Source organism: Schistocerca serialis, chromosome 8 (assembly GCF_023864345.2).
Source record: "Schistocerca serialis cubense isolate TAMUIC-IGC-003099 chromosome 8, iqSchSeri2.2, whole genome shotgun sequence".
Classification (NCBI taxonomy): Eukaryota; Metazoa; Arthropoda; class Insecta; order Orthoptera; family Acrididae; genus Schistocerca; species Schistocerca serialis.
Genome location: NC_064645.1, coordinates 316,928,486 through 317,505,201, shown reverse-complemented (window position 1 = coordinate 317,505,201; position 576,716 = coordinate 316,928,486). Strand labels below are relative to the sequence as shown.

Here is a 576,716-nt window from a genome sequence, read left to right as displayed (position 1 = left end):
TTGACTTCAGCAGAACTTTGCTTACAGAGGACGATAACTACGACACTTCCACAGAATTATCTTACAGCAAGACGCACATTTAGCGCTACAGGACACGCATTTGAGGGATTAATTTTGTACTTAAAACATTTATTTTTAAAGATTTTTGAATTACAAAAAAAGTTTTCCGTAATACATTTCATTCCATTGCTATAATCTGTAACACCTGAGGGTATAATTACATTAACCCTCAGGGGGATACACGCTTACTTTGTGTACCATTTGTTTGGCAAGCACAAGGAGCCCTAGCTAATACAGTATTTGCTTATAGAACTTTACACATCGGTACCATATTTCTCTAACACACAAATTACACAGCTATCTGATCATTTAAGTGAGAGATAAACATTTTTTTTACTACATCAGTGACACATATTTACGCATTAGACAGTTGGGTAACTTCACACTTACGAAATTGTATTTTGTCTGTACTTTGTGAACTGTTCATATTTTTTCGGACCCATTGTGATATTATGAGAGCTTTGAATGATATATTTGGTATGGGATCACGATTTTTAAAGTACGTTTGAGGTAGATGACACTGCTGAAAGGAGCAGAGAATTTTTTTTAGGTTTTGACATATAGCTGAAAGCTACAACATTTTTGAGATTTGACTGAGGTGTCATGATGTTATTTTTACGACGACGATGTGTATTATGCTGTTGGGGTATGTTTATGATCAATAAGATGATGCTACCGTAAATTAGGAATTTGATCATGCTATGTATTTATTTTGATGAAATATTGAAGAAGTGTTGACGAATACGTATATGAATAATGAGTAGTGGTTAGGGACTCTGACTTGTGAAAAAGGATGTTGGAAACCGAGAATCGTACTTTAAGAGTTATGAAATGTATCTAAATGTGTGAATGAATTACAATGCCGGCAAAAAGTTTTTGGACGCTGTTATATTTATAGGGTTTTGTTTCTACACATTCGTAACACAAATTCTTGACCTCTGAAATTTTTTTTATATGAGACTGTCACTGTAGCACAAACTGCTGTCGCAAATATTTCGGTAAGGAAGCTAAGTGACCCAGGTGGCGCCCAGGTGTGCCAGTCGCCTGGAGAAAAAGCCATTAGTGTGTGCCTTTCAGAGGCACAGGTGGAAAAAAAAGGGAGGCCATTATCCTTGCTATTGACATTCGTTTGTAGACAGCATCGCAAATACGACACGCTCATTATTTGGAAAGATACTTACATCTGCACACCTGATTATGACAAGCGTCTTTCTACGAGAGTTGGGAGAATTTCTACTAACTTATGAAATGCCTCATGACTACTGAATGATGTTCTTATGCTTTACTTTGTACGTAGTTGCTTATTTCATTCGATATCTGGTTTCCAGCTGTCTTGCAGCATTGGTTTCATAAAATAAAATTAAATGCATTTGCTAATGTGAACACTTTCTGTCAACAGATCTATTAAATAATTATTTTATGATCTACATTCTTCGAAAAAGGAGCTCTTGGAATGGAAAGAAAAATAAGAATGGACTAATAACAGTAACTGCATATATAATTTTCTTTTCAAGTACTTAGTAATTTTTTGTAGAATTAGTTTTTGTGGTGCACCACTTTAATTACATAGACATTCCGATGTGAATATACATTTCCCTTGTCTGCATTATTGTCTTTAGTGCAATATTTTTTTCTGCTTGAGCTATGTCATGTTTAGATATAAGTTATTTCATTTGTTGCTGCTGTTTGCCAGGCATAGTGTTACTGAATGTGACTTTGTGTTACTCTGCTAAGCCAGTTTACTACTGATTTATTTTTCTTGTTTGCTGCTCATTGCCTTATATTGGTTGTAATATTGTTGCTTACTTTGCCAATTTGTATTTTTTTTTGTCCTTGCTGTTTGTGTTAATTTGTTATGTGCTGCTGCATTGCCTCATCCCTTGGTATATATATCTGAGCTCAGTAGATTTAAGTTGGCTTAAGAGGGGGTAGACTATATAAAAAACTAACTATGATGAATTGGAAGAAATGCATTGAGAAGCTATAAGAAAATGGTTTGGCCAAAAAAAAAGGATTTTGAAACAGGATATGAACAAAAAAGTAGGGTTTAGGGACAACAGGTTTAGGTAGGATTTTCTTGGAAATAAATGATGAGGTAAGATAATGGAAAATAAATAATGAGGTAAAAAATATGTGAACATATAAATTCAGAAAGCATGCTTGGATAGGATTTCTTTTTATGGAAACAAATGTTGAAATAAGACGAAAGATCTATGGAATGAAGTTTTGGGTTGGACTGCAGTAACAAATGTTACACTGAAAACAAATCCTGTCCTGTATTTTTGTGTTATTACACTATGTGAATTTATGTTTTTCCTGTCTTTATGTGTTTAGCTAATAAGATTTATGTTGTAGAATTTTTCAAATACTATGTTATTTTCTTCGTAAAGATGTTTAGACATTATTTATTCTGTTCTGTTTTAATGCTCATGTGTGACATTGATGTTTCGAAAGTTATTCTGATCTTTTATGTATGTACTCATGTCATAATTCCTGTAACACTGATGTATATGTTATTTCTATTCTTTTGTAAAGCCTGTACTACAAATGTTATCTGTATTGTTATGTTCTTTAATGATGTATTTTTTACCTTTGTAATTGTATTCTTATGTTATAAAATTGTAATTGAGACCAGTTCATCATATTATTAACTTGTAAGTTCCATTTCACTGCACATGTTTCTATTGGTCATAGAATATGGACAATATGTGAGAAGTAGGGACTGTTAGTGTTTGCACAGGTGTTGATAATTCAGCAAGGGACTGGATAACAGCATTGCTGGTTCTAAGGACATTTCGGAAAAATTTTTTGTGAGTGCACAAGTGGTGGCTTATGGACTTGGTATATTGTCCACAAGACTCTTTGATGGTGATTGTGCACCTGCACAGTCACAACAGATGGCTGCTGGCCATCTCTACAAGGACTACAGTGGGTCTGCATCTTTGATGACCCACCAATACCATTATTTCTACAAGGACTACAGTGGGTCTACACCTTTGCTGAGTCACCAGTACCATTATTTCTACAAGGACTGCAGTGGGTCTGCACCTTTGGTGGCCCACCTATACAATACTCTATACCAAGACTATAGTGGGTCTGCTCTGTGATGACCTACCTACCAATATTCTTCAAAACGTTGAATGACTCTGCTGTGGGTTTGCTCTGTTGTGGCCCATTACCTGTCTGCATGTCGAGAGTCAGCACTGTCTTTCCGTTGGAAGGACAACACTACTTCTTCAAGACTGCATGGAAATCCACTATTTCCACGTGCATTTTCTTCTACTGCTCAGACTTTGAGAAAAACACTGCTATTTTACTGTGATGAACGATCAGGACTGTCTTTACGGACTGTGAGAAAATTTTAGCTTTTGACCAACATTGTATCAATAAGTGTGTGCATTTGATTTCTTTGTTATTGTAATTATGAAAATTTTTTTCAAATCTGTATTGGCCACTGCCCAAAACAATTTGTAAAATTTTTTGTGGGGAGCATGGGGGCTATGTAAGTAGGCTATTTAAGTTTTTTATATTGGTAACGCCACATAGCGCTCTGTATGTGCTGTGTGCAGTCTGTGGCTAGTTTGCATTGTTGTCTGTCATTGTAGTGTTGGGCAGATGGATGTGAACAGCGCGCATTTATCAGTGTGACCCAGGCGGCAATTCCTCTTATGGTCGACAAGACGGGTGTTCACACTTATCTTTGTGGTACCGATGTAAACCTGTCCACAAACTACAAGGAATTTTATATACCTACATCTACATCTGCATCTACATTTATACTCTGCAAGCCACCCAACGGTGTGTGGCGGAGGGCACTTTACGTGCCACTGTCATTACCTCCCTTTCCTGTTCCAGTCGCGTATGGTTCGCGGGAAGAACGACTGTCTGAAAGCCTCCGTGCGCGCTCTAATCTCTATAATTTTACTTTCGTGATCTCCTCGGGAGGTATAAGTAGGGGGAAGCAATATATTCGATACCTCCTCCAGAAACGCACCCTCTCGAAACCTGGCGAGCAAGCTATACCGCGATGCAGAGCGCCTCTCTTGCAGAGTCTGCCACTTGAGTTTGTTAAACATCTCTGTAACGCTATCACGGTTACCAAATAACCCTGTGACGAAACGCGCCGCTCTTCTTTGGATCTTCTCTATCTCCTCCGTCAACCCGATCTGGTACGGATCCCACACTGATAAGCAATACTCAAGTATAGGTCGAACGAGTGTTTTGTAAGCCACCTCCTTTGTTGATGGACTACATTTTCTAAGGACTCTCCCAATGAATCTCAACCTGGTACCCACCTTACCAACAATTAATTTTATATGATCATTCCACTTCAAATCGTTCCGCACGCATACTCCCAGACATTTTACAGAAGTAACTGCTACCAGTGTTTGTTTCGCTATCATATAATCATACAATAAAGGATCCTTCTTTCTATGTATTCGCAATACATTACATTTGTCTATGTTAAGGGTCAGTTGCCACTCCCTGCACCAAGTGCCTATCCACTGCAGATCTTCCTGCATTTCGCTACAATTTCCTAATGCTGCAACTTCTCTGTATACTACAGCCTCATCCGGGAAAAGCCGCATGGGACTTCCGACACTATATACTAGGTCATTTATATATATTGTGAAAAGCAATGGCCCCATAACACTCCCCTGTGGCACGCCAGAGGTTACTTTAACGTCTGTAGACGTCTCTCCATTGATAACAACATGCTGTGTTCTGTTTGCTAAAAACTCTTCGGTCCAGCCACACAGCTGGTCTGATATTCCGTAGGCTCTTACTTTGTTTATCAGGCGACAGTGCGGAACTGTATCGAACGCCTTCCGGAAGTCAAGAAAAATAGCATCTACCTGGGAGCCTGTATCTAATATTTTCTGGGTCTTATGAACTAATAAAGCGAGTTGGGTCTCACACGATCGCTGTTTCCGGAAACCATGTTGATTCCTACATAGTCAATTCTGGGTTTCCAAAAACGACATGATACTCGAGCAAAAAACATGTTCTAAAATTCTACAACAGATCGACGTCAAAGATATAGGTCTATAGTTTTGCGCATCTGCTCGACGACCCTTCTTGAAGACTGGGACTACCTGTGCTCTTTTCCAATCATTTGGAACCTTCCGTTCCTCTAGAGACTTGCGGTACACGGCTGTTAGAAGGGGGGCAAGTTCTTTCGCGTACTCTGTGTAGAATCGAATTGGTATCCCGTCAGGTCCAGTGGACTTTCCTCTGTTGAGTGATTCCAGTTGCTTTTCTATTCCTTGGACACTTATTTCGATGTCAGCCATTTTTTCGTTTGTGCGAGGATTTAGAGAAGGAACTGCAGTGCGGTCTTCATCTGTGAAACAGCTTTGGAAAAAGGTGTTTAGTATTTCAGCTTTACGCGTGTCATCCTCTGTTTCAATGCCGTCATCATCCCGGAGTGTCTGGATATGCTGTTTCGAGCCACTTACTGATTTAACGTAAGACCAGAACTTCCTAGGATTTTCTGTCAAGTCGGTACATAGAATTTTACTTTCGAATTCACTGAACGCTTACGCATAGCCCTCCTTACGCTAACTTTGACATCGTTTAGCTTCTGTTTGTCTGAGAGGTTTTGGCTGCGTTTAAAATTAGAGTGAAGCTCTCTTTGCTTTCGCAGCAGTTTCCTAACTTTGTTGTTGTACCACGGTGGGTTTTTCCCGTCCCTCACAGTTTTACTCAGCACGTACCTGTCTAAAACGCATTTTACGATTGCCTTGAACTTTTTCCATAAACACTCAACATTGTGTCGGAACAGAAATTTTCGTTTTGATCTGTTAGGTATGAAATCTGCCTTCTATTACTCTCGCTAAACAGATAAACCTTCCTTCCCGGCGTAGCCAAAGGGTGTCGTGCATCTTTTGCCGACCTTAAAAATTCTTTTATTTTCCTAGTGGGTCTGAAAATAACTTCCACCCCATTCTTGCCTAAAACTTTCCAAATGCGATCTGTGACCTTACTAATGAACGGAAGAAAAACTTTGCCCTTGGACGACTGTTGTTCGTCGTTACTCCTGATTCTCTGCCTAGAGCGAAGTGCTCGATCTATATCCTTGCTAGAATAGCCATTCTTCACGAAAGTTGATCGTAAATGTTCAATCTCATTTTTTAAATAAATAGGTTCACAAAGTTTGTGCGCCCTGTCTACCAAAGTTTTTATTACACCTCTTTTTTGTCTAGGGTGGTGGTTTGAATCTTTGTGTAGATAACGATCAGTATGTGTGGGCTTTCTATGCACCTTATGGCCCAACGTTCTGTCCCGTCGTTTAATCACAGACACGTCCAGGAAGTTCAATTGCCCATTCCTTTCTGTCTCCATAGTGAATTGGATTTTCGGATTAATGCTGTTTAAATGTGTCAGGAAGGCATCCAACTCCTCTGCTCCATGTGTCCATACTACGAACATGTCATCGACGTAGCGATACCATCTGGCTGGTCTCTCACTGGCAGTCTGCAACGCCCGTTGTTCAAAAGTCTCCATAAATAAGTTAGCCACAGCAGGACTGAGAGGACTGCCCATAGCCACCCCGTCAATCTGTTCATAAAAGTTATTATTATGTTGAAAGTAGGTTGTGGTGAGGCAGTGTCGGAATAATGCCACAATATCGGTAGGAAAAATATCCGCTATGCATAAGATAGCTTCGTTTACCAACGTCAAAACTGACGAGGATATCATCCGGGCCCACGCTCGTTTCCTTTAGCTTGTCAATGAAATGAGCTGAATTTTTAATGTGACTGTCCGTCCTACCAACATAAGGCTGCTGCATTGAGGCAAGGTGTCTAGCTGACTCGTGTGTTGGTCCGCCTATAGCGCTGACAATTGGCCTCAACGGAATCCCAGGTTTATGAACTTTGGGTAAGCCATAAAGTCTAGGTGGGTACCCTTCTGTTTTACAAAGCAGCTTCTTATCGTCGGAGCCAAATGAAGACGCTTCCACCAGTCAATTTGTCATTCTTAAAATCTTCATAGTCCGATCGTTCTGGAGCTTTTTGTAATTGGAGGGAACCAAAATATCATTGATTTTTCCATGATAGCCTTCACTGTTCAGTATGACGGTGGCATTACCCTCATCTGCATTAAGAACAATAATGTTTTTATCTCCATTTATATCCCTCAGCGCCTTCCTTTGAACCTGCGACAAATTACTTGTATGTGGCTTACATGTACGTAAAATCCAAGCCATTTCCATCCTAATTACGTCAGCGGACTGCTGTGGAAGCTGACAGATACCGGCCTCAATATTTGCTACAATATGCTCTGTGGGTCCGTTTTGGGCATCACACCAAAATTGCCTCCTTTCGCTACTACAGAAATTTCAACTTTTGACAAATCTATATCAGACAGGATAATAACAGTTCGAGAATTGTCCTCAACTGAACCTCCAGAAATGTTGTTCTGTAAGTTATTGAACTTCTTCTTCTGCCTATTTGCTGATATTTCTGCACTAACTTCCATAGTTTTGAATGTTGGACCGTCTATCTTATTCCAATCACCACACTGCATAGTATTACTAAAAAACAAGTGGAGATGAAAAAGTTTACTGCTGGTTACCGCCAGTGCTCGCCGCGTCAGATGAATCCTCTCACGTAGCATTGCAGACTCCATACGGTTGTATATATGATGTGCCTGCACGGCACCCTTTGGCTACACCGGGGGTATATAAAATTCCTTGTAGTTGTGGACAGGTTTACATCGGTACCACAAAGAGAAGTGTGAACACCCGTCTTGTCGACCATAAGAGGAATTGCCGCCTGGGTCACACTGATAAATCGGCCGTAACGGAACGTGTTTAGCAGGAAGGTGATCATGAAATAAAATTCAGTGAGACGAGCGTCACATCAAAAACCTTGCATTATTATGCACGCTTGTATGGAGAGGCTACCGAGATTGATAAACATCGTAATAATTTTAACAGGAAAGACGAAGGTGTTAAACTGGATAACTTTTGGATGTCAGCGTTGCACCGCAAGCGTGACGATCGATTACTTTAAACCGAGAATGTTGGCATTACCAGAGACAATCTCATAGCCGACGCCACGTGACCGACAGTGGTGCCCTCTGTACTGCCTATATAATCGGCGCTTCCTCGAGTTCTTTTCACAGTTCGCCGCTTTACCTCCTAGGATGTCTCTCGCAGTCGGAGACGAAACGTCAGGAGGCAGTTTTATACTTCGACCACGGCCTATCAGCCCGGAAGTTTTAATATGATCTTCACTGTTTACAACACTTTGGTATAACATCCATTTTGTTTGAATCAGATTAGGTTCCTCATTGTGTGATGTTGTATCGTTTTGGTATATTCGGAAAGTGGCTATTCCAAAAGGGTTAAAACTGAAAGTACATCAACTGCTACATCAGTGTCAGTGGGGCACCATACACACCATACAAACTGCTATTGCTTCTGAAAAACAAATATAGATAAAGCATGAAATTGACACAACAGCTCGAACATGTAATATACCCTCGTGTCCAAAAATATCCAAATGACCTGAATTGTGATCAGGCTGTTTTGCATGTAGCCCACATAATCGAACTTCTAGTCTCTTTTTGTTGCAGTGTTTTGACTATACAAAATGGTTACTACAACAGAAAACCGCTCTATGTGGTAACCAATCCAGATACAAATTAATACCACAAAACGCAATTATCACGCTACTCGTTAGTCTTCAATGCATGTAAAATCATATTTCTTATAATAACTAACATTTCAAAAATAATTTGGACTGGGACCCAGGACTCCTACTCAGCAAATAAACATCATTATTAGTCTGTTTACTCATTACCAAGTGTTGTGAACTCATTTCTTGATTAATTTATCAAGTAATTGAATTTTCGGCAAGATGTCTCCATCCACAACGATCTCTAGCTCTTTTTATAATACAGTACAAAGAGGTAGGCCTTTAACCTCCCTCGCTTGATCCAACCATCTAATTTCTGCTCTTCCTCGCGGTCTTCTGCCATCGATTTAACGTTGCAATATGGTCCTTTCTAAATTATCCCCTTTTCTTTTCAAAATGTGCAGAAGGAATTGGAAGTATCTTCCACTGATAGGGGAAGATAAACTTCGTGTGATGCTAATGTCTTCTATAATGGAAGCAGTGGTTCTTCTTTTGCCCATGGTCCACATAACACCTCATAGCCATATAAGAACACAGGGAGCACCAATGGCCACGCCGAGAGCATCTTCGCATCATGAAAGGTCTTGAATATGCTTTCATTCACAAACAACAAAGTGTGCACATGTTTCAACTTGAAACGCCTTGGCGTAAAGTTTTGTCTAAGATGGGAAGTCGAACCCAACAATTAATCGGATTTAAATGAGCACAGTCAGATGTTAATTACCGAACTGTTTCGGCAGTAGGAAGATAATAAAAACTGAAGCGACGAGATTTGCCTTTTCTGTATATAAACATAATAGAAATTCTGAAGTGGTGTTAAGGAATTAAATACAGACCATAATTAGTGAACAACGTATACTCACATAAATTGCACATGATAGTATGTGAACATTATTAACATTGTTCTGCGTAAATGGTTTATTCTTATATACTCATATAAAATGCATGTGATGGTATATTAGTATTATTAATATTGTTTTACATTAATGGCTTTTCTCTGGCTTGCTTGTGTGAATGTGTGTTCGTATTTTTGTTGTCTACGTAGAAAGTATGAGGCAGTGCTAACACCGAAAGTTTTTAATTTATGTATATGATGTTCGATTAAGTGCACGAGAATAAAGTAGAAACTATATTGTATGACAGTAATTTCGATGAGTAGAACAAGACTAGCAACACGAATCACGTGGGACTACAGAGATAATAGTCCTGCTAAAGTCGATTAAAAAAGAAGTTTGGTTGCAGTTGGTTAGTGTAGAAGAGAACGTTGAAGTCATGCACTGTAAAGTGTACATGCAAACATACTCAGAAAAGACAATATCAAGATATAACAGAGGTCAAACAACATCTTTACATGTATTTGATAGCACATACGTCAAATTATCACCATTTTAACGTAATTGTGTGTGTGTGTTTGTGTGTGTGTGTTAGTGCCGATGTGTATTGCATTGTAATATAAGTTTTCATTGAGAAGGACGAATTCTAACCATTAAAGCTGTAGGAGCTTCTCTTCACATATATTTGCGACTAACGAGAATTGAAAGACTTTGGTAGAGTGTTGACATAAACCAAACATAAATTACTGTTAATTTTCCAGCTAAAAACAATGTATAAATGTAATTTATTCGAGAGAAATTTTAATAATTAGCTCCTCTCTGCACAATAAGACAAATCATTTGCTGTAGTTGCTAGTTTTCGTCGGCTGAGCCCAACTATAAACAGTTCACAACATGTCCACGACATTGTAGCACTGCTTGAAGGCTAGGAAAGTCCACTACGCCAGCCAAGAAATGTGATAGGCGTAGTAGAAGGCCGCAATGTTGTGTGAATTTGTCATCCACTTTGTAACGATATGGCAAGAGAGCTGCAATATCGAACATTTTTTTCGAGGGCCAAACACACCATGATGGCACCTGGCGTCGATTGGGTGGGGGGGGGAGGGGGGGAGGCGGGGGGAGGGGGGGGGGGAGGGGGGGCGAGGGCATCTGCCCAGCTGGAGAACGAGGCAGCGCTCGGCAGACGAATTCCAGCAACGATGAGGTGTTTATTTTCTGGGAGGAGCGGTACTATTGCCCCGACCCCTTCCCCGCCGTTCTCGATAGGAGGGCGATTTGAATGGAGAAACTGTGGGGAGAGACCGTGATGCGAAACTGCGAATCCTAATTTACGAATTATTAACACAGTGAGCGATATGAAGTAACAAGAAGTTTCAAAAATAAAAAGCCTGATATTAATGTAAGATGTTTATTTTAAGAATATTACGTAAGAAGTCAGTATTTGGGAAAAGGGAAGGTTGCCTGACTTGTGGAGGGAATCAGCCGAAAGCACACTGTCTCAATTAGAAATCTTGCACCTGAGGGCGACGCGGACGCCAATCTGCTAAGGCAGGACATTACTCATGCCTGCGAACTGGTAGAGGAAGGACGGGCTCCATGAGAGTGGACGAATAAAAATTTCATGGCAGTACTGCAGCACACATGAATGACTATCTGCGATTAGATGTGTTGACGGTGTCCTGCTATTTATTTGCTTGTTTTGTTATTTCGAAAATATCTTTGTCAGAATTTAGTAATAAATTTATTTAAATTACAAGTCAATGAATTCTGCAGTGCCTCGTGGAGAACATTACCACTCCCTTACCTATGTAGTAAAGTATAGTGGCGACCGTGTTACTCAATCTTTATCTTATTTTCGTGAGATTCCATAACTGCAAGTTGATTTACAACAAGACCTTAGTTCAGCTGTAATATAACAAGCTGCGGGACAGAGTGGAAATGAAATGGAGGTGCTAAGGGAATGAAGGAGTTGGTACAGTGAAAACCAATACATAGACAACCCCCTAAAAGTCACGTAACACCACAGTTGTACTGAGCATAAAACGGACTTTGTCCACAGAGACAAGGGATACTAGGCCAGTCAGTAAAGCACCGACGCATCACCAACGCCGTTATCAAAGTTATATCTTTTGCGGACGTGAATACGAATATAATTACAAATGTTTCTAAGATTACTTATTGAAAATTTTAGTGTCGTTTCCCCGCCGTGCTTTAGATTGTATTCACAAAGATGTTCATATTTCGAACGAAAAAAGGTAATGTGGATTGAATACAAATAATTCTTGTAGGCAAGCCTGGTGATAATCATATGTATGTTATTGCACACTATGCAGCACTAATCTGTGTTAAGTTTACAATACTAAACAACATGTAAGCATTTGATATATGAATTAGAGAGAGTGGACTCTTATAAAATTGCTTAAATATGTGTATGCTTCATAATTTGAACTTAAATTTATTACTGATAGAAAGTATTAAGTGTATTCAAGACAAATGTTTTGTTGTCTATATCCAACACATTCAGATCCGAGATTCTTGTGAGAAAGCTGGGACCATTCCTCACGAGGTCGTCGTCGTAAGCCACAGCGCCGGACGTAGCCATGGCATATGACGCCAGGGTATTGCGATCTAGTTGGTGTGGAACTGGTACACCACGTTGAATAGCTGGTACGATCCCTTCAAGAGCTGTAGGGAGATAGATAAAAGAATGCATCATTGTAAATTTAATAACAATTTAAGTGAAGGATGGATATCTGCGACAAGTCAAACCAACTGTTACTCTTTGCGCTCACGTCTGACGATTTGACCAAGTTTTATCTTCACTATTGGCATCCTTCATTACACTGTTTGGTGTATCACTCACAATTCCAATTTTGCATCAGCACGGCTTTAGAAAGCATCGCTCCTGCGAAACGCAACTCGCCCTTTTTTCACATATCTTGCGAACCATGGATGAAGGGTATCAGACGGATGCCATATTCCTTGACTTCCGGAAGGCGTTTGACTCGGTGCCCCACTGCAGACTCCTAACTAAGGTACGAGCATATGGGATTGGTTCCCAAGTATGTGAGTAGCTCGAAGACTTCTTAAGTAATAGAACCCAGTACGTTGTTCTCGATGGTGAGTGTTCATCGGAGGTGAGGGTATCATCTGTAGTGTCCCAGGGAAGTGTGGTAGGTCCGCTGTTGTTTTCTATCTACATAAATGATCTTTTGGATAGGGTGGATAGCAATGTGCGGCTGTTTGCTGATGATGCTGAGGTGTACCGGAAGGTGTCGTCGTTGAGTGACTGTAGGAGGATACAAGATGACTAGGACAGGATTTGTGATTGGTGTAATGAATGGCAGCTAACTCTAAATATAGATAAATGTAAATTAATGCAGATGAATAGAAAAAAGAATCCCGTAGTAGTGTAGCGCTTGACACAGTCACGTCGATTAAATATTTGGGTGTAACATTGCAGAGCGATATGAAGTGGGACAAGCATGTAATGGCAGTTGTGGGGAAGGCGGATAGTCGTCTTCGGTTCATTGGTAGAATTTTAGGAAGACCGCTTATAATACACTAATACGACCTATTCTTGAGTACTGCTCGAGCGTTTGGGATCCCTATCAGGTCGGATTGAGGGAGGACATAGAAGAAATTCAGAGGCGGGCTGCTAGATTTGTTACTGGTAGGTGTGATAATCACGCGAGTGTTGCGGAAATGCTGCAGGAACTCGGGTGGGTGTCTCTGGAGGAAAGGTGGCGTTCTTTTCGTGAATCGCTACTGAGGAAATTTAGAGAACCAGCATTTGAGGCTGCTGCAGTACAATTTTACTGCCGCCAACTTACCACAAAGATAATATAAGAGATATTAGGGCTCGTACAGAGGCATATAGGCAGTCATTTTTCCCTCGTTCTCTTTGGGAGTGGAACAGGGAGAGAAGATGCTAGTTGTGGTACGAAGTATTGTGGATTGCGGAGTATGTATGTAGATGTAGATGTAGAAGTTTACTGAAAATGAAACCTAAAGAATAGACAGACTTAGAACTACTTAACCCACATCCATGGCCGAGGCAGGATTCAAACCTGCGACCGTAGCAGCAGCGCAACTTTGACTTCGAGAAATTCTTCAGTATTGCTCCTCTGTAGGGGAGGGCCCTTTACAGGTTACATTAACAGAACAGATGGGCAAAGGTCAAGGAAGTGCTACACGGATGATCACGGATGTGTTTAGTCATTTTGTCTGAGAGAAATCTTAAGTTATGCAAAATGCACATTTACACGTCATGTATGATGCGGCAGTTTTTCAGACATCTTATTGTTTATTACTTTATATCTCCTGAAGTATGTGTCGTACAATGACATAATTTTCCATTTACATTCAGTGGTATATGTGCATAGTGTCAGTCATAAGTAATGAAGTAATGAATTACAATGTTATGCCTCATGCGATACTTTTACTGAAAGAACAGCGGGAAAGTATTAAGCGATAAACATTTTTTCTTTTATCATTTTGTAGAAGCTGTCGGTGAGAAAAAAATTTGTGAAGATTTGAAATTATGTGTAAAGTTCGTTACAAGTCTAAGTGCCCTCATTCATTAACATTTCAGGGATAAAATCTGAAATTCAAGCGACACTGGCTACGCTAATTTTTCAACCCCCTCTTTCTTTGTTAGGTGGGTAGTTTTTGCTCCCACAGCGATTTTCCCCTCACAGTAAGGCATATGTGTACCAAGTTTGTTTGAAATCTGTCCAGTGGATTAGGAGGAGATGTATATAGATTTATGCAGTGATTTAACTCAAACTGGGGACCCAGGACGTTTTGTGTACTACTGATGTTACCACTAGACCACGGTGAAATGTATAGACCAAATATTTTAGGTTCAAATGGCTCTGAGCTCTATGGGACTCAACTGCTGAGGTCATGAGTCCCCTAGAACTTAGAACTAGTTAAACCTAACTAACCTAAGGACATCACAAACATCCATGCCCGAGGCAGGATTCGAACCTGCGACCGTAGCGGTCTTGCGGTTCCAGACTGCAGCGCCTTTAACCGCACGGCCACTTCGGCCGGCAAAAATATTTTAGGTCGTTATGTTTATGCAGTGAAGAGATTTGCACAGGAGATGAAGTCGAGGTGGACCACTTCAGCGTAGTGAGAAGCCTGGTGGAAAATAAGTATCTCTCAGTTTTTAGTAAATCCGAATAAAGCAACGGAAAACTACCAACACTGGTTACGTAATGGGCTGACGAGCTCTACGACGTTGACAAAGTGATACATCTGTTCGCACTATAATGGACTACCGATATTCTTTGTGGATGTTTGCGGTCTCCCAGAAACATTGTTCAACATAGGATAGTGCCGGGCATATCAGAGTAAAAGATAGCAAAATGCAGAAGCAGTAAACGTACTGTCACGTCGATGGGAAAATGGAGAATCTCAAAGTATAGCAGAGTTTCCTCACTCATTGATTAAATATATCGCGATTGTTTTTTCCAGGCAATATTTTGGTACTACACATTAAGGAGACTTAGCGAAATCATCATATACAGATGACGGTAGCATCGTGTGCAGTAGGTAAGCCGGCCGGAGTGGCCGTGCGGTTCTAGGCGCTACAGTCTGGAGCCGAGCGACCGCTACGGTCGCAGGTTCGAATCCTGCCTCGGGCATGGATGTGTGTGCTGTTCTTAGGTTAGTTAGGTTTAATTAGTTCTACGTTCTAGGCGACTCATGATCTCAGAAGTTAAGTCGCATAGTGCTCAGAGCCATTTGAACCATTTTTTTGCAATAGGTAAAAAGAGCAATACACTGGCGGAGATGTAATTTTTACTCAGCTGGTTCATGTGAAAAGGTTTCCAGTTTGATTGTGGTCGCACGAATGGAGTTAACAGACTTTGAAATGCTCATGAAAGTTAGAGATAAACGTATTAGACAGTACATTTCCGAAACCATTAGGGAATTGATTATTCAGAGATCATTTGTATCAACAGTGTGCCGAAAATACCAAATTTCGGGCATTACCTCTCACCATGGACAACGCACTGGCCTACGGCTTCACTTAAGTTTGCGTAGAGATGTCAGTGTTAACAGACAAACTACATTGCATGAAATAACCGTAGAAATCAATATGGGACGTATGGTGAACGTATCCATTAGGACAGCGTGGCGAAATTAGACGTTAATGGGCTAGCCAGCAGGCGATCACGCGAGTCCCTGTGCTAACAGCACAACATCGCCTGCAGCGCCTCTCCTGCGATCGTGACCATATCGGTTGGACAGTAGATGACTATAAAACCGTGGCCTGATCAAAAATGTTCAAATGTGTGTGGAATCTTACGGGACTTAACTGCTAAGGTCGTTAGTCTCTAAGCTTACACACTACTTAACCTAAATTATCCTGAGGACAAACACACAGACACCCACGCCCGAGGGACGACTCGAACCTCCGCCGCGACCAGCCTCACAGTCCATGAGTGCAGCAGCGCCTAAGACCGTTCGGCTAATCCCGCGGGGCGTGGACTGATCGCATGAGTCTGATGTCAGTAGAGGTGAGTGTTGATGGTGTGGTTCGACCGTAGCGCAGTCGGCCAGGACGCCATGGACCCAAGTCGTCAAAAGGAACTGTGTATGGTGATGGTTGCTCCGTAATGACATTGGCTGTGTTTACATGGAATGGACTGGATCCTCTGGTAAAACTGAACCCATTATTGACTGGAACTGGTTATTTTCGGCTATCTGGAGGCCATTTGCAGCCATTCATGGATTTCATGTTCACAGACAACGATTTCGTATTTATGGATGATAACGCTCCATGTCAACGGGCCACAGTTGTTTGCTATTGGTTTGAAGAACATTCTGGACAATCCGATAGAATGATTTGGCGACGCAGATCGCCCGACATGAGTCCAACCGAACATTTATGAGACGCAATCAAGAGATCATTTCGAACACAAAACCCTGCACTAGCAACACTTTCGGCATTATGGCAGCTATAGAGGCAGCAAGGCTCAACACTTCTGCAGAGGAGCTCCAAAGGCTTGTTGAGTCCATGCCATGCTGGGCAAAAGGAATCTGACACGATGTTAGGAGGTAGTCCAAGACTTCCGTCACCTCAGTGTTTGTTAGTGAAAGATTTTAGTGCCTGGACGTGTGCTCACCTCTTGGAAGGTGGCCCTGGAGAGAGAGATGAGCTTGCCCACTCTGATGCGGAGGGGCTGCGCGGCGCGCACCATGAAGACTCGGAGAGACCTCTTGAAGCGTTCATCGGCGTCGGGCCAACCGCAGCTGAAGGCAGAGTTGACGAGCCGTTCGCTCTGTAACATCGCAGGCAGACGCATCTATACCCGAGTCAGTACGTTGCTGCTGAACCAAAACAATTTTTACAGTACTATAAATGTGACAAAGTCAGGCAGAGGTACGCCACCATAATAATAACTATCAGTAGTTCTCAATCGAGGCCGACTGGGTTAGCAAAGGTAAAAGTGAAACGTCCGGCAAGGAAGGACGTGTTTAAGAATTTATCCATCATCAAATACCTAATAAACATCAAATACAAGAATATACTAGGTCTACAACTTTTCTTCCGCCGTTTTTTCTCGAAGTTCGGGGCTTTGTTGTCAAAAACTTACAAAAAAAAATTATGATTCATAGTATTACCCATCGTTGGCCACTACATTCTCCCATCTTTCGGATAGCATACGAGTCCGGTGGAGGAAGAAATGGGCGTCTTTTTTACGATTCCATCAATCGATTAAATTTTGCACTTGTTCATATGATCGGAAGTGCTGGTCAGCCAGACTGATTGCCACTGGTCGAAAAAGGTGGTAGTCAGAGAGAGCAACGTATGGAGAATACGGCGGGAGGGATAGGACTTCTCAAGTTTCCATAAATATTTTGACGGGTTTTGCGAGATAGGGTCGAGCACTGACCTGCTGAAAAATTACCTTTACGTGTCTATGGCTGTATTGTGACCGTTTGTGTTTCACTGCTGGGCTCGAACGCATCAATTGCTTTCGACAATGATGTCCTGTGACTGTCTTCGTCTGTTTCAGCAGCTACGAAAACGTTCTGTCTTCCACCGCTATGCCGATCTTCGACATCAAAACTACCGTTCTTAAGGCATGGAAAACATTCTCTACACGTTCTTCCACTAATAGTTCCATAACCATTGGCCTTACCCAGCATTTTAAGACCCACAGCCGCAGATTTCTTTAGTTAAAGCAGAAAATTAAAACTTCCCGCAAATTGTGGGAAATGGGTACGTAAGTTGACGTACTTAACCGAAAATAACCTTATGATGCAGTCACAAATCTTCTAATATTTTTATGGAATTATATTTACAGATGCCTAAGCTTATTGTATTACATCTATGACCAACCACCCCTACCCCACTTGCCGCTACTGCCGTCTAATATTATAAAACGCAGTAATTGATAGCTTCATGACTCCATTTGATTGGAATAATTTGCCACAAACTGTACTACAACTTCTCAGGAGCAGTTGCTGCACGTATCTATGGCGTTTCAAGTTGTAGGGAATATAAACATTTTTAGACTACAATCACAGTTCTGCAGAGTGCGGACCAAGAAAATATATTTGCCGATAGTTGGCATTACAAAATGTATAGTCGAGTAAAGGCACATTTATTATAACATGTTTCTGATGGTGTCAACAAGCTTATTATACACTACTGGCCATTAAAATTGCTGCACCAAGAAGAAATGCAGATGATAAACGTTTATTCATTGGACAAATATATTATACCAGAACTGACATGTGATTACATTTTCAAGCAATTTGGGTGCATAGATCCTGAGAAATCAGTAGCCAGAACAACCAACTCTGGCCATAATAACGGCCTTGATACGCCTCGACATTGAGTCAAACAGAGCTTGGATGGCGTGTACAGGTACAGTTGCCCATGCAGCTTCAACACGATACCACAGTTCATCAAGAGTAGTGACTGACGTATTGTGACGAGCCAGTTGCTCGGCCACCATTGATCAGACGTTTTCAATTGGTGAGAGATCTGGAGAATGTGCTGGGCAGGGCAGCAGTCGAACATTTTCTGTATCCAGAAAGGCCCGTACAGGACCTGCAATATGCGGTCGTGCATTATCCTGCTGAAATGTAAGGTTTCATAGGGATCAAATGAAGGGTAGAGCCACGGGTCGTAACACATCTGAAATGTTACGTCCATTGTTCCAAGTGCCGTCAATGCGAACAAGAGGTGATCGAGACGTGTAACCAATGACACCCCATACCATCACGCCGGGTGATACGCCAAAATGGCGATGACTAATACACGCTTCCAATGTGCGTTCACCCCGATGTCGCCAAACACGGATGCGATCATCATGATGCTGTAAACAGAACTTGGATTCATCCGAAAAAATGACGTTTTGCCATTCGTGCACCCAGGTTCGTCGTTGAGTACAACATCGCAGGCGCTCCTGTTTGTGATGCAGCGTCAAGGGTAACCGCAGCCGTGGGCTCCGAGCTGATAGTCCATGCTCCCGCAAACGTCATCGAACTGTCCGTGCAGATGGTTGTTGTCTTCCAAACGTCCCCATCTGTTGAGTCAGGGATCGAGACGTGGCTGCACGATCCGTTACAGCCACGTGGATAAGATGCCTGTCATCTCGACTGCTAGTGATACGAGGCCGTTGAGATCCAGCACGGCGTTCCGTATTACCCTCCTGAACCCACAGATTCGATATTCTGCTAACAGTCATTGGATCTTGACCAACGCGAGCAGTAATGTAGCGATACGATAAACCGCAATCGCGATAGGTTACAATCCGACCTGATCGGAAACGTGATGGTGCGCATTTCTCCTCCTTACATGAGGCATCACAAGAACGTTTCACCAGGCAACGCCGGCCAACTGCTGTTTGTGTATGAGAAATCGGTTGGACACTTTCCTCATGTCGCCACCGGCGCCAGCCTTGTGTGAATGCTCTGAAAAGCTAATCATTTGCATATCACAGCATCTTCTTCCTGTCGGTTAAATTTCACGTCTGTAGCGCGTCATTTTCGTGGTGTAGTAATTTTAATGGCCAGTAGCGTAATAGACATAAAAGAAACATTTTCTTTATACGTATGGTAATGACAAAATTATAGAGTTAAAAGGTTACGCGAGATATTTGTTTTAAATACGGGAATATTATGTGGCGCCACAAATCGTCAAAATCTAAAACCACAAAAACTGTGGGATATGAAAAGAAGCATCAGATCAAAACTCATTTTATCGTTTGTAATGTACGGTTACACCATGTATTTCGCACTTTGAGTTTACATCTTTTTAAGCGCGTATTCTGGTACCAGATTTGGGTTTTACAGACGTTCTGTCTTAGTGTCAACGAAAATATCGTATTCCCCGTCCCCTGGTTTACTACCAGTATTTAGTTTTGAGGCATATCTTCGTACTGCTGTTTTATATTTTGATTGTATGTCCCTCGTCATATTGCATAATGGTCGTCTTTGTAGTTTTGACGATGTGTGGTGCCACATAATATTTCGAATCGAATACGTTGTGCAATCTTCTGTTACTGTAATTTTGTCATTGCCATTTGTAGAAAGAAAATTTTTCTTTTCTGTCAACTATAATATGTTGGGTCTTAGCCATCAGACATATGGTATAATAAATGTACATTAGTTGTACTAGATAGTTTGCAACGACACCTGACGATAAAAATATCTTCTCGGTCCGCAGTCTGCAGAATGTCTGTCTCCTAGAAAACTTGAAACGCGAGATCTATGTGCGGCGTGCAGTAATCGCTCCCGGATAGGTGTAGTGCAGTTTGTACCAAGTCATTTCAATCCAGTGGAGCTATGTAGCTATCCATTACTGCCTTTCATAAAATATTTGCATTTGATCTTTTGTAGATATCAGATGATGGGTACATTCCGAAACGCGTCATATCAGCAAGAAAGTCATTCGTTGCTTTTTGGCTAACCGTTACCTTTGCGACCCAGTCAGCCCGCATATACACTCCTGGAAATTGAAATAAGAACACCGTGAATTCATTGTCCCAGGAAGCGGAAACTTTATTGACACATTCCTGGGGTCAGATACATCACATGATCACACTGACAGAACCACAGGCACATAGACACAGGCAACAGAGCATGTACAATGTCGGCACTAGTACAGTGTATATCCACCTTTCGCAGCAATGCAGGCTGCTATTCTCCCATGGAGACGATCGTAGAGATGCTGGATGTAGTCCTGTGGAACGGCTTGCCATGCCATTTCCACCTGGCGCCTCAGTTGGACCAGCGTTCGTGCTGGACGTGCAGACCGCGTGAGACGACGCTTCATCCAGTCCCAAACATGCTAAATGGGGGACAGATCCGGAGATCTTGCTGGCCAGGGTAGTTGACTTACACCTTCTAGAGCACGTTGGGTGGCACGGGATACATGCGGACGTGCATTGTCCTGTTGGAACAGCAAGTTCCCTTGCCGGTCTAGGAATGGTAGAACGATGGGTTCGATGACGGTTTGGATGTACCGTGCACTATTCAGTGTCCCCTCGACGATCACCAGTGGTGTACGGCCAGTGTAGGAGATCGCTCCCCACACCATGATGCCGGGTGTTGGCCCTGTATGCCTCGGTCGTATGCAGTCCTGATTGTGGCGCTCACCTGCACGGCGCCAAACACGCATACGACCATCATTGGCACCAAGGCAGAAGCGACTCTCATCGTTGAAGACGACACGTCTCCATTCGTCCCTCCATTCACGCCTGTCGCGACACCACTGGAGGCGGGCTGCACGATGTTGGGGCGTGAGCGGAAGACGGCCTAACGGTGTGCGGGACCGTAGCCCAGCTTCATGGAGACGGTTGCGAATGGTCCTCGCCGATACCCCAGGAGCAACAGTGTCCCTAATTTGCTGGGAAGTGGCGGTGCGGTCCCCTACGGCACTGCGTAGGATCCTACGGTCTTGGCGTGCATCCGTGCGTCGCTGCGGTCCGGTCCCATGTCGACGGGCACGTGCACCTTCCGCCGACCACTGGCGACAACATCGATGTACTGTGGAGACCTCACGCCCCACGTGTTGAGCAATTCGGCGGTACGTCCACCCGGCCTCCCGCATGCCCACTATACGCCCTCGCTCAAAGTCCGTCAACTGCACATACGGTTCACGTCCACGCTGTCGCGGCATGCTACCAGTGTTAAAGACTGCGATGGAGCTCCGTATGCCACGGCAAACTGGCTGACACTGACGGCGGCGGTGCACAAATGCTGCGTAGCTAGCGCAATTCGACGGCCAACACCGCGGTTCCTGGTGTGTCCGCTGTGCCGTGCGTGTGATCATTGCTTGTACAGCCCTCTCGCAGTGTCCGGAGCAAGTATGGTGGGTCTGACACACCGGTGTCAATGTGTTCTTTTTTCCATTTCCAGGAGTGTAGAACTGCTGATTAATTTTTTACAGCGTCGTGATTGTAAAACATTATTATGTTATGGTAAAGAACAAGTACAAAAGGGTATGGCAGTCTCTCGTAAATAATATTTATTTCATTTTCAGATTTCACTCACTGTGTAGCCATCTTCAGCGCAGTAAATGTAAGTTAAAACATTAAAACCACTTACATAAGCACGTACTCCCAACTGGATATTCATGTCAAAAATTGAACACAACCTTTGACATGAACTGTCCAATTGGTAGTAAGTACAAGTGATTTTAATGTTTTAACTTACATTTACTGCACTGAAGATGACTATGTAGTGACCAAAATCTGGATATGAAATAAATATTATTGGCGACTGTTTGCTGTATCCTCCACCACTTGAAATAAATACAGTAGCTGGGCACAGCTGCTTCCTCACGAAACTAAACGTAACTAATGAAGGAATCTACAGTTTGCCCCATCCGCTTAGCTACGAGCATTATTGCCGATTCGTAGAGTCGCGCCGTCCCCTTATCGAATCCGCCCGCTTGATTAACGACGACGGCCAACATGCCGATCAGCCTGCGTGTGGTTTCATGGCGGCTTCCCACATGAGAGTAGATGTATAATAGGCCGATACCCACTTCCCGCATCTGTTACACGATTCACAAACCTATAAAAACGTTCCCACACTTTCACATGGGATAACAATAAACACAGGCAGATGGGGGTGCACAAATTCCGTGCCGAGGGTAAGAGGTGGTGAAAAGAGGACAATCTGGTCACCCTCTGTCACTAACATCACCATATCCTAAAATTAACATGCCGAACCCCTGAAGACGCGGGATAAAGGCCATGAAAAAGAAAGAAGGAATTTACAGTACAGTTTTCGAGAACACACAGTACAGTTTTCGAGAACGCAGATTCCAGGAATAAACGAGGGCTGTTCTATAAGAAGTAGCACACATTTATTTGTCTCGTTCGATTTCGGTTAAAACACGTGGAATTTGTTGTGGGACATTGTGAAATATTCCCACTTCAGCTCCTATAGTTTCATAAAGTTCTGATAAGTTGCGGCGCTATACGGAGCCTTGAAAACGTCGTCTGTAACGGAATTGCATTAAAAGCAGAGAACTCTTATTGAGTTTTATTTGGAAGAAAAGGTGGTGGTGGTGGTAAGTTCATAAGGCACCAAACTGCTTACATACTACTTAATCTAATTTAAACTAACGTTAAAGACAACACACACACCCATGCCCGAGGGAGGGCTCGAACCTCCGATGGGGTGAGCCGTGTGAACCGTGGCAAGGCACCTCAGGCCTTGCGGCTACCCCGCGCAGCTTTGTGTAAAACCAAAGCTGCGCAGATACTCCTATGCGCCGGCAGAATGTTTACGGAGACCTGGCAATGAGTCATCTGTCATCATACCATGCAGGTAGCGATCTTCTGCGAGCCGGCCGGCCGCCCGCAGCTGTGACTCCTGCAATGTTGGATCGTGCGTACACTCTCATTCCAGTTGATCGAAGAATAATAATCGTGCTACTCGCTGCTCATCTGGACATCTGTGTTGGTAGTGCTGACAGTTCGATACTCATAAGGTGTGTGCCCACTGTGTTTGTCCCCGTCTAACAGAAGATCATAAAGAGCAACTTAGGACCACCTGTACGGAACTGCTTGCACGTTAAGAGGTTGATCGTGACAATTTTTCGTCAAACATCATCACAGGTGATGAAACATGGGTTCGTCACTTTGAAGCAGGAACAAACCGGCAATCCATGGAGTGTAGCATCACGGCCTCTCCTCCAAAGAAAAAGTTCAAAGCCGCACACACAGCCGACAAAGCTATGGCGACCATCTTCTGGCACTCTGAAGGCGTTATGTTGATTGATGTCCTCCCTCACTGTGCAAAGACCAGATCTGAGGTGTATTGTGCTACCCTCAGGAAACTGAGGATACGACTTCAGCGTGTTTGTCGCCACAAAATTGTAAACGAACTTTTCCTTCTTCTCAACGCAAGGCCTTGCCCAAGTCTACACACCGAGAGGAACTCACAAAACTTCTTTGGATTCAAATGGTTCAAATGGCTCTGAGCACTATGCAACTTAACTTCTGAGGTCATCAGTCACCTAGAACTTAGAACTAATTAAACCTAACTAACGTAAGGACACCACACACATCCATGCCCGAGGCAGGATTCGAACCTGCGACCGGAGCTGTCGCTCGGCTCCAGACTGTTGTGGCTAGAACCGCACGGTCACTCCAGCCGGTAAACTTCATTGGACTGTTCTTCTATTTCCACCCTACAGTTCGGGTCTCTCACCTTCCAACTTCAACTCACATATTACACTTTCAGATTAACAATGTTAAGTACCTGTAGGACACTGACAGTAGTCAATCTCACACGTTCAAAGTGTCGGTGGGCACATAAATGTCTAGTTGTAACCCTCTGTCGGAGGCAGAATGGCCCACAGACTGTGTTAGGGTTGTTGCTGTTCAGTGTTCTTACTGTGGTACTGCGTAAGGTGTTTCCGTAAGAATGTGCAGAATGTAACAGGATGTAAGGTGGCAGAAAAAATGGTCAGATTCACACCAAACATGAGACCGTTATACGTCACAATGAGAAGGTGAAGATACCTAACGTAAATCGGCGGTTATGAGAACATTTGCCTATCAGTATGGAGTGCAAAAAGGGGTGACAGCCAACTGACGGTAATTGATACACCATTCCTACATAGTGCATGTCTTTGAGCGGAAGGTGGAACAGGCAACGTGAGCCACTTTTAGTTTTGAAAAGCCAGCCATACAATGGCGTAGCGAAGGTGGGCTGTGAGGGATACTACGGAAACCACTTAAAGGGGTGGCAGGAGGAAGGTCAGCGACCCTGGACTAGGTGATCCAGGCTAGAGTACCACGTGTAGCGGCACATCTGCACAAGGGACAGAAAAAAAGCTTCAGAAAGCTGCATTTCGGAATTCCAACAGGATACAAACAAGAGCGAGTGACGCATTTCGTCCAGCGAATGCGACACACAGAGAGGTCTATGTACTTTAGGCATCTAGAATGGGCACGAAACGTGTGATTGGCGGAAACGCACTAGGAAGGAGAAAAATACTGAAGTTTCTATGCAGTTTGATAGAAGGGACATTACGATTGGTAGAGAGAGTTTCTACAAAATAAAAGGAATGCTCCTGTTGGTCGAAAAGGGCCGTGACATGAAAAACGAATGAACCCAAGTGGGGGAGGCAGTTCTGCCATGAGTAGGACAAGAGAGAAATTTTCGAGGACTCTCATCTAAACTGGCATCAAGTGCAGAACGGAGCACTTAACGCACTGTATGACGCAGAGAAGAAATTTGTGTGGACACTGCGTTCTCAGTGGCTGCACTTCAGCTAGAAATTAGCTGTAGCAACGTTTAGCTCCAACTGTGGAGAAACAAACTAGCCAGATTAGTTAATTGTTCTTGCGAGAACTGAGGTGGCACTATATTATGCACGCTGCTCCAACCATGCGCATGTATATCGCCACATAAGAAGACTAGGGCTGAATACATGTTTTCTCGCATATCGAGAAACATAGGGAAGTTTCTGCAGGAAATTTCAGCAAAGGCCAGATTAGTTTTGTAGGAATTTCAGTGGGAGAGAGCGGCCTTGCAGTTGGCAGCACGTCACAGTTTAAGGTAAATACCGCAGCAGAGGGGTAAACTTTGTCGGTTCACCAGCTTGCGTACACTGTAAACTCGAGCGACCTTGGCTAACTTTGTACTGAAATTTGTCACTTAACTAACATTCACCGTAGAGTTCATTGTCATCCTAAATAGTTCCGAACTTTGAACCTGAATCGGACTATTTTCGTAGTACTGACCAACATCATAATTTATGTGTAGGAGCAATTTTGTAAAGAAACTTCGCCGGCCGCGGTGGTCTAGCGGTTCTAGGCGCTCAGTCCGGAGCCGCGCGACTGCTACGGTCGCAGGTTCGAATCCTGCCTCGGGCATGGATGTGTGTGATGTCCTTAGGTTAGTTAGGTTTAATTAGTTCTAAGTTCTAGGGGACTGATGACCATAGATGTTAAGTCCCATAGTGCTCAGAGCCATTTGAACCATTTTTGAAAGAAACTTCCAATTAAACTTTCATAATATTGTGTTTAGGACTAATGTTGTTTCAGAGAATTAATATTTGACGTTGTTGTGTATAAAATTATTTCAATTTTTGATGTAGGCAAGATGCGTTATCCGTTGTGCTGTTTTAATGTTGTTGAGTTGAAAACTGTGTAAAAGCGTGTAATTTTGTGGGAAAAATTGTGACATTAAACTTGTCATTTCACCTTACACAGTTGTTCTCAATTCTAGAATAACCAAAATTGCAGATTACAAGGACGTTTCTCGTTCGTCTTCTCAGGTATGATGGAGTAATTCAGAGAAGAACGACACATTCGTCTGATAAGCGTGAGAGTATCATGGAGATGTTCCACCAACTCCCCAGAGAGACACTAAAGGAGAGCATTGGTGTTTCACTGTCAAATTTGGGAAATGGACATGCATTTCAAGGAATCATCATAACGGTAGCTACAGTAGTACTCTCCACTAGATATTTTAAGGTGGCTCGTAGACTGTGGACGTATGTGTTAATGTAAAATTCTTGATGGTGTCTGTTCCAAATGCACTACAATAGTTTTTATTTACTTAGATTGTTAGTTGCTTATTTACTTGTTACATACAATCATTTCAACGATTACTTTAAGGAAATGATGTGGAACGAGTCAGAATACTAATCATGTTAAATTTAATAAATATAGTATGTTTGATGCAGACTCAACCAAATACACATAAAAAATAGTTCTTTTAGAGAATACCAGTTTTAAGTGCAATTCGTCCATTGAATAGTAGGGGCTATTCACAATAAATGATTTTATGTCAAATTTGAAACTTGCTTTGCTACCTGTCAAACGCTTTATTTTATTCGCAAATGATTAAAAATTTTCGTTGTTGCATATTGAACTTCTTTTTGAGCCACTTAACGCTTTAGTAATACCGTTTCCCCGCTAGTGTAGTAGGTGTGGAGATCACTATCCTTCTCGTGATGGTTTTTCTGTGATGAATTTCGTTAGCAAATATATGTACACTGAGGTTACAGAAAGATATGAATAGCGATATGCATGTATGCAGACGGCTGTAGTATCGCATATACAAGGTATAAAAGAGCAGGGCATTGGCGGAACTATCCTTTGTACTCAGGTGATTCATGTGAAAAGGTTTCGGGGTTGATTACGACCGCATGACAGGAGTTCACAGACTTTGAAAGCGGCTTGGCTGTTGGAGCTAGACGTATGGAACATTCCATTTCGAAATTAGTTAGGGAATTCAATATTCCGAGGTCAACAGTGTCAAGTGTGTGTCGAGAATATCACATTTCAGGCATCACTTTTTACCACAGACAACGCAGTGGCCGACGACCTTCACATAACGACCGAGAGCAGCGGCGTTTGCGTAGAGTTGTCGGTGCTAATAGACAAGAAACACAGTGTGAAATAACCGCAGAAACCAACGTGGGATGTACGACCGTCGCATGCGTTAGGACAGTGTGACGAAATTTGGCGTTAATCGACTATGGCAGCAGACGACCACGCAAGTGCCTCTGCTAACAGCACGACACCGCCTGCAAGGCCTCTCCTGGGCTCGTGACCATATCGGTTGGACCCTAGACGACTGGAAAACCGTGACCTGGTCAGATGAGTCCTGATAAGCGCTGATGGTAGGGTGGTAGTGGGACGAAGACAAAACGAAGCCATGGACCCAAGTTGTCAACAAGGCACTGTGGAAGGTGATAGTTGTCCATAATGGAGCGAGCTACATCTACATCTACATCTTCATCTACATGATTACTCTGCTATTCACAATAAAGTGCCTGGCAGAGGGTTCAATGAACCACCTTCATGCTGTCTCTCTACCGTTCCACTCTCGAACGGCACGCGTGAAAACCGAGCACTTAATTTTTTCTGTGCGAGCCCTGATTTCTCTTATTTTATCGTAATGATCATTTCTCCCTATGTAGGTGGGGCTGGCCGTCGCGGCCGTGCGGCTCTAGGCGCTTCAGTCTGGATCCGCGTGACCGCTACGGTCGCAGGTTCGAATCCTGCCTCGGGCATGGATGTGTGTGATGTCCTTAGGTTAGTTAGGTTTAAGTAGTTCTAAGTTCTAGGGGACTGATGACCTCAGAAGTTAATTCCCCTAGTGCTCAGAGCCATTTGAACCAAGATGCTCCTTGTCCAGGTCGGGCACAACGAGTTGTGACTCCACAGAACATTGCAGCAGTTGAAGCCATAATGAAGAAAAATTCGGAGTAGGTATTTAAAACCGAGCGAGGTGGCGCAGTGGTTAGCACACTGGACTCGCATTCGGAAGGACGACGGTTCAATCCCGCGTCCGGCCATCCTGATTTAGGTTTTCCGTGATTTCCCTAAATCCCTCCAGGCAAATGCCGGGATGGTTCCTTTGAAAGGGCACGGCCGACTTCCTTCCCTATCCTTCCCTAACCCTATGAGACCGATAACCTCGCTGTTTGGTCTCTTCCCCCAAACAACCAACCAACCAACCATTAAAATCCATGGAGAAGAAATAAAAACTTTAAGGTTCGTCGATGACATAGTAATTCTGTCAGAGACAGCAAAGGACTTGGAAGAGCAGTTGAACGGAATGGACAGTGTCATGAAAGGAGGGTATAAGATGAACATCAACAAAAGCAAAATAAGGATAATAGAATGTAGTCGAATTAAGTCGGGTGATGCTGAGGGAATTAGATTAGGAAATGAGACACTTAAAGTAGTAAAGGAGTTTTGCTATTTGGGGAGCAAACTAAATGATGATGGTCGAAGTAGAGAGGATATCAAATGTAGACTGGCAATGGTAAGGAAAGCGTTTCTGAAGAAGAGAAATTTGTTAACATCCAGTATTGATTTAAGTGTCAGGAAGTCGTTTCTGAAAGTATTTGTATGGAGCGTAGCCATGTATGGAAATGAAACATGGACGATAACTAGTTTGGACAAGAAGAGAACAGAAGCTTTCGACATGTGGTGCTACAGAATAATGCTGAAGATTAGATGAGTAGATCATATAACTAATGAGGAGGTATTGAATAGGATTGGGGAGAAGAGAAGTTTGTGGCACAACTTAACTAGAAGAAGGGATAGATTGGTAGGTCATGTTCTGAGGCATGAAGGGATCACCAATTTAGTATTGGAGGGCAGCGTGGAGGGTAAAAATCGTAGAGGGAGACCAAGAGATGAATACGCTAAACAGATTCAGAAGGATGTAGGTTGCAGTAGGTACTGGGAGATGAAGAAGCTTGCACAGGATAGAGTAGCATGGAGAGCTGCATCAAACCAGTCTCAGGACTGAAGACCACAACAACAACAACTACGAACTGTGACCTTTCTGACAGGAAATCACGAATCCAGTCGCACAACTGAGGCGATACTCCGTACTTACACAGTTTGGTTGGAAGACGCTTGAGAGGAACGGTGTCGAAAGCCTTCTGGAAATCTAAAAATATGGAATCAATTTGACATCCCTTGTCTATAGAACTCATTACTTCATGAGGATAAAGAGCTAGTTGTGTTTCACAAGAACGATATTTTCTGAATCCGTGCTGACTATATGTCAATAAATCGTTTTCTTCAAGGTACTTCATAATGTTCGAATACAGCATATGTTCTAAAACCCTACTGCAAATCGATGTTAGTGATATAGGCCTGTAATTCAGCGGATTACTCCTACTTCCCTTTTTGAGTGTTGGTGTGACTTGAGCTATTTTCCGGTCTTTAGGTACGGATCTTCCTGTGAGCGAGTGGTTGTGTATAACTGCTAAATATGGAACTATTTTATCAGCATACTCTGAGGGGAACGTGACTGGTATACAATATGGACCGGAGGCCTTGCCTTTATTAAGTGATTTAAGCTGCTTCAATGTTTCTCATCTTGGCAGTTTTTCTTGATTGGAATTCAGGAATATTTATTTCGTCTTCTTTGGTGAAGGAGTTTCGGAAAACCGTGTTTAATAATTCTGCTATAGTGGTACTGTCATCAGTGACTTCACCGTTGTTATCGCGCAGTGGAGGTACTGATTGCGTCTTGATACTGGTGTGCTTACATGAAATGGACTGGGTCCTCTAGTCCAACTGAACAGATCGTTGACTGGAAATGGTTGTTTTCGGGTACCTGGACACCATTTGCAGCCATTCAGAGACTTTATGGATGACAGTCGTTTGCGATTTGTTTGAAGAACATTCTGAAAAATCGAACGAATGATCTGGCCACTGAGATAGCCCGACATGAATTCCATCTAATCTTCATGGGACATAATCGGGAGGTCAGTTCGTGCACAAAATCCGGCACCAGCAACACTTCCGCCATTATGGCAGGCTATACAGGCAGCATCGTTCAATAATTGTGCAAGGGTCTTCCAACGACTTGTTGAGACCCCGCCACGTAGAGTTGTTACACAGCGCCAGGCAAAAGGAGCTCCGGCACGATACCAGGAGGTAGCCCTTTTGTAACCTCCGTGCAGATCAAATATTAAATAAAACGACATTTTTATGATTTTAAATTCGACATTAGAGTGTTCCACTTACTAACAAGCACTCACCTCGTCAATAATCGCCTGTCCTGTGAGGCAGTACAGGCCACTCTGACACATGAAGATAGGAACGGCGAGAAACATTTTGGTTCTAGCGGACACACTGGTGTCTCTCTCCAGCATCTGTAATGTACACGTTCACTCGAAGAATACAATTCAGATATACAGAAAATAAATATCTAAGCAATATAGCAGTAGTTTTATCAGTGACAAAACTCGAAAATAATAAATGACATTTGAAAATTTTGAAACAATAACATTCCCTCCATTAATCAGTAATTGACCTCTAGAAGAATTTTACACGACTTAATGTGTCATTTTGTCTTACATTATAAGATCTGAAGTATTGCCACAGCATTACAACATTCTAAAGTACGAGGGTGAGGCAAATGAAAACCTTAAATTTGTAATAACAGGCGGAAATTTCCCGCCGTTATCCTCTAAGTTGGTAAGCGTGCTACAAACAGCGTGCAGAATGGCCTGTAGGTAGCAGCACAGTGCAGATGCACACATACCGTCGCAGTATCAATATAAAGATGGCCGCCTCACATGTGACTTGCACCAGGGAAGAACAACGTTCTGTTATTCGGTTTTTGCGTAGTGAAGGTGTGAAACCTATTGAAATTCATCGACGTATGAAGGCTCAGTACGGTGATGCATGTTTGGCACAGCAACAAGTCTACGAATGGATTAGGAAGTTCGCAAATGGTGTGGCTTCAGTGGAATATGCTCCTCGCCGGCCAGAGTGGCCGAGCGGTTCTAGGCGCTACAGTCTGGAACCGCGCGACCGCTACGGTCGCAGGTTCGAATCCTGCCTTGGGCGTGGATGTGTGTGATGTCCTTAGGTCAGTTAGGTTTAAGTAGTTCTAAGTTCTAGGGGACTTATGACTTCAGAAGTTAAGTCCCATAGTGCTCAGAGCCATTTGAACCAAGATGCTCCTTGTCCAGGTCGGGCACAACGAGTTGTGACTCCACAGAACATTGCAGCAGTTGAAGCCATAATGAAGGAAAATCGCTGAATGACACTGAATGACATTGCAGCATGTTTGCAGATTAGTCATGGGTCAGCACACCACACTGTGTATGATGTGCTCCAGTTTCACAAAGCGTCTGCAAGATGGATGCCATGGAAGCTAACTCCTGAAGTGAGAGAACGACGTTTTGACGCTTGTGGAGAACTTCTTCGGCGCTCTGAGCGAGAAGGTTATGGCTTCCTAGCAAGAATCGTTACTGGGGATGAAACCTAGGTTCACTTCCGCCAACCGGAAACGAAGAGAGAGAACATGGAATGGCACCATTCCTTATCACCAAAACCAAAGAAGTTTCGAACAGAACCATCAACAGGGAAGGTTATGCTGGCGTCGGAACGAAAAAGGCGTCATTTTGGAGCGTTACATTCCTAGAGGCATGCACTGCACATGCACTGTCATCAGTGCATCATACACAGATCTCCTAAAAATTCATCTGCGGTCTGCAATCAAATCAAAGCAACGTGGATTGCTGGCAGCAGGTGTCCTTTTGCAACATGACAATGCAAGGCCCCACAATGCCCGTACAACAGTTGCAACAATCACAGAGCTGCCTTTTGAGTGTCTTCCTCATCCACCATACTCACCAGACCTTGCCCCAAATGATTTCCATATGTTTGGACCACTCAAAGACGCAATGGGAAGAAAGAAGTTCCGTTCTGATGAAGAGGTACGCCACGCGGTGCATGAGTGGTTGCGCAGATTACCAAAAGAATTTTTTTCTAAAGAAATTTAGAATTTATGCACTTCGTTATCGCTGGAGGACTTGCATTGAGCGTGGGGGAGATTATGTTGAAAAGCGATGCAACTTTGTACCACTTCTGCACAGCTAATGATATTTAAAAGAATATTTAAGGTTTTCATTTGACTCACCCTCGTAAATTTCCATGGATGTACAAGTTGGTTTGAAACTCGTTCTACTTTGCTGTAGTAGACCTTATTAATATGGTATTACTTTGGTATAATTATAACGATCGCACATGTTTTAGATCTTTCAAGATTTTAATTGCAGCCAGAAAACACTGGAATGGGCGAGATATCGAATCTTTGTAATTAGTGTCTCCTAATGTCTAAATCAGTCATTTGTTTTACACTGTTGAAGACATTATTTCTTCCACCTGTTCCATATAATTCCGTCGCGAAATCAGTGGATTGTAGACACGAGAAGAGCTTCTAACCAAACACCATTTATCCCAGTATACGATTAGAGACATGTGAGGAAACCGCATCACTTTCATTCCACGCAAAATGTCAATTCGTCATTTTGGCGTGTTTGGTAGTTAATGAGACAACTACGAAGAGCATTACAGGTGGGATAACAATGACATTTGTGGAATATCACAAGTAATACTTGCACGGGGTCTTATAGGAAGCTGTAAAGGTATGTGATGCTATGGATGAAATGGGAACCATGTGCAGAGCAAGGAGATCAGCATTCTTGCCCTCTGCAGCTCCATCTAGAGACGTTATTCTGTGATGTGACACCGCATGTTCTATGATCCCTTCCCTTATTCTAACCAGCATATTCCACGTCTTCCTTTCTTTGTCCATTTAGCGCCTCCTGATTTGCTATCGTAACAGTCCTCTTAACTTTCATCATGCTCCTATAACGCCACATCTCAAACTCCTCCGTCCTCGTCTCTTAGAGTTTCCATTCAGTCCATAATTCATTGCCACGTTCCCCAGATGTACATTCTCAATAATTTATTTTCCAAATTAAGGCCTGTGTTTGGTATCAGTAGATTTCTCTTGGCGAAGAATACTCTTATCCTTTGTTAGTCTGCGTTTTTTGTGCTTTTTATTAATAAGTGGTACCTTATTATGCTTCCAAGGTAGCAAATTTCCCTTACTATGTCTTTTCCAACTTCGATATTAAGTTTGGCGCTAATTCCATTTCTGCTACAAGTCATCTCCCACCGCTCGTCCCCTCACCCAACCAACCCCCTCCCCTTGCCCACAATAAATTCTCTATGAGCACTAGCTTTTTTATCCCGTTCAATAGACCTTGTAACTCTATCTCACTTTCTATTAAGATTCTTACAGGCCTCAACATATCTATTCACTGATATACTTTCACCCTGATTTTCGATAAGCAGTTTGACAGTAAAGACAGACTGCATCCTTGCAATACGCTTGTTAGCACACGGTCGTTTGTCTTGGTCTTGCGTTCTCATTCTCACCTCATGGTTCTTGCACATGTTGTAAGGGAGGGCGTTGAACTTAGAAGATAGTACGAGGGTCACTCCAAAAGAAATTCACACTATATATTTAATCCATCTTTTATTCTACATGTTTGAAAGATTTACAGTGTGTAGATACATCCTTTAGGAACAATATTTTCATTTCTCCACATAATTTCCATCCCTCTCAATTGCCTTACGCCATCTTGGAACCAGTGCCTGTATACCCGCACGGTAAAATTCTGGACCAACCTGTTGGAGCCACTGTTTGGCAGCGTGCACAAGGCAGTCATCATCTTCAAACCTTGTTCCGTGAAGAGAGTCTTTCAGTTTCCCAAAGAGATGATAGTCACATGGAGCCAGGTCAGGACTGTAAGGCAGGTGTTTCAGTGCTGTCCATCCGAGTTTTGTGATCGCTTCCATTGTTTTTGACTGACATGTAGCCGTGCATTGTCGTGCAACAGCAAAACATCCTGCTTTTGCCGATGTGGTCGAACACGACTCAGTCGAGCTTGAAGTTTGTTCAGTATCATCACATATGCATCAGAATTTATGGTGGTTCCACTTGGCATGATGTCCACAAGCAAGAGTCCTTCGGAATCGAAAAACACCATAGCCATAACTTTTCCAGCAGAAGGTGTGGTTTTGAATTTTTTTTCTTCGGTGAATTTTCATGATGCCACTCCATTGATTGCCTCTTAGTCTCTGGTGAAAAATGATGGAGCCAAGTTTCATCACCTGTCACAATTCTTCCAAGAAATTCATCTCCACCATTGTCGTACTGTTCCAAAAGTTCGCTGCATACTGTTTTTCTTGTTTCATTGTGAGCCACTGTCAACATCCTGGGAACCCACCTGGCACAAACCTTTTTTAACGCCAACACTTTCAGTATTCTGCAACCACTTCCTTCCCCTATCCCAACGTGCGTGACAATTCGTTCACTGAGATGCGTCTGTCAGCTGTCACCAATTCGTTAACCCTCTGCACATTGTCTGGAGTGTGTGCAGCACGAGGCCTGCCACTGCGAGGACAATCCTCACTCGATATTGCCGTGCCCACTTTCATCACGTAATCTGCTTGCCCACCGACTAACTGTACTGTGATCGACAGCAGCATCTCCATACACCTTTTTCAACCTCTTGTGGATGTTTCCCAATGTCTAGTTTTCACAGCACAGGAATTCTATGACGGCACGTTGCTTCTGATGAATGTCAAGTGTAGCAGCCATCTTGAAGACATGCTGTGACGGCGCCACTCACGGGAACAAGTTGAACTAAGTTTGAAAACAAGCAGGAAGGATGTATCTACACACTGTAAAACTTTCACACATGCAGAATGAAAATTGTATTTTTACAAAAATAGTGTGCATTTCTTTTGGAGTGTCCCTCGTATGCCTATGAACACATGTTTGCTGGTCGGATTTTTAATGTATTTAAAAATTTTAGAATTACATGAATGAGTGCACACTAGGACTGCCAACAGCAGTTTTCGGCATTTGATACTGTTTTTGTTTTTGCTAGACTTGTGTTTAGTGCAACATTTGCAAGTTTTTAATTCTAGACAATAAAATCTTGTATAACACCTTAAAGCTACTTGGCAGGAATTGGTAATTATTCACTTACAGAATTTTATGACGATTAAAATTCTGTACATTTTTAAAACTAGTTAGGTAACATGAGGACAGTTAAGCCATGCTTCATTTGTTGTGCGCCATCTTGCACCTTGAAAAGCAGGAGAACTTCTACCATATTTCACAATGAACTGATATTTCACAATGAACTGAGTTTCGTTACAGTCTTAAGAGTTTTACCTGTCTTAAGAATGGACATTTATGTTAATTTTCAACAGCTTCTATTTCAAAATGTGTCTAACTTGTAACTCGTCTTTGGTAATACTTCTGTTTAATTTGAGTTCACTTACTATTTAGTTCGGTGTGTGAGACCGGTCATAGAGGACATTGCAAGAAGTAGGAAGACGTCCGCTCAGCCTCGCATTCACAACCCACTGACCCCACACTGAGACTCCCTATTTCGATCTGTTTTGCTCCTTGTGGCACCAGAACAAGGTCGATCGAGATTCAGGTTGTCCGTGAGGGAGTCCTTCATGCAACAGCATTCATATTTCCAAATACTGCATTTTAACACGCCTCATTTGACGTCTCGCTTCCTATAGTGGTGCTACGAGTGTCCCAGTTACGGAAATACGATATTGCAGTGCCTGTGTTGCTCTGATTACGATGCAGATTTCCTTTGGACACGAATGCATATTTAAAGGAAAAGACACTGCAGCGGCTATAGCTGTTATAAAATACATGCAATTAATTCGCATGGTTGATGACAAAATGGTTCAAATGGCTCTGAGCACTATGGGACTCAACATCTATGGTCATAAGTCCCCTAGAAGTTACAACTACTTAAACCTAACTAACCTAAGGACATCGCACAACACCCAGCCATCACGAGGCAGAGAAAATCCCTGACCCCGCCGGGAAACGAACCCGGGAACCCGGGCGTGGGAAGCGAGAACGCTACCGCACGACCACGAGATGCGGGCGGTTGATGACATATGGAAGTTTAGGGTATCGCCGTGAGTCATGCACAGATAGCCAAATGGTAAGACGACCACTCGGGATAAGTGAAAAATCTGGGTTCGAGTCTCGGTCCGTCAGAAATTTTCACTGTCGTCGTTCCACTCTGCAGCTGATGGTTGTCCTTCCTCACAATAGTGAATGCATTGCTTGTATCAGTTAAGGAAACTCTTTCTCGGCCTCAGTCTTAGACACAGTTGTTGGTAGTTAATCAGAGGATGAGTCTTTAGAATCTTCTCTTTTACAGATGGTATTTCGTGCCGAATGACAGAAGGTCCGATTCCAACAAGACAATATGACTTCTTTAGGCACAATAGACATAATCGGAAATTGTGCGACACATGTCACTGACCCCCCCCCCCCCCCCCATGAACCATGGACCTTGCCGTTGGGGGGGAGGCTTGCGTGCCTCAACGACACAGATAGCCGTACCGTAGGTGCAACCACAACGGAGGGGTATCTGTTGAGAGGTCAGACAAACGTGTGGTTCCTGAAGAGGGGCAGCAGCCTTTTCAGTAGTTGCAGGGGCAACAGTCTGGATGATTGACTGATCTGGTCCTGTAACACCAACCAAAACGACCTTGCTAATTCGGTACTGCGAACAGCTCAAAGCAAGGGGAAACTACGGCCGTAATTTTTCCCGACGGCATGCAGCTTTACTGTATGATTAAATGATGATGGCGTCCTCTTGGGTAAAATATTCCGGAGATAAAATAGTCCCCCATTCGGATCTCCAGGCGGGGACTACTCAAGAGGACATCGTTATCAGGAGAAAGAAAACTGGCGTTCTACGGATTGGAGCGTGGAATGTCAGATCCCTTAATCGGGCAGGTAGGTTAGAAAATTTAAAAAGGGAAATGGATAGGTTAAAGTTAGATATAGTGATAATTAGTGAAGTTCGGTGGCAGGAGGAACAAGACTTTTGGTAAGGTGAATACAGGGTTATAAATACAAAATCAAATAGGGGCAACGCAGGAGTAGGTTTAATAATGAATGAAAAAATAGGAGTGCGGGTAAGCTACTACAAACAACATAGTGAACGCATTATTGTGGCCAAGATATACGCGAGGCCCACGCCTACTACAGTAGCACAAGTTTATATACCAACTAGCTCTGCAAATGATGAAGAAATTGATGAAATGTATGATGAGGTAAAAGAAATTATTCAGATAGTGAAGGGAGACGAAAATTTTATAGTCATGAGTGACAGGAATTCGAGTGCAGGAGAAAGGAGAGAAGGAAATGTAGTAGGTGAATATGGATTGGGGCTAAGAAATGAAAGAGGAAGCCGCCTGGTAGAATTTTGCACAGAGCACAACATAATCATAGCTAATACTTGGTTCAAGAATCATGAAAGAAGGTTGTATACATGGAAGAACCCTGGAGATACTAAAAGGTATCAGATAGATTATATAATGGTAAGACAGAGATTTGGGAACCAGGTTTTAAATTGTAAGACATTTCCAGGGGCGGATGTGGACTCTGACCACAATCTATTGGTTATGACCTGTAGATTAAAACTGAAGAAACTGCAAAAAGTTGGGAATTTAAGGAGATGGGACCTGGATAAACTGAAAGAACCAGACGTTATACAGAGTTTCAGGGAGAGCATAAGGGAACAATTGACAGGAATGGGGGAAAGAAATACAGTATAAGAATAATGGGTAGCTTTGAGGGATGAAGTAGTGAAGGCAGGAGAGGATCAAGTAGGTAAAAAGACGAGGGCTAGTAGAAATCCTTGGGTAACAGAAGAAATATTGAATTTAATTGATGAAAGGAGAAAATATAAAAATGCAGTAAATGAAGCAGGCAAAAAGGAATACAAACGTCTCAAAAATGAGATCGACTGGAAGTGCAAAATGGCTAAGCAGGGATGGCTAGAGGACAAATGTAAGGATGTAGAGGCTTATCTCACTAGGGGTAAGATAGATACAGCCTACAGGAAAATTAAAGAGACCTTTGGAGATAAGAGAACCACTTGTATGAATATCAAGAGCTCAGATGGAAACCCAGTTCTAAGCAAAGAAGGGAAAGCAGAAAGGTGGAAGAAGTATATAGAGGGTCTATACAGGGGCGATGTTCTTGAGGACAATATTATGGAAATGGAAGAGGAGGTAGATGAAGATGAAATGGGAGATATGATACTGCGTGAAGAGTTTGACAGAGCACTGAAAGGCCTAAGTCGAAACAAGGCCCTGGGAGTAGACAACATTCCATTAGAACTAATGACAGCCTTGGGAGAGCCAGTCCTGACAAAACTCTACCATCTGGTGAGCAAGATGTATGAGACAGGCGAAATACCCTCAGACTTCAAGAAGAATATAATAATTCCAATCCCAAAGAAAGCAGGTGGTGACAGATGTAAAAATTACCCAACTATCAGTTTAATAAGTCACGCATGCAACATACTAACGCGAATTCTTTACAGACGAATGGAAAAACTGGTAGAAGCCGACCTCGGGGAAGATCAGTTTGGTTTCCGTGAAATGTTGGAACACGCGAGGCAATACTGACCCTACGACCTACCTTAGAAGAAAGAATAAGGAAAGGCAAACCTACGTTTCTAGCATTTGTAGACTTAGAGAAAGCTTTTGACAATGTTGGCTGGAATACTCTCTTTCAAATTCGGAAGGTGGCAGGGGTAAAATACAGGGAGCGAAAGGCTATTTACAATTTCTACAGAAACCAGATGGCAGTTACAAGAATCGAGGGGTATGAAAGGGAAGCAGTGGTTGGGAAGGGAGTGAGACAGGGTTGTAGTCTATCCCCGATGTTACTCAATATGTATATTGAGCAAGCAATAAAGGAAACAAAAGAAAAGTTCGGAGTAGGTATTAAAATCCATGGAGATGAAATAAAAACTTTGAAGTTCGCCGATGCCATTGTAATTCTGCCAGAGACAGCAAATGACTTGGATGAGCAGTTGAACGGAAAGGACAGTGTCTTGAAAGGAGGGTATAAGATGAACATCAACAAAAGCAAAACGAGGATAATGGAATGTAGTCGAAATAAGTCGAGTGATGCTGCGGGAATTAGATTAAGAAATGAGACACTTAAAGTAGTAAAAGAGTTTTGCTATTTGGGGAGCAAACTAACTGATGGTGGTCGAAGTAGAGAGGATATAAAATGTAGACTAGCAATGGCAAGGAAAGCGTTTCTGAAGAAGAGAAATTTGTTAACAGCGAGTATAGATTTAAGTGTCAGCAAGTCGTTTCTGAAAGTAATTGTATGGAGTGTAGCCATGTATGGAAGTGAGACATGGACGATAAATAGTTTAGACGAGAAGAGAATAGAAGCTTTCGAAATGAGGCGCTACAGAAGAATGCTGATGATTAGATGGGTAGATCACATAACTAATGAGGAGGTATTGAATAGAATTGGGGAGGAGTTTGTGGCACAACTTGACTAGAAGAAAGGATCGGTTGGTAGGACATGTTCTGAGGCATCAAGGGATCACCAATTTAATACTGGAGGGCAGCGTGGAGGGTAAAAACCGTAAAGGGAGACCAAGAGATGAATACACTAAGCAGATTCAGAAGGATGTAGGTTGCAGTAGGTACTGGGAGATGAAGAGGCTTGCACAGGATAGAGTAGCATGGAGAGCTGCATCAAACCAGTCTCAGGACTGAAGACCAAAACAACAACAACATGTCACTGATATCTGAAATGCCTTGTTAAGGGCTCTCAGATATGCAAATAACCATAAACAGTTTAGTAGCAGTAATATTAAAAGACAATTCGCATTAAAAAAAACCTGCAAATACCGAACACAACCAGACTTCTTGGATTATCTGAATAGTGTCAAAGTGTTTAGATTTGTATAATAGGTGATAAGTGTGAATATTAGAGGTTCGTAGAGAAACACTATAATGGCGAACCTAACGGTAAGTTCTGTGTCCTGAAGGACCCGTCCTGGCGCTGAATTTCGTGCAGCCAAGACAGCAGAACGCCCTGATTGTGAGCTGTTGGCAGCTCGTGACGCCTCCGGAGGCGATTATGCAGTAACTATATCAACGTCTACATGATTACTCTGCAATCTACAGTTATTTAATTGGCAGAGGATTCATCGAACCAACTTCAACTACCGTTCCACTCTCGAAGGGCGCGTGGGAAACATGAATACTTGAATCTTTCAGTGCTAGGTCTGATTACTCTTATTTTATTATGATGATCATTTCTTTCTATGTATGTCAGCAACAACAAAACGTGTTCGCACTCGGAGAAGAAAGTTGCTAATTGAAATTTCACGAGAAGGTCCTGCCGCAACGAAAAACGCCATTGTTTTAACGATTGTGATCTCGAACTGCGTATCATCTGTGGCACTCACTCCCCTATTTTGCGATAATACAAAACGAGTTGATCGTCTTTGGACTTTTTTGATGTTCTCCGTCAGCCCTATATCCCATACAGCACAGTAACACGCTAGCAAAGCACGTACAAGCATTGTGTACGCAACCTGTTTAATAGACTTGTTGCATCTTCTAAGCGCTCTGTCAATAAAACGTAGTCTTTGGTTTGCCTTCCGCACAATATTATTTATTTATTTATTTATTTATTGTTCCGTGGGACCACATTTAGGAGAAGTCTCCATGGTCATGGAACGAGTCAATACATGAAATTATAACACGATTGTAGAAACAGATAAAATGAAATATAAGAAACATATTCAGGCGACAAGTCGTTAGTTTAAATAAAGAAAATCAAGAATGTAACACTGGAATTTGCTTAATTTTTTATCTCTTCCAGGAGCTCCTCGACAGAATAGAAGGAGTGAGCCATGAGGAAACTCTTCAGTTTAGACTTAAAAGTGTTTGGGCTACTGCTAAGATTTTTGAGTTCTTGTGGTAGCTTATTGAAAATGGATGCAGCAGAATACTGCACTCCTTTCTGCACAAGAGTCAAGGAAGTGCATTCCACATGCAGATTTGATTTGTGCCTAGTATTAACTGAGTGAAAGCTGCTAACTCTTGGGAATAAGCTAATATTGCTAACAACAAACGACATTAAAGAAAATACATACTGTGAGGGCAATGTCAAAATTCCCAGACTATTGAATAGGGGTCGACAAGAGGTTTTCGAACTTACACCATACATAGCTCGAACAGCCCGTTTTTGAGCCAAAAATACCCTTTTTGAATCAGAAGAATTACCCCAAAAAATAATACCATATGACATAAGCGTATGAAAATATGCGAAGTATACTACTTTTCGTGTTGAAATGACACTTATTTCAGATACTGTTCTAATGGTAAATAAAGCAGCATTTAGTTTCTGAACAAGATCCTGAACATGGGCTTTCCACAACAGCTTACTATCTATCCGTACGCCTAGGAACTTGAACTGTTCCGTCTCGCTTATAACATGCCCATTCTGTCTGATTAAAATGTCAGTTCTTGTTGAATTGTGGGTTAGAAACTGTAAAAACTGAGTCTTACTGTGATTTAACATCAAATTATTTTCCACAAGCCACGAACTTATATCATGAACTACATTATTTGATAATGTTTCAATATTACAACAAGATTCTTCACTACCAAGGTGGTGTCATCAGCAAACAGAAATATTTTTGAATCACCTGTAATACTAGAAGGCATATCATTTACATAAATAAGGAACAGCAGTGGCCCCAGCACCGACCCTTGGGGAACGCCCCATTTAACAGTGCCCCATTGGGACTGAACATCATTACCACTCTCAATATTGCGGAGGATTACCTTCTGCTTTCTGTTCTTAAAGTAGGAGGCGAACCAATTGTAAGCTACTCCCCTTACTCCATAATGTTCCAACTTCTGCAGTAATATTTTGTGGTCAACACAGTCAAAAGCCTTCGTTAAATCAAAGAAAACACCTAACGTTCGCAACCTTTTATTTAATCCGTCCAAAACCTCACAGAGAAAAGAGACTATAGCATTTTCAGTTGTTAAGCCATTTCTAAAACCAAACTGTACATTTGACAGCAAATTATGTGAATTTAAATGCTGCAGTAACCTTGTATATACAACCCTCTCGATAACTTTAGCAAACACCGATGGCATAGAAATAGGTCTATAATTGTCAACATTATCCCTGTCTCCTTTTTTATAAAGTGGCTTCACTACCGAGTACTTTAATCGGTCAGGAAACCGACCACTCCTAAAGGAAAAGTTACAGATATGGCTAAGTACTGAGCTAACATACGTGGAACAATACTTCAGTATTCTGCTAGATACCCCGTCATATCCATGAGAGTCCTTGGTCTTTAGTGATTTAATTATTAACTCAATCTCCCTCTTGTCAGTATCATGGAGGAGCATTTCAGGTAACAGTCTCGGAACACTTTTTTCTAAGAGCGCTATATGATTCCCTGTTGGGACTAGGTTTCTATTTAGTTCACCTGCTATATTCAGAAAGTGATTATTAAGTACTGTACATATATGCGACTTATCAATAACACGGACATCCCCACTACGCACTTATTCTATATTCTCGACCTGTCCCTGCAGACCAGCCACTTCCTTTACGACTGACCATATGGTTTTAATTTTATCCTGAGACTTAGCTATTCTATCTGCATACCACATACTTTTTGCCTTCCTAATAACGTTTTTAAGCACCTTACAATACTGTTTGTAATGGGCTGCTGCATTTAGATTTTGACTGTTTCTAACGTTTTGATATAATTGCCACTTTGTTCTACAAGATATTCTTATCCCTTTAGTCAGCCACCCAGGCTGCCTGTTTGTGCTAGTACCCTGTTTTGAACGTTCTAACGGAAATCAACTTTCAAAGAGCACGAGAAAAGTCTTGAGGAAAGCATTATATTTATCGTCTACTTTATCAGCACTATAAACATCTTGCCACTCTTGTTCCTTGATAAGGTTTACAAAAGTCTGTACAGCAACTGGATCAGCTTTCCTAAAAAGTTGGTAACTATATTTAACATGTGTTGCAGCACAAAAATCTTTTAGACTTAAAATTTGTGCATCATGATCTGAAAGGCCATTCACCTTTTTGCTAACAGAATGCCCTTCTAATAATGACGAATGAACAAAAATACTGTCTATGGTTGTTCTACTGTTCCCTTGCACTCTCGTTGGAAAGAATACGGTTTGCATAAGATTATATGAATTAAGGAGGTCTACCAGCATCCTTTTCCTTGCACAATCACTTATACAATTAATATTGAAGTCACCACATACAACTAACTTTTTGTATTTCCTATAAAGTGAACCAAGAACCTCCTCTAGCTTTAGCAAAAGTGTTGTGAAATCGGAGTCTGGGGATCTATAAATAACAACAGTAAGAAGTTTAGCTCCACTAAATTTAACCACACCTGCACAACATTCAAACACCTTTTCAGTGTAGTACTTTGAAACATCAATTGACTCAAATGGGATACCGTTTTTCACATACATGGCTACTCCCCCAAACCGCAAAGAGCTCCTAGAAAAGCTGCCAGCCAACCTGTATCCTGGTAAAGGAAGCCTCTGAATTATCACCTTATTTAAGAAGTGTTCAGATATACCAATAATTTCAGAGTCAACATCTATAAGCAGTTCACTAACTTTATCTCTAATACCTTGTATATTTTGATGAAATATACTAATTCCCTCATTAATCGGATACCCAAGCTTTGTAGAAAGTGGTTTCTTTGTTAGAGAGACTTCCCTTAAGCAGGAATACCTATCAGCTGACTTCAATCTAAAAAAGGTACAGCTCTAACACCCACAACTACTGGAATTTTCCCATGAGTGATCCCACCACCCCCACCTATGCTGTCACCTATAAGTTTTGCCAACCTCCCCTTCCCATACCTGTTGAGGTGCAGGCCATGTCTAGTGAAACCCGTCCTACTGATAGACTCCACCGACACCACTGAAATGTGACTCATGCCTTCTGTCATCAGCGCACCCCCAAGTCTCATGTTATTACGCCTGACGGCTGTATTAAGATGAGGCCGATCGTGACGCTGAAACAGTTCCACGAAATGCACATTCGTGTTGCCAGTCTGAGTGGCTATCTTTTCCAGGTCACCATCTATGTCATACTCCCCATCCCTATCAATACTATTACCAGCCCCACCCACAATCACTACCTGATCCTCTTTAGTAAAATCCCTACATAACCCCCCTATGTTAAAAGTCACCTGACCCAATCCTGCATTAGGCTTCACAATGCTGGTGACCTGGTACACACTCCCCAAAACTTCCTGCAACTGCTGGCCTACACCTCTACCATGAGAACTACCTAACAGCAGAACCTTCTTCTTTCTCTTAGACTTTGCAACTGTCCTAGCCACCGTAATTGCTGAGGTCTGCTGCATACTTCCTACAGCTACAGCTACTAGAGATTCCTCTCCACTAGACTCTGACAGTTGGTCATATCTATTACAAACACCAATAGTAAAACTATCTGAAAATCTCCTTCTCCTAGCAGATCTCTTGCCAACAGCCAGCTCCCATTCCCCAACCCCCTTCTCCCTCCTCATCCTATCTAGCTCCTCCTGTGCGTTTTTCAACTGCACCTGAAGGGCACAGATCTTACGCTCCTGCTCCTCTATCAACTTACTCTTGCTACATAACCTGCAGTTCCAGGAGAGGATCTCACCAGAATGCCCACTGGCTTCCCCACTGCATTCCCCCCAGTGAAAATACTTCGAACAAGTCTCACACCGCAATCCACTACTCACGAACCTACGGCAAAGCCCACACTTCTCACTCATGGTAAAATTTTACAATTATTGAAACAAGAAAACAACTTTATCTAAGTTCCGCTACTACAATAAGAAGATGTTAAAAACTGACTAGAATTATCACAAACTTGCTCTACAAGGGAAGTAACTACTACTATTGACAATATTAATCAACAACAAATGAGAATATAACAAAATACTAACACAGAAAGAAAATCAAACGTCTAATGACAGTAACGAAACTGAAAGCAGTTCGCAAAAATTTCTTCTGAAGTTATTTCACCGGAAAACACCAAGAACACCGGTTGAAGACTACTAAAGTTCCTAAATAAACTACTATACACAAACAATTAATTAGTACTTAGCTTTCGATGCGCCGCTACAGCTGCAACTGGTCAGCGCGGAATGTAAACACGGGTAAGAGGTTAAGTTGCTCGATACGAAACACTCACAAATATCAGGCCACAACACAAGAAATGCAGAGGTGAATGAAGAAACCACTAATAAGTCACTTATATAGTAAATATTATCACAAAAACAGTTAAAATATATATCTGAAACCTAAAAGTAGATGAAAACTTAGAGAGCGATCTCACACGCAGTCACGCGCTTATGTAATCGTTCTAATTTGAGTTAGTCGTAATTGTAATCCCCAAGTATTCAGTTGAATTTGCAGTCTTTAGAATTGTGTGATTTATCGTGTAACCGAAATTTAGAGGATTCCTTCTATTACTTATGTGGACGACTTCACATTTTTCATTGTTTGGAGTCAACTGGTTTTGTTCATCTATAAATAATGTGAGACGGCTGCTCAGATTGTCTCCCAAGTTCAGTATTAAGATCAGGGGGCCTATAACACTTCCTTGGGGAACGCCTGATATTACTTCCTTTTTGCTCAGATGACTTTCCGTCAATTACTACGAAATGTGACCTTTTTGACAGGAAATCACGGATCTGGTCGCACAAGTGAGGCGACACTTCATAACACGAAATTTGATTAGAAGTCGGTTGTGAGGATCATTGTCAAAAGCCTTCTAGAAGTCTAAAAATATGGAATCAATTTGACATCCCCTGCCGATAGCACAGATTACTTTGTGAATGAAGAGCTAGTTGAGTTTCATAAGAGTTTCTGAATCAGTGTTAGCCATTTGTCAATAAATCATTTCCTTCGAGGTAATTCGTAAATTTTGAAGGCATTATATGTTGCAAAACCCCACTAAAAATTGACATTAGTGATATGGTTCTGTAATTCTTCTATTTCCTTTCTTAGGTATTGGAGTGGCCTGTACAACTTTCCACTATTTAGGTACCGATATTTCGGCGAGCGAACGGTTGTATATGGTTGCTAAGTATGGAATTATTGTATCAGCTTACTCTGAAACGAATCTAATTGGTACACAGTCTGGACTGGAGGCCTTGTCTTTATTAAAGGAGTTAAGCTGCTTCGCTACACTGAGGATATTTACTTAGTGGCACAGGTTGGCAGTTGTTGGTTCGAATTATGGGATATTTTCTTCATCTTCTCTTGTGAAGGATTTTCGGAAAACTGTGTTTAGTAACTCTGCTTTAGTGGCACTGTTATGAATAACATCATCAGTGAAGACGTTGATTGCATCTTGCCACCAGTGTACTTTACATACGACCAAAAACTGTTTAGTTTTGCTGCCAGATTTCGAGACAAAGTTTCGTTGTGGAAATTATTAAACCCATCTCTCATTGAAGATCGCGCTAAATTTCGAGCTTCTGTAGAACTTCGCCAATCTTGACGATTTTGCACTCTTTTAAATTTGGCATGTGTTTTTCGATGCATCTGCAACAGTGCTCTGACCTGTGGCCGGGCTGTGCCATAAATAGTCACAGCGGAAGGATACAATGCGGACTACTTGAGGCCATGTGACATCGAGGATGCTAGTCGGTACGCGGAACCTGCGTATCCTACTGTCAATGGCGACGACGCCTGTTGGTGAAACGGACGCCTCATAATCGAAGCGGTAGCTGTCGGAGTTCCACACGACGACAAACCGTTCTTGTAGTCATTCTACGGGACTGTTTGTTTCTGGCCTACGATACAATGGCGCCTAGAGGGCCGCACTTCGGCCACCTGTTTCACTTCGTGTTATAATGGTGGACTAGTAGTTCCGACACTGCAGCAGGCCCTATCCACATCCTCAGCTTTAGTGGTGGAATTTGCACTGTACGCGGCACGCATAGTAACCTGTAGCGTAATAAAAAGCCAGAACAGAAATTAGATCCTGGTGAGCTCTCCAGGATGTTCCTGTCTACTTGTGTACAACATTATTTCTGGCAGCTACATGGTGTGCTTAAAAGACAAGGTTAGGTCCAGCGTAACTAACCCCTGCGCATTTTTAAGATGCACGAGGTTTAAACTATTTTCGCTTCTCTTTTCCTTCAGATGAAAAACACGTGTTTGTATTTTTAATGACTTCTGTTATAGATGGTTTCTTTCGTAGTACGTAGAGAGGGTTTCTAGAGATGTCATTAGTTTGTCATTTAGAGAAGAGTCCGACTTCTTGTAAGTGATGGTAGTTGTTGAATGAGGGAGAAAGCCAACTGCCGCACTGAAGATTCATTCAGACAGAACTGAGGTGGTACGTAGTTCTGAAGTTACTGTGGACTGAAGTTGGCAGATAAAATGTTATGCATAAATGATAAAGCAATGCAAGATTATAATGGCTACTATAATCAAGTATCATACTTACAACTACTAAAGAGAAGATGTGCGAACACAGGTTGAGAATGTTTATGGAGAGAAGGGCAAATGCTCCCATGCTTACTGCCTTTTCTAACTCGCTCACACATCTGTAAATATAAAATGAAGAAATCGTCATCTCACTGGATAAATGTTGTACATAACTCCCAGATCTTAGAGAAAAAAGTGTGTAAACAGATTTGTCATAATATTTGGGTTTGCGCCCTTCGTGTCTGACAACTCCTTTGAAATTTTCACTTTCTTTTTATGTATTTATCTCAAAATAAACTATTTAAATCTGCCATATAAACAGAAAATTACTACTGTGAAACCTTATGTAAAACAGGTAACAAAATTATATTTGCACCAGGGAAAAATATTGAAGTTCCTGTTAAATGATCATTATTAAATGTTGCAACTAAGTTTATCTTATTATTAATAATTATAGAGTATTTGCGATTTCTGGAAAGCTTGTATACTATTTTCTAACTGTGTGTTCATGTGGTTATGGAGTTTGTTATAGCGCACAGTATATATAACAACCTGTCAAAACTTTTGGCTGAAGTTGAGTATTTGTGGTATAAATCATTTATAGAAGCGTAAGAGGAACTTTTTGTCCAAGCTTACCGTCTGCTAGTGATAATCTTCACTGTTTTGCTGGCACTTTCTTTAATCCTCCAAGTAGTTCAAGCCTCGCATAGTGCACCAGTCTGGATGCCTTTATCGTTAATTTGATGTACTCTCATGGTTAAAGGGCGACCGCCAATTTGTTTTGGGTTGGACGATGGCGGTGCGTAAAAGTATGTGATAGCTTTTAGCTTCCTGAATACTGTTTTTCAAGATTAACGTGACGTATGCTATTTCGGAAACCAGACATTTCAAGAAGTGACAGACGCAAGACTAATTAGAGCTGTACATGAATTTCCTGTACCAGAATCAGTAAAGGAGTTGCATTCGTTCTTACAAGTCACGCTGGTTTGTAAAAGGTTTAGTGGATATTGCCAGACCATTGACACAATTGTTAGACAAGATTACTAAATTTTTGTGGTCAGAAGAATGCCAGCGCACTTTTCAGGAGCTAAAAGAAGCTTTAACACTGAGTACGATATTGGTATTTTCGGATTTTAATAGAGAATTTGTTTTATCATGTGATACATGAAAACATGTACTTGGGCAAGTGTTGTCACAAGATGTAGAAAGCATACAACATCCAGTAGCTTACTCATCAAGACAAATAAATTCTGCAGAAAGAACTTATTCTACAACAGTGAAAGAGTTGTTAGGCTTCTTTTGGAAACAACATACCTCGAATATTACCGGGACAGTAAAAAGTTTAGAGTAATAACAGATCATGCAGCATTAAAATGGTTGTTGGGGTTAAGAATCTTTCTAGTAGGCTGATGTGATAAGCAGCAAGACTAAGTGAATTTTATTTCGAAGTCATGCAAAAACCTGGGAAAAAGTGAGGAAATGTGAATGGCTTAAGTCGAAAAGTAGCAGTATTACATATTGGGACTAATGAGTGTAAGCAACGGAAAACTGTACAGAAAGCAGATGACGAATGTAAGGAGCATTTTAAACAGTCACAGTTTTGCATGCAGAATGTGTTGCTATGCGGGGAAACCAACTTGGTATCGCAGGTAGTGGTACCAACGAAGCTAAGGAATAGAGTGCTACAAGGAGCTCATGATCACACATTAGTGGCTCATGGGGCTCACAGATCTACCAACAGAAGAGTAGCAGAAAGGTATTGGTGGACGAATAGGCAGATGGATGTAAGTCTGTACGCACAGAATTGCAGACCGTTCGCACAAAGAGCGGATCCGTGTCGAACAAGAGTGTCATTTCAGAGATTACCTAAAGAATTATCACCATTCGAATTTTTGGGGATTGATATTATAGATCCATTCAATAAAACACATGCAGGAAATAGGTACATACTCACAATCACACATAATTTTTCAAGGTACATAGAAATGGTCACGATGCCAAACCAGGAGGCAGCAACAGTAGCACAAGCGCTTGTGAATAATTGGGTATTGAAATTTGGAGTGCATGAAACAATAGTAACACATCAGGGAACGAACGTCATGTCAGACCTATTAAAGGAATTGACTAAGTTGTTGAGTGTGAAGAAGTTAAGGACGAGTCCTCTCCATCCGCAAGCCAATGGAAGAACTGAAAAAGTGCAAAGGACAATCGAGATGATGCTTGGATACTACGTTGACTCACATTGCACCAAATTGGATGTCTATTTCAAGTATGTCATCCCTGCTTACAACTCAAAATAGCATACAAACACAGGATTGTCGCCATATGAAGTAGTATGTGGTCGTAAATGCCATCACCGTTCGAAATATTGAAAATGAAGAAAGGGGAGGCTGAAGAGTCTGTTAAAGAATTTGCCAGAGTGATCAGGGAAATTTGGAATAGAGTATGAATGGCAAATACACAAGCACTGGGGAAGCAGCAACAAACAGTGGGCCATAAGGCAATAGCTCTGAGCACTACGGGACTTAACATCTATGGTCATCAGTCCCCTAGGACTTAGAACTACTTAAACCTAACTAGCCTAAGGACAGCACACAACACCCAGTCATCACGAGGCAGAGAAAATCCCTGACCCCACCGGGAATCGAACCTGGGAACCCGGGCGTGGGAAGCGAGAACGCTACCGCACGACCACGAGCTGCGGACCCATAAGGCAAGAATGCGACGGTATATGGTTGGTCAGTGACTGATGCTATCAACTTCGTATACACTCAAGGGAACGACAAAGATACTTTTTGTGAAGTGTCAGGAGCCATTCCATGTGATAGAGACTACATCGCCGGTAAATGTCAAGATTCAGTTGCCGATGAGAATAACAATTGTGCATATAGTGTCGCTGAAACCTTTTCAAGGGAGTCCAAAAGCTGTTCCTTGGATAGGAGATGCGGACCGGAAAGGGAGATTGAGCAGAAAGGTATTGGAAGATAAACAAAAGGTTGTAAATGAACTGCAACGAGGAACCCGTATCGATTAATGCCTACGAAATAGTCATTTAATATTTTTTAGGTTAGGTGTAGGTCTAGTACAATTAATATTAGCAGCTGGGAAGGAGCAATGCAATTAAGATGGTGGAAAGTAACAGGTATTCTTGCCTGTAGGCGAGGTGCAGAGAAGGTGGGATGATGCAGTTGCATGCAGGTCTACTCATCTTCGTCAGGGTGCTGTTCGCTAAGCAGGAATCGTAATGATCGCGCCATTGCTGGGTGATACAGTTGGTATTCAATGCATAAAAGATGCTGACGAGGTGAGAAGATTGGAAGAAACATTTCCGTCAGGGAATGGAAAGGCATGGGATACTCAAAGGAAGTGCTAGAGTATGACACTCAAAGGAAGTGCTGGATTATGTGAGAGAGTACATGCGGCGTAAGAGAAATTAAAGAGTGACATTACCCAGGGACAGGTTGTTATTCCACATAAGAAAAAAAGAGGGTTTGGATCGATGCTGGAGGCACTACTGATGAAGAAGTCATTCGAAGGGTGAACACACCATAGAAGAGGTTAAGCAGTGAGAAAATGTGAACAAATTCGCGACTGATTGGCACACTACGCAGATTGCAAGTTTAGAGAAAGGCGTTTTGAATAGCACATGACTTTTATGACAGCTGACTGGAAAAATAATGCGGTATGCCAGAGCTGCAGAGAACAACAAATCGAAGTAGAAGTGTTAGATAGGGAAGTAGCAATGACAAAATTGTTGCAGTCCCTAGAAGATACTGTTTGGGAAGGATGAGGGGAAGTAACAGAACCTCAGAAGGCTATGCATCAGGCGTGAGAGGTCAGCTAGTGGTAAACTTGCCGCCAAAGCAGTATTTAGAGGGTCTAAGGGAAGTACAGAAGGAACAATTGCCGAGCACAAAAAGTTACCTTTTTATTTCAAGGTAGCCACAGTATCGTTGAGAACTGATGGAGTGAAACTTTTACATTTCCGTTTCTGTACCAGAAGCAGTCGAGACAAGACGGTTACGAGTGTTGCATAGTTCATACGTAACTTGTCAAATGGGGGATACTGAAGAAATTTGTAAGAGTAAAAACGCAGAGATTATTATTAATTGCAAAAGACAAGGAAAGATATGTGGAAATGGAGGGAGCGAAGTCCCAAAACTGCTACTGAGAGGAAATCGCAGTCTGTCCGAATACGCTAATAAGAGAGGGGCAGGATTCTTGTGTGCAGTGAAATTGCTAATGGAACAAAAGGAGGTAAGAGAATGCAATAAAGAAGAGATCGAGCCAGAATTGTACTTTCAGCAGGCCGAGGTACGTTGGTTGTACTCTACCTTTGACAAGATGGTAGTAGTGCCTAGTTGTTTCGAGCAGGAAAAGCTTGGGTTAGCAAAGAGGTCAGAGTTAAACGGGAGTGGTTTTTTTATTAAATGGAACAGCGTGCGAGATAATGGGACTTCTTTCCATCTGCCTGCCATGATTTCAGGAATAATTCATTGAATATTTTGCAGTCTCGTTTTTATTGGCCAGAGGAGCCCATGGAAGTGCTACCTGCCGCAGATCTAACCAGCTTGAACCAAACTCTAGGACCGGAATTAACGGAGTCTAAAATCACGTTTCTGGAGCAGGAGGAGGGACGGTCCTCCCTGGAAACCTTAGTGCTGATCGGGGAAATCAATGCCAGAAAGTGACAACATAGACTATTGTCATAAAAAGAACCACAGCGACACTTGTTCTGCTGAGCATAGTCCTTGTTTTGGTATGTAGAAGACGAAGAACAAGAGTGAATTCAGATCCAGCTATCGTTCAGATTTCTGTGGATTGTATACCCCGCGAAAAAAATCAGCAGAAGGAAGATAAACACGCAAGCGTGTAGTCTGAAAAATAATTGATTCATTTTAGCTCGTAAGTTTGGAATATACAATCAGAAGTTATTGTGTAAGAAGCCTAGTAATGAAATAAGCCCCATGGTGTCGGAATTAAGAACACGGTAAGAGGCCCTGTAGAAATGTATAAGATTAAGTGATAGGATTAAGGAAACCAGATGTTAGAGTAATTCTTCAGGACAATCTAGTTTGGTTGATCCGAGGGCCAGGTCCTGACAAAAAGGAGGGCAATGTAGCATATCAACTGTATTCGGTCAAATGTACCCCAGAGCAAAAGTGAGTTTCAACAGAGCCAGCCACAGGCAGGGAAGAGTGTTATGCGTTGCGAAGAAAAAAGGGCTGACAGACGTTGCGAAACAGTGTAAGCTGAGCACGGTATAACAGCAGCTGACGCTGCAATACGCTGGTGGAAGGACGGAAGTCTTTACTCACTCGCCACCACGGAAGAATAGTCTGGAGTTTACAAGTACTCAGACGTTCATATGCTAAACTGTTCTCATCTCGGCATCACAGCCTACACCATGAATCTGTGACACCTGGAGCGACATGCTGGAATGGAGCATGGGGTCCGCTGATCGGCCACGGGACAGGGCAATCTGCCCTGAGTCATGAGAGAGTGCGCGACCGCTACGGTCGCAGGTTCGAATCCTGCCTCGGGCATGGATGTGTGTGATGTCCTTAGGTTAGTTAGGTTTAAGTAGTTCTAAGTTCTAGGGGACTGATGACCTTAGAAGTTAAGTCCCATAGTGCTCAGAGCCATTTGAGCCATTTTTTTCCGGAGAGAGTGTCCTCTGGAGCAGGGGCCACCCACTCACTTGCGGGAGGTCACGGCCATCCCCGCGGGATTGTCGGCTACACTGTCATCACAGTCGGAGCCAGACATCGCCAAAGGCGGTATTCGAGTCACGCCACGCTCTGCCCCTCTCTTTGCGTAGTCAACAATGATGGAGGTATATTGTTTCGCATGAGAGGCAACTGGACACCCCCAAGCTGTTCCTGATGTACTACAGCCAGGGACCGGAACGAAGAAGCTAATTAAATACAGAGTGATTCAAAAAGAATACCACAACTTTAGGAATTTAAAACTCTGCAACGACAAAAGGCAGAGCTAAGCACTATCTGTCGGCGACTTAAGGGAGCTATAAAGTTTCATTTAGTTGTACATTTGTTCGCCATTTCAGCCAATAAAGTTTTTGGTCCCTTTTTCTTCGAAGGTGCTACTGTAACTGGACTACAGTATCTGGAGATGTTAGAGAATTGGCTGTTCCCTCAGCTCGAACAAGAAGCACAACAATTCATATTTCAGCAGGATGGAGCGCCTCCACATTGGCACTTATCTGTCCATAACTACCTGAACGTCAACTACCTGAGGCGATGGATCGGCCGCCAGGCAGCCCGTGACAAAGCACTTCATCACTAGCCTCCAAGAAGCCCTGATATTACCCCCGGCGATTATGTTAAGGATATGGTGTTTTGGCCACCTCTCCCAGCCACCATTGATGATTTGAAACGAGAAATAACAGCAGCTATCCAAACTGTTACGCCTGATATGCTACAGAGAGTGTGGAACGAGTTGGAGTATCGGGTTGATATTGCTCGAGTGTCTGGAGGGGGTCCTATTGAACATCTCTGAACTTGTTTTTGAGTGAAAAAAAAACTTTTTAAATACTCTTTGTAATGATGTATAACAGAAGGTTATATTATGTTTCTTTCATTAAATACACATTTTTAAAGTTGTGGTATTATTTTTGAATCACCCTGTAAATCTACTGTTGCCCTGACGTCTCCTTTCACTCCTTACCGGTGACAATCCAAGGGTCATCCAAAAGAAAGATCAATTTCCACTGTGTCACATGGCCTTAATTCATAAAACGCTGTGGAGAGGTTTAGAATTTAATCCGGCATATTGTTGGAAAGACTGGTGAACAGGCACTTCACTTCACCACGTCTCCTCTTGTTGTTGGTCAAACACTAGCAGTGAAAATTTCACTCACAATGAATCGAGCGCCAGAAAATGAACAAGAACACAAAAGCGCTCCTTTCTTTCTATTATTCGTGTTAGTAAGATTTAAATATTTCAGTATCTACTAATTTTTATACTTTTTGTTATGTATCTTTGTATATTTGCGTTATCTAAGAATTTATTGGTTATAATTTGCACTTGGTAAATTGTTTCTAAGAAATTATCACGTTCAGATGCATTTTACTTGCATTGAAATAAATTATATGCTCAGAAATGAGATCAATGGATTGAAGAGGATGACATCAATGAACATGGAATGGCATGGAAAAGATAAAGTGCAAACCTTTCAAATATACTAGAACTGGACTGTTCGTTCATCATGCAGTGAAAACTTTTCAGATATTCTTAAACTGGAATGTTTAGAAATCATGGGTGAGGGCAACGGCAACAATGTAAGCTTCAGTAGTGTCTGCAGGCCAGCTACAGATTTTGGATTTTGTCTACATATTTTTACTTAAATAGCAAATGCAGTGCGTTTTCGAGTGCTGTAAAATATGTTGTTGTTGTTGTGGTCTTCAGTCCTGAGACTGGTTTGATGCAGCTCTCCATGCTGTTCTATCCTGTGCAAGCTTCTTCATCACCCAGTACCTACTGCAACCTACATCCTTCTGAATATGCTCATTGTATTCATCCCTTGGTCTCCCTCTACGATTTTTACCCTCCACGCTGCCCTCCAGTATTAAATTGGTGATCCCTTGATGCCTCAGAACATGTTCTACCAACCGATCCCTTCTTCTACTCAAGTTGTGCCACAAACTCCTCCCCAATTCTATTCAATACCTCCTCATTAGTGGTATGATCTACCCATCTAATCTTAAGCATTCTTCTGTAGCACCACATTTCGAAAGCTTCTATTCTCTTCTTGTCTAAACTATTTATCGTCCATGTTTCACTTCCATACATGGCTACACTCCATACAAATACTTTCAGAAAAGACTTCCTGACCCTTATACCCTCCTTTCAAGACACTGTCCATTCCGTTCAACTGCTCTTCCAAGTCCTTCGCTGTGTCTGACAGAATTACAATGTCATCGGCGAACCTCAAAGTTTATTTCTTCTCCATGGATTTTAATACCTACTCCGAATGTCTCTTTTGTTTCCTTTACTGCTTGCTCAATATACGGATTGAATAACATCGGGGAGAGACTACAACCCTGTCTCACTCCCTTCCCAACCACTGCTTCCCTTTCATGTCCCTCGACTCTTATAACTGCCATCTGCTTTCTGTACAAATTGTAAATAGTGTTTCGCTCCTGTATTTTACCCCTGCCACTTTCAGAATTTGAAAGAGAGTATTCCAGTCAACATTGTCAAAAGCTCTCTCTAAGTCTACAAATGCTAGAAACGTAGTTTTGCCTTTCCTTAATGTTTCTTCTAAGATAAGTCGTAGGGTCAGTATTTCCTCACGTGTTCCAACATTTCTACGGAATCCAAACTGATCTTCCCCGAGGTCGGCTTCTACCTGTTTCTCCATTAGTCTGTAAAGAATTCGCGTTAGTATTTTGCAGCTGTGACTTATTAAACTGATAGTTCGGTAATTTTCACATCTGTCAACACCTGCGTTCTTTCGGATTGGAATTATTATATTCTTCTTGAACTCTGCGGGAATTTCGCCTGTCTCATACATCTTGCTCACCAGATGGTCAAGGCTGTCAGTAGTTCTAATGGAATGTTGTCTACTCCCGGGGCCGTGTTTCGACTTAGGTCTTTCAGTGCTGCTGTAAAATATAGAACATGATATTACACACAGCATGTATCTATAATAAACGCGCATCAGTTACGCTGTAGAAGTGAAAGTCGCCGAAATCGCAGTATCGAGGAAAGTTGTCATTATGCCTGAGCTTTAAGAATAAACATTGTGGTTTACTTTTGTCTACTAAATCAGGTGACTCTGTTTCTACAAGATTTCGTTCCTGGCGATCTTCTCGACCCCCAACTTGGGGTACGGCGATTTTATCTCAGGCTATGTTTCATTAGGCCTTCGATCAAAACGCTTTTCCACCGGCCAGTGGGTTTTGTTTATTCCACTCCCGCTGTCGCAGCGATGCCGATTAAGTCACCTTGTGCCTGTAGGACCCTCGACGATTTTCATCTGTTGATGCAGTTGGAGGAAAAGCACAGTATATCCAAGGCAGGAACAAGAGCGTAATCATGGGGCAGAAAAAGTGCTCACCTCGACAGGATCGCTAACTCTCGTCCTTATTGGGATTGTGAAGGAGGCTATATCCGTTATTTAAACAGATACCCAGATGAAACCGAAGGGTTGGCTGTTATAATTTACATCATTTCTCTGACATTAAAAAATGTGATTCTGCCCAATAGCACCTACGCTGATACAGTATTTCTGAACATCGTGGAAAATGTGTTTTTAGCACTTTTGTCTAGCGGTGGAGAGATAAGATCGCTCCGAAGAGACATTTTACAACTAATAATTTTTTAAGAAAAAACAAATAATTACTACAACAGCTACTGCGTAAACTGTATCCTGGTGTATGCTTACACGATAATGAGTTGATGGTGCCGGATATTCTCTACTAACAGTTGATACATTTCATCATTAGCGCTTTTTTTGTGATTGGGGTATGTTGAAGTGAAGTCAGAGGTCGAAAAATTGGTACAACCAATATCGGGTCTGGTAGAAGTTGCGATGAGTGTCGACTCGTCTCCAATTGCCATATTTTGCGCCATCCCAATAAACGCAGATTCAGCGGTCATCGACTGTGGACCAGCTACACGGACAGTTGCAGTTTTCAGATTCTGAATGTTGCTGTTGAGGACATGTATCTCGGCAGTGACGTTTATGATGAGAGTTACGAAGAGAGCGTCGATGAAGAGGGATAGCTGGACACCGCTCATGAGCATCGCGGACTCCAGCAGGAAGAGGAGCCCATAGTTGGACGGCTGGGTCTGGTCGAAAGGCAGCCACAGCGGCAGCGGCAGTTGGCGGCCCTGCTCCGCGCCGCCGAGTGCTTGGCTGATCAGCGGATCCAGGCACCAGAAGGTCACGTTCATCGTCGCCATCACCTGCACACACCACAACCTCAGATCACATACCAAGCTCCGAAGGGAAGCTACAGTAGAGGTGGTAGTTGGCGACCCTGCTCCATCCTGCCCATTGCCTGACTGATAAGTGGGCCTAGACATCAGGAGGCCACGTTCATATCCGCCTTCACTTGGTCACAGAGTGACTTTAAGGGGACCACACCGTGGTTCCGGTCGAAAAAAATTGATTTTCCGTTTTCAACGTATTTCGATAAACTAAGGTTTTAATTAAGTTCTCTGAAAAGGATTTTGCTGATTTTTTTTTTTCTCGAGCATCTAAAGAGCATTTTCCTACCAAGTGTGTTTATGCACCACGCCCACTTCAATCACCCACTGTCATCCACCCACTATCAACTCTAAGCCATATGGAGATGCCATTATTACCAAAACGGAATGTGTAGGCCACGTTCAAAAACGTTTGGGAACAAGGCTAAGAAAACTAACTGTTGATATGAGAGGAAAAAAAATTAGGAGATGGAAAATTGTTGACCGGTGAGGGTCAGTTAACTAAAACTGAAATAGAAAACTAGAAGGTATGCTATGGGCAGCCAATTAGGAGAAATAAAGAAAATCTTGAGGAAATGAAGAGAGATGTTTGGGCCATATTCTTCCGTAAGTCCTCCACTGATGATAAGCCATTCAGGGATTGTGTCCATCAGGAGAACATTCGTGGTGTAAATACAATAGGGCTCAGGCAACTGGAGAATCTTATGCTCCAGCATTCTCTTCCTGCTGCTGTTATTACAGTAATTAAACCTGTTTTCAGAGACTTGGCTCATTCTGACCTAAGGAAATGTCTGCTTGGGCAGACACAGAACCCAAATGAATGTTTCAACAGCGTAATTTGGAACCATCTTCTTAAAACTGTATTTTTAGGCACGCATACAATGAAGCTAGGTGTTCATGATGCTGTTATTACATTCAATTGTGGTAATATTTGAAAGTGTAGGGCATTGAAAAAGCTGGGAATTAATCCTGGTGAAAATAAGATCACTGGGCTGCAACATTGCCATAAAATGAGGATAGCCGATGCAGACAGGTCTGCATCTAATATGCCCAAGAAAGCAATACAAACATCCAGGAAGGTGAAAAAGAAGCTGGAAGGCCTGCTAAAGGTCAAAGAAGGGCCATCACACGTAGCAGGACAGTTTTAATTAACTGTAAGTAACAAATTTCAAAAGTTTTTTCTTTAAAGTCAATTTCCCGCAAACTAAAATTTTCAGTATATATGCCCCATTATATCAAAAACTATCATAGATAAATGAATGAAATTTTCAGAGACTCTGCATAATATAAAAAGCCAACTCTGGTACTACATTCATTAATGTTCCCCCATTAGAAACTTCACAAAAAATTATTTTCTACAGAAAAAACTTAATTTTTTTTGTTAATAAATTGAAAAAGTATTTCTTAAAAACTATGAAATGGATAAAGTAGATTTTAGTACAGTTGACTCTATTAGCATCATGTAACATACAGTAAAAATATAAAGGTACTGCATCAAATAGTTTTTTCCATAAATAGGTAAAATACTTGCCTAAATTAACATGGTTATTATAGGCAGGATGTGGTTCCCTTAAATTACACTACTGGTCCTGGCCGTAGTGTAGACAAATCGTAAGTGGCAACTGGTAGCCCTGCACGGAGCCCCACTGATCAGGGTGTAAAGGCAGCAGAGGGATAGGTTCATCGCTGTCGTCACCCACCCATAGCCAGAAACAAGTAAAAACACTGATGAGCCGAAATTTTACAACCACTGCTCAGCGCGAGACTGAATTCAACTTGGTAGCGTCGTAGGCACGTAACGCGATAAGCAAAGCACTCGTATTACTCTGAGGGTAGACTCACGGGGAGTCATTCTAGCGACAATATGAGGCACAAATGGGGAAATCCACTGACGTAAAGCGACTTCGACAGAGGAAAGATTGTTAAGGCCTGGTACCTAGGAATGAGCAGAGACGGGATGGCAAAGATGGTAGGCTGCACGCGTGCAACTGTAATTAACATTGTTTGAAGGAAGCTGAAACCAGCAGCAAGCGACAGAATGTAGGACAGCAGCCCCTTGTCTCTGAACGAGGAGAACGGAGGCTTGCACGCTCTCTAATGCAGGATGTTACTGTCGTGACAAAGCACGTCTTCGATGTTCTCGCATATCTGAGAACCTATTTCATAACTTCAGACCGTTAACAGTATGTGATGAAGCAGGTTGACCCACACTCTCCCACTTTGTATGCACTTCTATCTGATGTATTAAAGTCTATATGAAATGTCCGCTAATTTTCTTTCCAAAATTCCGATGCTGAAATTTCTATCTAAATTACATATTATCCAAACCAAAACTGTAGAAAGCAATTTGTCCCACAAAAATTTATTATTCAGATAATTCAATTTGTCGTCTTTGTTGCAGTGAACTATTTATTTTCACCAGAATAGATGGCAATTCAATGTTATTGCAATTATAAAGTTCCGTACATTTAATCGTACATCTTATGAGCTAGCAGGTTAATTGGGGAGGATAGACTAGTTTCAGATTAAAGTGCTATCTTTCCATTTTTTCAGTAACATAATTATGTTAGCGGAGACATAATTAGTTTAAAAGATATTGTTAATTAAGGACTTCATCTGGTCCCAACTCTCAGTGCTTATTATAACCAAACTACTTTAAATTTTCTGGCTCTGTCGATATACTCTGGCTCACCTGATTTTTATGAATATATTGACAGCCATATTAATGAGAAAGAGTCCTTAATCAAAATTACTAAATTTTCAGTAACTAAATTTTAACATTCAATATGGATTTCATGGTCATAAACCTAGCATTCCCAGTTTGTGGGCATAAATTAGTTCTGTGTATTTTAATAGAAGCTCCTCATAAGATATAATACACAAACAAAATATAATGAAAAAATCAACAGCCAATCAAAGATTAACTTTCCTACCTACAGAATTTATAACTCTTATAAATTAAAGAAGTTGAACATTGTCCTAGAGCGAGCCTTTATAGGGCGAAAGCTAGCGCCATTTCAGTCTGTCTGCTTTTAGTTTCTGTCAGTCTGTTCAGTCGGTTAATTCTGCTCTTAATCGTCGTGTGGCATAGCTTCATGTTAGTTAGTGTGTATTTCAGACCAGCCTCGGGATGGGTTGTGTTGCCTCTCGCTTCGTTTCATTCGAGCTGAGAAAACATATCTACATCTACATCTACATCTATACTCCGCGAGCCACCTTACAGTGTGTGGCGGAGGGTACTTATTGTACCACTATCTGATCCCCCCTTCCCTGTTCCATTCACGAATTGTGCGTGGAAAGAACGACTGCTTGTAAGTCTCCGTATTTGCTCTAATTTCTCGGATCTTTTCGTTGTGATCATTACGCGAGATATATGTGGGCGGTAGTAATATGTTGCCCATCTCTTCCCGGAATGTGCTCTCTCGTAATTTCGATAATAAACCTCTCCGTATTGCGTAACGCCTTTCTTGAAGTGTCCGCCACTGGAGCTTGTTCAGCATCTCCGTAACGCTCTCGCGCTGACTAAATGTCCCCATGACGAATCGCGCTGCTTTTCGCTGGATCATGTCTATCTCTTCTATTAATCCAACCTGGTAAGGGTCCCATACTGATGAGCAATACTCAAGAATCGGACGAACAAGCGTTTTGTAAGCTACTTCTTTCGTCGATGAGTCACATTTTCTTAGAATTCTTCCTATGAATCTCAACCTGGCGCCTGCTTTTCCCACTATTTGTTTTATGTGCTCATTCCACTTCAGATCGCTCCGGATAGTAACTCCTAAGTATTTTACGGTCGTTACCGCTTCCAATGATTTACCACCTATGGCATAATCGTACTGGAATGGATTTCTGCCCCTATGTATGCGCATTATATTACATTTATCTACGTTTAGGGAAAGCTGCCAGCTGTCGCACCATGCATTAATCCTCTGCAGGTCCTCCTGGAGTACGTACGAGTCTTCTGATGTTGCTACTTTCTTGTAGACAACCGTGTCATCTGCAAATAGCCTCACGGAGCTACCGATGTTGTCAACTAAGTCATTTATGTATATTGTAAACAATAAAGGTCCTATCACGCTTCCCTGCGGTACTCCCGAAATTACCTCTACATCTGCAGATTTTGAACCGTTAAGAATGACATGTTGTGTTCTTTCTTCTAGGAAATCCTGAATCCAATCACAAACCTGGTCCGATATTCCGTAAGCTCGTATTTTTTTCACTAAACGTAAGTGCGGAACCGTATCAAATGCCTTCCTGAAGTCCAGGAATACGGCATCAATCTGCTCGCCAGTGTCTACGGCACTGTGAATTTCTTGGGCAAATAGGGCGAGCTGAGTTTCACATGATCTCTGTTTGCGGAATCCATGTTGGTTATGATGAAGGAGATTTGTATTATCTAAGAACGTCATAATACGAGAACACAAAACATGTTCCATTGTTCTACAACAGATTGACGTAAGCGAAATAGGCCTATAATTATTCGCATCTGATTTATGACCCTTCTTGAAAATGGGAACGACCTGCGCTTTCTTCCAGTCGCTAGGTACTTTACGTTCTTCCAGCGATCTACGATAAATTGCTGATAGAAAGGGGGCAAGTTCTTTAGCATAATCACTGTAGAATCTTAACGGTATCTCGTCTGGTCCGGATGCTTTTCCGCTACTAAGAGATAGCAGTTGTTTTTCAATTCCGATATCGTTTATTTCAATATTTTCCATTTTGGCGTCCGTGCGACGGCTGAAGTCAGGGACCGTGTTACGATTTTCCGCAGTGAAACAGTTTCGGAACACTGAATTCAGTATTTCTGCCTTTCTTCGGTCGTCCTCTGTTTCGGTTCCATCGTGGTCAACGAGTGACTGAATAGGGGATTTAGATCCGCTTACCGATTTTACATATGACCAAAATTTTGTAATTATGAGCAACAGATATCAAAATATGTGATTTGGGCTATTTGAATAATATTTGTAACTATAGTAACAGTCCTGTTGCTTTTTCTACTTAGCCTGGTGTGAAGCAACTTACGATCACTTCATTTGCATTGCATGCGCTTTTACTTTCTGACGAGATAAGAACTGTTATGCTCCGCATATGTTTGTGAACATTAGAGACTGTTAAGGACCGGTCTTACCCGGTAGGATCGTAAGACGTAACTGAATATTGGTAAACTTCCTACTTTGAAGCCGGCCGAAGTGGCCGTGCGGTTAAAGGCGCTGCAGTCTGGAACCGCAAGACCGCTACGGTCGCAGGTTCGAATCCTGCCTCGGGCATGGATGTTTGTGATGTCCGTAGGTTAGTTAGATTTAACTAGTTCTAAGTTCTAGGGGACTAATGACCTCAGCAGTTGAGTCCCATAGTGCTCAGAGCCATTTTTTTGAAATTAAAAAATACGTTTCTGACTATTCATTTTAAGCTTAAGTCCTACAACAGCACTTTCAGGTGGTGATCCAGAGAAACTGTGCAGCTACCAATGCTATTCCATAAATCGTACATAGCTTCAGTTACGTGATACTGTCATTTCACATTTGACACATAAGATACCTTTTTTGTTCTGTAGATATTCAACAGTTCAAATGTGGCTGTATTGATATCGATAGCCATACTGATCTGGCCTGTTATGACACGTGATTAATATGTGATCTTTTATACAGTGATGATGGTATATGCTGTAACGCGTCGACTGGCGGTACCCAAAATCGAACTTACGATAATGGATCGTACTGTACCAACGTCGCTATGCCGTTAATGTATGGCTTCCTGCCGCGCAAAATACTTGGGCAAACCAATCGACCACTACAGCTTTAATTAGGTACAGTTTTTAATTTCACCTTAAGTGACAATTTAAAACAATTCTGAACCTCTTCAGGCTTTGACAATACGCGACCCGCTAAGTTCCCTACTTGAATTCGGCCACTCGTCACTTTGGCTAATCAAGTTTTTGTTTCGCTTCTTGTTGCTTGTAAAATGGTTCCTTCATTTTCTCGTCGGTTATCCACTCAACTACAGGTGCACTCTATCACAATATAGTGAAACAGTTCGTATTTATTAGAGCCACTTCTCGGTCCTCTGTAAGATAGTAGTATTTAAACAACAACTACGAACATGTGTTCGAGGCTTTACGCTAACCACTACCAAACCACTTCAATAAAACGGCTAACAACGCAATTACCTCTGGGCGAGCCGCGACCACTAATCGTACTACACGAGGAGGATATCGGTTACACTGATTCCCAAAAACTCAACACCTACAAATCTACTTCTCACTCTAACCAGGCTCACGCTGAATTTACCACAGAAAGCTTTACGACCGAAACTGTCCACAAGACTACAATCAATCGATAGCTCGTGCACCTAAATTCGCTAAAACCGGTGTATCACCAGCGACTATTCAGAAAATCCCACAGAATCTCTGTATATTCCGTTGCTCAGTGTTGGGAGGAAACAACCGTCACAGCCACGTATATAAGCAGGGGCCTAACACACTAAATAGCCACGCTGCCTCCGCGAACTGTACCCAAATTAAAATACTGGTATTACCAATCAAAACTCCTTTCCCTCTCCCAAGACTTAACCGCCAGCTGCGGCGCCTCACTACACCACGCAGTGGGTCGCTCTGCTACCAGACCTAGACGCACACCGATATATCCACTTAGTCGGTGAGAGGTCTACATGGGAACTAACTAACTCTTTATGTCATACCATAGGAACCATTTAAAACGAACAAACACGCAGCGGCAAACCAACTTTTGACAATTAATTAATTATTCGTTGCTGCTGTCGGTTCTCTACGACAGCGGCCGGCTACTGCGCGTTGCTCTGGCAGCATCTCTGGACCCGGCGAAGGCGAAATGTTGCATCTCTGAAGTCGCGCGCGCTCACCACCTGTTTTTTCGTCGACGTTCGCAGCTCATCTACAACATTTTTTTTCCTTAATACATCATACACGTATATTTACAGTAACCACCAGGTGTTATTATTTAGTTATCGTGTAGAATGCCCAGCACTAGTAAGGGTGAACGTAGCCCGTGCGTTTTGACACAGCACAATGTCCGAAACTGGTAGCTTTAATAATAGACAATTAAACAGTTGTATGTCACACAGTTCAAAAGCTGATTAACAACTGTTGTCAAACACCTTCAAAAATGTTAAAACAGGTGGCGACAGAGTACAATGCTACTGCAGGCGCAAGTCTTTTGGAGCACACCTTTCAACGCACATTGTCGAACACGGGCCTCTGCGTCAGAACCCATGTGTTCCCATATCGACCCAACAACTTCGTCAGTTACGATTGCAGTGGACGTTGTATCATCAAAATAGAATTGTGGATCAATGAAAAAGTGTCGTTCGATTGAATCATGTTTCCTGTTAGACCAGGTCCATGGGCGCGTCTAGATTTGACATCATTGAGGTGAACGGCTGCTCGAATTATGCACTGCGCTACGGACTCAAACTACTAAGAGCTGTACTTATCATGTTAAAGGGGACATTAACCTGGGCTTCCATGGGACGTGTGGTGAGAAACGAAGGCAACATGAACATGACAACTGTGGACTACGTCAACATTATTACGAACCACATGTATTCAGTCATGCTTGATACGTTCCCCGTTCGCGTTGGAATCTTCCAGCAGACAACTGTCCAAATCACAAAGTCAAAACCCTCCTACAGATGTTTAAGGAGCTTGATGACTACCACTTTCACCTGATCTGGACGCGATGGACTTCAGCTAGCTCTACGCACACGAACAATCGTCCCGTAATTTAAAGGAATTACGTCACCAATGCGTAAATATCCGGTGATACATACGTCTACCAATGATTTGTTTATGCCATGCAACAGGCCGGAGTGGCCGTGCGGTTCTGGGCGCTACAGTCTGGGGGCGAGCGACCGCTACGGTCGCAGGTTCGAATCCTGCCTCGGGCATGGATGTGTGTGATGTCCTTAGGTTAGTTAGGTTTAATTAGTTCTAAGTTCTAGGCGACTGATGAACTCAGCAGTTAAGTCGCATACTGCTCAGAGCCATTTGAACCATTTTATGCCATGCCACGACGAATCTCTGATGCTTTGTGTGCAAACGTGGACCAAATAGGTGGTCGTAATGTTTCGGCTCATCAGTACACAATACTAACAATTAGTTCACAAATTCAGGGTGACTTCACGAAGCGTGCACTATGGTGGTATTGCACCTGCAGTGCAGCGTGAGCGTTCTTGACTGGTAATCAACACGTCACGGGTCATGATTCGATTTAGACACTGCTTAAATTTCGAATAACATTCATCAGCAATGGCGGCCTAAGATCTTCGGTATAAGGAGTCACCCCCGTTCTGCTAACTGCCATGCCAAAGCAGGCGGAGGAATGGATAGTTTCAGGGCAACCTCTTGCCTTGACGTGGGAAAATGACCCTAAAAGGCGGAAGAAACAGCATTGATCTGCGTCTGGAGGGTGCAGAAAGCAAAAGAAACCACTGCATTAAAGAGAGAACACGTGAAATGTAATTTGAAAAAGTGTCATGATGATCTCCCCACTGGCAAAAGATTCCAGATTAGTCCCCCATTTCTACCTCCGTGAGAGAACTGCCAAGATCGAGGTAACCATGAGAAAAAGGCTGAATAACCAACGAAGGTGTGACATTCTGCGAATGCGAGCGTGGGATGTGAGAAGTTTGAACATAACAGGGAAAGTAGGAAATTATGAAATGGAGAAGCAATGGCTTAATGTAAATGTAGCAGGGGTCAGTGAAGCAGAATGGAAAGACGATAAGTATATCTGGTAACACGAATATATCGTAATACCAACAGCGGCAGAGAATGAGATAAAGGGAGTAAGATTCATAAATGTTTTAAATGGCTCTGAGCACTGTGGGACTTAACTTCTGAGGTCATCAGTCACCTAGAACTTAGAACTACTTAAACCTAACTAACCTAAGGACATCACACACATCCATGCCCGAGGCAGGATTCGAACCTGCGACCGTAGCGGTCGCGCGGTTCCTGACTGTAGCGCCTAGAACCGCTGGGCCACCCCGACCGGCGTGTACGATTCGTTATGAAGAGAAATAACAAAGCAATAGGTATCTTCTTATGAGAAACGACAGCAAATAAACGTCAATAAGAACAGTACCGGTACACATACCGACTAAATAAGCTGTAGATGAAATGATGTAGGAAGTATATGCCGACACCGAGTCAGTAATTCAGTATTGTAAATGGAGATGATAATCTAATAATCATGGATGACTGGAACACTGTAATAGGAGAAGGAATAGAAAGAGATATTGGAGAATATAGGATTGGTGATATGAATGAGAGAGGAGAAAGATTAAGTTCTACGCCATATTTCAGCTGATAATAACGAATACACTGTAGTGAGATTTTCACTCTGCAGCGGAGTGTGCGCTGATATGAAACTTCCTGGCAGATTAAAACTGTGAGCCGGACCGAGACTCGAACTCAGGACTTTTGCCTTTCGCGGGCAAGTGCTCTACCATCTGAGCTACCCAAGCACATCTCACGACCCGTCTTCATACCTTTAATTCTGCCAGTACCTCGTCTGCTACCTTCCAAACTTCACAGTAGCTCTCCTGCGAACCTTGCAGAACTAGCACTCCTGGAAGAAAGGATATTGCGGAGACATGGTTTAGCCACAGCCTGGGGGATGTTTCCACAGTTAAATTTTCACTCTGCAGCGAAGTGTGCGCTGATATGAAACTTCCCCCAGGCTCTGGCTAAGTCATGTCTCCGCAATATCCTTTCTTCCAGGAGTGCTAGTTCTGCAAGGTTCGCAACAGAGCTTCTGTGCAGTTTGGAAGGTAGGAGAAGAGGTACTGGCAGAATTAAAGGTATGAAGACGGGTCGTGAGTGTTCCTTGGGTAGCTCAGATGGTAGAGCACTTGCCCGCGAAAGGCAAAGGTCCCGAGTTCGAGTCTCGGTCCGGCACACAGTTTTAATCTGTCAGGAAGTTTCAACGAATACGCTGCTCAAAAATCGTAAGAAGGTAGGAGGATAAGAATCGCTGTGGATTCGGATGATGTAGTACTGAGGAATCCTGAGATGCATTTTAATTTCTCTGAGGCTGTAGTTACTGCCACGACGATTACTGCAGTGCACAGTCGAAGAAGAATGGACATCTCTACGCAGGGGAAACCAAGTAGTTAGGTAGAAAAGAACGAAGTGCTGGGATTAAAAAGGGCGTAAAACAGGCATTCGGCCTTTAGCCCCTACTGTTAAATCCATGCATAGAAGAAGCAATGACCAAAAGACAGTTCGAGAGAGCGATTAAAATTCAGGATGAAAGGGTATCAGTAATAAGAATCGCTGATTAATATCCTCAGTGAAAGTGAAGAAATATTACAGAAAAACACAGGCACATGAAAGGAATATTGGTCACTGGGAAGGCAAGACGAAATGAGTGCGGAACAAATGTGAAGACATAGATGAAAAAAAAAATGGTCACAGGAAGGACTGATTGACAGAAAAGTCAAAACAAGCTTCCTTGAAATCAAAAGCAAGGGCATCAACATTAAGAGTGCTACAGATATTCCACAGTCAAAGGCAGAGTAGAGTGTAGTCAGGTGGAAGTACTACACTTAGAGCTCTAGAGGAGGACTTGTCTCACGGCATGACAGAAGGAGGAGTGGGAGCCGATATAGAAGAAACAGGCGAACCAGTATTAAAGTCGGCGTTCATCGCAGCTTTGGAAGACTTGCGGACAAATAAAGAAAAAGGAATGTATAAAATCCCTCCAGTGTTTCTAAAACCTTTCAAGCTGGTGAGTAGAACCTATGAGATTGGCGAATATAAGCAGACTCGGAAACTTATCATGTCTGACTACAGAATATGGATTGAGAGTAAACCGAAAACGGCGAAAATAATGAGGAATCACAGAAATGAGATTAGAGATCTGCGTAACATCAAAATTCGTGGCCACTACGTAGATGAGTTGGAGGAATTTTGATTCTGTGGAATTAAAATAACATGTCACGGACGAAGCAAGGAAAGCATAAACGGTAGGACAATACCGGCAGAGAGAGCCAACGTTCCTAGCCAAAAGAGTCTACTGGTGTCAAACATAGACCTTAATTTGAGGAATAAATATTTGTGGATGGGCGTTTGGAACTCATCATCGTATGGTAATGAATCGTGGACTATGAGAAAATACGAAAAGAAGAGAGTCTAATCGTTTGAAATGTGATGCTTTAGAACGAAATTGAGGATTACTTGGGATGATGAGGTAAGAAATCAGAAGATTCTTCGCTAAAGGCGAATATGTGGAAAACGCTTACAAGAAGAAGAAGGCACAGGCTGATAGACGTCTGTTAAGATATCAGGGAATGACTTCCATGGTACTTGAAAGAGCTGTAGGGCGTAAAAAAATGTAAAGGAGGACGTAGATTTGAATATATAAAACAAATAATTGAGGACATAGCACTATTCTTATACGAAGAGTTTGGCACAAGTAAAGTGTTCGTGGCGGAGTGCAATGGTAAAAAAAAAAAAAAAGAAAAAAAACATGCACGAGGGAGACCTTCTGATTGATGCTGAAAATATGTGGAGAATCCACACAAGGAAAAGTATACCATATTCTTTTGAAGATAATCGCCTTATAGCGCTTCCATCCAAGCTCAGAGAAATATTGTGTTTCCAATGTTACTTCGCCTGGTTCGCTACTGAATCTTTTCGCACATTTTGCAACAGAAATACTTCGTTTACACGAATCAACTCGATGAAATCTTGATGATGCGACTAAAATTTCTTTACCACTTTTCATCTAAAGTAATATTTATGTAGTGGGCTCTAGTCTTTCATAGCAAATATAAGACGGAAGAAATAAACCTAAATCATATAAAGATTCCTTTCAGCAGTTTTTCCGTCGTTAGATTTACAGTACATATCGAAAAGTCATGCTGTATAATATAATGGACTACAAGAAATCATCATACGAGGGTTGGAACTTTAATAGTGGCAACTATTTATTTACAGCTCGTACAAAATAGATACGTGTTTCAAAGTTTTACTGACCTTCAGAGTAGTCACCAGCATTGTGTATAACCCGTTTCCAGCAGTGTGGAAGTCGTAGGATACTCTTAGCATTGCCAGTTGTGTTGAAAGTTCGAGCGGCGCAGTCTACTGCCCGACGAATCTGTAGCAGTTCTGAAGCGAATGCCGTGAAGTGTTTCATTCAGTTTAGAAATCGACTTGTCCTTACGGGGGCTTAAGTCAGGAGAGTGCAGTAGGTGGTACAGCACTTAGCAGCCCCATCAGTCAAACATACAAGTAACAGTTTGCACTGTACGCCCTAGAGCGTTGTCCTGCAAAATGATGGTCAGGTCTTGCAGAAAGTGTCATCACTTCTGTCTCTATGCTGTTCATTTTTGGAACACAACCTGCGACCAGTTTTACCCCATGCGGAAATCTGTTAATGGACAAAATTCTTGTCCTTTTGGATATCTGTATTAACATGATTAGAGATTGTTGCTTCCATTCTTGTTATTCAATTTTCTTTATCTAATGTAGAAGCAAAAGTTTGCTTTAATCGTATATCAAGACAGTCTAAAGGTGTACAATATGGTTGCCAAGTTGTTTATGAACTCCTGGACTAGGTAATTGGCAAATAAATTTATTGTATATTTTTAATCTGGAATTAAAATTAATCCAAGAGAAACAGTTTTTTACTACAGAATTATTATTCTTGATTATTACATTACAATCTTCTTTATTTTCTCCTTGTATACGAATCTTGCGTTACGTCTAAATCCAATAATAGTTGTGTTCATTTTTAAGTTTTTGCAATATTTGTGGTAGTTCTTTTAATACTGTATCAATCTTGGCATCTGCCAATTCTATTTTGTGTGGAATGATAACTCGATTAGTATCTTTACTTCTTATTACATTCATATCTACATTAATAGCTTGTTTATCTCCTTTACATGTTGTTGTATTCGAATCTAAAAGAAGAGTTAACTTAGCTTTAACAGCATGTTTTGCAGAACAAAATTTAGTAACTACTCTTCGCAAGAAACTATTAAATGATTCACATATTTCTTTCTTAACTAAAAATTGCTTTTTGACTGCATCTTTTGTATGGTGTACTAAATTTGTAATTTTAACTACCATAATAATATCGCAGAATGGTTCTGTAATTGGTTAAACTGTTCTAATTTTTCTTCTCCATTTGTATAGTTAATATCTCCAATATTTGTATCAAGATTATTATTATCTAAGTTTTCTGTTAGTAACCATAATCCAAATCTTTCGTCAGTTGGTTTTACTTTATTTACAAAAAGTTCTGTTATAAAATATTTCTTTTTATTTGCAGTAGACAACTTATTTTCAGCTTCCATCTATAGAGGAAAAAATTTATTAGAATTTTGTAAAAGTATTTAGAACTAGAGATGCAAAATTATTATTAAAAGGATATAAAATTTAATTGTTTTCAGAAAGTACAGGGTCCGGCATAAAAAACTCCCCGATTACAAAGTAACGTGCAGCGGACAGTAGAAGGAGGAGAGTGGTGGGGGGCGCGTAGTTAAGTAGCTGCCTACGTGCCGTTTTCAGTGTACGCCATGGCGTGGTCTGGTGAACATCGTGCCTTCGTAGTGGAAGATTTTATTCAAAATGGCGAATCGCCTATTAATACTCAACGTGCTTTTCGCGTTCGCTTTGCGCTCGGACGACGGGACCCTGTTCCCGATAAGAAAACAATTTATTCTTGGGTTGCTAACTTTCGTGAGACAGGTTCCGCATTAAAAAGGAAACCACCTGGACGACCACGGACTGGAACAGGCCCCGGAAATGTTGATGCAGTTAGAGCTTCAGTTCAACAATCTCCTCGACGATCCGCTAAAAAGCATGCGGCAGCATTACGGATATCTGATCGAAGTGTGACAAGAATCTTGCATCGAGATCTTAAAATGCATCCTTACAAACTTGTAACTACGCAGGAAGTGAGTGAACGAGACTGTGGTGCCCGTGTAAGTTTGTGCCAAGACCTTCTTCGGAACATTCGTCCCAACGATATTGTGATTTTTTCTGATGAAGCACACTTTCACCTTGCCGGAACAGTGAACAGCCAAAATTGCAGGTACTGGTGTGAACACAATCCCCAAGAACTTCATCAACGACCACTTCATAGCCCTAAAGTAACAGTATGGTGTGCTGTTTACAATTCCGGAGTGATCGGTCCTTACTTTTTCGAAGAAAATGACAGGAATTTAACCGTCAACAGTGAACGCTATTGTGCCATGCTCCGCGACTTTCTCCAACCGCAACTAAGGGAGCTTTTTGGTGAAATAGAGAACGTGTGGTTCCAGCAAGATGGTGCTACAGCCCACACAGCGCGGCAGTCACTGGCATTGGTGAAGGAAATGTTTCCTGGACATGTGATCTCGTTGCGTGGAGACATTGGCTGGCCCCCACGATCGCCGGACTTAACGCCCTGTGATTTCTTTCTTTGGGGCTATTTAAAAGCAAAAGTTTATGAACAACGTCCACAATCTTTACGAGCTCTGAAAGAAGCAATTACACAAGAGGTTGAAGCTATTCCACCTGAAATGACTCAAAGAGTAATGAATAACTTCAGGGAAAGACTCAATCAGTGTGTCGACTGTGCAGGAAGCCATTTAAGGGATGTTTTATTTAAAAAGTAAGACCATAAGAGTATTTTCTAAAATGGCATAATATGTACTTTTATTTAGTATAAATAAAATTGTTCTACCTTATTTGGTTTTGTTTTTATTAGCTTTCCTTAAAGGGGAGGTTTTTCTGCCGGACCTTGTAGTTGAAACTGGGCCGTTAAAAGCATAGAAATTGCCTTTTTTTACCTATTTGAAGGCTTATGATGTTTTCTGTGATTTTTAAAAAGTCACACAGTTAAATGGTGATATTATGTGAGTCCATTCAATTTTTCTTGAAAATTACCCTATTTTTGTTATAAATGTGACTTGAAGAATAAATGTTATAAGCACACAAAAAACGACAGTGAAACTGTGTGCGACTTTTAATGAAAAAATTCCGAAAGATACACTTGCTTATATAGTCATGTTCAGCAAGAAAAATTTGACATCGATATACAACAGTATTCTAACTGAAAATTTTTAATAGCTTTTTTTATGATAAATTTCATTATTTATTTATATACGAGGGCTGCTCAAAAAGTAAGATGACTTTTCAAATTGCACAGGCAACGTACATTCGACTACCGATCTTTTCTTTGTTATATTGGGACACATGTCCGGAAATATGTTCACAGTTTCAGGTGTACAGCATACTTCATTTGTTTTTAGCAGATAGAAAGGTTAGACGTTTTTTAGTGTGCTCAGCGCTTTTCGATTGTTATAAAAAATGGAGCCAAGAATTTGCATCACATTTTCTGTGAAAAATGGAATCAAGTGCTATAAAACACTTTAAATATTGACAGTGGCTTACGGTGAGTTTGTTCAAAAAATGGCAATGATGAACCTCGCTCTGGGCGCCCCGAGCACATCAACAACAGATGATAACGTCGAAGCTGTCAAGAAAATTGTTTTGGAAAATCGTCGAATTACCGTAAGAGAAGTTACTGAGGATGTTAACATATCGGTCGGCTCGTGTCATGCCATTTTTTCGGACATATTGTCCATGAGATGTGTGTTACCGAAGTTTGTTTCAAAACTGTTGTTTTGATCAGAAGAACCGTCGCATGACCATCTCTCACGAGCTCTTGAATTACATCAATGATGATCCTGATTTGCTCGAAAGGATCATAAGCGGTGACGAAACATGGGTTTACGGTTAAGACGTTGAAACCAAAGCCCAATAGTCCCAGTGGAAGCATCCCAGATGGACAAGATCGAAAAAAGGACGCTAAGTTCGATCAAATTTCAAAGTTTTGCTCACTGTTTTATAAATTAGCTCATCATCAATTTTTGCCTAGAAATCGTACGGTCAATAAGGAATATTACTTTAACGTTATGAGCCGTTTGCGACAAGCAATACGCAAAAAATGTCCGGAATCGTGGAAAAGCAATTTATTGGTTTTGTATCAGGACAATGCACCTGCTCATGCATCATTGCTTGTGAGAGGTTTCTGGCCAAAAGCATCACGACAATCACACCTCAGCCACCATATTCACCGGAAAAAATTTCAGTGAGTTAAAAGTTTTCGGGATAACAGAAGTTTGGAACTGTTTCCCAGATAGGAAAATCTGACTGATCTGAAAAAAATTAATATAATTCTGGCCATAATTAAAATTATGAACAGACACTGTGGTAGTCTAAACAGTAGGCGAATTTAAGGCCTTTTGACGTAGGACACTGAGACTTTAAAGCTATTTAACATCGCCGAGCTGACGGGAATATTCTGGTGACTTCTTGCAAGCAGTCTCAGTTTGCAGAATGAAGTTTTCACTCTGGAGGGGAGTGTGCGCTGAAATGAAGCTTCCTGGCAGATTAAAACTCGTGCCGGACCGTGACTCGAACTCAGGACCTTTGCCTTTCGCGGGCAAGTGCATCTGAGCTACCCAAACACGACTTAAGCCCCGTCCTCACAGTTTCACTTCTGCCAGTATCTCGTCTCCTATCTTCCAAACTTCACAGAAACTCTCCTGCGAACCTTGCAGCACTAGCACTCCTGGAAGAAAGGATATTGCGGAGACATGGCTTAGCCACATCCTGGGGGATGTGCGCTGATATGAAACTTCCTGGCAGATTAAAACTGTGTGCCGGACCGAGACTCGAACTCGTGACCTTTGCCTTTGGTGGGCAAGTGCTCTACCATGTGAGCTACCCAAGCACGACTCACTCCCCGTCCTCACAGCTTCACTTCATATCAGCGCACACTCCGCTGCAGAAATTTCATTCTGAAAACATCCCCCAGGCTGTGGCTAAGCCATGTCTCCGCAATATCCTTTCTTCCAGGAGTTCTACTTCTGCAAGGTACGCAGGAGAGCTTCTGTGAAGTTTGGAAGGTAGGAGACGAGATACTGGCAGAAGTGAAGCTGTGAGGACGGGGCGTGAGTCATGCATGGGTAGCTCAGGTGATGGAGCACTTGCCCGCGAAAGGCAAAGGTCCCGGGTTCGAGTCTCGGTCCGGCACACAGTTTTAATCTGCCGGGAAATTTCAGTTTGGCTCTTAGAGTAAACTGACTGGAATCACAGTAGAGTGTCTGAGGATGTCGGAGGAAATTAGGAGAGAGCTGACCACCCAGGTGCGGCCGAGGACGGCGGCGTGGCGCGAGTAGCGGCCGCGGGCGCCCCCTGGGTCCCGGAAGCTGCTGCGGATGGCCTCCAGGACGCCCACGAGGCGACGCAGGCGCCGCCACTGCATCAGCAGCGACACCGCCTGTCGGCATACGCCAAGCCGTCTCCCTGTAAACGAGCTCGCCCCTGTCGAGTAGCACACACATTCAACCAACAAAAGTACAAGCCACAGCTACAATGGTGCGTAAAAGTAAGGGATCCACATCTATGTGATTACTCTGCTATTCACAATAAAGTGCCTCGCAGAGGGTTCAATGAACCACCTTCAAGATGTCTCTCTACCGTTCCACTCTAAACGGCGCGAGGGAAAAACGAGCACTTAAATTTTTCTGTGCAAACCCTGATTTCATGCCAGGGTAGCTTGGATTTCCGCCCCTCATTTTCCTTGAACACATCCACACACTATATATTGTCCCCCGCACTAATCCCCCTCACTCCCTGGTGTCTCCCTTCCTCTCCACCCCCAGCCTGTTACCGCGCCTTTACCGTTGTGTCCCACCCTCTCTCCATCTCCACACCTTCCGCCTACTTTCCCAACGAAACTTCCACCATGTACCCCTCTCGAATGATTAGCTTTGCCCTGACATCTACCCTTCCTACCAACCCCATCTTCCTCCTGTCTCCTCCTCAGGGCTCCCTCTCCTCGCCGTCCCTTCTCCTGAGCGGTTTTCCAATCCTACTCCCCCTTCCTCTCTTGTGCTCCCCTTCAGTGTCTCTGCACTCCCTCCTGCTTTGTCTTCCCTCTTCATCTACTGCCCCACCAGTCTCCTGCCTCTTAGTGTACCTGCTGACGCCCCTACTCTTTCCATCCCGCTGCCTCCCCTGCAGTCCCTTGCTCACCCCTCCTTTTCCATCCTCTCTAGCCTCTCCCTCGGCAGGTCCCACCAGGCAGTTTTATACTTCCCCGTGTGTGCTCTAAGTGGGTTTCAAGTGTGTTGTTCTGGAATGTATTTAATACTGTGGCCGACTTTTAACCTGTGTGTGTGCCTTCAGTGTCTTCTCTGTGTTTTAAGAATCGCCAACTGTGTTTTTTAAGTTTATGTCGACGTTTTTTAATTGTCCCTCTATGAACGTCTCCATGTCTGTGTATTTTTACCTCCATTATCTCCTCTCACTCTGTTTTATCTTCTCCTTTTTTATCGCCTTATATATGTAACATTTTATTCTTGTATTAGTTGTCTTGTCACTCAGCTGAAGAGTGGCGGATTGTGCCGCTGACAGCCCTCCCCTGCCCATGTGGGGCAGGGGAATGAAATCACAATAAAGAAAAAAAACTGATTTCTCAAATTTTATCGTGATGATCTTTTCTCGCTATGTAGGTGGGTGCCAATGGAATGTTTTCGCAATCGGAGGAGATAACTGCTGGTTGAAATTTCATGAGAAGATCCCGTTGCAACGAAATACGCCTTTGCTTTAATGATTGCCACTCCAATTCACGTATCATGTCTGTGACACTATCTCTCCTATTTCGCCATAATACAAAACGAGCTGCCCTTCTTTGTACTTTTTCGATGTCATCCGTCAGTCCCACCTGATGCGGAACCCACAATGCACAGCAATACTCCAGAATAGGGCGGACAAGCATGGTATAAGCAGTCTCTTTAGTAGACCTGTTGCACCTTGTAAGTGTTCTGCCAATGAATCGCAGTCTTTGGTTTGCTCTACCCACAATATTATCTATGTGATCGTTCCAATTTAGGTTATTTGTAATTGTAATCCCTAAGTAAAAGGTGAATTTACAGCCTTCAGATATGTGTGGCTTATCACGTAATCGAAATTTAGCTGATTTCTTTTAGTACTCATGTGAATAACGTCACACTTTTCCTTATTCAGGATCAATTGACACTTTTTACACCATACAGATATCTTATCTAAATCATTTTGCAAGTCATTTTGATGAAAGAAAGTTTGGCTTGATGTGCTACTGCCAAATAACATATCTCAATGATGATTCAAATAGCTCTGAGCACTATGGGACTTAACATCTGAAGTCATCAGTCCCTTAGAACTCAGAACTACTTAAACCTAACTAACCTAAGGACATCACACACATCCATGCCCGAGGCAGGATTCGAACCTGCAACCGTGGCGGTCGCGCGGTTCCAAACTGAAGCGCCTAGAACCGCTCGGTCACCCCGGCTGGCTATCTCAATGGAACTTGGATTATACTTACAAAGAATTTCTACAGTGTAATACAGGAAGCAGATGAAAGAAAGACGCAATGCGACGAACAGAAATGACACTTTTATTCAAAGACAATAATTTCTGTCAAGCCACAGCTATTTGTGATGGCCCTCTGGAAATTACAAAAGATGGGGCACGATTCGTAACAAGACGTTCTGTCACTACCGATGGCAATACATGCGCTGCAACGTGCTTCCGACAACTCTTTTAACGAGGTCTTGTGGTAACGTGATCCATTCCTACACCATCGCAGTTGATAACTGCTGCATGGTCGCTTGTGCACGCAATACATCTCTCGAACGCATCCCACACGACCTCGATGGAATTTGAGTTGGAAGACAAGGCACGCCACTCCATTTGTTGGATACTCTCTGGTTCCGAGAGCTCCTGGACCTGTGATGCTCAGTGTGGTCGCGCATTGTCATCCATAAAAACTGAAAATTTGCCTACGGTGAAGCAGCAGACTATCATTATAACGTTGTCTGTTGAACATACTATGTTCAAAGATTTGGAGGTCAGTACGCAAGTCCAACATTATGCCTCCCCACACTGTAACACCTGGACCCCCAAAATGATCACTTTCGACAATTTTGGACGTATCCATATATGATAAGAGTTTGTAATCAGTAATGCACCCAGGAAGAGTGTCGAACATGATGGTTTTGTTGGTCCAGATGTTATGGCGTGGGAAGGCATAACGTTCAACAGGCGTACTGAGCTCCAAATTTTGAATCATGTTGCACCAGCCAACATTATTGAGATATTGTACTCCTTCCCCAATATACCTCCTGAGACACCCTGCTGAGCCCGGCAGGACAGGACAGATAGAATAAACTGTGGAAAGAGGCCAAAATAAGTGGCTGTCAGTTACACTCGAACATATAACTTTATCCTTTGATCAAACATTACAAGAGCCCAAAATTTTTTTTAAACACACAGCTTTAATCTTTGGGACTTAATTACTGGCTGAAGGCCACTTTAATTTATAAACGGCTGAAGTCCAATAACTTAAAACGCAAGCATACTCAGAAATTTGAAAGACAAGTCTTATCTCAAAACAGTTCTGTAGTTAGACTGAAGTAAACAAGATAAATTGAAATCGGCTGAAGACCGAACACTTAAAACCCCAAGACATTAATTTTTTTAAATACCAAAGTCCTTACGTGAGACAGTTCTTTAATTTGGCTGAAGGCCCTAAGAACAAACAACTGAAACTCAAACCGGCTAAAGGCTGAAGACCTAAAAATTCAATAGGTTGAAGTAAACAAGTTCAATTTAAATCGGTTGAAGGCTGGAGACTAAAAAATTATTTTTTTTTTTAAATGCCAAAGGGTTTACGTGAAACAGTACCTTAAACTAGGCTGAAGGCCTTAAGAGTATAACAACACCAATTTAAAACACAAAACCGGCTAGAAGCCATACAAATACCAACAACAAGGGCAAATTTTAAAAAATAAGGCAGTCCACACAAGGGCGTCCAGATGTTCGAGGGTCAGCCTGCAATTCAAACACTAAAGCTCGCTTAGGTGAGACAGGCAGTCGGGCCAACCATTCACGATCTGATGACAATCCAACCGACCAACAGTCAGGGGACCCACCGACAAGATAACTTCCACTTCACCCGACCAGGACACAACAGGGAGTTAAACGGAGCAATGTAGAAGATATTGGCGCCCACAACCAATCATACACAGAGTCGTCAAACTACACACTGTGCTGGACAGCAACAACACGATGAGGAAACCACACTGCCCGAAATTTACGTCAATGGTCAGGGCAGGTAACCAGAACGTTAACGCCACAAGGCGGAAGATTCTGCTCGTGCACTTCAATTCAAATAATCAAATACAGTGAAACTCCACCAGAGGGTGACTACAATTTTCCAACTTGAAAAACCACGTCGTTGCTCGTGGAAATATCCCAACAGCCGACAACAGTCTTGACTTGCTGGTAGGTTAAATCAAAACTCAACTTTCGTGTCCAGGATTGGTGAGCCACGGACCTCGTAGCAATTAGAACAGCGCCACACTCTCCAACATCGCAGAGAGACCGCCAGCGGCCCCAGCCAAACTACACCCCGCCGTGCATTCCTCGCTGCTCCACGCCAACCGACCGACTGCTCAGAGCCAGTACGTTGACAACATTTAAAATAACTTGTCAATCAAAATCACCCAAACTATACACAGTTTCACGAACCAGACAACGCTAATGGCAGTGACTGAACAATAACAGGGACGAATCATGAGTCGGCACACACATCCAACCCATAAGCTTTCGCCAGCCAAATACATGTCGTCCAGCAAGACAACCGACCGACGACCAACCACAGTCGTCGTCACTCCAATCATGCATGTCAGCAACCGTCGGGCGAGTCATGGAGGTCCGGATCTCACTGTACCATGCCTCAACTGAACTTGCGCTGCATGCCAACTCCAACACTGCCATGTCCGAACTAACTCGCTGGAGCGTTCCAACTGGTTTGTCGACTCCCGACGACCGGGAAGTAATAGCAGGGATTATATCGATAAGCGCTGCTGCTGCCGCTCACGGGCAGGTAAAAGAGCAACTTAGTGACACTAGTAATTGAAACTAACATAACGAAGTGGCAGTACGGCAAAAACAGGATGTCAAATAAGAGATGGCACGAACACGAGCCACGCACGGTTCACCTCCTTTCAGTGGTGAGTGGTGCATTTGGCCGTGACTTTATTTTTATGGACGATAAAGCGAACAGCAGTGGGGGAGGAGCTCTTGGAACGAGAGAATATTTAGTGAATGAACAGCCTTGACCCTTTCTCCGACTTAGATCCCAATGATCAAGAGTGAGATATGGTGGGGAGATGTATTGCAACACATCCATCTGCATCAGCGACTACCCGCACTGGTGGAGAAATGGAACGCATTAGCACAAGAAGTCCTTACCAACCGTGTGGTCAGCGCAGGAGCACGTTGCAGAACATGTACTGCCATCCATGGTGATCACAAATCTTATTGAGAACCATGCCCCGCCTTTTGTAATGTCCAGGGGACCATCGTGAATTGCAGTGACTTCAATGTAATCTTTGAATAAAAGTGTCATTTCAGTTCATCCCATTGCGAATTTCTCCCAGTTACCTTCTGTACTAGAATGTAGTGGTTCTTTCTATTTACTGTATGATCTAAATTTCATCGAACTATGTTACTTGGCAGTGACACATCATGTGAAAGTTACTTTCGTCCTTACGTTTAGCACACCAGTTTATATTCAGTTACTATCAATGGCGCACCGTTCATTCAGTGATGCTTCTTCCAGATGATTTCCTGTAGCGTAAGAGGACAGCTGCGAAAACCGGCTGATGAAGTCGAAAGCACTAACTCACCTCTACAAAGTATTCGTCTTACGTAAAGTCAGTCTCGTACCTAACTTGTACTGTCTGATCAAAAGAATCGAATCCCTATACGTTAGGTAATGCGGAACTGAAAACGAGAGGCAGAGCTGTGAGGATAAAAGCAGGCAGGGAGTATTGCGTCGTCAGAATGAGTCGCTCACAAGAGCTCATTGACTTCTAACGTGAGATGTATTTTCACACTGCCACATCTCGCACCTAAAACACTGATTTGAGTAATGAAAGAGGCCAAGAGCCATTTATTAGCCAATGTATAATATTTAACTAAGAATTGTAATGATGTATTTTGACGATTTACAAGAAGCAATGAATCCAGCGCCACTGACGCGCCTAAGAAACTATAGATTAATTCAGAGTGCATGGAAAAACATCGATATTAAAGAAAAACTCTGAAGACATTTGAATATTAAGAAAAAAAAAACCAAGTGCGCAACGTATCGACCACTGCTGGACGATATCACTCTTTTTTTATCTGCTGTATAATACGGACGCACCACTACATAGGCGTCAGTATAAGATTTGTAATTTGCTTAAATCTACAGAGATATACTGTTATTTTGTTGCATGTGAGGCTACTATGTGTGAAAATCGCAGAGTGGTTAATGAATGAACATTTCTACGTGATTTCTAAACTTTTCAAACCACTCAGGCCCTGTCATTGTTATTGACAAAGTGTTGACATGTTATAGGCTTTTAAAATCCAAGCTCGTAATTGTACTGTGAATTACTCTAAATTTGAGTTTGCTTTAGTTGTTGGACAACCTTGTATGTGCCAAGTGTTTTTCACACGGTCAACCGTGTCCAACGTGCGACGTGTCATTGTATGGACGGAACAGTCGAGACCGACGTTAACATACTACTTTTATCCCCCCCCCCCCTCCCTTGTAATATTCTTCAAAGTCTGTTGTAAACTGGCTCTTAGATACATTTTCAGTGCGAGTGGCGTCCGGGAATTTCTTAGCAAACTTCACTTCTCAAATCGTACATCTCTTTCACAAAGCCTCACTGTTCCACAATGGTACGCCGCACTTTCTAAACGGGAAAGTGACCCACGCAAGTATTTGTTGTTTCCCCTTCTCAATCTGATGCCTAATAATAATAATATTTCTTTACGTCAGAAACGTAGACTAGTTACTGCATGTCACATGAGTAACATTTCCTTCAGGAACATTTCAACAGTTACGGCACTGGCCAGGTCGACTGACGCTGACGGGATTATGAAGCGAAAACATGAACGAACAACCACAGGTAAACCAAGACCAGGTGTGGACCGTCGAGCATTGTGGAGGGCCGTTGTAAAAACTCGCATGAAATCAGCGCAAGGAGTCACTCATCAGGTCCAAAGTACTACGAGCAATCTAGCTAGCACTATGACTGTGCGTGCCAAGCTAAAATGAATGTGGTACAGTAGCCGTTAATCAACGCGAAGCACCACTTGAGGTGATGTAAAGAACGCTGCCACTGGGCAGTGGATGACGGGAAATGTGTGACTGGTGGTGATGAATTAAACTGAGCTCTGTGGCAGTCCGAAGGAGGGGCTTCGGTTTGACGAATTCCTGGATAACGTTTCCTGGCATCATGTATAGTGCGAACAGCGAAATCTAGAGGAGTTGGTGTCACGGTAAGACAGTCTTTTTCGTGGTTACGCTGTCGTCCCGTTGTTGTGCTTCAGAAAACGCTAAACGCGGAACAATATGAACATGTATTACAGCTTTGTGTCCTGCATGCAGCAAAGAAACAGCCCGCAGACGATGACTGCTTGTATCAGTAAGACTATACAGCCTGTCATAAAGCAGCCTTTTTGAAGCAATGGTTTGTGGACGAGAACATTCACCAAATGAACAGGTAAAGTTTAGTACAGATCACATTTAATGTGTCAGACAGTCTTACTCATACAGTGGAGTGTTCCATCTGCGTGTGTATCATTCAATGTTTGGAATTTTATTTGCTCATGTCCGACACACAAATTTTCAGGGAATTTTCACAGAAGCAGTTCGAACAGTTGTTCTTTCAAAATACGATTTGTGATTTTCTATAGATTTTTATTGTGTTACTTTTCTGTGTTGGAACTGGAAGTCACGTAATGTGTCCTCACGCGTTGTAGTACTGTTCACTTCACTATACGATACAGACTTTCATATGAGAGCTTATTGAGCATACAGTTTTACGTTTTCTAAAGTTAAATGCAATACAGTCACACAATTTCAAACATTTCGCAATTCTTGGTATCAGACCACTTCCATTGTTCAAGATCAGAAGAGAGACGCACCCGAAGTTAAGAAAAGGAAACCAATCCAGTTTAGAAAGCATCATCAAAAAATGAAAAGTTACAAAGCTGTTTCTCCCTCCCACCCCCTGCCCCTGTGCTTCTAAATTACAAGACGTACGTCTGACGGTGTGATGATTACAGCAAAAGTTGTTAGCCACCTTATAAGGTTTACATAGTACGAAGTTACGAAGTACATTGACCTAAAGGGAGCAACGTGGAATGTAATTTCATTTTCACTAACCAACACAGGCTATGATATTTCCCCTGATCTTATTTATTTATTTAGCCGTAAATTGGACTAGAAAAAACACACACCAAAAAATATTAGAAAAGAATTTTAATTTCTACGCGTACTTCACGTTCAGTCACGTACAGCTGAGAAATTGTCATAATGACCAACACAAATAATAAAAGTGAATAATAAAATAATAATAATAGGCATTATTATTATTAATAATAATAAGCAAGAATAACATTAATATTCATTAGCTTAGCATGTCCGAAGCCCTCTTTACTACAATCACAAACGGAAGAAATGAAACTTTCTGGCAGATCACAACTGTGAGCCCTTTAAAGGGCAAGTGCTCTATCGATTGAGCTACCCAAGCTTTACTTCTGCCAATACCTCATCGTCCAAAGTTCACAGAAACCCCTCTGAGAAATTTGCAAGACTAACACTCCTGCAAGAAAGGATATTGCGGAGACATGGCTTACCCCTGGAGTATTTCCAGAATGAAATTTGCTCTCTGCAGCGGAATGTGCGCTGATGCGAAACTTCCCGTCAGATGAAAACTGTTTGCCGGACCGAGACTCAAATTCGAGAACTTTGCGTTTCGCGGGCAAGTGGCCTGCTGTAAAGCTGTGAGGACGGGTCGTATTTCCTGCTTGGGCAGCTCAGTCAGTAGAGCACTTTCCGCTAAAGGATGATGAGGTCCTGAGTTTGCCGCGCGGGGTAGGCGCACGGTCTACGGCGTCTTGAACGGTCCGCACCCCCCCCCCCCCCCCCCCCCCGTCGGAGGTTCGGGTCCTATCTCCTCTCGGGCATGGTTGTGTGTGTGTGTCGTCCTTGGCGTAAGTTCGTTTAAGTTAAATAGTGTGTAAGTCTAGGGACCGATGACCTCAGCAGTTTGGTCCCATAAAACCTTACCACAAACTTCCAGTTTTCCTGAGTTCGAGTCTAAGTCTGGCACACAACTTCCATTTGCCAGGAAGTTTCATATCAGCGAACAGTCCGCTGCAGAGAGAAAATTTCGTTGTGGAAACAGGAGAGAGAGTGGAAGAGAAGAAGTCTGAAATGGCAGTGGTAACAGCTGTTAAGAAAGAACAGAGTTTATGTGGAGGTTCTGTAGGCGAAGGGAAGGAAAAGTGGGTGACGGTGTGGCACGGATTCACAAGAGTCGTCTACAGACAGCTGTTCTCACTAACCGTGAAATCTGAAAGGAGAGTTTATTTTTCTGTTATTTTGAGGAAGATCTTTCAAAAACGAGGTTCCTGATAAGGAAAGTGGATTTAATAAGATGGATGTTACGTAATGTTGTGGTGAGGGTTTTACTTTGTTGAGAACAAGGATTTCTGCTGTGCTTTTCAGATAGTAGTGTACTAAATAAGAGAAAGTGCAACGGTTGAAAAGACGATAGCTGAAACACAGGGTATGATAGTCTCTACGCTTGGCAGCACACAGCCACGATAATTGTTCATCGGCAGCAGTGATGTTGTCGAAACAGCGAACGTCACATATACTATCCGATCAAGAGTATCCGGACGCCTCGACGCAATGCGTATCTGAATACTGGGTGTGACGACAGGCCGGTATAAAAGGAGGCGGGGAGTGTTGTATTGTGAGCAGTAACAACAGAGTAGGTGCAGCTCGGTGACTCCTAACGTGGACTAGTCTTTAGACGTCATGAGAGCAAGGAAACAATCACGGACATTTCAACCTTGTAAAAAAACAGCATAAGTTGACTGTTGGTGATGTGATTGTGGACAAGGAACACGAATGGACAATCGCAACTAAACCAAAATAAAGGAAGTTTCACATACTGACAGACAGGGACTTCCAGCATTGCGGAGGGTAGCTGTAGCTGTAAAAAATCGCATGAAATCATTGTAACGAATGACTCATGTGTTGATAATGAAGTTTAGTTTGTGGGGCGCTCAAAGGCGCGGTCATCAGCGCCCGTACAAAGTTCCAATTTGTACACGGTCCAATTTTTACACAGCCCAAGCTAGCCACTGTTCCAATGTTCAAATGTGTGTGAATTCTGAAGGGATCAAACTGCTGAGGTCATCGGTCCCTATACTTACACATTACTTTAACTTATACTAAGAACAACACACACACCCATGCCCGAGGGAGGACTCGAACCTCCGACGGGAGGGGCCGCGAGGTCTGTGACATGGCGCCATTCCACGCGGCCTAGCCACTGTGACGAATGATGATGAAATTATGAGGATAACACCCAGTCCCTTGGCAGAGAAAATCCCCAATACAGACTCCTGAGTTGCAAAGAGCTACCAGCACTCCACCTAGCACAATGACTTTGTGTAGGGAATTAAAAACAAACGGGGACAGTGGTTGTGCAGCTCCACGTAAGCCGTACATTTCTTTAGTTAGTGTTAAACCACGATTGATGTGATGTAAAGAGTGACGCCATGGTTCAGCGAATGACTGGTAATTATTTGTAGCGATGTATCAGGCCACATTCTGTGGCAGCCCGATCGAAGGGTTTGAGTTTGTCGAATGCCTGGAGAACGTTACGTGCCATTACGCCTAGTGTTAACAAGTACAGCGAAGGTGTTGTTAAGATATGGAGGTGTTTTTCATCTTAGGGCGTGGTCTCCATATTGTACGTAAGAAAATGCTAAATTCAGATGGATACTGCAAAGCATTGTGTACTGCGATAAGTAGAGGAACAGTCCGGAGGTGATGATCGTTTCGGTCAGGATGACAATGATCCCTGTTATAAAGCAATACGGGGCAATGATTTGTGCAGCATAACATTCCTTAAATGGACTGGCCTGTCCGCACTGGTAATATGGGGTAATGCAGAACTACAGTTAGTCACTGAGCACAGTACAATGCCATTCATCAGCAATGTGTTATCCTATCCCCACCCTCAGGGGACCTCAATCCAATGGTAAGCCAATGAGTTATAGTGTCTACTTAGCTCCAGACCCGTGATCTCAGCATCAGTAACGTCTCTGGTTTCGGCTGATGAGGAAGAATAAGCTACCATTCTACCAAATAACTGGAATGTGAAAATTGTCCACAGCAGAGTCCAAGCCATCATAACGACGAAGGGCGGACACACCTCATACTGATGTCAACTTATTGGTGTCCATATGGTTTTGATCAGATAGTGTCAGACAACGAGCGGGCAAGTATTACGTACTTGGTAGAATTCCGAACTTGGCTTAGTGACAACACTTACCTTGACCAAGTTGATTACGGAAACGGAGAAGAGGAAGGCCGTGATGGAGGCCCTCTCTGTTTCCGCCGACCTGTCGGTGCAGAGCTCTACGCCGGTGGTGGTGACGAGGGAGATGTTTGCGAAGATGTTGACCACAGCGGCGAAGAGCCTGCCGCAGTCAGCCAGGCGGACCCCGACAGAGGTGCGGTCTCCACTGGACAGCCCGAGTAGGCCACCCACCAGGCCCAGCACGCCGCGCTCCTCCACAGATGACCGCGCCATCTCACAACCACCCTCCTGCAGCAGCACACACATACTGTATTATATTGTGAGCTCACCGTTGACTACTCTGTAATATCTATCGTACTACCAGCAAAACGGGGGTTAAGAAAATGACATGAATGCTATGAGAGGGTAAGCTGATGGTAGCATTATTCATCCAGGACCGGACGGTGCTGAAGTGCGCGTCATTTATCATGGCGGCCGAGTTTAGGTTCGTTCTGCGCACCTGACGTCACAAAACACAGTCAGCCAATGAACAGAGAACGACGTTGCCAGAGTTCGAATGCAGTACAGAGCACGGACTAGTGTCTTCAGTTTTAGAAACGCTCAGTAATAAATAAAGTAATTGAACAAAAGCAATGATAGCAGACTTTCTATAAAAGAAAGTTTGGAAAAAGCATTCTTTATACGAACTATTTCATATCCTGTTAACTAATTAAATCAAACAAGCAATAAGCCTCCTAATTCAGGCGAAGCAAGGAAATTCATTCTCACTAATCGCTTTTTCGTAATAAAGAACAATGGTAATTGTTTATTTCCTATTGTACTTCGACGAAACGTGAATAGCTCACAGTCATACCAACAGTGTTTGTCGGCATTTTGCTTCATTGTTTAAAGTACTCCAGGAACTCTATTGAACGACGAGCTGCGTTAGTGTAACGGTTAAGGTGTGTCGCTGCTAAGCAAAAGATTCCGAGTTGATATCTTTTTCGGTGCTTAATATTTTCTTTATTTAAAAACAATAACCAAAGTGTCTTACTTCATGAATTTTATTCGTTTGACTGTAATTTTTTGAAATTTCTAGTGGCAACTAAAATCGACCATACGGAAAGTATACACTGTGGACTTTTACCTCTGCAAACTCATCAAAATTTCGTGCAATGGTTTACTACATTTAATGCTGCACAATAACTGCGTTGAACATCGAAACAAAATTAAGTCATTTATGGGGGGAAGGTATCAGTCAAGAAGATGTGTAAAAATCAAATTTTTGAGCCAAATAGTTGTTGTGAAATCGAATGATAAGTGTGTCAAAGCAGTTGGAACACCATTTGTCTGCATAGGCGAGCAGTGCAGTGATGACAAAATCGCGCACAGCGCGGAATGCGGGGAGCACGTGTCTGTAGCAGCGAAAGGGTTAATGCGGCCGTGGTGGCTTTACTTCATAAGCTGCGCGCTCTCCCCTAAACGTAAGTTTGTGAACTATACTATACTATCGCGCTGCTTCACTTGGCGCGTGCAACTGGCAACGCAGCAATCTCCCGCGTCTGGACGGGTATGCGCGAGCCGCCAAGATAAAAGAATTGAACTATAGTGCTTGAGGATTCTATCGCCTTCAAAGTCCAGCGGATATTGCAGGGTGCTTCAATATGAACTCGAAATCGAGGTATAATCTCTCTGCCTGTGTGCCTAAGTAACTGCCTCCTTTGCATCTCGCTAGGGGGCAAGCACGTTCTCCACCGTTCCAAATGAACCCTATGCTCCATGAAGTTCACTGCAGTGTACAACTGCCGGCCGCTGTGGCCTTTGAACCATTTGAACCAGTGTACAACTTTTAATGGTCACACCTCTGGCGTTTTCAGTAGATCATGAGGCTGCAAATGCATGCAGTGCGCAACTCCAGTAGCGCGTTTGTAGCCTGAAGGAGGAGTGAAAACGCCAAATAAGCAACCATTAACAGCGGTCCATTGTAGTGGACGCTCTGTGCCACAGGATTAACAGCGGTGCGCAAAAGCCCTGTGTCAGTCATTTACCACTAATAATTACAGGATTCCCATTCAAGAACAAGTGCTGTCAGTCAAGTAGCACGTGGCTGCTATGAGCATTTACCGAAGTTGAATATGACTGTGTGTGCATGTGCGATTCCCTGTCTACCAACTTACACGCGCCTGGAATTGCGTGAAGATGCCCTCAGAACTTTGATATTTGTGTTTACAGAGTTCATGGCCAAACTGGGTTCAACGAGCCGTGTTCATCGGCGCATGTTGGACTTTGTCCTTGTAGCTTTTGTGTTAACCCCCATTTCATTTCCAAACTGGCTAACTTACATTGCTAAAACTCATCGTGCAACAGGTATTTTACGGAGGTTATGGCATTTGAGCCATACTAGTAATTTATGAATATTATTTGTGCTGTTTATGTGTAATTTATATGGCACTCACGATGTAGACGGGTTGAACAGAAAGTAGTGGCAACATTGTTATGATTCACACCAGACTTTATTGACTCTCGTTCTGCCGTTCACTGCATCTCATGCCCTCAGTATAATCACACCACATCTCGATCACCTTCCCCCACACAGATGGAAGGCGTCGTACACCGTCAGCACGTCCATCTTTTGTCGATGTCTTTGCAAGTACCACTCTACGGCGTGAATGATGTCTTCTCATTTGTTGTAGCCCGTGCCACGAAAAGATTCCTTCATTTTGGCGTACAGTTGGTAATCACACGGACTCACGTCGCGTGAACACGGAGGACATTCCAGTATCCTCCCCCCCCCCCCCCCCCCACACACACACACACACGCACACACGTAGCCGGGAGTTACTAAATGGAAATCGCCGTCTGATATCGTTGATTGTCATGAACTATGATGGGATGCAGTGTCAGAAAGTGATGTCGTTTTCTTCTCAGTGCGGGGCGACCACGTGCCTCTTCACTCCTGATCCAAGGAACTTTGGTTCAAATGGTTCAAATGGCTCTGAGCACTATGGGACTTAACATCTGTGGTCATCAGTCCCCTAGAACTTAGAACTACTTAAACCTAACTAACCTAAGGACATCACACACATCCATGCCCGAGGCAGGATTCGAACCTGCGACTGTAGCGGTCGCGCGGTTCCAGACTGAAGCGCCTAGAACCGCACGCAAGGAACTTTGGTTCGTGCTTCCGAACCATAGTGCTAGGGTGCTTGAACAGGCCTCCCGCACTTTCACACACTACAAATTGCAACTGACTCAAACAAAGCTGTCGCCGCTCACTCTGCTACTTCATCTGACATTCCGCAATCAGCTACACACAGCGCACAAGTGTTGCCGCTATTTTTTCAACCCCCGTATGTAAGTTCGACTTTACTACTCGCTGTTTCAGTTTAAGCCATGTGAGCACTATTGTTTTGAATTTTATTTATACATCCTATGAAAGAACTAGCCTGTACATATATACCGGGTGATCAAAAAGTCAGTATAAATCTGGAAACTGAATAAATCACGGAATAATGTAGATAGAGAGGTACAAATTGACACACATTCTTGGAATAACATGGGGTTTTATTAGAACCAAAAAATTACAAAAGTTCACAAAATGTCCGACAGATGGCGCTTCATCTGATCAGAATAGCAACAATTAGCGTAACAAAGTAAGACAAAGCAAAGATGATGTTCTTTACAGGAAATGCTCAATATGTCCACCATCATTCCTCAACAATAGCTGTAGTCGAGGAATAATGTTGTGAACAGCACTGTGAAGCATGTCCGGAGTAATGCTGAGGCATTGGCGTCGGATGTTGTCTTTCAGGATCCCTAGAGATGTCGGCCGATCACGATACACTTGCGACTTCAGGTAACTCCAAAGCCAATAATCACACGGACTGAGGTCTGGGAGGCTGGAAGGCCAAGCATGACGAAAGTGGCGGCTGAGCATCATCACCAAACGACGAGCGCAAGAGGTCTTTCACGCGTCTAGAATTTTTTGTTTTTTTTTGTTTTTAATAAAACCTCATGTCACTCCAAGCATGTATGTCAATTTTTACCTCTCTATCTACATTATTCCGTGGTTTATTAAGTTTTCAAATTTATGCTGACTTTTTGATCACCCGGTACATTCTCTCTCTTGGCTGAAAACTGCATAATACATAATTTCATATTTTGCTATTTGTTCATAAACTCTGGCTCTTTAAGGAGACAATCGCTACCTATTTATAGGAGTACAAATATTTTGCCTCTGATTTACACTGTTTTTATGGAAACGCATTGCCTGTTATGTGTTTGCAAGTGTTAACTGTTGTGTTAACCAAATGTTTATTCATGCTTGATTTTTCATTTTGCAACATTTGCTAACATACGTTTTACTGTCTGTTCTCCTAGTAGCTGAATTCATACTGTGCTTTATTGGATTTATTTTGGGACTGAAATGCCTGAGGTAGATCAAGCTCTACGCAAGATCGCGGCTTGAAATCTCAAATTAATGTTCATCAAATTTAAAATACTAAAGGTTTATTGCTGGTTTTTTGGGTTGTTATAAACAATTGCATTCGTTTGTGCTTGTCATATTTCACGTGCAGAAAAAAATTATAACAACAGTTTGTACAACTTGTTAAATTAAATTATTTTATCTTTTCATGTGTGAAGTGTTACTTTTTTTGCGTGGAACATTCCTACTCCCAGCTCCTCGCTTGCTAACGTTTTCAGGTACTTGAAAAGGTTCTCTGTGTTGACGAAGAGGGAACAGTAGTTGTACTAGTGCAGCATAGCGGACAGCGACACCACAAGACCTGTTTAACTGCTTTGACAGTAAGCGCCTTCGAGCGGAGAGAAAACTATTTACCTCTTCAGCGCCTTAAATATCTCGGGTTTCCTACCTTCCAAACAGCATTTGCAGGAAGTGTCGCACTTCTCCGTTTATCGCAAAAAATTTTCTACAGGAAGTCATCGTTGTACTAGTGGAAGCGTATGGAGAACAATATCTGTCAGAAATAACGAACGGAGACTGGTTGCAGAGATTCGAAGACAAAGATTTTGAACGCGTGACAAAATTCGTTGTGGCTGTTCGACCGAGGCAAAGGGTGAATACTGTACGCCACGAAGCACTCAGTTTGAAGAAATGCATTTTCATAGCCGTCGGCTGTACATATTCGGCTTTGTTCTCTACTAGTTTCGGTTGTTACAACCGTCATCACAGGAAGTTTGATCAAAACTGAAAGAAACGTGTTTCCCGTCAAACAAAGAGCGTGAATTAATCAAGCAGCCAATAAATCCGTGGCAGAACTGTTGCCAGTCCGTACTTTCAACTGTATGTCCTGTCACACACGGGATGCACTCACCACGCAGCATGCAAAATGGTTCAAATGGCTCTGAGCACTATGGGACTCAACTGCTGTGGTCATTAGTCCCCTAGAACTTAGAACTACTTAAACCTAACTAACCTAACGACATCACACACACCCATGCCCGAGGCAGGATTCGAACCTGCGACCGTAGCAGCAGCGCGGCTCCGGACTGGAGCGCCTAGAACCGCACGGCCACCGCGGCCGGCACGCTGCATGCAGCAAGCGCAAAAATTCAGCACTGTTTATCAAAACGCAAAGCTTGCCGCCGCATCCTAACCTACAAAGAAAATAAATCAAAGTCAGAGTAATAATAGATTTAAATAGTATTATCCTGCCGCATTTTCAATTGCTTTCAGAAAGCACAAATTAAGTCTTATACAAATGTGTAAAAGTTAAATGTCACTTCCAAAAATCTCGGAAACTTCTTTACGATTTATTTTAAATCTCTGTATCTAAAAGTCAACGTCCTCATTGACTGACTGACCCAGCCCAAACCCCTAAGGATAGAAACTTGAAATTTGAAAAAGCTGTGGATATTGTACTGAAGGCGTCGTTTGAGATTTTTCGAAATTCCAACTCTAACGGGGTGAAATAGGGGATGAAGGTTTCCTTTTGAAAAATGTGGCTAGTAAGGCAATTTTTAAGCTAGACCTACGAAAATTGTTTCTTCGGTTGTTATGGAAAACTACTGTAGATACAAGTCTGGGACATGTTTTATTAGATTTACCAGATCAATAACAACAAAATAAATGGAAAACGTGCTTTACTTTAACCTAGTACAGTTTTGCGATGGCTTCATATTAGCGAAGCTGCTAAATTTCAGGCAAAATCTTTTATTAGCTGTAACTCTGAATTAAACATTTGTGGACCTATGTTCACATGAACTTTCTTTCTTTAGTTTTACTTCTAGAATAACATATTAAAATATGAAACCTGAGTTTCTCCTGGCGTATACAATTTTCAAACAACCTACGGGAATTCAGCCAGGTAATATTAACAACGATCGCCGACATTTCGGCGGGAGCACACCCCACCATTTTCAAGGCAAATTGTTTACTAAAATATCGGCAATCGCTGTTAATATTTCCTGGCTGAATTCCCGTACGGTGTTTGAATATTAAAATATTTGCATATCTTCGTGAATCACCTCGTGTATTTGTCAGGGGTTGCATTATTCACCAACAATCAGTCTTCTAAGTTTTCGGGGCGGGTGCGGGTGGGTCAGTCTTCCGGCTGTCTTGATGCGACCTGCGGCGAATTCCTCTCCTGTGTCAATTCCTTCATCGAGGATAGCACTTACACCCAATGTCCCTCATAATTTGTTAAATATTTTCCAATTCCTTCCTCTTCCCTTGCACTGTATAGCCTCTATGACTCCCTCTTGTATGGTGCAAGTTATTTCCTGATCTCTTAAAGCATGTTTTATCATCCTTTCCCTCCTTCTTGTCAGTGTTCCCTACATACGACTTTCCTCACCTACTCTGTGGAGAACCACCTCATTTCCGAACGTATCCGTACACTTAATTTTGAACATGCCTCTACAGCACCACATCTGAAATGTTCCAATTTCCAGTTTTCCCATAGTTCATAATTCTCTTCCGTATACAACCGTGCCCCAGGCGTACTTTCTCCGAAATGTCTTCCTAAAGATATAGCCAGTAGTTGGTATCATCATACTTCTCTTGGTCGGAAATGCCCTCTTCGTCTTGAAGTATGTGCTCCTTGTTTCGTCTGTTGTCATATATTTTGCTTCCAAGGTAGCATATTTCTTTATTTCCTCTGTCTCATGGCGATCATGACGATCAGGATCATAGGTCTGTGATAGCAACTATGACTACGCGTTTTACATAGAATGTTAAGAAAGGTAGGAAAATGTTTCTGCTTAGCAACAGTGACAGGATGCAAATTTCAAAAGTATCTGAATAGTCAGCATCAAATATTCAATGCCGAGAACGAAGATGTTGAGCACAAATGGAAAAAATTCAAAAATAACGCTCAATATGCCTTACAAGGAACCCATTCAGTGCGATATCACAAGTTAAGTCTTTACTGAGGCTCATTTGAAAGTGTCATGTTAACAATTACAACAGGAAAAATATTAGCAGATAATGACTCACCGTGAGCACCAGAAGGGCGTCAGAAAATGAATGCCCATGTGGTGCAGAAATCAACGTTCTGCGAGATATATGTATTACACTTCACAAGATGCACACTGTCGACGTTCAAGAAATCTTCAAAACAAACCATTAACTTCACTTAAAACTTCCAGGCTATTAGGCAACGGTCGATGTATAAAACGTTCTCCTAACTTTTCCTCTCCAACTGCAGGAGACATCTTCAGAGGTAAAATGGTGAATTGGCAGTTAGCCATTTTACCTCTGAAGATGTCTCCCGCAGTTTGAGAGGAAACGTTAGGAGAAATTTTTGGATTGAGGTCCACCAGTTAATCAAAATACCGTTTTTCTCAGTACCCAAACATGTTTCGGCACCACTGTGCCATCGTCAGTGGGTTTTCGTTTTTATTTATTCTGCAATGTGAACTTTTTGTTAAATGATTATAAAATTATGTGCATTTTTAGTTCAAACAACAGGTCGTTTCTTTTTGTAAATACTTTTACATTTGGTGAGCATGAATTTTCTGGATCAGTTTTGTGTTAATTATTACAGGTAGCTTGTCATCTGCAATAATCTGTACTAATTAACACCGAGACAGGAGCGTCCTCTAGACTAGCCGTCGGCACACGGACCATGCTGTCGAACGTTAACGCTGAGGGTGCAAAGTTCAACGTGCTGCTGAACGCTCAGGAACGATGCGACTTGTGCATACGGTACGTGGGGCCCAACGTGGTATACGCGATCGCAACGCACTCCAGTGGCAGTTGAGGGATGTTTCTAGTTCGTAAATCACACTGTTTATTCAACGGGCGGGCGTAAAATTCCCGCGTTAGCTCTATTAAAACGCACATTTCCTCCACCGTCCACGAAAAGGGAAATACCATGTCCAATCAATAAGGACACAGGCTTATAAGAGTTCCGTTACAAACAGTGCGGTACAAATTTGGAATACTTCTCCGCATAAGATAAACATTGTTTAATCATTCCCACATTTTAGTAAAACCTCAAGGTCAGTCTTACTTGATCAATGTTCCTACCCAGTAGCAGAATCTTTGCGACATGTGAATTACGAAGCGTAAAAGAAAAAGAAGCAAAATATCTTTATACAAGTAGCGCAGCTGTCCTGTAGATTAAGCCTGTCAACAAAGTCACCCCTCAAAGAAAGGTGAACTTATATTTACATAACATCAAATATTATAGTATATATTTATATTAAACTAATAATAAAGTATCAGAACCTAATAATAACGCGAATGTTAGGAGAAATGTGACAAGCCGCGAACCACCAACCCGACAGACATTCCACTGCAGACCTGTGATGCTACTCATTACGCTAATCGAACAACACAGCACTATTATCTAATCATATTATTTTACCCCTTGCTGAAAACCTTTATCGTAGATATGTTACTAATTGACATTTAATTATAACAAATTGACCAAGAACAATGCGTTTTGTGTGGATCTTCAGTGTTTCGCTGCCTTCAAATAGCCTACTCTCATAATACGGAAGATACAGTAATTCTTTTGCCACGAATATGATGGGTCTCATTATTTTATTGGAACCAATCACACGGTTAACAACGGGTTTTCCTTTGATTCTCAATTTGCTGGTGCTCAGAAACGGCATATATACATATAGGCTCGAAATGAATGCCAATATGGCGCCTTACAACTCTGTACTGAAGGGAGACGGCGTGCGTGTGACGTAGGTGGCGTTGTGCCATCTCATTGGTCCACGCTCAGAATATCTGACATGCCAGGTATTGCTCTGCACGCTCGGAAAGACTCCCGAACGTGCTATTCCACGCTATGACGTCAGAAACTCGGCACGCTCAACGCTCAACGTTCGGATGCACGGTCCGTGTGCCGACGGCTTAAGAGAATATAAGCGCCGCGCAGCCCAGCCGCGGCCCGAGTTGAAGTCGAGCCGACCTACGAGCGCTACAGCAGTGACTTGCAAACTGTATTGGTTCATTTGTATTACGAACTGTATATACTGAAGAGCTTGCTTATGTTCGTCTGTCGCCTCTTGCTTGCCACACGTCTATATCTCACAAAGCTAAGTATTGTAATCATTTCCTTTTGTAATAAACTCCATTAACACGATTTGCTTGAATTATTGTCTAGCAACTCAAGAAAGCAGCTTTCCTAGGCACACTATAGTAGACGAGTGGACAGAAGACAACAATAAATATGTTCATCTTGTCTACGAATTTTCGAGCCGATTCCGCAGTTTGCTGCGGACCGTCAGATTGACGCTCTATTTCAAATTTCTTTGTCTTTGTCTTTGTCTTTGTTCTGTAGTGTTGTTTGAAGTTATGCAACCATTCACTGCTTCCCTTGAAATCACTGTATTCTATGTCGCGAGCAATTTGATGTGAATGACGTAGTAGGTCACTAAAATGCCTGTAAATTGAATCGAGCATGCTTAAAACGCGCTGCCACCAATTTTTGTAACAAGTGCGCCTTGTCGTCCTTGATTATCCCTAGTTTTACTTAAGCACTACATTATCATATCACTGCGGACTCCCGTTCGTAATGGTTTTTTTTTTTTTTTTGTTTTTTTTTTTTGTTTTGTTTACTAGACTTCGGATGATCTTCCACGTACATAATTATGTTTAGTACCCTCTCCTTGGATAACGATTGTCCTTTACTACCTTCCCTGGAGACAGGATTTGTGGCTCCCTGTCCGTAAAATCAGTAAATGCTTAGAACCCATTTATTCACGCAGTGACTATTATGGCACCGAAATGAAAGATAATAGAGAAAAGGCCAAAATATTTAATTCGGTCTTCCGAAATTATTTCACCACGGAAGATGGTAACAAGGTCCACCCTTTAACCCACACTATGAACGTTGAAATGACAATATATTGAGATTACTGACGTGGAATAGAAAAGTTGTTGCGATCGCTTATTAGAGGAACGGTATGAGAAGTAGATGAAATACCTATATGATTCTAGAAAGATTATGAGAAAGAACTTGTTCCCCTTCTAGCAGCAGTGTATCAGAGTTCGGTGGATCAACGAGGGGTATATAGCAACTGCAAAAAAGCGAAGATCATTACCGTTTCGAAGAAGAGTCGTAGGAGAGAAGCACATAATTATAGGCCCATATCGTTGAGGTCAATAGGTTGTACAATTATATAATATGTTTTATGGTCAGAAACTGACTTTTGGGAGAACGAAAATCTTCTCTGTAAAAATCAGCATACATTCCGCGAGCAGAGATATTGCGAAACTCAACTCGCTCTCGATCTCGATCAGATCCACAGCGCCGTAATTCAGGTTGACACCAAGTTCCTTGATTTAAGGAATGCATTTGACATCGTCCCGTAGTCTCGTTTAGTGAAAAAAAATGAGGTTACACAGTATCGGGTCAGAATTACGATTGGATTCAATACTTCGTTGCAGACAGAATTCAACATGTCGCTCTTAAAGGAACAAAATCGTCAGACGTGAAGGTAATTTCCGGATTAACCTAAGGTTATGTAATAGGACCGTTACTGTTTACAATGTACGTAAATGACGTAGTAGAAAGTGTCGGAAGCTCTTTAAGGCTGTTCGCAGAAGATAGAAGATGTGGTCGTCTGTAAGAAAGTAGCAACGCCAGAAGACAGTTTCATTTTGCAGTTTGACTTGCAGATCATTGATGAAAGATGCAGGGTGTGGCACATGACGCAGAACGTAAATAAATGTAAGATATTGTGCATACATAGGAAAAGAAATCCACTACTGGACAACCACACTATTGACCAAAAATTGTTGGAAATACTGTCTACCGTAAAATATCCAGGAGCGAATATCCAGAGCGACTTTTACCATTCAGAGCGACATTAAGTGGAACTCCTTTAAGTGGAATGGCCACAATAAACAAATAGTTGGGAAAGAACACGCCAGACAGATTCATAGGAAGAATATCATCGAAATGTAACTCATCCACGGAGGACATCGCTTACAGCGCTCTTGTTCGGCCGATTCTTGAGCATTGCTCATCAATCTGGGATCCTTACCAGTTAGCACTGATAGAAGAGGTAGAGAAGATCCAACGAAGAGCGACGCGTTTCGTCAGCGGTTCGTTTATTCGGAGCGAGAGAGTTACGCAGGTGCCAACAAATTCTAGTGGCAGACTTTACAAGAGAGCCGTTGTGCATCACGGAGAGTTTGACTGCTGAAATTTCGAGTAAGCGCTTTCCGGAAACAGTCGAACAACACATTACTTTCTCCCATACAAATCTCACGAAATGACCACTCCGAGAAAATACGAAAAACTCGAGCTAATACATAGGCTTATAGATAACCACTTTTCCCATACGCCATTCTCGAATGAAACAGTGAAGAGGGGATCAGTTAGCGGCACCTGGAGTGCCTTCCGTCACACACCGTCAGGTGGCTTTCAGAGGATGATGCAGACGTAGATGGATAAACACAAGACTAGAAAAGTAGAGGAGTTAATACGGAAAAGAGACACTAAAAGTAGTAGATGAGTTTAGCCATTTGGGCAGCAAATTAACTGACGATGGTCGAAGTAAGGATACAAAATGTAGGCAGGTAATAGCAAGAAAAGTGTTTCTGGAAAAGAGAAATTTGCTAACATTGAATGAAACTGTAAGTGGCAGGAATTATTTTCTTATATGCCAGAAACAAAAACAGTCTTAGAACTTTTTGGACGGACGTTGTATGTGGAGTACAGTTAAATCTTAGGTTCTGCCCTTTCAGATTTTTGCGGCACAGCTTACTCTGGTCAAACGTTTTCAAAACTGTGGTTTTAAAATAATAACACGACACCGTTTGCTGAACAGCTATTAGATAACATTCAAGTTACAATTATAAGAGCGGAAGTTCTGAATGATAACCAAATACTTTTTCCAGTTCATTCCGGAGTTGGAACAACAAGTACGTGTCGTATTAAGAAACAAGGACTGCACTCAAGACTACTTGTCTCTTCATACGCTGACCAGACACGGGTTGCACCATACACTTACAAATAGTTACACCGCCGACATTGTGCAGTAGGGAAGAATACAAATTAACAAGATATTTTGGCCCAAGTAACTACAGCCTTTGTAGCAGATTATTGTCTTTCAGAAAATTGATTTCGATTGTGGACCCCGTTGTGACTAAAATATTGGAAAATTGCACGTAATCGTTTTAAAATGCAGTGCAGCCATATGAGACACACCAGAACTGAAGAATAAGGGAGAAACAATGCAGTAGATAGTATACAGTTTCTGTGCAAGTGTTTGAGAGAGGGTGTTTTGACGTTCTAATGAGGTTACGTATATGAAAATGATATTTCAGTTATAAACTAAAATTAATATACGAAGGATTCCAAAAGAACTGTACTTACAGATGTGGTTGACTAGCATCCGGAGATACTCAGTTTTGACGCCACTGTCTGATTAACTGTAATTACTAAAGGCTAATGTAAACGATCAGACTTGTCAAAATCGTTGTTTCCTGTCTACAGGTTTGTTAAACAAGCGCGCAAATGTACCAACAAATTTTGTCAAGTTAAATCTCATTTTTTAACCAGCTATAATACTGTCGCGAGTATTTTTAAACTCGTGGGAAAAGTGACCACTGCAGACAAAGCATTCCTTGCACTGAATTTTATGCTATATACAGGGTGATCAAAAAGTCAGTATTAATTTGAAAACTGAATAAATCACGGAATAATGTAGATAGAGAGGTACAAAGTGACATACATGCTTGGAATGACATGGGGTTTTATTAGAATCAAACCAATACAAAAGTTCAAAAAATATCCGACAGATGGCGCTTCATCTGATTAGAATAGCAATAATTAGCGTAACAAAGTAAGACAAAGCAAAGATGATGTTGTTTACAGGAAATTCTCAATATGTCCACCATCATTCCTCAACAATAGTTGTAGTCGAGGAATAATGTTCTGAACAGCACTGTAAAGCATGTCCGGAGTTATGGTGAGGCAGTAGCGTCGGATGTTGTCTTTCAGCATCCCTAGAGATGTCGGTCGATCACGATACACTTACGACTTCAGGTAACCCCAAAGCCAATAATCGCACGGACTGCGGTCTGGGGACCTGGGAGGCCAAGCATGACGAAAGTGGCGGCTGATCACAGGATCATCACCAAACGACGAGCGCAAGAGATCTTTCACCCGTCTTGCAATATGGGGTGGAGCGCCATCCTGCATAAACATCGTACGTTCCACCAGGCGTTTATCAGCCAGGCTGGGGATGATGCGATTCTGTAACACATCGGCGTACCTCTCACCCGTCACGGTAGCAGTTACCTGCTGTCCAGCGCCATCTGTCGGACATTTTGTGAAGTTTTTTTTTTGTTCTAATAAAACCCCATATCATTCCAAGCATGTGTGTCAATTTTTACCTCTTTACCTACATTATTCCGTGGATTATTAAGTTTTCAAATTTGTACTGACTTTTTGATCACCCGGTATAAAGAAGAAAATGAAAACAAGTCGCTGTTCCAGGAAATGGTTCAAATTGAGAGATAGGTATATCCATGAAAACCTAATGAAAGGTCATTCAAATACCAGCTTGGTAACTTATACATCGTTCGTTAAAGAATAGGAGAGCTTCGATATTTCTTTGTCGTAACACTCCCGCTTATATTTTGTACGTAGAATACTGATTTCTTCCAGTCCTTCTGGGTAACATGTGGCTGTGAAAGGCGCAACATCTCTACAGTTTGGGAATTGCGAATACTCTTTTGTTTCTATACATATGTTATTTTGATCGTAGTTTCCACAACTCACGATACCGTAAGATTTTCTTGTTATATATGCGCAGGGAAACATAAACTCAAACAGCATCCGACGTCTTGTCGAATCGGCAATCAAAATTTCCTGTAAACACGTCAGACATACTCTATATTTGACAAACACGTCAAGCAAGGCCACACACAGCCAAATACTATGACAAGCTAGTGAAGTTTGACAAATTGTTTGATAGAGCACAGGAACCTTGAGACAAACATTACCTCTCGATCAGTGTCCTTTCCCCGTGTGCTTGTCGGAACGTAACGTCACTGCCTGACACTCTTAAACGCTAATCGACTTGTCTTCTGCTCGCTGTAGTCTCTCTAACATTTTTTTCCGTGGGAAAACGAGACTCTGCTACATGTATCAGTGCTCACGCTACAGACGGCATACATTAAACACAGATGAGGGACAGCAACGATGAGGACGCAACGGTACGAAATCCTTCTCTAGAAATACTAACAATGAGGCATTGAGTTGCATGTCCGACCGCTAATTCTCGTTCGGCGACCTGTCATCTTCTTTGACTGGTGCACTTCAGGCACCGCTTTGCGTAACGTGTGCCTGAAAATGACGCCAGGCAAGAAATCGATGTATTCTGAGTAATGAAACACTCTGCTTTGTCGTTTGTTCTCGAGGCTTTTTCTGGATTCTTTTCAACGTTATTGTATAATACACATACCTAAGCATTGGACTTCCTCTCCTGGCAGCCAGTTTCTGCAGCCTTATGATTTCATTCTCGGTATGAATCAAAGGGAAATTAACGAGATTATTGTGATACGAGTCATATAGGTTAACTACCACCTTTTGAGATTGCAATAATGTCTAAGAACAAATGTGATTCACTTTATTCTAAAGCATCTTCAGTGCTCACTGTAACGACATAGTTTTTTACAATTTAGCTTTGCTAGGATCGTGAACAAATCTCATCCTTGAACTTACTACTACAAACAATATTAATTATTTTCGTTACTCACGATTTCTTGTTTCCTACGCCATTCTTCACGTTCTTTAACACATTTGTGGTAGGTTTTAGCACACAGCAATTTCACTAGCACAATATATTATGTTCTGAAGAGCTACGGTCATCTCGTCATCTTGTGCACTTTCTTTTGATGAACATAATGCGTTGTCGTTTGTTTAATTTTGGTGGTAGCAAGTGGGCCTGCTATTGCTTTGTGTGTGTGTGTACTTGCGTGTTGTTATTTATTTACTATTTTTTGTTTTATATCTTATTATTTTAATGTATGTGTGTGTGTGTGTGTGTGTGTGTGTGTGTGTGTGTGTCGAGTTTGTAAGGGGTACTAATGTAAAAACTTCTATGGTACAGTTGAGTATGAACAAGGGTGAGGATATTGGCTGTCTATGTGGCACTATTCTGTTGTGTGTAGTGGGGCTGTTCTTCATCTATTATATGTTCTATTAGTTTGAATAATGTTTGATTGCTGATGTTCCTTTACTTTGCTTTTCGATTTGGAGTTCTCTTGTAAGGGTAGGAGCTGTTTCTTATTATTGCATCCAACCAGCTTCATGTCTGTTCCTGTTGTGGTAGGGTGGTGGTTTTCTTGTTGGAGATGGTCTGAAAATGTTAAATGGCTGGTACTATATTTTCATACCTTATTTCAAAAGTTCTGCTGGTCTGCCCTATGTATAGAGTATCAATAATGTTATACTGGAGTTGGTAAATGTCAAATTCTTTGATATATGTCTGTGTCATCTTCATTCTTTAGACATATCTGCTTTAATTTATTGCTTTGATGTGCTACTTTTATTCCTTGTATCTTGAGGATGTCCTCAATTCTGTGTGTCAGTTTGTTTCTGTATGTGAATGTGTACCAATTTTGTAATTTGGTGTCTTTTATTTTTTGCTATTTGAATTATAATGTCAAGTTCCTTATTATAATTATGTGTGTCAGGTGGAACTGTATTTAGTCTGTGGAGCATATATCTGAGAGCTGATATTTTTTTGTGTGGATGGTTAGATGACTGGTGTAGTATTGTGCCTGTTGCAGTGGCGTTTTTCCTGTAAATGCAGAATGATTGTAGATTGTTTTTTGTGATGGATATGTCTAGGAAGTTTATTTTGCTTGATCATTCCTTCTCTGAAGTGAACTTAGCTTTTGCGTTGTCGATCAAGAAGAGGATGTCATCCATGTGTCTCCACCAGTACAGTATATTGTACTTTTCTGCTACTATTTTCTGGAATACTGTTTCTTCTGTTTTGTTAATGAAGATATTTTCTAACTTCCTGATATGGGGGATTGCACTGGCAATCCTTCTCCTTGAAAGTAGAATACTTTATCTAATTTAAAAAAAGTTTTGGTCAGTAATGAGGAGTAGGAGCGTGCTTATCTCTGTCATGAGTTCCTATGGTAATTCATTGTATGTATCTAGATCTTGTTACATTACCATGATTGTTTATATGACTGGGGTTAAGGAGTACATGTTTTCTACACCAGATTTAATCAACATAGGTGTATCAGGAACATATAAACTGTTTATGTGGCTTATTAGTTATCGTGTGTTTCTCATTTTTCTATCATTTTGTGTTTTATTTAGCAGTGTGAGTATGTTGGTGAGAGTGTATTCATGTGAGTTCCTGTAATTTACTACTGGTCTCATGGAAGTATTTCCTTTATGAAACTTTGGTTGTCTTCAGGGTTTTGGAGTATTAAGTTTCATACATTTTCATACAAACTTTTTGTCTGTCATTAAGTGTGCATGCTATAGTTTTAAGTACATTTTTGAATTTTGTATAGAACCTGTTTGTTGGGGCTGACTTTACTTTTGTGATTTTATTCTGTGATGTAAACTCTTATGTCTCGTTATTGTATTCTTATTCATCTATAAGAACCACTGTGTTACCTTTGTCCACCTTAATTATGTTTATATTGTCACTCTGTAGTTTTTCTCTACAAGTTTTCAGATTTTTTGCTTCTGTAATTCTCTCTCTTGTTTCATTGTGTTTGTGTCTTGAATCTATGATGTTTTTAATTCCTTCGCTTATTAATTCTTCTGTTTGGCCATTTTTCATGGCACCTGTGTTTTTGAGACAGTATGTTCTCAGAGTATGATTAAAATTTCTATGTAATGTTCATTTACTTTTGTGTTTACATTGTTTTTAAGCTTTTCATTGGTAGCTGTGTTCCTTCATCTCTAAGTTTGGTATCTGTGGGGTTTATGAGATGTGGGTAAAGCTGATGAGTGTGTCTCTGCCAGTTTTGGATGTTTAATTGTATCTGTTTGTCCATAAGTGTCTTTAATTTCTTATTGTATCTTTGCTGTAACTGTTCTGTGGCATTACAAATGTGTTCTTCAAATTTGCCTAGTATATCAGACAAATGTGATGTTGTTTATAGTGTGCTTCATATAATTTTCTTTCCATTTTGGCACTTTTGTGTGTAATGTTCTAATTTCACTTCTGAGCCAGCAATATTGATCTTATGACTTTTCTTTCTGGGCTGTTTGTGAATTGTTTCTGATCGTTACATTACATTAGTCAGATAATAGGTTATTAAATTTATAGTGTTTTCTAAAACTGATGTCGTGAATCGCCTGAAGAAGCTCGTGGTGGATACTCTGGTACTTCACATGCAGGCCTCAGAGGAAATGCTTGATTGGTCTTCTTAAAAGTCACACACTATTGTTAGGGAAGCAATAATTTATAAAAACAGAAGTTAGTAAATTAGTTCCCATTACACACGACACACCCTCTCACACACAGCTTATATTAAAATATAAAATAATTTATTTATTTTAAACAGAAAGTAAAAGAACCAAAAATCAATCAATAAAAATGTAGGAACACACACACCCACACCAGTTGGAAAATATACTCCCAATATTCACACACGCAAAGCAATACCAGACGCTCTTGCTATCTCCAGAATTAAACAAAATACGAACGTATTCTGCACATAAAAACAAAATGGTGAGATGTCAGCGAGTCTTTACAAAATAAAAACGTGAATATGCTTGGTGTTATTGAAAGTGTTGTATGTTAAAGACAACCACATTTGTGCAGAAGAACGTGAAAATGGCTTCAGAAAATACGTCAAGTTTTTGGAATCTGTGGTAAGTTCCTATAGGACCATACTGCTGAGGTCATGGGTCCCTAAGCATATAAACTATTTGATCTAACTTACGCTAAGCACAACACACACACCCATGCCCCCCGAGGGAGGTTCGAACATCCAGGGGGGGGGGGGGAGGGGGGGGAGCTGCGCGAACCATGGCAAGGTACCCCGGGCTGTGCATGGCGACCCAGCGGGGCTAAAAGTACAGTGAGTAACGATATTAAACGAGTTTGGTCTTAACTAGACTTTATTAGAGTCGCAAAATACGATATTTAACCTACATAACTTGTATAACAGCGGAGAACAGAGTTCGAAAAACATAGAAGACAGCAGATATTGTTGTGATATTGACAGCAAGGCTGTTCACCTTTTGCGTGGTAGGAAACTTGTCTTATTATTTAACTATACGCTCTCAGGAAGAATCTCAGTTAGACAGACAGGAATCATTGCTTTAGAGTCTCGTACGTTGCAGAAGATTTGCTTTGCTCTAGTGTAGTGCATTTCGATAAGTGGAAGCCTTTTCAGTGTCCACTGTCATCGTGAAATCTTTGGTTTGTTTCCACAGTTTTTTTAGCACAATATTCTCGAAATGAATTCTTTGCAAACAAAAATAACTATTATTTCAAATATTTATTTGCTTAAAAATATAATAAAAAATTAATTTAAAATTTCTTAAAGTAATTTAAATCTCAAAGAGATGTCGTACTCTTAGTTATTTTCGCAGATTAACGTAATATTAGGTTTTAGCAATGGAAGTTGAATTCTCACTATTGATTCTGCTATCAAGTCTGTTGTGGTACTAATTTTTTGTCGACACATACACTGGGAACCACTTTTCACATGCACCTGTAGTTCCCTCTGCATCTGGTCTATTGCGGCCAGGTGATAAATGCAGCCTTACTCGCTGTCCGTGTCACATTCGTACCGATTATTCAAATTAGTTGGCGAAAGCGAGAATTTTTGTGGCAGCGTTAATTTTTTAAGGCACTTTCCTTAGTGTTGCAAAAAAAAGAGATGTAAATTTCGCTAAACTCTCGAGTGATCCCCACGGAATTCTACCATTTCAGTAACTCTGCTCTATTGCAATAAGAACCATAATTCTACTATAGTTAAAATTCTTCCAAAGGGCAGTTCATGTTCTGATAAAATTCGAAAGTACTCGTGGTAAGGACTGATTTTTCTGGAAAGGAAAAGAAGAGAAATATTTTATTAGCATGCACCACGTGAAATGGGGGATTAGCATCGACACTTCAGATGCAGTAATTCGGTATCACATTTAATACAATAAAACGTTTTAGTCTCGAGCGACAGAATTGTTACAGAAAATGAAAATAAGTAATTCGAAAAATACTCCCAGTGGCATGTCGCGGTGTTTGCTGAGATGAACGGGAAGATAAGTGACCTCTTTCTCTTTTATTTCTTTGTTCTTTCTTCAGTTCAAACACCCCCCTTTAAACTTGTCGATTGAACTGCTTCTTTCTTCCTTATCCCCTCGACATTTCTTCATAGATGCACGCTTTTGTTTCTTGTCATGTTCTAACTGGGCTGATACTGCCAAGTTTGTTTGTTTTTTTCTTTTTTTTCAGTCAGTGGGATAACGCCAGATCCTCTCACCCGAAGTTTCATTTCTTTTCTCCTCCCTTCCATGACGTTTCCCTTTTGTCAGGCAGTTTGGTTCAGTTGGGCAAAGGTGGATGGAACCGTACCGACGTTCAGCATTTGCTGAAAACAAGTGAAATTTGTACCAGGATAGACAGCTTATGTGTCTCCTCCATACGAATCCAGTAATTTAATCATAGGACCATTTCTCGTGTGATGAACAATGAGTAACGCCGCAAAGACGGTTGTACTGATGTGCCACTCGTATGCATGAGTGACTTACTGTTATAAGACTGTGTTTATACTCATTCATACAAAGAGAGAGAGAGAGAGGTGGGGGGGGGGGGGGGGGGGGGGGAGAGAGACGTTGCTTATCGTTCTTAAGCGCGCGGAGTGATGAGAAGGCGGGGACGGTAGCTAGCAAGAGGATGCGTGGTGGGGGCTGCAGATTGGCGGGCAGCTGTGGTACAGGACAGGAAACGTAGGGGTCAGAACGCGCATGCGCTCTCGTGCTTAAGCCTGTTCGCCTCTGGAAACCAACGACTCGCCAACGGCGGGCCGGTGTACATCACTGCTTCGACTGCAGAAACTTTGCTTAACATCGGCCTCACAGGTACGGTATTTAGCGAAAATATTTCGCTCCAGCTTTGCACTATCCTAATTTAGCAGGCGCGGAAGATTAGAGACTTCGTTACAAACGCATTGATGCGAGTAAAACCAATAACCCGACGCAACTACAACATTCCACAGGTTAAATATTTTTATTTATTTATTTTTTTCAGAAGGAACATCTTCCTTCTTGTTAAAAAAAAACTTGATTGTTGTCTCAATTCAGGAAATAACGAGTTGGGGGAAAGACACCAAATGCCACTGGGGTAGCTTATTTGAAGAAATTTAACTTGAAAAGTTTCTCTGAAATAGCCGTCCTTGTCCACTTAACCTAGTACATCGTCTGTTATCAATATGACGTCACCAGGACTTCAGTTTCTAACCTCTACGTCTACATCTACACAGTTACTCTGCAAACCGCTGTAAAGTGCTTGGCAGAGTGCTTAGCATAATTCCACATGTTGGAGTTTCTTCTTGATCTAAAAGTGTATGAAGTGCGGGAATAATGACTGGTTAAATGTTTCTGTGTGTTGTACTTTCTTTTTATTTACTTTCATCGTCCGTGGTCAGCGCGATACAGTGTCAATCCTAAGGCTGGGTCGGAGATTTTCTCCGTTCAGAGACTGGGTGCTGTGATGTCCTAATCATCACCATTTCATCCCCATCGGTCGCCGAAGTGACGTCAAATCGAAAGACATGCACCCGGCGAACGGTCTACCCGACGGAGGCCCTAGGTACACGACATTTACATTTATTTTATTTATTTTCAACGTGCCCGTTACAGATTTTTAATGCTATATGCACGTATTATGTATGCGTTTGTGTGTGTGTCGAGAGGGGTGTAGTGTAGTGTAATGTTTTTCTTGTATGATGATGATGGTGGTGATGAAAGAAAGGAGAATGTGAAAGCAGGTGCCAGCACATAGCCTACTTCTCGCAAATAGCGCCAAGCTTAACGTCCCCATGCGTCAACGGAAATTTTTTTCCACCACCTGTATCTCTGTGCTTAGAGTAATTAGTCTAATTCTGTCTTCGTGCTCCGTACGAGAGCGTTAAGTATTGAGCTGAGAAATGATTGCCTCATAATTTTTAGTGTTCCGTACCTCAATCGGAAAAACGGAACCCTTTCGTCTGTCTGTCTGTCTATCTGTCCGACTGTTAAGAACACTTTTGCTCGGGAACGGGCAGTCGTATTTAGTTGTAACAGATTGACTGTATTTTCCCAGTATCCTCACAACGAAGCGAAGGCTGCCACCTACCTTCTGTACAACTGAGCTTATGTTATCAGTCCATTTCATATCTTTAGAAATTGTTGCACCCAGGTACTAATATGAGATGACTAGTTCTAACTGAGAATCATTGATACTGCATTCATTGCATAATGCGCTTTTCCATTTCGTGAAATTCTTGATTTTACTTACGGTACGTTTAAATCAAGTGGCCAATCTTTGCATCCCTTCCAAATGTTGAAAAAAAGGTCTGAGTAAATATTTCTGCTTGATTTTTCAAATATTACTTCATCTTCCTACCTTCGTCACGGAGTTCAGTCCAGTACTGCAGCTTTCTTTGTTCCTCAAATTAAGGCCCATGTTTGATACTAGTTCACTTCTCTTGGTCAGGGATGCCCTTCTTACCAGTTCTTGTCTGCAGTAGGTTAATTTAATAGTGTGAGAGTATAGAATAGGCCATATCTTTAAACGGTCGCCGGCCGCGGTGGCCGAGCGGTTCTAGGTGCTACAGTCTGGAACCGTGCGACCGCTACGGTCGCAGGTTCGAAACCTACCTCGGGCATGGATGTGTGTGATGTCCTTAGGTTAGTTAGGTTTAAGTAGTTCTAAGTTCTAGGGGACTGATGACCTCAGAAGTTAAGTCCCATAGTGCTCAGAGCCATTTGAACCATTTTAAACGGTCCCTTGTAAATAAAATAGTAAAATACTAAAGTCTTCCTCATTAAAATCTTGCTGCGTGTGTCCTCCTTAATTTTTCCAATATTAACGTTTACTTTTTCTTCGTGGAGTTCTAAGGTAAGCCGAATTCTATTATTATACACCGTTCCATGTATATTCATGGCATAAATTTTTCTTCGTGACTTGCCTCCAGCAATCTTTCCAATGACTACTCCCTGTTCTGAAACACTATGAGGTGTTTCGTGTTGTCGGTAGCTTCACTGTTATAATAAATCTGTTACAGAGCTCCTTAGTAATACATTGTGACGAAACGAAGATAAGTTCTGTCGAATACTCTGCATCTCTGATTTCGACTTTGACGGGAAGTGACTTTCTTTTCCTTCACACCGAGTGTCAGGGTGCAGCGGTTACCATCTTAATGATGCTTTCAGTAGAACGGGACTCAAACTGTCCTCTGACCACCCAGATTTATCCATGGTTTCCTTTTATCTATTAATATCAGTATGATACCTTTTGAAAAAGACAGGGCAAGTTTCCACTTCACGCTTGTCGTGTACAACTTATGCATCGTTGTCCATGAGATGTTAAATCCTAACCTTCCTTCTTCCGTTTGTATTCGAAAGGAACCTTTCGGTATAATTATCTTTACCACGTGCCACCTTTCGTAGAGCACAAAACAAATAAGTTAGTTGCTACACGCGACTGCTGACTTCAGAGACTGTTTCGTAAGCTGGTGGAACGCTATCTTTTTGTGTCGCTTAATTCCACGAGGAATTCAAACAGTAGCGAAGCGTTAGTGTGCCTCACACGTGCGTTAACGAGGTCAAAGGCATGTTAAGTGTCTTCACAGTAGAAAATCGTTGAGCCAGGAGAAAGAATGTCAGAAAGTCTTGTTGATATGCGTAAAGCACTGTTCCTTGTTTATTTCTCTAATGATGATACAACTTTTTCATACAATATATTAGTTTGTTTGCTAAAGTAAAATATATAGTACCAGTAACCGACCTATACCAATTCCGTGACGAATCGAACACCCATCAAAATAGCCTCATTGTAAGAAAAGTTAATTTTTCACATATCTCAATGTTTATGATATCTCCTGAACGATGGGTCATACAGTGATGTAAACTTGCAGGTACATTCAGTGGCATATGTGAGTACTTACTACAAAATATATTGTGGATAGAGTTAGTAGCAGAAAGTAACATGTTAAAACACTGATGTTGACCTTTTACCGGATGAGCAGTGAAAATGTGGTTCGCTATAAATTTATTTCTGTTTAATATTTTGTTGGCGGCGGTGTTCACGAGAAAAGATTTCAAATTTTACATAAAGTTTGTGGAAAGTCACAAAGTGCTCTCTTGCACAAATGCTGGATGAATATAATGTGGGTAATTTGCATGCTGTTATATTGATAGTTTCTAATTTGCATGACTTATTGTGTTAAATCTGTAAAGAAAGATTACACCTCTTCACGAATAGATTAGAACAGCATTTAACATTCCTAAACCCCGTCCATGTTTATATGAAATACCGAGAATAACATTTTTGTTCTCCCTAGAAGTCGTTAGACAGGCAATCTGCAAATGAGATCGGGTGATTTTTGTAGACTTTTAGATATTCCCAACCGTCAGTGTTAAAAATGTACAGATACGAGGGAGTGCTGAAAACTAAGTCTCTGATTTTTTACGTTAAAACTCTTAAAATATTTTAAATAAACCAAACGTTATTAACATTCTGCGTGTTTATTCTTCATGTCTACATGTTTCTTTCTCAACATAGTCAGACTAGTGACGAAAACGTATCTCCCTATGAGAGACCAGTTTCTTGATTCCGGCCCTGTAGAATGTTTGACTTTGCTGACGGTGTTACAACCTCGCCTTTGATGACAGCGCTTCGTAACTATCAAAGTTACGTCCTCGAAGGTATTCCTTAAGTTTTGGAAACAGATGAAAATGGAATGGGGCCAAGTCGGGAATGTATAGAGGTCCATTGATGACAGTGAAACCAAGGCGTCGGACTTTTACAGCTGTAGTAGCGCTCATGTGTGGTATGTCACTGTCATGCTGCAGGGCCGGCCGTTGTGGCCGAGCGGTTCTAGGCGCTTCAGTCCGGAATTGCGCGAACGCTACGGTCGCAGGTTCGAATCCTGCCTCGGGCATGGATGTGTGTCATGTCCTTGGATTGGTTAGGTTTAAGTAATTCTAAGTTCTAGGGGACTGATGACCTCAGATGTTAAGTCCCATAGTGCTCAGAACCATTTGAACCATTTTTTAAACTAAACTGACACACAATATTTTTAGCGCAACGCAATCTGACTTTCAGTGATCTCTACAAAAGAATGGCACTGACTAACAATAATTTATTCCTTTCATGAATCACTTACCTCACAAAAATCTTCGTTACTCGAACTACTGCAATACAGCGAGCGCCAATACTGCCAGCTAAATAAAAGATTCTAACTACTGAAGATACTAACTACTGATAGGCATAGTTAGCAAATGAAAGATTTTGATAGAGAACAAACAATGTATTTACCTTAATAGTAATCAAAAGTCATAATATATATATCAGTTCATGATATCCAGTATTACAAATTTACTCTTCCTGGCGGACACACGTCCAGATCGTCCGCTCTTAAAATTCTGCCATCTCTCCCCCCACATCCACCACTGCTGGCGGCTCACCTCCAACTGCGCAACGCTACGCGCTGTTCACATCCAACTGCCCAACACTACAATAGCGAACATTCCAACAATGCCAACCAGCTACAGACTGCACACAGCACAGCCAGTGATTTTCATACAGAGCGCTACGTGGCGTTACCAACATAAAAACCTAAACAACCTACTTACATGGTACACATCGCTGTTCTGCACGCTACAATTCGGAGACCTCTAGCGGTAGAGGGCTGCAAATATGTAGACACGAAGAGTAATGAAGTAGAATGTTAATAACTTTTATTTTAAAAACATTAAAAGTATTGTTATAAAAAAATTAGGATCCTTATTTTTCGTCACATCTTCGTAGTAGAGGATCGTAAGCTAAATACTTTAACATTAACAACTCATACAGAAACTTGAATATTTAGTTTCTGATTGGTGTAAATAAGTTACACGCTCTTTGGTCTTAATGATAAGCGTACAGTATTGTTTCTTATTTGTTTCTGACATGAGATATTAGTCTCCTCCCTGAAATGAAATATGGAGTACCAGTAACCCTTCCACACCATACGGCTACAACTAAGACCCTGAGCAGCTGGTCATTATCACGACTGTCATTTATCAACGCACACGTTACAATATAATCCATTTACAGAACTGAATTATGGTTTCAAAAACATTTGCTCGGCCTGGAATCTCACTGATTGCAGCAGAATTGTCTTCAGTGATGAGTCCTGTTTCGAACCGAGCCCGATGACAGCGAAGACGTCTCTGGAGACGCCCTGAACAGCGGTGGGATACTAAGCCGACTGTTGCCCGCCATACTGCCAAAGAACCAGGAATGGTGGCCTGGGGTACCGTTTCTTCTCATAGCAGAACCCCTTTGGTTGTCATCCTCGAGGTGTCATCCTCGCCACCCTAGGCACAGTGATTTTTATTATTATTTTCGACCACAATGGCTATGTTTGTGAACCGTGACTGTGTGGGATAATTATTTGTTTCTAATTTCTGCCGATGTAATAAATATTATATCGGCCAAACAGGTAGGAATTTCAGAACCCGATTCAAAGAACATTGAGAGTGCTACAGGCTTGATAAATGTAACAAATCAGCAGTAAGGGCACAGGCCACCCTTTGAAAATCGAAGATAACCTCGAAATTTTACGCAAATTAGGAAAAAGTAAAAGAATGGATGTCATGGAAGAAATGGAAATTTTCGTACGTAATACAAAGCATGGAGATAACATTCTTAACGAAGTAACCGAATTCAAAAACTCAAAATTCTTCATCAGTCTTAAGCCAGTTCTAACTCAATAGAGTCAAGAGATGTCAATGTAAATAACTGACTACAAATCTGTCAGTACCAAGAATATCGATACAAAATCTCGATAATCGATACAGACTCACATGCTACAGTCCGCCATCTTGTGTTGTGTGCATTATGTCGAAGCAATTTGTGCAGTGAATTACGTTGGCAATCAGTGACAAAATACAATCTGCAATAGTGTAATTTCAATCAACAGCTCCGCTATTACACCAGTGATGCAAGTGAAGCAGCAAGATGATGAAATCGTAAGTGATCAACTGTCATATAAAAGCCTTTCACACTATTTTCGTAACACATAACTGATGCATATCTACCTGCATCCTATACAGGCTGTGATATCATACATAGTCAACTACAAGGAAGAAAACCAGCAGAAGACATCACTGATTTCGATTTCTAGCCATACACTGCCCCCACCCCCAAATGCCACACCAGCCGCTACAGTAACAAACAACAGACAGAGAGTTCTAAATTAATCTAGTTTAAGACTGTTTCTTTTTAAGTAACATTTCTTTGTATATATGTATAAACGCCTGAAGATGAACAGAACATGTTCGAAACGCATTGTACTATGTTATATTAAACATATAATAAAAAAGTGTCTTGGAGCAGAAATTAGAAATCAATAACAGTCATTTTTATCTCTTTTATTTTTTAACTTTCTTTCTTTCTCCTTTTCTTTATCTCATTGTAGCACATGCAATATACGTTCACAGTTATTTGCTGCATAGATACCAATCTCCGTCTTCCTCTTCAGCTTTTACCCTCTACAGATCCCTCTAGTACCATGGAAGTTATTCCATGATGTCTTAACACATGTTCTATAATCCTGTCTGTTCTTCTTGTCAGTGTTTCCCATATACTCCTTTGCTCGACGATTCTATGGAGAACCTCCTCATTGCTTAACTTTATCAGTCCACGAAATTTTTAACATTATTCTGTAAAACCACATGTCAAATGCTTCTATTTCCTCTGTTTTGATTTTTCCCACACTTCATATAATGTTATGCTCCAAACGTATATTATCAGAAATTTCTTCCTCAAGTTAAGACCCATGTTTAATACGAGGGGACTTCTCCTGGTTGAGAATGACATTTTTGTCAGTGCTACTCTGTTTTTTATATACTCTTTGCAGAGTTTTTTTAACTTCGTCATCACCAGTTATGATGGTAAGTTTCTCACTGTTCTCATTTCTGCTACTTCTCATTCCTTTAGCCTTTCTTTGATTTACTCTCAATTCATATTCTGTATACTCATTAGACTATTCATTCCATTCAACAGATCCTGTAATTCTTCTCCACTTTCCCTGAGGATAGCAATGTTATCAGCGAATCTTAGCACTGATATCTTTTCACTGCGAACCTTTCTTTTATTTCCGTCATTGCATCTTCGACGTATAGTTTGAACAGCAGGGGTAAAAGACTAGACCCCTGTCTTACACACTTTTAAATCCGTGCTCTTCGTTCTTGGTCTTCCACTCTTGTTCTTCCCTCTTGGCTCTTGTTCATATTGTGTATTACATCTTTCCCTATAGTTTGCCTCCTATTTTTCTCAGAATTTCGAACATCTTGCGCCATTTTACATTGTCAAACGCTTTTTCCAAGTCGATAAATCCTATGAATGTGTTTTGTTTTTCTTCAGCCTTGCTTCCATTATCAACTGCAACGTCAGAATTGCCTCTCTTGTGCCTTTTGCCTTTGCTAAAGCCAAACTGATCGTCATGTAACAGAGCCCCAATTTCGTTTCCATTCTTCTGTACATTATTCTTGTCAGCAACTTTGGTTCGTGAGCCTTTAAAGCAGCGTATGTACGTCAGTTTTTAAGCTAACTGGATGGTAATTCTCGCACTTCCCCCCAATGATATTAGAAATGGCAATGGAATGTGTCTATCACTTTGTCTTATTTAATTTTAAGTCTTCCAGCGGTCTTTTAAACTCCATTACTGGATCCCATATCTACTTCGTACCGACTTCTGTTTGTTATTCTGTCGCATCATCAGACATTTCCCCCTCATAGAAGCCCTCGATGCACTTTTCCCGATCCACTCTCTTCTCTGCATTTAACTGTGGAATTACCATTGCACTCTCAATATTACCGCCCTAGCTTTTAATTTCACCGAAGGCTGTTTCGAGTTTTCAATATGCTGAGTCAGTTCTTCCGGCAATCATATCTGTTTCGTCCGCCCTGGTAGCCGAGTGGTCAGCGTGACAGACAGTCAATCCTAAGGTCCCGGGTTCGATTCCCGGCTGGGTCGGAAATTTTCTCCGCTCAGGGACTGGGTGTTGTGTTGTCCTAATCATCATCATTTCATCCCCATCGTCGCGCAGGTCGCCGAAGTGGCGTCAAATCGAAAGACCTGCACCAGGCGAACGGTCTACCCGACGGGAGGCCCTAGCCACACGACATTTTCATTTCCATATCTGTTTCGATTTCTTCTCATTTTTCATGTAGCCATTTCACCTTAGCTCCCCCACAATTGCTTTGTATTTCATTCTTAAGTGACTTCTATTTCTGCATACCTGAACAGCATAATGGAATGCACGGCGCTATATCAACGATATTCTACGCCCCGTTTCGTTGCCCTTCAAAGCAAGCCATCCTGGGCTTACGTTTCAGTAAAATAACGCTCTTCTGCACACGTTGAGAATTTCCACTGCTTGTCTTGCTGCTAACCAAACCCTACCCTGGCCAGCAAGGGCGCCGTATCTCTCCCCAATTGAGGACGTTAGGAGCATTTTGGGCAGGGGCTCCCAACCAACCAGGGATTTTTGAAGATCTAACTCGACAATTTGGCGAAATTTGGCACAGTATCCCTCAGGAGGACAACCAACAATTCTATTAGCCAGTGCCAAGCCGAGTAACTTTTATAAGAGTCAGAGGTGGATCAACATTTCATTGAATTGTTCAATTTGTAAAGCTCTTCTCATGAAAAAATCATCGAATTTTTCAGAGATTGTAATAATTTGTTTGTCTGAACATGTAGATCATATCTACAGATTTCCGTTTTACTGAGATAAATTCCTTAGTGGTGAGTCGTTATTTTTGTCTTAGAGCGAACAGAAAATTCCATATCATCAAAACAAAACTTACACACCTATGACCAATTCAAATTATAATCCTCCTTCTTCATTTGTGGAGATTTTTGTGTATTTATGGATTTAAAACGCTAGTTATAAACGCGCTTTTACGGCGAACAGAGGAACTGTAAGATTATATTTTAGTTTTAACAGGGTTCACAGCCGCCACGAATTGTCTAAATGAAAACATTTTACCATGCCACCTGTCACTGAATGGTTTGAAACGTTTTTTTTTTTTTACTTTGCTTTTATTACTGCAAGTTTCGGCTGTGAAACCGCAATTGAACAGACCTGACAAAAATTCGGAACTCTCATCAAATCACATAATAGTAAAAATGTAGGGGCTTGACCGGACTTCTCACTTACGAGTAAATATCTGATATCGTGTGTATCTCGAATAATAATTTACAGCATACACTAAGAAGTGTAAGAATGTTCTTACCATTGTTGAATTTGATGAGTGCTTTAACTTTAATTCATTTACGTTCAATTTCATGAGTAATTATGCTACGCACTCGTTTGAAACTGCGCAGTAATAAAAGCAAAACAAATGATATTTGATTCCATCCAATGGTAGTCCCTTAAGATTTTTTCACGTTATCGTATGAAACAGATAAGTTAGGGATACACAGAAAACACAGTGGTTTCAGTAGCAGTGCTCAATACATGATACATAGTCTTGTCACTGGTCACACAGTGCAGGAAATGAGACATGGGTGAGCAAGCAGTCAGGCTGGTCCTAACGCCAAGGGAGCTCTATATCTGCCAGTCAGTGTCATTGTGCCTCCATCATCCAATAGAGCGGCCGCAGTTCTCAAGGACGCTGCAAAGCAAGGCAGCGCGACACCGTGGCGGCAGCTGTCAAGCGCGGACGTTGACGCCTGCCACTGAGTGCGAGTACAAAGCACGTGTAAACCTGTAAGATAATGTAGCCCCTGATGTCTTAGTTATTTTTTGACTCTTTCTCATTCTGTAAGAACGGAACATGTCCGAAAGAACAGATACCATTGCTTATCTTGCAGCTCTCAAAGAATGAAATTATAATGAAATCCAGACCATTAGCTGCTTACAGGTGTTGATAAATATCAATGGGGACGGTTGAAAATGTGTGCCCCGACCGGGACTCGAACCTAGGATCTCCTACTTAAATGGCAGACGCTCTACCCGACTGAGCTCTCGAGGACACAGAGAACATGTGCGAAAGAACAGATACCATCGTCATAAGGCTTACCAGCCAATGATCTTCTTCAGTGCGGATGCACTCACGTTACTAAACTCTTACGGGAATCAGTAGATTGACTGCCACGAGCAATGTGTATAATGGTCAGGGGCACCACAAATGTAGTGTGTGGGCTACGGTCGCAGGTTCGAATCTTGCCTCGGGCATAAATGTGTGTGATGTCCTTAGGTTAGTTAGGTATAAGTAGTTCTAAGTTCTAGGGGACTTATGACCTCAGTTGTTAAGTCCCATAGTTCTCAGAGCCATTGTAGTGTGTGGACAGTAAGTTGGAAGTGTGGGTTTCAAGGGGGGGGGGGGGTGCCAGAGATGATGCCCTGCAGTCGCACTACCTTCTGTTTTGTTTCCTCGATCGATGGCTATAGTTCCGCTTCGAGCGGGAAGGTTCTTGTTTATTTCACTTGCTGCAGCGTCGCTTATGTGGAGTTTTCCTCGATAGTGTTGTTCTGTCTGCCGGGTGAGTCGTAGCGCCTCTGCTCCGTCTTACTGCCTGTTTGTGTTCGTCTACTTGCAACGGCGTCGGCCGCTCCGCTATGGCTACTATGGTTTCCACGTGTATTCCACGAAAAAGCACTGAGAGCTTTACTTTCGATGAAACAATGCAACACGTTCAGCCCGGGTCTCCAGAAATGCGGTTTGTCGATACAATTCACTTGATCTTTGATCAGGTCCACACCACTTACGTTCATGCAGACGAGTAGCCTACGTGTTTACGTGAAGTTTATGGATCCCCTTCACGTTGAAAGATTATTGTCCTGACATGGTTCTCAAGTCCCGTTCAAGCATCGCAATAATTTCGTTAGTATGGTGTCACTCGCACATGCTGAAATCGAATATACCAATGTTCGAATGTTCAACCTCCCGCCGGAAGTTGATGACAACTTCCTAAAGGTCATATTGACTCCTTATGGTAACGTGAAAATGTCGTTCGTGAACGCTGATCTACACAGCGCAGATTACAGTGTTACAGTGGAATTCCTTTCATGGAAATGCATGTCATATGCAATATTCCATCACATTTATAATTGTGTGGTTACCTCGTCCGTGTCATGTGTACTGGTCAAGGGAACGTGCTTCCTACGAGGGCAGTTCAATAAGTAATGCAACACATTTTTTTTCTCGGCCAATTTTGGTTGAAAAAACCGGAAATTTCTTGTGGAATATTTTCAAACATTCCCGCTTCGTCTCGTATAGTTTCATTGACTTCCGACAGGTGGCAGCGCTGTACGGAGCTGTTAAAATGGCGTCTGTAACGGATGTGCGTTGCAAACAACGGGCAGTGATCGAGTTTCTTTTGGCAGAAAACCAGGGCATCTCAGATATTCATAGGCGCTTGCAGAATGTCTACGGTGATCTGGCAGTGGACAAAAGCACGGTGAGTCGTTGGGCAAAGCGTGTGTCATCATCGCCGCAAGGTCAAGTAAGACTGTCCGATCTCCCGCGTGCTGGCCGGCCGTGCACAGCTGTGACTCCTGCAATGGCGGAGCGTGCGAACACACTCGTTCAAGATGATCGACGGATCACCATCAAACAACTCAGTGCTCAACTTGACATCTCTGTTGGTAGTGCTGTCACAATTGTTCACCAGTTGGGATATTCAAAGGTTTGTTCCCGCTGGGTCCCTCGTTGTCTAACCAAACACCATAAAGAGCAAAGGAGAACCATCTGTGCGGAATTGCTTGCTCGTCATGTGGCTGAGGGTGACAATTTCTTGTCAAAGATTGTTACAGGCGATGAAACATGGGTTCATCATTTCGAACCTGAAACAAAACGGCAATCAATGGAGTGGCGCCACACCCACTCCCCTACCAAGAACAAGTTTAAAGCCATACCCTCAGCCGGTAAAGTCATGGTTACAGTCTTCTGGGACGCTGAAGGGGTTATTCTGTTCGATGTCCTTCCCCATGGTCAAACGATCAACTCTGAAGTGTATTGTGCTACTCTTCAGAAATTGAAGAAACGACTTCAGAGTGTTCGTAGGCACAAAAATCTGAACGAACTTCTCCTTCTTCATGACAACGCAAGACCTCACACAAGTCTTCGCACCCGAGAGGAGCTCACAAAACTTCAGTGGACTGTTCTTCCTCATGCACCCTACAGCCCCGATCTCGCACCGTCGGATTTCCATATGTTTGGCCCAATGAAGGACGCAATCCGTGGGAGGCACTACGCAGATGATGAAGAAGTTATTGATGCAGTACGACGTTGGCTCCGACATCGACCAGTGGAATGGTACCGTGCAGGCATACAGGCCCTCATTTCAAGGTGGCGTAAGGCCGTAGCATTGAATGGAGATTACGTTGAAAAATAGTGTTGTGTAGCTAAAAGGTTGGGGAATAACCTGGTGTATTTCAATGCTGAATAAAACAACCCCTGTTTCAGAAAAAAAGTGTTGCATTACTTATTGAACTGCCCTCGTATGTAATGAAATTGAACACGTTCGGTCTAATTGTCCGCAGAGGGTTTTTGTATTAAAGCCGTCATTAGTGCTGCGTCGCAAATTGAAGGTTGCTGATCTTGTTCCTTCCAATCCCGCCATCGGACCTTCTTCTGCTTCGGATTATAATGAACAAACAGTCAGTTCTGATGATCGTGTCAATTAATTTCCGCCCTTACCTCTGCGACAGGTTCAGAATCCTATTGGCTCCAGGATAGAACCTGTAACGGTGACAAACAAGCAGCTTCGCACCCAGGACGGTCATGGTGAGGATTTGGCTGTGCCTTCTGTGCTAACGTCCTCCGCTTCGATTATGTCCCGTGCTCCTCATGATGCTACGATACCTCCAGTCCGTGGTACTGCGAGTGGCGAGGAAGTTATCTCCAGCATCCCTCCTGCTCGCAAAGTGGCTACTTCTGAGCTGCCTGTGTGTGGAGAGGGAGCGGAGTCCCCCCCTTCGTCTTTGTGTCCTCCGTTACTGAGATGACGCAATGTCCTCTTGCTCCTTAGTCTTCAGCCGCCGACGGTTTCCTACATTTTTCGATTATAGCAACTCCTGAGGAGTATAAAATCAGCGACCAAGTATCACCTGTCGCATTGGCAGTTCCACAGAATGCTTCCCCTTTGGTGACTGGAACTGCATTACACGACCATAGTTCTGAGGGGCAGGAAGCTGTGCCTATGACCCCTCCCACACCTCCATCTGCAGAGGCCACCATCCGACGTAGCAGACAGAAGCAGCGTATACAATCGACTGTGTGGTGGCACGCAAAAAATCTAAGAAAAAAGGCTGTGATGACGGGAGTTCTGGTTCCCCGATGTCTGCTTCATCTATGGATTCCGCAGTGAACTTTGATTCTCAGCTGTCTAGCTAATTCAGATGTTCCATACATCCCTGTATAGCTGTGATCAATGACCCAAGCCTACACGTTCCTTTCCTTAAACGTTAATCGTGTGGAATCACAATTGCAATTGGCTACGCTGCATCAGTTCATTTATGATTCATGTGCTGACATAGTCCTCTTACAGGAGGTGCTATTTAGGCGTATCTCCTTACCTGGTTTTCGTGTGATCTATAATATAGCACAGAAATATTCTACAGGGACCGCCTTATTCTTTCACGAAGGCATTCCTATTGCTGAGGTGGAAATGTTGAATTCTGGCAGGGAAATATGTTATCAACTTTTTAATCTTGATTCTTTTATATGCTCCTTCTGGCACTGGTTGCACAGTGGATCGTTCGCGTTTTGATAAAGAGGATATTGTTTATCTGTTGCATAAGAGTCCTCTGGGTATTCTGTTGGGTGGTGATTTTAACTGTGTATTGCGTCCTGCAGATCAATCTCCAAATTTTAATTTCTGTCGCGAATACAATGAATTGGTCTACTCCTTACACCTGTAAGACGTCAGTAGTAGGCTAGTGGGGTTACGAGCGCAATTTTGATATCAAATTTATATGCAAATTAATTAAACTGATCAATTCATCAGCCCTGCCCTGCCCACCCCCGCCGATCCTCGCCCACACAGGCCCAACCCCGCTCCTGACCACGCCCACCCCCACCCCCAGATGACATCATGTGTTTTTCTCGGCCTGCACGTGTGCCCCAGACCCTCCCCCTTCCCCCTCCCCTCCCCAACCTCCTCCTCCCCACAACCTACCCTAATGGTGGAAATTTTGAATTTTGGCAGGAATTTCGAATTTTAGTGGGAATTTCGAATTTTGGCGTGAATTTCTATGTCACAGGGCTGTGCTGACATCCCAACCCACCCAACTCCCCACCCCCACTTGGGAATTGACAGGAATTAAAATTGGCAATACCTTTTCTAGGACTCAAACCCGGGTCCTCCTGGGCAGAAGGCCCAACTATAAACCCCTAATACAATTAAACCACCTGAAGTGCTTGGAATTGATGGGAAATTAAAAATTGCTATACCCTTTCTGGGGCTTGAACCCAGATTCTACTGGATTGAAAGCCCAAGTGCAGCCCCCTAACACATGGAAACTGTCCAGTTGCGGGAGACGAAGGTTAGCTTAGTGCACTTTATTGATTTTGGTTGGGCAACTGACGCAAATATCGATCCTAATTACATAATTAATCACAAAGACTGGGGCTAATAACACAACTGTATTAACTATATACATAGCGCTACACAAGGAAGGCATAAAGCGCAATAAAGCTCAAAAACTGACGATATCACACAACTGGTGTTATCCTGCTGGGAAAAAAATTTCACAATATCACTCGAAATTAGCGACAGACACACTTAAACACTACTCTACACCTACAAGCTGGTGGGAGAAAGGCAGGGGTGTAAGGTACTATCTTTATTCTTTTTGGCAGGAACAATATTCAACAGACGAGATAATGGTGTTGACTAAGAGGAGTTTAAAAAGTGCATTACCTGTAAGCATACATTATCTGTCATTGTCTGAAGTCAGAGTTCGCTACAGATGCTTGCTCAAAAACTACTCACAGACCAGGTAACCGATTCCAAAACACGATATCACAACTGGTGGAAAAACCAGCACTCGTAATGAACAGGTCAATATGCAGCACATGCACTGGGGAAAATAGTCATCCTAAAAGACTACAGAGGCATCGGCAATTGAATATGCATTTCCCTCAATAGGCGTCCGCAAACTGCCGAAAATCGAGGCCCTTTTCCCCCCTCTCTCCACCCCTCCCTCCCTTCCTCCATCCACCTACAGGGGGACACAGCCTTCTTCAATCAGCCAGCTGCTCCGCAGAGCATCTCGTAGTTCCTCTGCACCCTCGCTACCGTCCCTTATGGTGCCATCCTCTGCGGTCACGGCCGCACTCGGCTTTCCACCATCTGGCCGCCACCTTGGAGCCCCTATGCACCACCCCTTACGCGGAGAGTGGCTGTGTCCTGTACCTCTCACAGTAGACGTGCCCATCCACGGCCCATGCACAGTGTTACAGACATACAGAAAACAGAGCAAACATGCTGCAACTGTAGAATATGCAGTTGGAGGTGACTGCTTGCATTGGAGTACAGTGCCATCCTATGCCACCCGATCAGAAAAATAGTGTATTTGCGCTAGGTGTTGGCAGCTGTACTACATTTACAAGCAATTTTCTAACACAGAACGATAAGTGATGTCGTGATCACATGGATAGAAGTGCGTAAAATCGATAAAATAACGGAAAATACGTATAAATTGAGTGAAAATACGTCGAAATGCAGGGAAATTGAGGGAGTACTTACATGTCTTCTGACTGGTGCAAAACAGTTCTTGTACATGGGAACGAGTATATGACAGCAAGAGAAATATGGGAAACGTTGAGATGAAAGCACCAGGAATCAGGGAAACAATCTTTTATTTTTCGTCGAGGGAGCAATCTACTATATGTCTGTTGAGGTAATAGTGACACGCGCGAGTTGACTGTTGTCTTTGAAGCTTTCCTGGAATGAAGAGAACCATCTTCCTCTAAACTTACTTGCATATGCGTTAAAGTATGACACAGAGTGGATACAGTGATCGATTCAGATGAAGCTGTAACGAGGTATGATTTAATGGTAGACTGATGATGCATTCAAAGAGAGAGGGACATGTTCCTGTAGGTCATTTGACCATTTTTTTCCGTTGCTCTGTCGGGATGCATCTGTTGTGTGACATAACCTGCATTCGACTCGCATACAATTGCATGTTCTGTGAGTGACGTAGAGCACTGTCTACTTGCGATCATTATCTGCAAACCTCTCTGTCAGCAGAGGATTCCCATCCTGTTTCGACACATTGCTCTAGACGAACGAAGATTTATGCGACGTATTCCATTCCTCTGCAGAATCTCGGGCATAAAATCGAGTCTTCAGTTTCATAAATATGATGATTCTAAGTTAGTTACCGGTGTTTGTGAGGTATTACAATCCCCGTGTATACATCTGCTTGACAGATGTCCTGCTTATGGAGTTGGTGGCGGAATGGCGTGTAATTTCACTTGTCAAACACCACTGCAATGCGTTTGTCCCTTTTTTTTTTGTAAGAGGCATTCCCCGTTACTAACGATCATTTTATATAGGACTGATGCGAGGCAGTGTACAAAGTATGTTAGAGAAGAAAAAGCAATGTATCAAACAGCGAAACAGGGGCCCTCTCCTGCGACTGATAACATGTGGGGGAAGGTTATCGTACTGTACAGGCGATGAAAATTTACACCGGTGTGTGCAAGGAATGTCAATCGCTGGCCACCTGCCCCAATGGATAAATATTTAATAGCATCGCTCCATATTCTAGATGCCGGCACATAGATGGTATTCGTTTTCGATATATTGGAAGACAGAGATGCAGTAACAATTTATCAGATGAAAGTAATGGAGCTTTTACAGTTCGTAGCTTTTCTCTGGTGGATGGCACAGAATGACGATGATAGAATGTTTGGGTGATAGACGTGAATGGATCCTGAGGGACGCGGATCTCCTTCGATGTCGAGTCTTCCAAATTTTCACAATAAGAAACACCACCGTAAATGTTTGTACTGTGTTTTGTACTACATTGTGTTGCAGGAGCAGGCTTCATTTGGCGCTGACCCTACACATTGTAAATGGGTGGCAGAGCTATGAAAACATGTTCCCACTTCCATCGAGTGGTCAAAACACGCTCCTATAGCATTAACTCAGCTTGCTCTGTTTCTACACACGTTGCAGAATGTGGTAGATATTGCTCTCTCCGACTTCTCGGTAAAATTGTTGAAATTGATCTCGCTATCAACTGCAGTGTGTATTAAAGTACATCGCTCCATATCAATGGCGTCTTTCCCATCCCGACCATCCACTGGGTACACTGTTGATCACCACATAATGATTGACTGACACCACTCCGTTGAGATGGAGGGAACCTTGACGGAACACTGGATATCTGTTATTTGTCACTGTGGAACGTGGGATTAAATGTAGAGGTCATCACCTTAATACCGTTGTTTGGAAGCGTATCTCATTGGTACAGGCCGCGCGGGATTAAACGAGCGGTCTGAGGCGCTGCAGTCGTGGACTGTGCGGCTGGTCCCGGCGGAGGTTCGAGTCCTCCCTCGGGCATGGGTGTGTATGTTGTCCTTAGGACAATTTCGGTTAAGTAGCGTGTAAGCTTAGGGACAGATGACCTTAGCAGTTAAGTCCCATAAGATTTCACGCACATTTTTTCATTGGTACAGACAAGTCCTATTTCCATATGCTGCGATGCCCTCCACATGTTTTTATTTTTATTTTTCATCAGTAAGATAATAGTACCACTATTTATTTGTACTACCTCATGCATGTTGTGAACAGCATCTTTTGGCGATAGTGAACACCATATCAGTAATCATGTTGTTTGTTGTTGTGGTCTTCAGTCCTGAGACTGGTTTGATGCAGCTCTCCATGCTACTCTATCCTGTGCAAGCTTTTTCATCTCCCAGTACCTACTGCAACCTACATCCTTCTGAATCTGCTTAGTGTATTCATCTCTCGGCCTCCCCCTACGATTTTTACCCTCCACGCTGCCCTCCAATACTAAATTGGTGATCCCTTGATGCCTCAGAACATGTCCTACCAACCGATCCCTTCTTCTGGTCAAGTTGTGCCACAAACTTCTCTTCTCCCCAATCCTATTCAATACTTCCTCATTAGTTATGTGATCTACCCATCTAATCTTCAGCATTCTTCTGCAGCACCACATTTCGAAAGCTTCTATTCTCTTCTTGTCCAAACTATTTATCGTCCATGTTTCACTTCCATACATGGCTACACTCCATACGAATACTTTCAGAAATGACTTCCTGACACCTAAATCAATACTGGATGTTAACAAATTTCTCTTCTTCAGAAACGCTTTCCTTGCCATTGCCAGCCTACATTTTATACCCTCTCTACTTCGACCATCATCAGTTATTTTGCTCCCCAAATAGCAAAACTCCTTTACTACTTTAAGTGCCTCATTTCCTAATCTAATTCCCTCAGCATCACCCGACTTAATTAGACTACATTCCATTATCCTTGTTTTGCTTTTGTTGATGTTCATCTTATATCCTCCTTTCAAGACACTGTCCATTCCATTCAACTGCTCTTCCAAGTCCTTTGCTGTCTCTGACAGAATTACAATGTCATCGGCGAACCTCAAAGTTTTTATTTCTTCTCCATGAATTTTAATACCTACTCCGAATTTTTCTTTTGTTTCCTTTACTGCTTGCTCAATATACAGATTGAACAACATCGGGGAGAGGCTACAACCCTGTCTTACTCCCTTCCCAACCACTGCTTCCCTTTCATGTCCCTCGACTCTTATAACTGCCATCTGGTTTCTGTACAAATTGTAAATAGCCTTTCGCTCCCTGTATTTTACCCCTGCCACCTTTAGAATTTGAAAGAGAGTATTCCAGTCAACATTGTCAAAAGCTTTCTCTAAGTCTACAAATGCTAGAAACGTAGGTTTGCCTTTCCTTAATCTTTCTTCTAAGATAAGTCGTAAGGTCAGTATTGCCTCACGTGTTCCAGTGTTTCTACGGAATCCAAACTGATCTTCCCCGAGGTTGGCGTCTACTAGTTTTTCCATTCGTCTGTAAAGAATTCGCATTAGTATTTTGCAGCTGTGACTTATTAAACTGATAGTTCGGTAATTTTCACATCTGTCAACACCTGCTTTCTTTGGGATTGGAATTATTATATTCTTCTTGAAGTCTGAGGGTATTTCGCCTGTTTCATACATCTTGCTCACCAGATGGTAGAGTAATCATGTATATGACTGCAAAATGAAGGAACAATGCTTTTCAAAACGGAGCACCGAGACATCCACTACCCTCTCGATGATTAGATGAGATTACATGTACGGGTCATCACTTTGGAGTAGCTTTTGGAAGCACTCTACAATACCGCAAACTCTTCCAGTTTCCACGTTTTTGTCAATGAGAAACATCGCCTTTGTGTTTTATTTTTACCAGCCTGTGTTGTAGTAGCTGTAGAGATTAAACCATGTGATGTTCAGTGTTCTGTGAGAGCCAGAGGATCGAAACGTGTTAATGTCGTTTAGCAGCAGCTGACACGGATCTAAAAGTCATGGTAGAAAACACAAAGTGTATGGCTGTGTACACTTATTGGGTGAGTTACAACCGAAAAAAACAATGTATTAAACTGCTTATGAAGGAACAGTACAGGAACCCTCTCATGTGATTGATGGTCTGTTGTATATGGTCATCCTACAGTACAGGTGATGAAACTTTACACCGGTCTGTGGAAGCGACTCCGATCACGAACAGCCTGCTCCAATGAATCAATACCTGCATATTTAATAGGATCTCCACATATGTTTGGGTGATTGACATGAATGCACCCTGAGAGACACAGATCTCCTTTGGAATGTAGTACCTGTATGTAGTTTTGAGATGTGTCAAAATGCAGTAGCAAACTCTTTGTCCTTGCTCCGTGCCACGTATGTTGTGTAATCTTCCTAATTTTCCCAACAAGAGACACCACCATAACTGCTCTATTTCTATTACCTCGTGTTGCGGGGGAAGCTTCTTTTGGTGCTGGCCTTACAAACTGTGCACGGTTGGCGGAGCTATGGCAGTATGTTCCCATTTCAACCGAGTGGTCAAATGCGCTCATGTCGCATTTACTCAGATCAGCCCATTTCCCCACAGGATGCAGGAGGTCAAAAATATAGAGCTCTCTGATTTCCGTACAGGTCAGACTTAAATTGGGACGATCACGTAGATAAGGCTGTAGGGAGGGCAGGGCAGAGACTTAGGAGCAGTTACAAGATGTGGAGTGACTGTCTAAAAACAGCGCTGGAGTTCTTGGTATATGGGATCCTTAGCAGATAGGTTCGAAAAAAGGTGACTCGTTTTGAGGTACGAGAGTGGCAAAAATATTATTCACCAGTGACTGTAATCATTAAAAGACGTCTCTACTGGATCCAAAGCAAATATGTGATTGAATGGATAGACTTGATTCCAAATTGCGGACAGCATTTCGGACAGCATTTCTGCCTAAAAGTGTAACACTATCAGACTTCGTGTGTGCCTGTAGACGCAAGACCGCTTTTTATGCAGGATGATGGTAACACTGTTTTTAATAGCGCGGTCCTTACACGAAATGTATGTTGTGGGTTGTCGAATCTCTCATTGGTCAACTTCAGATGTCATTTCTCAATAGTGTTCCTTGAAAAGAACATCGTGTTCCCTCCATGGATCTCCAGTTGTCCTACTTGGAAAGTGTAATCCGACTGCTGAAAAAAAAATACTTGCCATACAAAGTGACTCCCATGATCAATTTAATTAATTAGCCTATCAAATTGATATCAAATATGTGCTGCTTGGCAGCAAAACCGGCCGGTGTGGCCGAGAGGTTCTAGAATCTTCAGTTTGGAACGGCGCTACTGCTACGGTCTCAGGTTCGCAACCTGCCTCGAGCATGAATGTGTGTGATGTCCTTAGGTTAGTTAGGTTTAAGTAGTTCTAAGTTCTAGGGGACTGATGACCTCCGATGTTAAGTCCCATAGTGCTCAGAGCCTTTCTTTGACAGCAAAGGACGGGCAGCAAGGATGCTCGGCATAGCAGCTGGCCGTTTCAGGAAGCCTGTGCCCCCCCCCCCCCGCCCCCCTCCCCAATAGGTGAATGGAGGGAGGGAGGAGTAGAGGGGGACTGAAGAGGGCCTCGATTTTCGGCAGTTTGTGGACGCCTATCGAGGAGAACGCATGTTCAACTACCGGCCCCTCTGCAGTCCTTCATGATGACGATATTCCCCAGTGCATGCGCTGCATTATGACCCGTTCATAATGAGCGAGGGTTGTTTCACAACAATTTCGACGTGTAATTAAAACTGTGACGCAATTTTTTCCATCAGTTGTGGTATAATGTTTTGGAATCGGTTACGTAGGCTGTAGGTGGTTTTTGAGCAGGCGTCTGTAGCGAACTCTGACATCAAATAACGATAGATACTGTATGCTCACAGGTAATGCACTTTTTAAACTCCTCCCGGTCAACACCAGCATCTTGTCTGTTGAACATTGTTACTGCCAAAAAGAATAAAGATAGTACCTTACACCCCTGCCTTTCTCCTGCCAGATTGTAGGTGTAGAGTTGGGTTTGATTGTATCTGTCGCTAGTTTCGAGTGGTACTGCGAATTTTTTCCCAGCAGGATAACACCAGTTGTGTGGTATCGTCAGTTTTTGAGCTGTATTGCGCTTTTATGCCGTCCTTGTGTAGCACCATGCACATAGTTGTGTAATTAGGCCTGAAGTTTGTGATTAATTACTTAATTAGGACCAATCTTTGCGTCAGTTTCCCGACCAAAATAAATAAAGCACACTAACCTACCCTTCCCTCCCGCATATGAACTGTTTCCATATGTTATGGGGTACACTTGGGCTTTCCATCCAGTAGAATCAAGGTTCGAGTCCTGGAAATGGCACAGCCATGTTTAATTTCCTGTCAATTCCAAGTGCCTCTGGTGGTTTTATTGTGTTAGGGGGGTACACTTGTGTCTTCCGCCCAGGAGTACCAGGGTTCGAGTCCCAGAAAGGGTACTGCCAATTTTAATTTCCTGTCAGTTCCTGGAGGGGGGCGGGGGGGGGGGGGGGTTGCTGGTATGTCAGCACAACCTTCTGACAAAGAAATTCCCACCAAAATTCGAAATTCGTTCTCTCACGAGAAATAATGTACGTATCGTATCGGAGCAAGCTGCTATTGTGCGTGTCTTACACCAATAATATGTAGACATCTATCACATCGAAGAGTCCATCGCAATGCCTTACAACCCACTAGTCAGTATCTTCGATACGACAATTACACCTGGACGTAATGAAGTGATCTTAGCTGCATTTCAGTTTACAAACTTATTATGGGATCGCCTTCCAAAAATCTCTGAGTCTTCCCAAGGAATTTTACGTGCGCTTTTGGCCACTCTTTCAAATGAAGTGTTACAGCATAGAGTAGTGCCGACCTCGTTCAAAGTGAGAAAAATTGTTTTAATCCTGAAATGCTCTGGACCAGCTTCCCCTGATAGCTTTCGCCCATTTACTTTGTTAAACTTCGATTATAATACTGTGGGGAGGGCAGTTAATAGTAGGATGTTGCCAAACATCAAAGCTGCGTGCCTGGTCTTACCATTCTAGTGTCGTGAAACGGTTTTGGTTGCTGTTGTAACGTCCGTCCCTTGTGGCCTTGCTTTCCTGGACTTTTATATGGCATTTGATAGCGTTAATCACGACTTCTTGCTTCGGATTCTGGAGGCATTTGGTTTTACTGTTGGCACACGGCGAGTGCTCTCAAATCTGTTTACAGGTATTTCAGCTTCAGTGGTAGTTAATGGCCAACTGACGCCCCCAATAAATATCCATCGGGGAGTGCCTCAAGGAAGCCCTCTGTCAATGACTCTGTTTGTGTTGTCTCTGGAGCCCCTACTTCGGATGTTAGCATCCCAGCTGAACGGTTGGACGCTTTCCGGAGGGACTGCAGCCGCTCTTGCATACGCGGATGATGTGATGGTTCTACACTGCAGTTCTGCGGAGATATCTCGACTGAAGGCTATAATCGATGATTATTGTGGGAGTTCAGGAGCACTACTTAATTAAGGTAAATACAGGCTTCTTACTTTACGAGGATTTGATTACGCAGTTGTTCCATGGGCTACTGTGGTTGATTGGCATACATCTCTCGTCATCATCGTTGATCGTTGTCCACTCAAAATGGCGACGCTCAACTGGAAGTCTGTTCCGGAAAAAGTTCATGGAGCAATACTAGAACATGAAAGGCGTTCTCTTACTCTGCTCCAGAAAGTCCGAATACTGGATACATATGTTTTATGCAAAGCGTATTACGTAGCACAAGTTTATCCGCTTCCCTCGATGATGGCGAATAAACTACGGCAACAGTCTGGTCGTTTCTAATGGAAAAGATATATTCTTCGCTTACGGTATGAGGTGGTTACAAAGAATCGTTCCTTTTGGGGGTTGGGCATGGCGGACATACGAAGGAAGATGCACATGCTTCTTCTGCGACGTACTGTTTGGATGATAACTCAAGAAACTCACACATACGTTTATTTCTCTGTGTCCGTCCTGCTAGTCTTGAACCCGCTATTGATGTTGGTCAGATAAATTATAACTTAAAACACATTCGTGACTTCCGTGTTGCGGTGAGCTATTTAGGGCTGACATTTTATGGAGACCCGTCCTCACCATGCAGTTCCTACGGAGTCGTTGGAAAGCAGTTCCTATACCGAACCTTGTTTAAAGAGGACTGCCGCAAACAAACTGGGCGACAGTTTGGTGCAATATGAGTCTTCCGACAGTGCCGATGCGGGTAGCGTCCTCTTGGTATAAGGTAGTCAATAACTTGATTGCAACGAACGAGCGACTTTTCCGTATTTGGCTTAGCGACACGGATTTATGCAATCGCTGTACGTCTAAAGATACGATACGACATCTCTTCACTTGTGGAGGTCAAATGGCAAATTCGTCTCGGATTAGGACGCAATTGGCCTTACTTACTCGATCTTCTGTCAGCCCCCGGTAACTGAGTGGTCAGCGCGATAGAATGTCAATCCTAAGAGCCCGGGTTCGATTCCCGGCTAGGTCGGAGATTTTCTCGCTCAGGGCCTGGGTGTTGTGTTGTCCTAATCATCATCACTTCATCCCTATCGACGCGCAAGTCACCGAAGTGGCGTCAAATCGGCGAACGGTTCAAATTGTTCAAATGGCTCTGAGCACTATGGGACTTAACATCTGAGGTCATCAGTCCCCTAGAAATTAGAACTACTCAAACCTAACTAACCTAAGGACATCACACACATCCATGCCCGAGGCCGGATTCGAACCTGCGACCGTAGCGGTTGCGTGGTTCAAGACTGAGTAGCCTAGAACCGCTCGGCCACAGCGGCCGGCCGGCGAACCGTGTACCCCACGGGAGGCTCTAGTAACACGACATTTACATTTACATTTACATTTACTCGATCTTCTGAGACCTTGAATACTACGGACATCATATTGCGACCGGATTCTTCCTTCTTTCCACGGTCGAAAACCCATACCGTAGTTACTGGGACACTTCGTTCATTATGTTGTAGAGGGCCAAGGGGAAGATCACGTGAACGTCACGCACTAGGCCCCTATATGATCATGGCCAATTGGACATGCTTGCGAATGCATCGATATCGAGACCTCTTCGCCAACACGTTGAATCTTGTTTTTTTGTCGGCAAGGTTTTGGTTAATTTCAGTATTCTAATGATAGGTGTTTTCCTTGTTATGTATGTTTCCCATCTGATTTGCTTCGGTTTGTTCTCTCCTAGTTTCCCTGCTCAATTTGTTTAGTGTTTTGACTCAATATCGCTTCAGATCTATAGTAAAATGTGTGTTGATGAAGTATATACAGGGTGGTCCATTGTACGTGACAGTGCCAAATACCTCACGAAATAAGCGTCAAACGAAAAAACTACAAAGAACGAAACTTGTCTAGCTTGAAAGGGGAGACCAGCTGGCGCTATGGTTGGCCTGCTAGATGGCGCTGCCATAGGTCAAACGGATATCAATTGCGTTTTTTTAAATAGGAACCCCCATTTTTTTAAAAATATTCGTGTAGTACGTAAAGAAATATGAATGTTTTAGTTGGACCATATTTTTCGCTTTGTGATAGATGACCCTGTAATAGTCACAAACATATGGCTCACAATTTTAGACGAACAGTTGGTAACTGGTAGGTTTTTTAAATTAAAATACATAACGTATGTACGTTTGAACATTTTATTTCGGTTGTTCCAGTGTCATATATGTACCTTTGTGAACTTATCATTTCTGAGAACGCATGCTGTTACAGGGTGATTACCTGTAAATACCACATTAATGCAATAAATGCTCAAAATGATGTCCGTCAATCTCAATGCATTTGGCAATACGTGTAACGACATTCCTCTCAACAGCGAGTAGTTCGCCTTCCGTAATGTTCGCACATGCATTGACAGTGTGCTGACGCATGTTGTCAGGCTTTGTCGGTGGATCACGATAGCAAATATCCTTCAACTTTCCCCACAGAAAGAAATCCGGGGCCGTCAGATCCAGTGAACGTGCGGGCCATGGTATGGTGTTTCGACGACCAATCCACCTGTCATGAAATATGATATTCAATACCGCTTCAACCGCACGCGAACTATGTGCCGGACATCCATCATGTTGGAAGTACATCGCCATTCTGTCATGCAGTGAAACATCTAGTAGTAACATCGGTAGAATATTACGTATGAAATCAACACTCATTGCACCATTTAGATTGCCATCGATAAAATGGGGGCCAATTGTCCTTTCTCCCATAATGCCGCGCCATACATTAACCCGCCAAGGTCGCTGATGTTCCATTTGTCGCAGCCATCACGGTTTTTCCGTTGCCCAATAGTGCATATTATAACAGTTTACATTACCGCTGTTGGTTTTTTTTTATTATGGTTTTCGGGCGCAAAAGTGCTACGGTCATTAGCGCCCGGTCTGTGACTTAGGAAAAGGTAAAAAGAACGCGAAACTGGAAACCAGCAGCAATGGGAGTGAAACTCAAAAATTGGGGAAACTAAAAACAGAAGGAAAGCTTAAAAAACCACTATAGAAGGGGGGTTGTTTGTCCCCAAAAAGAGTTTCAAATGACTGACGTCATCTCACTGGCACTAATGAACTCAAGAACGCGATCGGCTGAGCGCGTGTCATCTGCTAAAATGGAAGATATATCAGGCGACATCTGTAGACGGGCGAGTAACGGAGTAAAATAGGGGCACTCAAGTAAAGGGTGTCTCACCGTCCACAGTTGAGAGCAGTGGGGACAGAGTTGGGGAGGATCGTCACTTAAAAGATCTCTATGGCTAAAAAGACAGTGCCCTATCCGGAGTCTAGTTAAAATTACCTCCTCCGACGACGCGTTCGGGAGGAAGAGGTCCAAGCACAAGGAAGAGCTTTCACGTCCCGCAATTTATTACTGGGAAGTGTCGACCAATGTGCGTGCCATAAAAGAGTAACACGACGACATAAAACACTCCGCAGATCGGTGAAGAGAATCATGCGAATAGCTGGCTGAAGAAGAGAGACTGCAGCCTTGGCCACTATATCGGCCGCCTCATTTCCACAGATGCCAACATGTCCTGGGATCCAGAGGAACTCCACAGAGACGCCCCCCAAGTGGAGCAAGTGGAGGCAGTCCTGAATCCGGTAGACGAGAGGGTGGACAGGATAGAGAGCTTCGAGACTGAGGAGAGAGCTGAGAGAATCTGAACAGATAACATACTGTAAACGCTGATGGCGACGGATGTATTGGACAGCCTGGAGAACAGCGTAAAGCGCCGCAGTATAAACCGAAATCGATTGGGGGTGTCGCCAACAATATAGGCACTCCCAATACCAAACGATGTTTTTGAGCCATCAGTGTAAATAAATGTGGCGTCCTTCATTTGTGCGCATAGAGATGCAGATGCCCGACGATAAACGAGAGAAGGGGTACCATCCTTGGGAAACTGACAAAGGTCACGGAGCAGACAGGTCCGGGGACGGAGCCAAGGCGGTGCTGTACCCCAAGTTGTCAAGAAAGTTTTAGGAAAGCGGAAGGAAAGAGAATGGAGCAGTTGACGGAAGCGGACTCCCGGTGGTAGTAGGGAGGGAGAGCGGCCTGCATTCCCTAAATACAAGGAGCCGCCGAAGAAAAAGTCATGGGCCGGATTATCAGGCATGGAAAACAGATGGCTAGCATAGCGACTCAGAAGGACAGCTCGCCGATTGGACAGCGGAGCTTCAGCAGTCTCAGCATAAAGGCTTTCCACAGGGCTGGTGTAAAAAGCTCCAGACACTAAACGTAATCCACGGTGGTGGATAGAGTCGAGACGCCGAAGAATAGACGGCCGAGCAGAGGAGTAAACTATGCTTCCATAGTCCAATTTCGAGCGCACTAAGGTGCGATAGAGGTGTAGTGGTAGCGTCTTTGATTCATAATCAAAACGTCTTCGGTCTCGGGTTCGATCCCCGCCACTGCCTAAATTTTGATAAATAATCAGCATTGGTGGCCGAAGACTTCCGGCATAAGAAGTCACCCTCATTCTGCCAACGGCCTTTCAAAGAGGGCGGAGGAGCGGATGGATGTTCAGGGCACTCTCTTGTCCTAGGGCTGGGAAATTGCCCCTAAGGGCGGAAGAATCAGCAATGATCAACGACATGAGGATGCAGAAGGCAATGGAAACCACTGCATTAAAGACACGTAACGTGTATCCACAGGACATGTGGCCTGTAATTGAAGAAGTGTCATGATGATCTCTCCATTGGCAAAAGATTCCGGAATAGTCCCCCATTCGGATCTCCGGGAGGGCACTGCCAAGGGGGAGGTTACCATCAGAAAAAGATTGAATAATCAATGAAAGGATAACGTTCTACGAGTCGGGGCATGGAATGTCAGAAGATTGAACGTGGTAGGGAAACTAGAAAATCTGAAAAGGGAAATGCAAAGGCTCTATCTAGATATAGTAGGGGTCAGTGGAGTGAAGTGGAAGGAAGACAAGGATTTCTGGCCAGATGAGTATCGGGTAATATCAACAGCAGCAGAAAATGGTATAACAGGTGTAGGATTCGTTATGAATAGGAAGGTAGGACCGAGGGTGGGATATGGAAGTACTAAGGAATGACGAGATACGTTTGAAGTTCTCTAACGCTATAGATACAGCAATAAGGAACAGCGCAATAGGCAGTACAGTTGAAGAGGAATGGACTTCTCTAAAAAGGGCCATCACAGAAGTTGGGAAGGAAAACATAGGTACAAAGAAGGTAGCTGCGAAGAAACCATGGGTAACAGAAGAAATACTTCAGTTGATTGATGAAAGGAGGAAGTACAAACAATGTCCGGGAAAATCAGGAATACAGAAATACAAGTCGCTGAGGAATGAAATAAATAGGAAGTGCAGGTAAGCTAAGACGAAATGGCTGCAGGAAAAATGTGAAGACATCGAAAAAGATATGATTGTCGGAAGGACAGACTCAGCATACAGGAAAGTCAAAACAACCTTTGGTGACATTAAAAGCAACGGTGGTAACATTAAGAGTGCAATGGGAATTCCACTCTTAAGTGCTGAGGAGAGAGCAGATAGGTGGAAAGAATACATTGAAAGCCTCTATGAGGGTGAAGATTTGTCTGATGTGATAGATGAAGAAACAGGAGTCGATTTAGAAGAGATAGGGGATCCAGTATTAGAATCGGAATTCAAAAGAGCTTTGGAGGACTTACGGTCAAATAAGGCAGAAGGGATAGATAACATTCCATCAGAATTTCTAAATCATTGGGGGAAGTGGCAACAAAACGACTATTCACATTGGTGTGTAGAATATATGAGTCTGGCGATATACCATCTGACTTTCGGAAAAGCATCATCCACACAATTCCGAAGACGGCAAGAGCTGACAAGTGCGAGAATTATCGCACAATCAGCTTAACAGCTCATGCATCGAAGCTGCTTACAAGAATAATATACAGAAGAATGGAAAAGAAAATTGAGAATGCGCTAGGTGACGATCAGTTTGGCTTTAGGAAAAGTAAAGGGACGAGAGAGGCAATTCTGACGTTACGGCTAATAATGGAAGCAAGGCTAAAGAAAAATCAAGACACTTTCATAGGATTTGTCGGCCTGGAAAAAGCGTTCGACAATATAAAATGGTGCAAGCTGTTCGAGATTCTGAAAAAAGTAGGGGTAAGCTATAAGGAGAGACGGGTCATATACAATATGTACAACAACCGAGAGGGAGTAATAAGAGTGGACGATCAAGAACGAAGTGCTCGTATTAATAAGGGTGTAAGACAAGGCTGTAGCCTTTCGCCCCTACTCTTCAATCTGTACATCGAGGAAACAATGATGGAAATAAAAGAAAGGTTCAGGAGTGGAATTAAAATACAAGGTGAAAGGATATCAATGATACGATTCGCTGATGACATTGCTATCCTGAGTGAAAGTGAAGAAGAATTAAATGATCTGCTGAACGTAATGAACAGTCTAATGAGTACACAGTATGTTTTGGGAGTAAATCGGAGAAAGACGAAGGTAATGAGAAGTAGTAGAAATGAGAACAGCGAAAAATTTAACATCAGGATTGATGGCCACGAAGTCAATGAAGTTAAGGAATTCTGCTACATAGGCAGTAAAATAACCAATGATGGACGGAGCAAGGAGGACAACAAAAGCAGACTCGCTATGGCAAAAAAGGCATTTCTGGCCAAGAGAAGTCTACTAATATCAAATACCGTCCTTAATTTGATTAAAATGGCTCTGAACACTATGGGACTTAACATCTGAGGTCATCAGTCCCCTAGAACGTAGAACTACTTAAACCTAACTAACCTACAGACGACACACACATCCACGCCCGAGGCAGGATTCGAACCTGCGACCGTAGCGGTCGCGCGGTTCCAGACTGAAGCGCCTAGAACCGCTCGGCCACTTCGCCCGGCTCCTTAATTTGAGGAAGAAATTTCTGAGGATGTACGTCTGGAGTACAGCATTGTATGGTAGTGAAACATAGACTGTGGGAAAACCGGAACAGAAGAGAATCGAAGCATTTGAGATGATGTGCTACAGACGAATGTTGAAAATTAGGTGGACTGATAAGGTAAGGAATGAGGAGGTTATACGCAGAATCGGAGAGGAAAGGAATATGTGGAAAACACTGATAAGGAGAAGGGACAGGATGATAGGACATCTGCTAAGACATGAGGGAATGACTTCCATGGTACTACAGGGAGCGGTAGAGGGCAAAAACTGTAGAGGAAGACAGAGATTGGAATACGTCAAGCAAATAATTGAGGACGTAGCAGGAGGTGCCATTCAGGACACGGAGGGTGTTGAGGGATTGCAGGAAGCGAGCCGACAGATAGGAAACGTAGGAGGACCAGCACAATTTTCTGTCAAACATAAGACCCAAGAATTTAGCGACGTCTGCGAACGGAAGGTTGGCAGGTGCTAGATGTAAGAAAGGTGGAAGAAACTCCGTACGACAGCAAAAAATTAACAGAAACGTCTTACTAGGAGAAAAGCGGAAGCCGGTTGCGATGCTCCAAGAGTGGAGGCGATCGAGACATCCTTGAAGACGTCGTTCAAGAAGACTGGTCCGTTGAGAGCTGTAGTAGATCGCGAAATCGTCCACAAAGAGGGAGCCCGAGACATCAGGAAGGAGACAATCCATAATAGGATTTATAGCAATGGCAAACATTACAACACTTAGCACGGAGCCCTGGAGTACCCCGTTTTCTTGGGAGTAAGTACGGGAGAGAGTAGTGTTCACCCGCACTTTAAATGTGTGCTCTGCCATAAATTCAGGAAAAAAAAGGGCCAGCAGACCTCGAAAGCCCCAAGAGAACAGTGTGCGGAGGATGCCCGTCCTCCAACAGGTATCGTATGCTCTCTCCAGATCAAAAAATACTGCTACTGTTTGGCATTTCCGGAGAAAATTGTTCATGATATAAGTGGAGAGAGCAACAAGATGGTCAACTGCAGAACGTTGCTTTCGGAAACCGCATTGGGCAGGTGTTAAAAGACTGCGGGACACAAGCCACCAGGCTAAACGGTAATTCACCATACGTTCCAAAACCTTACATACACTACTCGTGAGAGAAATGGGGCGATAGCAAGAGGGAAGATGTTTGTCCTTTCCAGGTTCCGGAACAGGAACGACGATAGCTTCCCGCCATCGTCTGGGAAAAGTACTGTCGGTCCAAAGTCGATTATAAAGGCGAAGGAGGTAACGTAGACTATGGTATGATAAATGCAGTAACATTTGGATGTGGATACCATCCGGTCCTGGGGCGGAAGAGCGAGAAGAAGAGAGTGTATGTTGGAGTTCCCGCATGGAGAAAACAGTATTATAGCTTTCACGATTTTGAGAGGAGAAAGCAAGAGGTTGCACTTCCACTGCACGTTTCCTCGGGAGAAACGCTGTCGGGTAATTTGAAGAGCTCGAAATCTCAGCAAAGTGTTGACCCAATGAGTTAGAAATTGCGACGGGGTCCACTAATTTATCATACGCGACAGTGGGCCCAGAGACCGGGGAGAAACTAGGCGCGCCAGATAACCGTCGAATCCGACTCCAAACTTCCGAGGAGGGAGTGAAGGTGTTAAATGAGCTAGTAAAGAAGTCCCAGCTTACCTTCTTGCTATTGCAGCACGGAACTGCTTATAGCGAATACAGTTGGCCAAAGTAGGATGGTGTCTGAAAACGCGAAGAGCACGTCGCCGCTCATGTATTTATTGCGTCACGGCATGCCTCGTTCCACCAAGGAACTGGGGGCGCCGGGGCAATTCGGAAGTGCGAGGTACTGAACGTTCCACAGCTTTAAGAATAGCTTCTGTAATATTAGTGACCTCATCGTCGACGCTAGGAAAGTGACGGTCATCGAATGTCGCTAGAGAAGACAAAAGTGTCCAATCGGCTTGGGCAAACTTCCAGCGTCTCGGGCGCATATATGGCAGTTGTGGCTGCAATCGAAGGACACATGGAAAGTGGCCACTCGAGTGTGTATCAGCAAGGGCGAACCATTCGAAGGCCGAGCTAGCGGAACAGTACCGACCGAAAGGTCCAAATAAGAGAAATTTGTTGTGGAGGCAGACAAAAATGTAGGGTCCCCAGTGTTCAGGCAAACAAGATCCGCTTGGTGGAAGACGTCTACCAATAGTGAGCTGTGCGAACAAGGATGTGGAGATCCCCAAAGTGGGTGGTGAGCATTGAAGTCCCCACCCAGTAAACAGGGCGGCGGAAGCTGACCAAGAAGATGAAGGAGGTCAGCTCGTGCCATTGGTGTGGACGATGGAATGTATACAGTACAAAGAGAGAAGGTGTATCCAGAGAGGGAAAGACGGACAGTGACAGCTTGGAAGGAAGTGTGTAAGGGTATTGGGTGATAATGGAGAGTGTCATGGAGAAGAATCATGAGTCCTCCATGTGCTGGAGTGCCTTCAACAGAGATCAAATAGGACTGACTGAAAATGGGGGAAAACCAAGTGATTGTGGGGACGCAGCTTTGTTTCCTGAAGACAGAAGATGACCAGCGAGTAGGATCTTAAGAGGATCGACAATTCATCCCGATTGGCTCGAATGCCGCGGATATTCCAATGGATAATGGACATAGGGTGGACAGAAAATGGAAAAATGTGACCAAGGTTGCCCTCAACTCAGCGACTGCTCAGAGATTGCGACTGACATCGTGGAACGGCATTCAGCCGAAGGCAGAAGATCCTGATCCATAGGTTGTTCAGGAGCAGGTCCTGCCACCAGCGATCGGCCGGTCGATCGGCCGCCAGCAGTGCGCCTCGGCGACACAGAAGACGGCCGAGGGCAGTTACCGCCAGATGGTGCTGTAGATGAGACACGCCGTGGCGGAGAAGGAGAGGAACTGGGTTTATTATTAGCCTTCTTGGAAACAGGATGTTGAGAGGAAGGAGGAATCGATGGTTGTGAGGTCGGGATACGTAAAAAATCTTCACGAATAGGCTCTTTTTTAGGAAGTCCGGGTGTCTGATTTTGGGGCTCGAGATTTAGCAGAACCTGATGAAGGGTGAGCCATAGAGTGAGCAAGCGAGAGTGGGGAGGTTGAACAGGCGATCTTTGCGCTGGCCGATCTGACAACCGTGGCGCTAAAAGATCACAAGTCTGCGTGGCTGTGTCTCTTGTTGGCCAAGGAGAGGCAAGGAAAGTGCTGAAAGTAAGGCACAGTGGGCTTTCGACTGGCGAATAGCTTTCGAGCAGCAAAGGTCGACACCTTTTCCTTCACTCTGATTTCCTGAATGAGCTGCTCGTCTTTAAAAAATGGGGCAATCTCTAGAGGAAGCAGCGTGGTCACCCATACAGTTGATGCAACGAGAGCCGGCCGAAGTGGCCGTGCGGTTCTAGGCGCTGCAGTCTGGAACCGTGAGACCGCTCCGGTCGCAGGTCGAATCCTGCCTCGGGCATGGATGTGTGTGATGTCCTTAGGTTAGTTAGGTTTAACTAGTTCTAAGTTCTAGGGGACTAATGACCTCAGAAGTTGAGTCCCATAGCGCTCAGAGCCATTTCTGATGCAACGAGAGGATGGATGTGGACAAGCACCCTCATGGGCATCCTTGCCACACATAAGGCATTTGGCCAGATTGGAACAGGACTGGCTAGTATGATTGAACTGCTGACACCGATAGCAACACGTAGGGTTCGGGATGCAAGGGCGAACGGAAATTATCTCATACCCCGCTTTTGTGTTCGATGGGAGTTGAACTCTGTCAAATGTTAAGAAGACAGTACGGGTTGGAACAATGTTCGTGTCAACCCTTTTCATGACTCAATGAACAACCGTTACGCCCTGGTCAGACAGGTAGTTTTGAATTTCCTCGTCGGACAATCCGTCGAGGGAGCGTGTATAAACGAACCCACATGATGAATTTAAAGTGCGGTGCTCTTCCACTCGGACAGGGAAGGTGTGTAGCAGTGAAGTACGCAGCAATTTTGTGCCTGGAGGACACTGACTGTTTCTAGCAACAAGGTGCCATTTTGTAATCGGGAACAAGACTTTACAGGACCTGCAATTGCGTCGACACCATTCTGAATAATGAAAGGGGTGACCGTGGAGAAGTAGACCTTCGTCCGACCGAGAAACAACAAGGAACTGTGGCAACGATGGAAGAACTGTCCGTGGCTGAGACTCATTCAACTTACGCTTGTGAGCAGACATAGTAGATGATGAGGAAACCATTGTGGAAGTATCCTCCATGATTACCGGCGTCTCCGACGCCGCGCTCCTTCCTTGTGGGGGCTCTCTCTGAGGGCACTCCCGCCTTAGGTGATTGTTCACACCTCAGGCCACACCTCCCGAGAAACGGACGGAGGGACCAATCGGCACTTTCGGAAGGTATTAGCTCAGGTAATCATCCCTGCCTGGGCCTGGCCGTTACCAGGGGGTACGTACGTGTCCTACCTGTCTACCCGCGGCGGGGAATTACGAGTTTCCCCGTCACCGGCTATGCATGGGAATGCGTGGGTCGGCCTTGAGACACGCACTGGGAGGAAAAAAGAGAAAAGGAGGAGGCTTGTAGCGAAATGCAGGAAGATCTGCAGCGGATAGGCACTTGGTGCAGGGAGTGGCAACTGTCCCTTAACATAGACAAATGTAATGTATTGCGAATACATAGAAAGAAGGATCCTTTATTGTATTATTATATGATAGCAGAACAAACACTGGTAGCAGTTACATCTGTAAAATATCTGGGAGTATGCGTGCGGAACGATTTGAAGTGGAATGATCATATAAAATTAATTGTTGGTAATGCGGGTACCAGATTGAGATTCATTGGGAGAGTGCTTAGAAAATGTAATCCATCAACAAAGGAGGTGGCTTACAAAACTCTCGTTCGACCTATACTTGAGTATTGCTCATCAGTGTGGGATCCGTACCAGATCGGTTTGACGGAGGAGATAGAGAAGATCCAAAGAAGAGCGGCGCGTTTCGTCACAGGGTTATTTGGTAACCGTGATAGCGTTACGGAGATGTTTAATAAACTCAAGTGGCAGACTCTGCAAGAGAGGCGCTCTGCATCGCGGTGTAGATTGCTCGCCAGGTTTCGAGAGGGTGCGTTTCTGGATGAGGTATCGAATATATTGCTTCCCCCTACTTATACCTCCCGAGGAGATCACGAATGTAAAATTAGAGAGATTAGAGCACGCACGGAGGCTTTCAGACAGTCGTTCTTCCCGCGAACCATACGCGACTGGAACAGGAAAGGGAGGTAATGACAGTGGCACGTAAAATGCCCTCCGCCACACACCTTTGGGTGGCTTGCGGAGTATAAATGTAGATGTAGATGTAGAAAGGGAAAAGAAAGAAGAGAGGTCTCAAACGCCGCAGCGGAGAAAAGGGAAAGAAAAGAGGTAAGGAAAAGAGATGGACAAAGGAAGGACAACGATTTGCCAGCATAGAAAGCGAAGAAGAGAGACTGTGGTACAGTTTCGAGCGTCCGTCTCCGGACGTAGGCACTAAACTTACTCCCAGAGGGGGAGAAAGGGAAGGAAACAGGCGGACCTGAGGGGGGGGGGGGGGACGAAGATGGGGGGTGGGGAAGGATGCGGAAAGGAAGGTATGCAGCTAGGAAAGGAAGGAGGACCGCATTAGCTCTGGGTCCCGTGCTCACTACGCTCGTATCCACAAAAGAGTTGTGGACCCTCTGGGGGTACCACTGTTGGTGAATGAAGGTTCGTCGCTAAATATAACGCGTGCAAAACATCTGTCATCATCCTGTAATTTCACTTGTGCGCAGTGGCAGATCTGTACACGACGTTCAAAGTCGTCGCCATGCAATTCCTGGTGCATAGAAATATGGTACGGGTGCAATCGATGTTGATGTAGCATTCTCAACACCGACGTTTTTGAGATTCCCGATTCTTGCGCAATTTGTCTGCTACTGATGTGCGGATTAGCCTTGACAGCGGAGAAAACACCTACTTGGGCATCATCATTTGTTGCAAGTTGTGTTGACGTTTCACATGTGGCTGAACACTTCCTGTTTCAAAAATGGTTCAAATGGCTCTGAGCACTATGGGACTTAACTTCTGAGGTCATCAGTCCCCTAAAACTTAGAACTACTTAAACCTAACCTAAGGACATCACACACATCCATGCCCGAGGCAGGATTCGAATCTGTGACCGTAGCGGTCGAGCGGTTCCAGGCTGTAGCGCATAGAACCGCTCGGCCATCCCAACTGGTCTTCCTGTTTCCTTAAATAACGTAACTATCTGGCGAACGGTCCGGTCACTTGGGTGATGTCGGCCAGGATACCGAGCAGCATACATAGCACATGCTCGTTGGGCATTTTGATCACAATAGCCATAGATCAACACGATATCGACCTTTCCGCAGTTGGTAAACGGTCCATTTTAACACCGGTAATGTATCACGAAGCAAATATCGTTCGCACTGGCGGATTGTTACGTGATACGACATAGTTACACGTTTGTGACTATTACAGCACCATCTATCACAAAGCGGAAAAAGTGGTCCAACTAAAACATTCATATTTCTTTACGTACTACACGAATATGTAATAAAAAAATGGCTGTTCTTATTAAAAAAAAACTCAGTTGATATCCGTCTGACCTATTGCAGCGCCATCTAGCGGGCCAACCATAGCGCCATCTGGTTTCCCCTTCAAGCTAGACGAGTTTCGTTCTTTGTAGCTTTTTCGTTTGATGCTTATTTCGTGAGATATTTGGCCTGGTCACTATCAATGGATCACCCTGTATATATATGAATGTATACAATCCTTGAAATCTTATTGAATTTTTTTTTAGTTTGCTATTTAGAATATGATTTGTTGTCTTTCTGCTTTTGGATTCTATATAATACAAAATAAATAAAAATTAAAAAACTTAACAAATATAAAAAACCTATAAAATTTGTTTATTCATATCACGAGTGCTTGGTGGTGGTTTTTTGGCTATGTTATGGTTTTTTTCCTTTCTCCTTTTATTATTGTTTTGTTATCATAATTAGTTTGTTCTCCCATTTGCAGCTTATATTACATGATTATCTGCGTATGCTCTACTGAACTTTCATGATAGTACCAAGTCACTGTGATAACAATAAAAAAAAAGAAATGGCTCAGTCGGATAGACCGTCTGTCATGTAAGAAGGAAATCCCGCGTTCGAGTCCCGGTCGGGTCACACATTTTCAGCTGTCCTCGTTGACATTTATCAATGCCTGTAAGCAGCTATTAGTCTGGACGTCATTGTAATTTCCGTATTCGAGAGCTGCACGATCACCAATGTCCGAAAGAACAGGTACCATCTTCATATACTAGTGCAAATAGTTTGAGGCTTAGCTTTCGAGTATTGCCTTGTCTTCAATTCTCCTTTTATTTAAGAATTATTGTAATACGGTTTAACGTGGAAATGTACAATGGGCTGGAAGTTTCTCTCATCCAGTTCAGAAAAAATGCGTTAATTCCATACAACTATAGTACCATCCATGGCACTAGGTCCCATACTACAATAATGGAACTGAGACGGAAATATTTCTGGGACATTCCGTTTTTTGAAGAGACTGTATATTCAGGTTCATATACTGAACTCAGTATATGAACCTGAATATACAGTCTAGAATAAACTAATCAAACTATAATAATAAATATATCGTTAATTGCAGCGTCTGAAGTGGAATGCATGTGGATGACATAAGTCAACAAAAACTCGGAAACAGCAGAAACATTATGGGCAGACTACCCACAAATGGAATGTATACTCCCAGATATCATAGGTTTTAGTTTTCCTCTAATAATGTATAATTTGACTGACATAAATTACTTCAAATTAATTTTTTCTGGCGGACGAAATTCTTACGTCTGTGACAGACAGCACGTCTAACAGAAAACGGGGGGACCTGGAGGTACCAAAAATACTGCCGAAACAGGTTGGCCAAAATTGTTTTCCTGGAAAAAACTAGATCAAACAGAAAGTGTGTGCACTTACGTGAACGAATTCCTTTACAAACTGTTTACCTTACACTTAAGGCGTTCTGGATAACAATATCAGTTACATACAGTAATGAAAAGAATCACACAGTAATTCAGCCGAGGGTGTCCTTTATCACCAACACCATATAGAGGATACACAGAAACATTCTGAAAAATTTCTAAGGGTGTCGCAGGGCAAATTGTCCAGAGAAATAACTGTTAAGAAAAAAATTCGATACCTTGAGCCATTTCGTGTTAACTGGTATTTAAGTTAGCCAATGAAGCTGTTGCATGGGTAGAAATATAGAACATACACTCCTGGAAATGGAAAAAAGAACACATTGACACCGGTGTGTCAGACCCACCATACTTGCTCCCGACACTGCGAGAGGGCTGTACAAGCAATGATCACACGCACGGCACAGCGGACACACCAGGAACCGCGGTGTTGGCCGTCGAATGGCGCTAGCTGCGCAGCATTTGTGCACCGCCGCCGTCAGTGTCAGCCAGTTTGCCGTGGCATACGGAGCTCCATCGCAGTCTTTAACACTGGTAGCATGCCGCGACAGCGTGGACGTGAACCGTATGTGCAGTTGACGGACTTTGAGCGAGGGCGTATAGTGGGCATGTGGGAGGCCGGGTGGACGTACCGCCGAATTGCTCAACACGTGGGGCGTGAGGTCTCCACAGCAAATCGATGTTGTCGCCAGTGGTCGGCGGAAGGTGCACGTGCCCGTCGACCTGGGACCGGACCGCAGCGACGCACGGATGCACGCCAAGACCGTAGGATCCTACGCAGTGCCGTAGGGGACCGCACCGCCACTTCCCAGCAAATTAGGGACACTGTTGCTCCTGGGGTATCGGCGAGGACCATTCGCAACCGTCTCCATGAAGCTGGGCTACGGTCCCGCACACCGTTAGGCCGTCTTCCGCTCACGCCCCAACATCGTGCAGCCCGCCTCCAGTGGTGTCGCGACAGGCGTGAATGGAGGGACGAATGGAGACGTGTCGTCTTCAGCGATGAGAGTCGCTTCTGCCTTGGTGCCAATGATGGTCGTATGCGTGTTTGGCGCCGTGCAGGTGAGCGCCACAATCAGGACTGCATACGACCGAGGCACACAGGGCCAACACCCGGCATCATGGTGTGGGGAGCGATCTCCTACACTGGCCGTACACCACTGGTGATCGTCGAGGGGACACTGAATAGTGCACAGTACATCCAAACCGTCATCGAACCCATCGTTCTACCATTCCTAGACCGGCAAGGGAACTTGCTGTTCCAACAGGACAATGCACGTCCGCATGTATCCCGTGCCACCCAACGTGCTCTAGAAGGTGTAAGTCAACTACCCTGGCCAGCAAGATCTCCGGATCTGTCCCCCATTGAGCATGTTTGGGACTGGATGAAGCGTCGTCTCACGCGGTCTGCACGTCCAGCACGAACGCTGGTCCAACTGAGGCGCCAGGTGGAAATGGCATGGCAAGCCGTTCCACAGGACTACATCCAGCATCTCTACGATCGTCTCCATGGGAGAATAGCAGCCTGCATTGCTGCGAAAGGTGGATATACACTGTACTAGTGCCGACATTGTGCATGCTCTGTTGCCTGTGTCTATGTGCCTGTGGTTCTGTCAGTGTGATCATGTGATGTATCTGACCCCAGGAATGTGTCAATAAAGTTTCCCCTTCCTGGGACAATGAATTCACGGTGTTCTTATTTCAATTTCCAGGAGTGTATTTTATGCTCAAGAATGATGGCGTTTTTGGATAACGAAAAATCTCTTGTATAAAAATCAACATGGATTCCGTTGATTCCGTGATCCTTGACTTCAGGAAGGTATTTGACACTGCAACTTCCTTGCAGATAGAACTTAACACGTCGCTCTTAACAAACAAAATCAGATTGATGAATGGTGCAGGCTCTGACAATTGACCCTAAACGTAAATAAATTAACATACTGTAAATACATAGGAAAGAAATCCACTACTGCCCAGCTACACTACCGATGAGAGATTGCTGGAACAGTCTCGGAGCAACTATCCGTGGCAGTTTTAAGTGGAATGAGTAATAAAATTAATAGTGGGAAAAGCAGATGCTAAACTGACATTCATAGGAACAATCTTAAGGAAATGTTTCTATGCCAAGCTTATTGGACCGATACTTATTGTTAATTTATCTGGGTTCCTTACCAGATAGAATTGATAGAGGAGATAGAGAAGATCCAACGAAGAGCGGCGTGTTTCGTCACCTGATTTGTCAGTCAGAGATGCTCAAAAACCTCCAGTGGCAAACGTCTCAAAAGAGTCGTTGTGCATAACGGAGAGGTTTACCATACCATTACTTCCTCTGACATACAGTACATCTCACGAAATGACAAAGACGAGAAAATTCGAGAAATTAGAGCTAACACAGAGGCTTACCGACAATCATTCTTGCCACGCGCCATTCGCAAACGGAACAGAGAAACGTGATTGGGGGGGGGGGGGGGGGAGCAGTTAGTGATACAGAAGTACTCTCCATCACATACCGTGTTAGGGGACATGCGGAGTATGATGTAGATATGGATGAATTCAAGCGACTGGCCAGAGACTGTGTCACTAAATATGTGCTTCGTTTGATTTCCTAAAACTGAAGAAGAGAGCTATACAAAAATTGGACAATGGACGAGAGTGAGGATGGAACGCGAGCCAAAGGCAAAGCAGTCTCGTGCACTGCCATGTTCGTTATGAGAATAACTTCGAATCTGCGCGCACAACGGCCTAACTGGCTAACTTCAATGCCAATTAGCTCTGAAACGGCGCAACGTATGGAATTTTTTCTTAACAACTATTTCTCAACAAAATCTGCCTGCAACACCCTTACAAACTTTTCAGAGTGTTTCTGACCACTCTATACGCACACCTTGCAGAGGAGATAAGATATCACTGACGCCTGCAACTGCAAAAGTCGGCTGCTTAAAGGGATTTCCCAAATAACAGCACCATCCGACTTTGCCTTCATCCTCTCTTTCGTGTCTGCAAATGATAAAAGAAGCTCCTTGCTGATTACTCTACAAGTCCTTGAGATAGCAGTAGCACTCGCGTCTTACGAGGACATCTCGCTGGCTTACCTTGCCGTAGCTAATGAATGCACGCGCTGTCTTCATAGATACTTCTATTCGTCAAGATTCTCACGTCATATAATCGTATTTAGGCCAAGACTGCATATACAAAACGCTACAATCCTTTAGATCATGTATCTACGTTCACTATCTCTCTCATAAATGCCGGTGAAGTGCACATCGAACATTGATTTGTCCTCATCATCGTAATCATCGTCATTACCATTATCCTCATCACCCACTACATATTCGCTGCTGGATGAAAGCCTCCTCTAGATTTATCTTTCTCCACACATACCGTTCTTCACACAGAATGATCAACTCTCCTCTGTTTTCTTTTCATGTCATCTTCCCGCTTTCCATTAGGCCACGTTCTGGGTCTTTTCCTATTTCTAGGAATACAGACCTCCTTGGTCCATGTACCATCCATCCTCCTAGCTATATGCACTATCCACCAACATTTGTTTTGTTTTTGTCACAGATAAACTATTGACCCTAAGCGCTATGACCACTACCAGCCGCGTAATTAAATGTCGCCTGGGGGCATTGTGGGCACGTGATGTGCTAAGCGAAGTATACACTGAGGTGATGAAAGCCATGGGGCACCTCTTAATCTTGTGTCAGAGCTCCTTTTGCCTGGCGTAGTGCAGCAAACTTGACGTCGCATGGACTCAACAAGTCGTTGGAAGTCCGCTGCATAAATAATAAGCCATGCTGCCTCTATAGGCGTCTATAATTGCAAAATTATTGCCGGTGCATGTCCCAACACATAGTCAATGTGATTCATGTCGGGCGATCTGAATGGCCAAATCATTCGCTCGAATTGTCCGGATTCTTCTTCCAATCAATTGCGAATAGCTGTGACCCAGTGGAACAGCGCACTGGAAATTTGGAAATTTTTGGTAAGGCCTTATGGGACCAAACTGCTGAGGTCATCGGTCCCTAAGCTTACACACTAATGAATATAACTTAAACTAACTTACGCTAAAAACGACACACACACTCATGCCCTAGGGAGGACTCGGGGTAGCCACGCGGACTGTGACAAGACGCCTCAGACAGCGCGGCTACCCCGCGCGGCCCACAGAGCTTATCAGCCATAAAAATTCCATCGTTGTTTGGAAGCATGAAGTCAATGAATTACCTGAATCTAACCATTCCCAGACAATGATCGTTTCCGTTGGAATAGAGGACCCAGTCCATTCCATGTATACACAGCCTACACCATTAAGGAGCCACCACCAACTTCCGCACTCCTTTGTTGAAAACTTGGATCCATGCCTTCGTGGGAGTCTGCGCCACACTCGAACCCTGCCATCAGCTCTTAGCAACTGAAATCGGGACTCATCTGACCAGGCCACGGTTTACCAGTCATCTAGGGTCAAACCGGTAGGGCCACGAGCACAGAAAATTGTCTGCTGCCATAGACCATTAATCCCAAATTTCGCCGCACTGTCCTAACGGATACGTTTGACATACGTCCCACATTGGTTTCTGCGTTATATCACGCAGTGTTGCTTGTTTGTTAGCGTTGAAACTGTACGCAAACGCCGCTCCTCTCAGTCGTTAAGTGAAGGCCGTCAGCCACTGCATTGTCCGTGATTAGAGGTAATGCCAGAAATTTGGTATTCTTGGTACGCTCTGGACATTGTGGACCTTGGAATATTGAATTCTCTAACGATTTCCGAAATGGAATGACCCTTGCGTCTAGCTCCAACTGCCATTCCGTGTTCAAAGTGTGTTAATTTCCGTCTTGCGGCTATGATCGCACCAGAATCCTTTTCACGTGAATTACCTGAGGACAAATGACAGCTCCGCCAATGCGCTGCCCTTTTATACCTTGTGTTTGCGATAGTACAGTCATCTGAATGTGTGCGTATCGCTAGTCCATGACTTCTGTCACCTCAGTGTGTGCTATGGAGGACATTCGCCTTGGCTTCCATTGGACCTGTGGTAATCGAGAGCACCATGACAGCTGTAGCCTGCGTGAGTATTATTGCGGACCAGTTGCATCCATTCATGCTTGATGTTCTCCCCGACTGCATTAGCATATTGCAGCAAGATAACTTTTCCTGTCACAAGCTAAGGATCACGCTACAGTGGCTTGAGGAGCATGATAAGAACTCAATTTTATGCCTTGGTCACAAATTTCGCCTGATCTGAACCCTGTGGAAGACATCTCGGCGCTGCTGGGAGCCAGCTCTATACCCACAATGTACGTCAGTCGCGTGGCCTCTGGTACCACACAGCTCCGGAAACCTACCAGGCACTGGAAAGTCGCTATTGCATTGCGTTTCAGTGGTGGACAAGCACGGCACTAAGCAGATGGTCATAATGTTTGGCCCATCAGCGCCTTGTGCTCTAGTTTGTACCGTGATCCAGTTTTGTGTTTTCCCGACTGCCTCGGAAATTCCCAAATTCTCCATCTTTTCATATCTAGGGGAGATTAGTTGTTGGGCAGTTTTTGCACTGAAAGATCGTGCTTTGGTTTCAGACTAATTTTGGTTTGTAATCTCTGTTTAGCTTTTCGGTAGCTGACCAGGCCATTTTACTGTAGATCTTTTGTTGATTGTCCATCTCACCATTTCATGAACTAGCATAATACTTGATCAGAGCACAAACTCGAAAGGAAGACCTAATTACGGCTTTAACGGAAAATAAGTGGAAGTCGGCAGGATACTTAGAAAGGCTAAGATGCGGTTGGTAGACCAAGGAAGATCTTTGGTGGATTAAAAAAAAAAAAAAAAGGAAATATGAAAGCGAATAGATGAAGACTGGTGTGCATGGAGAAGTGTTGAGAGGACTGCTGTTTAGCAGTGATTATCGGATGAGTGTAAGCCCGAAGACTAGTACGATGCATCTCCCCTTTCTAGTCTATTCTGTGTAAGTCTCCTCATCTCCGCGTACCTACTGCAAGCTATATCTACTCGAACTCACTCACTGTACTGAAGCCGAGTCATATTCGCTGCCTCCCTCCTCCCCACACCGTCTCCCCTTCTCGTCAGCGTACTTCACTCCATAATTAAACTTATGATTCCTTGATGCATCCTCATGTGTCACAATCAACTGATTTCCTTTTATAGTCAAGTTTTGCCTTGACGCACTTTCCTCCTCTATTCGATACTGAACCACTTAATTAAATGTGTGATCTTGTTTTGTAGCACCAAAAGCTCCTTCATTCCCGGAATTAATTCACTGACAGTATTTCTTGACATCAGCTGTTTTAGGTGCAGATCTGCTACCTAATAGTGACATCTGAAAATTCGTGTCGGACCTGGAATCGAACCCGGATTTCCTGTTTATCGCAAGTGGTCGCCTCTACCACTTCGGCTATCTGGGCGCGCTCCCCTAACCGTCCCCGAGGTCACTCTGTCTACATCCTGATATCGTAGTCCACTAAATTCGTCACCTAACGCTCGCAAAATTACTTGGATTCCCGCAACGGAGAGAATTAAACAACTAGGAGTCGAGATCAATGTTGATATCGTCGTGTGCCTGCCCAGATCTCTAAAAAAAATTCGGATCTCACTATTAGATCGTAGATCTGTACCTAATACAGCTGACGTCAAGGAATACTCAATCTGCGAATTATTTTCGAAAATATTTCGTGCATCTGTGTATCGTCAACAGTTCTTTCGGATATTCCCTTTCAAAAGAACCATCTAGGTATTTACCTGGAGCGATTTAAGGAAATCACGGAAAATTTGAATCTTGATGACTGAACTCGGATTTGAACAGTCGGCTCGAATGCAAGTCCAGTCTGCTAACCATTGTGCCACCTCGCTCCGTGATAGTACGGAAGGCGGTACTTATTTAGTTGGTAATGTTCTTAACTTCTGGGGCGCGGTATTTCATTTTTGGTCTCTTTTCAAGTATTTGTTTACTTTCTGAAAAGAAGTGTTGATAAATGAAGTCTCTCACAAACCGAACCAGCATTTTCGCAGATAACTGACTTTACTAAACTACTCCTTGCAACACAAAAAATAATCTCAATAAAGATGAGGTCAGAATATTATTTAGTACACCTTACAGTGCAGCACGAAAGAGGTAAATAACTTTCATCTAATAATTTTTACCTCAAAGCCTTCCTCTTCTGATTCCTATGTATCAGACCAGTGAACGAACTGGTTGACACCTCGTTTGACGGCGAGTAACCGATCAACTTACTACAATTCTTACGGAAAATATTGCGTAAGCTATTGAAGAATTATCGGTTCAATATTTCTCAGGAACGCCTTAGTTTCATTTAAAGAAATAAGCAACGAGAGGACGCGACTGGCCTTCGATCGTTCGCCGTACAACAGTTCGTCACCACCTCTCATATTTGAAGCCTGAAATAAAACTCTGAAACCACAATGAATAATATCTGCTTGAGAAGGATCTCAATAGATGATAGAATTGAAATAACTCACACGACACTCTCGTATCACCCATTAACAGTAATTATTCAGCTGAATCAGCATACAGAGCGAACCCTATATGATGCGTACAAAAACATGAGAAGAGAGAAACGGAAAGAAAGAAACCCAAAGGCAGTAGTAGAACAGTTCTCCCAATTTTCTCCTGCTGTATCACCAAATTGCATCATATTTCCTTTAGAAACTACATAAAGTGTAAACACTAACGTACACTTCATTAACTATTACACATTTTATCTTTTCTCCTCAAGGTGAAAATTTCAAAAAGCATAGAATCAAAATACTGGTTCTTTCTTAGACTGTAAAAATTTCAATTACTTAAAAAGTAACATTAAATATTATATTAAGCGAGTTATTGAAACAGCTTTTTTTTTTCAACTTCCTGACAGATTAAAACTGTGTGCCGGACCGAGACTCGAACTCGGGACCTTTGACTTTTGCGGGAAAGTGCTCTACCAACTTTTTTTTTTTTTTTTTTTTTTTGTAGGGCCTCCCATCTCCCCTTCTAGCCCTTCCATTCGCTCTCCTTCATGCGCCTTCTTCGGCGAGCTTCAATGCCACTTTTTTTTAATGGGTTATGAAACTGAATTGCATCTTGAAGACAATGTTAGAAAATTGTAATCCGAATGGATTACCGTGAAAATAACTCTCTCTATAATACTGTTGACTGCATTAACGGAACGCAAAATATTCTTCCATTAGAATTGAAACAAGAATGAGAGAGAAGCAAAAGTAAAAATTAAGAGAGGAAATTAAACTTCTTCAGTGATGCACGTCTTATGCATTAGAGTAGATTTTCCCTACTATTCTTGTGCTGTGGCATGACTCCTGTTACTTTTTGGTAAAACTTACTTTCTCGGGGTTCTGTTGAGGCCTTCACGGCTACCGTATCGGTCCCGGGGCACACGAGGTCCCCACCGTACTTCACCCTCAGCAGCAATCTCCTACTTTGGCAGTCTATCTTGTTCCGTCGATTTCATATTATTTAGGTATTAACCGATGCCTTGTTTCTGAAACAAAATTTGCATCATATTAACGAACTTCTTTTTATGGTCTTTGTATCGGTATATTTTGAAGTATTGGTCTTTCATATATTCTCAATATTCTTGTAGATTGTCATTGCCTTTATTGTTGACAACATAATTGACAAAATTTCCGAATAGCCACAAGATGACATTGTTTTTTTGTGGTGGAAAGGAAACTTCTTCTGGGAAGAGTATATCGTGTAGTGTGATTTCTCTTCCATCGGTCCGTTTGAGAGAAGCAATACAATGTCATTCCAAATATTCTTGTATCCATTACAGATGAAGCGGTGCTTCAAGGAGTCCAAATTGTGATATTTTTGGCACACATTGGTTGCATGTAGTCCTATTGAATACAGTTTTTCGTTGGTGCTAATTATGTTGTTGACAACTCTGTACCATGACGCTTGCACTTCCGTAGTCAGTGTTTTGTTATTTATATTAATCCATATTTTTTTCTAGGTTTTGTTGGGATACTTCAGCTCCATTTTATTTTGGTTTTCGCGTGATTGTAACTTCCCTAGTATATATTTACTTGTCCTCTTATTTTTGTCAGTTAAAATGCATGTCAAGTACCTTAATTCTACATAAAAATCCTTAATATGCTTTAGGTTGTAATTTATGTTGTGAACATCTACTGACGGCTGTATGCTTCCGGGTTTAAATGGAGCGGCAGTTATGCTGTTCGGCTGCGTCTCTATAAGTTTTAGCGTTCTTTTAATGAAAAGGGCAGTGTTTTTCCTCCGAAGGTCTGTCGGCCCTAGGCCTTCGTTTTCGGGTCTCGATTTAGTCGTTCCTACTGCTACTCTAAAAATATGGCCTTTCCAGACGTATCGACAGATTGTGCTCATTATAGATTTCACTATGTCTGGAGGTGTTGGTAAAATCTGAGAGACATATGCAGTCTTCGAAAGAACTGCACAGTTTATTAGTTTAGTTCTTTGCTTGATATTTAAGTCTCTCGTTTTATGCAGTATTAAGCTGCCTCTGATTTTTCCTAACACCTGTTTCCAATTAGCAGCCGTTGTTCTTAATGGGCAACTGTAAAAAGTTATGCCCAAAGCAGTGTGACGGCCCACCCTGTTTGCCCACGGTAGCTGCGCATTGTCCAGACCCTGTAAATTTATAAAGAAACTTTTCGTTTCATTTATCCTCGCACCAGTTACCCTGCTATAAAGCAATAACTTGTCCGTTAGCTGGCCACAGTCATAATCGCTCCTTACTAGAACTCCCACATCGTCAGCGTATGCATTTGTAACCGTCTTCAGTCCAGCTATTGTTATGCCTTCTAAGGTTGTGTTCAAAAGCCGTAAAAGGGGTTCCAGAGAAATCACATAAAACAACATGGACAGGGGACTTCCCTGAGGAACTCCACTAGATATCAATACTTCATTAGTATATTGTCCATTGATCGAGATTTTGGTTCGTATGCCTCTGACGATGTTCATTAAAACCGCTAAGTTGCCTTCATTGAAACCCATGTGTTTCAAGGTTCGGAACAGATATCCATAGTTGACTCTGTCAAACGCTTTAGCAAAATCAATGAAGGCCATGCTTCCATTCGCTGACGATGATGAGAAAATAGAAATAATGTCTCGATATTCACATACAGACTTAAAAATGGTACGTCGAGGGAGACACGTCTGGTGGCATCCAATGACTTTTTCTAAAATCGGTCCCATTCGTTCTTTAATTACACGTGCAACTACCTTGTAATCTGAGTTCATTATACTGATCGGCCTCATTTTAGTAATATTTTTCGCGTTCGTACTCCTTCCCTTTGGAAGTAGTACAGTTACACTTTCCTTGAAAGCAGCAGGAATTTCCTCTCCCCTCAAGACGTCATTAACTACTTCCGTGAACTGGGAACCTATTAGGTGCCAAAAGGTCCTATAAAACTCCACAGGCAGGCCGCCTGGATCGGGAGACTTCCGTGAAGGTGAAGATTTGACTATATCAAAAACCTCGTCATTCGTAATTTCTAACGTTAAACATCTGTTCTCCTCCTCTGTAACAACTGCCTCTATTCCGGAGTTCTGCAAAAACTCTTGTACTGAGTTGTCGTCAGTAGCATTTCCAGAATATAATTGCTGAAAAAATCTATGTGCTTCATTTAAGATATCCCTTTTTTCTGTTAGGACTCCATTATCTTCCGTTCTGAGGCTGGAAATAAAATTTCTTCTTCTGTTTTTTGTGTGTTGTATCAAGTGGAAGATGGAGGTGTTTTCTGCCTCCACCGTCGTTCTAGTGTGTGATTTGATTTGTAATCCCTCCAGATGTACCCTCTTTATATTTATCATTTTGGCTTTAACGTTTTTAATATTGATAAAGACGTCTTGATACATTGGTTGGTCGTAAAGGTCTCTTACGCAAGAGTAGTAAAACTCCATTGTGTGTCCTCACTACATTGCCCTTTCTTTGGCGTAACATATCAGCGCTGCTGTTATCTTTTCCTTAGCGTTCATAGTCCACAATTCAATAGTTGTACTATATTTAGTTTTTTTTTTTTTTTTTGGTCATCAGTCTACTGACTGGTTTGATGCGTCCCGCCACGAATTCCTTTCCTGTGCTAACCTCTCCATCTCAGAGTAGCACTTGCAACCTACGTCCTCAGTTATTTGCTTGACGTATTCCAATCTCTGTCTTCCTCTACAGTTTTTGCCCTCTACAGCTCCCTCTAGTACCATGGAAGTCATTCCCTCATGTCTTAGCAGATGTCCTATCATCCTGTCCCTTCTCCTTATCAGTGTTTTCCACATATTCCTTTCCTCTCCGATTCTGCGTAGAACCTCCTCATTCCTTACCTTATCAGTCCACCTAATTTTCAACATTCGTCTATAGCACCACATCTCAAATGCTTCGATTCTCTTCTGTTCCGGTTTTCCCACAGTCCATGTTTCACTACTGTACTCCAGACGTACATCCTCAGAAATTTCTTCCTCAAATTAAGGCAGGTATTTGATATTAGTAGACTTCTCTTGGCCAGAAATGCCTTTTTTTGCCATAGCGAGTCTGCTTTTGATGTCCTCCTTGCTCCGTCCGTCATTGGTTATTTTACTGCCTAGGTAGCAGAATTCGTTAACTTCATTCACTTCGTGACCATTAATCATGATGTTAAGTTTCTCGCTGTTCTCATTTCTACTACTTCTCATTACCTTCGTCTTTCTCCGATTTACTCTCAAACCATACTGTGTACTCATTAGACTATTCATTACGTTCAGCAGATCATTTAATTCTTCTTCACTTTCACTCAGGATAGCAATGTCATCAGCGAATCGTATCATTGATATCCTTTCACCTTGTATTTTAATTCCACTCCTGAACCTTTCTTTTATTTCCATCATTGTTTCCTCGATGTACAGATTGAAGAGTAGGGGCGAAAGGCTACAGCCTTGTCTTACACCCTTCTTAATACGAGCACTTCGTTCTTGATCGTCCACTCTTATTATTCCCTCTCGGTTGTTGTACATATTGTATATGACCCGTCTCTCCTTATAGCTTACCCCTACTTTTTTCAGAATCTCGAACAGCTTGCACCATTTTATATTGTCGAACGCTTTTTCCAGGTCGACAAATCCTATGAAAGTGTCTTGATTTTTCTTTAGCCTTGCTTCCATTATTAGCCGTAACGTCAGAATTGCCTCTCTCGTCCCTTTACTTTTCCTAAAGCCAAACTGATCGTCACCTAGCGCATTCTCAATGTTCTTTTCCATTCTTCTGTATATTATTCTTGTAAGCAGCTTCGATGCATGAACTGTTAAGCTGATTGTGCGATAATTCTCGCACTTGTCAGCTCTTGCCGTCTTCGGAATTGTGTGGATGATGCTTTTCCGAAAGTCAGATGGTATATTGCCAGACTCATATATTCTACACACCAACGTGAATAGTCGTTTTGTTGCCACTTCCCCCAATGATTTTAGAAATTCTGATGGAATGTTATCTATCCCTTCTGCCTTATTTGACCGTAAGTCCTCCAAAGCTCTTTTAAATTCCGATTCTAATACTGGATCCCCTATCTCTTCTAAATCGACTCCTGTTTCTTCTTCTATCACATCAGACAAATCTTCACCCTCATAGAGGCTTTCAATGTATTCTTTCCACCTATCTGCTCTCTCCTCTGCATTTAACAGTGGAATTCCCGTTGCACTCTTAATGTTACCACCGTTGCTTTTAATGTCACCAAAGGTTGTTTTGACTTTCCTGTATGCTGAGTCTGTCCTTCCGACAATCATATCTTTTTCGATGTCTTCAAATTTTTCCTGCAGCCATTTCGTCTTAGCTTACCTGCACTTCCTATTTATTTCATTCCTCAGCGACTTGTATTTCTGTATTCCTGATTTTCCCGGACATTGTTTGTACTTCCTCCTTTCATCAATCAACTGAAGTATTTCTTCTGTTACCCATGGTTTCTTCGCAGCTACCTTCTTTGTATCTATGTTTTCCTTTCCAACTTCTGTGATGGCCCTTTTTAGAGATGCCCATTCCTCTTCAACTGGACTGCCTATTGCGCTGTTCCTTATTGCTGTATCTATAGCGTTAGAGAACTTCAAACGTATCTCGTCATTCCTTAGTACTTCCGTATCCAACTTCTTTGCGTATTGATTCTTCCTAACTAATGTCTTGAACTTCAGCCTACTCTTCATTACTACTATATTGTGATCTGAGTCTATATCTGCTCCTGGGTACGTCTTACAATCCAGTATCTGATTTCGGAATCTCTGTCTGACCATGATGTAATCTAATTGAAATCTTCCCGTGTCTCCCGGCCTTTTCCAAGTATACCTCCTCCTCTTGTGATTCTTGAACAGGGTATTCGCTATTACTAGCTGAAACTTGTTACAGAACTCAATTAGTCTTACTCCTCTTTCATTCTTTGTCCCAAGCCCATATTCTCCTGTAACCTTTTCTTCTACTCCTTCCCCTACAACTGCATTCCAGTCGCCCATGACTATTAGATTTTCGCCCCCCTTTACATACTGCATTACCCTTTCAATATCCTCATACACTTTCTCTATCTGTTCATCTTCAGCTTGCGACGTCGGCATGTATACCTGAACTATCGTTGCCGGTGTTGGTCTGCTGTCGATTCTGATCAGAACAACCCGGTCACTGAACTGTTCACAGTAACACACCCTCTGCCCTACCTTCCTATTCATAACGAATCCTACACCTGTTATACCATTTTCTGCTGCTGTTGATATTACCCGATACTCATCTGACCAGAAATCCTTGTCTTCCTTCCACTTCACTTCAATGACCGCTACTATATCTAGATTGAGCCATTGCATTTCCCTTTTCAGATTTTCTAGTTTCCCTACCACGTTCAAGCTTCTGACATTCCATGCCCCGACTCTTAGAACGTTATCCTTTCGTCGATTATTCAATCTTTTTCTAATGGTAACCTCCCCCTTGGCAGTCCCCTCCCGGAGATCCGAATGGGGGACTATTCTGGAATCTTTTGCCAATGGGGAGATCATCATGACACTTCTTCAATTACAGGCCACATGTCCTGAGGATACACGTTACGTGTCTTTAATGCAGTGGTTTCCATTGCCTTCTGTATCCACATGTCGTTGATCATTGCTGATTCTTCCGCCTTTAGGGGCAATTTCCCACCCCTAGGACAAGAGAGTGTCCTGAACCTCTATCCGCTCCTCCACCCTCTTTGACAAGGCCGTTGGCAGAATGAGGCTGACTTCTTATGCCGGAAGTCTTCGGCCGCCAATGCTGATTATTTATCATAATTTAGGCAGTGGCGGGTATCGAACCCGGGACCGAAGACGTTTTGACTATGAATCAAAGACGCTACCCCTACACCACGGGTACCTTCTATATTTAGTACGCATCCTTAAAACAGACTGCCAAGTTTCTTGCATCTCTAAAGCTAGAGCGTTTTCAGAGAGGATATTGATATTTAACTTCCATAGTGGGCGACCCCAATATGTCTTTTGCCTGATTAATTTGATGCTGCACCTCACTCCGAGGTGGTCAGAGAAGGCAGCTGGTATCACCTCGATACTACTGACTTTGGTGTCTAAAGTGGGGGTGATATATATTCTGTCGATTCTACTCCGTGTAGCACCAGTGATATATGTGAAGCGAACCAGCATCGGATATTTTATTTCCCACGCATCAAAAAAACCACTTCATGTTGGTGACCAACCCCTGCAGTTCTTAGGAGAAGTTAAAATTTGGACGCTGATCCTTTTTATTTAAAACGCAATAAAAATCTCCACCAATGACAATTTCTGCGGGGTTTTCTTGGAGTAGCACCTCTCTCGTCTCGCATTGTTGGCTGATGGTGCGTATAGGTTTATAAAAGTGGTGTTAAAAATTTTGCAGCTAATTCCCCTCCCCGACTCTAAAAGACACACGTTTGTCATCTCGATCCCTTCTATAGCAAGGATGGCTGTTCCACGCGCGTTTTCTGGAACCACATTCAACACTTCTTTGTTCCCTGAAACATACAACTCTCTGACATTAACTTCCTGCAGGAAGGCGATATCTGTATCTGACTGATACAGAAAGTCCTTCAGTGCAGTTACCTTTGCTTGACTCTGAATTTTATTTATGTTTAGGGTGGTCACGTTATATGTATGTTCCACTGTGAGACGCTACAAGGCAGTAAATAGAGGATACGTTATTGGAGCCGCGTACAATAACTTCTGTTTAGATATATATAGTTTATTTTATTTTACTTTTATTCCAATGACGGTTTTCCTTCTTTTTGTTCTTTCTTCTTAGAGCTCAGTGTGAAAATTTTTAATAAAAAAAATTCTTCCTCAAATGCACCTTCCGCCTCCATTGCATCGGTCTGATCCTCCTTTTCGTCCGCACAGTTAAATCGTGTCGCGGTGATGTGCCCATGTCCTTGTCCAAGTCGGGTTTCATTGTCCATAGCTGATGTCGTATTGTCATGTAAGGGTTCAAATGTTCCGTGTGGCGTTTCAGTCCGTTCTTTTTCTCTTGTTCCGATCCGAACACTCGCCGACCGGCTTCCTTTTGTGTATATTCTTCCTTCTTTTCGGTCTCCTGTATCTTCCTCAGCCGCTCTCTTAAAGTAGGGGCCAAGTTCTCTGCAGCTTGATGTGCTCTTCGTCTCTTTTTATTTTTTGATGATTTTGGTGAAATCGTCGGTGAAATCTGTGGTGAACTTACTGGCGATTCCATGGAAGGTCGAGGAGAAGTCACCTGTCCCGCCTTCGTGGTGGAAGATTTTTGAGCTCCGTTAATTTCGGAGTCAGCCGTTGCTGCTGTTTCTACGACACGTGAGATGGGTGGTGTCATTGGTTCGTCTTCTTGCGCCCCCCAATTTCCTTTGACGTTTCCTGAACCTATCTGTAGTGTCCTGTCATCTGTGTGGTCGTCAGTTATTTGTTGCATCACTTCCTCTTTATGTCAATCCACTCTAGTTCCCTCTGGGATGTTGGCCCATGCATGTGTAACTACCGCTTCGTACTCTACCATGTCTACATCAGGTATTATCGATGAAGCTTGTCGCTCGTGGGAAGAGTTGTCAGAAGGCAAGTGCGGTGCGCCCTCAGTGACGTCATTACTGGCCAGTTTCTGATTGTCATCGTTAGTCAACTCCGCGGTGCTTCCCGTTTCCGTGCGCGCGTCGGAAGGTCCCGCCTGTTGATAGGGGGCCCGGCCAGCTGCCGCGGCAGCGTACGTCACTTGCATGCTTACAACTTCTCCTGGGACAGCCGCCTCGTTAGTCGGTAACTGAGGAACACGCCTTCTACTGCACTCACTTCTGACGTGCCCTGTGGCGTTAGATAACGCACAAGTCCGTGGCTGCCCATCATACGTTATGAGAGCGCGATGGCCACAGATATTCAAGTAAGAAGGGATATGTGGTAAGAGCTCAATCTTAATCTGTCTAACTCCATTCAAAACCGGAAACATATATTGCTCCGACCATTTTTCTGCAATATTAGATATAACCCTACCATATGGCTGAAGAGCAGTATTGATTGCTCCGGCAGGGACCTCGAACGGCAGTTCGAAAACTCTCACTGTTCGAATGCTTAGCCCAGCATGGGAAACAAGAACGTCACTAACGGTTCAGTCTGTATGATTAAATTTCATTTTGCCACCACATTTGTCAACTATCGAGGAGCACAAATCAGAGGAAATCAATTTCAAAAAGACAGAATTGGAAACAAAAGAAAGATGAGCGCCAATAATTTCGTCTCCTGTGATCTTAACTGTTTATGAAAGCTACCATTTGATCACAAAAGCCTTTAGTCTTTTACAGGTCCAATCAAAAGTGAATCTAACCGTATCTCTTCTTTCACAGTTAATTTCGTTCATTTTGTCATTTTAAATCACTGAAAGATGCAAAGTAAACAAAGCGCTCTACTGGCCTTCGTAACAGCCACACAGCCGCTGTTTACGCCAGCCCTCCTAGCGCTGCCGCCACACGCCCGTCCAGCTCGGCGGCCGAGCAGCGAATGCCAGCTGAGCTACCCAAGCACGACTCACGCCCCGTTCTCACAGCTTTACTTCCGCCATTACCTCGTCTCCCACCTTCCAAACTTTACAGAAGTTCCCCTTGCAGAACTAGCACTCCTGAAAGAAAGGATATTGCGGAGACATGGCTTAGCCATAGCCTTGGGGATGTTTCCAGAATGAGATTTTCACTCTGCAGCGGAGTGTGTGCTGATATGAAACTTCCTGGCAGATTAAAACTGTGTACCGGACCGAGACTCGAACTCGGGACCTGTGGAAGGTTGGAGACGAGGTACTGGCAGAAGTAAAGCTGTGAGGACGGGGCGTGAGTCGTGCTTGGGTAGCTCAGTTGGTAGAGCACTTGCCCACGAAAGGCAAAGGTCCAGAGTTCAAGTCTCGGTCCGGCACACACTGCGCACACACTCCGCTGCAGGAAATACTTCCTGAGGGAGGCATTTACCACATGGGATTCATACAAATTGGCTCTGAGCACTATGAGACTCAACTGCTGAGGTCATTAGTCCCCCAGAACTTAGAACCAGTTAAACCTAACTAACCTAAGGACATCACAAACATCCATGCCCGAGGCAGGATTCGAACCTGCGACCGTAGCGGTCTTGCGGTTGCAGACTGCAGCGCCTTTAACCGCCACTTCGGCCGGCAAGGGTTCATACAGTTCTGAAATCGCGTTTAAAGTTTGTTGGAAGTCACTCTTCCCAAATACTGAATGAATATACCCAGCATCATTTGCTTGCAGTGAGCTAGAATTCCTCATGACATGTACACACTTTCTAACTGTGATACATGTATTACTGCGTTGAAACCTTTAATGTAACATTATATTTCTTAATTATAGGATTATCACAGTATTTATACTCAATCATCAGATAGGCAATCTGCAACTGAGTTCACGATCGATGAACCGAAAATGACACTGAGCACCATGGGACTTAATTTCTGAGGTCATCAGTCCCCTATAACTTAGAACTACTTAAACCTAACTAACCTAAGGACATCACACACGTCCATGCCCGAGGCAGGATTCGAACCTGTGATCGTAGCGGTCTCGCGGTTCCAGACTGTAGCGCCTAGAACAGCTCGGCTACCTCAGCCGACGATCTATGAACCATGAACCATGAATTAGGTTAGTCTGTTAGTAATATGTTCCAAAACACAGCGCATAAAAGCAGCAGTCCGACTACGGAATTACCATCTCATGCGGAGGCTGCAGTTAACACCACAACACAAACGACAGCCTGGCGTGGCATGGTAGCGCCGATTGCCATACTCACCGATGATGGTCACTCATGGTAGTGCAGGACCGTGATTCATCGCTGAACATAATGCGGCGCCATTGATTAGGTCAGCAATAGAGGACGCACTCTTTTACAAGCTATCTGTGTACTTCGTGTCATTATCTCCGAAAAATATGAATGTAGATCTAACACCCAACTTTTCTGCAGTCTTGTGCCAATTGTCATTCAAAGCGCAAGAAAACGGGACATGAGGCTGTAGTCTCCAAATGGTGATAAATCAAAAATAGATTTACAGCAGTCTTAGAAAAAGTTATAGGAATGAATGATTAACTATGAATTCCCTATTATCTGATAATAGCGAGCTGCAATCTGCAAGTGGGACTTTGTGACCTTATTAGCCGTCTAATAATACGGATATCCAGTATGTATTACACACATCAAAACAAGTTTTGCATCACCCCATTTCCCAGAACTCCTGAATATAGACGTTGACTGTGGATATTGTATCACAGACACAGTCCCTTTGGCTGTTCAGAGATGTCACTAAAACTGCCCAAAGATGTAAATAACCATGCGTAAGCAGCACCTATTAGACGGAGGGGGTCCGACAGCCGATCAGTTCCAGTCACTCCACCAGGAAGGAGGTGCACGGCTCGTGTTGTCTCTAGTTCAGCCATGCTTAGACTGTCAATACCGTGGTTCGATCGCGTCCGCATTGTTACTTTGTGACAGGAAGGGCTCTCAACAAGCAAAGTTCAAAATGGTTCAAATGGCTCTGAGCACTATGGGACTTAACATCTGAGCTCATCAGTCCCCTAGAACTTAGAACTACTTAAACCTAACTAACCTAAGGACATCACACACATCCATGCCCGAGGCAGGATTCGAACCTGCGACCGTAGCAGTCGCGCGGTTCCGGACTACAGCGCCTAGAACCGCATGGCCACCGCGCAGCAAGCGAAGTGTCCAGACGTCTTGGAGTGAACAAAAACATTTGTTGTTCGGACGTTCAGGAGATACAGAGATCCTGGAACTGTCGATGACATGCCTCGCTTAGAACGCCCAAGGGCTACTACTGCAGCGGATGACCGCTACCTACGGATTATGGCTCGGAGGAACCCTGACGGCAACGCCAACATGTTGAATAACGCTTTTCGTGCAGCCACAGGACGTCGTGTTACGACTCAAACGGTTCGCAGTAGACTGCATGATGCGCAACTTCACTCCCGACGTCCATGGCGAGGTCCATCTTTGCAACCTCGACACCAATGAAGCGCAGTACAGATGAGCCCAACAACATGCCGAATGGACCGCTCAGGATTGGAATCACGTTCTCGTCACCGATGAATGTCGCATATGCCTTCAACCAATCTTTGGAGACGTGTATGGAGGAAACCCGGTCAGGCTGTACGCCTTAGACACATTGTCCAGCGAATGCAGCAAGGTGGAGGTTCCCTGCTGTTTTGGGGTGGCATTATGTGGGGCCAACTTACGCCGCTGGTGATCACTGAAGACGCCGTAGCGGCTGTACGATAAGTGAATGTCATCATCCAACGGATAGAGCAACCATATCGGCAGCATATTGACGAGGCATTCGTTTTCATGGAGGACGATTCGCGCCCCCATCGTGCACAACTTGTGAATGACGTCCCTCAGGATGACGGCATCGCCCGACTAGAGTGGCCAGATGTTCTCCAGACATGAATCATATTGACTGTGTATTATCTTTCCTGCTTCAGTCCGAGAACCGAGGTTTTAAATTTGCATGTACGCCGCCTGTCCGTTGCAGTTTGCCTTGAAAATGGCGGGGTGTTCTCCCGCCGAAATATCGGCGGTCGCTGAAAGTGTTACCTGGCTGAATTCCCGGAAATTATTTGAAAGTTGTATACGCCAGGAGAAACTCAGGTCTCACATGCGTGGGATAGATTGAAAAGGGCTGGTTATGGACGACGTGACCCACCAACCAATCTAAGGGATCTACGCCGAATCGCCGTTGAGGAGTGGGACAATCCGGACCAACAGTGCCTTGATGAGCTTGTGGATAGCATGCCACAACGAATTCAGGCTACTGGGTATTAGAGGTACCGGTGTGTAGAGAGTCTGGATCATCTCTGAAGGTCTCGCTGTATGGTGGTAAGACATGTAATGTGTGGTTTCCATCAGCAATAAAAAGGTCGGAAATGATTCCAGTTTTCTGTACAGGTTCCGTAACTCCTGGAACTACATCTACATCTATATGGTTACTCTGTAATTCACACTTAAGTGCCTGGCAGAGGGTTCATCGAACCATTTTCATACTACTTCTTTACCATTCCACTTTCGAATGGGGCGTGGGAAAAAGGAAAACCTAAATCTTTCCGTTCGAGCTCTGATTTCTCTTATTTTATTATGATGATCAATCCTCCCTACGTAGATGGGCGTCAAAAAAATATTATCCCATTCGGAAGAGAAAGTTGGTGATTGAAATTTCGTAAATAGATCTTGCCGCAAAGAAAACCGTCTTTGTTTCAGTGACTGCCACCCCAACTCGCGTATAATATCAGTGACACTCTCTCCCCTATGGCGCGATAACACGAATCGAGCTGCCCTTCTTTGCACTTACTCGATGTCTTCCGTCAATCCTACCTGGTAAGGATCCCATACCGCGCAGCAATATTCCAGCAGAGGACGGACAAGTGTAATGTAGACTGTCTCTTTAGTGGGTTTGTCGCATCTTCTAAGTGTTCGGCCAACAAAGCGCAGTCTTTGTTTCGCCTTCCCCACAATATTATCTATGTGGTCTTTCCAATTTGAGTGGCTCGTAATTATAATTCCTAGGTATTTAGTCGAATTGACAGCCCTTAGATTTGTGCGATTTATCATATAGCCAAAATTTATCGGATTTCCTGTAGTACCCTTATGGATGACCTCGCACTTTTCTTTGTTTAGTGCTAATTGCCACTTTTCGTACCATACAGAAATTCTCTCTAGATCATTTTGTAATTGGAGTTGATCGTCTGATGATTTTACTGGACGGTAAATTACAGCGTCATCTGCAAACAATGTAAGGGGGCTACTCATATTATCACCTAGAACAGCAGAGGGCCTATGAATCTACCTTTCGGAACACCAGATATCACTTCTGTTCTACTCGATGATTTACCGTCTATCACTTCGAAGTGTGACCTTTCTGAGAGGAAATTACGAATCCAGCAACACAACTCAGACGATACTCCATATGTATGCAATTTGATTAATAGTCGCTTGTGAGGAACGGTATCAAAAAATTGTTGAAATGGCTCTGAGCACTATGGGATTTAACATCTACGGTCATCAGTCCCCTAGAACTTGGAACTACTTAAACCTAACTAACCTAAGAACATCACACACGTCCATGCCAGAGGCACGATTCGAATCTGCTACCGTAGAGGTCGCGCGGTTCCAGACTGAAGCGCTTAGAACCGCTCGGCCACTCCGGCCGGCGAACGGTGTGAAAAACCTTCCGCAAAATCTAGGAATATGGAATCGATCTGAGATCCCTTGTCGACAGCACTCATTACTTCTGGGAATAAAGAGCTAGCTGTGTTGCACAAGAACGATATTTTCTGAATCCATGTTGGTTATGAATCAATAAGTCATTTTCATAGAGGTGATTCATAATGTTCGAGTGGCGGCCGCGGTGGTCTAGCGGTTCTAGGCGCTCAGTTCGGAACCGCGCGACTGCTACGGTCGCAGGTTCGAATCCTGCCTCGGGCATGGATGTGTGTTATGTCCTTAGGTTAGTTAGGTTTAAGTAGTTCTAAGTTCTAGGGGACTGATGACCACAGATGTTAAGTCCCATAATGCTCAGAGCCATTTGAACCATAATGTTCGAGTACAGTATATGCTCCAAAATCCTACTGCAAATTGAGGTCTGTGATATGGGTCTGTAATTCAGTGGGTTACTCCTATTTCCTTTCTTGAATATTGGTGTGACCTGTGCTACTTACCAGCCTTTAGGAACAGACCTTTCGTCAAGTGAACTTTTGTATATGATTGCTAAGAAAGACGCTATTGTGTCTGCATACTCTAAAAAAGTAACCTGATTGGTATACTATCTGGACCGGAAGACTTGCCTTTAAGTGATTTGAGTTGTTTCGCAAGACCTAAGGTATCTACTTTTATGTCACTCATGCTAACAGCTGTTCTGGTTTCGAATACTGGAATATTTACTTCATCTTCTTTCGCGAGGGAATTACGGAAAACTGTATTTAGTAACTCCACTTTAGTGGGACCATCATTAGTAACACTTTCATCGCTATCGCGCATTGACGGTATTGACTGTTTTTTGCCACTGGTGTACTTTACATACGACCACAATCTCTTTGGGTTTTGTATCATATTTTGAGACAATATTTCATTGTGGAAACTAAATTTCGAGCATCCGTGAAACTTAGCTAGTCTTGGGGATTTTGTGTTCTTCTGAATTTTTCATGCTTTTTTCGTTGCTTCTGCAACAGCGTTCTGACGTGTTTTGTGTACCATGGTGGATCAGTCTCGTCTCTTATTAACTTATCCGATATGAAACTAACTATTGCTGTCGATACTGGATCTTTGAATTTGAGCCATATCTGGTCTACATTTAACTGAGGTGATGCAGAACCTTTTTTGATGTATGTATATGCTAGTTCCCTGTCGTAAGATTGAGGCTTAAAGAAATCTCGAGCGTAACATTTTTTTTTGTAATATGTAAAAATCTGCCAACCGGTTGCATAGGTTTTCTATATACCTTGACCAGGTTTTGTCACCTCTATGGGTGACTCCACCAGAAGGTAAGGTAATTACATGAAGAACATATCGTCAAAGATGTACAGTGACTTAAGAGCTGAGTTGCTCAAGTCATACATTAAAATATAAGACATAATGTTCTTCAAAAAGTCAAACATCAATACATAAATAACGCCGGTGTGGTGTGAGGAACATTATGTCTTATATTTTAATGTATGACTTGAGCAACTCAGCTCTTAAATCACTGTACATCATTGACGATATGTTCTTCATGTAATTACCTTACCTTCTGATGAAGTCATCCTTAGAGGTGACGAAACCCGGTCAAGGTATATAGAAAACCTATGCAACCTGTTGGCAGATTTGTACATTTTTTCAAATTTGTGTATACGGTTGCTGCAAACGTCAGCCATGTTCAAAGTCGCACGCGCGTAACGTTATTCCCAAGTCCTCCAGGCACCTCAACCAGTGCGGCCCGTTTTCGACGCCAGCCCAGGAATCAGAAGACGGAGCACCGCGGCCGGGGATGGACGCGGCGACGGGTTCTGCGCCGGTGCTGGGCGCGGTGGACTACGCGGTGTTCGGCGGCATGCTGCTGGTGAGCGCCGGCATCGGCGTCTACTACGGGTTCTTTGCGCGCTCCTCCGGCGCCGACGCCTACCTGGTGGGCGGCCGCTCCATGAGCACCGTCCCCGTGTCCCTGTCACTCATCGCCAGGTCAGTCCATTAGACGTCTCGTAGAAGCACTTCTTGTCGTATATTTTGCCGCGCCACTTCAAAGTAAAGCCTCGAGCTTTCGACGATTACCTCCATCGTCTTCGTCAGAAGCATTTGACTGTCAACACTGCTGCTGTGGCGGCCTTATATAGCCCATAGACGGCTTCTCATTGGTTGGAAATTACGTAGTGCTCTCGCAGATGGTGTTGTAAGTAGGCCGTTTAGGTTTTTATATTGGTAACGTCACGTAACCTCTGTATGAAAATCACTGGCTGTACTGTGTGCACTCTGTGGCAGGTTGGCATTGTTGAAATATTCGCTATAGTAGTGTTGGGCAGTTGGATGTGAACAGCGCGTAGCGATGCGCAGTTGGAGGTGAGTCGCCGGCAGTGGTGGATGTGGGGAGAGAGATGGAGGAGTTTTGAGAGCGGATGATCTGGACGTGTGTCCATCAGAGAGAGTAAATTTGTAAGACTGGATGTCATGAACTGATATATATATATATATATATATATATATATATATATATATATATATATATATATATTATGACTTTTGAACACTTAAGGTAAATACATTGTTTGTTCCCTATCAAAATCTTTCATTTGCTAACTATGCCTATCAGTGGTTAGTGCCTTCAGTAGTTAGAATCTTTTATTTAGCTTGCAGTATGTGCGCTCGCTGTATTGCAGTAGTTCGAGTAACGAAGATTTGTGAGGTAAGTGATTGGTTGGTTGGTTGTTTGCGGAAGGAGACCAGACAGCGTGGTCATCGGTCTCATCGGATTAGGGAAGGAAGTCGGCCGTGTCCTTTCAGAGGAACCATCCCGGCATTTGCCTGGAATGATTTAGGGAAATCACGGAAAACCTAAATCAGGATGGCCGGACGCGGGATTGAACCGTCGTCCTCCCGAATGCGAGTCCAGTGTCTAACCACTGCGCCACCTCGCTCGGTAGAGGTAAGTGATTCATGAAAGGTATAGGTCATTGTTAGTAAGGCCCATTCTTTTGTAGGGATTATTGAAAGTCAGATTGCGTTGCGCTAAAAATATTGTGTGTCAGTTTAGTGTTGATCAGAATAAGAAAAGAGCGAAATGTCTGAGTACGTTCGGTTCTGCTCAGCTGTTTGAAAATCAAATAACGTAAGGGGTTTACCAGCACAGTAATTCATTAATTTTCCAAAGGGGATGTTTCAGTGTCAACGTCTGCGGCGTCATGTAATAATGCAAATGTGTTTCACATGTCTGCAAGTCGTGTAACTGAAGCGGGACGTGGGGACCAGCCCAGTATTCACCTAATGGGATGTGGAAAACCACCTAAAAACGACACCCAGGCAGGCTGGCTGGCACACCAGCCCTCGTCGTTAATCCGCTGGGCAGATTCGATCTGGGGCCGGCGCACCTACCGAGTCCAGGAAGCAGCGCATTAGCGCTCTCAGCTACCCTGGCAGGTCCTGGCAAGACGAGAATGTGGCAATATCAAAATGTGACGATTTTGTGCATGCGTTTTTATTGAGAACTGAAAGCCTACAATAAACAGGGTACTTCAAGTGGTGAATAACGCCGACGACTTCGCCACTTTGAAAACAATCGGCGTCTTAGAAAAGGCATTAAGTGAAATTTGAAGTTATACTGTTTGCTTGCTGTACATCGTTTCTCGAAGTCATATAGTCAGTGCCTACACGTCTTCAAATTTCCTAACTGCCATGATGATAATTTCGTAACAACACAATGCACGAAGTGATTCAGGCTGTTCATTTCCTGGCGACTACATAAATGAGACAGCGTTTATACTTACAAAATTTTCTATTTGTCGTCTTTTTAACAAATAATGTGCAATGAAGTTGTAAGTTTTGGTGCACAAGCAGTTAGAGCATAGGATCGCGTCACTGGCGGTACGTCAGTTGGTAACAAGGCGCCTACCAAATTATGGTAAAGGCCCAAAATTGTGACAGGTACTAGCAGATCCATATAGTCCCGTTGCTTGGTGTAGCCCTCCTAATGACGGGTATTTATACACTGAGAAAGTCATGCGATAGCGACACGCACATATCCTGACGTCAGAAGTATTGCGTACACGAAATATGAAACAACACTGCATTCACGGAGCTGTCATTTGTACTCAGGTGATTCGTGTGAAAAGGTTTCCGAGGTGATTAAGGGCGCACGACGGGAATTAACAGGCTTTGAACGCGGAATGGTAGTTGGAGCTATACGCATGGGACATAACGTTTCGGAAGTCGTTAGGGAATTCAATATTCCGATATCCATCGTGTCAAGAGTGTGTCGAAAATACATTCCAGGCATTCTCTTTCACCACGGACAACGCAGTGGCCGACGGGTTACACGTAATGACCGACAGCACAGCGGCGTTTGCGTAGGGTTTTCAGTACTAACGTAGAAGCAACACTGCGTGAAATAACCCCACAAATCAGTGTGAGACTAATGTATCCATTAGGACAGTGTGACGAAATTTGGATTTAATGGGGCTATGGCAGCAGACGGCCTAGCCGAGTGCCATTGCTGACATCACGACATTACCTGCAGCGTCTCTCCTGGGCTCGTAACCAAATCGGCCGGACCATTTTTTTTTTCTTGGTCATCAGTCTACTGACTGGTTTGATGCGGACCGCCACGAATTCCTTTCCTGTGCTAACCTCTCCATCTCAGAGTAGCACTTGCAACCTACGTCCTCAATTATTTGCTTGACGTATTCCAATCTCTGTCTTCCTCTACAGTTTTTGCCCTCTACCGCTCCCTCTAGTGCCATGGAAGTCATTCCCTCATGTTGTAATGTTGTTACTTTAATTTGGTATGCTGATATCGGTGCTAATTGACAATGAAAGTGGGTTAAAAGCTGTGATCTGTCTGGGGAGAAGTTAATCTTGCATTACTAAGCAACTGTTTCACGACTGGGTATCTAGTCTAGGTTTACCAAGCAGACTAACATTAATGATAATCTTTTAATAGTCATACAAAACCGGTAATATATATACATATAAAAAGAGAATTTAAATAAAAAGAAAGAAATCAGTTTATATTTGGAAATTTATTTTAAGATTGTTCATTGAAATTTCAGCATATTATACGTGAGTTATAACTGAGCTGGTGCCTTATTTACGACTGAAAAATGTGAGATTGTAATCTTACGGAACACATAAAATATGGAGCCAAGATTGGGAGACTGCATACGACACTGCACTCATAAAATAACTCACGAAGAACATTGAAACATAAGCAAGAAGAAATTAACCACAACCAACAGATTCAGTTTTTACCCAAAGAAATTACGTTCATACCACAATCCTGTCCGTCATGTAATTACCACACACTGGTATACTAAATTCATATTAACTCTTTGTGAAGTCTTCGCAGAAAGAATAGCTGAGGGCTACTTTGATGATTACACCACATGCTCCACGTGGTCAACTTGGTTTACACAAAGCGTACAACTCCACAATAATTTTGATAATTAAAATACATTAGATCGAAAAGCAATTGACAAAAGCAAAACCTTGAACTGGTTACTAACGTCTTACTATTAACCTGATGGGTCAAACAGTTATATAAGCACGTGGTAGTGGTCTCGCAAAGTACACTCCACGTGGGTTGAACATAAAGAAAAGCATAAAGAAAAGTTGTTATATTGTAAAATATTGTCAAGACGAGACGTTATAATCACACAAGCATTCACATTTAAGATTGATGAACTTAGTTAGAGTTACTGATCAACACGTGGTTCCACTTTACTCACAGAGTAGTAACAAAGCAACAACCGGAAAATAATATGAACTTCACACGAGAATTACACTACGCTGCAATTTAAGATAACCTTAGATATTTTAGAGCTAAACCCGAAATAAAGATGATTAAATTTTCAGTTACGCTGAACTTAACAAATCCATTGTCCTACGGACTTAGCAGACACGCGCTTAGCCGGAGATCTTACCACTTCAGACGCTCGCCACCGCCAGACCGCAACTGCCTACTGCCGAGCGTGCTTCCTGAGACTGGCTCACAAAGACAAACGGAAGTGGCCAGAGGGGCAGCTTCCTATACCAACATGACAACGGACGGACAGAACCATACTAAGGATAGAAACCTCTCTGCTTTAAGAAAGCGTAGCTACCTGTTCCGACGTTGGTCCTACTGTTCTCTAGCAGACAGCCTTGTCTGCTACCCTCAAGCATGCAACTACAAACACATTTGATCATTCATCCTCTCACACAGAAGGGAAGGGGGATGACAGTATCTTATCATATACAGTATATAACAGAAAGCGGATGTAGGTTCCGTATGAGACTGTGTGACATGAAATTACATATAAACTGTGTTTTAAAGTGTAGTAGTGTGACAGATCGTTCTTGTTTACGTGTAAAAGTAACACGTTCCACTACTCAGTCTCCTCCCAGATAGTCAGAAACGCCACAGTAAATTTAGAAGAGGAATTTACTCCATAAATGACAACAGATTTAAGAAATTAAACATGAAAGGAATCCAACAGAGACCTTTCATAACCCCAACGCTCCGGGAAAAGACTGTGCAGGGAATTTTCTGGCCATGCTAGGACATTCCCAAGCAGGCTTCTCACACCCTACTTAAACCAAAAGTGTAAAGAAAAGGCAAAAGGTCACCAGCTACTTGCTAAAACACAATAATTTCAACAAATCTTTAAAATCTACTAATTTCAAACAGAAAAAAAAGAACACAATCTGTGACACCTATTTAAAAGATAGTGTAGACCTAATTCGGTCAGCAAGTAAAAACAATGGTTCCTGTGTCATTAATATGAAAACAATTTCTGGTTGTTACCCTTATGGAGTTCACCAGTATTTGCTCATTGCAAGAGCCAACTGATCACAGGCAAATTTATGACTGTTTATTAACAAGCAAAATTTATGAAAATAGCAAAGATGCCACAGCAATTAAAAAAAAAACATCAAATAACATCGGTATTATAAAGCAGAACATGACAATGCACAATCCGCAAAAGCAAAAAAAAATGATAAGAGAAAAAAACATGTTTTACAAAGTGGTTATCGCAAAAAAAAATTCTATATCTTATAAAACTAATAATTTGTAGAATTAACATAACTATGTGGCATTAATTTAATCACTCTACTACATTTCAGTTAGTTAGCAAACAATGAGCACTGTGTCATTATACTGAAAATACAATTAATTATGTGATTGTTACCCTTAAGGGGTTCCTCACTATAAATATGCCTCATGCAAAGGCTAATCGATCACAGTCCAATGAGAATGAATAGCAATCTGACTGATAAACGAAGCAATGCCACGTGAATGAATTTACGAAACAAAATAACACAAATCTAATACATCACACAAGAACAAACATTGATCAATAAAACAGTACAATAGTCAATATCTAAAATAAACAATAAATAGAACACCTGCAAAATACGAGAGTCAAAGTCTAAAAAAAATTAATAAATAGAACACCTGCAAAATACGAGAGTCAAAGTCTAAAAAAAATTAATAAATAGAACACCTGCAAAATACAAGAGCCAGTCTAGTAAACACCAATAAATCGAATCCCTGCAAAACACACGAGTCAAAGTTTCTGTGACAGAAACACACGTATATGCATTGAACTAAGAACCGTATAATCACTGTTCACTGATACACTCACTAGTTCCACTGTTCCGAGGCACAGTATAAGGGGTGGGGGAGGGGGTTCGTCGCCGCAGCTGTCAGTAGGGATTTTTGTCCATCTGTTGCGTGCAATCCCGCCGTCTCTGCCCTCTCATGAAGTTTCTCTTGGTGGTCTGTGTCACGTACATCTCGATTTGGTTCCATGTTTGTGTTGTCAAATTCGTGCGGTATCCTCGATTGACACGCCAGGTTGATATTCCTGGGCAAGGATGGCACTTAGTGGCTCTTCTTTTGTGCCACCCTTAGCGACCAGAGAACATCGAACCATGATTTACTGTCGCTTGACAGTAGGCATCCATCAGGAAATGTTGATAGGCGTCGTTGAAGTCTGCCAGTTTCTCTGGACAGTATGTGTCTAAAGGCTCCACGCCCTTTGTGTTGTTACATTCTTGAGTTATCCTCAATTGACTCGCCGGTTTGATATTCCTGGGCAAGGATGACACTTAATGGCTCTTCTTTTGTGCCACCCTTAGCGACCAGAGAACATCGAACCATGATTTACTGTCGCTTGACAGTAGGCATCCATCAGGAAATGTTGATAGGCGTCGTTGAAGTCTGCCACTTTCTCTGGACAGTACCTGTCAAAAGGCTCCACGCCCCTTGTGTTGTTTCTCCGCGGCCGTCTCGTCACGGTCGCGTGCGTGTGGTGCGTTGCCAGCAGATGGATTTCCGCGCGGTGGACCGCTCGCCCATCTCAGGTCATCGCCTCGAGGAAGGGTCGCCCGGGGCGGCCGCCCATTAGCTCCAGGTACAAGGGAAAGTGTTTGCCGCGTACCTTCTTTTGTTGTCGGCCGCGCTCCCGAAGTGGCCTGGCTGACAGCGTGTCCTGCTGGGAAACCCGCCAGTTTACAACTAGTCCGGCTGCTCCCGCTGTCTCGTAAGAGTTTTGCCGGTTCGTTTTCACGTTCCCAACTGCATTCACAGAAAATTTTTTTTTATCGTAGTTATGTGATTACACAATGTCATACATAATACCACTTAGTATTGTCTTTCACAATTTTTAAGAACAAACGTGAGACTTAATTTATTTTTATTTTTTTTTTAAATTAGATGAATCGACAATATAAAATAAAATTTAAATGACTTGACAATGTAAAAGAATAAAAATGAAATGACTTTACAATGTAAAAAAAATAAGAATTAAATGAACTGACAATATAATATTTAAATCCACATCACTAATGTGGTTCACTTACGTTTTAATAAATCCAATGCTACTTATTAATTCACTAAAATGAATAGGATTATGCCTTGTGCAAGTATAGGTCAGGACAGCATAGGGTTTACATGTTATTTACACACACATATATGCACACCTGTTGTCTATTCTACAAACTAACTACCCATAAACATGCATTACTCAATATTCTACTTCTATCCACTACTAGTTAAGCCAATAAGCTACTTCAATGCTATTTCAACACCGTGTATATACCACTACAACATTGTTCTAATTCGTCCTCTTCTTGACGCTCGCGGCATACGTCTTGTCACATGATAAATATGGAGAAACTTTCCTTAAACATACACAGTAAAAAGAACAATGGTTATTTACACACCAAAACATTTATACCAGTTCGCACACCTGATAAGAGACTCGCAATTATACATTTATCATACTCATGTATTCACACATAAAACAGTAAGAAAATTTCATCTAAAATTACGTTATCACAAGAATTAATCACACAGATGGCTCTGAGAAGGGTACAAATATTTTAATTATACAGGTTATACTACATTTTCTTACCCATTTCGTCCCTTCTTTAAGTTACCTTTCGCTTCCAAATCAGTTATTTCGCCTGTGGTGGTTATTCTGGACTCATTTCTCATGAATGGCAAAATTGTGGTCACCTCTATTCTGTAAAACAGTTTCATCTTAACATGTTGAACTCACAACAGACACAAAAGATCCGAATCCTCCTGTAGTTTAAATGACAAATGTTTTGCTTCATCCTTATTACCTTAAACCAAGCTTTCCTTCGGTCCCATAATCAAAATTATTTAATCATCCTCTACCTTCAAGAGGGAAATTTCCTCAGTACAAATCATATAGGCTGCAGTGCATCCCGCACCAGCGAAAACGGTAAGCTGTAATGCTCACAGCATCAGCAAAAATACATAAACGTCGCTTTTCTGGGACAAGTATTAACGCAGAATAAGTTTTCAGGCTCTGGCTCAACATCAATCAAGACTACCGAAAGGATCCATATTTCCGTTCCATTCTCCATTTGCTGAAAAACTGCTCGTATTTGACTACCACAATAATATTTCAGAGCCACGTAAATTACACAAACCACAATTCTTCTTTCACCTTGAAGGGAATCAATATACTTACGAAATCCACAGACAGCACTTTACGTACTCAGCTATAAAGAACAACAAAGACATATATCATCAATATTAACATATCATCGCATATTGGGAAGCCATTGGTTAAACAATCGTATTATCGCGTCCTGTTTTCAAGATTCCAGATTTACTCATTCCTTTCTCAGAGTTCTCCTGTCTTAAAATATTCATACAGCACGCATACTATAGTAAGAGATCCTCATTTATACTGACAGATATAGAATAGTAATAGATAGATAGTAGCACTGAAAGCAGAAAATCGGAAACAAGGCTACTAACAGCTGGGGACCTGGGTTTGCCAGACCCATAATACCCACAGATCGGATATTCCCCTGAGTTTTGCATTAATTCAATACAGATCTTGCTTCTCTCAGGAGCGGCTCTTTTCAATTTACACACACAAAAAAAACAGCATTTCACTCGTTCACAAGGAAACCTTTTATCTTTACGTTTGAATCAAACTAAATCCTAATTGCACAAGGAAAGAAAACAAATTAACAACATCACTTCAATCAATCACATAAAAACATTTTTATCATTAATTTTTACCAACATATTATTCAAAATGCATGTCACAAATTTAAACTAATCAATTCATTCTCTTCACTATAAACCCTATGTACTCATTTGCCATGTCGCTCATTTGTTCCGATTGGCGCCTTCTGGGCTGATCATTTGTCATTGCCGGTTTCGTTCATTTCCATTTACTGGATTATGTCTAGGGTTGGCCGGCCGAATTTCAACATCATGTGGGGCTCCGCCTACAATCCTACTCCCACTGTGTTCATCGTAGTAACGATGCTGGTTGCCGTACCTGTTGCGTTCACGATCTTGTCTACGTCCTCGATCATTTCTGTTGTTCCACCTGTGTTCGCGACTGTCACCCCAGTTTCTATACGGCCGGTCCCGATTATTGTTCCGTTCGCGTCGCGACGACCAGTCACGCCGTTGATTAGTAATACGGCCACGACTGCGGTCGCGCTGCTGTGCCCCGTAATATCTTTGTGCCTGATTAGGCGGGCATTCTGCTGTATTATATTCCAACTCTTGGAGAAGTGTTTTAAACGTTTCCACGTCCTCTTTGCATCGTCCCGCAAGAATGACGTGCCGCAAGTGCATCGGCAATTTGGTGATGCATATCCTAATTAGTTCCGCAGGCCCGTATGGATCGTATAAAAATTGATTTGCCTGCAGCATGTGGTCGAATAGGCGTGCAGGGCTGCCGAAACCAGACTGGTTCAAATTTGGCAGCATAATTATGCCATGTTTGACCCTATCTTGTGCCGCTTCCGACCAATAGGCGGACAGAAAGGCTTGTCGAAACTCCCGAGTGGAGTTGCAGTGACGCGCTGCCGACCTCATGCGAATCGCCGGTTCGCCTTCCAAATAGCCACACATATATTCTATCTTATGTGAACTTGCCCAGTCGGGAGGAAGACAGAACTCAAATTGCTCGAGCCATGCTCGTGGATGTATTCCTTTTTGCGAATTTCGGAATATCTCAAACTTTCTTACCGTAAGGAAATGTTTGAAATCAAATCCCCGCATTTCCTCCTGTCGAGGCCCTTGAATGTTTCTATTTTTCTCATGTCTGCCCCTCAAATTACATTCTTCCCTGTCGTCAAAATCTCCCTCGTGGCCGGAGTCCCTCTCTGCACTGTTCGTACGGCTATTTTTAGTGCTATTGGCGAGTTCGGAATCACACGCCATGCGGTTTTCCAGATGCGCCACGCGTTCTTGTAATTCGCCTGTTACAGCCTTGTGTTGCCTGTTCACTTCGAATTGTCCCTTCTGAAATCTCAGAAGCGAACGCACTTCTTCGGTCTCTGCGGCCGCTACCGGTGTAGTATTGTTCTCGCTTTCCGTCAGCTTCATCCTGCCTACAATGTCCGCTAATGCCGCAATCTTATCATCTATTTGTCTCTTGTCCTCCGCCCCAGTCTGCTTCAATTGTTCTACTTGCTGTTCCAACGCGTGGATCGCTAAACTGTTGTCCGCTATTGTGTTGCTAACGGACGTGGGACAATGCGTTTCTGCCTCTTGGACCCTCGAGAGTACCTGCTTATGTTCCCTTTGGCATTCTTCCCTCAGCTCTTGGAAATTCCTAAGTAGCCGTTCTTCGCTTTCTTTAGTTTCGGCATAGCCACTCCGCTTACTCTGTTCTAAGGCTTGCAGACGATCATCGATTTGTTCAAATGTACGGCCTAATTCTTTCATAATATCACTTTTTATTTCACTTGCCAGATTGTTTATTCTTTGTGAGATATCATCGGACACTCTCTGCATCGACTTGTCGACTTTATTTGTCTGCTGGATTAGTTTTTCGTCTATTTGTTCGCCTAGCTCGCGGATAGATTTTTCAGATGACTCTTTTTGTTCTCTGAACGATTTTTCAAATGATTCTTTATTTTGTTGCAATAAGGTTTTCATGAGTTCTGCCAAATCAATTTGGTTAGTTGGAGGCAAATTAATTTGTGTCTCTGATGTGAGACCGTTCGTCCTGTCTTGCATTTCGTCTGAAGTATTCCCCATTGCATTTTCGGAACCGCCCGACGCGTTAACATTCGAAATTAAATTATCCCCTTGGTCCATGTTGCTTAGGTTGTCGGACCGCTTACTTTTAGTTTGGTTACGTGTCTGCATTAGTGCAATTTATAACCGGTATGCTACACAATAATCAAAATAAATGTGTCTCACAAAAATTACGATAGTCACACGAAAGATACCCAACCTAGTACGCACTTTTTCACACGCAAAACAAAATTTTATCTTAGATCGAAACAGTGGAATTTACAAGCGAGAATAAAAAAAACACAGACATATAAAACATACAAATATAAAAAACACAACAAGACAAACAAGGCAACGCCGATCAACAACGCCGTGAATCTTTTGAAAGTCTGCTCGAAAACAACGCAGAAGTTGTTTGAGCGCTGTAGGGAAAAAAATTAAGATTATAACACGCTCGCAATCTAACGTTTCAGAGATTCCAGAGTCTAGCGGAATCACAGAACAGGGTCGCCATGTGTAATGTTGTTACTTTAATTTGGTATGCTGATATCGGTGCTAATTGACAATGAAAGTGGGTTAAAAGCTGTGATCTGTCTGGGGAGAAGTTAATCTTGCATTACTAAGCAACTGTTTCACGACTGGGTATCTAGTCTAGGTTTACCAAGCAGACTAACATTAATGATAATCTTTTAATAGTCATACAAAACCGGTAATATATATACATATAAAAAGAGAATTTAAATAAAAAGAAAGAAATCAGTTTATATTTGGAAATTTATTTTAAGATTGTTCATTGAAATTTCAGCATATTATACGTGAGTTATAACTGAGCTGGTGCCTTATTTACGACTGAAAAATGTGAGATTGTAATCTTACGGAACACATAAAATATGGAGCCAAGATTGGGAGACTGCATACGACACTGCACTCATAAAATAACTCACGAAGAACATTGAAACATAAGCAAGAAGAAATTAACCACAACCAACAGATTCAGTTTTTACCCAAAGAAATTACGTTCATACCACAATCCTGTCCGTCATGTAATTACCACACACTGGTATACTAAATTCATATTAACTCTTTGTGAAGTCTTCGCAGAAAGAATAGCTGAGGGCTACTTTGATGATTACACCACATGCTCCACGTGGTCAACTTGGTTTACACAAAGCGTACAACTCCACAATAATTTTGATAATTAAAATACATTAGATCGAAAAGCAATTGACAAAAGCAAAACCTTGAACTGGTTACTAACGTCTTACTATTAACCTGATGGGTCAAACAGTTATATAAGCACGTGGTAGTGGTCTCGCAAAGTACACTCCACGTGGGTTGAACATAAAGAAAAGCATAAAGAAAAGTTGTTATATTGTAAAATATTGTCAAGACGAGACGTTATAATCACACAAGCATTCACATTTAAGATTGATGAACTTAGTTAGAGTTACTGATCAACACGTGGTTCCACTTTACTCACAGAGTAGTAACAAAGCAACAACCGGAAAATAATATGAACTTCACACGAGAATTACACTACGCTGCAATTTAAGATAACCTTAGATATTTTAGAGCTAAACCCGAAATAAAGATGATTAAATTTTCAGTTACGCTGAACTTAACAAATCCATTGTCCTACGGACTTAGCAGACACGCGCTTAGCCGGAGATCTTACCACTTCAGACGCTCGCCACCGCCAGACCGCAACTGCCTACTGCCGAGCGTGCTTCCTGAGACTGGCTCACAAAGACAAACGGAAGTGGCCAGAGGGGCAGCTTCCTATACCAACATGACAACGGACGGACAGAACCATACTAAGGATAGAAACCTCTCTGCTTTAAGAAAGCGTAGCTACCTGTTCCGACGTTGGTCCTACTGTTCTCTAGCAGACAGCCTTGTCTGCTACCCTCAAGCATGCAACTACAAACACATTTGATCATTCATCCTCTCACACAGAAGGGAAGGGGGATGACAGTATCTTATCATATACAGTATATAACAGAAAGCGGATGTAGGTTCCGTATGAGACTGTGTGACATGAAATTACATATAAACTGTGTTTTAAAGTGTAGTAGTGTGACAGATCGTTCTTGTTTACGTGTAAAAGTAACACGTTCCACTACTCAGTCTCCTCCCAGATAGTCAGAAACGCCACAGTAAATTTAGAAGAGGAATTTACTCCATAAATGACAACAGATTTAAGAAATTAAACATGAAAGGAATCCAACAGAGACCTTTCAATGTCTTAGCAGATGTCCTATCATCCTGTCCCTTCTCCTTATCAGTGTTGTCCACTTATTCCTTTCCTCTCCGATTCTGCGTAGAACCTCCTCATTCCTTACCTCATCAGTCCACCTAATTATCAACATTCGTCTATAGCACCACATCTCAAATGCTTCGATTCTCTTCTGTTCCGGTTTTCCCACAGTCCATGTTTCACTACTGTACTCCAGACGTACATCCTCAGAAATTTCTTCCTCAAATTAAGGCAGGTATTTGATATTAGTAGACTTCTCTTGGCCAGAAATGCCTTTTTTGCCATAGCGAGTCTGCTTTTGATGTCCTCCTTGCTCCGTCCGTCATTGGTTATTTTACTGCCTAGGTAGCAGAATTCCTTAACTTCATTGACTTCGTGACCATTGATCCTGATGTTAAGTTTCTCGCTGTTCTCATTTCTACTACTTCTCATTACCTTCGTCTTTCTCCGATTTACTCTCAAACCATACTGTGTACTCATTAGACTGTTCATTACGTTCAGCAGATCATTTAATTCCTCTTCACTTTCACTCAGGATAGCAATGTCATCAGCGAATCGTATCATTGATATCCTTTCACCTTGTATTTTAATTCCACTCCTGAACCTTTCTTTTATTTCCATCACTGCTTCCTCGATGTACAGATTGAAGAGTAGGGGCGAAAGGCTGCAGCCTTGTCTTACACCCTTCTTAATACGAGCACTTCGATCTTGATCGTCCACTCTTATTATTCCCTCTTGGTTGTTGTACATATTGTATATGACCCGTCTCTCCCTATAGCTTACCCCTACTTTTTTCAGAATCTCGAACAGCTTGCACCATTTTATATTGTCGAACGCTTTTTCCAGTTCGACAAATCCTATGAAAGTGTCTTGATTTTTCTTTAGCCTTGCTTCCATTATTAGCCGTAACGTCAGAATTGCCTCTCTCGTCCCTTTACTTTTCCTAAAGACAAACTGATCGTCACCTAGCGCATTCTCAATTTTCTTTTCCATTCTTCTGTATATTATTCTTGTAATCAGCTTCGATGCATGAGCTGTTAAGCTGATTGTGCGATAATTCTCGCACTTGTCAGCTCTTGCCGTCTTCGGAATTGTGTGGATGATGCTTTTCCGAAAGTCAGATGGTATATCGCCAGCCTCATATATTCTACACACCAACATGAATAGTCGTTCTGTTGCCACTTCCCCCAATGATTTTAGAAATTCTGATGGAATGTTATCTATCCCTTCTGCCTTATTTGACCGTAAGTCCTCCAAAGCTCTTTTAAATTCCGGATCATAGACGGCTGGAAAACCGTGGCCTGATCAGGTGCACCCGTATTTTAGTTTATAAAAGCTGATGGCAGGATCAGAGTGCGGCTCTAGCTCCACGAAGCCACGCTCCCAAGTTGTCAACAAAGTGCTGTGTAAACTGGTGGCGGACTGGATCCTCTGGTCCAGCTGGACCGATCATTCACTACTTGGAGACCATTTGCAGCCATTTATGGACTTCATCTTCTCAAACAACGATGGAATTATTACCGGTGACAATGCGCCACTTCACCAGGCCACTACTGTTGCTCGCGATTGGTCTGGACAATTCGAGCGAATGCTTTAGCCATATGAATCCCATCGAACATTTATGGGACATAATAGAGAGAGACCAGTTCGTGAACAATATTCTGCGCCGGCAACACTTTCGCAATTATGAACGCCTTTAGAGGCAGCTTGGCTCCGTATTTCTGCCTGGGACTTCCAACGATTTGTTGAGTCCATGCCAGATCGAGCTGCTGCACTACGCCTTGCAAAACATCGGTCCGACACGATATTAGGAGGCATCCCATGACTGCTGTCACCTCAGTGTTTACAGGTGAGGTGCTCATTTGTTACGGTGATGTACCGCTTCTAAGCATACATGCTATGGGAATTCCGTCGCTCGAAAGTGAGAAAACGGGTCATCCAGTCCCAGAACAGACAAATCGCTGTGCTGTGCCGTTGGTATGGCGATGCTCGACCTGTTTCAGTTCGCGGTGCATAAAGAGGTCAGTTTCCGTAACTGCCATGACGGTGTTTCTGCTCCCACCTGCTTAACACTTCTCACAACTGCTGAGGCAGAGCTGTTATTTTCACAGTAGTGCCAAAATAGTAGTGGATGCTCTGCAGGTGGCACACGGAGCCGTAATTTCGTAGTCGCCTTTTTGCAACTGACGTACGACCAGCGGAGCGATGCTATGCTCTGACTGCTTGTGCACCAAAAATTACAACTTCATTACAAATTATTTGTTAAAAAGACGACTAATAGAAATTTTTGTAAGTATAAACGGTCTCTCATTTATGTATTCACCAGAAAATGAACAGCCTAAATCAAAAAATGGTTCAAATGGCTCTGAGCACTATGGGACTTAATTGCTGTGGTCATCAGTCCCCTAGAACTTAGAACTACTTAAACCTAACTAACCTAAGGACATCACAAACACCCATGCCCGAGGCAGGATTCGAACCTGCGACTGCAGCGGTCGCGCGGTTCCAGACTGTAGCGCCTAGAACCGCTCGGCCACTCCGGCCGGCAGCCTAAATCACTTCGTGCATTGTGTTGTTACGAAAGAAGGCTTGCTGAAATTTTCGTGATAGCAGTTAGGAAATTTGAAGTCGTGTCGGCGTTGATTATGTAACTTGTAAAAACGATGTACAGCAAGCGAACAGTATAACTTCAAATTTCACTTAATGCAATTTCTAAGATCACCACTTGAAGAACCCTGTTTATTGTAGGCTTTTAGTTCTGAATAAAAACGCCTGAAACTTAGACCGTACAGCGTCTTGCACAAAACCGTCATATTTTTAGATTGCCACATTCTCGTCTTGCCAGGAACCGCCAGGGTAGCTGAGAGCGCTAACGCGCTGCTTCCTGGACTCGGGTAGGCGCGCTGGCCCCGGATCGAATTCTCCCAGCGGATTAACGACGAGGGCTAAAGTGCTGACCAGCCTCGATGTGGTTTTTAGGCGGTTTTCCACATCGTACTAGGTGAAGACCGGGCTGGTCCCCACGTCCCACCTCAGTTACACGACTCACAGACATTCGAAACACATTCGCACTATTACATGATTTACACTAGACGCTTGTGTTCACTGTTTTCGTCCCAGGGGTTATGGGGTGGTGGCAGGAAGGGCATCCATGCCAAATCGGTACTTACAAAGCAGAACCCGCAAGTCGGGATAAATGCTTGGAAAGAGATTCTCGTCTTACCAGGACTAGACTGTTTAGCTTTGCTCTGTTTATCTTTGTATGCACCTAATACACTCGACTCTGCTAAAAACACAGCTGTGATTTCTGAAAACTGCTGTATCCGCAGCGACGGATTATTTCTATAAACTAGGCACTAAGGCACTAAGCAAAATCTGCTGCTCACCTATTTTTAACCTTCAGCGCCTATGATTCACTGCAGAACTCGAAGAACTTCACATGTTTTCACAGTGCACGCAAATGAAAATACCACAAGAGCACAACTCGCGGGACAGAGAAACCGACTGTCCGTTGAGACTTGAAACAAGCACTACACGAATTAAACATTTAAAATGCTGGCCGAGAAAATACCGAAGACTTCGAATGTCTTATTGTGCCTGATTACGTCATTCATACTAGAATCATTACCATTAAACCTGTTTATTTCTGCTTATAGGTGTTAAATAATTTATTTTTGGTTTATTGCGACTACGGCTTCGAATATTACTTTTTCAGGCAACTGAAAACATACAACAAATTAGTTCATGTGATAGTTCACAAAAACAAGCGTTTGTTGTGTGTAAAATGCAAAAAATTGCACGCCAGCACTACTTGTCTCAACCGCAAATACCCACAACTTCTTATATTCACATATCACAAGATACTCGAATAATCAGCAGCGGCAGCATAGATACATGTATTTGAGACTGAAATATAGCTTACACACAGATTTTGTATTTTATATAGAACAAACGCTAATTTTTGTGAACTGACATATGGGCTGATTTGTGGTATGCTCCCAGCTGCCTAAAGATGAGGAGTAATATTCGAAATTGCAAATAAATGAGAAATAATTATGCAGATAAAAATAAATTTTTCATTCGACACGTTTTTAAATCGGACTAAAATGTATATAATATTTGCCCCTGGCCCTATAAAGATTCCAAACCCAAACAGATACTCCAGAGAAACCGATGAGCGAATAGGTCACATCCTAACTTTATCTATTCCATGTGCACGTTTCACATTATAAATATTAGAAGTATTGTCAGATCTATAAAAAAAAAAACTCGCAAGCACAAATTTTCAGTGATATATTTATGGCTTCAGGAATCTGTATGGGGCTAAGAGAAATTTAGTCTCATTCCAAAACATTTTATGTTAAAAAAATTATTTATAAATAGTTATTTTCTGCTTTTTAGTCTTATTAATGTCTAATTTCTCAAACGATTTCAAATATTTTAATGAGGTTATATTTTTATTTCAATAATTATATACATGTACACTACCTTTTTACGTAGACTTGCGCCTGTGTCCGTGTATTGACATATATTGCACGCATCTCCTCCTCCCCTTCTCTGCGTTCATATCTTCTCTCCCCTCCCCCTGTCTGCTCAGCTGTCCCCATCCACTCACATACTACCTGGAACAAACTCCAGTTCTGTCTGCACAGCTCACTGATCCTGCAGAGCAGCTGAGATGTCTGGCATTAACGAACTTTCTCTCACCCCTAACCCCTCAGAACAGATCGACAAGAAAGCAAGATAATATTCCATTGTCACCTACTTCTGAGCTGTGTTTAAAATTTGAAGTCTCTAGCTCATCAGGAAATTAGTTTAAAATGAACATTTGTGGATTGGAAATTTGCAGTATGTTTCTATCGGACCAAATTGCTGAAGCTCAAAAATGGCTCTGAGCACTATGCGACTCAACTGCTGAGGTCATAAGTCCCCTAGAACTTAGAACTACTTAAACCTAACTAACCTAAGGACAACACACACATCCATGCCCGAGGCAGGATTCGAACCTGCGACCGTAGCGGTCGCGCGGTTCCAGACTGAAACGCCAGAACCGCTCGGCCACCAGCGGCCGGCAATTGCTGAAGCCATCGGTCTATAGGCTTACACACTACTTAATCTAACTTAAACTAACTTACGCTAAGAACCACACACACCCATACCCGAGGGAGGACTCGAACCTCCGAGGGAACAGCCGCGTGAACCGTGGCACGGCGCCCTAGACCGAGCGGCTCCACAGCACAGCCTCTACTTTTATACCAAACGGACAAACAAGAGTCAATAGTTAATAAATTAGCCGGCCGGTGTGGCCGAGCGGTTAGAGAGGCTTCAGTCTGGAACCGCGCGACGCTACGGTCGCTGGTTCGAATCCTGCTTCGGGCATGTATGTGTGTGATGTCCTTAGGTTAGTTAGGTTTAAGTAGTTCTAAGTTTTAGGGGTCTGATGACCTCGGATGTTACGTCCCATAGTGCTCAGAGCCATTTGAACCATTTTGTTAATAAATTATTTGACATCCATGAGCGGAAAAAAACAAGTTTATTAATTACATGAAGGCTGTCGACCGATTCGCATCGAATCAATGAAAGAACTGATGCATAACTATGGCCTATCTCTAGTTGCATCACAGCATGTGGAATAGATGTACAATGCCTGACAACCAATGACTGTTCGTGCTGAGCAGGCGGCGTTTGTTTACATTAGGGTTGAATATGTCCTCAGTATCAGGAACACGGAGTAATATCATCAGCTTCAGAAGACTGACATATCTGCTGAAGCAACACTAAGGGTTACCATTGTCCCCGGACGCACTCGTTATGCAGATCTTCCCCCTTCCCCCGTATTTTTAGGTGGTGCTGTCTCTTTGAATTTCCTTTCCCCGGAACTCACTATATCGGAAAACATCTATCTTGTACATCTATAAATTCTTTTTACACCTGCTACTGTCAGTAAAGTTACTATTGTCTTTATTATTGTTGTTACTATTAACGCTATTGGTGGCAGCATCTACAGTAGTACAAGTGCAACCAGCATTAACTTTATACGAACTACATGAATGCGTGATGTCTGTTCTTCCGGACATCTCAAAATAGCAAGCATAGAGGGCATGGACGGGGACTGTGGATAGTTGGCGCTATGTGGGAACGTGGGTCGGCCGAGATAGTCCGCGCAACTGCGATAAATACTGTGCCTCGATGAAGCAGCGGTTAACTCAGCTAACTATTAAACAGGAGACTAGGCACGAATCTCGATCCGGCACACAATTTTACTCCTCGTCGCTAATTCTGCATATAATCCCGTTGCAGCTGATGTCAGCAGTCCCTTCCTTTCTCCCTATCTATCCTCAATTTACACAGCATTAACTTTATTAGTACATCGACAGTATTATTTTCTCTCTTTGCCACTTCAATCATTCAAATGACTTTAATTCTATTTGTCATATTAAACTTGCTATTTCTTCGGAAGTTGGATGTAAAACGGTACTGTATGTGTCAGTCCCTGTACGGTGAGTCGGGCTTTAATTTCTCGTATCTATCCGTCGTTGTCACTGTGCAGGCTGAAAATTAAAACTCACCTGCCTCAGAACGGCGTCTGCTGAATGTCCCTTCACTCGGCAACGTAGATACTTACAAGTTGATGTAAAAGCAGCGTTGATAAAAACACCACCTAATATCTACAATTACTGAGGCCACGCAACTCTAGTTATGAAAAAAAGTTCTGTATACATACTGTCATCCAGTTTTATCGGGGAGTAAGAAAATGGATTGGCTTCTGAAAAATAATGTCCGAAATATCCACATGAAACGTCCCCTTTGAACAATTATACTAGACTGTGCTTAAACTGACATACAATATTTTTAGCGCAACGCAATCTGACTTTCAAAAATCCCTACAAAAGAATGGCCCTGACTAACATTAAACTATACCTTTCAGAAATCACTTACCTCACAAAAATCTTCATTACTCGAACTACTGCAATACAGCGAGCGCCACTACTGCCAGCTAAATAAAAGATTCAAACTACGGAAGGCACTAACTACTGATAGGGATAGTTAGCAAATGAAAGATATTAATAGAGAACAAACAATGTATTTACCTTAATAGTCATAATATATGTAGCAGTTCATGACAAATTACAAAATTCCGCCATCTCTCTCCCCACATCCACCACTGCTGGCTGCTCACCTCCAACTGCGCAACGCTACGCGCTGTTAACAGCCCAGCTGCCCAACACTACAATGGCAGACAACAATGCAAACCAGCCACAGACTGCACACAGCACAGCCAGTGATTCTCACACAGAGCGCTATGTAACGTTGCCAATAAGAAAACATAAACAGCCTACTTAGCCTACTTACACACACCATAATGTTTATTTTGTCCCTGATAACCAAAGAAAAGGTACTGTTCAGTCCACATTTAAACTATTGGCTACTTATTTCCAGTTCACGATTCATACACACATTTCATATGCACTGCAGTCAGAAATCTGTCCAAACCCGACCCAAAATTAAACAACGTTTTCACAGTCATTAATTTCACCACTACTATGAGTTATTACATTCGGTCCTTCTTGTGGATTTCTGAAAACGAAACTACTCGCCAAAAATGCTGCACGTAGATTCCATGGAGGCCAATATTTCACACGCGAATATCTGTCCAAGTCAAGTTTAGTCAAAACCTCTGAAATTTCGCCAAGCAGTCCTCAACAACAACTGCTATCGACTTAGCTCACCAATAACTCAAACACTAAGTAATTCTTCATCTTAAACATTATTTTTACTGGCACTAGTAACATGACTGTCCGCGTTCAAAGGTAGCAAGCGACATCCTTCTTCCAGCCTCTCTCCCGGTATAATTATCAGGTAACGAGTGGGAACCGTCTCAATTCTGATTGGCTGACCATACTGACTGCCAATCAGAATGCTCGCTGATGATCAAACTCACGCCAAAACTGGCCTGCACCAAGCCTTATACACAAACGCATTTGCGTCAGTCTGACATGCAAATATTATAATAATATTTAATAAACGAAAACGAAAAGACAATAATTCTGGAAATATCTTTTAGATACAGATTTTACTCCAGCTGTTTTTATGGCTGCTCTGTTAAAACAGCAAACACACCTAGACATACATCATCAGCAAAGTGGGTAAATCCCCTAGGATAATTTTTCCACGACAGGCATGTGTGACTCTTGCACGTTACTTAAGATGGAGGGACTGATGGCCCTAGTAGTCTCGTCCCTTCAATCCCACAAACCAACCAACCAACTTAAGACGGTATATAATGCAATATTGAAATTTGACGAATGTCCCACATGCACACTCTCATTTACTCACAGGCTCACATAACACATAATAAAATAAATATTGATTTTAATAGTTCCTTCTGAACTTCTTCTAGATTTCATACTTAGAAAATTTAAGGTATTTGAAATTTTTAAATTAAATTTCAGTTAAATAATTCTGTACTATGGTACTTCAGGTGAGTATTTCAATTGACAACCAGAAACAAGTCATAAATGTTTCCGGGTTAATTTCCTTTCTTAAGTGTAGTTTTTCTAACTTTAAATTTTTCTTTATCTCCGAAAATATGCCCAATAAAAAGCTGAGATTTTCACACCACCTTTCTATTAATAACAAAGTGCAGTATACAAATTTTGAAAGTGATTAAATAAAAGCTACTATCCTTTATTTAGAGTCTTATATCTGGTTAATGTACGCGTTAAGTAAGAGACACTGAATAGCTTTCCCATGGCAGGCAGTGACAGATGCACGTGTGTCTCCCGGGTAGGCCGCTAGATGTCAGTCCCCGAAGTTACATACAGCAAGCTATGCTAAAACAAACATTCGCTCGGAACAACTTGCGACACTACAACTGGTCTGATGTAAGAAAGAACCATATGGCCCTTCTTAGATTAAATAAATAAATAAAGTTGAATAGCAGCATGTGAGGTTTAGACTAACCTGGTTCCCCTTGGTAGCTTCATCTCGGGCATCACGCTGCTGGGGATGGCCACGGAGTCCTACCTGTACGGCGTCCAGTACAGCTACATCTGCCTGGCGGTGCTACTCAGTGGAGTGGTGAGCGCCTTCGCCTTCCTGCCCGTCTTCCACGACCTGGGCATAACTTCCGCCTACGAGGTACGTCACAGGACACCGCAGCTCAAGTCATTTCATGACATTTTTTCTTTGTTCCCATCATTGGTGACACAGTGACACTACAGTTCAAGTCAGCCTCTCAACGTGTCTCAACACGAACGTTACCGCTCGTGCGAAGCCAAATAACAAAGAAAGTTGGCCCAAATATTTAAAACAATTCAAGCGTAGGCTTCCGCAGTCGTTTCACAGTTAATAAAATTCTACATGGCTTCTGACCGCATCGTCAATGTGTAACATTCTCAGACGTTTCGGCCACTGTTGCAAATGGCCTTCCTCGGTGTGTTTTCGTTAACTGTTGAATGGGAAAATTTTTAGTTCTTTCATACTGGTGGAAGAGGCTGTTATCGTAATGTTATTTTGTTCATTGAAAGACCATCTGTATAACTTGATGCGGATCCATGTTTGACGCTCCCTCAAGCCAGGATCTTCGTAAGTTCTGGAATGGGGATGTGGTATCTTGGATCGTATAATAGTTTACATTTTGATTTTATTTGTGACGGTTCTGTTCTTTTAATTTGGAATCCTTCTCTGCGAGAGACTGTTTGGCAGTCCTAGGAATTGAGAGGATTTCTTGTTTTATGCACTATTTCAACTTAATTTAACTTCTGTTATTCGAATTATATGGACTCACATTTTATATACGTATAGGGAGTTTGTTCTTTTAAATTTTAGTGTAACTTCGGTTTTAGTTTTTTTTTTTTAATGCTCACTTTATTTACTACTAGCCAACGGCCTCGCCGAAATGTTAACACCGGTTCCCGTCAGATCACCGAAGTTAAGCGCTGTCGGGCTGGGCTAGCACTTGGATGAGTGACCATCCGGTCTGTCCAGTGCTGTTGGCAAGCGGGGTACACTCAGCCCTTGTGAGGCAAAACTGAGGAACTACTTGACTGAGGTAGCGCTTCCGGTCACGAAAACTGACAACGGCCGGGAGAGCGGTGTGCTGACCACATGCCCCTCTGTATCCGCATCCAGTGATGCCTGTAGGCTAAGGATGACACAGCGGCCGGTCGGTACCGTTGGGCCTTCATGGCCTGTTCGGACGGAGTTTTATTTACTTATAGCTTTGCAGATGTACCTGAAAATGGGACACAAGTCCCGAAACCGGCTTGTGCTTATCCTCTAGTAAATAAAAAGTTTTACAAGTGTAGCACATCTTGTCATTAATGGTGACTATGAACAGTTGTGGATGTACCGTCAGGAGAAACATGTGACAAGCGGACATAAATATTACCACATGTAGCCAGTAGCTGGAAGCCCATGTGTCACAAAGTACAGTTTACATCAGGTTATACTTGCACTTGGTTTCTTGCCCCAATTAGCTTTGTATCTGTATTGCACTGAAAATAGTGCACAAAGGTACAGATTTCGACGGTATTACTACCTGATTAGTTTACTGGTGAATAGTAGGCCGATACACTTTTTGTGTAGGAGTTCACTGAATCCAATGGTAGATCAGCACACAGACGCTACACTGAGGTGTTACCGCAGCGGCGGTAAACATATCGCAGTAATTTTGCATCTCTGAAGAACATTGCATTACTCAGTGTTGTGTGTTTTGGTTATTGAATATTACAGGCTTCTTCACTATTGTAAAGTGGACAATTCCCTCGAGATCCCCGAAACAAATTCCCAGGATCGTACTGGACCGTCATTTGACTTCTAAAGTTCCTCAATCCCTCGACTCCGCAATCAGAATCTCAACACCAAATCACAATACTCCTGACGTCTTCTAAACCCTCATTTTCGCTCAGATCTAAGGAATGAGACTTTGCTGTTCCCGTTATTTAACGACATGGGTCGCGGACCGTTCAGATTGTGCCTCGCCTTGGAGAATAAACTGGCCTCTGGACGGTCATTATGTTCGACAATAATACTGTGCAATATTGTCTCCCTAGACTGATCAGTAATATTGTGCAATAACACTGTGGTTCGGACTGTTGGACGATAAGATGCTGCTGCTCTGATAATTGTTCTACTTTATTGTTAGGGAAAAGAAAAGGTGGCTGAAAAATTGGGACAAGAAGCGTCAGAGATCAATCGTGAAAACGTAATGAGGGAACTAGAGTTGAATGAGAAAAAAATTATCATACCTTTTTTGTACTGATGGTCCAAAGTTGGTAAATAGCTGTAAATGGGTCCCCTCCATACATTGGCGTCAAAAAATAGTCACTTTGTCGACCTCCACGGGTTCTCTGCGGACCCCAAATCCCCATTACCAAACAACAAAATAATACGATCAGAGACGCAGTTCCATCAAGTCAGCGCTTATCTATTACGCTGCGACACCTTCCTGCTAGCAGTTCTTTCGAAGACTTGAAATTTACAAATGCATATTCACCTTACAGTATTTGAGACATAGTTATGCAAACGTGTCATGCAATAATACGTGCATTAAAGAATTATATTCAGCTAAGTAATGTATACACAAAGAAAAACATCTACATTAACTTTTATTCATAATTTTGCATCAGTTAAATTTTTTTAAAAACAACTTCCTTCTTGGCCGTTCCTTATATTTTCGGAGCAACAAATCGTACGATTCATGATACTTAATACTTCTGTTTTTGTACTCATGTACCTTGACAGCCCACAGTGCCGGCAATGACTTATATACCGGTATTTCGATGCACAAACCTAACTTAAATACCTTGATCTGCGTAGTATGCAACAGATTGTCAAGAATATTACCAACACTGCCCACAGACGGCACAGTATTTCCAGACAGCACAATATATTTCCAAATGTTTAATATTCTTAATATTATTGCGCAGCCTGCGAATCTTACTTCTAGACTGTCAATATTGTAGCGCATCTGGGAAATACAAGGATCACATAAAGGCTGGGAACACTTTCAATTATTTATTGCACAAGAACCAAACATTGTACAGATATCGTACATATGTCATTTTGAAGAGAAACCCTGAAAGTTAATTTTCATGTATACCGCCACAGCGTAGTTTGGTAATTTGCCGATAGTCAGGTGCGGAGCGAGCTTTTTGTGTGTTGGATCACCCCCATCACCAGATGTCACTCCGTGCGACATTTTTTCTGTAGGGACACATTAAAGATCTGGTGTATGTACCGCCTCTACCACGTGATGTAGCAGACCTCCGGGAGAGAATACGGGAAGCAACTGCCACAGTCGACGATGCCACACTGGGACGGATATGGCAACAATTCGATTACCGTATTGACGTCTGCCAGGTCACCCATGGTTCGTATATCGAATGTTTGAAAAAAAGAACTTTCAGAGTTTCTCTCCAAAATGCAATACGTATGACATCTGTACTATGTTTAGTTCTTATGCAATAAATAATTGAAAGTGTTATCAGACTTAATGTACATCCTGTACTGTCGGTATAATTGACAGTCTATGGGTCGATTTAGGCGGCAGTACAGTTACGCCGAAACACCTTGCTTGATTTTTTGAACATTACAAAGTGATAAAAGTGTAGAATTAAATTTTTTAGGCCAAACAATGACGTATAGGAAAAGACTTTACAAGTTTATGACGCATTTCGGACTTTGGTTTTGGAAAGTAGTACAGTGCATTCAGTTTTTCTGTGCGAACTACGCTGAAAAATTTAAACTTTCGTCGGTGTGCCTGACTTCGAATTTTCTACAGGCACATCGAGTCGGGATTTTAAATAATTGTGATTGACACCGCATGCGTGCAACTCGCAACATTTCGCATGGATTCTGTTCCGTGCTATAAAAACCGCGTCTCAGTACCAACAAATTTCGGATACTTACAATCGTTAGCGTTTCACAGCGAGCAAACGTCTTAGAAACTTCAGAGATTTTCATTCTTCAACTGATAGGGTGTTAGGATTCTGACAACTGTGTATTGGATTGTTACGAATAAGAATTGGTATTTTCGTTCAAAATTGTTTTTTCGTCATGAAGAGGATTTGTAATTACAATCACACGTCATTATCCACAGCCTGCTGAACAAAATTTAATAGAAGCGTGTATGTACTGGCAAGGTGTAGTGTTTTCTTATTTCTTTCTATTGCTTTGTTGCAAGTTAGACACAACACATGGCACGCTTGTGGGTAGCCGAAAAATAAAATCGCCACCGTTAATACAGCAAGAAAAATATTAAACCTCACCCGTTTCACCCAACTTGATAATAATCTAAGGACTCCTTACTTATTTGATAAAATTTCTCTCTAATAAATCAATTAACTCAGTATTTCTCTAGCACACTCGTTTTTTTTCTTCCTCAGTATTTGGAGATGCGGTTTGGCAAGAGTGTGAGACTGCTGGGCTCTTTCTTCTTTATGGTTGGTGTGGTGAGTACAGATTTCCTTTCTAGTAAAATGTGCTGCATAATCTATAAGTACACCATGCAGAAAACTGATAAAATAGTCTTGTTTAAAAAGTATTATGCAAAAATAAAGCTGATTTACTATTATCCATAGAAGATACACTGTCCACGATAACAACCTTCACAAGTTCGCTGTTACTATTTTGGAAAGCAATACTTTTCTGTGTATTTAGCTTTTTTTCGCCATCAGAACACTGATACTGTTCATATAGATTTTTAAATATTGCACATAAGCACTCTTGGTATCACTGAAAATGTGTAGAACGTAGACGATTTCATACCACAGGCACCTCATCCGTTCCTCTACACCTAAGTTGCTGTTTATCAAAATCGGTCAGTTAATGTTCCAAAGTGAGAGCGTGTGCTACATAGCTAACGTATCCATACAACGGGAGACTCTTCGGTGTTAAAACAGATGACCGCGGCAATCTGAGCAGCCTCAGTGTTCCTGGCGCGCACCATCGACCTGAATGATAGTTTCCCATTAAAGTGTTTCGAGAACATTTCGGTGGAAAAATAAAATCTGGAAAATGTTACACAAATTTACAAACAAAAAGTTTTGTGGGGTTCTATCACCATACAGTACAGAACACACTAATCCAAACTGGTTTCTTTAGACAAGCTCTTCTAAATGTCGTTCTACTTGACCACAGCAGATGAAGTACAGTGACGGATATGGACTGTTTCACATAAACACGAAGAGCAGGTCTCCTGATGCTCTCAGTCTCGTTGGTAACAATTTGTCTACATACGAACTTAGAAGAAACAGTTTAAAGGCCGAAAACGCCATTACAGAATTAAAAAGGGAGCTGAATAACTCAGCGACTAGAAAAACAGTATAACATGAAATGTAGTTAATATAAATCATTTAATGAACAAAAAATTATGAATCGACTTAGATAGAAAAAATATTTCGGTAACTGCACGAGGGAACACGAAATCAAATATCAAGTAATGGCTTTATACCGCTTAATAAGGTTTTATTACGTAATTGTAGCTGCTCATTAAGAATGAGACCATCGTTTCGAGAAGCTTAAAAATTTCTAATTCTTCGAGAACATCTAATCTATGCCCTTTCTTCTCAGTGTGCAAAATGTTGATATCGTGATCAGCTTCTAGCATCACTCCACAAGCATGCTTCTTCTTGTACTTATGTTATAGGCCAGTTTAAACGTTTTATTTCTGATGAAGGCACTCTTAGTAGCGGCCGAAACCTAGGTCAAAAAGACTTCATTTTTCCGACCGAGGGCTGTTATTGCTTTAATTTTATAGATGACGGTTCTAAAATAACGCAAATGAGGCTGCCAAGCTTAACGTCCCATCCGACACGCGGGTTATCATTAACAATGGCACTTGACTACCCTGTGGAGGTATTTGATACTTAACGCAAGACTTTAGTGCGAAATATGGTGATCAATAACAATCTAACACAACATCCTCCCGCCTGCTGTCAATTGCTGGTGACGAAAATGTATTCAATATCAGGTCTCCAACTGGCTACCTTCAAATCTAGCATCACTCCACAAGCATGCTTCTTCTTCCGTAGCTCAGTAATGGGTGTCAGTGAAGAAAGCCGGCCGCGGTGGTCCAGCGGTTCTAGGTGCTCAGTCCGGAGCCGCGCGACTGCTACGGTCGCAGGTTCGAATCCTGCCTCGGGCATGGATGTGTGTGATGTCCTTAGGTTAGTTAGGTTTAAGTAGTTCTAAGTTCTAGGGGACTGATGACCACAGCTGTTAAGTCCCATAGTGCTCAGAGCCATTTGCACCATTTTTTTTTTTTTTTTAAGAAAGAGTATCTGCATGCAGAAGAAGAACCAGTCTGGCGATCTATCGTCACAAGCCTTTAAAATAGATGGGGAAGACAGAAGAGAAGGAGAGGAATTCTCAACACTTATTATGCGATATACTATCGTCTTGTTGACGGGTAAAAAATCTGTTATCAAACGGCATTACAACACCATGCAGAAAGGATTTAAAAACTTAATTGACGGTGAAAGAGCTAAGAATAACAATGATCCACAGACGGGATTAAGTGTTCTGTACATCGAGAAGCACTTCGTGCTACTTTTAGAGACATGGAGTACGTGATGAAATTGGTGGTACGAATAGCAAATTTTCTGAAGTTGCAGGCATTATTCCACTGTCAGCGCTGACACCACAATTCTGCGGAACTGAACAAAGTGCCGAACAAAAGGTGCCGCACCGCAGTGTTAAACGAAATGTTGCGGTGTACCGAGTACTCCAGAGAAAGTCCCCAGGCCGGCCGGTGTGGCCGAGCGGTTCTAGGCGTTTCAGTCTGTAACCGCGCGACCGCTACGGTCGCAGGTTTGAATCTTGCCTCTGGCGTGGATGTGTGTGATGTCCTTAGGTTAGTTAGGTTTAAGTAGTTCTAAGTTCTAGGGGACTGATGACCTCAGATGTTAAGTCCCATAGTGCTCAGAGCTATTTGAACCATAAAAAAAAAGTCCCCAGTAAAACAGAGACAGGCTGACAGGCTGAACATCGGCCTACACGTGGCCCGCAGGTTGCGCTTGCATGATGCCTGGCGCGATATGGCCGACACTGCCTGCCCGGAATCGAACTGGGACCCCCCACCCCTCCGCCTTGTGCATACAGCCCAGCCGCTGGACCGGTGAATATCTTTCACACCACAATCTATAAATCCATAAATACAATTCTACTGCTTGCCATCCGCCGTTTGTGTCTCCAGCTAGAAAGCTATTAAGTATAATGTTGCAAGTTTCTATTACAGTCCTGAAATCTGGTTTCGCAGGACAGAGCGGATCACGTAATATTTGTGGAAAGGGGCCAAAATCAGTTACTGTCAGTTGCACAAAACATACAAACTGTATTTTCCTAAAGCACTTACTCACACATGCCCTTAAAAGCATTCAGAAACACAAGGCCCGAAAACAAGTTATTAAAATTTCATTAAGGAATACATACGGCTGAAGGCCTTAGTTACAAAATTTTACATAAAAACTCGGCTAAAGGCCACACACTGGAGATAGAAGAGCTGAAGGCTTAAGGCCTGGATAACAAGAATTTCAGACAGAGAAAAATATTTTCAATGTTTTAAAAAAGGTGAGTTTTCAAATTTTAATTTAAGACGGCTGAAGGCCTTATGTTAACATTAAAACAAACTAAATTAATAGACGGCTGAAGGCCTCGCACAGTACCTGACACTAAAAGGAAATCACAATCCAAAACAACAGGACAGTGGTGCTCACAAGTGCTCCAAGGGTCGGCCTGAGAAGGTAACTCTAACATAAGTTTAGGTGAGACGGGCAGCCAAGCTTAATACTAAATAATCGGATGGCAACTCGACCCAGGGACGACTGAAGGACCGACCAACAACCTAATCAATTCCCTTCTGCCCGACCAACAGCACGGCAACGGAAAAATAAGAGCACGGCAACGGAAAAATCAGTGAGGACGAAGATACCAGGAGCACTATGTCTTGAAAATTGGCGTCTAAACACAGTCAAGACACAATAACCACTCAAAAATATGAACAACACGGAGAGGAAAACACACTGCCGGAAAACTACGCTAACGACCAGGGCAGGTAACTGGAACGTTAACGACCACAAGGCAGAAGATACCGCTGGTGCATTTCAATAATAAGTATCAACCAATTTCAACAGTTAAACACCATACAGGAAGATGGCTGCGAAATTTCGCCGACTTCAACACATCATACGTTGCTGCATGTGGGAGCGGCCCAGAAAGCAACAACCGGCAATGAACGAAGAGATGTCACAGCTGTTGAGGTTTCATAACAGGTTAACTGATCACTCAATTTCAGTGTCCAGATTCGGTGGGCGACGAACTTTGTAGCTCTCGCAGCTAGCGCCTCACAAATCCGACCACGCCTGCACGCCGCCAACAGCCTCGGTCTGACCCCGCGCCTCCCAGCCAACCGACTAGCACACAAACAACATTCAAATAACTGCTCAGTCAAAACACACAACCCACACACGGTTCCGCGAAAACACTTCCACAAACAACTCGAACAATACTAAAACCAGTCACTGTGGAACAACAAGGACGAATCCCAAGTCGACACACACAGAGAACCCAGAAGCGGACGGCGACCAAATACACGTCGTCCGGTGAGACGACCGACCGAACGACCAACCCAGGTCGTTCCCACTCAAGTTACGTGTGTCGGCAACGATCGGGCGAGTCTTCGCTGTCCGCACGTCACTGCTGCTCCCGTCGAGACTCCCTTCGGATGGACCACGTTCCGGAGACACTGGCTCGTACTCAACCATGCAGAGGGAACACCGGCCCATTGGCCACCCGACACCTCTGCACGAGGAAGGAACCGACCAAAGTCCCGCAAGATGATCAATTGAAGGGGCCCAGAAGGGATCGGAAGACCAAATACACGTCGCCCGATGAGACGACCAACCAACGGTGGACCCTACTCAAGTCTCCTTCCGTCGGACAGTGCATATGTGTCCCCAGCGGTCGGGCAACTACTGGCTGTGCAGATCTTACTGGAGCTCCATCGCGACTGAACTCACAGCACACCACGACCCGGGAATACTTGCGGTCGCCCCAAAAATAGTACGACAGTGCTCTTATCGATAGCGCTGCTGCTGCCACTCATGGGCAGGCAGGCCAGCAACTTAGTGACGCCAGTAAATCGAATAAGAAACCAGACGGCAGTACCGCAAAGACAAGATGTCAAGCAATAAACGGCACGAACACGAGCCGCGCATGGCTCCAATCCATTAACAACAAAGTTTAATCTTGGATTAGTTTATCCTTCTTTCCAGTTCCAAATACAAAATTTAGATTCCACAAATTGTAAAATGTGGGCAATAAATAATTTCTTGTTTTTTTGTCATGTTAAGTGTGGCCCGTTGTAAAAAAGTACCAAATGATTGACCAGTGTAGTCGATCATCGCTGAGAGAGATATCCGTATATTTTTGGAGTCTTCTAAACATGGATGATGAGGGACCGATACTAGGTCTGCGTCGATCGCTAGTAATCAGTTTTTCTTTCCTGCAGTGTTTCACACTGTGAGAAACCCTCACCAACACTGTGGGGTTGTGATCGCAGGATTGAATCCTCTCAATAACTCACAATTACTTGTGAACAGAGACAAAATTACGTGTTGCTATCCTTTCCAAATCTCTTTTGTATTTTTAGCTATATTTCACTCGCAATGATTTATAGTCTAAAACGTGCCGACAGTAAGCCACATCCTGTCAGACTTTTTCAATACAAGATTTGTATTTGAAGTGCACATTCTTGACAAATAGCTTGATTTCACAATGACTGTTGAGAATTATGAAAAAGTCATTGGATTAATAAGAAGTTAAGATGATACACTATCGCAAGTACAAAATCAGATTTTTTAAGAATATAATTTCTTATATATCAACTGAGAAGGGAACGGAACTAAAAAACCACACAGAGTGAGAGGTAGGCTTCGATTTACACTCTACGGCGGGAAGGGCAGGTCTGGGATGTACTGGCCTGGTCTTCGCCTAGGCGGCCAAGCTGCCGTCCGGAGCATACTGGGCCGTGACGGAGAGGAGGGGTGAAATACGCTTCTACGATTTTCACATTGTAAAAGCTGTTTACGTTACACAAGACTAAGCCACATCATTTTATGCTTATCTTGAAACTTTACTTTCTTTGTAAAAAAATAAAACGCCTGCTTTTCATTTCGCATGATTGTTTAGTTCTGATACATTCCTCAGTCGGTTTTACAGAATGTGTATGTTTAAAGAAACTGATTTTTGTACGGATGGTAGTGTAGCATTTTTGCTTCTTAATAAACCATTGACCTTTTCATAATTCCTTTGTGGAATATCGCTATTTCTCAAGCACGTGCACTCGATATACGAATATTATATTGAGAAAGTCTGACTCTGTGTAACTTACAGTTCGATGCATTACTGTTAACGAAATACAGCTAAACGTACAAAAGAGTGTTTGAAATGGTAGTGACACTGATATCTGTCTTCCTTCACTAGTAAATGAGAGTTATTGGGTGGCATCAAAGCCCCGATCGCAAGTCTGCAGGGTTTGTGAGAGTTTAGCTGTAGTGTGAAACACTGCAGGATGAAAATATGAATTATTAACGATCATTGCCAATCTAGTATTTAACACTCACAAGATTTTAATCACCTATGTTCAGAAAACTAAAAATTTGTACGAATTTTTCTATCAGCGACGACCAGTTGTACTCTACAATCATCTGGTAAGGTTTTATAGTGAGGTGCACTCTATATTTTAAAAGACAAACAACTAGTTACTGTCCATCCTACAATTATAGAATGTACATTCGAGATTTGAAACGTCACCTTTTGGTTGCATGCTTTCTTTAAGCAGTTTCCATTTCGATTTTTTTATTTTTTAACAGAAAGGAGGAAGGGAGAAATAGAGATAAGTTTGGTTGTTTTGGGGGAGGAGACCAGACAGCGAATTCATCGGTCTCATCGGATTAGAGACGGACGGGGAAGGAAGTCGGCCGTGCCCTTTGAAAGGAACCATCCCTGCATTTACCTGGAGCCATTTAGGGAAATCACGGAAAACCTAAATCCTGAGTGGGCCCGTCAAGTTCCCTTAACTTCCGACAGATAGCGTAGCTGCAGGACAGTTTCAAAATGGCGTCCCTAGGTGATGTACGTTACAAGCAACGTACCGTCATAGAATTTCTCACTGCAGAGAATGAAACTGTGGGGAACATTCATAACCGATTGTGCAAAATCTATGGAGAATCTGCTGTCGAAAGAATTACAGTTTGCCGGCGGTTGTGCCGGAGCGGTTCTAGGCGCTTCAGTCTGGAAGCTCGCTACCGCTACGGTCGCAGGTTCGAATCCTGCCTCGGGCATGGATGTGTATGATGTCCTTAGGTTAATTATGTTTGTTCTAAGTTCTAGGGGACTGATGATCTCAGATGTTAAGTCCGATAGTGAACCGTTTAGAAGTGCAGTTAGTTGCTGAGCACGGAGGGTGAGGTCATCAGAAGGCGGATCGGTGAAGCGGGAGACCATCTGCGGCTGTCATACCTGACATGTTGCAGCGAGCTAACGTTATCATTCGCGAGGACAGACGCATTACAATTCGGCAGTTGGCCCTACATCTGTCAATCAGCAAAGTCAGTGTGGATGCAATTATCTGCACTCCTCGGTATTCAAAAGTGTGTGCAAGATGGGTCCTGCAGTGTCTAACGGTAGATCACAAATCGCACAGATTGTGACAGGTGATGAAACCAGGGTTCAGCATTTTGAGCTGGAAACAAAACGACAGTCGATGAAATGGTGCCATTCCCACTCCCCACAGAGGAAAAAATTCAAAGCAACTGCTTCCGCCAGTAAGGTCACCGTGTTCTGGGACTGCGAAGGTGTGATTATCATTGATGTGGTTCCGAGAGGTGGTACCATTAATTCAGAAGCATATATCAACAAATAAAACTCAAGACGCTTCCAGCGACTTCGGTGCCACAGCAACACAGGAGATGTTTTGCTGCAACACGATAACACTTGGCCCCACACAAGTCTGAGGACTGCTGAACACATTGCAAAACAGGGTTGGACATTGTTACCCCATCCACCCCACAACCCTGGCCTAATCCCCCAGGACTTTCAAGTGTTTGTGCAATTCGTGGAAGACATTTTGAGGACGATGAGGAGGTGATTCACACAATGAAGCACTGGCTCCGCCACCAAGACAAGGATTGGTACCGACAGGGCATACACGCCCTTATTTCGCGCTGTAAGGAGGTAGATGTTAGAATGGGATGGAGAATACGTGGAAAATAGAGTCTGTGAATAAAACACCATTCTTTTGTTTGTGTCCTTCTCATTATGAAATGTAATGTAATGTATTGCGAATACATAGACAGAAGGATCCTTTATTGTATGATTACATGATAGCAGAACAAACACTAGTAGCAGTTACTTCTCTAAAATATCTGGGAGTATGCGTGCGGAACGATTTGAAGTGGAATGATCATATAAAATTAATTGTTGGTAAGGCGGGTAGCAGGTTGAGATTCATTGGGAGAGTCCTTAGAAAATGTAGTCCATCAACAAAGGATGTGGCTTACAAAACACTCGTTCGACCTATACTTGAGTGTGGGATCCGTACCAGATCGGGTTGACGGAAGAGATAGAGAAGATCCAAAGAAGAGCGGCGCGTTTCGTCACAGGGTTATTTGGTAACCGTGATAGCGTTACGGAGATGTTTAGCAAACTCAAGTGGCAGACTCTGCAAGACAGGCGCTCTCCATCGCGGTGTAGCTTGCTCGCCAGGTTTCGAGAGGGTGCGTTTCTGGATGAGGTATAGAATATATTGCTTCCCCCTACTTACACCTCCCGAGGAGATCACGAATGTAAAATTAGAGAGATTCGAGCGCGCACGGAGGCTCTCAGACAGTCGTTCTTCCCGCGAACCATACGCGACTGGAACAGAAAAGGGAGGTAATGACAGTGGCACGTAAAGTGCCCTCCGCCAGACACCGTTGGGTGGCTTGCGGAGTATAAATGTAGATGTAGATGTAGATTATGTTCAATAAAGAATTGTTGGAGAAAAAAAATGCGGTGATTACTTTCTGGGCAACCTACGTATATCGAATAAGTAATTAAGGACACGGGTTGAAAGCGCTACTGTAAGATGAAAAGGGTGTCACAGGAGAGGAATTCGTGGCGAGCTGCATCAAAGCAGCCGGCCGGTGTGGCCGTGCGGTTCTAGGCGCTTCAGTCTGGAACCGCGTGACCGCTACGGTCGCAGGTTCGAATCCTGCCTCGGGCATGGATGTGTGTGATGTCCTTAGGTTAGTTAGGTTTAAGTAGTTCTCAGTTCTAGGGGACTGATGACCACAGATGTTAAGTCCCATAGTGCTCAGAGCCATTTGAACCAATTTGCATCAAAGCAGTCATGACACTGACACACAATCATGCACGTACGCACACACACATGCCCACACGATCACAAAGAAAGATGTTAATGCATTAGAAGCAACTCCGCCTGTGGGGACAGCCATCCCCCCCCCTCCCTCTTCCAGTCATCACAACGAGCCTCCTGAGGGCGCTGATGACCACGCTGTTGAACACCCCACATCTAACATCATCATCATGAAGTGTAAAACTACAGTTTCAACCATTATCCACGTCGTACACTCTTTATTCAGTCAAATGAAGGTACCAAAATTTTTATATCAGTCTGCTCTAATGAAAATTCATTACTATTTCGCTTTGTTTTGTGTATTCTGTTTAGTGTAGTAAGAAAAGTTAGTTGACCTGTAATTACAATAACAATTGTCCTTACTATTAAACGTATCTCTGCTATCCATAGAACTGCGTTTAACGAACCTGCTTTGTCTTTCTATTTCGCCTCTATGAGGATCAGACTGTCTGAGTACGTTCTCGGAGGAGTGTTTTTGATACCTGGTATCACCAGAGATTCTTCTTTGCTGGTTAGACTGATACGTCTCCATCCTGTCTCGAAGGATCAACTGAAGGGATTTAAAATGGAGAAACAACCGCCCCAGTTTCGAAAGGTGGCGTTAGTATTTGAGCAAATAGGATGATGATCATGTATCCCTGTAGTAATCCGATCACATTCCAAAATATACATTACTTCATCAACACTTCTATCGTATGTAAGAAAAAATTTGCACTAACATTACTCATATAATCACAAATTTTGATAAGCTAAAACAAGTTCTTTCTTTATTTCAGACGTCCTGGATTCCTATAGTCGTCTACGTTCCTGCGATAGCGTTTAACCAAGGTATGGAATAGTTCTATCTATTTATTTCAGAAGGAATGTTCTGTGAAAGTAGATAGGGGAGGGATGACATGGATTTCAGTTGAAACGCACAGTTTCTGCTTACATACCATCTACGTAGCGCAAAATTTCTTAATTTCCTAAATTCGATCCCAAAATGTACATATAGGCTTTTATAAATCTTTCCTCATTCGCAATAGACTTCTGTCTTCTTCTGGCATATCCTTCGCCTCAGAAGACTCAGAGGAAACAGGACGTATAATAGCAACATAACGTGGATAGCCTGTACTTAAATGGTAGTTCCACATAATTTCCAGTGTCCATATGTTATATGAGTGCTGCGGTTGATCTTTCCATGGTTTCTGTCAAAATACCTTGTGAAAATGGTGAGATATGCGTCTAAATTTTCCTGTTTTATCATAGCCTCATTCTCAAGAAGGACGCCAACTTTAGGTTGCTAACCAACTCAATGAATTCACAAGCAACATTAATACCTCATCCTAATGTCGCCATGTCAGACACGACCTAACGCAGAAAGATGCTTAAAACTAGGTTTAGGATTAGCGCATGCAATCTGAGGTTCATTTAGAGTATTCTAAGAAAATATAAATAATTAGCGGAAGATGTGACAAATAAAACAACCGTTAGACCAGTTCATTAGTACTGATTGTTAATGTGGAGTCCTTGACACCTCGTATTATCCGAGAAGGGAGACAAGACCAAAAAAAAGGGGCGCATTTCATCGTGGGTTCGTTTAGAAAGCACAAGAGGGCTTCTAAGATAATCAACAAACTCAGTTCATAATCGCTGCAACACAGACGTAATTCACAGTGGAGTAGATTACTCTTCAAATTTCGAGAGCATACGTTCCAAAAAGAGCACGTCAACATATCGCTTCCTCATACGTCCATCACACGAAATTAACACAACGGAAAAGTGTGATAAATTAGAGCTCATACGGAGACCCACAGTCAGCTGTTCTTTCCAAACACGATGTTTGATGCAACGGAAAAGGAGAGAAATGTTAGTGGTAAGGTACCAGAATTGTCCTCTGCCAGACACTGTAAACGGGCCTTTGGAATACAGACGTAAGTAGTAAGCTGCATTGTTACCACATTTCCGATGATATCATCCATGGTGTCAAAATGCACAGTTGCTACATTACCCCTTCCCCTCCCCTTCTAGAGGGATCGGTTCCATTATTGGATTGTTAGGTAACAATGTCATTGTGAAAAGGAGAGTATCATCATCATCAGGGAATCGTAAGTAATTGTATAAAACCAAGGACAAACAGTATAGTAATGGCTGTAACACAGCCCAATACAAAATTATAAAAGAAAAATTCGGCGAATTTAAACAAAACTTCAGGGAAGAATGATGATGTACGAGGTGCATTCAAGTTCTAAGGCCTCCGATTTTTTTCTCCGGACTGGAAAGAGATAGAAACATGCGCTTTGTTTTAAAATGAGGCCGCGTTCATTGTCAATACATCCCAGAGTTGGCAGCACCGTACGGCAGATGGAATTTTACCGCCAGCGGCGAGAATGAGAACTGTTTTAAATACTTAAAATGGCGACGTTTTCCTTACTTGAACAGCATGCAATCATTCGTTTTATGAATTTGTGTGATGTGAAACCAAATGAAATTCATCGACAGTTGAAGGAGACATGTGGTGATGGAGTTATGGATGTGCTGAAAGTGCGTTCGTGGGTACGATAGTTTAATGAAGGCAGAACATCGTGTGACAACAAACCGAAACAACCACGGGCTCACACAAACCAGTCTGACGACATGATCGAGAAAGTGGAGAGAATTGTTTTGGGGGATCGCCGAATGACTGTTGAACAGATCGCCTGCAGATTTGGCATTTCTGTGGGTTCTGTGCACACAATCCTGCATGACGACCTGAAAATGCGAAAAGTGTCATCCAGGTGGGTGCCACGAATTCTGACGGATGACCACATGGCTGCCCGTGTGGCACGTTGCCAAGCAATGTTGACGCACAACGACAGCATGAATGGGACTTACTTTTCGTAGGTTGTGACAATGGATGAGACGTGGATGCCACTTTTCAATCCAGAAACAAAGCGCCAGTCAGCTCAATGGAAGCACACAGATTCACCGCCACCAAAAAAATTTCGGGTAACCGCCAGTGCTGAAAAAATGATGGTGTCCATGTTCTGGGACAGCGAGGGCGTAATCCTTACCCATTGTGTTCCAAAGGGGACTACGGTAACAGGTGCATCCTACGAAAATGTTTTGAAGAACAAATTCCTTCCTGCACTGCAACAAAAACGTCCAGGAAGGGCTGTGCGTGTGCTGTTTCACCAAGGCAATGCACCCGCACATCGAGCTAACGTTACGCAACAGTTTCTTCGTGATAACAACTTTGAAGTGATTCCTCATGCTCCCTACTCACCTGACCTGGCTCCTAGTGACTTTTGGCTTTTTCCAACAATGAAAGACACTCTCTGTGGCCGCACATTCACCAGCCGTGCTGCTATTGCCTCAGCGATTTTCCAGTGGTCAAAACAGACTCCTAAAGAAGCCTTCGCCGCTGCCATGGAATCATGGCGTCAGCGTTGTGAAAAATGTATACGTCTGCAGGGCGATTACGTCGAGAAGTAACGCCAGTTTCATCGATTTCGGGTGAATAGTTAATTAGAAAAAAAATCGGAGGCCTTAGAACTTGAATGCACCTCGTACTTCTCGTAATCCATGCTGGGTAAAGGGATGTGAAGACACCACCTGCAGGAGCGAGACATCCAACCGAAACAAAATTGCCATACCCAGTTCGCACCCAGTATATACAGTGAAGTTTACTCCAAATTTACGACTCTTCTTTTGTCCTATGTGCAATGAACGTGTCAGATATGCTTGAAATGCATATAGAGGTTGATGTCAATGAAAACTCTGGGACAGGAACTGCAGACAGTATGCAGTGATGTATAGAAGATATGTGGAATTTGGCTGTAACATGGGGCAATTTGTTACAGTTCAGTTGTATCATAGAAATGTATGGAGAATTTAGTAACAAATTTTCGTAACATGATATTGTGTGGAGTGAGGAGAGTCATGTGGTCACAATGGTGCAATTACATAAGTTAGAATTATCAGCAGAATATGACAAATGTTTTATTCTACAATATAAAGTTAATACCATAACAAGGAGTCACTATAATGTTTGGGTTACTTTGAAAACGGGTAGTTGAAAACGTAGCAACCCTCATTTATGACAAATACAAGTGTGAATTATTAGCCATCAGCACGCTATTTCATCAGAGTTTTGTATAGTTTCCATTATGCTACAGCATGATTCTGTTGTAGTCAAGTACACTTTAACCAGTAAGTTAAATGAATAGTACCACTGTGTGTGTTTTGTAATGATACAGAACAAATAATCGCATTTACACCAATGGATAAATAAAACTCAAAAGTGTCGTGGTAAATCTTTGGCCATGAACTGAAAGCTTCAAGAGATAGATTTTCTGGTACACCTTCCCACATTTTCATCCAACAGCTGAACATTGTTGAGTATTCTTCTGTGGCATTCCTGCAGGGTTGGGGAGAGTCTGACACTTTTGATTATAGGATTTTTCCCATATCAATGGTATTTGTCACAATTTCGCTGTAACATGGAGTAATTTGTTACGGTTTTACTGAAACAGGGACATTCTATTACAGTTTTGCTGTAACACGAGCAGTTAGTTACAATTTCTCTGTAACTGTTAATGTATTGGGGAAGGGGGACAACAGTCATCTAGTCATCACTGTGTGTTCGATTAAGGTAGCAAACTCAGCAGACCATCACAAAAGTTTTGTACACCTAGGTAAAATGAATACCCTAGCATGGGGACATTATAACATTATGGTGACTCTGCAAAGTAGTTGAATGTGGTTAGTTGAATGTATGACAATACTGATTTCCTACCTATACAAACATGCATTACTAGTGTTCAGCATGCTGTTTCATCATATTGTTACGTAGTTCCGACTGTATGACAACATATGTTAGTTATCTGCAAGTGCAATCTAACATGTACTCTAGAACTGTGTTTTGCCATTCATGTCTCGTACTGTGATTGAACAAATCTTTAAGAATTTTGATAAAGAACACCCAGAACTGTTGAAGTATATGTATGGTCTTGGTTCAAAAATAGTTCAAATGGCTCTGAGCACTATGGGACTTAACATCTCAGATCATCAGCCCCCTAGAACTTAGAACTACTTAAACCTAACTAACCTAAGCCCACCACACACATCCATGCCCGAGACAGGATTCGAACCTGCGACCGTAGAGGTCGCGCGGCTCCAGACTGAAGCGCCTAGAACTGCACGGCCATCAATGGCCGGCGTGTGGTCTTGAAACAATAAGTATGACATAGATTTTCTGCTACAGCTTCATATATTTCATCCAATATTTGACCATTATAGGACATCTTCTATTGCATTCATGCAATGGTCAGAGAAGTCCGCAACACATTCGGCTATCAAGAGAGTAGAATATCCAGTGAGGTAGCAAATACATGTTTGAAGTTCTAAGAAAAACAAGCACAGGCTGTAGGGAAATATTGGTAATAAATAACACATAGAAGAACCCAAAGAGAATCATAAGAATGTAAGTCCAAGAGAGAAGTGCTCGGATTAAAACAGGGTAAGATAAAGATGTAATCCTGCTACCAAAAAGTTCACCCTGTACATCAATGAACCAAGAGCTACTGTGATATTCTTGATTGTTGCCCCATCAGAACGCCCTTTTCATCAGCAGGTAATTCCACTTCATATGGTATAGTCAGAGCGTTTGTAGATACTTTCTTGCCGACTTTACCCAGTGTTTATCTTGTTGTCACTTGCCACTCCCATGTATGAGAAATGGTGTTTCTCCCTCCATGGTGTCTCTCATAGAGATGAACTTGTAGAATTTACCACCTAGATAGCTGTTAAATGCACGACATAATTTCCTTGTTTAACATGACAGATAGTCCCTTCTCTAATTTTTCATGATACTCCATTTGACTACCGATGTTACATAACTGACGTGTCAGCATTTACTGTAAAACACTGATGAAAATTGGACATACATTGGAGTATCAGCGAAAAAAACAATGGATACAAGGACGATTACTACATTACGAAAATTCTGTTTATGCATCTCCATTTTTCTTTGGATCTGCTTAAAAAAAGCATGGTCAAATTGTACATAAATGTGGTTGTTTCGACATTTTGCAACTAGCAACAGAAAAACCTGTTATCAGTCATAAAGCACATGAACATTCTTGTTTTTGATACTGATAACAACCAGCTTCATAAGAAATGATACGATCCTTAGCTTGAATAAAATTAATGTATTGTTTGATGTCTATTATAGAAATGTTTTTGCGACCTGGAGTTGTGCAATGAAGCATTAGGGAGGGGATCATCCAGTACGAGATGATGTGTTTCAGGAGTCGAACTTAAAACTTTTTGTTCCTGGATGTAATAAATACCACTCAACTATCCTATTCGATTTTAAACTGCCTTTTACTGTAAATTACACACATCAGCCTTACACAGTGCATATATGATGGTTGGAGAATATGATATTAACCCCTACACAATAGTCTGCAGAACCAACTGTGGCAGATAGAACAGCTAATATTGGGCTCGAAATGATCTTAGCTATATGTTGATTTTTTTACCATTGCATGTGAAGGAACTATCCCAGTTGCTTTAGAAATGGCTAGAATAGTCATTACTATTACATTGCACACCAGAATAGCTCGTTAATATTCACATCTGATCGTTTCTCAAGTCTGGGAAGACGTATTGTTTCGACATCTCAGTCGTCAAACCTATCTCAGACATACATTCTTGTAGTGATATTGAGGCATTCTCTTAGTATATGCCCGGTTCATAAGAGGTCTAGCAATACCAGCACTAGCACTACCACGAATGTACGGTTTCTGCCATTTCTGCCCCATTGTTTTCCTTCTCTGAATGTATGTTAAGCATAATGGTCACTTTCATGACATGGATCAGTCGTAATCTTCTTTGCTTCAGACCCAGGTCCATAAATAAACTTATTTATTTTTCCTGTATTACATTTACCAGATGACATTTCCCCATGACCCATCTATGTCACTATAACAGTAGACGCAGTATTACAACATTCAAGATTTATGATTCTCTCCTGTCTTATTGACAGTTAGCCCTCATTCTAAGTCTAATATTACAGATTATTAACCCCATCATAGCAGTAGCGGACGCACTGAAGCTACAGGACCAAGTCTGTGCCTAACAGGCAATCAGAATTTACACTCCAGTGAAAAGGTATTACTTTACCTAACCTCTATAATTATTTGTAGCCACTTGGATACTATGATAGAAACTGTGGTATTCTGTCAGCACTGTGCGCAAGTTTACCTAACCACTTGCTCGACAGATCGGGATGAGCTTGAGTTCCGTTATTGTTCATGACGTAGGAAATGCCTGAAGTGTACTGTTCAGTTCAGACGTCAAAAGTCACTGTCCTGGGCTCGTCTATTCTTACCAGGGAGCTCACATTCACCATTTTGGTCAGCAATTTTATCAATAAGGACTAATAATAGACGGTTTTTATACACTACTCGCCATTAAAATTGCTACACCAAGAAGAAATGCAGATGATAGACGGGTATTGATTGGACAAATATATTATACTAGGACTGACATATGATTATATTTTCACGCAATTTGAGTGCATAGATCCTGAGAAATCAGTACCCAGAACAACTATCTCTGGCCGTAATAATGGCCTTGATATGCCTGGGCATTGAGTCAAACAGAGCTTGGATGGCGTGTACAGGTACAGCTGCCCATGCAGCTTCAATACGATACCACAGTTCATCAAGAGTAGTGACTGGCGTATTGTGACGAGCTAGTTGCTCGGCCACCATTGACCAGACGTCTTCAATTGGTGAGAGATCTGGTGAATATGCTGGCCAGGGCAGCGGTCGAACATTTTCTGTATCCAGAAAGGCCCGTACAGGACCTGCAACATGCGGTCGTGCATTATCCTGCTGAAATGTAGGGTTTCGCAGGGATCGAATGAAGGGTAGAGACATGGGTCGTAACACATCTGAAATGTAACGTCCACTGTTCAAAGTGCCGTCAATGCGAACAAGAGGTGACCGAGACGTGTAACCAATGGCACCCCATACCATCACACCGGGGGATACGCAAGTATGGCGATGACGAATACACGCTTCCAATGTGCGTTCACCGCGATGTCGCCAAACGCGAATGCGACCATCATGATGCTGTAAATAAAACCTGGATTCATCCGAAAAAATGACGTTTTGCCATTCGTGCACCAAGTTCGTCGTTGAGTACATCATCGCAGGCGCTGCTGTCTCTGAGCGTCAAGGATACCCGCAGCCATGGTCTCCGAGCTGGTATTCCATACTGCTGCAAACGTCGTCGAACTGTTCGCGCAGATGGTTTTCGTCTTGCAAACGTCCCCATCTGTTGACTCAGGAATCGAGACGTGGCTGCATGATCCGTTACAGCCATGCGGATAAGCCGCCTGTCATCTTGACTGCTAGTGATACGAGGCCGTTGGGATCCAGCACGGCGTTCCATATTACCCCCCTGAACCTACCGATTCCATATTCTGCTAACAGTCATTGGATCTCGACCAACGCGAGCAGCAATGTCGCGATACGATAAACCGCAATCGCAATAGGCTACAATCCGACCTTTATCAATGTCGGAAACGTGATGGTGCGCATTTCTTCTCCTTACACAAGGCATGACAACAACGTTTCACCACGCAACGCCGGTCAACTGCTGTTTGTGTATGAGAAATCGGTTGGAAACTTTCCTCATGTCAGCACGTTGTGGGTGTCGCCACCGGCGCCAACATTGTGTGAATGCTCTGAAAAGCTAATCATCTGCATATCACAGCATCTTCTTCCTGTTGGTTAAATTTCGCGTCTGTAGGACGTCATCTTCGTGGTGTAGCAATTTTAATGGCACGTAGTGTAAGTACAACTGATAACAGATGTTGACAAATGACAAGTGGTTAAAACTAAGAGCTTGTTCAAAATATGTAAAAACAGTGTAGTTGATATGAACTATTACTAAACAAGTGAAATCCTAATATAATTCGCTGCTACTCCTGGAAATATTCAGATCTAACACATTTCCTCATTTTTCATCCCACCTACCACAGTCACTGTCTGACATCAGTGTGTCATTTGACTTGACTTGCTATGATGTGGCTGGGAGCTATGACATTGCATCTATTAACAAGCCCATACCAGGTGAACGCTGTGTTAGTGCTGTGGACCGGATGTGACCCATCCTACAGCTCTTGCGGAAACCTGTTGACTAGATTTGCTTGACGCTCATTGTAATGCAGTCTAAATCCTTCTTTGTATTGTTTGTTAAAAATTCTGTTCCGCTACAGATGGTGGTAACTTCAACAAAACATCGTATTCCAGAGGTTTAAAAACGATTAATTAGCGATGGAGTGGCTTCTGGATAGTGTGGGCCTCTATGGCGTGGTTAAATTGTGTGAAGGGCTGCAGGATGGAGCTATGAGTTTTTGCATGTGTTGTGTACTGTTATTAAATGATCTCCTAGCTTCCAAGCTGTCAGACTCAGAACTGATGTTCGTTGATGTCGTTCCACTGGTTAAAATGATCCTGAAATGTGATCCATTCTCCTGACTCCTTCACATCTGACTAAGACACTCTTAACATGATAACTAAATGAAGATCGCAGTCACCTGCCAGAACAATAACTACTACCTTATTCCTGTTCTGCGATCTGTGTTGCTGTCTTTGTAATACATTTCACTGGCGACCACTCTCCAACTCTTTGAGGTTACCATGTGTTTTGTCAGAACCCCTCTTGGTGCTCGAAATTTATGCGAATGTTGTATCGATTTGGTACCACATATGTCCAGAAACAAATGAATGGCTTTTCTGGAACATGCCTCGCTATAATGTCGCTGTTTGTGTCCAAAAGAAAAGTCAACATACTACTAAGCAGTTGGTCATAATCTTTTGGATCATCTGTATTGCTGCATGTTAATCAACCACGTCTTCAGATTCCTTCTTTGCTTCCAAGGTCATATGGTTATGGTAAAATGTTGTGTTTGTGAGCATCAGTAGTATATTGATGAGAGTTCTGACTCAAAGAACATTTTCGAATAGAGATTCCAGATTGTAAACCAGGAATCTAATTTGGCAGTTTTCCCCAAACAAATTCCACATAAATACAACAAAAACAAAATGACCAACAAAGTTGAGTTATTTAAGAACTTAAAAAATTATAGTAAAGAAAATTATAATTTAATTAAAAGAAAACTACATAAAACTCTAAAATTTATTCAAAATCATTAACATGAATTGCATGACCATGACTTGTTTCTTTACCTCGATAAATAAAATGTTTTATCTAATTTACCATCATTTGTAAAGATTTTAGTTTATTGATCTCAAAAAGTAATTTTATATTTATCATCTAAAAGTGATAAAACTTTATCTCCAAATTTAGTAGGCAAACATTTCAGCTTTTAAAACAACATAAGATTTGAGATTTTTAAGTTCTGATAATTTAATGAATAGTTCTGAACAACCATTACTATAATTGTCAAGTTCAGTTAAAAACTGTCAGTGCTAACATTTGTGTCCATTTTCATATGCATGGAAAACAGTTTAAAGAATCAAAGTGTTTGGAAAACGTTTGGAGAACATTTCAGTTTTTGGAAAACTAAAGTTTTCATTTTTTATCTTCTCTAGTTTTCTGGAAGTATTCAAAAGGAAATGAAAACATGAAGTTAAAGGTTCTTTAATTTTTTCTAGTTTTTCATTCATTTATATAATTAGAAGTTTTCATTTAGCAATCTATGTTATGAATCATAAGTTAATTTCCTTTTTACCATACATAATAACATTTGCAATTGTATCAATTGAAGATATTTTTATTAAAGAATGCACATAATTTAATTGTTGTTTTTGAGTAGTTAGAAGATTCATTCTTCAAGACATATTAATTACATAAATTGGATAATTTTGAATAAAACTGAATGGACTTACATTTACATCGTTATTTGATTGAGTTATTCTTTTAAAATCTCTAGAGAAGCATAAGTTTTAAGAAGTTATTTGGTGGTTTAAGATTCTATATTTTTTTTGTGGAAAAACATCATTTCTTCCAGTTTTAAAATAGATACTAAAAATTTAACGTGATCAAACAAAGAAGAATCAAGTAATTGTTTTGAAAACAGTGACAATAAAGCAAGGCATATCAAATTCGGCAGAATTATAATAATTAGTAATATTTAGAAATAATTCAAAAGGGATGATCGCTGAAATACTGTGTACTGGATAACCAGTTCCAACAAATTAAAGGTTCCATCCTTGGATCTGTGAAGATATAACATAACAAGTTTGAGGGAGGGCTTACATGAGTTACACTATATACATTACCATTAGTTCAGTACCATATACCTGAATGTAGATTAACATTTATAAACCATTTGGATGTAACGATACATGAGGCAGACCAGCTGATATAAACTCATTGTCACAAAAAATAAAAAACAACTGCTCTCATGGTCATTCTTTTCTATAAGATATGTAAAACCAAAGTCACAAAATAAAACTATTTGGTGCATGACCGCTGCAAAACTAACAACGGTCGGCATCACACTGCTATATTCTGCGCAGTTTTACCTACTGTGATTCTAGTGGTTTGCAACTGGCCGCTAGATAGCACTGTCCAAACAGTGCGCAAACAGTCCCACAGTATAACCACTCATTACTACTACAATTCAACTTTACTATTACTGCTAATCAAATACCCATGCAAAGAACATTTCTGCATACACTTTCTGTACATACTATACATGCTATGCATACTATACATACTGTACATACTATACTTACTATAAAGTACATCACTCACAGAGTAAAAACATCTGAAGCACAGGCATTATCCATATTAGCGCCATACATAACTATATATTATAATTTACCCTTATTCATCTATGGAAGTCAGCAATATACACATAGTACACTTTTCATAACACGACGTAGATACAATGTGATGAGTGATTAAAACCTGTATGCTGGGCTTTACCTGTCTGGGCATCTACATTCCTCAAACCTGTCATGATATATATTCACAGATCCGATGATGGCACCTTTAGTGTGTTGAAACTGGTTATCCAGTAAACAGTATTTAAGCGATCTTGGCTTTTGAATTATTTCTAAAACAGAGTGATCGCCCCACTACGCATTATGTGTTCCCTGCAAAATTAATAATACGTAGTTCAGAATTTCTTTTTCCTTGTAAACCAGCAAATGCAGTTGTTTGGAATTCGAAGAAAAAAATTGGAATTTTTGGATTTTTTCCCTTCCTCTTCTAATTCAAGTGAATATTCTGCTTCATGTTTAACAACAGGAACACGAATATCCATACTTTTTACAAAAATTTTACCTTCTTTTGGAAGTGTTGCATTTCAGTTTCTGTAGTCTGACAAAGAATTGGATCTTCTTGAACTTTTCCCGAGCTATAGTAAAAATTACAGCTACATCACCTTCAAACATAATATCTTTATAATCTTTAAAAATACTTGTAATGGGTACAGAACTTCAATTTGTTTGGTTTTCACTTTTCCATTGTTAAGAATATGTCCTTCTATATTTAATTCACTCAAAAGCGAAGAAGTTAAATGAATAAGAGCAGAAAAAGTAATAAATAGATTATCTATTCTAGATCAAATATTATTTTCTTTTTATTTATAATAACATCATGCAATTTTCAAACATAATTATCAATTACTTCAATAATTGATTTTCCAACACATCCAAAATAATCAATTCCATCTGTGTGAATAACATTGGAAGTCATATAAAGTAGTGATGAATCCAACATCAGTATATTAATATAAATTTTGGTTCCCTTGTTAGTAAGATTTAAATTATTTTTTGTTTTCTCATTAACAGGAAATGAGTAAAATTGGTAAATTTCGACTTGGTTCATGAACTATTAAGGCAAAAATTTATTATTCATTTTTAAAATTACTGTTACATTAGCACAATTAAAGTAAATTAATTTATCATTTTCATCAGTTATAGTTATTTCTAAATTTTGAATAGCATCAAAAATTGGAATAATTATAGGGTGATTTGGTTCATAATTTATTGGACCACCAAATTCAGAATTAGGTTTAAATACAGGAATTAACAATTGTCTCTCAAAGAAGATATCATTAAGTTTTCACAAACATCTCATCAGCCAAATTAAAATTTATGAGAATTATTTTTTATTTAATAAAATTATAGCCAAATAGCCATATATAGAGTTACATTCCTTAACATATTACATTTTACATTTTTGCATATTCATTCATATATTTCACTTTTTTACTGCACAGTTCTATGTGATATCGTTCACAGACTTCGTTACGCAGTTCGGTCGCACATGTTGTGTTTACGTGATGATAATTTTTGTTTTTGCAAATTATATGATGGAAGAGGAGAATAGACAATCTAGTTATGACATGTTGCAGTTCTCGTTTATCCTTCATGATCTTCAGTTAATTTGTGAAAGCTTTCGTGTGTGGCATCATATATCGAAGTTTGATGTCTCCGGTAATGAATGTCTCTCTCGCTAGCAGGTACACTAGTCTAGATCATGTTGTCTTTGAGAGACCTAGTGCTCTATTTAGATAAGTCGATTTTACCTTTCCTAGTGTTTCTAAATTTTTTCTGTCAGGTGATCCCATGTAACCTCCATCCTGTAGGCCAGGATTGGCAAGATTTCTGCGTTGAATAATTTCACGGCCGTTTCTAGACTCAGTAGTCAGATGTTTTTGATGTCCCATATTACTATTATTGCTTGGGCTGCACGTTCTGTTGTATGTTTTGTAAAGCATTTAGCTGTTGTTTGCTATGTCACCCCTAAGACAAAAAAAAAAGAGACGTACCACCAAGGAATTATCCTAATGGGATGGAATGATGTAAGCGTACAAACAAACAAATGATTACAATTTCAGCAAATTGGATGACTTATTCAAGAGAAATAACATCACAAATTAAGCGCAAGTGTTTCAGAGCACACCGTTCAAAGGCCATTGTTGAACAGGAGATCCACACCACATGTTACTGTGCTATTCAACGACATCATCAGTTATGATTGCAGTAGGCACAGCATCACTGACTTTTCACCGAGTATCAATAGAAGCACGTCGCATGTCGAGTGAATCTGATTTCTTGTTACGCTAGGTCGATGGTTTGGTCCTTACACGTTGTTATCCATCTGAACAGCTGCACAAAACATGCACCGCGCCACATATGCAGTCCAGTGAGGGCAGAATTATGCTGTGGGTGGTAATGGCAGGCATCATGACTGCAGTGAGCTACGTGAACGTTGTTGCGGACCACCTGCATTACTTCATGCTTGAAGTCTCCCCCTACGGCGGTGTCATCTTCCAGCAGGGTAACTGTGCGTGCTGCAAGATCAGAATCGTGCTACCGTCGTTTGAGGAGGATTATAGTGAACTCACATGGATGTCTTTGCCAGCAAACGTGCCTGATCTGTATCCATTGGAACACATATTGGTCGCCAGCTGCATGCTCTTAAACCATTATCCCGTAATTTGCGGGAAATCCCGGGACTTATAAAATCCAATCCAGCAGAATCTATGTTGTACTGTGTTTGAAAAGTGGAACAACATACTATTAAACATGCGGTCATAATATTTTGGCTCATTGGTGTTCATCAGAGGAATAGGGATTGAAGACATGCACATGTGAGCCAAAATATTATGACCATCTGTTGAATAGCATGTTGAAAACCTTTGGAATGCAATACAGCAGCGATTGTACGTTGTGTGGATTCAAAAAGCTCTTGGTAAAGTTGCAGAGGTATGTAGCACTGCACAGGTCCTGCAGTCCCCGTAAATTATGGGCCACGGTTTGTCGATCTGACGCCGGCGCTCGACAGCACCCCAGATGTATTCCACAAGATTCAGATGAGTAAAATTTGGTAGCCAACACATCCGTGAGATTTGCTATCACGCTCCTCATAACATCGTGGCAACATGTTGGCCTTCTGATACGGGTTATTATCATGCTGGAAGATGCCATCGCCATTGGGGAAGACATCAGGTATGAAAGGATGCAGATGATTAGCAATGATACCTAGTCCACAGCTGCCCTATTGCCCTCGATTACTGCCGCAGGTGCCATGGAAACCCAAGTGAACGCCGCATGCATAGTTGTTAAACTACTGTACACTACGGTAGGGTATCGTAAGTGGAGACTACGGTAGTTTCCCTAGTTGCTCTATCAGTTTAGATCGCATCCACTTTACCTGTACATTAGATGTGGTGGATACCTGTCGAGCGCTACCTCTTTTCGATCCCTTTGTTTGTGTATGTGATAGGTGTCTTAATAGATTCCTCTAGAAAACAGATGCAATGAACCGTCTAGAAACTGTGTGAGAATGTATAAAGGACCACGTAACGTATGGAACATTTTTGTTCTACATAGTTATCCTGCTGTCTGTTACTTATAAATAAACAATGTCTACAGCAAAACTGAAATTGTTAATGTTTAAATCAGGTTTAATTGGAAAACTGTTGATTTGTAACGTAAAATAGAGGGACGTTGTAGTAAAAATGGAAAAGAAAACAGTACAGATTTTTCATATAGCGCTAGAAAATGCAGTTTCCTCAACAAAAGGTAAAGATAGTATCAAACATCACTTCAATACTTCTTCAGCAATAATTCTATACCTTTTTGTGTTTGTGCATATAGACTGTAGTTGCATCAAACGTAATTGTTTTGGTGACATAAAAACGCTGGAAGTAACGCGAGCACATAATTTTTATTACTTATAAAATGCAATTTATGCTTCGTAAGGAAACTGAATGATTTGCGGTTCTAATTATGTGCCTGGATTGCAGATGTTTCGAGCAGATGCTGATACGAAAATCGACGTGGAGGAACAAGAAACGTGATTCATTCTACCAGGCAACACTTATCCACTTTGCTACCACTAAAGATGCAAAAATGCTATTGCAACATTTGCTCTACCAACTCAACAGCTCCCCTTAGTAAAAGAACAAAAATACAAAACAAAAAAGATGAAGGAGAAAGCGGAGTCATGGATCAGACAATACATATATATACAGACTGTGATTTCGGCATTTATGTTTCATATTTTCGTGTTTTGTGCGTATACTCGTACATGTATGTGTAAGTACGTGTGTGTGTGTGTGTGTGTGTGTGTGTGTGTGTGTGTGTGTGCCTCTGTCGTTCGTGGCAACCCATTTTGTTCCTCATGAACAGGTAGATTTTCTCAGCTGCAACTGTTAATGTCAGCAACTAGACACCTAAATGATCTAAATTATTAGTTCGCTCGGAAACTGTTTGATACGGACCTGTATTCACTTACATGATCGATTCCTGTTGGATTTGAAACCGATTGCCTTCAACTCGGGTCTAGTTCCTGTCGTTTAGGATCTTTTCTACGAGCAGCACTCTAACACCACGTTGCATGGTTGCGAATGGTATTCCATTCTCTGTATTGGGATAGAAAGTAAACGTCTGCAGAAAATGAAGTGACCTATCTTTCAGCAATGCTTATCGCTGATGTCTAAGCGGTAGTCAAATGAAAACGGAACACCTGCCTCAACGGTTCCATGGAGTGGTTCCATTCAAAAGTAATGAACACACGCATTAAAGTATCCCACCGACAGAACAGACAATCAGTTCCTGTTTCGTAGAAGGCGGTCGACCACTGATGGATTAACAACAGCACACCGTCTTGCATCTACTCGTCCAAGTGAAACCGACGTCCGCGCATGTCTTTCTTCAGGCCACCAACGACGTGAAAATCACATGGTGGAAAATCCGGGTTGTACGGAGGATGTTCTAGTGTTTCGAACCAAATCGCTGAAGTCTAGCTTTCGTCCTACTGGCGGTGCGGGGTCGCGCGTTATGATGCAACAGGAAGATTCCGTCCAACAACATTCCTGGGCGTTTTGACTGTATGGCACGTCGCAGTTTCTGAAAAGTGACTTCATAGGGCTGCGCATTGATTGAGGAACTCCAGTCAAAGGAGGAGGTCATCATGACCTTAGCGGAACGTTTGTGAACAGCTTAGCCATCCGGTGTGGCCGAGCAGCTCTAGGCGCTTCAGTCTGGAACCGCGCGACCGCTACGGTCGGAGGTTCGAATCCTGCCTTGGGCATAGATGTGTGTGATGTCTTTAGGTTAGTTAGGTTTAAGTAGTTCTAAGTTCTAGGGGACTGATGACCTCAGATGTTAAGTCCCATAGTGCTCAGAGCCATTCGAACCATATTGTGAACAGCTTTGGATCTCTTTGGTGGGGAGACATGGGACGATCCCGCTGCTGACTTTGCCATTTGCCCTCGGACTGTCGGAATGCTGTCGGGCGGAATCATTCTATTGCACGATAACACCCGCTCCCACACCGCCAATCTGACGAAGGCAACATTTCAGCGATTTGGTTGGGAAACACTGCAACATCCTCCACACAGCCCAGGTCTGTCACCGTGTGATTTTCACATTTTTGGCGACCCCAAGAAAGACATGTGTGGACGTCGGTTTCAGTCGGTGTGGATCCTTCAGTGGCCGACCGCTTTCTACGAAACAGGAGTTGATAGTCTCCTCTGCCAGTGGGATACATGTTTTAAGACGGGTGGTGACCATTCCATTGTCCCGTAGTGGCTGGTGTTCGGTTTTTATTTCACTGCCTCTCATAAGCTAGCATTTCAGTAGTTATTTCCGGTCAAATTATTTGCCTCAAATCGACTTTCACATAATAATGATCAGAATTGAGCTATTTTTATGTAGCACAATATTTTCTATTTTAAGACCGATCCTGTACGAGATACAGCAAAAATGAACATGTGTAGGGTATGTTATATTAATTATACTGTGTGTCACACAGAAGTAAATGTCAGTTTTCATATTTCATGTTGCAGTTACTGGTGTGAACATGCACATCGTGTCCTCTGTGGTCTGCCTCGTGTGCATCTTCTACACGTGTGTGGTGAGTATCAGATGGTAATAATTATATTTGATGGTATGGAGAAAACCTAGTCCTATGTTGTAGCACCGTGACACACACTGGGTCAGCATAACTGGAACATATTGCCTGCGAACGGCGGGGACCGAGTTATAGTTCCGATCCGTCTCTTAGTGTTAGACACACGAACTCAACGTAGTCCACATTCTGTAAACACTTTCTTACTCCCTTTATTCCGAGAGTAGGGCTAATAATTTGTCTGGTGAGTATATATTGACAGAGGTTCTAATGATAAGCGTACTATTGACGTAGTATGCTACGTAGAGGGTGTAAATAGAAATAGCCAAGAAAATGGAAATTAGAGTTCAGGTCATTCACAAAAAGTTTTTCTAAAGCTACTTTAGAGGTAATAAAGTCAATTTATTGATTTTGGTGAACTGTAAAAACTAAAAATGTCAATTAGTCTTTCAGCAATGTTATTTTGTCATTACATCCAAAACCGTTTTTGCTGGATATCAGGCACTCACGTCTGTGGTAAATGATGCTATCAGTACTTTAGTGATGCAAATAAATAAAAAATATAAATTCTGGGTCGGCCGGACTGGCCAAGCGATTCAAGGCGCTACAGTCTGGAACCGCGTGACCGCTACGGTCGCAGTTTCGAATCCTGCCTCGGGCATGGATGTGTGTGATGTCCTTAGGTTAGTTAGGTTTAAGTAGTTCTAAGTTCTAGGGGACTGATGACCTCAGAAGTAAAGTCCCATAGTGCTTAGAGCCATTTGAACCATAAATTCTGGGAACATTAGAAGTAAAGATCTTGAGGATTGGGAAAATCAGAGTATACCACAAGCAGAGATAAAGAAACTAAATATCGGACCCAGGAGGAAAGATCTCTGAATATATGTATGTTAAATCTGGACAGCGTAGTAGATAATAATTACTAAAATGAGGGTCGTTCATTTCAGCTGTTTCTGGAAGTTGCAACTAAGTTTTATAGAAACCTGTTGATCTAGAATAACAAATATATTTGGTACAGCTCCAGTCTAAGAAACCAAAACATGTAAATAAAGTAAAAATTAAGCATTGTTTTAAAAACTAATATTTCATTTCCTATAACGTACATCTTAACAAAATAGACTAGTAAAAGTAATTAAATTGGCTGTCCACTGTCTAGAGCATCTACCTTTAACAGTTTCTGAAATAACTGATCACGAATTTTAGCTTTGCAAACTGCCTACATAGGCCATAGCGGAGACCTGGATTTAAGGTGGTTAGTGCATATCAGATTCACTCAGGAATATTGTTCAGACTTACCATCGTTTAATCACCGCATAAATTCTCATGTGGATGGCATAGGAATAAGCATTCTTGAAATTAAAAAATAACTGAACCAAACGAGAACAATAAATGCTCTAAGTCCTGATGGGATTCCAGGCCGGTTTCACTAAAATAGTACTCTGCGGCATTTTCCCCTTTCTTAGCTCAGATTTGCGGTGAAACTCTTACAATCAGACCATGTTACAAGCAACTGGAAAATGGAAATGAGCGTTTGGCGTCATTGGCCGGGAGGCCCCTCACGCTACTGGTCCGGCCGCAGGTCTTATTACATTCGAAGCCACATGTGGCGGTCGCCGCGCGGAAAGAGGGTGAAATGATGATGAAGACAACACCCAGTCCCTGAGCGGAGAAAATCCCCGACCCAGCCGGTCATCGAACCCGGGACCCTTAGGACGGAAGTCCGTCACGTGACCATACAGCTATCGGGGCGGACCAAACAAGTGGAAAAAATAATGGAATGCTTCTGCGTATAAGAAGCAAGTAGGAAAGCATTACTTGTGCGAAACACATAGTCCCGTTTCCGCACACGATGTTCTGAGAACCATGAGCACAGGACCAACAGGTACATTCCATATTTCTGGAGTCCCAGAACGCTTTAAACTCATTACGACTCTGTACTGTGTTATGAATAGTCCTTACATACGGAACAGGTTCTCATAAGGAATCCTTCGAGTGAAAGGTCGTAAAAGGCCAGTGGTGTTTACGACATTCCACGCCCCACGTATTGTCTACCATGCAGCCACAATACTGGCTACGAATCACAACAGGAGAGGGAAGTGGGGGTATCCAATGGCGAGCAAAACATGAGACTACGGAGCATAGTTGAACTGCATAGCCGGCCGATGTGGCCGAGCGGTTCTAGGCGCTTCAGTCTGGAACCGCGCGAACGCATGGATTGTGTGATGTCCTTAGGTTAGTTAGGTTTAAGTAGTTCTAGGGGACTGATGACCTCAGATGTTAAGTCTCATAGTGCTCAGAGCCATTTGAACCATTTGAACTGCATAGTCGATGAGTACCTCACAGAAACGCTTCAGAGCTAGTGGTGTTGATACAAAGCTGATCAATCGCAACTGTGAACAAAGTAAACATTGCATTGCATCTACAATAACATGCCGGAGTTGAGGTTTCGTCAGGAAGGAACCCAAGGAATTTCACGCAAAGAGTAAGAAGTGGCAGTTGAAATACTAGCTATTCTGCAAGATGAGACAATCGAATGTGTGGCGACGTGTGCAGACAACGTATATTAGTACAATGATGACGATACGTGCTTAACAAGTGAAAGTGATACTGAAGCAGGTATCTAGCCATGTAGCTCACCGTCCTTGTCGGACTGGGAGCCTCAAATCCCGTCTCCAGTTAAACATACTAGAGGACAATCGTCGTCCAAGGTGCAGGTACTAAACATAGTCGCATACACGGAAGATCGTCCGCAGGGTAGTGAAATAATACTTAGGAACAGATTTCGAATAAGTCTGCAGTAATATGACCATGCAGCGCACAAGTAAAACAACGGATATACAAGGGAGGACAAGGAGCACTTGTTACAAAAACTGGTGTCAGCATTTTTCAAGGATGCTCCATACAATTTAGAGCATGTGCGTTATGCGCATCAAATTGAGTGCGACATAGATTACAGTGATTTGAAGGGAAGCAGTGGAAGGTTGCATAACTTCAAACAGTGCTACACAATTGGAAGACGCAAGACAACGAAACTTCAAATAAAGCATTAACTTGACGATGCACAGCAAAGTGTGGAATCGGTCCGAAAATTTGTAGATGAGATAAACAAACCTGTCCCATCGTTTAGTAAGGAATTTGTGTTTAACTCCGACAAATAGGGATATGAAGAGCGGATGCACATGAAAGGAATCCTAGAAACTAAAGATACCAAGAGAGTTGTATCAACACAGACCAACATCAATGCCTTAAAGCATTCGTATACAATTATGCCGACTGTTAATTTGGACGGGAAATTGGCCGGAAAGTTATTTCCTGTGCTGCGAGAAGTTGGAGGTGCTCTTCCCACTACGATTTTTTTCGTGTGCATGATCTCGCAAGTGCAGGAAGGAATAGTTACGTCACAGTAAGCAAGAGTGGGGAAACGGGTGTAAGAGAACTACAACTCTGGCGTGAGCACTGTTCTTGGTCAATAGCATGTCAAAATAACTTGCTTTTGCTTGATTACTGGCTTGCGTATCAAAATGATACTTGTTTATAGCAAACTGTCCCTCTTGAAAAGTGTGTGACATTGCAGTTCATATCAACTGAAACCAATGGACAAATTCAGTCTCTTGATGTTCGTTTCTCTTGTCGCACGTTTTATCGCACTATCTGCAGCTACACCTTGAGGGATAGCCAGTTTCACGATAATCTCTGCGACAGACTGTTTCTTATTCAGTTGCGTGCCATCACATTCCGTCAGTTCTTATCCTCCCGTTTTCAAATATGATTCTATAGGTATTCCTTAAGAACGGATACCTAGCTGAACGTCCTGCACGGTTTTAAGCTCACAAGGAATTCGCTTTCAATCTTGATGGTGCGAACCTTTGTCATCACTGTTTCGTTCCATTTTTCATTCGGCGTTAATGATCTATTTTGAACATTTCTTAAATGTCGGCGATGTCTATATTATGAAGTGTAATACATAATCACATCGCTTAGAAGGCTGCTCTCTGCACCTCCGCACTCTCATTTTCTGTCACCCTCCTGATGCACATGGTGTGTCATTAGCAACTAATATCCTTCCTCTCATACACAACTGGCCATTAAAATTACTACACCACGAAGATGACGTGCTACAGACGCAAAATTTAACCGACAGGAAAGAGAAGCTGTGATATGCATATGATTAGTTTTTCAGAGCATTCACACAACGTTGGCACCGGTGGCGACACCTACAACGTGCTGACGTGAGGAAAGTTTCCAACCGATTTCTCATATACAAACAGCAGTTGACCGGCGTTGCCTGGTGAAACGCTGTTGTGATGCCTCGTGTAAGGAGGAGAAATGCGTACCATCACGTTTCCGACTTTGATAAAGGTCGGATTGTAGCCTATCGCGATTGCGGTTTACCGTATCGTGACATTGCTGCTCGCGTTGGTCGAGACCCAATGACTGTTAGTAGAATATGGAATCGGTAGGTTCAGGAGGGTAATACGGAACGCCGTGCTGGATCCCAACGGCCTCGTATCACTAGCAGTCGAGATGACAGGCATCTTATCTGCATGGCTGGAACGGATCGTGCAGCCACGTCTCGATCCCTGAGTCAACAGACAGGGACGTTTGCAAGACGAAAACCATCTGCACGAACAGTTCGACGACGTTTGCAGCAGCATGGACTATCAGCTCGGAGACCATGGCTGCGGTTACCCTTGACGCTCCATCACAGACAGGACCGCCTGCGATGGTGTACTCAACGACGAACCTGGGTGCACGAATGGCAAAACGTCATTTTTTCAGATGAATCCGGGTTCTGTTTACAGCATCATGATGGTCGCATCCGTGTTTGGCGACATCGCGGTGAACGCACATTGGAAGCGTGTATTCGTCATCGCCATACTGGTGTATCACCCGGCGTGATGGTATGAGTTGCCATTGGTTACACGTCTCGGTCACCTCTTGTTCGCACTGACGGCATCTTGCACAGTGGACGTTAGATTTCAGATGTGTTACGACCCGTGGCTCTTCCCCTCATTCGATTCATGCGAAACCCTACATTTCAGCAGGATAATGCACGACAGCATGTTGGAGGTCCTGTATGGGCCTTTCTGGATACAGAAAATGTTCAACTGCTGCCCTGGCCAGCACATTCTCCAGATCTCTCACCAACTGAAAACGTCTGGTCAATGGTGGCCGAGCAACTGGCTCGTCACAATACGCCAGTCACTACTCTTGATGAACTGTGGTGTCGTGTTGAAGCTGCAGGGGCAGCTGTACCTGTACACGCCATCCAAGCTCTGTTTCACTCAATGCCCAGGCGTTTCAAGGCCGTTATTACGACCAGAGGTGGTTGTTCAGGATACTGATTTCTCAGGATCTATGCACCCAAATCACGTGAAAATATAATCACATTCATTTCTAGTATAATATATTTGTCCAACGAATACCCGTTCATCATATGCATTTCTTCTTAGTGTAGCAATTTTAATGGCCAGTAGTGTAATTGTTGACATTACACTTCAATATGAGCCTTACTAAAGATTGATGTCAACGGCCTTGCCGCAGTGGTAACACCGATTCCCGTCAGATTACCAGAGTTAAGCGCTGTCGGGCTGTGCTAGCACTGGGATGGGTGACTATCTGGTCGGGCGAGCGCTGTTGGCAATCGGGGTGCACTCAGCCCTTGTGGGGCAAACTGAGGAGCTACTTGACTGTGAAGTAGCGGCTCCGGTCTCAGAAATTCAAATACTGCCGGGAGAGCAGTGTGCTGACCACATGCCCCTCCATATCCGCATCCAGTGACACCTATGTGCTGAGGATGATACGGCGGCTGGTCGGTACCGTTGGGCTTTCATGGCCTATTCGGAACGAATTTATTAGGAAATTTGAGTTGCTCGAAGACTTTTTCAGTAAGAAATCCAGGTATTTTGTCCTAGACGATGAGTTTTCCTCAGAGACGGTGGTATCTGTAGGGTGTCAGGGAAGTGTGATAAGACCGCTCCCGCTGCACCACGTGCATAAGCATTGTGTAGGATAGTGTGGACAGCTATTTGAGGCCATTAATTCATGGTGCTGTTGTGTACTGCAACGTTACATCGTTTAGTGACCGTAGATGATGAGGATAACTTGGTATTCTTATATGGCGTGATGAATGACAACTAACTCTAAATGTAGAAGAGTGTAAGGTCGTGTGGACTGGCAGCAGAAGAATTCCTGTACGTGTTCGATTGCAGTATTAGTTGTATGCTGACGGGCACAGTCACATCGATTAACCATCAAATCGTAACGTCACGAAAGGACATGTAATGGAACGAGCCCTTAAGATTAGTTACAGAGAACGCGAATGGCAGATGCAATTTGTGGGGAAAGATCTGGGAAACTGTAAACAACACACGTCGGAGATCATGCACAGAAAACTCGTGTGAGCCATTCTTGAGTACTGCAGGAGTTTTTGGCATCCCCAGGAGGTCAGAGTTGTTTCTGGTCGGCTCCATCAGGTGGGAAGTGTAAAGTAAATGCTCCATGATGTCGTCTTCAGAAGAAGACGATCGTTCGAAAAATGTTATTGACGAAGATTTTAGAAGCGGCACTCGCCACAGAATACTTAAAGGTTCTGATGCCTCCAAAGTTAATCTGTAAGAACGAAATAAGCGGAATTATGGTTCGTAAATTGGTATTCAAGTAATCATTCCCTCTCACTCCATTTTGGAATCGACCAGGATGGAAAATGACTTGTAGTGGTCTTAAGTGTCCTGTGTTACACACTGTGCATTTGCCTGTGGAATAAGTAGATACACATGTACAGGGGTTGCAAAAAAAGAAATATGAAAACACCGCAAGAAATGCGTGATTTAAGGTAAATGCAGATGATAGCCAAGCCTCCATGTTGCGTTGTTGTATTTTACAACGAACAGCACCTGTGCAACACCCTCAGCACGACATAGGTGTGAAACGTGGTCAGAACAACGTTCTGTGTAGGTGCGAGTGCTTTTATTCGCAACTAAGTGAACTTAAACGTGAGTGCATCGTTGGTTCTCGTGTGGTAGGTGCTTCTATAACAAAGGGAGCCGAGCTGTTTGGTGTTCCAAGCAGTACCCTCTCGAATATTTAACCACATACAGGGAAAGAAGAAAAACATCATCCGCTAAGTCTCAACGCGGACAGAAATGTGTGATGAATGACCGTGACTGACGGTGATTGAAGAGGATTGCGAGGAAAAATATGATACAGAGAACTGAAAAAGTCAGTGCACAAGTGAAAGTAGCACTCGCGACCTTGCCAGCACCAAAACAACATAAAGGGAACCCTGTAAGCACGGAACTGCAGCCCGAGATGGAATTCCAAAACCACTCATCAGTTGGCTCAAATGGCTCTGAGCGCTATGGGACTTAACATCTATGGTCATCAGTCCCCTAGAACGTAGAACTATTTAAACCTAACTAACCTAAGGACATCACACACATCTATGCCCGAGGCAGGATTCGAACCTGCGACCGTCGAAGCCACGTGGTTCCGTACTTAAGCGCCTAGAACCGCACGGCCACACCGGCCGGCCCACTCATCAGTGATGCAAATGCTAGTGACAGGGAAACGTTATGCCGCAGCCATAAAAACTGGACTGTGGAGCGATGAAAGAAAGTCATTTGGTCGGATGAACCTTGCTTCGATCTGTTTCCAACGTCTGGTCGAGTTTATATCCCAAGAGTGATACCTGGGGGGGGGGGGGGGGCAGGTAGATTGGTGGTGATTACGGCAGCCGTATCGAGGTATTACGTGGGCTGCATTACATTACTGCCATGGATTATGCCACCAGTCTGACTGACCAGGTCCATCCCACGGTACAATGTTTATTCCCCAATAATGATGTTGTGTTCCAAGAACACAGGGCCCCTTTCCACACACATCACATCGTCCAGGACAGGCTTTGTGACCACGAGGACGATTTGTCACCCCTCCCCTGGACACGATGGTCACCAGATGTTAATGAACCTTTGTGGTCTACTTCGGAGAATTTAAATTTGTGTGAAATCCTATGGGACTTAACTGCTAAGGTCATCAGTCCCTAAGCTTACACACTACTTAACCTAAACTATCCTAAGGACAAACACACACACCCATGCCCGAGGGAGGACTCGAACCTCCGCCGGGACCAGCCGTACAGTCCACGACTGCAGCGACAAAGACCCTCGGCTAATCCCACGCGGCTACTTTGGAGAGAAGGAGGCATGATCGCTATCCACCTCAACATCGTTACCTGAACTCGTCACTATTTTTCAGGAAGAATGGTATAAGAGGCCCTTGAGAACCGTACAGGACCTCTATTTATCCAGTCCGAGACGAATAGAATGGCTTTAAATGCCAACGGTTTTCCTACACTGTATTAGACATAGTAATGTATTGCGTTTTTGGAGTTTCCGTATTTTTGTCCAGCCCCTGTAGATGTAGAAGTACACGTAGATATGAGATCCAGTATATGGTATATGGTACACAAGGTGGTACGGCATTGCAGGGAGGTCTGAGGGCGGTGGTGTGGACGGACGCGGTGCAGACGCTGGTCATGTTCGGCGGGGTGGTGCTGGTGGTCGTCAAGGGCACGCTCGACGTCGGCGGCTTTGGCGTCGTCTGGAGCCGAAACGTGGACTCTGGCCGCATCGAGCCGCCGCTGTGAGTACGTCGACTCCTCTGGCCCACCACGTCTAGTGAACACGACACATATCGCTACCACACTGCCCACACAGTACGCTCTACATTTAGAAGTCTCATATTGCAGATTCCATATTGATTCAATCATGGTTCATTTCCTGAGCTTGAATAAACTAAAATGAATGCCTACTTATATTGACACTCTTAGCACTGACACAACATATCCAATGTACGTGATAAAAGTAAATAACACACTGACTGCCTGCATGATGTTTCTCGTTTATTGCTGTTAATTCCGTTGTGCCACAGTTATGTTTGTACAGTCTTAGACTTAAAAACTGGCCGCCGGCCGGCCGCCACAGAGACTAAGTCCAAGTCGTTCACTTAAGGTGGCCAATAAAACTGACTGCCCCTGACAACTAAGTCCGGCCATCTGCACAATCTGGCAACGCTGTAAGATGGGGAAGTGACAAGAGGAAGTGTTATCTACTTCCGAGGAGTTGTCGGATTGTGTGAGCCCGTGGTCTAGTGGAGCCGGCACGGTAGCTCAGCGTGTTCGGTCAGAGAGCCGGTTGGCCTCTGTAATAAAAAACTGAGTGCAAGTATCAACCACCGAACTTGAACAGGATGTCTTGCGACGTCAGCAACGACCGAACACAACGATCAATAACGAACAAAATGCAAAAAAAAAAGTGGAAACCGTCGTCCATTCTAAACTTATGGTCGCCTGTTCGCGTCCGACTGTATTTTTTTTTTTTTTTTTTTTTTTTTTTTTTTTTTTTTTTTTTTTTTTTACGTTTCGGCACTCACCTAAAGTTATGAGTCTGATTGAACATCGAACATAATTCGCTTCACATTCTACCCACCAGTAATAACAAGCACTTCTACAAACAATTCCGCAGGACAGCTCATGGCTCCGACGTGATTAGAACAGCATACACTTAGCGTTTCCTCGCTGTGCAACGGCTACCGGCCACCGGCCAGACGCCACCCGCCGCCTGAAATCCGGCGCCGTTCAGGTCAACGCGGCGCGACGCTGTCAGCGTATGTGTCAACTGTCATTTTCGAATTTGAAGCTCTACTTATTATCTTACAGTTAAGCATTAGATTTTGCATACCTGGAAATCATGAACTACGGTTAAGCATTGTAAAATTGAGTCGCAAGTGGAAAAAGCTGTAATATCTGCAACACAATATATACTTTTGGCATAACAGAGGGGTGAATGCAGAGGAGGCAGCTAGAAAGATTTGAACTGTGTGTGGAGCGAGGACTTTTGGTAAAAATACGCCAAAAAAGATATTCTTGTTTCAGCAAAGATCGTTCTGGCATGAATGATTTTCCACATTAAGGAAGTCTCGACTACTGATATATGTGATGGATTACCACTTAACCATGATGCGACATTTGCATTCAACAGGAAAAGTTCAGAAGTCCGGTGTAGGAGTACTGCTTGCTCTAATTCGAAACAAACATCACCGGAGTGACTATTACTGAACGTCATCAGGTCGCTCATTGAGCATTCCTATGCAGTACTGTTACTGGTAACGAGTTATGATGCCTTTACCGTTAACTTTCTAAGTAGAAATGAAAGGCTGAGCCCCACCAAAAGACAAACTCGAGCAAAGGGTAGTGTGAACATAATAGTTTACATCTGATGGCACCAAAAATGTGTTTTGGGCTACGAATTCTGCTCCAAGGAGTCTGTGCATCACAGCAGGAATGTGTTGCCAACAACTGAGACACCTTTCGGTCGCAGTGTAAGAAAATCGACCGACAAAACTACATCACCTGTCCTACTGTACGATAACGCACTCTGTTGATTTGAGAAACAAAACTATGCAGGAGATTGATAGGAAAGTCGTCTTTCAAGCCCTTGAATTGATAGGGAAGTCATCTCTCAAGCAGTTGTCCCTCTCGTCATATACTCGTAGAATTTTACGTTTCCTGTTCCTGATTGATCAACCGTCAAGAGAATTCATTTCTAGACGAAAATACTCTTCAAACCACACTGGTTTAATAACATCGTTAGAAGCAGTAGGTTTCCACGGGCGTGGAATTTGTAAACTACTTTAGCATTGTCAGATTGTTTTAGATATCGAGAAAGAAAATTCTGCTGCTGATTAATTTCTCTTTGATGATTAGTGTTGCGTTCAGTAAACTAATGGAAAACGCAATTAAAATATTCACTGTACTAACACAAATTAAATTCAGCTCACTGCAGAAACATCACGACGGCAGTCTATCATAATAAAGCATCAAGTATCTGTAAGACGATTGCGCCTATTTTAACACTAATTAGTAGGATATTACCGACTTTTGACTTCAAAAAGGTCTGTATTTACTTCATTTTCTGTACCATTCGCAAGTATTATGAAAATGTGGCAGTTCATAGATAAAATTATGTATTCACAACAAAAAGTATAATAACGGGTTATTTTGCCTGTCGGAATACTCATATGGAAATTATCAGCATGTACTTGCTAGAACGCTCAACTACCTTAATAACACGTCATTCTGGATCGAATACAACTCGGAAAGTGACGTAAATTTGACGTTTCCGTCCATCTCCTGACGTCTTACTGAATGAAGTGTGAACTGCACGTACAGCTGTGTTGCCGGCCGCATGGATTCTGTGAAATGTTGTGGCAGTTGGCAGTCATTGCTGAATACAGACATGTGCAAATATCCTCACTGCTCTAGGGAAACTCGCCTTTGTTGCATTTTTCCCATACTGTAATTGGCACAATAACATAAGGCTTAGTCTGCTGAAGAACTTGATGCCTAAAAGTCCTTAAATAAGAATCTCCGAGCGGTAGTAATGCATGAAAAGAAACATATTGTGGGACAAAAAAATGGACAGCACCCTGATTTTTGCTTTTCCGATAGCGCCTACGATAAGAATCTGGTGTCATATTATGCTTCAGAACCCTAAACTATTTATTTTTACTTTATACTAAAACAAAGGCTATGATATGAGATGAGGGAATGACTTATATGCTTCCAGGAATTTTAGTTTTTCGTGTTTATTTTCTCACTTCATAATAAAACAAGGGCGTTGTTATGAGAAGATGAAATGAAATATACGCTTCCAAAACATAATATTTCCTTATGTGCTACCACTGCGTGCATGGAAGCTCTGCAGCTAATTTTTGCGTCTTAGATAAATTTTTGTATCATCTCACATTACTTTGGGAGAATGTTCCCATAGTTTTGTGATTCAAATAGAGTGGACATTTCATCACTGGTAAATATTCTGATGATACCCGTTGCAATTCCTCCATGGATCATGTGAGTAGAGTCTCACGTTTGCTACTATAAGAACATGGAGGTAGTGATGTCCGCTCACTGCAGTCTGTGCCATGGTGATTTCTTTCTGTTTATGGCGAAGTGTCTGCTGCAGTGTCCACGCTCAGCCAACATAAACAAATCGCGGCAGCATTGGGCACTGCTAGTCGCTGCACTTACGAGCCGCGACAACAAGAGCGCACTGTCTCTTCTAACGATATTATGGAGCTAATACATCTTACTTACTTAACGTAATATGCGGGACGCGGGTTGGGTAAAAATTCAGTTTTTAACTTACCATCGCATTAAAATACTTTACAGCCATATTTGATGCAATATTTATTGTTAGTTGTCTCTCTAATGTTAATAGTATTGATTCAGATTGCGCGTAAACACGAAATCACACACACACACACACACACACACACACACACACACACACACACACACACACACACACACACACACACACAACAGTCATTGATTCCAGTGAGGGTGACGACTACTGTGTGTTGAACAACATTTGCTCCAATCAATTCCTCAGTTGGCGTCGAGTGAATGAGATTTTTCAATTACCTTGCATTGCAAGAATTGTAAGGAGGAGACTGAAAAGAAATGGATTTGTATGCTAAAGAGCTGCGACAAAACAAAGCTTGAGCGATTATCAGATAATTGCCCACATGGGTATTGTGGACAAGTATACTTTTAGTAACCAACCCACCCACCATCATTACCTAAGATGTATCGAAGGCGTAGGGGCATTGATTTCATTAAGTCATCGATAGTGTAGCGTCATGGTTTACTTCCCACCATACGTTTTCTATATTCGTCCAAAGGTTGCTTGCATTTGTAGGTCCACATGACAATGGCCTTGTTACTTCTGCCCACATATTCTCTATCTGGTTGATGTTCGGTGATCGTGTAACAAACGACAACAGATTGATCCTCTCTTGGCCCTGGAACCAATCTTGCACTGCTCTGGTATGATAGATGGGGCACTGTTCCTGTAAATAAACTGTTCTCTGGTTACTTCATATATTTATATTCAAATAACGTATTTGTAATAAGCACATTGTATTAGTATTTTCCATAGTGTTTAAGGATTCAGGCCCTGTCATAGATAAGTGATCGAGATTCAACAGTCCGATTAAGAATGTGGTTTACCCAGTCTATCGTGTATGATGAGAGCCGTAGTCGGATATCCACATTAAGACTGACGGGCTGATTCCGATTAGAACGATCCGGTATCGAAATGAAATTACAGAAATCGGAAAATTTGAACGTCTGCAATGCAACAATGCTGGCACATAATTCCTTTGATGGAGTAACATTTAGCAACCGTCTAAGAAAAAGTGAGAAATATGTCCACTAGCAGCAATGCAACGTAATTATAACCCACATTTATGCGATGGAAATATTGAGTCGAACAATACACATCTACTTCAGTGATGGGAAGATACACCATATCCGATTTTCTGATGACATGATGATGATGATGATGATAATCCTGTGTGGCGGATAGGGGAAAGCCTCCCACATATGGGTGGTAGCGAGGAAATCAAATAATTGGGCTGAACCAAATACTAACACAATTCTAAACGGCTACTCTATCCGTTGAACACAAAATCCAGACACGTCTTGACTGAAAATCACCGGTACTCTGGTCACCGTCTGTTAGCTCAACGAGCTCAGCTGAAAATATTTTCGTCCAAAAGGCTTCAGCACCCTCTGGTCCTGTCTGGTCCTGGTATCACCCAGGCCATACCAATGAAACAGAAACAAATATGAACTGTTCAAGCAAAGTCAACTTTACCCCAGGTGGTACACAACCCGCCCGTCGAAAGGCGGCAGCTGGATTTTCGGATTCTGGGGAGTCCAGGATAGCACGGCAGAGAATATCGGAGATCTCTGGTAAATTTCCCTACAAGCAGAAAACATGCATTTACAAACTAAACATCGATACATTGATCCAAACACGAAAACTATATAATCTCACATAGAAAAACGACCGACAAAAAATTCTCATGCTTGCTCTTCGAGAACAAAGACTAACTGACTTGCATTACGGGAACCATCGCATCTTGAAGAGCAAAACACAACAAAAGATAGCGAAATGCGCACCAATCTTCAGCATGGCATTTCTCGAACACAGATCTATCATCACCTCTGTCAAAGAAATCACACCCATCAACAATTGACTTATGACTATGCTCATTCAGAGCCCTAATAAAAAATATACACTCATCAATGCACATGCCCAGACGAATATCGAAAATAAGAAAAACACCGAAAATGTACATTTATACTCCGCAAGCCACCCAATGGTGTGTGGCGTAAGGCACTTTACGTGCCACTGTCTTTACCTCCCTTTCCTGTTCCAGTCGCGTATGGTTCGCGGGAAGAACGACTGCCGGAAAGCCTCCGTGCGCGCTCGAATCTCTCTAAATTTACATTCGTGATCTCCTCGGGAGGTATAAGTAGAGGGAAGCAATATATTCGATACCCCATCCAGAAACGCACTATCTCGAAACCTTGACCGCAAGCTACACCGCGGTGCAGAGCGCCTCTCTTTCAGTCTCTCCGACTTGAGTTTGCTAAACATCTCCGTAACGCTATCACGCCTACCAAATAACCCTGTGACGAAACGCGCCGCTCTTCTTTGGATCTTCTCTATCTCCTCTGTCAACCTGACCTGGTACGGATCCCACAATGATGAGCAATACTCAAGCATAGGTCGAACGAGTGTTTTGTAAGCCACCTCCTTTGTTGATAGACTACATTTTCTAAGGACTCTCCCAATCAATCGCAACGTTGCACCCGCCTTACCAACAATTAATTTTATATGATCATTCCACTTCAAATCGTTCCGCACACATACTCCCACATATTTTACAGAAGTAACTGCTACCAGTGTTTGTTCCGCTAACATATAATGATACAATAAAGGATCCTTCTTTCTATGTATTCGCAATACATTACATTTATCTACGTTAAGGGTCAGTTGCCACTCCCTGCACCAAGTGCCTATCCGCTGCAGATCTTCCTGCATTTCGCTACAATTTTCTAATGCTGCAACTTCTCTGTATACTAAAGCATCATCCGCGAAAAGCCGCATGGAACATCCGACACTATTTACTAGGTCATTTATATATTTTGTGAAAAGCAATGGTCCCATAACACTCCCCTGTGGCACGCCAAAGGTTACTGTAACGTCTGTAGACGTCTCTCCATTGAGAATAACATGCTGTGTTCTGTTTGCTAAAAATTGTTCAATCCAGCCACACAGCTGATCTGAAATTCCGCAGGCTCTTTATTCGTTTATCAGGCGACAGTGCGGAACTGTATCGGACGCCTTTCGGAAGTCAAGGAAAATGGCATCTACCTGGGAGCCTGTATCTAATATTTTCTGGGTCTCATGAGCAAATAAAGCGAGTTGGGTCTCACACGATCGCTGTTTCCGGAATCCATGTTGATTCCTACAGAGTAGATTCTGGGTTTCCAGAAATGACATGATACGAGAGCAGAAATCATGTTCTAAAATTCTACAACAGATCGATGTCAGAGATATAGGTCTATAGTTTTGCGCATCTGCTCGACGGCCCTTCTTGAAGACTGGGACTACCTGTGCTCTTTTCCAATCATTTGAAACCTTCCGTTCCTCTAGAGACTTGCGGTACACGGCTGTTAGAAGGGAGGCAAGTTTTTTCGCGTACTCTGTGTAGAATCGAATTGGTATCCCGTCAGGTCCAGTGGACTTTCCTCTGTTAGGTGATTTCAGTTGCTTTTCTATTCCTTGGACACTTATTTTGATGTCAGTCATTTTTTCGTTTGTGCGAGGATTTAGAGAAGGAACTGCAGTGCGGTCTTCCTCTGTAAAACAGCTTGGGAGACTTCAACTCTGTATTTGGGACAGAAAACCCCTATAGAAAAATCATTGGTACAAATTCAACACACCGAAACACTTACACCAACGGCATATGTCTGACTGACATTTGCCAACAATTCAACCTCAAAATGTTGTCTACCCACTTTAGGAAAAAAAAAACAGTTCTCAGGTAACATGCTTGGCTTTCGTTCGCCTTTCGAGACTCGCTTGGAAGCCAGATTTTTAATTCTTTTGTAGCAGAGCTACAAGCAGGCAGATACAAACTCAATAAGGGAATTGTAAGACAACGCTCGAGCAAAATTCGTCTTGCTACTTTTAGTACCTCTTAGTGTCAGTGAGAAAACCTTATGGTACTGCAAACTTCATAATGCCACATTTGTTTTCAGCCGACATATTTTTTGTTGTGAATACATAATTTTATCTATGAACTGCCACATTTTCATAATACTTGCGAATGGTACAGAAAATGAAGTAAATACAGACCTTTTTGAAGTCAAAAGTCGGTAATATCCTACTAATTAGTGTTAAAATAGGCGCAATCGTCTTACAGATACTTGATGCTTTATTATGATAGACTGCCGTCGTGATGTTCCTGCAGTGAGCTGAATTTAATTTGTGTTAGTACAGTGAATATTTTAATTGCGTTTTCCATTAGTTTACTGAACGCAACACTAATCATCAAAGAGAAATTAATCAGCAGCAGAATTTTCTTTCTCGATATCTAAAACAATCTGACAATGCTAAAGTAGTTTACAAATTCCACGCCCGTGGAAACCTACTGCTTCTAACGATGTTATTAAACCAGTGTGGTTTGAAGAGTATTTTCGTCTAGAAATGAATTCTCTTGACGGTTGATCAATCAGGAACAGGAAACGTAAAATTCTACGAGTATATGACGAGAGGGACAACTGCTTGAGAGATGACTTCCCTATCAATACAAGTGCTTGAAAGACGACTTTCCTATCAATCTCCTGCATAGTTTTGTTTCTCAGATCAACAGAGTGCGTTATCGTACAGTAGAACAGGTGATGTAGTTTTGTCAGTCGATTTTCTTACACTGCGACCGACAGGTGTCTCAGTTGTTGGCAACAAATTCTTACTGTGATGCACACACTCCTTGGAGCAGAATTCGTAGCCCAAAACACATTTTTTATGCCATCAGGTGTAAACTATTATGTTCACACTACCCTTTGCTCGAGTTTGTCTTTTGGTGGGGCTCAGCCTTTCATTTCTGCTTAGAAAGTTAACGGTAAAGGCATCATAACTCGTTACCAGTAACAGTACTGCATAGGAATGCTCAATGAGCGACCTGATGACGTTCAGTAATAGTCACTCCGGTGATTTTTGTTTCGAATTAGATCAAACAGTACTCCTACACCGGACTTCTGAACTTTTCCTGTTGAATGCAAATGTCGCATCATGGTTAAGTGGTAATCCATCACATATATCAGTAGTCGAGACTTCCTTAATGTGGAAAATCATTCATGCCAGAACGATCTTTGTTGAAACAAGAATATCTTTTTTGGCGTATTTTTCCCAAAAGCACTCGCTCCACACACAGTTCAAATCTTTCTAGCTGCCTTTTCTGCATTCACCCCTCTGTTATACCAAAAGTATATATTGTGTTGCAGATATTACACCTTTTTCCACTTGCGACTCAATTTTACAATGCTTAACCGTAGTTCATGATTTTCAGGTATGCAAAATCCAATGCTTAACTGTAAGATAATAAGTAGAGCTTCAAATTCGAAAATGACAGTTGACACATACGCTGACAGCGTCGCGCCGCGTTGACCTGAACGGCGCCGGATTTCAGGCGGCGGGTGGCGTCTGGCCGGTGGCCGGTAGCCGTTGCACAGCGAGGAAACGCTCGAGTGTAAGCTGTTCTGATCACGTCGGAGCCATGAGCTGTCCTGCGGAATTGTTTGTAGAAGTTCTTGTTATTACTGGTGGGTAGAATGTGAAGCGAATTATGTTCGATGTTCAATCAGACTCATAACTTTAGGTGAGGGCCGAAACGTAAAAAAAAAAAATACAGTTGGACGCGAACAGGCGACCATAAGTTTAGAATGCACGACGGTTTCCACTTTTTTTTTTTCCGAGGATCGAAGGATCAGGAAGGGGATGTAGTGGGTTTGTCGATGTTGTTCTATTTATTTATTTCTTTAAGTTTTACAACATTTTTAATTTTCTTTTTTTTTAATTTTCACTTTGTATTGTATTTATAGATTTATTTGTGTTTCGTTACAACGAAAGATCCTGCAAATGCCGTAGCCGAGCGTCCGAGTCGTCTTCTCGTCTGTTGGGGGGGTTTCCCCCTATTCCGTCCATAGAGGATCAATATGCTCCAGGATTCTTCTTCATTTTCAGCGTCTCATACCCGGAACGCCCCAGTGAGCAGGAGGATCCGCAAATAATGAACCTAAATAATTTGCGAAACGAGTTCTGTACTTCGGGTGGCGGCTGAAAGCTGCATGTGTCGTCATCAATAGGGACCAGTAATCGAGTGTGCCTTTGGGAGCATTGCAAAATATGTAGTAAACGGCCATGCCTTTTAGCCAGTTAACGGCGTTCGTTCTGGTTGATGGAAAGTATACGCCGTCGGGGCGCAATACCTCATCTGGGAAGATAGACTCCGGCAATTGCCGCAAGAGTAACGCCAGCATGCGCTGCGTCAGTAACCAGCACTCGCTGGTCGCGCACAAGTCAGACGGTGTGCATCCGAGTCAACGACTGAGCATGTCGGGCACAAGGGATCGTCTGTCAGATGTATGTAATGTAGCCTCTGACGAGTAGCGAACTTCCCATTCACAACCACGTACCACAATGAACGCACCGTCGTAGGTAGAAAAGGCGTGTGTACCGCTCGCCAGACCGTGTTCCAGGCAACCGCAGGATGTCTGTGGGCGACCGTATTTACAGGTTGCTGCTGTTGATAGAGGCGATAATAGTCTTTCGTGCTGGGCTTCCGTGTCGTCGGAAGTTCTGACCGTAAGTAGCTGAGGTCAGTCAAGAACTCTCTGATGTGGGTGAGTGCCGGTGAAATGTGTCCTACAGAAACCGGGGGATGCAGAGAGTGTGGTGCCACTGCCGCTATCAGGGCGCCCGTCAGAGTGGCGTGGGCAGAGGTCCATGTGCGGCGCATAGTGTTGAGATAAAGCGATCGCGCACGGTTATATACATTAATTAAACCGATACCGCCCGCGCGCTGCGGCAGTGTCAGGGTGGCGTATTGGACTTTAAAAACCAGACCGGTGCTTACGAAATGTCCATATGCTGCTTGAAATCTGTCGGCCATCGTAGCCGTAAAGGGAAGGATATGCGCAAAATAGTTCAGTTTTGAGACAAGGTAGGTGTTGACATAACGTGTTCTGAGGAGCATATCCAAGCGACGCAGTTTGTTGTCCTGCAGCAGAGCGCGTGTCTGGTGTAGGAGCCGGCGGAACGTAGCCGCCGCAGTGCGGCGGACATTGCTATAGAATTGTACTCCTAAACACTGGAGTACGGGCACCTTGTCAAAGGGCACCGCCGTTGTGTGGGAAAGCCCCCCTCCGACCTCCATGTATTTTGTCTTCTTCACGTTAATGACGCTCCCAGCGACCGCCCCGTACTGGCGTAGCCACTGAAGCGCCATATGCATTTCATCCTCTGATCTGGCCAGGAACACCACGTCATCGGCGAATGCACCACAACGAAAGGTCACGACCCGCAAGGAGATACCAGTTAATCGCTGCCGTAGACCATGTAAAGCTGGTTCAAGCGCTGCAGCAAATAATATACCCGACAGGGGGCACCCTTGTCTCACTGACCGTCCAACAACAATGTGACCAGACTGATAACCGTTGACCATCATGCGGGAGCGCGCTCCATGGACCAGTCGTAGGACCACCTGTGCAGACTCCGGAGAGAGGCCCATGTGTTGCAAAACTGCTCGTAAGAAGCCGTGGTTGACGCAGTCGAATGCGTGGTCAAAATCTACGGTAACAAGGGCGCCTCGTATTTTGCAGGCCGCCGTCAAAGCAATTACGTCGCGGTGTGCTCCTAACGCCGTATGAATGTTGCTGACACCACCTAAACATGTCCGATCGGTGTGGATGGCTTTCCCGATAGCGGTGTGGAGACGCGCGCGGAGATACGGGCGAAGATCTTGTAGTCGTTGTTGAGGAGTGTGAGTGGGCGAAAGTCCTGCCACCTACAACCACCATTCGGTTTCGGCACTGGGATCAAGATGCCTTCTGTGAATTCTGTGGGGACAGTGAAATCAGGTCGGATCAGATCTTGAAATATTTGGAGCCACTTGTCGCCCGTAAGGTCGTAAAAAGTGCGGTAGAATTCCAGGGGTAAACCGTCCGGTCCAGGCGACTTGTTCGGTGTTCTACGTGCCAAGGCCGATGTCAGCTCTTCGGGTGTAATGGGCAACAGCAGACTATTATCGGGTGCCACGTCCCGAGGGGCGGGAAAATCGTGCAACAGCTCGTCATAATCACGTACATTTCGCGGATATTCCATGTACAAGGTCCCATAGTGTCTGGCAAACGTGTGCGCGATGTCCGTTTGTGTCACTGCGCGGCCGCCCTCCTCCGTGTTTACCGCCGTAATGAGCTGACGTTTGCGGTGGCGCCTCTCGCGCACAATGTGATACACTGACGCTGTTTCGTTGGGGATACAGTCTTGCACTCGCGCACGGATGCGGACACCTTCTAGCTGCTCTGTCTTGATGCGGAGTAGACGAGCTTTGATGCGTTGTACGGACATCTGACGTTCGGGAGACGGCGGTTGCGTCGCCAGCTCGCGTAACGCTGTATAGTAAAATTCCGATGTTGCCCTTTGCCAGTTCGATTTGTCACGCCCGTAGGCCATCAAGGTCTTTCGGAGTGCAGGTCTGACACATCCCAGCCACCACAGCAACATGGAAGCATACATGGGCAGGCGCCTGATACATCGACGCCACGTGTCAGTGACTGCTCGCCGACACGCTTCCTCGCGAAGGAGGGAGACGTTCAGCGTCCACGGGCCCTTGCTGCGTCTTGTGAGTTGTCGAGGTAAGGTGACAGTGCAGATGTACGTGAGATGGTCCGTGAAGGCCGTCGGCCAGAGTTCTGCATCACAGGTTGCTGTGCGGAGGCCACGCGAGACTTATATCCGGTCCAGACGACTGGCAGAATGGCTGGTAAAGAGCGTATATCCACTCTGGGTCCCATGATGTAAGAGCCATGTGTCGTGGAGCGCGAGGTCACGTATCAATGCTTGTAGAGCCGGGCATGGGACGTAATGCGGTATCTGGTCCTCGGGCCGCAGAACACTGTTAAAATCGCCGCCCACTATGTAATGGTCCATATTGCCTTGCAAAAGTGGGGCTACCTCCTCCGAATAGAAGACATACCTGTCACCACGGTGCGAATTACCGGAGGGAGCGTAGACGTTAATGAGGCGGACTGCGCCAAGTGTGAGTGCGATGCCTCGCCCGTTCGGCAAGTACGTCGCGTCCTTCGCGTCTATGCCATCTCGGAGAAGGATGGCCGTTCCTCCTGCACCATCACCTAAGGGTAGGCTGTAGGTGGTGTAGCCATATAGGTCTAAACGCAGCTCGGGACGGACCTCCTGGAGAAGGGCAATGTCCAAGTCTGCCGCTCTGATCATGTCGTGTAACATGCGGGTCTTGACAGTGGAGTGGACACCATTTACATTGACTGTTCCCACACGGTATGACTGAGACATATCAAGTGGCGGAGGCAGTGTGCTGGTGCAAGCCCACAGTGCTATGCTTTACTGTGCCGTATGAGTCCCTGACTGGCAGACCCCTCCGGGCTCAATGTCAGCCATGGGCTCTGGTGGAGATATCGATGTTTGCTGTGAATCATCTGCCTCCATATCGTCTGCCCAATCACCAAGAGACGATTGTGATGCCATTGGTGGCTGGTCGCTTTCACAGGAGCCCACATTTTGGGAGTCGACACCATGCGCCTCGTTTTCTGGGCCACCAAATTTAGGAGAGTGTTCCTTGTCTTCAGGCACCTTCTGGTGAATGATGCCACTGGAGTCTGTTGCAGTTGTGGACGAGTCAACGAAGTCGAAGTCTTCCACCGGCTTCACATCCCTGTCCTGTTCTTCAACTGACAATCGCCTCTTTTTGTGTCGCTTGGGTGATTTTTGCTTTCGGGTCCGAGATTCGACATCCACTGGAGGGCGGGGCTCGACACAGTCTCGGTCGCTAGAAACCCCTGTGTCCGATCCCGACAGTGACGGTGGCTAGATGCCCACGACGCTGCGGTGGGTAGAGGCTGTAGGAACCTCTGCACCGTTGGGCTGCGGCGTCGTCGACGGCGCTGACTCTGCAACGGAGCTGGCAGCGGCTTGAGGAGGTAGCAGGTTTTGATCATCCATCACATCATGTCGTGCCGCCTCCACATATATTAGCGGGAGAGAGGTCATAGTGGATCGTTGGGGAAGTTCATTGCGGGGCACCTGAACGAGGCGGCGCTGCAGACACTCAGTTCTAACGTGGCCCTCTTGGCCGCAGCCCAAGCAGGTCCTCGGTTGTCCATCATATATAACAATTGCGCGGCAGCCACCAACGAAAATATATGATGGAACGTGCTTCTTAAGTTCTATGCGCACTTGTCGTATCCCGTTAAGGACAGGGTATGTTTCGAATGTGTTCCATTTCTCCTCTGTGTGGCTCAGAACTGTGCCGTATGGCCGTAGCGCATCAACGACTAGGTTGGCAGGAACTTGGAACGGTAGTTCAAAGATGCGCACGGTACGCACCCCCAGACTAGCATGGTCAACTCCTACCATGCTCACGTTACCGTCTGCGGGACAGAAGCGAAAGCCGTTTGCAGATCGTTGGAGTAATCTGTCGCAGGCCGCTTCGTCAATCAGTTTGAGGTACACTGTGCTGGTTACAATAGACAGATGAATGCCTATCAGTTCTTGTGGTTCTATGTGCATGATGTCTCGTAGAAACCGTTCAATTTCATGGGCCTTCGGTCTTGTGTATGATGCGTTGAACGTTAGTTTGATTGTAGCTTTTCGATATGAGAACGCCATGGCGGGTCGGTACAGGTACTATAAGGCAATACAACGACGCGACCGCGCGCTAGCTGTTAAACAACAATACCTGCGGAGCACTGCCCGGCGCGCCGAGCCCGTCCGCACGGTATCACGGCTGTGAGCCGATTTAGACCACGGGCTCACACAATCCGACAACACCTCGGAAGTAGACAACACTTCCTCTTGACTCTTCCCCATCTTACAGCGTTGCCAGAATTGTGCAGATGGCCGGACTTAGAGTTGTCAGGGGCGGTCAGTTTTATTGGCCACCTTAAGTGAACGACTCGTACTCACTCTCTGTGGCGGCCGGCTGGCGGCCAGGTTTTATGTCTAAGACTGTACATATGAAAGAAATGACAGAAATTCTGAAAGCTACAAAAAAAAATAGGAAAGTCACTGATTCAGATGGTATTACTACGAAACTGTGGAAATACGGAGAGTTGTTGTTACATGTAAGTCTTCTTCAAATTTTCAGTCTATGTTGGAAAAATAAGAAGGTATCAAAAGACTGGCTAAAATCCGAAGTAATTTCTATCTTTAAAAAGGACGATAAAAATAAATGTAATAACAATCGAAACATAAGCCTTCTGAATGCAGCCTATAAATGAAATGCCAAGATCTTGAAATCAGGATTTAAAAATATCATGGAAAAGCTAATGTCTGAAGGGTAATCAGGTTTCCAGGAAAGGACGAGGAACTATTGACAATGTTTTTACACTGCAACAGGTTATAGAAAAGACACGAGAGTTCGATGTGAAAACCCATCATACTTTTGTGGATTTTGAGCAAGCAGTCGATAATGTGAATATTGAAATGCTGTGCAATATTATGGAGGAACGAGGTTATCCATTTCATCTTCTAAATGCTATTAAAAGCCTATATGCAAAAACATCAAAATTGTTATATGTATGGGAATATATAACAACAAACCCGATTAACACAGACGAAATGGGTGTTTCAAAATTACATTAACAACCTGACAAACTTCAAGGAGCTGTAGCAAGTGTCTTGAGGAACAAAATGAGGTTAGGAACTAATATCCGGAAATATCCAACGACTCCACAAAGCGTCGAAGTAATTCTTGCCGGCGCCTGTGGAAAGATCTTCTACAACAATTTCCGCGTTCCACATTTTGGGTGGAGGTTGTATGGACTCAAAGAAGCAAAAAATGTCCAGTAAACTTGGGCTCTACAATACATATCTTAAAAGTAATACTTGTTCAATAAGGCGGGTGTTTCACTGTCGTGAAATGAATATGTTCTCACAACCCTTACAGTATCCATTTTTTTTCTCGGTCCATACTACCACCTCTGAAAGTTGTCTACACCACAATCTTAGCAACAATAGCACCAGTGCATATACTCCACCGTCAGAAGTTTCAGAAGGTTTTTCGCTTATAACTTTCGACTACTTCGTTTCCCGACCAGAGTCACTTACCTCAAATTGATGAATTTATTCTTCTCCATTATCCCTGGAAGTCTTTATCATCATCGTGGAATCGTCCTGTGTACACATACTTACACAGGCGCCTGTGCCTTTAACTTCGGCACTTTGTACCGTATTCGGATGACGTTTCCGGGAACGGGTTCCTATCCTCATACTGTTCCTGAAGACGACTTCTACGTCCCCTTGTAGCTCATCAGTGTAGTTTTTGAACATCCTGTATACAGATGAAGTTATAAGCAAATGGAAAATTTTGAAACAAAAATTGAATTCTTTTAGATCGTGCCAATAGACTAAATGTTATTCTACACGCAGAAGACCTAGTTCTAATTACAGAGAATGAAGATGACCTCCAGACGGGAGTCAGTGAGTTGCACCAGGTAGCCTCAGATTACAACATAACATTGTCAGTAGATAAAATGAAAGTCATGGCATTTCGTGGCAGATAGTCAGAAAATCTAAAATAGTCTCGAACCATTAAATCTTGGAGGAAGTTAAATATTTTAAATATCTAGGATGCGACATCAATTACGAATATAACCATGAGATGAACCAAAAATTAAATAAATTTACTTCCATATGTGGAACCATTGCAAAAAGTTTGTAGAATAAATCCAGAGAAGGAACCAAGCTGAAGCTTTTGTAAAACAATAGCAGTACCAACACCTATTTGTGGCAGTGAAGCATTGGCAACAATAAGACGCCAAGAAAGTAGAACAGAGGCCCAAGAAATGGAACTTCTAAGAAGAGAAGAAAGCTGTACAATGAAAGATCGAAAAGGAAATGAAGATGAAAGGAAAGGTTTAGGAATATATAACCTAAACAAAAATAAAGGAAAATAGGGTAAATAGAAGGAGCATGTAGATCGTATTGGTGGAGAAAGATTCCCGGTAAAGGCTATCAGTTATAAATGCACTGGAAAAAGAAATGTAGGAAGACCATACGAGAGAGAGAGTACCGTAACAGGCAGTTTACCTAGTACGTGAAGTAAAGAATAAGAAGAAGAAGAAAAAGAAGGCATAATTTTGGGTAAAATGATGCGAATACTAACCTAATGTTATGTACTGATATCCGTAGCACACAAAACAGCCAGCATTCTCCTCTAGAAATGAAAATAAACGCTTAACGTTGGTAAACGAGACTTTATACTATTTCTGATAAACATGAGGACGTGTTGGAAAGCAGTGTCCTAAATTTTTTATGTGCAAACCCTTAAAACATTTTAAATAAAACAAACTATAGTGTTCATATGTACATATTTATTTCTCAACGTAATCTCCCTGGCGGCGAACACATTGCTTCCAACAAGAGTTCAGTATGATGATACCGTCATTGTAGAACGTTTGACTTCGTTCACAGGACCACATCCTGACCTCTCCTTGCACCGATTCATCAGTATCAAATTGAAGTCCTCGAAGAAGTTCTTTAAGTTTTGTAAAAATATGAAAGTCGGATGGACCCAAGTCGGGTCTGTATTGGGATTGATCTAAGACAGTGAAACCAAGACGTCGGATTCTCGCTGATGTCGCAGTGCTTGTGCATGGTCTGGCGTTTTAGTGCTGAAGGAGAGGATGCACAATGTGTGGATGAACCCTTTGAATTCAAAAATTGGTTACAGCACGCTGTTCCCACGCATCGGAGTAATTACGTTACATACCGCCATGTTGCACGGTTGAATCCGGAGTCCTCTAGCAGCAAAGGGCTGCAATTATGAGGACATGAAGAATAAAGATGTAAAATGTTAATAACGTTTGTTTTCAGAATGAAGTTTTCACTCTGCAGCGGAGTGTGCGCTGATATGAAACTTCCTGGCAGATTAATGCTGTGTGCCGGATCGAGACTCGAATTCGGGACCTTTGCGATGGTAGAGAACTTGCCCGCGAAAGGCAAAGGTCCCGAGTTCGAGTCTCGGTTCAGCACGCAGCTTTAATCTGCCAGGAAGTTTCATATCAGCGCACACTCCGCTTCAGAGTGAAAATCTTATTCTGGAAATATCTCCCAGGCCGTGGCAAAACCATGTCACCGCAATATCCTTTCTTCCAGGAGTGTTAGTTCTGCAAATTTCGCAGAAGAACTTCTGTGAAGTTTTGAAGGTGGGAGACGAGGTACTGGTGGAAGTGAAGCTGTGAGGACGGGTCGTGACTCGTGCTTGAAGAGCTCTGATGGTAAAACACTTGCCCGCGAAAGGCAGAAGCCCCGAGTTCGAGTCTCGGTCCGTCACATAGTTTTAATTTGCCAGAAAGTTTCAACATTTGCTTTCTTTAAGAATTTTCACTTAAAGAAAGGTAGGAGGCATTACTTTTCAGCACGCTTCCGTACTTTGATAAATCACATTTCCTAGAAAAATAAATCAAACTAAACATAATACCCGCTGCAGGTGGGGAATTTTTGTTTCATATGCCAAGAATGTTAGAACACAACAGTGCGGAAGGGGGGAGGTATGCGATAAAAGCCGATTACTCTTTCGTTTTCTGCTCACTGGATGTTCTGTGAGGGTAAGTCAACAAATATATGCACTTTCCCAATCTTGAACGTGGTACGAACTTCAACTGTAAGTAAGCTTCGATTAATAAAGTAAACAGCTAATCAGTTGCTGCAAGTTTAAATAAATAAACTCGACTTAGCTTTTGATAACACTATGAGTATCTTCTTAAGAAGTACGTCGTGCTACTTGGTCACATTTATTAAAACTTATTACATTAATCACAAACGAACCACATGAACTCACATACAGTAATTATAACCAAAATGTCCATTGAAATTGTAAGAGTGAAGTAGCTATTGCTTTTGAATGAAGGAAAACATCGAACACTTTTTATGGAATGCAATCGAGTAACACAGAAGAGGAAGATACTCCTAGTAGTATCGAAACCTAGGTGAAATTTAAACAAATAAACTTCCGGCAACTGATTGGCTGTTTATTTTATTAACTGACACGCACTTTCGTCCTAATCGCCTTTAGTTTGGCAGTATGGCTTCGTGAGCTGGCCAGCCGCTAAATTGCGCCATTCTCATCACTTGTGACGGGTCTCAGTGTTGTCACATAAGTTTTCTTCGCTGTTTTGCGACGTAAAGGTGGCTGAACTACTTTCGATTTGCGCCAATGAAGAACAGTGTTTAGTAATCCGTATTTTGTAGTCTAAAGTTGACCTGGAGCTGAAATTCACCAAAGACGAGGGTAATGTTTCCTCGCGGCCATGTCCTTAGCAATAAACTGAACAGCTCAAAAGCGTAATGGCAGAGCTAAGAGAAGGACCTATAATTACATCCATTATTGATGTCAATATTAACAAGTCGTGATCTGATCTTCAATAACTGACGAGTGACTGTTGAAGTGGCATACCGAATGCATTTCAGCCGTGGTTCTGCATATGATGTCATCGAGCTCAACTATCATAAGATCGGTGAAAGACGGATCCGAAAACAGCTAGACGAAGAGCACTAGTGCATCTGCCAGCAGCTACTGGGCCGTCATGCTAATGAAGGAGAATTTATTGTAATGGATCATCACTAGAGATGAAACACGATTTTATCACTTTGAACCAGAGTGCTAAACGCAGACCATGGTACGGAAACAACGTGGGTCTCCTGCAGGAAAAGTGACACGTATAGATTTTTTTGTGTGGCCCCATCAAGGAGGTCCTTATAATGTGGAGATGTCTCTGTGCATCTACCAGACCCGCAAAGTGTCATCTCTCCTCGAAGAAAAACGGATAGAAAATGAAGGAACTTGTGAATCCACACGACACAGTCACATAATCTGAGGGCAGCTGATGTTCCTGCACTACCCGTGGCAGAGAGGAGCCCCATACATGACAGTTCTGTGCTTTTTCAACACCGTGCAGAGTAAAACGATACTCGTCCATTATTCTCTGGCCACGTTTCATCCATTTCCATGCACGCCAGAAAACGAAGGGAAAAGTCAAGGCTTTGTAGCCTATCTTGTGGCTTCATTTGGTGCACATTCTGAATCTTGTAGGGATACCAGTGTAAAATGCGCTGCAAAATCTTTTGAACTGTTGACGAAGGGAGAGACAATTCCCGTGACATGACTCGAGCACTGGCTGCAGAATTTGCGGAATATCATGCACATTCGGCTGTAACAACAGGAACTTCATTAACAACTGCCGTGGGAATGGGCCGCGTCCCTCTCCCTGATACATCATTTAATTCATCTGTTTCTTCAAATTGTTTGATCATATTCTTTAATCTACTTATTGACATGGGTCCTCTTCGCAGTTGTTTCTACCAGCGACACTCCCGCAATGCAGTGCTACTACTGCTGCCTTTCGGATGAAGCACCTTTACCAGCAGTGCACGGTCTTTCCTCTCAATAGCCATTGCATTTCACACGGAGAACTTCAATCTTCTAAACCCTTTACACCGACACTCCCTTTACAAAAGAAATCAACATGAATCGCCAAGCAACAAGCAGCATACTGATGTCGAAACAGGAAACATATCACATTCTTGATGAAGATTTCTAGGGGCTCCAGCCGGGTGCTAGCGTTGATATCCTGCGACGTTTCGGGAAGTGTCATACTACCTATCTTCTGGCGCCAGAAGATGGGTAGTATGACACTTCCCGAAACGTCGCGAGATATCAACGCTACCACCCGGCTGGAGACCCGAGAACTCTTCATCAATAGGTTACGCAGGGAAAGCCTACAGTCACATTTCACATTCTGTTATAGCGCCATTTTTCACGTGGTGGCAGGAAGTGGAACTATTGCTTTTCGCCATACACTGACAGCGCACCAATTAATGATCGTACCCATGATGTTTCAGTGTTCTGCGATGCATATATCTTGCACTGCAGCGCTCTGAACACTGTCATTTAATTATAATCACATGGGTCCCTAACAATAGAGAAACAGAGATAGGGTAACGCACAGATTCCCCTCACCTGCTCACTAGTTGTGCGAATGTCCAGATAAAGACTCCAGATCCACGCAAATGCCAGCGAAGTCTTTTCATACAATTTGTTCACAATATTCTGAACGAATTCTAAGGGAGGTGCGGGGAGGAGAGGAATCAGAGTTCACCCATTGACTCCCAAAACATTGGCAACTTGGGGGGGGGGGGGGGGAGGCGGTAGGAGAAGGACGGGTAGAAAAAAGCCACACTTCCGCCACCGCCACCTAGTGCTGTAGGCCAAAGTCGGCTGACTTCTGTTGGCTTCTGCAAGTCCATAGCCGGGATACCCTCGTTCAGGACGTTATGATCAAATAGTAGTTTTAGTAACAGTGGCTACATCTATTGTCAGTACAGCTTTTATTACTGCCACTGGTATGTTGTGCCAAATTAATGAACTCCTCAAACTAAAATATCACATTATTATTCTTACATTTTGTAAGTTCATAAAACCGGTATAACGCAACATTAAACACTGTTAAATATTCTTGTCATTGTGACAATGACAGCCGGCCGCTGTGACCGAGCGGTTTTAGGCGCTTCAGTCTGGAACCGCGCGACCACTACGGTCGCAGGTTCGAATCCTGCCTCGGGCATGGATGTGTGTGATGTACTTAGGTTAGTTAGGTTTAAGTAGTTCTAAGTTCTAGGGGACTGATGATCTCAGATGTTAAGTCCCATAGTGCTCAGAGCCATTTTTTTGACAATGATAAAAGACATGATGTAATGCAACGGAATCCAGCGTTGCTTCGATCGGCTGCGACGCTACATGCGGCTGATGACGCGTGGCTCTCGCCCGCAGGCTGGGCTGGGACCCGACGGCGCGGCTGTCTCTGGCCAGCGTGCTGGTGGGCGGCACCGTGCACTTGATGGCCATCGCCAGCGTCGACCAGATGATGATGCAGCGCTACCTGTCGCTGCCCACGCTCGCCAGGGCCAGGCTGTGAGTACGCCACACCTTTCTCCAGGCCATTTATATCGCTGAGTAGGAAGTTAACAACCTTTCCATTACAGCAGTGTTGCAAACATACCGCATGCACTATGATCCGCTTGCTTCCTCTGTATTGGCGACAACTGTCCATACGTCAGCGGGACGGCAGTTCTTTCTGTGAAACGAGGTAGTCAGGGAGGTTTTCAGTCTACAAGGGGAGGCTAGACGCTGCGACGCACTGATTTCCATTAACTTAATCCTGCCAGTTGGCAGTCACTCGAGAGTAAATAATGTGAAATAGTATGTACATTCTCTTCCATTTTCCAAAACAATGGAGGTCAAAGGTCATGACGCAGCGCCCATTTTGGAAAAGATGAATTTGTTAGAATACTCGAAAACAAGATTCTTTTTTCTACGTGTCACGCCCACATCCAACAAGTTCGCAAAAAATCAAAGAACTGGCGATCTCAATCTCTTACAAATATTGTGTATTGAACCGGAGGACCTAGAAACGATGGAGAGGCTTCGTCCCTGCCGTAGCCCTCAGTGGTTCACAACCCGACAACAGGCTATAGCAGTCCACTCAACTCACCGCCGCCCCACACCGAACCCAGTGTTACTGTGCACAGTTCCCCCCCCCCCCCCCCCACCCGCCCTGGGAACAGGAGGTAACGTCTCACACCAGAGGAGTGTAGAGTAATTATGGTGTATGCGTACGTGAAGACTGGTTGTGCAGCAGTCGTCGACATGGTGTAACAGATGCGGAATAAGGGGAACCCTTTCGCATTCGCCGAGACAGATGGAAAACCGCCTTAAAAACCATCCACAGGCCGGCCGGCACACCACACCTCGAAACTAATCCACCAGGCGATTCGTGCCGAGGATCGACACGCCTTCCCGCTCGGGAAGCAGCACTTTAGACCTGCGGCTAGCCGGGCGGGCTTGTTACAAATATACTTCAGATTGAAATATCGCGCTAACTGTGGCAGTGGTCAAGTGATATAAGATCAGGTAACAATCCATTTCTGTACATTGAATGATATCGACCTGCCACACTTGCTGTTCCTGTTAGGATTAAACCATCCCTTTACAGGTCCAGACACATTAATGAGACCACCGCTTTTGTTTGATATTAACGTGCAGTAATATCTCACTGACGGCAGGCGGCAACACTAGCAGTGGAGGGTATATAAAGTGTGTCGGGTGGACACAGAAAACGCTGAAGTCGTTATCATATGAGGAAACATAGCGAGTTACGTGACGTACAAAGAGGCACAATCATTGGCTTTCGGGCCGAGGGTGGAAGCATTTCCGAAATGGCTAAGATTGTAAACTGTTCGGATGCTGCCGTGGTTAAAGTATACCGTTCAAGATAAAATGGTTGCCTCTGAACTTCACTGACTCTCTTGCTGCACGTCTCACAGCGGTCTTCATCGCAAAAGTTGGTTAATCAGGCTTTTGAAAGGCGGTTACAACAATGCGACTGGACGGTATTGCAGAGTTCTATTTTAATGTCGCCGTTATTAACGGAATAGAGATAGCAACTGGAGTAACTCGGTCAAACAGCCTGCTCTTGTCCAAGGTCTCATGTGCTTTGAGCACCAAGGATGATATGGAAAAGCAGTTTACGAAAAAGGAGCTCAAAGTTAACTTTATTTTACTGGATCTCCAGGACTCTGCTGCTGCTGCTTACTCTAGGCGTAGGTGAGTAAGTTTTTCGCGTAAAAGCCATGTGATAGCCTATGGACTTATAGCCGCGCATCTCTCGAATTCTTAGGTTTGCACCATATTTAATATGTACGGAGATGTTCGTTAACCTGACAGTCATCATTTTCTTAGAGCTTTCATCCCACTTCAAAGCGGGGTCCGCCTTGTTATTAAGAATTTGGCAATGATAGCGTCAGAGGGTGTCCAGATGGCCATTCTGTAACCAACCCGCACCCCCTGGGACGGAAATTAGTGTACCCATGCTGTTGCATCTAGTGTAAGCCATGAAACAGTGCGAACGTTTTTCAGATATCTGCGAGTCGTGTAACTGAGGCGGGACGTGGGGACCAGCTCGGTATTCACCTAGTGGGATGTGGAAAACCGCCTAAAAACCACATCCAGGATGGCCGGCACACTGACCCTCGTCGTTAATCCACCGGGCTGGCACTCCTACCAGAGTTCAGGAAGCAGCGCATTAGCGCTCTTGGCTAATCTGGCGGGCATTCATTAACTTCACATTATTAATTCCAATGAGTCACTTAACAGCAATTTATTCATAGTACACAATAAGCATAGAAAGTAACTGATCTGCTGTCTGTATGTACATAAAATGCCTTCATCTGCTCGTTACCCTCAGTCGGTAAAAATGGTGCTCTCAAAGGATTACATTGTCGTGCGTCTGTCTCTCTGTCTCTCTCTCTCTGACTGTAAAGACCCCTTTTTCTCAGGAGCTAGTAGGTGTATAAAGTTGAAAATTATGTCAGATACTAAGGTCCACGGACCCTTGGCGGAGTTAGAAATTCAAGCTTGTAAGTCAATTCAGTCAAAAGATAAGGCCATTTATGTTACATATTTTGATACTCGCAAACTCCCTCATCGAAAGCTATAGGGCACTTCCATCAGAATTATGAAATTTGGCAAGAAGCAAGGTTTGACAGTAAAAGTAAAGGATGAAATTCGAAAATTGTTTATTTATAATTATACAACAAAAAAATCATTTTGACATTTCTTACCCGTCTGTTTGTCTGTCGCCTGTTAAGACCAATTTTTTTTTTCAGTAACAGGTAGACGTATCGAGTCCAAATTAATGTCACATACTAAGGTCTACGCTCTATTCACGGCGTCAAATATTTAAGCTACAAAGCCAATGCGACCAAAAGATTATGTCACATGTTTTGACATTCGAAAACTCACTCGTTAAAGCCTAGAGGGAACTCCCCGTTGAGGTAGCATCATAAAATTTGGGAAGCAGCAAAGTTTTACAGTTCAAATAACGGAAAAAATACCGAAAATTGTTAAATTTTAACTATATCAAATTAAAAAATCATGTTGCATTAGAACATACATTGTACTAATCATCCGTCAAAAGCATAACAGCGAAATATTCCTTCAAGTAAACATAAAATATAAGTTGTATCCATGTTGTAGTAAGTAAATAAAATTATTAAATATTCCCTCTCCATACACAAAACGGTAGACCCCTGCTCGCTCCTTTTTGAATGTCAGGGCTAGTCTCAGTAACTACCGTACAGATCTTGATAAAGGTTTTCTTAATAGTAGACTGTTTACGAGGAAATTTTATGTGTACAATTTATAAATATGTCGTAACCAATTGGCTGAACTATCAAAAATTACAAAAGCTAATACTAAATTACGCCAAAAAAATTAAACTTAAAACTCGTTTGATGTGTTGGAGTTCATGGGACCGGTATCTTGCCAGTATCAGTATCGATATCAGACAAAAATCGTCGAGATTTTCGATTGCTGGTATGGATGAACTGCACATATACATAATTTGTACGGAACTCTCAGGCCGCGAGTCCAACTCCCAGTTGGCCAGCTTGATCCTGGCAACGTTTATGAAAAGAAAAGAATTAATGAGAAGGCAAATTGACGGCAACGAAAGGCTTTCATGGACAGTGCTCGTTAGCGCAAAACAAAATGACGAGTAACCACAGTTATGGACCCATGTAATAGTTCTCACACTAATGGCTAGTATCTGGAAGTAAGGTTTCTAAAATCTAGCTCGATGTCCAGTAGGAAATACAGTGGACGTCAAAGAAGTAACAACGTAAACACACTGAATGTAAACTCACGAGTAATCTGCACCAGATCGTATTGGGTCTTACAAGCACAGCTCGGTTCCGACCAGCCAGTAAAGGAGCGGTCTTGTCATAGTGACTGGGCAGACACTCGATCAGTTTGTGTCCATTTGGGATGTTAAAACATTTCGTCTCGTGTTACATAATCTTGAATGTCTCATTTAGAGTTTCAGCTACTTTCGTAAGTTGATTTCCTTTCAGAGCTCTGTCCGTCTTCACTGTGGGAGTCATGAGCTTGGTCCTGCTAAGCACTTACAGTGGTCTCCTCATCTTCGCCAGATACTACGACTGCGACCCACTCACCACCAAGGTATGAGCAACAAATCTGCTTCTGTTTCTTTATTTACGCATTTTTTTCGCATGGCAAGCGGGGAATCCAGGTTCCAGTCCCAGTTTGTCACAAATTTTAATATGTCACCAATCAACTGTGCCGCTGAAGTCTAATCGTATTCGCAATTGCTAACACATTTCTTCTGTTTCATACAGCTGTATATTGTTGAAATCTGGTTTCGCAGGACAAAGCGGATCAGGTTGTGGAGAGGGGCTAAGGTCAAGAACACACACAACTTTATTCCTCAAACCAATGCACAGTTTTCTCTTTAAAAACAACTAAGATCAGTTCACGGCTGAGGGCCCAAGTAACTTCTCTAGCATAAGTTTAAATGACTGCTTTTAAAACACCAGAGTAACGGCTGAAGGCCTTACTTAAGTAAAATTACAATATCTTCTCGGCTAAAGGCCGAAATAATATTTCAGAACAGCTAAGGAAATTCTTTAAAAGCCAAGCATTTACAAATTCCGGCTAAAGGCCATATTAAGGAAAATTCAAGTTAATTCTTCAGCTGAAAGCTCAATAAAAAAATTTCTTTACATAGTAAAAGAGAGGGTTTAAAATAAGCTTTTGCACAGTACAACAGAAAAACATCTTAAGAAACTTGAGGCATCTTGTCGGCTGAAGGCCCAAACAGTTACTCAAGAATAATTAAAGTTAACCTGAAGACAAACATTTACAGAACACGGCTGAAGGCCGTTCCAAGAATTCAAGATAATTAAAGAAAAACCTTACAGAAAAAGATTTACATATTAAAGGCACGGATTCTGTAACATACGCGGCCGAAGGCCTAAATACAGAGCAACAAGAATTTTAAATGAAACACGGCTAAAGTCCTAATCTTAAGTTGTTATGAAATTCGGCTGAAGGCCATATACGAAACATAAAACAGAGAGTATTAACGCACGGCTGAAGGCCTGGCACAGTACCTGCAACCAAATAAAATGACAATCACAAACAACCAACAGTGGTGCTCAGAAGTGTTCCAAGGTCGGACTGGACAGGAAACTCTAACCACAGTTTAGGTGAGACAGGCAGCCAAGCGTAACACTAAACAATCGGGTTGCAACACGACCTAAGGACGGCTGAACAACCAACCAACAACTTAATCGATTCCCTCTGCCGCAACCGACCAACTGCGGATTTCAGTACGCAGACAGTATTCATCTGTTAAGTGGAAATCACAGAAGCTACGCGCAGTTCCACGTAAACACACTTACACAAGAAATTGAACAATCGTAAAAGCAATCACTGTGGAACAACAAGGACGAATCAATTGGACACACAGAGAGTTTCCACAAGCGGTCGGCGACCAAATACACATCGTCTGGTGAGACGACCGACCGAACGACCAACCCAGGTCGTTCCCACTCAAGTTACGTGTGTCGGCGACGGTCGGGCGAGTCTTGGCTGTCCGACTCTGACTGTAGCTCCAGCCCGACTCAACTCGATGTCCGTTCGGAACTCGGAGACACGGCGACCCGGGCATCCTGGCTCGAACCCATCCTTTCAGAGGTAACTCTTGCCCATTGGTCACGACATCTCTGCACAAGGAAGGAACCGACCCACGCCCGGCAGGATGAACAAGTGTAGTGGCCCAGAAGCGGTCAAAAGACCCAATACACGTCGTCCGATGAGACGACCAACCGAACGACCGACCAACGGTCATCCCGCTCCAGTCTCCATCCGTCGGACAGTTCATGTGTGTCGCCAGCGGCCGGCCGCACCTCACTGGCGCTCCGTCCCCGACTTCACTGCTGCTGCGTCCGGACGGAACTCTCACAGACGACGACCCGGAAATACCGGGTGTTTCAAAAATGACCGGTATATTTGAAACGGCAATACAAACTAAACGAGCAGCGATAGAAATACACCGTTTGTTGCAATATGCTTGGGACAACAGTACATTTTCAGGCAGACAAACTTTCGAAATTACAATAGTTACAATTGTCAACAACAGATGGCGCTGCGGTCTGGGAAACTCTATAGTACGATATTTTCCACATATCCACCATGCGTAGCAATAATATGGCGTAGTCTCTGAATGAAATTACCCGAAACCTTTGACAACGTGTCTGGCGGAATGGCTTCACATGCAGATGAGATGTACTGCTTCAGCTGTTCAATTGTTTCTGGATTCTGGCGGTACACCTGGTTTTTCACGTGTCCCCACAGAAAGAAGTCACAGGGGTTCATGTCTGGCGAATAGGGAGGCCAATCCACGCCGTCTCCTGTATGTTTCGGATAGCCCAAAGCAATCACACGATCATCGAAATATTCATTCAGGAAATTAAAGACGTCGGCCGTGCGATGTGGCCCGGCACCATCTTGCATAAACCACGAGGTGTTCGCAGTGTCGTCTAAGGCAGTTTGTACCGCCACAAATTCACGAAGAATGTCCAGATAGCGAGATGCAGTAATCGTTTCGGATCTGAAAAATGGGCCAATGATTCCTTTGGAAGAAATGGCGGCCCAGACCAGTACTTTTTGAGGATGCAGGGACGATGGGACTGCAACATGGGGCTTTTTGGTTCCCCATATGCGCCAGTTCTGTTTATTGACGAAGCCGTCCAGGTAAAAATAAGCTTCGTCAGTAAACCAAATGCTGCCCACATGCATATCGCCGTCATCAATCCTGTGCACTATATCGTTAGCGAATGTCTCTCGTGCAGCAATGGTAGCGGCGCTGAGGGCTTGCCGCGTTTGAATTTTGTATGGATAGAGGTGTAAATTCTGGCGCATCAGACGATACGTGGACGTTGGCGTCATTTGGACCGCAGCTGCAACACGGCGAACGGAAACCCGAGGCCGCTGTTGGATCACCTGCTGCACTAGCTGTGCGTTGCCCTCTGTGGTTGCCGTACGCAGTCGCCCTACCTTTCCAGCACGTTCATCCGTCACGTTCCCAGTCCGTTGAAATTTTTCAAACAGATCCTTTATTGTATCGCTTTTCGGTCCTTTGATTACATTAAACCTCCGTTGAAAACTTCGTCTTGTTGCAACAACACTGTGTTCTAGGCGGTGGAATTCCAACACCAGAAAAATCCTCTGTTCTAAGGAATAAACCATGTTGTCCATAGCACACTTGCACGTTGTGAACAGTACACGCTTACAGCAGAAAGACGACGTACAGAATGGCGCACCCACAGACTGCGTTGTCTTCTACACTCCTGGAAATTGAAATAAGAACACCGTGAATTCATTGCCCCAGGAAGGGGAAACTTTATTGACATATTCCTGGGGTCAGATACATCACATGATCACACTGACAGAACCACAGGCACATAGACACAGGCAACAGAGCATGCACAATGTCGGCACTAGTACAGTGTATATCCACCTTTCGCAGCAATGCAGGCTGCTATTCTCCCATGGAGACGATCGTAGAGATGCTGGATGTAGTCCTGTGGAACGGCTTGCCATGCCATTTCCACCTGGCGCCTCAGTTGGACCAGCATTCGTGCTGGACGTGCAGACCGCGTGAGACGACGCTTCATCCAGTCCCAAACATGCTCAATGGGGGACAGATCCGGAGATCTTGCTGGCCAGGGTAGTTGACTTACACCTTCTAGAGCACGTTGGGTGGCACGGGATGCATGCGGACGTGCATTGTCCTGTTGGAACAGCAAGTTCCCTTGCCGGTCTAGGAATGGTAGAACGATGGGTTCGATGACGGTTTAGATGTACCGTGCACTATTCAGTGTCCCCTCGACGATAACCAGTGGTGTACGGCCAGTGTAGGAGATCGCTCCCCACACCATGATGCCGGGTGTTGGCCCTGTGTGCCTCGGTCGTATGCAGTCCTGATTGTGGCGCTCACCTGCACGGCGCCAAACAAGCATACGACCATCATTGGCACCAAGGCAGAAGCGACTCTCATCGCTGAAGACGACACGTCTCCATTCGTCCCTCCATTCACGCCTGTCGCGACACCACTGGAGGCGGGCTGCACGATGTTGGGGCGTGAGCGGAAGACGGCCTAACGGTGTGCGGGACCGTAGCCCAGCTTCATGGAGACAGTTGCGAATGGTTCTCGCCGATACCCCAGGAGCAACAGTGTCCCTAATTTGCTGGGAAGTGGCGGTGCGGTCCCCTACGGCACTGCGTAGGATCCTACGGTCTTGGCGTGCATCCGTGCGTCGCTGCGGTCCGGTCCCAGGTCGACGGGCACGTGCACCTTCCGCCGACCACTGGCGACAACATCGATGTACTGTGGAGACTTCACGCCCCACGTGTTGAGCAATTCGGCGGTACGTCCACCCGGCCTCCCGCATGCCCACTATACGCCCTCGCTCAAAGTCCGTCAACTGCACATACGGTTCACGTCCACGCTGTCGCGGCATGCTACCAGTGTTAAAGACTGCGATGGAGCTCCGTATGCCACGGCAAACTGGCTGACACTGACGGCGGCGGTGCACAAATGCTACGCAGCTAGCGCTATTCGACGGCCAACACCGCGGTTCCTGGTGTGTCCGCTGTGCCGTGCGTGTGATCATTGCTTGTACAGCCCTCTCGCAGTGTCCGGAGCAAGTATGGTGGGTCTGACACACCGGTGTCAATGTGTTCTTTTTTCCATTTCCAGGAGTGTATATCTTTCACATCGCTTGCAGCGCCGTCTGTTGTTGAAAATTGTAACTACTGTAATTTCGAAAGTTTGTCCGCCTGAAAATGTACTGTTGTCCCAAGCATATTGCAACAAACGGTGTATTTCTGTCGCTGCTCGTTTAGTTTGTATTGCCGTTTCAAATATACCGGTCAATTTTGAAACATCCTGTACTAGCGGTCTCTCCAGGGATGGTACGACAGTGCACACATCGAAACCGCTGCTGCTGCCACACACGGGCAAGCAAACCAGCAACCTAGTGACGCCAGCAAATCTAATTAAAAGGAAAAACGAGGCGACGGAACCACAAAAACAAGATGACGAGCAATAAACGACATGACCGCGAGCCGCGCACTGCTCAATTGTAGCAGAGTCTGTTCCTTCAAACAATACATGTATCTCTGAAGGACATTGCATAGTACACGGTAAAACACAGACACTTCAAAATAGTATTACATACGGGGATAGGCCGCAACAGTAATATACAAGTCTCTCCCTGTGCGGGAATCGGAGCAACTGTGCGAGTACGGGTCGTAGACACAACGCGACATATGGGGGTTTCAGTCGGTTCGGGAGGCGTGCTCGAATAGCCGAAGTTGCTAATGTAACCGCTCGAGTAAAGCAGGATATCCGTTTCCAAGTCCGAGCCGGCACAAATTTTCATATGTTACTGATAAACTGCGCAGCTGAAATCCAATCCTACTTGTTTCACAAAGGTGCAGATCGTAACAGTGTCTGTTCCAACAGGTCTGCATGCGTGTTTAAGGACATCGCGTAGTACATTGTAAACAGCAACACTGCAAAATAGTATCCTTTTTTGTGGATAAGGGCAGATTGATTCTCGCACTGTTTCTGAATCTTTCGTCTTCGATTCTCTCCTGACACGCTGAAATACGCCTTTCACCTCTGGTAAAGCCAAATAGACAGCACTGTGTTCGACCGTTGTTCTGGTTCCCAGCTAAACATGATGTCTCCCGCTGCTACGTGGACTCAAGTCGGTTTAGATTAGACCATGACAGAGGCCGATGTCGAAACAAATAGAAACTCATACACAGGAAATTTGGTTTTCTTCTTACTATCTAAATATAAGAAATTTAAAAAATCATTATGTTTCGGAGCAGATGGCTTTGTGAAAGTCGTTTGGTGCTACACAGTTCTCTGCAGCTTTTCTTAGTTTCCAGATTCTCTGAAGGTTACGCAACATCACAGTCAATGATCATAATAATTTATTCGTAGATCTTTCGATCCTTTAGTAGTATTAACATTAGATATGCGTTTTCCTTTGTGATCACAAAATCATAATGCGCAATATATAAAAATACAACATAGTCGTCATAAGGGCGGATCACGAATGGTCGAAATTTGTATGTTACTTAGTTACGTGTTCCATTGATCAATAGCACGGAAAACCGTTATGATGTGGAACGTGTCAAATGCACAAGAAATGCGCACAGGAAACAAGGCTTTTTTTTCATTATAGTGTTATGTCTAAGTATTTCTATTGTTGTTGTTGTTGTGGTCTTCAGTCCTGAGACTGGTTTGATGCAGCTCTCCATGCTAATCTATCCTGTGCAAGTTCCTTCATCTCCCATTACCTACTGCAACCTGCATCCTTCTGAATCTGCTTAGTGTATTCATCTCTTGGTCTCCCTCTACGATTTTTACCCTCCACGCTGCCCTCCAATGCTAAGTTTGTGATCCCTTGATGACTCAGGACATGTCCTACCAACCGGTCCCTTCTTCTAGTCAAGTTGTGCCACAAACTCCTCTTCTCCCCAATCCTATTCAATACCTCCTCATTAGTTAAGTGATCTACCCACCTAATCTTCAACATTCTTCTGTAACACCACATTTCGAAAGCTTCTATTCTCTTCTTGTCCAAACTATTTATTGTCCATGTTTCACTTCCATACATGGCTACACTCCATACAAATACTTTCAAAAACGACTTCCTGACACTTAAATCTATACTCGACGTTAACAAATTTCTCTTCTTCAGATACGCTTTCCTTGCCATTGCCAGTCTACATTTTATATCCTCTCTACTTCGATCATCATCAGTTATTTTTCTCCCCAAATAGCAAAACTCATTTACTACTTTAAGTGTCTCATTTCCTAATCAAATTCCCTCAGCATCACCCGACTTAATTCGACTACATTCCATTATCCTCGTCTTGCTTTTGTTGATGTTCATCTTATATCCTCCTTTCAAGACACTGTCCATTCCGTTCAACTGCCCTTCCAAGTCCTTTGCTGTCTCTGACAGAATTACAATGTCATCGGCGAACCTCAAAGTTTTTATTCCTTCTCCCTGGATTTTAATACCTACTCCAAATTTTTCTTTTGTTTCCTTTACTGCTTGCTCAATATACAGATTGAATAACATCGGGGAGAGGCTACAACCCTGTCTCACTCCCTTCCCAACCACTGCTTCCCTTTCATGCCCCTCCACACTTATAAATGCCATCTGGTTTCTGTACAAATTGTAAATAGCCTTTCCCTCCCTGTATTTTACCCCTGCCAACTTTAGAATTTGAAAGAGACTACTCCAGTCAACATTATCAAAAGCTTTCTCTAAGTCTACAAATGCTAGAAACGTAGGTTTGCCTTTCCTTAATCTTCCTTCTAAGATAAGTCGTAAGGTCAGTATTGCCTCACGTGTTCCAACATTTCTACGGAATCCAAACTGATCTTCCCCGACGTTGACTTCTACCAGTTTTTCCATTCGTCTGTAAATAATTCTCGTTAGTATTTTGCAGCTGTGACTTATTAAACTGATAGTTCGGTAATTTTCACATCTGTCAACACCTGCTTTCTTTGGGATTGGAATTATTATATTCTTCTTGAAGTCTGAGGGTATTTCGCCTGTCTCGTACATCTTGCTCACCAGATGGTAGAGTTTTGTCAGACTGGCTCTCCCAAGGCCGTCAGTAGTTCTAATGGAATGTTGTCTACTCCCGGGGCCTTGTTTCGACTCAGGTCTTTCAGTGCTCTGTCAAACTCTTCACGCAGTATCGTATCTCCCATTTCATCTTCATCTGCATCCTCTTCCATTTCCATAATATTGTCCTCAAGTACATCGCCCTTGTATAGACCCTCTATATACTCCTTCCACCATTCTGCTTTCCCCTCTTTGCTTAGAACTGGGTACCATCTGAGCTCTTGATATTCATACAAGTGGCCTCTTTAATTTTCCTGTAGGCTGTATCTATCTTACCCCTAGCGAAATAAGCCTCTACATCCTTACATTTGTCCTCTAGCCATGCCTGCTTAGCCATTTTGCACTTCCTGTCGATATCCTTTTTGAGACGTTTGTATTCCTTTTTGCCTGCTTCATTTACTGCATTTTTATATTTTCTTCTTTCATCAATTAAATTCAATATTTCTTCTGTTACCCACGGATTTCTACTAGCCCTCGTCTTTTTACCTACTTGATCCTCTGCTGCCTTCACTACTTCATCCCTCAGATCCACCCATTCGTCTTCTACTGTATTTCTTTCCCCTATTCCTGTCAATTGTTCCCTTATGCTCTCCCTGAAACTCTGTACAACCTCTGGCTTAGTCAGTTTATCCAGGTCCCATCTCCTTAAATTCCCACCTTTTTGCAATTTCTTAAGTTTTAATCTACAGTTCATAACCAATAGATTGTGGTCAGAGTCCACATCTGCCCCTGCAAATGTCCTACAATTTAAACCCTGGTTCCTAAATCTCTGTCTTACCATTATATAATCTATCTGATACCTTTTAGTATCTCCAGGATTCTTCCATATATACAACCTTCTTTTATGATTCTTGAACCAAGTGTTAGCTATGATTAAGTTATGCTCTGTGCAAAATTCTACCAGACGGCTCCCTCTTTTATTTCTTAGCCCAATCCATATTCACCTACTATGTTTCCTTCTCTCCCTTTTCCTACTGTCGAATTCCAGTCACCCATGACTATTAAATTTTCGTCTCTCTTCACTACTTGAATAATTTCTTTTATCTCATCATACATTTCTTCAATTTCTTCGTCATCTGCAGAGCTAGTTGGCATATAAACTTGTACTACTGTAGTAGGCATGGGCTTCGTGTGTATCTTGGCGCCGGCCGGTGTGGCCGTGCGGTTAAAGGCGCTTCAGTCTGGAACCGCGTGACCGCTACGGTCGCAGGTTCGAATCCTGCCTCGGGCATGGATGGGTGTGATGTCCTTAGGTTAGTTAGGTTTAAGTAGTTCTAAGTTCTAGGGGACTGATGACCACAGCAGTTAAGTCCCATAGTTCTCAGAGCCATTTGAACCATTTGTATCTTGGCCACTATAATACGTTCACTATGCTGTTTGTAGTAGCTTACCCGCACTCCTATTTTTTTTATTCATTATTAAACCTACTCCTGCATTACCCCTATTTGATTTTGTATTTGTAACCCAGTATTCACCTGACCAGAAGTCTTGTTCCTCCTGCCACCGAACTTCACTAATTCCCACTATATCTATCTTTAACCTATCCATTTCCCTTTTTTAATTTTCTAACCTACCTGCCCGATTAAGGGATCTGACATTCCACGCTCCGATCCGTAGAATGCCAGTTTTCTTTCTCCTGATAACGACGTCCTCCTGAGTAGTCCCCGCCCGGAGATCCGAATGGGGGACTATTTTACTTCCGGAATGTTTTACCCAAGAGAACGCCATCATCATTTAACCATACAGTAAAGCTGCATGCTCTCGGGAAAAATTACGGCTGTATTTTCCCCTTGCTTTCAGCCGTTCGCAGTACCGGCACAGCAAGGCCGTTTTGGTTAGTGTTGCAAGCCCAGATCAGTCAATCATCCACACTGTTGCCCCTGCAACTACTGAAAAGGCTGCTGCCGCTCTTCAGGAACCAAACGTTTGTCTGGCCTCTCAACAGATACACCTCCGTTGTGGTTGCACCTACGGTACGGCTATCTGTATCGCTGAGGCACGCAAGCCTCCCCACCAACGGCAAGGTCCATCGTTCATGGGGGGAGGGGGGGGCAGTATGGGGGGGAGTATTTCTATTATCTATCCCATATTTCTATTGTCTATCCCATTCCCTTAAATGGCACAAAATGCATATGTTATATCTCCAGATTTATTTACTCATACTCAAGAATTCATCTATGGTATAGAAGGAATTGCCAATTTGTTTTTGAAACTATTACTGCTGTATGTCAGACATTTTATTTCATCTGGTAATTTATCAAAAAGTTTTATAGCATCAAATTTTACCCCTTTCTGTGCCAAAGATAGATTAAGTAAAGGATAATGTACGTTTTTCTTTCTTCTGGTATTGTAATCATGAATGTCGCTGTTGATTTTAAACGGGTCCATGTTGTTGAGAACAAATTTCATTACTGAGTAAATATACTGTGAAACAGTTGTAAGAATTCCTTACCTTTTAAACAGATGCCTACAAGATGTGCGACTATGAACCCCACACATTATTCTAACTACTTTCTTTTGAGCAGTGAATACCTTTTGCTTAAGTGTTGAGTTGTCCCAGAATATTATTCTGTATGGCATCAGAGAGTGGAAGTATGCAAAGTATATTAGCTTACTAATTTCTACATCCTCAAAATTGGCAATTATTCTGACTGCAAAACTTGTTGAACCTAGTCGCTTCACGAGATCCAAAATATGAATTTTCCTATTAAGATTTTCATCTATATGTACACCCAAAAACTTAGTATGCTCTACCCTGGCTACTGACTTCTTTTGATGTGTTATGTTTATTGAAGCGATTATACTTTTTGCAGCAGAAAATCGGATGTGCTGTTTTTTTTCGAAGTTCAAAGCAAGCCCATTCGCAGAAATCCAATTAATAACTTTTCCAAACAAGCCCATTCGCAGAAAACCAATTAATAACTTTTCCAAAGACCTTATTTGTATCATTTTCTATCAGGCTTTCTTTTATTGGATTAATAATTGTGCTTGTATCATCAGCAAACAGTATCAGTTCAGCATCTTGTTTCACATAAGAAGGGAGGTCATTCACATGTATCAAGAACAGGAGGGGAACCATGATCGAACCTTGCGAAACACCTAATGTAATTTCACCCCAGTTAGATGAAGTGGCAAACTCCTTTGAATCACTTGAAGCATATAAAGAGACTTTTTGCTTCCTGTTCTGTAGATATGACTTAAACCACTCATATGCTGTACCATTTATACCATAGAATTGTAATTTCTCTAACATAATGTCATGGTTCACACAATCAAATGCTTTGGATAGGTCACAGAATATTCCTACTGGTGACATTTTACTATTTAAAGACTCTATTATGGGGACAGTGAAATTTTATATTGCTGTCTCAGTGGAACAGCATTTCTGAAATTCGAACTGTGATTTACTAAGTATCCCATTACTTTTGAGATGGCTAACCACTCTTGAGTGCATTTATTATCTCGGCTGATCAGAATTAATAAGTAAGCGTGTCTTTCTAGCAGAATTCGGTGCTTCGAACTGCTATTTCAAAAAATCTAATATCCAGTACGATATCGCAGGATTATCACCAGTTCTTTCAATAAAATCCCGATTGTGAATGAAGTGAGTGTTGTTGTAAAGGTCACTATCGATTTTCATGATTTTTAGCTGTGGATATTACTGCACGGGAATAGCAAACGAGTGGTGGCCTTAAATTTGACACTCTCATTTCAGAAATTATAAAATTCGTTTCTTTGTTATCTGTGATTATAGCCCCGCTTTAATTAAGCTTATAACCACTGTCGCCTGCACCCCCAAGTTTATTTCTGCTTTGGATATTATTAAAACTATTGTGTCCACACTGGTCCACAATGCCCGATAGTATTGAATTAACAATCAATAAATATTATAAAAATGGATGTATGTATTATGTATGTATTCGTGTGGGTATATATGTTCCACATCTCCTCCTAAACCACTGGACTGATTTCAACCATACTTGGTACACATCTCACTTACTGTCAGCAGAGAGTCCCTGTGAGAGTAAGAACGACCTACCTAGCTAACAAAGTGGCGTAGATAGAAATGCAGTATAGCACACGACGCGCCAATATCCATACTTTATTTACCCAGTATTTAAGAATAAAAGCACTTAGGGACTTCCAACATACTTTACACATAATATCAAACTTTGCGAAACTTTTTCTCACTGACAACCCCCACAACATGATGAAAGGAAAAAAGTTTATCGCTTACAATATTCTAGTTGATCATGCAGTATAATTGCCGCATGAAACATGACGTTATAATTTTTTACTTCTTTAGTACCAACTGCATTTCCGACACATTTTACAGACTATTCACGTATACCAGTGTACGCACCAGCAAAATTATATCATTGTAAGACACATAATTCAGGAGATAAGAAGTCAAAACTGACAGGCGTGAAAAACTGCAGCATTATGTGTGACGCTTCAATTTATTAGTTCTCTACGACAAACTCTATTCACAAAGCATTACGCGTACAGTAGTCACGTGTACCACTGTTTGTACCTCCAAAATTATATCTTTGTACAATACATAGTTCAGGGGATACGACTCCATAAACATTGAACTACATGAACTATGAAAGTGCAGGGGAAAATTCGCTAGAGGTTCAGATGAAAATATGGGTACAAATACGTGTGAAATATGTTCAGTCTAAGTGAAGTATATTTGAGATGTGAGTAGATGAGAAAATCGACGAGTAAAAAACTCATCCTAAACCACTGCAACGATATCTGCCTTATTTGGTACAGATATTAGTTACCATCCAGGAAAGAAATACTGTGAGGGTAAGAACCACCAGCCTCCTACTGTGGTGGGGGTGATGACATGGAGAGAGAAGGATGAGGAGGAGATGGATAGACAAAGATGGGGAAAGAGAAGACGGACGCAGATAGGAGAAGGAGGAGGTGGACAGAGGGAGGGCAGGGGGAAACAGACAGGGAAAGGAAAGAGGAGGTAGTGGACAGAGACAGAGGAGAGGAGGAGATGGACAGAGAAAGGAAAGAGGGAGGAAAGGAGAGAGGACAGTGGGAGGAGGAGGAAGTGGACTAGATGGGGGAGAAGGAGATTGACAGAGGGGGAAGGAGCAAATGGACAGACAGGGGACCAGCAGATCAACAGAGAGAGGGGGAGGGGGAGGGGAGCAGATAGAGGGAATAGTAGGAGTACATAGACAGAGAGGGGAGCAGTAGGAGATGGAGACAGGGGCGGTGGAGGAGGTAGACAGAGAGAGGGGAAGGAGATGGACAGAGAGGGGGGGAAAGAAAAGTAGACTAATAGAAGATTGGAATAAACACATAACCAGGCAGTACCAGGTACTTGTCTAGTGTACCTATAAAAGAAATGTCATCAGTCACATCATAGCCAGCTTCTATTTGTCTTACATTTAAATTAATATTCTAGCTGCTACGGCTAGTACAAGGCAACGGCCTTTCCGCAGTTGGTACACCGGTTCCCGTCAGATCACCGAAGTTAAGTGCTGTCGGGCGTGGCAGGCACTTGCATGGGTGACCATCCTAGCCGTCATGTGCTGTTGCCATTTTTTGGGGTGCATTCAGCCTCGTGATTCTAATTGAAGAGCTACTCGACCGAATAGTAGCGGCTCCGGTCAAAGAAAACCATCATAGCGACTGGGAGAATTGTGTGCTGACCACACACTCCTCCTATCCACATCCTCATCTGAGGGTGACACGGCGGTCGGATGGTCCCGATGGACCACTTGTGGCCTGAAGACAGAGTGCTTTTACTTCTAGTACAAGTGTTGAATACTAGTGAGATGACACTCAAACTAAAATTATCAGCGACCCACGACATAAATAGCTGTCACTATCCTAGCTCCTGATACAGCCGGTAGGTTCAAACTGTCATGCGGCCAGACGCGCTCCTGTGAGATATACTGATTCTTAACACAGGATGTGAAGTAGGATCTTCCGTCCTGCCCACGAAGGGCTGTCTTTAGTGGTCCAGGTGGTTAGCGTTTACGTTTTATTTAAACACGTGACAGTCAGGAACAAGTGGAAAAACTGTGTGGATCTTAGTACGAGTATTAACTATGTAAAAGCGTGGTTTGCATACCGATAAAGAGATATACTAATGGGAATCGTATCAATCTCTGAAGTTATTGTTATCGGCACCTTAGCGGCCCACTGAACGTCCACCTGGTGTGATCAGGGTGACACATACTTAAAATACAAACTAATGTTGGTAGCTTGCTGCACATCAACCAATTCACGGTATTCATTGATTCAATGTGTGATGCCAGAAACGTTAAGTAATGCGTCCGACCAGCAGCATCTCAAGTCATATTGCATTGAAACTGCTATGACAAGCATGTGTCAGTCACGAAGATCTTATTACGATGTGGGAAAAATAAAACTGTGAATCAGTTAGAAAATCCGTTTAAGAACTCCACATCATGTCAAACAAAATAACGGGCCTTTAGAAACCAAAATCTTCACTCACATGCTTGATTCAAGGCACCTGTGCAGACTTAATAATTTCGAGGGAAAAGAAAGCATAGCATATGATAACTCGGTGCGGGGATTATGATAGTCTTTGAGTCGAGCAGTATCAACAGAGGCTCAGTCTGTCTGCCATCAAAAGCAAATAATGTCACAACAGGAGGAAATGTGATATGGCACTAATCTAAATGTGTAGCGGCTTAAAAGAGTGTGAGGCAACAAACAGCAGCACAGAAAATCGAAGGAAACCTGGATTTGAACAGGGAGCATTGTCCCTCATAGTTTGTAAGTGTATTACTCTTGATCCGTGACACACTTTATGCCAAAACTGAATAGTATTTGGTGAATCAGTATTAGATAACGTGTTTATTTAGGTGTGATATTTCATCTATTACAACAGTTTAACTACGTGATGAATTATGAAAGCGAGTTCAGTACCGTTATTTGATAGATCGTGCGTCTAATATCACCAAAACTGTGAAAGAGTGCTCTCGACATATATGAACATAGAAATATGCGATGCCTACCTTCTTGTACCCGTGGTCTAGGGGTAGCGTCTTTGATTCATAATCAAAACGTCTTCGGTCCCGGGTTCGATACCCGCCACTGCCTAAATTTTTGATAAATAATCAGCATTGGCGGCCGAAGACTTCCGGCATAAGAAGTCAGCCTCATTCTGCCAACGGCCTTGTCAAAGAGGGCGGAGGAGCGGATAGAGGTTCAGGGCACTCTCTAGTCCTAGGGGTGGGAAATTGCCCCTAAAGGCGGAATAATCAGCAATGATCAACGACATGAGGATGCAGAAGGCAATAGAAACCACTGCATTAAAGACACGTAACGTGAATCCACAGGACATTTGGCCTGTAATTGAAGAAGTGTCATGATGATCTCTCCATTGGCAAAAGATTCCGGAATAGTCCCCCATTCGGATCTCCGGGAGGGGACTGCCAAGGGGGAGGTAACCATGAGAAAAAGATTGAATAATTAACGAAAGGATAACGTTCTAAGAGTCGGGGCGTGGAATGTCAGAAGCTTGAACGTGGTAGGGATACTAGAGAATCTGAAAAGGGAAATGCAAAGGCTCAATCTAGACATAGTAGGGGTCAGTGAAGTGAAGTGGAAGGAAGACAAGGATTTCTGGTCAGATGAGTATCGGGTAATATCAACAGCAGCAGAAAATGGTATAACAGGTGTAGGATTCGTTATGAATAGGAAGGTAGGGCAGAGGGTGTGTTACTGTGAACAGTTCAGTGACCGGGTTGTTCTAATCAGAATCGACAGCAGAACAACACCGACAACGATAGTTCAGGTACACATGCCGACGTCGCAAGCTGAAGATGAACAGATAGAGAAAGTGTATGAGGATATTGAAAGGGTAATGCAGTATGTAAAGGGGGACGAAAATCTAATAGTCATGGGCGACTGGAATGCAGTTGCAGGGGAAGGAGTAGAAGAAAATGTTACAGGAGAATATGGGCTTGGGACAAGGAATGAAAGAGGAGAAAGACTAATTGAGTTCTGTAACAAGTTTCAGCTAGTAATAGCGAATACCCTGTTCAAGAATCACAAGAGGAGGAGGTATACTTGGAAAAGGCCGGGAGATACGGGAAGATTTCAATTAGATTACATCATGGTCAGACAGAGATTCCGAAATCAGATACTGGATTGTAAGGCGTACCCAGGAGCAGATATAAACTCAGATCACAATATAGTAGTGATGAAGAGTAGGCTGAAGTTCAAGACATTAGTCAGGAAGAATCAATACGCAAAGAAGTGAGATACGGAAGTACTAAGGAATGACGAGATACGTTTGAAGTTCTCTAACGCTATAGAAACAGCAATAAGGAATTGTGCAGTAGGCAGTACAGTTGAAGAGGAATGGACATCTCTAAAAAGGGCCATCACATAAGTTGGGAAGGGAAACATAGGTACAAAGAAGGTAGCTGCGAAGAAACCATGGGTAACAGAAGAAATACTTCAGTTGATTGATGAAAGGAGGAAGTACAAACATGTTCCGGGAAAATCAGGAATACAGAAATACAAGTCGCTGAGGAATGAAATAAATAGGAAGTGCAGGGAAGCTAAGACGAAATGGCTGCAGGAAAAATGTGAAGACATCGAAAAAGATATGATTGTCGGAAGGACAGACTCAGCATACAGGAAAGTCAAAACAACCTTTGGTGACATTAAAAGCAACGGTGGTAACATTAAGAGTGCAACGGGAATTCCACTGTTAAATGCTGAGGAGAGAGCAGATAGGTGTAAAAAATACATTGAAAGCCTCTATGAGGGTGAAGGTTTCTCTGATGTGATAGAAGAAGAAACAGGAGTCGATTTAGAAGAGATAGGGGATCCAATATTAGAATCGGAATTTAAAAGAGCTTTGGAGGACTTACGGTCAAATAAGCAGAAGGGATAGATAACATTCCATCAGAATTTCTAAAATCATTGGGGGAAGTGGCAACAAAACGACTATTCACGTTGGTGTGTAGAATATATGAGGCTGGCGACATACCATCTGACTTTCGGAAAAGCATCATCCACACAATTCCGAAGACGGCAAGAGCTGACAAGTGCGAGAATTATCGCACAATCAGCTTAACAGCTCATGCATCAAAGCTGCTTACAAGAATAATATACAGAAGAATGGAAAAGAAAATTGAGAATGCGCCAGGTGACGATCAGTTTGGCTTTAGGAAAAGTAAAGGGACGAGAGAGGCAATTCTGACGTTACGGCTAATAATGGAAGCAAGGCTAAAGAAAAATCAAGACACTTTCATAGGATTTGTCGACCTGGAAAAAGCGTTCTTCAATATAAAATCGTGCAAGCTGTTCGAGTAAGCTATAGGGAGAGACGGGTCATATACAATATGTACAACAACCAAGAGGGAATAATAAGAGTGGACGATCAAGAACGAAGTGCTCGTATTAAGAAGGTTGTAAGACAAGGCTGTAGCCTTTCGCCTCTACTCTTCAATCTGTACATCGATGAAGCAATGATGGAAATAAAAGAAAGGTTCAGGAGTGGAATTAAAATACAAGGTGAAAGAATATCAATGATACGATTCGCTGATGACATTGTTATCCTGAGTGAAAGTGAAGAAGAATTAAATGATCTGCTGAACGGAATGAACAGTCTAATGAGTACACAGTAAATCGGAGAAAGACAAAGGTAATGAGAAGTAGTAGAAAGGAGAACAGCGAGAAACTTAACACAGGATTGATAGTCACGATGTCAATGAAGTTAAGGAATTCTGCTACCTAGGCAGTAAAATAACCAATGACGGACAGAGCAAGGAGGATATCAAAAGCAGACTCGCTATGGCAAAAAAGGCATTTCTGGCCAAGAGAAGTCTACTAATATCAAATACCGGCCTTAATTTGAGGAAGAAATTTCTGAGGATGTACGTCTGGAGTACAGCATTGTATGGTAGTGAAACATGGACTGTGGAAAAACCGGAACAGAAGAGAATCGAAGCATTTGAGATGTGGTGCTATAGACGAATGTTGAAAATTAGGTGGACTGATAAGGTAAGGAATGAGGAGGTTCTACGCAGAATCGGAGAGGAAAGGAATATGTGGAAAACGCTGATAAGGAGAAGGGACAGGATGATAGGACATCTGCTAAGACATGAGGGAATGACTTCCATGGTACTAGAGGGAGCTGTAGAGGGCAAAAACTGTAGAGGAAGACAGAGATTGGAATACGTCAAGCAAATAATTGAGGACGTAGGTTACAAGTGCTACTCTGAGATAATGAGGCTAGCACAGGAAAGGAATTCGTTGCGGGCTGCATCAAACCAGTCAGTAGACTGATGACCAAAAAAAAAACCTTCTTGTGTTTTGGAATATACGAGGGCAGTTCAATAAGTAATGCAACACATTTTTTTCTGAAACAGGGGTTGTTTTATTCAGCATTGAAATACACCAGGTTATTCCCCAATCTTTTAGCTACACAACACTATTTTTCAACGTAATCTCCATTCAATGCTACGGCCTTACGCCACCTTGAAATGAGGGCCTGTATGCCTGCACGGTACCATTCCACTGGTCGATGTCGGAGCCAATGTTGTACTGCATCAATAACTTCTTCATCATCCGCGTAGTGCCTCCCACGGATTGCGTCCTTCATTGGGCCAAACATATGGAAATCCGACGGTGCGAGATCGGGGCTGTAGGGTGCATGAGGAAGAACAGTCCACTGAAGTTTTGTGAGCTCCTCTCGGGTGTGAAGACTTGTGTGAGGTCTTGCGTTGTCATGAAGAAGGAGAGTTCGTTCAGATTTTTGTGCCTACGAACACGCTGAAGTCGTTTCTTCAATTTCTGAAGAGTAGCACAATACACTTCAGAGTTGATCGTTTGACCATGAGGAAGGACATCGAACAGAATAACCCCTTCAGCGTCCCATAAGACTGTAACCATGACTTTACCGGCTGAGGGTATGGCTTTAAACTTTTTCTTGGTAGGGGAGTGGGTGTGGCGCCACTCCATTGTTTCAGGTTCGAAGTGATGAACCCATGTTTCATCGCCTGCAACAATCTTTGACAAGAAATTGTCACCCTCAGCCACATGACGATCAAGCAATTCCGCACAGATGGTTCTCCTTTGCTCTTTATGGTGTTCGGTTAGACAACGAGGGACCCAGCGGGAACAAACCTTTGAATATCCCAACTGGTGAACAATTTGACAGCACTACCAACAGAGATGTCAAGTTGAGCACTGAGTTGTTTGATGGTGATCCGTCGATCATCTCGAACGAGTGTGTTCTCAAGCTCCGCCATTGCAGGAGTCACAGCTGTGCACGGCCGGCCCGCACGCGGGAGATCAGACAGTCTTGCTTGACCTTGCGGCGATGATGACACACGCTTTGCCCAACGACTCACCGTGCTTTTGTCCACTGCCAGATCACCGTAGACATTCTGCAAGCGCCTATGAATATCTGAGATGCCCTGGTTTTCCGCCAAAAGAAACTCGATCACTGCCCGTTGTTTGCAACGCACATCCGTTACAGACGCCATTTTAACAGCTCCGTACAGCGCTGCCACCTGTCGGAAGTCAATGAAACTATACGAGACGAAGCGGGAATATTCCACAAGAAATTTCCGGTTTTTTCAACCAAAATTGGCAGAGAAAAAAAATGTGTTGCATTACTTATTGAACTGCCCTCGTATTTGAGAAAATAACAAAAAATTGTTTCACATACTTATTATTTAGTTCATGAACGCCCACCAATGAATAATATGTAGTGTACGCACATCAGGACATTACTAGCAAGAACTAGGAATAATACAAATATACCATCATAGTACTCATGGTGAATACAACTGAAACCATTGTGAAGATATATGTATCTTCACCGAAACTTTTCAAAACATACGGCTCTTTCTGTACATTCCTGTTGTGTATCCTTGATCAGGAACCTATTCTCTGTCATCAGCACTCCTTTCCCAGAGATAGTTCCCTACTCTGGACTCCCTGGTAGCGATTTGCGACATCTTTCTACTTCAGTCGTTTGCTGAAAATCCATAGCGATTAAGGTTCTTGTCAAGTTACTCACTGCCTGGCTGACTAAATTGTCCATTTTTTAGTCCTGCTAATCACACCATCATTCAAACATATTGCATCCATTACTCCAGTTCTCAGAACTTTCCCAATAACGACAGTTTTCGGTTGTTGATGTTACGTCTAGCTGTTGAAACTTTTCTTCAGTTTTGTATTCTGTATTGTAGACTTAAAACAATAAAATTGGAATATGCAAGATTCCCGTCAACTGGCGTTATTGCTTCCATACAAGCAGTAACCTGTACATCGAAGAAACACTCATGGACATAAAAGAAAGATGCAGCGGCAGGATTTACAATCGGCGTGAAATGATACGAATAATAATTTCCACTGATGGCATTGCTATCCTCAGTGAAAGTCAGAAGAAATTGCAAGATGGTTAATAGAATGAACAGTCGAATGAGGACAGAATATGGATTGAGGGTAAAACGAAGAAAGCCAAAGTAAGAGAAGTAGCAGGAATGAAATAATTGATAAACTTAACTTTGAAATTAATGACCAGACGGTAGGCGGAGTGAAGGAATTCTTCTACCATGGATGCAAAGTAAGACACAATGGAATGAAACAAGGAAGACATAAAAAGAAGACTGTCATGGATAAAGTGGGCATTACTCGCCAAAATAGATCTACCAGTACCAAATATAGGCCTTAATCTGACGAAGAAATTTATGAGAACATGCGTTTGGAGCATAGCGTTGTGTGGAAGTTAATCGTGGAATGTGAGAAAACTGAAAAACAAAAGAACTAAAGCGTTTGAGATGTGGTACTAGAGAAGGATGTTGAAAATTTGATGAATCTATAAAGAAATGACGAGGTTCACCGCAGAAAATGCGAGGAGAGGACTATATGGAAAACACTGACAAGATGACGCTGGGATAGGAAACAGGACGTCAGGAAATCTGGTCTATGGTAATTGAGACAGCTGTAGAAGGTAAAAACTGTAGGGGAAGACAAAAGTTGGAACTCATCCAAAAAATAGTAGAGGACATGGGTTGCAAGTGCTACTCTGTGTTGAAGAGGTTGACAAAGGAGCTGAATTCATGGCGTGCCGCTTCAAACCAAATTGACTGTAGCACCAGTCGTCCACTTGGGTCAGTGGGTCAAGAAGCTACCCTTCTAGGATGCTTGTTCCGGTCTGCAGAATTTTTCGAGCATCAATTTTCACAGACCAATCTATAACACCCACATTACTAAACGGCTAAGCAAAGCAGCTACAGTTCCTAGTTGCAGGTTGCCTGTCAAATGCCTTTCACAGACAACAAACATTTCATTTTCAGTATTTCTTACAACTACTGATTAATTTAATAATTTAAAGTGCTGTCGTAATCTACTCATTAAGAAGTATAATTTTCCGTTAAAGATTTAATAAGACAAGTCTTGAAGTATATGCAAAATTAATCATTGTACGTCATACAGTTCAGGTAAAGCGACGTCATGAAAACAGTGATGCGAGACAAAGAGCTTTTCTTAAGACGAAGCGCAATGTACCCAGACTGTAGACATCCATTACCTAACAATGAGAACACTTAATTTCTTCCAACAAACATTTTTTGGTTTACCTGTTTTGATTCTGACTTTTTCCTTAGTCTACGGCTGAATAATCCTAAACTAATAAAACCAATATCATTAGCGTTTGCGTCTTCAACCATGGATGTTTTACATGCTTAACATCAAATATTTAACATATTGACTCAGTTATACAGCAATCAGACGACAGAAATTGATTTAGACATGCGGATTCGATTCTTTAAAGAGTCAGTGTTTGGGGTTACTGGTTTCTTGTAACTGCTAGCCCATATTGATGAGTCAAATAGTTTGTTTCATACCATGTAAGATGACCAGCCTTCCTAAATATTTTCCATGTATAATTTTCTTATCACTCAGTTCATTACACAGCTTCCTCAAGCTGAGTCCTAATATCTTTTGCAAGTCACTTGAACAATACAGCCCCTTTACACTACCGGCCATTAAAATTGCTACACCAATAAGAAATGCAGATGATAAATGGGTATTCATTGGACAAATATATTATACCAAATCTGACATGTGATTACATTGTCACGCAATTTGGGTGCATAGATGCTGAGAAATCAGTACCCGGAACAACCACCTTCGGCCGTAATAAAGGCCTTGATACGCCTGGGTATTGAGTCAAACAGAACTTGGATGGCGTGTACAGGTACAGCTGCCCACGCAGCTTCAACACGATACCGCAGTTAATCTTGAGTAGTGGCTGGCGTATGTGACGAACCAGTTGCTCAGCCACCATTGACCAGACGTTTTCAATTGGTGAGAGATCTGGAGAATGTGCTGGCCAGGGCAGAAGTCGAACATTTTCTGTATCCAGAAAAGCCCGCACAGGACCTGCAACATGCGGTCATGCATTATCCTGCTGAAATGTAGGGTTTCACAGGGATCGAATGAAGGGCAGAGCCACGGATCCTAACACATCTGAAATGTAACGTCCACTGTTCAGAGTGCCGTCAATGCGAAGAAGAGGTGACAGAGACGTGTAACCAATGGCACACCGTACCATCACGCCGGGTGATACGCCAGTATGGCGATGACGAATACACCCTTCCAGTGTGCTTTTACCGCGATGTCGCCAAACGCGGATGCGACCATCATAATGCTGTAAACAGAACCTGGATTCATCCCAAAAAATGACGTTTTGCCATTTCTGCACCCAGGTCCGTCGTTGAGAACACCAGCGCTGGCGCTGCTGTGATGCAGCGTCAAGGGTAACTGCAGCCATGGTCTCCGAGCTGATAGTCCGTGCTGCTGCAAACGTAATCGAACTGTTCGTGCAGATGGTGGTTGTATTGCAAACGTCCCCATCTGTTTACTCAGGGATCGAGACGTGGCTGCTGATGCGTTACAGCCATGCGGATACGATCCCTGTCATCTCGCCTGCTAGTGATACGAGGCCATTGGGATTCAGCACGGCGTTCCGTATTACCCTCCTGGACCTACCGATTTCATATTCTGCTAACAGTCATTGGATCTCGAGCAACGCGAGCAGCAATGTCGCGATACGATGAACCGCAATCGCGATAGGCTACAACCCGCCCTTATTAAAGTCGGAAACGTGATGGTACGCATTTCTCCTCCTTACACGAGGCATCACAACAACGTTTCACCAGGCAACGCCGGTCAACTGCTGTTTGTGTATGATAAATCGGTTGGACACTTTCCTCATGTCAGCACGTTGTAGGTGTCGCCACCGGCGCCAACCTTGTGTGAATGCTCTGAAAAGCTAATCATTTTCATATCAGAGCATCTTCTTCCTGTCGGTTAAATTTCGCGTCTGTAGCACGTCATCTTCGTGATGTAGCAATTTTATTGCCCAGTAGTGTATTTAAGACCATCACATGGTTCCAGTCACATTAATTGACTCTCTGTCAAAAGCCTGAATAACCTCTTTTGGACGGCGGACTGCTTGGAGACATTGAGAAATAGAGTCTGAGAGGTTCTGGAAGGTACCGACAGGGATGTGAAGTCGTGCCGACCTCTGTGCCGCGGCTAGCTGCACTAGGTTTCTCGGCTGAGGACCCGTGGTGCGAAGAGTCCGCTCGAAGTGGTCCCATAGATTCTAGATCCTGGAAGTTTGGTGGCCAAGGGAATATGGCAAACTCACCCTGGTGCTCTTCGAATCACGCACGCACATTGCAATCTGCGTGAGATGTTGCATTGTCCCGCAGGTAGAGGCCATCGTGCTGAGGAAAAACGAATCACATTTAGGGGTGGACATGGTCCCGAACGATATACGCATCCATTGTCCCTTCCAGAATGACGACATCACCTAGGGAATTCCCTCCATCATGGACCCTTCCGACGATTGTTGCAAGGTGTCCGTTTTCAGACGTTTCACGCAGTACACGCCAACGGGCATCTGTCCAATGGAACATGAAATGTGATTCATCTAAAAGGCGACCTGTCACCACTCAGTGGACGTCCAGTTGCGGTACTGGCGTCAAAATTTCCGTCTTCGTCGCCGGTGAACGGCAGTCAGCACGAGCACGTGAACCAGACGCCTGCTGCAGAGGCCCATCCGCAGCTACGTTCACTGAGTGGTCGTTGAGGAGACACTGTTGGTAGCCCCTTGTTCACTTGGCCGACCAGTTGCTCAACAGTTGGATATCTGTCGGCCGCGCACATCTCTGCAGCCATCGTTCACCCCGTTTTGCATCATAGTTACCTCGGCGCCGTTTTTGGCTAGCGTGATTTCGTCATGCAAAGTAGACTTTAACCACAGGAGCAAGGGAACAGTTTACAAACTTAGCCGTTTCGGAAATGCTTCCACCCTTGGTCCGAAAGTGAACAATGATGCCTGAGACGCCCCGCTATACCCGCGGGAAAGGGGCCAAAATAAGGTGCTGTCAGAAATTTAAAAGGCACTTTAATTTAAAAACGGCTGAAGGCCAATATCAGAAATTTAAAAGGCAAGTCATATCTTACAACAGTTGTTTATTTAGGCTGAAGGCTCAAAATAATCTGAAATTTTCAGAGCAAACAATTTGAATTCAAAATCGGCTGAAAGCCCAAGACTTAAGGCTAAACAACATTAAATAAAAATTTCTTATAAAAAAACAAGACCTTACCTAAAACAGTCCTTAATTAGATAAAACTTAAGAAAAACAGAAATTTAAAAGGCAAAGCCTTGTCTTAAAACAGTTCCTTAGTTAGGCTGAAGGTCCAAAGAATCAGACACTTCTAGAGCAAAGTTAAATTCAAATCGGCTGAAGGCCTAACACTTAAAATTCATTAACATTATTTTTTTTAAATACCAAAGACATTACGTAAAACAGCTCCTTGAACTAGGCTGAAGGTCTTAAAAGCAAAACTACTCAAACTCAAAATCGGCTGAAGGCCCAACACTTAAAATTCAATAAGATTAAAACCTTTAAAATGACAAAGATCTTACGTGAAACAGTTCTTTAAATTAGGCTGAAGGCCTAAAAAATCTTACTCCTGAAGAGCAAAACAAACTTCATTTTTAAAAAAAATCGGCTAGAAGCCATAGAAGTACAAACAACAAGCACAAATTTTAAAAAAAGGGCAGTACACCCAACGGCGCTCATGTGGTCGAGGGTCGGCCTGGAATTCAAACGCTAACGGTTGCTTAGGTGAGACAGGCAGCCGGGCCAACCATTCTCAATCTGACGGCAACCCAACCGATAAACAGTCAACAGACCAATGATCAAGTTCCGCTCCACACTTGCAACAAAACTCAAACGATGCTTACAACGGAGACTCGAACAACAACAAGAACGGATCACAGACAATCAATAAGCGGTGGACGACCCAAATATACATCGTCTAATCAGAAGATTGACCAAACGGCCAAGAAAGGTCGTTGCCACTCAAATGTGAGTATCGGCAATAGTCGGGCGAGTGGTGGCTATCCTGTCCTTCCTCGCTACTCCACTCCAACCGCCAATTCAGAGCCGGTACGCCGACAACATTTAAATTAACTTGTTAGTCAAAACCACATAAACTACACACAGTTTCACGAACACTCTCACGAAGAACTAGACGATGCCAACGGCAGGGACTGTGCAGTAACAAGAACGAATCATGAGTCGGCACACACAGCCAACAAATAAGCGATCGCCAGCCAAATACAAGTTGTCCGACAAGACGACCGACCGACGATCAACCAAAGTCGTCCCCAACTCAAATCACGTGTGTCGGTAACCATCGGTGAGTGATAGCTATCCGCGCCTCCCAGGCGCTGCATGCCCCACTGGTGCTACGACGCGACTGCACCAATAGACCAACTGCTACAAATCAGCACGGAGACAACACTAAAATAACTGGGCAATCGACATCACAGGCTACACACCATTTCACAAACACTTGGACGAAGAATGCGATCAATGCTAAAGCAGTGACTGTGCAAACACAAGGACGAACCAAGTTGAGACACACACCGCCGACCCAAAAGCAATCGGCGAGCAAATACACGTCGTCCAGTAAGACGACCAACCGACGATCAACCAAGACCGTCCCCACTGAAGCCATGTGTGCCGGCAATGGTCGGCCGAGTCGTGGCTATCCGAACCTCACTGCCGCTCAACGCGACCGAATTTCTGCCACGTTCCAACTGCCCGACTGCCAGGTCCGAACTCCACTGCTGGCGCGTTCCAACCCCCTTCATTGCCCGGTCCGAACTGCAGAGTTGGCGCCCTACAACCCGTTGGACGACACACGACAACCAGGAAGTAATAGCAGTCCAGCAAAGATAATACCGCAGTGCCTATATGGGTAAGCACTGCTGCTGCCGCTTACGGGAAGGCAAGGTAGCAACTCAGTGATACCAGCAATTGAAAATTGACATAACGAGGCGGCAGTACGGTAAAAACAGGATGTTAAATAAGAGATGGCACGAACACGAGCAACGCACAGCTCAATGCCCTTTAGAACGCCAGATAAATCACTCCGGTTCCGCATTACGACTCTTCTTATCCTGAGCCCCCGACACGCTTTATACAAGGTGGTCCATTGATAGTGACCGGGCCAAATATCTCACGAAATAGGCATCAAACGAAAAAACTGCAAATCAGGAAACTCTTCTAGCTTGGAGGGGGAAACCAGATGGCGCTGTGGTTGGCCCGCTAGATGGCACTGTCATAGGTCGAACGGATATCAACTGCGTTTTTTTAAAAATAGGAACCCCCATTTTTTATTACATATTCGTATAGTATGTAAAGAAATATGAATGTTTTAGGTGGACCGCTTTTTTCGCTTTGTGATGGATGGCGCTGTAATAGTCGCAAACGTATAAATTACGTAACATTCCGCCAGTGCGGACGGTATTTGCTTCGAGATACATTACCCGTGTTAAAATGGATCGTTTACCAATTGCGGAAAAGGTCGATATCGTTAACGTATGGCTATTGTGATCAGAATGCCCAACGGGCTTGTGCTATGTATGCTGCTCGGTATCATGGACGACATCATCCAAGTGTCCGGAGCGTTCGCCGGATAGTTACGTTATTTAAGGAAACAGAAAGTGTTCAGCTACATGTGAAACGTCAACCACGACCTGCAAGTAGGTGATTTAGCTGGCTCAAATGGCTCTGAGCACTATGGGACTCAACTGCTGTGGTTATCAGTCCCCTAGAACTTAGAACTACTTAAACCTAACTAACCTAAGGACATCACACACATCCATGCCCGAGGCAGGATTCGAACCTGCGACCGTAGCAGTCGCACGGTTCCGGACTGCGCGCCTAGAACCGCGAGACCACCGCGGCCGGCGGTGATTTAGCTGCTGTCGCGGCTAATCCGCACATCAGTAGTAGACAAACTGCGCGATAATCGGGAATCTCAAAAACGTCGGTGTTGAGAATGCTACATCAACATCGATTGCACCCGTAACATATTTCTATGCACCAGGAATTGCATGGCAACGACTTTGAACGTCGTGTACAGTTCTGCCACTGGGCACAAGAGAAATTACGGGACGATGACAGATTTTTTGTACGCGTTCTATTTAGCGACGAAGCGTCATTCACCAACAGCGGTAACGTAAACCGGCATAATATAACACTATTGGGCAACGGAAAATCCACGATGGCTGCGACAAGTGGAACATGAGCGACCTTGTCGGGTTAATGTATGGTGCGGCATTATGGGAGGAAGGATAATTGGCCCCCATTTTATCGATGGCAATCTAAATGGTGCAATGTTTGCTGCTTTCCTACGTAATGTACTACCGATGCTACTACATGATGGATGTACGGCACATAGCTCGCGTGCAGTTGAAGCGGTATTGTATAGCATATTTCATAACAGGTAGATTGGTCGTCGAAGCCAGCACGTTCACCGGATCTGACGTCCCCGGATTTCTTTCTGTGGGGAAAGTTGGAGGATATTTGCTATCGTGATTGTCGTTACACGTATTACCAAATGCATTGAGGTAGACGGACATCATTTTGAGTATTAATTGCATTAATGGGGTATTCACAGGTACTCACGCTGTAAGAGCCTGCGTTCTCAGAAATGATAAGTTCACAAAGGTACATGTATCGCATTGGAACAACCGAAATAAAATGTTCAAATGTACCTACGTTCTGTATTTTAATTTTAAAAAACCTACCTGTTACCAACTGTTCGTCTAAAATTGTGAGCCATATGTTTGTGACTATTACAGTGCCATCTATCACAAAGCGAAAAAAGTGGTCCAACTAAAACATTCATATTTCTTTACGTACTACACGAATATGTAATAAAAATGGGGTTTCCTATTTTAAAAAAAGACGCAGTTGATATCCGTTTGACCTATGGCAGCGCCATCTAGCGGGCCAACCATAGCGCCATCTACTTTCGCCCTTCAAGCTAGCCAAGTTTCGTTCTTTGTAGTTTTTTCGTTTGATGCTTTTGACGCTATTTGTCCCGGTCACGATCAATGGACCACCACTGGTGCTACCAACTATTGACGGTGGTCACATTAATGTGACTGGACTGTATACACTGATCAGCCGGAACATTATGATCACTGACTTACTATCGATACACGTGCGCCCAGGCGATAGCAGCATAACCTGGCGAGGAGTTACGGCTAGTCAGACACATGCACGGTGCATGTACGTAGTATCAGCGACCGGGCCGGCCGTGTGTAGAATGGGGAAGGCGCGCGATCTATCTACGGTTTACCGAAGGCAGATTGTGATTGCCCGGAGGCTCGGTATAAGCGTTTCGGAAACTGCACCACTTCTCGGGTATTTGAGGAGTGCTGTGGTGACTGTCTTGAACACGTGGCGAAACCAGGCTGAAACCAGACGTCGTGGAGTTCGACGGCCACCCCTTACAAAGATGCCTGCCGGAATAGACTTGGCAGACAGGAACTAACATCAGACTTCAATTCTGCGCAGAGTATAACTGTATCTGAAAATACAGTGCACCGAACACTCATAGTGATGGACCTCCCCCCGTGCATGTGCCAGTGTTAACACCACGACATAGGCAACTATGACTGAAATAGGCACGTGACCATCGGCACGGCGCAGTGGCAGAGCATTGCATGGTCTGATCAATCCCGATACCTTCATCGTCACGACAGTGGGATGGCGCGAATCCGTCGTGTTCCAGGGCAAAACCTTCTTGACAGCCATACTGCGGAGTGGAGACAAACTGGCGGCGTCTTTATTATACTCTAGGGAACATACGCGTGGGCGTCCAACGCTCCAGCGGAACTCGTGCAAGGCACCATGACGACCAAGGAGTATCGTACACTGGTTGCAGACCACATAGTTCCCTTCCTGACGATCATGTTTCCGATGACAGTGGCACGCGCCATGTCACAAGGCCATGGTGTAGTACATGGAACACAGTGGCGAGTTTCAATTGATGTGCGCCCCCTTCCCTCTCCCCCAACTCGGCATATCTGAATTCGATCGAACACATTTGGGATGTGATTGAACATGGCGTGACTGCTCATCGCTCCTCTCCCCTGAATTTACGAGAAATAGGGACTTGTGTGTGCAGATGCGGTACCATCTCCATCCAGCAACCTACCAAGGCCTCTTGCTTCCATGACACGACGCACCGCCGCTGTTATCCATGCCAAAGGTGGACATACCGACTATTAAGTAGGTAGTCATAATTTTCTGGCTGGTCAGCGTATACTGGCACGGTCTTAACATTCTTCAAGTGTAAAAGTGCTACGTTTGGAAGCACTGCCGGGTGTTTGTGTTTTCGCTGAAATAAATCTTCCATTAGGTCCATGGTAAATTGTACCCGTGGTCTAGGGGTAGCGTCTCTGATTCATAATCAAAAACATCTTCGGTCCCGGGTTCGATTCCCGCCACTGCCTAAATTTTGATAAATAATCAGCATAGGCGGCCGAAGGTGGAAGAATCAGCAATGATCAACGACATGAGGATGCAGAAGGCAATGGAAACCACTGCATTAAAGACACGTAACGTGTATCCACAGGACATGTGGCCTGTAATTGAAGAAGTGTCATGATGATCTCTCCATTGGCAAAAGATTCCGGAATAGTCCCCCATTCGGATCTCCGGGAGGGGACTGCCAAGGGGGAGGTTACCATGAGAAAAAGATTGAATAATCTACGAAAGGATAACGTTCTACGAGTCGGGGCGTGGAATGTCAAAAGCTTGAACGTGGTAGGGAAACTAGAAAATCTGTAAAGGGAAATGCAAAGGCTCAATCTAGATATAGTAGAGGTCAGTGAAGTGAAGTGGAAGGAAGACAAGGATTTCTGGTCAGATGAGTATCGGGTAATATCAACAGCAGCAGAAAATGGTATAACAGGTGTAGGATTCGTTATGAATAGGAAGGTAGGGCAGAGGGTGTGTTACTGTGAACAGTTCAGTGACCGGGTTATTCTAATCAGAATCGACAGCAGAACAACACCGACAACGATAGTTCAGGTATACATGCCGACGTCGCAAGCTGAAGATGATCAGATAGAGAAAGTGTATGAGGATATTGAAAGGGTAATGCAGTATGTAAAGGGGGCCGAAAATCTAATAGTCATGGGCGACTGTAATGCAGTTGTAGGGGAAGGAGTAGAAGAAAATGTTACAGGAGAATATGGGCTTGGGACAAGGAATGAAAGAGGAGAAAAACTAATTGAGTTCTGTAACAAGTTTCAGCTAGTAATAGCGAATACCCTGTTCAAGAATCACAAGAGGAGGAGGTATACTTGGAAAAGGCCGGGAGATACGGGAAGATTTCAATTAGATTACATCATGGGCAAACAGAGATTCCGAAATCAGATACTGGATTGTAAGGCGTACCCAGGAGCAGATATAAACTCAGATCACAATATAGTAGTGATGAAGAGTAGGCTGAAGTTCAAGACATTAGTCAGGAAGAATCAATACGCAAAGAAGTGGGATACGGAAGTACTAAGGAATGACGAGATACATTTTGAGTTATCTAACGCTATAGATACAGCTATAAGGAATAGCGCAGTAGGCAGTACAGTCGAAGAGGAATGGACATCTCTAAAAAGGGCCATCACATAAGTTGGGAAGGAAAACATAGGTACAAAGAAGGTAGCTGCGAAGAAACCATGGGTAACAGAAGAAATACTTCAGTTGACTGATGAAAGGAGGAAGTACAAACATGTTCCGGGAAAATCAGGAATACAGAAATACAAGTCGCTGAGGAATGAAATAAATAGGAAGTGCGGGGAAGCTAAGACGAAATGGCTGCAGGAAAAATGTGAAGACATCGAAAAAGATTTGATTGTCGGAAGGACAGACTCAGCATACAGGAAAGTCAAAACAACCTTTGGTGACATTAAAAGCAACGGTGGTAACATTAAGAGTGCAACGGGAATTCCACTGTTAAATGCTGAGGAGAGAGCAGATATGTGGAAAAAATACATTGAAAGCCTCTATGAGGGTGAAGATTTGTCTGAAGAAGAAACAGGAGTCGATTTAGAAGAGATAGGGGATCCAGTATTAGAATCGGAATTTAAAAGAGCTTTGGAGGACTTATGGTCAAATAAGCAGAAGGGATAGATAACATTCCATCAGAATTTCTAAAATCATTGGGGGAAATGGCAACAAAACGACTATTCACGTTGGTGTGTAGAATATATGAGGCTGGCCACATACCATCTGACTTTCGGAAAAGCATCATCCACACAATTCCGAAGACGGCAAGAGCTGACAAGTGCGAGAATTATCGCACAATCAGCTTAACAGCTCATGCATCGAAGCTGCTTACAAGAATAATATACAGAAGAATGGAAAAGAAAATTGAGAATGCGCCAGATGACGATCAGTTTGGCTTTAGGAAAAGTAAAGGGACGAGAGAGGCAATTCTGACGTTACGGCTAATAAAGGAAGCAAGGCTAAAGAAAAATCAAGACACTTTCATAGGATTTGTCGACCAGGAAAAAGCGTTCGACAATATAAAATGGTGCAAGCTGTTCGAGATTCTGAAAAAAGTTGGGGTAAGCTATAGGGAGAGACGGGTCATATACAATATGTACAACAACCAAGAGGGAATAATAAGAGTGGACGATCAAGAACGAAGTGCTCGTATTAAGAAGGTTGTAAGACAAGGCTGTAGCCTTTCGCCTCTACTCTTAAATCTGTACATCGATGAAACAATGATGGAAATAAAAGAAAGGTTCAGGAGTGGAATTAAAATACAAGGTGAAAGGATATCAATGATACGATTCGCTGATGACATTGTTATCCTGAGTGAAAGTGAAGAAGAATTAAATGATCTGCTGAACGGAATGAACAGTCTAATGAGTACACAGTAAATCGGAGAAAGACAAAGGTAATGAGAAGTAGTAGAAATGAGAACAGCGAGAAACTTAACATCAGGATTGATGGTCACGAAGTCAATGAAGTTAAGGAACTCTGCTACCTAGGCAGTAAAATAACCAATGACGGACGGAGCAAGGAGGACATCAAAAGCAGACTCGCTATGGCAAAAAAGACATTTCTGGCCAAGAGAAGTCTACTAATATCAAATACCGGCCTTAATTTGAGGAAGAAATTTCTGAGGATGTACGTCTGGAGTACAGCATTGTATGGTAGTGAAACATGGACTGTGGGAAAACCGGAACAGAAGAGAATCGAAGCATTTGAGATGTGGTGCTATAGACGAATGTTGAAAATTAGGTGGACTGATAAGGTAAGGAATGAGGAGGTTCTACGCAGAATCGGAGAGGAAAGGAATATGTGGAAAACACTGATAAGGAGAAGGGACAGGATGATAGGACATCTGCTAAGATATGAGGGAATGACTTCCATGGTACTAGAGGGAGCTGTAGAGGGCAAAAACTGTAGAGGAAGACAGAGATTGGAATACGTGAAGCAAATAATTGAGGACGTAGGTTGCAAGTGCTACTATGAGATGAAGAGGTTAGCACAGGAAAGGAATTCGTGGCGGGCCGCATCAAATCAGTCAGCAGACTGATGAAAAAAAAAAAAAAAAGAGAGATCCAATTTTAAATTGATTCATTTAAGACTCAAGTTCAGTTTTAATAATAAAAATTCCATGTAGTTCAGTAGTCTGATGCAAGTCCTCAGTGACTTGTGTGTCCTAACCCACCTCCAGTAATCATACCAGACAATGGGGCCTAAAATGGAATCCGTACCACTTGCCATTTCTGGCGAATTTTCACGTTGTTGAGAAGTGAAGACTAGATTAAAGTCAGTCTGTAATGTCATGTGCTCCCAACGGGATTCGAATCCGTAATCTTTCGGTTTCAATGCACACCCTTTGCCACTGGACCAACAGACCCTTCTTTAATATGAGATATCTTTACTGATTGCAATTTGAACACTACGAACAGAGAAGTAAAACAGGAGCAGCGAAGTCGCGCTTGGCCGACGTATGCAAACGGATCTTAACTCATAACATCAAAACATAAAATAGAACTTATATAAAGTCTATTGCTGGTTATGACTTTAATGACTTCAGCTGTAAATACATTCTGACAATGTGACTGGCAGAAATCAAGACACATCAATTTTTACTCTTTCCATGCGTCATCGCTCAATTGAGATGGCCATGGCCCATGCATAGTCTTTTATTCAATGCTTCTTCTACACCAAGCAACCTGTGGAAATTTTAGTATACTATACATTTTTGAAATGTGAAGAAATTGCTTAATCTCATGGAACATAGAAGAAAAATTCGATTTTTTAGTCATTTTCACGTTTACATCTTCTCAAAAGAAAATGGAAACTCTCCATTCTTAATACTGCCGAGAAAGGCGTGCCCATGAAGCCCCAAAGAGAAACGGTGCTGGAAATGTGGATGTTTATACACCAAAATTATTCTTGCCACGAGTCGTGCCGTACATCTTAAGGGGAGCCGGACGTGCCTATGCTGCCCATGTTAAAATCACTAGGTTTGAGGAACATTTATGAATAAACTACCAAATAGAAAAATTTGAATTTTTTTTTTTTTTACATATAGAGTGGTTTAGTATTGCAGTTATGACAGAGGGATTTTGGAGTATGTTTTCTAGTTTCCTTCCAATTATTCTTTTTATTAATGACCCAAATTATTTTACAAATAATTTCTTTATAATTAAACTGAAATGAAACTACTGAACATATTGCCAAATGGCTGTGTTACTAGGAGTGCTGTATAAAAATTTCATCTCTCTAGCTTGAGTGTATTTTGAGAAAATGTTCCTTATATTCGAAAAATTCTAATTCACGGGAAATGGCTATCAAAGTTTCTCAATACATTCCTGCACTATAGGATGGATTATCAGGCTCTTCTTCTTCATCCTCCAAAAGCTTCCTCTTCTGTCTTCTTTTCTGGCCTGTTGTTCCATCATACTTCATATGCCTTTCTCTTCTTTCTGCTCCTCTTATCCTTTCTCTGTCAATATTTCTTAGTGCTCGTACAGTGTTCACCCCAGCTGTAAATCCTAATGCCTTTAGAACTTCACACTTCACACTGTTCCCTTGGTTGTAGGTTGCTATTTCATCATAAATGCCGAAGTGCAGTGTTTTTATGCTTACAAACACCCTTTATGAATCACTTTCCAAATCAAATTGTTTACGCTCTCATTAGGATTCTGCGTCTTTCCATGTAGACATTTGTGTAACAATTCTGGCTGTGCTAAGTCATGAAAAATTGGTTTTATTGTTCCCTCTTGATTCTTGTACATACTGCATATTACCCGCTTTACACAAGAAGTACAGGGCTAATACTACCAACAACAGGCGCAACACTGCACTAATTCGAAACGGTAAACAGCAAAGAGACGATGTTCCGCGCTCTTATTCATTGTAGTATCGCAACTTGGTATTAGTGTTAATTTTCTTTTCCCTACGTTCTTCTTCATCTTATATACACGGTTATTAAAACGTGGCATCATAACCAGAACAAAAGTGTACGACAATATTAAATGGAGCAAGATGTTCGAAATTCTGAGGAAAATAGGAGTAAGCTGTAAGGAAATACGGGTAATATTTGTCACAGAAAACAATGTAGCCAACCCTTGCACACTCGCTGTATGCGTAACATAAGGCGCTGTATGCGTAACAGGCCGAGAAAATCCCAAGCAGTTCGCCAGGAAGTCACGAGACGGTGTTAGATGCATTCAGCGGCAGCCCATTTCCTCTGCAGGCGTGGGGGAAAATGGTAATAGCTCCACTTCTAGGGCGAGTAGAACAATAATTCAAAGGTTACATTAAAGAGGAATGTTCCAATTAATTTTCGGTAGCAAAAAAAAATCGTAATTTTTTGGATTTGACCACCTCCGGCTCCCCTTAAATTCTGACAGATCCAGTATGAATCAGTAGGTGTCCTGGCTCATTCTTCGAAAATTTTGAAAAAAGTATTGGCTCTGTAAAAGACTTCTTTGCACCCATAATATTCTTTTTTTTCTTATCGTGCTGTGAATGTCAAGGTACATATTGCAGCTGTTGCTGAAAATACACGAGTTGATGATTTCCTTTTAACACTCATGGACATGCTGGTTTTTTTATGTGCAGTGCGGGTACACAGGCCAGTCACATCAGTGTTACCACTGCCTGTGTTCGACGTTAAAGTGCAATAATCATAGAGGACTAGGAGTGGAGGGACTCGAATAACAGCGCAGTCATTGTCGTAATGTAGGGTCGGAACGATTTATCTGGAATCCAAAAGGGCTTTTTTGCCAAGGAGGAAGCATTTCGGAATCGGCTAAGTTGTTTAACTGTGCGTGCCACTGTGGTTGAAATGGGTCTAAGCACCATGGGACTTAACATCTGAGGTCATCAGTCCCCTAGACGTAGAACTACTTAAACCTAACTAACCTAAGGACAACACACACATACATGCCCGAGGCAGGATTCGAACCTGCGACCGTAGCAGCAGGGCGGTTCCGGACTGAAGCGCCTAGGTCCGCTCGGCCACAGCGGCCGGTCGTACCACTGTGGTTAAGGTATACGGTTCATGGCAAACTGGTGCACCGAGGCAACTGTGATGCACCATGGGCCATAGATGACAGGAGTGAATGATGACTGGCGGGATGTGTACGGGAGAGGAAGACATCCCACAGATGAACCAACAGCTTACCGACAGCGTCTCCGCAACGATCGTTGAGTGAAAGTTGCTCAGTATGGGCCTCTGCAGCATGCTGACTGCTGTTTATCGGCGACGAAGGCGGGAATTTGCGTCTCCTGTGTGGCGACAGGTGGCCTTTTTACATGAATCACGTTTTATACGCCAAGGGTCACTGAAACTTGTGAAAGCAATATATTCATCTATCTTTGGGGATCATGTCCACCCCTATGTACAGTTTGTCTTCTCCTCGCCACCATGGTATGTACAAGCAAGACAATGTGCCCCACGGTTCACAATTTACGAACTTGGTTTGAAGAGCACCTGAGCGAGTTTACTGCAATCCCCTGCCCACTAAACCCCCCGTATATAAACCCAATCGAGAATCTGTGGGATCTCGATCGGGCTGTTCTCGCAATGGACCCTCAGCCAAGAAACGTATCGCAGCTGGCCATAGCACTGCAGTCGACATGGCTGTGCATCTTTGTCGGTACCTTGCCGACCCTCTTCCTGCACATCTCACAGTGGTGCGCGCTGCAAAAAGTGTTTATACGGGCTTCTCACAGAGGGTCACATTAATATGATTGGGCAGTGTATGTAGAGTGTCGCGTTCCTAAACAAATAATTTTTTCCCATTCTTTATAGCTGGTAGTTGGCGTGGGCTTTAAGCGAACTAAAGAACGTTAACTGTTACATTGTGCTTTACCGGCAGAGCTAGAGGGAGCAACAAAAAAGAGAGAACCGCAATTGCAGCGTACAGCTTGGCTGACACAGCTAACGCCAAAGTGTCCGAACATTGGTGATTATTGTTTTGAGTAAACTAGATATTCACCAGTTTTCCTCGTGTTGTACAGTATTTAGCGTTATCATGTGCCGTGTGTGCAGATGGCGAGCGCCAAGGACCAGCTGCTGCCGCTGCTGGTGGTGGACTCCTTGGGCGGCCTGCCAGGGTTACCGGGCCTCTTCGTGGCCAGCGTCTTCAGTGCGGCGCTCAGGTAAGTGCACTGCTGCGTGTTCTCCCCTGTGATTGACGGCTTCTGCCACTTCAGAGCGTCACAACTCATCGCTACTGGGGAAACCACAGAAACATTGTAAATATTAACCTAGAGACACTGCTGCGCTGATATTCTGACAGCTAAACTAACGGTTGTCATCTGATCCATTAAAAATAGTAACCAATTTGTAAATTAAAATGGTTCTCTGTATGAAGATACAAATTAAATTTTACTGTAGCCCACATATTTGAAACTAAATTCAGTCTTTAAACATATTCATACTAGCGGAAAAAAGCACAGAGAAGGCGAATATGCTCCTGTTTATTAAAAGACTCAGACTCAAAAAAGGGGTACCCGCTGCCTCTTAATACCTTCCTCACCATCTTTAAAAATTTTCCCAAAATTTTAGCATGCAAACATATTCATGTACTTTTTAATATGCAATTTACCTCCCACTCCCACAATCTCCCCTAACTGTAACACGTTCATGCCCGCTGGTCCACCGCCGTAAGTCGCTCATTTCCATCCACTCCTACTTGCCCATTCTCACTTACTCACTCACAGCCCAATCCATTCTCGTTATCTCTATGTGTCTGTTTATCTGTCATATTGTGTCCTGTCTCACAGCCATCGTCTCCTTCGCTCTTTCCTACTAATAATGTCACCACTCACTGTCATTGTCTCCCTCCCTCCCTCCCCCCCCCCCTCTCTCTCTCTCTCTCTCTCTCTCTCTCTCTCTCTCTCTCTCTCTCTCTCTCTTATATTGCTACTGTCCCATCATTCCTTCCTGAAAATCATTTATTGCTTCTAATGTACAAGCTGCCATGCAAAGCAGGTCGATAAAGCAAGCTGATATTACTCCAACATAAAACAGCTGTCATATATGGCAGCTTACATGTCAGAACCAAGAAAACTGTGTCTTGCCCCTGACGTGTAGGCTTCCCTGCAAAGCTGGTTGATTTTACAGGATGGTACTGTTCCAACACAACACGCCTGTCATGCAGGGCAGCCTCAGGGCCAGGGGCTGTAAAGATACTTGTTTGCCCATATGCCTGCTCCTATACTTGAGAGGCATGCTGTTTCGGTACAAAAATTTGGTTGAAATAGATCCAGAGGCTTGGGAAGATACCCCATACATATACACTCTGAGATATAAGCTGCCACTTTGAGCTGTGACTGAGAGGGACGCCAGATGTGCCACAACAGTGCTATTTCTATACCGAATGTATCACTTTTACTAGAAGCCACTAGTGGCGACAATCTAAGAGAGGTGCCAGGGCACTGAAGTGCTACATTTCTATACAGTGCATATTACATTCAGTACCGAAAACTGACATGGTTGGAAGTGTGAAAGGGTTCGGTGGGAGGGAAGGAGGAGAGAGAGAGCCAAATGATAAGTCGCCTGTGTGTCTCGAACTGACCCTAGAAACAAATTATTTACAGCTTGAAGTCTTCCAGTTTCTCTGAGTTCAGAAGTAAGGCAGCCAGCAGGCAAGTGAATTACAAGCAGTCAGTATAGTTTACATATTTTAACTTGGTCGATTTTCAATGGGTGTGCAGAGTGTGGATGAAGGAGGCGTCATGTGGGGGGAAAGTGTTGTGTGACCACACTCGCTGTGCATAGTTAGCTTTGTTTTCTGAGAAGTTGTTGCAGGTAACACTCGCAGTACATTGAGAATTGCTTCGTCTTTCTGTAAAGGAATACTGTCAGAAATAACCATTACCAAATTTCTCACTGACTCATTAGTTCATGGGTTAACACACCAACAAAAACAAAACGTCATTTATCTTTAGTCATATTAAAAATTAAAATGTTCTAAGAAAGTTCCTCTCCATTGTAATGTTCTGTTAGACGTTGATGTTGCTGGTGGTGGGGTAACTAGCTAGCGTCTAATTTTTCACAGAAGTGTTGATCTCAGAAAGTTTGGAAACCACAGGAATCTGTTTCGTTAGAGTAGGTTTTCCCCAATTTCATGATTTCTCATATTTCCGACATGACGCTTTCTGATATGTTGTCTATTTTCTGTATTGTTTTGCATCTAGGTCAACCTTGGGTATGTTATGGGACTACATCTGCCTGAGGGGAATGCCTCGTAGTGTAGTATGTGGTTATTAACTTTGCATCTGACGGCTGCCTGCCGTATTGGTTTGCCTTACTTTCGGTCTTTCCTCTGCTTTGAGACATTACTGTAACACAAATGACTTGGTGTACCCGCAGTTCCATGTCGACGGCGCTGAATTCCACGTCTGCTGTGGTGCTGGAGGACTTCTTCAAAACTTTCTTCCCGTCCCGCCGGCTGTCGGAGCGGCAGACCGACCTGCTGATGAAGGCGGTGGTCGTCGTGATGGGAGCCGTCTGCACCGGCCTCGTATTCGCCGTGGAGAGGCTCGGAGCCTCCGTCCTGCAGGTACGCTCTGCTCCTACAAACGGAGGCGTGGTGATAGCAAATCAAGCAAAATTAGGAACCGTCAACTCTCAGATTCGATCAGATATACGTTTTGCGCCATGGATCCATAATGAGGAGATTCTCAAGAATATAGAACATGTCGCTAAACAGGAATGCGTTATTCATAAACAATCGAAATAGTTCATGTAGAAAAGCAGCGATCCACAATGAGGAAAAGAGAGTACTCATTCCAAATCTCCTTCGCCGCCGCATCCTAAAATCAACGTGATTCAATATTTCGGCGATCCATTTCTCCACCATCTTCAGGTGGACGCTGCTGCTGTTCAGTCTCTCTGGAAACTGCAAATACTTTTGCTTCTAGCGCCAAACACAAACAGTGAAATCGGAACGAAACCTATGCACAACAATTTGACTGGCAACTTCATCCAGTGTCATTTTACCAGTGTTCATCCACACTGTGATGTGTATGAACCCGCGATCGCTTTCCGTGCTTGCGTTAACTATAAGCGGAACGTGGCTCTACCTAGTCAGATGACTAAGTTCCCGCTCTGGCAAAGTGTACAGTTCGCTTTGTCGAGTAATAATTCAGAGCTCCGTAGGCGCATGAGAACTGACCGCATATGTGCTCTATTTCCGTATCACCGACCGGCGGGAATTAAAATGGATGTGCTTCAGCATGACTGATGGGCGCGGATACATTTGCCTTTCGTACTGTCGAAAGCCATATCTGAGTGACAAGAACGTACTAAAGGAAAGGTCTTCACTAGATGTCAGAGCACAGGGAGAAATAGAATTGGATGTGTATGGAGAGCACGCCTGCCCGGCTAGCCGCGCGGTCTAACGCGCTGCTTCCCGAGCACGAAGGCGTGCCAGTCCCCGGCACGAATCCGCCCAGCGGATTAGTGTCGACGTCCGGTGTGCCGGCCAGCCTGTGGATGGTTTTTTAAGGCGGTTTTCCATCAGCCTCGGCGAATGCGGGATGGTTCCCCTTATTCCGACACAAGTACACTATGTCGGCGATTGCTGCGCAAGCACTGTCTGCACATATGCGTACACCCTAATTACTCTACCACACAAACATTTGGGGTTACACTCGTCTGGTATGAGACGTTCCGGGGGGAGAGGGGGGGGGGCGGTCCACTGGGGACCGAACCGCACAATAACCCTGGGTTCGGTGTGGGGCGGCGGTGGGGTGTTTGGACTGCTGTGGCCTGTTGTGGGGTTGTGAACCAGTGAGGGCTACGGCGGGACGAAGCCTCTCTGTGTTTCTAGGTCCCTGGTTTAATACACAATACACGGAGAGCACACAAATAAATAAAATGTATTATGTATAGGTAGTTGAGAAGATCTATTAATTTTCATTTCCAGTGCTTGAGAAAAATCACTGGAAGCTGTAACCATAACATAAGAGCAATACATAGCTGTCTACTTACTACCCTTCAGTGTATTGACTACCACCATCCATTGTACCACCAGCTCCACTATCATCATCATCACAGTCAGACAGTATTTTTTCCCACATCCACGGAAACAGCTATCTTCAAACAACTCGCACTTTGCACCTTTGGATAGGCAGTAAATAACAGCTACTCGTGGTACCACAAAGTAGGTACATACGTGCCATCAGGTGACCTGCCACTGCCCTTAATGTCGCATACTTTCTTCAGTTCCTTTCTAAATGAACCCCCATAAGCAATGTAATTGTTTCAAACAAAGTGTCGGTTTTTTTTTTTTTTCTTCTAATAATTTCCGGGTATGCAGCCGGACCCCGTCGACATTCTGCCACGATATTTCGGCCCAGAGACGTCCGGACATCATCAGGTGAGTACACAACTATTGAAGAGCTCAGGTGCAGTCGCGGTATTTATGCCGAATCTCGCGCATGTGAAATGTACTGGCATCCTACAGAGCATGCGTCAGGTGTTGACATGCGCAGCATAGCCGAGTTGTACGTGCTGCCCTCGGTGGTGGAAATAAAGGTTCATCTAGTCATTGAGTATCGAATGACACTGTCGATTCCGCTGTGATTGTATAATTTTAATAACAGGATTCCAATTTGTATCCAGCTGAAAGCCGTTGTCACGATTTATAAGATTATTGGCAAGGCGTATTTCCACTGATTCCTTGATTACGGAATCCCAAAAACCGGAAACCGGGGATAAAATTTTTGTTACATTGTATTCCATTGAATGTCCCAAAGAAATACAGTGCTCTGCTACTGCCGATTTTGACGGTTGCCGCAGACGGGTGTATCTTTCATGTTCTATACATCGTTCATGGACAGTTCTTGTCGTCTGGCCAATATATGCAGAGCCACATTCACAGTGAATTTTGTAGACGCCTGCCTTCTTCAGTTGTAAATCGTCTTTAACGGATCCAACCAGGGCCCGGTTCTTTGCTGGTGGACGGAAGATAACCTTGATTTTATTTTTCTTCAGTAATCGGCCTATTTTCGGCGACACATTCCCGGCGTATGGAAGGAACGCACTGAGGACGCAGATGATGACTTTAAATCAACTGCGTTCCTCTTCAGTAGTTGTGTACTCACCTGATGATGGCCGGACGTCTCTGGGCCGAAATATCGTGGCAGAATGTCGACGGGATCCGGCTGCATACCCGGAAATTATTAGAAGAAGAAATACGCCGGGAAAATTTCAGAAGTCACAAAGTCTCGGTTCACTTCGAGGAATACTGTTTTGAAAAACGTAGCCAGTTTATCATAAGCCCCGGATTTTAAATTCTTATTTATATAGTTTTTAGATCTCACTTTCAACAAGCACTGTTCTTCTTTGTACAGATATATAAATTCCGTCGAAAGGTCTTTGGTCTAGCGACGGGAATCCGTTATGACCGTGTCGCACACAGCAAATTACTGGCAAGACTCCAAGAGTCCACGACAGTCGTGTCGTCGTGTCGCGTACTGTAGGCAGTTGACAGAAGAATCTGCGACAGAGCGCACAGCGGGCGTGTACGTCTAAATGCGCTGGCGGGCAGGCACGGGAGCCATCTGGCCGGAGGCTTGATCAAACACCTGACTCTTTAATAACACTGCGTTCACACGGGCGTTCTTGCGCTCGGAACTGTGTGGCTCGTCCTAAATCTCGCGGTTAGGGGAGTCCGTGTGTGGGCCCTTAGTGACCAGAGTTTGAACCTCAGACCCCGTACACAGTTATTATCTGCTAGAAAGTTCTCTGTCAGCGCACACTCCGCTGCAGAGTGAAAATTTCATTCTGGAAACATCCACCAGACTGTGGCCAAACCATGAATCCCCAATATCCTTTTTTCCAGGGGCACTTGTCTTGCAAGGTTCCAGGAGAATTTCCGTGAAGCATGGAAGATAGGAGATGAGGCACTGGTGGCCGTAAAGCTATGAGGACAGGCCGAGAGTTGTGCTTCCGTAACACACTTGCCAGCGAAAGTCAAAGGTCCCAAGTTCTAATCTCGGTCCGGCTCACAGATTACCAGAAAGTTTCATTCAGACGTCTCGCTGAAAGTGTCCCCAGAAACCTTCAAGCCGTCGTAAAAGTGAAGGATCCACTAACGAGTGTCCGGGATCTTGATCAGATAGTGTGTTATTTCCTCTCAAATACATATCTCTAATTCATCACGGCGGGAAAATCTGGGAACTAATAATGCACACATAGGTAAATCTACAGTTGTTATTCCCACGCGTTATTCCCAAATGGAACAGAAATGGGGGAAATGACAGTGATACCACAAGCACCCTCTCTGATACGCCATAAGGTGGCTTGAGCGGTACAGCTGTAGATGAAAAAGTAACTGACAGTTCATGCAAGGGGAAAACAAATCATACGAAAAATATTTTTGTCCTCGTCTGTTTTTATTTGCTCTGTAATCAGTTACCGTGGATGACAAGTGTCTGTTAGTTGATGGCTCAATCTTATCTGTTTCGCTCATTAAGTCACTGGAGCTAAAATCTTAAAGTATTATGTAAAGCCATCCCACACTATTGTCTTCTGCCTACCGTACCGTAGTATTACAGCAACCTGAACAAACCTTGGCAGATGCTGGTGGAAGGAGAGCAAGTATGCCTACAGTTGTTGTCGAGTATTTTCGCTCTAGGAAAATTTTACACTTACGGATACTAAATTTCGAAGGATCTGTCGGTGGATTATTGTGTACTGGTAGGACTTGAAAAGAAGTTATAAGATTAACATCAACAAAAGTAAAACAACGGTAAAGGAAAATATTCGAATTAAATCAGGCGATGCCGAGGGGATTGCATTAGGAAATGAGACAGTGTAAGTAGTATATGAGTCGTTTTATTTGGGCAGAAAAATAACTGACGATGGGAGCAGGGGCGAGGATAAAAGTTGCTGACTGCCAACAGCGAGAAAAGCGTTTCTGAAAAGGAGAAATTTGGTAACGTCGAAGTGTTCAGAAGACTTGTTTGAAGGTGGTATGGAATGCAGCCTTGCACGGAGGCGAAATGCGGACGATAAAATGTTCAGGCAGAAAAAGAATAAGTTTTTAAAATGTTGCGTTGTAGGAGAATTATGAATATTCCATGGGCTCATTGGATAATGAACGTGGAGGTACTGAATCTGGCTGAAGGGAAAATAAATCCATGGTGCAACTTGACTAAAGGAAGGAGTCGGTAGATAGGACACTTCCTATGGTATAGTGGAATTCACAGTTAGGTTCAGTGGGCAGTCATCACCATCACCATTAGTCAGTTTCCTCACTGCTGAGTGCCGTCACCTCGTTACTTCATTCATTTCTTAACTAATTGAATCTTCGGCTAGAAGCCTCAATCCTCAGTGATCTTCATCTCTTCTTATTATAATTTGAAGAGGTAAGCCTGTAATCTTCGTCGCGGTCTTTTGCATTCGGTTTTGGCTTGCAAGATAGTCTTATCCACTTCTCTTTTTTTAAAATATGCCCAAAGGACTGGAAACATCTTTGTCTGACACACGAAGATCACATTCATGTGCCTATAAGATCTTCTATACGGGAAGCATTGATTCTCCTTTCTGTCCATGGTACGCATAACATCTTCTGCCTCCGTCTCGAAGACATCGATTCGGCTCTTGTCACTATTTTCCACGGTCCAGGTTTCGCAGCCGCCGGCTGCGGTGGCCGAGCGGTTCTAGGAACTTCAGTCCGGAACCACGCGACTGCTACGGTCGCAGGTTCGAGTCCTGCCTCGGGTTTGGATGTGTGTGATGTCCTTAGGTTAGTTTCGTTTAAGTAGTTCTAAATTCTAGGGGACTGATGACCTCAGATGTTAAGTCCCATAGTGCTCAGCGCCATTTGAACTATTTTTTTGCAGCCGTACAAGAATAGAGGCAACGCCAATGATTGTACCAATCGCATCTTTGTTGTTATATTTTCTGCAGATCTTAGTGAGTTCAACCATTGCGGCGTTCCCAACTAAGATTCGTAGTTTTGTTCCTTCACCGTACTTTTCTGTGTTACTGATCGGAGATCCTAGATATAAAAAATCATCACTGTATCCAGATCCTTCAAGCATCCTGTAAGTTGGATTTGATCCAAACGTTGGCGATTAGTAACCATTAATTCGGTTTTTCCATGTTTTACACTAGAACGAAAGTTGAACTACTACTTTTCATTGGTTCAACTGAGGGGTCTTAGTGGAAACCAGATGTTCTTCCTTACTTCCTTCAATGAGCGTAGTATCATCTGCAAAGCGCAGGTTGTTTCCCGCCGCCAATAGAAATTCCACCATCCCGGCCATCCAGCGAATCGCTGATGATGTACTCTGCATAAATGTTATAAACCTGGGGTGACAGCATACAAGCTTGCCTGACTCCATTTGCCGCATCGAAAAACTCTCCGAATATTCACTATCCACTTTTATGGATGCAGCATGACTGTTATAAAGACATTTTAGTAGTCATACTAGGGGTTTTGCAACCTCAAACTCATTGAGCACATGCCATAACTTGTCCCACATGACGCACAGTTCTTTTTATAATCTATGGAACAAATGGAGGCAGAGACACAGAATTCCCTTTTTTTCTAATATCTGTCTTAATTTCATGCTTGCCTCTCGGATACCTTTACCTGTAACAATACCTATTTCTTCTACCAAAAATCTAAAACTGAAGGAATTTCTTTAGGTGTTGATTCATTATGTACAGCTGGTATGCGATATTAATGCCATACCCCGATAGGTAGAGCCGTCTCTAACTGTTAGGCTACTTTTTGTGAGGAGGAATTAGAACATTCTTTCGGAAGTTCAGTAGTTTTCCTCACTGTGTTACTTGCTATAAGCCTTCCTTTCCCATCACAGTGAGCATTTCTCTCTAAATAACGTCTGCGCTTGTAGCGCTGCATCAAGCTAGACTTTGGACCAGAGGCCAAAAACACATTGGATGTGAGGACTAAGGAGAAAAGTCTTGTATTTGTATTCATAGCAGCAAAATACATACGAATAAGTCTAGTGTAGCTGAAATTTTTGTGTATTAGCACTTTATTTGCTAGGTGCATTGCTTGAAATTCTCTCTGGGAATGCGATAAATATGTAGACTATGTCCGTCCGAACGTTTATTAGAGTATCGTGTAAGAATTTGAAGTAAACCGGTCAATTACTTTTCTATATTTTTGATAACAACATTAAACAACGACTTGTCTTTGTATGTTAGTAATGATAATTGCGCAGAAAGTATCTTACAGCGATTGTGATAGATACAGTTGTGACAAATAACTTAGACATAAGCGCAGACATTACATAAGTCGCAACCCAGGATGATAATTACAGTGTTTCAATTTTCAATAAATGTTCTGTTCATTGGAAATTATGTGTAGCATAGTGTAACAAAAGTATACACACAGATACGTTGGTACCCTTTGTAAGTTAGCTACTCCGTGCTACCACTGTCTGGTTAGCAATCTCTAATGCTGCTTTTGAATGTGCAATGTCGAACTTAATGTGGAGGAGCTCAGTTAAGGGTTTACATTATGTTTGAGTCATTTGTTTAACAACGCATTTGACTGGATTTTGACACGTAGCTTTAAGTTAATGTCATGTCTGTTATGATCATTTACTTTCATGCATGTAAGATTAGCAAATGTATTAGCGAACCGTGATCTAAAGATCATTGCTTATCTACTGATTCACTCATCCAATTTCTTTCCAACCACGTCAAACACGGAAGAGGAGCAATATTCCTAAGGTGCATATGAGCTAAACAGAAACATTTATCCAATATCGCCTTAACCATATAATGCCCTTCCTTAAAAAACAATATTTTACTAACCATTTTAATTTGCTTTTAGTTCTTAGGTTTTTATCTAGTATTCATCGGCGTACATGCATTCACACGGACATACTTCAATGTGACCCCACAGCGCATACAACGTTTGTTAAATTTAAAGTATTAGAAGAAATGTGAAAACATTGCACAGTGGAGTGAACTTCCTGGCCTTGAGAAGCAAGTATGGACAAGCAAGTCATTAATAACAAGCCGTCAGGTAAGCTCCAGCAAAACCATCATACTTTGCTGGGTGTTATACACAATGTACAAAATAACGAAATTAATAAGGACGAATTATTAAGCAAGAATGACATGTGCGACACATGTGATTACCCATGACACAAAAAAAAACCACGACTAAAATTGCTGGCAGATGTAGCCACATTACTACGAGTGACTCGGGCCTTGCTTCACTGAAATACTAGTTACTGTAATTGGATGAGCCAATGAACCATTCATTGCGTTTCTGGGGAACTAACTGTTACTTCGTTATTTTTACGTAATAATTCGTTATAGCCGTAGTAATGTCTGCAAAATATTTTTGTGACTCCTATCTGTAAAAGTGTTATATGAGCAGCAAGATGTCTTGAATTTATCCCACTTGAGAGAGAGAGACGTAAAAGACAAAATGTGCGCCAGAAAAACATGATATTTCGAACAGTAGAAACCTTGTTAAGGGGAGAGTACAGTAACAAAAAAGCAAAAAACAAAAACAAAAAAAAAACTGCCCGGCAAACTTCATCTTGGTAGCTGGGACTTCGATTTGAAATCTGATGAATAATATCAAATTCTACGAGGGAAGACAGCTATTGTATGTAAGTGGCTACATAATTATTTCAAATTATAGGTGGTGATATCTTAAGATCACACAGCAAGTGACATTTCATAGTTCACCTGCAATAAACATAGAATAACAGTTTGGTCGGCAATACCTCATAGTCAAACCACAAGACACTTAGTTTCAAGATCGTTACTTGTAAATGGTCTTGTCCATCTCTCTTCTTATTCAGCAAAATTATGTAACATCGGCTTTGTGGTAGTTGGGTGAAATCATGTTTCTCTACTTGTTTCACAGCCAATTGATTGTCATATCAGGTTTAATTCTCCCGACAATTACTTCACGTGTGTGCTTTTTTTCTTGTCTAGGATCAAATCTCTGCTTGGCACGTTGCGGCGTCCTGATAAAATACATTTTTAATGCATAATACGTCATAAATCTAGTAAACGCCACAACTTCAGGAACATCTTGAGCTCAATAGTTACTTTCGATAGTTGCAGTTATAAATATTAGTCTTAGCTTGAGTCAGTTTTGCATAATATAGCACAGAGCGAGGTGGCGCAGTGGTTAGCACACTGGACTCGCATTCGGGAGGACGACTGTTCAATCCCGCGTCCAGACATCCTGATTGAGGTTTTCCGTGATTTCCCTAAATCTCTTCAGGTAAATGACGGGATAGTTCCTTTGAAAAGGGCACGGCCGACTTCCTTACCCATCCTTCCCTAATCCGATGAGACCGATGACCTCGCAGTTTGGTCTTCTCCCCCAAAACAACCCCAACGTAATATAGCGTTATACGTACACAGCTTACATATTTGACAATTACTTGTCCGATTTGCCCTGTATTGAAAATAGAGAACTGGAAATACATGTCAATTTGTTTTACATCTATATCCACATGAGTGTATGTATATATTCTGTCTGGCAACATTGAAATACGTAAATTACAAGTAAAAGTAAGATGTCAGTATTGTCTGCTATGAACAATCGAAAATTCCCTCGTGTACTATTATATTTTGTTATCAGTTAAAAGCATACCAATAGGCAATAGTCAGTTAGTTATTTATTTTGTGCATAAATTGAATCTTTTATGCATAAAACTCAGCAGATAAACTATATCACAAGGCTTGCATTCAAAAAATCTGGTATGTATTAACCAACACAATCACATATACCACCACTCCAACTGGCGCAGACATTTCAACTGCCTACACTGGTCGACAGCAACAAGTCCTTACTAACGAAAGTAAAACGAACGATCTCACCAGTTTCAGTACATCAGTTCGTTGATATCCTTGTTTCTTGACAATGTTTCATACATGCAGAATCGCTTGTTGTTGTTGTGGTCTTCAGTCCTGAGACTGGTTTGATGCAGCACTCCATGCTACTCTATCCTGTGCAAACTTCTTCATCTCTCAGTATCTACTGCAACCTACATGCTTCTGAATCTGCTTAGTGTATTCATCTCTTGGTCTCCCTCTACAATTTTTACCCTCCACGCTACCCTCCAATACTAAATTGGTTACCCCTTGATGCCTAAGAACATCTCCTACCAACCGATTCCTTCTTCTAGTCAAATTGTGCCACAAACTCCTCTTCTCCCCAATTCTATACCTCCTCATTAGTTATGTGATCTACCCATCTAATCTTCAGCATTCTTCTGTAGCACCACATTTCGAAATCTTCTATTCTCTTCTTGTCAAAACTATTTATCGTCCATGTTTCACTTCTGTACATAGCTACACTCCATACAAATACTTTCAGAAACGACTTACTGACATTTAAATCTATACTCGATATTAACAAATTTTCTTCTTCAGAAAAGCTTTCCTTGCCATTGCCACTCTACATTTTATATCCTCTCTACTTCGACCACCATCAGTTATTTTGCTCCCCAAATAGCAAAACTCCTTTACTACTTTAAGCGTCTCATTTCTTAAACTAATTCCCTCAACATCACCCGCCTTAATTCGACTACATCCCATTATCCTCGTTTTGCTTTTGTTGATGTTCATCTTATATCCTCCTTTCAAGACACTGTCCATTCCGTTCAACTGCTCTTGCTGCTCAACTGCTCCTTTGCTGTCTCTGACAGAATTACAGTGTCATCGGAGAACCTCAAAGTTTTTGTTTCTTCATGAATTTTAATTCCTACTCTGAATTTTTCTTTTGTTTCCTTTACTGCTTGCTCAATATACAGATTGAATAACATCGGGGAGAGGCTACAACCCTGTCTCACTCCTTTCCCAACCACTGCTGCCCTTTCATGCCCCTCGACTCTTATATCTGCCATCTGGTTTCTCTACAAATTTTAAATAGCCTTTCGCTCCCTGTATTTTACCCCTGCCACCTTCAGAATTTGAAAGAGAGTATTCCAGTCAACATTGTCAAAAGCTTTCTCTAAGTTTACAAATGTTAGAAACGTAGGTTTGGCTTTCCTTAATCTATCTTCTAAGATACGTCGTAGGGTCAGTATTACCTCACGTGTTCCAACATTTCTACGGAATCCAAACTGATCTTCCCCTAGGTCGGCTTCTACCAGTTTTTCCATTCGTCTGTAAAGAATTCGCGTTGGTATTTTGCAGCTGTGGCTTATTAAACGGATAGTTCGGTAATTTTCACATCTGTCAACACCTGCTTTCTTTGGGATTGGAATTATTATATTCTAATTGAAATCTGAGGGTATTTCGCCTGTCTCATACATCTTGCTCACCAAATGGTAGAGATTTGTCAGGACTGGCTCTCCCAAGGCTGTCAGTAGTTCTAATGGAATGTTGTGTACTCCTGGGACCTTGTTTCTACTCACCTCTTTCAGTGCTGTGTCAAACTCTTCACGCAGTATCAGATCTCCTATTTCATCTTCATCTACATTCTCTTCCATTTCTACAACATTGTCCTCAAGAACATCGCCCTTGTATAGACCCCCTATATACTCCTGCCGCCTTTCTGCTTTCCCTTTTTTGCTTAGAACTGGATTTCTATCTGAGATCTTGATATTCATACAAGTGGTTCTCTTTTTTTCCAAAGGTCTCTTTAATTTTCCTGTAGGTAGTATCTATCTTACCCCTTGTCGGATAATCCTATACATCCTTACATTTGTCCTCTAGCCATCCCTGCTTAGCCATTTTGCACTTCCTGTCGATCTCATTTTTGAGACGTTTGTATTCCTTTTTGCCTGCTTCATTTATTGCATTTTTATATTTTCTCCTTTCATCAATTAAATTCAATATATCTTCTGTTACCCAGGGATTTCTACTAGCCCTCGTCTTTTTACCTACTTGATCCTTTGCTGCCTTCACTACTTTATCACTCAAAGCTACTCATTCTTCTTCTACTGTATTTCTTTCCCCCAGTCCTGTCAATTGTTCCTTTATGCTCTCCCTGAAATTCTGTACAACCTCTGGTTTAGTCAGTTTACCCAGGTCCCATCTCCTTAAATTCCCACCTTTTTGCAGTTTCTTCAGTTTCAATCTACAGTTCATAAACAAGAGATTGTGGTCAGAGTCCACATTTGCCTCTGGAAATGTCTTAAAATTTAAAACCTGGTTCCTAAATCTCTGTCTTACCATTATATAATCCATCTGATACCTTCTAGTATCTCCAGGCTTCATCCATGTATACAGCCTTCTTTCGTGATTCTTGAACCAAGTATTAGCTATGATTAAGTTATGATCAGTGCAAAATTCTACCAGGTGGCTTCCTCCCCAATCCATATTCACCTACTATGTTTCCTTCTCTCTCTTTTCCTGCTATCGGATTCCAGTCAGCCACGACTATTAAATTTTCGTCTCCCTTCACTACCTGAATAATTTCCTTTAGATCATCATACATTTCATCAATTACTTCGTCATCTGCAGAGCTAGTTGGCATATAAACTTGTACTACTGTAGTAGGCGTGGGCTTCGTGTCTATCTTGGCCACAATAATGCGTTCACTATGCTGTTTGTAGTAGCTTACCCGCACTCCTATTTTTTTATTCATTATTAAACCTACTCCTGCATTACCCCTATTTGATTTTGTATTTATAACCCTGTATTCACCTGACCAAAAGTCTTGTTCCTCCTGCCACCGAACTTCACTAATTCCCACTATATCTAACTTTAACCTATCCATTTCCCTTTTTAAATTTTCTAACCTACCTGCCCCATTAAGGGATCTGACATTCCACGCTCCGATCCGTAGAATGCCAGTTTTCTTTCTGCTGGTAACGACGTCCTCTTGAGTAGTCCCCACCCGGAGATCCGGATGGGGACTATTTCACCTCCAGAATATTTTACCCAAGAGGACGCCATCATCATTTAATCATACAGTAAAGCTGCATGCAGTATCGCTTAGAAAACACATATCTCGAAATATTGCTTTGTTTAATCCATGTATTATTTCATTTTAAATTTAATCACTTACTTTTTTATTTCAGATCACCATTTCATTTGCATCTATAACCACTGGTCCAATACTGGCACTATTCACCGCTGGGATGTTCCTGCCATGGGTTAACACGATGGTAAGAAGAAATGAAAACTTTTTATACATGAGAGCAGATAGTAAACATTTGTAGTTCACCTGATTCAAGACATACAAATAGTTTTCGTCGTAATACTACATACAGCTGACTGCTGGAAGCTTGACTCAATTCGCTTTATTTCTGCGTCCACTGTCTTCTAAGAGCAAACAGACGCAGTCTTTTTAGTCAGATCTGTTCCTGAAATGGTAGTCGTCAACCACTTTGTGTACTGCTTTGAAATTTTCAAACATATGCCGCCCACCTTTAATGTACTACGAGCTGCGTGTGTTGGAACGGTGACTAAACCAGTAAGTACACCGACCATCCGTAAAGATCCGAGACTGACTTTCTCTGGGAGTATAAGCGACATCAGTGCAGTAACTACGGTGGTAGCTTGAACTAACAGCTGTAAACAAGGGATGATGCATTTGACCAGGCTGTAGTTAGCAGGCTGGAACAATCGTTGGTTAAGAATGTAGTGTTCCACAGTGTCGAGTTTTCATTTACGAGGTGGAAGAAACCCTAGATCCTTCATAAGACAAAATTTGTGTTATACTTCTAAGTGTTAATTTTTGTTGTAATACCATTATCCATAATAATTATAAAATTATTTTTAGGAAATTTCGTTAAAAAAAGGAAAGGACTTGCGGCAGGAGTTATTGTGCCAGGAATTGCATTGGAGCGACATCTCTAAATCAAGTGTTCAAGGCAAACGTGGTGTGAATGATACGAATCTATACAAAACAACAAATTGGAGAAATACACATGAGGGGTCAACCCTTTGACAACATAACCGACACTGAAGCCATTATGACGCGCGAGTTGAACAACATCCCAAGGATGTTCTTTTCTGACAGCTTTACGGGGTCATACCAGCGTTCTGGACGTTGTACCCAAGTGCGAGAGATTATGTAGAACACCTGAACCGCTAAAACCATTTTTTAGTAATGTACCCCCTAAACTTTTTGGAACAACTAGGTAGGTTGCTCGTTTTTCAAACCAGATGAGGAACATCACATCTGTGATTGTACGTTACTACGCCGTTGAGAGGAGAAGCTGTTTCGTCACTGCAAGTGGATCACTTCCGCAATGCTGTGCGGACCATGAGATGCTAACAAATGAAAAAGTATGAACTAGTTTTTGTTTAATGTTATCGGATAGCGCTCAGCGGGTAAATTATCTATTTTCAACTGAAATTAAGTTTTAGAATTATATATTAATACCTTGATATATATCAACGGGGATAGGTGAAAATGTGTGCCCGACCGGGACTTGAACCCGGGATCTCCTGCTTACATGGCAGACGCTCTATCCACCTTTTTTTGTTGATCTTATTTTTTGTTCTATATTGTTCGTTGAATTCATTCGTGGCGGATGTCCGATGACACTTGTTGAGGTTGTTCGTAGATCCGTTCACTCAATTTTTTTTATTACAGAGGGTAGCTAAACCCTCTGACCGAACACACTGAGCTACCGTGCCGGCAATCCATCTGAGCCACCGAGGGCACAGAGGATAGTGCGACTGCAGGGACTATCTCGCGCACGCATCCCGCGAGACCCACCTGGTTATAAGGTGAGAACCTTATACATTCATTACTCGTGGAAGACATTCTTACCAAGTCCCGTAAGAGTTCAGGTAATACGTGGGCATCCGCACAGAGGAAGAAGGTCTCGCGGAACTTGGTAAGAATGTCTTTCACGAATAATGAGTGTGTTGGGTAGGTACACTACGAATGTAGTGTGTTGCCATGTAAGGTGAGAATATGAGTCTCGAGGGAGGCATGCGCGAGATAGTCCCTGCAGTACTATCCTCTGTGCCCTCCGTGCCTCAGATGGATAGAGCGTCTCCCATGTTAGCTGGAGATCCGTTCGAGTCCCGGTCGGGGAACACATTTTCACCTGTCCCCGTTGATATATATCAACACCCGTCAGCAGCTGAAGTTATTAACATATAATTCTAATTTCGTTTTAGATGGTTGCAGGTTATGTCCGAAAGAACAGACGTCATATCGATAAAAGTACATAGAAATTAATTTTTGTTTAAAATAAAAAAAAAATTGTCTGACATAGGAAACTTACTTCTTTAAAAACTTGTAGGACTGTTTATTGAATTTGAGAAGGGTTGTAAGACAAACCAGGCATCACTGAAAGCTCTCCTACACGCCCCCGGCAGTTTTCAGACTAGGGAAACTACCTTGTCAGTCACTTATCAAACCTAGCTTGATTTTCATACTTGGAGCGAATTTACACGAGCTCAGAAATTCCGTAATTGCACGTTCGAATCACCAAAAAACCTCACTTCTAATGGTTAGCTATATACGTACATATATACATCTCAATGGCAGGGTGCTAGAAACCAGTACGTTAGACTTTTCTATATATTTTGCATCATTATCCTCCCATTGGAAAGTATTATTGGGTAATTTATCAGTTAGGCAAAAGGTATTCATTACCCAGAAGAAAGCAGTTACAATTATTCATGCAGCTTGCACACAAACATCTTCCAGATATCTATTTAAACAATTGAAAATATTAAAGACACCTTACAGAATATTTATTACCTTATAAAATTCGTTGTCAACAATCCACTGCAATTTAAGAGTAATAGAGATATTCACCAGTGCAATACCAGGAGTAAAAATGATCTGCCCTTGCCTCTAATGAATTTAAATTGGGCACAGATACGAGTACAATACTCAGCTACATTATATTTTTGTAATGTGTTCACAGAAATAAAACGTTTCACAAAGATCGGAGCGTATGTATGTAGAAAAGTCTAACGTACTGATTTCTAGCACCCTGCCATTGAGATGTATATATGTACGTATGTAGCTAACCATTCCAAGTGACGTTTTTTGGTGATTCGAACGTGCAATTACGGAATTTCTGAGCTCGTGTAAATTCGCTCCAAGTGTGAAAATCCAGCTAGGTTTGATAAGTAACTGACAAGGTTGCTTTCGTAGTCTGAAAACGGCCGATGGCGTGTAGGACGCTTTCAGTGATGCCTGGCTTGTCTTACATACCTCCTCAAATACAATAAACAGTGCTACACGTTTTGAAAGACGTAAGTTTCCTATGTCAGATAATTTTTTTATTTTGAACAAAAATTAATTTCTATATACTTATATCGATATGATGTCTATTCTTTCGGACATGACCTGCAGCCATCTAAAACGAAATTAGAATTATATATTAATAACTTAAACTGCTGACGGGTGTTGATATATATCAACGGGGACAGGTGAAAATGTGTGATGGGTGTAAGTGCATATATTTCTATTGGTGAGTGAGGACGGTGTACTGAACAACAATACATCAGCATTTACTTCGTTTGCAGACTAATAACTACAGCTATTATGTGTACTATGCTTTTAGGTTAGTTAGTACCTCGAAGCATGTGTGGCAAGAGCAAGCAACTAATCTTTATTTTCCTATAAGTCAGGCGTTGAAGTGTGAATGCTAATAGGCGTATTCCACTTAGTGGTGCAGTTATGACCGTGCAGGAAACATGAAATAGTATATTGTGTGAAAACATTACTATACTATGCGACATGTTTGCAGGAAGACCGTTCGACATGAAGAAAAACAACTAACACCCTGTTACACGCTGCATAATGTCTGAGAAGAAACGTGAAGCACCAGAAGGGCAGCAGGAAAACTAATGAAATTTCTTGGGTTGAGAGGGTACGTGATGTTATTTCAGTGACTGCAAAATCGAGTCAGAGTGACAGTATGAGCACACTTATCAGTATGACGTTGCAATCCCTCTGGCCTAGATGCATGCACTAATTCGGCTGGGAAAGGTACCTGTGCCAGCTGGTCCAAAACTTTGATGACTGGTCCTTGATATCCTGGATCATGACACTGGGACGAAGTTGGTGTCCGAGCTTGTTGCAATGTGTTCCACTGGGTACAGATTTGGGGTTCTTGCTATGGTAATACTTCAACAACATGTAGACATTTCATTGAGACACATGTCCTGTGTGGACGAGCATTGTCATGTTGGAAAATCGCACCACGATAATATCACTTGAGAGGTAGCACATGTAGGATGTCCATAACGCACCGTTGTGTTGTGAAAGTTCCCTCAACCATTACCAGCCGTAGCCTGAAGTCATTTACGGCGGCTCCCTTCACCATGACGCCAAAGCATTGGAAGAATGGAACCTCTTTCATCTGGACGCCTAAATACTCGCCAAAGATGCTCACCCGGGATAGTGCAGACCCGCGATTCATCGCTGAACACAGTGCGACGCTGTTCATCAGCAGTCCATGCTTCCCGTTCATGACAGCACTCAGGAGCGGCCATTTGTGTTGTGGTGTTAACGACAGCCTACGTGTGGGACGGTTATTCTCTAGTCCAGCTAGTGCTGGTCTTCAGTCAATAGTGTGGGAGAGCACGGCATGTTGTAAGGAGTCCCTTACTTCGTCGAGGATGAAAGACGCGGATGTAAAGGGGTTCTGATGTGCTTCGTGCATAATACCGCGATCCTTTATTTTGTTGTTCGACGTGATTCGCCGCAAAATTGAAGAAACCTGCTCTCACGTTCTCATGCAGAGCAACAATGAGCCATTGTAACATCCGAATGCCCCATAGATCTGGATATTCCTCGACTCGACCAGCCTGCCAGCTACCCACAATGAGGCCTCTCTGTCTATGTGAGGTGTTAATAATGGTGTTCCACACGATTATGGGGTATTACCGTGTCCTTCATAGTGGTCACTGAAAATCCGATGCAGTCCATGCCGCGTATTTATCCTACCAGGCTTCGTAACAACACTAAACACGAACATCACCAATGCACTCTGGTGTCCGTTGAATATGTCGCAGAGAATTGCAGCACTAATCATTTGCATACTCGTCGATGTTATTAATCACGAAGTGAATAAAGGGAACATGCCGGCACGATCTTTAGGTTTTCTTCCTTTCGTGTGCAAAATGTGTAAGTAGGCTGTTTAGGTTTTTATGTTGGTAACGCCACGTAGTACCCTGTATGAAAATCGCAGTATGTGGCTGGTTGGACTCATTGTTGGTATATACGCTTGTGTAGTGTTGGGCAGTTGGATGCGAACAGCGCGTAGCGTCGGGCAGTTGGAGGTGAGCCGCCACCAGTGGTGGATGTGGGAAGAGAGATGCCAGAGTTTTGAGAGAACGATCTGGACGTGTGTCCGCCAGAAAAAGGAAATTTGTTTAATTGGATGTCACAAAATTATATATATATATATATATATATATATATACTTGCTCCGGACACTGCGGGAGGGCTGTACAAGCAATGATCACACGCACGGCACAGCGGACACACCAGGAACCGCGGTGTTGGCCGTCGAATGGCGCTAGCTGCGCAGCATTTGTGTACCGCCGCCGTCAGTGTCAGCCAGTTTGCCGTGGCATACGGAGCTCCATCGCAGTCTTTAACACTGGTAGCATGCCGCGACAGCGTGGACGTGAACCGTATGTGCAGTTGACGGACTTTGAGCGAGGGCGTATAGTGGGCATGCGGGAGGCCTGGTGGACGTACCGCCGAATTGCTCAACACGTGGGGCGTGAGGTCTCCACAGTACATCGATGTTGTCGCCAGTGGTCGGCGGAAGGTGCACGTGCCCATCGACCTGGGACCGGACCGCAGCGACGCACGGATGCACGCCAAGACCGTAGGATCCTACGCAGTGCCGTAGGGGACCGCACCGCCACTTCCCAGCAAATTAGGGACACTGTTGCTCCTGGGGTATCGGCGAGGACCATTCGCAACCGTCTCCATGAAGCTGGGCTACGGTCCCGCACACCGTTAGGCCGTCTTCCGCTCACGCCCCAACATCGTGCAGCCCGCCTCCAGTGGTGTCGCGACAGGCGTGAATGGAGGGACGAATGGAGACGTGTCGTCTTCAGCGATGAGAGTCGCTTCTGCCTTGGTGCCAATGATGGTCGTATGCGTGTTTGGCGCCGTGCAGGTGAGCGCCACAATCAGGACTGCATACGACCGAGGCACACAGGGCCAACACCCGGCATCATGGTGTGGGGAGCGATCTCCTACACTGGCCGTACACCACTGGTGATCGTCGAGGGGACACTGAATAGTGCACGGTACATCCAAACCGTCATCGAACCCATCGTTCTACCATTCCTAGACCGGCAAGGGAACTTGCTGTTCCAACAGGACAATGCACGTCCGCATGTATCCCGTGCCACCCAACGTGCTCTAGAAGGTGTAAGTCAACTACCCTGGCCAGCAAGATCTCCGGATCTGTCCCCCATTGAGCATGTTTGGGACTGGATGAAGCGTCGTCTCACGCGGTCTGCACGTCCTGCACGAACGCTGGTCCAACTCAGGCGCCAGGTGGAAATGGCATGGCAAGCCGTTCCACAGGACTACATCCACCATCTCTACGATCGTCTCCATGGGAGAATAGCAGCCTGCATTGCTGCGAAAGGTGGATATACACTGTACTAGTGCTGACATTGTGCATGCTCTGTTGCCTGTGTCTATGTGCCTGTGGTTCTGTCAGTGTGATCATGTGATGTATCTTACCCCAGGAATGTGTCAATAAAGTTTCCTCTTCCTGGGACAATGAATTCACGGTGTTCTTATTTCAATTTCCAGGAGTGTATATATATATATATATATATATATATATATATATATATATATATATATATATATATAATGACTAGCCGAGCCTCAGGTACAGGGCGGGTCGCAGGTGGCGGATAGCGAACGATCCATCAGATATGGTGGACAGCTGCGAATAAGGGGAAACCCAAATAAGCAGTCCCGGACCGAGGCGGCAGCATCACGAGGGTGTGGGAGGGTGACTTTTTACAGGGGTCACACTCATTCAAAAACCACAGAACCCGAAAACGTTGCTGTGTCATGGCGAGTAAGTGCCGCCATTACAATAAGCACTGTCAACACCCAAATCCAGGACGCGTCTGAAGTGGGAACCATCGGCATCCTGGTCAGCGTCTGTTCACACAATGTGCGGCTGGTCATAATGCGCCAGGAACTAACAATCCCTGGTTCTAAACACCCAGTGGAAACACTGGACCAACTTGATTACAAGCAAGTATGACTCGTGCAAGTAATAACAACATTACCCCAGGTGGTAACCAATCCACCCATCAACAGATGGCAACCAGGAATTCGGATTCTGGGGAACCTGGACTTACACGATTACATCAGAGAAAGTCGGAGCTCTCTGACAAACTTCCACTTAAAACACCTACATACATTGGAACCTTTAACATAAATACATTAATCCAACCAGGAAAAATTCTAAACCTTATAACAGAACTTGAAAAGCAAAAGATAGTAATACTAGCTTTACAGGAGACACGTTTTACAGATGAAGAAACATCAGATTATGGCAACTATCGCATCTTTAAGAGCAAGATGGATAAACGAATCGGATGAGGAGCCCCCCATCTCGGGATGGCGTTTATCATACACAAGAGCGTGCTCAGCTCCATCAAGGAAGTTACTCCCGTAAATAATAGGATAATGACGATGCGCTTACAATGTGCCAACAAAACATACACAATGGTTAATGTTCATGCTCCCACAAACGGAGACAACAAGAAAAACCCCATAGAAACAGAAAAGTTCTGGGAAAATTTGGAGAATATAATGGCCAAGATTCCAAAAGATGATACAAAAGTTCTACTCGGCGATTTTAATGCCCAAATTGGTAGAGAGAAAATCCACCAAAAAACCGTAGGCAAATATCCTGCAAATTTACCAATAAAAATGGTACAAGGCTCGTCGAACTATGTAAGCAGAATAACCTGAAGATAATGTCAACATCTCTAAGAAAATGTCCAAGAAAACAAAAGACATCGAGATCTCCTATACAACAAATTGGCGAGTTTCAAATAGATCATGTGGCGATTTCATACCCAGTACAAAAAGAAATTTACGACGTCCAAGTACGCAGAGGAGCAAACATTGATTCAGACCATTACCTAACTAGAATTAAAATCAAGTTTACAGCACGAAGAAGTCATCAGAAGAAAACAGAAATACAGAAATATGACACCAAGAAGATTAAAGAATCTAAAGTAAAAGAAGAATGGGAGAAGGAAAAGGCAAACACATGGGAAGAATTTCATTCTAAAATCACGCGAATAGCTAAGGAAACTATTCCCTTGAAAAAGATATTCAAACACCCTTGGTGGGATTCAGACTGTGAAAATGCATTGGAAAGGAAAAAAAAGGCATTTCAAGAATATAACAGTAAAAAATCACAAGAAAGTCTACATTTATTTAACGAGGTTAGAAAACAGGTTTCAAAATCTATTAGGCAAGCAAAAAGGAAGTACACAAAGGCACAACTGGATGCCATTGAAGAAAATTTCCAAAACTATAATACAAGAGACTTCTACAGAACTTTCGCAGATAAAATACGAGGATATATCCCTCAAAATTTATGTTTCAGAAAACCAGATGGTAAATTAGCCCTAACAAACCAGGAAAACTGTCAAGTATTGGCTCAATATTTTTCTAACCTACTAAATTGCCCAGAACCTAGTTTAAGATTTCCCAAAGAAATCTGTGCCAACGCTCAACCGGATTCATTACCACCAACACAGGAAGAAATCAAATGTCACGTTAAAAACTTAAAAAATAATAGAACATCTGGCGAAGATGGCATTGTTGCAGAGCTATTAAAAAACCTAGGACCAAAGACGTTGCAAGAGCTCACAAAAATAATAACAAAAATATGGGAAACAGAAAAATTACCAGAGGATTGGAAATGTGCCCTTATTCACCCGTTACATAAAAAAGGAGACAGAACAAATGTCAATAACTACAGGGGAATCTCACTTTTACAAGTCACCTACAAAATTCTCTCAACATGCCTGCTGAAAAGAACACAAGAGCAGCTGGAACGCCAAATTGGTGATTATCAAGCAGGCTTCCACCCCGGTCGCTCATGCATAGAACAAATATTTAATTTACAGACAATATTAAAACACAAAGCAATTAGAAATGTCCGCATAATTTGTACATTTGTAGATTTTAAGAAAGCCTATGACTCAATTGACCGGCAATCTTTGTTTAACATTTTAGAGGAACTTGGACTTGACTCCAAAACACTAAGGCTTATCAAAGAATCACTGACAGACACTGTATCTAAAGTTAAATTCAGGGGAGAAATCTCTGAACCTTTTCTCATAAAAACTGGAGTACGTCAAGGTGACGGGCTATCTCCACTTCTGTTTAATATAGTCCTGGATAAAGTCATTAAGGAATGGGAAAAAGAATTAAAAAATCAATCCTACTGGAAACCAATCCATCTTGGTAGAACCAAAGACAACGTGGAGATATCTTGTTTAGCATTCGCGGACGACTTGGCCATACTTGCAGATGATGAAGAAATCGCCACCAAACAAATAGAGATCCTTAAGGAATGCGCGGATAAAGTAGGTTTACAAATTTCGTTTCAAAAGACAGAATTTTTCTGTACGAAATTCCATATACACAGTTTGAACACAAAATATGGAAAAATAAATAGAGTAAAACATTTTAAATACCTAGGTGAAATTTTGGAGCCAACCGGAGGAGAGAAAGTTGCACAGAAGATCAGACAACAGAAAATGAAGAGAGCATATGGTATGACACATGAAATATACAATAAAAAATGCATCTCCTCGAACACAAAAATCAGACACTACTGCGCAGTAATTAAGCCAGCAGCACTATATGCTAGTGAAACGCTCACACTCCACACAAAATGTGTTTTAGAAAAAATACTAAAAGAAGAACGCAAAATTATGAGAAAGATTTTAGGTCCAAAATTAACAGAAGAAGGATACCGGATACAATCAAGAAGAACCACGGAAACTATATCAAACCTGGCAGCAGACATAAGAAGGTGAAGATTAAAATTTTATGGACATGTCACTAGACTTCCCCCCACACGACTCACCAACAGAATTCTCACTTACATAGAAAAAGTCAAATCAACAACACCATGGATTAGCCAAGTAAAATTAGATGTACAAAAAGCAAATATTGAACTTAAAGATGTCAAAGATAGAAAAACTTTTAGAAATAAGGTGGAAAAGTGGATTGTATTGTCGGAGAAAGAAGCACTAAAGAGACCAGGAACAAAATGGACAGAAGAAAGAAAAAGAAAACATGGAGAACGAATGAAAGAAGTATGGAAGAAACGACGTCAGAAAGCTTTGCGTGATCCTTCTGGGTCCATTCGCGATAAGTAAGTAAGTAAGTATAATGACTTTTGAACACTATTAAGGTAAATGCATTGTTTGTTCTCTATTAAAATCTTTCATTTGCTAAATATGCCCATCAGTAGTTAGTGCCTTCAGCAGTTAGGATCTTTTCTTTAGCTGGCAGTATTGGCGGTCGCTGTATTCCAGTAGTTCGATTATGATGATGATGTTTGGTTTGTGGGGTGCTCAACTGCGCGGTTACCAGCGCCCGTACAAATTCCCTGCCTTTGCTCAGTCCAATCTCGCCACTTTCATGAATGATGATGAAATGATGAGGACAACACAAACACCCAGTCATCTCGAGGCAGGTGAAAATCCCTTACCCCGCCGGGAATCGAAGCCGGGACCCCGTGGCTCGGGAAGCGAGAACGCGACCGCGAGACCACGAGCTGCGGACCAGTTGTTCGAGTAACGAAGATTTTTGTGAGGTAAGTGATTCATGAAAGGTATAGGTTATTGTTAGTCAGCGCCATTCTTTTGTAGGGACTGTTGAAATTCAGATTGCGTTGCACTAAAAAATATTGTGTGTCAGTTTAGTGATGATCAGAATAAGTAAAGTGAGAACTATCTGAGTACGTTCAGTTTCGCTCAGCTGTTTGAAAATCAAATAACGTAGGAGTTCACCAGCACAGTCATTCATAATTTTCAAAGGGGGAGTTTCACGTGTCGTTTAAAGTAGCAAGAATCCTCTTTAAGTTTCAGGCGAAAGTTGTTTTCCGTCCACCATCAGAGAATGTAGAGCTTTTAGGATCAGTAAAGGACGACTTGTTACTGCAGAATGCCAGAATTTACGAAATATCTTGTAGTATTGTATGGCTTACAAAGGTCAGACCACATGCTCTGTGAAAAAACGCTGCACTGAACATCAACGTTGCACTCGCCTTTCCAACCAATGAAGTCCGCTATGGCCAAAGACTGCTCTTCCACTGGACATTCGGTGGAGCATGGCGGAACTGTGCTTATGACCACAACAGCATCTTTTTGGATCTCCGTTGATAAAGAATCCATGGAAAAACGCCTGGCGGAAAGATTGACGAACCGTGACAGTGGCAACCAGTTGGACAGTGCAAGGGACCCCACGATTTGTTCTGATCGAAGACGACAGAGTGCTCCAACGGTCGCGGAGAACTGTAATCCAAAAAACTGGGCTCCACGACCGAGCGAGTTGGCGCAGTCGTTAGTCGCTGCTCTCCCACGCGAGAGGGCGAGGTTCAAATCCGCGTCCGGCCATCCAGATTTAGGTTCCCCGTCATTTCCCTAAATTGCTCCAGGCAAATGCAGGGATGGTTCCTCTGAAGAGGAACGGCCGATTTCCTTTCCCATCCCTAAAACATTTCGAGCTTGTGCTCCCTCTCTAAGACCCCATGTCGACAGATGGTTAAACTCAAATCTTCCTTCCTTCCTTAATGCTGCTTACAATAGACTGATCGAACGTACATCTGTTCTTTACAGTTGTGCAAGTGATTCAGCTCTGACGTCCCTTATACGCCAAGTAAAAAATCAGTCTCGGAACTTTTTGATCAGACAGTGTAATCCGCCACCCGTTCTATTTATTAATTTCAGTTGATTATTACTTTCTATAATCCGGCTGTTTGGAAAATTGGGCATGGGACAGTCATAAGCAACCAATTTTTGATGACGCACTTACTTCCAAGATACATGCTCCGATAATAAAGTCCTGACCGCGAGACTACGACATATACCCTGTTCCTTGTGCCACAGTGTTCTATAACTCATTCCTATGCAAAATATTCTAATAATAATGAAAAGGTTATAATATGTGAACAATTTCATATGGAACAGTTAATTTATTCCGCTTTAAATTCAAGTGTCACGTCCCTACTTGTTCCGTGTGCACTGACAATACAGTTACTGTCACTCACCTGTCACGAGCTTATATGAGTTTACCATTGCCGATTTTTTACTGTGCGATCGCCACGATACATGATACACGATACAGAATTAATCCTGGGCTTCAAAATTCTCACTTTGTTCACACACATATGCGTCTGCTTGCTTGATGGATCTGGCGCGACTTTGTACACTCTTTCCTCAAAACACTTCACTTTTATACGCGATCGCGGGAATCGCAAGCACCAGGGACCTGCCTTGCAGCGGTTTGAGTGACTCTCTCCTTCGCAACAGACCATCTCCAGGCACCGTTCTAGAACTATGGGGCATCCCCGTCGGCGCTGTAGCTGCGCTGAGGGAAAGAAGCACAAGGCCGTCGGCACATGAGACGAGTCAGCTAACGCTGACGTGACGCTCTGTGGGTTTTGTGGCGTCACTGCCTTCCAGTTCATGTTGAGAAGCCACTTCGTCACGTGAAATACGAAGTAAGTTCTGCGATATTTCGGCGACGTGTCACGTAAAGTAGAGCAAGTAGGAAACGAGAACGCTCCCTACGTAACAAGCAGCAAACGTCATGCCCGCAGAAAGCAAGACGCCATATTGTACTTGTCTTGTTCAGTTGAAGCTCATATTCGGTGGCTACTGTGTGATACGTTAACATCCCCTGTTTCTAAGCACCAGCACACTGAATGTCTCGAGAACGAATCGTTATTGGTACGACTTGTAATAACGAAACTACGGGAAATGTGGTTAAAAAACTTTCGTATTTAGTTATTATCACGTTATAGCTCGCGTGTTACCGGAGTAAGCAGCTTTAAGGCAACGGCAGATTAAAGGTTTATGAAAAATGAGTCGTTCTTGTTATGATTTCTTATGTTTCTTGTAATTAAATGTAAACTTATAACAAACCGCCGATTAATGGTTCAAATGGTTCTGAGCACTATGGGACTTAACATCTTAGGTCATCAGTCCCCTAGAACTTAGAACTACTTAAACCTAACTAACCTAAAGACATCACACAACACCCAGCCATCACGAGGCAGAGAAAATCCCTGACCCCGCCGGAAATCGAACCCGGGAACCCGGGCGTGGGAAGCGAGAACGCTACCGCACGACCACGAGATGCGGGCGTCGATTAATTCCTATAGAAGACTATAAGTAAACTCCAAAGTCTCTTCTGACGGAGGTACAGCGTAGCCTATATTGTAGTGCTGAGATTAGATCGGTATAGTTTCAGGTTATGTTGAATCTAATTTTTTTCTTTTTCATCTTACGTTTTCGAAAAGGTTGTTGGAATTTCTTACTGAATTAATAGAAATCACTTGAGCAATACTTAATATTATGTAAATATTAGGCGGGCCGCGGTGGCCGAGCGGTTCTAGGCGCTTCAGTCCGAAACTACGCGGCTGCTACGTCGCAGGTTCGAATCCTGCCTCGGGCATGGATGTGAGGATATCCTTAGGTTAGTTACGTTTAAGTAGTTCTAAGTGCTCAGAGCCATTTGAATTTTTGTTAAGTTCAAATTGCTCTGAGCACTATGAGACTTAACTTCTGAGGTCATCAGTCGCCTAGAACTTAGAACTACTTAAACCTAACTAACCTAAGGACATCACACACATCCATGCCCGAGGCAGGATTCGAACCTGCGACCGTAGCAGTCTCGTGGCTCTAGACTGTAGCACCTAGAACCGCTTACCACTCTGGCCGGCCTTTTGTTAAGTCCCATAGTGTTTACAACCATGTGAACCATTTGTAAATATTAGTGCGTTCTCTCTCAGCAGTCAGTTTGTTAGATTTGGTGAATTTTTATAAGCTGAAGTCCTCACTGATCAGGACATGTATCTTTCCTTTTCGTCTTGTTACATGTTCAAGATTACTGAAGCTTTTATTTGTGTATACTACACACAGAACAACACGACTAGCATATGGACAACGGAGGAGATGTGCGTTTTAATAGAGCAAACGTAGGAATTTTGCGCTCATCCATTTCCGTGAACAAACCGTATTGTTTGAGAGCCAAATATAGCCGACAACTCGCCTGGAGAGCGGTGGCAGTGCCAAATCATTTTAAGAAGCTCATCCCATGTGTCGGAGGCGGTGTGTCTCGTGACGTTGGACATCCCGTCTGCGCGCACGTCAACGTTAGTGCCTCCTCCCATGTGCCGACAGCTTAAGAGTAGATTCGATCCTTTAAATATAGGATCTGTGCCCTTGCAACGATGTACGTAAGACAGGAACGCATCGTCGCTGTGGGTGTGCAATGAGCTGTTATGGATCTGGATGGATGCCAATATTTTGGGTTTCTCTTTGAGTCTATGCCATTACGCTTCATTGTGGTCCACAGGGCAAAGGCTGTGTTAGGTGCCTCTTGGTAAGTGTGCATTTCAAATGCCCTCGAGTGTAGTACGTTGCGTTCGTACTAGTTGATGGATCACAATTAACAATAAGTTGTTAACTGCTCGTTGACATTTCATGTCTTTTGCTTACTGTCTCACAATTTCTTTACTAGTTTATTGAACGGAACGTGAGTCGAAGTACGAGGCGTGTTTTTTAAGTAAGTACCGTTTTGAAATTAAAAAAGACGTACTAAGATATCTCATTAATTTTACTTTTTACATGAAAGCCTGTATCTTAATCTACGCACTGATGCCATTACAGTCTGATTCTTCCTTGTTTACGTTGTGTACTGAGTGTTTAAGATACCTCCGATAATCGTGAGTCCCTCCGTCTGTAAAGTACGGACTGTTATAAGTTTTCTTAGTGCTAGGGGCCTGAAAGCGATCGATATTCATCGTGAGATCTGTGCAGTTTACGGAGAAAACACTATGAGTGAAGGAATGGTAAGAAAGTGGGTGAGAGGATTTAAAGATGGCCGCACAAATGTGCATGATGAACAACGGAGTGGGCATCCTTCGGTCGTTAATGAAAGTTTGGTGCAGGAAGTGGACAATAAGGTGAAAGAAAACAGATGCTTTACGATTTCCTCCTTGCGTGATGACTTTCCTAATGTTTCTCGTAGTGTTTTGTATGGCATTGTGACCGAGCACTTGAATTACCGAAAATCGTACGTACGTTGGGTACCGAAAATGTTGATGGATGTGTACAAAACCAAACGTTTAGACAGTGCATTCACTTTCCTTGGGCGGTACCACAACGACGGTGATGATTTGTTAAGCCAAATTGTTACGGGCGATGAAACATGGCCTACGTCACACCAGAATCAAAGCAACAGTCCATGGAATTTGAGCAAGGGCATCGTTTTGCTGCAAGACAATGCCCGTCCGCATGTGGCGAATCAGACCAAAGATCTCATCACATCTTTTCGATGGGAAACTCTAGATAATCCTCCGTACAGCCCCGATTTTGCGCCCAGTGGCTATCATCTGTTCCTGCACTCGAAGAAACACCCGGGGGGTCAGCTCTTCACGACGATGACAAAGTCAAAACAGTGGTGATGCAGTGGTTAACAAGTCAGGCGGCAGACTTCTATGAGGCAGGTATTCAAAAACTGGTAGAACGTTATGGCAGGTGCCTCAATATTGACGGAAATTATGTAGAAAAGTAGATTAAGGCACAGGCTTTCATGTAAAAATAAAATTATTGAGAGAGCAAGTCTTTATTTAATTTCAAAACGGTACTTACTTAAAAAACACGCCTCGTAACATAACAGAATGTGTGCGCGATGAGTGAAAGGGCATCGTCTGTCACAGGGGGCGCTGGCGGGAGGCTTGGGTGGCGCCGGGCTCATGTCGTGGCTGATCCTCGGCGCCCAGGCGTACCAGGCCAGCGGGGACATCCGCTTCGCCACCAAGCCCTTCTCCACCGAGGGCTGCCTCTACGAGTTCGACCGCGCCAACAACGGCTCCGTCGCCGTGCCTGCGGATTACCGCAGCAGGTGAGAACATGTCTCCTAACCACTCTTAATCACTTCCCTGGCATTGGGAAGTGCGTCTCCCACGATAGAGTATCATAGAGCCACAGGGAATTTGCCGCATTTTGTTGCTACATATCAATGTCCCATTCGCAAAGGAAGGCCGCTTAATAGTTTTCAAAATTCTTATAATCGCAGACTGCGCCTCTAGATTGTGCTGTCTTCACGTTTGTTAACTCTCTGCTCCGTGTTACCGAGTCGAATTATTTCACACCTTTAAGTTGTTGCGGACAAAGCTGGCAACTCCATATTGAGGGTGGTTAATTCGGGACAATAATTTATAGCCTGGGATGCACCCTCAATTCCACAGAGCGTTGTCATCTTCAGTATGTGTCTCCTGCAGCGCTAAGACGTCCGCCCTATTCTCTCTCAAAATTTTAGATTTGCTATCACTGCCCAGGAAACGCCTCAAATCTAGAAGACCAGCATATGAAATGGGAGTCCAAATGCTATCCACAGGATTCGACCAGGATGCAGAGTGGAAACGTGAGTGGCAAGCTACAAGAACCCGAAACCACGAACTGGTAGACAATCCAACAGTTCCAGTTCCAGGCTTCCACCAACCAAGGAAGGTGTGGGTGCAGTTAAACAGATATCGGACTGTTGAGGGTAGGTGCAAATACAACATGCACAAGTGGGGCTTTTCAAGTGACAGTGTGTGTGACTGTGGTGACACCCAAACAATGAGCCACATTGTGAACGATTGTCCAATCAGACGCTTCCCTTGTGGCATTGAGGAGCTCCAGGAGGCACTCCGCTGGATCGAGTCCATCAACATCCGAGTGTAGTCTGAGCCGTTTTAAAACTTGTGTACTACACATAATTTCACCTGTTCATTTTTATATATATTTCTTTGTTTTGCTAAATGTGTATTACTCTAATTGATGCAAACGATAATAATAATAATTTCGTACCTGCGGGTAGGCAGCCAAATGAAAAATCTGAAATTGCGCCTTTCCAAATAAATTGTGTCAAAGTTGAGCTCTACCAAAATTTCAGTTCTGTAGTTTTGGCACACTACACAAATGACGTAGTAAATGGTATGATAACCGGTAGTAATGACAGCATTGATAGGAGAAACATAAATGTATATGTAAGAGAGAAGCTGGGAGCCGACGAATTCTCTTTCTTTTTTTGTTTGTTTGGTTGTTTGTTTTGCACGTAATTACAATCGTACATCATTTAGTGTCAGTTCATTGTGTATTTTCTATCCTTGCAGAAAATAAACTGAGTTTTATAAGTAATGAAAATTAGTTAATCAGGCAACTTCCGCGCTTTTACGTAACCAAAGTAATTACTTTTGATGCACGTACAGAGTTTACATGCACACACATACACACACACACACACACACACACACACACACACACACACACGTACACACATACATCTTTCATATTTATCAATAATAACAGGAAACTCTTGACTTTGATCATGATCAAGATCGTTTTGCTGAATAAAAAATAACGGTCATGGTCGAAGTAAAGAGTTCTTGTTATTTATGGACAACAGAAACATGTTTTATATAATTTCGGCGAAGTATTGAACCGGTGTTTCGTATACTTTTGTTTTATGGTGTCTTTTTATTTTACATTTTTGCTGAGGAAACAGCGTTTTCAATCGCTATGTAATATGTCTCTGTTGTTTTATTTATTTTTAAGACAGCATCCTCTGTTTCACGTTAGAAACTAACAATTTTCCAATAAAATCTGAAGTAAACGTTTACAATTCCATTTTGCTACAAATACTAGTTACATTGAGGTAACAAGCAGGAGAATAACTATGAAGGGGAAGAATGTTCCTTTGGTTATCTGGCCCTTTACGTATCCGCACTCAGTTTCTAGATGGGTCGCTGTTTCTGGTTTTTAGGGATATCTAGTAAGACACTGATCGCATATATAAAGAAAGCGATCGTTATGCGATAATGCCTGACAGGTATGCAACACACATAACGTACAGGTAACGTGTATTACCTTATCTGACGAAAGCTATTAGTAAAGCTACCGTATTCTACACATTCTTATGGTAGTCTACAGTAGCCTGTGGAAGTGTTACACCCCTAGTGTCACGTATAGACGTTTGCCACGTCACTAACAGTTCCTGTATCGTTCACCTGCACTGTGAGTTTCAAATCTGGAGAGTTCCTCTACCCATGAAGAGTGCCTGCTGCCCGTAAATCTTCTCGTTTTTGCACAGTTGTAATCTGAATTCTGGAGGTACCTACGAATACTCCTGTTTGTCTCAACTTTTCCCAAACTGAAAAATGAGACGGTGGGATTTTTACTTTTTCATGTTATTAATTCTGTCTACGACATTACACAAGAATCTCGCTTATCCGAACTAGGTGCGGCCGGATAAAATCACTATTACCAAAAATCCGGAAAAATTCTGCTAAATACAAGACCTCTAACTTGTACTACAATACACAAAACATTCGTGGCACTTAAATTCTATAGTATTGTAGTCTATTGACGTTTCGTTAATAGCATTTCGGCTGGAGTTGCTTCACGCTAACGTTCTAGGTAAACTATCAGTTTTTCCAGGTCTGCCGTTGCCTCCACACGAAGCATTATTTGTCCCCCTGGAACGCCACTGACGTTGTCCATTTCACCGTCACTGTCGTTTTCTGTGGTACAGCAGGCGACAACACAAATTTCGTTAACTCTCATCACACAGTAACCATCATCACTCTCATTCTGAAACCAAGCATCAATGTCTCTGTAGCCTACATCCAAACAACCAGGAATGTATGCTGATGTTTTAAGGAATCCAGAGGCGTTGAAAACTTCGCAAACTTTAGTGGTGAAATCACAAACATCAGGCCGTACTTTTTTCGATGACTTGTACGACATTCCATCCTGCTTCGACTCTGCAGGGAATTCATCAGTCATAATGACGTATCAGCATCTCAGCAACCCATGACAATACATCATACCCGGGTGACAGAACGGGCTGGTCAATGCAACAAATGAACGCCATCTGTATTGAGGTAGCCCAAGAATTAATGTCCCATTGGGGACTGATCTGAGGATCTTGCTGTACACAGGAGCACCTCAACATCATGCAGACATTTAATACAGACAGTTGCCAAAGTTGAACAAGCGATGTCCCACTGAAAAACGTCACCAAGAACAGTCGCATAAGTGGTAATTCACGAGGATGCAGAATATCCGAGAAGTACCGTTGTGCCATTAGAGTTCATTCAGTTACTACCAGCCATGGCTTGAACTCATGTACCACAACTCTCCACACCATTATGCTGGAAGGAACACCGTTGCGTCTTTCCATAATATTGGGAGGACGGGACGTCTTCTCACATCACCGCCATACTCGCTGGTGATCGTCATCCGAGGTAGCGTGGAACCGCGATTCGTCACTGAACACAATGCGACGCCTTTTAGCATCAGTTAATGGTCCCCCGCTCAATGCGGCACTCCAGACTCAACCGTTTTGTGTTGAAGTGTTGACTGCTGGCTACGTGTGGGTCGCTAATTTCCTAGTCTGACTGCTGCTATTCTCCAACCAGTGGTGCGGGATGCCACAGATTTTTGCAGATAGTCTTGTTCTATGGTGTCGAGCGCAGATTTGTAGGAGTTACTATGTGCTTGGTGCACTATACGGCGATCTAACCTTGTGGTGATCTGTTCTGGTCGATCGGAACTTGACGACAAGTATGCCCGTTCTCACGATGTCTAACATTCGGAAACTGTCACATCCGAGTACTCGAAATGCCGGCGAAATGTAGACTCACAGTGAGGCCCTTTCAAATTGTGGCAGGCATTGTTAACGCTCACATGGGTAGATGGCATCTCCGTTTCGTTCACAGTGATCACTCAACGTCTGAGGCTTCTCACACCCCATAAACATCCTACCAAGGCTGGTAACGACACTAAATACGAGCAACGCCAATTCAGCCAGATGGTCGGTCCACCTGTCGCAGAAAAATGATACTCCAATCAGTTACATACCCGTCGATGATGTATCTGTGTACATTGACTATATCCTCTGGGTGCTTCACTTTTTTTCCAGGCAGTGTCCTTCCTCCTTTCTTGTACGGTTTCCCGCGGTCCCCTGATCGTTTCTATACTACACTGCACTCCAGTTACACTCTTTCAGGAATGTTTTCCTCCATTATACACATATGATGCCCTTGTGTTACAAACAGCTTTTGTCAACTTACCTATCTCTTTCGGTGTCTTCATTGCATCGGTTGTCTTGAGGAACAGTGTCTGGGTGATGCAGTAGTTAACGCAATTGACTAGTAAACAATAGATCCCGGGCTAGAGTCCCGTTCTGGCTCTCGATTTTGCTTCTCACCACTGATTCCGCACTAAATCGCAATGCAGCTGATATCATTAGTTCCTTCCCTTTCCTTTCCTTATTCCCCTCTCCCTCTTCAATTTATCACAGCTGTGGATCCCTCGTGGCACCTGTTCTTTCAGATATGTCCTAAACAACAGATGCCACAGATTCATGTATATGATTCGCCTAAATGGGCAATGAATCCACAACATTCAGTGAGGGCGCACATTTACGTTCGACCCCCAACAGGAATCTAAATTTAGTGAGCATGAAGGACATGGATCGGAACTGCGGATAGGTGGTGCTGGTTTGGAATGTGAGTTGGCCAGGGAGCTTGCCGATATAGTCCGCGGATTTGTGATAAACACTATGTCCAGGTGTGTAGTGTTTAACGCAACTGCCTAGTAAGCGGGAGATCATGGGTTCGACTCCCAGTCCTGTATACGTTTTCACTCGTTGCCACTGATTCTGCACAATGTACCGAACAGCTGATATCCATTTCCTTTCCTTTCTTCCCTGTCTCCTTTAGTTTACATAATGCATATTTAATTATTTTCGATAACCAATACAAGGCATAAAAATACAACGTATAGCACATGGCAAACTATTGCTTCTGCTGGCTGTTTCTTCATCTCTTTTCTTATTACGTTTAAAATATTTTAAATCTTGCTAAGCATACAGTCCATTCATATATCCATAAACTGAGTAACATGTTAGTTCCAGAGTGCAGCGTGCAATCATTTCAACATGATAACATGATCCAGTATATAACATTTACTATTTCATTATACATCCAAGCATAAGTGACGATTTAGAGTGACTTTTTAGAAGAACTAAATATCAATTCTTAGAATGGTATCTTCGTTTTTATTTTCATGTCAAAATACTTGGCTTTACAATGTAATGATAGTCTAGCTCAAATTTATCTTCTTGTGGAATATTGTAAAATCTGTAGATAATTATGACAAATTATTCATGATTTTTTCTAAGTAGTACAGATAGTAAAACCACTTTCACTTCTCCAAACACTTGTTTTGCTGGGTTTGCTTCATTGTGTATTTCTGTCATGAATATTCAAGTTACTCCTCACTCAGCTAAAGAGTTACAAGACTTATTGCCTCAGGTTATGAAACGAGTTCTTTTAATAGTCACTGTGTCGGTTGTATTTTATATCGTGTATAATTTTAAATGCTTAATGAAAACATTATGTAAAGAAACATCATACATCCACATATTTACAAAGTGACCATTTCTAGTGATCTAGTAGGAATAATTAGCTGTAGAACTCCTTTCCTGCCCTTATTACTTGCAATTGTTTTTTGACATAATAAACAAGATTTAAAGCATTTTATACTTTCCCCCTGATGTTGTGGAAATAACAGTATTAATTAAACATTTAGCACATTTAATGACACGGGAGTGCCCCTACATCTAGTGCGTATCCCAAGTCACCTCATTTATCATACATACTAGCCAGTTAATACCAGGCCATCTTCTGTAAAACAATACATCTCGTTCAAGAATATAGTGTGGTATAAACATGTTGTTCGGCTCACCATTACTTTATCTTTTACTGTAGACAAGGCAGTCAGTATTTGCTTCATTGTGTAGAGCTGATTCTTCCAGTCCTGGTGGTAAATATGTTCTTCTTGAATGTAAATTAATTCAAAATTGCACTCTTGCAACTACAATGACCATCATACAAAACATGCATGCAACAATTTACAACGGAATACTTTATAATCTCTATATACTTTTTATGGTGACTTGCTAAATAAAAATTAAATATTATTAATGCTCAGATTGCGTCTAAAGCTTCAAATTTAGTGATGGAATGTGATTCCTCGCCAGTTCTTAGAATATTACTTGCATAACTTCTTGTGCAATATTTCGCTTTTCTGCAGGTAAATTGGATTTTTAAGTAATGTCTAAATGAACACACAAAACATCCATTGATAAACGAAACTCAAACTCTGGCCTTCCTCAGTTCTTATACATTTCCATCAAGAGCTGATTAGCTTTCTGCTGTCCACTCCCAAATAGTATTTTTCTTTAACAGTCAGTGTAGTGCTTTGCCATTCCGTGCCTGTGTCGCAACAAAACTTCGATAAAGGCTACATGACTCAACGAGTGACCTTAAGTGTGTATTATGTGGTGCAGGAAAATTTCGAACTACTGGAGTTTTGTTTTGGTCAGGTATGATTCCTGGCAATGAAGTGATGAGACCAATACATTTAATGTTTCCTACTACATTATGTGTTTTAGAGATTTTATGTTGCTCCAGCCCTCCAAAATACCTGTAAAATATTTACTCAGCTCCAGATGTTTTTAGCAGCTAGAAGTAACTGTGATACACAATCCAAAAATATACGCATTCGATCCAATAACTGTTGTTTGGATACTTTTTCCGAGACTACATCTGCAGTCACATGAAACCAGACGGTAGGACTCTAAATTTATAGCTTCTTCCAGAATATATAATGTACATTTTTGTGATTCTTTCTCATTTATATTCGCCAATTTGGAAGTCTTTCTGCTACCATTCTTTTAATGTGGCCAGACCATGTAAGCCTATCTCTCTCCATAGTTTCCTTTAAGGGCTTGATCTGCAGGGTGTTTCATATTGTTTCATTCCTTGTCCTATCCCTACTCGTCTTACCAAGGATCCGGTTTCCAACGCTCATCTCTGTTGCTCGTATTTTGCTCAGAGCTTTCTTTCCCTCTAACTTGGCCATATGCCTCTATGAATACAACTCTGATGCCTTTCCCAAACGCCCATTTCTTTTCTACAACCTGTCTGTCTGTAAGCATGGCATCTGTAGTTAATCTTCCTGGTCGAAATCCTTATATGAATCTTCATGCAGTGGCACAATAGCGCTGTTCCTCTGTAATTTTCACAGAGCACCTTGTTACACTTTTTAAAGATAGGTGCAATAATTTTGTCCGATCATCAGTAATCTCAAATGCCAATAGGTTCTGTGGCTTTGGTTATATCCACTCTGATGCCATCTATGCCAGGAACTTTGTCACTTTTTATTCCTAATATACATTTCTCTACGTCCAAGATCTGCCAATCTTCTCTTTCTATTTCCTCTGTGATATGTCTTTCGTCCACCTCTATCTCATCATGTGTATTTGTTTCATCTCGCCCTTCATAAACTTTGTGGAAGTTCTCTTTCCATATTTTCAAAGCTTCTTCCTCCAATAATTCTCTTTTTATTTCCTTCTGTTACCTGATACGTGGTTTAATGTCTTCCTGTTGTCCTACAAATTCTTTTTTTTTTACTTTTTTGGTTAATTTTCTTCAATATGTCACATCAGCCAATGCTATCATTTTCCTTGCTGCTCTGCTTAGTCATTTAAATTTTTCTCTATTATGTTCCCATCTGTTTTTGAACCAATTTCTCCATGTGTTATTCTTCTTCTTGACTGCTTCTGGAATTCTTTCATTCCACCATGAAATTTCTTTGTGCCTGACTTTAGTTGATATTCTTCAATGTTTCTTCCGCTGCCTTAACCAGCATTTCGGAGACGAAAAACGTAGCTCGTACGTCGCGCGCATTACCCTCCAAAAAGACGAGTGACGTGGAACCTACCAAGGTCCACCGTTTCTCAGCTCTGTTAATATATTACAACATTTGTCTTATGTCTATCGTTCATTTTATGTGATCCTATGATGTTTGGACTACGACTGAAATAATTTACTTTGCAGTAACTGCCACTCGTTATGGTGGGAACGGAATACAAACAACATTGTGTGTTATTTGCTTTGTGGCATTCACGCTTCCCTTGTTGACACGCCCCGCGCTGACAAGGTCACACACAGTGCAAAGGACTTCGATTGTTGTCTGCTACACCCTTTGTATATATCTTCAACATACAATTCAGTATAATATATCTAACTGCCAAGGAGCTGAAAAAAAATGAACTTTCGTTTCACAGACAAGACCATCTGCAGTTTGTAAAATGGAAAGACATTAGGAATGTATTTCTTCTTACGACAAAACACGAAATAAGTGCATCCATTGTCAATGTGAAAACTAAACCAGGAATGGCTGAGAAGACGAAACCTTACTGTGTTTTGAACGACAGTGAAAACAAGGCTGGTGTGGACCACAGGGACTATCGAATGGGGTATTAGGGATACTACCCTTTCGGGAGGATGCAAATAACTTTTTGGGAGAAAGTAGTTTTTATATTTTGGTGATAGCGATTGCAAAATCGTACGTTTCATGTAAAACATCGAGGACTACTAGCAGTATCTTGTAGAAGTAGTTACTGACTTGGCAGAGGCTTAAGTGAACAAAGGAAACCGGACTGAATCAACTTCCAATCAAAATAGTTCACTTGTAAACGGACTCAGTGGAAAACGTTTCCCTAAATTCATTCCAGCTACAGAAATGTCCAACTCAGAGAAGACGCAAAGGTTGTGCAGAACGAAAGAAGGCAAGATCTGGGAAAGTGGAAAAGAAAGATACTATTGTGATACTATTGTACTATTGTACTGTGTACTAAGGTACTATTGTGAAAAGTGTGACGTAGGTCTTTACTTTCCGAAATGATTGGAGAATTTCATACTAAGGCAAATTAATCTCAGTAATTTTCTGTAAGAAAGTACATATTTATAAGATTTTAATTTTAGTGCAAATAATTTCTAATCATATTTCCATTTAGGAAACGAAATAGGAAACAATTTTTTTTTATGGTAGTGTTGATTTCAATTTTAAAGAAATTGTCTCGAATATAAGTCTATGATCCTTTGCGGTATTTCATACAAATGGTTTCCTCTTTCAAATGCAACAAACTGACTTAAATACTGTTCACTAGAACCTGCCACAGGAAATTCAGAAAAAGTGTGAGAAGCATCGTACCAGTCTGTTGATCGACACGCTAACTGCCCTCTATACTTCTTGTGTTTCTCTGTCTTTCAGTTAGCACTTGATTTTTGTCTGTCTTTTTTCCTTGCACATACCTTTTCTGGCTTTTTTCAGGGTCCCTACCTACAGTGTATGGTCTCCATCGAGATTAACACATCTTCTAATTTCTTCAATTATTTTTAAATTATTTTGTTATGGATTTCTGTTCTTAAGTTCAGCTGTATCTGGTAAACTTGTGGCTGTTTTCTTATGCCATCCATTACCATTATCAATTTATTTCTCAGACATACCTCTAGTAACAGGTCACCTTCCACACGTCTGTGATATTCTCTTAGCTTCCTATGTTCCATTTCGTCTGTTTCGGATACTGTTACAGAAGCATAAACCTGGATTATATCTAGAAAATTTCCTTCCATTATTGTCTTAAGTTTAATTATTCTGTCAGTTACATTTTGCTTCGTTCGCCAATTCTTTAGTTACTATTATTGGGATATCATTGCTTCCTTTGTCTCTTCCTGACCACCACATCTTATATCCCTTTCCTAGCATGTTACTACCAGTCGCTTTCTTTCTTCCCTCGCTTAGTTCCACTATCAACATGTTCCATTCTGTCATTATCCACGCTATTTCCTGGATTCTTGCATCCTTTTCGAAGGACACAACATTAATAGTCTCAATTCTTTTGTATTTCTTCAAGCGACTGTGTCTTCACTAGGACCTCGTTGGCCATCATAACTGCCAGATCTGCTCAAAGACTCTGTGATATTCGATATTGGTTCTAATCTGAGGCTCGTTTAATTGTTGAAAGCAAATGGGTTATCCACTAAAAGCTTGCTGAGCCTATTGTAGCTTCACCAGAGTCCCTTTGTCCATCACTTTTCTGCGTTCCTATGGGAACATCACAGGTACTCTATCGGTCTCGAGGCACACACAGTTCCCACAGTGCCACGCACCTACAGCCAATCTGCTAGTTAATACGAGGCTAAGTCAATAACTATCCTCAAAGTAGTTATAAAATTTTATTGTAATCAAATAGAAAACTTAGAAGAACATCATTTTTCGACCTAGTCCCCTTGCGTTCCAACGCCACTTGGTCCATCGTTGTACAAGCTTCCTGATGCCCTCATAAAAGAAGTTTCTCGGTTGAGCTGCGAGCCAGGAATGCCCCGCTTCTTTCATTGCTTCGTCCAAGGCAAATGTACGACTCCTTAATGCCTGAGTAGACCAAACAAGTGACACTCAGAAGGGAGAAAATCTGGACTATATGGAGGATGATCCAGTACTTCAAATTTGAATTTCTGGAGCGTTTCAGCAGCGTGGGCAGGAGTATGCGGACGGGCATTGTCGTGCAACAACACAACACCATTCGACAGCAATCCTCAGCGTTTGCTTCGAATTACAGGCTTTAGCCTGGCAGTAAGCATCTCACTGTAACGTACACTGTTTATTGTTGTGCTCCTTTCCCCATAATGCTCCAGTACTGGACCTTGTACGTCCCAAAATACCGTAAGCATTAGTTTTCCTGCGGACGGCCGGGTCTTGAACTTTTTCTTGCACGGCGAATTTGGATGTTTCCATACCATACTCTGCCGTTTACTCTCCGGCTCGTAATGATGGATCCATGTTTCGTCACCAGTAATGATCCTGTCTAAGAAGTTGTCCCCTTCGTTACCATAGCGATCCTTTTTTTTTTTTTTTTTTACAGTTGTCCAAGGGCGTTTGTTTATGCAACTATGTGAGTTGCTTTGGGACCCATCTTGACAAACTTTATGAAACCGATGTCTGTTGTGGATGATTTCGTAGGCAGAACCATGACTAATTTGCAGACGATGTTCCACCCACCCACCCGCACACACACACACACACACACACACACACACACACACACAAACGGTCGTCCGGCTCCTTCATCGTGCGTAACACTTGTGCGACCATTTCGGAATTTTTCAACCCATTCGTAGCCACTCCGTTGTGGCAAAACAGTATTCCCGTACTGTACCGAAAGTCTCCGATGAATTTCGGACCCTGATACGTGTTCGACCGCAAAAAATGGATCACTGAACGTTGTCCTTCTTTGGTGCAAATAGAGAGCGGAGCAGCCATCATTAACAGCACGGCAGCGATAACGAAACTAACCTAGCAGCTTGAAAATTGCTAGGACATAACAACATAAACAAAGAATGCGTCATCAACGTAAAACGACAGTACTACCAAAATAAACAAAAATGTAACTAAACTGGGGATAATAATTGACTTACCCTCGAAACTTTAAATGCGAACATTTTAGGTTATGCTTTACCGTGACTGTTATTGACATTAAATGAAACAACTAGTTTACTTTTACCAGTCACCGTTTTATTTATTTCCACGACGCGTTTCAAAGGTTTAAAACTCCATCATCGGGTGGATTTACATTAGTTAGTATGACATTTGTGTGTGTATTGTGTTACGATTTTTTGGAGGCACTTGTGGCACTGTCTAGTTGAGAAACAAGACACTTTTTCAGAACCTGGTTTTGGGTTTCTTCTGACAAAAAATTAAACTGATATCTAACGGTAAACATAAAATAAGTAAAATAGAGTACCTCCAGTGGACACAGGTTCCTTTCGCCGTCGTAACACATCACATGTATACTGTCATATTTGTAAACAAATATGGCGTCTGGAATCTGCTGGGTGCAAGGTTCGTATAGCAGAAGAGAAGACATAATCGCAAAGTGCAAAGAATATACATCGTAACAACATTATTACAGAATAATTATTTAAAGGATTTGGAGGTGTTTGTTTTGAGGTGTCGAATACATGTGTGTGTGTGTACTTCAGGTGGCATATAAATCCGATTTTTGACAAATTATAACAGCTTAAACTTCATACTCGTTTATACAATCAGGTGAAATCGTAAAATGGCTTAAACTTCATACTTGTTAACATCAATCAGGTGAAATGTTACAGACTTTAAGTACCATAATCATATTGGCTACCAACTACTGCTTCCCAATACATTTATTCTTTAATGAAATTTTTCACTAAAAATATATCACTTTCTCAAACCAACAGCTCAATTCATGGAATCAATACTAGAAATAAGAATAATCATCACAAAGATTTAAAGTCACTTAGTCTTGTACAGAGAGGTGTGCATTATTCAGGAACACACATTTTCAATAAATTGCCAGCAGCCATAAAAGGCTTAACAACCAATGAAATTCAGTTTAAGAGAAGTCGAAAGGATTTATTGGTGGCCAACTCCTTCTACTCCATTGATCAATTTGTCAGTAGAACCAGCTGATACATATATATATATATATATATATATATATATATATATATATATATATATATATATATAAGTACAATGTAACTTCTGCACAATTTTAGTGCAGTAACGTGTTCATTGTAAATAAGCGAGTGTGTGTGTGTGTGTGTGTGTGTGTGTGTGTGTGTGTGTGTTTGTTTGTGTAAGTACAATCTAACTTCTGCACCATTTTAGTGCAGTAATGTTTTCATTGTAAATAAGTATTATAATAGTTGTATTACAAGTTTATTACATTATAAATAAATAAAAAACTATTTATTTTAAATTCAGTGCATTAGTATTTGTAAAAAGATCCTTTCATATAGTGTTCATTAAAAAATGACGATCATTCCACTTGGGACCTGTGGAATGGTACATTAGCTTATTTGTTTGAGTTGCAAATATTTGTCATGTGTTCTTGTTTTTCTGACATGTTCTACATCCAGGAGGACCACCTCACTACGGATCAATTGGAATGAAAGTAAATTTAATCTAATCTAAAGTAAAATTATACATAATAAGTATATTAAGTACTAAAAATCAAATTTTCGTTGCCTCTGAAAGCTGTTAGATATGCAACTTGTATCTGGAGTGAGGTGACCAAGTGATTGTATCGGCCAATTAGTAATGTCGATTGCTCGCAGTTGGGGGGAAGAGGCAGGGTCCTGACCGTGACACCCCCGACCTCCTCCTGGTTCCGCATCTGACGTTCCCAGCCACCTCACCCCCTCACGCCCTGATCCTGCTGCTTGGCTGCACAGTCACGGAGTCTGGTGCCTCGTGCCCACAGCTGGGTGTGGCCGGTGTTCGCTGTGTCGCACGTGTGGTACACGGCGCTGGGCTGGCTGCTGGCGCTCGCCGTGTCTCTGGCGGTGAGCGCCGCCACCGGGGGCTGGGGCAGCAGCCGCGCCCACTGGCCACAGCCGCGCCTCCTCAGCCCGCTGGTGCGTCGCTGGCTGCCAGCAGGACCACCGCACCGCGACTACAAGGTGAGCGCAGAACGCCCCTCGAACCTCGCCCGTTACTACGTTCCGGAACCTACTAAAGATTTTGTGTGCTGCTAACAAGTAGCAGTGCGGCTTTCCATTCCCTGCATTACCGTGGAGAGCACTTTAAGCCCGGTGCATACTGGAGCCAATGGAAGCAAACACATGCGAAAGAGCTTCCATAGACAATTCGCCAGCTTTCACTGCCATTCACTTCCAACTGTGAACAAGCGTTTACACTGAAAAGAATGGAAGAGAACCGAAAGAACGAGCATAGCCTATGAACGCTGTGTTACTGTCCTTTTGGTGCTAATGAAACGTCTCCATAGAAAAATTTATGAATGACTGTGCTGATTAAACCTCTTACATTATTTGCTTTTCAAGTAGCTGAGCAAAACTGAACGCACTCAGACATTACTCTATTTACTTATTCTGATCAACACTAAACTGACACACAATATTTTTAGCGCAACGCAATCTGACTTTTAATAATCCCTACAAAAGAATGGCTCTGACTAACAATAACCTAAACCTTTCATGAATCACTCACCTAACAAAAATCTTCGTTACTCAAACTACTGCAATACAGCGAGCGCCACTACTGCCAGCTAAATAAACGATTCTAACTACTGAAGGCACTAACTACTGATAGGCACAGTTAGCAAATGAAAGATTTTGATGAAGAACAAACCATGTATTTACCTTAATAGTGTTCAAAAGTCATAATACGTACATAAGTTCATAACATCCAGTCTTACAAATTTACTGTCTCTGATGGACACACGTCCAGATCATCCGCTCTCAAAACTCCGCCATCTCTCTCCCCACATCCACCACTGCTGACGGCTCACCTCCAACTGCGCAACGCTACGCGCTGTTAACATCCAACTGCCCAACACTACAATAGCGAATATTACAACAATGCTAACCAGCCACATACTGCACACAGCACAGCCAGTGATTTTCATACAAAGCGCTACGTGGCGTTACGAATATAAAAATCTAAACAGCCTACTTACACTAATAATCAGCACATATGATACAACAACATTAGGGTATTGACAAATATGTAGTAAACCTCTGTGGAACGGAGAGATACTTAAAAAGCACCGAAATCGTTCATATATACATATGGTAAATTTTTTGTACGAGAGTGAGTCAAATGAAAACCTTAAATTTGCAATAACAAATCGAAATTTCATGCTGTTTCCCTATAAGTTGGTAAGAGTGCTACAAACAGCGTGCAGAATGGCCTGCAGGTGGCAGCATAGTGCAGATGCACACATACCATCGCAGTATCAGTATAAAGATGGCCGCCCCACTTCCGACTTCCACCAGGGAATAACAGCGTTCTGTTATTCAGATTTTGCGTAATGAAGGTGTGAAACCAATTGAAATTCATCGACGAATGAAGGTTCAGTACGGTGATGCATGTTTGTCACAGCAGCAAGTCTACGAATGGAGTAGGAAATTCGCAAATGGTGTGACTTCAGTAGAAGATGCTCCTCGTCCAGGTCAGGCACAACGAGTTGTGACTCCACAGAACATTGCAGCAGTTGAAGCAATAGTGAAGGAAAACCGACGAGTGACACTGAATAACATTGCAGCATGTTTACAGATTAGTCATGGGTCAGCACACCACACTGTGCATGATGTGCTCCAGTTCCACAAAGTGTCTGCAAGATGGGTGTCCCGGCAGCTGACTCCTGAAATGAGAGAGCGACGTGTTGATGCTTGTGAAGAACTTCTTCGGTGCTTTGAACGAGAAGGTGATGGCTTCCTTGCAAGAATCGTTACTGGGGACGAAACCTGGGTTCACTTCCACCAACCGGAAACGAAGAGAGCGAGCAAGGAATGGCGCCATCCCTCATCACCCTCATTCGAACATAAAACATTGGCAAACAATCTAAACAAGAACCCTAAAAAGTTTTGGTCATATGTAAAATCGGTAAGCGGATCTAAATCCCCTATTCAGTCACTCGTTGACCACGATGGCACCGAAACAGAGGACGACCGAAGAAAGGCAGAAATACTGAATTCAGTGTTCCGAAACTGTTTCACTGCGGAAAATCGTAACACGGTCCCTGACTTCAGCCGTCGCACGGACGCCAAAATGGAAAATATTGAAATAAACGATATCGGAATTGAAAAACAACTGCTATCACTTAGTAGCGGAAAAGCATCCGGACCAGACGAGATACCCTTAAGATTCTACAGTGATTATGCTAAAGAACTTGCCCCCTTTCTATCAGCAATTTATCGTAGATCGCTGGAAGAACGTAAAGTACCTAGCGACTGGAAGAAAGCGCAGGTCGTTCCCATTTTCAAGAAGGGTCATAAATCAGATGCGAATAATTATAGGCCTATTTCGCTTACGTCAATCTGTTGTAGAATAATGGAACATGTTTTGTGTTCTCGTATTATGACGTTCTTAGATAATACAAATCTCCTTCATCATAACCAACATGGATTCCGCAAACAGAGATCATGTGAAACTCAGCTCGCCCTATTTGCCCAAGAAATTCACAGTGCCGTAGACATTGGCGAGCAGATTGATGCCGTATTCCTGGACTTCAGGAAGGCATTTGATACGGTTCCGCACTTACGTTTAGTGAAAAAAATACGAGCTTACGGAATATCGGACCAGGTTTGTGATTGGATTCAGGATTTCCTAGAAGAAAGAACACAACATGTCATTCTTAACGGTTCAAAATCTGCAGATGTAGAGGTAATTTCGGGAGTACCGCAGGGAAGCGTGATAGGACCTTTATTGTTTACAATATACATAAATGACTTAGTCGACAACATCGGTAGCTCCGTGAGGCTATTTGCAGATGACACGGTTGTCTACAAGAAAGTAGCAACATCAGAAGACTCGTACGTACTCCAGGAGGACCTGCAGAGGATTAATGCATGGTGCGACAGCTGGCAGCTTTCCCTAAACGTAGATAAATGTAATATAATGCGCATACATAGGGGCAGAAATCCATTCCAGTACGATTATGCCATAGGTGGTAAATCATTGGAAGCGGTAACGACCGTAAAATACTTAGGAGTTACTATCCGGAGCGATCTGAAGTGGAATGATCACATAAAACAAATAGTGGGAAAAGCAGGCGCCAGGTTGAGATTCATAGGAAGAATTCTAAGAAAATGTGACTCATCGACGAAAGAAGTAGCTTACAAAACGCTTGTTCGTCCGATTCTTGAGTATTGCTCATCAGTATGGGACCCTTACCAGGTTGGATTAATAGAAGAGATAGACATGATCCAGCGAAAAGCAGCGCGATTCGTCATGGGGACATTTAGTCAGCGCGAGAGCGTTACGGAGATGCTGAACAAGCTCCAGTGGCGGACACTTCAAGAAAGGCGTTACGCAATACGGAGAGGTTTATTATCGAAATTACGAGAGAGCACATTCCGGGAAGAGATGGGCAACATATTACTACCGCCCACATATATCTCGCGTAATGATCACAACGAAAAGATCCGAGAAATTAGAGCAAATACGGAGACTTACAAGCAGTCGTTCTTCCCACGCACAATTCGTGAATGGAACAGGGAAGGGGGGATCAGATAGTGGTACAATAAGTACCCTCCGCCACACACCGTAAGGTGGCTCGCGGAGTATAGATGTAGATGTAGATGTAGATCACCAAAACCAAAGGAGTTTCGAACAGAACCATCAGCAGGGATGGTTATGCTGACTCTCTTTTGGGGCGAAAAAGGCGTCATTTTGGAGCATTACATGTCTAGAGGGACCACTGTCACCAGTGCATCATACACAAATTTCCTAAAAAATCATCTGCAGCCTGCAAACAAACCAAAGCGACGTGGATTGCTGTGAGCAGGTGTCCTTTTGCAACATGACAATGCAAGGCCCCACACTGCCCGTACAACAGTTGCAACAATCACAGACCTGCATTTTGAGTGTCTTCCTCATCCACCATACTCACCAGACCTTGCCCCAAGTGATTTCTATATGTCTGGACCACTCAAAGACGCACTGGGAGGAAAAAAATGGTTCTGAGCATCATGGGACTTAACTTCTAAGGTCATCAGTCCCCTAGAACTTAGAACTACTTAAACCTAACTAACCTAAGTACATCACACACATCCTTGCCCGAAGCAGGATTCGAACCTGCGACCGTAGCGATCGCGCGGTTCGCGCCGGCCGAAGTGGCCGTGCGGTTAAAGGCGCTGCAGTCTGGAACCGCAAGACCGCTACGGTCGCAGGTTCGAATCCTGCCTCGGGCATGGATGTTTGTGATGTCCTTAGGTTAGTTAGGTTTAACTAGTTCTAAGTTCTAGGGGACTAATGACCTCAGCAGTTGAGTCCCATAGTGCTCAGAGCCATTTGAACCATTTTTCATCGCGCGGTTCCAGACTGTAGTGCCTAGAACCGTTCGGCCACCCGGGCCGGCAATGGGAGGAAAGAAGTTCCGTTCCGATGAAGAGGTACGCCACACGGCGCACGAGTGGTTGAGTGGACTACCAAAAGAATTTTTTTCTAAAGGAATTTATGAACTTTGTAAGCGCTGGAGGACTTGCAATGAGCGTGGGGGAGATTATGTTCAAGAGTGATATAGCTTTGTACCACTTCTGCACAGTAAATAATATTTAAAAAAATATTTAAGGTTTTCATTTGACTCACCATCGTACTTTCTTCGGTACAGACTTTTTGCTGTTACATTTTTATTTAATTTCTGTCTTTTTCTTGTCAGATTTTCAGCTTGGTTCTACAGGTATTTTTCTTTTCGAATGTTATTTGTTTTGTGAAGTGAAAAAGCCTTCTTATGTTTATGCTAGCTGAGTACCCAGTGCTGTCTGGCTATATGTTTATTTCAATCTTCTATTAATCCATCACTTCCTCCCCCTGTCTCTGTCCCTCTCTTCCTCTCTCATCTCTACCCATCTCCTCCTGCCCCCTCTCTAGCCATCTCCTCTTCCCCCTTCTCATTGTACACCACCTACACCCACCTCTCTCTGTCCATCTCCTTCTCCCCCTGTCTGTATCCATCTCTATCTATCCCCCTCTCTGTCTGTCAATCTCCTCCTCCCACTCCTCATTGTCCACTACATTCACCCACCTCTCACTGGTGCGTCCATTCCATGTAGGATGGTTGTGGCTACAGTATGTGCAACATAAAGACTAATTTCACACATATGTTCTCTGCTGTATTGGATGAAGGATCATAAACTGAAATTAAAATGCGTTTGATTTCAGATTTTTCTATGAATGACTTCCAAAACTTTGATACAAACTGATCCATTGTCTGACAGAATGACTCTAGGTTTTTCTACATTTTTTAAGTAATCTTTTTCAATTTCAGCAATAATCTCCATATTTCTAGCTTTTCTGACAGGATGTAATTTTATATATTTCGAGACCACATCTACCAAAGCAAAAATATAACAATAACCGTTTTTACTTTCTGGTAAACTTCCATAAAAATCCACAGCAACTAAATACATAGGTTTCTCCAGTACTATATTTTGCATCTCACCTTGACAAGTTCTGTTACATACCTTCAGTCTCCGACACTTGTCACAAGTAGACAGTTCTTTCCTAACATTTTTAGCCATCTTACAGAAATAAATACTTTCTTGTAGATCTTGTATAAATTTTTGAATAGCGCAGTTTCCATAAGTCTCACGTTTATACTTAGTCAAGTTCCCAGCTACCTCTTCTGCCCAACAGTAACTTCCAGTCATCAGAGTCCCCATCTGTTCTCCTGAAAAGTGTTTATATACTTTGTAATATCTGTCCAATTTTTCATAATGTCTTTTGCCTAAGCAGTTCATTACTAACCTACAGCTTGAACCATTGTTTTGGTTCCTCATAATTTTGTTACACAATTCCCTAATAATTTTGTCATTATGTATAACCTTCATATATCTGATTTTAACTCTTTTTTACTCATTTTGATCAAAATTTTCATTACTCCCATCCAGTGGCATCCTTGACAAAGCAGCTGCAACAACATTTTCTGAACATTTAGAATATTTAATTTCATAATCATACTGTTACAAATACTTTCCTCAACTGGCAAGTCTATTCTGATATAGTGTACATTTCTGTAGGTAGCTTAATGCATTGGGGTCTCAATATACAAATATTTTATGTGCCAACAAATAGGATCTGAATTTAGTAAATGTGCAGTAAACAGCTATAATTATTTTTCTGTAACTGTGTAAGATTTCTAATGTTATAACAGCATTACACTTGTAAAAGGAATTGTGTAATGTATGAGTTCTCATTAATTTTTTTTTCCTGAAATAGTTCTGCTCCCAAACTTTTGTCCCTGCTATCTGTGTGTAAGCAAAATGGTAGGCTGGAAGCTGGTTTGTGTAACAAATTTTCATGATTCAGTTCTTTCTTAATATTTCCAAATGCCTCCTGACATTTTTGGGTTCAAACCCAAGAAATGTTCTTTTTAAGTAAATTGCTTAAACAGGATACATTTAAGCTTTTTCCACTCAAATTTTCGATAAAATCCACAGAAACCATAAAATGGTTTCAATTGTTTTCTGATACATGGTGCTGGGAAATCTGAAGTTGCTTTAGTTATATCTGGATGTTCTGAGTTTCCTTCCTTAGTTATTACATGATCAAAGAATTTTAATTCAGGTTCAGCAAATTCACATTTTTCGAGTTTCAGAGTCATTCTTCCTTGCCTAAGTTTTTCACATACCTGCTTCTATAATTCAAAATAACCTTCCAAACTTTGTCCAGTTACCAAAACGTCATCTACATAAATAATAAGTTTCCCTACCCAATCTGGACCAAGTACAGAATCTAATGCTCTTATAAATTCAGCTACACATTAGTTCAAATCAATAGGTACTACACCGATTGGTAGCGTCTACCATTCTAAAGGAAGCCAGTATTTTTAAGAGATTCAGGATGTAAAGGTACCTGATGAAATCCAGAAGTTAAATCCCAACTAGACATAATCTGAATATTTTTAAATTTATGTGAAAGTTCATCATTGTTTTCAGAGTGATCTGGTCCTCAGTACAATACTGGTTGAGATGCCTAGAAACCAGTACCAATCTGACTCCTTCAACTCCTTTTGAAACAAAGACTAATGGGTTGTTGTATGGGGTAACACTTGTCTCAGTGATGTCTTAAGCAACTCTTTGTCAACTGGAACTCTCTTAGCTATGGGTACACAATATGGCTTTATGAAAAATAACTGGGGTGGTTTTAGTTGTAAAGTACTCTGATATCCTCTCACTCTGCCTGGAATATTACGAAACGCATCGCTATACTCCCATACTTCCACAACAGAGGTTCTAATGCATGTTTCTGGTTATCAGTTAACCCTTTTTCATCTGAAAGCTTAGTGTCTGCGAGTCCTTTAAATTCTCTTTCATCTGTGTCTAATTCTGGCATATCTTTATCTACAAATCCACTGTCTTTTAACAGTTGTATACGATTCATTTTCATAAGATACAGTTGACTTTATAAAATTAGTACACATAAAATCTCCATCAGGTACATTGATAATCAATACAATAATCTGCATTCACACCAGCTATCCTTGACATGTCGAGAATAAGATCCTCACTGAGAACTTGAATTATTAAGCATCCATGTGTGAAAGTTACTTCCTCGACTGTGAAAGTTATTAAACCCTAGCTTTAACCACTTTACTAGGTTTCTCTGTTGCACCTTTAATCTATACTTCAATTAAAGGTACTTATACATGTAACTTAATATGTTTTAATTTTTATTTAAGGATCCAGGCACTGCTGATGTTTGGCTACCTTCCCATGATCCTAACTTTAAGGAATGGACAACATACAATACTTTGATGAGTCTTAACATCTTCATATAACATGTCATCTTCTATCCCTTCAAAACTAAAGCCTCCAAATCACTTACCATTTTGACTAACTTGGCACACTTCCATTAAATTAATACAGACATTATCAGTGTCACTGAGAATTTCATCAATTCGAGTACACATACTTGTTTCATATAGAACAGCACTTATCTTTAAGTTGTCTTATGATAACATATTTAATTGTATGCCACTAGTCAGAAATAAAGTTGAACACAGATTTTTATTCATCTTTCTAAGTCTTTCATCTTTCTCAATAGCATCACTATTTAACCATACATTATATAAGAAAGATTCACTTTCATTCATATTATTAACGAGCCTACTTTCTATGTCATAACTGGTAACCAAATTAGCATGATCATCTATATATGACTCCTTATCATTTATTAAATCAAGAGTTTCATTATCTGTGATATTTCCATTAGTGTCCTTGGGTACCTATACAGCATCATTGATACTACTACACATTTCCTCACCAATAGCTTACCCCAATTCTTCTTTAAAACAAACAAAATACTATTATTCTTCATTACTATACTCACCATCACTTACTTTCAGTTCATTATATTTACTGTCGTCAATATTACCACAAAAATCATCAATATCACAGCGTGTATTACCAACATCATCCCCTACTGCATTACTGTTTAAATACCCAGTTTCACTTAATTTGTTGTCAATTAATGCAGTATTCACTTTTTTCTTACCTCATTCTTCCACTAGGTTCTGAATTCCAAAAGTATCACAAAAATTAGTTACTTCAATATTTGACAAATAACAAGTCACTACCACATGATAGAATTCTGATAAACTAATTTCTTCTGTACCCACTTTCCCGGTTTCTCTGTGGTGACCTACCTTACTCACATATTTAGCCTTACCTGGTTAACATAGTTCTTTCTCAAGAGATATGATGTTAACAAGACACACACATCTTTAAAATAGCTACTGACCACTTCACTAGAGCATTTTTCTTGTGTGTCAGTATTAATGTTATTTATGGTCCATTTGTTATTTGTTATATAAGTCCCTAACTTGCAGCATGGCAGTGGGGCCAATGTTAGTTTTCTGTTTTGTGAATTAATACCCCATCCTGTTTCGTTGCATTGTTGTTATTGTTTCTATTCCAATTTCTGTTCCAACTATTACCATGTTGCTCTCCATAATGAAAATTATTGCCATCTGCTCTATTATGTTCCTTCTGCTGATAATTGTTAACATTGTGGTTATTATGTTCCCTCCTGTTGTGACTATTACTGTGCCAATTTTGAACACTGCCTCTTTCGAAATTTGTGTGCTTGTTATGGTTGCTTTTCCCTGTTTTTTTTTTCAAATTTGCCCACATATTTCAAATATCAGTCTATCATGTTGTTTGGCCCATAGACTAGGTCCCACTGCACCTCAGCTGGTAACTTCCTTTTTAAGGCATCTATTTTGCTGAGTTCATCAAAAGATTTGCTCAAATGAGATAATTTTGTAAGCTGATTTTTGCAAAACTGTTTCATGCTACAATTTCCATCTCTGTAATTTGGTCCATTGAAAAATTCACTTTTTATTCTAGTTTGTTCAGTCTCTGATCAAAACCTAAATATAAATCCTTTTCAAAATATGTGTAGGTTGTACCGTCATTAGTACACTGGATAGTGCAACTTAATGCTTCACTTTTTAGAAATTTCTTAACAAACTTAATTTTCATAATACGAGTCATATTGGACACAAAATTATCTCTGCAATGCTGCAGAATATCTACAAGATGTAAACTACCTTCACCTGAAAAGTTTTTCACTGAAATGTTGCAAAACATGGTACCAACATTGTTGACAAGATTTCTATTAACCACATCACTGGACAATTTTTCAGCTTTTTTGTGCAGAACGAGAACCACTTCCTTCTAGGGTGCTGGTTTTGTTCTTACTTAATATTACATTGTCTGTGACTGTATTCTCTATTCTCTTCAGCTGTTTGACGAAACTACTTTCAATAAGTGCCAGTTTAATATGAACATTAGTTACCAAAGTCAATATTCGACTATTTACATTTTTGTCAACAATACTTATTTCCAAATACAATTTTTCGAAAGGAGTTTTCTTTTTCCATATCTTCAGGCACTTCGTCTTTGATATTCTTAACTTCAGTGTGCATTTAAGCTCTATTTATCTTCTACACATCAGACTCTTCTGGACCATCTAACCTATCAATTTTTTGATTGATATCATTTAGTCGAGCTCCTTTTTAATGACCAATTTCTGTGAATTGGTCCTTACTTTATTGTTTAAATTTTTTGAGCTGACAATTTCGATTTTCTTTTGCAGTTTTGCAAATTGATCCTTATTATCTTTAAGTTGATAAATTTGATCGAACTGGACTTTATTATCTGCATTCATTTTTACTGACAATACCAATATGGTACTTGTGTCAATATTATTATCTTGTTGATTTAATAGTCTACATAATTCACAAAAGTATTTTTCTTGTTTCACTGCTTCATCAATAAAGCTTTCTTGTCCTTTTATGACACTACTTAAGTCTGCCATATCTGTGTTATCCCTCACTGCTGCATATTCCCGTTCAGTAACTGTCATTGTTAATTATTACACAATAAAACACTTGACTAATAAGAGAAAGAAAACAAAAATATATTTCCAGTGCTTAATTTTGTTGTTGGAAGTCGACATTCTTAACTGTTCACCCTACTTTTTATTTTTAATCCGTTTTTCTTCTTGATTGTGATCTCCTTTAGCTATTATTGTTGCTGTTTTACAGCTGTGGTACATACTTGGCTCATTGGTCATATAAATTACATTCTTAATATTTTCACAAAATATACACTTTTAGTCTGCAACAAGAAAAATAGTCAAACACAGTATTCACATTTTACTTTCAGAAAATCCTGGACGAGCCCCATATTCTAACCATCACCTCCCTCTTACAACCCAAAGCTGATTCATTAATTTTGAAGTAAGTTTAAATTTGGGCATCTGGCCATGGTTTCAAAACACATGGTACACAGAAATAGTGACACAATGCAGAGAGAGGTAGCAGTAGTAGAATATAAATAAAGAATTTTCATAATCCACATCCATACAAGAGTCTGGAATGCAACTTCATGTACTGGTCTAGCAGATGCTCGACTTCATTGGTTGAGTTCCTGTTGTCAAGTAAATATATTTTTAGTCATTTAACTTCACAGTACAATTAAGTTCGAGTCACGGTCCGGCACACAGTTTTAATCTGCCAGGAAGATTCAAATGATTGGGTGATTTATTCAAGAGAGAGAGCTCCACAAATTGAGCTAGTTAATGATGTGTTGGTTCACCATTGGCTCTTATGCAAGCAGTTATTCGGATTGGCATTGTTTGATAGAGCTGTTGGATGTCCTCTTGAAGGGCGCCATTAGATCCTCAAAATCCCTTGGTGGTTCGAGGGTCCTTCCCATAATCCTCCAAACGTTCAGAACTATCGAGACATAGGACTGAACAAGAAAGCATTTCGTCCGCAGTTCGTGGTCGTGCGGTAGCGTTCTCGCTTCCCGCGCCCGGGTTCCCGGGTTCGATTCCCGGCGGGGTCAGGGATTTTCTCTGCCTCGTGAGGACTGGGTGTTGTGTGATGTCCTTAGGTTAGTTAGGTTTAAGTAGTTCTAAGTTCTAGGGGGCTGATGACCATAGATGTTAAGTCCCATAGTGCTCAGAGTCATTTGAACCATTTTTTGAAGAAAGCATTTCGCAAGCACAAAGACCAGTAGTAAACACTCTCGCCGTGTGCGGGCGAGCATTATCTTGCTGAAATGTAAATCGACGATAGATTGTATAGGAGGGCAACAAAACAGGGCGTAGAGTACTGATGGCGTACTGCTGTGCTGTGAGGGTGCCGCGGATGACAACCATAGGATCCGGCTATGAAGGAAATGGCGCCCCAGACCAACACTCCTGGTTGTCGAGCCGTATAGTGGGCGACAGTCAGTCTGGTATCCTACCGCTGTCCTGGGGGTCCCCAGACACCTCTTCGGTCTGGAATCTCATTTTTAGTGAACTATTTTCAGAGATGAGTACCACTTCGAGCTTTTTGTACTTGGTTACGGGTCATGTATACTCAAGATCACAATTTTCTGACTATTGTGCTATCCAGTGATGATGCAAAATTTACGAGGACTGTAGGCAAATCACTCATACATATGCAGGTGAGAATTCTTTTGCAACTACGAAAACACATTAAAAATGTTGAGTTTAGCATTAATGTATGGCACCCTGCATAATTGGAGGCTGCTCAATTGGACCTCTCATTTACCAGAAAACACTGACTGGGACATTATACAGTGAATTTTTAATGGAACATTTAAATGTTCTGCTGGAAGACATTCCACTACACTTACGTCAGAACATGTGGCTCATGCACAATGGGGCACTACATCACTTTTCTCTGCAAGCAAAAACAATTTTAAATAATCGTTTCCCAGATAATTGGATGCTACTACCTTCTACGGTCCAGTTCTCATAGCCGTACAAGAATACAGGAAACACCAACGACTCCACCATGTACATCTTCGTTGTTTTCGTTATTGCCCGGCTTTACCAGACATTAGTGAGTTAAACCGTTGTAGATCGACCAAATGCGATTCTTCGTTTTACTTCTTTATCACACTTTCTTGGGTCATTGATCGGAGACCCTAGATATACACAATCATTCACTACCTCCACATCCTTTAAGCATCCTGTAAGTTGAATTTGGCGATTAATAACGATTACTTTGGATTTTTTTCATTTTTATCTCTAGAGCGAAACTTAAACTAATAGTTTCTACTGTGGTGTGGAAACATCTAGGCCTGCTCGCTCTCTTGTTCTCAATGCATTGAACTTTTATTTTTGGGAGCTTTTAAAAGCACATAATATATTCAAGATCTATTGCGAATGTTGCCATCATTCGTCAACATATTCGAGAAGCATCGCAGCAGATACAGCAGACACCTGGAATATGGGAACCAGAAAGACAATCAGTCCATGCTGCGGAGTTCAGATGGCTGTGTTAAACCTATTGGTCGACTTATTGAGCATTTCGTTCAGCCATCAGAAGAAAGTATTTGAAAAGAAAGAAGATCTGTAGAATACACTTGGAAATTTGAAAACAAAATGGCAGAAACGAATCTAAAATGTAACAACAAAAAAGGTTCTGTAACTATGAAAGTAAAAAGAACTTACCATACGCACAGGTGATTTTTTTTTGCGTCTTTTTAAGTCCTCTATCCATTCCCCAGAGGTTTCCCACGTATTAGCTAATACCTTGTATGTTAGAGGCACAATGCAGAAAGGAATATTTCGGGTTGTTTTTAACGAAGTAAGCAAAATAGGATACGAAAGTAGAGTTTATGTGTCTGAATTCGTACGAAATGTGAAATGCATAGAGTTAGTTCACATAACACTGAATTGCAGCTACAGCTGTCTTCTGCACATACGTCGACCGAAGCTTTTCGCTGGCTTCTTATTACAGTTGACAAAGAAATTTAAAATCACTGCTTTTGGTACCAACAACCAACTCAACTTGACAAAAGGCTACTATTTACACTACCGCTTTTAGTAACCGGAGACATTTACGTCAGTGATGATTTCGCACTTCAATAGCTGCTGTCTCAGATATTTAGCGATGTCACTAGTGACATGTGCGAAACACATCAAGCATTTCATTAAAATAAGTCTAAGCAGCGTAATGTCAACAAAATGAAATGTGAAATATGGTACATAGGAGCTCTCACATCGGCTACTTAATAGTTTGCTAGAAGGCAGGGTAAGTCATATTTACCATCAAAACTCTGCTACAACTGTGAGACGTCAACCGTAATTATAGCTACTATGAACTAAAGTAACGACAATCATCAGGTGCGTCCTTTGTTTTCATATTTAATTATTAAAATACATACATATTTTTCCATATTTATTTTCCTTCGAAATTTGTGGTGTGGATCTCTTGGATACCAGAAGCACCTATGTTACATAGGTTGGTCTGAAATAGTGCGAAAAGCTTGTAAGGGTGTTGTAGGGTAGGTTGTGCTAAGAAATAATTGTTAAGAAAAAATTCGATACCGTGCGCGGATTCCGATTTAATCATCATCGACGTTATCCAATCAGGTGGCTTCGGGCTCAAATTCAAGTACTTGCTCGCACTAAAATGTGGTAATGCACAGACATCTGTGGTTCCGTAAGTTCCTATTTGTCCAAAGACTCATCATCAGTTAAAAAGTGCCATTGTCTGTAGTCATAAAATGAAGCTAGGTGCGCAAAAGCTAGAATTATTCGGTTTGAGGAAAGCAAACGAAGAACAAATTTGGTGATACTGTATCTAGCAGGCTGCTCGAATTTGAGTACACAGCGAACTGATTGGCTAACTACAGCGCTAAGTAACTAGGAAACGGCGCAAGTATGAATTTTTTCCTGAAATAGTATTTCCTAGCACAAACTACCGTGCAACACCTCACAAGCTTTCCGGACGGTTTTGACCACCGTTCGTGCACGGTCCAGCCACATTAATGTAACCACCGCCTATCTTCAAAGTCAATGTGCGATAACCGCTCACAGACGGGAGTTGGCGGCACTAGCAGTGGAGAGTATGTAAAAAGAGTCGGGAGTGGGGGAGGGGCGGACACAGGAAACAGTGCATTCGCTTGTCATAATAAGAAAACGGAGCAATTTATCTGCCGTCCGAAAGGACAGGATCATGTCTTTCGGGTCAAGGGTGGAAGCATTTCCTGAACGGCTAAGTTTGTAAAAAAAAATGGTTCAAATGGCTCTGAGCACTATGGGACTTAACAGCTGTGGTCATCAGTCCCCTAGAACTTAGAACTACTTAAACCTAACTAACCTAAGGACATCACACACATCCACGCCCGAGGCAGGATTCGAACCTGCGACCGTAGCAGTCGCGCGGTTCCGGACTGCGCGCCTAGAACCGCGAGACCACCGCGGCCGGCTGGCTAAGTTTGTAAACTGGCCGCGTACCGCCGTGGTAAAAGTATACCGTGCATGGCAAAATGGTGCAATCCAACTGGGACTGAGGCAACTATGGTGTACCAAGGGCCATAGATGAGAGGGGTGGATGATGACTCCAGAGATGTGTACGGGCTATTAGACATATAAGCAGCTGTTGAGCACCTGACTCCACAGATGAATCAACGGGAACCTACAGTGTCTCCTCAACAACAGTTCAGTGTACATTGCTGCGAATGGGCCTTTGCAGCAGGCGCTTGGTTCATAGGACAGATCGCTAATTACGTGTACAGTGTGAAACGTCTGAAAGCAAACAGGTGCGATATGGTCTGGCGATGTTGTCATCAGGAAGGCACAGTGTATTAACGCAAGTATGCATCTCTTCTTGGGGAGCGATCCCATCCCTGCATGCAGCCTGTGTTTCCTCTACAAGATGGCATCTACCAGCAGGACAATGCAACGTGTCACATAGTTCACAGTGTACGTTCTTGGTTCGAAAAGCACCAAGATGACTTTACCGTGCTCCCCTGTCCACCAAACTTACTAAATTTAAGCTCAGTCAAGAATCTGTAGGACTCCCCCATGCGACTGTTCGCGCCATGCATCCTCAACCGAAAAACCTAGCGCAGCTGGGCACGGCCCCACATCGCTCTCGGCACCGTCCATAACCTCGTTGGCTCCCTTCCTGTAAGTTTGGTAGGGGTCCGCGCAGTAAAATGTGGTTACTCAAGCTTTTGACAGATGGCCACATTACAGCTACTGCCAGCCGCTGCAGCCGAGCGGTTCTAGGCGCTTCAGTCCGGAACCGCGCTGTTGATACGGTCGCAGGTTCGAATTCTGCCTCGGGCATGGATGTGTGGGATGCCTTTAGGTTAGTTAGGTTTAAGTAGTACTAAGTTCTAGGGGACTGATGACCTCAGATATTGAGTCCCATAGTGCTTAGAGCCATTTGAACCATTTGAGCTGTGGTAAAATTTGCTGTTTTGAAGAGCTCGCCGCAGTGCGTAGTGTAAAGCACTCGACTTCCGTTTCTGGCGGTGGCGCCGCTGTGGCAATCGCAGCTTTGATGTCTCCCTCTGATGGGAAAGGGGAGGTTGCCTGTTCGCGAGCATTTAAGGGGCGCTATGAGCTCGGCGGTTGGTCAGTCGGAATGAGTCTGGGTCAGTCTGTCAGCCTCGGCGACTCTGGTTAGTTGGTCAGCCAGGTCAGTGTGGGGAAGTTATTGTCTGTCTGTCGTCTGAAGTGTGAGTATGTGTTAGGCCACAAGTCCAGTAATGAACTGTAATTTTACTTTCAAAACCTTTTCTTAAGAATTTACTTTATTTACTAGTGATTCATCAGGAACATTAACACATTTAATTACACTACGTGAGCTTGGAAGCAGTTGCCAATAGTAACTGACGAAACAAATTAGTTTTTTTTAATAAATGGAAATTTTATTCCTAAACGTCTTTTCTTTTTTTTCTTTTGAAACAGATTTAAAACTATAATCAGAAAGCACCCAGTAAATATCAAGTTACAATTTATTCAGAGGCAGAAATATATATATATATATATATATATATATATATATATATATATATATATATATATATAGTATAAGCTTTCGGACTGAAAACCTTGCTGCTCCCTTTTAACACACACATAGTCACGACTGCTCACAACAACCTCTGAAAGACTACACTGGTGCAAATCTGCAAGACACCAGATTACTTTAAACTAAAAAATTTAACAACTCACAAACACATAAACTATGCACCCTGTAAGAGGGATAGAAATGGTACAAAACACTCACATTAAAATTATTTGCCACCGAAAGCGCAACTTGTTTTTAAAAGACTTCTTACGGTGGAAGGGTGGCAACTTTATATACTAAAATGACCATGAAATGCAACCGGCCGGAGTGGCCAAGCGGTTCTAGGTGCTACAGTCCGGAACCGCGCGACCGCTACGGTCGCAAGTTCGAATCCTGCCTTCGGCATGGATGTGTGTGATGTCCGTAGGTTAGTTAGGTTTAAGTAGTTCTAAGTTCTAGGGGACTGATGACCACAGCAGTTAATTCCCATAGTTCTCAGAGCCATTTGAACCATTTGAACCATGAAATGCAGTCTCACATAAAATGTACAAACATGCTCTACATTACACATATACCACCTCGCAAGATGATAGTCAAGATAAAAACATCTTTCAGAAATTCCGTCTTTACACCTTAAGCAATAAATTCGTTAACACCGAAAGTGACAAACATGACAGAGGCAGCTATTAACGTATGGCAGACCGACCGACAGACAGATAGACAGACACTAACTGCCTAACAAAATGCGGACGGGAGACAGACGAGCAAGCTGGGGACGAGAGACTGACCAAGAGAGCAAGTAGGATTTAACAAGGAAATGAAACAACATATCACGAATCACTTAACTTCTAATAAACTGCGATGTCTGGCGAATACCTGCGTAGCACCCCCAAAACGCTCTCCTGAACCGGCCGCTGCCAGCCGCTTCAACGGACGCAGGAAGGTGAGCCGATCTCCCGTCTCACGGCGTCGCATCTCGCAGCGGCCAGACCGATGTCGTGGTTTGACTCCTGTTGCTCTCGTGTCGACCGCGAAGCCACTACCCCTCTCTACACGGCGCGGCCCACTGGACTGGAGTGGCGACCTCACATGCGCCGACGCTCAAGACGGACCAGTCATCTTGTGTCCCAGTGCGCGACCGACCAACCGATCGATCCAACCGCCAATGACCATTGCCTGAACAAACTCGAGCAGACTGGAGGCCTAACACATACTAGCACTCCGGACGACAAACAGACACTGACTGCCTCACACTGACCCGGCTGACCAACTAACCAGAGTCGCAGAGACTGACAGAATGACACAGACTCACTCCGACTGACCAACCGGCGAGTTTTTTTTTTTTCTTTATTGAATTTCGATTCCCTCCAAAGGGGGCGGGCTGGCAGCAGCTTAGTATGCCGCCCTTCAGCCTACAGACTTTGTTTTAAAAGGATGAAGAGAATAAATAACAAAAACAGGCGATAAAATCGGAGACTAAAATAGGAACATGGCGAAAATAAAATCGTGGAACTTAAAACATAGAACAAAGGGATGATGATACGAATAAAATTCATATGAAACAGACAGGTAAAATAATAGACAGACAATTAAAAAACACGGCGACAGTCTGGTTTCTGTTCGCAAAAGACATAAAATACACACCCAGCGACAGCATGGTTTCTGTTCGCAACATGGGAAAAGACGAAACAACACTGAACATCCACTGGAACACTGCACGAAAATATGACATACCACAGCCGAGAGCAGGTAGGAGAGAACTGGACAGATGATGGGAAAATAAAAAAGGGGCCAAGGTGAGGAAAAGCGAAGGGGGGAGAGGGGAAAGGAGCCAATGGAGGATGAGGACCCATAAGAGGGGTGGGGGTGCTGGGCAGATGCGACAGGAAGTGGGGAAGGCAGAGGGTGGGAAAACAAAAGGACTCCAGAGGGGGGAGAAGGGAGGTAGAGAGAGGTTAGGTGGGGAGAAACACAGGGTGGAAGGGGGGAAGAGGGAGCCCATAGAAACGAGGGGGGGTGAGGATCAGAGTTGATAGGAGGGATAAATGGAGGGAGAGCGGGCATCATCCGGGAGGGGGAGTTGATGGAAGCCACCTTGGGAAAGGATATGGAGGGTAGGGGGGACACGGCAGTGAAGGCGTGGCAGGGGAAGGGGACAGGAGAGGAGGGGAGCAATCAGGGGGTGAAGGGGATCAAGACGGCAAAACCGGCGAGCTGATCGCGCCGCTTAAATGCACGCGAACAGGCAACCTTTCACCTTTCCTACCAGAGGGAGACACCAAAGCTGCGATTGCCACAGCGGCGCCACCGCCAGAAACGGAAGGCGAGAGCTTTACACTACATGCTGCAGCGCGCTCTTCAAAACAGCAAATGTTACCACAGCTCACCACTAATGCTACTGGACAGTGTATATTGTACTACCAGCAACGATGAATTCTGGTCACACCATTCCATCGCTCACCCACACCCAACTCATGTGAACAAGACAAGATATTTGACCGGAGAATTCTGTACTGTAGCGCCGAAGCTGTGAAGTCGTGAACTTCCTTTGCTGTTTCGCTAGAAGACTGATCGCGAACGCAATACGAAAGGATACTAGCGAATTCGGATCGACTAAATGCAGTTCGGTCGCACTGGCCTACCGCTTACACCAGAGAGAACTCTCGTTCTTTACTCGTTCGCTTGTGTTCGGAACTGTGTCAAGGTGGCATAACTGTCTCCTCTTACACTGGGGCAGCAGAACGTATAAGGAGCCTTGTTGTATCTTGCCGCATTTGAACGACATATTAATGTTACAATAGTTCCACCAACCTGTTTTCTTCATGCGATGTCGTTGTCGCAGCACAGAAGTATCTGTTTTCATTTCGTTGCTTTTGCTGAGAAGTTTTATGCAACTACATTGAAATTTAGGATATTATCGCATCCACATAATGAAGTCAGTAGTTTATAGGGGAACCATCTATTTTTTATCGTATATTCCGACAAAAGCAAATAGCAAACTTGTTGGACCGAAGGGAGCAACACGCTTTAATTTACATTCTCAGGCAGCAAGGAACAACAATACTTTATAAGTCACTGAATGTATAGTCAAACACAAACAACAGTTAAGTTTAAGCCAGTAATAAGGAATCATTCAAGGTACAAAATTATTCTTGAACTGAGATCAACAGTGGAAATGAAACGGCAAGTGTTTCGACAGGTTTCACAGACTAGTTAACTATCACTAACTGATTAAGTCCAACGGGAAGATTACCACTAAAACTAACGAATAGGAAGTTGTACACAGAGTCCAAATCCCACTTCGGAGAAATTACAGCACTAAGAAGTTAAGATTTATCCGCTTTGAACACTCTGTCGAGAAGTCCTTTCACCAGCGACTACATACGGGTACTGCAGTCGGCGATGGCCATTTGGAACGTTTGATGACCTAAATGGAATTTTAAAGGAGTATTTATGACCATATTCTTTCATGATTTTCTTTTTATTGCTGTTGTTGTTATACTTTTGCAACGTAAATGTGTATCTTGACATTGACCTTGAAATGTGTCTGCTTTTCACCTAGTTTCATTGGCACATTAACGTGACGCTCCCCAGCACTATCCAAAGAACTATGCACGTGTATAAGCATCTTTCGACGCTGCACTTTCTTGCGCAGCTCTAGCAAGTAGCCGGCAGCGTAACATGTCTCACAGGAGGCTTATTGACTGTGCCAGATAATCAGGCGCTTGGCCGCAAGAGTTCATTTTTAGAGCAGTTGGTTGGTTGGTTGGTTTGGGGAAGGAGACCAGACAGCGTGGTCATCGGTCTCATCGGATTATGGAAGGATGGGGAAGGAAGTCGGCCGTGCCCTTTCAGAGGAACCATCCCGGCATTTGCCTGGAGTGATTTAGGGAAATCACGGAAAACCTAAATCAGGATGGCCGGACGCGGGATTGAACCGCCGTCCTCCCGAATGCGAGTCCAGTGTCTAACCACTGCGCCACTAGAGCAGTTGAACACCAACGTCTCGTGACTCGTGTTCTCTTTATTCGTCCTTTGTTCTCGTCGGCCTCGTGGTCTTCGGTTGCCAGTCGTAGTTTGCTCACTTTATTTTGCTACTACAAGCTTTTGCGCATAACAAGGAAACGAATACCAAACGAGACTATTCGTAAAGTAAGGTACGATCGGCCGCGAAATGGAAACCACAGTGAAAATCAAAAATATTTTATTTGGAATAGTTTGTCACACTTTCCAGCTACTTCGCTACAGAGTTGCCAGTCCGATTTAGACATTTGTTTTAGCGCTCAACTTTTCAACACCTTCGTCGTTGGAGGCGGCCGCCTATGCTTTTCGCCACTTCTCTACGAAGGTCTGTGCCAAAATGCCTTCATAGTCAGCGGTTCATGTGAGTAGCACATCAGAGGGTGCAAGTCTGTGCTGTATCGTGGGTGTTCAAACACTTCCCACTGAAAACGCTGCATGGACATGCTTATTGCCTCCGCAGTACGCCGCTGAGAATTGTCATGAAGAAGGAACTGCATGAGATCAGGCACAACCTCGCAGCAGGCGCTCATATTTGGCGCGGCACACTATTGTTCTTGGCATCTTTACGTGCTCACTGTGTGCTCAGAACTGAAAAGAGTGGCGTGACTCAATCGAGAGGTATATTAGACACATCTGTGCAAAGCTTAATCGGAATTTCAATGTCGTTTCCATTTCACAACCATTCAGACCTTATTTTCCGAATAGCCCTTGTTCATACAGCCACCACAGGGCAAACTAAACAGAAACGAATAGCACACAGATACAGCTGGCAATGCTAAGTATAATAAACGCACACAATCAACACACAGTGAAAGTGATGTGTTCAGTTCTGATGTGTTCATTGAAAAGCTGAGTTAGACAAGCCAGTGGTCGGTGGTGAGTGGTGCTCGGCGACGGCTTGACTGCTCGGAGGACAGAGGCAGCTTTGGGTGAAAGTGTTCGGCTAGGTGCTTGGTGGCTGCATAACTACCTCCCTGGCAGAAGGTTACTCGATCAGTTTCCAGATAGCTCGTGATCAGTGTAGGAAATTAGTTCTGTGGTCATGTTGTCTCCAAGGGCGCTTTTGGCGCCATCATGTCGTGCTGAACTTTCTGTAAGCCTACCGATAAATATGTTTATGGTACCGGCGGTGGACGCGACAGTCATCTGACAGCAATTCCATGCATATTTATCGGTGGCTGGCTTGTAGCAAGGCAGTCGTCGCCAATCTTAGCTGTGTTGCGGTACAGCCGAGATCCCAGGGAGAGCTTTGAATACTACCACATCCGTTGCTTTCTCAGGAGCCTGAGGTTCTTGGTCCACGGAGCTGACATCTATCGTTTTGACTGTAAGCCTATTTGCTTGATTGCAAATTGTTCCTACAGAGAAAAATGAACATCAAACACGGAATGTACTGGGAACAACTCACACATACAACAGCGATTAAAAATAACAATACCATTTTTCTGTATCCCAGAAGAAACTTAATTTCCGCTATCATTGCTTGAGATGGAAATTTGAAAGAAAGACGTGTGTACCTAGGAGAATCGTTAACTTTGCGTTCGTTACTCGGTCTTCTTGGTACAGTGTCCAGCCACATTAATATGAACACCTCTCAAACACCTCAATAACCACCTTCTACAGTGCGGACCGCTGTGAGACATGCAGGAAGAGAGTTGGTGAAGTTCTGGAAAGCACCAATAGGGTTGTGGAGCCGTGACCAGCTGCGCTAGGTTTCTTGGTTGACGATCCATGGTGCGAACAATGCAGCCGACAAGGTCTCACAGATTCTCGACTGGATTTAAATCCGGGAAGTCTGATGTCTGGGGGTGTATGGAAACTTCATCCTGGTGCTCTCTGAGCCACCCATGTACATTGTGAGACGTCTGCTAGGTTGCATTGTCCTGTTGGTAGATGCCAACGTGCAGAGGAAAAGCAGATGGCATATAGGGGTGGACATGGCCCTCAAGGATACATGCATACCGGCGTTGATACATTATTCGCTTCGGAATGAGGAGATCACACAGGGAATGTTTTCCAGCTTGAATCCTTCCTACAGTTGCTTTCAGACATTTCATGCCATACATGCTAACGGCCATTGTTTGATGGAGCATAAAACGTGATTCATCTTGAAAGGACACTTGTCGCCACTCAGTGGACATCCAACTGCGGTATTGGCGTGCAAATCCCAGCCTCCGCCACTGGTGAACAACAGTCAGCATGAGAGCAAGAAACGCGGGCCTGCTGCTGAGGCCCACATGCAGCACTGTTCACTGAAAGACTATTGAGGAGACAGTTTAGGTATCCTCTTGGTTCATCTGGACCATCTGTTGCCCAACAGTTGCGTGTCTACTCACAAGTACACTTCTCCACAGCCATCGTTCACCCCTGTCATCTACGTCGCATGTTGCAGCAGATGCCTTGGGGCGAGTTTTGGATAGCACCATTTTGCCCACCACGGTGTACTTTAACCACGGCGGCACGTGAGCAGTTTACTAACTTAGTAGTTCCGGAAATGTTTCCATGCTTGGCCCAAAAGACAATGGTCATGTCCATTTGGACGTCAGATAAATTTATCCGTTTCCGTGTTATGACAACGACTTCGCTGTTTTGCGAATCCCCCCCGACATGCTTTATGTGCCCTCCACTGCTAGTGCTCCCACTTGCTTTGTATAAGTGATTATTGCATGTTGATGTTGAATATGGGTGGCGCTCACATTAATGTGACTTGACAATGTAAAAGTTTGAGATGGAACAACCATTTGAGTATTCTTACCCAGTTTCCCACGTCTTTTCATTGTGGAGTTCAAGCGATCTTTCTTTTTTCCAGGTGGTTGAGCTGCGGATAGTACAAGCGAAAGAAGACAAGGGAACAACGAATCATGTCGAATGAAGTTACGGGCTATATCTCCTTAGAAATGTACTGTGTTTATATTTGCTATCCCAAACGAGAACATCACCATCACCTCCTGTGTCCTTATGTAGAGTATATGCCACATCAAACTTTTTTTTTCTAACTCAGGGAATAAACTAAACTTTCTGTGTGTCTGATTGTGGCATATACTTTACAACATTTGTCTTCTGTCATCACTTCTTTTCGTTCCTACATGTTCTTATGGGGTATCATAATCTGTTTGAAGTAAGCTGATTATTGCAATATCAGCATGTGTTCAAGAAATAAAGGTAATTTCTAATGGTATTTAGTAATTTCGAACTAATTTGTGTTTAGAATATGCTGAGATACCCTACACTATGAAATAATTGTGTTCAATTCATCACAGCAACATAGTGATTTTTTTTTTCAATGTAGCACTAGGTTCGGCAACGACCTAGACTTGCACTTTCCAGTGGCATTGTTTTCAAAAATTTTAGGCATTTAATACTAAATTTTCTGAGCATTCCACTTTATTCAGTAATTTTTAACACAAATAGTATTCACTTTGCTCATGTCCCGAAATTTTGGTGCACCACATCAATTTTGAAATGTGGTGTAGTAGTCTTATCTTGTCCCAGAACAGTGAATTGACTAAAGAACAAACTTTTAATTCATAAAATCTAAACTCAGGACTGAGGAAGTTGTACAAAACGTAATTTATTGTACACTTTTGATATCGCCAGACAAGGCTTTTGCGGCTGTCACTGAGCTATTAACAGAACATCATAAATAAAACAATGGGCAATGTCCAGGAAGTAAACATAGCACTTAGGTATGACGTAAATCCAAGAGACTTTTCACATTTATTAAATGTAGGGCACGAAGGTATCTAGAGCTACGCCTTGGAGCAACAATATCCCAGAGATTCTCGCCTAATCAGGCTCTGGAAGTAAACCCATACATGCAACGTATTTCTATTAACTGCCTAAAAAACCTAACAATTTTAACGTAAGTCTGTGTGTATTGTTTCTGTTGATTGGAAATGTTAAAGGACTGGACGTAAGAGCATAGAAATCTCGGTTTCAGTAGTTGATATGATTCACAACGAACAAATAACCACACTATACACACTGAATCATAGGATGATATGGTGTCCAGTATCATACCTGTAAACTGCGACGAAAATATTATGAGTGAGAGATGTCGCTATATCATCATCTACATCTACAAATACTGTGCAGTCCATCATAACTGCAGCGCCAGAAAGTATAGTAGAAAGAATGCATAATTAAATTTTTAGATGACTGTGGGAAATACAGGGTGTAAAATACAGTACCCAGATCTGGCAGCAACTATGGCTCTAAAGTAGTTGGTCGACGTGTCAGACGTGAGCTTGGATGACATATGGTTCCGACATTTCACACTCCTTCAACTCTCTGCAAGAGTTCATGAATCAAAATGGCGGGTGGTAGCACATAAGACTCTCAGGAGCCAGACATTTTCATCGGGTGAGAAACGTGGAGAAGATGCTGGCCAGAGCAACAGAAGAACAGCCTCTATACCAAGGTAGATCAGGACAACACAGATATCACATGGCTTTCCCTTATCTTATTGAAAGATAACGTGACAAAGTACTTGAAGGCAGAGAGCAGCAATCTGGTAGTGCACAAGGGGCAACATCAAAGATACAACAATTGCATAATCCTGCTCCCCTTCTTTGACATCATCGCTCAACTGGCCTATGTGCAAATTGGTGGTAAATTCAAAAAATACAGGAAAATTACAGAATCCATGGTTTTCCATGATGTCACAGGCCACTTGTGTTATGAGCCCAGTTGTCCTAAGTGTAAAATAGTGAGAAATTAAAAGAAAGCCAACATGGACAATTGTCCCAGTGGTGGGAAATAAAAGGTGGCAGACCTGCATTGTTGCCAACTCACATGTCCTACGTATAGAAACCAAGATGGTCACAAGGCTTTCCTGAGCCCTCTGACGTCACAATCCAAGATGAGTGACCTATGGACAGGAAGTTCAGCCTGTATAATTGGTAGTTTGCATTTTCTACTTATAGAATCCAAGATGGCGGAAGAGGGGATATGAAACCAGCCTATGTGGCTGCCTTATCACTTGGCTAAGTTCAGAAAGCAAGATTTTCCCCCGATGTCTCAGAGGAACAAGGTCACTTATCAAATCCAAGAGCCCAGTTTACAATTGTGGTAGCCTTGTTGTCACAAATTTAAAAAATTTCCTCCATCTACCTGATACACGATTTACTGACACAACTTGCATGTTTAAATAATCTTTCCTTACCCCACATGCCTATGGTAAGAGCCCAGTTGACTTAAGTTTAAAACGGTGTGCTGCTTAAAGATTTTCAGTAGGCAGGGGAGTGTTATGGGACCATTGCTTTTCACAATATATATAAATGACTTAGTAGATAGTGTCGGAAGTTCCATGCGGCTTTTCGCGGATGATGCTGTAGTATACAGAGAAGTTGCTGCATTAGAAAATTGTAGCGAAATACAGGAAGATCTGCAGCGGATAGGCACTTGGTGCAGGGAGTGGCAACTGACCCTTAACATAGACAAATGTAATGTATTGCGAATACATAGAAAGAAGGATCCTTTATTGTATGATTATATGATAGCGGAACAAACACTGGTAGCAGTTACTTCTGTAAAATATCTGGGAGTATGCGTGCGGAACGATTTGAAGTGGAATGATCATATAAAACTAATTGTTGGTAAGGCGGGTACCAGGTTGAGATTCATTGGGAGAGTGCTTAGAAAATGTAGTCCATCAACAAAGGAGGTGGCTTACAAAACACTCGTTCGACCTATACTTGAGTATTGCTCATCAGTGTGGGATCCGTACCAGGTCGGGTTGACGGAGGAGATAGAGAAGATCCAAAGAAGAGCGGCGCGTTTCGTCACTGGGTTATTTGGTAACCGTGATAGCGTTACGGAGATGTTTAATAAACTCAAGTGGCAGACTCTGCAAGAGAGGCGCTCTGCATCGCGGTGTAGCTTGCTCGCCAGGTTTCGAGAGGATGCGTTTCTGGATGAGGTATCGAATATATTGCTTCCCCCTACTTATACTTCCCGAGGAGATCACGAATGTAAAATTAGAGAGATTAGAGCGCGCACGGAGGCTTTCAGACAGTCGTTCTTCCCGCGAACCATACGCGACTGGAACAGGAAAGGGAGGTAATGACAGTGGCACGTAAAGTGCCCTCCGCCACACACCTTTGGGTGGCTTGCGGAGTATCAATGTAGATGTAGATGTAGATGAACAATCGCTTTTTAGACAAATGTGGGAAAGTCCCCATGCCACCTGCCCACCCTTGTACACACACTGTCACTGTACCTGCACACCATCGTACAATTCCCAGCTACCATCACATATTCATAACCATCAGGACTTAGTCACAAGCTTAGAATCCAAGAGTTTACTTGTGCCGATTATAAATTAGTAGGAAATTCTAGTTTGAAATGTAAGAGGGCTACTCACTTGTTGGAGGCTAGCCATAGACAACAGGCATCGTGCCACTGACCCAAGGCATCAAGTCTAGAGTTTAGAACCCGAACCCACTTGCCATAAGTTAAAAATTGTGGGAATTTCAAAAAGCTAAGTTAGGAGTTCAATCTTTTGCCATCACTGTGCTATTTGTGATGGCGCTGCATAACCACTCTGGCATCGCAGCCGATGAGACCTAAGCCAAAATGGCGGGAATTTTTCAAAATGCAAGAAGCACACTTATGTTTTTACCCAAATCGAAGATGGCGGGATATTCAGTGTATCCTAAGGTTAAAATTATGTCAATTGCACACTGGCCCACATAAACGTTTTTCAAGAAAATTCAAAAAATTCAAGCACCCCTGTCCTCTGGGAGAAGTTGAACTGCTGAATGTCAGCAGGAATCAAAGTACGGAATGGCTTAACAGCTATTAAACAAGCACCAACCGATATGGTCAGTAGTCTGCCACAAGATCGTAAAAACACGCGAGAGTTATATGCACCAGGTATGTACCTCATCCATTTGTGAAAAAAAAGTGTTTATATGAAGCGGACAGCTAAGTCATCACCATCAAATAAGTTTCAAAAAGAGACGACGAAAAAAGAATGAGTTACTATGAGAATAGCGGTCTGTAACCTAGCCCTCTGCAGCTTCCTAAGATTGAAATATGTCACAAATGCAGGATCACAGCACATCCGAGCAGCCGATACCCAGACGCTGTCACCGGGAGAGCCACCGGCTAATACTCAGAGGTATTCAGACAGTTGGGTATTTGCCATCTCACAGCAGAGGGTTACAGGTTGTGCAGACCGTTAGACAGCTGGCCACTGGCACAACCGAGCATGCCGACGTAGACGCATTGCTCTGCATTCTTGCCGGCCGATGTGGCCGAGCAGTTCTAGGCGCTTCAGTCTGGAACCGCGCGACCGCTACGGTTGCAGGTTCGAATCCTACCTCGGGCAGGGATGTGTGTGATGTCCTTAGGTTAGTTAGGTTTAAGTAGTTCTAAGTTCTAGGGGACTGATGACCTCAAATGTTAAGTCCCATAGTGCTCAGAGCCATTTCAACCATTTGATCCTCTGCATTCTTCCTCAGACTCCCAAATGTACTACACCTCTTCATAGACAAATTCAACTAGATGTACTGCAATGAACAAGTCTTTCTGTTATATGAAAATGTGTTTCTATAACCAATAAGGTTTTTTTTTCCATAGGAAGGCTCTGGTGCGATAGAAATTTCTCACTTTAAAGTCAGTACCGCCATTAGACTGTTTTTTATTTGCAGTGTTACATTTACACGGTCATTATTTCGGCTTTAAAGTGCCATTATCAAGTGTTTTAATGTTATACAGTGCCTAAGATGGCATACTGTCGTATTTAAAATACACTATTAGACACCACCAATTCCAGAACACACACCCACAGGTTCGCTGCCATTATCAAAAATACACTCCTGGAAATGGAAAAAAGAACACATTGACACCGGTGTGTCAGACCCACCATACTTGCTCCGGACACTGCGAGAGGGCTGTACAAGCAATGATCACACGCACGGCACAGCGGACACACCAGGAACCGCGGTGTTGGCCGTCGAATGGCGCTAGCTGCGCAGCATTTGTGCACCGCCGCCGTCAGTGTCAGACAGTTTGCCGTGGCATACGGAGCTCCATCGCAGTCTTTAACACTGGTAGCATGCCGCGACAGCGTGGACGTGAACCGTATGTGCAGTTGACGGACTTTGAGCGAGGGCGTATAGTGGGCATGCGGGAGGCCGGGTGGACGTACCGCCGAATTGCTCAACACGTGGGGCGTGAGGTCTCCACAGTACATCGATGTTGTCGCCAGTGGTCGGCGGAAGGTGCACGTGCCCGTCGACCTGGGACCGGACCGCAGCGACGCACGGATGCACGCCAAGACCGTAGGATCCTACGCAGTGCCGTAGGGGACCGCACCGCCACTTCCCAGCAAATTAGGGACACTGTTGCTCCTGGGGTATCGGCGAGGACCATTCGCAACCGTCTCCATGAAGCTGGGCTACGGTCCCGCACACCGTTAGGCCGTCTTCCGCTCACGCCCCAACATCGTGCAGCCCGCCTCCAGTGGTGTCGCGACAGGCGTGAATGGAGGGACGAATGGAGACGTGTCGTCTTCAGCGATGAGAGTCGCTTCTGCCTTGGTGCCAATGATGGTCGTATGCGTGTTTGGCGCCGTGCAGGTGAGCGCCACAATCAGGACTGCATACGATCGAGGCACACAGGGCCAACACCTGGCATCATGGTGTGGGGAGCGATCTCCTACACTGGCCGTACACCACTGGTGATCGTCGAGGGGACACTGAATAGTGCACGGTACATCCAAACCGTCATCGAACCCATCGTTCTACCATTCCTAGACAGGCAAGGGAACTTGCTGTTCCAACAGGACAATGCACGTCCGCATGTATCCCGTGCCACCCAACGTGCTCTAGAAGGTGTAAGTCAACTACCCTGGCCAGCAAGATCTCCGGATCTGTCCCCCATTGAGCATGTTTGGGACTGGATGAAGCGTCGTCTCACGCGGTCTGCACGTCCAGCACGAACGCTGGTCCAACTGAGGCGCCAGGTGGAAATGGCATGGCAAGCCGTTCCACAGGACTACATCCAGCATCTCTACGATCGTCTCCATGGGAGAATAGCAGCCTGCATTGCTGCGAAAGGTGGATATACACTGTACTAATGCCGATATTGTGCATGCTCTGTTGCCTGTGTCTATGTGCCTGTGGTTCTGTCAGTGTGATCATGTGATGTATCTGACCCCAGGAATGTGTCAATAAAGTTTCCCCTTCCTGGGACAATGAATTCACGGTGTTCTTATTTCAATTTGCAGGAGTGTATATTATAGCATTTATCGAATGAAGTTACAAACTGGCTACTGCAATTACAACAGGTCAGTATGTCTATATAAAAGTGTATGATCTCAGAATTCATATTTATACTTCCAAGGAAAGTACACCAGCTCGAACGTTTACACCGGATTTCTAAATCATTTAAGACGAATGCTGGTGTGGTTCTCTTAACGAGATCACTACTGATTTACACTCTCATCACTGTCACCTAGCATTTTGTCTCGAATGATCTTGATGTAGACTATGTTAAACTCTGAATCTCAATCCTCCAAACAGAAAGCAATCTAGTGTTCGGCATACATTTTAAGTGATTCCTACCGCAAATTGTAACGAAAGACTTGGCTTCTGTCTAAGCTGCTTGCAGTTATAGAAGACGTGACAAAGAAATGTTGTAGTTCACTTCATCCTCTGACAGAATCTCTCAATAGGATAATGGGCTAGTACAACTTGATTGCTTTTTTTCAATTTTTTCAATTAAATCATTGACTTAAGAATCGAAATAGGCGATGTTCGTTTCGACATCGAACAGTTTTACCTAGCTTTGAAAACATTGAATTTTTTATGGAAATGAACGAGTTTGTATCGAAATCAGAAAATTTCCTGGTGAAATCATAGTATTCTGCATAGAAATCACGCAATTCTGTGTCGAAATTAGTAAATTTTTCGTTGAAATCAGGGAATATTGTGCTGAAATAATTCAATTTTGTGTATCTGCAAATCTTTTTATTCATACATAACTGCTGCACCCTACATACGACGGCACCCATTAACGTAGGGGACTGCACGATTGTCATAGCTGTATGCCTTAGTGTGCTATACTCTATGTACTTCCTCAAACCAATGTAGCATGACTTGGGCCTTGTAATACAGCCACATACCATGCCGGAAGTATGGCGGATAGGTACAGGGATTTTTTGTCTTTTTTGCTGTGCAAATCTACTGGTATTATATAACTTCAGATAAAGAAATTTTTAAAATAAGCATTTTAATACTGAAACGCGTATGTATTTAGTACAGCGATGGCGAGGCATGACAAAATCTCTTACCAGAGAGTTATTTATCGTTACTAGTCTGCGCTTGACCGCGCGAGAGTTCAGTTGCATGTAGGGAGTCGGCAGTTGCAGTTGCGGTCGAGTTGCGAGAGAGTTTAGTTGTACGTAGCGAGTCGCGAGAGCATGCAGTAGCGCGCGAGAGAGAGTCGCAGTTCTGTGTGAGGAGTCGACGGGCGTCGACATGGGACTCTGATCAAGGTTCAGGACGAGGTATATGTTTTAAATAAGGTAATGAAGCAGCATTGCGCTCATCTGATAATGTAATGCATCTTAAGTGTAATTAATTTGTTCAAAAATCGCCCCAATAATAATTTTGTTTTCAAACCAAGCATTTTAACAAAACAAACATTTTATTGAAAGAAAATTTCCCATGCATTTCCTTAAAGAAAAAATTTACTTAAGTTCAAAGAATTTTTGCGATGCATTTCCTCCAAGCTATGGCGAAAAATAAGAGCAGATGCAATTTTACTGAGGTAAGAACAGGGCCTAAGATCGACATTTCGGTCTATTTGCGTTTTCATTGTCACTGAGATTTCATTATCATTGAATTGTCTTACATTTTTGTGGGCAGCTTACATTTGGCTCAGATTGCTATTTCTCATTTAATTGTCATTGTCAATAAATTATTTTATTTGCTGGGAGGTTACACTAGGTTCTATTCTCGTTAACATTTAATTATTGTCTTTCAATTTTCTCTGGTGAGGTTACAATACGCATCTCACTGGCACACAACGAAAGAAACAGACACGCGCAGAGCAGCATCGTCTGAGGTCTGAATTTAAGTTTGTTTTAGATATTCTATTAATGTCATGAGAAAGATCAGAAAAGAAAATTGCCTCATCCTGTTCTATCTATCATAATAACAGTCACACAAGTGGCTAGCAAAATGTGTACAAAGCGCTGACAGAGATGCATATCATGACATTTTATAAAATCAGTAAGATGCTACTTCACACCATCCATTCACTTTTCCGTTTGATAAACTCCAAGATCAGTATGGAGTACAACTTGCATTTTCAGTTTCGTGCCGAAACCAAGGAAATTTCCATTGAAATAGGCTTCGATTTCAAAAACGCTTTTCTTGCCATAGTCAGTCTACGTTTTATATCCTCTCTTCTTCCGCCACCATCAGTTACACTCCTGGAAATTGAAATAAGAACACCGTGAATTCATTGTCCCAGGAAGGGGAAACTTTATTGACACATTCCTGGGGTCAGATACATCACATGATCACACTGACAGAACCACAGGCACATAGACACAGGCAACAGAGCATGCACAATGTCGGCACTAGTACAGTGTATATCCACCTTTCGCAGCAATGCAGGCTGCTATTCTCCCATGGAGACGATCGTAGAGATGCTGGATGTAGTCCTATGGAACGGCTTGCCATGCCATTTCCACCTGGCGCCTCAGTTGGACCAGCGTTCGTGCTGGTCGTGCAGACCGCGTGAGACGACGCTTCATCCAGTCCCAAACATGCTCAATGGGGGACAGATCCGGAGATCTTGCTGGCCAGGGTAGTTGACTTACACCTTCTAGAGCACGTTGGGTGGCACGGGATACATGCGGACGTGCATTGTCCTGTTGGAACAGCAAGTTCCCTTGCCGGTCTAGGAATGGTAGAACGATGGGTTCGATGACGGTTTGGATGTACCGTGCACTATTCAGTGTCCCCTCAACGATCACCAGTGGTGTACGGCCAGTGTAGGAGATCGCTCCCCACACCATGATGCCGGGTGTTGGCCCTGTGTGCCTTGGTCGTATGCAGTCCTGATTGTGGCGCTCACCTGCACGGCGCCAAACACGCATACGACCATCATTGGCACCAAGGCAGAAGCGACTCTCATCGCTGAAGACGACACGTCTCCATTCGTCCCTCCATTCACGCCTGTCGCGACACCACTGGAGGCGGGCTGCACGATGTTGGGGCGTGAGCGGAAGACGGCCTAACGGTGTGCGGGACCGTAGCCCAGCTTCATGGAGACGGTTGCGAATGGTCCTCGCCGATACCCCAGGAGCAACAGTGTCCCAAATTTGCTGGGAAGTGGCGGTGCGGTCCCCTACGGCACTGCGTAAGATCCTACGGTCTTGGCGTGCATCCGTGCGTCGCTGCAGTCCGGTCCCAGGTCGACGGGCACGCGCACCTTCCGCCGACCACTGGCGACAACATCGATGTACTGTGGAGACCTCACGCCCCACGTGTTGAGCAATTCGGCGGTACGTCCACCCGGCCTCCCGCATGCCCACTATACGCCCTCGCTCAAAGTCCGTCAACTGCACATATGGTTCACGTCCACGCTGTCGCGGCATGCTACCAGTATTAAAGACTGCGATGGAGCTCCGTATGCCACGGCAAACTGGCTGGCACTGACGGCAGCGGTTCCTGGTGTGTCCGCTGTGCCGTGCGTGTGATCATTGCTTGTACAGCCCTCTCGCAGAGTCCGGAGCAAGTATGGTGGGTCTGACACACCGGTGTCAATGTGTTCTTTTTTCCATTTCCAGGAGTGTATTTTGCTATCCAAATAGTAAAACTTCACTACTACTTTTAGTGTTCCGTTTCCTAATCTATCTCCCCCATCATTATCTGCCTTGATTCGTCTACATTCCATTAGCCTTGTGTAGCTTTTTTTGATGATGATCTTATGTCCTCCTGCCAAGGCGCTGACCATTCCGTTTAAATGCTCTACCAAGCCTTTGATATCTCTGACAAAATTGTAACGACATCAGCAAACCTCAGTGCTTTTATTTCCTCTCCGTCAACTTTAATTCCTAATCCCAATTTATCTTTCGTTCCATTTAATGCTTGCTTAGTGTGCAGATTGAATAACATCGCAGTAGGCTACAACTTTGTCTCACTCCCTTTCCTACCACTTCTTCCTCTTCGTGCTCCTCGAGTCTTGCAACTGACGTCTAGTTTCTGCACAAGTTGTAAATAGCCTATCGGCCACTATATTTTATTTTATTTTTCAGTTTCGTGACGAAATCAAAGAATTTTGCATTGAAGTAGGCCTCGACATTAGCAAATTTCTCTTCTTTAGAAACGCTTTTTTTGCCATTGTCAGTCTACATTTTATATCCTCTCGACTTCGGCCATCATCAGTTATTTTTCTGCTGCCTTCAGAATTTCAAACATTGTATTCCAGTCAACATTGTCAAAAACTTTCTGCTAGCGTACATAAGCTATAGATTTGGGTTTGCCTTTCCTTAACCCATTTTGTAAGAGAAGCCGTAATATCGGTATTGCCTCTCCTGTTCCTACGCTCCTCCCGAATCCAAACTGACCTTCCCCGACTTTTCCATTCTTCTGTAACATATTCGTGATAGTACTTTGCAATCATGACTTATTAAAGTGATAGTTCTCTAATATTCACACCTGCCAGCACCTGCTTTCATTGCAACTGGAATTATTACATTTTCCTTGAAGTCTGAAGTCTGATGCATATTCCGAACCAGATGAAATAGTTTTGCACTGCTGGCTATCCCAAGGCTATCAGTAGTTGTAATGGAATGTCGTATACTCCAGAGGCCTTGTTTCGATTTAGTTCTTATTAAACACGATTTCCGAAACTCCTTTACCAAAGAAGACGAAGTAAGTATTCCTGAATTCCAATCAAGAACAACAGCCAAGATGAGAAACATAGAATTAGATATCCTCAGAGTAACGAAGCAGCTTAAATCACTTAATAAAGGCAAGGCCTCCGGTCCAGATTGTATACCAGTCAGGTTCCTCTCAGAGTATGTTGATAAATTAGCTCCATATTTAGCAATTATTTACAACCACTCGCTCACAGAAAGATCCGTACCTAAAGACTGGAAAATTGTTCAAGTCACACCAATATCCAAAAAGAGAAGTAGGAGTAATCCTCTGAATTATTGGCCTATATCACTAACGTCGATTTGTAGTAGGGTTTTGGAAAATATACTGCAGTGGAACATTATGAAGTACCTCGAAGAAAACGATTTATTGACACATATCAGCATGGCTTCAGAAAATATCTTTCTTGTGTAACACAACTATCTCTTTATACTCATGAAGTAATAAGTGCTATCTACATGGGATGTCAAATTGATTCCATATTTTTAGATTTCCAGAAGGCTTTCGACATCGTTCCTCACAAGCGTCTTCTAACCAAACTGCTTGCCTGCTGAGCTTTGCCTCAGTTATGGGACTGGATTCGTGATTTCCTGTCAGAAAGACCACAGTTCGTAGTAATAGACGAAAGTCGTCGAGTAAAACGAAAGTAATATCCGGCGTTCCCCAAGGAAGTGCTGTAGACCCTCTATTGTTCCTGATCTGTATTAACAACATAGGAGATAATCTGAGTGGCCGCCTTAGATTGTTTGCAGATGATGATGCTGCCATTTACCGTCTTGTAAAGTCATCAGATGATCAAAACGACTTGCAAAATGATTTAGATAAGATATCTGTATGGTGCGAAAAGTGGCAATTGACTCTGAATAAGGAAAAGTGTGGAGTTATTCACGTGAGTACTAAAAGAAATCAGCTAAATTTCGATTACGCGATAAGTCACACAAATCTGAATGCTGTAAATTCAACCAAATACTTAGGGATTACAATCAAAAATAACCTAAATTGTGGCTAGAGCAAACCAAAGACTGCGATTCATTGGCAGAACACTGAGAAGGTGCAACAGGTCTACTAAATAGACTGCTTACACCACGCTTGTCCGCCCTATTCTGGAGTATTGCTATGCGGTGCGGGATCCGCGTCAGGTTTGACTGACGGATGACATCGAAGAAGTACAAAGAAGGGCAGCTCGTTTTGTATTAGCGCGAAATATGGGAGATAGTGTCACAGACATGATACGTGAATTGGAGTGGCAATCATTAAAACAAAGGCGTTTTTCGTTGCGACGGGATCTTCTCATGAAATTTCAGTCACCAGTTTTCTCCTCCGATTGCGAAAACATTCTGTTGGCACCCACCTACATAGGGAGAAAAGATCATCATAATAAAATAAGAGAAATCAGGGCTCGCACAGAAAAATTGAAGTGCTCGTTTTCCCCGCGTGCCGTTCGAGAGTGGAACGGTAGAGAGATAGCTTGAAGATGGTTCATTGAACCCTCTGTCAGACACTTTATTGTGAATAGCAGAGTAATCACGTAGATGTAGATGTAGAATGCTCTGTCAAATTCTTTTCGTAGAGTCATATCTCCTATGTCAGCTTCATCTAAATCATAACATCATTCTATAATATTGCCCTCATCTCCCCACTGTGTACTCCTTCAACCTTTCAGCTTTCTCTTTTTTGCTGTGATAGCGCTGTAGATAGCCGAATGGAACGCACCAGTTAGAAACTCAAATTTACTCGTCAGTTGACTTCATCCAGTGACCAGCTGTACTCCAGTTAAGTGACCACTTCCTCCATTTCTTCTAGCTGAAATTCGATGTACTCATCGTCTCCTACGATAGTACATGACATAAATAGGAGTGTCCTAGTCACAAATTCTTTCTTGTGTGACCTAGACGCGTTGACCCCCTTTCGGTCCTGAAGAGAAAGAGTTCAGACTGAAGGGGTTTAGTTCAAAGGTCTTGTGTCCGTGGAAAAAGCAAGAGCTGTAAGAATTTCATAGAATAATGCTGGACGTTTTGAATATTTGACAGGATAGAGCGAATGACGTTGTTTTAACCAGGTGGTCTTGTACCCAGCGTAGGTAACAGCGACTCGCAAGCTGATTGCGAAATGACGGAAGTTCACAAGATTTTCGGCATAAAGCGTCCAGTCGGAGGTAATCGCTGTAGCGGAACACTGATTGATACAACGGAGAAACTGAAGTGTCATGGCACAACCAGACGGAGCTCTATTCTTATCACGTGATCTGATCTCGTGGTAAATGAGACATTGACGCAAGCTGAACCGCCTCATGGAACTGCAGTTTCCGGTTGTATCAGAAGCTTCAGTAACTTCAATTAGAGCGCTCCTAGGACCCTGGAATGCTGTGACAGCGTACGAGTGTTGCACTCTGAATCGGTCTCTCTCTACCTACGTGCTGTGGACTAACGTGGCTTGTAGACTTGAGTGGAAACCTCTCGGACAACGTTTTATGCTAGCATAAACCGATCAGGCCACTCCCCTGATTGCAGTAGTTTGTATGTGTGAACTATTCTTGTTCTGTGTCAATAACGGCAACGTCCAGAAAGAAAATCAACAGTTTTACCAATGGCAAAGACAGCAAGTGATATTACTTGGGATGAAATTTGTAAGTTTCATGTCATATGGTGTTAATTAGTACTTATATTATGTAACTACATTGCTGAAAGAATACAAAATTTGACCAGAATAAGCAGACTACACCTTGCTTTTTCCAGTAACATAGACTTTGTTTATTTGTCCATCAAACTGGTCAGATACAAATTCGTATTTACAATATTTCACTCTCACTAGGAATGTGGTATTTATAACGTTATATTTATTTGTTTATAAATACCTTATTAAAACTGATTTATGATGAAAACAGGCTCATACATACTCATCTGGAGAAATATATATACATAATGTTGTACGTTATCAGCGTTGCCAAGCTGTCACGCGTATAAATAAATTTTGTTTTCATTGCCCATCTACATTTATCACATTTAGTGTAACAGAACATAATTGTCTCTTCATAAATTTTATATCGCCACTCAATTAACTAAGAAAGAAAATTACCTAAGGGAGAATAATGTTTCGTTCTTCTCCGAATGTTGGCTGCGTGCTGCTCTCCTGTACAAATTACACACACACATACTCAGGGTCTCACCCGTCAGTTATTTAGAAAACAGCTGCTGTAATTGAGGTCACTTGATTGATATAAGTTCCATCAGCATTCATACGGTGATAATAGAATTTCAGTTCTTAAAGAAGATGATCTGAGCTCCGTAATACTGGTAAGAGGTGCATCTAATGCCAGGATAGAAGCTGCTGTTTCAGTCTACGTCTTTCAACTTTCTTCTTTCCTCCTCTGTCGATATTATCCGCATTTCTACCGTCTGGAACAAACAAACATCATCTGTTATTAATACCCAACGGAATGATAAACATCGGAAAGCTGACTCATAACAAAATGGGATTCCACGATTTATTTGACCATAAACTGTGTAAAACCAAACATCTGATTTGTAGACAAGCTGTTCAATTTTTCTTACGACTAGCAATAAGGAATTCCGACAATATGCATGAAAAGCTGGAAAAAACTGTAATGAACTTCATTATATATGCCAGATAAAGAATTGTTTTGTCTCGTATTTAAAATACGAGGGTTTTTAAATGACTGATACAGTATTATAAAAATATATCCACAATTATATTATCGGATACATACGTATGTATGCAATGTACAAATGAAATAGCTGGTGAAGAACAAACGTTCTCAAAGACCTTCTTCATATGTGGTTGTTGTTGTTGTTGTGGTCTTCAGTCCTGAGACTGGTTTGATGCAGCTCTCCATGCTACTCTATCCTGTACAAGCTTCTTCATCTCCCAGTACCTACTGCAACCTACATCCTTCTGAATCTGCTTAGTGTATTCATCTCTTGGTCTCCCTCTACGATTTTTACCCTCCACGCTGCCCTCCAATGCTAAGTTTGTGATCCCTTGATGCCTCAAAACATGTCCTACCAACCGATCCCTTCTTCTAGTCAAGTTGTGCCACAAACTTCTCTTCTCCCCAATCCTATTCAACACCTCCTCATTAGTTATGTGATCTACCCATCTAATCTTCAGCATTCTTCTGTAGCACCACATTTCGAAAGCTTCTATTCTCTTCTTGTCCAAACTAGTTATTGTCCATGTTTCACTTCCATACATGGCTACACTCCACACAAATACTTTCAGAAACGACTTCCTGACACTTAAGCCTATAGTCGACGTTAACAAATTTCTCTTCTTCAGAAACGATTTCCTTGCCATTGCCAGTCTACATTTTATATCCTCTCTACTTCGACCATCATCAGTTATTTTACTCCATAAATAGCAAAACTCCTTTACTACTTTAAGTGTCTCATTTCCTAATCTAATTCCCTCAGCATCACCCGATTTAATTTGACTACATTCCATTATCCTCGTTTTGCTTTTGTTGATGTTCATCTTATATCCTCCTTTCAAGACACTGTCCATTCCGTTCAACTGCTCTTCCAAGTCCTTTGCTGTCTCTGACAGAATTACAATGTCATCGGCAAACCTCAAAGTTTTTACTGCTTCTCCATGAATTTTAATACCTACTCCGAATTTTTCTTTTGCTTCCTTTACTGCTTGCTCAATATACAGATTGAATAACATCGGGGAGAGGCTACAACCCTGTCTCACTCCTTTCCCAACCACTGCTTCCCTTTCATGCCCCTCGACTCTTATAACTGCCATCTGGTTTCTGTACAAATTGTAAATAGCCTTTCGCTCTCTGTATTTTACCCCTGCCACCTTTAGAATTTGAAAGAGAGTATTCCAGTTAACATTGTCGAAAGCTTTCTCCAAGTCTACAAATGCTAGAAAAGTAGGTTTGCCTTTCCTTAACCTTTCTTCTAAGATAAGTCGTAAGGTTAGTATTGCCTCACGTGTTCCAACATTTCTGCGGAATCCAAACTGATCTTCCCTGAGGTCCGCTTCTACCAGTTTTTCCATTCGTCTGTAAAGAATTCGCGTTAGTTTTTGCAGCTGTGACCGATTAAACTGATTGTTCGGTAATTTTCACATCTGTCAACACCTGCTTTCTTTGGGATTGGAATTATTATATTCTTCTTGAAGTCTGAGGGTATTTCGCCTGTCTCATACATCTTGCTCACCAGATGGTAGAGTTTTGTCATGACTGGCTCTCCCAAGGCCATCAGTAGTTCTAATGGAATGTTGTCTACTCCCGGGGCCTTGTTTTGACTCAGGTCTTTCAGTGCTCTGTCAAACTCTTCACGCAGTATCTTATCTCCCATTTCGTCTTCATCTACATGCTCTTCCATTTCCATAATATTGTCCTCAAGCACATCGCCCTTGTATAAACCCTCTATATACTCCTTCCACCTTTCTGCCTTCCCTTCTTTGCGGTAGCCTCTGAAAAATCCATCTGGAGAACCACCAACTGTCTGCAGGCATGTTCATATTCAAACGACCCTAATAGCTCTGGAGCATCTATTCATCGTGTACCTTGCTGTAACGCCTGCACTTTCTAGAAAATGATCTAAACACGACCTGAGGGAAATCTATCTTCATGTACGTGCAACAAGACTTTCAGCACTACTTGAACAGTATACATGAGACTATAAGCTTTCGCCCTAGCCATCAGTTTTAACGCCAAAGCGGGCATGATTCATTTTCTTCATAAATACAAAGATTCTTAACTTCGGACGTTACGACTTCACCAGAAATACTGTAAAACTTATTTTTTCGGTTGATTTTTATCTTTATAAAGCTGCCAGTAGTAAGTATAATGATGGAATCTGAATCTGAAATGTCCTCAGAATTAAATTATGTAAAATGTATATACTGTAGATTAAACTTTATCTCGAATAAAGGCACAATGTGCTAAACGCAAATCACTTGTTTCCTCAGTGACTGTCGGTCGCTGGCGAATTCGTCTGCAAACAAGGTGCATCTTTCCACGTCACCATGTGGCATCTGTTGCTCGCTTGTGTAAAACTACCATAGGCTACCATAGACTGTCATAAGCAAGTGTGGACTAGGATAGTTTTCCTAGGAGTCTTCGTTAGTTAAGACAGTTACTACGTTACCTGTAAGTTGGGTGCGCTGCATACTTATCGGATATCACCTCATTCCGATCGCTTTGTCTGCTTATGCGATCAGTATCTTACTAAATTACGCTAGAAACCTGAAGCTGTGAACCGTCTAGAAACTAAGCGAGGACATATAAAATGCCAGATAACTTACGCAACATTGTTGTTCTGCACAGTTGTCCTCCTGTCTGTTACTTGCAAATAAACAGTACTTATAGCAAAATTGAAAGTATAAATGTTTGTTTGTGGTTTTATTCGAAAATTGTTAATTTGTAACGTGAAACGGAGGGATGTTGCAGTAAAAATAAAAAAAATAAAAATTTGTCATTTAGCGCTAGAAAACGTAATTTCCTTTTACAAGGTAAAATTTAAAGAAAACGCAAAACAAACCCATATCAAACATTGCTTCAGTACTTCATTCAGGTTATATGAAACGCGTTTCCGTTATTCATGAACAGGCTTGTCAGTGATCAACAATAACAGAAAACTCTTGCCTTTGATCATGGTAAAGAATGTTCTGTTGAGTACAAAATAACAACAATAATCACGTAGATTTTTTTGTGTGTGCAATTTCACCAAAAGTAAATGCTTTGATTACACAAAAGCGCAGTAGTTACGCTATCAACTAATTCTTTTACTTATAAAATGCTATTCATATTTTTGTAAGGGTGTAAAATACACAATGGGTTAACACTGAATGATGTACAGTTATAATGATGTGCAAAACAAGCAAATAAAAAAATACAAAGTGAAGTTGTCAGATCCCAGTTTCTCTCTCACACATTCATTTATGTGTCTTTCCCTCCCAATGCTAGCAACACTACTGGCAATCCTGCCATTTACTACGTCATTTATGTGTCTCTCTTCCTGTGTCTCGCACGGACTGAGCGTGCATCGCAAGCACTGACTTACACACCAGTATGGCTGACGTTGTAGCAGAGCCTAGTAGCTGACTGTACACTGAGGTCGACTTCTTGGGAGAAAAGGGTTCGTTGACACACTTCTGCCGGCCGCTGTGGCCGAGCGGTTTTAGGCGCTTCAGACCGGAACCGCGCGATTGCTACGGTCGCAGGTTCGAATCCTACCTCGGGCATGGATGTGTGAGATGTCCTTAGGTTAGTTAGGTTTAAGTAGATTTAAGTCTAGGGGACTGATGACCTCAATTGTTAAGTCCGATAGTGCTCAGAGCCATTTGAATCATATCAGAGGTCCCATATCACTCCAACTGCACACGCCCCACACCATTACAGAGCCTCCACCAGCTTTAAGAGTCCCCTGCTGACTTGCAGGGTCCATGAATTCATGAGGTTGTCTCCGTACCCGTATACGTCCATCATGTCGATACGATCTGAAACGAAACTCGTCCGGCCAAGCAACAAGTTTCCAGTCATCAACAGTCCAATGTCGGTGATGACGGGCCCAGGTGAGGCGTAAAGCTTTGTGTCGTACAGTCATCAAGGGTACACGAGTGGGCCTTCGGCTCCGGAAGCCCATATCGATGATGTTTAGTTGAATGATTCATGCCGCGACTCTTGTTGATGGCCCGGCATTGAAATCTGCAGCAATTTGCGGAAGAATTGTACTTCTTTCACGCTGAACGATTCTCTTCGGTCGTCGTTGGTGCCGTTTTTTTTCCGGCCGCAGAGACGTCGGAGATTTGATGTTTTACCGGATTATTGACATTCACGGTACACTCATGAAATGGTCGGACGGGGAAATCCCCACTTCATCGCTACCACGGAAATGCTGTGTCCCATCGCTCGTGCGCCGACTATAACACCACGTTCAGTCTCACTTAAATCTTGATAACCTGCCACTCTAGCAGCACTAACCGAGCTAACAACTGCACCAGACACTTGCTTGCTCAAATGGTTCAAATGACTCTGAGCACTATGGGACTTAACATCTAAGGTCATGCCGGCCGGAGAGGCCGTGCGGTTCTAGGCGCTACAGTCTCGATCCACGCTACCGGTAAGGCCGCAGGTTCGAATCCTGCCTCGGGCATGGATGTGTGTGATGTCCTTAGGTTAGTTAGGTTTAAGTAGTTCTAAGTTCTAGGGGACTGATGACCTCAGAAGTTAAGTCCCATAGTACTCAGAGCCATTTGAACCAACCTAAGGTCATCAGTCCCATAGACTTAGAACTACTTAAACCTAACTAACCTAAGGACATCATACACATCCATGCCCGAGACAGGATTCGAACCTGCGACCATAGCAGCCGCGTGGTTCCGGACTGAAGCGCCTAGAACCGCTCGGCCACAACGGCCGGCATTTGTTTGCATTTGTAGACGTTGCCAACCGCAGCGCCGTTTTCTGCCTGTTTACATATCTCTGTATTTGAATACGCATGGCTACACCAGTATCTTTGGCGCTTCAGTGTATTTTATCCTCCCTAGATTGTTGCCATTTCTATTTTTTGTTTATATAATTTCTCAATCCTTCATGTGTTATTCCCCTTTATTTAGATGTACCTGAACATGCAACTCCATCACTGGGATGCCGGTAGTACTATTAAACGATAATACAACAACTGTTTGCGGTTTATTGTTTCGAGGATCCATACCTTCAGCTGCGGATGCCCGAAGTTTGCTTCCTCATAATCCTGATGAACAAGTACTGAGTGAAGAATCTAGGTATATTCTTCAGCTCACCATTTATCGATCGTGTAGCGATCGTGAAGGCAAGATTAGACCAATTACATCATTCAAGGATGCATGTAAGTTGTCATTCCTCCAGCACTCCAAACGTCATTGTAGTGGGAAGACATTCTAACATGTAGTACCATGTACTGAACAGTAGTTAGAAGAGGTTGTATGCATAAGTAGTTCTGCAGGTGTGTACCTTGTAGCTCTTCTCGAGTGGATCTACAGGCAGCCAACGCCGCACCAGCGGACTGAACAGGTTGGCCCCCGGCCGTGGCTCCTCCTCCCCCGGTCGCACCACGAGGCTCACCAGCAGGGACACCACCAGCATGATCGTCCAGCCAATCATCGTGTACCACATGGGAGACACCCGGTATCCAGACCACACGTCGCTGCAAGCAGTCCATTCTTTTTTATTACCACACGAAATGCTATACACTACGAGCACAAGTACCTTGTTTATTTATTTAACCTGGTCTGATTAGGGCCACCAGGCCCTCTCTCACATCGATCCAGAGTTTCACCAGTACAGTACCTTTCTTACATCACAGTTCTTACATCACAGTTACCTAAGAAGTAACAGTTTTGATATGACAAATAGTATTAAAATTATTTGAGTCCATGAAGTGGCAGTGTGAGTAAACAATACTGTTCACTAACAAATAAAGTTAATACTGGCAGTACTTGTATTACAGCAGCCGCTGCCAGTAACAGTGATAATATTAATAATAACAGTGGCAATAATAACAATAATGACAGTACAAACAATCCTGTTGGCAGAACATCTGCAACTGAGCATTGTAGCAGAGGTTGAAAATACCACTTCAGTTGTAAATTACTTTATTTTCACACGACCGGTTTCGGACTCTCATAAGCCCATCCTCAGGTGTCGTAGCTGTGCTGTGGCCCCGATCGCCGCGTGTACCAGGCGCGGTGTGCTGCCTATGAACGCTCATAAGCACCTGAGGATGGGCTTATAACAGTCCGAAACCGGTCGTGTGAAAATAAAGTAATTTACAACTGAAGCGATATTTTCAACCCCTGCAATAATGATAGTGGCAGATATAAGAAGAATTTATAGGTGGACAAAATAGATGTTTCGTGATATAGCGAGTTCTGAGAAAAGGAAATTTAAGGAGAGTACATCGACTAAGAATATTGGGAAATGACGAAGATCAGGTTGGAAAGGGGGATGTACAGAGCAACGAGTGTGTACAGGGACAATGTTCATTCTTATTGTTGCTTTAGCAGATATGTCATTAATTGTCTTCTGAAGCTGTAGATGCTATGCAGTTCTCTAATATGACGCGGGAGGTTTTTCCAGCGTCGGGTTCCTGCTACTGAAAGGGTCTCAAACGTGAAGTGAGCCAAAGAGGATTTTGATCTGATGGGAGCGGATTTTTCTGCCATGTTGTTCTGTCGAAAGCGTTATGGTCGAGAAGAGATACGAGGAACATTCTACGTTGAAAGGACAGTAGAGATCACAGAGGGTGTAGAAAGTTCAGCACTTGCTTGCAGGCAGCCGGGATACCAGTGCACATTATGATCAAATATGGACAAGGAATCGAACATCACAGATATAACGAGCACAGGCATTCATAGTTAATTCCAGGTCTATAGGCTTTCCTGAGAAAGGCCTTGCCGCATAACATCGCTGTTATCAATAACTGGAGGTACGTTTGCTCAAATTTCCTTTTCGGGTCAATAGCTTTTTATATTTGTGTATGGCAAGGAGAGATGATCATGCATTCTTGGACACTGTAGTCCCGTGCCTAGTCCAATTTAGACTTTAATCTGTTATTACTCCTCGACTTGTTGTTGAAGAGGATAAGTTGATAGTAGCCCGATTTTGATTAAAGACGGTAGAGATTCCCAATACTTCGGGCCAATGAGCCTAGGTTAGGATGGACTGAGTTGTGACCCCGTATTTTGCGTAGTGTATAAAGCCGGTAGTCAGATTCTTGAAAGCTTTCTTCAGTTTTTCTGGTTTTGCTCTTAGATACAGCTGGACGTCATCACGTGGATGCGGTATTTGCGGTAAGAGAAAATTAATGACACATCATTTACATATAATGAAAAGAGTATAAGACCTAATATCAAACCATTGGGGACGCCTGATACTACCCGCCTCCGCTGCGACTTTAAGGTGCCGGACATGACGCATTGCTCGGGAAACGTCAGCTACCAGCGAAACCGCTGCACTGGACTTGGCGAGAAATTTATACTGCTAAATGTGACAAGTAAAATGTCGTAGTCGGCTGTGTCAAACGCTTTGTAGAAGTCTATGAAACCCATGATAGCTGCCTTTTGTGCATCCATGGCAATCTTCAGGTCATCTGTTACCTTCATTGAGAGATATTTTGTACTGCGATGTTTACGGAAACCTAGTAATTGTACTTAGGTAGTTTCTTAACTGATCGTGGGCTAAATATTCTAATCCCTTGGGCAGTGCAGGAACAATGCAAATAAGTCTGTAAACAGAGGGTACTGTGGCAACGTCCTTACATCTAATTACATGACAGATTTTTTAGCTTAACCTTATATTGGGATGCAGTTTTTAGTTGGCAGTGTGAAGAACAACAATTACTTAAAAAATTAGGTTTCATGAAAACGATGGTGTAGCTAATAAATGGTTCACGTCAGTATTGGGACACGGCCGGCACCATTCCAAAATACCGAATGTATCCGGTACGTGTTGCCTCTCTAGTCGTTATTACCGTAGCGGGTTGCGACATAGAGAGAGTCCTTTCCTAAGCATCGTTAGTAGACAGCAACAAGGTCGCACGCAGTGTATCCCGCAAGTGTTGACTCTCTAGTCGTTATTACCGGCGCGGGGTTGTGACATAGAGAGAGAAACCCTTTCTGGAACTCGAACCCTGCTCCTCCTGGGTGGAAAGGCCAAGTGCTCCCACCTAACACAATTAAACCACCAGACACACATGGAATTGATGGGAAATTAAAAATGCCGGAGCCCTTTCTGGGACTCGAACCCTGGTGCTCCTGGACGGAATGCTCAAGTGCACCCCCAACACATGAAACCTGTCTAGATGCGGGAGAGGAAGGTTAGGTTAGTGTACTTTATTTATTTTGGTCGAGAAACTGACGCAATGATCGATCCTAATTGCGTAATTAATCACAAAGGTAGGTCCTAATTACACAACTATATGCAAAGCACTACAGAAGGACGGCATAAAATCGCAATACGCCGCGGAAACTGACGATACCATACAACTGGTGTTATCCTGCCAAGAAAAAAATTCGCAGAACCACTCGAAACCAGCGACAGAAACATCGAAACTCTACCCTACACCTACAAGCTGCCAGAGTCGATATTAGCTAACTTTGAGACGGGTGTATTTCCTGCTTTTCATGTATGCGTGTTTCTACTGCATTACAGAGAAGTTATTATCAGAGTTTTTTTTTCTTTGTATACGTCTACGGCATTGCATGTTTCGAATTCTTTAAGTTCAATGGGCCCCATGTACAATTAATCTTAAATAGAGTGATGGTAGAACTGCTGTCTGGACGCTTCCATATGAGGTCTACTTTTTTCGTATTTGGTCTTCGTGGTCCTTATGCGCAATTAATGTCAGCTGCAGTAGAGTCGTTTGGTAGTTACCTTGAAATGAGGGTCTCTAAATTTAGTGTTTACAGTTCCTAGGAAAGGACACCGTCCTCCAAGGACTTCTGTTTTTGTTCTGAAAGCAGCTCCATGGCACTTACAGGTAACAAATCTAGAAGCCATTCGCCGAAATTCTTCAACATCACCTGGAACGGATCAATCCCACCAGTGAAGTAAGCAGGACGATAGTAATACTTCACCTGAAAGTTACTGGTTTATTATTCCTACTCATCAGCATTAACTTGCATTTTTTCCGCATTTAAGGCTAGCGACCATTCACCACACCAAATGGAAATTTTGTCTAAATCGTCTTGTGTCCTCCTACAGTCACTCAGCTTTGATGACTTATCGTAGACCGCTGCATCGTCGGCAGACTATTGACCCGCCAAATCATTTAAGTATAAAGAGAACAGCAGCTATCCAATTGCACTGGGCTGCATATTGGATATAGCCACTCTCTTATCTCTGAGCCTGTTAAATATGCTCGTGCCTTCGTTAACGGGCTGCGATGGGAGATCGTGTCATATACCTTCCTGAAATCTAGAATATGTAATCCACCTGTTACCTTCCTTTATAGTTCTAGATATATCATGTGAAATAAAGGCATGCCGAGTTTTGAACGAATGATGCTTTCTAAAATCAGGCTGATTCATCAACATAAACAGCTTAGCCTCAAGAATGTTTATTATATTCGAACTGAGAATACGTACAAAGATTCGGGAGCAGTCCGAAGTTAGGGATATTGGTCTGTAATTTTGCGGTCTGTTCCTTCATCTTTCTTGTATACTGGAGTGACCCGCGCTTTCTTTCTTTCCTTTATACCATTCGTTTCGATCTTCGTGTTGGACGAGAAAGAAAGAGAGAGGGAGAGAGAGAGAGGCGGGGTGATGGACCAATTCCCTGGAGTACTCCTTCTAAAATCTAACAGGAATGCCATCCGGACCAGATGATTTGTCTGTTTTTCAAATCTTGACGGTACTTCCTTATGTCAGTTACACATCTTCCATACGGGGGTCCGTCCGAAGGTCAAGAGACTGCATGTTTGTACGGTTTTCATGCTTGAACGATGCCTTAAACGTGAAATTTTAAACTTAGGTTCGGCTTTTGCTCTCTTCAACTGCCGCACCAGACTGGTCAACAAGGAACTGATTGGAATCCTTAGACTCGCTTACCGATTTTACACACGGCCTGAAAGTTCTCGGCTCCCTGCCAAATCTTTTGCTAAGTTGTGACGGTGGCAGTTACGTGCTTCACGCATTAATATTTCGGCAGCCGGCTAATGGCTTACGAGGCCTCGATTCAATCTATTAAACGTGCTTGATTCGATTATTCTATTCCCTATAGCTTACAGCCATGAAATATCGGTCAAATTATACATCATCTTCGTTTTCCATTAATGTCGATGGTACTTCATTCCTAAATATACGGCTTACAAGTAGTATTGTTTAGTGCTCGTCGCAGTTATGAGTACCGGTAACTACAAGCGAGGTTCATTACAAAAGCGATTCATTACTAAAGCGATACTGTCTGACTCGAAATAGCCAGGTATCTATGACAGGGTATGCTAATACACAGAAAATTCGGTGCATAACTGATTCTTTGTCTATGTGATGCACAAAACTAATTTCATTTTGTTTTGATGTTATTTATTTATTTATTGATTTTAGTTTCAGAAGCTATCCCCGATAGCTCCGCATCGCCGTCACCACTACCATCACTGCCAAGATGGTACTTACTTCCGGAGGAGGGGTATGGAAAAGATGATAATGATGACGATGACGACGATGTAATATTTCTCTGTGAAATAATAAATATCGACTAAAAGCACTACATATTTTGGAACACAACCTACGAGCAGCTTAGAGACAGAAGTGATGACACTTTCTGCGGGACCTGACCATCATTTTGCAGAACAATGCTCAAGCACATAGAGTGCAAACTGTTACTGATTTGTTTGACTGATGGGACTGCTGAGTGCTGTACCACCTACTGCGGTTCCCTGACGTAAGTCCTCGTGAGTTCTCTCTCTATGTCACAACCCCGCGGGGTTGTGAGAGAGAGAGTTAGCGCCATCTCCTCCCACAGCGCTGTCGCAACCGTTTGGCTGCGCAGCCCGTCCGCCGTCGCCACAGCCTGGCCCTTCAAACCGGCTGTCACCCCCTCCTCCTCTAGAAACAGCAGCTCGCCGCCCACGCAAGGTATGCCTTTCGAGACGTATGCCTCTCCCCGCAAATGATGATGATTACGATCACCCATCACCAGTCCATTCATCTATCGGGTGGACTCCTAGTTGTAGCAACAGTAATAATAGCAATTTCCTTATGGCTAACGGTAGTTCTCTCCCCCGTCCTATCGATAACGAATTCGATCAGAATAACGGCGTAATGACTCCCTTAGAATACTCAGCAGTTGCTAGAGCGTTTGAGGGGCGAATCTCTTTCACCAGAATTGAGAATCCATGCGGGAGGTATCGCGATCCTGTAAGGTTTTTGGAGGCGTGCCTCCCCGTCTTGGAGACCGAGCTCCTCAAACTCTTAGAAGATCCGGAATTTAACGCCTTTAAATGCAGTGCGGTATTATGCAGTGAACTGAGTCACCCCCCTAAACATCAAGGTGACGCGGAGACGGCTACTCTGCATTATATATGGGGTGAAAATGGTGTTATTTCTCGGAGCACATCGATTGCGGAGTTGTACCGAGAATCCACCTTGAGCGCTATTATGGCCCGATTTTCCGAGATGGAAGTACGTGGATCCGCTAAAGCGCTCAGCAGTATACCACACCTCGACATCCATATACATGTCTATGATCCAATGAATGGAGGGTCCAGTTATATTAAACTCCCTATAGATATTGAGAAAAAGCAAGCGTGCATTAATGTTCAAAATAAGTGTGATAATGCGTGTTTTGCATGGTCAGTCCTGGCTTGCAAGAGAAATTACAATTACAATTACAATTACAAACATCATCCCGAGCGTCCCAGCAGTTACAAAGTCAAAGATATTAAGAGACAGTACAACTTTGATGGAATAGAGTTCCCTTTAAGAATCCAGGACATACCTAAGTTTTAAGCTCAGAATACCGCAATATCGGTCCACGTTTGTGGCCTGGAGAGGAAAAGCAAGTCAGATGAGCAGAACAAGCATACAGTAGTAGACCCCCTCCATTTCTCAAAATTTGCATGTGAGCGAGAGTTGCATGTCAACATGCTGCTCTTCTCCGAACGTGATAATTATCACTACGTCTGGATCAAAGACATGTCCCGACTCATTTCCTCCCAGTTAAGTAAAAATGAACATAAACAACATATTTGTATAAGGTGTTTGAATTATTTTTCATCTCAAGAGTTATTAGCGACACATCTATTAGATTGTGCATGCATGGACCCGGTACGTGTTGTTATGCCACTGAGGAAAATAACTTCATTAAATTTAAAAATGCTCACCACCAGCAGCGTTGTCCTTTTGTTGTGTACGCCGATTTTGATGCTTGCTGGCTCCTATTACTCTTTGTGAAGGGAACCCCTTAGCCTCACACACAACCTTCACACAAAAACACTTACCTTATGCGACTGCGTTCCAAGTTGTATGCGCATATGATTGTAAACTTAATAGCTATCAGTCTTATGTAGGGGGCGATCCGGCGGTTTGGCTTCTCACTGAGCTTGGAAAACTTTCATGGCAAGTTCACAAGCTCTACAGCATCAATATTCCCATGACCAAATCAAAGGAAAATGATGACTTGTATGAAAAGGCTGTTAATTGTCATATTTGCGGGCTGGCCTTAGATAGAAAAGCTGAGACTCCTCGTAGAGACCATTGTCATCTTACGGGTAAGTTCCGCGGTGCAGCCCACAAAGCACGCAACTTGAAGAAACAATCCGAAGTGACGCGATAATAGAGGACAAACATTAGCCGCCACAGGAACGTAGGTGGAACCAGGGTAATAATAACTGGAAACCAACCAATAAAAATGGAAGGGATCAACCGGTGCAGAACGTGGTGCAGCCCACAAAGCATGCAACTTGAAGAAACAATCCGAAGTGACGCGATAATAGAGGACAAACATTATCCGCCACAGGAACGTAGGTGGAACCAGGGTAATAATAACTGGAAACCAACCAATAAAAATGGAAGGGATCAACCAGTGCAGAACTGGAGAGCGAGTGAAGACCGCAATCCAGAACCTACACAAATAATCAAAATACGTCCGGCGAACCCTGGCCGTATGCAAACTGCGCAAAACAGACAAGAATGACTAGGGCGGCACACTCGGCAGCGGAAGAACGCGGCCGGGAACGAAGTAGTGTATAATTAGATTAGATTTTTGTGATTTGTTGGCGATGTTTATTTGTATTAGTATAGGCACTGTTTTATTTGTGTTTTGTGATTATTTGTTTTATGTTGTGTGTATTTATTTTCCTATTTTCATGTGCTTGTCTTATTTTGGCATGGATTGTGTGTATATTATGTGTTTGATGTTAAATTTTGTTGTATGGGGACCACTGGGTCGCTTAGTATAGAAAATTTGCTTCAGCTATGACACAACAATATTTAGAAGTATTAGATTAATTATAGAAGGGGTTATCTTATGTAGATAACTTCCTATACAAAATTTTATGGCAAGGCTATTGGACAGGAGAGCTTTCAGGATAAAATCTGGCTCTGTGGTGGATGGATTTGGGCTGTGTTGAGCGTGTTGTGATGTGGTAGGTGGATATTGCGTCCCACCGAATGTGTTGCGTTTCTTGAGACGAGTGCAGGGTATGACGTCCGATGCGGTAGTGTTCAGGACCCACCCGTTGCGTTATCGGCGGTAATCCGAGTGGTCCTATACTTTCGGTTCCTCTGAGAAGGTAAATATGCGGTTAATTTCTTCGTTGATTACAACACCGAACAGTTGGTGAAGAGAGTCTTATTGCACTCCAAGTAATAGTATTACAGGGAGGGAGATATTGCTGCTGTCATGGAGATCAGCCAGTGGCATCAAAGTTATAGCGTAAATTGAGGATATATGGATAGGTACGAGGCTGGACATTACTGAAATAGACTGAACAAGGCTGTTGGCAGTTTAAGTACAATACATTCTATCTCTGTATTGACATCTTTGGCCGCAACAGTGACAGTGTATCATTTACTCACTGTGGATGCTATGATGAATTTAGCAACTGTAGAGGCAACGCACTGCGTATTTCTAAAGCATCAAACACACATGCACCTCTGTGGTATACTCTGTTGTAAGGGACTCGTCTTGTAGAAGATGGTGGATACTAGGAGAGAGTTTATATACGAGGATTGGAAATTTAACAGTGGAAAAACTATTTACTTACAGCTCGTACAAAATAAATATGTCTTTCAAAGTTTTATTGACCTTCAAAGTAGTCTCCAGCATAGTGTATAACCCTTGCCAGTGATGCTCTTAGCAGTGTCACATGTGTCGACAGTTCGAGTGGCGCGGTCTGTTAATCAATGAGTTGCAGCAGTCGTCAAGCAAATGCCGTGAAGTGTTTCCTTCAGTCAGAAATCGAGTTGAACTCACGAGGACTTACGTCAGGGAACCGCAGTAGGTGGTACAGCACTCAGCAGTCCCATCAGTCAAACAAATCAGTAACAGTTTGCACTCTATGTGCTTGAGCATTGTTCTGCAAAATGATGGTCAGGTCCCGCAGAAAGTGTCATCACTTCTGTCTCTAAGCTGCTCGTAGGTTGTGTTCCAAAATATGTAGTGCTTTTAGTCGATATTTATTATTTCACAGAGAAATATTACATCGTCGTCATCGTCATCATTATCATCTTTTCCATACCCCTCCTCCGGAAGTAAGTACCATCTTGGCAGTGATGGTAGTGGTGACGGCGATGCGGAGCTATCGGGGATAGCTTCTGAAACTAAAATCAATAAATAAATAAATAACATCAAAACAAAATGAAATTAGTTTTGTGCATCACATAGACAAAGAATCAGTTATGCACCGAATTTTCTGTGTATTAGCATACCCTGTCATAGATACCTGGCTATTTCGAGTCAGACAGTATCGCTTTCGTAATGAATCGCTTTTGTAATGAACCTCGCTTGTAGTTACCGGTACTCATAACTGCGACGAGCACTAAACAATACTACTTGTAAGCCGTATATTTAGGAATGAAGTACCATCGACATTAAAGGAAAACGAAGATGATGTATAATTTGACCGATATTTCATGGCTGTAAGCTATAGGGAATAGAATAATCGAATCAAGCACGTTTAATAGATTGAATCGAGGCCTCGTAAGCCATTAGCCGGCTGCCGAAATATTAATGCGTGAAGCACGTAACTGCCACCGTCACAACTTAGCAAAAGATTTGGCAGGGAGCCGAGAACTTTCAGGCCGTGTGTAAAATCGGTAAGCGAGTCTAAGGATTCCAATCAGTTCCTTGTTGACCAGTCTGGTGCGGCAGTTGAAGAGAGCAAAAGCCGAACCTAAGTTTAAAATTTCACGTTTAAGACATCGTTCAAGCATGAAAACCGTACAAACATGCAGTCTCTTGACCTTCGGACGGACCCCCGTATGGAAGATGTGTAACTGACATAAGGAAGTACCGTCAAGATTTGAAAAACAGACAAATCATCTGGTCCGGATGGCATTCCTGTTAGATTTTAGAAGGAGTACTCCAGGGAATTGGTCCATCACCCCGCCTCTCTCTCTCTCCCTCTCTCTTTCTTTCTCGCCCAACACGAAGATCGAAACGAATGGTATAAAGGAAAGAAAGAAAGCGCGGGTCACTCCAGTATACAAGAAAGATGAAGGAACAGACCGCAAAATTACAGACCAATATCCCTAACTTCGGACTGCTCCCGAATCTTTGTACGTATTCTCAGTTCGAATATAATAAACATTCTTGAGGCTAAGCTGTTTATGTTGATGAATCAGCCTGATTTTAGAAAGCATCATTCGTTCAAAACTCGGCATGCCTTTATTTCACATGATATATCTAGAACTATAAAGGAAGGTAACAGGTGGATTACATATTCTAGATTTCAGGAAGGTATATGACACGATCTCCCATCGCAGCCCGTTAACGAAGGCACGAGCATATTTAACAGGCTCAGAGATAAGAGAGTGGCTATATCCAATATGCAGCCCAGTGCAATTGGATAGCTGCTGTTCTCTTTATACTTAAATGATTTGGCGGGTCAATAGTCTGCCGACGATGCAGCGGTCTACGATAAGTCATCAAAGCTGAGTGACTGTAGGAGGACACAAGACGATTTAGACAAAATTTCCATTTGGTGTGGTGAATGGTCGCTAGCCTTAAATGCGGAAAAAATGCAAGTTAATGCTGATGAGTAGGAATAATAAACCAGTAACTTTCAGGTGAAGTATTACTATCGTCCTGCTTACTTCACTGGTGGGATTGATCCGTTCCAGGTGATGTTGAAGAATGTCGGCGAATGGCTTCTAGATTTGTTACCTGTAAGTGCCATGGAGCTGCTTTCAGAACAAAAACAGAAGTCCTTGGAGGACGGTGTCCTTTCCTAGGAACTGTAAACACTAAATTTAGAGACCCTCATTTCAAGGTAACTACCAAACGACTCTACTGCAGCTGACATTAATTGCGCATAAGGACCACGAAGACCAAATACGAAAAAAGTAGACCTCATATGGAAGCGTCCAGACAGCAGTTCTACCATCACTCTATTTAAGATTAATTGTACATGGGGCCCATTGAACTTAAAGAATTCGAAACATGCAATGCCGTAGACGTATACAAAGAAAAAAAAACTCTGATAATAACTTCTCTGTAATGCAGTAGAAACACGCATACATGAAAAGCAGGAAATACACCCGTCTCAAAGTTAGCTAATATCGACTCTGGCAGCTTGTAGGTGTAGGGTAGAGTTTCGATGTTTCTGTCGCTGGTTTCGAGTGGTTCTGCGAATTTTTTTCTTGGCAGGATAACACCAGTTGTATGGTATCGTCAGTTTCCGCGGCGTATTGCGATTTTATGCCGTCCTTCTGTAGTGCTTTACATATAGTTGTGTAATTAGGACCTACCTTTGTGATTAATTACGCAATTAGGATCGATCTTTGCGTCAGTTTCTCGACCAAAATAAATAAAGTACACTAACCTAACCTTCCTCTCCCGCATCTAGACAGGTTTCATGTGTTGGGGGTGCACTTGAGCATTCCGTCCAGGAGCACCAGGGTTCGAGTCCCAGAAAGGGCTCCGGCATTTTTAATTTCCCATCAATTCCATGTGTGTCTGGTGGTTTAATTGTGTTAGGTGGGAGCACTTGGCCTTTCCACCCAGGAGGAGCAGGGTTCGAGTTCCAGAAAGGGTTTCTCTCTCTATGTCACAACCCCGCGCCGGTAATAACGACTAGAGAGTCAACACTTGCGGGATACACTGCGTGCGACCTTGTTGCTGTCTACTAACGATGCTTAGGAAAGGACTCTCTCTATGTCGCAACCCGCTACGGTAATAACGACTAGAGAGGCAACACGTACCGGATACATTCGGTATTTTGGAATGGTGCCGGCCGTGACCCAATACTCACGTCGAGCGGAATGTTACGCTCTACAGGGGATCATAGGATGATGGTGATGATGATGGAGAGGGTTTTAAGGGCGCATGACGGCAAGGTCTTCAGCGCCCGCTCAGTAACAGATTGAGATGGGTGTCAAGAAAAGACTCAGAACAATAAGATAAAACAAAACGTAAGACACAGGAAACCAGCTTGGAAAAATATGTGCCTACCCACACCGAAGCATGCCGCCAGCAGTAAAACATGGACAGCGCAGCAAGAAAGTGGTAGAGGGAGGTAAAATAATATAGCAGATGGTAGTGGCTGGCTCACCGCAAGGAAAAAGGGAGGAGCCAGCCACTTTGCAATACACTAAATCCTCCAGCCTAAAAGTTTAGGCCAGAGTCCAGACACATCACAAAACTTTAAAACCATAGACACACACATCACATCATTAGCTAAAACACAGGGCACATTCCCATCAACATCAACTTATGCTTCTGCCCCTGCATCACGGTATAAAATGCAGTCTGTTAAAATGTGCCGGGCAGAGATGTGCACACCACAAGCACCACAAATCGAAGGATCCTCCCGCCGTAATAGAAAACTATGTGTGAGAGGACAGCGCCCAATCCGAAGACGCGTGAGGGTCACTTCTTCCCGTCTGAGCACCCGGCAGGACGTACGCCACGGCCGAGTTGTTGACTTCACCAACCGCAGTTTATTGGCCGTCACCGCCAACCATTCTTCCTCCCACAACTCCATGCACTTCTTGTGGAGTGCAGAAATGACAGACTGCAAGGGAATAGGACACTGGACCACATCCTGCTCTCTGCGGGCCTCCTTGGCAGCCCGATCGGACTGAAGTCCCCGCGTTTTATGATGGTCCCCTGGACATTACGAAAGGCGGTATATGGTTCTTAATAGGGTGTACGTCCACCACGGACGGCAATGCATGCTCTGCAACGTGCTGCCGAGCTGGCCACAAGGTTAGTGATGGGTTTTTGTGGTAGGGGGTTCCAACAGCCACGGTTTCGATCTGTTGGATGGTCGTTTATTTATGCGGACATTTTGCAGTACGTCCCACCAACATATCCCACACGTGCTCGATGGGATTTAAGGAGAAGTTTACCATCTTTGGCTAGAAAAAAAAGCATGCTTTTTGAGAATTTTTTCTCGGGATGTGTTATAGATATCACTGTATTTGGTCAAAATGTTTATTGATATTTCCTCTACAAACTGGAATTTTTTCGACCGGAAATGTAGAAGAGCAAAGGCGGAAGTGCCGTCGGAACGAAACAAAATTTCGACGTAGACCTCCACGCGCGGTATATCACAGGTCAGCCGGCTCGTCTGAAATCAAAATCGAGTTGACGTTAACGAAGTATATAAGATTCTTTAGGAGTTTCTAGAATAAAATTTTCACTCTACAGCAGAGTGTGCGCTGATAGGAACTTCCTGGCAGATTAAAACTGTATGCCGGACCGAGACTCGAACTCGGGATCGTTGCCTTTCGCGGGCAAGGTAGGAGGCGAGGTACTGGCGGAATTAAAGCTGTGAGGACGGGGCGTGAGTCGTGCTTGGGTAGCTCAGTTGGTAGAGCACTTGCCCGCGAAAGGGAAAGGTCCCGAGTTCGAGTCTCGGTCCGGCACACAGTTTTGATCTGCCAGGAAGTTTCATATCAGTGCCACTCCGCTGTAGAGTGAAAATTTCATTCTAGAAACAACTCCCAGGCTGTGGCTAAGCCATGTCTCCGCAATGTCCTTTCTTCCAGGAGTGCTAGTTCTGCAAGGTTCGCAGGAGAGCTTCTGTGAAGTTTGGAAGGTAGGAGGCGAGGTACTGGCGGAATTAAAGCTGTGAGGACGGGGCGTGAGTCATGCTTGGGTAGCCCAGTTGGTAGAGCACTTGCCCGGGAAATGCAAAGGTCCCGAGTTCGAGTCTCGGTCGGCACACACTTTTAATCTGCCAGGAAGTTCTTTAGGAGTTGTACGTAAAAAAAAAGGTTCAAATGGCTCTGAGCACTATGGACTTAACATCTATGGTCATCAGTCCCCTAGAACTTAGAACTACTTAAACCTAACTAACCTAAGGACATCACACAACACCCAGTCATCACGAGGCAGAGAAAATCCCTGCCCCCGCCGGGAATCGAACCCGGGAACCCTGGCGCCGGAAGAGAGAACGCTACCGCACGACCACGAGCTGCGGACAGTTGAACATCCCTTAAGTTATTTGGACCATAGGAAACCAAAATGGCGGCCATTTGAAAAAAAATAGAGTTTCTTTCATCGATTTTTTGACTCCATCGGTGAAGTAAAAATATTTATAGTTGATGGACCGGAATAAAAGTGGTACAACTCCTAGATAATTTAGTTAACTTCATCGGAAACAAAGAATCATGTCAATCGGTTCAATAGATTTGAAGTTACCATACCGCGCGATAAAAAAGACGTAATTTCGAGAAAAACGCGTTTGAAGTTTTGACTACATTTAAATGCAATATTATGCAACGTACGTTCAATCTGCTGTTCCGCGTCCATAAACTAGTCCTTCCTCTTCCTCATAGAGGGCGTTCTGCTCGATCTGGGCCATCCTGCGCTGCTCCAGAGCCGCTCGTACGGCCGGTGACAAGCGGTTTTCGGCCGCTTGAATCCGGTGGTCGTGCGAATGCTTGGTGAACTGCGTCGAATAGAGTCCCAGGGTGACGCCCATCGTTGTCATGGTCTTCAGAAGTGCAGAATACCCTTCGTTGAAGTTGCTCACTGCCAGGAAAGTCGCAGTCTCCACAGTCTCCGCACCAGAATGCAAATGATTGGGGGCTAATTTCCAGACACACGCGTTCAAACTTTCATTAGAATTTTGTGTGTTTCCTCCCAAGCAGCGGTACAATAACTCGTCCTCCGAAAGAAAAAAAACTGTTGCGTGAAAAAGGCCGATTTTGGGCAAATGCATTTTTTTTGTTCAACCGCGAATAACAAACATTTCCGTTCCGTATTCGGTAAAACAGTTTCAGCTGTGGATTCCAAACACTTCTATCGATCAAAAAATGCAATTTGAAAAATCGATTTTTTGAACCAAAGGATAGTAAACCTCCCCTTAAATCGTCGTAACGGGCAGTCTGGTCCATTTGTGGAATATCTACCCCTTCCAAGTGTTCCTCCACCTTCGCCGTTCAGTGCGGTCGCACATAATTATGAGGTGCGAATGCACCACAGAAAAGACACACATGGGCAAGGAGTACGCTGACCGCTGAATGTATCGGGTTCTAAGATTTGGAGGTCAGTACGTGCATGGAACATTATCACTTACGGCTCCATAACACACGAACCGTCAAACGATCGTGTTTTACAGTAATAGAAGCATCGTCACATGGCGGGAGGTAAGAACACGTGATACTCCCAGGAACATTATGGAACGTGATCGTTTCCGTTGTTCAGGTGTTACGCTGTGAGGAGGCATAATATTCCATGCTCGTACTGACCTCCAAATCTTTAAACACGTTAATCTGACTCTGCACTTCTTCCCCATGTTTGTCTCTTCAGGGGTGCATTCGAACATGATGGTTTTGTATGATGCTGTGCGACCGTATTCAACAACACAAATGAAGGAGCTGTTGAAATGAGAGCATATTCGGGGAATGGATTGGTTCCCGTTACCCCGACTTAAAGCCCATCGAGCACGTGTGGGATACTTTGAGGAGACGTATTGTCGCCCACCTACATCTACCAATAACGAACCCTCAGTTATCAACCGTACTGCTGACAAAAAGATAGCTCCTAGCACAAGAACTCCGTAACAAACTAGTCGCGAGCATGTTGCACAATACGCATTGCCACCCACGATGATCACACACCCCATTAAGAAACATGTCTCGCCTTTTGTATAGTCCAAGGGAACATCATGAATCGCAGTGACTTCTGTGTAATTAGTATTTGATCAAAAATGTCATTTTTTTGTCGCATTGCGAAGTTCTTTCAGTTACCTTCTTTACCACACTGTAGCCGTTCATTCTATCTATGGAAAAGTTTCAGCGAGCTATGTTTCTTGGCAGTGGCACTTCGTGGAACACTTATATTCGTCCTTACGTTTTGCGCAGCAGTGTAGTATATATTTTATGAGTTAGTAGTACAGACTAATTTGGATAAAAAATACCAAATAACGTGTCCAGTTTTCATTGGTCATAAACATAGCTGATTGGAGGTATGTCTTCATTTCAGGTACTGGTGCTCCAGTTGATATAAGTTTATTTGCCGATTGTTATTTTTGCTTCGAAGTTGTGCTTGAATTGAAAAAGCGGAAGTTTACAACTGTGATCGTGATTTGTCCGCCAATTGTGCTGTATCGTTCAAGCACGCCGCACATAATACAAATTCTTACTATATGAATGTGGCATGCGTGTACGGGTTTTGTAAAGGAAACGCGGTTGCTCGTTGAAGAGAATATGGTAGACGATTCCCAAATCATGGAGTACTAGCTTCAAGAATGTTTACTCGTGTTTTCATTAAACTGAAAGAGAATGGTGCAGCGAGCAAGAGTCATATTTCATCTGAAAGTGCAAATGAACAGTGTGTGGGTGAAACACACGGATGGGAGAAAAATCTCAACACCACGAAATAATCAATGCAGAGCAATGAAATTTCAGGAAGACGTTTGCCTTGGCAACACATTTAAGTGATTAACGTTACAAGATCACAGGTTAAAGTAAGAGCAATACAATCCACTGCAAATGTGAAATATTGGTACATTAATAACCGGTGTAATGGCCAGAATGTTGAATGCAGGCATGAAAACAAGCATACATCGTGTTGTACAGCTACCGGATATTAGTTTGTGGGACAGAGTTCCGTGCCTGTTGCCCTAGGTTGGTCAATGCTAAAATATCGTTATTCTGTAGAGCATGTTGGGTTACAACTGCAGTATGTGGACAAGCATCATCCTGTTCGAAGAGATTTTGGGATTGCAGCCGGTCTTCGACGGCTCACCTGAAGATGACTGGCAGGTATTCAGCTTAAGTATCGTGGAACGAAGTTTACGAGGACCGGATACAATCTCGAAATCTCTTCGAACATTCAATTCACCGGGAAAATTGTAAATTTCACATCAAGAGCATTATCATGTTGAAAAATACCTCCTGGAATGCTGTTCACGAATGGCTTCACAACGGGTCGAATCACAAGACTGACGTACGAATCTGCAGTCACTGTGCACTAGAGTGCACCTGCTGTCGTAAGAAATCATATCCTAAACCATAACGCCAGGTGTAGATCCAATGTGTATAGCGCTGGCTTCCTTCTAACAAACAAACGGTCATAACTGGTACCGAGGTAAAAGCAGCTTTTATCAGAAAATACAACAGACCGCCACCTGGCCCTGCAGTGAGCTCTTGTTGGACGCCGTTGGAGCCGCAAATGGCGGTGGTTTGGGGTCAGTGGAACGCCTGCTACAGGCCATCTGGCCGGGAGTTGTCCTCGAAGCAAGCGATTTGTAAATCAGTTCCTTGTGTCACTGTGGTGCCGGCTGTTGTTCAAATTGCTGCTGCAGGTTTTAAAGTTCTTATCTCACTAGGGGTAAGATAGATACTGCCTACAGGAAAATTAAAGAGACCTTTGGAGATAAGAGAACGACTTGTATGAATATCAAGAGCTCAGATGGAAACCCAGTTCTAAGCAAAGAAGGGAAAGCAGAAAGGTGGAAGCAGTATGTAGAGCGTCTATACAAGGGCGATGTACTTGAGGACAATATTATGGAAATGGAAGAGGATGTAGATGAAGATGAAATGGGAGATATGATACTGTGTGAAGAGTTTGACAGAGCACTGAAAGACCTAAGTCGAAACAAGGCCCCGAGAGTAGACAACATTCCAATAGAACTACTGACAGCCTTGGGAGAGCCAGTCCTGACAAAGCTCTACCATCTGGTGAGCAAGATGTATGAGACAGGCGAAATACCCTCAGACTTCAAGAAGAATATAATAATTCCAATCCCAAAGAAAGCAGGTGTTGTCAGATGTGAAAATTACCGAACTATCAGTTTAATAAGTCACAGCTGCAAAATACTAACACGAATTCTTTACAGACGAATGGAAAAACTAGAGAAGCCAACCTCGGGGAAGATCAGTTTGGATTCCGTAGAAACACTGGAACACGTGAGGCAATACTGATCTTACGACTTATCTTAGAAGAAAGATTAAGGAAAGGCAAACCTACGTTTCTAGCATTTGTAGACTTAGAGAAAGCTTTTGACAATGTTGACTGGAATACTCTCTTTCAAATTCTAAAGGTGGCAGGGATATAATACAGGGAGCGAAAGGCTATTTGTACAGAAACCAGATGGCAGTTATAAGAGTCGAGGGGCATGAAAGGGAAACAGACGTTGGGAAGGGAGTGAGACAGGGTTGTAGCCTATCCCAGATCTTATTCAATATGCATATTGAGCAAGCAGTAAAGGAAAGAAAAGAAAAATTCGGAGTAGGAATTAAAATTCATGGAGAAGAAATAAAAACTTTGAGGTTCGCCGATGACATTGTAATTCTGTCAGAATCAGCAAATGACTTGGAAGAGCAGTTGAACGGAATGGACAGTGTCTTGAAAGGAGGGTATAAGATGAACATTAACAAAAGCATAACGAGGATAATGGAATGTAGTCGAATTAATTCGGATGATGCTGAGGGAATTAGATTAGGAAATGAGACACTTAAAGTAGTAAAGGAGTTTTGCTATTTGGGGAGCAAAATAACTGATGATGGTCGAAGTAGAGAGGATATAAAATGTAGGCTGGCAATGGCAAGGAAAGCGTTTCTGAAGAAGAGAAATTTGTTAACATCCAGTATTGATTCAAGTTTCAGGAAGTCATTTCTGAAAGTATTCGTATGGAGTGTAGCCATGTATGGAAGTGAAACATGGACGATAAATAGTTTGGACAAGAAGAGAATAGAAGCTTTCGAAATGTGGTGCTACAGAAGAATGCTGAAGATTAGATGGGTAGATCACATAACTAATGAGGAAGTATTGAATAGGATTGGGGAGAAGAGAAGTTTGTGGCACAACTTGCCCAGAAGAAGGGATCGGTTGGTAGGACATGTTCTGAGGCATCAAGGGATCACCAATTTAGTATTGGAGGGCAGCGTGGAGGGTAAAAATCGTAGAGGGAGACCAAGAGATGAATACACTAAGCAGATTCAGAAGGATGTAGGTTGCAGTAGATACTGGGAGATGAAGAAGCTTGCACAGGATAGAGTATGGAGCATGGAGAGCTGCATCAAACCAGTCTCAGGACTGAAGACCACAACAACAACAACAACATTTTTTATTGTTTCTATTATTTAATGAGCGTTTTATTAATGTGATTGCGTATTATTATTAATTGATTTTTATTTTGGTTTGGTTTAGCGATCCCTTTTCACTGTTTGCTCCTTTTATTTGAGTCCTTTTAATTATGCTTGCGGTGGTTATGAAGTCTATATTGCGTACTGATCTCCGTAAGTTAAAGAATACGGTAATACCACATGCGTTTCGCAGCAGCAGATCTCTTTGAGTCTCCTTGCCGGAACTTCTTCACCTGAAATCGCTAAAGATGATTTATCGCTCTACGGAAATCGATCGGTACGGCCAAGTGCTATGCTGTGTCATGTCTATGGAATGTCGCGTCCATTATTAGTTCATGAAATTATTTAGGTCTTCAGAGAAATATTCTCGGCGAATCCCACAACCGTGTAAAACTGCAGGTTCGCACCATCAAACCACACAACACTTCCGAACGACTTGCGTCATAAATAATCACTGAATATTTCTTTTGAAATGATTAAGGGTCATGAACTCTACACACCTGATACTCCTTTTGTGCTTTTATATGTATTTATTTTCTTCAACACCATAAAAAATAGATTACTGCCTTAATGGCGGCTTCCAACAATCTCCTCTAAAACCGACATAGAACATCTCTCTTCCAATGTCCAACACGGAATAATTATCTCTTTGCCGTAGCTTAATACAGTCTATATATCTTGGTTATCGAGTTCGCGCGGAGATGCTTTATTCCACAGAGTATTTATCTCTCGCGCAGTTATTTTAAATTTAATGTTGTATTAATAGTCCGTCAAACGACACCGTAGTACTATCACCGTTAGAGGGTGGCACCGCCACACCTCCAAAGTGAATTGCAGTGACGCAGTCACTGCCCTTTGGAAATTTACTGCCTCACCAACAGTTAGAACCCAATAGACCGGTGATGCTGTATTGTAACATATCGCCCTGGACTACAAATCCATTAAAAAATAAAAAATAAATAAAAAACCTCAAGACACCACACGGGACTACAAGTCCCACCGCCACACCCCCACCCGCCCATGTTAGGCAAAATTTTTCAGCCTGACTCATGTAGCACTATCACCGTCAGAGGGTGGTACGGGACTACAAGTCCCACCGCCACACCTCCAAAGTGAATTGCAGTGACGCAGTCAGACACCGTCAGAGGGTGGTACGCCGCCACACCTCGCAGTGACGCAGTCACTGCCCTGTGGAAATTTACTGCCTCACCAACACAGTTAGACCACAATAGACCGGTGATGCTGTATTGTAACATATCACCCCGGACTACAAGTCCAATTTAAAAAAAAAAAAACAAAAAAACAAAAAAAAAAAAACCACAAGAGCCATAAACAGATTCTCATTGCTCCATTACACGCCATCGCTCGCCGCCCGGGATTAGCCGAGAGGTCTCAGGCGTTGTCGGTTAGTCCCGGCGGAGGTTCGAGTCCTTCCTCGGGCTTGGGTGTGTGTGTTCTCATAGCCCCATTACACGCCCAGGATTAGCCGAGAGGTCTGAGGCGTTGTCGGCTGGTCCCGGCGGAGGTTCGTGTCCTTCCTCGGGCTTGGGTGTGTGTGTGTTCGTCCTTAGGATAATTGAGGTTAAGTACTGTGTAAGCTTACGGACTGACGACTTAGCAGTGAAGTTCTGGAAGATTTCACACACATTTGAACATTTTTGAACACGCCCACGTTCGAATTCAATGAGGTTTTGATAATGGCGTCTTTGTTGCCTGAAGGGCATTCTAGACTAACATCAGCTCACCATGTCCAGTCTCAGAGGTAACTAACTTTCACCACCGTTACGGCGTGTATTTAAAGCGAACTTGATTTGCATCCTTATGGAGGCGCTACTAGCCTCACATCTTTCAGAAGTAGAAACACGTCTGCCAAGTTTCGTTTATGTAGCACAACTTCTTGGTATTGCAATTATTTTCCATCAGTGTTTTTCATATGAACGTGCAGATGGACAGTGTGTGGATGAAATAGAACTCATAATTCAGTTGGTTCAAGAATCATGAAAGAAGGTTGTATACATGGAAGAACCCTGGAGATACTAAAAGGTTTCAGATAGATTATATAATGGTAAGACAGAAATTTAGGAACCAGGTTTTAAATTGTAACACATTTCCAGGGGCAGATATGGACTCTGACCACTATCTATTGGTTATGAACTGTAGACTAAAACTAAAGAAACTGCAAAAAGGTGGGAATTTGAGGAGATGTGACCTGGACAAACTGAAAGAACCAGAGGTTGTACAGAGGTTCATGGAGAGCGTAAGGGAACAATTGACAGAAATGGGGGAAAGAAATACAGTAGAAGAAGAATGGGTAGCTTTGAGGAATGAAATAGTGAAAGCGGCAGAGGATCAAGTAGGTAAAAAGACGAGGGCTAGTAGAAATCCTTGAGTAGAGGTTGTACAGAGTTTCATGGAGAGCGTAAGGGAACAATTGACAGAAATGGGGGAAAGAAATACAGTAGAAGAAGAATGGGTAGCTTTGAGGAATGAAATAGTGAAAGCGGCAGAGGATCAAGTAGGTAAAAAGACGAGGTCTAGTAGAAATCCTTGAGTAACAGAACAGATACTGAATTTAATTGATGAAAGGAGAAAATACAAAAATGCAGTAAGTGCAGGCAAAAAGGAATACAAACGTCTTAAAAATGAGATCGACAGGAAGTGCAAAATGGCTAAGCAGGGATGGCTAGATTACAAATGTAAGGATGCAGAGGCTTATCTCACGAGGGGTTAGATAGGTAGTGCCTACAGGAAAATTAAAGAGACCTTTGGAGAAAAGAGAACCACTTGCATGAATATCAAGAGTTCAGATGGAAACTCAGTTCTAAGCAAAGAAGGGAAAGCAGAAAGGTGGAAGGAGTATATAGAGGGTCTATACAGGGGCGATATTCTTGAGGACAATATTATGGAAATGGAACAGGACGTAGATGAAGATGAAATGGGAGATATGATACTGTGTGAAGAGTTTGACAGAGCACTGAAAGACCTGAGTCGAAACAAGGCCCCGAGAGTAGACAACATTCCAATAGAACTACTGACAGCCTTGGGAGAGCCAGTCCTGACAAAACTCTACCATCTGGTGAGCAAGATGTATGAGACAGGCGAAATACCCTCAGACTTCAAGAAGAATATAATAATTCCAATCCCAAAGAAAGCAGGTGTTGACAGATGTGAAAATTACCAAACTATCAGTTTAATAAGTCACAGCTGCAAAATACTAACGCGAATTCTTTACAGACGAATGGAAAAACTAGTAGAAGCCAACCTCGGGAAAGATCAGTTTGGATTCCGTAGAAACACTGGAACACGTGAGGCAATACTGACCTTACGACTTATCTTAGAAGAAAGATTAAGGAAAGGCAAACCTACGTTTCTAGCATTTGTAGACTTAGAGAAAGCTTTTGACAATGTTGACTGGAATACTCTCTTTCAAATTCTGAAGGTGGCAGGGGTAAAATACAGAGAGCGAAAAGCTATTTACAATTTGTACAGAAACCAGATGGCAGTTATAAGAGTCGAGGGGCATGAAAGGGAAACAGACGTTGGGAAGGGAGTGAGACAGGGTTGTAGCCTATCCCAGATCTTATTCAATATGCATATTGAGCAAGCAGTAAAGGAAAGAAAAGAAAAATTCGGAGTAGGAATTAAAATTCGTGGAGAAGAAATAAAAACTTTGAGGTTCGCCGATGACATTGTAATTCTGTCAGAATCAGCAAAGGGCTTGGAAGAGCAGTTGAACGGAATGGACAGTGTCTTGAAAGGAGGGTATAAGACGAACATCAACAAAAGCATAACGAGGATAATGGAATGTAGTCGAATTAATTCGGGTGATGCTGGGGGAATTAGATTAGGAAATGAGACACTTAAAGTAGTAAAGGAGTTTTGCTATTTGGGGAGCAAAATAACTGATGATGGCCGAAGTAGAGAGGATATAAAATGTAGGCTGGCAATGGCAGGGAAAGCGTTCCTGAAGAAGAGAAATTTGTTAACATCGAGTATTGATTTAAGTGTTAGGAAGTCGTTTCTGAAATATTTGTATGGAGTGTAGCCATGTATGGAAGTGAAACATGTACGATAAAGTATTTTAGACAAGAAGAGAGTAGAAGCTTTTGAAATGTGGTGCCACAGAAGGATGCTGAAGATGAGATGGGTAGATCACATAACTACTGAGGAGGTATTGAATAAATTGGGGAGAAGAGGAGTTTGTGGCACAACTTGACTAGAAGAAGGGATCGGTTGGTAGAACATGTTCTGAGGCATCAAAGGATCCCAAATTTAGTACTGGAGGGCAGCGTGGAGGGTAAAAATCGTAGAGGTAGACCAAGAGATGAATACACTAAGCAGATTCAGAAGGATGTAGGCTGCAGTAGATACTGGGAGATGAAGAAGCTTGCACAGGATAGAGTAGCATGGAGAGCTGCATCAAACCAGTCTCAGGACTGAAGACCACAACAACAACAACAACTCAGTTGGTAGAACGTAGCTCTTTAACAAACAGACCTTGACTTCTACAAGAATACGGCGGACATTAAGTATGTGTTGGCTCTATCATAGTTTACAGTGTTTTCATCACATTCGAGAAGGAGACGAAGGACGAGGACTGGAATTTTCTCGATAGTAAATTGCAAACAGGAGGGTAATCCTATTAATAGTGTTTACTAATGAAGCCACTTTCACTCGAGTGAGTACGACTAACAACTGTGTTTTTGGGAACGCAGCCACCGTCCTCTGTACATCCGCACTTGCTCTGTGTTCTCTGCTACGGAGTACACAGCATCATTCTGGAGGAATTCTGCACATGCTAACCAAGCTGATGTAGCTCTTCATGAGACAAGCCACATACTCACAGGGTGTATAAGATCAACCCCGGTCAACAAGATATTTCCATTCATGGATGCAGCACCTCCGGATATGAAAAGTAGCAGCAGAGAATGAAAAGAAGAAGCAAGAAATAGAGCCAAGGCGTTCATTGTTCGGAACTCACGCCTATCCACCTCGACTTAAATCCAGATAGAGCTTCCTGCTTACAGCAGCACCAATTCCAAGTTCAGCAGAAGCCTGCCAAAATGAGCTGCGGCGTACAAAGTCTCCTGGAGGATTACGGATAGGAAAAGAGAAGCCACCATCAGGCTGCCATCTCCAATACAGGAAGTTAAAGACCCCTCAACAGGTTGATAACAGGGGTGACAACGTGCAAGACTAATCTGAAAAAGTGGGGTATCACTAATGATGAATTTTGCGAATGGGGGCAAGGCAGGGCTCTGAACATTTGCTGGTCGGTAGCAATCTGAGTGAAATCTGCGACATTCATCTTAAGCGTACGGCTGTGCCTTTCTGCCTGCTGAACTCATAAAGTGTACAATTCTCTGTAATTAAACCTGTAAAGTTACGAATCTGAGAGTCGTGCAGAAAGAGTATCAATGAGGTTCTGGAAGGTACCTACAGGGACGTGAAGCCATATCAGCTCCAGTGTCGTGGGCAGCAGCGCTAGATGTCTCGATTGAGGATCCGTGATCGGAAAAGCCTGATCGAGATGGTCCCACAAATTCTCGATTGGGCTTTAATCCGGGGAGTTTGGGGACCAGGGGACTACAGTAAACCGATCGCGGTGAACATCGAGCCACGTATGTACACTGCGAACAGTGTAACACGTTGCATATTCCTGGTGTAGATGCCGGCCAGAGTGGCCGAGCGGTTCTAGGCGCTTCAGTCTGGAACCGCGCGACCGCTACGGTCGCAGGTTCGAATCCTGCCTTGGGCATGGATGTGTGTTGTGTCCTTAGGTTAGTTAGGATTAAGTAGTTCTAAGTTCTAGGGGACTGATGACCACAGATGTTAAGTCCCATAGTGCTCAGAGCCATTTGAACCATTTGAACCTGGTGTAGATACCATCCTCCCGTGGAAAACAAACTGAATGTAGGAGTGAACATGATCCCCAAGGATAGATGCATACTTGTGTTGATCCACTGCGCTTTCCAGAATGAAGAAATCAACCAGGTAATGGTACGAAAACATTCCCGAGACCATGATGCTCCCTTCTCCAACAGAAGAAATTAACTCCAGACAGAACGAGATTGTTCAAGCACATGGAAGTACCAATACTAGCCAGCCACTAAGCGTAAACATTACGACGTGGTTAGTCGATCAAAAAAAGTGCAACACACTTCTGTGTGTGAGTGCGAGTGAGCTCAGCAGAGTGATGAGTGCAGACCACTCTGCCTCCATTGCTCTCGAAACATGGTATAGAAAGTGCTAAGGAAAATGCAACACCACCCAGCAAGGGTGTGACTAACCAGTTAAAAACACATACAAAGTGGCTAAGCAAACGTAGCAGAACGGAAGAGCGCTAACAACTCGTCGGCCGGTGTGGCCGAGTGGTTCTAGGCGCTTCAGTCTGGAACCGCTCGACAGCTACGGTCGCAGGTTCGAATCCTGCCTCGGGCATGGATGTGTGTGATGTCCTTAGGTTACTTAGGTTTAAGTAGTTCTAAGTTCTAGGGGACTTATGACTTCAGATGTTGTCCCATAGTGCTCAGAGCCATTTGAACCATTTTTCGCTAACAACTCGTAAAGAGCAGAATCGATTTGGTCATGAAGAATGATGTCAACAGGCAGAGTCTCTCCTCAGCGCCATAAAGGGTCTACCTCGTTAGGCTAGTGTCAGTCGATCAGTAAAATGAATGACATTCACGTCGTACGCACTCGATTCTCTGATTATTGTATGCTAATATCTTGTGTCTGAGATTATTATAGTACCACTCATATTCCTGCCAACTTACGAGATGACCAGCGATTAGTAGCAACAAATGATAGAAGCCATCCTCCAGAACCAGCTGCTACTGATGGGTAGAACAGGAGCCTACCAACACCTTTTGGAGCTTGCAGCACAAACTGCTCTGAACTCTAGCATAACTTGGGTCAGGCAGCCTACCAAAGGCCAGGATCAGCATTCAATACAACCTCAAGGCATACGACATCGCCATCCATCCAATAGGACAACATGGGCAGGATGTGGGATGTACAGTGTACTCCCAGAATGGCGTGTGAGAGACAACACACATGCACTGAAGCCACCGCCATCTTCGATCAGAGCTTCCGACTGGGTACACGTTCCACACCACAGGCGACAACCTACTTACTAGATGTCACTGCTGTGGGTGCAGGGTTGATGAAGCAACATACGTCAGCCTGAGGCAGCCGCTGGGTTCAGCAGATCCCTCGTCGGCTTGCTAAGCCACCAGCTACTGCCGAAGACAAGGCGACGAGATGCATTCAGACAAATGAATGAAGTAATACTTAATCCTGTTTTACTGCGTCTGGCGACGCCTCACAGCTTCGTCGGCCTGCATCCTGACAGACAGCAGAGAGTAGGCAACCTCTACAACACAATGAAGAGACTAAAGAAGTGGAGGAAAAACATTGCTAGAAGTATTTCATATGACTTCACTACTTCGGAAAGGTGTAGTATTGCAGAACAGGTTGTTAGGGGACTGACACATAATTTTGACATGACACTGGCTCTTTATTTTAAAATGTCAGAGCCATAGAAGCGACGTTGTCCTCTGTGCTACATTATTTAATCGTTTTTGGTTTGATGTCGATTCCTTCTAGCACCGCGTGGCCGATCTTGTTTATCTTTGGTTCATCCTTAATTTGTAACTCGTTCTTTTTCGGTATTTTAATGAGGAAGTATTGACTTTGAATGTCCATATTTCTGGAATTATTAGTCGTTATGAAGCTGTAACGATCATGCTTCATTTAAGAGGCGATGATTTTTTTTCTGAATTTTATGTGGATGACGAAAGAGTGCGTAATATGGCGGCACGTAGGACAATCTGTGTTGCGCATTGCTTGGAGGCCAGAGTGAGAGAACGTGACGAGGAAGCCATCTGAGTGGTGGGAGGCGGCAAGGAAGCCAAAATTTAAAGTTTACAGAAATAATGAAAAGGACTTAAAAGTATCAAACCGAAATCCGACTAGAGAGTCTCTCTCTCTCTCTCTCCCTCTCTCTCCCTCTCTCTCTCTCTCTCCCTTTCTGTCTCCCCCGCCCCCCCCCCCCCTCTCTCTCTCTGTGGGAGATGGGAGTGTCTAAAGATGATTCCAAACAGTACTAGTCTATTGAAGGAAAGACGCAGAACCGAGCCAGATCCGCTGAGAAGTACAGCAAATAGCCGGACGCCGTGTGGCGTCGCGAACGGTAAGAGGAGGCAAGGGCATCGAGAAACTGGCGTGTTTGCTCGTGAGTGTGTAAAATAGTGTCGGGGCATTAACTTGATTAAATGTTGCCGAACACCGATGGATGAAGTAATACAATGGCATTAATTCTTCAAAATGTGTGCAACAAACTTTCTTAAAGTTATGAGATGACGGAAACCTGCGACTCGGTAATGTGCACGCTCACGCGATGTGGCAAAAGTGAGAACAATGACTATCTTGACCGAGAACCATTTCGATTTTAACTGTGGGTGGTATGCGGTTGTTAGAGAGGTAACATTCACGCAGGAATACTCCCTGAAAAGAACGAGCGGCTCCTTTCATCACATCATTCGAAAGATATTCTTTCCGTACTGAAGTGAAGCTATACAGTAGCCTCAATAACTTTGATTCAAAGAGAGGAAATTATTTTGTCCTTGCCACAAACATTACTCCCTTGTCTTCTAAGAAAATCCAAAAGCTTTTCAGTCCAAAATCACATTTCTAGCACACAAATAAAGACGAAAGGTAGGAATTCCGAGGATGCCGCCTGCTGCGGCTGCCGACGTCGACAAGGCGCCGCCTGCGAGATCTTAGAGCAGTGCTCTGAGCAACCGCCAAATGCCCGTTCAGTGCCCTATGTGACCGTACTGTGTCAACTCTGGGAGCTAAATAGTAAGTTTCACGTGACTTACGATTCGAAACTGCAGCTCTAGTTACATTCTGTATCAGGTACTTTAGCTAACAAGCAGTTCACTCACTTTAGTTCCAGGCCCATAACAAAAGACATCCACTACTAATTCTGCTTCTTTTGAAAACTCTTGACCACTGAAGCACGGAAATTATAATAGAAGTACGAAGGGAAACCAAATAAAAATTTGCAGTAAGAATTAAAATTCAGGAAGAGGAAATAGAAACTTTGAGGTTTGCCGATGAGACTGTAATTCTGTCATAGACAGCAACGAACTTGGAGGAGCGGTTGAAGGGAATGTACAGTGTGTTGAAAGTAGGATGTAAGATCAACATTAACAAAAGGATAACAATGATAATCAAATGCAGTCGAATTAAATCGGTTGATGCTTTGAGAATCAGATTAGGAAACGAGACACTAAAGGCAGTAGATGAATTTTGCTGTTTGGGCAGCAAAATAACTACTGCAATCTGCAAGGACGTAAAATGAAGGTTGGCAACGGCAAGAAAATCGTTTCTGAAGAAGACAAATTTTTTAACATCGAGTGTAGTGTTAGGCAGTCTGTTCTGAAGACATTTTTATGTAGTGTAGCCATGTATGGCAGTAACACTTTGACGATAAATAGTTTAGACAAGAGAAGAATAGTGGCTTTTGAAATGTGTTACTACAGAAGGATGCTGAAAATTAGATGGGTAGATTACATAAATAATAAGGAGGCAGAAAACAGAATTGGGGAGACAAGAAATTTGTTGCACAAGTTGACTACAGGACACATTCCGAGACATCAGGGGTCACCAGTTTAGTATTGGAGGGAAGTGGTGGGGGGGGGGGGGGGGAGGGTAAGAATCGTAGAGGACGACCAAGAGATGAATACAGGAATACAGTAAGCAGATTCAGAAGGACGTAGATTGCAGTAGTTGTTCGGAAGTGAAAAGGCTTGCACAGTTTAGAGTGGCAAGCAGGCCTGCGTCAAACCAGCCTTCGGACTGATGACCGCAACAACAAAACACAATAGTAAAATAATAGCATACCTGTCGCTCCAAACTCTCCAAATTGGGAATCTGTCTTCTGGCGTAACAGGAACACTGTTACTTTTACGTCTTCGGTTCCAAAACGTGCTGCTACAGATTTGAACTTCGTTTTGGCATTAAAAAGCGAAGCTATCCTCACCTTGAAGGTTGGTTTGCACACCAGAGGACTTTAGCAAGGATGGTCATGTTGCCTTTAGTATGCACTCACCTTTTTCCCATTTTAGAACTAACTTACTCACCTTAACAATAGAGAATTTCTTGACATGTTTCACACTAACATATCATTGCCAGGGGTGTACGAAAAGAATCCTAGAATCCACTTTGGACCGGAGCCTACCTTTTTGAATCTGAACCCTGGCACATAACCACTGAGCCAGAGAACCATAACTATGGCCTCTCTCTTCTATAGTCTTCTCACAAAAACTGCTATTCTAAGCAGCGCATAAAGTGGGCGACAACACCTACCGTAAAAGTCCATTTTTTTGTGAAATGACTACGAACGTTTTTACTTTCATCTATAGTTATACTATACTTGAGAATCGAGTTTTCCAAGATTGCTTGAAATTCTTTTTATTACTATTACCGGTTTCGGAAGACCTAAGCTGTCATCATCGGATCTCGTAACATTATTAGATGTACATTATTTCTACAGCACTGGAAGTCACATATAGTGATGTTGCGTCAAATCGTAATAAAAAGTAGGCAGAGACACCAGCATGTCACAAATAAAATACCACATAATTAAATCATACGACATGTTGTGCCGATGTCCCAGCTGGGAGACAGAAACCACAAGCGATTTTTAATTATTGTAAGGCCATACGTGGAGTATCACTATCAAGGATCTGATACATATAGCGTGTTTATTTTAACTGAAGACATTGGAATGTGTCGAAAACGACACATGAGATCACAAAAAAATTATAACAACTTGTTTCTGTTGCAGGGGGACATTCAACGATACCACACTTGACTCCCTCCCCCCCAACCGTATCGTCGTTGCCCCCCCCCCCCCCCAACCGTATCGTCGTTGGCGAGGAGAGGGGTGGTGGAGGACAGCTTTAAAATCTTCAGTGCAAATCCCCGTTTTTTATTTCAGATTACGATTCTACTGTAAAACCTACATACACTATGTCCGAAGCATTTTCTTCGTTTCGCCACAGATGGCGCTGTAATCGGAGGAATAGAAATGGGTACGCAATCGCAATTTACGACATGCTACTCAATGGTCCTTGAATATCGAATGGCACCTCCATGCTCCGAGGATAGGACAGGTCAGTATTTCATAACGTGAAAATCACATTTACAACACTGTATTCCTCCGACATATCGAACATGGGACTACTCGACGCGCCATATACATTTTTACGAGATGTTGAAAATAAAACAGTAAGTTTTAGACAGTTAAATAACACGCAGGTTTCTTTTGGGTCAGTTTCATACGTCCTTTACGTGCAGCCCGATGATTCAGGCGTTTTAACAGCTTTAATTCGGCTGAAATTGTTTCCGCCTGGCATTCCAAGTAAAGTATTGTTTTGTTACGCTACGTTGTTGTTTCTGTGTGTCTCGTAATGTCTTCAGCTTCAGCGCCAACTTTGTCAGCTAATCCATCTTCACTACCCTGCAGACGAACAAATGGCAATAATTTTGTCATCAGAAATCGATTACATCCAGCATCACTGTGATTCATTTCCTTAACGCCTATATCTGAGCACCTTTGCAATTCCAACAGCAGCAATGTCTTTCAACAGGTCTCCTTTATCCATTCCACGTAGCGTATCTAACGTTTTGTGCACGAACGCTAGTGTCTTCTTTCACTTGATATCATTTCTCGCTCACAACAAACAGGGGCATCACAGTACAGTACAGTTCAGTGTTGGCTTGTTAACTGATACAGCACCAGGACCAGTGTATGTCGGTCGGCTCATTTTCATTCAATGATTTTCATCGCCGACTGTTGCCGTTATTCCTTTCAGAGTATCAAATACTGTACTCTTGGTGACTCGGAAATCGTGATTAATGACAAGCGAGGTTTCACAGTATTCTAAATCTTGTGCCACCCTTACGTGCAGCACGATGATTCAGGCGTTTTAACAGCTTTAATTCAGCTGAAATTGTTTCCGCCTGGCATTCCAAGTAAAGCATTGTTTTGTCTAATAAGTGAATTAACTGATTATGTGCGCAATATCTAGAGTATTTTTGAGGATACAGTATTATTTAAGTTTTACATGGCACCCACACTCGTTGTTAATCCCTAAATTAATTTCATACACTGAACCGTCAGGCGCCTGCTGTTCCACTCACCTGTTCTGATAGTCGACTGTGACGGCGACAGAGCCGTTGTGGACGCGGTCGAAAGCGTAGCGGCAGCCGTCAGTGGAGAGGGGCTTGGTGGCGAAGCGGATGTCGCCGCTGGCCTGGTACGCCTGACCGCCCAGGATCAGCCACGACATCACCGCTACGCTGGTCAAGCCGCCCGCCAGAGCTCCCTGCGCATACATAGCTAAATGAAGGAGTTGTTATTGCGTGCCAACTGCCCAAACATACGTTCTTCGTCTCTTAAACATCAGCAAGACTGAAAAGAAAGCAGACCTCTATTCAAAAAACTTTCTAAGGTGTCGAGTGTTTCATTCGAAGTTATTTGGCTTGTAAACTAGAAGGCTTTAGTCAGGTATGAATATTAACGAACTGTCAATTTAAAACATTGATGCAGAATACTCACAGGAATTATTTACAGGAGAATCTAAAGGTTGGTAAATGTCGACCTCAGGTCAGTTCAGTTTGGATTCCGAGAAATACAAGAACAAGAAAGTGATACTGGCACTACTGCTTATCTTAGAAGTCATTTATAGCAACTGTAGATTTATAGAACGTGTTTGATAATGTTGACTGTAATACGAGGGTTGTCCTGAAAGTAAGTTCAGATCGGTCGCAAAATGGCCACCACAGTGAAAACCTGATGAAGCTTTGCACAGATGTGTTGGGTAGTGTCTCTAGTATGACCATCGATCGCACCAAGACGCTCTTTTCAGTTGTGGGTGCACTGTGAGCGAATATAGGTGCCTAGAACAACGATGTCTCCCGCCAAGTAGGAGGGCCCACTGAGAGGCTACAGCTTAACGAATGCAGCCCGCCTACCAGAACTGCCACCCGCTTCCTTCTTCATGGAAATTCTCAGCCGCACTCTACAGGGGCAGTGAAGACGCTCCTGCAGCCTTTTCGTTGAGAAGAGTTCGGTCACCCACAACACAGCCCAAAATGGCTCGTCCTGAGTATCATCTCTGTTCACATGAAACGCTGGATACGAAGACAACATTTGGGCGCAGGCTACGCGCTATGGACCAGCGTTGAGAATTATCAGAAAGCACAGGTGGCTGCCTTCTATGACGACTGTGTTGGAAATTTGGTATAACGCTCCGACAAATGTCTAAGTCGGAGCAGCGACTATGTAGGGAAGTACCTGGAAAGTGTAGCTAACTCCTGCAGATAAAATGTTTATTTTCAATGTGGTTTCCATTTAGCGACCAATCGAAACTTACTTTCTGGACAACCCTCGTATTTCTTTTCCAGTTGCTGTTCCCGTTTCTCTACAAGTTCGGCATTGTTATACAGATTTTCTCAATGTAACTGCATTTGGTGGCCCATTGCCCTTCCTGAAGCCACCAATGCCCCAAGAAGAATTTCCTTATCCTCATCTATCTGTATCTAGTCTAGATCTCGTGTTTAAGTGTTGCAACGTTGTCTAAATATTTGCGTAATGTGCAACTGATACAGAAAGTGGTTAACAGCCCAGTACTTACCTAGTTGGATGTGGAAAATCGCCTACAAACGACATCCAGTCTGGCTGACTCACTAGCCCTCGTTATTAATCAACGAGACAGATTCGATATAGGGCTGGTTTGTGTCCTCATGTCACAACGGCAGCACGCTTTAGCGCACTCAGCTACTCATGCAGGTAGATAACGTTGATAAAATCTTCGAAATTCTGAAGGCAACACATACTCCCCTCCACTACCCAATTAACTACGCCTCGATGCTTCAGGATGTTATACCATATAACTCCTTTCTCTCCAATCCGATTTAACATATTTCCGTTAGGGCAAGGAAACCTAAATATGATAAAAAAATCACAAAATTCGTATGTATCATTGAAAGAAAAAGAGTAACTACAAGGAAAAAATGTAGATGTTAGCGAGTATAAGCTGATTTGCAATGGCACTCTTTTTATAGTTTCGAATGTAGACTAGAAAAAATAAAGACAGTGTATCATTTTTCAGACTGAAATTCTTAAATATGATACGGCTTGTCCAAAATATGATACATATGTAATATTGTTATAACTGTACATTGTAGATAAAAGATTGAGGTCTTAAAAATGAGGTCGAGACCACACAAAACGATAAAAACGTATAACTGCGGTTTTCTCTGTTGGGGGGAGGGGGGGGAGGGGGGCGGAGGGGGAGGGATAATTATAAGAAATTTGTGGCGTGAAACGTACATTGGAGAGAACTATTGAAATTGTTTACTCGTTTTTCCTATTTTTAATTGTATAAAGTTAACTATTTACAATTATACTTAATGTAGTGCCGCTAATACAAAAATAAGTGATGCGCAAAGAGAAGCACTATCTTATACTTTTTTCATGAACATCAACAGGTCTGCACAAAGCAAATTCCTCTTTAGATACTTTCTACCCCTGTAGCAACTTGAGGTATAGGCAACTGTCCTATCACATCTCTATTATTAGTAACAGAAATGTCTTTTTCATTTAATCTGTAGCGTATCCACCGTATTCATTCAGAAAGTATGCCATAGCGGAAGTGAGTTGCAACATAGCCAGCCGCAGGCACGCAAGAATGCTATGCGTTGCGAAGAGAAACAGAGCCCTCAGGCGGTGCCAACCAGAACCAGCTGGGTGCAGTATAGCAACAGCCAATGCTGCAATACGCTAGCGGAAGGACGGAAGCCTTTTCTCACTTGCCACCACAGACGTGTTTAGAGCATGTTCCTTAAGCCCTGAATAAACATAGTCTGGAGCGTATAAGCACTCAGTTATTCCTGCACTAGAATATTCTCATCTCATTATCACAGCCTGCACTGCGAACCTGTGACACCTGGTGTGACATCCCGGAATGCAATAGTGGTCCACTGTTTGACCACTGTACAGAGCAGTCAGCCCTGTATCACGAAAGCAGCGGCCACTAGAGCATAGAGCTTCCTGCTCGCTGGAGGGAGGTCATGGAACCGTCAGCTGCACTGCTGCACTGTCGCCACGGATACAGTCAGAGACATACCTCAGTGGTATTCGAGTGACGCCATGCTTGGCCCCACTCTTTGGACTGTCAGCAATGCTGGACGTATATTGCTTCATATGAGAGGCAACTGGCCGCTTTCAATAAGCTGTTCCTGACGTACTACAGCCGAGGGCTAGAAAAAAGAAGTTAAATTCAAAAAATCTACTGCTGTCCTGACATCCCATTTCACTCTCCATGGGTGACAATCCCTGGATAATCTAACAACCCGAAAAACTCTTTCGTTTATTTACACAGAATTTAGAGACCTAATTTCTAGGTCATTTTCCAGAATTTTTATGATGTGCAAACATATATGTAGCTGTATGAATTCTTCCTTCATCCGATAAACTTAGCCAAGATGTAATCTCTTCCATCAACATACGATGTATTTGTCAATACTATAGGATCTACCGTCGGTTCTCCGAAGAGATCGACAACATCCACACTACCGTCACTCATTAAAGAGATGTCTGAATCGTTTTTGTGTACTTGCCGCAGCTTTTCTCACAAGTGTAGTCTTCTGATTCTCCTGCGTTTGGCCTACTGATTGGAGGGTTTTCTTTTCCAGCAATGAAATTTCTGCTGGAGGTTTCGTCTCTGGCGGTTGAATTTTTGTCGTATGGTAAGGGTGGCAACCCATGGTACACCACTGTGAGGCTGGGGCTGTAACATAGGCGACAATCACTTTTGGGCATGGAGCGTATAGCGTATCATATTTAAGGAATATATTGACTGCTGATAATTATCTCAATACAATAAATATGACAATAATGAATAATTCAACAAATAGCGCAAAGTTAGTTTTCTGTGCATGTAACACAAATTTTGCGGGTACTGAGTCAATACTTGCATAAGTGTGGCGAACGTTGTACAGATGTGTGCACATTTATTTACATTCTGAAAGTGCTGTTTGTCAAAATTATTTTTACTACCAAATTGAAGCTGATAATGGAAAAACTGTGACAAACTACTTCTAAACAGTGGTATTATTACTAACAGTAGGAACATTTATGATAGGTATGATTGTCTTATGAACAAACTGGAGTATCATTTTTTGGAAGGTTTTGCCTGTATCAGTTACAGAAAACGCTACCCTGCTTATCCAGTTTATGCGTCTAATTTACAGTATTCTTTTGTAGCACTATATTTCATAGGCTATTATTCTCTTCAGGTCTTTATCGTTTATTGTCCACGTTTCAATAGCGTAGGCCCTTCAGTATCATAAATCATGTATGAATCGTAGGCGGACTTTCAGGGAAGAAATATTTGTATACGAGGATGTTTGATAAATCAATTTTTTGACGAGGCGTCACTGTAGAATGGTGTTTTTATATCATATATTTCGTATATATGAATATAAGGAAATTTTGTATGAATGCAATGTCTCGCGGCGATAACATTGAATAAAATGTTCTCGGGTTTCCAACCACGTCAATTGCTTAAAACTACACGAGCTTTCGGCCAAGCACTCCTTGGCCATTGTCAAGTGGTATGACTGCCAGTGGGCTGTTGGTGAGCCCTTATATACCGCTAGCTGCCGGCTGTGACGTCACTGTTGCCCGTCACATTGCCATATATGGGCATGTTTTGAGTCGGCGTTCGATGTGCCCTCTTCAACCTCGCGATTGCTGGATCCCACGCGGCGCTGAGTGGAAAAAGATAGTGCATTGCACTTCCTCGACGTCCTTGTCCACCGTAAACTAAATGAGTGCCTTGGCGACAGCGTCTACAAAAAACCCACCTACACAGACCTGTACCTGCACGCCACCAGCCATCATCATCCAGCACAGAAGCGCACAGTATTACAAAAATTGGTGCATCGTGCAAGAGTAATATTAGACGACGATAACCTGCCCCATGAACTGAGCCACCTACGCAAGGTTTTCAGGAATAACGGCTACAGCGCCCATCAAATGAAATAAGTGATTTCTGGGAAATATCAGAATAAGACCACCGACGAAGAGGAGGAAAGGAAACTTGCTTTGCTGCCATTCTGTGGCTCTGTGTCGGGCAAGATAAGCCGCCTGTTGAAAAGACACAACATCAAATCAATCTTCAGGTCTCCAACGAAAATCCGTCAATTACTGAGACCAGTTAAAGACGCAGTAGGTCTCAAAACACCTGGAATCTACGAAATACCTTGTGTGGCCAGAAGTACATCGGACAAAAAGTGCGCAATGTGGAACAAAGCAGGAAAGAACATGAGAGGTATTATCGCCTACGCTATCCAGAGAAATCTGCGTTAGCTGAGCATGCGTTAGAAAACCATCACCACATAAAATATGACGATGCCTCTGTCGTGGCTCGCACTAACGGCTTCTGGGACAGTTTAATACAGGAAGCTATTAAAATAAAAATTACCACAAACACCCTGAATAGAGACGGTGGCTTACAGCTCAGCGCTGCGTGAGATCCAGCGATCGCGAGGTTGAAGAGGGCACATCGAACGCCGACTCAAAACATGCATATATATGGCAATGTCACGGGCACCAGTGACGTCACAGCCGGCATCTAGCGTATATAATGGCGCACCAACAGCCCACTGGCAGTCATACCACTTGACAATGGCCAATGAGTGCTTGGCCGAAAGCTCGTGTAGTTTTAAGCAATTGACGTGGTTAGAAACCCGAGAACATTTTATTTAATAAGGAAATTTTATTTGTTCTGTCCATCATAACACATGGAGGACGTTCAAAGGGGAAAAAATTAAATCTTTAACTAATCTGAAGACAAATTTAATTCCTAGTCCCAATAAAATATTTCTTATTGGGTGAAATATGATACTGTGAACTGAAGGAAAACATCTCGTGTTTTTGAGTTATTGCTATTGAGCTCGTATGACACATGATGCCAAGAGCTAGGAACATCCACTGGGAAGCAGAGCAGAACAGAAAGACAAACCTTTACAATAGACAGCTGGGCAATTCCATAGTTACAGGTGTTACATGTACACACCTTAAAATCAGGAAAAATAATGTAAGGAATAATATTTATTGAATTTAATATTGAAAACTTTTAAGGGTTACATTAAATTTCATGTGACAAATGTTGATACTGGAATTGTTTTATTATTCTCCTGGTTATTAATCAAAAAAGTAGTGTTACGGGTGTTACCAAAAGTAGACCTGGCCCCTGTTATGAGTTAGGGAATTCTCTAATTTCAGCAAACTTGATGAAGCTTTTATTCTTGTAAAACAACTGTTAAGAGGTATTGCCCCAAATTTTATTTTGAAATATAAATTTTTATTTTTCTGGACATTGTAACTCAGTATATATATATTTTTTTCTGTTACGGGTGTTACATTAAATGTTACGGGTGTTACATAGATGCATCAGATTTGATTCTTGAAGGAATAAATCTACCTCTTACAATTGCATCAAAATTAAAGAAGTACTATAGTTTATTTGGAATAAAAGTATGTGCTTAAGAAAACATATTTGAAGGATAAAGCTATTTATCACATAAAAAATTTTGTTACAATTTTATAGTAAAACTAGGCCTAGATATCATTACTTACATTTACCTAATTTTGTAGGCCTAATAAATTTATGACAAAAATGTTTTCTTATTATTGATAGGTTTAAAAACTTCATTTAATAATCTTTTTCAGCAACATCCAACTCAAAATTGAACTCATAGTATGAACGGTTACCTTGTTGTTTGATTTCTGGTGTTACCTTAGATAGTACTTGAATGAATTTCACAAAACAAACATCAGTTTCATCTAGTTTAAAAAGTGTTTTACTTTTTCCTACTGACTTCAGAAACATTATTTTCACATCATCCTCTTCATCAACCTCACTCTGGCAGATTCCCAAGTAACAGTATTGAATTTTGGATAGGGTTGGCTTCTTTTTATCACTTGCAATGTCAACCAAGACAAATAACCCAAATTTTAAATCAGACTTTTCAATTTTATTAGTTATGCTTAACTCACAAGCACTTCCAATATTGTCTTGTGATTCAGATAGTGAAGCAGTCTCCTGATCAGAATCATCAGAACTGCACACTTCATAGAAGTTTATGCATCTTTTTGCATGTAATGTTTTAACTTTGCCGTCCTCAGAAATAAATACTGACACCCTTGTCATTAATGACTCTGCTGTTTTTGAAACCAGCAAATCAGTTGTGTTATAAGGCCAAAAGTGATGTCAGCCCTGGATTTGTGGAATCGCTTGTAAATTTTTCCACCTTTCATCCAAAATAGGAATGTTATGCTCCTATCTTATCAACCCATAGTACCTTAAATTTAGAAAAATTCTTCAGGTGTAGTCATAAAACTCAATTGTGTTGTTAATAATAATTTTCCTAGATCTAACAGCATGTCCACATGCTCCTCTTCAGTGCACCTCCAACGCCATCCATGGCTGCTTTACCATGTGAACTGGCAAAAAAATTCCACTCAACTGTCAATCCAAAGTCTCTCTCAAAATAACATAGATTGGACAAAGTATATTTATTTTTGAACTGCCCAGCACAGTACATTGTTAAACATAGGCTCTTATGAATGACTAGAATTTGCCTTAATAAGCAGTTTACTGGGCCTATATAAAATTTAAAATTGAGGTTATAAATACTGTTGTTCTTGGAAAAGTTAGAATGGAAAACATAAACTAAATGTAAAGAATTTTGGGCTTAATTAACTTTTTAGGAGAACATCAGTTGAATCAGGTTAATGCTCTAGTTAACTTTTATAATGTAGGTGTAGTGCTTAAAAAATGTATGCAGAGGAATAAAAATTTTAGTTTTCATGCTTAAAACTGTTTTCATATGTAATAAACATAGTTAAAAAACTTTTTTCATTCATAATAATACCCTTTGATTATAATTTAAATGTAGGGCCTAGGCCTACTAAAGATGAAGGTGGCATTAAACCTTCCAATTCAAGTTACGGGTGTTACGCATGTGTTAAGTAACACCCGAAACGAAAATTAGTAACACCCGTAACAGCTCTAAGAGTGTTAAATAAGATTTCAAAATGCCATGTAATGGTACGATATTGTAAAATATGTGCATAACCTCACTTTTACAGAAAGGTATTGTACAGAACAAATTTACTAGATTACAAATTAAACTTTTGTATCTTTTTTGTTACGGGTGTTACAAGCTGCATATATATTATAAAACTAACAAAATAAAGAAATGCAATTAGCTGACTTCAACAAAACGAATTATTATGAGCTATAACAATGTTGACTTGAATATTCTTTGCAACAATAGAACAATCAGCCATAGATAACACAACTAATACTCATCTGGAAATAGCATAAAACATACCTCTCTGTGGTGCCATAGAGTAGTGCACTTTAAACACTTAGTGAAGGTAGAAATTTATTTTTTTCATATTCACGATTATTTTGCAATGAACAAATGTACTTTTTACATGGCATTTTTAAGGTTATATTTGTAATATTGTCATTTTAATTTTTTTGTCACAAAGTCTCTTTAACATGGAATGACCCAGCTACTACTTTTATATCATATATTCTAAATGATGATTGAGGGTATGACACGGACATGCACTAGACAGAATCAACGACTGCCACACTGGATACAAATAACGTGATTCTACATGCAGTACCTTCTGAAGAAGACAGTTTTTAAAAAAGTGAAAACCATGGTCAGTTTTTTTTCTTTTTTTTTTTTTTTTTTTTTAATGGTTCAAGTGGCTCTGAGTACGATGGGACTTAACTTCTGATGCCATCAGTCCCCTAGAACTTAGAACTACTTAAACCTAAGTAACCTAAGGACATCACACACATCCATGGCCGAGGCAGGATTCGAACCTGCGACCGTAGCAGTCGCGCGCCTCCAGACTGTAGCGCCTAGAACCGCCCGGCCACTTCGGCCGGCGTCAGTGTTTAATAAACCGGTATTTTGCAACTCATTGACTGTTATTTCCAACCCACTGAAGCTAAGTAAGATCTACCATTTCGTATTGGAAGGCCGATGATCTGCAGCACAGCAGACTCTGTACTGTCTGATCAACAGAAATATGTAGCTGGTGATAAGGGCACAACTACATCGTATTGTGCTTCAGCGAGAAACACAAATAGTTATTCCTGTATATGGTGGACATGAAAAACTGAGTAATAAGTATAACCTAATGCTCATTCTCTACACTGTCGAACGAAGCAGGGAAGGAAATAAAAGATAAGTTCAGAAGTGAGATTAAATTTCTGTGCAAAAAGACATCACTGATGATGTACTACCCTCTGTTGAAATGGCGAAGAATTACGAAACCTGTGGAATGGAATGAACTATGAAACGAGCGCAGAATATGATTTGGGAACAAACTAAAGAAAAACGGAAGTAATGAGAGTTAACACATACGAGATTAGCGACAAATTTATCAATAAAATTGGGAACCACTTAATAGAAAAAAGTGGAGGACTTCTCTTTACTCGCAACCAAAATAATACATGCCGAGCAGAGCATGGATGACATAAAAAGCAGACTAGCACAGTTAAAGAAGACATTTCCCCGTAAAATTAATCTACTAGTATCAAACATAGGCCTCAATTTGACGAAAAAATTTCTGGTTATGTAAGGCTGGATTACAGCATTGTATGGGAATGAATCATAACCTGTGAAAAAATCTGAAAATAAGAGTGTCGAAGAGTTTGAGGTTTGGTGTTATAAAATAGTTAAGTGCAGTGATAAGATAAGAATGGTCATTCTCAGAATAGGCGAGGAAAGGAATACATTAAATACACTGACTAGAAGAAGAAGTGTGATAATGAGACATAAAGCTGAGAGAGCCACTGTGGACAAAATCTATAGGGCAAGACAGTGGAATATAATAAATAATCGACGACATTGAATGCAAGTGCTACTTTGCAGTGACAAGGTCCACACAGAAGCGGAAGCTGTGCCGGAACACATCAAACCAGACGGAAGACTTACGACTCAAAAGTTGTGTGACAGTGTGGGTTCTGGAACGAAAGGTTCATTGTTCTAGTGCGTCAAGCTAACTGATAAGACTTCGAGGAACCCTCGTCCCTCCTGACACACGATGATTTCACACATCTTAGGCCATTGCAAGTGAATGTCACCCATCCACTTCACCAGTTCTGGGACAGATAATGGCATTACATCCTTCAGGGGCAATAGGAATCAAGTTCCTCTCCCCTCCGTACTATGTTTTTATTCGAATTGTATGAGAATCGTCGTTCAAGTGAAAGGAACACAGTTGTTTGGGATTAGGTACTAGGTACTTATTTCATAAATAATGATAAAAATTTTAATATCAGGTTAATTAACAATAATTTTTCTCAACCCCTCGCCTTCTCTTTTTATTACCTTTTCATTCTTATTCCAGACCCCATAGTGAGAGGATGTAGCAGGGCTATCCTACTTAGAAAGTGTCTGGCAATATTACTATGATTGTTGACATAAGACACTTTGGCATAACGCTATGTGACTGACATGAATGAGACCAAGATATTTTCTGTAAGCACTCCCACCTCCCAGTGCTATATACTACAGTTTTTCCAATTTTCCAAAAATACCCAATCTTCCATTCTAAGATATTCTAAAACAATTTCCGCAGTGATAAAATCTAATCTCAACTGTTCAATGAGTTTCGTACCCATCGTCTTCATGTGAATTACACGTTTTAAATATGTGCTACATAGTCCAGAATATAGATCTATGACTCCAAAACTTCACACAGCATGCATACACTCATAACATCCGAGTACCAGTATCATCAAGCAAACTTAAGGATTGTAGGGGAACATAGTGTAAGATGGACTGAACTGGGAAGCTAGAACAGGCAGCTGACTAACTTCTTAAGTGCAGAAGAAGAAAAAGTTTTAAGTGAACCACCTAAGAATTTACGCTCGAGTGTGTTGCCTTCCATCAGCATCACATATTAACCGTTGTGGGGCTATCATGATATTTGTAGTTGCCGGGGTGAGACATAATTTACGCTGGGAGAAACATCTAACAGTAAAAAGACAGTGATGCTTATACTTGAATAAATATATGCTTTAATAAATATAAGCTGCTAAATTTCCTCCATCAGTAGGTATTTTGGAGATATAGAGATGTAGTATTTGTCCAAAACAAAATCAGATTGACTGTTGTAATATGCAGGTATGATTGCTGATCTCAGACTGCGGATCACAGTCATCAAAAACGTTACAATATATTGCGGCTATGTATTATGTTTTGCTTTAGGATATTATTCTCCACAATACCATGAAATATAGTTATTACCAAGTTATCATTTTTCCAGCAAACAGCTTTATTCCAAAAGTATCAGGAAAGAACATCAATGTGTCGAGCAGATTTAAACTGCACCATATTAAACAAAACTGGAAAACGGAGGAGAGAACTAAAACTTGAGCACATGGTGAAAATAACTGCCTTAAGGGAAGGATGTAGACTGCTACTGAAAAAGAGCAGGCCAGCTATGCTAAGCAATGTACGAGGGCAATCCCAAAAGTGAGGTCTCCTATTTTTTTATAAGTACAGAACTCTGTTTGTGTGGCGGTTGGTCTCACTGTTTTGAAGAGTGCTTGATGCGTTGTGTGTAAATATGCGCACGCCGTGCTGAGATGCGCAGTCTTGGCTTGGCAGCCGTAGAGAATGGAGCTCCCGTTGGATGTTACCGCCAAGCACGAATTGCGCGCAGTTATTCGGTTTCTGAACGCAAAGGGCAATGCGCCGATTGAAATCCATCGCCAATTGACGAAAGTGTATGGTGGATCGTGCATGGATGTCAAAAATGTTCGTAAGTGGTGCACAGAGTTTGCAGTTGGTAGGACCGAAATTCACGACGAACAAAGGAGCGGGAGACCGTCAATTTCTGAGGAGACAGTGTTGAACGTTGTGCAAAGCATGCGTGAAGATCGGCGGATCACCCTGGATGAACTCTGCACGTTGGTTCATGAGGTTTCCCGAAGCACTGCTCACAGAATTTTAACGGAAACATTGAACTACCGGAAGGTGTGCACAATATGTGTGCCACGCATGCTGACTGAGGACCACATGGGGCAACGAGTTGATGCTTCCCGCACATTTCTTCACCGCCTTGCAGCCGAACAGGACAACTTTCTGGACTCAACTGTCACGGGTGACGAAATCTGGGCATACCACTTTACACCTGAGACCAAGCAACAAACACGCCAGTTCATAACCTTCTGAACAGCATGGCGGGGAGCTGCTATGACATGGGCATACAAAAACTGCCACAGCGTCTACCAAAATGCATCAACACAAATGGTGATTATGTCGAAAAATAGCTAAATGTTCAATCTGTAAACTAATGTAAACCAATGTTGAAATAAACAGGTCTATGTACTTATAAAAAATAGGAGACCTTACTTTTGGGATTACCATCGTATAATTAGAGTTGCAGCTACAAGGCCTATTTTATCATTGCTCTGGAATGCTATTAATCCATCTTTCCTTATACTCTCGCCATTAACAAATGTATCATTAAAACTAAAGTCATTGTGAATTTAATTCATCATACAATTTGTTTAAGTAATTGTACTGAGTGGGTTATTACGACCTAATTATGCCAGAGAATATGTGGCAGACTTGACATTCCAGAGGTCCTAAGAAAAAAGCACTACAAATTGCTATTGTTCCTACTAACATTGTTATTCCAATCATCTTAACTTATAGAGCATATACAGGAGGAGAAATGCAGTACTAATCTATGACACTACTGGTGGAAACAGTGACTACCATAAAATAACTAGGAATAAGCATCTGGAGTAATCTGCACTGGAACGACAACACAAAGAAAAAGTAGGTGCCTTGCTGAGCTAAATCTTATGGAGACGTAATTCATCAACAAAAGAAGTGCTTTATAAACCACAATTCGTTGACTAGTACACAGAGTCTAAATAAATGTAACACGTTGTGCATACATAGGAGAAGAAATCCAGTACTGATCTATTACACGACTGTTGAGAACAGTAACTGCCATAAAACACACAGGAGTAAGCATCCAGAGGGATCTAAAGTGGAATGGCTATATAATGCAACAGCAGATCCCTGGCACAAACAAATCTTAAGGAAATACAGGGTGATTCAAAAAGAATACCACAACTTTAAAAATGTGTATTTAATGAAAGAAACATAATATAACCTTCTGTTATACATCATTACAAAGAGTATTTAAAAAGGTTTTTTTTCACTCATAAACAAGTTCAGAGATGTTCAATATGGCCCCCTCCAGACACACGAGCAATATCAACCCGATACTCTAACTCGTTCCACACTCTCTGTAGCATATCAGGCGTAACAGTTTGGATAACTGCTGTTATTTCTCGTTTCAAATCATCAATGGTGGCTGGGAGAGGTGGCCGAAACACCATATCCTTAACATACCCCCATAAGAAAAAATTGCAGGGGGTAAGATCAGGGCTTCTTGGAGGCCAGTGATGACGTGCTCTGTCACGGGCTGCCTGGCGGCCGATCCATCGCCTCGGGTAGTTGACGTTCAGGTAGTTACGGACAGATAAGTGCCAATGTGGTGACGCTCCATCCTGCTGAAATATGAATTGTTGTGCTTCTTGTTCGAGCTGAGGGAACAGCCAATTCTCTAACATCTCCAGATACTGTAGTCCAGTTACAGTAGCACCTTCGAAGAAAAAGGGACCAAAAACTTTATTGGCTGAAATGGCAAACAAATGTACAACTAAATGAAACTTTATAGCTCCCTTAATTCGCCGACAGATAGTGCTTAGCTCTGCCTTTTGTCGTTGCAGAGTTTTAAATTCCTAAAGTTGTGGTATTCTTTTTGAATCACCCTGTATATTCCATTCAAGAAATAAGTTATTAAGAAAACCGATAATACAGAAATGGTGTTAACTGGCTTGTTGTGGCTGACCTGTGAAGCAGGAACATCAATATACACTGTTCGGTTACGTTAACGTGACCACCTGTAAAAAAGCCTGAATAACCACGTTTTGCAGTATGGACCACCGCAAGACGTACAGGAAGAGAGTCAATGGCATTGTGGAAAATACCGACAGGGATTGTGGAGTCATGCCAACTTCAGTGCCATGGGCAGCTGTGCTAGGTTTCTCAGCTGAGGACCCAATGGAATGAACAACATGACCTACGTTGTCCCACACATCCTCGATTAGGTTTCAATCTGGGGAATTTGGTGGCCAGGGGAGTATGGTAAACCCATAATGGTGCTCTTCATACCGTGCTTGTAAACTGCGAGATGTGTGACAAATTGCATTGTCCTAAGGTAGATGTCATTGTGCCGAGGAAAAACACACTGTATGTAGGGGTGTATATGTTCCCCAAGAACAGATGCATACATATTTGTGTTGGTCCATTATGCATTTCAGAACGACACGATCACCCAGGCAGTGCCATGTAAACGTTCCCCAGACCATAAAGCTATTCGTCCATCCTGGACCCATCTGATGATTGTTGTAGGGTTTTTCCCATCTGACTGATGGAGCATAAAACGTGATTCTTCTGAAAAAGCCGTTTGTCGCCACTCACTGGACGTCCAGTTGCGGTATTTCCGCGGAAATTCCAGCCTTCATCGCCGATGAACAGCAATAAGCGTGGGTGCATGAACCAGTACCTGCTGTGGAGGCACTTCTACAGTAATATTCGCAGAACGGTCGTTGAGGAATCACTGTTGGTATCCCAGTGATCAGTTGCTCAACAGTTGTACGTCTATTCGCTCCGTAACTGTGGCTCACCCCTGTAGTCCATGGCCCACGGTTCACCACAGTTTCCTGGCCACACTTTTGGATAGGACCACTTTGCTGTGCGTAGTACACTTTAGTCCCGATGGCACGCCAACAATTTACAAACTTAGCTTACCTTTCAAAAATTTGCACCATTCATTAGAACAGAGGCTATGTTGAGGTGTAGTGTCTGTCGACAAGTAATAAAACCAAATGCCCATACTGCTTTCCTCATACTGTCCAAGCTTGTGAGGTTACTTCTAATTGTAGCACCATAATAAACTTGTAGGCTGTCAATTCTCTTCTTTGTTAGTCTGTTTTTACCTCCCAGTGGCTTTCCATCCTCTAGTAGCTTGCCTTTATTGTCTGCAACAAGTCTTCGGAGTCGTCCACCCATCCTCTTCTGAATATGGCCTAAGCACTCCAGTTTCTCAATAGTGCAATCTTTTCCATAGGGCTGACATTCAACTACATTCTTGAAAGCACTGGAGTCTCCATCTCCTAAATACTGTACGTATCTTACTCCATACTTTTGCAAAGATCTATGGAAAATGAATTTCATACCTGCAGCTTCCATCCCACCACTGGAGCCCAGATAATTTCTGCTACAAACAGCTTTATGGGCTTCTTGCCATTCTGTTTCTTTACCTGCATCAATATATTTCTTGTGCAAGGAACATGCAGAACAATATTTAGACACCACCTCTAAGTCTAATACTTTTCCAGTGTCGACACTAATGATTGCTGAAACTCCATGAAGTGAAGTATGCCCCCTCTTCATCCAGGAACTGTCGCAGGAAACTGCTATATCGTTGCTATTAGTTGCTTCGCAATTTTCTTGAATTGCCCCAGGAATGCCATTTTCATGCTCTCTTCACTTACTTATGCAACTGCACTGAGGAGAGAGGTATTCATTGCAGAAAATTTTAGGGGAGGACCAGGCATGTCCATAATACCACATAAAAGTCTTCCACCATCTCTTCCAATCCCTATACATCTTAGTCCATAAGCAAATCTCATATTGGCTTCGTAGATTCTATTACTGACCTTTGATGTCTTGGATGGTCTGTCAGCATCACAGTTTTGACACAAAATGTGCAATGTGTAAACCAAACATTCTCGCTTTCCATCATCAACCAAAGCCACATTTCCTGCACAAACAAAGCACTTGCAGACTTTTATAAGTGCTTCTGCCACCATTTCCAGATCCGCAATTCTGAAACCTGTATTTCTGTCATGATTTATTTCTTCTGACACAATCCCTGTCGCAAGTTTTATTTTATATGCACTTGGAGACAAGCTAATGTTTGCATCTGCAGGCCCAACTCTAACCTCAATGTCAGTTTTTCGCTTTATATTGGAAATATGGGACTTACTATGTTTTTTAAATACTTCACCAGGCCTAGGCATTGCAAAAAGGGATCAACAGATTCAACCTTGCACAATAAATCAAGCATCACTCGAATTCCACTGAACAGCACAAAACTTGTTCACAACACTCCACAGCCTTCTATACCACACTGATTAAACCAGAAAATGGCTCCACAGCCTTCTTTACAACACTGCTGTTATGTATACAAAAAATCACAGCCTTCTAAAGCTATATTTTCTAGGTTCACAGGCCAAATTCTGCAATAAAATTTTTCCTCCATTTAGTACATTGAAAAGCGGGCTTGGCGCATTACACTGCTTAGGGTTTTAATTTTTTATGCCATTTGTAGTTCGAATTTTAAGGAAAAAATTTGGGATAATAATCTCAAATTATATTTACTATCAAATAAGCAAATAAAAATAATTTGTAAATTTTTCATTGTTTCTGCCACCGTCTCCCCTTAAGACCCTAATAATCCACAGATATGTTGCTTACAATGAAACATATATTTGGTATGTAGGAAGAGTGTATTTTTTAAATAATACACTGTAGTGACTGTTAAAACATTTACATGTGTATCTTCGCATGGAAATCTTGAAAAGTGAATATTTGGAATACGGCGAGAAAGTCTTCATAATTGCAACAAAATTGCCATTAACAGTAAAAAGTTCCCTGAAATGGTAAAACCAATGGAAGGCGGTACTAAACTGAAGTGTCAATGTCAAAGAGCCTGGGCAGCCATGACATTGAATTTGGGTTATAAATTATAGTAACTAATATAAGAGATATAAATAAAGATTCAGCCATATTTTGACAGTGATCATTGAATTATATTAGGTAAGAATGTACTGGGTCATTAATTTATAGTAATTAGGGGTGAAATAAATTTCAGCGACAAACTAACTGGGTAATATGCTACTATATGTTAGCCCATAGAATAACACCATCTTTGAATTTTCTGTTATTTTTACACCACCGAACAGACCTGCAGGATTGCGGACAGAGAGGATATAAAAGGATAGAAGGCAGGTTGCAACTCACAAGGCCTAATAGAAATCTGGACGTAAATAAAGAAATGTTAAGAGCATTGGTGCACAGTTTGTTTACATTAGCGTTATAAATTACACTTCCATAAAGATAACTTAAGAGACCATGTGCATGATTTGTTGCAAAATGGCCAAGATCAAGTGATGCCTTTATTTATAGAGGGCCACAGCGTGATTTGTTTATATTGGAGTCTTAAATTAGACTAACATAAGGATAACAGGCATATCACTGTTTAAAAAAGAAGGTAAGGCCCCATCTGCCTCTGAAATAGGAAAATTGCACGCCATTGGGTTCAAATTCCCACAGCCCCACTATTGTTATATGTTCCTAGTTGGTCAATATGAAGATAAAAAAATCTTAACTTATGTTATTTTGTGGAAATACCTCTTTGGGCAATACAAATCTGCTTTCCATTGGGATTTGCCAATATATATGGATCGTGTTGCATATGGTTTCCATTACTTTGCCATATGACAGCATCTGGTAATAGTGACTACTTCTGTGAAGCTGTGAGCTAGTTACATAAGCAAGTGATCTTATTTTGTAAGGACCTGAGGCTTCTACACCATCCTACACCATCCCTTACCTTTGTGTGGATCCATGGGAAGAACATTCCAGCTGTAAACAGGGCTAGGGATGGTCCATTGGTCATTGAACTAAGAGACATGGACATCTGAAAGAGGAGTACCCAAAAATAAGTCAAATGTATTACACACCATATATATATATATATATATATATATATATATATATATATATATATATATATATTGTGAATCAGAAAATCAGCTTCATAAGTAAATATAATCGTATTTTTTTTTAAAGACAGTGTTGAGTCACATATAATACTTTGGCTTCCTTTCCACTGAGAGTGTTTAAGCTTAAAATCGCGTCGGTAATTTAGTCTCAGAGTGTAAAAGTGTTAAAACAAAACCTGTGAAATTCCAAAGTATGACTTACGTATTTACATACGACCACCTCTTATATAGTGAACCAAAAATTCTTGATACGATACGTCTATTCCAGGTTTTTTATTATAGGTAGGCTGTTTATAAGTGTGGGTGAAATTGAAAACATATGTAGACATTTAAAATTGAATGAGCAGTTATTTTTATTTATTTATTTATTTATTTAGTTAACCTGATCAGATTATGGCCATCAGGCCCTCTCTTACATCGGACGAGTATTTCACACATGCAGCATTTCACACATCAGAGTTGCATCATGACAATACTTTAAATAAGAAAATTAGATTACTCTAGTCACAATATGAATAAAGAGTAATGACTAAGACCTAATAAAGTAAGTACTGGCAGTATTTTTACAATAGGTGCTATCCATACAAATTATGATGAAAGTAATAATAGCAACAGTAAAAAAATCAAATAATAATGATAAACATGAGAAAAATTGGCAATAGTAATGAAGATTTGTGCAGATGTACATTAATATCTTGGTGTGTAAAGTGGATGTTTATTAGTATAGCGAGTTTTGGGGTAGGGAGGCTTAAGAAGGGGGAAAGAGGGAAGTAATGAGGTGAAGTGCATTCGTGTACAGAGGAAGGCATTACTGTTGCTTAAGTAGATGCGTCATTAACTGTTTTTTGAAGCCAGACATGTTTTTAAGTTCTCTAACATAACGAGGGAGGTTATTCCAGAGTCGGATTCCTGCTACTGTAGAGGACTTGGAGAAGGTGGCTGTGCGATGCAGTGGAACAGAGAGGATTTTATTATGATGGGAACGTGTGTTTCTGTCATATTGTTCCGACATAAGCGTTAAGGACGAGGAGAGATATGAGGGACAGTGTACATTTATAAGGCAGTAGATGAGACATAGTATATGGAAATCTCTGCATTTGTCTGCACGCAGCCTGGACAATTTTGCATATGCTGGTGAAATGTGATCAAAAAGTCGAACATCACAGATATATCGGATGCAGGCATTCATGACCAGTTCCAGGCGTCGCGAGTTTTCCTGAAAGAGGCCATGTAGGATAATATCGCTGTAGTCAATGATTGGGAGTATAAGCGTTTGTACTAATTTCTTTCTCAGATCGAAAGGGAAGAGTTTTTTATATTTTTGTAGGACATGAAGGGATGCTGATGCTTTTTTGCACACTGCAGTTACGTGCTCTGTCCAATTTAGATTTTCATCTGTTATTACTTCCAAACTCTTTGCTGAGGGAGAGAAGTTAATATTTGTTCCATTTAGGATAAGTGATGGTACAGATTCCCGATGTTTTGGGCTAATGAGCTTAGAGTGACCAACAAGTACCGCTTGGGTTTTAGATGGGCTTAGTTTTAGTCCAATGTCCTGTGCCCATTTTGATAGTGCATCGAGATCAGTACTGAAGTTTTCAATAGCTTTCTTAAGATTGCTTGGTTTTGCACTTAGATACAACTGAAGGTCATCAGTATACATATGATATTTGCAATAAGTCAGAACCGATGACACATCATTGACATACAGAGAGAAGAGTATGGGACCTAGTACTGAGCCTTGGGGAACGCCTGACACTACCTGCCGCCATGGCGATTTTATATTCCCGGACAGGACGCGTTGCTGACGAGACGTAATGTATGTGCGAAACCATTGCACTGCACTGCACTTGGTGAGAAATTTAGACCGCTAAGTTTGGCTGGTAAGATTTCGAAGTCGACAGTATCAAATGCTTTTTCAGGTCATCTGTCACCTTTATCAGTGCAGATGTTGTGCTTCGATGTTTACGGAAACCTGATTGGTATTCGTCTAGTAGGTTGTCAGTAGTTAGGTAGTTGGTGAGCTGGTCATGGATTCTAAGGCCTTTGATAGTGCAGGAAGAAGGCAGATGGGGTGGTAGTCAGAGGGTGCTGTGGCGATGTCCTTTTTAGGCAGTGGTTTAATTTGTCCCAGTTTCCAGGCCTCAGGGAAAACACCTGTGATTAATGAATCGTTGAAAATGTCTGTTACAGAGGGAGTAGTTGATCAATAATAAGTTTTACCATCTGGATAGTGATGCCATTATGTGCAGTAGATGCTGATCTAATGCGCATTATGGCTTTCTTGACAGTACTGCAAGTGACGTGCCGTAGATAGAATTTTTCTTTGCTACAGTCGTTCATTCCCATGAAGTAATCAATAATTCTCTGTTGTTTTTTGTTTTTTTTTATTTTATATATATATATATATATTTTTTTTTTTTTTTTTTTTTTTTTTTTTTGCGGGTCAATTGTGGTTGCAGGTAACGTGAAGAATCGGTTTAGTTCTTCAGCTGGGACCATGGGATTTTCTGCAACTTTTATTTTGCCTAAACCGAGACTACGGAGATTTTTCCACAGGATAGCTGGTCTACATCTATTGTCATCTAATGTACGGGCACGCCTAAGCTTAGCATTTCTCACCGCTAGACTGAGTTTGTTTCGCTTGTGCTTGTATACAGTGTGATTTTCAGTTGTAGGGTGTATCTTGTATGTTCGATGTGCAGCGTCTCTGAGATTCATGACCTGTTTTAGTTCATCAGTCAGCCAAGGTGCAGGTTTCCTTTTTACTTTTCTGGTCTTTATTGGAGCGTATTTGTCATATAGTTGAAGAAAATACAAAGAAAGGAAACGTTTTGTACTGCATTTTAGGCGATATGCATCAGAATCATTCCCGTTGATGTGTGATATGAGGCTTTCGCGACCTATATGCTGCTGTCTCGGGTGTACTGCCAGATCCGATCGTCGAAATTCCATCATATTTCGGCGGACAACCAATCCGCCATCATAAGGTGATGCTAACAGAATAAAGTGTCTGCCGCGGGCTCCAAATATTTTCACCTGCTGGTTCAGAGTTTAGGTCTCTTTAGTCCTGCACCGTGGTCGGTGGTGGAGAACGGGTGCGGCTACGACGGTGGAGGGGATAGCCTCAGTTGCCTTCCGCCTGCCGTCCCTATCGCAGCTCACGTCTAGGTGTCACTTTTTGTTTTGATAGAAGACGAAGGATGACGAAACACAGTAGTTTGGAGAGACTTTTGAGAATGCTACAGCGAAACTTGAATGATGTCTCAATACATAGGTTGCCACCACATTTACTAATCCAAATCTATACGAGGAAGGTCTTTTTTATCACAGTAAGTCATATATGGGAGCCAGTCTAAACTTACTAACCACAATAACGATCGCGGACTGTGATTACAGCATAGAGTAGTACAATATTTTAAAAAATTCCGGAACCTGTTTCGTTCTTTTATTCAGTTCAAACTGCCGTTTCCTTAATCAAAATTAAACTTTAAATCAATTTCTTAAGTAAAATTAAGCATACGTCGATAATAAGTGTTAACGTCATGGACGGCATAGCAAAACTGCTTTACATAGTTGAAATACGATAGCCTTCCACCTCCTTATGGTATTCTCTGTGTTGACTGAACCGACATCTTGAAACCTTTTGGTTTGTATTTTGATTGTGAACATCGAGCTGCTAACCCCAGTCTCATTTAATTTCTCATTTAACAATCTAGCTGTGTCTTTCCTTAATTAATGAATTGTACATATCCACAGAAGACATTGGTGATCCACGGAAGGGACAGTCTGGAAGGTCATTTTCAGGCATCAGCCATGTCCATGGGGATGAGGCGACTTCTAAGGAGGGCGCACCCCAGTGGAGTTCAGTGACCCGGACACGTCAGCAGCTAACCTCTGTCCGCTTCGTCATTGTGGTGCCGGGCAGTTGCGTCTGATACTAGGTCTCCAGAATTGCGAGTTAACATGGCGTGAGCTACTTTGTAAAAAGGGCAGTTTGGGAACAACGCTGTGCGTTCAGTCAATGTGAAGATAATTGTTTTATAAGCTGCTATTCATATTAAAAATAACCTCTTGGCAAGGTCTCCCAAGGGAACTGGAGGAAGCCCTCGTAGCAAAAGATAGTGAACTCGCCGATTCACGAGGGAAAGTTATGTGGCAGTTACTACTAAACCTTCCTTTCTCCCTTTTCGTGGAAAAAGGAATAGCGCCGTCCAGACGAAAAACCACGCAAACAAAAAATGTCTCTCTCGCAAAGTGGGGAAGCACCTCACTGCGCAGCTTAAAAAATATTTTCTATGTTGGATGTTGAAGCTCATTTTCTAAAAATTTCATCGGACACTCTTCGATCGGCTTTCCCATAGGTGGAGTAGAGTTTGCGCAGTCTTTTGTGAGAGACTCTGGAGTAGCATGGACTAAAACGTTTTGAAGAAGAGACTTGTTCAGGGGACGCAAAGTAGCACACTCGAGATGAGAGGCGGAGCCCGACACTCCGTGACAGGGGTTGTTGCTCCCAGCAGGCGGCAGAGGACACAGCTTCCATCGATTCTGGTGAGAATGGTTTGCAGCGTATACTGTCACGGGAAGAGAATCCTTAGGTGTTTTCGATCCGTTTCTTTTAAACCTGATTAATCAAGTTGACTTGACAATTGGTCTTCTGGCCATGGTCTGCTCCAGGTTACATATTTACAGCGTCAGTATTGGGAATATACTGGGCCTTGCTGTTTCTATTAACTCTGTCTGCAGTAAGATTCTGATCTGCACTTACATAAATAAAGTCTCTTGGGCATCAAACACTGGAGATGTCAACTGTTCGCGAGAAATACTACGTGCATTCTGTTAGGATGTGAAGATGTTCTGTACAGTGTTCAATACGGGTGTATGTCTTCCGTTCAACCGTAAGTTTTGTTGTGTGAATTTTTAGGATCTTTAGGCCCTGCCGTATCGTTTTATGGTGCTTTGTTGCCTTCTCCGGAATAATCAAGGTTCAAAAATATGTATCTTTTATTGATGTATGTATAAATTATTCTATTGCATCCTTGAAACGTTTATGTATTCAAATGAGAACAGTTTCTAATACTCCATTTCATATTAAGTAAGGAGTAAATCAGTTTATATGTGATTGTGGTTGTGACTGCTTGACAAAGAAGAGTCCTTAGAGATGAGGCGAATTCTAAGGGAAGTCTACGCCAGGGCAGGGTAGTGGCCTCACCATGTCAGCAGGTCGCCTCTGTCACTGTAGTGTCGTGCCGTTAGAATTGCGAGAAGCGTACTGCACGATGTTTATGGTCCCAAGTAAGCAAAAGCGTTATCAAATTATCCTAGCTCCCAAAGTGGTCTCACGACTACGTTATCCGACATTTTGGAACAGCAGTCTGTTGGCACAAAATAACATTCAGTACTTAGTATAATGGCTACTATAGAGGCACATGTAATATCGTTGTCGTTAAACTTGTAGTCTTGGCGGTAACCAGACACAAAACATTAGGAGAGGGCGGGGGGGGGGGGGGGGGGGGGGGGGGGAGGGGGGGGATTTTATGTGACAGGGAATATGACACATCGCTGTATCTTGTCATTTTCTAAACCAGTATGTTCCTGAAGGGTTCTGCACTCTAGTTACCGTTGATACAATTCATTGGTCAGCATAAACAAGCCATCAGTTGACGCTGAGGTACGACAGTGAAATGACATGTTTTGTCACCCTTTCTTGTAATTTTTCTATTGTGATTTTAAGAGGTAAGACTATCTGTATAATGTGTTATTATACGCCCGTATAATAGGAACAATCTTCATATATTTCTACACCCAGAGATAACTGAATATACTGCATTCCATACTTATTTTTTTAACGTATTTAGTAAACAAATGCACAGTGGAATAATACGGCGGGCAACAGACGAGAATGTCACATAACACCACATTATTGTATATTATACTGTTGTTAATAGAGTAATAGATGTAGAGCCACGAACAGAGTAAAGCAATAGTGCACAATTCTGTCAGCTACAAGGTACAACGAGGGGTTGAAAATTAACGAACAGACGATCAAAGAAAATGAGAAGATCGAAACGCAACAAATAATTAGGAATAAGAGAGCAGATCCTGATAAGACAGATCTCTCAAATCATAAGAGAAAATTTGAATTTTCGTCATCTGAATCTCGATCAGAGGTACCATTAGTCATCTCACATGACGACAGTGACTAGATGATATTGATGTAGATTCGAAACATCGATGGGACAGTCTATATAATTATTTATGTGTATTATGTTTACCACAAACAGTAATTAAACTTGGTCAAGACTGGACTTAATGATTAGTTTTCATAGTTTACACTGATATGTTCTATTTTTTAGATTATGCTTTTCTGGATTTATGAAGCATGTTAAAATATTATGTTACAAAAGAAACCACATAAGACAAAAAATTTAACATCTCACAACGCCATGTCTGAGGTAAATGGCGGAATGCAAAAATTAGTATAGATGTGGTGTCGTATAAAAATTAGTCATTCAGGAATCATACCATCATAGCACTGAGTTATGGACACGTGGATGAAAGCTTAGGGAAAAATTCCATGATTTTAAGAACACAATGAATAGTTAAAATTCCCGAAATTACACCAAATTCCAACCAGTCTCCCCCCACGGATCAGAGTTTCCCAACTAATACCAACTTCTGCCAGTTCAGAACTAAGCAGCCCAACGTTTCGGAAAAAGTTCATCAAATTTGCATGTACCTGGTCTAAGTAAAAGACATATTACGCTATAATTCATGTTTGCGTATAAAGTTTAATATTATTATGCATATATGCTCTTAATCTATGTTAATCCTGTTGCCTCTGGAAAGTAGGCAAGTTACCTGTAGAACAGCAGAGCCAAGCCTGTCCACCACGAAGACCAGCGCCGTGCAGATGGATCCCAAGACCACCACCACGGCCTTCATCAGGATGTCTGCCTGGCGCTCAGACAGCTGCCGTCGAGGGAAGAACGTCTTAAAGAAGTCCTCAAACACCACGGCCGCCATCGAGTTGAGCGCCGTAGACATTGAGCTGCGCAGCAGAAACCGACAAGCTGACGTGACAGGCCTCTGATCCAGAACATGGCATCTTATTTTGTTACAATGTTAAGAAAACGAACTGCTCATTAGCGTTGCTGTTATACGGTATATACGATTTTTTTCTTGGGTTCTCCTTCATTTTGGTTCTATTCCATTTTAAAAAAGATGTCTGAAGTTTGGGCTCATTAACGAGAAGAGGAGGATTTGACAAGAGGTTCACCGATTTCGATCAACTTTTGCAAGGGCGATCTATACTGAAAATAAAGAGATACGTCTTTCAGCTTTTTACTAGACATTACTTAGTTTTTGAAAAAATCGAGGTCAAAGTCGATGATCGAAAACCGTATTTTCGATGGTATTCATCGATGTTGTCCAGAGACTGGTTTGATGCAGCTTCCCTTGCTACTCTATCCTATGCAAGCTTCTTCATCTCCCAGTACCCACTGCAACCTACAACCTTCTGAATCTGTTTAGTGTATTGACCTCTTGGACTCCCTCTACAATTTTTACCCTCCACGCTGCCCTCCAGTACTAAATTGGTGATACCTTGATGCCTCTGAATATATCCTACTAACCGATCCCTTCTTCTAGTCAACTTGTGCCACAAATTTCTCTTCTCCCCAATTCTATTCAATACCTCCACGTTAGTTACGTGATCTACCAATCTAATCTTCAGCATCCTTCTGTGGCACCACATTTCAAAAGCTTCTACTATGTTCTTGTCTAAAATAATTTATCGTCCATGTTTCACTTCCGTACATGGCTACACTCCATACAAATACTTTCAGAAACAACTTCCTTACACTTAAATCTGTACTCGATGTTAACAAATTTCTCTTCTTCAGAAACGATTTCCTTGCCATTGCCAATCTACATTTTATATCCTCTCTACTTCGACCATCATGAGTTATTTTGCTCCCCAAATAGCAAAACTCATTTACTACTTTAAGTGCCTCATTTCCTAATCTAATTCCCTCAGCATCACCCGATTTAATTCGATTACATTCCATTATCGTCGTTTTGCTTTTGTTGATGTTCATATTGTATCCTCCTTTCAAGACACTGTCCATTCCGTTCAGCTGCTCTTCCAAGTCCTTTGCTGTCTCTGACAGAATTACAATGTCATCGGCGAACCTCAAAGTTTTTATTTCTTCTCCATGAATTTTAATTCCTACTCCGAATTTTTCTTTTCTTTCCTTTACTGCTTGCACAATATACATATTGAATAAGATCTGGGATAGGCTACAACCCTGTCTCACTCCCTTCCCAACCACTGCTTCCCTTTCATGCCCTTCCACTCTTATAACTGCCATCTGGATTCTGTACAAATTGTAAATAGCCCTTCGCTCCCAGTATTTTACCCCTGCCACCTTCAGAATTTGAAAGAGAGTATTCCAGTCAACATTTTCAAAAGCTTTCTCTAATTCTACAAATGCTAGAAACGTAGGTTTGCCTTTCCTTAATCTATTTTCTAAGATAAGTGGTATACATCGAAAGTCATCTAAAACCAAACATTTTCATTGATATAACATAGAGTAAAAAAGTTAATAATGTTCAAGTTATTAACGTTTTCGTAGTTTTCATGCTGTGGCTAGGGTATCCGTCACTCTATGCATCTAGAACAGCGAAGCCGGCGGTAGAGCGGTCGCGGCCGTTGGACTACCAAACCGCTGGTCCGTGTTCCATTCTTGATCGTGGCTTTTTTTCATTCGATGTATCTGATCATGTGAGTACCTTTCTTTGTTTTTTTAATTAAAACATCGAGAGGTGTGATTAATAATCAAATAAGAATACATAATGTGCTGATAGTTATTATCTTCCTGATACATGAAGCGCTACAATATGACTTTTGTAGATGATGATGCTCAGCCAAAGTGCACCGTGATACCACTGAAATGTACCTCTTTTTGTCAACCGTGTGAAGTTTACAGCTTCGTACAAGTAAAGAATTTCAGCACAGGACTTCAGAATCATGCGGAATCACAGTAGAGCAGAGTATTACAAGACAGGGAGAATTCTATCAAAATTCATACGTTCGCCCATAGCCAGCTGTCCGTGCCTGTCTTCCAAGATGTGCTTTTATCTACAAGATGGTATCATACAGATTTATTTTTAACAATGTTAATCAGATACGTTTTCCACGAACAGTGTTCCAGAAAGCATTTCAGTGAGGCAAGATTTCATACGTGTTCTGGGCATGGGGCGGGAAACATTTATGTTTTGCATGTTTCTATGATCAGCTTCACCCCACTGATTGCGAGAATACGCACGATTAGACGATCAGTTATAATTACCCAATGATATACTTTAGATGCACCTTTGTACTATGTATCATCATAAAAATAACTGCCAATACATTATGTATAGTTATGTGATTATTAATCACACTTCCCGATGTTTTACTTCGAAAAAAGGCAAAGAAAAGTATTTCGACAATCAGAATATTTTCAGATACAACTAAAAAAATACCAAATGAAACAAAGAATACAATCAAAAATTGGACACAGACCAGCGGTTTGGTTGTCTAACGCTTCGATCGCTAGACCGCCAACGTCGCTCTGCTGATCGCGTAGAATGATGGATAGCCGAGCTACAGCACAAAACACAGAAAAGGACATTATTAGCTTTGGACTCCATACTATATTAATAAAAAATGAAAATACGGTTTACCGTCGTCAACATTAACCTATATTTTTTTGAAAAACTAGAGACTGTCTAGCAAAACGCCGAAAACCGTATGTCTATATTCAATACCGATCGCCCTTGCAAAACGTTATCAAAATCGGTGACCCACAAGTCAGATCCTTCTCTTGTTAGCTGGAGTACTAGCCAGATAACCAACTGCCACTGGAGATTCGTAAGTGAAAAGAAACGAATTTTGCTTAAAAGCTTGACGTCATAGCACATGCTAATCCTCTATCATTAACGTTAAAGTCTGTAGTTGGGTTTTGATCAATCAAAGTCTGAAAAGACGGGTAAGATTCATGCATGAAATGGACCACAAGTTACTTATGAAGGAGAGATGACCTTCTGAGCCGGCAGAGGCTAACGTGAAGACGCAAGAGTGCGGCGAACCTGATATTCAGTCATTCAGTAAGTCATTCATTCAGTAAGTCATCTACATGTGTACTTTCAGTACACATTTTATAAACAAAAGTATTTGATAAGTGAAAGAAAAATCTGCTTCTCATACAACGCAGACATTTTATACGTATTTCACTCACTGAATTACTGTAGAAATTAGTAGGCAGAGGTTTTATATGGAACTCTTGCTGAATATTATTTTCAGTCCGATGTTAGGGCTTAGTGTTCGACACGATAACATTAAATATGGGCACTTCTGGAAATGCGTGTGTTTTGATTGAAAATTTTTGCAAAAATTCCCTTTGTAGTTACCTTCTAGGAATTAAATGTATGAAATAATTCTCAACGGCGTTTTTATGGAAGAGATTACCTTATAAACACAGGTGCCATCTATAGTAGTCTCTACAAAAAATTCAAACCAATTGGTCTGGAATTGCTTCCAATAAGGACCAGCCTAGAATTCAACGTTGAAGATCAAGAAACATTTGAATTAAAAATATTTGCTTGAATTTCTGTATTTTGATAATGATACTTCGAGAAGCACAGTCTTATGGCGTATGTTCCCCTGCTCCAGAGACTTTTTGTCATTTATTACTTGTAAATGTTTATCTTCCGTGATGAGTTTATGTTTTCATGACACGAAGGAAATGCAGCTAGTGAAATTTGTATTTTCTTTATAACTACATAAGCAGGACCATTATTCTGTGGCTATTCTGAATCCAATGCATCGTATTTGGATTTTAGTATTATTTTAAAATAAGTATACATATCAAGTTGACGTTCACGGTGTCTAGTGTGGTTTTACAGTAACTGCTAAACTGTTTATGGTACACGTCTGTTATTCTGCCCCAATTAGTCTTCTCAATGAAAGCTCAGAATAAACTGATAAATGTTTATGGTAGACATCTCTTACTCTGACTTTATCAGTCTTCTCAATGAATCTTCAAAGTGTTCAAAGCACTGAGATCCCAGACATTATCAAATTAGGATTGGACATTTTGTTTCCACTAAAGTTAAGACTACTTTTGACCATACCTGACTTTAATAGGAAGTTCCTTAGTAGAAGTTCTTCACTGTAGCATAAAAATGAAGGCATCATTGGTGCTCTACACATAGTTATTAAAATGACAGCAACAAGAATAATGAATTATTTCCAAACCACGAGAAACAGCAGCCGCGAGTGCTACGACTTGTATCTGAGTATCGTCACAAGTATCGAGAGCATAAAATGGGACTTTAGGAAAGCACATGAATGTTTAAAAGACAATGTGATTCTCTTATGATATGTGTGTCATAGAAGTTGTAAAGAGTAGCTTTATATTTTATGTTATCATAGTTAATACAGTAGCATTAATTATTAAGTTGAAAGTAGAAGTTATTGGTTAATCAGCTAATTTTGTACAATATCTTATAGAAAAAAATAAACAATTTTTTATCCGATGTTCCCCACTTCAATTGTAGGAGCTGAGGGTTCCGTTACCACTCTCCCGTGAGCCCAAATTGCACACAGCACATTTTTTGTGTCCTGCAACCAAAGTAGAGGGGAAAAGAAGAATTCAAACTTGATAAATTAGAACGGCCGTTGTGCTCATGTCACGTGTGGAGGGATAATGTGAACGTTACCAATCAGTGTAAAAATTTTGGGCTACTTCTCGATGAATCAAGACTGGAACGCATGTGAAGAAGCCGAAGAACAGTGTCATCAGAAAGTCTGATCCATACATATATCTCAAGCCAAATGAGTTCTAAAGATGTTCTATGCGACAATGCACTAGGAATAACTTAAGAAGTGAAAACGTTACTGCGCAATCCTGCAACAGAGGCAACAGAATTATAATCTCGAAAACATATAGTTCCATGGTTAATTGTTTGTTTGGTTCTAGGTACATGTCTGTAGTCGTGGTATTCACTCACGTTTCTGTCCACAGTACCGTAGTAAGCTGGCAGAGGAGACGAAATGATCCAATTCATTGATATCTGGAATACCATGTACTTATTCGTGTTCCGCAATTCTAGGGGATCAATGCCGCAAAAATTAATACGGATTTGATGGAAGTGTACTACAGCAGTGAAACATCATAGGAAACCTTAGACAGGTTGCGGAGAGGCTTCAAGTGTGGTGAAAGTCTGTATGACGAAAAACGCAGTGGCGGACCACCTCTCTGAAGAACCGCTAGTCGCAAGAGATGCGAAGGCTCTAGTGCTCGTAGTCAGGCGATAGTGGAAAAAGTGAAAACCAGTCACGGAGGAGTTTTCAAGATCTTGCACTAGTCTTTGAACATGACAAATATCGCCGCCCATTGGGTTCCGTAACTAATCACCCTCATTCGAATACTCTACCGAACATAAACAGTACCGGAAATATTACAACTGTGGTTGAGCAACCCAGATGACATCTTTATCCTCCTAATGACCGTGGACCAGTGTTGGATGTACCACTATCATCCCGAGAGAAAAGAGGAAAGCGAGCAGTGGAAACACGTGGATTCACCACTGCCGAAAAAGGTGCGAAAGCCCGAGTGTCTGCTTGGGAAGCTAAGTTAACTGCACTAGACCTCGTCATAACTCAGACACATCCTTAAGATCCAGTTCGGGTAAAAATGTTCGTAAAGGAATTAAAACGCTATCAAAGTTACGACTCTAGCATTGAACCTTAAGGAGGGGAATGAAAATTTTATTAATCAAAAGCATAAAATATGGATAATGGTGTGGCTATCTACGTTAATTGAAAAGCTAGTTAAATGAACTAATTGGTTTATTACAAAATTTGCGCCAAATTACAAAATTTACAATCCTAATAACATTCGAGTGATGTCGATCTACAAAATCGAGCACCTGAAATCATCATTGAAGCTAACGATTGACAAAATAAATGGAGAGGGTCGGAATCTTACTGCTCGTTACAAATTTAAAATGTGAACATTATTGATGCTCCCTACACATTGAATACGGTTGTTGAAAGACGGCTGTAAGATGTTATAAGCGAGCCAATGGACCTGTCTGTGCTGATAGGTTGAAATTGTTCTTATGAAACTTTAAGTACCGACTTCCCAACCTGCCAAATCTTGCACTCTTGCGCAGCCTCATATTCATCGCCTTACGAGCACAGCACTCATGGAGACTGCAGTTGAAACAATAGCTAGTGCAGCCCAAGTCGGAGTGTTCTGCCACAGCAATGAAGACGAAGTACTCTCTATCAGATCTGGATATGAAATCATTCCTGGCCCAATGTCGAAGTCATTTTCCTCGTATGTCAAGACTGTTAGCACGCACCCTCCCGCCAAAAACTACGAGAGTCCATCTCTTGTAAGTTAAAGGCGCTCATTATTGGTATGACTGTCTACCGTTAAAGAAACTCCCGCCTATAAATGTAAGATCTTGAGCGACAATCAAAGCCCTCTCTTCCTGTCTTTGTGTTTGCTACCCTCCCGCCAAAAACTACTAGAGTCCATCTCTTGTAAGTTAAAGGCGCTCATTATTGGTATGACTGTCTACCGTTAAAGAAACTCCCGCCCATAAATGTAAGATCTTGAGCGACAATCAAAGCCCTCTCTTCCTGTCTTTGTGTTTGCTACCTTATGTCTATCTGACGCCAGAGAGCAATTGACTAATGGTGGTCTTCTATTGAAAACAGCTAATGACAGGCTGCGAGAAAGATGCAGGACAGAATGTGAGGCTATTTCCCCGCTCACTTTCTTCCACTCCAAACTCGCAACTTGTGTGGACTGTATCAGAGGGGCACTTCCCTTTGATGTAGTGGTGCCGCTTGTCACCCACCGAGGTCCGTTTCCGTTCAGCAATTGCGGAACGTTACGTGTTCTCGCATCTTCCAATGCTGGACGCCAAGCTGGCGCGTCGTGCTAGAGCCTAGAGCTTTTGCGCTGCTGGAGAATGGCGAAGCCAGCGGTCACTGCAATGCAACGCAGCTATTTCCGTAGTGGCAGTCTCCCGGAAGAATGCAGGTGGGGGGAGGGGGGGGGGAAGGGCCGTGTTCGCTATTATCCTCCCCAGACCAGCGAGGCCCTTTCTTGTTACCTGTCCTCAACACACGCCGCGAGGCGTGAAGTGTCCTCCGTAGGAAGTAATCAAGTAAACAGCTCACGTGTAAACAAACATGTTTATTTGAATAGACAGAAACGCAGTTCAACTTAGTAATGAAAAATCTTGGGAATCATGAAACAAACTGAACTCGTTTGGTTACGCACAGTTTCTCAAACTTCGGAAGGAGAAAACAAATTTTTACAATTCTTAACTGACTTAGTGTGATAATGGGGAAAACAAAGTGCTGTACCAAGTCTTGACCTAAAAGATAGAAAAACAACACTGATCATAAGTTCTTAACACTCTTCAGAAAAACACCGTCGGAGTAATGTTCTTCTGTCACTTAGAAAAATAACTAAGTCTGTTCAAAGTTCACAACACATTTAGGATAATGACAAAGTCCCATATAAATTCTAAATCTGACAACACTATCCGGTAGGGAATAGTTGGAGTCCAAGTTTAAAAGAAGGATATTCTATGTCCGGCGAGGCCGAACAACAGGCACGCACATATTACAAAATCAAGAATCGGTCTTCCCGTCGGCGCCGCGTTTTCTGCAGAGAGACGAGGCTGAAGGATTGAGAACGACCATGCTGGCCCGAACGGTGAATGCGGCGTAGCTACGGCCCCGGAGTGAGCTCCTGATTGTGGAAATGTAGTAAGCATTCGTGCCCCAGCCCAGGCAGCTCGCCGGCCGGAGTGACCGAGCGGTTCTAGGCGTTTCAGTTCGGAACAGCGCGACTGCTACGGTCGCAGGTTAGAATCCTGCTTCGGGCATGGATGTGTGTGATGTCCTTGGGTTAGTTAGGTTTAAGTAGTTCTAAGTTCTAGGGGACTGATGACCTCAGATGTTAAGTCCCATAGCGTTCAGAGCCATTTTTTTTCTAACCCAGGCAGCTCGTTATGCGGGAACTCGCTGCGCAGAGCCCGTGCACCGCCCTAAGTACAGCCGTCGGTGCCAGGATACATTCCGTCTTGCATCCTGTGACGTGGCTGGCGTAAAAAAAAAGAGATCCGTGGCGCCAGCGACCTCTGCTGGCGCTTTGGTCGCCGTTTTGTAGTCGAGCGTGCCGCGGCAGCCCCGTATAACTTCTGCAAGGTAGCAGGCTGCTTTCTTAACTGGGATGTAGTTTGGGTTGCAGCCTTTATAGGCGCAAGATCTACCAGTAACAAGCACTGCGCTTGCCTCCAAAGCGAAATAAATGCCCTACACCAGGCTTTATTGTGTAAATTAAAATGCAAATCAGACCGCTCAACCACTTTACTGTGAGTAAATTATTTCTCTCTTATTAAAAATCAACGTCTATGTATCCTATTGCTTACCGGTTTCGCTATGAATCTGCATAAGTACAAATATTTTATGAAAAGCGACAGGCCAGACGGCTTGCCGCGTTCCAAAAGTGAAGACTTAACGATCATCGAGTAAGGTGATGACGAGTCTTTTTTTGAGACTGATGTGGTATGGTGCTAACAGATTACACTCGTACGGACGAGCTGTTAAAACCATACTACCGAAAACTTCCGATGAGGAGACTGGAGGCATTCAAGACAAAACGTCGCGGGAAGCTGTGCAAGGGAGTTTGTTCCTCTACAACGCCCAAGTTTATTCTGCACAGCACACAGCCATACATACTGCCTCTTTGGGCTATGAGCCCCCCCCCCCCCCCTCCTCCTTCCCTTATTCTACTGACTTGGTCCTCATGGAATTCTTCCTCTTTCTTCTGATGGAAAAACATTATATGGAAGAAATCTCCAGAAAGACGAAATGGTGATTTTACTAAACACCCAAAATGCAGACTTCTGCAAACAAAGTCTCCATAAAATCATGGATGGTTGGGGAAAATGGTGCACTGGACGTTTATATGCAGAGAAGAATTTACAATCTCAGCAACTTTGTGGCCGTAATTTGATTTATTCGATACGATAGTTGGAACCATATGACTAACTCTCGCAAACCCTTCGTAATGACATTGAAACACATCATTTCCTAATTAATTTCCTCAGCATCACTTGATTTAATTCGACTACATTCCATTATCCTCGTTTTCCTTTCAGGACACTGCCCATTCCCTTCAATTGCTTTGTATCTGACTGTATCTGACAGAATTACAAGGTCGTAGGCAAACCTCAAAGTTTTCATTTTTCTCCTTGGACTTCAATTCCAACTCCATTTTTTTTTTGTTTCCTTTGCTGCTTATTCAGCGTACAGACTGAAGAATATCGGATATAGGCAACAACCGTCATTCCATTCAAAATCACCACTTTCTTTTCATGCCCCTCGACTATCACAATTGCCGTATGGTTTCTGTACAAGCTGTAAATAGCGTTTCGCTACCTGTATTTTACCCCTATTACCTTCAGAATTTCAAAGAGAGTATGCCAGTCCACACTGTCAAAAGCTTTTTCTAAGTCCATAAATGCTAAAAATATAGCTTCGCTTTTCCTTAACGTATCTTCTAAGATAAGTCGTAGGGTCAGATTGCCTCTCTTCTTCCTACATTTCTCCGGAATCCAAACGGATCTTCCCAGGAGTCTACTTCTATCAGTTTTTCCATTCTTCCGTAAAGAATTCGTGTTAGTATTTTGCAACCATGACTTATTAAACTGGTAATTCGGTCATTTTCACACCTGTCAGCAACTGCTGTATTGGGATTGGTATTATTATATTCTTCTTAAAATCTGAGAGTATTTCGTCTGTCTCATCAATCTTACTCACCAGATGGAAGCCTTTTGTCATGGCTGGCTCTCCCAAAGCTGTCAGTAGTTCTGATGGAATATTGTCCACTCCCGGGGCCTTGTTTCGACTTAGGTCTTTCAGAGCTCTGTCAAATTCTTCTCACAGTATTATATCTCCCATCTCATCTTCACCTACGTCCACTTCCCTTTCTATAATATTGCTTCCAAGTTCAGCTTCCTTGTATAAACATTCTATGTACGCCTTCCTCCTTTCAGTTTTCCCTTCTTTGTTTAGAACTGGTTAACCATTTGAGCTCTTGATATTCAAACAGCTGCTTCCTATTACTCCAAAGGCCTCTTTAATCTTCCTGTAGGGGCATCTGTCTTTCCCATAGTGAAATATGCTTCTGAATCCTTACATATGTCCTCTAGCTATTCATTCTTAGCCATTTCGTACTTCCTGTCAATCTCATTTTTTAAGCGTTTGTATTCACTTTTACCTGCTTCGTTTGCAGTATTTTTAAATTTTTTCCTTTCATCAATTTAATTCAGTATCTCTTGTGTTATCCGAGGATTCCTACTAGGTCTTGTCTTTATATCTACTTGATCCTCTACTGCCTTCACAATTTCATCTCTTGGTCTCTTACTGTACTTCTTTCTCCAGCTCTCTAATCAACCGTTGTATAATGCTCCCTCTGAAGTTCTCAATAATCTCTTGTTCTTCAACTTATTCAGGTACCATCTCCTTAATTTCCTACCTTTTTCCAATTTCTTCAGTTTTAATCTGCGGTTCATAACCCACAATTTGTGGTCAGAGTCCACATCTGCAACTGGAAATGTGTTAGAACTTAAAATCTGGTTCCTAAATCTCTATCTAACTATTATATGTGAATCAATCTGAAACCTTTCTGTGTCTCCAGCTCTGTTCCAAGTATTCATTCTTCCTTTATGATTCTTAAACCATGTTTTAGCGATGACAAAATTATTCTCCGCGAAAAATTTTACCAGATAGCTTGCTCTTTGATTCCTTTCCCCAGTCCATATTCAACAACTATTTTTTCTTCTCTTCCTTTTCCTGCTATCAAATTCCAATACCACGCCACGATTTAATTTTCGTCTCTAACTATATGAATAATTTCCTTTATCTCATCATACATTTCTTCAATGTCTTAATCATCTGCGGGGCTATTTGGCATGCAAACTTGTACTGCTATGGCACGCGTGGGCTTCGTGTCTATCTAGGCTACGACAATACGTTCACTATGCTGTTCTTAGTAATTTACCAGCAGTCCTGTTTCCTTATTCATTATTAAACGTACTCATGTATTACCGCTATTTGGTTTTGCATCGAAACCCTGTATTCATTTGACCAGAAGTCCTGTTACTCCTGCCATCGCACTTCACTAATTTCCTCTACATTTACCTTCAACTATCCATTTCCCTCTTTTAATTTGTGTAAATTTTTTAGTGTAACGTTTACAAAATTAGTTTTTCGTTCATTATCTAATAACATTAATGGTGGCGTAGTAGCGTTGTCACCAGAGATCAAATGAGGTCGAATGCGGGAAGAATTTGTGTAGTCTGAAATTTTTGTACAGTGGTTGGAGGGAGTGCCAGGAATCCTGACTAGTAAGGGATGAGGGTAGAGAAAAGGTACTTTAGAAGATCACTTCTGTATGTTTTTCTTTAATAATTCAAAAATCGTAGCCTCTAGCGAAAACATATCCCAATAAAAAACATAACTACATTAAATTTCCTACAAAAAGGTCTTGCTCATTTTTTTCTGTGGCACTAATTGTTTGAGCGTAGCAAGCGAAAAAATATGAAACTCTCGCACGTGGTTTATTAAGATCAGCTGTAACATCGTGGGTTGCATAAAACGATAGTGATAGGGGCAGCTGAATCACCGTGTATGGAAATATGGGAGGGCTGAAAGTGTAGCAGGTGCTGGAATCAACACATTTCACAGCATACAGAGTACAAACAATCGTATTGCAGATGTCCAGAGTGACGACGCAGCGACACAAAACGCAGCAGTCTCTGTGAGTTCAGGTGTGCTGTATACCTCTGGAGCACCTACCTGAGGGCAGCGCTGAAGATGCCGGCCACGAAGACGCCCGTCATGCCGGGAAGACCGCCCAGCGACTCCGCCACCATCAGCGGCAGCAGCTGATCCTTGGCTCGCGCCACCTGTGACCGCAGTGAACCAAGACCAGACTCAAAATCGCCACACGTCCCCAAGTGATATTAAAGACAACAGGTAACTGCCAAATTCATGACAGGGTAATAAAAAGTTGTTGCCTAAATGTAGGACTATACTCATCTTCATGACGAATGAGAGCAGGTCATGTGGCTCATTAAATTTGGAGATTTGATATAAATTATCTCCAGACAGCCGCCATTAAAACTAATTTCTTCAATTCACTTCTCACGCTCAAATGCCACAAAAATAACTTCTTGTCATTTTTTCCTTAATTTACAGCTGATATTCGTGACATGTGAAAATGAGATGTGAACTCAAGAACTAGTTATATCCAAATTAAATGACATAAAGATAACTGTTTGGAGATAATTTATATCAGCTTCCCACATTGGACGATTTCATAACATAACAATAATAACCACATCATCGACTGAAAATGTCGATTACTATAAGCTCCACAATAATTTGGTTTATGTCAATCAATGAGAAATTTATATATTGTGCAACATCCGTCAAAAATCTTCCGAAACTCGTCGTATTCCTGACGTGAAAGTGACGTCAGTGCAACTTGAAATAACAACTGTAAAAACCAGCTGTACGTTCGACCATTCAACTGTGAACAGTCTAAAAGCATGTTCCTTATATCTTGACGAAAATTTATATGTTTACATGCTGACATTCTTAAATGAGTAACCACGACAGATCGGTGTTTGCCAAACTTATGTATGAGACCTGTCACCACCTGGATGTCATAGAAGAGCTTATACGTGATACATGTGTGCTTTGTTCAATAATAAAAAGAGATTAGCGTTATAACGATAAATGTGAACGATTTTACACAGATAACCATTGGTGTAATGTCTCTCCACGCCCTCTGTAACACTTTTGGAATGTTAAGGAAAGGCTGATGGCTCACAAGAGTACCGTCAGACCTGTTAATCACAGATTTTTTGGAATCTTAGGTATATTGTAGAGCGACCAGTCCTACCTGTCCTACCTGTAGTACCTGGCTACTGGATTTTCATGTGACGTCCCCTAGTTTCAGAGAAAATCTATTTTCAAATTTTATACGTCCCCTATGTGATCAAAAGTATCCGGACACCTGACTGAAGATGACTTCGTGGCGCCCTCCACCGGTAATGCTGGAATTCGATATCGTGCTGGTCCACCCTTAGCCTTGATGACAGCTTCCACTCTCGCAGGCATACGTTCAATCAACTGGTGGAAGGTTCTCGGAGTGCTGCACTGAAGTATCGATGTCGGTCGGTGAGGCCTGGCACGACTTCGGCGTTCCAAAACATCCCAAAGGTGTTCTATTGGATTCAGGTCAGGACTCTGTGCAGGCCAGTCCATTACAGGGATGTTATTGTCGTGTAACCACTCCGCCACAGGACGTGCATTATGAACAGGTGCTCGATCGTGTTGAAAGCTGAAGGCGCCATTCCCGAATTGCTCTTCTACAGTGGGAAGCAAGAAGGTGTTTCAAATATCAGTGTAGGCCTGTCCTGTGATAGTGCCACGAAAAACAACAAGGGGTGCAAGCCTGTTCCATGAAAAACACGACCACACCATAATACTGCACTCCGAATTTTACTCTCATCTCTACACACGCTGGCAGATGACGTTCACCGGGCATTCGCCATACCCACCACCCCCTGCCATCGGATCGCCACATTGTGTACCGTGATTCGTCACTCCACACAACGTTTTTCAACTTTTGAATCATGCAATGTTTACTCTCCTTAGACCAAGTGAGAGGTCGTTGGCATTTACCGGCGTGATGTGTGGCATATGAGCACCCGCTCGACCATGAAATCCAAGTTTTCTCACCTCTGGCCTAACTGTCACAATACTTGCAGTGGGTCCTGATGCAGTTTGGAATTCCTGTGTGATGATCATACGTTTTGCACAGTGTTATCCATGTGAAAGTGCCAGAACGTTTTTCTAAATGTTTGCGAATCGTGTAGCTTAAGCGAGACCGGACGTGGGAAACCGCTGGTCTACACACCGGCGTTCGTCGTTAACCGACCGTACAATGGGCCAACACGCTTCAAAATCTGGTCAGAATAGAAAAAAAGGTGCATGTTCCGACTTTGCTTCTGCGAAATGTTGTGTAAATCACACTGGGGCATATTTTCGCAATGCTGCGGTGTGATTACAGTCTCAAGTCAATATGATACGTCCTGTGACAGTTGACGCTAAACAGTCAATCGGGCGTCGACACATCTTTCAGACATTCTTACTGTGGCCTGTTTAATGTATGACAGTGATCCTGCCTAGTTGTCAGGATAAAATACGATGAGTAGCACTGCAGATGGTATGTTTATGACATTTTTAATCGGTGTATATTTCAATGTCTGCACAGCCGTCCAGACGGCCTCTTATCTTGTGTTGAATCATTCCTTCCATTACAAGGGTGTGTTGAAAAGTGATGCCTCCGAATTTTTAATGTGAAAACTCAAAGAATTTTAAATAAAACAAACACCATTAACATTCTGTATATTTATTCTAGACTAAGTGAACTAAAGTATACGAACATCCCCAAAAACATACTTTTTCCATATTAGGCGCGTTGTGCTGCCGTCTACTGCCGGGTACTCCATATCAGTGACCTCAGTAGTCATTAAACATCGTGAGAGAGTAGAATGGGGAGCTACGCGGAACTTACGGACTTCAAAGGTGGTCAGGTGATCGGGTGTCACTTGCGTCATACGTCTGTACGTGAGATTTACACAATCCTAAACATCCCTAGCTCCACTGTTTCCCATGTGATAGAGAAGTGGAAACGTGAAGGGACACGTACAGTACAAAAAAGTGCAGGCCGACCTCGTCTGTTGACTGACACAGAACGCCGACAGTTGAAGAGGGTCGTAAGGTGTAATAGGCAGATATCTATCCAGACCATCACACAGGAATTCCAAACTGCATCAGGATCCACTGAAAGTATTGTGACAGTTAGGCGAGAGGTGAGAAAACTTGGATTTCATGGTCGAGCGGCTGCTCATAGGCCACACATACCGCCGGTAAATGCCAACGACGCCTGGCTTGGTGTAATGAGAGTAAACACTGGACGATTGAACAGTGGAAAAACGTTTTATGAAGTAACGAATGACGGTACACAATGTGGCGATCCGATGGCAGGGGGTGGGTATGGCGAATGCCCGGTGAACGTCATCTGCCAGCGTGTGTAGTGCCAACAGTAAAATTTGGAGGCGGTGGTGTTACGGCGCGGTCGTGTTTTCATGGAGGGAGCTTGCACCCCTTGTTGTTTTTCGTGGTACTATCACGGCAAAGGCCTACATTGACGTTTGAAGCTCCTTCTTGCTTCCCACTGTTGAAGAGCAATTCTGAGATGGCGACTGCATCTTTCAACACGATCGAGCGCCTATTCACAATGCACGGCATGTGGCGGAGTGGTTACATGACAATAACATCCCTGCAATGGACTGGCCTGCACAGAGTCCTGACCTGAATCTTATAGAACACCTTTGGGAGATTTTGGAACGGCGACTTCGTGCCAGACATCACCGACCGTCATCGATACCTCGAATGGGCTGCCATTCTCCAAGAAACCTTCCAGCACCTGATTGAGCGTATGGCTGCGAGATTGGAAGCTGTCATCAGGGCTAAGGGTGGGCCACCACCATATTAAATGCCAGCATTATCGATGAAGGGCGCCACGAACTTGTAAGTCATTTTCGGCCAGGTGTCCAGCTACTTTTGATCACATAGTTTATGTCTTTATTCTTCGTGTCAAAATATTTGCTACTCTCTACAGCCAGAGGGCTCCAGTGTGCAACATGGTGGTGAGTAACGTAACTATGTCTCGATGCGTGAGGAACACCGTACTCTAATGGACTTTCGAATTCGTCCGCTCATGAAGCACCCTCTCTTTCAGCAAGACAATGCCGGGCCACCGACCAGCGATGCGACATCTGCAACAGACCGGTGTCTTGTGTACACTGTCGCCACACCTCCTCCCGACGTGGCGCCACCTTATTTTCATGTTTCCAAAACTTAAAATAACTTCGGGAAAGCATCTCCGTTTGATAGTGATGAAGCGGTGCAAGCTGAGGTGAGTTTGTAAACTCCGTCAACAAAGTCAAGCAGTTTTCAGTGACAGTTCCAACGAACAGGTATCTCGTTGGGAGAAATGTGTTCTTCGCAATGGTGACTATGTTGAGAAATTTATATGTCGTCATGAAGAATAAAAGTGTAGACTATAAATAACGTTCATTTGTTTTAAAGCTTTAAGAGTTTTAAAACCAAAAATTCGGAGACATTACCTTTCAGCACGCCCTCATACATTAATTAAAAGTGTTGTGTGAGCAGGGAATGCCAATTAACGTCACACGGTTTGCAAATCAAGTCAGTTTCCACATTCTGGCCCCATGTGGGTCAATCTGACCCGAGCGACCACCATGTCATCCACTGTCAATGCCGTCGTTCAATGCGGTATGGAGAGGCATGTCTCAGCACATCGCTCTCCTGGCCATTCTATTTCTTGACGCTGGAACCGCCTCTAATCCGTCGTGTAGCTCCTAAGTTGGCCTCCTAAGGATGAGTGCACCCTGTAACAGTCCTCGCAACAGGGAAAAATCCTTGGCAGTGCCGTGAATCGAACCCCGCTCCTTCCCATGGCAGTCAGCAGTGCTGAGAACTCAGTTACGGAGGCGGACTCTTACAGTATTGCCTTAGTGGTATAACAAGGCCTTTACGTTTTTAAGTGCCCTTTTTCACACCGTCTTCGGGTCTACCCAAAGACTTAAATTTCCAGTAGCGCACTGCTTTACGCTACATACACGTACCTTGGTGGTGAGAGGATCGCAGTCGAAGTACCTGGCGAAGATCAGGAGGCCGCTGTAGGTGCTCAGCAGGATAAGGCTAGCAGCACCGGCAGTGAATATCCACACCGCTCTGCAAATAAAAGGCACGCGAAGTTCAGAATTCCACAGCCGTAAATTGCCATTTTTAAGAGAAGATATTAAGCTACAGTTCCGTAATGTACTTACTCAGAACGTAATGATCTGTACATGCGTAAATTTCTTTGTGAATTTTGTTTTTCAGCATAACACAAGCGATACAAGCTTTTAATGCAGACGAGTTTTATATGCACGTTACATGAATCAAAAAAGAAAATGGGTGCTTCATTAATCTAACTATGGCGCAGATAGGTGAGAAACATGAAGCTATAAAACTCTTTCATATTCTACCCATGGAAATAAAATCTCTGAAAGATAACAGACGTGTTTTCAAATGTCAAAGACACAATAGAGGAATTTTCAGGCAGAGATAATGATTCATTAAGAACCCTGTAAATGCAGACAGATAGCCACATAAATAATTTTTTTTTATTTATGTACAACTGTATTATATTTCTTCTGGTGACACATTCCACATTTTATCGTATTTGTGCTCTGTGGAACAAGAAACTAACTAAGACCTCTTGTTTCCCTCACTTCGGTGTCACGTGATTTACTCACCGTAGAATAAAATACAGGGAACAGAAAGTTATCTGCAACTCATTCAGAAGCCAGACAACGGTTTGCAAAACGCCTTACGTATAAAAATGTTTGCCTGAACTAGAAAATTAATTAATCGCCTTTCAAACCAAAGCTGTAATTACGAGTATTGTGCACAATGGAATGGATAACGGAAGAATTTACAGACCTAGCTACGGACCCTAAAGTGGAGAATTACGAATGAATAAATTTTATATGAATGGAAGGTGTTACAAAAACAAGTTTTGATTTAACACACTCATTTATTCAATTAAAATACACATTAAACGGGTATTAGTGTGAAAGAATATCAGTTGGCTTTACAAAGTCCCTTATGTGAATTCTACGAATAAATTTATCGGTTTCCCCGTAAATGACGTTCTGAAAGTTACTAACGAACTTTTATCTAAACGAACTATAGTAACTGTTGGCCTGATAGTTATTGAAAAAATGACGCATCTGCTAAAACAATAGCAGTCGATGCATGGGTCGGGAAAGGATAGATTCGAAGACCTTGCTAAACATTGAAGTGAGGGAGATGGGGTTGCAGGAGGAGTTATCAGTTGGAGATTAATGCAGTTTGAGGAAAAGTAGGATTTTGGGGGTTTTCCAGGTTGAGGATTGGAACCTGTGGAGTAGATAGTGGTAGAAAGGATTGCAAAGATGACTAGAAAGGAAAAGGGGCGTTCTTTGAGGTGTTGATAAATAACTGATTCGTAACTGCGGGTGGTTTGGAATCTGGAAGCCAGGAGTGGTACAGCAGTGTTTCTACGTTCGTGGGTGGTAGGAACAAGCCAGGAGTGGTACAGCAGTGTTTCTACGTTCGTGGGTGGTAGGAACAATGAGTAATCAAAATGAGAGTCATCAGGGATGGAGAAAATGTCAGAGTCATAAGATGCGAAGTTTTACTCAGGTTGAAACTTCCTGGAAGATTAAAGCTGTGTGCCTACCGAGACTCAAACTTGTGACCTTTGCCTTTCGCAGGCAAGTGCTCTACTATCTGAGCTGCCCAAGCACGACTCACGGCCCGTCCACACAGTTTCACTACTGCCTGTACCTCGTCTCCTACCTTCCAAACTTTACAGAAGCTCTCCCGCAAACCTTGCAGAACTAGCAATCCTGAAAGGAAGGATATTGCGGAGACATGGCTTAGTCACAGCCTGGGGGATGTTTCCAGAATGAGATTTTCACTCTGCAACGGTGTGTGTGCTGATATGAAACTTCTGGCAGATTAAAACTGTGTGCCGGACCGAGACTCGATCTCGGGACCTTTGCCTTTCGCAGGCAAGTGCTCTACTCAGGTTGACAGGTAAGGGGTGGTTGTTTTGAAAGAGTAGGTAGTGGGTAGTGGGATGATCGATGGAATGCTTTCCGGTACTTGGAAAAGTTAATGATTAGTGCAGTGTTGGTTTTGATTGATGCATGTCTGGCGCCATTCCCAGGCGGCTTTTCTTCTTTTGCTAAATTCCTGATTGTCTCTGACTTTGACAGCGGCGTGTGAGTGTATCCCTGTCACGAGTGCACAAGAAGGAGAAATGGAGCGATACAAGCCACGGGATTCTTGGAGGAAGGGGGAAGGGGAGGAGTGGGGATGGTGAGGAGAGAGGGTATATGGTCTTGGAAGGAATGTGGGTGGATGTAGCCTCTGACAAGGTCTGCTGCAGGAAGGACGTGGCATGAGTGGTATCGTCAGGTTGCTGGAAGGTCAGGGATTGGCTCTGAATCTGGGTTTCTATGGATTCCTCGCAGGCATTCCAGTTGGACCGGAAGTAATCTTGGATAATTCTTGCATGGAGATTGAGATGGGGTGCAGGGAGATGAGATTGTGCGTAGATGAGGAGTACAGGTAGGTGGCCACTTCCAATCGGATCGTGGACTTCTGCAGTGAGTCGTTCAACGGGATTGGAACACGCTGGGACGACAACTGGAGTCGTGTTGCTTTCAGGACGGTTATGGTGTTGGATGGGAACAATACAGTCAGCCTAGAGGACTCGTCACCATGTAGTAACGTTTGACAGTGTGCCATATGAGTAAAAACTGTATAATTAAGAATCTAAGACCTCTTTTCAGTATTTACAGATTGTACACTTTGTAATGTTGTTTTCAACATCGGTGTATGCTACTTATGTCTTCTGAAATTTGCTAACAAGCTTATAATAAACATTTTATTGTATTTCACTTTCGCTTGGCAGCCGTGACGCCGATTCAAAATTTCATTAGTAGTGTCTACATATATTTGCACTGATAATTACATTTTTAGATTATAAAATAAAGTATGGAAAGATCGACTATAATTTTTACGCCAATTTGTTACTCCTGTTTTAATATTTTATGAAATGAAGTTTTTTAATAAGTTTTAATGTACTCCACTGTAATGAACTTAACGTATTTCAATATTTGTCGCAGTGCTTATTTTAATTTATATGCTTCCTGACAAAATTGTACTCCACTATAATTATTATTTCCTTTTGTTTCCATACATAAATTTTATGTTAAGCCATTTTTTTATATCTGGATAATGGAAATGGTTCAAAATGGTTCAAATGGCTCTAAGCACTATGGGACTTAACACCTTAGGTCATCAGTCCCCTAGACTTAGAACTACTTAAACCTAACCAACCTAAGGACATCACACACATGCACGCCAGAGGCAGGATTCGAACCTGCGACCGTAGCAGCAGCACGGTTCCGGACTGAAGCGCCTAGAACCGCTCGGCCACAGCGGCCGGCATGAAAATGGTGGGCGCTAGCCATCCAACATTGTGTAAACCGAGGTTAGTCGTATGGAACCGTAAGCAGTAGCTTCCGTTTGATTGATGCTTGTACTTGTCTAGGTTATATTGTAACATGTGTCGTTACAGCTATGCCGAGTCTACATGAAAACGGTATGTAGTCGTGCAGTTGGCACTGTGTACAACTGTGATTTGGTTCTTGGTTACTTCGCTTTTTCAATGTCTGTGTTATTTTATATTTATAGGAATAATGGTAGCTGTGCTGTTAGCTTAAATCTAGATCTGTAATAATATACAGATGATATTACGACCGATGCAGGCTTTCTTTATGTCGCGAATTACATCCTGGTCATGGTGCACACTTGCTCCCATGGCATCAAACCTGATGAATTGTAGGTTCGTTTAACTTTTTCGGCTCAATCTCAGCGTTCCTGCCAAAGGCAGAGGATCCCATTTCTTACATATTTTCTGCCTGTGGTCTGTTATCCCATGAGATCCTTAACATTGTCGTAGTCACATCTCTTGAACTTCATAACTGCTTCCTTCAGTATTTCTAGGCCAAGTGGACAAGTTTACATATTCCGAATATTACTTGAAGTTCTTCCATTGATACAGTGCCAAAATCTCCTGACAGCCTGAGGAGTACTCGTCGCTGCACGCTGTTTACTGCTTGTGCTGGCGTTACCGGTATCATCCTGTCACCCTAGACACTTGCACAATAACGCACAATGGGATGGGGTCGGTACTCACATGTTGGCCTTGGTGAGCGTGGGCAGCGCGAGGTACCGCTGGACCATTATCTGGTTGACGCCGGCATTGTAGAGGTACTGCATGAGGCCGCCCACCAGCAGGCTGGGCAGCGCCATCCGCACCCTGGGGTCCACATCCAGCCTGTGGGAGAAACGTCAGCTCCGTCAGCAGCACTGCTACTCTCTGGTAGGCACAGTTTGCTTCATTATCCAACATATGCAGTTCGCCATTAAAATTGCAACACCAGAAACACAACAAATAACGAACTTTTACTTTTGTCTACACAGTACAGTAGGAAGAATACATGATAACATTTGTGAGAGTAAGAACCTTCGACATATTTTAAAAAAACTAAAAATCCGCCTCGATTGTGAAAAAAGCACCTAGTGTTAAGTGTTAACCCAGGTTTGGGCATAGATAACTACACCTTCTTCAGAACAACTATAAAACCCACAAGTGCCTAAGAAGACCTTTTTCAATGATTAAAAGAACACCATAGCCCCGTTTGCCCGGGGCGAGTTCTGGGTCTCAGGTATAAAGAGCATATTCCTACTAGAAGCGGTGACGGTGCTAAGGGCTCTACTTATGCGGAACACCTTGTGCAAATGGCTCATGCGCCGAGCCCTCTAGTTAATATCGAGTTACTTCATGCCGAGGTTAAGGGCTTAAAACTGGATGTTTTGGAAGAAATGCAGATCTTCAAGCATCTGCATCAGGTTAAAGACAATATCATCAATGACCAACTTCTACTAAGAAATAGAAATTTTTTGAAGGTTTCGCGCCTTTACTTTGTTCTTCATTCTTGTAAATTTGATGATCTGTCGATTATCACATGCGCGCGCTGATTGGCGAGCGCGGTTGGTCAAGCTGTTCATCTTCTTTCTTTTTATCCTCACTTTCCTTTTACGATGAAAGTGATTTTAGACCGTTGAACACCTCATGTTTTTCCCTATATCTTTATTACCATGACGTCTTTAGATTACGTCCCCTCAGCCCCCCCCCCCCCCCCCAGGCTAACTACTGGCTTTAGGTCTAGTTTTTAAGAGTTCCTCCTGTTGTCATAGGTAGTTTTATATGGAAGTTTCTTTAGTAGCACAAGCAACCATGTGCGGCTGTTTTTAGGTTCCATCTCCTATTTAGCTCGTCTCTTGTTCTATCCATTTCATTTTTTGATATACGTTGATCCACGGTTGGGAATATATATATTTAGCCCCAACCCATGTATAAACTTTCTCGTATTCGTATGCGCATGCGCATTCAAGTAACTTCCCTTGTCTTGCGCATGTGCATAGATAGAGGGTCAGGCTTCTAAGTGAGCGACCGTTTGTAGCTCCAGTTTATGGCGGGTCATGGCCCATCGATCATAGGCCGGTGTGAGGTGGAGCGTACACCATTAAGTTAAGTAGTGGTTTTGACTTTGTACATATGTACTGTTTGTGTTTTCCTTTTCTTTTTCGTTTATAAATGTATGGCTATGGTGTTCTTTTAATCACTGACAAAGGTCTTCTTAGGCACTTGTGGGTTTTATTGTTGTTCTGAAGAAGGTGTAGTTATCTACGCCGAAACCTGGGTTAACACTTAACACTAGGTTCTTTTTTCGCAATCGAGGCGGATGGTTAGTTTTTTTTTTTTTTTTTTAATTTGTGAAAGTACTCAGTGCAGGAATTATATAGTGAGTAACTCAAGTGAACAGGAATAAGCTCTGCTGCTTGGAGATGTTATAATGACGTACTCCAATGGTTAATTACATTATTCTGTTGTGGTACCTCGCCCCTGTCCCTCACTAACTCCCGTAATCTTTTATATTCCGGTCTTCCATTTTCTGAGGATTCAACAGCTTCTTTAAAAAGTGAAAGAAACTAACTCTACTGTCAGACCAGTGGACCAACACATGCAAACCGGCCTCCGTGTCATCCTTTGCTATGTGGCTTCATTTGGATGCGGTATGGAGAGGCTTGGGGTCAGCACACGCCTCTGCCGGCCGTTGTCGGCTGTTCAGACAGTGGAGCCCTAATTTTCTCTCTCGTAGCTCCTTACTTATCTTCACGAGGCTGAGAGCACACCGTTCCAGTTCTCTCATGAAGAAAACGTGTCGGCACCAGGAACTGAAGCAAGATCCTCCACGTGAAAGTCAGACGTGCAGACCATTCGCATAAAACAGCTGCTTTAGCTGGTGAAAACACCCATCCAAGCGGTTTTTGTCCAACTTAACTGAAGAAAAAGACGTCATTTCCTGATGAAACAGGTGAATACGGGAAATGAGACATTAATTCGGCGTTTTTCTCTTATGTGACTGCTGGCATTGATGATGCAAAGTATCCGGCTGATTTTTCTAATTTCATCTGTAATTTGTGCGAAACAAATTGTTACACACCATTCAGATCAACTGTTATTCGATCCACTTAATTATACGTCACGGTATTTTCGATATGCATCGTCCATCCAAAAAGACGCTAGGTTGACTTTTGGTCAAATGTCTGAGCGGAACAAAAAGAAGACTCCCTAAAAATTACACAATGGATTTTTGTTCGAATTTTCATAACGAAAAGAAGAGTAGGAATTAATCAAATGGGATATGAAATTTTCTGGCGTGAGGTGTAGTTTTGCCAAAATAAGTTTAATTCCTTGAAAGCAATCAGGATAATTAAGTAAAACTCAGCGATTTGAGAAAACAGTTTTGTTCGCATTTTCATTGCCAAACGAAGAGTAGAGAAAATGGAGATATGGAATATGAAACAGTCCAGCGTGAGGTATAGTTTTGGGAAAAAAATTAAGAATTTGAAAGTGATAAGGGTAATTAAGAAAATCTAATTAGTAATTTGGGAGAAAAGTGAAGTGTTTCACCAGCATCTGCTTCTAGCTATTTAAATGAAGCGTTAAAAAATATAAAATCACAGCATAAACTGAAACATCTCTGCTTTCTCTTGATCTATATACATCTAATAATATTAGAATACCGATCGGTATTTGAGTATATTATATTTGGTTAGTGCATAAGTTGGTATCGTTTTTGTTTTGCATGTTGGTATTCCAGTTGCTAGCGGTTTATGTGATAGTCATTTTTTATTTGTAGGTCACTGTTGCCGCTTGGTTTACACATTGTCATTTTGTCATTTGGAGATAGTGAGTAGAGCAGTGGACGCTAGAATATGGAGTGCTCTGTGGGGAAATCGAAACATTTCCGACATATTCTTCTGCTGAAGGGTGACAGCAGCGGGGGCAACCGGGAACATTTACGCCATTGATGGGACTATTGCCACTGAAAAGAGCACGACAAGAAAATGGTTTTCTCGTTTTGAGGAGGATCGTTTTGAGTCTTCAATTTCCGGAGGATGTTCGGGTTTTGATGGAGATCGTTTAAGCGCATTAGTCCATATATTCCACATCGGTGTACTGTAGAACTGGCAAATGTGATGAACTGTAAATATTTCACCGTCGTGCGACATTTGCATGCAGTGGGAAAGGTTCAAAAATCGGTTGTATCGGTACCGCATGCACTACGCCAAAATCACAAAAATCAGTGTTTAACCTGAATATTACAATTTTAAAGGGTACTAGAGGATATCAGTCTGGTGGAATTTCGCTCAGCTGTCTCCTTACGTCACTAACGTATGAGCATCTCAGCCGCTGTACACGAATTCGAGCATTATTCAAAGGTGCGTCAAATGTTTCTGTTATCTGTTTTATCTCTCACTTTTAAATAAATCATTTCACAGAATATTTGAGTTTTTTTCATTTTTTTTTTTTTTTTTTTGTACTCCTGGCGTATAAGCGACGTCAGTGCAGTCACTGTGATTGCTGCTTGAGCTAGCAACTCCAAATAACAGCTGTGCATTTGACCGGTCAGCTACGAGCAGGCAGTGTTACGGAATGCACGTGCGGCCGTGGTGTGCAAACCTCAAAGGTGCAACATTTCTAAATGAAGTGTTCAAGACATCCTGCAAAATGTTTTGAAGCCAAGAAAAGTGCGTACAGCTTTCGTCCTGCACACCTAGACTCTCGAACAAAAACGCATGGTCGCCTGCAGCAGTTTCTCTGAAATGTGAAGACGTGGACAATTATTTTCTGGAAAGAATCGTCAAGGGTGACGAGACATTGTGCTATCAACACGAACCGGTCATAAAATGACAATGTGCAGAAACTGACACTAGCCCGCATCTCGTGGTCGTGCGGTAGCGTTCTCGCTTCCCACGCCCGGGTTCCCGGGTTCGATTCCCGGCGGGGTCAGGGATTTTCTCTGCCTCGTGATGGCTGGGTGTTGTGTGATGTCCTTAGGTTAGTTAGGTTTAAGTAGTTCTAAGTTATAGGGGACTGATGACCATGGATGTTAAGTCCCATAGTGCTCAGAGCCATTTTTTAGAAACTGACACTCAGTGTAACGCGCGAGTTGATTAACATCCAAAAGAAAGTCATTTCTGATAGTTTCACTTAGTTGTGTGAACGTTCCATGCGTTGTACTCAAGTGGTGGTAGACTTTATAGAATACCTGAAGCATAAATCCATCATTTTAAACTTCGTGTATTTTTTATTAATCCATTCTCGAAGTCTCGAAGTCTCGAAGTCCCGATCGTTTTCTGGAAAGTGCGACTGGAACGAGACAATTTTCTTGGTTTGTGTTCGCCTCGGAACACCCACACACGTAGCAGCTGCTTAGTTGCCGGCTTTTACAAATGTGCACTAGTTTCATCTTCAGTCAGCATGTTGTATCTAGGTTTTGTCTTTCCTCGGTCGAATTTTGCACTGAAGACTTCCCTATAGCAATATTGACGCGAGTCTGAGTTTCATCTCTGGTCAAACTGCAAGGAATCCGTCGGTAAGAGATTTTTTCCAGCAAAAGTTTCAAGCAAAATCGAAGGTTCTGCAGTCTTTGATACGCCTGAGGCGACCCTACGCCACACTAAGTTATATGCCGAGCATCTTCAGTCATGCTGCACACAACATCCTTTTTTTTTATTTTTTGCGTCAACAGCCCGTCGTAGTTTACGGCAACAGCTTTCAGTGTTAAAGCAGAGAAACGGGGAGGTGAAACCAGAAGCTCTAGCAGACTATGAGTTCCTACATTCTGAACGTAGATACAACACGTGTCGGTTCCACGGGGTACAGCTTCCTCCTTAGAATTGACTATGTCGGTCGTCTAACGGTCGCCGCTGAAGACAGCCGTTAACCCTACCCGGGGGAGGTCTGATGATCACTTCTAGGTGTACGGTAACACGTTTGTATCACACCTGCCGTAAACACGTGATTGGCAACTTGTTCTCGTGCGAATTTGTAACTCACCGTGTATCCTATGCATGAGAATGCTGAAAGAAGGCTGTTGAGCAGAAGGGGTTCACACTCCAGCTCAGCGCTTATCCTACCCCAACAGCCCAACCACACGCTGGTACAGGCGACAGTTGTTATTATTTATACCAAACAAGGCAACAAGCGCACACAAAGAGAGACGAGCACACTTCGGCTATCTTAACGATTCTTTCCGAAATCTGTCAGCGGGATCGGTTGACTGTCCCCACCACAGCAGAAGGTGGAGAGTAGAGATGCTATCCTGTAGCACCCCGTGTTTTCTAGAACATAGTATCTCTCGGCGTCAATCATACAGGCGCCGAACTTGTTTCGACACGGAATGTTGGCGCGAGACCATTACTGAGATGCTCAACAAACTCCAGTGGCAGATGATACAAGAAAGGCGTTGTGCGTCAGGGAGAGACATACTATTGAAATTTACTACTGAATTTTACACAACTCTTGACAAACTGCACTTTTCGGTGGCAGACTTAGATGATATGCAACGTAAATCCCAACCTATGATCGGTAAATAAAAAGTTGTGATTAAGACGGTGTTTTTTTTTATTTACTGTAACGTAAGGGGCACGATTCCTAGGACATGGAGTCATTTAAGAAATGTCGAAATTTCGAGAGAGTACTTTCTGGGAAGCGTCGGACAACATGAAAGGTTTATACATCATCTGAAATGACTTCTTTTGGAATATTTGCCGTTTTGAGCGTTTTTGGATGCCTAAACACATGAGTGATACGCAATCCTTTGGAGGAGGAGGAGATTAGTGTTTAACGTCCCGTCGACAACGAGGTCATTAGAGACGGAGCGCAAGCTCGGGTGAGGGAAGGATGAGGAAGGAAATCGGCCGTGCCCTTTCAAAGGAACCATCCCGGCATTTGCCTGAAGCGATTTAGGGAAATCACGGAAAACCTAACTCAGGATGGCTGGAGACGGGATTGAACCGTCGTCCTCCCGAATGCGCGCAATCCTTTGGCTACCAGACGTTGTATCAGTAGTAGAGGATGACAGACAGTGTGTGCTGAGCGGACGGCGAGTGAGGGCGGACGTACTGAATAGCAGAAGAATTTTATTTGAAGTGCTCGCTGACATATTTATGTTTGCAGGTGGGGATATTCAGCCGCCAAATAATTGTTAAAATTCATGGTGAACCTTCAGCTGTCCTTTATTCTGCACAATGTGCTTCGCTACCAAAAAATGGCTCTGAGCACTAAGGGACTCAACATCTTAGGTCATAAGTCCCCTAGAACTTAGAACTACTTAAACCTAACTAACCTAAGGACATCACATACATCCATGCCCGAGGCAGGATTCGAACCTGCGACCGTAGCAGTTCCGCGGTTCCGGACTGCAGCGCCAGAACCGCTAGACCACCGCGGCCGGCGCTTCGCTACCAGTTTCGGTCAAATGACCGTTATCAGGCATACGCTGGGGGTGAACGGCTGATGCGACTGAGGGTAGAGGACGATGTTGAGGAGATTCCATAGAGTACAGCACATCTGGGAAAAGGTAACATGAGCAGAGTTTTCATTTGCTGCAAGCGCTACCTGAGTAATTATTGCAAAGATTATATTTTCCTCAACAATAGGTTTTGGTATCCAGAGCGAGTTATCAGTCATTCACAATTTTACTTACTATTCGTCACCCATCATTTTTAGTTAAAAACTATTTGTAGAAAAGGTAAAGAGCAACTTTGCAACTTAAACAATCTGGCTGAATCAATGTTCATTGTTTATTGTAGTGGAAAGGAAGATTAGAGTGTCATGTAATTAGGATTCACTTCTATGTCATTAAATGGATATTAATGCCACCTTAATTTAAGGCAAGCTTTTATACTGTGGTGACAAAGGTCACGGGACACTTTCTAATTTCGTGTCGAAACTCTTTTTGCCCAGCGTAGTGCAGCAACTCGGCGTGGCATGAACTCAGCAGGTCCTTGGAAGGCCCTGCAGGTATATTGAATCACGCTGCCTCCGTAGCTGAACATAACTACGCAAGTGTTGCCGGTGCAGGATTTTATGAACGAAGTGATCTCTCAACAATGTCCGATAAATGTTCGATGGGATTCATGTTGGGCGATCAGGGTGGCCAGATCATTCACTCGAATTGTCTAGAATGCTCTGAAATGGAACATTGTCATCCATAAAAATTCCCTCATTGGTTGGGAACATGAAGTCCATGAAGGCTGCAAATGGTCTTCATGTAGCTGAACATCAGCATTTCCAGTCAATGATCGGTTCAGCTGGACCAAAGAACCCAGTCCATTCCATGTAAACATAGCCCACACCTTTATGGAGCTACCACCAGCTTGCACTGTGCCTTGTTCACAATTTAGGTTCTTGCCTTCTTAGGGTCTGCGCCACACTCAACCCCTACCATCAGATCTTTTCAACTGAAATCGGGGCTCATCCGAGCAGGTCACGGTTTTCCAGTAGTCTATGGGCCAACCGATACGGTCACGAGCCCAGCAGAGGCGCTGAAAGAGATGTCGTGCTTTTAGCAAAGGCACTCGAGTTGGTCGTCTGCTGGCATAGCCCATTAATGCCAAATTTCGCCGGACTGTTCTATCGGATACGTTCGTCGTATGTCCCAGGTTCATTCCTGTGGTGATATGACTCAGTGTTGCTTGTCAGTTAGCGCTGACAACTCTACTCAAACGCCACTGCACTGCTCAAGGTCGTTAAGTGAAGGACGTCGGCCAATGCGTTATTCGTAGAAAGGTACTGAAATTTGCCCGTCTCAGTACACTCTTGACGCTGTGGATCGTGAAATATTGAATTCCCTAACGATTTCAGAAACGGAATGCTTCATACTTCTAGCTCCAACTGTCATTCCGGGTTAGAGTCTGTTAATTCCCGCCGTGCGGCCATAAACACGTCGGTAATCTTTTCAAATGAGAACAAACGACAGCACCTCCAATGCAGGACCCTTTTACACCTTGTGTACGCGATACTACCAGCATCTCTACATGTGCATATCGCTATGTCATGACTTTTGTCACCTCAGCGTATTCATTTCCAAATATTTCATTTCCTCCTTGCAGTCTAAAAAGCAAATCTTGTCAGAATTGTATCACCACGTCTTGCACTACATAGTTAACAGCTAGATTCATTTTTGGATAGATAGCAAAATTCTCATCTGGCTTAAAGTAAATAATAAGGCAATTATCTGCGTAGTGATTTATTTGAGGATCATGCAGTGCAGCACTTCATATTCTTATAACTGAACAAGACAGAGCAAAGCTGAGTTATCCGTTGCAGATGAAAACAATTGTAGGACTTAAAGGAACGTTTTGAGACGAAATTAGGAATTGTTATCATTTTCGTATAATTCAGTTCATGCGATTTTGTAACAGGGCATAGTTTCAATACACAACAGTGAGTCATTGTGTGTCATTTCATGAGGAAGCCATTCTGCTTAATACTGATAACCCTTATTTGTATTCAGTTTCATTATAGATAGGCAGATTCACTTTAGAATAATTGGTACCGCACACAACGAAAGCAATTTACAAAGTTAATGTTCGTGTTCAAAAATGGGGTAGCGTAGGGTTTTATAGATCAGAGTGCTTAGACATCTCTGTAACAGGGATTTAAAAGTCACACACTTTTGCATTACAAGTTTTTTCAGTTGCCAAGTTTCTTCATGGAAGCTTCAAACGTATTACTTCTTGCCACATATATTTCGTGAAATGACCACTAGGAGAAAATTCGAGAAGTAAGTCAGTGCAGAGGATTATCAACAACAGTCTTGCTTCTCATCGCCATCCGCTAGTAGACCAGGGAAGGGGGTGGGGTGGGGGGTGGATACGTTGGTGGTATCAGCAGTAGCCTCCTCCACTCACGGTCACGTGACTTGCGGGGTATTGATTTAGATGATGTAGATAGATGACGGTCGATCTTCGATGTAGAACTTTGCACTTTCGTCTCTCGCCTCTTCGCAGTTAACTGCGGTAGCTACTTTACCTATAGTAAGAGTATAATCTTTATAAAATTTCTCTACACCTCCATTGCGTTTCTTGAATAGCTGCTCAAGGATAGAAAATGCATATACGTTACATTTCAATGTTACTTCATATAAATTTCCTTTCTTCGAAAGTTCCATTTATAGCCGTATCCAATACAGCTGTTCATAGGACACCTGGCCACGTCAGTCCTCAGCTTTAACATGACAGGAGATAGGAATTGACTTCTCGTGACGCCTAAAAGTGACACGGAGAACACGCGATCTCAACAAACCGGCTTTGGCCGACCTTCACGGGATTCGCCGCGAACCAAAGCACAATGACAACTAAATTCTGCAAAATAATTGCAACCAGTCTGTTCTCAGGGTGACTGATTATCCAAAGCCGAAGGAACCGATTCAGTGATTTCTTACTACGTTACGCCTTTACAAAAATTAATAAAAGAAAAAATTATCCAACGAACCTTAACTTGAAATTTAATATTTTCATAATCTTATTTCTCCCAAACATCACTGTAATCAAACCAGACGTCCATTTTCTGAACTGCCATTGTTTTCACGGTAACAAATCACAAATTTTAAAACAACAATTTCACATATCAGTATCTCCATCTAGTGATCGTTTGTGAACATCTAAGCGGTGAGCATTGTATTTCAAAGTAACATAGGTTAGAAAAAAAGCAGAGGGAACATATTTACATTAAAGTGTATAAAACTACAAATTATACTAAAATGGTACCCTGGAAATTAATGTTACAACCGTGAAAAAATTTACCACAGATTAGACCAGTACACAGGTATAGCAGGATGGCGACCACTTTGTGTTGTGGCTGGGAATGATGCAGCCTCTGTCGCTGTACCACTACGAGATTTTCCGCGTCTATGAAATATGCTGCAATATAGTATGTAACATTGGTCCAGTGGATTTTTTGCAGGAACTATACTACACAGTCTTTATAGATTTCGATGGGTTAAACACAAATGTCATGATTAAAATTGTCTCCTAGCTCAAGATTACAAGTAACTTGGGATTTCACGTTTCACATATACTGCTACCGTAATGAACAGTATATTTACATAAGTGAACTTCGTTTATTCGCTCCGTTTCTGTGAATTCCTCTTGTGTTCGGTGCCTGGAGCATCTTTCTGAAGCATCCAGCAAAAATCACGCAACATGGCTGTAGTCTACCCCCCTGTGTACCGCTGTTGCATGACAGGAATGGCCGGCCGAGGTTGTCGAGCGGTTCTAGGCGCTTCAGTCTGGAACCGCGCGACCGCTACGGTCGCAGGTTCGAATCCTGCCTCGGACATGGATGTGTGTGATGTCCTTAGGTTAGTCAGGTTTAAGTAGTTCTAAGTTCTTGGGGACTGATGACTTCAGAAGTTAAGTCCCATAGTGCTCAGAGCCATTTGAACCTTTTGAGAGGAATGTCCTGTTGGGACCGCTCGCCGTGCTCTTCACTGAATGCACAACAGCTCTCTGGGAGCACATCGGGTGGGAATAAAGGAAGTATATCTTCAGTGTCATGTTGCAACCAATTACCTTCTAAGCATGCATCAGTTGGTCCACATGTACCCGTAATTTTAGGCTCACCTGTTTCAAGAGCAATGTTATCACGTTACAAAAACAATGCCATGCATGCAGCTGATCAGGCGTTAGGGTAGACTCAGGTGTGAATCCCCCTACAGCTGGCGTATTTGTGGACCAAAGAATATCCCGTTTGTTATCTCCTCCTTAATGAATCATGGAAACTTGGCTTCTTATACAAATACTTAAACATTGCTTCATTCACGTGTAAGTCTTAAAAAATGCTGTCGTGAGTCCCAACATAATGTGCAATGGTGGGAGAACAATTTTGTTCTCATTCACAAGAGTTTCTTCGGTAATATTCGTTGACCCAGGCACGAGAGCTGTTCGTGGAGTCTGTTCCCTCTGTGTGAAGTGTTGTTCTCTTGTGCGACTGTCCCAGTCACAGAGATAGCATCAGTACCCCCATGAAAACCCAACAGCGTCGCAAAGACTTTACAATCCCCACATACAGCCATTGATGCATATTGTAATTAATATAACATACGGATTTCAACACTGTATAACTTTCTTTAGCTTAGGCAGCGTATGCTACAGGGATGACTGGCCTTTCATTACTCTTGTGTAACAGTACTACCTTCACACTTGTGGTTGGGCCATCTATAAAGAGTCTCCAATCGTCTTTTTTATATTTAATGTTCAGATCTTCCAGCGAACCATCACTGTCACTGCAGAATGTAATGCCGCCGTCAGTACAGAAATGACCATAAAGTTTTTTTTCTGATGCACCCGAAACACAGGTACACGTACTGCGTCAGCGAGGAGATTTCACTGCTGCAATCGAGACGTCACGAATCCGTATTACGCTTTGGAAGATCAAAATTCCTAACCATATCACTGACTTCATCCTATGGGATTTTGTGTGGTTCTCCAGATATCGATGTTGGTGTAAACGTATGGTCGGTGCCACATGTTTTCGGCTGTGTGTGTCGGTTCAGCATTATCGCTATCACTGATTGATGGTGGTACGTGTGGGGGAATATGGAATGGCAATCCTTCACAATGAGCCACAAGGCGAATGACAGATGGGATGCCAGGGTATTGAATACTTCTCTTCCTCTTGATATTGACTCTTTTTCTCAAGAGAGGTACGTACAAAAATAGCAATCCGACGCATGATTTGTGGGTTCATGCCAAACAGCAAGCACACAAAACTTTACGAAGACATTTCTCCCATGCATCCAAGCATTCAGCGTAGATGAACACGAGGTGGAACACATGTGTGGAGGCCATGATTTGTCTCCAACTCTACAGCCGAAATACAAGGTGCATTCTTGTTTTACTCCTTTTGTCAATGGTCGCCTTCTTGAACCACAAATAACATCTGTACAAATGTAACAAAAGTTATTAGGTTTGTTACAGCGGATGCGGACATTTGCGAAAGAGTACACATGCATGATAACACAGTTCTTCAATTTCACCTCACATAAATTCACTGCCAACAGCCACGATACTCGTTCCAGTAACAAGTGAATTAACACAAGACAACACCTCACCACCGCTACGAATGACAATTAAAATCGCGTGTGGTTTCTTCTACATTCGACAATGTTCACGTGACTGGATGGTGTACACATGGATCATAGTGAGAAGCAGTGTTGCCAAATTCTACTGAAACTGCCCACCTCACTCACTTATCGCAGAAGAACTTTCATTCTTTTGAATACAGGGTGTTTCCGTATGTAAAGTACACCAGAGGCAAAAAAACAGTCAACACCGTCACTGCGCGATAGCGATGGAAATGTTACCGATGATGGTGTCACTAAAGCGGAGTTACTAAATACGGTTTTCCGTAATTCCTCCATGAAAGAAGACGAAGTAAATATTCCAGAATTCGAAACCAGAACAGCTGTTAGCATGAGTGACATAATAGTAGATCTCTTAGATGGTGCGAAACAACTCAAATCACTTAAGAAAGGCAAATCTTCCGGTCCAGATGGTATACCATTCAGATTTCTTTCCGAGTATGCAGACACAATAACGCCTTTCTTAGCAATCATATATAACCGCTCACTTGGCGAAAGGTCTGTTGCTAAAGACTGGAAAGTAGCACAGGTCACACCAATATTCAAGAAAGGAAATAGGAGTAACCCACTGAATTACAGATCCATATCACTGACTTCAATTTGCAGTAGGATTTTGGAGCATTATGAATCACCTTGAAGAAAATGACTTATTGATACATAACCAACACGGATTCAGAAAATGTCGTTCTTGTGCAACACAGCTAGCTCTTTATTCCCATGAAGTAATGAGTGCTGTCGATAAGGGATCTCAGAGCGATTCCATATTCCTAGATTTCTAGAAGACTTTTGATACCGTTCCTCACAAGCGACTATTAATCAAATTGCGTGCGTATGGAGTATCGTCTCAGTTGTTTGACTCGATTCGTTATTTCCTCTCAGAGAGGTCACAGTTCGTAGTGATAGACGGTAAATCATCGAGTAGAACAAAAGTGATACCTGGCGTTCCACAAGGTAGTGTCATAGGCCCTCTGCTGTTCCTGATTTACATAAATGGTCTAGGTGATAATCTGAGCAGCCCCCTTAGATTGTTCGCAGATGACGCTGTAATTTACCGCCTAGTAAAATCATCAGACGATCCATACCAATTACAAAATGATCTAGAGAGAATTTCTGTATGGTGCGAAAAGTAGCAACTGGCACTAAACAACGAAAAGTGCGAGGTCATCCACATGGGTACTAAAATAAATCCGATAAATTTTGGGTATACGATAAATCGCACAAATCCAAGCGCTGTCAGTTCGACTAAACACCTAGCAATTACAATTACGAGCAACCTAAATTGGAAAGACCACGTAGATAATATTGTAGAGAAGGCGAAACAAAAACTGCCCTTTGTTGGCAGAACACTTAGAAGATGCGACAAACCCACCAAAGAGACAGCCTACATTACACCTGTCCGTTCTCTGCTGGAATATTGCTGCGCGGTATGGAATGCTTACCAGGTAGGATTGACGGAGGACATCGAAAAAGTGCAGAGAAGGGCAGCTCGTTTCGTGTTACCGCGCAATAGAGGTGAGAATGTCACTGATATGATATGCAAGCTGAGGTGGCCGTCCTGAAACAAAGGCGGTTTTCTTTGCGGCGAGATCTATTTACGAAATTTCAACCACCAACTTTTCTTCCGAATGCGAAAATATTTTGTTGTTCATAATCCCACGCGCCATTCGAGAGTGGAATGGTAGAGAAGTAGTATGAAAATGGTTCAATGAAGCCTCTGCCAGCACTTAAGTGTGAATTGCAGAGTAACCATGCAGATGTAGATGTAGAAGAGCATGCAAAAAATTAACAGGATATAGAGGATGCTCCACTGAACAATTTGAGTTAGGGAACCTGGGCTCGGAGAAGCCAGCTTAAGGAGATAATAGGAATAAAATAACATTACTGTATACTTTTTTATTTGCATTAGTTAAGGTTAACGGCAAATCTTACAAAATATGCTGAAACTGACGGCCATCAACCTCAATGCAAGCATGACATCGGTGAACAAGATGTAACGCACCTCGACAAATATCCCTGGTGAGTCTCGAATCACTTCACAGGCAACTGCAAATCTGGCAGCTATCTCCGTATGCACTGGGGTCTCATATACTAGTGACTTTAGATATTCCCATAGGAAATAATCGAGAGGATTCAGTTCGTGTCCTCGCAGGCCATGAAACAGGGTTTCCCCTTTCAATCCAGTAAACAAAAAATGCAGCATTGAGATGATTGCGAACGTCATATTGAATCCACATGCTCTGAAAAACTGCCAAGGGTACGTTCTCCAACATAAACACGATACATCAGAGCCACGTTATTGACTAGTAAAGTAAACAAAACCTGCATCATGACCTCCTAGTAATCAGGCTCGTCCTGCTTCCATCCTTGCAGGAAATAAAGAAGTACATGTCAATAAACAGCACAGTATGTGTAAACTTGTACTCAAGTTAGTTGTAAATAAACTGCAAAACAGTCATGCTAGACGAAGCGGCAGACGAGTTTACTTCCATATTTCCTTAAGCTGGCTTCTCCGACACCAGGTTACCTACATCAAATTGTTCAGTGGAGCATTTTCTATGTCCTGTCACATTTTTGCACGCTCTCACGAAACACCCTGTATAGTCCTTATAATGTCCCACAAGCGTGACTATAAAACGTAAACACCTTACTTACTTGTAACCCTGACCTACGAGACAATTTTGACCTTGATATTCGTGTTTAGTACGTCTAAAATCTATAAAGCGAGATTAATTTCGTTTCTGTAAAAGCTAAAAAGTGAAAATTTGTGGACCAGTGTAATTTATTTTTATGCTTGTTCATGAATTTTGTGTTATTAACTTTAGGAAAGAGTATTAAATGTTTGTTGGTGTTTTCTGTTTGTCATAAGCTCGTCGCGGAGACTTGGCATAAACAGCACGGCAGAATGTTTTCGAGTCGTTCCTCACGAGATAATAGCTGAGTCTTTGTCCAGTATTTCGTAGTCTGTTACTGGCATTCAAAACGATAAAAAAAGTTCGTGTTACTTTTGTATCAGTTCTTATTTAGCCACGCTTGCTTTCACCCATATATTCTTTAACAACTTTAAGTTTTTTATCACGTCGCAGTTCCATGTCTAGTGTTACGTGGAACAAATACGTTCGACTTTCCGGTGATAAAAAATACGTTTTGTGATGAATTAATTGAAGATATTTAAAAGGAATTATTTTGCGCTACGTCTGTTTGTATGATATTTGCGATAAATACAAAATCTGAACCAAAATGATTTGCAAATATTAAGAGAAACTACCTCAGTATGTCATCTATGATTCTCCATGACATCAATTAAATGACTTTATAAAAAAGCACTTTAAGCTTTCCTGAACCCAAGAAACTACAAGGAGTCCATTAATGAAAAGTACACCGTTTGGTTATCTCAAACGTGATCAGTGACTGGAAATAGTCAAAAACAAAGATCAAGTTCAATTCAGCTTGAATATCCATTCTACAGGGTGATTCAAAAGTCATGTCTCGTACGACAAATTCGGTGTTAGTGGAAACAGCGAAAGTTAGAACGAGAGGCACGACCCACCACCATCACACTTCTGAAAAGACAAGCCGTGAGCAGACGTTGTACCACATGGCCTGTTGTCCGGGATCCACCAACTAAGGTAGTCCGTAAGAAGGATATTAACCCTGCATTGTTGCTGTGTTCGTTCATATCTCCTTAGAGCCAATTTGCTTTTCTCTCCTATTTTTAATGACTGACAAAAAGGTTTGACACTGATTTGAGTTGTATATATCAAGTAAGCAAACACATTTTGTTTTGGATTTTAATAAATTTTTGTTTGTTTTAGCACTTGGTTGATGATCTCTCAGAAGTGATAGAGCCAGTTCGTAGCTCGTAAAACAGTTATCTGTGGTTATGGTTCTTGATGGTTTGGATATATGACTACACAATCTTTTCATGACGTCAGCCCCATGATTATTCAGGTTATATGGTCTCCATTTGGTTGCTTTCCTCAATAAACTTCCAAATTTGAGGTGTAAGCTGTTCTTGCACCAGCTAGACTGAACAAAATGGCTCGGAGCAGTATGGGACTTAACATCTACGGTCATCAGTCCCCTTAGACTAAACACTTTCATTCCATATTTGCCAAGTTTCGAAAGAATTTTACAAGAATTTCATCTGCCGTCACATATTCTCCAAGAGAACAATGTGCCATGCAGTTTTCTGTGAACAAATCAAAGATATTTCGTATAGGTGCCAATTTATCACGTATTCCTCTGTCGGACCTAGTTGACTTATTAATAAATCTTACACACTATACTACCAACCTGAACCTCTGTAGAGTCATTGAACAATACAACATTTCTAATGCTGTACCACCTCTATCCCAGAGGTCTTCTAAATTTACCCTAAGCAGCCTAGTATACTTCACCCAAATACATCAGACCAATAACGGTTTCCATTTCAAGTCTATTTGTCTCACAAATAAAGGACTGAGAAGGAAAGTACCTAGGATTAGCAGAAGTGATGCCATCCACTATTTCATCAGTGAAAAACAACCACCATATTTCTATTTATGTCTTTTTGTCCTCCGCAGTTCCCCTCACTCCTGAAATATGTAGTAAAATATGTGACCTAGTCGTGATACTAGGACTAGGAGTGTCTTCCATCCATTTGGCATGGCTACCCTTACCAAAAAACGGTTATTATTATTCTGATTTGTATCACTGTCATCCCCACTTTTTTCACTTTCCATGTCGTGCTCACTATATAGTTCGGAGTCTGAATCTGCACCTTCTTTACCTGATTCTTCACTAGCCATTTCATTTAGCAATGTATACTTACACAGATCTTCTTTCTCATTCATTCTAGCCCTTTTCTTAAGTAAACAGGGTGATTCAGCGTACTGAACATGTGATAAAATCGTATTTGCGTTAGAAAAAAAAGATGTCACAAGTGCTACTGTGTATCCTGCAGACCCAAACAGTACTTTTCTGCTTACTACCGGTGGTTCTGGCAGACCCAGACACATCAAATGCACTCCTGGACAACAGACTTCAACCCATATTCAACAATCAGATTTCACAACAGCGAAAGATAAGAAGTTACACGAAATGTGGCACGGGTATAGTGTTCTAAACCATATAAAAACTAATCGCCAAGATAGTCCTGGGTCTGGGAGACACAACAGTAGCAATGGAAGGTTAAAGGGGCGCCAGTTACGACGGCTGTGTAGCGCTGTTCTGCTCTGCAGTGTAGTGACTCACAACAGCAACGCACAGGCGGAAACGGTGCTCATCCATGCGGCAGGAATGAGTCAGTGGAAAGCAGCAGCAGCATACCACACGCGGCGTCCAAATCAGCGTTAGCCTAATCGCGGAATGACTGGGGGTTTAACAGAAACGTTCACATCTACAGGCAGTGTCCACGTCAAAAGACGTTCCGGACGACCGCGCACAGCAACAGGGGGGACACAATCATCAGCCACGCTAGCTAAAGCGATAGAGAGCTCAAAGTCGGTCAGCCACAAAGATGGGACAGGAATGCGGCATCAGACAAGCCTCTGTGTCCAGGCTACTGCCCTCTAATCATTTCCATCCCTATCGAATCTACTTTGTTCCACAACTCCATGGTCATGACGCTGACAGTCTGTTGCAGTTCTGTGAATGGTTTGAAGAAAGACGCACACACCAGCGGAACTTTGAAGCTGACATTGTCATCAGTGTCGAAGCTAGTTTCCATTTGAATGGGAGGGCGTGTCGACATAACGCCATATATTGAGCAGACAACGATTCCCATCTCACTGTCGAGTGATATACACTCCTGGAAATTGAAATAAGAACACCGTGAATTCATTGTCCCAGGAAGGGGAAACTTTATTGACACATTCCTGGGGTCAGATACATCACATGATCACACAGACAGAACCACAGGCACATAGACACAGGCAACAGAGCATGCACAATGTCGGCACTAGTACAGTGTATATCCACCTTTCGCAGCAATGCAGGCTGCTATTCTCCCATGGAGACGATCGTAGAGATGCTGGATGTAGTCCTGTGGAACGGCTTGCCATGCCGTTTCCACCTGGCGCCTCAGTTGGACAAGCGTTCGTGCTGGACGTGCAGACCGCGTGAGACGACGCTTCATCCAGTCCCAAACATGCTCAATGGGGGACAGATCCGGAGATCTTGCTGGCCAGGGTAGTTGACTTACACCTTCTAGAGCACGTTGGGTGGCACGGGATACATGCGGACGTGCATTGTTCTGTTGGAACAGCAAGTTCCCTTGCCGGTCTAGGAATGGTAGAACGATGGGTTCGATGACGGTTTGGACGTACTGTGCACTATTCAGTGTCCCCTCGACGATCACCAGTGGTGTACAGCCAGTGTAGGAGATCGCTCCCCACACCATGATGCCGGGTGTTGGCCCTGTGTGCCTCGGTCGTATGCAGTCCTGATTGTGGCGCTCACCTGCAGGGCGCCAAACACGCATACGACCATCATTGGCACCAAGGCAGAAGCGACTCTCATCGCTGAAGCCGACACGTCTCCATTCATCCCTCCATTCACGCCTGTCGCGACACCACTGGAGGCGGGCTGCACGATGTTGGGGCGTGAGCGGAAGACGGCTTAACGGTGTGCGGGACCGTAGCACAGCTTCATGGAGACGGTTGCGAATGGTCCTCGCCGATACCCCAGGAGCAACAGTGTCCCTAATTTGCTGGGAAGTGGCGGTGCGGTCCCCTACGGCACTGCGTAGGATCCTACGGTCTTGGCGTGCATCCGTGCGTCGCTGCGGTCCGGTCCCAGGTCGACGGGCACGTGCACCTTCCGCCGACCACTGGCGAGAACATCGATGTACTGTGGAGACCTCATGCCCCACGTGTTGAGCAATTCGGCGGTACGTCCACCCGGCCTCCCGCATGCCCACTATACGCCCTCGCTGAAAGTCCGTCAACTGCACATATGGTTCACGTCCACGCTGTCGCGGCATGCTACCAGTGTTAAAGACTGCGATGGAGCTCCGTATGCCATGGCAAACTGGCTGACACTGACGGCGGCGGTGCACAAATGCTGCGCAGCTAGCGCCATTCGACGGCCAACACCGCGGTTCCTGGTGTGTCCGCTGTGCCGTGCGTGTGATCATTGCTTGTACAGCCCTCTCGCAGTGTCCGGAGCAAGTATGGTGGGTCTGACACACCGGTGTCAATGTGTTCTTTTTTCCATTTCCAGGAGTGTACATGGGGATATCCTCATTGGTCTCATATTTTCTAATTGCGCCCTGTGAAGTTGCAGTCATAAAACGACAGCCAATAAGCAACGAGCACATGGAAGTTTGTCCGCTAAATAACTGTCTTACTGCAGTGCTGTTTCTGTAGTACAGCTTATTATCTTAAAAAATAAGTGCCATTACGGTACTCTCAGAGTATTTGAACACATGCTTTACCCAGTAAACATCACAGAAAACCCGCTTCCAGCCTAACGTCATGGATAGGGATTTAAAGTTTCCTTATATGTCTGGTTACAATTATCTTCAGTTAAGAGAATTAGTAACTCCGCTCTTTAGCAAAAGCATTATCTGGGGCAAGATAGTTTAAACACACTCACTTCCAGGCGCTCGTCGCTGACTAGCATTTTATGGCTATAACTACATAACAGTGGATTTCAGACCTATGATTACCCAGAAAATTTTACGCGCTCGACATTCCTTACCTTAATCTGACCTTACCATGTTGTTTTTCTTCACCCTGTAAAATATGTACAAGAACCAAGAGCGAATAATAAGAATGGAAGACCTAGAGACAAATGCTCAGATTAAAGATGTAAAAGCGTAGGGGAGGGACGCTATCTTTACACTGTTTAAACTGTACAGCGAAGGAGCAACGGACGAAATAGAAGAGTGACATTCAAGGTGAACAGATATCAGTCATAAAATTCGTTTATGATGCTGCAAAAGTGAGGAAGAACTATAGGACCTTTTGAATTGAATAAACCCTCCACTAAGTACAGAATATGGCCAACGGCCTTGCCGCAGTGGAAACACCTGTTCCCGCCAGATCACCGGAGTTAAGCGCTGTCGAGCTGGGCTAGCACTTGGATGGGCGACCATCCGGTCTGCCGAGCACTGTTGGCAAGCGGGGTGCACTCAGCCCTTGTGAGGCAAACTGAGGAGCTACTTGATTGAGAAATAGCGGCTCCAGTCTCGTAAACTGACAGACGGCCTGGAGAGCAATGTGCTGACCATATCCCTCCATATCCGCATCTGGTGACGCCTGTGAGTAGAGGATGACACGGCGGCCGGTTGGTACCATTGGGCCTTACAAGGCCTGTTCGGATGGAGCTTAGTTTTTAAGTAAAGAATATGGCTTCAGTATAGACCACAAATAGACTAAACTGTTAAGGAGCAGTAAAACTAAGATCAAAGAAAGGAGTATAATTTCATTGGACACTTGATTTCGAAGCAGCCTTTGAGCTATTAATGGGCCTACTGTCCACTGGTCCCATCCTTGACATTATTATTTTTAAGCGAAGAGTTAAATGGGATGGGACATCCAACAGTCTGTACTTCTACACAGCTCAGTAAGGTGAGGAAGAATTATTCAGTTAACCATCTTTGGTATCACATATTTTATTGTTGCCTTTATGGGTGTGTTTTAAGGTCACAACAGATGATGCAGCATTGAAATGACTTTTAGGACTAAAAGATATGACTAGCAGCTTGAGCTGCACAGCTTCATGGCAAAGCGAATTTGATTTCGTGGTTGTACATCATCCAGGGAAATCTCATGGTAATGTTGATGGACTTAGTCTCAAAATATAAACTTTAGAGTTTATTGGTGTAAGTGCAGCAGAATGGTGCAGAGGCCAAGCTGCTGACCCAGATAGAAGTTCACAAAGTGAGCACAGTTCAGCTGTGACGCAGCAAACACAGTGTGATTGCTGCATAGTTGCACCAGCACGTTTACAGAATGAGGCACTGAAGAAGGTTTATGACTCCATTCTGGCAGGAAATATTGGACAATATTCCACAGAGAGCTATGGTTTGGTAAGTTACTAGTGAATGGGAAGGAAGCAAGATATAGAGTGTTACATTAAGAACCCCATTCCTTGCACTCAAAGAGTGGAGTTGAATCGTCAATGAATCCCATTAAAAAGATTACTTGTAGCCGACAAACCATTCCAAATGATTGGTGTGGATATTCTTGGTCCATCTGGACAAACACCAGCAGGGAATCGCTATGTATTAAGTATTATTGTTTATTTCTCAAGCTTTGTGGCCATGGTCACTATACCAAATCGACAGACGCAGGCTATGGTTAATCAATTGTTACTGAAGTTTGGGACGACAGAATCTCTGATAACTGACCAAGGCAATACCATAAAGTCTGAACTATTGAAGCAATTGTGTCGCCAGTTTCATATAAAGAAGTAATGAACTCTTGCACTACATCCACAAGAAATGGGAGGGCTGAGAGGGTACACAGAATGATAAGAAAAATGCTGATTTATTATGTGAGTACCCACTATGGTGATAGGAATCCTCCACTACCGTATCAGTGTATAGCTCGAAGATCCATGAGAATACGGGTTCATCGCCGTACAAGGTTGTTTTTAACCAGAAACTGCCTTTCCTCTTCGAATTATGCAAACCGCCCCAGGAGATGATGTCTCCTTCATTTGACATTTATATAAAAGTTTAAAAAGTGTCTGGCTCCAGGTTATATCTATAAATGCGAAGGCGCTAAGATAGCAGACAGGCACCCGCAACAAAAAAGTCAAACTGCCTAAATACCGATTGAGAAGGGAGCAATGTTAGCTAACCACTATGCACCGAAAGGAAACACGTTTGTTTCTTTGCAGATACAGACATAATGTCTTATGGGATAACAGCAATCAGTGATTTTATAATGTTACTTAAAATCCGTTTTGATTGCAAATTTTTTTTTATTCATATGGTTCTGAATGAACCGAAACCGGTCATATGAATAAAAAAAAATTTTTTGCAATCAAGATGGATTTTAAGTAACATTATAAGTTTGTTTCTCATTACAAAGGAAATTATGAGGAAGTTAAGATGAAGTCTCGAGTTAATGTAAAATGGCAACTTTTGATCCTAACTGCAGTTGTACAGTAGGACGAATTCGCCCATCTGAGGGCGCAACGGAAACATTTTTTTCTGAAAAACTTGGAAAAAAGGAAAAGAAAGGTAAAACCAGGAAAATTAAGCAAGATATACTTACGATTACTCTGACATACTCATATGCCTTAAGATCATCAGGTGGCCTAGCGAAGCAATTGAGGATGCAGCTATGTGAACTGTATGATGTCTGATCAGTTGTTGCGGATATGCGTATGTATATGTGAATGTATATGTGTATGTATGTATATGTGTATGTTATGTTTTTGTCTTAAGGACTACCAGATCATAGTGTTGCTTTTAAAAAAGTGGCTCATGAGTGACTGTAAAGGAAACATTGTTGTTTAGGTAACAGGTTAGAGGAACTTTCGAATAAAATTTTTATTTTCAATGTCAGTGAAATCTTAGTGTGTCTAAATTAGTTTGCTAGGGTAACATCGATGTTATCTAACGCTGTACGTTCATTATTTTATGAAATATGAGGTTTGTGTAAAAGTAGTAGTGCAGATGTGCAACAAGAAATTGGTTGGCGGTAAATGAGATGAGCGGATGTACGTGTGTTACACTTAACCTGTTAACTTTAAGAATAAATTCTTTATAAATGATGTTTGCTAAGTTAATTTAGACATTCGAGATTATGGGGACCTGGGGAAGACCAGTGCACTACTCTCCACCAAGGCATTAATGCAGTACCACATTGTGGAAATCAAAGCCTGTCTCACAAACAGATTCGCACAGTCCCTGGATTATCCAAGTTCACCCTGGACCATTGTGAAAAGTACATGACTGAGTGCCCTAGGGAAGTAACCATGAGTAAGGCCGAATTCTTTCAGAAGATAGAGTCACATTGTTTATCTTCACTGGCATCTACATCTACATCTACACTGATACTCCGCAAGCCACCCAACGGTGTGTGGCGGAGGGCACTTCACGTGCCACTGTCATTACCTCCCTTTCCTGTTCCAGTCGCGTATGGTTCGCGGGAAGAACGACTGTCTGAAAGCCTCCGTGCGCGCTCTAATCTCTCTAATTTTACATTCGTGATCTCCTCGGGAAGTATAAGTAGGGGGAAGCAATATATTCGATACCTCATCCAGAAACGCACCCTCTCGAAACCTGGCGAGCAAGCTACACCGCGATGCAGAGCGCCTCTCTTGCAGAGTCTGCCACTTGAGTTTATTAAACATCTCCGTAACGCTATCACGGTTACCAAATAACCCGGTGACGAAACGCGCCGCTCTTCTTTGGATCTTCTCTATCTCCTCCGTCAACCCGACCTGGTACGGATCCCACACTGATGAGCAATACTCAAGTATAGGTCGAACGAGTGTTTTGTAAGCCACCTCCTTTGTTGATGGACTACATTTTCTAAGCACTCTCCCAATGAATCTCAACCTGGTACCCGCCTTACCAACAATTAATTTTATATGATCATTCCACTTCAAATCGTTCCTTACGCATACTCCCAGATATTTTACAGAAGTAACTGCTACCAGTGTTTGTTCCGCTATCATATAATCATACAATAAAGGATCCTTCTTTCTATGTATTCGCAATACATTACATTTGTCTATGTTAAGGGTCAGTTGCCACTCCCTGCACCAAGTGCCTATCCGCTGCAGATCTTCCTGTATTTTGCTACAATTTTCTAATGCAGCAACTTCTCTGTATACTACAGCATCATCCGCGAAAAGCCGCATGGAACTTCCGACACTATCTACTAAGTCATTTATATATATTGTGAAAAGCAATGGTCCCATAACACTCCCCTGTGGCACGCCAGAGGTTACTTTAACGTCTGTAGACGTCTCTCCATTGATAACAACATGCTGTGTTCTGTTTGCTAAAAACTCTTCAATCCAGCCACACAGCTGGTCTGATATTCCGTAGGCTCTTACTTTGTTTATCAGGCGACAGTGCGGAACTGTATCGAACGCCTTCCGGAAGTCAAGAAAAATAGCATCTACCTGGGAGCCTGTATCTAATATTTTCTGGGTCTCATGAACAAATAAGGCGAGTTGGGTCTCACACGATCGCTGTTTCCGGAATCCATGTTGATTCCTACATAGTAGATTCTGGGTTTCCAGAAATGACATGATACGCGAGCAAAAAACATGTTCTAAAATTCTACAAGAGATCGACGTCAGAGATATAGGTCTATAGTTTTGCGCATCTGCTCGACGACCCTTCTTGAAGACTGGGACTATCTGTGCTCTTTTCCAATCATTTGGAACCCTCCTTTCCTCTAGAGACTTGCGGTACACGGCTGTTAGAATGGGGGCAAGTTCTTTCGCGTGCAAAACCGGTACTCTTCATTTGAATCCTCTGCAAACAAGGTCATTTTGGTAACACACAGAGACTGTAACTTCGAGGGGAGTGGTTGTTAATAAATGATACGCAATGAGACATTTTAGGACCTACCTTCCGATTACCTGTCTGCGTCACTGGAACGACAATGCTAACCATCACCCACTGATCTACCTACCACACTTATCCTTCGACATCCTGACAAAGGAAAACCTAACTTTCTTAAATGGTACACTAGACCCACCCCTTCGCATCTCCTTGGAGCTGATAATAGGCTCATAAAATGATCGTTTGACAATGGAACGCCTGTTCGACTGTGTGAAAAAATTCGAACCGTGCACTGTCACGGATTCAGCGTACAAAGAAACACCAAATGCTCAGTCTGTGTAATTCTGGCGATAATGAGTGTTGTTTACTGCAGCCTCAGACACAGACTTGCCCAAATACCACCCTTACCATCATTTAAACTGTGGGTCCGTACTAGTCGTGTCAGCACCATTGAAGGGTGATTCAGCCTCAGAGAGTGAAGTAAAGTAGTGCAAAAATGAGACGTAGAAGCTGTAGGAGTGAGGAGTGGTACATGGTGTAATTTAGAAAAGGGAAGAAGCACATGCAAAGGTGAAAGTTACTACAGAAGTGTTTCCACCGAAATCGTGCAGGAGAATTAAAATGTGAAGTCATTGGTTATTGTAGTAATGTTTTGTTGCAACTAGTCTCAAGTAGGAACCCATTTTTGTAAGAAGGGAAGATATGTAGCAACACAGACCAAGACATGGGCCTAGAGCCATAATTAGAGTGTAGCCACCGCCGATAGCCACAGTCACTGACTTGCTGACATAGAAACTCACTAGGACAGGCTGCTTCCATGGTTGCAACTAGTGCCATGTGGCAACTATCGGGTCTAGGACACAGGTCGTCTACATGCTGCAGGCACCCTGCTCTACATTTATTTGGAAGTAAAGAACTTCAATAACAAATTGGCTGTCTACATCATCTGCACCATCATCCACCTCCAGCAGAGAGTCGCTCATCCACGTGTTCCTATCGACACCCATTAACTTGGAAAAAAACTTCTGAGAATCTATGTCTCCTGTGGGGCATTTATGGAAGTGAATCATTGTAGAAAAAAAGGAAAACAAGAAAATCGAAGCAGATGAGATGTTATGTTAGAAAAGGATGCTGAAAATTAACTAAACTGTTAAAACAAGAAATGATGAGATTCTGCCCAAATCAACGAGGAAAGAATTAGTGGATACTAACTAGAAAAAAGAACAAGATTGTCTGACACGTGTCAGTGCTAAAGAAGTGATTCCCAACCTTTCTGAGGAAATTACCCATAAGTTCAAATGGCTCTGAGCACTATGGGACTTAACATCTGAGGTCATCATTCCCCTAGAACTTAGAATTACTTAAACCTAACTAACCTAAGGACATCACACACATCCAAGCCCGAGGCAGGATTCGAACCTGCGACCGTAGCGGTCGCGCGGTTGCAGACTGAAGCGCCTAGAACCGCTAGGCCACACTGGCCGGCTACCCATAAGTGCAGACGGACATTAGCTGAGGCACATCCTTCTCTGGACCATCATTAACGTTAGCGGTTCATTAAACTTCCAAATGAAAAAACAAAATTGCCTCAAAACTTTTATTTTTAAAATGATGAAAGATCAATTATACTCAGTTTTTCTAGGTGTTTTATGAAACCATGAACTAATGAGTCAATGGGACAACTGTTACTGCTTATTTCTAATAGCCTTCATTTATAGAATGATGAGGCAATTCTCAGTAAATCGCAAGTTCTAGCTACAACTCAGGAAAGTTAACAGCCCTTGATGAGGGTAGACACCTGTGACTTGCTTCCTGCCATCATAAACTATTAAATATCCCATAGTTCTTTCATCATGATTACAGGAGATGGAAAGATTTGGATCTCGAGAATCACTGCTCCCTGTGACCTTCACTATGTCGTCTACAGTTTTGTTTGTTTGTTAGTAACACGCTCCGTTACAACTTTTTGTAATAGTACATATATGTTTGTGTGTGGAGTGGAATGCAATGTTTGTGTTATGTGATTACGATATGGTGTTGATGATGATGATAATGAGAGAAGAGACGGTGAAAGCCTACACCTCGCGAATAGCACGAAGAGGGCCGCCAAGCTTAACGGCCCCATCCGACGAACGGATCGCCATCAACAGTGTCATGTACCTTAATGTCATGAGACACTGCGAAGAGGTTTGGTATTTAAACCAGGACAATGGCGCAAAGTCTGGTGACCAGGAACCTAACATCACCACCTCTGCTCCCTTTGCCTACTAAATAGTGGCAGTGAAAATTTTTTTCTACTCGCAGGATTCGAACCCACTGATCCCTAGGTAAAGCGCCACTGCACGAATATGCGACCTTAGTGACGGAGGCAAGTGGCCGTTTACTCCTACATGGGCACTGTAGCTGCCGCACGCAGGAGCGACGCTTATCTCCCTAGCGACACGTTCCTAACCTACATCATGTACCCCAATTTACAGTCAACAAATGCCTATAAACCACTTAATTGCTAGACTTCTTACTTCTGCAATGACAGAAATTGGATGACTTCGGGCTGCCAATGCACTGCGTCTCACTGGCACTGGTAACAAGAGGCACAACAGCAGACTAGCAGTCATTAAGTAGTTACTGTTGTGCTGTCAGTTAATTCGTTTATTTTTGCAGAGTAAAATATAAAGCTATTTTCGGTCTGTATCTATAATCCGGGGAAGGTATTTTCATGAGATGCTGAAGCATATGTAATATGAGTGTCTCAATTTTATTGTCATAGATGTATGTTACAAAGTATGCGTGTAGTGGGTAGGCTATGTGAGGAAGACTTTCACACAAGCTGTAACTTCCACAGTATTTTGTCACTTGTTAATGCTATTATTTGAAATAAAAAATTTAATTATTGGGTATAGTTTTACGAAATACTGGTAACAGTAATTCTCTTTTAAAAATAATTTGACTTCGTGACCGAAATACAGTTGAACCCTTCTGTCTTCGCCCTTCACAAAATTAAATTTCACGCCTCAGGCGATAATAACCCCCCCACGTTGGAAACCACTGTACTAGAGAGAACCTAAGAGCGCCAAAACTGAAGGAGAAGACAGAGATTAAAATACATACGGCAAATAAATCAGGGACGTTTGGTGTAGACACATACGTTTAAATCGTAGAAATCTTTTTGACCAGGAATGATCTCTTTTCCTGTGCTCGTCTGCTTCTTTAGTCCTCTTTGCTTCTTTCCTTCGCCCATAGCGCATTATTTTGCTTGCAAGGTTGCAGAATTCTTCACTTCTTCTTCTGAGTGGTCCACAACTGCGATGTTAAGTACGTCGCTAATCTACTCGATGTTACTTTTGTCTTTCTTTCGTTACTGCCCCTCCACATTCTGTGATTATTAAACTGGTCATTCCGTAATTCACTGAGGGTAGCAATGTCATCAGGTTCAAATGGTTCAAATGGCTCTAAGCACTATGGGACTCAACTGCTGTGGTCATCAGTCCCCTAGAACTTAGAACTACTTCAACCTAACTAACCTAAGGACATCACACACACCCATGCCCGAGGTGTCATCAGGTAATAATGTATCTGAGAGGATGAGAGTACAAGGGGTACAAGTGACATTTCACAAGAAAATGATCTAAATGCACATTTGGTAATCTAAAGCGTGAATCCCTTGCGAGTGAAAGAAGTACAAGCGATTTCCTGCATAGTGCCGCACTCTGTGACAATAAAGTTTAAGATCTAAGTCAATGCTCGGACTGCATGTAGAATGCAACTAGTGCAAGAGAACTGGCAGACAGAAGGATAATTGCTGCTGTCTTTAATGGAAGTTCAGATATGTGTATTTTGAAAGTACAGCAACAGCCCGACCTATACGCTTTTAACAATACTTGTACTAACATTAATGCATGTTTAAATAGATCATTTTTTGAAATACTGCTTGCACACCTTGAGGAAAATCAGCATATGGACACAATAGGTCATAAGGTCCTTGAACCCAGGAATACATATGTGGAATGTGAAACAGATTTTGGTCTCTCTAAAAGCCAAGGAAACAGCTCAGCCACGTAATTCTTTCCCAAGACAGGACGGAAGCACTGAAGCCGGTCAGCAGGAAGTTTTAAGTACTTGAAATGAAAACAGAAAACTGTCTTTCAGTTAAAGCCATGAATGCCATAGGAAAGTATAAAGTCTCTAAAGGCACAGAAAGAACCACAGTATAATGGAGGAACACCAGACGGCTCTGAATCAGCAAAGAAAATCCTCTAACAATGCAGTTCAAGCATTCACTAAATAATGATCTTAAGTTTTCAATAGCGGATTTCACGAGGCCCAGTATTTTTCCCACATGAGCACCTCTTCTGTAGCCTTTGCATCAATATGAATTTCAAAAAATAATTTGAGAAATTGAAAAAATCTGATGAAGAAGTACATCCCTCCACTTTATAATAAGTTCTATAGTAATGTAGCACATTCCCAGACAGCAGTTATCATGGCTGTAAGAAGAAGGAGTGGAGAAAAAGATGACGTGGTCAAAGAAGGAGTCAAGGAAGACTGAAAAATGCACAACACACTGGTACAGCGTCACAAGTGTTTCCCAGGAAAGACATCTTCAAGAGATACCACAGAAGGAAATGCAAACGATCCTACAGATACTGACTATGAGAGGGTTATAGAAAGTGACTATGAACAATCGCTGGTATGTGTTGGAACCACACTGATATACACTGAAGAGCCAAAGAAAGTGGTACACCTGCTTAATATCTTGTAAGACCCCCGCGAGCACGCAGAAGTGCCGCAGCACGATTTGGCACGGACCCGACTAACGTCTGAAGTAGTGCTGGAGGGAACTGACTTCATGAATCCTGCGGGGCTGTCCATAAAGCCGTAAGAGTACGAGGAGGTGGAGATCTCTTCTGAACAGCACGTTGCGAGGCATCCCAGATATGCTCAATAATGTTGATGTCCGAGAAGTTTAGTGGTCAGAGGAAGTGTTTAAACTCAGAAGAGTGTTTCTGGAGCCACTCTGTAGCAACTGTGGACGTTTGGGGGTGTCACATTGTACTAGAATTGCCCAAGTCCGTCGGAATGCACAATGGACATTTATGGATGCAGGTGACCAGACAGGATGCTTACGTACGTGTCACCTGTCAGAGTCCTATCCTGATATCCCCTGCTAACATGCAGAGTCCCTGGATTCACAAGGTTGTCTCCATACCCGTACACGTCCATCCGCTAGATACAATTTGAAACGAGACTCGACTGACCAGGCAACTTGTTTCCCGTTATCAACAGTCCAATGTCGGCGTTGACGGGCACAGACGAGGCGTAAAGCTTTGTGTCGTGCAGTCATCAAGGGTACATGAGTGGACCTTCGGCTCCGAAAGCCCATATCGATGATGTTTCATTGAATGATCCGCACGCCGACACTTGTTGATGGCCCAGCATTGAAATCTGCAGCAGTTTGCTGAAGGACTGCACTCCTGTCGTAGTTCCCTTTCTTGCAGGATCTTTTTCCGGCCGCAGCAGTGCCGGAGATTTGATGTTTTACCGGATTCCCGATATTCACGGTACACTCGTGAAATGGTCGTAAGGGAAAATCTCCATATCATTGCTGCCTCGGAAATGCTGTGCCCCATCGCTCGTGCGCCGACCATGTTTTGTAGGTTTTTTGGTACAACAAACATTATATATATAATAAGATACATTTTTTCATTATAAAATAATGATATGTGAGTAATTAAACTCACTTAAATCTCGATAACCTGCCATTGTAGCAGCAGTAACCGATCTAACAACTGCTCCAGACACTTGTGTTATATAAGCGTTACCGACCGCAGCGCCGTATTCTGCCTGTTTACGTATCTCTGTATTTGAATACGCATGCCAGTACCAGTTTCTCTGGCGTTCAGGGTCTTTTCGGTTTGTTATTTTAATTTTATTTTCCTGTTTACCTATAGGTTTTCAGCCTTAATTACTCACATATCATTATTTTATAATGAAAAAATGTATCGTATTATGTATATAATGTTTGTTGTACCAAAAAACCTACAAAACATAGCACGGTAAATAAAAAGTTTTTGCACTTGTACCAGTTTTACTCTAACATGTTTTGAGACTGAAGAAGTGTATTTTTAATCTATGTTCTATATAAATAAAAAAAATCAATTGCCACATGTACGAAAGATCATCACTAGACAACAGTTCGAGCGATTTGGCTGATTTTTTATATAAATCTCAACGAAAGAAATGTGATGGTTGGTTTGACTGTTCTGCTGTCACATGCTTTCATAAAAAATCTGACGTTCAGTTTGACAGACACCTCTGCTGTCGCATGTTTTCATAACAACAAGAAACTCCTCATTGAATATTGATATTTTGCGAAAAATAATACAATTGAAAGATATATTTCTGTGTGTTGGAGGAGGTGATCATATCTTTGGTGTCTTACAAAGATGTCAGTTCGTGGTAATTTGGGGTTTTGTAAACATTCAATTGATTCCAGGTTGTGGTTTATTTCATTGGGAAAAAATGCCATCAGTGAGGCGTCGAAACACCTGTCGATGAACGAGCAACGTAAACCAACTACACGAAGAGCGTAGATAACGTTTGCAGGCAAATACTTGTAAATAAGAATTTCTCAAGCCCGATCCATTTTGACTCGAGAACAACAGTACTGTCGATATCAACTCTCCCAGTTGGAGCTTATGCACAAAATAACTTGGAACCTCGACAAAACAGACGCCAAACGTGACAATTCGAACTGAACGTTTGGTGTTCAGATACGATCCTACAGTCCATTACACCGCGGAGGTATCGGTCGGCTTTGGAACAATTAATAATGTTTGTCAACACTGCAATGTTTTGAGGTTTCGACACGAACCGCCAGGATTATGTTTTGCGAGCGAAAAGATCAAATTATCACGACTGACACCGCAACCAGAGTCACTGGCGTCATTACTTTCTGGCCAAGAACCTCGATCGAAGTCTCTCTTGCAGAATACACAAAAGTACAACAGTTCCTTCGAAATGACATCATTTGGGGCGAATCCTACCTGTTCGTAGATTTACATCTACGTGATTACGCTGCTATATTCACAATAAATCACTGGCGTGTGGTTCAATGAATCACCTTCAAGCTGTCTCTCTACCGTTCCATTCTCGAATGGAGCGCGGGATAAACGAGCACTTAAATTTTTCTGTGCGAGCTCTGATTTCTCTTATTTTATCGTGATGATCATTTCTCCCTATGTAGGTGGGTGCCAACAGAATGTTTTCGCAATCGGAGGAGAAACCTGCTGATTGAAATTTCATGAGGAGATCCCGCCGCAACGGAAAACGCCTTTGTTGTAATGATTGCCACTCCAATTCACGTATCATGTCTGGGCACTAATTACCCTAATGCAAAACGAGCTGCCCTTCTCTGAACTTTTTCGATGTCGTTAGTCAGTCCTACCTGAAGCGGATCCCACACCGCACAGCAATACTCCGGAATAGGGCGGACAAGCGTGGTGTAAGCAGTAGACCTGTTACATCCTCTAAGTGTTCTGACAGTGACCCGCAGTCTTTGGTTTGCTCTGCCCACTATATAATGTATGTGATCGTTCCAATTTAGGTTATTTGTAATTGTAATCCCTAAGTATTTAGTTGAATTTACAGCCTTTAGATTTGTGTGACTTAAAGCGTAATCGAAATTTAGCGGATGTCTTCTAGTACTCATGTGAATAACTTCATATTTTTCTTTATTCAGGGTCAATTGCCACTTTTCGCACCGTACAGATCTCTTATCTAAATCATTTTTCAATTCGTTTTGATCATCTGATGACTTTACAAGACGGTAAATATAGCATCATCTGCAAATAATCTAAGAGGGCTACTTAGATTGTCTCCTAAAACGTTTATATTGGTGAGGAAAAACAAAGGGCCTGTAACACTTCCTTGGGGAACACTGGATATTATTTCTGCTTTACTCGATGACTCTCCGTCTATTACTACGAATTGTGACCTTTCTGACAGGAAATCACGAGTCCAGTCGTACAACTGAGTCGATATTCCATAGGCACGCATGTTTGGTTAGAAGACGGAGGAACGGTGTCGAAAGCCTTCTGGAAATCCAAAAATATGGAATGAATTCTTCATGAGTATAGAGAGCTAGTTGTGTTTCATAAGAACGATATTTTCTGAATCTGTGCTGACTATGTGTCAATGAATCGTTTTCTTCTAGGTAATTCATAATGTTCGTAGATTAAAACCATGTGAAATACATTCATTAAAGCCACTGTTCTCACACATCCGGATGCTGGAAAGGTTCTTTCATACTCTGTGTACTAATGATTTCAACCGATTAACCCATTCATTTTTACTTCTATTCCCAATCAAAGTCCCATTTTCAATAATAATAAATAAGTTCAGAGAATAGGGGAGGAGGTGATGGACAGAGGATGGTAAGGAAACGGATAGAAAGAAGGAGAAGCAGGATATGGTCAGAGAGATCAGGGAGGAGGAGATGGATGGAGAGAGTGTGGGATAAAAGATGTACAGGGAGTGGGAGGAAGGTTGTAAGACGCCGTGGTCTCCTGACCTTCGTTGCTTACATATTCAGCCCTCACAATCATATTCCACACATCAAGACGCTTCATTCGAACCCGAATTCGATAAGATAAAGTCAATGTTGTATGAATTCATCCAAACGATATGCAAATAACAAGTGCGCACCGAGGTTGAAATACTCGAGGCTGCCGTACACACACACATTCCAGACACGACGGTCACAGGAGCTTATCACACACCGGGAGGCTGGTCCCTTCAGAGGATGAGTCAACCTCAGCCACCCGTGGAGCAGACAGTGTGTGCCCAAGTAAAAGGGGGAACGATCCTGTGTTTGGCTTAAAAGCAAATTCTGCTTCATTGTGTGGGAGCGTCCAACCTATGCATTCTTTACACATAGCAAGCAGTTTCAGAGATTTTCACAGGGACACAGCAAACGCCAAACGCCGATACTACAGATTTCCGGATTGGTCACCTTAAACGAAACATCATTCTCCCGTTTTAGAAGAGCAATGCTGATTAGCAGACGATATTTCTGACGCCTTGAGCTGAAGGAGTAATGGAAGAGACCGAAAGATACAGCCCTTCACGTCTGGTGTGGAGAGGCACCATTCCGTTGTCGCTCTTGGAGCGAGGAACAAGTCTCTCCTCAGTACTTCACTGGGAGAGCACCTCTGACGAAAGCGAATCGAAGTGCGGCTCTATACTGAGTCCTTGTGATTAAGCATTGTTCACTGTGTTGGCTGACACACTTATTGTGTGGTGTGAACAGACAGAGTTATAGTTAAACGCCTGCGAGCGAATTTTTGAGTGGCATCGCAGTGGACTGGTTATCTGACCAGTGTACCACGCCAATAGTAAGACTAGGGGCGAATAGGAATCCTTGACTTCATCAAGGCGTAGGGAGAGTTTAGTTGGCGAAGGTCAATCCAGATAGAACGAGAGTTATCTTATTTGTCAGCAGCGAGCGGCGCAGACAGCAGTCATTGAAGCTTACGGTATTGTGCGCTACAGCTATTGCGAGCCCCATATTTCCTCCACAACAGTGCACTTCACTGCATTTCACACGCAACAGCCTCGACCGTACCTAGCAACATTCTAAAGGATAATTATTCAAGTTGAGTGGGCGCGCCTCTCAGCCATTCTGCCAAGTCAATAACAATCTTAAACTTTGTATAGAAATTTCATTAGCGAATCCTATCCTTGAGAGGTAACTTCACATTCTGAAAAGAACCAGGATATAACTTGTTCAATTCATAACTAAAAGTGCTATTGTGATTTCTCAGAATTTTTGCAGAATAAATAATAATTTTCGTTACTTTCATGATTTTCTTACACTAACTAGCACTACTCCAGTACCCAAGTATCCCACTAGTTACGTAAAAATTTTGTGAATTTTTGTGTCATTTCCTTACAGCAGATGACTCCAGAAGATGTTTATTGCTGAAAGTTTTTCTGGCATTTCTCTTTAGAACATTAGGAGCGTCTGTCTGACTTTCGTAGTAGTGTGGGGGTGGAAACTGCATCTTGCAGGAGCCACAGGGTAAAGGGTACATCTCAGATTAATCCGTTGCGCAGAATAACAGAATAGCAGATCAACCCCAAGCTCACAAGGCGATGGACAAAGATGGGTGGGAGGAAGGCATGGACAAAGAGAGGGGGAGGAGGAGACGGACAGGGAGAAGCTGATTAGGACGTATATCTAATTCCCATACATATATAGCAATCGCTAAGCATTGCTAGGCTCGCTACTAGAACTATACACAGACTAACTGACCACTGGGAAAAAATATGTGGTGCTTTGAGAGTAATTCACATAATTTACAAACAGCCATCTAACTCTGGTCGTCATTTACTCAGTTTGCTTCAGCAAGCGATTGTACCACTTGTATTCTCAGCCCCCTCGGTTGATGGCTTACACACTGAACTTTAATCCCTTTTCCTGAACATTTATTGTGTGGCTTCTTGTACATAAAGGTTGGACAGTAGAAGAGAAAGGCTGCCTCGCTATCTTAACGTCCTTCGTTCTTTCCGTATTGAATTTCACCAAAATAATTTCAGAGGTCGTTCAGGAATATTTTCGGATTATTTTGGTACAAGGGATCAGGGTCCCACAGGTTAATTGCGTTTCGTTCGATATCTCACCCTCTCTTATCTTTGTATTTGTGTTTCTCCGAAAATATCTGCACAACAATGCAAATTTTGACACTTTGCACTGTGTGAGTTGTTTGAAGACATTCTTGTTGCATTCACCCACTGTCCTTTCTGTTGTCAACAGTAATGTCTACTTTACTCTTCACCCTCAAGCTCGCATACGGTATCTGCGCCGAAAGTGTAGGTGTTTCGCCTCGAGGTTGTTGCACGTGTTTATGTTATACGTTTTGGTGAGTGCATAATATGAAGGGCGATAAAAAAGCTTCCGTTTGAGGGAGATTCTGCAACGTACATGCGATATAGCGCGACTCCGATGCGGGTATATAAGCACCGAAATGTAGGTAAGGGATTAGAGTGTCATTTGTGTCTTTCCGACGAGCATCCGGTAAACGCGTAAACGAGAGCTATGGCGACGTCGTTGCCGAATGCTCTAAAGCACGGCCAACGTGCTATTAGTCTTTTCTTGGCTGTCGAACGACATACACCGGAGACATCACGCGGAGGAAGAAGCAATAGACACCATGTCTGTCAAAAATCACTGTTGAGGGAAAACTGCGACAAGCGGTGCTGCCTGCTGCTTCATGAAAATGGCAGCCCCCATACCGCGAATGTCGTAATGAGCCAACCCATGTGGGAGACACTCGAGCACCTGTCCTAAAGTTCTGATCTCTCCCCACACGATTATCACGCATTCGATCCCTGAAAAAAGGCCTCGAAGGGTCGACGATTCCTGGCGGACGAGGATGTCCGGTAGGCAGTTACTGACTTCTTCACGCAGCAGGACAGACACGGTGTTTTACCGAACAGATATCTTCAACTTGGTGCGACGGTGTGATGATTGCCTCAAAGTTCAAGGAGATTGTGCCTGTTTGGCACACCGATTCTGCAGTGTACGGCCTTCGACTGTAAACCTTTTGATCGACCGTTATAGACTAGAAGTCTCATCACTTTTGTGAAGCTCTTCCCACAAACTGAAAAAGTAACTGTAATAAGAAACCGAATAAATCATAATTGCATCATTACTAACGAGCTACCGGAGACCACACGTCCCTTATACAAAACCGCTCAATACCCCAGAACAACACCCGAAATCTTGTAGGTGTACGTTACATTAACCCTGTTTATCAGCTGTCTTTCGTTATTGTCTTAGAATTCCAAACATATGCACCATTTTACGCTGACGACATATCGTATGAAAGTGGTTTTTCTTAAATCTTGTTTCAATTATGAAGTGTAATTTCAGAACTGACTCACTTTACCTTTCCTAAAACCAGAGGTATATTGACATCGAGTGGAAGAAAGAGGAGATTGGAGTGTACTCACAGTGGTGGCTCGATGCGGCCCGATTCGACGTTGCGGCTCCAGACGACGGCCAGTCCGCCAACGTCGACGGTGCCCTTGATGATGACGACCAGCACCGAGCCGAACATCACCAGCGACTGCACCACGTCTGTCCACACCACCGCCCTGATGCCGCCCTTGTACAGTCACAGACAAAACACACTGCCTTCATTGCCAAGCAGTTCTGAAAGCTACCTACACTACCTAACCAAAAGGTCACAGACTTCTGTTAGTGGGCATTAATGTGGAGTGTGTCCATGCGTCGCCTTTATGAGGACTGATCTCTGATGAGCACACTTTCAGTGATGCATCTTGTGAGGTAACAGGCGAATCGACGCGCCCTGAAAATATTCTAAGTTCGGAGGAAGCAGTGGCTGCACGGACCGCTAGGCCAGCCGGGGCCCAGAAGAAAAGACGTGATGCCGAACGTTAGCCGGACGAGAGAGGGGTAGCCCCAGCGCGTGGTCCATCGAGCACGTGGCTGAGAATTCGTTGGTCACGCCGTGCGCCGGGAGGGCCAAAGATGGCGGACTTTGTGAAACCTAAATGGCAGACATTTCACAGTTCGTATAGAAATGAACAGTAGCCAGATGAATCGTGATACCTCAAAAGGAAACATGTACATTACCATTATTTGCACGGCGATTCTGATGGTGTAATCACATTTTCAATATATTTATTAGTTTCAAGTTTAGTAGCTGACGACAAATTATACAAGTAACACCCAGCAACGAATTTCCAAAATCTAAACGGTTCACCCGATTTCGTCGATCTACATGTCTTTAGAGAGCTATTAGTGTAAACCTAAATTGGTATAAATTACAGGCATGTAATTTAAATAGTACATGAGTTATTGGAGATCAAAGTGGTCGTTTACTATCGATCGCGTCATATACACTACTGGCCATTAAAATTGCTACACCAGGAAGAAATGCAGATGACAAACAGGTATTCATTGGACAAATATATTATACTAGAACTGATATGTGATTACATTTTCACACAGTTTGGGTGCATAGATCCTGAGAAATTAGTACCCAGAACAGCCACCTCTGGCCGTAATAACGGCCTTCATACGCCTGGGCATTGAGTCAAACAGAGCTTGGATGGCGTGTACAGGTACAGCTGCCCATGCAGCTTCAACACGATACCACAGTACATCAAGAGTAGTGATTGGCGTATTGTGACGAGCCAGTTGCTCGGCCACCATTGACCAGACGTTTCCAATTGGTGAGAGATCTGGAGAATGTGCTGGCCAGGGCAGCAGTCGAACATTTTCTGTATCCAGAAAGGCCCTTACAGGACCTGCAACATGCGGTCGTGCATTAGCCTGCTGAAATGTAGGGTATCGCAGTATGGCGATGACGAATACACTCTTCCAATGTGCGTTCACCGCGATGTCGCCAAACAGGGACGCGACCATCATGATGCTGTAAACAGAACCTGGATTCATCCGAAAAAATTACGTTTTGCCATTCGAGCACCCAGGTTCGTGGTTGAGTACACCATCGCAGGCGCTCATGTCTGTGATGCAGCGACAAGGGTAACCGCAGCCATGGTCTCCGATCTGATGGTCCATTCTGCTGCAAACGTCGTCGAACTGTTCGTGCAGATGGTTGTTGTCTTGCAAACGTCCCCATCTGTTGACTCAGGGATCGAGACATGGCTGCACGATCCGTTACAGCCATGTGGATACGATGCCTGCCATCTCGACTGCTGGTGATACGAGGCCGTTGGGACCCAGCACGGCGTTCCATATAACCCTCCTGAACAAATCGATTCCATATTCGGCGAGCAGTCATTGGATCTCGACCAACGCGAGCAGCAATGTCGCGATACGATAAACCGCAATCGCGATAGGCTACAATCCGACCTTTATCAAAGTCGGAAACGTGATGGTACTCATTTCTCCTCCTTACACGAGGCATCACAACAACGTTTCGCTAGGCACCGCCGGTCAACTGCTGTTTGTGTATGAGAAGTCGGTTGGAAACTTTCCTCATGTCAGCACGTCGTAGGTGTCGCCACCGGCGCCAACCTTGTGTGAATGCTCTGAAAAGCTAATCATTTGCATATCACAGCATCTTCTTGTTGTCGGTTAAATTTCGCGCCTGTAGCACGTCATCTTCGTGGTGTAGCAATTTTAATGGCCAGTAGTGTAATTTCAAGTTATTTAAATGCAAATCCGTACTTCGTATGTGTTTCATTATGTTTGTGTGGGTGCGCTGCCAAGAAGACATGGCGCGAGCGCTCTAGCCAATCACAGCGCTCGTGAATGGGGAGACTGGATGGAAGCGAGTTCGGGTGAGGAGAGTCGCGGAGTTCTGGGAGTACGGCACCCGACACGGGAAGTGCTGGACGCGACGGCGCGACGGACGCGGTGTCGCGGGAGAGACTTGAAGAATGTGAAGACGCAGTGTGCGTTGAGAATTGAATATCTCGCGAGCTGTGTTGTTGTTCATATCTAATTACGTGCTGTAGGAATCTATTGTTTCCCTGTTATTCAATTTATATTTTATTTAATTTCTGGACCATCGACACCAATAAGTGTTTTGCAGAAATATACCGCATTCCCAAAAGTACTTCTACTATCGTACTCATCATTCAAAGTCTTTAATATAGTACCTGCAGATTTTATTTAATTGCAATCTTTCATTTATATATTTATATGTTACATTTATAATTCGCAATTGCCGAGTGATAGAAACCTTCGACCATTCGATTTGTGTGTGTATTCTTTTCGTATACTGTAGACTCAGCAGTATTTGGCCTGTAATGCGGCAACTATGTATCCCAGCCGCTAGACAACGAGACTAGCCAAAACTTTTAATGTTGCAACGCTGAGTCTGCGGGTGCGTAGTTATTTGAATGCCCGCAATCTGAATTCCTGTGGAGGAATGGCAGCCCTTTTTTCCGCAACAGCGGAAACCAGAGTCTGTAGTGATTTTGGACACTGGGGTCTGGAACGAAGTCGACGTTCGAGCTCATCCCGAAGGTGTTCCATTGGATTCAGATCTAGACTGGGCAGGCTAGACCATTTCAGGTAAGGTGTTGTTCACAAACCACTACCTCACAAATGCTTTATGACTTGTTTCATCGTTATGCTGTTACAATCAACATTAATGCTTCACCATTAATGGAGCAATTATCATTCTTCCATGACCATACTATGGTTGTATTATTATTAATTAAACTGTTCCTTTTACTGCACACAGTACACAATGCCACAAAATATATTCGTATCCTTTCGTATTCAGCGTTTTCTTCAGCTCTGTAACCGCAGGAAACATCCCTATACCATAACACCACCTCCTCCGTATTCACTATTGGCACTACGCATGACGTTACGTAACATTCGCCAGACATACACCAAACCCAAACCCCTCTAGGGTATAGCATGATCCAGTCATCCACTTCCCTATGGCGTCACTCGTTATACCACCTCAAGCGTCGCTTCGCAGTGACTATAGAAATGCGTGGCTTATGGGGAACTGCACGAGCATTGGATCCAGTCCTTTTTAACTCCCTATGAACAGTCACTGTGCTAGCCAGACTGCTAGCGGCCCTCGGAACTCACGAGTAATTCCTAGCGCTGATTTCACTCGATTTTTTTACAACCACACACTCCGCAGTGCTCGACGGTTCCTGTTCATCAGTACACGAGATCTGCCTGGCCTTGATTCAGAATGGCAACTTTAGAATGGTTTAAATGTCTCTGATGAATCTGTTACACAGTCAATGACTAGTCCACGTCCGAAGTCACTGAGCTCTGCTGACAGACCCATTTTGCTGTTACGACCTGTCTACTGACAACACAATACGCCTCAGCACCTTTTAAAATAGCGGGTCCGCCGTTCGTGACACCTCGTGGACAACTCCACATACTACAGGGTTGGCCAGATGCTTTCGATCATACAGTGTAGATTAGTTTTTTATTTACTATTCGTTATTTATTCTTCATGATTACCACCTAATATCTTAAAAGCTAAAATAGACCATAGAGATCACATTTCCTTCGACAGTTATAAGTTATGTTTTAATATTATTTCTGATACTTAAGAAAAGGGAGATTAAAAAAGAAAGAATCCTCAACTACTTCTACTACTAATACTACAAAACTACATTAAAACCTTTCAGCAATTACCCAACTACTAACCTACTAAAAAGAACTTACCTTTTCAGTTGAAAGATATACCATTCATATAGCGGCTTTCTGTGGGCGCAGCGTAATTTATCACCAACAAGTATGTATGATAGCATGGAGATGGTTCAAATGGCTCTGAGCACTATGAGACTTAACATCTGTGGTCATCAGTCCCCTAGAACTTAGAACTACTTAAACCTAACTAACCTAAGAACATCACACACATCCATGCCCGAGGCAGGATTCGAACCTGCGACCGTAGCGGTCACGCGGTTCCAGACTGAAGCGCCTAGAACCGCACGGCCACACCGGCCGGCTAGCATGGAGACTATGTAGAGGAAATGCGCATAATTGTGTCGGGGATGAGCAAATTAATCAGGAACAACCTTAGTTGAACCATTGTACATTAAACGAATAAAATAGAGAGGAACTGGAGGCCCAACGCGCATTTAAGTTTTTAATGCACAATGGTGATCCAAAAAATTATGAGCACCGTCCACTGTGAGATTGAATACTATATATGAAGGTTGTATTTGTTCCCGAAAGAACAGATACCGTTGTGGACCGTGCAGCTTCTCTAGAATGAAATGATAATTAAATCGACACCCTAGCTGCAAACAGGTGTTGATATACATCATTGGGGACATGTTGAAAATGAGTGGCCCGACCGGGACTCGAACCCAGGATCTCTTCGTTACATGGCAGACGCTCTATCCATCTAAGCCACCGAGGGCACATAGGATAGTGCGCCTACAGGGACTTATCCCTTGCACGCTCCCCGTGAGACCCACATTCCCAACATGTAAACGCCACTACATTCGTAGTGCGCCTAATAGATGTTTGCCTGCTACACTCATTACTCGTGGCAGATTAATTTACTACGGTATCGATTTAATTATCGTTTGATTTCAGATTGAATACTACTTGTGGTGTTGGAAGTACCTGGCGCAGTAAGGAACATACTGCTTGACAGCTGCTAAGGAACAACTGACACTTGCTAAGGAATAACTGCCAATTGCTATGGAACAACCGACAATTGCTGCGGAACTCCCGACCAATGATAGTGAAAGGAAATTTAGAGGGCGGGACGTCTTAACTTCAGCAAAGCCTGTGCACGAACGTTGTGTATGCATTCGACGGTTCATGCAGTACTGCGTTTGACGGAAGTTGTTCTGGAGCCGATTAGTGCGACATTCGGTTGGTAGGGCAACTTGTCTGCAAGACATCATATGTGAGCTTATAATCATGGACGAGCAGTTCGACGGCTCGAATACCGTCAAAGTATCAGCACTGTGGCCATAGCAATGGGCATGTCCAAAAGTGTCATCTCCCGATCAAACAATGCCACTGAAGGTGTAAGTGCTATGTGAAAGCATGCTGGTTATCGTAGACGAACCACCACATCGCAAGAGGATCGATACGTAGCCCTAGTGGCGAAAAAGAACTGACATCTCGCTCCCACGCAGATCGCTGCAAATCCTGAAACTGCTACCGGCACACATGTCTCTGCCAGAACCATTTCGCGGCAATTAGCTCAGGTGGTCTTTATGCTCGGAAGCTTGTTAAATGCGTACCACTTCAACCACGCCATCGTCAAGAAAGAGTTCGTTGGTGCAGGGAGCATGTTGGTTGAGACCAGAGCGACGTTCTGCGGCGAATCCCGCTTCACTGTGGCAAGTGATTCTGGCCACCAGTTATTGTGGAGACAGAAGAGGACACTTTACACATCATAGCTTAGTCATGAATATCGTAGGTATGGCCTTTGCGTTATGGCATGCAGCCATTACACTCGATGGCCAAACGCTGCAGCATATCTTTGTGCGAGGTACCGTTACACCACTGCAGTATTGCCGGGAGATTGTTCTGGGTCATGACCGTCTGTTTAGGAAGCAGGTCCCAACTTTTTGTTTATAGAGACAATGGCCGTCCTCGCCGGACCGCTGAGATGTCTGAAGTGAGGATACCGAATGTATAAAATGGCCCGCGCACTCACCGGACCTAAACACTATAGAAGACGCCTCCCTTCGCAGGAGTGTTCTCAACGAACAGCTTCTCCCGGAACTGTGCAAGAACTAAAAACCGCCTTGAGAGATGAGTGGGACAATAGCCCCCGAGGACTCCACAACAGCTTATTAGGCACCAGCAAAAATAGGTACAAAATGTGGCTCTATATGGCTCTAAGCACTATGGCACTTAACATGTGAGGTCATCAGTCACCTAGACGTAGAACTACTTAAACCTAACTAACCTAAGGACGTCGCATACATCCATGCCAGAGGCAGGATCCTGCGACCGTAGCAGCAGCGCGGTTCCGGACTGAATCGCCTAGAACCTTTCGGCCTCAGCGGCCGGCTCCAAAATGTGCATTAGTGCCCGAGGAGGGCTTATTCCTTACTGAGAGTCCGATATCGACCTCTGTGTTGGGAGTCTGGCATGTGTTGAACATGAAAGTTATTTATGTCTGTTATCCTGCTTTCTCGTGTGGCGAAATCTTTATCATTTATCTTTATCAATCTATCACTCCACGTACATATTGTGTTTCATATTCGTCCATCATTATCTGTGGCCATCTCTGTCCAACAGCGTCTCTGTTTCTGAGTAATTGTCAAGCAGTGTGTATGAGTGGAACAGAGAGGAAGCAAGCATCATTCTGACGTCGATAAGGTCTGCAGATGGGGAAATCCATTGACATAGGAGACTTAAACAGTGTGGATTGCTGTGGCCTACAGTAGTTCCTGGGAAGGAACAGTTCGGAAACGGCAAAGCTGTCGTCAGTAGATGTGGGATCTGGTGGCAGGGTGGGGCAACCACGAGTAGGCAACAAACTGTTGGACATCCACGACTCACTGCAAGACGTGGAGGTGAGAGGCTCGCTCGCTCTGTTAAGTAGATTAGACGGCGATCTCTGGCAGAAATGTCCATAGAATATTATGTCGCTGATAGTAAAAGTGTTTCGGAGAACACCATCCAGCGCAAATAGTTGAACAAGGAGCTCCGCGGCAAGGACCCCTATTTGAAGCAGCTGCAATGTTAATTACTATTACAGCGGGAGCCCCGCGATTGGCCCGTGAAGCAATGGAAACATGTTACGTAGTACGAAGAATCAAGTTTCTTATTAGACAAGGTCGATGGGCGCATGTCCGGATACGCCATCATGCAGACGAACGACTGGTCAAAACACGCACCGCACGATGGATACAGGCAGGTGGGGCGCACTATCATGTTAAGGGCGACATTCATTGGGCTTCAGTGTGACCTGTGGTAATAAGTGAAAGCACTATGACAGCTGTAGATTTCTTCAACATTCCTGTGGATCACCTGCATCCCTTCCTCTCTTCACACTTCGTATCTTTCCCAGTGGCGATGGCGTTTTCCAACAGGATAACTGTCTGTGGCATCGTATCTTTCCCAGTGGTGATGGCATTTTCCAACAGGATAACTGTCTGTGACTTCGTATCTTTCCCAGTGGCGATGGCGTTTTCCAACAGGATAACTGTCCGTGACTTCGTATCTTTCCCAGTGGCGATGGCGTTTTCCAACAGGATAACTGTCCGTGACTTCATATCTTTCCCAGTGGCGATGACGTTTTCCAACAGGATAACTGTCCATGACTTCGTATCTTTCCCAGTGGCGATGGCGTTTTCCAACAGGATAACTGTCCATGACACAATATCAGAGTCGCACTACAGTGATTTCATGAGCATGATCATCACATTGATTTTTAGGCATCAAATTCGCCTGATACGAAACCGATAGGAAACCACTCGGTACCCAGTGCAAACTGCAAATCTGCAGCCTGCAATTTACGGGAATTGCGTAACCTGTGCTTAGGCGTATGGTGCCACATACCACCGGAAACCTCCCAAAGACTTGTCGAATCCATGTGAAGCAGAATCGCTGCTGTTTTGCTTCCGAAGACGGTCCATCACACTGGTAAGCGAGTGGTCATAATGTTTTGGCTGACCAGTGCATATGGCAAATGGCTGATAGTTCACAAATACGTGATGACATGATACTTAACCCCGATCTGTTCGGATGTGTTTTAGTTACTACAAGTGACTGTGAAAAACTAAGATGATGCAAACATCTAAATAATATGAAAAGGAAAAATCATCCGGCGATTAACCGTCCCTTTAATTTTGATACAAGTTAATGCCACATGATTCATAACTAGCCACAAATCTAGCTTCGTAATTTGTTCAGATTATGAATTTAGTCACCCACAACTATTGACAAGGGGGAACAGAGAACATACAAAGGTACTGGCACCACTATAAGGTAATGCGTGTGATTGAGCCGAGAGCACCACCTGTGGGGAGCCCTGTCGCCTGGTGCAAGTCTTTTTAGTTGACGCCGCTGAGGCGACTTGGTGTGCCAAACGGGATGAAATGATGATGAAGACAACACAACGCCAAGTCCGCAAGCGGAGAAAGTCTCCAACCCGGACAGGCATCAAACCCTGAACAATATTCAGTAACCCCCCCCCCCCCCACACGTGTTCGCAGAGATACTTTGTGGGACATCCAAAACCTGCTAAAAATTTTCATGTGGAATTAATCCGCACCAGCTGTAATTGAGAAATCCTTTATTTGGATAAAATCGTACACACGACCCAGGTTTCAGGATGTAAATCCCATCATGCGCTACAGAAAATAAGGGAGAGTAGTAAGCATACTATATAAAATTAATTAACTCAAAAAGGTTCCATACAAATGTGAATATTAGGTCACAGCTTGGTTATGTACGAGAAAACCGCGTCAGTCACCTAAAAATTCAAGCAGCATGCGAGATCCCACACGGGTGAGGCATGAAAAGATTCTTTGAGTCAACCATTACCATGTCGGATAAACAGGGCCTAAGCGCAAAAAAAAGGAATGAATCGACAAATACACACTCATTGCCAGACTAGTGTAACCTAGCAATGAAACACGAACGGCCAGAAATGTTTTATAAGCTTAAGAAAGTAAAATGAAGGCGTATAAGCCGCATAATGCCAATTTTTTAACCTCAGAAGTAGCGTACCGTATACGTACCCAGTGCGCAGTTCCGGCCGGCCGCTGTAATCGAGCGGTTCTAGGCGCTTCAGTCCGGAACCGCGCTGCTGCTACGGTCGCAGGTCCGAATCCTGCCTCGGGCATGGTTGTGTGTGATCTTCTTAGGTTAGTTAGGTTTATGTAGTTCTAAGTCTAGGGGACTGCATATAAAACTGTCTGACATTTCGGCCACTACTGCAAACGGCCTTCCTCAGAGCTCTGTGCTGAGCTAACAGTCAGTCAGCAATTTTATATGCTGACAATACTGTCGACAGCCCAGAAGAATTCTATTGACCGATGGTAGAATGGTGCTATCCCATTTCTAGACGTCGAAGTGTACAGGAGAACGGAGGGCACACTGGGGCACAGAGTATATCGTAATCCTACACATACTGACAGGTATCTGCACGCCCAATCCTACCACCACCCAGCGCAGAAGAACTCTGTCATCCGCTGTTTGGCAATCCGTGCGCAGCGCCTAAGTGATGCTCAAAACATCACACCTGAGCTTAAAAGGTTACGCACAACTTTTCTAGCCAATGGCTACAGCCATAAGTCGATAAACACAGCCTTGTCGACGAGCACAAGCAAGAAAGATAAGCAGGAACTAGACAAACTGCAGCCAACAGTACGCTTACCCTATGTGAAAAACGCTACTGACCGAATAGGCAAACACCTTCGCCGCGTTGGGGTGCAGCATGTCTTCTATAGTGGTCCAGGACAAGGTGGATGCATTACACACTGCAGGCGTTTACAAGGTGGAATGCTAATGTGGAGAGGCATACATCGGCGAGACTGGTAGGCCAATAGCAACGCGCATTCGGGAGCACGAGCGTTATATTCGTCTAGGGCAACACAACAAATCCGCAGCGGCAGAACTTCACCATGACTGCGGAAAAGAAATAAAATTCAGCGAAGCCTGTGTGTTGGCCAAGCAGCCAATTATGACGAAACGCAAAATCAGAGAGGCCATCGAAATACTTAAACACCCTAACAACATGAACAGGGAGGATGGACTCAGGCTTGCCCCATCTTGGCTGCCAGCAATCAGAGCCCAACAGACCACACTGTCAACACGAGGCACGGGCACTACCGGCGAGTAGCTGCCGCCGCGCGGCCGACGTCCAGCAGTTGGTAAACAGCAGCAAAGTTCTCATTCGACCACTCATGGTACATAACACAAGAGCCAATGGACAACAGAGGTCACGTTATCCCTCCACCGCAATAACCTATTAAAATAAAGTTCCCTCTCCTTCTTCCTTAAATGACCAATAAACTAACTACCTTTTTTAAATTAGGGCGTAATGGCATGCGCAGAGAACACTAACAACAAAATATAAAGGACATTGCATAGCTAGAACGCACCATTAGACCCAGAAGAAGGCTGCTGCAATCGTGGCCCAAACGTTGGCTTTTCTACAGCAGCAGTAGTTTTTACATTATGACGCGGTACCAAACCCAGAAAACTTTTATGTCGACTGACTCTGGCCGCGGAAGCCTACACAATTATACGATGGTATGTACGTGTACAAAGCTACATCCTCATCCAACCCTGTCCTGTGGGTGCTTAATTTTCTTTGTCACGCAGTATTTTTGGAACCCAATTTACGAGTGTCGTTCAATTAGTAAAAATTCAAATGGCTCTGAGCACTATGGGACTTAACATCTATGGTCATCAGTCCCCTAGAACTTAGAACTACTTAAACCTAACTAACCTAAGGACAGCACACAACACCCAGCCATCACGAGGCAGAGAAAATCCCTGACCCCGCCGGGAATCGAACCCGGGAACCCGGGCGTGGGAAGCGAGAACGCTACCGCACGACCACGAGATGCGGGCAGTTAGTAATTTCCCTACATTTTTAATAAGCCATTAGTATATAGAGAGAAACGTCCTTGTTGGTGCTTCACATTTGATGTTTGTTCTGTGCGCTGGTGAAGTTTCTAACCGTTCTGGCAGGTGGTAGAGCCGTAGTACAACGTCAAAATGGCGTCTACATAGGACTCATGTTACAAGCAAAGTGTTGTTATTGAATTCTTGCGTGCAGCAAAAGAATCCGCGGTGAACAACCGTAAACGTTTGTGTAGTGTATGGCGATGCTGCAGTTGATAGGAGTACAGTTCGGCGATGGGTAAAGAAAGTTATAGCCTCAGGAAATGCAGAAACAGAGTTCCACGATCAGCCATGCTCGGGACGTCCTGCCACGGCCGCCGCTCCAGACATGCTGAATCGTCAGGATGCCATTATTTGTGCCGACCGGCGCATCACAACTCGGCAATTTGCTCTACAGTTGTCGGTCAGCATTGGAAGTGCGTCTGCAATGACTGTAGACTCTCGGATATGCAAAGAGGTGCTCACAATGGGTTCCACGAATGCTCACACTGGACTACAAGATTCAAAAAAAGGCCATTTCTTCTCAATTGTTGGAGAGTTTTGAGATCAACGGAGAGGCCTTTCTGTCACGGATAATTACGGGGGACGAAATCTGAATGCATCACTTTGCGACGGAAACAAAACGGCAGTCCGTGGATCGCATCATCCTCATTCACCACAAAAGAAGAAATTCAAGACAACGCCCTCTGCCAGAAAAATCATGGTGACAGTCTTCTGGGATTGTGATGGCGTGGATTTGATGCCAAGAGGATCAACCACCAATTCAGAGGCATACGTGAAATCTCCGAATAAACTCAGGAACCGTTCCCGACGTGTTCGATCGGACAAGAATCCAACAGAAATCTTGCCCCAACACGATAGTGCACGCATACACACAAGTCTGAGAATCCGGGATCACATCACCAAATTGGGTAGGGCATCGCTGCCTCATCCACCTTACAGTCCTTTGAAGACGACGAGAGTGTCAGTCATGCAGTGAAAACATGCCTACGCCTACAGGACAAGAGCTTTTACCAACAGGGAGTACATGTTCTTCCACAACGTTGGCGCACGGCCATAGAACGTGATGGAGACTATGTAGAAAAATAGGACAGGGACAAAACATATTGATTTATATTGTCACCAAATCCTGACTCTTAACAATAAATATGTTCTCAGAAAAACAATGTGGAGCATTACTTATTGAACAACCCACGTACACTAGTGTTTAAATGAAGAACTTGGAGGCAAACTTACCAAACATGTGTAGAAAATGCAGACAATGCAGACTACAGGAGAAATGACGCGGAGATCGACGCCAGTAACTAAAAATAAAAGAAAATTGTGATAACAATACTACAATGATAATGATAATCAGAGAGAACGAAAGGTAATCAAGAAAATATTAGATCCAAATTATACTGAAGAAGGAACAAATAGATTAAGATGATAATAGAATAAGGGCAAACAAAGAAATTGTAAAGTGTATCAACATTTATTCGCTTTCGATCCAGGCGACAATTTTATGGGCATATTAAAAAAATGAAACCAAGCAGACTGACTAGACATTTTACGTTATTCTACGAAAGTAAAGCAAAAACTGAAGCAATAAAATAGAGCAGTCAACAATAGAAATCCTGAAGGAAGCAAGGATAGCGGAACATGATATGGGATATTTTTTCAGGTGGCTATTAGCTGCATATACACTGCCCAGTCACGTTAATGCGACCACCTGTCAGAAACCTGAATAACCACCATCTACAGCGTGGAGATGCAGGAAGGGAGTCACTGTGGTTCCGGAAGATGCGGACAGGGATGTGGAGCCATGCAGACTGCAGTCCCGTGGCCAGCTGTACTAGGTTTCTCGGTTGTGGATCCGTGGCGCCAACAGCGGATCGAGATGGTCCCAGAGTTTCTCTTTTGGATCTAAATCCAGGAAGTTTCGTAGCCAGCGGAGACAGCAAACTCATCCTAGTGTTCTTCGAATCACGCATGTACAATCCAGGTTGTGTGAAACGTTGCATTGGCCTATTGGTAGGTGCCATCGTGCCGAGGATAAAACAAACTGCATTTAGGGGTGGATATGGTCCTCAAGGGTAGTTAATGCCGAGCTACCCACAAATCTAGCGTCGTAATTTGGTCATATTATGAATTTACTCACCCACAACTATTGACAAGAGGGAACAGAGTACTTACAAAGGTACTGGCACCACTATAAGGTAATGAGCGTGACTGAGCCGAGAGCATCACCTGTGGGGAGTCCTGTTGTGTTGACGCATTCTGTCTTTCAGAATGTCGAAATCACCCAGGGAATTCCATGAAAACATTCCCCAGATCACAACGCACCCTCCACCGGCCTGGACGCTTCTGACGATTGCTGTAAGGTCGTACACACTGACGGCCATCTGTGCGATGGAGCATAGAACGTGATTCATGCGAAAATGTCACCTGTCGCCACTCGGTGAACGTCCGCTTGTGGTACTGGGGTATAAGCATGTGTGCATCACCCGGGCGCTTGCTGCAGAGTCCCATATGCAGACACTTTCGCTGGACAGTCGATGAGGAGACACTGTGGGTTGCCCATTGCTTTGTCTGGGTGATCAGTTGCACAATAGTTGCACGTCTATTTGCTTGTACACATGTCTTCAGCCTTCGTTCATCCCTGTCATCTATGACCTGTGGTCGGCGTCGGTTTCGGGTACCGCCATTTTGCCATTCACGGTATACTTTAACCATGGCGCCACGCGAAAAGTTTACAAACATAACGGTTTTGGAAATTCTTCCATGCTTGGCACGAAATCCAATGAGCATGCCCCTTTGGACGTCAGATAAATCGCTGTGTTTCCACATTACGATTACGACTGCACTTTTTCCACGCCCTCCCCCCCCCCCCCCCGACATGCTTTGTATAACCTCCACTGCTAGTGCTGCCACCTGACGTCTGTCACTCATTATTGCACGCTGACGTCGAACAAAGGCGGTGGTTGTATTAATGTGACTTGACCGTGTGTATACTTGGAAGAATGTGCGACGCAGTGCTGTTTTGTGATACGTATTTACGCTGAGTTGAAAAGTCATGGGATAGAGATACGCTCATATACAGATGGCGGTAGTATAGCGTACACAAGGTATAAAAGGCTAATGCACTGGCGGAGCTGTCATTTGTATTCAGGTGGTTCATGTGGAAATGTTTCCGACGTGATTTTTACCTCACGATGGTAATTAACAGACTCTGAACGCGGAATGGTAGTTGAAACAGCACTCATGCTCATAAAATAAGGATAATTGCAGAATGTGGTGCCACACAATGCGGCACTACACAAAACTGGCGCTAATAGCATAGGGACATAGGGAACACACACGACACAGATCTGTAAGTCCACGGTATTGGTGATAAGTTGAGAAAACCGTCCAGAAACACATGTGCTACAAAACGCCACTGTTTCCTGCGCAAGTACCCCCGACATCAATATGGGATATGATCACCATGCACACGTACACAGGCCGCACAACGAGTTGGCATACTCTGGATCAGGTGGTCGAGCAGTTGCCGTGGTATAGCCTCCCATTCTTGCACCAGTGCCTGAAGGAGCTCCTGAAGTGTCGTAGGGGTTTGAAGACGTGCAGCGATACGTCGACCGAGAGCATCCCAGAAGTGCTCGATGGAGTTTAGGTCTGGAGAAGAGGCAGGCCACTCCATTCGCCTGATATCTTCTGTTTCAAGGTACTCTTCCACGATGGCAGCTCGGTGGGCCGTGCGTTACCATCCATGAGGAGGAAGGTGGGACCCACTGCACCCCTGAAAAGGCGGACATACTGGTGCAAAATGACGTCCCGATACACCTGACCTGTTACAGTTCCTCTGTCAAATACATGCAGGGATGTACGTGCACCAATCATAATCCCACCCTACACCATCAAACCACGACCTCTATACAGGTCTCTTTCAAGGACATTAAGAGGCTGGTCTGGTTCCTGGTTCACGCCAGATGAAAACCCGGAGAGAATCGCTGTTCAGACTATACCTGGACTCGTGTGTGAACATAACCTGGGACCACTGTTCCAGTGACCATGTATTGCGTTCTTGACACCAGGCTTTACGGGCTCTCCTGTGACCAGGTGTCAGTGGAATGCACCTTCCAGGTCTCCGGGAGAATAAAGCGTGTCTGTTCAGTCATCTGTAGACTGTATGTCTGGAGACAACCGTTCTAGTGGCTGCAGTAAGGTGCAAAGTAAGGCTACCTGCAGTACTCCGTGACCGTCTGCGGGCACTGATGGTGAGATATCGTTCTTCTTGTGGAGTTGTACACTGTTGACGTCCCGTACTGTAGCGCCTGGACACGTTTCCTGTCTGCTGTAATCGTTGCCATAACCTCGAGATCACACTTTGTGGCACACGTAGGACCAGTGCTACGACCTGCTGTGTTTGACCAGCCTCCAGTCGCCCTAGTATTCTACCCCTGACAACGTCATCAATATGTGTTCTCTGAGCCATTTTCAACACACAGTCACCATTAGCACATCTGAAAACGCCTGCACATTTACTCACTGCACTGTACTCTGACATGCACCAACACACCTCTGCGTATGTGGACTGCTGCCAGCGCTACCGTGCGACGACCGCAGGTCAACCGCACCGCATGGTCATACCCCGAGGTGATTTAAATCCCTCCAACCGCCTACCAGGATGTTTATTCACCATGTATCAACATTATCTTTAATTCATGAGCATGAGTGTAGATACATGAGACATTCCATTTCGGAAATCGTTAGGGAATTCAGTATTCCGAGATCCACAGTGTCATACTGTGCCGAAAATACAAAATTTCAGGCATCACCTTCCACCAAGGGCAGTGCAGCAGCTGAAGGCATTCACTTAACGACCGAGAGCTGTGGCGTTCGTGTACAGTTGTCAGTGTTACCAGATTAACAGACAAGATACCCGGTGTGAAATAATCACAGAAATCAATGTGGTACGCACGACAAACGTATCCGTTAGGACAGTGCGGCGAAGTTTAGTGTTAATGGGCTATGGCAGCAGTCGACCGATGCGAGTGCCTTTGCTAACAGCACGACATCGCCTGCAACGCCTCTCCTGGGCACATGACAATATCGTTTGCGCCCTAGAAGACTGGAAACCCGTGACCTGGTCAGATGAGTCTCTATTTCAGTTTATTCCAGTGTGGCGCAGATCACTCGAAGCCATGCCCTCAAGCTGTCAACAAGGCACTGTACAACCTGGTGGTGGCTTCATAATGGTGTGGCCTACGTTTATATGGATTGGACTGAGTCCCAGGTGAACCGATCATGTACTGGATATGATTATGTTCGGTTACTTATAGAGAATTTCATCGGTACACATCGCTGCGAAACCATGTATTCGCGTAATGCAATCGAGAGGTCAGTTCATGCGCAACATCCCGCACCGGTAACACCTTCGCAAATGTGGATGGTCATAGAGGCAGCATGGCTCATTATTTCTCCAGGGAAATTCCATCGACTTGTTGAGACCATGCCACGTCGAGTTACTGCACTGCGCAAGGCAAAACGATATAAGGAGGTTGCCCATGACTTTTGTCACATCTAGAACTTCTTTATTGAAATGTGTGTGTCTGTACTTAAATTGCTGAATGACTGAGACCCACAATATCCTAGCGCAAAGCAAGCACTTTCTTCACAAAAATCTTCATTACGCGAACTACTGCAATACAGCGAGCGTCAATACTGCCAGCTAAATAAAGTATTCTAACTACTAAAGCCACTAACTACTAATAGGCATATGGTTAGCAAAGGAGACATTTTGTTGCAAACCAAATAATGTATTCTTCAGTTGAAACTTCCGGGCTGAGAGGCCGTGGTCTATGTATAAAATTTCCACTGGCAGTAGCCGGACGACCTCAGAAGATGTCTCCCGCAGATGGAGACGAAACGTCAGGGGGAAATTTTATACATCAACCACGGCCTCTCAGCCCGGAAGTTTCAACTGAAGTTAACACCGGCTGTGAATGCCTACATTCTATGATCAAATAGTGTATTTTTTTACCTTAATAATGTAACATCCACTTCGCACGCGAATATAAATCGTCATTGACATCTAATACAAAGGTGTATAACCATGAATAATATTCTGTCTCCAACTCGAACGTGTACATATCGTTAACCTACGCTAACACTTCAGATCTCTACCCTCCATCAATGCTAACTTCTCACATCTAACAGTACTTCCATCACTCCTGGCGACTAACTTCCAACTGCCCAACACTACTGGCGATTAACTTGGAACAACGAGACCAATCAGTCACAGAATCTCTTACAAAGAAAGCCCAGTCAGAGATTCAATGCAAAGCGCTACACAGCGCTGCCAATACAGAAGCAACCCACTTACACGTCAGTGTATTACGACCTGTTTCGGTCGTTAACAATCCTCAAGGTTCTGCACAAACGGCAAAATAGAAGTAAAACGCATTGTAACATAAGAACAGAATAGAAGATCCAATGAGATTAACAGACAACATCAAATACTTACGAAAAATAAAAGTGTTATGTTATCCTTACTTTAGCATCGTCGTAATTGACATTACTGTTGACATAGCTGAATGAGCATTGATCGGAAGCCATCACATTGAAAACAAAAAAAAAAAGAAACATTGGATTGACAGCAATGCAGTTCGGGCCATGATCGTTACTGTCCTCCCATAGTGCCCCGTACAGCAGCTGTGTTTCTATGCCACATGTGTACAAGTATTCGTTTTTCACTAAAGTAATTAGTATCTAGCGCATAATCTTTTTTTCATAAAGTACATACTAAGACAAAATATGAGAGGGCGATCAAAAATTTTCCGTTCGAAGGACGTACAGTCCAGAATCAGCCTGCCACACGGGGACCGTTGAGGCGATCATCCCGCCGACGCATCACGTTGAAGATACCACTTTCGTAAGACATTGCCCTGCTGCACATCCTCGTACGACAGGAACCACCGATAGTTCACGGCCTTTTTCAAGGGACCGAAGGCGCTATAACCACATAGGGGGAGATCTGACTAAAGGGTGGGTGCTCAAGTGGGTCCTATTTCAGCTGGCATAACTTCTGGGAGGCGTGTTGAGCTGAATCGCGACCAGCACAGAACTTGGCGCACCACTACAGAACGGTGGTTTCCAATAGACGTGCTGCCTCATACACATTTTTCATTCTCCTAGGGATGTCTATCAGTGTTTGTACTTTGGCAGCTAAGAAAAGAATAACGTCACGTCGGTCCTGTTTGGACGAATTTGTTAATAACATCGCCGTAGTTCAGATTTCCGCATTTAACACACACACACGTCGGAAGGACACCAATGTCATACTCATCCCGTGCCTGTATGTCAGTGCTTATACAAGCGCATCGGAGTCGCGCTACGTTGCATACATTCTGCAGCAAAACCTACAAACAAAAACTTTTTGATCGCCCCTTGTAGTAGCGATTAAGTGACATAGTAGGGGACTGCTCAGTTTATTAAGAAATGGGTTATACTGTAAGCACATGCTGAAGGCCATCAACAGTAACTGATGAGAGAATACTGCGTTAAACAGAAAATAGGTTCCGTTTCGATCGCAGTGAGGATGGTTCCTCCTGCGCTCGGAGACCCAGAAGATCAAAGCAGTGGTACAGTGTTTAATCGGGACAAACGTGTCCGCTGCTGAGATAAGATTAATTATTTTTTATTCGAGGGGCCAGAATTGTGGGTGCTAGTTCAAAAGAGGAGAAATTCGTCAATCCAGTGGATTTACTATATCTACAATTAGTCAAATGGCGAATTCCCCGGAATATTCGGAAGCTTATGGAGGAACGTGGTTGTAATTGCAGAAGTGCCTAGAGATTCTCTGTTAAGTTGAAAAATTGGCATGAAGCCTTCTGGGTGTAAAACGATTAAAGTACAAGAATAGCTAGCACATTCTTTCTTATAGTTTTACATATTTTAGTGAACTATTACTCTAGATTTAATGCGTCATAATAAACTCTTTTAATTATTAACGACTTTGCTGAAGATAAACTAGCTATTATTGGAATAAGTGTCACAGTCAATCTTTTTTTGTTGAAACACGTGAGAGAAGACGTATAGTCGAAGTCATAAAAGAATGTTATCAGCTACTTATCTAGCAAGCTTCACTATGTCAACACTCTATATTTGAATTAGATCTTGTACTTTTGTGGAGAGTTCTGTATTATAAACCACTGTGCAAAGCTGTTCACTTTTAAGTCACATGCGTAATGTATTTTAAGACATTGCAGAAAGGATATTTTACTCTCCTAGTACCACAGAAAAGCAAACATGATATTAGCGTCTGATACTACCTTGGTTTAAAGCTATCGCGGGCAGGTAAATGACGATAGGGACCCAGGTGACCTGCAACAGTCACAATAATTCTGCTTAGCATTAGCTTGCACAAATTAGACTTAACAACTAAAGAAGCAATGTACAGTACTTGGTATTGGAATGCTATCCAGGAATACGTAACAGTGAAATACGAAATTGGAGATGTCAAATACGTTATCATTTGATGCTTTGCATCCGTTCAACTACATGGTGGTACAAAATAGGTGTTAGAAAGTCTTTGTCTACTGTGAAATAATTGTATGCCATAAACGATTCTTCTTGTGATATTCTTATATTGTAGCTCTGTCTCAGTTCACATTTCAGAATGGAAGCACTAACAAACAATGGAACATTGTTTGTTGATCGTAAGCGCATTTCACGCAAAGTCTGGACCTACAATTATGGTGAGACGTGCATTCAGTAGCATTTGGTCCAAGAACAGCGCCATTCGGAAAGACCATTTCCTGGTGACATTACAGTAAAGAACTGAAATCAAATTGTGATGATAAAGTTTAAGCATCCTCTGATACAAATTTTCTGTAATGTATTCAGAGTCTTTATAACATTGTGTTGAAATGTTTTGAGAAGACTGGGTCCCTACATGATTGCAAGAAGGGTCAATCAGGACGACCAGCCTCAGGTGTAACACTGGAGAATGTGGAAAGACATCGAACCTTATTCGATGAGGAATTCCCGACATCAACAAGACAAGCAGCGCAGCACCTCAGGATGTCACAACGGTGTCTCCAGAGGATAATGGAGGACAAACGTAGCCTTTTTCCCTCACAGAATTCAACGTTACCAACCTTTGAAGGACAGAAATGTGGAGCGGCGATTTTTTTTAATGAGGTGATTGAGGTCATTGATAATGGAACAGTCGATACGGATCAGATCTGGTTTACTCATGTGGCAAACCTCAATGTACATGTGTACGTCAACAAACAGAACTGGTGCCACTGGGCTACTGAGAATGTTCAGCCTGCTGATCCATCTCGTTAAAAAAAAGTCACTGTTCGGTGTGCAGCCAATGCACAGTGCTTTAGTGGGCCATTTTTAGTGAGGACCCTGTCACAGTAGACAAATACAGACAGATACGGGAATATGAATATGCACGGTCTGCACGACGAAGATGAATGCTCCGAAACTACTGGTTCATGCAGGCTGGAGCACGTGCACACCGCATTACAGATGTCTTCAGGAGGCTGTGAGATGTGATCGTTGTCCTGAACACCTTAGTAATCACTGGATGCTGTGTGGAATGGCCCCCTTATAGTCCCGCGCGCAACCCGTGTGATTATTTCTTACGGAGTTATCTGAAGGACAGACTTTTAAAAGAGGTGACTGCAACACTTCAGGTTGCTGTTATCGCAATTTCCAGAGATATTGGTGCCGTCTAAAATGATGTTCTTCAAAAAAAATCATCACGGAATTCATTGCAAGGCTCTACATACTCATTGCTACCACTTTGAAGACTGTAATAAACTGAAACACCTTCGGCCATCCTTTCGATGTTGTTTATTATGTAGCATTCACTTTCGTTGAGTCAGTACACCATCTTCATGCCTTAACTGACGCTGATGAAGTGAACTCCAGTCGTATACACGATCCCATCAGTGGCTAACATTTATGAATTGGTTTTAGTAGAATGCTGTAACAGCGACGTTGTGTCTGCCACCATCAACTACCAACTGATTGATTTCACTCTCTCGGCGTCAGTTAAGGAGTGAAGATGGTGTATTGAGTCACCTAAACTGGTTGCTGTATAATAAATAACGTGGAAAGCACGGCGGCAGGTGTTTTATTTTATTACGTAAGTGAACGACCGAAGTCCCATAAACCATCTGTCAGAAGGTCATACAAAAAGGTCATACAAAAACTTTGAAAACCTTCTGCATTAAATTTCAGGTTGCCTGCTATATCATAAGTATGATAACAAACATCTATCACTCGATATTATGTCTTAGCAGACAAAAATTTTCTAGCAACTATTTTGCCCCATTGTGTATGATCACCAGAATTAAAACTGTTCCCTGGAGTTTAAATGAAAATACAGTCTTGCTCATAAATTTAGGAATCTCCGATATCTAGGAGAAAACATCGCATCACGACGACGCTGTGTGGCCTACATTGTGATGGTACGACTTAGAACAAATATACTTTTTTCTCGTAAGAGAAATGTAATCTCCAAAATTCAAAATCAAAGGAACTTCTAACGACTGAGAAAATTACAAGACGGGTGTGACTGCATCAGAATTCTGAGTTTTCTTCACAACCAGTTATCCACAGCTGTGGCTTTCCGTTGTCGGGTTGGAGAAGACAGGGCAGTGAATCAGCCGCTGTCCTTTTGAGGGAACCTGTTGAATCCTGTTTTTGTACTCGACGATTCCTTCTACTTTTATGTTGACGTAACTGGTCCATTCCTTGCCATCAGTATGATTCTTGGACTACAATCAGCGTGCAGTTAATATTTTAACCAGCCCTTGGCATACGACGGTTAACCCAGTTGTTAACTTGAACGGAGCTGACCACCATTATAGAAAGTACTGAGTACCAAGTCTCTTTCTTACGAATAATGAATATTTTTCCTGTCGTGCTTCTTCCATTAGTGCTCTTTTCGCAGACGTTATAAATGTTTCAGGTCATCTCAACTGTCATTCCTCTTCTGTTTAGAGTACTCTTATGCTCACAAATATCAAAAATAGGACAAATAGAAAGACAAAAATATATAGGTGATAAACGCTAAACAATGTCCTGGCAGCACATTCTTGCGCATGCAAACGAAATTGCCACAAACTTATGCAACAACGCAATATTTCAGCTGATCGATCTGATACAAAGACAGTGCTCTCTACTACATAAGCTTTGAGATATCTTATCTAGTATTTTAATTAATAACATAAACACGCATTCATAGATTGAAATCTAAGAGCTACGAAGATTAATTCATCACTCACCATATTAATGATGAAGAAGAAGGACCCCAGGATTCTGACGCTTTTACCAAATCTCATATCCAAGTACTGGAAAAGAAAAATGTAAATCATAAAGGAACTGATAAATCTCGAAAATCCTAACAAAAATTATTTTGAGTAATATTCTGACAGAACAAGGTTAGTATGGTGTAATACTGAGTAGGTCAAAATTATGCAGCTGTTCAACGCCGTGTAGCAATTCGGTAAATGCAATAGTAAGAAGCATATAACGATTCGTTTCAGTAGCTATCCCCGATTTCCTGCAATTTGATTACGTACTGTACTCTTGGTATGCGATGAAGCACACTGGTGATTTGTTTCATAAGTAAACTTGACACAATCTATACACCAACGATATTTTTTCCATTAAGTAAACAAAACACGGCGTATGTCGCTTATCGGCATCAACATCAGCAGCAGCAGCAGAAGCATCAGCACCCACCTCCATCATTAAATGATGTGGCCTATCCAGGCTCTGAGCTCGGGTGTGTCTGCAATTTTTTTTCAATAAGTAACGGTTTTGGGTGATATTCAACCATCTGACTCCAGCAACGTTGCTCAGGTCTTTGTCTCATCAGTCTGGCAGTCTTCCTCGGAGCTTGAGTCTCTTGGACACCATTCCAAACTGCCTTTCGTCCGTCGGTCATCATTACTTTTGGAAACATGGCCGACCCATCGCCATTTCATAGTGGGTGTTCTCGCCAGAATGTCCTCAACATCGGTAATTCATATCATATCTTCCACCCTCTTTTCTCCTTTTCTTCCAAATCCCAGCATAGATCCTTCGATGCTTCACAGTGCAGTTTCCGACTGTGTACTCACTGAAGTTTACAAGTCTCAAAATGATAAGTCAGAATAGTGGGGCTCACTGATCAAAACGTATTTTTACAGTTTCAGTACCATGTTTGATCTGAATCTACACTGCTGGCCATTAAAATTGCTACACCAAGAAGAAATGCAGATAATAAACGGGTATTCATTGGACAAATATACACTCCTGGAAATTGAAATAAGAACACCGTGAATTCATTGTCCCAGGAAGGGGAAACTTTATTGACACATTCCTGGGGTCAGATACATCACATGATCACACTGACAGACCCACAGGCACATAGACACAGGCAACAGAGCATGCACAATGTCGGCACTAGTACAGTGTATATCCACCTTTCGCAGCAATGCAAGCTGCTATTCTCCCATGGAGACGATCGTAGAGATGCTGGATGTAGTCCTGTGGAACGGCTTGCCATGCCATTTCCACCTGGCGCCTCAGTTGGACCAGCGTTCGTGCTGGACGTGCAGACCACGTGAGACGACGCTTCATCCAGTCCCAAACATGCTCAATGGGGGACAGATCCGGAGATCTTGCTGGCCAGGGTAGTTGACTTACACCTTCTAGAGCACGTTGGGTGGCACGGGATACATGCGGACGTGCATTGTCCTGTTGGGACAGCAAGTTCCCTCGCCGGTCTAGGAATGGTAGAACGATGGGTTCGATGACGGTTTGGATGTACCGTGCACTATTCAGTGTCCCCTCGACGATCACCAGTGGTGTACGGCCAGTGTAGGAGATCGCTCCCCACACCATGATGCCGGGTGTTGGCCCTGTGTGCCTCGGTCGTATGCAGTCCTGATTGTGGCGCTCACCTGCACGGCGCAAAACACGCATACGACCATCATTGGCACCAAGGCAGAAGCGACTCTCATCGCTGAAGACGACACGTCTCCATTCGTCCCTCCATTCACGCCTGTCGCGACACCACTGGAGGCGGGCTGCACGATGTTGGGGCGTGAGCGGAAGACGGCCTAACGGTGTGCGGGACCGTAGCCCAGCTTCATGGAGACGGTTGCAAATGGTCCTCGCCGATCCCCCAGGAGCTACAGTGTCCCTAATTTGCTGGGAAGTGGCGGTGCGGTCCCCTACGGCACTGCGTAGGATCCTACGGTCTTGGCGTGCATCCGTGCGTCGCTGCGGTCCGGTCCCAGGTCGACGGGCACGTGCACCTTCCGCCGACCACTGGCGACAACATCGATGTACTGTGGAGACCTCACGCCCCACGTGTTGAGCAATTCGGCGGTACGTCCACCCGGCCTCCCGCATGCCCACTATACGCCCTCGCTCAAAGTCCGTCAACTGCACATATGGTTCACGTCCACGCTGTCGCGGCATGCTACCAGTGTTAAAGACTGCGATGGAGCTCCGTATGCCACAGCAAACTGGCTGACACTGACGGCGGCGATGCACAAATGCTGCGCAGCTAGCGCCATTCGACGGCCAACACCGCGGTTCCTGGTGTGTCCGCTGTGCCGTGCGTGTGGTCATTGCTTGTACAGCCCTCTCGCAGTGTCCGGAGCAAGTATGGTGGGTCTGACACACCGGTGTCAATATGTTCTTTTTTCCATTTCCAGGAGTGTATTATACCAAATCTGACATGTGATTACATTTTCACGCAATTTGAGTGCATAGATCCTGAGAAATCAGTACCCAGAACAACCACCTCTGGCCGTAATAACGGCTTTGATACCCCTGGGCATTGAGTCAAACAGAGCTTGGATGGCGTGTATAGGTACAGCTGCCCATGCAGCTTCAACACGATAGCACAATTCATCAAGAGTAGTGACTGGCGTATTGTGACGAGCCAGTTGCTCGGCCACCATTGACTAGACGTTTTCAATTGGTGAGAGATCTGGAGAAATGCGCTGGCCAGGGCAGGCAGTCGAACATTTTCTGTATCCAGAAAGGCCGTACAGGACCTGCAACATGCGGTCGTGCTTTATCCTGCTTGAAAAGTAGGGTTTCGCAGTGATCAAATGAAGGGTAGAGCCACGGATCGTAACACATCTGAAATGTAACGTCCACTGTTCAAAGTGCCGTCAATGCGAACAAGAGGTGACCGAGACGTATAACCAATGGCACGCCATACCATCACGCCGGGTGATACGCCAGTATGGCGATGACGAATACATACTTCCAATGTGCGTTCACTGTGGTGTCGCCAAACACGGATGCGACCATCATGATGCTGTAAACAGAACCTGCATTCATTTTGCCATTCGTGCACCCAGGTTCGTCGTTGAGTACACCATCGCAGGAGCTCCTGTCTGTGATGCAGCGTCGGGGGTAACCGCAGCCATGGTCTTGCAAACGTCCCCATCTGTTGACTCAGGGATCGAGACGAGGCTGCACGATCCGTTACATGCATGCGGACAAGATGCCTGTCATCTCGAGTGCTAATGATACGAGGCCGTTGGGATCCAACACGGCGTTCCGTATTACCCTCCTGAACCCACCGATTCCATATTCTGCTAACAGTCACTGGATCTCGACCAACGCGAGCAGCAATGTCGCGATACGATAAACCGCAATCGCGATAGGCTACAATCCGATCTTTATCAAGTCGGAAACGTGATGGCACGCTTTTCACCTCCTTACACGAGGCATCACAACAACGTTTCACCAGGCAACGCTGGTCAACTGCTGTTTGTGTATGAGAAATCGGTTGGAAACCTTCCTCATGTCAGCAGGTTGTAGGTGTCGCCTACGGCGCCAACCTTGTGTGAATGCTCTGAAAAGCTAATCATTAGCATATCACAGCATCTTCTTCCTGTCGGTTAAATTTCGCGTCTGTATCACGTCATCTTCGTGGTGTAGCAATTTTAATGGCCAGTAGTGTAGTTGAATGTCTTCCAAATGCTTGATGTGTCGAAAGATTTCCAGTCTTATGTCTCCTATCATATTTACAAGGTGGCCAAGACAGACGTATTCTCTGAGAGTGTCCAGTAATGTGCTTTATGAGTTGTACATTTCTTACGCTGTTTCATTTATTACGCATAAATTTTGTCGTGGAATGTTTAATGTTCAATCCCACTGCCTGACATTCCGATGTGAGATCCTACACCAACACTTGCTTTTGTTAACCTGTTTTTCAAGGGCTACACATGCTGATAGGCATCGCTGGTGGGAGACTGAGACAGATACAGGAGGATATGGACAGATATAAGTGGGAGGATGAGGTGGACAGAGACAGGCTGAAGAAGATGACAGAGAGAGGGGGATAAGGATATGGACAGAGGGTGAAGGAGGAGGAGATGGACAAACAGACAGGGGTGTAGGAGGTGCAGATGTGTGTAATACGAGGGTCGTCCACAAAGTAAATTCCGTTTCTATTTCTATCCGCGGCAGCGCTACGATCGCAGTTCCGAGCATGCGCGGCGGTTACTCTGACTCAAGGAGAAGACATGTACGCCGTTTTCAGATCGCTGCTGCCGACGTGTGCTTTGTAGTGCTTCTTTATAATGTCAGCCGTAATTGAAAATGCCGCCGCGTGTGAAATCAGATCTGTGATTCGTTTTCTAAATGCAAAAAAGTTAAACCAAAGGAAATTCAGTTGAAAATCTGCGAGGTTTATGGGCAAAATGCTATGAATGATTCAATGGTTAGAAGATAGGTCAGACTGTTCAGTGAAGGACGTGATCAAATCCACGATGAAGAATGAAGTGGACGCCCGTCTGTGATTACTGATGAACTGGTTCACACAATTGAAGAGAAGATTAAGCACTTACACTTAGTGCCCCTAGCTATGGAAGTTCTGCAAATCTCACGATCACTCATTCATGAAATTATTACTGAAAAACTGAAATTTCGAAAACTTTGCTCACGTTGCGTACCCAAAATTCTTACTGAACAACACAAAAAGAACGGATGGACAGTGTACATGGTTACAGAGAGACCATTAAGTAATTGCGCAGCGCAATACAGAACAAGCGCCGAGGATTACTGTCAAAAGGTGTTGTTTTTTTCCACGATAATGCCGGACCTCACACGGCGAATGTGACCAAACAACTCTTAACGTGAATTTCACTGGGACGCGTCTGATAGTCCTAAGTACAGCCCGAACCCCGCTCCTAGCGACTTTCTACTTACACCTAAAATCTGTCCTTGGAGGTCAACACTTCAACGATGCTGACGAGCTGAAAGAACATGTTACCACGTGGTTGAATACACAGGCGGCAACCTGCTATGAAGAAGGCATGCAAGAACTTCTGCCACACTATGACAAGTGCCTACAAAATTTCGGAAGTTGTGTAGAAAAGTAGGTTAGTAGTTGTAGATTTTTGTACAATAAATATTTTTTCTGTTCTGTACACGATTGTTTTATATAACCAAACGGAACTTACTTTGTGGACGACCCTCGTATACGAGGTGTGTGAGAAAAGCAATGAGAGTGATATTTTATCTACTATTTTTATTATGTTTTTAACAACAATATTGTCCCCTTCAAAGAAGTTCCCTTTAGTAGCTATACGCCGACGGAGTCGTGTTGTTCCCAGCCTTGGAAGCAGCCCTGAATGCCTTCAACAGGAAGGTCCTTCAACAAGACGGATACATTCTTTTGAATGTTGTCCATAGTTCCAAAATTACGTTCTTTTAAGATATTTTTCTATTTTGGTTAAAGAAAAAAGTCATATGTACCCATATCAGGTGAACAGTGGGGGCTTTGAAACGACAGGAATATCTTTCGAGGTCAAAAATTCAGTGATGGAAGTGACCATGTGACATTGGGCACTGCCATGATGGAGGCCTTAACCATTCGCATGAGCTAAACTAAGATCAAAATTTGATGTACAGTGAAAGAGTTTACATTAACTGGTCTCCCATCATCCTTATTGTTAATATCCGCAGCTAGTGGTCTTGTGGTAGCGTTCTCACTTCCCGCACACGGGGTCTCGGGTTCGATTCCCGGCGGTGTCAGGGATTTTTCCTGCCTCGAGATGACTGCGTGTTGTGTGTTGACTTCATCATCATCCCCATTACGGTCGAGGAAGGGAATGACAAACCACTTCCACTAGGACCTTGCCTAGTATGGCAGTGCGGGTCTCCCGCATCGTCCCCAACGCTTGTCGGAGTATGGGACCTTATCATCATTATCATTATTGTTAAACATCGGACTGGTCTCACAAGAGCACACACACACTCGTCTTCGTCGGTTTTTGATGTTGTAGATCTCCCTGAGTGACATTCATCGCCGGCCGCGGTGGTCTCGCGGTCCTAGGCGCGCAGTCCGGAACCGTGCGACTGCTACGGTCGCAGGTTCGAATCCTGCCTTGGGCATGGATGTGTGTGATGTCCTTAGGTTAGTTAGGTTTAAGTAGTTCTAAGTTCTAGGGGACTGATGACCGTAGCTGTTAAGTCCCATAGTGCTCAGAGCCATTTGAACCATTTTTGACATTCATCTTCAATGTGTTCTCAATCTACAAAAAATGATCTGTGCCAGCGAAAAACTTGTGCTATAGATGTTATGCATATATATATATATATATATATATATATATATATGTTTTATATGTTCCCTATAGACCTGTTTCAACTTCACAAGGGTCACACTCGCGGATTCCCAAAGTTAAACACAAAACTTAATGACATAATGTTCCTCTAAATTCCACTGTTTCATTTTCGTAACACACAACAAAAATACAAAATCACTGATGGCGTTCTTGGACATCACATAATAACTGTATGAAGCCAAAACTCGGACTGAGCATCTGGAAGGGACGAACACACCGGCCTACACGAGCAAAACAACACAGTGTTGCCAAATCGCTCGCAGTGTTGTCAGCAGTGGCAGCTGCTGTATATGAGCAAAAGAGCACGTGAGCACCCTAACTTTTGACACCTTGCCGATTTATTGGTTATTTTTCTTTGAATGCTTTTAAACTAACGTAGATGGTGCAATCTAAAAGATACGGCACTTAAATTTACCGCGACACACCTCCCCTAGGCTCCGTGAAACTTGGTATCAAGTTCGCGAGCACACCTTCACTTGTGCACGTTTTAAGGAGCTTTTATGCGTGCGCAACTCGCGTGACGTAATTGCCTCACGGGCCAAATAGATACGGATTTGATAAACAACTTGCACTGCTCACGATGTGCACAGCTAGTCCTTGCCACTAACCGCGCGGCTCCCCCCGTCGGAGGTTCGAATCCCCCCTCAGGCATGGGTTTGAGTGTCGTCCATAGCATAAGTTAGATTAAGTATTTTGTAAGCTTAGGGACCGATGACCTAAGCAGTTTGGTCCCATAAGATCTGACCACAAATTTACAATTTTTTTTCTTGACACTCAACTGGAAGTTTACATCAGTGTCACCAGGTGGTAGCACACTGCAACAGGCTTTTATTCCCATTCGTTCGGCATAAATGCTGCTAAGTGATAGCACACTCCTCAGATATGATAATTTGCTCACTACATACTATAACAAAATTAGATCGGACATCAATATATGTTAAAGTCGAACTGACAGTAAAGCTGTTTCGTGGGTTTCTAAGGCTGGTCCCTGCAGAGGTTCGAGTCCTCCTTCAGGCATGGGTGTGTGTGTTTGTCCTTAGGATAATTTAGGTTAAGTAGTGTGTAACCTTAGGGACTGATGACCTTAGCAGTTAATTCCCATAAGATTTCACACACATTTGAGCATTTTTGGGTTTCTAAGTGAAATTTTATCATACAGTAATCTATCTGAGGTGTTGAACATCATAAGGGCCTAAAGCATATCACTGTCGATTGAGGGACTGTAGCATTTTTTCATACTTCCGAAATCGTTGATCTTATAGTGAGCCACGTTTATATGTACTGTGGGCCCACATTTTATATATGAAAATTCAGGAAAATTTATATCACTGATTTCTCTGGTATTCACTTGTATGTGGGCTTTAGACCCTTATGGATATCAGCGCGTCATCTGTATTCTAGTCAAGTGACCAAGTTTTGGTAGACATTACAACTAGAGTTTAATGATTTCCACAAACGGCACTTTGTGTTTGGAGTTCGTTGTTTACTGTGTGGGATCGACCTTCGTGTGCAGTGTAAACATGAACTATGTTAAATATATTTTAAATGGTAACAGGAAAGTTAAGCTGTGAAGATGGGTCGTGAGTCGTGAGCCGTGCTTGGGTGGCTCAGTCGGTAGAGCACTTGCCTACGAAAGGCAAAGGTCCGGAGTTCGAGTCTCGGTCCGGCACACAGCTTTAATCTGCCAGGAACTTTCATATCAGCGCACTCTCCGCTGTAGAGTGAAAGTCTCATTCTCGGAACAGAAAAGTAAATTATCAGGAAAACTTAGGCGCAAAAGAACTGGGTCCTCCGAGAACAGATCCATTGATTGACAGAGTGGCGAAGTCAAATAAGCGTGACTACAAGCGAACATTTAACAGCGAAATATACAGTTAGCACATGTTGTTGTGTGGGTGCACCGTAAGAATAACTGGTTTTCAGCCCAGAAGTAATTTCGCGAACAAATACATCTGTTAGGGATGTTGTACATTTGTCCGAAAAAAGGAAAAAGCAGAAAACTCCAACTTACACAAAAATGCGAAATGGAGAGCTGCGAGAACTTACACATTATGTCATTATGGCCTGAAACTGTACCTAATTATGTACAAAACAATAAAATTCATCAGAAACAATTCTTTCTTTTGCCAGATAAGTTATGCCTCTTATTATTATTACTATTATTATTGCTTTGTTGCTATTATTGGCAGTGGCTGTACTTGTATGAACTTGTTGATAAGCATAATTGTTATATAGCAGATGCTCTTAATTTCACACTCTCAGATTTATCTGAATCTAAAACTTTGTGAACACACAGAATGTATATTCGCGAGTTGTCAGTCTCATTACTTTTCTCACACGTCTTGTGCGTGTCAAACGCATGTGCCATCGATGCTTTGGGGAAAAGGCTAACAATTAATATTTCCTTTATTAAACAACCAGTAAACCCTTTCTTCCCTTACAGAATCGAACTCACGTATATAAAACTGCGTCACATGTCCGACTACTTTACAAAAGAGTTAATTTGTTAAATATTTTACATTAAGCATGTAAAAGAGTAGAAGTTCAGAAAAGGATTGATATTTTGTGTAGAGATCGTTGGAAGTTGCTAAGTTCTCTCACTATCAGTTACTGGATGAATATACAGGGTGCGTCAAAAAATGTATACACACTTTGAACTGTCATAGACAATTTATTTCCCGTTCTACAACGTTAAATATCTGTGAGAAAGTAATGTTATGTTTCTTCAACAGGTGGCAGCAGTGGCAAGGAAGTAACTGCAACATGGCGGACGTGCGTTTGAGCTTTGAAGCGCGGAAGCAGATAATTAAGTGGTACTGGAAGTTTGAGAATGTAGCTGCGGTTCGAAGACAGTGGAGAAGTGAGTATGGTACAGAACCACCTTCTAGGTTAACAATTACACGTCTACGAGACAAATTCGAAATTTCTACAGCTACAAGTGATGATTCCACAACTGCGGTCTTGGAACTGTTTCAGCATTCGCCTCAAAAATCTTCAAGGCAAGCGGCACGTGAGAGTAATGTAAGTGCTAGTAGTGTGCTACGCATTCTGAAGAAAGACAAGTTCCGTGTGTACATTCCAAGGCTGGTGCAACAGCTAAGTGACGACGATCCAGATCGAAGGTTAGAATTTTGTGAATGGGTTCAGGAGATGGTGAGACGTGAACTGGGATTTATGGGTGGCATAATTCTACATCTACATCTACATCTATACTCCGCGAGCCACCTTACGGTGTGTGGCGGAGGGTACTTATTGTACCACTATCTGATCCCCCCTTCCCTGTTCCATTCACGAATTGTGCGTGGGAAGAACGACTGCTTGTAAGTCTCCGTATTTGCTCTAATTTCTCGGATCTTTTCGTTGTGATCATTACGCGAGATATATGTGGGCGGTAGTAATATGTTGCCCATCTCTTCCCGGAATGTGCTCTCTCGTAATTTCGATAATAAACCTCTCCGTATTGCGTAACGCCTTTCTTGAAGTGTCCGCCACTGGAGCTTGTTCAGCATCTCCGTAACGCTCTCGCGCTGACTAAATGTCCCCATGACGAATCGCGCTGCTTTTCGCTGGATCATGTCTATCTCTTCTATTAATCCAACCTGGTAAGGGTCCCATACTGATGAGCAATACTCAAGAATCGGACGAACAAGCGTTTTGTAAGCTACTTCTTTCGTCGGTGAGTCACATTTTCTTAGAATTCTTCCTATGAATCTCAACCTGGCGCCTGCTTTTCCCACTATTTGTTTTATGTGATCATTCCACTTCAGATCGCTCCGGATAGTAACTCCTAAGTATTTTACGGTCGTTACCGCTTCCAATGATTTACCACCTATGGCATAATCGTACTGGAATGGATTTCTGCCCCTATGTATGCGCATTATATTACATTTATCTACGTTTAGGGAAAGCTGCCAGCTGTCGCACCATGCATTAATCCTCTGCAGGTCCTCCTGGAGTACGTACGAGTCTTCTGATGTTGCTACTTTCTTGTAGACAACCGTGTCATCTGCAAATAGCCTCACGGAGCTACCGATGTTGTCAACTAAGTCATTTATGTATATTGTAAACAATAAAGGTCCTATCACGCTTCCCTGCGGTACTCCCGAAATTACCTCTACATCTGCAGATTTTGAACCGTTAAGAATGACATGTTGTGTTCTTTCTTCTAGGAAATCCTGAATCCAATCACAAACCTGGTCCGATATTCCGTAAGCTCGTATTTTTTTCACTAAACGTAAGTGCGGAACCGTATCAAATGCCTTCCTGAAGTCCAGGAATACGGCATCAATCTGCTCGCCAGTGTCTACGGCACTGTGAATTTCTTGGGCAAATAGGGCGAGCTGAGTTTCACATGATCTCTGTTTGCGGAATCCATGTTGGTTATGATGAAGGAGATTTGTATTATCTAAGAACGTCATAATACGAGAACATAAAACATGTTCCATTATTCTACAACAGATTGACGTAAGCGAAATAGGCCTATAATTATTCGCATCTGATTTATGACCCTTCTTGAAAATGGGAACGACCTGCGCTTTCTTCCAGTCGCTAGGTACTTTACGTTCTTCCAGCGATCCACGATAAATTGCTGATAGAAAGGGGGCAAGTTCTTTAGCATAATCACTGTAGAATCTTAAAGGTATCTCGTCTGGTCCGGATGCTTTTCCGCTACTAAGTGATAGCAGTTGTTTTTCAATTCCGATATCGTTTATTTCAATATTTTCCATTTTGGCGTCCGTGCGACGGCTGAAGTCAGGGACCGTGTTACGATTTTCCGCAGTGAAACAGTTTCGGAACACTGAATTCAGTATTTCTGCCTTTCTTCGGTCGTCCTCTGTTTCGGTGCCATCGTGGTCAACGAGTGACTGAATAGGGGATTTAGATCCGCTTACCGATTTTACATATGACCAAAACTTTTTAGGGTTCTTGTTTAGATTGTTTGCCAATGTTTTATGTTCGAATTCGTTGAATGCTTCTCTCATTGCTCTCTTTACGCTCTTTTTCGCTTCGTTCAGCTTTTCCTTATCAGCTATGATTCGACTACTCTTAAACCTATGATGAAGCTTTCTTTGTTTCCGTAGTACCTTTCGTACATGATTGTTATACCACGGTGGATCTTTCCCCTCGCTTTGGACCTTAGTCGGTACGAACTTATCTAAGGCGTACTGGACGATGTTTCTGAATTTTTTCCATTTTTGTTCCACATCCTCTTCCTCAGAAATGAACGTTTGATGGTGGTCACTCAGATATTCTGCGATTTGTGCCCTATCACTCTTGTTAAGCAAATATATTTTCCTTCCTTTCTTGGCATTTCTTATTACACTTGTAGTCATTGATGCAACCACTGACTTATGATCACTGATACCCTCTTCTACATTCACGGGGTCGAAAAGTTCCGGTCTATTTGTTGCTATGAGGTCTAAAACGTTAGCTTCACAAGTTGGTTCTCTAATTTGGTCGGATGAAGCCCAATTCAAACTCAATGGAACTGTCAATAGGCACAATTGTGTGTTCTGGGCTGAAGATAATCCTCACATTACAGTTGAAAAGGCTGTGAATTTGCCTGGTGTAAATGTGTGGTGTGGTTTGTCTGCAAGGGGACTCATTGGGCCTTTCCGCTTTGAAGATACTGTTACTGGTGAAACGAACCTAACAATGCTTGCTGACTCCATATTCCCTGCCATTCGTGTACTATACGGTAATGATGAGTTTTATTTCCAACAAGATGGCGCCCCACTGCACTATCATAGGGACGTACGAGCATACCTGGATCACAATGTGCCAGGCCAGTGGATAGGACGAAGGGGACCAATCGAGTTTCCTGCACGCTCTCCAGACCTCACGCCGCTGGATTTCTTCTTATGGGGCACAGTAAAAGATGAGGTGTATAAACGTAAATCACGTAACCTGCACACACTTTGGAATGAGATTCAGGCGGTGTGTGCAGAAATCTCATTGGACACTTTGATACGATGTACAGAATCAGTAGTGACTCGTACTCAGAAATGTATTGATGCTGATGGCCGCCACTTTGAACATTAATCACATTTGCAAAGTACATTTATTTTTCCAATTGGACTTTAAGCTTTTCATTTCCAGAAATTTAACATTGTAGAACGGGAAATAAATTTTCTGTGACGCTTCAAAGTGTGTATACATTTTTTGACGCACCCTGTATTCTGCGTAATTCGTACTTCATTTTAAGCAGAAGGTAGTTTTTCATGCATCTCAATGTTTATGACGTTCGTACCTCCTGAACTGCGTGTCGCACAAAGATATAATTCCGCAGGTACATTCAGGAGCATATGTGGATCTTTTCTGCAAAGTATGTAACGAACGGAGTTAGTAGTAAAGAAGTAGTAAATTTAGACATCACGCCTAATGTTAAAGTTTTACTGCAAAAACAGCGAAATTCTAGTAAGCAATAAACTTCTTCATTTCGTGATTTTGCAGTAAGTATCTACGAGAACAGGATACTATACATTTGAAATAATGTGTGAAGTTTGTTGGAAGTCGCTACGTGCTCACACTCACAAATACTGAAAGACTGTCATCGGGATATTTTCGCACAGTGAGTTATGATGCCTCAGGACTTATGCGCAGTTCCTAACTATATTACTTGTCTTATTGTGTTAAACGTATAACATAAGATTATACGTCTTAATGAGAAGACAATGACAGCTTTTAAAATTTTTAAATTCGGGCAATAACTATGCGAAATACTGGAAATCTAATTTTTGTTGCCCCTGGTCGTTGTAAGGCAACTTGTAACTGGGACGATGGACCATACAGCATCAACCGTAAACTGGGCTATCTGTTGAGTAACATTGATATCTTACAACATCACAGCGCATACGAATTTTAAGCCTTCGCACTCGGTTTCTGTTTCAAGAATAATAATTTCAGGAATCTAACGATACAAGAGATCAACAGAAGATGCCACCCCCAAAAGAAAAGCAACAATCTTCTCACAATGAGCCTCAATAATGCACAACATAAGGTTTGATAAAATGCATACATATACCTGATGATCAAAAAGTCAGTATAAATTTGAAAACTTAATAACTTAATAAACCACGGAAGAATGTAGATAGAGAGGTAAAAATTGACACACATGCTTGGAATGACATGGGGTTTTATTAGAACCAAAAAACAAAAACAAAGTTCACAAAATGTCCGACAGATGGCGCTGGATAGCAAAACGTCAGTGACTGCGCATGACAATCGTGTATAAAAGGAGCTGTAATGAGAGAGAGACAATCAGATGCGCCAGCAATCGCAGCATGTTGACGTTACCTGAAGGCGCTTTTAGTGAAGTTGTATTATCAGAATGGGTAATTTGCTAGTTCAGCGTTACGATCCTGTCGCCATAGGAAGGGGATTCGAACTGGTAAAGATCCGTTGACAAATGCAGCTGTGGCGAGAATGATTTCGAAGTTCGAAGCCACGGGTTGTTTAGTCGATAGACCCCGTAGTGGCCGACCGAGCACAATGTGTAATGCTGCTGAGACAGTTCAGGAAGAAATGGAGACTGTAGCGGGTTCCTTTATGCACGGGGAAGTCAGCGCTCGTGCAGTCGCACGTCGCACCGGCATTCCATACACTACTGTTTGGTTGGCACTGAGGATGCTATCCGTACAAAATCCATCGGCATCATGAACTGTTACTTGGCGATTTAGTGAAGCGGAGGGCATTTGGGGTGTGGGCGGTTCAAAAGATGGCGGAAGATGACGATTGGTTGAATAACGTGTTGTGGACCGGCGAAGCTCATTTCACGCTCCGAGGGTCTGTCAACGCTCACAACTGCAGAATTTGGGCTACCGAAAATCCTAGAACTGTCGTGGAAACTCCATTGCACGACGAGAAAGTCACAGTATGGCTTGGATTTACCACAGCTACCGTTATCGGGTCTTTTTTCTTCGAGGAAATGCGTGATTCTGGTTTTGTAACTGCTACCGTGACGGGTGAGAGGTATGCCGATATGTTACAGAATCGCATCATCCCCAGCCTGGCTGATAAACACCTCCCTGAACGTACGATATTTATGCAGGATGGCGCTCCACCCCATATTGCTAGACGCGTGAAAGATCTCTTGCGCGCGTCGTTTGGTGATGATCGTGTGCTCAGCCGCCACTTTCGTCATACTTGGCCTCCCAGGTTCCCAGACCTCAGTCCGTGCGATTATTGGCTTTGGGGTTACCTGAAGTCGCAAGTGTATCGTGGTCGACCGACATCTCTAGGGATGCTGAAAGACAACATCCGACGTCAATGCGTCACCATAACTCCGGACATGCTTTACAGTGCTGTTCACAACATTATTCCTCGCCTACAGCTATTGTTGAGGAATGATGGTGGACATATTGAGCATTTCCTGTAAAGAACATCATCTTTGCTTTGTCTTAGTTATGCTAATTATTGCTATTCTGGTCAGATGAAGTGCCATCTGTCGGACATTTTTTGAACTTTTGTATTTTTTTGGTTCTAATAAAACCCCATGTCATTCCAAGCATGTGTGTCAATTTGTACCTCTCTACCTACATTATTCCGTGATTTATTCAAATTTATACTGACTTTTTGATCAGCCGGTATTATATAATAAAATAATCTTGCTTCGACCGAGAATGACTGCACAAGAGGTCTCCAAAATGAAATGACAACTTGTTTCTCCCCATGATTAACTTTGCATGCCGGCCTGTGTGGCCGAGCGGTTCTAAGCTCTTCAGTCTGGAACCGCGCGACCGCTACGGCCGCAGGTTCGAATCCTGCCTCGGGCATGGATGTGTGTGATGTCCTTAGGTTAGTTCGGTTGAAGTAGTTTTACGTTCTTGGGGACTGGTGACCTCAGATGTTAAGTCCCATAGTGCTCAGAGCCATTTGAACCATTTTGCACCCTCTGAGGAAACTTGCGTGCTTGACCCGCACAGGCACAAATGGTTCAAATGGCTCTGAGCATTATGGGACTTAACATCTGAGGTCATCAGTCCCCTAGACATAGAACTACTTAAACCTAACTAACGTAAGGACATCACACACATCCATGCAAGAGGCAGGATTCGAACCTGCGACCGTAGCTGCCGCACAGGCACAACCAGCAGGGTGAGCGGAAAAACACTTGCTCCACAAAATTTCAATTTCACAGCACGAGGCCTACTCCCGTAACAATTAATGGGTGGACGTAATTAAACTTGCTGTGTTTCGAGTACTTCAGCGGAGGCTGTATGACTGTGCTTTGGAAAATGCTGAAACAACATAGGTATGTTCATTAATCAGTGCGCTTCCGGGTTGGTGAGAAAAATAATAGTTCAACTTTCTGCCACCAAGTGAACAAATGGCACTGTAGCAGTCAGAATGTGAAATGTTTCCCGTTTTGGCATCACTCACTTGCTGACGCTTGTTGATTTCTTTTGTCAAGTGATAGTCGGTGTAAAGGGTAAAGAAGGTTGAAGTTTTCCGTACAAAATGTAGTGGCTATTGAGAGCGAAGACCAGACATTGCTGATAAAGTTGTTTTATCAGAACAGGAATAATAGCAGCGCTTAACTGCGGGAATATTGCCGACAAGTATACCTGCGGAGTGGCAGCATGTTAATAAATGCTAAAAGATATGATCAAGAAATTGGAAGAAACAGGTGAATTAGTTGGTGCAGAAGGGAGAGGGAGGGGGCTTATGCTCATGGTAGTTGCTGATGAAGTTTCTCTGGCTGTAGCTGATCGTATAGCACACGCGTCAAATTCAGCAGCCAGTGCTCGAGCCGTGTCATGGGAATTGTCTGTCCTCTGGTCAATAGTTCAAAGGATTTTGCGGGGCATTTTACGCTGGTATCCATGCAAGACTCTTAAGGTACATAAAATAAATCCCCAAGATTGGCTTCAAAACTGAGACTTTGCCCTCCGTTTTTTCGTACCCGAGACTCGAACTCGGGACCTTTGCCTTTCGCGGGCAAGTGCTCTACCGACTGAGCTACCCAAGAACGACCCGCGAAAGGCAAAGGTCCCGAGTTCGAGTCTCGGTCCGGCACACAGTTTTAATCTGCCAGGAAGTTTCGTATCAGCACACACTCCGCTGTAGAGTGAAAATTTCATTCTAGAAACAACCCCAAGGCTGTGGCTAAGCCATATCTCCGCAATATCCTTTCTTCCAGGAGTGCTAGTTCTGCAAGTTTCGCAGGAGAGCTTCTGCGAAGTTTGGAAGGTAGGAGACGAGGTACTGGCGGACGGGGCGTGAGTCGTGCTTGGGTAGCTCAGTCTGTAGAGCACTTGCCCGCGAAAGGCAAAGGTCCCGAGTTCGAGTCTCGGTCAGGCACACAGTTTTAATCTGCCAGGAAGTAACATTGAGATATGTTGCACATAATATATTACGTTGACAAGAACACATCTAAATTGCATGTATTAGCTGTCAAAAACGCATTTTAGTCCAGCTGAAACTGATATCATAGTCAGCCAAATAATATAGTCAATCCCATGCTAGCGTATTTGTTGCAGTAGAAAACGTTTGTCATCTTCTGCTGATAATGCTAACTAGTACTCTGCCCAAAATTAATGTCTGACATTAATTCCGCCACAGTTCGCTACCTGTCCTGCTTTGTTTGCCCTGCCTATGACGTGCGACATCTGTAATGAGGAGTGGCTGTCCAACACCACGACTTCTGGACGTGGTTTCACGTTGGTTTCGCCACATGTTGAAGACACTCACCACAGCACTCCTCAAACACCGGACAAGTCGTGCTGTTTCCAAAATGCTCGCGCCGAGCCTCCGGACCTTCACAATCTGCCCTCGGTCAAAGTCAGATAGCTTGCCCGCCTTCCACATTCCACACACGGACAGCACGCTCACTGATACTACCTGAACCGTGCGTGTGTCTGACCAGCAGACATTCCTCGCCTGGTGACGCTGCTAGCGCCTCCACCGGTGTATATCAGCAGTAGGTCGATGGTCATAATGTTATTCCTGATCAGTGTATTAGAGTCATGGCGTCAGTTCTCTGTTTCCAACTTCATTTCGAGGTTCTTCAAATAAATCAAGTACCGAAGGTACTTATAAATACATATACACTCCAGGAAATTGAAATAAGAACACCGTGAATTCATTGTCCCAGAAAGGGGAAACTTTAGTGACACATTCCTGGGGTCAGATACATCACATGATCACACTGACAGAACCACAGGCACATAGACACAGGCAACGGAGCATGCACAATGTCGGCACTAGTACAGTGTATATCCACCTTTCGCAGCAATGCAGGCTGCTATTCTCCCATGGAGACGATCGTAGAGATGCTGGATGTAGTCCTGTGGAACGGCTTGCCATGCCATTTCCACCTGGCGCCTCAGTTGGACCAGCGTTCGTGCTGGACGTGCAGACCACGTGAGACGACGCTTCATCCAGTCCCAAACATGCTCAATGGGGGACAGATCCGAAGATCTTGCTGGCCAGGGTAGTTGACTTACACCTTCTAGTGCACGTTGGGTGGCACGGGATACATGCGGACGTGCATTGTCCTGTTGGAACAGCAAGTTCCCTTGCCGGTCTAGGAATGGTAGAACGATGGGTTCGATGACGGTTTGGATGTACCGTGCACTATTCAGTGTCCCCTCGACGATCACCAGTGGTGTACGGCCAGTGTAGGAGATCGCTCCCCACACCATGATGCCGGGTGTTGGCCCTGTGTGCCTCGGTCGTATGCAGTCCTGATTGTGGCGCTCACCTGCACGGCGCCAAACACGCATACGACCATCATTGGCACCAAGGCAGAAGCGACTCTCATCGCTGAAGACGACACGTCTCCATTCGTCCCTCCATTCACGCCTGTCGCGACACCACTGGAGGCGGGCTGCACGATGTTGGGGCGTGAGCGGAAGACGGCCTAACGGTGTGCGGGACCGTAGCCCAGCTTCATGGAGACGGTTGCGAATGGTCCCCGCCGATACCCCAGGAGCAACAGTGTCCCTAACAGTGGCGGTGCGGTCCCCTACGGCACTGCGTAGGATCCTACGGTCTTGGCGTGCATCCGTGCGTCGCTGCGGTCCGGTCCCAGGTCGACGGGCACGTGCACCTTCCGCCGACCACTGGCGACAACATCGATGTACTGTGGAGACCTCACGCCCCACGTGTTGAGCAATTCGGCGGTACGTCCACCCGGCCTCCCACATGCCCACTATACGCCCTCGCTCAAAGTCCGTCAACTGCACATACGGTTCACGTCCACGCTGTCGCGGCATGCTACCAGTGTTAAAGACTGCGGTGGAGCTCCGTATGCCACGGCAAACTGGCTGACACTGACGGCGGCGGTGCACAAATGCTGTGCACAAATGCTGCGCCGCGGTTCCTGGTGTGTCCGCTGTGCCGTGCGTGTGATCATTGCTTGTACAGCCCTCTCGCAGTGTCCGGAGCAAGTATGGTGGGTCTGACACACCGGTGTCAATGTGTTCTTTTTTCCATTTCCAGGAGTGTATCTGTTCTGATTAACACACAAACGCAAAACAAAAGCAGTCCAGTGATGGTATACGTGTAGAATTATAGGTCATTCAAAGTTAAAAAGCATTAACCAGGAAAAGAAATTATAAAAGAAGCCACTGACCCATCTGAATGGGACTGATGACCTCAGAAATTAAGTCCCATAGTGCTCAGAGCCATTTGAACCATTTGAGCCATATGAATGTGAGAGAGTAATCCATCGAGACCCACCATGGATATATAAACGTGTGCAACTGTACAAGATCTACAGGTGTTTGTGTGCGATTCAGTGATAAGAATGAATATTTATAACACTCCTCAGTGTTCTTTTTACTGGAGTAACTTCAAAACTAAGATTAATACTGACAGCTAATTATGTCCACAAAAAGAAACTCTAATCTATTTCTTTGTCACCTTGATAATAATGGTTTAAACCTGTGAAATGTGTTGTGGAATAAAATAAAAACTGACACAGATAATTTTTTAAATTTCTCTTTTATAGCCTTAATCTGCTCTAAGACGTAATTAGTGGTTCTGATCTAGTTATTAGTAGAGTCACCTTTTGCAGTTATGACTGTATCGAAAACAACAAAAAGCTGAAAATTTCAAATTAGCTACAGAACAAAGACTATTATTAAGCAAGTTTTTGAGATATCTCTTTCAAAAACAACAGCATTAGGGACGTGTTATTGTAACAGGATTAATACCACCATACCTCGTAAGTAGATGTGACGTGGAGGTCGTAGAAGACTGGCAGGAAAGCAAGTGCATTCACAATGGAGCTGATGATGAGTCCCAGACAGACGTAGCTGAACTGGATGCCGTACAGATACGCTTCAGTCGCCATCCCCAGCAGTGTGACACCCGACACAAAGCTGTTGACACAAATATCTGCTCCAGTACTCCCGTAATAGCTTACAAGGGAACCTCCCCATCGCACCCCCCTCAGGTTTGGTTATAAGTTGGCACAGTGGATAGGCCTTAAAAAACGGAACACAGATCAATCGAGAAAACAGGAAGAAGTTGTGTGGAACTATGAAAAAAATAAGCAAAATATACAAACTGAGTAGTCCATGCGCAAAATAGGCAAGATCAAGGAGAATCTGAGCTAAGGAGGGAAGTGGTCCCGTGGTTAGCGTGGGCGGCTGCGGAATGAGAGGTCCTTGGTTCAAGTATTCCCTCAAGTGAAGAGTTTAATTTTTTATTTTCAGACTATTATTATCTGTCCGTCCGTTATGTTTTCATCACTTTTTTGGGATTGATTATCACATCCACAAGAAAACGTAAATCGGGCAAGGTAGAAGAATCTTTTTACCCATTCGCCAAGTGTACAAGTTGGGTGGGTCAAGAACATATTCCTGTCATGTGGCGCACATGCCGTCACCAGTGTCGTATAAAATACATCAGACGTGTTTTCCTGTGGAGGAATCGGTTGACCTATAACCTTGCGATCAAATGTTTTCGGTTCCCGTTGGAGAGGCACGTCCTTTCGTCTACTAATCACACGGTTTTGCGGTGCGGTCGCGAAACACAGACACTAAACTTATTACAGTGAATAGAGACGTCAATGAACGAACGGACAGATCATAACTTTGCGAAGATAAAAAGTAAACTTTACACTCGAGGGAGGACTTGAACCAAGGACCTCTCGTACCGCAGCCGCTCACGCTAACCACGGGACCACGGTGCTCCGTAGCTCACACTTTCCTTGATGTTGCATATCTTGCGCATGGACTATTCAGTTTGTATGTTTTGCTTTTTTTTCATAGTTCCACACAACTTCTTCCTGTTTTCTCGATTGATCTGTGTTTCGTTTTTCAAGGCCTATCCACTATGCCAACTTATAACTAAATCTGAGGGGGGTGCGATGGGAGGTTCCCTTGTTAGATCTGTCATTCAGTTGCAAAGTGTACTTACTTTTTGCAGGATTTGGTGGCATACCATTTCAAAATCTAACTTATATCATATTTTTCACTAAAGAAATATTCTGAAGGATTGTCTCGAGATTTTCGTATCCAATGTGATTGAGTTATGCACATAAGTTGGATGATGGAGTGACTGAGATGACATTTTTAAATGTCGTTATTAAATTCTATGTGTGGCAAAATGCAACAACCAAAATATTATTTGTTTTCTATGACTTGTAACCAGTAGTAGTGCCACCACAGTGAGTGAAAATACGAGGGTTGTTCGGAAAGTGAGGAACGATCGGTAACGTAATGGAAACCTCAGTGAAAATCAAAACTGTTTTCTTTGCACATTTAGCTACACCTTCCACTTCTCTACAAAGTCGTCGCTCCGACTTAGAAATTTGTCGGAGCGTTATACCAAATTTCCAACACAGTCGTCATAGAAGGCAGCCACCTGTGCTTTCTGATAATTCTCAACGCTGGTCTATAGCGCGTAGCCTGCGCCCAAATATTGTCTTCGTATCCTGTGTTTCATGTGAACAGAGATGATACTCAGGACGAGCCAATTAGGGCTGTGTTGTGGGTGACCGAACACTTCCCACAAAAAGGCTGCAGGAGCGTCTTCATTGCCCCTGTAGAGTGCGGCTGAGGATTGCCATAAAGAAGGAAGTGCGTGGCGGTTGCGTTAGGTGGGCTGCATTCCATAAGGCGAAGCCTCTCAGCGGGCCCTCCTACTTGGAGGGGGACATTGTTGTTCTAGGCTCCTTTACTTACTCACAGTCCGCTCACAACTGAAATGAGGGGCTTGATGCGATCGACGGGCATACTAGACACACTGCCCAAAACGTCTGTGAAAAGCCTCGTCGGATTTTCACAGTGATTTCCATTTCACGGTCGATCGTTCCTCACTTACCGAATAGCCCTCGTATTTGTGATATGGTGAATCTATTACTCTTCTGAAAAGAGCAGCTTTTATTTCTTACTAGTGAAAAAGAAATGATGACGCTAGTGAAGGCTTCACTATAAATAACTGTATGTAGCAAAACTAAAATATCAGTTTGAGTACTGTTATGGCCTGTTCACAATAATGTATGCTGTTTGAAGGTTTTTTATTAAAGGAAAAACACTGCTTGATTGCAGATGTAAAAAATTGGAGTATTTATTTTAAGTCTGGCTCTTTAAGATACAGTTTTTTGCAAAGTTGACATAGATGCTTTTTGCCTCTTGACTGACAGTGACTATAAGCACGTGAGCTGGCAAGTTGGCTGGCTGAGCAAATGGTAACATCGTAATACTCAGGAATTGCGGACTTCACCTTGAGATCACCTTTAAATAATGATGAACATGTTTCTTAGATAATGTAAGCCGAGAACAGAATCGTTAAACCATTACATTATAAATGGTTTTATATGTAATGTGCAATAAATACAGAACATTAACAAAATTGACTTTTCATTTTGATTGTAGTTAACATTCATTTCACTTGATCATTTAATTTCATTTGATAATACAGCTAAAGTGACTTAGTCTGCGATTGCGCACGACGAAAGAGGCATCGTGTGGACATACCATAAGTATTATACATGACATCGCAAGTTTATATTTTTTATTTCGTCTTGCAATGATACTGGCGAATTGGGCCGCTGGTATCATATGCTATAGTTTACAAGAGTCCATCTGTCACTTGTTTCACATTCTCAACGATCCCAGCAAGTGGCAACTGGGTTCAGTAGTAATGAATTTTGCACTGCAACGACAAGTGAAACAACAAAGGCAGATAAAACAGCTTTAACAATTGTTATTACTTCGGATGTTTTTGTATCTTGTATTTAAAATGCCTTCGAACTAACATGACGCAAAATCCAGAGCTTGAAAGTGATATTACAATTACTAAGGAACAGTTTCGTGCATTGTATCACCCAATATACCCCGGGACTCTATTACTACAATAGCATATGCTAGCCATATCAATTTACAGGTGTGCGCTGAAATACTTACGCCTAAATATCAAGTATGTGTTTTCTTACGTTGACGAAATGCATAATTGAGGTTATATTCATACTCTAATTGGTTGCAGGATTGTCTCAAAATGAAAGAAGAATGCAAAACGTGAGCATTTCTAGGACAAACGCTATACCCTGTACAATTATTTTGTGGGCGGATTAGATCTATTTGTCAGGGTTGTAGGGAAGTACGCAATGAGAGGGAGAACAAAAAAGTGGACAGTAAGAATAATACACCATTTTGTGGACTTCGCCATAGCTGCTGCGTTGCTAGAATGCAGACGGGATGCAATCGAAAATAAATGGGCAAGAAGGGATATAATGCAATATTACGCATTGAAACTTGATAGAACTCAAAATACGACCTACTATGAAAGGCCTGCTGAAAAAGGTGATAACAGTTCAGAAGAGGCCGATGGACAGCAAGAGTACCTCAGGCGATGCTATCAGTTCAGTCTATGTCATCAAACGCTTTAGACTTGCCACGGACGAGAAATTCTCACCAGAAGCGCACATCGAGTTGTAGGTTCAGAAGATGTGAGGGTCTCACCTTTAATCGTTGTACAGATTTCAAGGTATTTTAATGCATCACAAGTGAAAGCAAGTGTTTCTTGAAGTTTCACAGTATGTAATCAGAAAATCACACTAGTTAAAGATTAAATTTTCAAAGTAAGAACATAATGTGTTTTTTTCCTTTCATGTAAATTATGTACTACTTGAGTCCACGGGTATGAAACATGATCTAAACTCCCTCCGAATGGGCCCTGAAGGCCTAGCTGTACCTGTAAAATTTAATCAAAAAAAATTAAAAAACCAAATATATTTTGTTTTATACATGTAGTAGCTCAGAAATAGATTTCCATTAATATAGGAGATTGTATGTGTCTTCAGGACGCAGGAGGATAATAAATACATTTAAAACAAAACTGTATCGTTGAACACTTAGTCATGGAACTATTTAATAATTTTCTGTTCCAAGTGACGGTTGAAGACTGGCCAACAAAAGAAATAAACCCGAAGATTAAAAACAGCCTGTAGATCTTGAAGAACAGATTTATCAAACGCATGACTTACCTTCGAAAAAGAGTAGTAAAGATTAGGAAAGTGTTTATCAATAGGAAATCATGAAGAAATATTTGTAAAGATATTAAACCCTCGTCTCTCATAGGATTTTATGTGTGTAAATGTGTATATTTACTAAAATTGCTTAGGGAGTTAAGAAGCTTAACAAGGTAAGATTATTGGTGAAATGGTATGACTGAATGAATTCACTTTCAAGTATTGCAGAAGCCTGTAGAAACAAACCTAGCAAAAGATGAATAAAATTACGAGTGAATAAATCAGCATGAAAGGGATAACTAGCATAAACTATAACTGTGTACAAGAAGAGATAAAATATTGTAAAACTATATACAATGTAAATAAAATTGTGATTTGCTTATGTACTATTCTGTATTACTTAAATTTTATTATACCAGTTAGTAAAATAATTAAAGGACAAGTCATACGAGTATATACTGTGTGATATTTGTCGACTTTATCCGCTACTAGAGAGTCCCTACAAAAGTCTCAAAGACAGAGATGTGAATGAGGTATATGGTACAAATGTAGCAGCCTCCCATGAGAGAGCATTGGTTAGCGCACTGCAGTCGCATTCGGGAAGACGATGGTTCAAATCCGCGTCCAGCCATCCTGATTTAGGTTTTCCATGATTTCCGTAAATCGCTTCAGACAAATGCCGGGACGGTTCCTTTCAAAGGGCAGGGTCGGTCTCCTTCCCTATCCTTCCCTAATCCGAGCTTATACTCCGTCACTAATGTCCTCACTGTCGACGGGACGTTAAACACTAATCTCTTTCTCCTCCTCCCACGAGTCAGCCATCGCAACAATGGTTGTCGCACAGAAGCTGTACTTCAGAGAAGTGTACTTGCATGTCATTGATTAACAGAGTTATTGGAACAGAGCCATGGAGCAGCCTCCAATGAGATGCTGGTCGGCACTGGTGGTACGCAGGCACGAACCAACGTATAGAGAAAGACACTCACCTGACGAACAATGGGGCTACGGGGAAGTTGTTCGTGATGCAGTCTCCAATGAGGTTGTCATAGGCGCTGGTGGCAGTCACGTAGAGTGGTCGCAGATGTAACATTATGTGATTGCCTTATCATTTTAAATCATTCACTAATCGAGCAGTCGCTCAGCAACAGCTACAGTTAGCAAATAATGTTGCGAGAATGTAAAATGTGAACGTCCTGTGACGTAACGTGTTTATTGTCGAAGCGCCGTCAGAGATGGAGTGAGTTAATGACTTTGAAAAGCGCGGTCCGAAAAACGGGCAGAAGAAGAACACTTTTACACATTTTTTTGATGTACGAGATATTCTCAATGAACAGTTACTCAATTACTCATTCTTCTCTTGTCTCTTGTAACTTGTGTCGGACGCGCATGTCTTGCCACCGTATTATTATTGTTAAAAATAATATTATTTTGGTGTAAAGTAAAAGTGCAGTACTAAAAGTGCAATACTGCATAGCAGTAGATTTATTGTGCGACGTGTATGTGAAAACGTCAAAGGAATTGTTTTCATTACGAGAAGAGAAGTGCCAGTCAAAACAGCATCCATGTTAAATCCTTCATTGCAGTATAAGTTCATCTATTGATTACCATAAATTCAGAGTTAAATGGAACTGGTGTATGAACTATTTATTTAGTATAGAATCTATGTCTCACTTCTTCATGAAGTTATTTAATGTTCTTTATGTTTCTGCCAAATAGAGAGTTCACAGTCACGAGTTCTTTCTTCGAAATCGGATGGAAGTTGCATGCGGCGAAATATTTTCTCCGCGCCATATTCTAGTGGTAAATGCATGATAAACTACGGTCCCTTAGGGAATTCATGTTGAGCTATCCAAAAATAATTATATTTTGAATAGGCATTTACTCTTCTCTGCAATGCAACTTTCGACCGATCAGACGATCCACCAAGAACCAGCCGCACACGGTCGGCGTTCGCAAATATATTTCCACCGCTGATTATAGCTATATGTTACAGCACAAAAGTAAACATATTGTTATAATTAGCGACTACGTACGGGGACATTTATAACTGTATGTTTATATATACACATTACGTAAACATATCGTTATACAGAGAGAAATGTTCTCACCTGGCGATGAGTGACATGGCTATGGGGAAGGTCTTCATGGAGCGGCCTCCCATGAGGTACTCGTCAGCGCTGGATGCGGGCGCGCAGAAGCCGTAGTAGACGCCGATGGCGGCGCTCACTCCCAGCATGCCAGCGAACACGGCGTAGTCGACGCCGCCCATCAGGGCTGCAGCTGCTGCCGACGACGTCTCCATCGCAGCCCACTGCCGGTCACCGTTTGCAAACGAGGAAGCAAAGCGTTAGGTTGGTGCATATGTTCGTAGTGTATTCCCGTAAGTCACCACAGATACACGTAACAGAGGCTTTAGTCATAAATAATATAATCTCTCTTACTATTTGCAACAGTCTGCCAAAGCTAGGGTCACTTTTCGATTCAACGAATGTAAAAATCACGTGGTTTTGAGGCGAAGAACTCGTCAAGTCATGTTCAGAGCGCATTTTCATCCGGGAAGGAAGTTCCTTGAAGATTGTTTGACAGAGAGCGGGAAAGGTGAAAACCTGAGGTCGCAAGGTCAGGTGAATAAGGTGGGTGCAAAATGACTTCCCAGTCCAACTGTACAGTCCTTTTTGTCAGTCTGGCATAATGCGGGCGGGCGTTATCGTCGGGTACCATCACTCCACGCAGTCTTCCTGGTCGTTGTTCTTGGACTACGTCTACAAGACATTCCAGCTGTTGACAATAAATTACAGCAGTGATGGCTACAGCTCCAGGAAGCAATTCGTAGTACACCACACCGTCGCTGTTCCACCAGATGCATAACATTGCCTTTTGTGGATGTGTGCAGGTCTCTGTACAGGGAATTTCTCCTTGGGCTCAACCATTCCTTCCGTCTCCTTTGTTGTTGTTGTGGTCTTCAGTCCTGAGACTGGTTTGATGCAGCTCTCCATGCTACTCTATCCTGTGCAAGCTTCTTCATCTCCCCGTACCTACTGCAACCTACATCCTTCTGAATCTGCTTAGTGTATTCACCTCTTGGTCTCCCCCTACGATTTTTACCCTCCACGCTGCCCTCCAGTACTAAATTGGTGATCCCTCGATGCCTCAGAACATGTCCTACCAACCGATCCCTTCTTCTGGTCAAGTTGTGCCACAAACTTCTCTTCTCCCCAATCCTATTCAATACTTCCTCATTAGTTATGTGATCTACACATCTAATCTTCAGCATTCTTCTGTAGCACCACATTTCGAAAGCTTCTATTCTCTTCTTGTCCAAACTATTTACCGTCCATGTTTCACTTCCGTACATGGCTACACTCCATACAAATACTTTCAGAAATGACTTCCTGACACTTAAATCTATACTCGATGTTAACAAATTTCTCTTCTTCAGAAACGCTTTCCTTGCCATTCCCAGTCTACATTTTATATCCTCTCTACTTCGACCATCATCAGTTATTTTGCTCCCCAAATAGCAAAACTCCTTTACTACTTTAAGTGTCTCATTTCCCAATCTAATACCCTCAACATCACCCGACTTAATTCGACTACATTCCATTATCCTCGTTTAGCTTTTGTTGATGTTCATCTTATATCCTCCCTTTAAGACACCATCCATTCCGTTCAACTGCTCTTCCAAGTCCTTTGCTGTCTCTGACAGTATTACAATGTCATCGGCGAACCTCAAAGTTTTTATTTCTTCTCCCTGGATTTTAATACCTACTCCGAATTTTTCTTTTGTTTCCTTTACTGCTTGCTCAATATACAGACTGAATAACGTCGGGGAGAGGCTACAACCCTGTCTCACTCCCTTCCCAACCACTGCTCCCCTTTCGTGCCCCTCGATTCTTATAACTGCCATCTGGTTTCTGTACAAATTGTAAATAGCCTTTCGCTCCCTGTATTTTACCCCTGCCACCTCTAGAATTTGAAAGAGAGTATTCCAGTCAACATTGTCAAAAGCTTTCTCTAAGTCTACAAATACTAGAAACGTAGGTTTGCCTTTCCTTAATCTTTCTTCTAAGATAAGTCGTAAGGTCAGTATTGCCTCACGTGTTCCAGTATCTCTACGGAATCCAAACTGATCTTCCCCGAGGTCGGCTTCTACTAGTTTTTCCATTTGTCTGTAAAGAATTCGTGTTAGTATTTTGCAGCTGTGGCTTATTAAACTGATTGTTCGGTAATTTTCACATCTGTCAACACCTGCTTTCTTTGGGATTGGAATTATTATATTCTTCTTGAAGTCTGTGGGTATTTCGCCTGTTTCATACATCTTGCTCACCAGATGGTAGAGTTTTGTCAGGACTGGCTCTCCCAAGGCCGTCAGTAGTTCCAATGGAATGTTGTCTACTGCGGGGGCCTTGTTTCGACTCAGGTCTTTCAGTGCTCTGTCAAACTCTTCACGCAGTATCGTATCTCCCATTTCATCTTCATCTACATCCTCTTCCATTTCCATAATATTCTCCTCAAGTACATCGCCCTTGTATAGACCCTCTATATACTCCTTCCATCTTTCTGCTTTCCCTTCTTTGCTTAGAACTGGGTTTCCATCTGAGCTCTTGATGTTCATACAAGTGGTTCTCTTATCTCCAAAGGTCTCTTTAATTTTCCTGTAGGCAGTATGTATCTTACCCCTAGTGAGATAAACCTCTACATCCTTACATTTGTCCTCTAGCCATTCCTGCTTAGCCATTTTGCATTTCCTGTCGATCTCATTTTTGAGACGTTTGTATTCCTTTTTGCCTGCTTCATTTACTGCAGTTTTATATTTTCTCCTTTCATCAGTTAAATTCAATATTTCTTCTGTTACCCAAGGATTTCTACTATCCCTCGTCTTTTTACCTACTTGATCCTCTGCTGCCTTCACTACTTCATCCCTCAAAACTACCCATTCTTCTCCTACTGTATTTCTTTCCCCCATTCCTGTCAATTGTTCCCTTATGCTCTCCCTGAAACTCTGTACAACCTCTGGTTCTTTCAGTTTATCCAGGTCCCATCTCCTTAAATTCCCTCCTTTTTGCAGTTTCTTCAGTTTTAATCCACAGGTCATAACCAATAGATTGTGGTCAGAGTCCACATCTGCCCCTGGAAATGTCTTACAATTTAAAACCTGGTTCCTAAATCTCTGTCTTACCATTATATAATCTACCTGATACCTTTTAGTATCTCCAGGGTTCTTCCATGTATACAACCTTCTATCATGATTCTTCAACCAAGTGTTAGCTATGATTAAGTTGTGCTCTGCGCAAAATTCTACCAGGCGGCTTCCTCTTTCATTTCTTGTGTTATCATAAAGACGCCATGTCTCGTCGCTAGTAACAATACAGGATAGGAACGGTTGATGTTGTTCACAAGTCGATTAATGGCGAGCAGGCAGAGAAGCACATATGCTCACCCGCCGATTATTGTGATTTTTAGCTTAGAGAATGCAATACCCATACACCCGATTTTTCAAATGCCGCACAAAGGTAAAAAGATCGGTTCATCACATCTGCCATTTCCCGAATAGTCTGACGTGGATCATTGTGGGTTAATGCGTTTAAACGATATTAATGAAACACCAATGATCTTCCTGAACATCAGGAGTCACTAATGACAAAGCGATATAGTCCAGTCAAATAGATATACCTTGCAAAAGGTGGGGTAGAAGAGTTTATTTTTTTCACTCATTCATATGGTTGGAAAGATTAGAAAACCGAGTTTTGCCAACAAAATTTCGCTTGGGAAAACTTTCTGCAGTCAAAAAACTTGAAAAATTTCGGCCTTTTTTCAGTTTTTTAAAAATATCTCCGTTTTTTTGCTCCTATCGCTTTAACGTCTATTTTCTTTTTTAAAGAGCACAAAATTCTCTAGAAATTTGATGCTTGCCATTTTTTTTACTCCCAATATCTAAGGCGCTACAGCGCCTCAAAAAATACAAATTCTTCAAATTTTGAGCATAGTGGCAAGATACCTTATTTTTGAACACTATTTTTTCAGTTTCTGTTTGTGTAGTATAAATACATTATACATTATGTTATGTGTTGGAATCTACCACCTCACTTTCAGGTATTCAGTTTCTCTGTATGCAACATGAGGATTGGTGGGCACCCAACTATTGCGATTCTTACATCACTACCTGAAGTTCACTATGAGCCACCTCAGACCAGGTATATGTAAAACTCTAAATATAAAAATACATCATTAAGGGACATAGACACTCACACACACACACACACACACACACACACACACATGCACACAAAATAAATTGTCTGAGGAAACTGAACTATTATTAGCTGCAATAGGCAACCTAATTAGGTAGGTAATTATTCTTGTGTATAAAAGCCACACAGTTGACATTAAAAATAAGTAGCTTTATTACAATTAAAATGCATTGTCAGTTCTGGGTGTGTAATACTTGTAATATCGCACTTTAGCGCACTTGAGACAGATATGAGCATCACTTCCAGCGTTTTGATGGGCCAGGTTCCTCAGTGTCACCAGAAATACCTCGAGTTACTGATTCAGGGTCTGTACATAGAGTAGATCCCAAATTGACCTCTTCTTTAAACAGCGAGTCAGCCTAAGCAAGTTCGTTGATTTCGTCAGCGGTAGCCTCAACATCCTCCATAACATCTTCTTCACTGTCTTCATATAAATATTTTGGCACGTTTTCACAGTTGACCCCAATACACTTCTTGCAAATTGAAGAACATTTCAAACCCGCTTTTCTGCAGGAGCACGTTCCGCCACAGTTCAGCTTGCATGAGCATGAAACAATGTGAAGAAGTACTTCAGGTGCTGGATCTTGGCTCATTATAACGGGTATTGAGCCGTGGTCACTGTGATTCCAGTCCCATTTCTCAGAAGGTTTCCAGTTTCCCATCCAACTTTGAACTTGTTGGTAAGTCCGCAACGAATGATGTTGTGCAGCATCTTGTGTAGGTGGCAATCGTGCAAGATTCAGTTTGCTTTTTGTGGCAGACTTGGCGAATAGCTGTACTGCAAATCGTCTAGTGTGTGGGAACTGCTGACACCTCTACTATACAATGCGATAGTAACCTGTTCTCCTGCTGTTATTATTTCTTCACGGGTAGCATGTGGTTAATGAAGGTGCAAAGCGCTGAGGTTAGGTGTTCATTTTTCGCAACAATATTGCAGCACTTAATTTTTCCTTGACCAAAAAAAGCGGATGTTGTATCACATCCGCTAAAGGCGTGAATGAACAGAATATATTCACTGTCAAACTCGTAAGATGCAGTGGAAAACCACTTGTCTTCTGTATTTCCTCTTCCTGGCTTTAAGAAAAATAAGTTTTCAATGCCTTGCCCCAAACCGGTCATGAGCACAAGCAGGTCAACATCTTCTCCTACAATGACAACACTTCCAAAATCTTTGGTTCTTGAAATGTCAGATGTTAGAATCATAACGTCAGCAACTTCTCGTGCCTGGTGCACTTCAATGCTACACTCCAGAAATTCCTTTTTAAGAAGTGTGATCAAACGCATCTTGTTTCGTTCTTTGTACAAGAACTTGTCCTGAGGGACTTGGTTCACCATCTCTGATTCAACCACAACGTCAACCGAAGAATGTCTTTTGGACCTACGAATCCTCTCAGCACTCTTTGTGCTACATTTGTCTCCCTCACATGGATACCCATCAAATACAATAGCAAATTGAGATCCAATATGACGTTGCTGGTAAGAAACATAGCTTTGGGCTATTGACTTTAAATCAAACATTTCGAGTCCAAGTCACTTTGTGGATAAGATACCCTCCATCAATGAGAAAAAATTTACTCGGTCCATCTGACTTCACATCTTCCACTGGAACGAAGGCATTGTAGAATGAAGATTTTGTTCCTTTTCGCATGCCTTTTTCTGAGAATAGGGACATTGGGTACGGAGCAAGTTCATATTTCAGAAAGGCTTTTAACTCTTCTTCACTTTGTTTCATTAAACAAATCCTTTGGAAAAGAGTTAAAGGATCAACAGGAGTAATTTTAGTGCTCCCAGCTTTTACAGAATAAACGTAGAAAGGAGAATCACAACTTTATCTTTTCTACGGAACTTTACATGTGGAAATTGTCACCAACTATTCTTTTCATGCCTTTTTCCCCCTCTTCGTGACATATACGACAATTAACATCCTCCGTTCCGACAACACCACTGCTGATAGACATTAAAAAAATCACTTTCAGGGAAGGGAGGGCGCACTGAAAACCAATCAATTCCTACATACTTTTTCTTATAACTGATCATTAACGGCAATCAACTGTAGAAAATGTACGGCACCTGCATGCAATCGTATTACATATTGTAACACAAATAAACTTCACGCAATCCGACAAGGATGTGTTCGTAGTTGCTGAATATGATGCTGTTTGTCCTGGCCCTGCAGCAGAGTGAGATGGTAAATTCCAATGAATAACATGATGAGTAATATGTTTATACTACACAAATAGAAACTGAAATAACAGTGTTCAAAAATTAGGTAATTTGCCACTTTGCTCGAAATTTGAAAAATTGGTATTTTTTTGACGCGCTGTAGCGCCTTAGATATTGGGAGTAGAAAAAAGTGGTAAGAATCAAATTTGTAGAGAATTTTGTGCTCTTTAAAAAAGAAAATAGACGTCAAAGTGATATGAACAAATGAAACTGATATATTTTGAAAAAACTGAAAAAAGTCCGAAATTTTCGAAGTTTTTTGACTGCAGAAAGTTTTCCCAAGAGAAATTTTGTGGGCAAATCTTGGTTTTCTAACCTTTCCAACAATATGAACGAGTTAAAAAAATAAAATCTTCTACCCCACCTTTTGCAAGGTACAGACTTTTTTTCTGACAGTTTCACTGGACTAATACTCCTCAAAACGAGAAAATCATTTTCTTGCCGCGCCGTGTCCAATGGCATTATCCCCACACACGGCGCAAATGTTTTTGGTTGCCTCCGCTGCTGTCACCCCTCTATTGAACTCAAACACAAGAATATGTTGGAAATTTTACGATTTCTCCACTTGTCAATCCATTTTTTAGCGTCCACAGCTCCCCCCATTATCTCCAAATGGCGAAATGACAATATGTTAACTCGTATAGCAACAGTGCACTACAAATAAAAATGACAATCGATAAATAAACCCACAGCAACCGGAATACCAAAATGCAAAACAGAAACGCTACGAACGTATGCACCATCTTAATAGTATACTGGCTGAAGCAACTTCACAACTTTTCTATCTGCATATTCCCAACCTGTAACACAAACAATTTATGTCATTTATAATTTTGAAGCATTTATTGACTATGCCCTACCTATATTCGTGTATATTTTGTTACTGTTTATTTTTATTTCTTGTTTTGTATTAAGCATGAACCATTTCTGTACTTACGGAATAAAACGTGTGAAAACGTAGTACGGTCATACGTTTATTTGAAGGGCCAATAAAACTATATCGACAGGCTAAGAAGACTTGGAGGGATGTACTTCTTTGTCAATGAGACAAAAGCTCGCCAATTGAAAAGGTAGAAGACGGGTGCCGAGCTTGCCAACTGACGACAAACCGCCAGTGAGCAGTCAGCCATCATTGTGGACACGTTCAGATCTAATACAAGGCTGAAATATTTGAAACTCCATGGGAATATTGGCTTCGGTGATCGTTGGCTCTGACATTAAAGATGTGGAATGTGCAAACAGAGATCCCATACAATTGCTAATTATAAAAAAGAGCCACGTTTGAGCCCTGTAAACACTGAGTGAAGAAGAATTATATGATCTGCTGAATGGAATGGACAATCTAATGATGCAGAATATGGATTGAGAGTAAATCGAAGAAAGACGAAAGTAATGAGAAGTGGCAGAAATGAGCACAGCGAGAAACTTAACATCAGGATTGATGGTCACGAAGTAGATGGTTAAGGAATTCAACTACCTAGGCAGCAAAATAACCGATGACGGAAGGATTAAGGAGGACATCAAAAGCAGACTAGCAATGGAAAAAGGGCATTCCTGGCCAAGAGAAGTCTACTAGTATCAAACATAGGTCTCAATTCGTAGAAGAAATTCCTGAGAACGTGCATCTGGAGTACAGCATTGTATGGTAGTGAAACATGGACTGTGGGAAAACCGGAACAGAAGAGAATCGAAGCATTTGAGATGTGGTGCTACCGACGAATGTTAAAAATTAGGTGGACTGATAAGGTAAGGAATGAAGAGGCAAAATAGAAGAGGAAAGGAATATGTGGAAAACACTGATAAGGAGAAGGATGATAGGACATTTGTTAAGACATGAGGAAATGGCTTCCATGGTGCTAGAGGGAACTGTAGAGAGCAAAAACTGTAGAGGAAGACAGAGTTTGGAATACATCCAGCAAATAATTGAGGACGTAGTTTGCAAGCGCTACTCTGAGATGAAGAGGTTGGCAGAGGAGAGGAATTCATGGTGTGCCGCATCAAACCTGTTAGAAGACTGATGACCCAAAAAAAAAAATAATAATCGCTGAGATTGAAACTACCCAATATTTGAGGAAATCGACGTAGTGCTCCGCATTTTCGCCTCTGATCTTTAGACTTGTAAATTACTATTTGTTATGGGTTCTTTTACCAATACAGTTTAAGTTACAGGGAGTGGACAAAAATATGTAAACCTAACAAACACAACACATTACCATGTCTGTGACGATGTAGGAAAAGTGTTGGCATCCGAAACCGCTTCCAGTCATCTTGAAATGGATAAATACAGGTCCTGTGTAGTTTTCAGGGGAATATTCTACCATCCTTCCAGCGAAATAGTGGCAAGTTGAAGTAACGATGATGGAGGTGGGTGGCGATTGCGTACCCTTCTCTTCAAAGCAGACCACAAATGCTCAGTAATATTGAGATCTGGTGGCCGCTGGCCAGTGGGGATGGGACCATTTATCCTGGTGCTCACAGTGCGAGTACTGGAGAATGTGAGCTGAGTGAACAGGGGGACTATCGCCTTTAAACACAGCAACACCATAGGATGGGCTCGATCAACTAAAATGGTCACATAGTCCTCGACAGTAATACGACGTTCCAGAGCACCGATGAGTCCACTGGAATACCACGATACGACTGCCCAATCTTCAAAGAACCCCAGTCATCTTTTTTAGCTTTTTGGTGATTTGTGGAAAACAGTCAATAAAAGTTAAGTGGTATGGATCTAGAATAGAAAAATGTAGAAAAAGCTGCAATATATTACACTACTCCCTTAAAACAAGTGAACCCATGAGCGTGCAACCTAAATTCGAATCAATATTCCGCTCTCCACATTACGATATCAGAGTGCGTGACGTGTTCAGCGAGCTCTTCCTGATCCGCCGCCCCCACCCTTTCTCTCCCATGTCCACATAACTTCACCACTCCCACCCATTCTCCTGTCGCACTCAAGAATGTCGCACCAGATGAACGACAGCCGGTAAGTTCCGTGTAAGTTCGAGTATTGATTTTACCGCCATAGTAATTTCATGATATACAGAACGAGAAGTACCTCGGTGGCTAAGTGGACTACGAAGAACAATGTGTGATCTGGAATTGTCCATGGAAAACGCTGGTCCTCACTAGCAGGACCGTGCCGAATCTCATGACAAAAGAGGATGCATCGATACCAGCCTGGAGATTTTTTTCCCGTAGCCAAAAATAATTATCACGTACGGATTCTTACACGTTTTTTAACTTATGTCTTATGCAAAAGAAATCCAAACACTGGAGAGTGCGTCCACTGTGTGCTTTAAAAAGAGTGATTAATGCAAAATAAGCTCAATCACAATTAAGTGGAAACATTTCCAGATTTCCTCTGGATTACACTACCTGCATCATAACTAGTACTCATCTACACACATTGACTCAACGTTGATATTTCATTTCTAGTAAAATTTTTAGTTTCAAGCATAGTTTTGGTTTAAAGAACGATTTTAATTTGAAAAAGAATTGTAGTTTTCAAGGAGAATCTGATCTGTCAAGGAGGGTTTTAGTTTTCACGAAGCTTTTAGTTTCCAATATTTTTTTCAGTTTTCAAGTCTTTTTTGAAGTTTCTAAGTTTTTTAGTTTTCAAGAAGTTCTTTATTTCAAGAAGATTTTTAGTATTCACAAAGCTTTTTAGTATTCAACAAGATCTTTAGTCGCCACGAAGTTAGTTTACTTTCAAATGTCGAGATTATTTTACTTCTGAAGGCGAGTTTTAGCTTTTAACGTCCCATCGGATAAGAGATCATTACGGTTGAAGCACGGTTTCGGAGAAAGGAACCAAAGAGCTAAGGACCTCACCGACATCTTCCTTCTGCTGTTTTTGGATACCGCGGTAAACCTAAATCCATATTTTTGGGGAAGAACTAAGTCCAGCTCGGCCCAGAAAAGCGTCGTGACGACTGCAACACTTAGTCACCTAATACTGCAAAATAGACACTCCCGACTGACGAGCAGTCGGACGAACAAGGTGGAATAATTACATTTCCTGAGAATTCTTCAAATGGATCTCACTCTGGCATCCTTCCGACACATTTTTTTATCTGACAGGAAGTTACGTATTAGATTTTTTACGGTTGTGGCTGTTTCGTGTGCTTGGTCTCCAGTGGTACAATAAAACAATAGTGGGGTCTTTCCGACTGTTTACGCTCATAATGTTGACATTTACATGTAAATGCAGAATTATACTTAACAAACGAATGTTGTAATCGAGTGGCTTAACATGAGCACGTGCGTGTGTGTGTGTGTGTGTGTGTGTGTGTGTATGTGTGTGTGTGTGTGTGTGTGAGAGAGAGAGAGAGTGATAGAGAGAGAGAGAGAGAGAGAGAGAGAGAGAGGGAGTGCGAGTGTGTGTTTTCGTGAAATGTGAAATCTGGAGTAATATTGTTATTGTAATAAGGTAAGTGGCAGGCATGTAGCCATAGTAGCACTTTAAATACGTACCATATACGCTACCTTTCTAATATTTTCAAATCATAACAAGTTATCGTACACACGATGCATAGTTGAAATAGAAAATAACACATTTATTGATTGTAATTCTTGGTATAACGGCAAACCAAAACAACCAACCGTAATACAAAGAAAACCTGCTATACATCTGTGCCAGGAATGAAATGCTGGTCTAATTACAGTCTGTGTGACGTCCTCCATATGAGCACTAAAAGGATTCCGTTAAATTTCAGTTAGGCGATAAATCACACTCTCATTTACTAGCTGTCAGTTCAACTAAATACCTAGGAATTACAATTACGAACAACTTACAGCGATGAGCCAAAACAGTATGACCACCTGTTTAATAGCTTGTCTTTCCGTCTGCGTATCACAAAAATGGTTCAAATGGGACTTAACTGCTGCGGTCGTCAGTCCCCTAGAACTTAGAACTACTTAAACCTAACTAACCTAAGGACATCACACACATCCCTGCCCGAGGCAGGATTCGAACCTGCGACCGTAGTGTTCTCGTGGTTTCAGACTGTAGCGCCTAGAACCGCTCGGCCACTTCAGCCGGCGGGCGTGTCATAGATCCGACAGCTATTTGGTAGGTTTGTGGAGGTACGTGACATTAGATGTCTACGAACAGGCCATGTAATTCACGTACATAAGGGGCCGCTGATTTGCATACGCAGTAATCGAGCCCGATAGTGACCCATGGGTTCCATAAGATTTACATCAGGCGAATTTGGTGAACAAAACGTCAACGTGAATTCACCCTCCTCAAACCACTGTAGCACGGTTGAGACTCGGAGACACGGACAGTTATCCTTCTGAAGGATGACATCTCCGTCGGGGAAGACGTCAAGCATGAACGGATGCAGGTGGTTCGCAGCTGTAAGCGTGTCTTCTACATCTACCACAGATCCCATGTAAGCGTAAGAGAATGTCTCCCACAGCATAATACTGCTCCCACAAGCCTGCGTCCGTGGCGCTCTGTACTTTTCGAGCTGCCTCTCGCCTCGATGACGGCAATCGACGTAGCGTAGTAAAAATGTGATTCATCTGAAGGGCCGACCCGTTTCCATTGATCGGTCGTCGAATCCCGATGGTCTCGTGCCTACTGCTGTCGTAATTGACGATGTCTTTGGGCCAAGATGTGAACACACAGATGACGTCTCCTGAGGAACTCAGCTATGTACGATGAACGGTGTGCTCCGAAACACTTGTGCGTGCACCAGCATTGTGCTCTTTCGGCAGAGATGTCACAGATCACTACCTCTCCTACTTTACAAGCAGGCAAGCCTCCGAATCCCACGTTCTGTGAAAAGTCGTGGACGTCCACCCATTTAGCACCTAATGGTAGTTTCACTGTCCTTCCACCTTTTTCCGTAAATGCTCACTACAGCGACGCGTGAAAAATCGACCAGCTTAGCCGTTTTGGAGATACTCATTCACACACTCTAGGTAATAATAATCTGTCCTCTGTCAGAATCGTTTATGTCAGTGGATTTCCCCATTTGGAGCACAAATATTCGCTAGGCTGATCCCCCGTCCGTGTCTGCTCCACTTACATACTTTTGTTACCACGTCACGTACCCCCAACCAGGCGACAACCAACCTCGTGGTGGGCAGTGGTCTTAATGTTTTGGCTTATCAGTGAGCCGGCCGATGTGACAAAGCGGCTCTAGGCGCTTCAGTCCGGAACCGCGCTGCTGCTACGGTTGCAGGTGCGAATCCTGCCTCGGGCATGGATGTGTGTGATGTCCTTAGGTTAGTTAGGTTTAAGTAGTTCTAAGTCCAGGGGACTGATGACCTGAGATGTTAAGTTTCATAGTGGTTAGAGCCATTTGAACCATTTGAGCTTATCTGTGTAAATAGGAAACAGTATATAGAAAATGTTGTGAGGAAGGCAAACCGAAGACTACGTTTTAGTGGCAAAACACTTACAAAATACAGCAAATAGAGAATGTCTATACGACGCCTGCACGTCCTCCTCTGGAGTATTTCTTCGCTGTCTCGGGCCCTTACCAGATATTATTTACGGAAGCCATCGGTATACTTCAAAGAAAGCCAACTCGTTTTATACTATTGAGAAATAGTGGAAAGAGTGTCACGAATATGGTATGCGAGTTGGAGTGCGAATAATTACACGCACGTTAATGAGTCAAATACTGAATAACATTCTTTTGAAGCGGTGATGGCTACGACAGGTGCAGGAAGAAAGCCAGTGAAGTTCTGGAAGGTACCGACAGGGATGTGGAGCCATGGCGACTCCACTGCCGTGGGCAGTTGCGCTATATTTTACGGCTGAGGATCCTTGACGCGAACAGCCTGATCGAGGTGGTCCCTCAGATTCTCGGATGGGTTTAAATCCGGGGAGTTTGGAGGCCAGGGGGTTACGGTAAACTCATCCTGGAGCTCTTCGAGCCACGCATATACACTGCGAGCTGTGTGAACAAGTTGCATTGCGCTGCTGGTGTCGAAGGAAACGAAATCGCACGCAGGGGTGAACTTGGTCCCCGAGGATGGATGCACACTTGTGTCCATCCGCTGTTACTTCCAGAACGACGACACCACCCACGGAATGCTACGAAAACAGTCTGCAGATCTACATCTACATCTACGTCTACATACATACTCCGCAATCCACCATACGGTGCGTGGCGGAGGGTAACTCGTACCACAACTACCGTCTTCTCTCCCTGTTCCACTCCCAAACAGAACGAGGGAAAAGTGACTGCCTATATGCCTCTGTACGAGCCCTAATCTCTCTTATCTTATCTTTGTGGTCTTTCTGCGAAATATAAGTTGGCGGCAGTAAAATTGTACTGCAGTCAGCCTCAATTGCTGGTTCTCTAAATTTCCTCAGTAGCGATTCACGAAAAGAACGCCTCCTTTCCTCTACAGACTCCCACCCGAGTTCCTGAAGCATTTCCGTAACACTCGCTTGATGATCAAACCTTCCAGTAACAAATCTAGCAGCCCGCCTATGTATTTCTTCTATGTCCTCCCTCAATCTGACCTTATAGGGATCCCAAACGCTCTAGCAGTACTCAAGAATAGGTCGTATTAGTGTTTTATAAGCGTTCTCCTTTACGGATGAACCACATCTTCCCAAAATTCTAACAATGAACCGAAGACGACCATCCGCCCTCTCCACAACTGCCATTACATGTTTGTCCCACTTCATATCACTCTGCAATGTTACGCCCAAATATTTAATCGACATGACTGTGTCAAGCGCTACACTACTAATGGAGTATTCAAACATTACAGGATTCTTTTTCCTATTCATCTGCATTAATTTACATTTATCTATATTTAGAGTTAGCTGCCATTCTTTACACCAATCGTAAATCCTGTCCAAGTCATGTTGTATCCTCCTACAGTCACTCAACGACGACACCTTGCCGTACACCACAGTATCATCAGCAAACAGCCGCACATTGCTATCCACCCTACCCAAAAGATCATTTATGCAGATAGAAAACAACAGCGGACCTACCACACTTCCCTGGGGCACTCCAGATGATACCCGATGGACACTCACCATCGAGGACAACGTACAGATCATAACGTTCCCTTCTCCGACCTGGACCCTTCCAACGATTTGCTTTCCGACCGTGCACGCCAATGGTGACCTAACCGATGGAGCAAAAACGTGATACATCTGGAAAGATCAGCTGCCACCACTCGGCGGGCGTCCAGTTGTTGTACGGGCGTGATAATTCAAGCTTTACCGGCCGACGAACAGCAGCCAGGATGGGTGCGTGAACCTGGCGTTTGCTCCTGAGGTCAGCAAGCAGCAGCGTTCGCCGAACGGTCGTTGAGGCGACATTCTCGGTAATGTCTTAGTTCAAGTGGACGGTCAGTTGCTCAAAAGTTGTACGTCTGTTCGGCAATATCCATCTCCGCAGCAGTCGTTCACCTCTGTCATCTATGGCCCCTGGTGCACCACAGTTGTCTCGGCTCCGGTTTTGGACATGGACGGTATACTTTAACCACGGCGGCACGTGAACCGTCTACAAACCGGCCGTTTCAGAAATGCTTCTACACTTGGCCGAAAGTCAATGATCATACCGTTTTGGGCGTCGGATAAATCGCTCCTTGTCCACATTACGACAACAACTGCACAGTTGCCGGCGTCCCCCGAGACGCTTTGGTCACATTAATGTGGTTCAAAATGATTCAAATGGCTCTGAGCACTATGGAACTTAACACCTGAGTTCATCAGTCCTCTAGACTTAGAACTACTTAGACCTAACTAACCAAAGGACATCACACACATCTATGACCGAGGCAGGATTCGAACCTGCGACCGTAGCAGCAGCGCGGTTCCGGACTGAAGCGCCTAGAACCGCTCGTCCACAGCGGACGGCCTCATTAATGTGACTGGTCCCTGTAAAACAAAGTCGTTTTGATGCAGCGAGATCTTTTCGTGATATTTCGGTCACCAACTTTCTCCTCCGAATGCGAAATATTTTGTTGACTCCTACCAACACAGGGAAAATGACCGTCATAATAGAATAACAGAAGTCAAGAGGAAGTATAAAATATTTAGCTGCTCATTTTTCCTACGTGCCACTCGAAAGTGGGACGGTAGACAAATAATCTGAAAGTTATTCGATGAACCTTCTGCCAAGGGTGAATTACAGAATAGTCATGTAGGTGTAGAGGTAGGTGTTTTCCTGTCCTTGCTGACATATGATAGCATTGTTTTTGTACTGAGTCACAGATGATAACTGCTAACCTGCCTAGCAGTAAAATAATTATGTGCGCTTATTAGTTAATATTATTATGATAACCGCTTTATGACCAAAGTTAAGTTGTTTATTATGTGTGACTGAAATTTATTTGTAAGGATTTTGTTACAGGATGTCTTACTTCCAAACATGCAATTTACTACATATAAATCTACATCCACACCCTGAAAATCACTGTGAAGTGCATGTCAGAGGGTACTTATCATGGTATGTTAGGGGTTCTTCCCGTGTCATTCAGGTATGATTCACGGCAATAATGATTGCTTACGAGAATGCACGTTGTAAAGATTTTGTTACAGGATGTCTTACTTCCAAACACGCAATTTACTACACCTAAATCTACATACACATCCTGAAAATCACTGTGAAGTGCATGTCAGAGGGTACTTATCATGGTTTGTTAGGGTTTCTTCCCGTGCCATTCAGGTATGATTCACGGCAACAATTATTGCTTACGAAAATGCCCGTGTACGAGCTGTAATTAGCTAATATTGTCTTCGCGATCCCCACGCAAGGGTTTTTAGTATATTCCTGCATTCATCATTTAACACCTGTTTTTGAAACTTTCTTAGTAGACTTCCAAGAGGTAGTTCGCTTCTTCTTTCAAGAGTTTGGCAGTACAATTTTTCCAGCATTTCCAAAGTGCTCTTCCGTGAGTCAAACAAACCTGTCACCATTCGTGCAGCTCTTCTCTGTATACGCTCAATATCACCTGCGGACCTTATTTGGTACAGCTCCCTCATACTTAAGCAATGTTCTGAAATGGGTAGCACGAGAGATTTGTAATCAGTCTCTTTTCCGGACTTATTACATTTCCCTAGAATCCTGCTAACTAAGCGAACACTGTCACGTGTTTTACCTGCGTCAGACCCTACGTGATCAAATGGTTCAAACGGCTCTGAGCACTATGGGACTTAACTTCTGAGGTTATCAGTCCCCTAGAACTTAGAACTACTTAAACCTAACCAACCTAAGGACATCACACACATCCGTGCCCGAGGCAGGATTCTAACTTGCGACCGTAGCAGTCCCGCGGCTCCAGACTGTAGAACCACTCGGCCGCTCTGGCCTGCCCTATGTGATCGTTCAGCTTCATATTCCTATACATTGTTATACCCAGGTACGTGTGTGAGTTGACCAACTGCGACTTATTGATACGTCAGTCATAGGATACTAAGTTTTATAGTTTCGTGAAGCGCACAATTTAACATGTCTGATCATTCAAAGCAGCTTGCCAATCTTTGCTACACATGAAGATCTTACTTGCGAATGCGTGTTGAAAAGAAATGCCTCCGAATTTTTTAAGTGAAAACTCTTAAAGTAAAAAGAGAAAGTTATTAACATTGTACATATTTATTATTCGTCTCTATTACTTGCAGCCCTCTCAGGCCCGAGGGCTCCGACAAGTAGCGTCTAACAGGGCGGAGTGTGGTGTGGCTGTGTCGGTGCGTGAGAAACAGCTGTTATAATTGAGTTTCGAATTCGAAGAGTTCGTCCACACATCGAGCACCCTCTCCTTCAGCATGATAATGCGACATCTGCAACAGCCCAACAACTTGTGTTCGCTGTCACCAGTCGTCCTCCATACAGTCCCGACTTAGACATTCATCTTGTTCCAAAGCTTAAAGAACCCTTTCGAGGACTTCACTTTGCTAGTGACGATGTGGTGAAAACAGAGTTGTCGTTGTGGTTCCATCAACTAAGTCAACATTCTACAGTGACAGTATCAACAAACTGATCTCTTGTTGGGAGAAACGTTTTAGTCGCCCGGTTGAGCATGTTGTGATATAAATACGTAAACATTAAAAATTAAGGTGTACAATGTTAATAACCTTTGTTTTACTTTAATTTTTTTAAGAAATTTCGCGTTAAAAATTCGGAAGCATTATTTTTCAACAAGCTCTCGTATATTATGACTAAATATCTGTGAAAATTATTTTCAGATAGTTCTTCATTATAGACAAGTAGATAATCTGCGGAAAGACTGAGGTTTCTGTTAGTATTGTATTGATGGCAACTAATGTATAGTATGAACAGTAAGGAGCCCAACACACTTCCCTGGGGCAAACCTGGAGTTACTTCTACATACGTCGAACACTTCCGTCCAAGAAGGTACTACGTCCTCCCTATCGAGAAATCCTCAATCCAGTCAAAAATTTTATCTGATATTCCATTCGACCGTGCTTTCGTTAATAAGAGAAAATGTGGTACTAAGTCAAAAATCTTTCGAAAATCAAGAAAAACGACATCTGTCTTGGTCGGTGGCTTTCAGGATGTCATGAGAGAAAAGCACGAGTCGGGTTTCTCAGGATCGATGTTTTCTGGATCCACTGTGATTGCGTTCGTGATTATTGCCTCATAAATCTACATCTACATCTACATACATACTACACAAGATATCGTACAGTGCGTGGCGGAGGGTGTCCTGTACTGCTACTAGTCGTTTTATTTCCTGTTCCACTCGGAAATACATCAGGGAAAACGACTGTCTACATGCCTCGGTACGATCCCTGATCTCGGCAGTCTTATCTTCGTGGTCTTTCAATGAAATGTACGTTTGCGGCAGGTGAGTCGTTCTACAGTCAGCTTGAGATGCCCGTTCTCTAAATTTTCTAGAGTTACTCGATAAATCAGTCTAATACAAAAGCCGTAAATTCAACTAAATACGTAGGCATTACAATTACGAACAACTTAATTTGGAAGGAACACATAGAAAATGTTGTGGGGAAGGCTAACCAAAGACTGCGTTTTATTGGCAGGACACTTAGAAAATGTAACAGACCTACTAAGGAGACTGCCTACACTACGTTTGTCCGTCCTCTTTTAGAATACTGCTGCGCGGTGTGGGATCCTTACCATATAGAACTGACGGAGTGCATCGAAAAAGTTCAAAGAAAGGCAGTACGTTTTGTATTATCGCGAAATATGGGAGAGAGTGTCACAGAAATGATACAGGATTTGGGTTGGACATCATTAAAAGAAGGGCGTTTTTCGTTGTGACGGAATCTTCTCATGGAATTCCAATCACCAACTTTCTCCTCCGAATGCGAAAATATTTTGTTGACACCTGCCTACATCGGGAGGAACGATCACCACGATAAAATAAGATAAATCGGAGCTCGTACGGAAACACATAGGTGTTCATTCTTTCCATCCGCTATACGAGATTGGAATAATAGAGAATTGTGAGGGTGGTTTGATGAACCCTCTGCCAGGCACTTAAATGTGATTTTCAGAGTATCCATGTAGATGTAGATGTAGATGAAGGTCGCCTTCCCTTCAGGATTCCAATTTGAGTTCCCGAAGCATTTCCCTAACACTTGCGTGTTGTTCGAACCTACCGGTAACAAATCTAGTATCCCGTCTCTGGATTGCTTCGACCTGGTGAGGATCCCAAACACTCGAGTAGTACTCGACAATAGGTCGCACTAGTGTCCTATATGCAATGTCTACAGATGAACCACAATTTCCTAAAATTCTCCCAATAAACCGACCTCGACCATTCGCCTTCCCTGTTACTGTCCTTACATGCTTGTTCCATTTCATACTTCTTTGCAACGTTAAGTCTAGATATTTACTAGAGCAGCACAGTACTAATGCTGTATTCGAATATTACGGATTTGTTTCTCCTACACATCTGCGCTAACTTATATTCTTGCTGCATTTAGAGGTAGCTGCCATTCATCGCACTAACTAAAAATATTGTCCAATTCATCTTGTATCCTCCTACACTCTCTCATGACGACGCCTTTCCGTACGCCAGAGCATCGTCAGCAAACAGCCGCAGATTGCTCATCATCCAGTCCGTCAAATCATGTATGCTTGCAGAGAATAATAGTGGTACTATCGTACTTCCCTGGGGCACTCCTGACGATACCCTTGTCTCTGATGAACACTCACCGTCTAGGACAACGTACTACCATGCATTACTTAAGAAGTCTTCGAACCATTCACATATCTGGGAACGTATTCCGTATGCTCGCAACTTCTGCAGTGGTACACCCTGTCAATTACTTTTCGAAAATCTAGGCATATGGAAACTGGGCGTTTCCCTCCGTCAATGGTTCGCGGTATATCATGCGAGAAAATGGCATGCATATATACGCCTTAACGTAATAATGACGTTGGCGGAGTGAAAACGTCGTATGAAAGTTGTGCCACTTTGGTGAGCGTACCTATGTGTCGGTGCCACACGGGAGCGGGTCGGTCCGGCCGCTTCCAGCACACAGTCAGCCACCAGCTAGTCAGATCCGCATCAGTCTGCCCTCCGCACTGACAGCTGGTTCCGAGATCCGCTGCACAGCGTGGCTGACAGCACACAGATAACGCTTGTTTTCGCGTCTATGCAGCGTCCTGGTGATGGGCTGCTCAGTTTACTTACGGATCTCCAACACTTCCTTCAGACGCCGCCGCACGTGTGACATGCAACGGCCTTTCATAACCGTTGAGGGCAGGAGCTGCTACGCGTCAGGCGGAAACCGAAACCTATGTCTTCACACATATTTTGCAGATCACTGAATAATAGGTGGTACACTGTAATCAAATCAGTATTTCCAATCATATTGCTTTTGCGTATTCAACGGGAAACAGCAACATCGCCTTTCTTGCAAATATTCCCATTCAAGCTTCCTGCCTATCACTGTTCCAGTTTCGTACTGCATATACCGACCTTTTACGATACTATATCTACATCTATATCTACATGATTACTCTGCAGTTCACTATCAAGTGCCTGGCAAAGGCCTCATCATACCACCTTCAAGATATTTCTCTACCGTTACACTGTCGAAAAGCAATGGGGAAAAACGAATATTTAAATCTTTCCGTGAGAGCTCTAGTTTCCCTTTTTTGATGAAAGTTATCTCATTTCTTCCGACGAAGGAAGCAAAATGTGTTCGCATTCGGACGGTGCAGTTGGTGACTGGAATTTCATGAGAAGCCTCCGCCGTAACGAAAATCGGCTTTCTTTTAATGATTCTCGCCCCATTTCATGTATAATATCAGTGGCATTCTCTCCCCTATTTCGCGATAGTACAATATGAGCTGCCCTACTTTGAACTTTTCCGATGTGGCCCGGCAATCATATCTAATGTGGATCCCATACCTCGCAGCAATATTTCAGAAGAGGACGGACAAGCGTAGTGTAGGAAGTCTCTTTAGTAGACCCGCTGTATGTTCTATGTTTTCTGCCAGTAAGTCGCAGTCTTTTGTTCGCTTTCCCCACAACATTATCTTTGTGATCGTTCCAGTCTAAATTATTCGTAATTGTAATCCCTAAGTATTTAGTTGAATTCACAACATTTAGACTTTTATGATTTATCGTGTAACCGAAGTTTAGCGTATTCCTTTTAGTATTCGTGTGGATGACATAGCACTTCTCATAATTTAGAGTCAATTGCCACTTTTCGCACCACACAGATACTTCTCTAAATCATTTTGCAATTTGTTTTGATCATATGATGACTTTAAAAGACAGTAGATGGCAGAATTATCCGTAAACAATCTAACAGAGCTGCTCATATAATCTCCCAAATCGTTTACATAGATCAAGATCAGCAGAGCCCCTATTGTGCGTCCCTGAGAAACGCCAGATGTTACTTCTATTTTACTACCAACAGCGACCTTTCTGACAATAAATCACTCATCCAGTCCCACAGCTGAGACGATACTCCGTAGGCATGCAGTTTGATAACGAGTCTCTTGTAAGGAACGATGTAAAAGCCTTCTGAAAATCTAAAAATATGGAACCAGTTTGATATCCGGTGTCGACAGCACTCATTGCTTCGTGAAAACGGTGAGCTAGTTGTGTTTTACAAGAACGATATTTTTGGAATCAGTGGTGGCTACTTGTCAATAAGTGGTTGTCTCCGAGATAATTCGTAATGTTTGAAGACAGTATATGTTCCAAAATCCTACTGCAAATCGTCGTTAGAGATATCGCTCTGTAATTCAGCGAGTTACTCCTATTCCCTTTCTTGGGTTCTGAATTGCCCTCTCTGTTTATTGATTGGATAGCCACTGAATTGCTATTTATTTATTTAATGGGATAATAATAATTATTAAAAGGTGGAAATTTTATTTAAGCACTGTTTTTACTCTTTCGATTGTTGCGAGTCGGAGATAGTGCAATGCTGCTCGCTTTGGAGAATGCACATTTTATAAGAATTATATGGTCCAGGAAATACTTTTGCGATCACGGTTGCGATTTAGACGGTATTCGCGTAATTGTACTGATTAAAAGTTATCGTTTCCGAAAGATGCAGGTTCGATTAAAGCTGTGTGCACTCTTGCGCGTATAATGAAAATATTCATAACACGTCGCGTAACAAAAAGAAACATGCGAATCACAACCGTGATCAAACGAAGAAAATATATGATAACATAAATGTTCTTCGCTGTTATTCAGGACAGGCTCAGATTAGACCCTGCAATTTTTAGTTATAGGAAATCACAAGACGTTACACTTTAGAGATATTTGTTTTGAATAACTTGTATTTACCTTCTCTCTCTCTCCTTTTTACAGCTTTTATACCTTCACATCGATTAAGGAACTTTTTTTTCTCTACCGACCAGTACGAGAACAAAATTCAGACTCAACAAAATGTCTTACATCGAATTATTACATGCTTAACCCTTAACAATCATATATAGTTTCGTAGTACAAACAATGCTAATTTATTCCGTGCACTAGAAAGTCTTTGATACACTGAGCACAAAAATGAAAATAATAAAATTACAATTACATTTTCAATATCATGAATACTTCTTTAAATCATGAAAATAAGGTTTGACATCGTCGTAATATTAATTTTCATCGTTGTAGCACTACAGTTCAAATGGCTCTTAGCACTATGGGACTTAACATCTGAGATCATCAGTCCCCTAGAACTTAGAACTACTTAAACCTAACTAACCTAAGGACATCACACACATCCATGCCCGAGGCAGGATTCCAACCTGCGACCACAGCAGCCGCGTGGTTCCGAACTGAAGCGTCTAGAACAGCTTGTCCACATCGGGCGGCCCTTCCTTGGGCTTTGGTGAGACCTGCGCAGCTTTTCAGTCTTTATTTACGAGTCTTTCTACGAGCGAGCGGTTGTGTATGACATCTGAGTGTGGAACCTAACTGGTATACAGTCTGGAAAAGAGGCTTTTCCTTCATTAAGTGATTTAAGATACTTCGCTACACCGAGGATATCTACTTCTAAGTTACTCATATTGGCACTTGTTGTTCATTCGAATTATGGACTATTTACTTCCTCTCTTTTGGTGGAAGAATATCAGAGAACCGTAATTAGTAACTCTGCTTTAGTGACATTGTCAGCATTAACATTAGTATTGCTATCGCACAGTAAAGTTATTTGCCGCGTGGTATTAGCCAACCGGTCCAGGGCGCTGCAGTCATGGACTGTGCGGCTGGTCCCGGCGGACGTTCGAGTCCTCCCTCGGACATGGGTGTGTGTGTTTGATCTTAGGATAATTTAGGTTAAGTAGTGTTCAAGCTCAGGGGCTGATGACCTTAGCAGTTAAGTCCCATATGATTTCACACACACACAGTAAAGTTATTTCTTGCGTCTTACCACTGGTGTGCCTTTCCTGCTATCAGAATCTCTTAGGGTTCTCTGCCAGATTTCGAGACAGAGATTCGTTGTGAAAACTATTAAAAGTATCTCTCACTAAATATTGCGCTAAATTTAAAGCTGCTGTAAAAATTCATCCATCCTGCGAATTTTGAGTTCCTTTGGCATGCTTTTCCCGTTGCTTCTGCAATATTCTTCTGACCTGTATTGTGTACCATGGTGGATAAATACAATCTCTTACTAATTTATTTGGTATATACACTAAGTGATCAAAAGTATCCGGACACCTGGCTGAAAATGACTTACAAGTTCGTGGCGCCCTCCCTCGGTAACGGTATAGTATGGTGTTGGCCAATCCATAGCCTTGATGACATCTTACACTCTCACAGGCATACGTTCAATTAGGTACTGGAAGAGTTTCTTGAGCAATTGCAGCCCATTCTTCACGGAGTGCTGCACTGAGAGAGGTATTGATGTCGGTCGGTGAGGCTTCGAAGTCGGCGTTCCAAAACATCCCACAGGTGTTCTACAGGATTCAGGTCAGGACTCTGTGCAAGCCAGTCCATTATAGGGATTAAACATGGCTGCTTCGCTCAGTGACTGTTTCTAAATTAAAACTGAAACAAATGAGCCCTCGGTCACAATTATTTTTAGTCTTATTGACCAGGTTTCAACACTTCTAAGAGTTCCTTCATCAGAATTAAAACAATTAAAATGGCCTATAACATGGTTACGAACTTATAGGAAAAGACATTTTTATATAAAAAGTGTAAGTACTGACTAAGAATAAAAGACAGAGGCAGTATTTATATGTCACATAGGGCCTGTTAATTATTTTATATGTGACGTGTAAGTACTGCCTCTGTCTTTCATTCTTAGTCAGTACTTATACTTTTTATATAAAAAATGGCTTTTCCTACAAATTCATAACTATGTTATAGGCCATTTTAATTGTTTTAATTCTGATGAAGGCACTCTTAGAAGTGTTGAAACCTGCTCAATAAGACTAAAAATAATAGTGACTGAGGGGTCATTTGTTTCAATTTTCATTACAGGGATGTTACTATAGTGTAACCACTCCGCCACAGGCCGTGGATTATGAACAGCTGCTCCATCGTGTTGAAAGACGCAATCGCCATACCCGAATTGCTCTTCAACATTGGGAAGCAATAAGGTGCTTAAAACATCAATGTATGACTGTGCTGTGATAATGCCACGCAAAACAAGCCCCCTCCGTGAAAAACACGACCATACCATAACACCACCGCCACCGAATTTTACTATTGGTACTACACACGCTGGCAGGTGACGTTCACCGGGCATTCGCCATACCCTGCCATCGGATCTCCACATTGTGTGCCGGGATTCGTCACCCCACACGATCTTCTTCCACTGTGCAATCGTCCAATGTTTACGCTCCTTACACCAAGCGAGGCGTCGTTTGGCATTTACCGGCTTGACGAGTGGCTTATGAGCAGCCGCTCGACCATGAAATCAAAGTTTTCTCACCTCCCGCCTAACTGCCATAGTACTTGCAGTGGGTCCTGATGCAGTTTGAAATTCCTGTGTGGTCGTCGGGATAAATGTCTGCCTATTACACATTAAGACCCTCTTCAACTGTTGGCGGTCTCTGTCAGTCGAGGTCGGTCCGTACGCTTTTGTGCTGCACGTGTCCCTTCACGTTTCCACTTCACTATCACATCGGAAACAGTGGACCGAGGGATGTTTAGGAGTGTGGAAAACTCGCATACAAACGTATGACACGACACCCAGTCACCTGACCATGTTCGCGGAGCGTCCCATTCTGCATTCTCACGATGTCTAATGACTGGTTGGCTCTGAGCACTATAGGACTTAACTTCTTAGGTCATCAGCCCCTGGAACTTAGAACTACTTAAACCTAACTAACCTAAGGACATCACACACATCCATGCCCGAGGCAGGATTCGAACCTGCGACCGTAGCGGTCGCGCGGTTCCAGACTGAAGCGCCTAGAACCTCTCGGCCACTTCGGCCGGCTGTCTAATGACTACTGAGGTGACTGATACGGAGTACCTGGCATTAGGTGGCAGCACAATGCACCTAATAAGAAAAACGTATGTTTTTGGGGATGTCCGGATACTTTTGATCACATAGTGTATCCCTCAACTGCCTTCGATACTATTTCTTTGGATGTGAACCACGTCTCGTCTACTGTTACGAAGTCAGATCTGAAGGAATGGAGACTCCCTCTTAGTAAGTCGTCAAGCGAATTTTTATATGATTTTTAAATAAATGTATTTTGCGTTTTGCTTTGTGTCTGAATTCTTTTGGGGTCTGCTGTCATGGTGTTTGACAAAAACTCCTGAGAGTAATCCAGAATGAATTTTCACTGTGCAGCTGAATGTGCGCCGATGTGATTCTTCCTGGCAGATTAACACTACGTGCGATGAGCACTTGCCCGCAGAAGGCAAAGGTCTAGGGTTCCAGTTCTGATCTGGCTCGCGCTTTTAATCTGCCAGGAAACACCACTCAAGTAATTGATCGCCCTAGCATCCTAGGCATTTTCTCAAAAATCTTCCATTACCTATACGTTGTCCATACGCCTTACCTGTGACTGATTTCACTTTTCGTAACGTTTTATGTTATCGCTTCTTAGTACTACCCCTAAATATTTTAACGATGTAACATGTTCCAGATATTCGCCAGTTATCTTACCATAAATATTTCGGCCTCTTTCCCTTTTCTACAATCATTATATTGTATTTATTCACATTTAAACAGAGCTGTTACTCCATGTGGATGTTTTTACAGGTCTTTCTGCATTAAGTATGGTCACCTAAAGACGATTCTGCCATCAGCATCGCCTGATGGGGGAACCATAACGAGAAAGAATAATACATATTACATCTACAGATGTACTCCCCAAGCCAAATTACATAGTGTGTCGGAAGGTACTTCTGATACCACTATTTGATTCCCGCCCCCCAGCCTTCCATGTTCCCTGTTCCCTTTTCAAAAGGCGCCTGGGAAGAGTGACTGTGGACAGTAAGCCTCCGTATTAGCTTTAATTTCTCGTATCTCCTTGTTATGGTGATTTCACAAGAAATATGGGAGAGAAAGTGTATGGGCCGATAAAAAGATTCCGTTGGAGGGCGTTACTGTTGTTACATACAATGTAGCACGACTCCAAAGCGAGTTTATAAGCTCCGACGCATAGGAGAGGGATTAGTGTGACATTCGTAGCTACCCGACATGCGTTCGATAAATGCAGAAACGTGAACTACGGCGACGTTATTACCAAATGTGTCCGAACAGGACAAACGGGATGTTATTCTTTCCTTGGCTGCGAAGGACAAACACAGGTAGACGTCCGTCGGTGAAGGAAGAATGTGTATGGGACAGTGTGTCTGTAGAAAACCACCATTGTGGAATGGTGTACCAAGTTCCGCACTGGCCGCGGAAAGTAAAAGAAAGCTCTTAGTCAATTTTTTTTTAAATCCGATGAACCATGCATTAATCGTGTGGATAAAAACGGGAAATGGGGAGAAATTAAAGTGTTTCGTATTTTTATAAAAGCTGTAAGTAGGCTGTTTATGTTTTTTTATTGGTAACGCCACCTCTGTATGAAAATCACTGGCTGTGCTGTTTGCAGTCTGTGGCTAGTTTGCATTGTTGTCTGCCATTGTAGTGTTGGGCAGCGGCAGCTGGATGTGAACAGTGCGTAGCGTTGCGCAGTTGGAGGTGAGCGCCAGCAGTGGTGGATGTGGGGAGAGAGATGGCGGAGTTTTGAAATTTGTCATGAACTGCTATATTTATATATGATGATATCAAGGTAAATACATTGTTTGTTCTCTATTAATATCTTTCATTTGCTAACTATCCCTATCAGTAGTTAGTGCCTTCCGTAGTTTGAATCTTTTATTTAGCTGGCAGTAGAGGCACTCGCTGTATTGCAGTAGCTTGAGCAGCGAAGATTTTTGTGAGGTAAGTGATTTGTGAAAGGTATAGTTTAATGTTAGTCAGGGCCATTCTTTTGTAGGGAATTTTGAAAGTCAGATTGCGTTGCGCTAACAAAATATTGTGTATCAGTTTAAGCACAGTCATGTATAAATTGTTAAAAAGGGGACGTTACATATGTCGACCCTTAGCCGAGGATACCTCACTGGAATCTTCTGATTTTTTCTTGTAGTTTGTGTAATTGGTGTAGCTATTGTTTATTGGTAGCGCGTAATCATAGAGAGAATTTCATTTTTAGTTGTAGTTTTTCATTGTTGTACAGTAAAACAGTTGTGGCATGCATGTAGATTTGCACCAAGTATTTCGCAGCTGCAATTAACTAGATATTATTTTCAGTGTTATGTTAATGTGTTCTCTTATTTTTGCTCTTCAAATTGTGCTTTTCTGTGTTGTCGTGTGAAATATTGTGACAATAATGGCGTGTGAAAAACGTAATACTAGGCTCCAAAGTAAACTGAGAAATGACAGTGAAAATGAAAGCAGTGTGTTAGCGCCACCGAGTAATGAATTAACTGATGTTCAAAGTAGTAATTTGGTAATCGTGCATAGGGAAATGGAGCGGGCTGCAAACAATGGTGTAGACAGTGAAACAGGTAGTGAACAGGGAAGCATTATCGATCGATCGGTCGGCAACAGCTCGCCTCAGGAATCCGAAATGACAGGACACAATTTCGCAAATACTGTAGATTCAGGTTTTGGGTTATCACCGTTTTCTCAAATAAGTCAAGACGCATTTTCTGCTTGTCAAAATGTGAATGTTGCCGGTGCAAATGCACTGCCGAAAAGCGTAGAGAAACAGATTCCAGACACTAATACATTATTATTGCAATTGATGCAACAAATGGAACAAAATCAGAGACAAATGGGACAAAATCTTAAAAAGTTAGACACAGTAGAACAAAATCTCAAAAAGTTAGACACAATGGAACAAAATCTTCAAAAGTTAGACACTACACTTGAACAAACACGTGAAGATTTAACCACTGAGTTACATAACATCGAATCGAAATGTCAAAAGGTCTGTAATGACGTAAAAACACAAATTTGTGAGCATTTCCAACCTATTTTTTCGCGTCATGAAAATGTATTACAGAATCACGAAGCAGCCATAAAAGAACTGCAAACTATTGTTCATGAAAATCATGAGACCCTGCAAGCTAAAATTGACTCAGTTGCATCTACCGATTCGGTTACGCAACTTGCAAGAACTCAGGAAAACTTAAAGGACACAGTAGATATCCTGAAAATTGGTTCAGAAAGACACATGGAGGAAATAAGTACACTATCGGAGAAAGTAGCCGAACTTTCGGATCAGGTCACTAACTTATCTACAAAGGTAGATGATGATCTGAATGACACAAGACCCGTAGCCTTCACTGACACAGAAGAGTATGAACAAATAAGAAAATTCAAACAAAATCAAAATCAAATCAATACACAGTACAAAAGAGAAATCCGGGAAGTACAAGATCAGTTGACGCAGGTAATACAAGAATTACGTATTTCAGAGGACACTCGCGCTCCAATACGGGAAGAGGGACATAGAAATACGGAACAACCACAAAATAATAACACAGGACACTTCGGAAATTATGAAAGAAATTGGCAAGGCGCATTGGATTTTGAGATGGAACCGCCGAAACGAAGTAACAATGACCGACATGCGACTCGCCGACATGACGATTTTGACTATAAGCTGTTCATTACTACACGTAAATTCAAAACATTTAAGAATTCTGGCAACGACATTCATCCACAAGCATGGCTCCATCAATTCTCTCATTGTTTTCCTCCCAACTGGTCGTTAGAACACAGATTAGAATTTATGTGTGGCTACTTGGAGAATGAACCAGCTGTAAGAATGCGATCGGTAATTCACGATTGCCACAGTGAAGGAGAGTTTTACCATGCCTTCCTCTCAGCATATTGGTCTCAAGCCACACAAGACCGCGTAAAACATGGTATCATAATGATGAAACATTTCGAACAATCTGAATTCTCCAGTCTTGTGAAATATTTTGAAGACATGTTGCATAAGAATCAGTATCTTTCAAACCCATACAGCCCCTCAGAACTCATCCGCATTTGCTTACTCAAATTGCCTGAACATTTACGACATATTATTTTAGCAGGACGTTGTAAAGAAGACATTGAGGCTTTTCAGGGACTGTTACAAGAACTGGAAATTGACACAGACAGTCGCGGGATGCGAAAACAGGAAAACAATCACTACAGGTCACTTCCGTCACAATTCCGTGACGACAGAAACAATAACTGGACACGACAAGCCTATTCTTACAACGCAAATCGTGACCAAAACAGACACCACCCATATGACAACCATTGGCAGAGTAATAGTTACAGAGAAAGATCGCATTTCCGTAGTAATGAATATGACAGAGATAACCATAGAAACAGACAATATGGTAATCAGAACTATTATTATCAAGGGAGACAGAATAATTTCAGACGCAACAGTTCAGCGCGCAGTTACGATTCAGGGAGAAATTCTCCACCACATGACCGACACGAAAGAAACTGTGTAAACTACCGACAAAACGACAGACCTGAATTCCATCAGAACTGGCGAGCTTTAAACAGAGCTGGGCCCTCTCGGCAAGGCGAATTTGTGGAAGTTAGGCCTCCTAATCCCACTAACGACGCGCGGCAACAAAGAGACAGACAATGACTCGCACCGCAGGCATACACGTGCGCCGGCTGGCTCCGAGAAAAATAACATTATATCTGGTACTGCTAATGAGATTTTAATGCAACATTTTGGTTTACTTGAAAATATATTCTGGATTTAAAGTACTTTCTGTGAGATACCAGATGACACAGTGGTTAGTTTATGTGACAACTACACGGTTTTATCACGACGCTACTAATGAGTGAAAATTTACAATGTTGCTTTTGCAGTGTTTCTATTTTATATCTGCACAGTTTTCTGTTTTATTCTGGAAAGTAAAACAGGTTTTAGTAGTAACTTTTGTAGTATAGCTACAATGAGACTGCCTTTTTCGTAGCACAACAATACGTTACTGTACAGTACTTTTTTCATCACGGCAATAAGCGTAATAACTAAGACATTTATACGCAAAGCATTTCACTTTTGTGTATTATGAGGTAAGTACATTGACTTCTGCAGAACTTAGCTTTCGGAGGACGATAACTACGACACTTCCACAGAGATTATGTTGCAACAAGACGCACATTTAGCGCTACAGTACACGTATTTGAGTGATTAATTTTTTTAAAGATTTTTTGAATTACAGAGAAAGTTTTCCGTGATACATTTCATTCCATTGCTGTAATCTGTAACACCTGAGGGTATAATTACATTAATCCTCAGGGGGGTACACGCTTACTTTGTGTACCATGTGTGTGGCAACCACAAGGAACCCTAGCTAATATGGTATTTGCTTATACAACTTTACACATCGGTACCATATTTCTCTAACACACAAATTACACAGCTATCTGATCATTTAACTGAGAGATAAACATTTTTTTACTACATCAGTGACACATGTTTACGCAATACACAGTTGGGTAACTTCACACTTATGAAACTGTATTTTGTCTGTACTTTGTAAACTGTTCATATTTTTTCGGAATCATTGTGATACTATGAGAGCTTTGAATGATGTATTTGGTAAGGGAGCATGATTTTAAAGTACGTTTGAGGTAGATGACACTATTGAAATGAACAGAGAATTTTTTTTAGGTTTTGAAATTATTGGAGGAAGCTACGACGATTTTGAGATTTGACTGAGGTGTTATGATGTTATTATTATGATGACGATGTGTACTATGCTGTTGAGATATGTTTATGATCAATAAGATGTTGCTACCGTATATGAGGAATAAGAAGTATGTTGGAAACCAAGAATCGTACTTTAAGAGTTATGAAATGTGCGTAAATGCGTGACTGTATCACAATGCTGACGAATATTTTATTTGGACACTTATATTTATAGGATTTTCTTTCTACAGATTTGCAACGCTAATTCTTGACCTGTGAAATATTTTTATGTGAGACTGTCACTGTAGCGGAAACTGCTGTCGTAAATATTTCCGTAAGAAAGTTAAGTGACCACCTGCACGTAATGCGTCGTGGGCACCCAGCTGTGTCGGACGCCTGGAGAGAGGGCCATTGGCGCGTGCCTTTCAGAGCACAGGAAGGAAAAAAAAAAGGGAGGCCATTATCCTGGCCATTGTCATTCCTTTAGAGAAAGCATCGCAAATCCGACACGCTAATTACTTGGAAACATATCGTACTTTCTGATATTTACTGAAACGCCTAATGAAATGACAAGAAATAGTTTGTCTACACACCTGACTATGACTACTGTCTTTCTAGATGAGAGATTTTTTTACTACTTATGAAATGCCACATGACTATTGAACGATGTTCTTACGCTTTGCTTTGTACATAGTTGCTTATTTCATTTGATATCTAGTTTCTAGCTGCACTGCAGCATTGGTTAAAATAAAATTTTATAGATGTACTAATATAAATATTTTCTGTCTACAGATCGAGTATATAATAATTTTTTTCAAAAAAAATGAGGGAGCACAAAGCGACATTTACCTTCACAGGAACTGCATTCATAATTTTCTTTTCAAGTACTTGGTAATTTCTTTTGTAGAATAAATTGTGATGCATCACTCTAGTGTTAAGATGTGACATAGGTATTAGACATGGCCATTTTTAGTGTAATATTTTTTTCTGCTTGAGCTATGTCATGTTTTGATATAAGTTATTACATTTGCTGCTGCTAGCTTTGCCAATCTGTATTTTTTGTCATTGCTGCTTGTGTTAATTGTTTTGTGCTGCTGCATTGCCTCGTCCCTTAGTTTAGCATCTGAGCTCAGTAGATTTAAGTTAGCTTAAGATGGGGTAGGCTATATGAGAGAACGAGATGTGATGAATTGGAAGAAATGCATTGAGAAGCTATAAGAAAATGGTTTGGCCAAAAAAAGTATTTTGAAAGAGGATATGAGCAAAAGAGTAGGGTTTAGGGACAACAGGTTTACGTAGGATTTTCTTGGAAATAAATAATGAGGTAAGAAATATGTGAACATATAAATACAGAAAGCATGCTTTGATGGGATTTTTTTGATGGAAACAAATTTTGAATTAAGACGAAAGATCTATGGAATGAAGTTTTAGGTTGGACTGCTGTACCAAATGTTACACTGAAAACAAACCCTGCCCTTTCCTCTTGTGTTATTCTGCTATGTGTTTGTGTACTCTTGTATATTTGTGTTTTTCCTGTCTTTATGTGTTTAGCGGATATGAGTTACATTGTAGAATTTTTCTGATACTATGTTATTTACTTTGTAAAGATGTTAGACATTATTAATTCTGTTCTGTTTAATGCTCATGTGTGAAGTTGATGTTTCAAAAGTTATTGTGATCTTTTATGTATGTACTCATGTCATAATTCCACTGATGTATATGTTTATTTCTATTCTGTTGTAAAGCCGGTACTACAAATGTTATCTGTATTGTTATGTTTTTAATGATGTATTTTGTACCTTTGTTATTGTATTCTTATGTTATAAAATTGTAATTGTCACCAGTTCATGATATTATTAACTTGTTAGTTACATTTCACTGCACACGTTTCTGTTGGTCATAGTATATGGACAATATGTGAGAAGTTGGGACTGTTAGTGTTTGCATGTGTGTTAATAACTCAGCAAGGGACTGGATAACAGCATTGCTGGTTCTAAGGACAATTTCAAAAACTTTGTGAGTGCACAAGTGGTGGTTTATGGACTTGCTATATTATCCGCAAGACTCTTCGATGGTGATTGTGCACCTGCACAGCCACAACACATGGCTGCTGGCCATCTCTATAAGGACTACAGTGGGTCTGCATCTCTGGTGGCCCACCAATACCGTAATCTCTACCAGGACTACAGTGGGTCTGTTCTGTGATGACCTACCTACCAATATTCTTCAAAACGTCGAATGACTCTGCTGTGGGTTTGCTATGTTGTGGCCCATTACCTGTCTGCATGTCAAGAGTCAGCACTGTCTTTCCGTTGGAAGGACAACACTACTTCTTCAAGACGGCATGGAAATCCACTACTTCTATGTGCATTTTCTTTTACTGCTCAGACTTTGAGAAAAACTCTGCATTTTTACTGTGATGAACAATGTGGGCTGTCTTTATGGACTGTGAGAAATTTTTAGTTTTGACCAACATTGTATCAATAAGTGTGTGCATTTGATTTCTTTGTTACTGTAATTATGAAAAATTTTTTTCAAATCTGTATTGGCCACTGCCCAATCCAATTTGTAAAAATTTTTGTGGGGAGCATGGGGGCTATGTAAGTAGGCTGTTTATGTTTTTTTATTGGTAACGCCACCTCTGTATGAAAATCACTGGCTGTGCTGTTTGCAGTCTGTGGCTAGTTTGCATTGTTGTCTGCCATTGTAGTGTTGGGCAGCGGCAGCTGGATGTGAACAGCGCGTAGCGTTGCGCAGTTGGAGGTGAGCCGCCAGCAGTGGTGGATGTGGGGAGAGAGATGGCGGAGTTTTGAAATTTGTCATGAACTGCTATATTTATATATGATGATATCAAGGTAAATACATTGTTTGTTCTCTATTAATATCTTTCATTTGTTAACTATCCCTATCAGTAGTTAGTGCCTTCCGTAGTTTGAATCTTTTATTTAGCTGGCAGTAGAGGCACTCGCTGTATTGCAGTAGCTTGAGCAGCGAAGATTTTTGTGAGGTAAGTGATTTGTGAAAGGTATAGTTTAATGTTAGTCAGGGCCATTCTTTTGTAGGGAATTTTGAAAGTCAGATTGTGTTGCGCTAAAAAAAAAAAAAAAATATTGTGTATCAGTTTAAGCACAGTCATGTATAATTGTTAAAAAGGGGACGTTACAAAGCCAATGAATTGTACATAA

At 42.7% G+C, this 576,716-nt stretch overlaps 3 protein-coding genes and 1 pseudogene across 5 annotated transcripts; 2 read left to right on the top strand and 2 right to left on the bottom strand.

The window, feature by feature from the left end:
• Window positions 1–12,095: 12,095 nt before the first annotated feature.
• LOC126416412 (odorant receptor 43a-like) lies at window positions 12,096–57,308 on the bottom strand. Its single transcript, XM_050084128.1, has 5 exons — window positions 57,125–57,308; window positions 47,735–47,834; window positions 30,558–30,671; window positions 16,681–16,836; window positions 12,096–12,223 (listed from the first exon to the last, which is right to left on the bottom strand). The coding sequence occupies exons 1-5, from the start codon at window positions 57,298–57,300 to the stop codon at window positions 12,167–12,169; spliced, it is 603 nt and encodes a 200-aa protein (XP_049940085.1). The 5' UTR covers window positions 57,301–57,308; the 3' UTR covers window positions 12,096–12,166.
• A 49,212-nt stretch (window positions 57,309–106,520) lies between these two features.
• LOC126416410 (sodium-coupled monocarboxylate transporter 1-like) lies at window positions 106,521–360,427 on the top strand. 3 transcript variants are annotated; one of them, XM_050084124.1, is made up of 15 exons: window positions 106,521–106,652; window positions 168,245–168,470; window positions 190,246–190,405; window positions 194,656–194,721; window positions 204,464–204,515; window positions 221,503–221,570; window positions 230,053–230,207; window positions 251,571–251,711; window positions 255,710–255,818; window positions 292,331–292,440; window positions 294,659–294,848; window positions 307,285–307,371; window positions 323,167–323,351; window positions 336,651–336,849; window positions 360,079–360,427. In XM_050084124.1, exons 2-15 carry the CDS (start codon window positions 168,280–168,282, stop codon window positions 360,139–360,141), a joined length of 1,776 nt encoding a protein of 591 aa, XP_049940081.1. In that variant the 5' UTR covers window positions 106,521–106,652; window positions 168,245–168,279; the 3' UTR covers window positions 360,142–360,427. The 3 variants fall into 3 exon arrangements, with proteins under 3 accessions (XP_049940081.1, XP_049940079.1, XP_049940080.1); XM_050084122.1 differs by having other exon boundaries at window positions 106,531–106,652; window positions 168,202–168,470; XM_050084123.1 differs by having other exon boundaries at window positions 106,539–106,652; window positions 168,210–168,470.
• Window positions 268,833–268,950, top strand: LOC126417864 (5S ribosomal RNA; annotated as a pseudogene).
• Window positions 360,428–374,136: 13,709 nt separating the features above from the next.
• On the bottom strand, window positions 374,137–562,448 carry LOC126416511 (sodium-coupled monocarboxylate transporter 1-like). The gene is made up of 15 exons (XM_050084253.1): window positions 562,383–562,448; window positions 542,612–542,814; window positions 536,247–536,406; window positions 516,716–516,781; window positions 513,740–513,791; window positions 506,664–506,731; window positions 494,339–494,493; window positions 457,497–457,637; window positions 453,322–453,430; window positions 448,391–448,500; window positions 436,312–436,501; window positions 429,279–429,365; window positions 411,605–411,789; window positions 380,139–380,331; window positions 374,137–374,568 (listed from the first exon to the last, which is right to left on the bottom strand). Exons 2-15 carry the CDS (start codon window positions 542,803–542,805, stop codon window positions 374,506–374,508), a joined length of 1,773 nt encoding a protein of 590 aa, XP_049940210.1. The 5' UTR covers window positions 542,806–542,814; window positions 562,383–562,448; the 3' UTR covers window positions 374,137–374,505.
• Between the last annotated feature and the right edge of the window lie 14,268 nt (window positions 562,449–576,716).

Bases quoted from the DNA above. Each gene is read 5' to 3' on its own strand.
- LOC126416511 (XM_050084253.1), bottom strand. From the start codon at position 542,805: ATGGAGACGTCGTCGGCAGCAGCTGCAGCCCTGATGGGCGGCGTCGAC. The intron at 506,732-513,739 runs GTAGTATCAGAC...TTTTATTTTTAG, and splicing joins CGCGATAGCTTTAAACCAAG to TTACTGGCGTCGATCTCCGC. The intron at 380,332-411,604 runs GTGAGTGGAACA...GACTGCTTGCAG, and splicing joins ACAGTCGACTATCAGAACAG to CGACGTGTGGTCTGGATACC.
- LOC126416410 (XM_050084124.1), top strand. From the start codon at position 168,280: ATGGACGCGGCGACGGGTTCTGCGCCGGTGCTGGGCGCGGTGGACTAC. The intron at 190,406-194,655 runs GTACGTCACAGG...TTTCTTCCTCAG, and splicing joins GCATAACTTCCGCCTACGAG to TATTTGGAGATGCGGTTTGG. The intron at 294,849-307,284 runs GTACGCTCTGCT...TTTTTATTTCAG, and splicing joins TCGGAGCCTCCGTCCTGCAG to ATCACCATTTCATTTGCATC.
- LOC126416412 (XM_050084128.1), bottom strand. From the start codon at position 57,300: ATGGCAATTGGAGACGAGTCGACACTCATCGCAACTTCTACCAGACCC. The intron at 30,672-47,734 runs GTAAGTATGATA...TGTACATTACAG, and splicing joins ACATCTTCTCTTTAGTAGTT to ATGCTGGAGAGAGACACCAG. The intron at 16,837-30,557 runs GTGAGTGCTTGT...GCGATGTTACAG, and splicing joins GACAGGCGATTATTGACGAG to AGCGAACGGCTCGTCAACTC.